The sequence below is a fragment of the Sus scrofa genome, chromosome 8, assembly GCF_054392235.1.
Source record: "Sus scrofa isolate SSC_HxYL_T2T_F1_AM1 chromosome 8, Sscrofa_HxYL_maternal_Yorkshire_Landrace_v2.0, whole genome shotgun sequence".
Taxonomy (NCBI): Eukaryota; Metazoa; Chordata; class Mammalia; order Artiodactyla; family Suidae; genus Sus; species Sus scrofa.
In genome coordinates this window covers 99,397,921-99,952,828 of record NC_139390.1, presented here as the reverse complement: position 1 = coordinate 99,952,828, position 554,908 = coordinate 99,397,921, and the positions used below count along the sequence as shown (strand labels likewise).

Genomic DNA, 554,908 nt, shown 5'->3' with positions numbered 1-554,908 from the left:
TGGTGTTTAATCTGTGTATCACTTTTATTTTCTTTGAAATCATGTAGTGGCTTTGCTTCCATAGTTATAATTACATAACAATGTAACTTGTACATATTTTTTTATAGGTTATTTTGGGTATTGTATGAACTCCTTCATTTTATAAAGTTATTGTCCTCCAATTTTTAACTCTTCTTGAATGATGATAATCCTTTAACCAAACCTCTTTTCTTTTCCTAGAACTCATAGCTAGTAGCATATTGTATCTTCTGGAAAATATTTCTGACAATTCTTTACCCAATTGATTCCAATTATTGTCTTTTGAGTCAATGTATGACAAGATATTTATCTTTATCTTCCATTTTGTTTGATTATTTTTGTCATTTCTGATATATATCTGTGTTTTCTGAGAGCACTTATTAATTTCATCCTCCATTTTGTGGTATTCTGTTATCTCTTCATGGAGACATTGCCTTCTCTCTGGAAACATTATCCCTCAGAAAATATCATCGTTATTTTCACATGATTCCAATGGACACTTTTAGTACTTTATATTTAGAAATGATTAATTTACATATGTAAGAATACAGGGAGAGTAAACAATGAGATATATACATATAGTGTGTGTCTGTGTCTGTGTGTGTGTGTGTGCTTTTTTAGTGCTACACCCACGACATATGGAGGTTCCCAGGCTAGGGGTCTAATTAGAGCTAAAACTGCTGGCCTAGGCCACAGCCACAGCAATTACAGATCCAAGCCACATCTGTGACCTACACCACAGCTCATAGCAACACCAGATCTGTAACCCACTAAGTGAGGCCAGGGATCAAACCCGCAACCTCACGGTTCCTAGTCAGATTTGTTTCCACTGCACCACAATGGGAAATCCAACAATGATATATTTTTGAACAGGATAAAGTAAAAAGACTAATTAGAAAGAAATAGTAAATTTTGAAAGATTTTAGTAACTTAAATATTTAATTTTTATGTTAATACATTTTGGTATGCAAACATCATAAAAGATAAAAAATCTACTTCATACTTTCTTTAAGAAAACTGGCTTAGACTAAGGTTTTGGCCGAAAACATTGTATTATGAAATTCTTCCTAGTGAGTTACTAATGGCATGAGAATGTGTTTTTTGTCTTTATAAATATATTATTGTCTTATCAATTTTTGAGATTGGGAAAAATCAAGTAGGATATCATCTAATGATCAGTAGTCTGAGAGTTCACTTTTATGATTAATTTTATCATCATAATCAGAGTCTAGAATATAATCAGTCTTCTTGAATTCATCTTCCCATTTATCTGTGAAATATAATCCTCTGTCAGTTTCCTTCTGTTTTCTCTTTTAGGCCAAACATGAAAAATCTTATTTCTCAGTTTTACATAAAGAAATCTAAAAGCACACTGCAGAGGTGAATTCCTACTTTTCTCTTACTCTTTGTGAAAGATGATGTAATACCTTATACAATGCCATTTTTTTTAAAAAGTGCTAAAGCAGAATAATTTATTACACTGTTAAATCATTCTTCTATGTGATTCCAACATTTTCCTTTTTAAAAAGTTACTTGAAATTTTATTTGGGATTAATTGATGACTAGTGAAATAATTCATAGATTAATGAAACAGTGAAATATTTCATTGTAAGAAAGTGATTATTAAGGTTCTGTAGTATATTTATAAAAGTGTTGAATGGCCCCATATGGTAATTTAAAGATAGGATAAATTTAATTTACTTAAAACTTTATTTGTCTCTCTTTCTTGGAATATTTCTAAGAAAGAAAGAAGTCCCAATATATTAATTGTTCCATATATAATAGGAGATATTCAAAATATTGATTTTTCCAATTAGGACTACCCAAACATTAAATTAGATGTAATTGATCCAAATTGTATGCAAAGGATATTTGATATTTACTTTGCCACAAATAATCAGTGAATCCTTCAAGTTAAATTTATTTCTTTATTACTTTTTATCTCTATCTTTTGTATTAGAGGGTTTTCGTAGATGATCTTTGGTTGCCTGATCATAATTAATAGTTACTAAATGAAAAGCTTCTGGGAAGCTCCTAACGGTATGAATTACATCCTAGATTATCTAGGTGGGTGGTTTCTTTAGAGAATATATGTTGATAACATCTCTTGTCAGTCTTATCAGAACAGTATAAATTTCCAAGAAAACACTGTCCCCATCTTACCTGGATGTCAGTGTCCTGTCCCAGAATGCTGGTATCTGAATACTAGAAGAGGCCTGCCATGCTCAACATGTAGGTCATTAACTCTATGTTTTAGGCTCCAAAAATAAGCATTATTTTTTCAATTTTGTGTTACAATTGGGAAAGAGATGATGTTTTTGCCTACATAATGTTTAAAGTACACCTAGAGAATCTCTTTGCTTTCAAAAACATATCTTATTTTAGTGTTACTCCATTGAAGAGTTGAAGGATTCTAAGATGTAAGTCACATGAGTCTTTTTACTGTCTTCTTAGAATTCATCATTTTCTGGCATGTTCATTATAATAAGAGATAAAATATTGATTTTCCCAAACAGAACCACCCAGTTACCATTTATCAATTTACTCCATTCCCTCCAAAATTTAGTTGCTGTTTTTTTTTTTTCCCTCTTTTGTTGGCCTTCTCTTTATGAGCTTGTGATCTAAAAATCTCTTCAATGCTCTTTAGTATCTCAGAAAGAAGAAAAAATATGTGTTTAATATGTCATTTTTACTCAAATTTTCCTATTTTATTCTTAATATTCTCTAAGCCCAGAAATTTAAAATATATACATTTTGCAATGCATAGGATTTGTGATTGCCTATAAACTGCCATTAATTTATAAGCTGAATGTGGAGTTCCCCTTGTGTCCCAACAGATTAAGAACCCGATTGGTATCCATGAGGATGCAGGTTTGATCCCAGGCCTCGCTCAGTGGGTTAAGGATCCAGCATTGTCACAAGCTGTGGTGTAGGTTGCAGATGTGGTTCAGATCTGGCATTGCTATGGCTGTGGTATAGGTTGGGAGTTGCAGCTCTGATTCCACCCCTAGCCTGGGAACTTCGGTATGCTTCAAGTGCAGCTCTAAGAAAAAAGTTAAATAAAAAATAAAAACAACATGAATGTGAAAAACAGTGAATGTGGACCTTTCCAATACTTCTTTAATTTTCATGAATTTATAATTATAGCAGGAATATAATACTACAAATATATCAAAATTGATTACAGCTATATTGAGCTGGTAGTAAGAGGCAGAATGGGAATTCAGTTTCATTTTCATTGCATTTATATTCCTGAAAGCCTAGAGAATATGATCAGTAATTTAAAAATATACATGTTAGGAGAACTGACATTGTATACATTTTTATTTTTAATTTTTATTGCCATTATTTTAGGTAAACTCAATATATGAAATTGTATTGCAGAATAATATAAAATCATAGACGTTTCTTTATAGCTTCATAAAGTCAGATTTCTTTGACTTTTGCATTACTTTGCTTTTATTCAAATATGAAGTTATTTCACTGCCTAATTCAAGATTTTCTAGAAAGGTAGGTAAAAAATAGAAGCGTCCCAACCCAATCAACATACTTTTCCTCTAGAAAGTAATATGCCTCCTCTGGTTTGCGTAAGTGTTCTACTTCAGTTGCTTTTCAAACACTAGAATTTGAGTTTTAAGACAAGGGGATTAATCTTTAAGTATTTAAAGTTTGAGTTTTGTTTTTCTTTTTTTTTTTTTTTTTAAGCTGAGTGGGTTTTAGTATCGTAAGGGAGTTAAATAGCTTTTGAGAGTGATTTTTATATCAACATGCTTCAAAGCATTTGTAGGTTTTAGGCAAACATTTTAAAGATATTTTGTTTAAATAATGGATTTGTTTTATTCGCAGATAAGTCACCCAGTAATCCCTTGCTTTGCAGCTTATAGCTGCTGTAGCCAAGGTTAATTAATTAGAAATATTAAAGCTTGGATTAACACTTGGACCTGATTCACAAATCATTTGCTTGAAAATATGTAAGTTGCCCAGAAAATTTAGTTTTTTAAACCTAATGCCACACTAGAGAAAAGTAGATTTTTTTTAAAAACCTTTTGTAGTGTACTAGGTAAGCTGTGGAAAAAATAAAAAGAATTTTCTGTCTGGTTTCGCACTAGCCCATCTGTCTTAAGGCAGCTCATCAAGAATAGTGAAAAGACAAACTGATTGTCATAGTCTGTTAGGAGAAAGAGCAATATCTTGCGAAGTTGACAAACACATTATCAATTGAGGGGGTCCAAAAATATATTGCCTACAAAAGCAACAAAAAGGATCCAGGAGTGTTTTGCATCACAGACTATGCAAAAAAAAAAAACAAGCACAATGGCAAGATTTCACTGAATCTTCTTTAGTCAATGCAAGAATCTTCTCTCAATAACTATGTTGAAGTTTAGATAGTTACTCAATTGTAGATTTGATTATCAACTGTAAATTTTAAATATGAATAGAAAAATAAAAATAAATATACATATATGTATATATGCATATATGTGTGTACATAAATTATTAGGTTATTAATTATTAATAGATTATTAGTAGATTATAGATTATTAGATTGATGGATAGATAAGTAGTTAGATAGATACTACCTATAATTAAAATCAGAAAATAAGGCTGTGTGTCTTGTGTATAGGCAAGAAACTATTTTCTTTGCATCCCAGAGACAGATTTTAAAAGATATGGGGAAAAGTAAAAGATACAAAGAATGGAATGGTGATTTTGTCAACCTTTCTATAACTTTCTATAATTTTTGTGTTATTCTTATGATTAGGGCCTGTATTTAGCCACTTATTATAGGCCCTAATAGAAATGTCCTCATGGTTTGAAAGATAGGAAAAAGGGAAAATATTATCAAACTGAAAAGTGTGAACTAGGTTCCTTCATAATAAGAGGTATAATCTTTATCTAGCAAGTAAAACTTTTATCGTTAGTACCCAATAACTGTTTTGAGCATCCTCTAACCATAAGTCTTTAATGATTCCCATAAAATTTCTCTGTAAAGAGTGCATACCTCACTATATATCATAACCATACAACTGGGCAGTGCAGGTTGCAGATTTGCCTATCAGAAATGATACATTTTCTCTTTTTATCTCATGGTAAACATACACAATTTTAATTAAATCATTGGATATATGATAAAATCTGTATTTGTTCTACCTATCATTAATAACTCTCAATTTACAGATTAATCTTTGTAATTTTTTTTTGCACATTTCCATTAAAAAAACACAATTGTTCTTGTTTTAAATTGTCAGGGAGAATAAAATACTCTCATAACCCTTATTTGACACTGGTTGAGAGTCAAGAGTAGATATGAACAGAATAAAATTCATAACCATCCCTTGTGATCTGTTCACACTTGAGACTCTTTAGAGATGGAATCATTAATTCAGGATTGCCTCTTTCAATTTCTGTTTCCATCAGGAGGACATAAGGTTATATTCTCTCATAAAGCAATTTACATAATGTTTCAAACTTAAGTTTCCAGGCTAAATTTTGGGGCACCCAGATGATCAGAAAAAAAAGTTCTAAAGGGATTAAGTAGGTGTCTGAATAGCTAAGTTGCTGATGACATCAGGAAATTAAAAATTATAATAAGGCACCAACTTCTTACCCTGTCTATCCTCCCACTTCCATTCAAGTTTTAAAATCCACACTGACTCCAAGAAGAAAATTGACTTTTTAATGCCGCATAATGTTAAAAGTGATGTGAAGTTTTAAAAGTAATTTACCTAAATTAGTAAGTGTAAGAATGAACTATTTATTTAGAACTTAAATTCCAATAACACAGTAGGTTCCCAATATACTTGTTCAATGAATAAACTATTTCACATTGGATATCAGACAATATAAAACAAAATTTGCTTTGATTTTAGTATTAGAAGCAACATGTCAGACACTTCGGAATATTAAATGCATTCACTAATGTCAGGTTTGAATGTAGGCAACATTTATTTCAAGTAACAACATGTTTAACTTGATTGCTAATATGATTGCAAAATCTTGGTAACTACCAGGTATTCAAAATTTAAGCACATATCCTATGGTTTTTATTTCTTGGCCATAATTTCTTAATTTTTTGTTTATATTTCCCTAAACCTGTTCAAGATATTGTTTTAAAGTCTATGTCTGAAAACTCTATTAACAAGATTGCTTTTGGGTCTCTTTCTGTTGTTCACTGGGCCTATCTACTGCACAGCTTTTGGCCTAATACCTTTCCCAATAAAAATATGAATTTCTCTTAAAGACAAGATTGCTTCTAGAACTGGTGCAAGACATATGCAAGATAAGCCTGGAGTACCTTTTAATGCCAGAAAACAAAGTACCTAAAACCAGCCAGTGAACAGACTTACATGAGAGTGTATAAAAGTAGCAGAGGAGCCAAATGAAAGCATCCCCAAAGGTCAAAGGTGAAACAATTTGAACAAGCAAGAAAATAAACAATGAAAAATTGAATCATAACCCAAAGTGTAAAATTAATATTCTTTAGTTTGCTGACATAAATGAATGATGGAATGAATCAGTACTAAGGAAGAGGAGACAAATATTTATACAGATGAATTCCAAGTAGATTCCACTCTAAATGCAGGAGAGCTTAACATCTCATTTCTTTCATGTATCCTGAGCACAGTGCCTTCCTTCCAAATACAATACAAAGGAAAAATTATATATACTAATTAGAAGGGCCAATATTATTCCATTTAGATGTATCATTATTTGAATTAATTCAAAGTAAGAAATATACTATTTTACTGGGGATAGAGAATAGGATGTACAATCATGAATTTGAAAATCTCAGTGGCAAAATACCTGTCTTTCTGACGGATTTTGCTTTATACACAATGACTGGCATGCTCTTTCCCAATTGACTTAAATTAGTTTGTATTTTAAAAATCAAGTAATTATTCAAAGTTAAGTTATAAAAACTCATGTCTTGTTTCAGAACATGTAGTAAGCTGAAATAATTAAAAATTTGATAAGCTGCTCCACAATCCTAAAAAGGAACTAATGACTTGGAAGAATTGAGAAATTTTAAAAAAACAGCAAGAATTCAAGTTTTTGCATATTTTCTATAGTTTGAAGGTCTTCATAATTAAAGTTCTTATTGGAAACACTATCCCTGACAAGATACCTTCCTCAGGCAAACTTTATTCATGTTCCTCTGAGTGGTCTTCTCAATTAAGCTTCTACCTTTGAATTTATGTCTTCATCTTCACATTACCCAATGTTAATAAAAATCCTGGTAAATCATGTAGCTAGAATCCCCACTCACCAGATATCATCAGATTCCTCATGCTCGACCCTTGGTATCAGCTCACCTTATTCTGCCTTTAGCATAAATCCTGTCGAGTCAGTGAAATCAGAATACCCTTTTACCCCTGAGGCTTCCTCTTGGTAATTTTCCATCCACTGACCCCCACCCTACTCCTTGGTTATAAATCCCCCTTGGCCTTGCTGTATTTGAACATGGGTGCTGTTCTAAGCTGTCTCGTCTCCCTATAGCAATAGTCCTGAGTAAACTGTCCCGTTTTTACTACTTTAATTACTGAGTGAATATGATTTTTTCTTTTATACCATCAACAAAGAGAAAACTGATACATTTGTGACTAAAAAAATTAATACAAATCCTTTAATTATGCCTGAAATAAATAGCCTAAAGCTGTGGACAGTCTGAGAAAGCAAAGAATCACCATATGGTTTGTCTTTTGTTGTTATTGTTGTATTTTAAAACATATATCCAGATGGAGGAACAAACCTCACCGAAGCAAAATATGAGTCTTAAAAACGAAATCTAGATGTTCCAAGCAATTTTATACCAAACGTAAAGACATACTTTGTAAGAGGCCATTGAAGCCAAAAAAAAAAAAAAAATTTCCAGGACAGTGTTTCTCAATTTATGCACATAGACATCTGAATTTGAGTCACCTAGTATAATTATTTAAAAGAAACATTTCTGAACTCTATACTAGTCAACTAATTCAGAATAGCTGAGGGCACTTCTTTTGTACCTGGGTTAAGAACTACTTTTCAAGGGCCATCAGATTGCAAACACCCAAAAAATACTCAACTTATTTCATAACTGGTATTATAACAGAAGTGGCCTTGAAATAAGGATTTTTATAAAGAATAATATCAAGTTTGTGCTGATTAAAATCAAAGATCAGTTCATCTTTTTGTTTCAAATTTTCCATATGCTTACAGAATCTAAGTGGAAATATCCTGTGAGTTTTATAGAATGACCTATCCTTTAATACGCTGTTGCTCTCTTTGCATCCTTTTGTTTCCCTGTATTAACTATCTCGTCATACTTTCATACACTAATAATAGCAATTGAAGGCATTTAGGTTTTGAAGCAGTAGCTGTAATTATATTACTTTTCCTATAAATAACATAGGGATTGATGCCTTTATGATGAAAATGAACCCAAGTGATTGAATATTTATGAATTGGAATCTTTTTGGAAGAGAATATGACAGCATTGAAAACATGCAATTACCAGAAATACCTACAGTGATTAAAATGTTAATTAATGACAGCTTCTTTTATTAGCATAAGAAAAATGGTACCACATATAGGAAAAAAATGAAATTCATAATTTTTAAAACTCAGATTTATTCAGTCATTGCAGAAAATTTACTTTCAAATTAAACATGCCAGTGGGGTGTGATAATCAGTTTTAATTTACTTCCAAACATCAACTGATGTAAGACTCATCATCCATTGCTCATATGTAAGATCTACCTTAATACACAAAAATTAATACAAAACATTTTAAAGTTCCTGAAAATTTGATTTTTATTATTTTTCAGCATTAAAGAAAAAATACTTCGGAATAATTCAACAGCAACATTAAATACCAATGCTATTTTTTTTCTAAGAATTTAAATGAAAATCAGTCATCTAGACTAGAATATATCTTTGTTCCAGTTAATTCATAATACTAACTCAATATAATTTTCTGTTTATTTGCATTATGCCTTGAGTAATGTTTTTCTTTCTCATTCTATGTATTCAATCACAAATTGAAGGTTTTAATCTGACTTTTAACCACTCAAGTGTTTCTTTAATGTGTCTCAAAAGTTAAGGGTTTTCATAGTTGAGAGTATAGGTTTCATTTTTCTAATATTCTATTATATGGTTACTTCCTTTAGGTTAAAATAATTCTGACATAGTGGCATGTTACTTCAATATTGTAAGCCCAAACTACTATGAGAACATCTGGTACAAAACATTTATTGTTTGCATCCCAATGTTCATAACAGTATTATTTACAGTTGCCAAGATACAGAAGGAGCCTGTGTATCCATCAATCAATGAATGGATAAATAAGATGTATATATTAATGGAATACCACTCAGCCATAAAAAATAATGAAATTGTGCCATTTGAAACAACATGGATAGACTTGGAGAGTATTAATGCTGTATGATATCACATGTGGAATCGAAGCAATACAACAAACTAGTGAATATAACAAGAAAGAAGCAAACTCACAGAAATAGAGGACAAATTACTGGTTACCATGGGGACTGGGGAGAGGCATGGGGGAAGGCACAATTTAGGGGTGAGGTAGTGGTAAGTATAAACTATTAGGTATGAAATAGGCTCAAGGATGTACTGTACAACATGGAGAATATAGCTAATATTTTGGAATAACTGTAAATGGAAACTAACCTTTCAAAATTTTATAAAAATTTTTAAAAATTCATGGTTCAGTAATGATCATATTTATAATGAGGTGCTTATTTAGTAGAAGAGATTTTTCTACTACAGTCTCTTCTTATTACAATGTAGTTATTTCACGGACTGAACATCATTACATATATATGTCTATATATCATTATATATGTCATATTAAAATGTCATATTCTGACATATAATTAGTTTATTTCAAAGTCCAATATGTCTTCTCTTTTTTTTCCAGTTTATAATCCAGGTTCCACCAGATATTAATTCCTGACACATGTCCTCAAACTCTTCACTTTCATCTAAAGTTACTCCAGAATTTTTGCCTACAGTCCTTATCCTCTCTCATCTCTTCTTTTTTCACTTGACTGCAGCAATAATGACCTCATTACTCTTACTCAAATAACCCCAAAATCTTTACAATGTACTTGTCCTTGATCATCCTACTGCCTGGAAACCTGTTTCCTGGTTGGTTACCCATTTCCTTAGATCTCAGATCACATGTCACCTGTAAAAGTGAGGCTTTCTGTCATGATATTATTTACTACTAATAATAACCTCATTCAAGTATTCTCTGTCTCCCCTATCTTATTTTTCTCCAGAGCCCTTATCACCATCTGGCTTACTACATATTTTTAAGGTATGCGATTATTATTTGCTCCCTTCTACGTGAATATAGGCGGCTAGAAGCAAAGTAGACTGTAGGTTTATCTATTTTTGCGACTTGAATTATAACACATTGTTTATACTGAAAAGAAATTTGTTGAATGGATTAACCAAGATTTCCATTCCATTCATTAGTAGTTTTCCTTCACAAGAAAGCAGAAATACAAGATTACTAATAAGTTTTTTAGAGCAAAAAAACCTTTTTTTAGTTTCTCTGGTTTAATGGTTGGACTACACTTGTATTTCAACAGATATATAATTTAGCGTCTTAGAGTCTGATTATCCTTGTTGATACAGTGAAAGAACTAGAAGTTTTTAATTTACATCCACCTAAATAGTGCTAGACACTGCATATTATATTTTTAATATATGGTACATTCCTTTGTGGGACATATTTTATGAGTGATATGGATGAAAATCTTAACATTTTGCTAGTATCACTGCGATTCCCATTCTCCCAAAGACTCTTCCTTAATCTTCAAAGCCTTGTTTTCTATAATAATATTATAAATCCTCTAACCAATTTTCTATTTACTTCTCCTTGTTTCACTTTAGAAAGTAAGTACTTTCATGAGAGGTAGGCATCAATTGTGTTAGTTGTTTTATCACTAGTACCTTTCACAGAGTATAAAACACAGTAAAATATCAATACATATATGTTACTAATAGGTAACATTTATTAGGCCTTTTCTGTAAGTCAAGCAGTATTCTTTTTCACATGCATGAATTAATTTAGCACTCATAAAACCCTGTGGGTTTATTGCTGAATTAATGAAAAGAAAGCCTTGACAAGGGGTTTGATAAACTTTTCAATTTATGAAATAGGTTGAGAACAAAATTATTTGACAAAAGACAATGAAAAATTTGAAGTTGAAGGAGATGAACAAACAGACCAGAAAACAAGAAAGTCTTTAATTTCACTGTTAAAATAAGGACTCTAATCTAAAGGAAAAAATTGGATGATAGGATGAGAAGATTGTGTTTTAGTTTGTATGAGGATATAGAGTGGCCAAGGAAAAAGCAGTTTCCTCATGGAAGAGACCTAAGAGAAGTTTAGGACAGTTGTAGTAGTTTCAGATAAATAAAGCCACATATAGAAAGTCTTAATTATTGCTCTATATTTTAAATAAATCAAATTTGACCTATTTAACAATTATCTGTTATCACGCAGTAAAATTGATAGTTTAATAATTATTTGACAGTCATGTGTAGTAACAAGGTATAACTAAGATCTGTTGCAAAGGTGGTGGTATTTTGCTGTTTCTTGCTAGATTATATATGCATCATATGTATATGTGTATATATAGATATATAGATATAAAATATTCACATTTACAACTCAAAGAGGTCATATTTACTTACTGAGTTCATGTGATTTTTACCCAGCTGGGATTTAAAATTGTATCCATGTGATATCAAATTCTGTGCTCTATTAACTGTGCTTGTTCTTTTCAGTTTTTAAGTAGCCGGTAACTTATTTATTTTTTTGTCCTAACAAAATTGAAAGGAAATGCTTAGGGGGAACAGATAAAATCTCATTTGCTCCTTTTGGAGCACCTCAATAGCACCTGTTTCATGGAGACTAGCTTAATGAGTTACAAGTTCATCTTCCTAGAAGACTCAATCCAAAGACATCCTCTTAGAAACTGAAAAGTCTTATGTGAACATAAATTAAAATGCTGTGCTTACTTTAGGACAAAAGCAGACATGATATTAATTCAACAAAGACCCGATATCTAATAAGCTAAATATATTGTGTATAGCATATACAGAATCAACTAAACAATTGCTTCCTTACTCTCAGTCCTAAATTCTGATACTTTCCAAAAAGGCATTCTCTGAAAACCACTGTAATGAATGTGCCTTGAGCTGGCTCCTGTCCACTGCTCCCAGCATTAGACACATTTCCTCTCAGCTCTCCATTCATTGGCATCACATTGCTAGAAAGAAGTCAGTCACCATGGGAGAAAGTACATCATGAAAATGGCAAATCCTATAAACCAGTGCTATTTCTCCCAGAGAGCCAGTTAACACTAGCACGCACACCAAAACACTCTGGTATATTCTTAAGAAAAAAAAAAAGACTAGAGGCAGTAGCATAGTGGCATAAAATGGTTGAAATGGTTTCTTTATCTTGCTTTAGAATAGCTCCTTTGAGAAACACCTCCTCCTTGACATATGAAAGAAACCCTGATGTTAGAAATTGCCATTGCATACAGACTTGTGACAATAGGGTAACTGTTCAGTTATTTATTTAAATCTAAAAGTTTGGGGTTATAAGAGCATAGTATACTTTCTGAATGTATGTGAAATTAGTGTGATATTTCATTTTCACTAACTTTTCAGTATGATTGATGTAGACTCTTAATGTCATTAATTTTACAGAATGAATTCATACGTAAATAGATAGGCTTGTTATGAAAGTGAAATGGGTATCAAGGAAACTGCAATGAATGCCTGAAATGATACTAGACAATCTGGATTTTGGTCTACATCATTTGATTATTTTATAGATTCTTGCTTTTGTTGAGAAACTCAAATATTCAAGAGCAAAAATAATCAATTACAATTTAAAGGGTAATTGATAAAAATAGATATATGTTTGTGAGTATGAGTTATGGAAAGACTGGATATTTATGAACCTGTATATTTAACTTTCACTTCTTTTTATTTCAGTGAACCCTATTCAAACTTTAAGCTTTTTAACTTTTAGCAATACAATAATGTAATACCTTATATTTAAATCTTGAATTCAGTAAATCTTTTAGATATGTCAGTCTTCTAGTCATACTTCTAGACCAAAATTTAGGTGGCAGGGTTGGAATTTAACGTAATTATTATTTCATTATCTTCACTAAACTTAGTGAAGTATCAATAACTTTTTACTTTCAATAAAAGCTAACAAATGCTGAGTTTTTAGTATATGCCAAGAAGTCTTTTAAGTGTTTTTCATATATCATGTTATTTAACACAAAAACCAAATAAGGCAGAATAGTTTCTAAGTTTTACTGGTGAAGATACTCTGACAAAGAGCTAACATTACATGCCTAAGCTTACATTTCTAGTAGTTGAGAGAACTGTTTTGAAACAAATAGGAGTATAATGCACTTTGTTTTAACTACTACATTATATTGCTATCAACAGAAATAACCAATAAACAGTCTATAATTGGAATAGAAAAGAGTTTTATTCAAGCCAAACTGAGGATTATAACTGGGGAGACAGATTCAATAAGCACTTGAATTGTATTAGGCCAAACTACAGAACAGGAGGTTTATATAATCAAAACCACAAGATTACAGTTAGTTATATGAGTTGTTTCCCAAGAATTATAATTGGAGCAGGCAGGTAGTTAGGGTGCTTATTAAGTAAGGATTGGTTGAGGTCCAAAAAGATTGTATAGTTACTGGGAACCTGATACCCTAAACTTACAGCTGGCAGCTGTTATCAGATAGTGTTTTGAGAAAAGCTGGTGGTATCCTTGAGTTTGATACAATTTAGAAAATTCAAGTTCTCAGTGATGCAGGAGTGTATTGGAAACCACATCCACAGTCGCCACCCAGGCGCATTTTGGATGCCTGAACCACAGTTACTCTATTCTGATTTTTCAAAGCATTATTTTTCTTTAATGGTTAAAGCAAATGTACAATTCATGTCTGGCAGGCCTTAAGAAAGGCTGTTGTTAGCATAAAGTTCAAGCCAAGTCACATATAAGCCAGAATGACTTCCCCATACCTCAAGATGTGAAAATTTTTTCCATCACTGCTTATTAAATCATGCAGTAATTCACTTATTTGAAAGAAGACATGACAATTTAATAACATAGAGATAGATAATGTACAGCTCTTCATTTACTTTTAAATTAATTAGGAATAAATAAAAAGTCTCCTAATTAACATTAACAAACTTATTAGAATAAATTTAAAGTTTCATAACTAACATTAAATAATCAGTGGGATCCTGCTGTGTAACACTGAGAGCTCTGTCTAGTCACTTATGATGGAACATGTAATGTGAGAAAAAAGAATGTATACATGTGTGTGTAACTGGGTCACCATGCTGTGCAGTAGAAAAAATAGTAATTTATTTCTATGTGATTTTGAATTTTCTTTCTTATTTTCCATATTTTAAAATTTGTCTTTTTTAGGACAGAGCATATGCATTGGGATTCCAAAATGTATGAAGAATTTCTTACTTTGAAGAACATTATTTGGACTCAAAAAGAGAATAGCATGTTACCCAGGTATGTCACTTGGAGCTGCTTATAATACCACCTGGATGAGACTATAGATTTTCACATGCTGGGAAGCATGTAAGTGAGCTACATACAGGCACAAGTGTGTTAAAATTGTTTCTCTGAAAGGGAGAATATAAATCAATGGCTTATTGGCTAAGTGATCTTAGCTTAGGATCATTGTTTCTACAGCATCCATTGTATCCCTGCTTCTCTGTTTGTATGTCTGTGTGTGACTGGTAGGTTGTTAATAACAATTGAGAGTTTTTATATTTTTCCCACATTCAGCACAGCCTTATAGCTTGTAATTTCTCTTTCTGATTGATTCTGAGAGACTATACCCTTGGCCATGCATACAGTCTTCCAGACAGCCAGGGAAGCATGTGACTTTATATTTACAGCTGGTTTCTTAGAATTGCCTCTAGATCAGTGTAGCTTATTGTTCAAAACCAGTGTTTGGTCAGAAATTTTGCTTAAGATCCTTGTGCCAGTGAGGTTTCTCCTGTTTATTGATAAATGTGTACAGCTTATGGAATGTTTCCAATCTGCCTCTGTCCTATTCTCTGATTGTACTTGCACAGGTTCAGTCTATCCACACATGGAATTCTGCAACTCAAGGTTGAATGAAGTCACAGGAGGATTCTCCAGGGCTTGTCTTCCCCTGGTTGTCTCTGTTAAACTTCTGTGTGTTTTGCTATCTGCTTGTTGCTCTCAGTTTCATGGAGCCACCAGGATGCTCTTCAGTGTTCTCCATCACTGTCTCCACTCTTTTCAAATATGTTCTTAGGCATAATAGTCTTCAGGCTGTGCTCCATGTAAAATTAGTCCCCTCAAGGAGAGCAGTGGTGCTCCTTGTCCTTATGGCCTCTATCTCTTACTGGATGACTATGATGTCTCCCAGAGTGAAAAAAAAAAAAAAAAAAAAAAAAATCCATAGTCTACCAGCAAGCTCTGTGCTAGCTGATAGCTCCTGATCTTCTCAGCTTGTGCTTCTTCATATCTGCTCTATGAATGGGCTGGAGCTATATGGGAGCAGGAGTATTCATTTCCCAGTACTTCAGCCTGCTGCTCCCAAGGCACAGCTTCTTCTCTAGATATACAGGTTTGGGTTGGGAGAAGTCTGAATCTTTTCAGCTAGATCTGCATGGAATAAAGCTGTTCCAACACGGGCCTTGTTTGGGATGAGAAAAACTTCAACCTGCTCTTACTGAAGTGAAACTGTAGCCTTAGGGGTTTGGAGAAGGGTAAAGGGGAGTCTGGTCTTCCTGATTACACCCACCTGGAGTAAAAAACAAGAATAATTTCCAAAATGTGAAACTGGATGTGTGCAGGAAGACACATGGAAGACCACTTAATCTTTGGTCTTACACTTAGACAGGGATGGAGATACACTAGATTTAAATTTTCATGACCTAAATCTCTGGTCCCACTGTGATCAGGAAACATTATTTAATCTCTTCAGGCTTTAATTTTTGATTGGGAAAGAGAGAAAATTAGGATTAATTTCTAATATAATAGATATAACAAGTTCTATTATTTCTAGTTACTAATTTAATATAATTTGTAATCCTAAAAACAGTTCTGTTCTATTTCATGTTTATTCATTCATTTATTTATTCACTAATTTAGCAAACATTTTTTTCTTGGGTTTCTGCTGTGTCATAGTACAAACTACAAACACACTTCAACAAACATTAGAGGAAATTACCTTTGGTTTCTGGATTATAATTTTAGATGTATACACTTAAACTGAAATTATACTATTTAGATTGGTCAAATAGATCCAAAATAGAGAACATCAACCAAATAATTTGGAATTATACAGAGAAAGGAATCAGGCACTTTGACTAAGAGTAACTAAAACTTATAGACTGTTCACTCTAACCCTAAAAACTGAACATGTTAATTTATTAATTATATATTCATTTGATTGAACTGCTGAATTAAATTAGACTATAATTTACATGTTTGAAGTCTTTGTGCAGTAAGAAATACTTAGGGCTTAAGAAATTAATTATTATGTATAAACGCATATTGAGATGATTTCAATTACACTGAAACTTTTTGACCATCAATTTAAAATGTTTTAATGATATTTTGCAAGTTGAATCCCCATATAAAATTCAGTAGTTTTTTGTAATCTGAATTTGAATATATAGCTTAAGACACATCATATGTTTGTTTTAGTATCCCATTGTATTTTATTGCTGAATACTAAAGAATTTTAACTTAAAGGGCAGATCTTATATACCTGCTATTGTTGAAAGATTCCAAAGAATATTTTAAGAATAATTCATATTTATCGTTTTATTTTAGAAAAACCTTTCATACTTTTTTTTTTTTTTTTTTGCTTTTTAGGGCCACACCCGTGACATATGGAGGTTCCCTCTGTAGGGGTCCATTCGGACCTGTAGCTGCCAGCTTATGCCACAGCCAAATCCGAGTTGTGTCTGCGACCTACAACACAGCTCACAGCAGTGCTGGATCCTTAACCCACTGAGCAAGGCCAGGGATCAAACCTACAACCTTATGGTTCCTAGTCAGATTTGTTTCTGCAGCACTGCAACAGGAACTCCACATTTCATACTTTAAATGTCTTATTTGCCTAAAGTTAGAAGAGTAAATGGTTCATGATCAAAGAATCAATAAACTTAAAAATTATAAACTTCTAAAATAGGTTCAACTAGTGCTTATGCTAGATGCTATAGACATTAAATTAAGATACTGGTAGAATGTATGTATATGTGCAGTACATATATATATATATGATTAGGTCACTTTGCTGGACAGAAGAAATTGGCACAGCACTATAAATCAACTATACTTTAATTTTTTAATTAAAATTATTAATAAATTAATATACTATCTGCTTTCGTTAGGTGCTTTCATTATAGAAGACAGTAATATAAACATAAATATTCAAGGTAAAAAAAAGTGCCCAAATGGAAAATTAAATTTTAAAAAAGGAACATTAAGATTTGAAAAAAATTGTTATTCGTTAAATTCTACATATAGGTATTGAGAATCCATTTCATGCCAGTCATTTTACCCAGGAGCTGAAGATGCCCTTAAAATTGCCAATTTTTGTGAAAAAGAAAAAAAATTAAACTATATTATTATTTAGATGCAACTTAATAAAACTAGTGAAGAGTGGCTTTTTTTTTTTTAACCACTCAAATATGGAGAACATTGTGCCAGTAAAATATCCCAAAGGAGTGATTATCATATGATAACCTCTCTTCTGTCTTACTGTTAATTAAATTAATTAATTAAGTGGTCTTTCCCCAAGTGGATTTGATTTAATGTGCCATATGTAATTAGCAGCTCAGGAATTAGAGATGAGATGATATTTTCATGGTTACACAAAGTCATGATCCAATGAACTTTATAACAATGTAAATGGAGAGAGATATTTTGGGTTTTTTAATATAAAAATACTTTTGGTGGGAAAAAAAATAGGAAGAGAATATTTTTGGCCAAAATCTGCTCAACAGATATAATTTATATTTGTATCATATAGAAGGTATCTGGGTATATAAAATGGAATTCATACATTAATATTAATGGAATGCATTTTACCCATCAATGGGTAATATAACTTGATATCTAAGAGCACCACCTCTGTAACCATGCTGCACCTCCAAGATTTCAGTTCTGCCACAGACTGGTCAGATGATCTTTGGAAATGTATGTTGTTTACACAAGGCTAAGTATCTGCAAATGTGTATAATAATAATGCCTACATAACAAGGCTGTTGTGAAAGATTAAATGAGTTAATATATCTAAAAGAGTAGGAATAGTGCCTGGCACATGGTAGCTACTAATGATTTTTATTATAATTAGTGATATTATCCTACTTGGACTATTCTGTTTATTTACTGAATTCCACATATGCATGTAGAAAGTGAGTCACGGGCATTTACATCAAACTGCTGATGTATAACAAGATAGGTACCTTTCAGGGAAAATAGCAGAAATAGAAAAAACCGCCATGTGTATCTTTTATTTTCTAGAGAAAAATAAATAACATTTTCTGGTTTCTATTGTTTATCTGAAATTTATTTTATTTTCCTTAAAATGGTCAGCATATGCAGAGTAAGGTAAAATGTGATTTTTTTTCATTATGCACATTAAATTTGAACACATGTATACAAAACAAAAATAAATCAACATTGTAAACAAAGTAAAACTAATATTGGTTTTGCTCTCTGATAAACTCATTTAACATTATATTGTGACAATTATTTTTAGAAGGCCCTTAAGGATAATTTAGATTAAATGTTTCAATTTACATTTCTCTCTTTGCACAAGGATGGGTATACTTAACACAAATATATAATAATCTCAAGATATTCTAAAATGCAACCCTGTTTCTGCCTTTTGCAACTTTAACAGTTTTTCCTTTTAATATTTTAAGTGAAATTGCTTGCTAATATCTTCTTAACTATTTAATCTTATCTGCACTATACCTCTTTATTTCTAGCACTAGCACACTCTATCATCTTTATTTCTTATCACATTCATGTATGTTCCTTTGTCATCCTCATTTCTTCACATTTTCTGATTCCATTTATAGGCTGTGGAAATTCTATTTGCTAGTCATCCTATTATTTCATCTTTATCCATTCTAGTTTATTCTAATGCTGTTCTTGCCTCACATGTCTGAAAATTTTATTTACTACTGTATTACCTATTGTCTTATGTTCTGTACTTATGAATTATTGTGTTTTGCCTGTAATGTATATTTTTGTTCAATGGCCCAAATTTATTTTATCCTTCTTTTTTAACCTTCTATGTATTTCAATATGTTACTTCCCTAAATTATAAAATCACTAAGTACAAAAACAAGGGCAAAATCTAGAAAATTCTGAGCAGATGAGGGTAACATCTATTTCCAGCATCTAATCCAAAGATAATTTTTATTCATATCAGTGTATGAAAATGCACACATATATATCAATGTTATATGTGTTTATGTATATATACATTGGTGTGTATGTATATATATATATATATATACACACACACAGTGACATTACATATATTCATTGTTACTCTGTGTGTTTTATATACATTCAATATGTGTGTATTCAAATTACCCTAATATTGAATATTCATAATGGTAAAATCTTAAAACTTTGCCTAACTTTCTTCCCTTTGGTCATTACAAGGGCTAAAAGACCTTGGTACTATAGATGTTATGATCAAGAGAGAGAGGCTGGGAGTTTAAATAGATGTGAAAGGGTGTCTGATCTCAAGCTCGGTCACCTTCTGTTTCTGTCTGCACAGTGACCAAAGTTTGTCTTCATAATTTTTGTGTGAAAGAGGAGGGCTGTTTAACATGCAGTTTTATACATTTCTAAGCCAAAGCCGTATTTAATGTAAAATTATTTTGTCTTTTTGAATATGCTTCAAAACTACTCTTAGTCCCTTCAGCCAGTAAAACATGTCTACTTACAATGCATGTGTAAAAAGATATTACTTTGCATATATAATTTTAAAACTACTCTTTAATATATAACCAAGGTTATATAATTATGTGCTATTAGTTAACAATATATATTTATATAGTATACAGATATATGGTAATAATATATCATTAATGTTAATTACTTTGTATTATTTTAGTTCCGTAAATTTATGATTTTTAATAGATTTCCTTTTAAAAATCATATAGATATTATTACTCAATTCCCAACCAAGCTTTCTCTATTTCTGAAATAAAATAATAGTATTTTATTGTATATTATTCTAATGTGTTACTATTATATTGTCATATTGTTTTGATAGTAATTAATTTAACTGCATTAACCTTTAGTATTTTCTAATAATTGTCAATTTTAATATGCTTTTAATACTATCTAATATTTACCAAACATAAGATTGAAAATTATTTTGACTTTTTCTCAGTTTTTCCGTATACAAATTTATCAAAATATAGTTGATGTACAGTGTTTCATGTTACAGTATACCCCATATGATTCACAATTTCTAAAGGTTCTGCTCTATTTGTAGTTAATCTGAAATAGTGGCTATATTCTCTGTGTTGTACAGTATATCCTTGTAGCTTATTTTATACCTGATCATTTGTGCCTTTTAATCCTCTACCCGTCTCTCTCTCCTTCCCTCTCCCCCCTGGTAACCACTAGTTTCTTCTCTGTATCTGTGAGTCTGTTTTCTTTTTGTTATAGTCTCTAGCATGTTGTATTTATTAGATTCCCCATATAAGTTATAGTGCACAGTGTTTGTCTTCCTCTATCTGACTTTTTTCACTCATCATAAATTCTGAAAAGAAACCTGTAAACCCGTGAACACTTTTTTTTAAGTCTTTGGAAAAACTATAAATTTATCAGAAAGAATCTATGTAAATTTTCTATATCCTCCAATTAAACTTGTTCATTTATACTTTTCAAGAAATTACATATTTAATATCATCTTTAAATGTGTTGATATACAGAAGTACATATATGTATTAGATAGGAAATACATTCTGATTTTCAATAGCAAGTTCTCACTTTTCCCCTAATTCTATCAACTGTTGTTTTATTCATTTCAGTGATTTTTTTTTCAAAGACATTCTGGAAGATAATTTATCAACTAAATTGATTTCATTTTAATATTTTTTACTTTTGTTTTTCTTAGATTCTTTTGATTTTCTTCAAATACTTGAATTGCAAATTTTTATAAAAATTTGTACTTCCTGTTAAGAAGTAAAGCATCTAATAATTTTGGCTACATCCCATATATTTTAAAGCAAATATTATTTAATGAAATGTATTTTATAATACTTAATTTCAAAATGGCCTGCAGCTGGAATTGGAAGCAGCTGATTCTTTTATTTTAGTATCTAGCTTTATCAGATTGTCACCCAGGGATGTGACCTATACTTTCTTAAACATTTTTGAAATTTGTTAACCTTTTCTTTGAGAATTATAATGTGGCCCTTAAAAAATGGATCTTGTGGAGTTCCTTTTGTGGCTCAGCATGTTAAGAACCTGACATAATGTCCTTCAGGATGCAGGTTTGAGGTAAAGTAATCATTAATATTCGTAAGTCCAATAATTTAACATCAAGTTCTACATACAAAGAAAAGCTGGCAGTGCACATTAGCATTGAAATGTTTAATCTGTTTTTCTCATTCCCTAAAGGATCAGTTAGGAAAAACATTATTAAAATAATACAGAGAGGTAGATATTACAATTAGTAGTATTGAATTAGTCTGACAAAGTTTATGGCAACAAGTGACAGTCTTCTCTAATCCTGCAAAATCGATGCAACATTCCCCCCAGTTTTATGTTTTTTTTTCAGTTGCCGAGAGCTGATTAGATGGTGTCTTCAAAGCATGATCCTCAAAAGTTCAAAGCACAGTCCTCAAAAGTATCAGGTTCATGATAAAAATTTGCAAATCTGTTTTTTGAACAATTGATATGAAGCAGCATTACTGATGATTTTCCTGCAAGAGTTTGAAGTCTTATTTTGTACCATTTGACATAACATTTAGTATTACTAATACTACTTTTGAAGAATTTTTCTATTTAAAGACCAGAATTACATGAAAGGGCAGATGACATATTTTCTTCACTCATGCTACTGATGGGATATTTTTCCTTTCCTGAAGGATTTTTTAAAAATCTATTCTGTGATATTTGTATTATATGGCTGGACTTCTCACCCAGATTTATTTCTGGTATTATACCATATTATCTAAATGATTATCAATGCCTTTTGCAATTCTGATTATCTAGGGAATTACTTGTCTGACAACCAAACCACCTGCCTGAAAGGAAATTATGCTGCAGCTGCACCAATTGTCAAGATTTATTTTCTTAGAGCCTTACTATGGTAAAATGTGTCCTTCAGAATCTCAGCCATGATATTAGTAAAATATTTGGGGAAGAATTGAAATACACACTTATATAATATCTTAACTCCTACAATACATCCTAACGTTAGCTCATCTTGTTAAATCCTACAAGCAGACATTCAATATAGGCATACATTTCTACCAGGACTTAAATCTTTGTCTGAAAAATTGAAGCAGAAATAGTAGAGGTAAAATCCTTAATAGAAATAAGGCTTTTAACAATATAATAGTCACCACATCATCTCTGCCATGTAATAGTTATTTCTTTCAGAAAATTATAATAAACAGGTTATTTCTGATCATCAAGAGAATTTTTCTCAAGAAGTTCCTGTTGCGACTAAGCACACTAAGAACTTGACATTGTCTCTGTGAGGATGTGGGTTTGATCCCTGGCCTTGCTCAGTGAGTTCAGAATCCTGTGTTGCCACAAGCTTCAATGTAGGTTGCAGATGCCACTCCGACCCAGTTTTGCCATGGCTGTGGTGCAGCCTGCAGCTGCAGCTCCAATTCAACCCCTAGCTTAGGAACTTCCATATGCCATAGGTGTGGCTGTTCAAAGAAAAAAAAAAAAAAAGAGAGAGAGAGAGAGAAGGAATTTTTCTCTATTCAGTAACCCAAAAACACTGATAATAACTTTGAGGAGTGGTGCAGCGTGTTAAGGATCCAGCATTGCCACAGCTGTGGCATGGGTCTGGGAACTTCCATGGGTCATGGGTGTCCCATAAAAAAAACAAAACAAAACTTTGAAACCACTATCATCAAATTTCATATTCTATAATCTATAATTGTAAGATTTAGGTTAAGCTTTATAAATTTAAAATATTTTAAGGCAATTCATAGAAATAATCTTTTTTCCCTAATATTAATTTACTCCATGCCTTTTAAGGAATACATATTTTCTTAGGGAATATAATGGAACATATGTATATATTATTGATATTATATTAAATAAATATCTAATAAGTTTATATTGCTATATTCCTTAAGAAAATATATACATATATTTATATTATCATTATTACCATTTTATTCCTTAAAGGAATCATAGTAAAACACTAACTTTATCCATCACTCTACCCTTCCAAGGAGATTAACGTATAACAGCTTGCTACTAAAGGTAAAAATATGCTAATATTTGCATCAACTGAAACTTTAAAAAAAAGTCTTTGTTAATAAAAATGTAAATACAGATGGAATTCTATCTCCCAGCCCACGATAACGTTGAAATAAGTACAGGGGTTTAATGACACCACCAGGAACCCAAGCACTTTTAATTTGTTTACTTTCCTTTCTTTGGAATATGCTTATTGCCCTCCCTGTCCTAATTAGACAGAAGAATCTGGAAGGACGTAAACCTCGCAACCTATATAGCATGTGTCCTTCTTCATTGGAAGCTTGATTTTTTAATCTAATTATGTATCTTGGAATTTTTGGTAAGTACTCATGGGCCTGTCTCAGTCTTTAAATGGCTTCAAAGTGTACTCTGAATGTGCATTATTTAACATGTTTTCTATTCAATATTTATAGTTTCTAATCCTTATCTAATACAAATAACCATTTAATGATTATACTTGCAATTTTTTTTTTCCTCTTTTTGCCATCTGCAGCATGTGGAAGTTCCCAGGCAGGGGTCAAGTCAAAGTTGTAATTGCAGCCTATGCCACAGCTGTGGCAAAGCCAGATCCTTAACCCACTGCACCAGGCCAGAGAGCAAACCCACGCTGCTTTGGAGACAGTGTCATATCCTTAACCTGCTTGCCACAGAGGGAACTCACTCCTTACACTTGTACCTTTGTTTTTGTGTATATATATAAAGCTATCAGTAGGAAAATTTCCTAGAATCTGTATTTTTAAAAAAAAAAAGTGTATTTTTTAAATTGTTGATAAACACTTAACTTGTCATTCATGGTGCTTAGAAGTTTACATTTCTACCAACGGTATATTAAAGTGTCATCTTACCAACACTAGTAGATTCTATTTACAACATATTTAGATTTTTACCAGTCTGATAAATGACAAACATCTTGTGTATGGCTTTGTTATTTGCCCCAGAAATAGATTCCTGTCCTTTCCTAAACAAATCCCAAGTACCTAGATCAACGGTTCTTCATAATTTCTCTTTAATTATCTTAATCACCCTGTTTTGTCTCAGTGTCCATTCCATTGCCGAATGTTCAAATTCCACAACCTAGTGCCTGGGTTAGTCTTGATGGCTGATCTCACTGTTGTGTGTTGTTCTGAATCGTTACAGCAGGTCGCTGCTAATTTTGGCAGTAAGAAATTTATGTCAGCATTGCTTCTTATTTTGTTCATAGAACTGGTTTTTTTTCCTTTTCATTTCTTAAAATTCAGTATATCACTTAACAATGATAAAATCTGTGCAACTGCAAGCTAGACTTAAATAAAATGTCGTATTAAACAAAAGAATCTTATCAACTCCAGCTTCAAGTGCATAAGGTGCTGTACTCTTAATCTGCTCTTAAGTGCTCAATGCCAAGAGTCCTCTCTCCCCAAACTACGTAAAAAAAAATACTCATTAACAAGAATATAACAAATTCATTCGCTCTGAGACAAACATGGTGAAGGGACCTCTGTTAATCAATAACAGGGCAATTTGAGAGCATTTTTGAGCTATTTTTTAAGAATTTGGGCAACAATTTTTTCCCTTCTTTCAGGCATGCCTATTTTTCAGTATCAGTTTCTTGACAGTCTGATGCAGGAATTCCATCATTCAGCACGATAATTGTGCTGAATATCCGTAAAAATGGATTTTTGTGTCCGGTAAAAACAAACAAACAAAAACCAGATTTTTAAAATCTGTTTATCAAATGTGTGTGTGCTTAGATTTTCATTTTGCCCTTGGTCAGATAATCAACCAATGTCATCTTCTCTGCTTCCTTAGTTTCACATTAAGTATAATCCCACAACATCTATTTTCTAATATTTTTGAGATGCTGTCATTTTAATGAGGAAAGAAGCTAATAAGAATCTGGAAGTGTTACTACATGTAAGGATGTGACCATAACTCTTTACGCTAAAAACGTCCATTATTCTGAAGCTACTTGTCCAAGTTTATTTCTCAGAGTACAACAGGAGCCCAACTCTATGGCAACAGACAAAACAATTAATTGATTCAAAATAAGCAGCATGTTGCTACTTCCCAGGAAATGGAAGCCTGAATCGCAAGAGAAAACCAAACTAGTGGTACCTTTCTTTGATCCAAATGATTCTGGAAGCGGATAGATATAAGAAGACACCTTTTACAGCATCATGCCAGGAAGGTTAACTACTTTTTATGCTTCAAAGTCACTCTCACTGTCTAGAGAACATCATGCCTAAATTGGAAAGGGCACATCTTTTTGCTTTAGCTGTTGTTGTCTGATTAATAGAGGAAGTCAAGCTAGTTGTTTTTTACTATAGCTTTTAACCATTTATGATTTATCATTCCATGTGGTATATTGACAGAAAAGCAGCCACATCCATTTGGTTCGTATAGGTTCCATGAATGAAATGAAAGTCAGAATAAAAATGACTAGGCTTTATCACGTATCAAATATTGACATATTACATGCAAATAGAATTATAAAACATTTACATGCTTTTGGGGGGCAGGGAAGAAGTAGATTTCCAGTCTACTTATAATTTGGAATATGTTATAGTCAAGGAAAAAATGTGACAATTATAGGTATTTGAGAAAGGGTTCCTTAGGTGGGTGCTGAAGTTCTCTTGTTCCTGTAGTACTCTATAATTCACAGCTTTCTTTCCTTCTACCCAGGATGTCCTACCCTCTTTTTCAGATGGAATGGAACTTGGAGCTAGTAGGTAGGTCTGATGAAGTTACTGTTAGTAGCTGTTTTAGTGATGCTACTCCTGGCATTATCAGTGCTGCTCCAGGGACTTTAAAAAGGAGATGTTCTGCTTCGTTAAAGACACAGCCTTCAACTCCTGGACATTTGTATTAATTTCCCTAATGCCAGTATTCAGATGTCAGCTAAGATCATGATTTTACTTTCACATAGAAAAGAAAAAGCAAATGCTTTTCACAAAGAAAAAGCAAATGCTTTCAATAGCTACTTCACAGTAGAAATTGTCTAGTTCTTAAATGTCCAGTGAGGGAGTTTCCATGATCTTCAGTAAGTTCTGGATTCACTTATATAAGGGTATTAATTTTCTGTTGCAATGAAAATTTACCACAGACTTTACACCTTAAAACCATATCCAGTTATTAGCTTACAGTTCCCTTAGTCAGAAGTCTGAAGTCTGAGTCACCTGAGTTCTCCACTTGTGGTCAAACATGTCTTAAATCAAACTATCAGCCAGTCTGTGCTGTTTTCTGGAAGGTCTAAGAAGGACTCTCCTCCAAGCTCATTCAGGCTGTTGGTCAAATTCAGTCTCTTATTAAAGTTGTTAATTGTCAGCCTGCAGTCTACTTCCACCTCCCAAAGGATGCCCACAGTTCTTGTCACATATCTTGCTCTAACTCCAAAGCCAGTGATGGCACCTTGAATCTTTCTTACTTTGTGCTTTGAATCTGACCTCTTCTTAACCTTTCTTCTTTATTACCAGGATTTATTATTGTCACCTCAATTTTTCCTTCTATGTCAAGGAGAATTCTAGAAACCAGGTGTGTCTCTATATATTAAACCAAAGAGTAAATGCACCTCAATTCATCTCCCTTTGCCAATTAAAACATTACAATTTTTACTGCCTGCTTGTTATATGGAAATTGATATAACAATGTTCAAAGCACCTTTGAGCCTGATAACCCCCAGAAGATTCTGAGAGACCCTTGAGGTTCTAGAGGTATCGTCAAAAAATATCCTGCAATATTCTGGGTGAACCTCATGTCTGACTTCCATAGAAGAGATCTTCCTGGGCTCTTACAGCTTTACAGTCATTAAAGACCTAGATATGAAAAGAAGTAAGTGAATTTCATATGAAGTCCCTAAGAACTAAATTAACCTCTGGGATAGGAGTACAGATAGATATTTGCATTTTTTCCAAATATTCGTATTAATAACATTATCAGAGATAAAATTTTGAATGCTGTTGTCCCAAATGCTATAAAAACTGTTGATCTTTCTTAACGGGAATTTCTCTACAATTTTGGTTGACAGATAACTATTAGGGTTGTTATTACATAATCACAATGTTTGGCTAAAATTATGTTATCCTTTAGTAATGAAAAATATGTCATTTTTAAATTGGTGATGTTTTCTAAAATTTTACATAAAAAGATCAAAATGTATGTTTTTACAAATTGTACATCATAACATGTCATCTTATAATCTTAGCATTATTTTTTAAGCATTTGCATATATCCTTTAAAATTCTAGTTTACATTTAGCTTTTTATAATAATGTCTGATTTTTTTTTCAATGATGAAATATTTGACCTCACTTACTCTGTTTGAGAGCATAAAATTACAAAAGCATACTCCTTCAGCTGATTTTTTTTTCAACTTTTCACAAAACAATTTGAAACTCAAATTTACTAGTTTCACTGTTGTTTCTCATTCAGTTTTAATCAGTATAAAACTGTTAACATCATGTGGGTCAACATTCCCCTCAGTAGTATTTAAGAAATGGATGTCTGACTCAACACTTCCTAACAGGAAGATAGACAACTTCATTTCAGAAGCTTCGTGCATGTCATAATTCTCTTGCTGATCTATTTATTACCCTGTAGAATCGTAAGTTATTTCTATATTATGTAAAATGTGGCATGTATCAAAGGTGACATGTGCCATTTGGGGGCTTTATTATAGTTCACCTAAAAAACAGTAAGGACAGTTGAGTCTAAATGAGATTTCAGAATGCAAAACAGGATGTTCACTAGTGCTCATCTGATGTGCTGTTCCATGATAAGCTTGTCCTGTCCTATTGTGGGGATGCCTCCTTCAAGGGAAGAATGAAAAGCATTACTCCGTTTTTCTCTTTACTACCTGTACATTTGTGATTCTGTAATCTCATTTTAAGTGTCTCTTGCAAATTGAATAGGTTCTTTGAGGACAGATAGTGTCATCGGCAAGAAAAATACATAGTTAAACACAAACTGTGTTCCTCACATAAGGTTAAATGTTATTTCTAATACATTCAGGTGAACATAGATGTTTCTCCTCTATGAGACTTCATTTTTTATGTATTTTAGGCATGTGGCTGAGAGTGAAAATCCTTCCTCCTCATCTTAGCAAGGTAACCGATTAAATTTGAAATGATGTTTTCATGCAAATGCTTAAATATGACAATTTGAAAGTGACAGAAAGAAAAACTTCATCCTTGTCCTTTGAAATGCTGTGTTATGTGTGTTTTGCCAAACCTCTTATATTTTTTAATCTAAATAAAACATGTATTATATATTATATCAATATAGAATTATAATTTATTTATGTTATATATTATTTATATCTACAGTAGATATAATCAGTGTATACATAATGCTACTTATAATGATGTAGTTACAAAGCAATCAGAGTTGAGTTTCTTATGAAACACACATCTAAATAAGAACAAAAGTAAACACACTCTGCATTGAAAACAATGAAACTGAAACAATTGAACAAAAAAATGAAAATTTTAATCAGCTTAGGTAGTGAATTAAATTTACTTAAGTAGTAAATAATTCAGAAGCTTAGGAATAGCAAATAGAATGTGAGTAAACATAGCCATAGAGGAATTTTATACCATGAATTTTGAGTTCCTTGAAATAGGAAAATAGTAAAATCAGTTATCAAAAATAATCAAGGAGTAAAATTAGATTTCATGAAAATTGGGACACAATCATACAACCACTGTCTCAGTTACAATTTTCCTTAGAATTTATGATTCATTTCTCCATATCCCTGCTCCATCTATTGAAGACGATGGTTTTAGATTGCGCATGAACCACTAAGAACCCATACTTACCGAGTCTCTCTAATGTCAAAGCTTAAGTCCTCAGTGCTACTTAATGGACTCAGTTGTCCATATCCAAACCAAATTTACGAGAAAAAAAATGTGTTTGGTGTCTGGCCCTTTTCTGGTGGGATAATTCACTCCTGGAACAATCATTTGTAGTTAGAAAGATTAAGATAACCTAAAAGAATCATATCCTACTTGGTTAACTCCTTCAATAGATAGTTTGGATAATTTCTCTCAAGAGAGGCTGGGATAAGAAAACGATGTCTGATTTTGCTACTACAGACAATCATTTAGAAGAAATGTGAAATGAGCTTATTTAAATGAATCTTCAGGTGAACTGTAATGGAGAGATTATTTGTTTTCTTGTGTAAGGAGGATATTCATTTTTTGATGATTTCTAAGTTGACCTTTAAAAATACATGTGTGTAGTATTGATTTGAATAAAGTACCTGAATCCATAAGAATAAAATATGGTGCTGTGGGGAAAAAAAAAAGTGAAAATGTCTTGGGAGTAAAGCTTCAGTATCTTAGGAATTTGAGTTAACTTGGGGCTTTAGAAGCCAATGAATTTTTTAAAAATTATGTAGGTAATACATTGCCAAGGGGTGGGTTTTGATTTGTTTTTTATTTAGTTTTTGATTGTTTTTTGCAATAGTTTCAGAAAAAGATTCAGGAAAGGGAGCAAAAATAAAAGATAATTTGCAATGAATGAATTAGGGCAAGACAAATATATCTTATGACACTTCTCAGTTTATAGCAAAATGTCATCTAATTCTCTTAGAAGGATTCCAGTTGTGTAGATAAAATAACCCCAATCATGTTATTATATTTTATAATAATGTTAAAGTGAAGTTCTTATTATTTCTGTTACATGATCTCAGTTAATTGAAGTAGTTTTGACCATGAGCAGAACACATTTGAAATAAACATAACTGGACAACTCCAAGCATCAGCTCTAAATATAATAGATACTTCTAAGAAGATTATGTCACAAAATAACTATCTTCCCCTGTCAACAACCTCCTGCCCTCGTCCATCAGTTTATTTAGGTAATAGACACTTGTCACAACCCCAAGCACCCTACATTCACAAAAGGTAAGCAGAGCAGACTCTTAAAGAATTTCATGTCAATCTGTTGTAAGCACCAAAATGAACGCTTGACAACTACATGTTTGTTCAAATGCACTCTTACTCTTACACCTTTGCTAATACCTTGCAGATCAAAAGGAGCTTTGATTTATCAGAGGTCTGTGACTAATTCACCATGTATGGAAGGTCAAGAGAACATCCAACTTTGCTTTAATACAACACTTCTTCAGATAAGTGTGCCCTGAGTTCATTCTCATCCCTCATTCTTGAAAAGATCCAAATAATAGATGTGACTATTTTGATAATATATTTTTAAATTCTACACACCTAAAGCTTCACGTATTGTGATACAATAGATGTGCTAATATATCGGGAAGAAAAAATGGAAGCAAAAACTGAGGACAAGGCAAGACAGTGGAAGAAAAATTTAAAAGAAAACCAGAAATATTTCACAGTTGTTTCCTGGGATAGTTTAAAAGATTTGATTTTAGATATCATTTTGAAGAAACAAAGAGGTGATAACTTGTCCTACTCTTGAATATGTAATTTTAACCTCTACAAGAATTTACCAATGTGTGCATGATTCAGTCTTTTATATCTTACCACTGAAGAGCCAATAAAAAATAAAAAGGAAAACTTTTTTCAATATAAAACTATTAATAATACCAGTCCATCTGTAACCATAATCATGGAGTTAATTTTCACATTACAAAAAAAATCAAAGTACTTGGCTCCCTAAAATTAAACAAATTTGGACTAAGAGTTCCATGTGGTATTTTATTTGAGCTAAGGTAATGTTAGCCACCTCCTCTCCCACACGACAGAAACTGAGATTGTATAGCATCCCATTGATATATATATGCATTCATTTATAATAGCAGCCCATGAAACTCTTAAAAGACTTCTATACCTTTGTTCATCTGGGAAAAAATATGTTAATGCATATTAGAGTGAGTTTAACATTCCAGTTAATCTTAAACTAAGAACAGAAACAAGCTGGAATTCCCACCATGGTGCAGTGGGTTAAGGATCTGGCATTGCTGCAGCTCTGGCATGGGTCACAACTGAGGCTTGGATTTGATCCCTGGCCTGGGAACTTACATATGATGCAAGCACGGCTGAAAAATGAAAACAAACAAACAAAATAGAAGCAAGGAGATAATTTAGAAAATATATAAATTCCTAAACTCAACAAATTACAGTTGAATGCTTGCTTGAATTTGAAAATTTGAAGATTAGCTAAAATTACAAATAGCAAAGTCACACTTTGTACCTCAGTCCTTTGACCATGATGGAATGTGAATCTAGTTATAAGTCTGAAAGCAAAGACAGCAGTAAGGGTAAATCCTGAGGAGTATCAGCAGTACCTTGCAAGGCAGCTATTTCAGGGGAGGCCTACAAGTTCCTCCAGCAAAGGATGACTACAGCCCTCAGGCATGGTTAAAAGAACAAAGAATACTCATCAGAATTTAAGGGATTGATGCCTCTAAATTCCTCAGGATTATTCCCATGTCAATTTTTATTTCCAATTTTCAGGATCCTATTTCTTCCCAACCATGCCCTCAGAAATTTGTGTTGTAGTCTAGCTACTCAAAGAATAAGACTGAATCTGTTTTTCAGAAAAACTTTGGGAGTTCCTGTCATGACTAAGTGGTTGATGGGACCTGACTAGTATCTGTAAGGACACGGGTTTGATCCCTGGCCTTGCTCAGTGGGTTAAGGATCTGGCGTTGCTGTGAGCTGTGGCATAGGTCACAGACATGGCTCAGCTCCCATGTGGCTGTGGCTGTGGCATAGGCTGGCAGCTACATCTCCAATTTGACCCCTGGCCTGGGAACCTCCATATGCCACAGGTACAGCCCTAAAAAGAAAAAAGACAGAAAAAAAATGTGTGTATGTGTGTATATATATATCTGTGTACACACACACACATATATGACTGCTGCTACAGGAGATAAAGGCTTTTGTCAGTGAGCATAAAGAAGACTTCAAGTAATCTATATAGAGTTTGAGATTGAAATTTGGATCCCTAAACTCATTCTTTTTTTTCCCCACTTTCTCAGTGAAGTAAAGCAGCCACCAGTTACACTCCTTATATTGACTAAAGCATTCTAGAGTAGCAAATAATTGTAGATTAGACAAATATTCTACAAAGAATACAGAATATTTGTCTATAGGTATTCGGTTAGGATTATTCATTGGCAATATTTTGTGCATTTCTATTGCCACAACATGCCATGGATCATAAGTTTCCTTTTTACTATTGGAAATAGGCAGTGTATTATGGAAACACATGACCAGATTAACTAAAATAATCTTCCTGGAGTTCCCTTCGTGGCTCAGTGGTTAATGAATCCAACTAGGAACCATGAGGTTGCGGGTTTGATCCCTGGCCTTGCTCAGTGGGTTAAAGATCCGGCGTTGCCCTGAGCTGTGGTGTAGGTTGCAGACCCAGCTCAGACCCCACCTTGCTATGGCTCTGGCGTAGGCCAGCGGCTACAGCTCCGATTAGACCCCTAGCCTGGGAACCTCTATATGCCACAGGTGCAGCTCTAGAAAAAGGCAAAAGACAAAAAAAATAAAATAAAATAATCTTCCTGACCTCAAGTTGACTTTCTTAAAATCAACTGATTAGGGGCTTTAATCACATTTTGAAATAGCCTTCACAGCAATACCCAGAATAGAGTTTGCTTAAATAATTGGAGACTGTAGATTAGCTAAATTTATACATTAAATAAACTATCAAGGTACCTATGAAGAAAAAGATTTATGGTGCATTTATAAAATCTTCATAAGAGTGTGCATTGTACATAATTAAAGGCTTTTTTTTTGAGGGGGAGCAATTGAGAATCTGAAATATTTGCTTTCAAATTCAACACTTATTTTCCATAATTTGAATTTTTAACCAAGTAGCACACTAGAAAAATAATACCAAGTTTTGTCTATATTGTATTATACTGTGACTTATTGAGGTGAACAACGTAGATATGATTTGGGGCAAATTTCTTACTGCCTCATTGCCCTCTTTGTCCACACAACCTATAGACTCATGATTACTGTCACTATTACTTATACTTATGTTTGCACTCTTTTTTTTGGTAACTCTTCTCTTGTGGTATAACTTTCTTTCTCTTGCCAATTCTTATCATTCTTCCTACCCTTTTACCCACATCAATTGCATAATGTTCTTTGTTCTCTAATGCTTCTAAAATATACTGATCACTGATCTCATTCATCAAGGTGAATCTTTTTTTTTTTTTTTTTTGTCTTTTTGCCTTTTAGTCTTTTTAGGACTGTGCCTGCAGCACATGGAGGTTCCCAGGCTAAGGGTCTAATTGGAGCTACAGCTGCTTAGCCTATGCCACAGCCACAGCAATGCCAGATCTGAACCGCATTCGCAACCTACACCACAGCTCAAGGCAATGCTGGATCCTTTACCCATTGAGCGAGGCCAGGGATCAAACCCACAAACTCATGGTTCCTAGTCAGACTCATTTCCGCTGTGCCATGACAGGAACTCCAAGGTAAATCTTGATTTACAGGTTAACACCTCCTTTCAACAGTTTTCATCCATTGAAAAAGTTTCATTTTCAAAAAAAAAGCAATTTTTGCTTTTCTTTTCCAGATCAAATAATAGACTATTTCAGAATATTATATTATTAAATCATGTAGACAGGGTACAATGCCTAAGGCTAAAGCAGTTCAGGTTCTAGAGAAGGCAAATTAAGCAAAACCATGCTACTTTCATATGACTCGTTTGCCTACCTCGTAACACCTGAAAGTGAGTAATTATTTCTCTCCCCATTTTTTTTTTTTTTTTAGAGACTGTAGTTACCACTTCTATGAGGCTGAAGATTCATTTCTCTGCTAAATTTGACTTTTCAAATAGACTAGCTCATCTACTCACTAGGTTGAGAAATTATAAACCATTACTATTCCACGATCTTAAAATGTTCTAATTTATAAAATAAAGTTTATTTTCTATTATTAAATTTTGCTTAAAAATTTTGTCACTCTTAATTTTACTTTTGTGAATAGATGTAATAGAAGTTTTATATTAGAAATCATCCTCAAGTAAGTCAATGATTAAAAAATTCTTGGAGTAATTATTCCTATTGTGTATGCCAGAGGGTTCCTTTTATGAAAATGTTGTAGAGATGAGAATGAATATTCCAACAGAATTTTAGTTATATTTTATCAATAGTGAGTGTGCATTCTGTTTAATTTTGTTTGCCCACAAATCAGTCTGTTTTACAACAAAGGAGATCTAAGGAAAATATTTAAAATACAGAATTAATCCTAATTACTGTAATCTTACTGATTTTTTTTTTCTGCCAACATTTTTACCCTTCTCTGCTTTGATAAAACTCTTTGGGTAATAAAAAAAATTAAATTGCAAACATAAAACAGCTGTTTTGAACATTTTCAAGCATTTTCAGATTTCAGTTACACTTCAATGTGCTTTTGGATTATATGTCTTGTCCTTAATATATGTAATCCATGCCTACATTAAAAGGATACTTGACCTCTTTTAGTACAACTAGTCATCAAGTTACATGAAGACAAATGCTACATTAGCTTACAACTATTGTGTTTTATTTTCTTTCATCTGAGAATTGGCACCAATCCAGAGAGTGCTAAGGATCATATATCAGTGATTTAATTAAGTTTAATGTATTGATTCTGTCAGTTAGTGCTTGAATTTTTATTCATTGTCATTAAAATATAATGAGTTACAATCTAGCCTTCCCTGTTGTTATGAATTTAAAAAAAGAAACAAAACGGAGGCCCTCCTGAAACAAATATCTGAATTCCAATGACTAATGAATACAATTTAACGGTTTTCTAAATCTTTTTTAAGTGAGGTGTCCAGCTGAATACTAACTCATTTGCATTTACTGTCACAGAAAATTAAGAAAAATCCTTTTTTTCCAGTACTATTCTGTGATATTCTACTCATGTCTGTAAGTTTAACATTATCAAATAAATTTGCAGATAGCAGCTTGCATTCTCTCTCTCTAAATATATATGCATGTATATAATATATACAGATATCATATATGTATAATATATTTACAATATAAACATATACATTTGTACATACATACACATACACTCTTTTTTTTTTTTTTTGGTCCTTTTTAGGGCCACACCCGCAGAATATGGAAGTTCCCAAGCTAGGGGTCAAATCAGAGCTGTAGCTGCTGACCACAGCCACAGCCACAGCCACGCCAGATCTGAGCTGCATTTGCTGCCTACACCATAGCTCATGGCAATGCCGGATCCTTAAACCACTGAGTGAGGCCAGGTGTCAAACCTGTGTCCTCATGGATACTAGTCAGATTTGTTTCTGCTGAGCCATGGCAGGAACTACCCACACATTCTCTCTTCATTCAACCTTTCTCCTGAGCAACCACCAATCTGCTGCATTAACTTAATCTTTGATTGTGTTTGGTAGGTTCCAGTTTAGTAAATAAATGCATTCTCATATATAAATTGTATATTTTATCATATTATTTAGTAACTACTCCTTACAAGCTCCTCTCCCCAGAGGAAGAAAAGAGGAATTTTTCTTTCACAAGGTCACAGCCAGTTCCCTCAAGATCTCACCATCATTTTCTTCTTAAAGCCTTCTAGGAAGTAGTCAATCCTCTTGCATTTTAAAACCATTGTCATATTTGAAATTACTTTATATGTGCCTCTGAGTCTCTTCTTAAAATAAAAATTTGTAATATCTCTCATTAAATATTGCATATAAAATATTTAATTTACTCACAGTTTGATAGCTCTGTCCTGAACATATTTTTTCCTTTTTTTCCATGCATTTGTGTTAAATGATGTCAAATTTTGAAGTCAAAATTGAAGCTGAATTCAAATTTTGAAGCCTATGCAGTTAAGTTTATGTTTGAAGTGACCAGAAAAGAAAAAAAAACTAATAAATTCTAGATCACAAGCTATTATATAATGTGTGATGACTTCCTATTCAAATTTTGTAATACTGCCTCTACTTAATAACAATGAAAACAAATAATTTGTGTTTTGTGGGTGTAAAACATTCTGTTTCTAAGCTGCATTTACAAAATGCTATATATGTAGAGTTTATATATATATACACATACATATATATATTTTATTTATATATATATATTTAGGGTCACACCCATGGCATATGGAGGTTCCCAGGCTGGGGTCAAATCAGAGCTGTTGCCGCCAACCTACACAACAGGCACAATAAATGAGCTCCAAGCTGAGTCTATGACCTGCACCACAGCTTATGGCAATGCCAGATCCTTAACCCACTGAGCAAGGCTAGGGATTGAAACTGTGTCCTCATGGATTCTAGTCAGATTCGTTTCTGCAGAGCCGTGACAGGAACTCCTTTTTGGGTTTTTGAGTTTAGTTTTTAAATCATTATAAATAACACTGTTTTGTATGTTAATATTAGAAATGGTGCTCAGCTACTGGATGAATAAATGGGATGATTAGTTCCTTAAATAAATTATGGGCATAGTTTCTCCAGAAAGTGTAGTAGTGACAGCTCCACAGTGGCATCCAAGTTTTCAGTTGCTTTTTGGGTCTGCAACTTTAAAATCTTTTGGCGCCTCCATCCTCAAGTTTGCCTTACAGTAAATAGGTAACTGCAGAAGCTACTATGATCATACCTTTTTCTAAGTAGGATTAAGAAATAGGCAAATTTATAAGGGCTGAATTCAGCTGAGTCAGCACTCATTAATGTGTTCTCTGTGAAGTATCCCCCTAAATCTCATTGTCCAGATATCCATACCATTGCTGACCCTCTCTGCAAAGTGAACTATAAAATGCTCTCATTCTTACTCCGACAACATTTTTGGAATAAAGGAAGAAATGGAAAGTAGATATCGATTAGGTAATTAGTAATCTCTTATGCTGGATTCAGAGTTTTGGCATCCAAAGTCTGTTCTTCTTCCCACTCACAGGTTTGGAAGCCCATTTTCTGTTTTTAATCTCAGTCATTTGTAACAATATTGAACAAGAGTAAGCTAAGGAAAATCCTCATTAAATAAACTAGAAGTACTTGTTCTTGCTTGCTCCAAATTCACTAATCAACATACTTTTTATATGTATGTGTGTATGTATATGTGTGTGTATACACACACACACGCTTCAATCAAGTAATGATTGCACAGTTTACATAGCATCCTGCTAATATTTGTTTTTATTTTCCCCAAAACCAGGGTCTGTGGGGGTTATTGTGTGTGGTTTAGTCATATCAGAAGGCTGTAGATATCAAATAAAATATTGAATATGACATTGGAAAAGAATACTTTGCCTTGGAATTGCCAGTAAAATGGACACACAGAAGCATATGCACACAACCATGGGATCCTGGGCTAAGAATGCTTTTAAAAATGTCACTCTTTGTGGGATACTAAATCTATTTTCTGCATGGCGATTCTGTACTGAACACCTGCTCTTCTCCAAACACCATTTTCAAACTAAGTGCTTTTCAAGGTGAGTGTTAATGAGGGATTTATCATCATACACCACATTAAAGGACATCATTAATTCATTAGTTATTTTAAAAGATCATTCTAATTTGACTTGACTTTTGCATAACTTTATTTCCTTAAAATCATCTTAATGTGAAATGAATTCCTCAAACCCTTGTTAAGCTAACTCTGCTCAACTATTTCACCAATTGTATTCCTTTATAAGTAAGGGCACTTCCAGCTAGGGTAACTTGTAGTCTCTGACTCTGCAGACTTTGATAAATGAGCACATTAGATATACCCCACAGCTAATGAAATTCCACACCTCTGTTCAGATAACCTCAAAAGTGCCACAGATTGTTTATTTTCCTGAGAATAATTACTAAAAAAAAAATCTCATTTATGATTATAGTGCTAAATAATGCATGTCTTCATTGATATTTAATAGATAACTTACTTAAAACAATATTGTGGGAGCCTATCTTTTTGATGCCACAGCTGTTGGGTTTACACAGAACAGAAATAAAACCAAGATTCTATACTTAGAATACCCATCTTTTAAAAAAATAAGGATTTCCTGTACCAGATGGAATTACACACAGTCCTATGAAATAGAAAAAAAAATGATTGGTTTGGCACTGTAAATTAATAGTTTGTACATATGGATTAATACATTTGAATTTGCTTTTTATAAAGGTAGAAAATTCTAACCCATGGCTATGTTATAATTATTAGGTATATCATTCTAATCCTTAAATGGAAAAACCAATATAAATTCAGATATGTTGCTAAACATAGATTTATATGCTTGGATTCAGTTGAAATTAAGTAACAATAAGTGTGATCTTTCCTAGGGTGACATTTATCATTTGGCAATATGTCAATTTTGCAGCTGATACTAATAAGAACATGTCTGATGTCACACTGTGAATTTCTTTTTTTTTTTAATTTTTTTATTGTTATTTCCCCAATACAATTTTTTTTCTACTCTACAGCATGGTGACCCAGTTACACATACATTTTATCACACTACTGAAGATCTATAGAAAGAATGTCTTTTGACCACAGAATTACATTGAGTTTTTAAATTAACTCTTCAAACATTTTTGTAGCCATTTTGAGTAAGAGATGTGAAGAACTCTGTCTAAAGCCAATGTCTTTCCTTTATATTATACACCTCATCTTCTCATTAGAAAGGAATTTGATTTTAATGAAAGTACAAAATTGTATTTCCATTGCACTATTGCCATTGAAAGGGTTTAGCCTGTTATTTTTCAACTGTCTCTTCTATTTCTTTAAGTTATCAAAGCCATATTATAAAAACAGGCATCTCAATAAGAAATTCAGGCAATTAGCTAAAAAAGGTTTATTCCCCTCAAAAGAAAATCGTCTTTCCCTAAATTGCAATAACAAGAGTATTATTGTTGCTAAGAAGATTTTGTTTGGTGTAAACATATATGTTATTCAAATTAAACCTCAACATAAAAGACTTGAGTCCATCTAACACGTACTTTTAAGCAATGTCTTTTTTTTAATACTCACTAGCAAATAACTTTAATACAAAGCATTTTATGTCATGTCTCCTTATGATTCTTAATTCCATTAATGGAGACTTAAAGCCACTCAAATATATTTTTTCTTTGTTATTGTCCCAATAACTTCAGATTATCTCATGAAAAAGTGGTTATACTATGAATAATATCACTTTATATGATATAAATTAGTTTCTGAATTGATTGTCATATTAGATTCATTTTGATTATGGGCATTTATACTGCTTTCACAAGGAATAGTGGTATCTACTCAGCCACAGACTTTAATCAAGATGACAGGACAAATGTTAGTTCACTTAAAGGTAGAGGAAGGAGCTGACAAAGCCATAGAATTGACAAACAATTGAGGAAGCCAAGCCAAGTGGGTGTAATAGATCTGGACTTGATCCCTCTTTGAGGTTTAATTGATACTGAGAAAGCACTATCCAGAGGACCTAATCAAAGTACAGCTTAAATGTCTCTCTCTTCTTCCCTGTATATTTAATCAGTGGAATGCTTTCCCTCTACCCAAAGTGAAAGGTGGGGCAAGTATATGACTTTTCTAATTACATTTAGTGATAAGCAGTGCCATAGTTACTTCTTCAAGTCCCAAACATAGATTTAGTGGCCTGACTGGTTTTACTGGGAGGACCTTTCATGGTCTTTCTCACTCACTTTTAATATTTGGCAAATACACCTTTTAAACAGCCTATGTTATAGTATAGGGGGCTGAAAAAAGGGAAAGGGAAATAAAGTCTAATTTTAATTACTAATCAAAGCGAATAACAAACCTACCTCTCTTGCCCTCCTGATTTGGAGATTTGGTTGGACACAAGTCCACAAACTCCCCAATGCAAATAGGATTAATATATACAGGGGAAGATGCCAGTTATTATCTGTAAGTTGTCCCTGAATCACTGTCAGAGAAAAGCCTCATCTGTAATTGTGGGAACCTTGATGGGATAGCTTTGGAGTGAAAATATCAATAGTTAAGCAATGGAAAGTTTAGTCATTTTTGGTCTTCTCTGAAAAGTAATTTCTCTACCTTTCTTAGTTCAGGACCACAAAATATTATAATTCAAAAACAGTACAAAAGATTATTTTTTTTCTTTTGTGTATTTTCCTTAACAGATAAGTAATGCAAAATAAAAACCAAGTAGTAAAGTAAAAGTATTTTTCAAAGATGCCTATACATTATTACATTTTATAGACCATTAACAAAGTGTTCTTGCTACTTTAGATGACTTAAAGGAATAGCAACAATCATTTGATGCTTTGTATCAGCACTGATACATGAGATTCCTGTATTACATAAAGATTTTGTCAAAGAAAATTAGATAGTGTAGAAATTCAAAGGGCACACATGGTGGTTCTGTCATTTTCATCCAGATAAGTTGTTCATAAAGATCTATAACTAGAAATAAGAATTCAACTCAGCTTCTGGTTCACCGTTATATCAATCCAAGTTAACTTCATTTGTTTGCTTATAGTTACACACAGAGACATCACTGTAAATCATGTGGAATAGGGTAAATGATTAACTGGTTTCAGTTCATTTAATGTGGAATCATTCAGATCACAGAATACAATTTACCAAAAGAGAAGGTGTTTACATAATCTTTCTGAGGTATTTGAATAAATTTTGCTGTACTAAATGAGAAAATGATAAGGCAAGCTCAGTTTCTATCAAATAGAAAAACAAATTGCCCGTAATTGGGGTTTTTTAATCATATTTATTTTTCTGGCAGTAAACTTTAACTCAGCATATGCAGACTGATTATGGGAAGTGGAAAAACAAAGTAAAAAGTGAAGCGTGGTGAGTTGGGCAACCACATGACACATTCTGAAGGTCCTCACAGAAGGGAACTTCAGTAAAGGCCTTACACACAGTTGCTGACAATAAAGTAAATAGCATCTCAGGAAATTACAGCTTGACAGAAACAGAAGTATTAAGTTCAGCAGCTTAGTAATTGTCCTGCCTAATTTTACTCGCATTTCTGTAATTTTAAATCAAATGTAAATGCCCCCTTTTTCTACCATGTCCATGTGTATACCACCAACTCAAGTGAAACGTAACAAATAGAAAAACTGTAACTTCTTTCTGAATGTTTCACATGCCAAATTATAATGTAGAATGTCATCTTCATTTACGACCTGTCTTAAATTACTGCTCACCACCTTTTTTAATTTTTCAGGGCATGGCAGTGTTTTTAATGGAAAACGAACATATTAGCATCTTTTACAGCTTAGATTAAAATTGAGAAGGTAAAAAAGTACAGCCCTGTTTGCATATTTCTCTAATCCAGAGAGAAAAATACTTTCAAGAAAAGCAATGGAGGCTGTACCACTACAACTGGGCAAATTATGAGGGATTAGGAATGACAATTCTCCAGCTCTGCCCTGCTGGAGTCAGGAGAAGGCCTTTGGAGAGGGCTTTTGTAACCTCACTCAATGACAGATGGATGGCACGTTGACATTGTAAATGCAGTGAAAGTTAAGTTGGTCGTAGGAGGTGATGTAGCTGTCGGGGCCTGACACATGCTCTTCTTCATGCAGACATTGAAAATATTGTTCTGGAACACTCCATCAGCTGTGAGTTGCCTGGAAAACTTATTCAAATTTGAAAAAATATATATTGTGTATAAAATGAAAAAAAATTAGTCTTTACCTCCTTAGTAAGTATTAAATACATTATCACCATTATTACTTTAACCTACCACTAATAATAAAAATACTGAAAAATAAAACATTTCAAAGTAAAAATGAAATCTATTATCATTTAATTTTAAGTGTAAAGAATTTGAACAGCGTACTTACATTTTTCAATGCATGAGATTCAAGGCATAATTATCGTTCCATGAGGCCCTTGATTGAATAAGTATTGGTTGAATCTGGGTTTTCAATTAAAAAAAAAAAAACTAACCTGGATTTTTGAACTGTGTAAAGACACACAACAGAAAAAACAGCAGTTTCAAGAGAAGTTTTTATAATCACCTTTAGGTGAATGGCAGTGCTTTTCTTTGTAATTTGAAGCAAAACTCTGCCTTCTACAAGTAAGTATTATCCTTTTCAGTACAAGCTTATGGATTGCTCTAGGTTCCTAGTAGACACTGAATTGTCTGTCTTCCACAAACACAGAGTGTTATTAGTGCCTAAACTTGTCTCTCAGTATTTCAGTTAGAAGGCATCACAGGGAAGTATTACTTGGCTGGAGAAAACATAACAAGACCCAATGATGGAGAAAGTGATATGTCCTTTTTGGAAGAAAGGTTAGTACGTGTTAGTACGTGTTTGGATGTATGAGGAACAGTTACGGCATGTAAGAGAAAAGCTTATATTGCTAATTTATTTCAGAGTTAAATATAGTTAAAAGAGGTGTCAGAGAATTACAAGTGCATTAAAGTATTGTGAATGAGAAATATGGTTTCAAAGGAAGTATATAAATGCCAAGTTGACAAGAAATAGACTGTGCTATGCACCTTTGGTTAAAATGGGAACTGCAAAATACATTCTGTCCTGCCTCTTCCTAAACAGTGGAAGAGAAATGTATGCAAGATTTGGAGGTCATTAATCAGATAACTAAGGTGGCAGAGGGAGTTCCATGGTGGCTCAATGGGTTAAGGATCCAGTCATCACTGCTGTGGTTCTGGTTACTGCTCTATGGAACAGGTTCTATCCCTGGCCTAGGAACTTCCACATGCTGCAGATGTGGCCAAAAAATAAAATAAAAAATTTAAATGTGACAGGTAAAAACAATGGTGCTAGTTACTTCAGACTTACTCTCTTCTCCTGTCAATGTCCAGTTCTTCAAGTAACTGAAAATGCAGCAAGCACCAAGGGTCTCAGGCTCACCAACGTAGAACCAGAATAGCAAAAGCTAAGCAGAAGAAACAATTCCTTTTACACCTCTCCACAAGCTTCACACAAATAATCTATCCCCTTTCCTTCTCCAACTTTTTCTTCCTATTTTTTTCATGCTTGATGAATTTAATTAAGCTGGAGAAATTCCACTAGCATTACTCACATGCCGTTTCTTTCAAGGATGAATTTCAGTCATTCCTGAAAGAAACACCCCTATCCGAGTGGAAGGGCATGATTTCCAGGACAAGTTCTCAAGGAAAATTGATGCAAGGCATTTCTAAAAAAAGTGCCGTAAGAAAAATAGGATAATGCTTTCAGATAAAATAGAGGCAAAGAAAGATATAGAGGGTTGCAGCCTCTGAGGATTCAGAACAAATTAGCTTACTAAACTACCTAGACATTTGAATGCCGAACAGATTTATCCTTTTATTTTAAAAGCCCATAACTTTGATGGAAAAGTTTTTAAAATCTGGAGGAATCATTTTATCTCAGAAGCCTCTTTTGCATGAATCCTTTTGGTGGTGGTTTCTTCATAAATTTAAGGTATAATAATGTGTTTTAAATTTCTTTTTAAAAGTTGATTTGCAGTATAGTCATTATTTTACAGCACAACTTATCCATAGAAGTAGCGCTACCCCTAAAGAAGATGCATACCTAAGAAAAAATTTCACTACCCTCAGATTCTTGCATCTTCCTGTATTAAAAACAAACAAACAAAAAATTGGACCTGTGAACTTATAAAAATTCAGAGACTTAGCTAGTTCTTTTTCCTCCACAAGGGAGAAGATGGCCATCTATAAACCAGTGAAAGAGCCCTCACCAAGGACCCGACCATATAGTTAACCCATCTTAGACTTCCAGACTCCAAACTGTGAGAAACTAATGTTTGCTGTTTAAGTCACCTAGCCTATGGTAATTTGTTGTAGTAGCCTGATCTAAGACATGTGCAAAAATGATTTTCATCAGACATATAAAAGTATGGAATTTAAATTTAATTACAAATTGAGTTAAAAGTAGAAGTTTAAATGATTTTCATATATATAGAATGTGTGTACACACACTTATGTTTCTGTGTGTACACACACATACATATATGTATCTGGTGTTCATTCAGTAATTTCAAGTAACTCTTCTTTCTAGATCAAATATTACCAGCTTCTTCATCATAAAACTTTTTCTATAGCAGATATTTACTAGTTACTCTAGAGTTGTAATTTTACATTTATAATGCAATTCTTTGAAGGTTTTTCTCACTACATTATAAATTCCATAATGTCAGTCAGTATCTGTTTGGGCTTGCCAATGCAGCCCAAGTGCCTTACAACTTATAAATAGTCAGTTTATAAATAGCCAACTTATAGTCAATTTGGATGGATAAATGATTGAATGCTGAATGAATGATGTATCTTTCACTGGATTAAAGAGTAAACATTTGTTAAATGATGGATAGTAATTGATCTCTGCAGTTAGAGTATAGAGAAAAATTATCATCGTAGGTTCATTATCTATGTACTCTAATCAAGCTCTTATAAAGCACCATTTTTTTGCTATTAAATGTATAAATTATCTTATTTCCTAATTAATTCCACAATAGACAATTTTTGATTTAGTGCTCCTTTTATGTTTGTCTTTCTTTTTAGATATTTCCTATTTATTGATACCATAAAGAAGTTCTATTAGTATAGAAACACCATCACACAAAAGAATATTCTCAAAAATATTCCTGTTAAATTTATTTCAAGACCTCCTAATGACATTTGAATGCAAATAACTTCATACAGATCTGATAAAATTAACTTTATTTGGTATTTGAAATGTTATTTGGAACTCCTTTTATAAAAGAGAAAAGTTATTTGTATAATTAATCATTAGAATCTTCCCAAAGGATTTTTTATAGGAAGAAAACTTCTGTGTTTTGCAAGTAATGAAATCGTTTCATCAAGACTCTTTGGTGATTGATTATCTTAGTTCAGGAGATTTGCTTTATTCTTTGTCTAAACAATTCATTGATTTCTTCCATTCACTTTTATAATGTCTCGAGAATAGCTTTCCATTATTTACTAGTGACAAGTGTTTCCTCTATAGCATACTATTGTTTTCATGTTATTAAAATATATGTTTATATACACATGCACACAAAAATCAGCCTTTAACATTTTATTTGCAGGCTCTAAAAAGTAAGAATTTAAATCCTAAATAATCATTTGTCAACTAGTGCTTTCACAGAGATATTAAAGGCATAACATAGAGAGGTATATATTTAATATGTTTAATAAGTATTTTTTAATTATGTCCAGGTTTCATTGTTTTCATCATTTCCTAAGACAGTATTCAGAGGTCAACTTGAGGGAAAATGAATATTCTTAAATATCAAGGAAATCCAGCTATTTATTTTATCCAAGAAAGAGAAATAAAACCCAGGTTTTTACATGAAAAAGAAATAATTATAATTTATGACAATGTTACCAGGAAGAAATGTACAGATTTTACTTGATGCATACCTATGTGTTTTGTGTGTGTGTGCGCACATATACAGGCATTGCAAATAATTAGCATATAAATTATAGATAGCTAAGTACATCCTAAATTCTGAAAATCTATTCTGATTAATAATGAAATTAAGAGGAGTTCCCGTCATGGTGCAGTGGTTAACGAATCCGACTAGGAACCATGAGGTTGAGGGTTCCATCCCTGGCCTTGCTCAGTAGGTTAAGGATCCAGCGTTGCCGTGAGCTGTGGTGCGGGTTGCAGATGTGGCTCAGATCCCGCGTTGCTGTGGCTCTGGCTAGGCTGCCAGCTACAGCTCCAATTCAACCCCTAGCCTGGGAACCTCCATGTGCCGCGGGAGTGGCTCAAGAAATGGCAAAAAGACAAAAAAAAAAAAAAATGAAATTAAGAAAACATTTCTATCATTCTAATAAAATTATATATTTACTTAGATAACTTTAATAGTACTACAGAGGGAAAAAGTTCTATACTCTGCCTAAATTATCTGAAATTTCAAATTAGTTGAAAATTAAAAAAAAAATCTGATATGATAACAATTTACTTTTTCATAGATCATTTATCTGGCAGCATTAGCCAATATATAAAACTCAGTATTAGCAAAGCACTTTAGTTAATGACCATACCATTCTTGCATTATTTAAGATAAAATAGATTGTTTGTATAGTTATTTAATAAAAGTGTTTTTTTCTCAAAGAAGTAATAGTTGAGACTGAAAATCTAGAAAAAGGAAAATTCTTCAAAAATCTCTCTTCTGATTTCTGATGGTGACTAGCTAGCAGATAAAAATTTACAACTTTTTCTTCTATGTAAATAGAGAAAACTTGCAACAATAACTAAGGTCAGGTCCCAAAATATAGAGAAGAATCTTCACTGATGCTTTTGCAAAAGAACCCTTGAGACAGAGAATCTAGGAGGAAAAATGTGAATAAATATCTACCCAATCCAAAGGTGGATTTCATACTTCCTTTTCTAGGTGGTCAAGGCCATTTCAAATATTGCAGACTTTTAATCCCCATTCTTATCTACTTTGAGCCCTGCATTCTAGGAGAAACAGAATCTAAGACAAGTGAGAATTAGAAACTTTATGTCCTCACTATCTATCTATCTATCTATCTTTATCTATCTCGTCTTTTTGCGGCTGCACCCACGGCAGGCATATGGAAGTTTCCAGGCTAGGGATCAAATTGGAGCTGTAGCTGCCAGCCTACACCATAGCCACAGCAATGCAGGATCTGAGCCAAATCTGCAGTCTACACCACAGCTCACGGCAACGCAGGATCCTTAACCCACTGAGTAAGACCAGGGATCCAACCTGCGTTCTCATGGATGCTAGTCAGATTAATTTCCGCTGAGCCATGACTGGAATTTACAAATATATTTTTATCCAATACGTCCTCATCCAGCAATCTCAGACTTATTTATTTATAGAATCTCCTTTTCTCAGATCACCTTTTGATTTCTTATAGGACAATGGTTTAGAAAGAGTAGTGCATATTTCCTTGAAATGTTCTGAATTTACTTACTCCACGTTTTAAAAAATTTTCTCTCTCTAAATCAGAAAAACTTAGAGTTCTCTTTTTCCCATATGTTTCTCCTTTACTTTTATGTAAAACACTTTACCTTTGACACTTCTTATCACTGAATGTGTGGGGGGTTTTCTCCAGATGATGCAAATCTCCAAAACTCCTGCTGGGTGTCCTACAATTCAATTCACTTCTGACACTATCTACCCAGAAATAGTGTCAGATTCTACAAGTCAAAGGCTCAGTCCAGAAAAACTAGCCCGCACACACTTCAGATGCCAGTCTCAAACCCAGTTGTCATCTATGCTTCTGACCTACTAGTGATAGATCAGAGATCCCAATGACGCCCCCCCATGGCTTCTGTTAATTTGCTGGGCCAGCTCACAGAACTCAGAGATAGATTTTACTTACTCAATTACTGGTTTACTATTAAAATGATATAACTCAGGAACAGCCAGATGGATGAGATATACAGGGCAAGGCATGTGGAAAGGGGAAGGAGCTTCCATGCCCTTTCTGAGCACCCACTTTCCCCAGTCTCCACATGTTCACAGCCTGGAATTTCTGCACATACTCTGTACATTCTACTTTCAAAAAATACCTAGAATCTTGCCACTTTTCACCATTTTCATGACAAACAACATCCAAACCAATCTAAGTTCTCAGCTAGGTGATTAGGAAAGATTTAAAAATTGCCTTCCTGCTTTTGCCCCTGGAGCCAGATTCTCTATACTTATTTGAGTAGTTGAAATGCTTGTTTAAAATGATCAATCAGAACATGTCACTGTTTTTCTGCAAACCCTGTCATGGTTTCATATCCCACCCAGACCTCCCCTGATGGCCTACAAGGACTTGCCTCACATTTTAATATCTGCCCTCTCTTCCTTCTCAGGTTATTTTTTCTCTTACCCAGTTATCACCTACTCCAGTGACCTCCTCTCTGTATGCTAACATATCAAGCATGCTTCCATCATAAGGTCTTTGTATTCTCACCTTTCTTTGCCTGGAGCACAATCTCAACAAAGACTCATTTGCCTCATTATGTGTCTTCTTTCATTTACTAGCTCAAATATGACCTTTTAGGGAGGCCTACTCTGAAGACATTATGTTAAAGAACAGCCCCTCTCCACACACACACACACACACACACACACACACACACACATCCCCTTTCACTTTTTCCTCATTTATTTATCTCTAAATCACTTTTCCTTTCTGGATATACTAAGCATTTTTTTAAGAATTTATTTCTGTCTCCACTACTAGAATATAAGCTCCATGAGGAAAGATACTATTTGCTCTTTTGTTTACAGCTGCATCCCCAGTGCACAGTAGTACACTAACTCATAGACGCCCAGTGAATATTTGTTAAATGAAAAAAAAAATTGAGGCATAAATATGTGGTGATTATTTTTTACCCTGACAGTCAACAACTTAGGTGGAAAATTGGGTTTGAATAGATATTAGTTACCACAGTGAGCATGCCTGAGAATCTACCAACACAAAATAGTTCTTGGATTCTGTAATATTTTTAGGTTCCTAGATTTAATGATAATTGGTACCTACCATGATTACCAAGTAATGGGTAGCATTTCTAGACTATAGTCTCAGGTAAAAGCTTCCTAAGTAATAGAGAAAATCATTCCTCTGTGTGTGATCTGAGATTGGATCCATTTTTCAGTTCTATTCTGAGAACGATTCTTTCATAAAAATGGGCAGATCAACCAGGTTCAAGCCATTTTACCCAATAAGTAAAACTACCTTATAAGATTGACACCTTCAGGGAAGTTACTTTCTAATTATCACCTTTGTCATCAAAATCTTTGGGGATTCTCTATAATCAATCTCCTGCGAACATTATTAAACATCCTAGAAGAGCAACTATCTCACTTTTATACCTAATTTCACCTTGTATATGCCTTTAAGGATTCTAATTCACTAATTTTAAGTATGTCTCCCATGTACTCCTTACTAATCGTAATAGTTAAGTATCTCTACTGGCAATCTGATATCCACCTTAAATAATTCTCGGGGGTATAAAGATATTTTTATGCCTATGACAATGGCAGCATCAACATTACACCTAGATTTACTAAACGAAAACCCGTATGATGTCCAAAATATAATAACCCATATGATGTCCAAAATATAACACTGAGTTCACCATGAGTTCTTAGAAGAAGTCCTATCTAGCTGTGTTCAGTCCCACTTCAGTTAGGAGTGGGTGTTTCTCCTCTCCTTAAAGCTCAAACTCATCTAAACTCCCTCCTGACAGGAGAGGTGCTAACATGTGTCAAGAGAGCTGTTGAATGGCAGCGTTCCACATACAATAATTTAAGAGATGAGAGTGTTCACACATTCAAAGACAGTTTGTCCTTTGAAGCTCTTCAATTCTGCTACCTGGCTTTTATCACACTAAGGAGTCCATTTGTGTCCTTCTCCATTCAAGCCCCTACTCCACGGCCTTTCCTCCATTTTATTCTCTGCTTCTCCTCCTTCCTCCAGTTCAAGTCTTATCTAATTAAATTTTTTGGAGTGTTTTCTTTCTAAAAATGCTAATAATTTCTGTTTCACAGCAGCTTCTTTTCTTCTATATATGTCATGGATTCAAAGTCAATATACTGAGAAATAGAGAATTTGAATAAAAATATCTAAATCTTTGATATTTAGCCACTGAACCAACCCTGAGGCCACTAACTCTAGGCTTCTATTATGTAATCATTAAAAGTTCTTTTTAGTTGCAGTGGAAACTAACTGAATTATATCCTAAATGTCTCTTTTATCTGCCTTACAAGATAGACTGTAGATTGCATATGACACCTTTTGATGCCACTCAGAAAAAAATCCCTAGCTGAGATTTTCTTGTCATTTTTGCTAATAATTGTGACTTTAGTCTCTGGATGATAAAGAATATTGAAAAATATCTATTTCTAGTCTGATCTTTCAGTTTTTGCATGGGGATTTGGAATTATGTTGTAATGCAAGAAGAAGCAGGTTTCAGTAATTCTCAGTCCTTGACAGAATGGGTAATAAGAGTGGGGAGAAGACCCTGGAAGTAAGTAATGGTTCCCTTTGGGTAAATGCAGTGTTTGGAAAATAACTGATCATTTAACTGCCGATATGCCTTGAAAGAGCTATTTATTGTGGTTTTTGTGTGAGGTCAGGAGTTTGAGGTTGCATTGGTCTCAGTTGCTACTCAGAAAGCAGTATTTGGAGTTCCCATTGTGACTCAGCAGAAATGAATCTGACTAGCATCCATGAGAATGCAGGTTAAATCCCTGGCCTTGCTCAGTGGGTTAAGGATTCACTGTTGCCATGAGCTGTGGTGTAGGTCGCAGATGCAGCTCAGATCTGGCATTCCTGTGGCTGTGGTGTAGGCCAGCAGCAACAGCTCCAATTCTACCCCTAGCCTGGGAACTTCCATATGCCATGGGCGCAGCCCTAAAAAGACAAAAAAAAAAAAAAAAAATTAAAAAATAAAGCAGTATTAAAGTGATTAATAAGTCTGTAGAAAATTTAGGGCATTCATTTCTATGTAGCAAAAACACCACCGTAAGCTAGGGAAGTAGATAGCACCAAACAGAATGCTGGAATTTGGGGGGCAAATTCAAATATACTCTTTGTTGGGGATGGACTAATCAGTCAGAGCGAAAGAAAAATTTAGGATCAGATCAAGTTTTCTGTTTTGCACCATATTGGAGCAGATGAGAAAGAGCATATAATTTTATGACTAATGGGTTATACTAGTATTCAGACCCATTCTTGGAAGTTTTTATTATAGGTGGAAGTGACCTCAAGCAATCAATAAACCCAGCAAGAAGGTCTGAACCAGTGACTTCTGTGACAGACTTACAAACTACAATGGGTAGAAAATCTGAGGAGACTTTTCAGAGTAGGCTTAGGAAACTTCTGTGTATAACCGTGTTTTAGTCTATAACTGGATACTTCTGTATGTGATCTGGAAGATAAGATACAGCATACATCAACCAATTCCCTAACTCAAGTTCACAAGCACTCTTATTTTTTCATAATGTGATTATTTTCTCTTTTAAATGATTTCCTGTTCTGTTATTGCATTTAAAACAGTTCATAATAAACAATTAAACATAGAAAACCAGCAATAGTTATGAAATAAAAAGCACTGAATTTAAAAGGAAAAATCATAAATTATAATTTAAATGAATCCAAGAATATAGCAAAGTATTTATACTGTATACCTACTGTTGAGGAAAAAATATACTTGTATGATTTTTCTTCCAGTTCAACTAGATTTCCATTTGAAATTTCAAAATTCTTTTGTATTCCTGTATTGAATGGTGAATTCTTTGTATAAGAGAATTCTTTTATTCAGAAAGTATGGTATTATTTGATATTTCTGAAATTTCCCTTATGCTTTTAGGCAGATACCAGCTATACTGAAATACTTGAGTCTTAAAATAACTGGTATTACAAGGAATAGGCACAAATAGAATATCTAAAATGCTTCATCATTATTTTTGCTGTGAGCAGAAACAGCTTTATAAACTCAGAGCCAGTTTCTTTGGGGCAATTATCATGAATACATATGAATTGTGTTCATTTTCCATTTATGCTGCAAATAGTCGATACTAGAACTGCAATATAACAACTTAATCAACACACTTTCATGCTCTTCATTCTCTGTGTCTAGATTTTCCTAGGCCAAAAAGATTTACATGCTTTTTATCAAAATTAAAGGTGCAATAATGCAAAACTCTTTCTGAGATTTTCTTCTAGGGTAAGCACAACACTAAATATTGGAATCCTCTAACTTACAAAACAGCTCATGTTCCAAACAGTCATTTTAAATTTGAGTGGGAGGAAATAAGAATGCATTTTCTTACAAAGATGGCATCACAGCTGATTTGAGGAGAATAAAGTGAAATTTCTTGCACACCAGGATTTTATGACCAGAAATGTATACTCTCTCAGTAAAACAAGGTTCTTTCTGTCTGCACCTCCCCCTCCACCTTTATTTCTACTCCTCAGCAGTGTATTTCTGCTTCTTCCAATCATCAAGGTGGTTGAACACAGTTGGGAGGTGAGCCATTTGGCAGGCTGTCTCCTTCAAGTAGATTCAGACATAGATGCTCTCAACTGATACTACTGAGTCGGACCGTGAGTCCAGCCATTAATAGGTACAGCGAATTCTCAAAGAGATCAAATTCTACTTAATAGAGATAGACAATAAATAAAAATATGATACATTAGCAGATCATAATAGAAATATATCAGAGTGATAGGGCACAGAGCTAGTGCTTAGTAGGTGAGTTCTTTGAATTGTGTGGTGAGGAAAGACCTTTCTCAGGGGATGACATTTAACCTTGAGCCAGGAGGACAGACTTAACTAAGTAGAGAGGAATTAAGTGTATCTGTACAATTTAAAGGCTGGTGGCTTAAACCTAGTGACAGGTGGAGATGTGGTACGATATCAGGAAGAAGCACATTCTGTATAAATTTGCAAGTCAAGATATGGGGTTTGCATTTTATCCTAAGTGCCCAAGGAAGCAAGTGAAGGTTTTAAAGTAAGTAATGGTATATTTACATTTGAAAAGATCACACTGAAGTTAGCTCAGTGATGAAGGCCTATTCTCTTTTCTGTTTTTTGGTTTTTTTCTTTGTATTTTCTCTGTTTTTTTCCTTCCTTCATTCCTATGTTTCTCTTTTCTTTATATTTCTAAAAAGGCAGATTTTAGAATTAATTTGATAGTGTAACTTATGAACAAGCTGTATAATTGCATTTCTCAAACTTAAAATGTTCCTTAATGCATGTAACCATTCATTCATTTATTTAACAAACACATATTGAGTGTGTTCTTTATGTGAAGACTAACTTTGATACCAGGTATAGAGCAAGCCCTCAAAAGAAAATAGAAAATAAAAAGAGAAAAAAGTAACAAAAAATAGGTAACGAATAAGATAGCAGTGAGGTGAGGAAGAAAGATAAAGCAGAGAAGATAGATGTGGAGTATTAAGGGATGGAAGGTGTCAATTTCTTTTATTTTTATGTTCAGTTGATTTATTTTTAATTTTTTAATTGTTATTTCCCCAATACAGTTTTTTTTCTACTGTACAGCATGATGATCCAGTTATACATACATGTATACATTCTATTTTCTCACATTATCATGCTCCATCATAAGTGACTAGACATAGTTCCCAGTGGTACACAGCAGGATCTCATTGCTAATCCATTCCAAAGGCAATAGTTTGCATTCATTAACCCCAAGCTCCCAATCCATCCCACTCCCTCCCCCTCCCCCCTTGCAACCACAGTCTGTTCTCCAAGTCCATGATTTTCTTTGGGTCAGTTTCTTCAGGATTGTCAAGAAGGCCCTTGATATTGAAGTAAGGACAGAAGGAGGAGGAAGTGTACCTTGTATAAACTTGGGACAAGAGATGTTCAAGCAGACAAAAGTATACATGGCCTGCACTAGAATCCTGACTGCCATGTTTAAGAAGAGCAAGAAGGCACCATACATACAAGATGCAGATCCCACAGAGCCTTGCGAGGATTTTGCTTTTATGTTGAGAAAGTGGGAAATTGTTAGGACATTGTGATCAGAATAATGATAGGATCTGTCTTGATTATAACAAAATCACCCTGGCTGCTTTGTGAAAATAAAAATAAATCTAAAAAAAGACACACTGAACTTCTCTGCAGAATAGATACTGACTCACAGACTTTGAAAAACATATAGTTTCCAAATGAGACAGGTTGAGGGGTGGGGGGAAGAGCTGGAGATTTGGGATGGAAATGCTATAAAATTGGGTGTTGACCATCATTGTACAACTATAAATGTAATAAAATTCATTGAGTAATTAAAAAAAAGAAGGGCAAAAGCAACATTAAAGAGATAAGAGAGATTAAATAGTAAAAGCAAGAGATAAAGTTTTCTTGAAAAAAGTAGTAACTTAGAAGAAAGACGTAGCAAATTCTAGATATATTTTAGAGGAAGTTCTTATAGAATTTGTATGGGAATTGGATGTTGGGTGTGAAAAAAAGAAAATAATGACAATTCCAGTCGTGGGCCTAAGCAGTAGAAGGAAAGTGTTGAAGAGAAGGAATGTGAGAGCGGCAGAGTTTTCTTTATTCAAAGTAAGAGATGGAGGTAGACAAAGACTTCAGTTTTGAACATGTTGTCTGGAGTGTTTATTAGATATCCAAGTGGAGATCAGATTTAGGCAGTTAGATGAATGGCCAAGAGAGAAATCCTTATGTCAGTGGTATTCGGGGTCATGATAGAGGTTGAGGTCAATAACAAAGTAAATGTAGAGTGAAAATGATTCAGAAATAGAGCCTTGAGACATTCTAACATTTCAAGGTCTGGCAATAAGCAGTTAAGTTTTGCAAAGGAGACAGAAAATGAAATTGAGCCAAAGAAAATAATAAGAATGTTGTATTTTAGAACAAAAGCCAGGAGGACATAACTCACTGTTATTTGCTATACTAAGTCAAGACTGATTTAGAATAATATTTGAGACCAGGATTTTGTGACATAGAAGAGGACATGCTAAGGGATATTAGAATTAAAAGAATGCTTGGAAATGATTCAACAGCAAATCAGAAGAGAACAATCAGAGACACTGATAATAGACATCTCTTCTGAGGTATTCTGCTCTAAAAGGAAGGAAATAACTCTGTGAAAAATAAATGGAGCTTGAGGGATAGTCTTCTTGATTTTAGTTTTTAGTGGAAAATAGAAATATTTTTGTGATCATGGGAGCAACCTGGGAAATAACCATAGAGAAAGGAGTAACAAAAGAGCGAAAAAGCTGAAATAATGTCCACGGGCTGGCAAGTGAATGTGAAAGCTGCTATATAGAGGAGCACAGGAAATTCTTCCACGGTAACAGGAGAGAACCCAGATCCAGGAAGGTGGAGGAGCTGGGGTCGTGGGTGGTTGTGGAAATTCTCTTTCAATTAATTGAATGTATTTTTTTCTCTCTCTCTTAGTTAAATATGATGCAAGACCAGTTACATGAAAGTGAGGATGGGGAAGAGAATTGCAAGAGGAGTAGAGGTATATGTTATCTATGAGAGTGGGAGGGTAATTAAGAGAGAGACATAGAGAATGACTCCTGGGAGCTACTTAGAGTCACTGGCCCTTAATTTTAAAATGTGCTTTCTTCAGGCACTTTCACCATTCTGAATGAAGCTCTGATGGTTTGGGATTGTATGTTTTTTTCTTTCTCCACTAACCAGGAAAAATTTATAGTTTCTTTACTGCACCTGTGCTTTCTCTTATCTTATACAATATATATTTAATATTTCAACAACATTTTTTTCTTAACCCTCAAATATGTTCTTCACCCTATCAATCGCTTACTGAAAAAACACTGCTGTATCATATCTTTCTTAGTGAGTGACGGTAATTTGACCCACCACATTTAAAGAAAGATAAAGCCCACCTGAAAAATGCCCTCATATGCCCAACTAGAAGAGCAACAGAACAAATTATTATTCTTTTAGGATTAATTAGTTCTTTATTGCAAGACAGTTACTAAATGAACATAAGTTTAAAGTTTGTACAGAATGCATTTGGTGAATTTGATGGGTATGTATTTAATGAATTTAATAAAATGTTTTAAAAATATTATACAATGGTTATTACATTGTCTAGCATATAGTCAGAAATTACTGTTACCTAATGTCATTAGCAGTACTGGTGTTATTACTTTTATTATTGGTTATGTGTTCATCCCCAAATCTATGTATTACTTATGATTTCTACACTTACACTAATTGGTCTGAGTGTTGTCCTTGTCAACTCCTCCAGTTCGTCACTAAAATTTTATTACATTAATTACCTACTTTTTATCCCGTTTCCAACATGCTGATTTTGGACCGGCAACTACAATATGGCCCCCTAATTATTTTTACCATTCTAGTTTTACCTTCTTCAGTTATGCTGACTGACCAGAGTTACATTGCTAACTTGTGAGTAAACAGAACTTAATTAATGAATGTTCTTGGATAGCTGCCTATAACCTCCAAAATGGCCTTTAATGCCCTGTGGGTCTTTTGCTGTCAACTTCCAAAATATTGCTTGTATCCCATACCCAGCAATATCAAACTACATAAAATGATCCCAAAACTCTGAGGTTTGCTCTATTTCTAATGAATTCTAAATCATCAAATAAAAAATTACCTCTTTCAGGCAAACTTCTTTAATCATAGGCAATTAGTTAACACTCTTTTAAAATCATAAAACAACTTATGTTTACCTTTAAGCACTTAGCTGATTCTGAGCTCTTTGAGAGAAGAAATCATGTGGTGTTTATTTCTGATTCTCTATTCTTAAAACAACACTGGAGTATTGGAGATGTACAAAAAACAGTTATGAAATAGTAAATTAAAAACAAATTAATTAATGGACAATATAATCTTCTTTTGAAAATAAAAATAAGGAAATACAGAAACAATGAAAAGAAAGACTCATTGTTAACCAATGGTTAACCAACGTGGCTCAGTGGTTAACCAACCCGACTGGTATCCATGATGTTGCGGGTTCAATCCCTGGCCTCGCTCAGTGGGTTAATGATCCGGCATTGCTGTGAGCTTGTGAGCTGTAGTGTAGGTCTCAGATGTGGCTCGGATCCCACATTGCTGTGGCTATGGTGTAGGCCCGAAGCAACAGTTCTGATTCGACCTCTAGCCTGGGAACCTCCATATGCTGTGGGTGTGGCCGTAAAATGAAAAAGACAACAACAAAAAAATGAATATAAATTAGAATTACCAAAAAAGGCTAAATAAGATTTTAAATCAAATCTATAAATAGCTTTATTATAGTCAATTTTGGGACAAACACTTTAATTTTATTAATTGGGAAACTTTCTGTTAAAGAAGTAGAAACAGTTGAGCAGCATATTTTTACAGACATGTTAATTAGGATACTACAGACAATTAGCAAGTTGAAAAACTAGCTGACAGAGCTAATGACTTTAGTAGCGTCTAATTCAACATGTGAATAAGGTAAATAGTCCCCAAAGTATAAATATGATGGATTATAGAATGGCCTGATTAGGCTTAGCAAATACTGTAATCTTGACCTATCACTGAACTTCCAGGGCTAGTCAACAGATCCTTAATTATCAGTTTAAATATTCTAAAATTATGCAGAGTTAATTGCTATTTTAATAAGTATTTTCAGACTAGCAGGTCATTGCACCCATTTGAGATGATTAGTCTGGGAAATAACACCTTTGAGAATAACAAAAATAGTGATTTTATAAATGAATAAATGTAAATATTATTCAGAACCATGATGAGAAAAATATTTTTTTTAGGTGTTAGATTCATTTTAAAGAAAAGAGGGTAAGATGACACTACTACCTTTAATTTTCTTTTTCAGCGTCAGTTAGGCTTCTAGAGATATTTTTTAATGACAGTTTAGTGCAGCCTGGCCTCCTGCTTCTCCAAGATACCATTTTTAACAAGTTCTCCAGAGTTTCAAAAAGAAATTTTTTTTAACTTTTTCCATGATGTTATCAAAATGTTCGTAGTTTAATCAACTGTGGTTAAAAAAATAAGTGTTGTTTTCTGCAATAAACAAGTGCAGAAGGACTTCTTGTCATTCCAGAACTATTGTATACGATCTTAGATGAAAGTTCTTTCTGCTGTCTTTTCATTTATATGAGCAACTTCTATTCAACTCCTCAAGAAGAAATAGACTTCACCAAGTATGGTTGATTTTTTGTTTTTTCTTCTCTCCTTTCTCATTCTCCCCAGGACAGTAGTATGATTTATCTGATTTTAAATATGTTTATATTTCTATTGTTTTATAATTTATTGCAATTATTGGAAATATCTCTTTTAAGTGCATCTGAGAAAATAATTATTATTTGTCTAACTGATGTTAATTAGCTATTGCTAATTTCTTTGTATTTTTATATAATAATTCTTACCTCATTTTACAAAAATTTTATGAATAGGTCCTGTATTAGTTTCCTAGTGTTGTTAAAACAATATACTACAAACCAGATGGTTAACAAAACCTAGAAATTTATTTTCTCACAGTTGTGAAGGTTAGAAACACAAAAAATGCTATGCTCTGTCTGAAAACTGTAGGAGAGAGGCTTCCTTTTTTCCACCTAGATTATAGTGGTAGTTGTTAAGCCTTGGCTTACAGCTACAGCACTTCAATCTGTGCCTCTCTCATCACATGACATTCTCCTTGGTTTTTTTAGGTCTTAATATACCATTTTCCTCTTATAAGGACACCAGTCACATTGGATTAAGGCTCACGCTATCTCAATATGACTTCATCATAACTAGTTATATCTGAATTATTCTATTTCCAAATAAGGTCACGTTTGGAGGTTCTTGAATATATTTATTCAGGAAAAACAACTGAACACATTAACAGGCACCAAGCTCTATCTTTGTGGTTATTACACATTTTGCACTGTGGTTAGCTATGAAGAGAATGTCTTTTGCAGTAGGAGTAAATAGGATTTACAAACCTGAGATGAGATTTTTCATTTATGCTTTAGTTTTAGATTTGATTTTAATCTAGAGCACTTGTTAGACAAAACTACATGTGCCTTAGAAAGGCTTGTCTTCTCTTCTTGTTAAACAACATTCAAAATGATGTGATGGCTAAAAACAAGCCCGTTCAGTGGTCAGTGCTTCATTTGACACTTCTTAGTTCTTCTTTCTGCTTCTCATCTAACAGTTACCTTAGATAGGAGGTTCAGTGGTAGATAATAAAATAACAGCTACCTGTTGAATATTATTTCTACAAGAGCATTTGTAGTTTCCTTCATGATTTTATTCCTTATGACTATCACTGCAATCAAAAGGTCACTTGGAAAGATTTTTAAGTATTATAGAAAATGTGTATTTAGAAAAATCTGGAGTTCCTGTCTTAGCTCAGTGGTTAACAAACAAAACTAGTATCCATGAGAATGCAGGTTCAGTCCCTGACCTTGCTCAGTGCGTTAAGGATCTGGTGTTGCCCTAAGCTATGGTGTAGGTCTCAGATGTTGCTGGGATCTGATGTTGCTGTGGCTGTGGCATAGGCCCACAGCTACAGCTCCAATTTGACCCCTAGCCTGGGAACCTCCATATGCCACAGGTGTGGCCCTCAAAAGACAAAAGACAAAAAAAAAAAATCTCTATTCTCAGATTTTGAAGAACCAGATGCCAATTTTCATCAACTACTTTTACTTTATTCTACATTTTAAAACATTTGGCAATAATGCCTGAAAGTTTGCTAGGATTAGTGATGCTGCTGAAGATGGAGATCATTTTGTGTCTTTATTTTTGGGGAGATTTACTTTTGAATGAGTGGATTAAATATGTGCAGATCTTTATTTGACTCTTTATATCAAGAGGTTCTTTATAAATTTGAAAATTAAAAATGTTTTTCTGAAATAGATCTGCTAAGAATATTGAAAAAACAACACCATTCATGATTTATATAGCCATTATAAGATAGAGTACATAGTGATAAATTTTAGGATGTTGTCAATGACAAATAGACATTGCTTAGAAGTTACAGTTGATTAATTAAAATTCTATTAATGGTAATATGGAATTAATAGTAAAGAAATGTGAAACATTTCTCAAAATATAAAAATAGACTAGGTGCTATTAGTAAAGCATGATGATATTATTATTTATTATAAAACAACCTACATAATGAGCATATATGCCTAAGAGAAAAATGTACCTAGGTATTTAAACTGCTTCTTAAATGCTATGGTAATCACTCTTATTATAAATATAATGACATGTGCATTCACAGAAGATAAACACTAGTTTGTTTTGACAATGTGTAAAACAGAAAGAAATTTTTATCAAGTTAAATGTCCACCAGGAAGTTTTAATCTTCAATACAATTTCTAAAACTATATAATGATAGTTTGTATTCATTAGACCATTTAATAACATGGAAACTTAAAATTTATATAGTAAGTATAAAAAATCAATTGAAATAAAAATGCCAATGATGATTTTTTTCAAGCAGGTAAGGATTATGAGCAATTCTTAATTATTTTTACTTTATGGTATTATATATTTCTAGTGAACAGCAGTGAACATATATTGCATGTAAAATTAGGAAGTCAACAATAACTGTCATTAAAATTTAAAAAAACTGAAAATTATTGCAAATACTATAAATAATATTCTCTAAGTTTAACATTCATAAACCTCAATAAATATATTATAGAAGCATATTGCATATAAAAAATACCAAAAATGTTTCAAATAAATAAATTAATAGAAACATGAGTGCTTGATTATAACAGATTTTTTTTCTGGAATTTTTTTATTGTAGTTTATTTACAATGTTCTGTCAATTTCTGCTGTACACAAAGTGACCCAATTACACATATATATGATACATATATATATATATATATATATGTATTCTTTTTTTCACATTATTCTTCATTATGTCCCATCACAAGTGATCAGATATATTTTCCTCGGGCTATATAGCAGAATCTCATTGCTTATCTATTCCAAATGTAATTATTTCCCTCTACTAACCCCAAGCTCCCAGTCCCTCCCAATGCCTCCCCCTCCCTCTTGGCAATCACAAGACTATTCTCCATGTCCATGAGTTTGTTTCTTTTCTTCAGATGGGTTCATTTGTGCCATGTATTAGATTCTAAATATAAATTATATGATATTTGTCCTCCTTCTGACTTACCTCACTTAGTATGAGAATCTCTAGCTATATCCATGTTGCTGCAAATGGATTATTTTGTTCTTTTTTATGGCTGAGTACTATTTCATTGTGTATATGTACCACATCTTAATTCATTCATCTGTCATTGGACATTTAGGTTATTGCCATGTCTTGGCTATTGTAAATAGTGCTGCAGTGAACATAGGAGTGCGTGTATATTTTTCAATGAATGCTTTGTCTGGATATATGTCCAGGAGTGGGATTGCTGGATCATATAGTAGTTGTATATTTAGTTTTCTAAGGTATATCCATACTGTTTTCCATAGTGTGGTTGTACCAATTTACATTCCACTGACAGTGTAAGAGGGTTCCCTTTTCTCCACACCCTCTCCAGCATTTATTATTTGTAGACTTACTAATGATGGCCATTCTAACCAGTGTGAGATGGCACCTCAAAGTAGTTTTGATTTGCATTTTTCTAATAATTAGTGATGTTAAGCATTTTTTCATGTGCTTGTTGGCCATCTGTATGTTCTCTTTAGAGAAATGTCTATTCAGGTCTTCTGCTCATTTTTCAGTTGGGTTGTTTGTTTTTTTGCTGTTGAGTTGTATGAGTTGTTTGTATATTTTGGAGATTAAGCCCTTGTTGGTTGCATTGTTTGAAGCTATTTTCTCCCATTCCACAGGTTGTAATAGACATTATTTTTAAGAGCAATTATAGGTTCAGAGAAGAATGAGTTGAAGGACAGAGATTTCCCATTTACTCATTGTCTCCAATCATGCATAGCCTCCCCATTATCAACATCTCTCACCAGAGTGACGCTTTTGTTACAGTAGAGGAACTGGCATGAAACACACCCAGACGCCATGCTTTTCTTTAACAGTAACATAGCAACGCTATTAGTTGGATCTTTATTGAATTTGGGGAATATGTTTGGACTGCATGCTGTGTAAATGAGGTAGTCTAATATGTATCTAATAACCAATGAAATCTTACATCCTGTTTGCTTAATACAAGAAAAGTTTCTCACTCATTCGATGTAAACCACACCACAGTTGATGGATGGGATTGCAGGAGTTGGTGCTCCACTCCATATGGTCTCTCAGAGATTTGAGATGCTGTGTGAATTCTCTGACATCTCAGAAGATGGTCTGTGGTCACTATTGCAAAGAGAGATCTGTAGGCATCATACAAAATAGGAAGTCGGTTTTGATTTTTATCCCATTTGCCAGATTCATCACATGGAACATGAGAAGATGTCAGCTTGTTCTATACCTAGGGAGAGGAAAATATGTTGAACATATAGTATTATCTCTGTGATACACAGACTTTTTGAGATTTATATCAGTGATACATTCAAAGATATGGATGAGATTTTAATAGAGAACAGTCTGAGGCATGAGATTCTGTTGTGACTGCTGACCTCATGAGGCAGGCTATATATTTTAACATGACATAAAAATAATAACAATTAATAATATAACCACTGTATTTAAAAGTATGTGAACAATCATCCTTAAGTGTATCCTTCTGTTTTTATTCTAGTTGCCTCATGTCAACAACAATGTTTAGCCATTAGTTACTGGACTTACAGTTCAGTACCAAAAAGAATTCATAAACTTTGCTAGATGGATTTTTTTTTTTTTTAAGTACAGTTGATTTACCGTGTTGTGCCATTTTCTGTTGTACAGTAAAATGACCCAATTTCCTATATTATCTTCCATCATGGTCTATCCCAAGAGACACTATAATATCCTGTGCTATAATATAGAACCTCATTGCTCATATGTTCTAAATGTAATAGTTTGCAGCTAGATGGATTTTTAAATCTCTCTCTCATGTGCATGTTTTTGCTCTCTCACTTGTTTCCTATCTTTGCCTCTTTCTGTAATGTTGCAATGGATATATACATTGAAGACTGAAAAATAGACACTAATCTGTTAAGAGTGAACCCAGAATAATGAGATAGTCAAAAAAGGATCTTAATAAATACTTTTCTGTATTTTACAAATATAACACAAATGATTTTACTCTTTTCAATTCAGAGAGAAATCACTAAAATAAAATTTAGATGGGACTATTTAATTTATATGGTATTACAACCATAACTAGTTTTCAGAAGATCAACCTGTCTGCAATGAAGGGAAAAGGTGAAAGTGTGTATTAACCTATGTTAAATTAATTAAACAAATAGACCATTAGCCTGAGCTGGCTCTAATGCATGGCAGCCTATGTATGCAAACCAAAATCTAAGACTGTAAATGCCTCAAGTTTACGAAATTGGAACCTATGGACAACCAATCACAGTCAACTAGACTTTAAGCTATAGTCAATCAGTAATGTCCTTAATTTGCTTCTGCTTTTTCTCTGTGAGTCTTTCCCCCAGCTCCTATATGCAGAGAGTTCCTAACCACTGGAGTTACCCAATTCCAATCAGTTTTTAATTTGTCTTAGTTAATCTTTTAACATCTGTCTCTGTCAGAAAATATACCAATGTGAATTTCATATACATCTAGAGTGGCAAAGACAAATTAATACACTCAGACATTTCCTATACTTTCCTCAGTCTTCCATGAGCCTGACCTGGCAAATGAAAAAATTTGTAAAGTTATATTTTTTAACTTGAAGAAATATTGGAGTATTTTAGGAATCAAGAAAATATCTTCAAGATTTGCTTTTGAGACTTGGCTGAAAACTTGAATGTGTTGAATTATATAAACTTTTGGTCTACAAATCTGAATGTTTTGGCACCATAAAATGGGTAAGATAAAGTAAACAAAATCTCTTTTCCTAAAAACGTTAAATGGGAACAAACTGGCTATTAGTGTGAAAAAATTCTCAGTGATATGCTTTCTTTCTACTCAAAATTGTCATGAATATTATCTCTGTCTATGTTATTAATTGAATTGAATTATTAGATGTATTGATTAATTAGAGCTATGTAATGTTACTTTTGGCTTTTATTTCAAAAGCACAGAATCATGAGAAGTAGAAAGGCATTTAAAGTATAAAAATTAGCAGGGAAAGGTCACCTTCCATTATCTAATATATTTTGTTGCCAAAGCAGTAAAAATATTTCTTTGAACATGAGCACAGTGGATTCTATTCTCATATATTCTGTTAAAATATCCTAGAGAGTATTAGAATATCTTTAAACTCATTAAAGCTAGTTACTTTTTGGCAACATGTTTCTGGTTTGCTTTATGGAGAAAACTAAGTTCATGTTTAAAATATGAGTAGGAAACTAATTTTTATGAGATCAAGAATTATAAATCCTGACAAACTTTGGCCATCTTTCGAAGTAATTTACATGCACTCAGAGATGTTGTTGTTGTTTTTAAGTCAGTCAGGAAGTCTTACTGATCTTTGTGCTACATGCAAGATCATACACAAGTTTCTATCAGAAAATTGGTATTACACTTAGAAATTTATTCTATTTTTGAACCATTCTCCTTTTCAAAATTAACACCTACTACCTGGGATATTTCAGCCTTCAAATCAATAAAATATATAGCAATCATATACTATATAATAATTCATTTTTTTGATTCTATAATCAAAAAACTTAAGAGCAACTCTTCTCAAAAGAAAGATTGAATTGAGAGTGATGAGGTGTGCATAGAAGAGGGAGAGGAGCAGGAGATGGCTCTCAGGTAAGCAGAGAAAAATAGAATACTTAATGTCTTAGGATATACACAGACTTGGATTTTGACACGTTAGGAAAAAACTGCCTAATTTTATTACCCATGAGTTTTTTCTCTTTTGCCTTTTAAATTTAAAGTGTATGCTAAATATTCTCTAAAATAAAACATTCAGTCTCTAGCTACATCATGGCTATTTTACTCTCAACAATATTATTTGCATAGCTTTATATATATTTTCAGAAGTCATAATCTTTCAAAAGAGACAATTTTTATTCATGGCAGAAATTTAGAAACTTGAATTATGAATTTAAAAATTATCTATGTGAAATCTATTGAAAAAAGTCTGGAAGAGTAGAGTTGATTCACCTTAGGAATAGTGATGCATTAAAGAAAAAGCAGTAATCAAAATTACTTGCTGTTTGCTCATTCCTTTAGTACTTTATAGGTACTTTGGAAAATACGTGAATCCTTTATATAAATAATTAATGTACCATTTAGCAAAACACTAAAAAAAAAAAAATTTTTTTTTTGGCTGCACATGCAGCATGTGAAAATCCCTGAGCCAGCGATCGAAGCTGTGTCACAGCACCTACTCAAGCCACTGCAGTGACAACCCAGATCCTTAACCTGCTGTACCATGAGAGAATTCCAAAAAAAAAAAAAAAAAAAAAAAGTGTTTTTAAGAAAATAATTTTAAAGCCAAGCAACACTTTAGAAACTATAATTATTCTGTAGGTGAACATTTAAATCTTCTTCCTGTGACAGTAATAACCAAATCGTTTCAAAACACAAACAGACTTCTCTCATCAAAAACATGAAAACCAGGTACTAGGAAAAGCCCTTGTCCTAGGAAAAAGAATTGCAATAATCTCCTAGAAAATGATACCCCTCCCTTCTCTGCTTCAGTATTACTGCCTTTCCCAGGGCAGACTCAGTTATACCTTATTGTGCTAAACCATTCAGCCTAATGGAAAAGAAATGCAAGTCATCTAAAACACAGCTGAAAAATTCAGTGAAAACATAATCTGTCATTCTCTTTTCTAATGTCATTTTAAAAGATATTAATGCCAATGTGGGAAGCACCTGATTTCTCTTGTGGTATCATTTTTTTTCCCCCTCAGAGAAATCCCTACTCACCAAATGACAGTTTTCATCTGATACCTAGAAAAAACACTAGTTTCATATCTCTTTGAAGAATAATTTTCCCATCATAAATTAATCTCATTTTGAAATGATTTTTAAAATTTGATTTATGCAAAAATAAATCCCAGTGCCCAGAATAACCTGCATTTGTGGTTGTTATCCACAGCTAAAAGAGAAATTACTGATCAGTGAACTGTTTCAGAATGGCAATGTGAACTGCAGCCTGGATTAAGAAATCTGATGAGGCATAACATTCCATGAAAGAAATGAAAACATATTATAGGACTCATGGGCATTACTGACAGGTTTCTACTGCTTTTTTGATAGGATTCTATTCAGCAGGAGATCTCATTTGTAAAGAATCTTTTCATTCAAACATAATAAAATGCCCCGTTAAATTAGGGGAAGCCCAAATAAACATTAATACAATTTTGTGAGGGCAACCATTGCTATGAAATCTTTGGAAACACTTTCTGGCTTGTTACATTAAACCTTGAAATAAATAAACAAGATAGTTATGTTTTTAGACTAAGTAGGTTCTATTTATATTTGAAATTCAGTAAGCATTTGCACCAACCTAGTTTCAGGATGACACATTTCTTCAATTAGGAAAAAAATAGTACTTCTTTTGTTAACTCTGTATCGCTCTAGAAGTGTCCATGTCCATAAATAAATATTGTCCTAAGTACCCAATTCTTAAGATAAATTAAAATTAAATATTTTACTTCTTTAAAGTTTACTATATAATCATGTAATGGCACCATGATCAAACCACACATATTTTCTATAATGATTTAATGAGGCTCTTTATAAAAGAGGAAATGATACATAAGGAAAAATTGGAGCCTGATTTCAAGTATAAATTTGAAAGAAAGTATTCTTTTCTTTTAAGAGTACATATCACTTTTCTACTTGTGTAGTTTTCTGTCTCCAACACATATCAAAATCATCCAAAGAGATAGCAGACACTGACAAAAGAGTTCTTAGATTCCATACCCAGAGATTTCTGTTTCCAGTTATTTGGGGTAAAGCTCAGATACTGGAATATTTTAAGACTATCACAGGGGATTCTGATGCAACTGAGTATTGATAACAACTGCTACACAAAGGGAGAAAAACAGGTGAATACATGAAAATAAGCAGAGACCCTGTGTATAATTACATTAGACACTTTAGAGTCAGAATTTTTCTTTTCAATTAATATTCAATGTTCTCAGGATTAGCTCTCTTAATATTACAATTTTTTTGAAATTTAATAGTCATATAATATAAAATTGCCAAATGAAAATGTAATTTTAACATCAATTATAAGTGTGGGGAATATTTTTAAGTCATTACTAATATTTGAAGGTCCACATTTAAAAAGCATTTTTAGTTAATACAAGAAATGGCATTTTTAGCACAGAATGACAAAAGAATCATTCATGCAAGGTGACTTGAAAATTACCTCCTATGCTCCTTTAAGAAAATGTTCTAAACACCTATATATCTCAGTTACAGTTCTGATAAAGAAACTATATGAAGAAACTAACACACCCTACAGTCTATGGTAGCAAATGAATAGACAGTAGAAAATTTACTGCAAATTGTGTATTTCATATAAAATTTTACTATAAAATTTAAAATATGAATTGGTTTTTAAAATATTTATACAATATCCAGTTTCAAAACCTAACAAATTAAACAATATAAGATGGGATGTAATTAATATTTACATCTAGGCCTTTACACTATATACAGCCAGAGTCAGCATAGCTCACATTTTACCCAGTATTAAATTTGTGAATAATGTTCCTGTTATGTCATCATCCTTAGAAATGCCTCATTTCATAAAGTAGAATACTACTCATGAGACTAGATTTTCATTTTAAAAATACTCCAATTAGTAATCCTCAACAACTTAAACACTGAAAGAAACGTTTATTAGCTTTCCATCCTCAGGAGTTAGAGGAACACCAGACTAGTTAAAAAGAGACTTCTACTTGCTAAATGAGTGTTAAAGAGTGTTTTACCATTTAATGATTCTCATAGTCCCAGTCTTTCTTTGTTGTCAGTTTACCCCACCCTGATGTCTATTATTTCTGGCCCATTGGACATGCAGGTATTAGAATTATCTGAATTGACTTTTTTTCTATAACTCAATAAATTGAAAAAAGAAATTGTTGTAAAACGAGCTTGACAGCGTCTGAGAAGGTGGACATCTTTCAAGAGTTTTGGAACAGGTTATTCAAATTTGAGTAGGAATATTCAACTATTCCAAGTAATATATTTGAACATATTAACATTATTAAAATAGTCCACACACAATAAGGAACATATTCAGGGTGGCCTTTCTTTCACATGTTTTATTTTTCTCAACCTTGCATTTCCTCAGAGATTACCTTCCAACCATTTTGTCCTTTACATGTATATTTCTAGTTCCATACATTTCATTGATCATATAATGTGTCAGAAAGAAGAGCTGGACAGAGCCCAGTGCTTTCTATTAAAATTTTTAACCTTTTTTTTTTTTTAATAATGTTTGACTCCTATTTGTACAGTTTCTACTTGAAAGTTATTAATAATTTAACTTTCGGCAAGTTCTCAGTGTAGCCTAAAGATACTCCAGTGTGTTGGCACATCTTTCTAAAGGAGTTTTGAAAAATTGAAGAATTGTCTTCCTTCTAGCAGTTGCTTCTTTCTCTATTTCTCAGCTTCCTCCAAAACAAATCAGCCTCCTCATTTTCTGCAGCATTTTCCATCTGTGTCGCTGGCACAGTACACAGGCTCCAGGTCTAGGGGTTTGTTTGCATTTGCAGCATCATGATTATCTTCCTCATCATTATCTCTGAAGCCAAACTAAAATGATATCCTGTAACTATGGGTGTGTGTGTTGTTCTGTAACAGGATGCATCAGCCTGTCAGCATTGTTTTGTAATTGTTTTGTAAGTGAATTGAAGTTTGCACCTGAATTAGGTTGAGCCTGGGAGTTGGGTAGGGAGTTTTAAGATTAAAGCTATCCCTGTAGCTAGGATCTGGCATTCACTGCTGTAGCTTCGGGTCACTGATGTGGCATGGGTGTGATCCCTAGCCCAGGAACTTCCACAGCAGTGGGAATAGCCAAAAAAAAAAAAAAAAAAACAAAAACAAAAACAAAAACATATCTATTTATCTATCAGATTATATATAAAGAGAAAGATGAATTTTCAAAGAGTGCACAGAAAAGGCTTATTTATAAGGAGCTGTGTGTCTCTAGGTCAGGAAAATAATCAAGAGCGTTGACCTCTTTCTTCATCCCAAACAGAAAATCTCTGCAAACAGTTTAATAAAAACCAATATGTTCAATAATGTATAACAATACAGAGAATGTTAGACAATTCTTATAATATTATTAGAATAATTTGGAAAAGAGAAACAAACTTTCATATTTTCAAATAATTACTTAAATAGAAAAGTGTTTTCAGAGCAAATGATAAGAAAATGTTCTGTCATGAATTAATGAACACACACATACTGAAGTTTGCAATTAGTCTTATGAAGGGAGATCACAAAGCAGAAATGTGATAAAGTTAAGAGAAAATATAAAGACACGAAACATGAATTTGTAGGACCTAGGTAAAAATTGAAGGAAGAAAAAGTAAAACCATCAGACAAATGAAGATGAAATTAGAAGTGATGCGGGGAGAATTTATCAAAGAAAATACAGAAGTGACTTGGAGAATAGAAATAAGAAAACTGACTCAAACAGTCAAAATTAACTTGAAAGAAAAAGTTTTAATGGAAATATATTTTTAAGAGGCGTGGAAGAAAGCACATTCTATATTGTGCTTTGTAGGGATATTAAATTGATACAACACCTATGGAGAGCAATATCATACACAGTTGATTGACCCTTGAACCATTTGGGTTTGAACCATGCAGGCCCACTTATACATAGTTTTTTTTTTTTTTTTCCCAACAGAAATAGTACAGCTCTACTTTGTCCATGGTTGTTTGAATCCAAGGATTGGAACCCCAGACACAAAGGAGCCCATGATGCATGTGGAGGCGTATAAGTAACTCTAAGTTACAGATTTTTAACTGCCTAGAAGGTGGGTATCCTTAAATTTAAGGGTCACTATATAATATTTAAGTTACAAAAGAATATAACATTTAACCAAAAAGAATTTGCTTCATTGAATTTTTCATACGGATATACTTTCATGAATGCTATTCATTACAACCTTTTCTATAAGAATGTGAAATCTACATAAATGAATTCAATTTTTGATACTTCCAAACAATGGAAATGTTACAGTTCCAGAAAGGATTGGTTAATGTCTCCATGCCCTGAAACAAATGCTCTGACATATTTGGAAGGGATAAAGAAAGGTAAGATGATATATATATAACACTATTATCTTTGTTAGAAAATAGGTAAAAGTGAGCATCTCTACACTTGTTTACTTGTATAGACATAAAGCAACTGTGGACAGATTGAGAAGAACCTAGGAGGTCATAGAGACCGACAACTGGGTAGAAATGTGATAAGAATCAATATTGATAATTTAGCATCTTTAACATTTAATTTTGACTTAATGAATGTATTATATATTTTTTTAAAAAGCTAACAGATACAATGCAAAAGGGATATCATGTGGTTTAAGCACTGGCATGATATAATCTGTATAATGCATACAAATGGACTTTATGGAGACTTTATGAATCTGAAATAAAGGGGATGAATTTGGGGTAAATCCTAAAGGAAAATCCATAGGAATTTTGGATGGTTTCATCATTTTTTTTTTAACAAATATTTATTGAGTACTTGATACTTATCAAGACTGTTTAAAGGCACTGGTTATTAGATGTAGCAGTGATAAGTAAAAGGAAACAATCAAGGGAGAGTTGAAAAGACATGACTATAAACTATTGAAAATAATGGAGGTGCCATATATTGATGAGAAATGTTGGTATAGGAAGAATCCTGAGGAGAGAGTTCCAGTATGAACTTTTACTTTAGAGATGTCTTTTTGTCATTTAGGTGGAGATGTTAAGGAACATGTTTTTTTTTTTTTTTTTTTGCAATTTTTTAATCTACTCAGATATTTGTCTTCAAGAATATGGTGAAACATACTATATTTCCCTTTGGGAAAACTCAATATTTTAAAAATGATAGCTCCACCCTCAATTGAACTATAGATATAATAGAGCCCCAATTAAAATTCCAGACTCTTTTAAATGGAATTAAATGTTTATTCTAAATTTAATCTAGAAAGAAAAATGTATTAAAATGGCCCATTCGAAAAACAAAGTAACAAACAAAACTTGGAATTTTTATTACAACAGATATCAAATACTACAAAATTGCTTTTTTAAAAAAAAAATAGCACTCTGGGTTTGGTACAGAAATTGATCAAATGTGATTTTATCAGTAATGCGATTCATAGTCCTTAGTGTGAATTTTGAGGAAATTGGATAGGCTGTGGGCAGTCTAAGCAATTAATCTTTTCTCTAAAACAATTTTGCTGTTTGTTAAAGCAGCCTTTGATGGAAAATCCTCAAAATATCCAGCTTTCTGACAGTACAATCTCATTTTGGCTGATGTTACTCCCTGCACTAAGGGCATAACTCTGATGTCCTGTCAGGTTTCTTCTTGCTGTAGCTCTTAGCATTGGACATGAATTTTGTAATCCCACAGTGCTGTAGCTTCCAAGTACTAGGGATCGACACATATAAAATTGATTCCAAATAATGTGTGACATATCTGCTTCCTGGTTTTACCTTTTGCCTCCAGATTCTATCTTCTAATTTAGAAGATATTAGTCATTTTTCCAGATTGTCTTATTCATTCTGTCTGGCTCTTTCTGCAGTATATTTTTTTAATAAATCCCTAAAGAATTGTGGTATGTATATGAAATTCTTAAGCAAACTAAACAGATTGAAGCAGTACATTATTTTTATAATTACATCAGCTAGTTTTAAAATTTTTTCAGAAGGCAATGATGTCTCTTTTCATATTACCATGTCAATGGCATTTTCCCCATACGTCTTTATCAGTAAAAAGCTAAAATGAAAAAAAAAAATTAGATAAAACAATAACAACACACAAAATTTTCTCTAATTTTTATTATGCTATTTCAATTCTTTGAAATAAGATATGCAACTTAAATAGGCAAATTGAAAATTGTTTTTGATATAGTTTTTTGTTGTTAAGTAATGGACTTCTAGGACACTTAGAAGTAAATGTTTATTTTATTATGAATCATGCTACATATATTATTTAGTGAAGTTTTTCTTTCCAGGCCTACTCTCACCTTTATATGCCTAGAGATGTTTCTCACCACTATGCTTTCAGGCTTGGTTGAGGAGCTGCATATACTCAGTGAAGGCCTTGTTTGCTGCCATGGTATAGAAATACACATAAATTTAAGATATCTATTAATAAATTATTATAAATTAGATATCCATTTTACAACTCAGTCTAGAAATAGCATTGCCATAGCAATTCGGGATCCCCAAATTCCCTTTTTCTCTTTCTATATCATGATTCCCTAACATCTTCCTAGTTTTTATTATAATCATTTTTGACATATATGTATACTTATATCATCTCTCCTTGTACTTACTATGACTTTTGGGAAAATTTTTAAATTCTATATTAATGGAAGTACACATTACATTTCTTGTAATGTATATTTGCACAAGATAAATCCTCTGGAAAATATATTTACTTTCTTTAATTTTGAGGGATATTCTTCCACGTTGCACAATTCTAGATACTTTTTTCTTTCATCCTTTTGAAGGTGTGATTTCATTGCCTCTAGCTGCCATTGTTTCAGATCAGATGTGAACATTTTTCTAATTGTTTTTTCTTAATTTACTATGTCCTCTACTCAACGGTTTTTAGGATTCTCTTTTCAAACGGTTTTCTTTGATGTGCTTAGATCTTATTTTCTTTGTTTTTATCTTATTTGAGGCATGTTGAACTCCTTGGAACAATGACTAGGTGCCCATCAGTTTAAAACAGTCTCTATCATTATCACCTCAAATATTTTTTTCTGTCCTATTTGACTGTTCTTCCTGAAATGCAGTAAGTATATTAAACTATTTGATATTATCACACAGGTCTTGGTAATTTTTTAAGTTATTGTTCCTCATGTGTTTCCATTTGTTTTCAGGATCAGTTACACTTTTTCCTGTTATATCAACATCATAAAATTATTTCACTTCCCAAAATGTATTTTATACATAAATAATATGATCAAGAATGTTATCTGCATATATATGTAATAAAATTATATATAATATGCAATGAAGGTTGTAGAATAAATATGTAAGAATATAGCATATAGTTAAGAATTGGTTAACTTAATAATGAGAAAGAAGAAAGAGAAATTTAGACTAATCATTCACAAAAAATTAAATCATTTGCAGAAATTCTGAGTTTTAAATTAAACACTGGTTCAAGATAAAAGATGAGAGGAATTAAGGTTTTAAAACAAGGAGATACATGATTATTTTAAAAGGAGATTTATATATTATGGTAGGCACAATAATGACTCTCCAGAGATGACCACATCACAATCCACAGAATTTGTAAGTGGACTTTGCAAACGTAATTAAAAATTTTTAAATAAAGAAGTTATGCTTGATTATCTCTGTGGGCTTAGGATAATCATAAAGGTACTTAAATGATGAAAGAGAGATGCAGAAGACTCAGAGAAGGGGATATAATGATAGAAACTCAATAGCTGATGGAGGTTGGGGCTCCACGCTAAGGAACGTACATCTCTCCTAGAAAATGGAAAAGGCAAGCAGGTGAATTCCTTCCCTGGAATCTCCACAGAGAATTCAGCCCAACACTCACTGTGATTTCATATCAGTGAAACCATTTTGAATTCTAGAACTGTGAGGTAATAAATTTTTATTATATGCCACCAGCTTTGTGAAATTTGTTATAGCAGCGATAGGAAACTAATATACATGTTAATGTCCATTTGAGTTATTACTCTTATATTTTAATCAATATCCATTGTGATCATAAATAATATTGAATTATCCTTGAGGAGAAAAGAAAAAAGAAAAATAAATAACCGAGACCTTAAGTTCACAGCCTGCAAGTTTTCTTTTTAATTCTATGGATTATGATGAAATGTAAGGAATATACTTTCTCCTATAAATGTGGTGCAGTTTTTGATTGATTCTTTTTTTATAAATAAATCTACAGAAGAAATTGGTACAACATAAAAATTGACTATATTTTCATTCTTAAAAAAGAGCAAAGTAAATAAATAAATTCACAGATAAGCCACAATCCATTGCATAGGTATTTTCCCTGTGTTACAACTATTATTGTATTTTTTTTTAAGTCTTATGCAGGAAAAGATTGACTCAGTACCCCTGATTTGCTCAAATCCTGCACATTATCAAGGAGAGCCTGCCTTCAGGACTTCCTATTGACTTGCTCCTGGGAGGTGAGGTCTGAGCCCTTGAATATTGTGCCTGATGTAATCATTCTTGTATGCCCGAGGCTTTGGACCAAGAGATAGCAATTTGATGCTAAATTGTGATTCACCATGAAATCTATTTTTGCTCTGGAATGTTGGAGTGTGAGCAACTGAGGTCGGTCATGCAGGTGCTGCATGACTACATGACTGACCCCAGTAAATAGCCTGGAGCTTAGGGGAGCTTTTCTGGTTGACAGTACTTTGTACATGTTGTCATATGTAATTGTTCAGAAAAGTAAATGCTTCCATGTGACTCTACTTGGATAGGACACCTGGAGGCCTGCTCCTTATTTTTTCTTAGAATTTGCCTATGCACCTTTCACTCTGCTGACTTTAATCTATGTCTTTTCATGATAATAAACCATACCATGAGTATAACCACTTCCCTTAGAATCTTCTTGCAAATCATTGTAACTATAAATGGGCTTGAAATCTCTCAACCCAAGATAAATTGTTTTATCTTGCCTCACTTATCAAACTATATAATTCTAATTATAATATTAACAAAGGCATTTTTAAAAATCAGTTATTACCAAACAGTAATTTCCGTTAACTTGGCAATGTAACTTAAAATATAGCTAATATATGAATGATTTTTATTTTCTAAGAATCATGACAAAAGCTTTACATGATAAAGGACTCTTTATGAGATTAAAATCCATTATGTAATTGTTCTATTTGGAAAATTGAGAAAATCTGATCATTCCCTAAAAAACAGTGTCATTAAGTAAAACTGACTCCTGAATTTTGGCTTTTAGTAATTATTCTATACTGTATTTGGTGTAATGTACCTTAGAATATTTATTATAATGATGTCAATGAATTTGAATAGTGAAATATACTTTTTAATAATAGCATTTGCTCCTGCCATATGAATATCTATTAAACTTCAATTTTGCTCATGTACTTTATAAGTAATATATTTGTATTACGGATGATTCAGTGGCCATGCCTGCAGCAAAGATATGGAGTGATGTGAGCAGTAAATGGTATGATACTACAAGTGACTGTGAAAATAACAAACACCAGCCTATTTTTTAAGTAAATTTATTGGTGGAACTCACAGTTTTCTATATACTAGCATAGAAGTACATCCACACAATTAAAGAAGATTATCTGATTTATGTATATTTAAAATTAAATATTTTGTTTACTTAGGCAATACTAAATCGTTGCCTATTCTCTTTTGTTTGACATTTATTCATTAGAATAACAATTTTGTTTATACCTTCATAGCATAAAGTGTTAGAAAATGACTGTTAGGCCCCAAGTAATTACTTCCTTGGCTTGGAATACTGTGATACCCATAAACTTTACTAGTTCAGCTTTTCTTTGGTAACTCTTATCTTGCTTTTGTTTCAAAAGGTAATTCAGTCCATTTCCAGAGGAAATGCTGGAAGAGAGAGCTTATTGAGGTAAGATAACTCTTTATCATGCTTCAAACAAGAAGGGTGTGTTTTTTGTTTTGTGTATGTATGTGTGTTTTGGGGTGAAGCATTCCCTCAAAACCTCTAAAGCCAGATTAACATTAAAAGATGTTTTTGATTTCATTATGTTACAGTGATCTCCTCCTGTTTTACATAAAACCGATAGCTGAATTTTCGCTATATCTTACTAAGCTAGATAGAAACTGGATGCAATTCAGCTTCTCTTGATGCTAAATAGAATTATTTTTTAAAAGTAGAGATGGGAATAGTTTTTTCTTTTTTCCATTACTTGAAGAAGCTCCATTGCTGCTACTTAATTTTCAATTCCCTACTCCTAGAAAGTTTCCAAAAAATTATCCTGCACCAAAAAAAAAAAAAAAAGTGTTAATATTCTACTAAAAAAAATACTACCAAAAAACCACCTTTTCAGGTGCCTAAATTCAAGTTATCCTAAATCTGAGAGTGAATACTTTAAACTATCATTATTATATAATACTAAGCAAAAAATGTTTCATCATTCTTTATTTAGTATAAAATTAGTTCACACAGATATATAACCCATCTCATGGTAATTAAACTCCGACCAGTAAAATTTTTCTTGACGGTGATGGATGTATTTACTACCTTGATATGGTGATGGCTTCATCAGTGTTACACATATGTCCAAGGCCAAATTGTACACATTAAATATGTATATTGCATTTCACATGGCCATATAGGGATCAAACTTGCAGCCTTGGTGTTACTATCATCATGCTCTAACCAACTGAGATAACAGGCCAACTCCAATACAATTAGTATTTTCTATAGTATATTGATACAATCAGACATTGAAAAATTTTAAATCTAGAGGTTTTTACCTAAGAACAATCAAGCATTTAAAATTAGTATGATATACTAATTTTAACCAAGAATAAAATAAAAGGGAGATAAGTTATATTCCAATGCATGAGTGCCTAGACTGAACTACATAAATAATATAATAAAGTAGTAAGATGCTTCCATCCACATGTGAATTAACTCTAAATGTAAAAGCTACAAATGCAGACCAATAAAGACTGATTTTCCTATTAATTCAAATCCATAAATAGTGTGATCTGTGACCACCTGTTAAATGATCAATGATATTTGATAATATTGCCAATAAAATAAAGTACAATCTTTCTGAAATTTATACAGGATTGAGTTCCTAGATAATTTTGTTTATATTAAAATTGTGTACACAATAGTTTGTGCATGGTATTGTGTTTACATATAAATCAGAATGATGTTCTAGATGAATATAATTAATAGCTGGCTTTCATTTACATGAATGACTTATAGGATATACAAACCATGTGCAGAAAGGGGAGCAAATCTTCCTTGGTGGCTCACTGCATTGGAGGACATGAGAATCTCTGCTGTCTGTGAGGCTATCTCAGTGACTGAATATCAAAATGACTTTATGAATTTCAAGCATGGATAGTTTCGCATCTGATGAAGTCCCAGATGATCTTTGCAATCTTACTATCTATCATACTGTTCAAATAAATTATGAAATGATTTGTTAACATAAGTTCAAAATGGAGCAATATTTATTGTATCAGAAACACAAACCTGAGAATTAGGAGCCTTTATTTCATAAAAGTAACTTTAAAAATTCAGCATAAAGGCTTTATCAAAGTTTTCCTTCCTGGGGAGTTTTTTTATTTTTTATTTTTTAAATGTAACTATTCTCTTGGATATCAGTTTGGGGAACTTCTAATAGTATGTCCGCAGTCAGTTATTATGCATTACAAACATTTGTTTTTAAATGCAGAAATTGAATCTGTCTTAACTAGAAATTCTATTTAGTGTCTCTTTAAAATCTTTTTGTTAAGTTATATAATTATCAAAATCTCACTATAAACTTAATGATGTTAACATACATTAACAGTACTTTTTAGTAAACTGCATCATTAATGGATTAGCATAGTAGATTAACACTGTAGGAGCCCTTTCTTAAACTGAAAACTCAGTTTCTCCTGTGGATTTAAAAAGAAAACATTGAAATACATTCACAAGCTCTATTAGCAAGCATCTACAATTATTCTAAATACAGAAAGTTAGATAAAATAATCTTTTAAAATAACAAGCATTATCAACAGCTTTTTATGAGAATGTATTATCAAAGCAATATAGTGTTATTTTTTAAAGAAGCAATGCAGAATTTAAAGGTAGCTGTGAGATTTTTATATTATTGAACAATGTAAAACAAAGTGCAAAAATTTTTTCAAGTTGACTCATCTTCAAAATATATGTTAACAACATCTAACTCCATTCATCTCTCAAGTTGTTTCCATGTATTGGCGATTGTACATAATGCTGCTATAAACATGGAAATGCAGATTTTCTTTGACATAGTGTTTTTGTTTCCTTCAGATATATTCCCAGAAATGGAATGGCTGAATCATATGGTAATTACATTTTCAATTGTTTGAGAAGATTCTGTATTACTTTCCAAAGTGACATTTTCTCCACCTCCTTGCCATCATTTATTATCTTTTGTCTTTCTGATGATAGCCATTTTCACAGGTCTGAGATGAAATCTCATTATGGAGTATAAAATGGAATATTATTCAACCATAAGAAAGAAGTTTGCCACAACCTGAATAGAACTTTGAGAGCATTATGCTGAGTTAAATAAGTCAGAGAAAGACAAATACTGTGTGATCTCACTCAAATGTATAATAATAATAATAAAAAAAAGGTAGGGGAGTTCCCGTCGTGGCACAGTGGTTGACGAATCCCACTAGGAACCATGAGGTTGCGGGTTCAGTCCCTGCCCTTGCTCAGTGGGTTAACGATCTGGTGTTGCCGTGAGCTGTGGTGTAGGTTGCAGACGCGGCTTGGATCCCGCGTTGCTGTGGCTCTGGCATAGGCCGGTGGCTATGGCTCTGATTCGACCCCTAGCCTGGGAACCTCCATATGCCGCGGGAGTGGCCCAAGAAATAACAAAAAAAAAAAAAAAAAAAAAAGACAAAAAAAAAAAAAAAAAAGTAAATGAAAACCAACCAGCAAGAACAAATAGGAAACACAAAACCAAAAATCAAAAACAACCCCAAACACATGGAAAAAGATCAGATTTGTCATTTGAGGTAGGGGTTGGCATGTGGGGATTTGACAAAGGTAGTCAAAAGGTACAAATTTTATAAGATAAATAAGCACTATTCCTTATCAAAATGGGTCTCTTTTTGATTAATAGCTTATATTAGAAATGACGCTATATCGTTTCCAAGATTAGATAGTAAAAGTCATTTCTGCTTCCTCCTTGTTCTGTCTGTCTCAGGCCACTGGCTGTAGGAGACGTCAACTGCCACAAAAACATGCAGGCAACCTTGTAGAGAGGACTATATGGGGAGGAAATAAGGTCTTGACAACACCCAGTAAAGGTGGGTATTAAAGATGCCTTTTACTTTTATCAAATGATAATAGGTATAACATAATCTGAATACAACTTACTCTGTGGAGTTCCTTAGTCATCTTCCCTCCTTTAAAGTTGATTTATAATTTTTGATAGACTATCTTTTAGGTCAATTTTATGTTCATAGCAAAACTGAGTGTAAAGTACAGTGTTCTATACACTTCTGCCCCCACACATGTGTGGCTTCCCCCCATTATCAATATCCCCCACTACAGTGCACATTTGTCACAACTGATAAACCAACATTAGCACATCGTAATAACCCAAAGTCATAGTTTACATTAGAGTTCACTCTTGGTGTTGTATATTCTGTGAAGTTTGGACAGATGAGTAATTACATGTATCCATCATTATTGCATTGTAAGAGTAGTTTCACTGTCCTATAAAACTTGTACACTTGACCTAATCATTCCTCTCTTTCTCTCAAACCCTGACAACCACTGTTTTTGTTATTTGTTTTTTTACTAACTTCATAGTTTTACCTTTTCCAGATGCCATGGAGTTGAAATTCAATAGTATATGTGATTGGCTTCTTTCACTTAGTAATAGAAATTGATGCCTTCATGTTTTCTTTTTTTTCACATCTTGATAGCTCATTTCTTTTTAGAATGAATAATATTCAATTGTCAGGATGTACTGTGGTTTGATTATTTATCCATTCATCTATTGAAAAACATTTTTGTTGTTCCCACGTTTTGGCAATTATGACTCAGTCATCTTCTTTTGTTAAATAAATAATAAAAAGATCTGTTTATATAACTTTAAACCACTGTAATTAAGTTTTTGTAAGATATAATTAATTTAGAAATGTGTGCTATTAAATAACACAAACTTTATATGTGTCAGAACTTAAAGGCTGCATTTTCAAATGTCAAGATTTCTATGTTGGTTAAAAATTAGATTAAAAGTATTTTGCTACATGAAAGTAGAAAATTCTCGTTTGTTCCAGAATATGAAATAAAAAAAGGAATTTCAAATGATTTTCATCAACTGATATCATACCCATAATATATACGATCTAGATAACAGTGGATATCCATGCTAGTATATCGGAAAATTTTGCTCAAAAATTTGTATATCCTCTTTCTCTAGAGCCTGGATCAGGTCCTGAAATAACTAATTCTCTGCCTTTACTTTCCTTCACCTCTGTACTTTATCTACCACAGACAGACTGATTTTCTTTACCGCTTTTGTCCCTGGAACCCAAATATGTGTTTTAAAAAAACTTTCACATGAAATGAGCAGAGAAATATCATGGTAGCTGAAAGGTGTTATGGGGCTGATGGCAGAAGAGGAGTAGTGCTTCAAAAAAAGGGCAAATGCTAAAACATGGATGTGAGTTTCATGCAAATTATGGTTATACGGTTGAAAGTAGAGGATTTTTCATGTGATAATTTGAATGTTCTCCATGATAATAGTTTCCTTGGTTGCCTTGTGACTTCAACTCTCTGATGGATTCAAGAAAACAAATAATTTTGTATTTGCCTTAAAAAAAAAAAAAACAAAACCCATTGTTAGCTTGAGAGCAAAATTCCTTGCAGTATTCTATATTCTATAACAAGACTTGCCCTTCACCAGACCAGGTAACTGAGTGCGGAGGAGATTTTAGATATCTGCTTAGACTTAGCCAAACTAGAATTTTGCAGAACAGTGGGCAGTTTCTCAGAATACTTGCTAGGGTTTGGGTCACTGACTTCCTGGGGCATTTGTTTTTGCAAACATATTAGCAAAGCAATGAGGGAGAAAAATGATGCTTCTATCAAAATAGCAGTAATCTGTCTTCACTAGCAAAGAGTTTCATCATTTGGTCTTTTCCAATCACACACACACACACACACACACACACAAGATTTTGGGGAAGAGAGAAATTCTCTCTCCAGATTGAGCCATTTGCTTTGAGGCATTTGCTTTCATATTTGAGCATCAAACAAGAGGCAATGATTGCATTCTACAACTTTGCCTCCACACACTATTGTTAGGTCACTTCATCTTTTATTATCCCACCATAATCTCTTATTCTCCACACCTTCACTATGCTATTAACCCCCAACCTAGTCTGTCTGGTTCCATTTTGTCCTTTATTGGATATCCTACAAGATATTGAACAACCAAAAATACTACTTTCATCATATTAATTTTCATTAAAAAAATCAAATCCACTTTACATGGTATAAAGATGCGAAAGAGTGGAAACAGAGGCATTTTAACTAATTAAACTGCATTTTTATTAGAAAATATTATAATGCCAAGATTATATTAGTTTATATTATTGACTGCTCATCCCCTGCTAGGTAAAATTCTAAGTTTGTTATCATAGTTTTTGACTCAATAATTCCCAGAAAACCTGTGTGATGTGAATATTATTGTTATCGCCTCTGTTTTACAGATAAGGAAATTAAAGAATATGCCCAAGGTCCAAAGCACACAAGATACCAAATTGGTTTTTGCTTCTCTAGAACTTATTTAACCAATAAAGTACTTCCTGAGTTGATAAACTTATTAAGAAATATTAATAAGTTGTAGATTGTGTGTCTAATCATTTAAAATTAAGAGGTGATAAAAGTTGCTTTTGCTCCATTTTGCTTCATTATAAAATCATAAATTTAAGAAAGTTTAGATCAATAATGATTTGATAGTTCCATCTGAGAACTTGAATTTTACATACTATGAACGCTTATCTTTCAAAGTCAAGGAGCAAGGTGGGTTCAATATTACTATCTATATGCTAATGGAAACCTGGTCCAGTTTTAAAAGTAAGTGGAACAGATAGGGGTTGTTATTCTACCTGGAAAGTGGTTTGGGGGGTAACTTTAATAGTCAAAATTTAACTCAATAAATGTTTATGGAATTCCTTGATAATAATAATAATAATAAACATATAATGGAGTTGCGGTTGTAGCTCAACAGGTTAAGGACCCAGCATTGTCTCTGTGAGGATGCAGGTTCAATCTCTGGCCTTATTCAATGGGTTAAGGATCCAGCATTGATGTAAGCTGCAGCGTAGGTCACAGATGAGTCTCAGATGTGGTGTTGCAGTGGCTGTAGTGCAGGCCTCAGCTGCAGCTCTGATTCAACCCCTGGCCAGGGAACCTCCATATGCCACAAGGTGCAGTTGTAGGAACGGAAATAAATAACATGCAAGATACACTTTTTAAGTGTCAGGTGCTATCTAATTACTATGTCTTTAATACTGGATGGGGCTTCTTAGAATATAATTATAGAAAGCTATTATTTTTCTATTCAAACTTTCCACTTATAAAGGGCTGAAATCGATGAATAATGAGTATTCTGTAAATCAGTACCATGTAGTGAATACCTGTGTTTATGCCACAATAGGAAAACCAATGACCTTTCTAGAGATTTGGATCTATGGAGACCACATGCAGGTGTACCTACCACATGGAGGGTACCTAACTGAATACAAGGACTCCTCTTGAGGAAGGAAGGTAAGTCTGGAGAACAATCCCATCTTGAGCTGCAAGACCCTTCCTCCAATCACTACTGAAAAATTCTCACAGTACTCTGCACAATACCCTGTATCTCATAGCCATTCAACTGATAAATAAATTCAGTTGATAAATAAAATTAGTCCTAGGATACGTGGTACAATTTAATTGCTAGTGTAATAATGAAAACTATAGTATTTAAACTATACTTGTTACAGAATAAATGGGTATAGTTACAGTCTGAAGTTCTAAGATAGGAGTGTTATTCCCAGTTCTATAACCAACTCTCAAATTACACTTGTGTAAGTAATTAACCTCTGTGTGACCAAGTTCTCTCATCTGTAAAACAGATACAATAATTATTATCGCTTACCCTGTGGGCATAGTGTGAGGATTAATGAGGTAAGTTCTAAAAGCTGGTTCCTTGAAAGGTATTTTATAACATCTTACTGTCCTAGGCTATTTGTTTTATTTTCATCATTTATATCCAACATCTTAATGTTTTACAAAATATTTTTTCTTTTAATTTTAAGTGGACCACTTATCACTAAGAGAGACCCGATAGTTCAGCAAGAGAAATGTGACAATAATAAATGAAATCTTAATATTTCTGTAGTGTTTAAATGTCTGTTTTAAATTGAACATTCATTCGGGTAGGTGATCTTTTCAAAATTTCAAAATTCTCCTTACTTTTTTGATCCAAGCTGCTATGATCAATCTAGGGAAGGGTTCCTCAACCCAAGTACCACTGGCATACTGAACATAGAATGATTTGTTTGGGGATGGTTCTGTTCTGTACATTGTAGAATGTTTAGCAGCATCCTTGGCCTTTACTCACTAGATGCCAGTAACAGTTCCCCACTGCTGACAGTCAAAAATGTCTCCATTTTTGACATTACCAATTGTCCCCTGCAGGGCAAAGTTACATACAGTTGAGAACCACTTCCCTAGAGGAATTAAATAGAGTGAACAGACCATCCAAACTGTGTGGTAAATCAATTAAAATGATACTAACACTGGGGGAAGACAGACACACACACACAACTAAGGGGGCCATATAGCCTAGTTTGTCTGGCACAGTTTTGATTTATACTTAATGATCCATACTATCCTTTGTATATTTTTACTTTGTATATCAAAGTATACTTTGATTATACTTAATATCCTAGCATTTGTTCTAGATTTTCAAGTCTGTAACAGAGGACCATTATTAATCCCTGTAATCAAATCTATGTGTAGTAAAGAGAAGTTTTACCTTAAGATTTTTGAAAAATGCACCCCATTACTTTTTCCCTCTCCCCTTTCCTGAGTCATGGAACTCATGCTTTCTTCCAGAGCCAGGGTGCTGAGCAGTGTGGAGAGGAAACGCTCACTGCCAATCACCCTGCTGGATGTGACAGAGAGCTAGGATCATGCTCTCTGCCCTGCCAGGCCCTCAATGTACCATCCAGTCACATTTTGGCTGCTGCATGGAGCCTCCAAAGGGCCAGTCATTTGGAACTAGAGGGGAGGTAGGAACTTATAGATTGGCTGTACAGGAAATCTATGCAGAACATCGAGACTAAGGGGTCTTACTTAGAACATATATTCTTGCTGTGGTTATTTTAAAATTTATTGTCGAGTGGAAACTGGTAAAAATTAATTTATTCGAAAATTTGATTCTTTGAATGTTTACAATAAATTATATTAATGCAAATGAGTGTATAAAAATAAAGTAGATATTTAAGGGAAATTTAAATCTTTAATTGATGCATTATACCAAAATGTTTGCTGCCTTTTATGATACCATTAATATGAAGGATATATATTGATATCAATGATCACATGAAAATCAGCAAATTATCTAAAGAAACATCAATAAAGTGTGCCCCAGGGTGATCACTGCAATTGCAGAAAGTGCATTTACATATAATTCTTTGAATTTGAATTTTTGTTTTAATCAAGCGACTGTTTTTCTAAATTACTTTTCACAATTTTCAATTGCAGATTTTCCTATGCTTGTAGAAAATATGACATGAACTTTTAAAGTTTTGACTCCTGTAAGAATTTCAGTTAATGTATATGATTAGTTTACATAAAGTTGATTTTATATGAACAGATGCTTCCAACAGACAGTTTCAATCTTTAAAGAGTGAGTATTTCACTTAATGCATGGGAAAAAAAGTGAAGTCAAGTTATGTCTGTCTTCTGATTTTGTTCTTTTCTTTCAATAGTGTGTTAGCTAGTATGGGTTTTCTGCCTTTCTATACAAAGTTCAGAACCAGTTTGTTGATATCCACCGTATAAGATGTTGTTTTTTTATTGTGATTTCTTGAATCTATAGATCAGTATGGGAAGAAAAGACTTCTTGACAATATTAAGTCTTTGTAACCATATACCTACAATATTTTCCCATTTTAGAGTTCATTTCTCTGAGTAGAACTTTATAGTTTTTCTCATTAGTTCTTGTATATATTCTGTTAGAGTCACACCTCAGTAACTCATTCTGTGGGTACTAGTGTTATGGTTGTTGGTCTTTTTTTTGGGGGGGGGTTTGTTGGTTTTTGTCTGAGTCTGCACCCATAGCATACGGAGGTTCCCAAGCTAGAGGTCAAATCAGAGCTGTAGCCTCTTGCCTACGCCACAGCCACACAGGATCTGAGCTGCATCCACAACCTGCAGTACAGGTAATGGCACTACTAGATCCTTAACCCACTGAGCGAGCCCAGGGTTCAAACCTGTGTCCTCATGGATACTAGTCAGATTCGTTTAACCTGAGTTGCAACAGGAACTCCATGTTACTGTGTTTTTAATTTCAAATTCCAATTTTACATTGCTGGTATATGGGAAATAAATTCACTTTCATGTGTGAACCTTGCATTTTGCAACCTGGCTATCATTACATTTTACTTCCAGTAGTTTTATTATTACTATTATTATTGATTATTTGGGATTTTCTACATGTCATCTGTTAAGATCAGGAATAAGACAAAGAAGAGACACTTTTGTCTTGTCCTGATCTTAACAGGAAACAACCAGTTCCTTAACATTATGTAAAATCTTAGCTGTGGATTATTTTGCAGATCTTTTTTCTTTTTTTTATCCAGTTGAAGAGGTCCCCCTCTATTGCTGATTTGCCAAAATTTATTATCACTGGTAAGTGTTGGATTTTTCATGTTTTCTCTGCATCTAGTGATATGATCACATCTTTTTTTTTTTTTTTAGGGCTGTAGGTACAGTATATGGAAGTTCTCAGGCTAGGGGTCTAATTGGAGCTGCAGCTGCTACCCTGTGCCTCAGCTATAGGAACACAGCATCCAAGCCTCATCAGTGACCTATACCACAGCTCATGGCAACACCGGATCCTTAACCCACTGAGCGGGGCCAGGGATTGAACCCACATCCTCATGGATACTATTCAGGTTCATTATGGCTGAGCCACAATGGGAACTCCAGATCATAACATTTTTATTCTTTAGCTGCTAGTGTGATGAATTTTATTCATAGGTTTTAGAGTGTTGAAATAGTGTTATATACTTGAAATAAATTCTAGTTATCATGTATAATTAGTTCATACATTTTTGGATTTAATTTGCTAATATTTCACTGAGGACATTTACAGCAATGTTCATGAGTGACATTGGTTTACAGTTTGCATTTTATATAATATCTTTATCTGGTTCGGAATTAGGGTGATGCTAACTTATACAATGAGTTACGAAATAGTCCCTCTGCTTCTATTTTCTGAAAGAGCTTGGAGAAACAATTTAATTTATTCCTTAAATATGTGGTAGAATTCATTTGTAAACCCATCTTTGTCTGGTGCTTTTTGTTTTTTAGCTGATGATATTAGCTGTTTGGGAAAAAATAGATTTATTTTTTATACAAAATATGACTACAGTGTTTCATAATCTAAATATATATACATGTGTGTATGTTTTAATACAATGTATTCTGTCATCAGTAAATTAATATCCAGAGAAACAACGTATTAAAGATTACAATTTCACATTGTACTTTCTCTATTTGAACAAAGTATTTCTTTAAATCTCCCACACAAAATCCATAGATCTTGTTTTCAGCAGAGACAGTGCTTACCTAATAGACATAAATGAAGATAAAACAAAAAGCAATGCTTATATCTGGAAATTCCTACCTGAATTATAATTGCGACTCTTAAAACATTGTAAGTTATTTCAATAATACACATGTGGTCTAATGAATTTACTATTTCACCAAGAGAAATGGTTTTGTATAGTCCCAAGCTAGATAGTGATGCTGTCAGCTAGAGATGCCTGGGTGAACCCACCTGGGCTCATATTCATGATACACTACCCCCACAGACCACCAGAGCCCACATCATGGCTGGACTAGCTGTTATTGTGACTACAAGGTTCACCATAGCAACAACCATCGGCGAACTATGAAAAATCAAGGTTCATTACAAGTCATGAATTTGTATGTCCAAGGGTCAAACAGAGAGGTCTTGGGTAGAGAGAGAGAGAGCCTGGACCAAGGGCTCTGCCTTTGTTAGGGTTGAGGTAGGGGTACCTAGGGTTTCTGGGGTTCACTGTTCACTGGTGAATGTAACATAAGAGAAGGAATTAACATTCAGGAAGGGCAAAACAAGTAATCAGTTATCTAGGTCACCCAGGGTTTCTAAAAGGGGAACTTCATGGGTGGGACAGCTGGCTCTTTGTCTAGTTGTATAGCTGGCAGTGTCTTTATTCAAGATAGGTGTCTCTGAAGTGGGCACCTAAAGGCATTGAAGAACTTAAGGTCAAGCTCTTGCATTATAATCAAAAGAGCTATTTGTCAGATACTTTCCACTAAGGAAATTAAAAATATTTTATCTAGACTGCAACTGCTTTAAAGCATTTGAAATGATTACTGAAAATCTTGTCATTTTGTATGGTATTCTTTTCATTAGTGTCACATATTTCTTTTATTTTCAAATTTCTAACCACCAGATCAATAAACATAAGTATCACTTTTATTTTTAGGTTTTCCCATTGTCTTAATCAGTTCAGGCTGCTTTAACAAAGTACCATAGATTGGACAGTTTATAAACAACAGAAATGTGTTTCTCACAGTTTTGGAGACTGGAAGTTCAAAATCACGATGCCAGCATGGCTGAGTTCAGGTGATAGTCTTCTTCTGGGTCTTTCTGGGGTTCCTTTTGTAAGGGAACTAATCTTTTTCATGAGGGCTCCACCCTATCACACCTGTGATTAGAATTTCAACATAATGAACTGGACGGGGGAAGCATAAACATTCAGTCCAAAACACTCATATTCTATATTTTCAAATTGAACATATTTGCCCTGTAAAAATATTTTCCCTCTTAACTGAGAGAAATTCATGAATAAAAATGTAGGATATGCAATAATTTTTGTTTAAGCAGCTTGCTCTGCAGAAGTGATATGCAAAGGTGACCTTTTAGCTCGTCATATTTTTCTAAGTGGTTGTGTGTTACTATAATAGTCATTTTACATGTAACAATTACTGTGAAGTAATCCTTTTCTGCATTTTAATTTGGAAAATTTAAGCTGTAGTATTATGTATTCATTTTTTTCCACATTTGGGGTAAAGCAAAGGTAACCTGATGTAAAGGTTGGCAATATTAAGATCCTATTTTATTTGGATATGATAAAACTGAGAAAAGTGGCAGAGAATAATTATTATTGATGCACTAGGCAAACAGCTTCCTAATTTGTATACTGCGCAAGGACAATTGTAAAGGAAATTCTAATCAGAGGCTAGAGGATGTGGAAATACCTCTTGTTGAGTGATGCATGTCAGGTAAAAGAAATTGGAGCAAATTAGAGCAAAGAGGAAAATTAGTGTCACATAATGTTACAGAGGCAAGAAGGGGAGTGGTAGTAAGGAGTTGTTTTTCTTTCCTTAGTGAAAGCAATGTTTTTCCATTGTAAGGCAATTGTAGCATTTTAAACTGGGAGATTGGTATATTTATGTAAAATGAAAATTCAAATGTAATGTAAACGGATAATGAATATGAGTAAGACCAGAATGAATCTGTGCATATCAATTAGGCTTTTATGGGGCTACAGGTATGATACGAGGCAAGATGATAATTTTGTTTAGGATTGTGATGACTCAAATGGAAAAAAGAGGAGCTTAAAAGATATTTAGAGTACTAGGATGGCAGGGTGTCACAATGAAGAATTAATATGTGGAAGAAGAGAGGCAACAGTGCAGAGAATGAATCCTAGGATTCTGATTAAAATGACTCAAGTCAACCAGAATAGGATAGAAGGCGGCCAGGTTTGTTGAAGTTTATCAGAGATTGTAAGGTCTTGGGAAATATTTAATGTTTTTCACATAATAAGTTGGATATAGAGGATGGAGAGCTTGGAGAAGTTTGAAGATAACTAACTGTGGTTCATGTATGTGTAAGTGGTCATCAGAGTTCAGAGTCATGGACACACGTACCATCATCTACAAGGAGAAGAGAGAATGAAAAGAGGCAGACTGCTGTTAAACCTTCAGGGACATGAACATGAATCTGGAAGATGAAATATCCCTACAGAGGAAACTGAAAAGGAGGACAAAAAGAAGCAAGAAGGGAAGAAGAGAAGATCCTGCCATGGCTCAGCGGTAACTAACCTGATTATTCTCCATGAGGACGTGGGTTCAATCCTTGGCCTTGCTCAGTGGTTTAAGAATCAGGTGTTGCCCTGAGCTGTGGTGTTAGGTCACAGGTGCAGCTCAAATCCCATGTTGCTGTTGCTATGGTGTAGGCCAGCAGCTACAGCTCTGATTCAACTCCTAGCCTGAGAACTTTCAAATGCTCTAGGTCCAGCCCTAAAAAGAAAAAAAAAAAAAAAAAGAGGGAGGAGGAAAAACCAGGTGAATGCAGCAGCTAAGTGTGTCAAATAATGTTGAAAACTATAACAGGAATCAAATAAAATTTCACAGGATTTTTCAATTTGAACATAATTGCTAACTTTAGGGAGCTGTTTTATGAGACTTATTGAGGTTAAATCCAGATTGCCATGGGCAGATTCACAAGGAGGAGGCTAAACACGAAGAGGAAGAGATTGGAGGGAATGTAGGGTAATGGCATCATTAAGAAAATATTTTTTTCATGAACCACCCAAAGCATTATATTAGTCTATTAAAATTATCTTAAAGTTCAGTTTAATCTTTATCCTATTAGAAATACTGCAGAGGGCTCAGGTCAGTGAAATTATTTTCATTTGATGTCATTATCACTTGATATTAAAATGTGCTATATTTGAAACCAGATATACAACTGCATACTTACTAGAAAATTTATAGAATTCTGTGAACTGTATCTGCAACAATTCATGCTTCATAATTATATCATATGTAACATCAGTAACTTGATCATACTATGTATGTTTATCTTCTATATGTATCAAGGGGATTATACATATTTACATATAATGAAACATTATGTTGATTACATAAGTAAAAATACCTTTTATTTCAAATTTAAAAAGTACTTTTTTAAAACTAAAAGAAAAATAAACGCATTCCTTATGCATTTAAACTCTTTAAATTATCCACTGAATTTAATGCTTATTAGTTTATAATACATTGTAATCTGAAATGAAAGTTACATTTACATATAAGCTGATTATTATTTCACTACACTCTGATCTTCGTCAATATCCAAAGAGTACTATCAGTATCAAACCATTAACCAGTATGACATTGTGGCCTAGACACTTAGTTGCTTATGTTCCCTTTCCAAAAAGCACAGTGCCTAAGGAAAAAAAAATTATACAGGTGAGGTGCATGTTTTAGAGGCAAAATTGTAGAATGAAAATAGGATTTTCAAAGAAAAAGAGGACAATGTAGGACATTTATAAAATTTTTGAATGCTAGAATGAAAATAATTTCTTCTGCTAAAATTAATAGGAATGATCTACTTCTATGCTTACCAGGAAAAGAAATATCTCTTAGAGAAAAAGCAAAGCACAATTAAGAAAATGAGGCTTTACTTGATTGTTAGCTATACCTTAGGGTTGAATGGCTATGCTGGAAAGGACAATGGCATCTAGGATTGACATGTGAGGAGTCAGTTTAGTTCCTAACCTTAAACTCTACAGTTTAGGAACTAAATGCCAATGCTTTGGGCTTATGAATCTTTAGATTCTGGCAGAATAAAAAATTTGAATTAAGACAATGGACAGCTGCTTATACTGGCAATAGGTTTGCTTCAATACTTCTGAGTTTCCTGTTCTATGTGAAATCAGAAATGGATTTAAAAATAGAATATATTATATATAAAGGAAGCATAGAAAAATCCTCATATTAGGTGGCATTCAGATGTCCTCACTTCCTTCTATACCTTTACATGTGTTTCTTTTTCTCCTTAGCAACACAGCCTGCCTTTTGATCATTTCATTTGTCAGACACTTGTACCACTTTACTCTTCTTGTAGTGATTGATGTCTAGCCATTTATTGGCTATAGTAGGGGTTAGCAACAGCATAACAGTGTCCAATATCCCAAGTTAAAACTGTTAGATTTTGAGATTCTGAGGTATTAAGCCCCTCAAAACAAAACAAGAAAATAGAACTCATATTCTCCTTTTTGTTCTGGTTCTGTCTAGAACTACGCTGTGAATATGTCTACTGTATCAACAAGTCCTACTTGAAGTCACTGTGGAATCTCCAAATAGTACTTATATGTATTGTAAGTATTTCATCATACTTTTGTATCTGTTGCACTTTAAAACAGAAATATGAAATCATTCCAAAGAAAGTGGATGGGATATATCATGTCCTCAGACACTGATAATGGCAGACACAAATTTTTAGGTAACTTCAAGATGGTATAGTTACGATCTTTTTAGCTTAGAGAAGCTACAGATTACTTCGAACAAAAATGAAAAGCAAACCCTTCATAGACCACTGTAGCTGTGAAATCCTTGAGAGACTCTCAATATCTATACCTGGAGAATTGGGTATAGGAATTCCATGAAGCAGAAGTGTGTGCACAGATGCTGTGGCAGAGACTACAAGTTGCCTAAGAAATACCCCATTCTCCTCTTCTTTAAAAATGCATCTCCAGGGCTCCATTTATTTCAGACAGACAAATGGCAAAATTAACGGCTTTTTTTCCCAGCGTCCATTGCAGCTAGGAGGAGTCTTATTGTAACATTATTTAAATATTCTCTGACTCAGCTGAGAGAGCACTATTTTTATGATCTCTCTTATTTTCTGCCAAGTATATAGACAATTATCTTATGAAGAAGCAGTCTTGAGTTTGAGTCTTATGTCGCTCAAGATAGTGGACAGTTAAAAGATTTAGTTACTCATGGGCATAGAGCTACCACCCTGACCTTGTATTCTTCTCTCTGATTTGTGTGTGTATGTATGACAGAGAAAAGCAAACTTCTGCTTCACAAAAACATTCTTTTTATTATTTTTCACTTTTATACTGCCAACTCAAGCCTAATTGATTCAATTTCTACTTAGACATGTACAGATTGAAGTAAAGTCATTCTGGCGAGAAAAAAAAAAAAAAAAAGAAAGAAATGGCACAGTCCACCAACAGCGTACAGAGTGTAAAGTGTAGGAAAAAGGATGGACATGTGTTTCTCACTGGCAGCTGCTGACCTGTATTATTAAAACCAGTATAGCAACTTTTAAAAAAGACATTTTATGCAGTCAAATGCAATGTATTTTCTTCAGTCACCTTTGCAACTTCTAATGTTAATTTGGTTCATCTAAGCTCTGAAGGCATTTTAGTGTCAGACATTTAAGAGCATAATAAGTAGTCAATTAAATCTGAATAAAGTCTGCATAAAGGAAAAAATATCAAAGTGGTTACAAAAGAATAACAATAGATAGTGGAATCTTTAATGGAAGCTTATCTCCATCCCATCACACACAGTCATGGAGACAACAAATTTTGAGGGACTATTTCTTTAAGCTAAGCAGGTCCACCTGTGAGAAGAGAAGTACATCTTCCTCAGATTTGGAGCGGGGATGGTAACCATAGTTAATAACAGTAAGAAATAAAATGAAAGAATTGCAGGCTGTGGTCAGAACTAAAATTCTCAAGTGTAAATTTTTAGAAGTGATGAGAATGAGAAATGCATATGCACATGATGGTTTGAGAAATACTGTTTACATATCAGGTTTAGTGAGCTCAGGTATGTCTGGTTTCTAATACCAAATGGCTACTCAGAGCCATGGCCACTCTTTCCAAAGTGATTTCTAAGGTTCACAGACTTACTGGGCAGACTGTCATTTGAGAACAATGAAATAGTGTGTTAAAGGTACTAAACATGCAGTGGGATAAATCTATTAATGTTTTTTCCCTTAAGATCTAAAGGGTCATAGGAGGATCAGAGGCTAATGGAGAGAGGATAGTAAGGAACATGACATTGTCAATGGAAAGCCCATTTCAGATTCTGTAGGAAATCAGAAAAATACAATTCTCAGTGGCTATGGATGAGGTTACCTCTTTAATTCTAAATATCCAAATATCTGTTTCTGGTGAACATATTATTATTCCCAATAGTAAAGGTGATAAAATGAAAATTCACACTGGGACAGTCCTCAAAGACACTTTTCAAATTGATTGTCCAAATTGGCTCAAAAATTGGTCAGGGATTCTATTTCATTCTTAACATCAAAACCTATATCTCAATCAAATGTAATTTACCAAAGTCCTTTCTATGGGATTCTGAGAATTCATTCATGCATTCTCCCATTAGGTTAAGCTTATCATATTAGATGAATTTCAAATGGAATCAAAGCTAGCTTTTTGTTAAGTGTATTGAAACTAACAATTTTCTCATTTTCAAGGATAGATGGTGTATTTTATTTATGAGGATTTAAGGTGCATTTATAATATACCTTGTATATAAATGATACAAATATAGTATTTAATATATAATATATTTAATACATATAAAATATAATATTTGATATATAAAATATAGACTGTCTTATAATTTCAATTATATTACATTGAAACTTAAATTTTACCTTCATTTTTCATCAAATATTCAATCTGTTTTTCTACATATCTAGGCTGTTGCTTTCTAACACTATTTATTTCCTTGTTAATTAAATAGACTATTTCTGGTACATTGTTAACACTTTTTCTGCTTAATGAAATTCTGTCACATACGTATCAAATCATTCTAATTTCAAATACACATGCATCATTAAAATATTGTGCTCATATATGAAATTATGATGAAAGTTTTCCATTTTAGGGCATATATTCTAGGAGACTTAAACTCACCAACAATGTGGTGGACATAATTAATGGTGAGGGAAATTAGAGATCTGGATTAATGTAAAGTGTATTATAATACTAAATTATTAAAGTGACAGTCTTCCAAAATATAGTTTATAAAAAACAATAAATATTTGCATATGAATTTCCCTCAAGTAAACTAATGCACAAATTTATGCTTAAATCAATGGCAGGTTTTAATAAATATTGCTGATAATATTTATTCATTCTTCTTTTCAGCTACTCCCAAGGCATATGGAAGTTTCCAGGCCATGGATCCAATCTGAGCCAGAGCTATGACCTATACCACAGCTGTAGTAACAATGAATCCTTAACACAGTGCATTGAGCCAGGATTCCAACCAGTGCCTCCACAGAGACAAGCTGGATCATTTACCTTCTGAGTCATAGCAGGGACTCTGACATTATTTTAAATATGATGAAGATTTTGGAGAGTTTCATAAAGAGAAATAAGCTGTTTTTCTTAGATATACACTGTAATTTCTTCCAAATATGCATTGTCTGAATGTTACTTCTGTATGTTTAAACTGATAAAAACAGAGAAGTTGAAGAGAGAAACAGTGGGCAGAAAATGGTAGACTTCTATAAATGTAGATTAGAGTAGCTATGAGGCCTCATAAGAATTGTTCTAGGTATGCTATATTCTAATTATTATAGTCAGAGCTCCTGATGTGCTACAGTAAAGGAAACACATTTTCAGTACTTATCAGTTTTTTTTTTCAGGAAGTGAAGTCTCTAATGTGCATTATCCCCATGTTGACTGTTGAGGCATCCTTCTCAGGAATGTGTCCACAGCAGGCTCTTCTCACCTGGGAAGAAATCCAATTCAGTAGGTTCCCTTCAACTACCATCAATTCATATTAAAATTTTCAACACTTCTTACCTCTTTTTTCTCATTAAAACCAACAGAACTGAAGAACAGTTTCCCTAGGAGGAACAGAAAGAGGGCAAAAGAAAAAGTAAATAAAGGAAACAAGAAGATAAAGTAATTTGTGATTTTTCAGGCACAGAATCACATATAACTCTAAAATTGAAGACAGTATAGTATTTGCACCAATTAAGCAAATTGCAACAGGGGGAAAAATAGGCTAAAAATAAACTCAAGAATATATGACAATCTCAGTTATGAGACAAAATATAGTGATCAACTATGGGGATATAGTGAACACCCCTGAGAGAAAGGATGATATATAGGTAATAAATACAACTGATGTTGTCTATAGATTTCCTAATTTCTACACATTGTGCACAGACATGATGTTTCTATGAGTTAGTGGAGCTGGAGGCACTTTGCTATAGCAGAGAATCCCCACTAGCCTCTCCCCATAAGCCTCACACCCAAAGTTTCTACATTCTCTGGGTGACTGTGGGAGTGACCCATCATCAAATAGACCTGAATGCCAGGCAATCTGAGTTTAGTGATCCAGTTTTACAAAGAGCTGGGTAAAGTCAACTGCTGAACAAGAACTGTGTCTGTGGAGAGTTACATTAAAATAAATGAACACTATGAAAAACAGCAAGGTATTATTTAGGAATAGAAATCCGTGGAAAAATATAAGTAAATTCATGGGAATGATAACCATAAAATCATGCAAATGGTTGCTTATAGACTATAGGAGGGTAGGTCACCTCAATTTTTTAAAGAATGTAATTTAGTAAAATGTGATTGATTTGTATTATGTTCATGAATAATGAAATGTTATTTTCAAGAGAATTTTGTTACATTTAATATGATTTAGAATAGACTTTAAGAAATGCTTGTGCTTGCCTGGTAGCTATATAAGAAAATAAATTCCATGTTATTAGGCTAAAATATTATATCACAGTTTTAAATTTATAATAAATATATGACAAAATTGTACTACATCAGAAATTGGGGGGTAAAAGTAGTTAAGTGACATGTTAACTTTTTTATTGTAAAGAGTTGACCACTACACTGCACATTAGAGAGAAAAAGGAGAAAAGGAAAGTTAATTTAGCCATTTTGCCTATACTTTACAGGAATTGTCAAATATAAATCATTTGTAAGCCTCTTTTATATATACTTTCTGGTTGAGTTATTTTAGACAGACTGTAAATGAAAAAGTGTAACGATGCCTGTGAAAATCTGCCACCTGGTGGAGGTCATCTGGAACTACAACTACAAGAAATATAAGAATTACAAGAGCAAATGACTCCCCCTGCCCCATTCTGGATATTTTTATACATCCCCCCAAAGGTGAAAGTGGGAGATAGGAGAGGCTGTTTCTTTCTTTGTTTAAGTCACAAGCACTTAAACATTATTTTGGACAAATTTTACAATCTCCAAAGTGAATAATGTGAATATAATAATTTCTTAAAAAATAGTACATTCAATAAAGTGCTATGAACATATAATGTAGTGCAGTGCATTATATAAGAAACATAGGCTGTGCTAACAGAGGCCCAAAATAAATCTGAAAAGTTTCTATTACCATTTTTATCATTAATAGACTGTTTTAAGTATATATATTAAAAGATGTAACTACCAAATAATCACAATTGGAGTCCATTCCAGCTATCACTTAGTTCTCAAACATAGAAAAGGAAGACCTTTCTTAATAGACTATTGTATCCCATATCTCATGATACTTAAGTCTTTGCCTTCATCTTTTAAGTTTATTTGCACTGATAGAAGAACATCCAGATTGCTGATTTAGTTGTGTTCTTTCTCAGCTTTTCATAATAATATGGAATTTCATTTACACATTTTTTTCTGTTTCTTTTATTTAGTTCAAAAATGGAAAAAAGGTCATATAATGCGTTTCTTAAACTAAAAGTATATTTATTCATTGCATAGTGCTATATAGATAGCAAAAAGCACCATCTCTTACATCCAGTATTACTTATATGGATGAAATAGCTGAATAACAATGGTTTCATGCTCACAACAATAATCCAAACCCATTTGTAAGATTATGTAAATTAATAAGTAAAATAAAGAGAGATGTTCTATATATTTTAACCCAAAATAAAATTTCACAGCTTGTAAAATACCTTGATTTGGCTGTTTGGTGTGGGTATCTTGGTTCTAGAAAAACTCACTAATCCAAAGCAATGCTATATTAAAGATCCTAAATTCCGAAATTGAGACAATTGACATGTATAATGTAGAGAAAAAGAGGAGATAGCATTTTGCATTTTACAGCAAATGCACACAGGAAAAGGAGATACAGATCTATATTCCACAGGACCTGGGAAGTCTAATCTCTCTCTCAACCAAATCTCTTGATTTGGATTGGTGAGTACTTGAGTGAAGAGAATTCTCTTAACTCAGACTCATCTATAAAGGAAGAAAGGTTTAAAGACATTAATAGTCAACTGCTGGAAAGAATAAAAATAACAATGATGATAATGCATAATGCAATATAACAGGTTAAGATGAAAATAACAGTGATGATGTCCCATTAATAAATTTGGTTAGGAGAGAGAGGGATTTGTTATTGTAAAGGTCAATCAAGAGATAAGGGGTTTAGGCTGCCAGATCATCAGTTGATGGACTTCTCACAGTCAGGTTAAGACAGGTGCAGAAACAATGTATAGACAAGAAATCAAATAAAACTGTAATGCTTTCTTTGGATGTGAGTAAATATCTCTATGCCCTGCAATTGCAAAGAAAAAGCCAACTATAGCAAAAAAAAAAAAAAAAAAAAAAAAAAAGAAAAGTTAGAGAACTGGCTATTAGAAGTAATATCTTTAAACAGAGAATGAATCTTTGAACAAAAACCTAAGTATAGAAGACTAGAAAATGTTACTTTTCACAGTGATGCCATTAATCTATTTAAAATGGTACAGTAAAAGCAGAAAATTATGGGCTATCCAAGTCTAGACAATCAAAATTGCATGCTGTCACCACTGTGTGCTACACTCTTTGCTGGTTTTCTACCAACACACACTCACTAGATCCATCCTTGATGACATATTAATTTGTTGCTACAGATTTAGGAATTTCTTATTGATCCACACTTACTGAGCTTACTACTACAATAAGCTGATTTATTTGGTTAAATTAATCTCTTAATTAGTTTCTGATTTGAAAACAAAATCCAATACTTTTACCCTTTTTATGACCATTTTCATTCTCACCATAGTTCTTAATATACTTTTCATTTTATACAGTAATAATTTAATTGAATACAAACATGTACTAACTTATAAATCCAATTTTTGTCAGTATTCAAATGAGCTTTCAGTCTTTGAGATGGATTTGTGAGTATCTGTAAGTGCAAACAAGTTTGTTTGCTTTCTGAATGTAGAAATAGGAAAGTACTGTTCCATATAATAACCAACATCATCACCTCCAACATGGAAATCAGTGACTCTCCTGATTGATTAGGATCTAAGTTCTGTGATCTCCTAAATACAGGAGAACTTCATCCAAATCATATTCTTTTATCTTTCTTCATAGCTATGTCACAGGTATCATCTTCCACAAGTATTCTAGTAAAGAAGCTTTTAATTTGAGTGTATGATCTTTCCAACTCTCCTCCATCTTTTTATTTAGTGGTTTGTCTCTGCCTCCTTATTGTAAAATTCAGATCCTCACCAATGTATCATTTTCAAAGACTGTTAACTTTACATCATAAATTCTTGACAGGACCAATGTAGATTCTTTGTTAGTCATGTGAACAATGTCCATGAAAATAATCTGGGATTTTCATGTCTTTGATTTACCACTATTATCTCCCAAGTCAGTCTTAAGAATGGTCACATTGAGGCAGTTGTTTAAACTGTCACAACTTTTCATGCTTCAGACATGAACTCTGAGTTGGAGACTACCTAATAAGCCATCAAACTCTACAATACTCTTTTGCTCAAAATGTTTCACAAATGAAGTTAACATGCCTAGAAAGCTATGTTCATCACACTTGCATTTTTTCCTACGTGAACAAACATAAGAGCTGCTCCATCACTATTCCTTGTATATCCCTTTTCCCCAGACCAACCAATCTTACCCCATGAATTTCAAGTCATCAACAGTCAGCAGTTTCTTTATTATATGCTCCATTATTTGCGGGATTACTTCATTATTATTTTTAATCAATGTTAATTATATTAATACTATGAGCAGTAATCAGAACAGAGTGTATTTGTCTAATACCCCTATGGAAGGAACTCTTCAATTATTTGTAGATCAAGTTAGGCCTGGGGCTTTGGAACTTTTCTTTAATTCAGAGATGAAATAAACCCCTTCTGGCTCACTTTGCTTAGTAAAAGTTTTTTTTAATTTTCTTTAATTTTATTTGAAACCTCTGTCCTCTGAAAGAATCATCACTACCAACTCTGTGCCTAATTATGAACATGAATCATACTCTGAAAGCTTTTGTACAATCTGGACTTTCTTTATGTAATGCATTAAGTTTTTAAAATGTGCATTATAATTATACCTTTGCTTATTATATGGCCATTCAGCTTGGGTTTTTGTATAATTCTTATTTCTCTATTGATTTTTCTTCCAGTTTTATTGATGCATAATTGACATATGACCCTGTATAAGTTTAAGGTAAAGAGCATAATGATTTGACTTACATGCACCATGAAATGATTATCACAGTATCTTTAGTAAAATCCATCATCTCATATAGATAGAAAATAAAGAGATTAAAAAGAGTTTTCCCTGGGATGAGAATTATTGGGATTTATTCTCTTAGAGACTTTCATATATAATATACAGCAGTATTAATCAATATTTATCATGTTGTATATTATATCTCTAGTACTTACTTATAACTGGAAGTTTGTATCTTTGACCACCTTCACTCAACACCACCTCTCCCCACACCCCTGGATCTTGTAACTACAAATCCAATCTCTTTTTCTATGATTTTGGTTGCTTATTTGTGAAGTATAAGTGATTAGTTCCTGTTACCTAACATAATGATTCAGTATTTCTATACATTTCAAAATGACCACCAGGATAAGATTTGCTACAACATATCACCATACAAAGATATCACATGGTCACTGACTACATTCTCCACACTGTATTTTTCATGCCTGTGATCAGTTTATTTTGCAACTGGAGTTTATATCTTTTAAATCTCTCTCACCTACTTCTTTCTGCTCCTCTGGAAACCACCTATTTTTCTGTTTTTTTTTTTTTTTTCCTTTTATTTTTAACTTGGTTACTTAGCAATTACTTGTGAATAATTATGAGCTGTTTATTGGTTGTTAAGTCCATACAGTGATTTTTTTTTTTTTTAATGTCAGTTTTTTTGTTTTTTTTGTTTTTTTTTTAGGTCTGAAGTTTCATTTAAAATATCTTTTCTAGGAGTTCCCATTGTGGCTCAGCAGAAATGAATCTGACTAGTATCCATGAGGATGCAGGTACAATCCCTGCCCTTGCTCAGTGGGTTAAGCATCCAGCACTGCCGTGAGCTGTGGTGTAGGTCACAGCAAATGTGGCTTGGATCTGGTATTACTGTGGTTGTGGCTTAGGCTACAGCCACAGTATTGGCTAAGATCCAATTTGACCCCTAGCCTGGGAACTTCTGTAAGCCACAAGTGCGGCCCTAAAAAAGACAAAATAAAATATATTTTCTACTTACCTGTTTGGATTTTCTATCTTTATACTCATTATGAGCATATTTTCCTTTATAGTTTAGAGCTAAGCAATAATAGCTTTACAATTCTGTGTTAACTTTACCATTTGATAATACAGGTTTTTTTTTTTTTTTTTTTTTTTTTTTTTTTTAGCATTACTTTTTCTTCTTTATCTATATGTTGAGTAATTTCAGATTGTATCCTGGACATTATGGAACTTATGTTAAAGGGACTCTGAATTTTGTTTTATTATTCTGAAGATTACTAATTTCCTTCCTTCCTTTTCTTTCTTCCTCCCTCTTTCTCTGTCTCCCTCTCTCTTTCCTTCCTTCCTTTCCTTCCTTCCTTTTCTTCCTATCTCCTCCTCTCTCTCTTTCTTTCCTCCTTTCTTTGATTTCTAAACAGCTAGCCAAACTCAAACTAGAAGCCCTCTATCCTCTGCAGTGAGTAGACGCTGAAGTGTTGGCTCAGTTATTCTTAGTCTTGGCTAGTCTCCTTGGAGTCTGCTTCATGGCTGAGCCGGAGATCTAAGTAGAATTTGCACTGAATTTGGGACTCTCTCCCTATTGGTTTGTCTTTTCTTGGATTCTATCCCCTCAGCTTCTCATGACCTTGAAGGATGCAAACTCTGTCCTCTGGTTCTTTTAGTCAGCAAAACTGCACACTTGAAAAAATTTTAGCTCTATTGCATGACAAAGTGTGGCGCCTGACCTTAACCTCAAGCTAAACACTGTAAAGGGGAAACAATAAGTGCTTGTCCCTTCCTGAAGGTGTTGTTACCCATCCAATATCCCTTTATTTTTGTTCACTATGAATTTTTAAAGATCTTTATTCCAGATATTACCATTATTTCTGAAGAACTTGATATGAGCATCTTGGCTATATTACTAGAAGCCGACTAACTTTAGTCAGGTTTTTAACAAGTTTATAAATGTTTACTTGGGAAAGTATACATGACACATTCTAATTTTGCCTTTATTTTTTTAATTAATTAATTTTTTTATTTTTTAATTTTTATTTATTTATTTTATTTTATTATTATTTTTTTTTTGTCTTTTTGTCTTTTTGCCTTTTGAGGGCCGTTCCCACGGCATATGGAGTTTCCCAGGCTATGGGTCTAATCGGAGCCGTAGCCACCGGCCTACGCCAGAGCCACAGCAACGTGGGATCCAAGCCGCGTCTGCAACCTACACCACAACTCATGGCAACGCCAGATCCTTAACCCACTGAGCAAGGCCAGGGATCAAACCCGCAACCTCATGGTTCCTAGTTGGATTCGTTAACCACTGCGCCACGACGGGAACTCCATAATTTTGCATTTATTACAATTTAACTAGAACTATCACATTAACATATCACAATAACCACACCCTCCTGTTTTGATTTTTCAAAACAAATTCAAAAACAGAAAATTAAATCAGAATATCATTAAGTTAAGCAATACAGTGGTTATTATGGAAAAAATCTTAGACATGTGGGTTGAAACTAACTTTTCTTTTGTATGGTTTCTTGAATCTCTAATCAAAATGTGTTCTTTACCTATTTTCCTCAGCATCTTCACCTTTGTACAAATAAGTTAATATTGTTATTGTTTTTGTACAAGTGAGTTATCATTGTTTTTGCCTGCATTAGTTTCCTAGTGCTGCTCTTACAAAGCACCACAAATTGGGTACCTTAAAGCAACAGAATTATCTTTCACAGCTATAGAAACTTTAAATCCAAAATCAAGGTATCAACAGGGCCATTCTTTCTCTGAGATTCATGATCCTTACTAGCTGCTGGTCACCATTAATCCTTCCATTAATCTCTGCTTCTACAGGCACAGCGTGTTCTGTGTCTCTGTAGTCACAGGGAATCGTCTTCTTCCTATAAGGACACTAGTCATATTGGATTCAATCCCACCCTACTACAGTATATCTTTATCTTAACTAATTACATTTACAATGATTCCATTTCCAAATAAATTCACTTCCAAAGGTTTTGGGAGTTGGGATGCAAAATATTTTTTTTCTTTTTTTAGGTACACAATTGGACCTATGACATTGTTTTTGCACAAAATGCTACAAGTAGTATTTACAAGCCCTTCCTTTCCCTCTGTGAGACTTGCCTAACTCTCTCACAATGGGACAGATGAAAGGGAAAACTTAAAAATAACTTCTGCACAAACACAGCCCTTATTTTAGTCTTTCTTACCAAAGCTGCAATATAAGAACTTCTGATCTGGTCCAAATATTCAATTAAAAGATAATGAAATGTAGGCTAAAAAAGGCCATGTGACTTATCCAGAGTCAGATTAATCATTAACAGAGCTGGGATTCTAATCCAGGAGTTTGGAATTTTCAAGTTTAAACCATTATCCTTAGTGAAGTGATAAACTTAAGATTTCCTGTGAATTTGTTTTAGTATCCATGAATCCGGGAAATGGGATGAGATATCAGGAATAATTTTGTCTATGGCCCTCCATTAAAAATATCTTTTTTGAGGATTTCCTGACGTGGCCCAGTGGGTTAAGAATCTGAGTGTAGTGACTCTGGTCCCCGATCCTAGGCTCGGGAACTTCAAATGCTGGGAGGTGGATATCAAACCAAACCAAACCAAACACTACTCTGATTTGAAAGGAGCCAGCATCATAGATCTGCATCATTTTTCTAATTTATGCATGAACCCAGTCATGTGCTGAATATATTTACAATAAGTTTAAACTGCATTTTGAAGTATACATTGGAATTCTAGAAATAAGGAAACAGAGTAAATACCAAATTAAATCAAAATGACATCTATTTAAATTAGGAAGCACAGCTAAAGTTATGGGGGAAATCTGTACTCAAGCAAATCTACAAACCCAATTCCTTGTCTGCCATTGTCACTGTATCTGCAGGAGAGACTAGGCTCCATCTTGTCCATTTGAGAACAACTAGAAGAGATAAGTACTATTAGGTAAAACTATCCCTCTTTCCAGATTTCTGATTTAAAACTTCTCCTTGGGGTTTGATGGCTAGCATTCTCCAACTCCTCTCTCTATGCATCAGTTCTTGAATCTATAATCAAAGGGTGCTCCTTAACTGGCACGTCCCTTAATATTTAATACCTTTAGAAATCCAACTATATACTCTGTTAGATAATCATCCCGAAGAATAGGTCTAGAATCCTCTAACTTTAAGAAGCAGAGATTTCAGTCCCAAGACCAGACCAAGAGGTTTAAAGACTCACAAAGCAACACAAGAACTGTCAGAAGATATTTTCCACCTGACTACATTTCTGAAGCCTTGTTTTCCTTGCTTTATAGTCTGATGCATGGCTTTTTCTTAGTGTGTCATATTTTAGCCTTCCTTTTCCAGTTTTACACAGTGCCCTTTGGTCTTGACTAATAGCTTGACTTGGCTCTGGGGAGTAACTTTCTTCTTGACTCTTACATAGTCCCTGTCACAGAAACCACTCTTCAAATTGTTGACCACAACTTGCCACTGCAACTGTCCTATTTTGAAAGCTTTCTGAGGGGTACCTTTAGCTCAAATGCCCAGCTGGCTCTGTTACCCTTTGCTTCCCTCCTCTGATGATAACTAGTCATTGCAACTAACCTCTGAAATTCTAAGTTCCTGTTCTTCAACAGTCTTAGGTTCTGATTCAGTTTATTAATTTATTCATTTACCCATTGTTTAAAAAATATTTAAATATTGCCAATCAATTTCCAAAGACAGGTTGTAAGCACAAAAGTTTGTATAAAATAATATTTTTACTTTACCTTAATTGAGCTTATAGTGTGGTAGGGAAGATAATCATTAATAAAATAATGACGTGTTTATTATTAATACTGCCTTCCTGGATCTCTGTTATCTGTTTTTCTTTAGTTTTCAGGATTGTTTCTTTTGGAGCTCATGATATGAGAATGACAACTTTTTAAATTTTTTTTCTTTCTATGGCTGCACCTGTAGCATATGGAAGTTCCTGGGCTAGGGGTCAAATCGGAGCTGCAGCTACAGGCCTATACCACAGCCACAGCAATATGGAATCCAAGCCACATCTGTGACATATGCTGCAGCTTGCAGCAACACCAAATCCTTACGCCACTGAGCGAGGCCAGGGATCAAGTCCACATTTTCAGGGACACTATGTCAGGTTTTTAACCCATTGAGCCACAACGGGAACTCTTAGAATGATTACTTTTTAATAAATTATCTTATTTATTTATTCTTTCATCTGGTCATTCAACATGGATCTATTAAACCACTATGCATCAAGCTCAAAACACTGGTGATACAACACGAGCATGAAAGAGCTCCAGCATGAAATCTAGCATAAAATCAGGCAGAAAGATAGCTATTAAAATAAGTAATTAAAATAAATTTATCTTGAAGAAATGCAGAGTACAGAAGAAACACCTGATGTATGTATTTTCAAATAAATGAGAAAATTAAGCCAAATTTTCCACTGGTGTCTTCACAGGATAATGTTATCATCTTTATCTTTGTGTGTTTCTATGCATATGCTTTTGGGGGTGTGTGTGAGAGTGATAAACACTGCTTAATTTGTGTAATTTAAGTATATATATATGTGTGTGTATATATATATATTTATATATAGAAAAGGAAGATGATTCTCAAACCAATTTAAGGGATTTGCTTAACACTAAATATCTAAAAAATAAGGGCAGAGATATTCTTTCCATTCAGAGTTTCTGCTGTGATTGGTGTCTCTTCCCAGTATACCAGAAAATGGAGATAATGATAATATTCATTTAATGTAACATCAAGGTTATACCTACAAAGAATTCTTTATATTATGTTTAAAATTATGCGATATTTTAAAAGTGCAACATCGCCCTTCTTTTTCCATTTTCCCTTAATTTTACAGAGATGAAATATTAAGATTATTATTAATTGGTATTGGATTCTGTGATGTGCCACTGAGATCTACCTTCTATGAAAGATTTGTTGGTCTAGCTGCTCAGAATTCTGGTAGAAAAAGACCTTCAACTTCTTTTTAGAGATGGTCTCAGCTGAAGAGAGTCACTTCTTTCAACATGTTCCTTCCGAGGGTGCCCTACACTCAACCACTGATCAATTCCTGACAACTGAAATTTGCATTGGAACAATTCTGAAGGACCATTCTAGGCCCGTAACTCCTGTGGGTTTAGTGGGCAGCTACTGAACCTGCACTGCAGTGTGACACTTCTCTTTGCCTTGACCTGTTTCTTTCCTCTCTCCGACAGGTATTGATTCCAAGGAAGGGCATGCCTTAGGAAATATCTAGTACACTAAACTTCGGCTCAGTTTAGTCTGATTTCTGGGGAAAAAACCTGGTGATAGTTGTACCAGATAAAGTCTAAGAAAGTAGATAAAGTATCTTTCAACCATATACCAGGTGACATGAAATGCTGCCAATTTTGAGTGCAGCCCAGAACAGAAAAGGGCCTGAATCATATTATTAATATTATTATTGTATTTTGTCTCTTTTAGGGACATAGGTTCCCAGGCCAGGGGTCAAGTCAGAGCTACAGCTGCCAGCCCACACTACAGCCACAGCAATGCAGGATCCAAGCTGCATCTGTGACCTACACCACAGATCAGGGCAAGGCTGGATCCTTAAACCACTGAGCGAGGCCAGAGATTGAACCTGCATCCTCATGGATACTAGTCGGGTTCGTTAACCACTGAGCTATGATGGGAACTCCCTGAATCATATTCAGACTGTAGCTATAGCAATTCTGTCTCTTGGGCCTTATGACTCAGCAGACCTTTAGTATTAGAGGTGTTGGGGACTGAAGGAGATACCTTGTAGAAATTGTGGCAAGTCCTAATGGTAGAAGCATAACATAAACCACTAGCATTGTAGAGTATGGCCGTGCCATCTGCAGCAGAAAACCTTGCCTCTAAATACAATTCCTGGAGTTCTACTGGGGAATAGTGGAGGTAGAACATTTAACCATGGGCACCAAATAACTGTAGCCTTGACCATCCATCATGAACTGACTTAGATCCATTGAGTCATAAGTACAGGTGATCCAAAGGTTAATCCATCATTATTAGGAAGTGATTCATCCAGCGTCAAGCACATAAGGGTCAGGAAAAACAAGCTGCACAAGCTGGATCATTTGTGATCCACCAGCTCCCCTCCCTAAGCTCACACTTATGGCAACATGCAGGGATTTTTATGACTACCTGAGGGAGGGAAAAAAGGAATCTATGTGTGTGAATGTAAACCCCAAATAGATGGAATTCTCCACAGATTCATCCCATGGTGACCCTGAAAGACAGTGGCAAGAGAAAACTCCCTTAATGAGCAGAGCGTTTGATCATCCACTTTGCTTGGAAGGTGATGTAGCCCAAAGTTAGAGTTTATACTTACGTGTGGACACTAACAAATGGAAAGGAATAAAAGGAAGATGATAGATAAAAGGCTGGATTAGAGGGAAAAAATTATATTATATATGACATGGAGCATAAAGTATGAAGATGTTCATATCACATGTTAATGCCATAAGAGAGCATCTAACCTAAAACAGACAATAAACACTAGACAAGGTGTCCTCTTTCACTGGCCATCATAATAATGCTGACACAACTGGAGGCTATGCACAGACCCAGGAGGATGGGCTTCTGCCTGCCAAGGCTCAGGTAGCACTTGCTCCTGTCAAATATCCAACCTGGCATCAACAAAAACCAACACTCAGTCTCCAGTGTGGCACTGTTCCTCGACCGTACCAGTTGGCCACTTAGGGAAAACTCTGCTACAAGGATCTTCTGTCATGGGTCTGGGAACCAAAGTGTTGAAGCAGGAGTGTCCCCATTTCCCTTTACTCCCAGTAACCAACTTCGGACACTTGTGTTTCCTATAATCTCAACTTTAGGTTCTGTAGGTTTAGAGATCTTGGTTCTCAAAAGGGGAACACTTCTACAAGATCCAGGAAACTCAGGAAGAATCCCATCTAAATAAGGTGAGACTGTCATTTTTCATTAGGCAATACTTGTGCCAAATGACTCTCATCAAGAGGATGTGAGAGAAGATGTGACATCCCTGAAGAGATCATTGATTTGATCAAGGAGTCAGAACTGCTGTTACACCTGGGTTCAAAGAGGAATTCGTTTTGCACACAGGTGATTCATTGGGACATCTGTGGTTACACCCTTGCCGTATTTGGATAGTAAATGGTAAAGTGTACAATTCTGGTCTGAGTAGGGCATCCATGGGCTTAGAACCTAGGAATGAGCATTTACATCACACCAGAGATAAGCCATTCAGCCAAGCAAAGGTGATAGCTAAGGAGGAAGGGAAACTTTGTGTTTAATGAAGGAGAGAAATAATGAATGGCAGTTTTGACCAGCTGCAGAAGCTGGGAATGGTTTTCAAACCAATCACCTTCCTCTCATAGGATTCCTCCAGGCAGAGATTCCATTGGAAGCCCACTGAAGTTCTAGAACCTATTTGAAGTTGTGGATTCTAGAGCTGCAAATGGGGGATGTTGTGACGTATCGCCCTTTAACCATCAGCTGTCATCCCTTTCAGGAACTGCTTCAATTGCAGGCTTCCATGCCCCAAAGGCCACCCCTTTCCTGAGGCTGCTCAAGTCTAATAACTGATCAATGTACTAGTCTAAAGGCCATTTCCTTCTAGCCTTGAGGTCAACTCTGAAGAGCCCATTCTAGCTCCATAGTTCATAATGAGTTGTCCAAGGCTATTTGGCCTGCATGACAATTCAACTCTCCCTTTGGCTAAACCTGCTCTCTCCTTCTCCCATCCTAGTATTGATCTTGAGGGGGATCCTAAATATTTATCCTACACACCAAACTCCATCTCAGAATTGGCATCCCAAAGAATGTAACCTGCAACATGAGCTTCTTTGACACAATTTCAGTTTTCCTCCTCTCCTAATTTTGCTGGGTGTGTCCATATTTAATTAGCCTTTTTGATGAGCCAATACATAACAATTTTACCCACTGATGTTTTCTCTAGCTTATGATTAACTCTTCCTTCAGCACCTGATATGTTTATAGAAAAGTATCTATGCTACTTTATTTATTCTATAGGTTCCATTATCTTTAGCAATTATACAGGGGTTATAGTTTTAGTTAAAAAAATTCTGTAGCATTAATTTTCTCATATAAAAATGTGTTTACATGTTTAGGTAGAAATACAAATAAGAGGAAAGATTTTAAGTAGAGGATATATTTAGGATAAAAATTTCATAGACACCATTGTGTATATGATTTCTAAATTTTTATATTTGATCCCTAAGTTTAAATTATCATGGAAATACAGCTCCAGTTGAGAGTGACACATCTGAAACCAACTCATAAATAAGCTATAAACGGAAAGAACTGTTGAGCAAGTATTTTTGTAAAAAGTTTGACTCATATAGTTCTAATTCACTCAAAGTATTTTTATTCACTAATGTAAACTATTGTAATAGAAATTTCATGAAGATTTATATATACCTCTAATAAATTTTTGTAATGATAATTATATATTATCTAATATCTACTTAAATTTTTATCCTCTGGAGAGAGAGTGAGCTGATCACAGGGATAATTTTTCAGATTTTATCTGAATATAGGTAAGTCAAAAAACCTAAATTTTGTATTTAATTTGAATTTTTATCTATACAGAAAACTTAAAAATAATAAACTATGCATCTATATATGCCCAATTAGACTAACCTATTATTAATATTTTACAAACATTTTTCTACCTTTGATATACACACAGTCCTCACTTTGTACAGTCATATGTACAGGAATTTCATCTCAATTACCACTAAAAACTAGGAAATCATGGACTCCATTCTGATCTACATGTCTCAATTAATGTGATACCGAGCAAAACAATGACTGTCTCTGTGTGTACGTGTGTATTTACATGTACCAGTGGAAAGTAAACTGCAGACATCATGACACTTCACTCTTAAATGCTTCAATTCACATCCCCTAAGAAATACAACATTGTCTACATAACTATAATACAATCATAACTCCTTAAACATAACGTCAAAGTTGTAATTCAATAACCGCATGGAATCATGAGTCTGCATTTTAATTTCCTCAATAATTTGTTCCTCTTCTCAGTCTAAGATCCAATCCAACTTTACACATTGCATTTGGCTATAGTTTCACTTTTGTCTTAAAATATACATATATGTATACACACACACATACATGCATATATGGAGAGAGAGAGAAATACATTTTTTTCCATGACCTTTCCTTAAAGCATCCTGGCTAGTAATCTTCGATGATCTGATATATGAATTTTGTCTTCCAAATGATTCCTGCCCTTTAAAATAGTTTTAGCTTGAGAAACACATATGCCCACAATTATTTCCACTTCTATTGTCATTAATAAAAGATGCCAAGCATTCAAGTCAGTTTTTTTCACTGGAGCCATTCATAGTCCTCCCTCCCACTTGCTTTGACACAGATGGCACTTTTTCTGACAGCAATCTTCTATTTCTGTGTACTACATATAAAGCCCTTTTATTGAGTACGACCTGAAATTAATTTTTCTACTGTTCCCCTAGCAAATGGGAACTCAGGCATTATTAAGATTTTTTGTTCCAAAGGGTATAGATCAGCATAGGTATTTTTTTTCCTTCCATTTAAACACCACTCTCTTTCCTCCCATTATGTTATTTCAAAGAAGAAAAAACATACATATATATAGGACAGTATTAGCAACCCAGTTAAGCACCAAAATAATATTCTAGGGTCTGACATACTATGTCCAAAGATTTTTTTTCTTTTGAATATCTCTAATGTGCTCTCATATTTCCTGATATTTCCAACGTTTAATTTCATAGACACACAGCACCTGAACATGTAGGGGAGTTTGGAGGGACTGTTATGACCCCTGTTATCTGCCTACACTACAGTGTGAATGTCCTTGGTCACATGTGTAATTTCAGTGGCTTTTCTGGCATATATTTGAGGGTCTATATATGCCATATGAAAAAGTAGATATAGATTCGTAAATAGGGGTTTCTTTTCCCACCTCAGTAAATGTCTGCTATCCAGAGATGTGCAATTAATACGTAGATAACATTCTCCAAATTTGTTCTCATGGACAGAAATTTGTATTTTCTTTTATTGCAACTGTTGGCATTTTCCCCCATGCTAAATTGCTATTTAGTAAATTCCATAGATCTGGATTCAACATTTTCTGATTTGTAGCATACGACTTGGAAATTTTTTAAGGCATGTATGGAAACGCCCTGGGTTTCCAGAGTACTTATCCATAGAGATTTCTGTAAATTAGTTAATATCTAATAAAATGTTGAAGTTCCTGTGTTTTGTGATAATTATATAAGCATATCTAGTTTTGATTCCAGCTCTTTTTGTCTTTTGCATGTGGAATATTTAAAATCTAAATTTGGACTAAATGTATTTATTTTCTTTGGTCATATGGCAAGCTTTTATTTTTCTATTTATTTATTTATTTATTTATTTATTTATTTATTTATTTTTGTCTTTTTGCCATTTCTTGGGCCGCTCCCTTGGCATATGGAGGTTCCCAGGCTAGGGGTAGAATTGGAGCCAGAGCCGCTGGCCTAAACCAGAGTCACAGCAACGCGGGATCCCAGCTGCGTCTGCAACCTACACCACAGCTCACGGCAACGCTGGATCCTTAACCCATTGAGCAAGGCCAGGGATCAAACCTGCAACCTCACGGTTCCTAGTTGGATTTGTTAACCACTGAACCACGACGGGAACTCCTTCTATTTACCTTTTTATTCAGTTCTCCTATTAAACTATGTAGAAACTATTGTTTACAAGGCAGGTTTAAGAAAAGCCATAAATATAAAAGGACATAAATATGCCTAAACAAAACTACACTTTTTTCAGGAGTAAAGATTTATTCATCACTTCACTACATCATGTAACTGAAAAAAAAGTTATGTAAATCACTTGTCTTTGTGTTGATATTACTGAATGAGACACTTTAAACAATTATGAGAGTCTCTCCTTCTAAAAAAAATTGATAAAGAAATGGACCCATTTAATTGAAATGTTTTCCAGCATGTATGGATGTGACAGCATGTCAAGATAAAGCAGAATATAGAAAATTGCTATAGTGTAATTTTCAGTTGACACAGTGACTCTCTATAGTGGACAAAAGACTCTTATTAAAATCTAGTTTAAATAAAAGCCATGAAAGTGGAAAGTGCTGCGTATTTTTACAGTGACAATAAAGTGTTGGTTGGGAATAATTAATTGTTTGTCTCTATGAAACAGCAGGAGTTCACTTAGACAAATAACATGCCTTTACAAGCACTTGTGAAAAAAACAACAGAAGTAAGATAAACTTACCAGCAACTACTAATCTGAGAACAAAGACTATAATAGCAGTCGTAAACAGTCTTTATGTTCAGACATGCTATCACTAAAATGTTTATTTACTCTCCACAAATAGAAGGAAAGCAGCCTTTGGTTAAATGGTAAGTTCTGTGAAAACAGGTACAAAAAGTACAATAGCAAATGTGCCTTACTATACTTCCCAGTATGCAGTATTAAAATTTGAAAACACTATTTCTATGACTAATATATTACTGCAATATACATATACTACAAATATCTACATTTGAGTAAATCATTCTGCACACAGAAGCATTTCTGTGTTTCTGTATTAGATTAGCAAAGAGATCACTAACATATTAGGATTTGGTTTTACTACCTCCCAACCAAAACATTTCAGTGTAATTTAAGTATATTTATATAATATGCCAGGACTTAAATAAAACATTAGTTGAGAAGGAATTTAGAAAACTTATTCATATTCTAGCCTGTTCCAATTTAGAAATGTATATATACTTTCAGGAATAACTCAAATATGCTCACATTTATCTATTGGCAGTGCAATCAAAAGAAAATATTTAATTTGGTTTCACTTTTTTTCAGGTTAATGTTCACTTCCTTTAATTTCATGTCCTTGATAATAACCAAAATACATGTCATTTTTTCAGTGATGTCTTAAGCAATTAAAGATGCAGTTTAACTCTTTTGATCTATCAATGTAAAATTATATTTCTCCTATATTTCAATTCATAACAAGAATTTTGTGTGCCTAAATATGTGTAGTTAAAGGTTTTATTCTAAGGCATACATGGAATGAAGTGTCATGCAGCCTAGATGATTAGCAGTTATATGATAAAAATTTTTCCACTGTAGAATGTTGGGAGAAAAGATTCTGAGAATCTTACCTATGTTTAGTTGATAGAAAATATTTTATCTCAGAAAAAGGAGAATAGCTCTTACAAACTTTAGAGAATGTGGCAAGGTTGACCCCTAATTTTGGAAGAATCTAGAAACTGCAGAGGTCCTCGTAAGGGGGGCTTACTGTGAAATTTTCTAATCTGGAGCCCTGAAGAAACCATAGGAATTCAAAGTTAGTCCTTTCAAAATTCCTTCCTTGGCCTTGAATATATAATGGGATTTGTTTTTTTTTTTTTTTTTCTATTTAGGACCACCCACAGCATGTGGAAGTTCCCAGGCTAGGGGTTGAATAGGAGTTGTAGCTGCCAGCCCAGACTACAGCCATAGCAACGCAGGATCTAAGCCTCATTTGCAACCTACACCACAGCTCATAGCAATGTCAGATCCTTAACCCATTGAGCAAGGCCAGGGTTTGAACCTGCATCCTCACAGATACAGGTAGGGTTAATTTTCCTCTGAGCCAAAAGGGGAACTCCTGTAATGGGATTTTGAGTTACTGAGTTAGTGCTTCTGACTCAGCCTTGGCAATAAAAAAAGTTAGATCCTGTGCTCTGTAGCACACAAGTCATCTGCCTTGTAGTTAAATTGCAAGCATATTACTATGTCCCCAAGAGCGAAAAAGTCCCATATATGCAAAGTTTATATTTCCTATAATCAAAATATTGCTCAGCTGTACCTGCTGTGAAAAGCTAAAACTGTATTCTGAGCTTCACATACCTGGTGAGGCCCTTGCTGTCCAAATACCTATATCAAATACAGTTCAACTCAAGTTAGCAGCCAGAACTTTGGATCATCTGCCCCTGCTAAAGTCTTATGTTTTGCTGAGAGGTAGGTGGATGCCAAGGTCACCCTTATAGCCAGCACAATTTTTGAAGGCCTAGTCTCTCCTGAGATCCAAGATTTTACTATGGCCTGAGACTCTTTCCTGAGCCCTAACACTGCTATGGGCTAGCCATCCTTGTTTTAGGTCTTCATAGCTCATGTCTCATTTGCTTGTAGGCACTATAGTCCTCTGTCTCTAGAAGGAACTTTTTAAATGAGAGCAAGGCTGCTGGGGGTATAATAGACCTCTAAACTGTGCTGACCCACAAACATTAAAACTCTACTGCACATCTGCAGAATCACTGTTCTTTAGTATTAGTTTCTACCAATCATTCAGGCAGAAACATCTTGCCACATATGGAATTCTAAAGCCCAAAATCACATGGCCTGGACTCACTCAAAGCGCCTCCATGTTTCTAAGATGCTTTCCTAATATCCACTCATATCTAAATATGTCAAGACTATGTACTAAACATTGGGGCCTCTGGTAGCATACCTTTTTGCTGCTTAAATTCTGATAAAGAAAATGGAAATTAAGACTGGAATACGAAAGCCAAATTGTTACTTTTATTATTAATAAAGACTAAACTAGAAAAACTGCTTCCCAGAAAGGCAGACTTATCCATCTAGTGGTAAAGCTAGACTTGGGTAGAAATCCCCTTGCTAAGACTTGTCCATAGAAGACCAGTGACATGAATTTGCCAAGAATTCCTTTTCTATATGTACATACTGGGTTTCAGGAAAAGAAAAAGAAAAAGATTTGGCTAAATATGTCCAGTGGACTTTTTCCAAGCTCATCAATCAAATGGAGAGTCTCATTTCCCCAGGTAGTTGACATTATTATTATTATATCATCATCAACATTTTTATTATCTTTTTTCATGATCATTACTTAACACAAGTACAAAAAAGGAAAATGATGAGAATAATACTTTTTAATGTATTTTAATGTAATAAAAATTTGTGAGTTTCTTATGAAAACTCCTACATCTTTGAGTAAAAAAATATAAATTCTCAACTTCCAGGATTATCTACCAACATAAGAGTTTTTGTAATGACTCAAACTCAAGTGGTAATGGCCTTGTGAGATATGGTGATAACACAAAGGATGCAAAGTCCACACTTGTAGTAAAGTCCTAGAAATGCATTGACTGTGTGACATTCACCAAGCTGCAGGAGTTAAGCAATACCCTAATCTGAGCCAGACTTAATGAATACTTCACAGATTTTATAGACCTCAGGTGTATTGTAAAGACTCTCACAATTCCACCTTCCTCCTAAACTATGACAACAAGTGGCACTAGAGGCTTCCAGTGTCTCTTTTGTTCTGGTGCCTCATCTCTTTGTCATCCCCTGATCTCCATACATACATCGTCATGAGTTACCTACTGAATAGTGGAAAAACACAAATACTTCCACCTTTCTCATTCTCTATTCTTGCCTCCAAATATACCTCTAGATTACAGCTGAAAAATTCTAAAACCATAAATTGAGACTAAAAGGACTAACAGGAAGCATTTATTCAAATATATATTGAATATATCATTCCAATACATTCTGTCTAGAAGAGCTCATATCAGAGATTTTTTTGAAGAAACGTGAGATGAGTTTAAGTATTCTTGTTCTGTTTTCTATAAATATAGATCCCAGTGTGATAAATAATAGGTTTTTGTTGTGTTATGCATGTGCAGTCTTAATTTGCACTAATACCCTTTGGAATACTGTAGTGTTTTTTTAATCTCATATTTAATGAAAATTATGAAAACACATATTTCTACTAAAATGTGTGTGCTCTATTAATCAAAACAATTACTAATAAAAACATCAACTCAAGCTCATAATCCTAAGTAAATATATCCAAGTTAAAATCAAGCTAAGGATGAATTAGAACCCTCATTTTCCAATGTGTGTTTTGAATAACAGGTGATTACATCTCGTTGTCTGCTTCCTGGCTGGACATTTTCACAACTGTCTAGATTTACATAACAGTTCTTTTTGCTCATTAGTCCCTCTTGGCTAATTGCCTCCTTTTCTTCGTTTGTACTAATTAGGCTACATTTTGTTTGGCACATTAGCTATAACTGTGTCACCAAGGTAAAACAGCTTTAATAAAGCCTAGCTATGCAACAGTACTACTAAGATTATTATTGATTACAAATATACCCTCAAAAATGAATTTAAATGAAAGGTAATTAAATTATGTAGAAAGACATATGTTTCATTTTTTAGGAATAAATTTATATTTCTATATCTTTTATTACCTCTTTAGACATTTTTCTATGAACTTTTTGATAAAATAGGCAATCTATTTTTCTCCGTTGTGTATAATTTTCTGTACTCTTAAAAACTTGATCAGATTGATTTGTTCATTCTTTCTTATACTTCTTATTAGGTATTGTTGGTTCCAAAGTCATCAAAAATTATAATAGAGTTGGATAAGATCACTGCCATTTGGTAACCAGATTGCTTCAAAAATTATAAAAGACTATTGTCCAATAAGTTCACTTGTTCTACAATTTGCGAGCTGATCATGCTGATGGATTTGTGACCATATGTAGGGGCTCTACTGGAAAAACAACGATGGAGTCTTGCCTCTGGCAAAGAAGTTGAAACTTACTAAATATGTCTCCTCTGCCTGAAATAGTCGTTTTAGTAATTCCAGAGGGTAAGAGAAGATTCCAATTCCATTATCTGTTACTATCAAGATGTTAGCCATGTCCTGAGAGACTACTATCAAACTATTGTTGGGAAGTGGCCATTCAGTAAGGACAGATGGTGACAACAGGCCCAAGAGAATATGGGCAACTTCCAGCTTTCAGATAAATAGAATCATGAGTTTAGCTCTAAAAAAGAACTTAAGGGAATAATTACTTGACAAGGAAGGCAAAAGATATTCAGTGGGTCCAGGAACCAAGAAAAGACAATAGCCCAGTTATGAGTTTATTGTCATCTCCTAACAGGAAAGCTCTGAGGGTTAAGGAGCTGCTCCAAGAAAAACTCAATGACAAATTCTAAATTTGGAAGCATGTAAAGTAACTTTGTGGATTAAAAAAAATAGTAAATTAAGGAAATTATGGCAGCACTACTAAAGTAGAATTATTTTAAAAAATGCACAATTTTGTAACTTTGAAGAGTAGTGCTTTAGTAGATGAACATATATTATTAACCCATAACTCTATTCTTAAATTGATAACGAGCAAATATACCTTAAAGGAGTTACAAAAAATAAGATATCCAAGAAAATGTGTTTAAACAGCATGATGTACATACAGTACTTAGATAACTAAATAAGAATATGGTTTCTACCATCTTATAAGTCATTTCTGATATATGATAAAAAATTAAGACTTCACACTTAATTGTCTATGTCACCAATTAGAAGAGAAATAGTTAATTCTTTCATATGTAAGTATTAATAAATATAGAAAGTTAACATACATTAATGAGTGAAATAAGCCACAAATGTATGACATGAGATTAGTATAATGTAATATGATGACATCTTGCTAACTTCACTCTCATAGTGGATGTGTCAGATAACCTAAGGCTCTTGAAAGCTAACAGTTCATGCCTCATTGTTTGCTTCTGGATATCTCACCTAATTTCCTAATTTTCTGTTTTTTTCTCTAAGATATATAGGCATTTAACAAATTTTGACTCTTAGACTCTCTTATAACACCATTTGTACAGCCTGCAATAAAGTCAATCACAACTATTTATATTTTTCTATTTTTTTCATTCCCTGTTCCAGTACGGTCATAGAAATCTTGTGGTTAAACTCATCCTTCAGTGGATTGTTAGACATGACTTCTTACCTATATTTCACTTAACTATTTGGTCCAACACTCATATACAAAACTTTGGACAGTCTTGTCATTCTGCTTCTACAGTATACCCCAGCTTCATTCATTTTACTGCATCTTCACTGCTGTTACCCTTTTCTAAATCACTCTCTTCTCCCAGCCTATTGATTTATTATTTGACATTCCTGGCTCTTTACAATTCATTCTCTACAAAGCAATGTAATCTTTCAAACTTATCATTCAATTCATGGTATGCCCCAGCTTGAAACTCTCTAACAGCTTTCTAATTCTCTTAAAGAAAATCTAAATTGCTCATTGTAGTTTAAAAGTGCTACATGATTGGATTCTTCTGACCTTGTCTCATAACAGACTTGTCTACCATCTACTAAGTTCCATTCACAAAGCTTCTGATTTTTACTTAATACACTAAGCTAACTTTCATCTCAGGAATTTGTAGCATTTGCTCTTCCTTCTATAGTAACTCTCTTTGCAAGTAACTTCCCTTGGTTGACATCCTTCAAGCCATCAAATTTCATCTCTTCATGAAACCTTCACTGAAAATGTTATTTCTTGGGTATACAGACAAATACCTGTTATTTTATGCATATCATTGTCTTTCTGGCACTAATTATTATTTAAAATTATTTATATAAATGAATTGCATTTATTTCTTCCTCAATTAGAATGTTAGCTCAATAAGAAGAGACTTTCTGTGTCTTATATTTACCATTGTAACCACTGGGATTGAAACAACATATACTCAGAGTAAGTTCCCAATAAATAACTATAAAATAAATGGATGACTAAATGAAAATAACTATATTTTCACAAAAAAATCTACATATGAGTTAAATAATGAATGAATGATAGTTTTATCAAAATTATAATATGTTCCAGAGTTCATTTAGTCTAAAGCATAATATGATTTTTAAAAGTATGCTGATTAGTGGACATCTAACCAATTTTAAATTGAATGATAGGATATTCTTCACTTATCAGTCACAGTTGTTTTACAAAGATAATTTTTGAGAAGTGTTAGGTATATTCATTTACTAGTTCCTTCCCTCAGAATTCAGTAATTATTGCTACCAACTGTGACCCAGAGATGTGATTACAATACTGGTAAAACTGAAAATTGCTATAGATCAGGGTTCTAAGTGTTTTAATTCTAAAACCCATCTTTAAGACTATATTAAGTTAAATATTTAATATATATGATATAATTTCCTTCCTTCCTTCTTTCTTTCTCTTCCTTTTTTCACCATTTCTTCTCTCTCACTTTTTATTTTTAACAGCTGTACCTATGGCATATGGAAGTTCCCAGTCTAGGGGTCAGATCAGAGCTGCAGCTGCAGGCCTATGCCACAGCCACAGCATCACAAGATCCAAGCAACATCTGTGACATACATGGCAGCTTGCAGCGACACTGGGTTCTTAACCCAAAGAGCAAGGCCAGGGATTGAACCTGCATCCTCACTGATACTGTACTGGGTTCTTAACCCACTGAGTCGCAACAGAAACTCTTCCTTTTTTGTGATTATAGAATAGCCTGGAGCTTCAAGTTTCTAAGTGACTTCTCAGTCTATCTGAATCTCATCTCATATGACCCATTATGTCACCTTGATATGCTAAAATCTTTTGGGGATTCAAATTCACTCATCTAAAACTTATACTACGCCATGCTCTTTCTCTGTCCTGAACATTGTGCCAATATTATCCAAGTTATTGACTGCATTTGTAAGTAGAATTATAAAGGTGAAAGAGCTAAATATTATGATAAATTTCTCTCTAGTTTGAAATCAACACATAATTTCATACATATTTTCAGGAACACATTATGTATGACATGAGAATTATGCAAATCGATATAACACATTAGATTCCAATTGCATAAAATAAAGCAAACATTTTCTGAACTTATTCAGATTCAGTTCACTCTGTTAGTGGTGAAAACCTTTATTCTTGCTTGTAATAAACAGCTTGTGACAAAAGCCAACAATCAGCAGCTCCTACAGACATCCACCTGTTACCCTGGCATCATGGAGTACATGTAGGTAATTCAGCTTCTCTTGGGCTCAAAGCCTCTTCTCTGCTACCCAGAAAATCCAAGGCACATGATTATGTAGTTCCCAAGCTTAACCTCTGCTTTGAGGTACTAAGTGCCTGGAACAAAGCTACAAGCATATCCTTCTCCCAACCTTGCCATCCTAGATCGAACCAAGTTGGTCCTTGACCAATTGTCCCAAACCTGTGATTGAAATTTGTGACATGCTAATCCTGTTCAGAGCCTGCTACCTTAATTCATCCTATCACAACCCTCTTGGCTGCCTGAAACAGGAATGAAATAAAGGAAAACTGGTAGATAAGGGAAAGAGAGAAGAGGAGAGAAGGTTTTAGTTTTGTTTTGTTTTTAAAAAAATAGCACTTGCATATGACAGAAGAAGGCATAAGCCCTGGTTTGCAAGAAGATACCAAAAGATTGTAAAGAGGTAGAGTGAGAAGGTTGCTGAAAATTTCTTTAATTTTTACAGTGTTCATAAGTACATTTTTCTGTTTTTTTTATATAATGTTTTCTTTTTTTGGTGGCTTGTTTTTTTTAGGATTTCAAAAGCCACTTGCAGACTACAACATTAAAAAGTTGCTTGAATTCAACATATATTAGTTAATATTTAAAGGAATCTGTCACACACACACTATTAAATCTCTGATCATGTTTTATCTCCTCTAGTACTCTTACAGTTCCTGAAATAGTGAATAATAACCAGACTTTTTAGCAGGAGCTGGGTATGGCAGTGATTGTTATATGTCTTTTCTTGGGCACCATCATTACCACAATCTCAAGCTAACAGATAATGATGTCACAAAAATCTATGAGAACATCAGTTAAAAACACCAGGTTTTGGATAGATTCATCCATTTCCTTGCACTTGCCATTAAATATAGTGACCATTTATATGTTCTTAGGAAATGAAGGCAATTGTATAAAGACTGAGATCTAGATTTTTATATCTCTACCATTCATATCTTCTGCAGTACTCAGGAACTTATTTTAATAATGAGTAATTAAGAGATGAAGATATGGTCCCAGATCGATATTTTTTTAATGGACAAGAAAATTGCACAAACAACAACTTGGAAAATACTCTATATCAAGAGGGGTATGTACAAGGAACTATAGAAGTAGGTTGATGAGATAATTAATTAAATCTGGGGCATGGGGAGGAAAATGCATATCTTTTTGCAGAAAGTAATATCCAGAATATAATTTAAAAGTTTTTAAGGACATAGCTTTTGGAGGCTGAGGGGATTCATATACAATTCATGTTCTTCTTTAATATAATATCCTTATAGCTCTTTTCTATAGCTTTTTTCTATGAATAAATTTTCTATAAATGTTTTTGAAAGCATTGTAAAAAGTTTTGAAGAAGATTTATATCAGTTATGCAAACTGAGTCTTTTTTTTCCCTGGAAAGCAAAATTAGGCAAAGTAAATTTGTACTCTGGAAACATGAATCCAAAAAAGAATAAGATGAGTTCCCAGGAATCCTCTGTTTATTATTTCTGTTTTGTGACACTCCCACCTTCTACCTCTGCTCTTGGAAGGGTGGAATGTAGCCAGATGTGGTAAACTGAATTTTAATGATATCCCCTCAAATTTCCATCTCTTGATCTAGGTACAACTACAAAGTAACTTTGGTGTAATGCATGTTACTAATGAGCTAACTTAAAATTGGGTTATCTGGGTAGGTTCAATACAATCACATGAACTTTTAGAATCTGAAGAGGAAGGCAGAAGAGATGTATTGGAAAAGGTAGAAAAATTTAAAACAGGACAGTTGTTAACTTTGAAGATGGAGAAATGGGGACATAACCAAGGGATGCATCCTATCTCTGGAATCTGGGAACAATCCCTGGTTGATAGTCAGAAAGGGATATTGGTAACTCAGTCCTACAACCCCACTGTAATAAATTCTGCCAACAACTAGAGTGAACTTGGGAGCAGGTGTTTCCCCTCAGCTTCCAGGAAGGAATGTAGCCCTGCCTGCATTTCAATATCTACCTTGGGAGACTCTATTAGAGAACCAACTGAGTTACACTGCTGACTTCTAAACCAGGCAAACTGTGAGACACCAGTGGGTGGTGTTTTATGCTGCTAAATCTGTGCAACTTGTTACAGCAGTAACAGAAAACCAATACATCAAATATAGAAAACTCTTCCTCTGCTCTGTATTCTCCCATATTCATTGATTTTAATTTTTTCCTGTTAATCCACAGAACAAGGTTCTGATGAAAGTGATGTCCCACTGTCCAAGTTACATAGGAGCAAGAGAATCATCAACAATGTTGAGCCATATTCCTTTGAAATGTCTTTTTACCTTCCCCTGGAGCTAAGGTATTTTTTTGTTGTTGTTGTTTGTTTGTTTGAGATGAAATAAAGTTCAAGTTTAAAGTCAAATTCTACTGAGATAATATGTGGTCCAACTTATTTTACTCTGAAGGATAAATAATAAATGATCATTGATAAAGAGAAGATTGAAACCTGAGCAGGGTATTAAAGGCTTTAAAGCAATGGTCCTAAAATTTAATATCTGTCTGATGGGAAAATATGACCATGAGCTTGGCATTGGATTTAAAGAAGACTGACTTTGGAATTCCCTGGTGGCTCAGTGGGTTAAGGATCCAGCATTGTTGCTGTTGTGGCACAGGTTCCAACTCTGCCTGCAGAACTTCCATATGCTGCCAGTGTGGCCAAAAATAAATAAATGAATACATTTTAAAAAGAAGATTGACTTATTCTATTTAAAGTACTTTAGAGTGGTTTATTAACAGAGTCTAGACAAGAAACAAGTGTTTGAAACATGTGAAACTATTATGAAAGCAACCAGAAGCATAATACAGTTTCAAAAAACCAGAGTGAAACATTTCAAGGAGATAAAGATTTAAATTTGGCAAAAAGATCAACTAAAATAAAGAATTCAAAATGCCCTATTAGATTTTGAAAAATAGGAGCACATTAGTAATCTTACTAGGACTAAATTTGGCGGGTAAAAATCAGGTCTAAGTGTATTGACAAGTGAGTGAGGAAAAAGAACTCATGATAAGTTTAGATGAGAAATGACAAAGTGATAGAAGGTAAATTAAGTGGATTCATGCTTAGTGGAGGAGCTTTTTTAAAAATTTTTTAATTTTTAATTTTTTTTTTTACCTTTTCTAGGTCCACTCCCACGGCATATGGAGGTTCCCAGGCTAAGGGTCTAATCAGAGCTGTAGCCACCGGTCTACACCAGAGCCACAACACAGGATCCGAGCTACGTTTGCGACCTACACCATAGCTCACGGCAATGCCGGATCGTTAACCCACTGAGCAAGGCCAGGGATCGAACCCGCAAGCTCATGGTTCCGAGTCAGGTTCGTTAACCACTGCACCACAATGGTAACTCCATTTTTTTTTTTTTCTTTTTTAAAATAAAAAACAATTCAACCTGTTCGTAAACTGAGGAGAAATTTCCACTTAAAAAAAGTGTAAAAAATATATGTACAGGAAAGAGGAATAGAAGTTAACAGTCAGTGATTCCTAAGAGGGAATTCCTGGAATTAAAGAAGGGAGCTGCCAGTCAGCCACTGGTGTGAGCTTGGGGACTGCAGAAATCCTGTGGGGTCAGCAGGGGAGCTTACAGGGGTGCAGAGGGAGCAGAGGCCACAGATCAGCTGGGGCACAGGCAAGCTGCATGAGGGCTGGCAGAGGGGAGCAAGGCACTGCTGTGGGTGTCAGGATCCCATACAAGAATCCCATTTCCTCAGTCTGGGCATTGACTTCCCTTCCTCTAAGTCTGGGAGGGCAGGAAATAAAACTGAAGGAAGATTTAGGCTCTTCTGCTTAGTGTCCGCACATGCCCTCGGGACCTGTGTCATGTTCTTGCACACATAAAAAGCTCATCTCTGGTTAGTGTTCATGAAGACATCATCATTGCAATCTTCACAGCTTTAAGATTCTTTAAAAGCTATTTTACTGATCATTTCCCCTAGTTTGCAGTAGGAAAGGTGAACCAATTCAACCTTCAACTGCTATTACTAAGAATTAGTATAAGTGGAAATTTGACTATTTACCTATGACATACATTCACATCTGCAGAAAATCCCTTTATGCCTTTGACAAACATTTCTCACCATTTTAGTCAGAGCACAATATCAACCATGAAATGGTATCTCTCATTAGGATAACTTAATCACACCATACCTTGAAAAAAAAATCTATATACAATGGGTCTTCCATATCCCTGGGTTTTGTGCCTGAGGATTCTACATCCTCAAATTCAATCAACCAAGGATTAAAAATACTAAGAAAAAAAAAGTCCAGAAAGTTTCAAAAACCAAATTTGAAATTCTTGGTGCACCAGCAACAATTTAAATCCCATTAACATCATATTAGGTAGTATAAGTAATCAATCTAAAGATGATTTAAAGTATATGGGAGGATGTGCTTAGTTAGAGTATAGGCAAGTAATATGCCATTTTATATAAGGGACTTGAGTATCTGTGGATTTTGGTACTGTGTGGGCTGAGGGGTCCGGGAACCAACCCTCAGAGAATAATGAGGGAGAGTTTTGTCTGGTCTCTCAACTCTCTCTCTGGCCATTGGAAATACTAAAATGACATGATTTTTGTCTTGTCTCCAACAGCTCTCCTTGGTCAAGAATTCCCTTTGTTTATGAAAATAGTGAGCCCCTCTATTATTTCTTCTCTCTGCTGAATGAAATAATCAGTAAGGACAATTAAGAAATCACTTGTTTAAATGGAACTGGAAATCTAGAAATGCTCTCTTCGTATGATTTAACTTTTCATCTCACCTTTTTCAGACTATGGACGTGAGATTTTGATCTTGATCTTGGCTTTGAAATTTAATTCTATTCTAGTTCTCCAAATTTACTTCTTGTTGAAAAACCCAGATGTTGGATCTCATGCTTCCTACTTTGTGTTAACTTTACATATCTAATTGATCAATCTAGTCATAATATGCCAAGAAGTAAATTTAAATTTTTTCCATAATGTCATCCAGATTGCTAACTTTAATTAAACTTACAATTTATTTAATTTAAAATTAGTTTATTTACTTTTTTAGTGTCACCTTCATTGTTAATTTTCAGCATCCATCTTTGTATGGTAAAAAAGTTCCATCCTAGAGCAAAACGGCCTCACTTCCACTCCTACTTCCAATATATAAAAACTTTGATTCCAGCAAGTTACTTAACATTTGCTGTGCCTTTAATTCCTCATTTAAGAGAATGACATTAATATTACCTCATAATGTTATTTCAGAATTAAATACTTAATCCTTACAAACTGAAGGGAATACAGAAAGCTGTGAAAGCTCTTTCTATGATTGTAATTTTAGTGTAAATTTTTATTATATATTGAACAATTATACAAAAGATTATCCTTCTGTGAATCTGTGTTCCCCATTGATTACACTGGTAATTATATTCAAATTATAGTTAAAAAGGCATATTCCATATTTTCTTCAAAATACCTTGGTAAACAATAAGATCTCCTATTTAATAGTATGTTATTAAATATGATTGAATAATTTCAGTCCAATCAAGTAAAAACTACTAGATTTCCCACTAGATTTCCCTTATTTTAGAACATATATCAATTTATTAATTACCTTGTATATTTTTCTAGATATTAATCTTGACAAAAATCTTTAAAAATCTAGATTCACTTTACCTAATGGGCAATTTTTTGCCAATGAGTAATATGGGATTTGATTTCAAAGCCATCAATTGCCACTATTTTAGTCAGGCACTCTCCACATTTAATCTTGATATTTTAAAATAATATAACTTGCAAGACAATAAAAAATAAGGGTGGGAATACAGATAAAAAGTATCTGCATTTAGGATATGGTCAAAAGCTAAGGCCCAGGCAGGAAGAATGAATGAGTTCCCCAAGTTCACTAAGCAGGATGGGTCTCTGCATATGGGTTCTTGGCCGAGTCAGCTTTGGTGACCAGGTTGACAAAGCTCATGCCACAGAAACAAATGTGGTCATATGTATATTGTAATTCTGTAGGTACAAAACCATAATGAAAGTTGTATTTTTTTGCCAAAAAAAAAAACCTCTTAAAAATGGGTTTAAACTAAAATTATATTCAGAATTTTTTTTCAAAAACAATCACTATCTGAAAAAAAATCACTGCTTATTAAATTCAGCTAAAACATTATTATAGGATTTTTACTGTGCTGTTTTAAAAGAAGCTTTAGAAATTTAATAAACAGAATGTGAAACAATAAAAAGAAATTTATCATTTGTCGATGGTACTATGCCTTTAAATTATACAACAAACTGCAGACTGACAGTTTTAGAATTTAATAACTGCTGTACAAAACATAAAAGAAAATCATCAATTATTATTCTCCTTAGTAAACAATAGGATCTTGGAGTTTGCAAGTACATAATCCACTAGCAACTGTTGGTATCTTGATATAATATAAAAAATTATTATGAATAAATTTTGTTATGGTCAATTTTCAAAAGTTAGAATAATCAAGCATTTAAAATTAAATTCATATTACATGTTTTTAAATTTTTCATTGGGCACAAATGAACCTTTCCACAGAAAAGAAAATCATGGACTTGGAGAATAGACTTGGGCTTGCCAAGGGGGAGGGGGAGGGAGTGGGATGGACGGGGAGCTTGGGGTTAATAGATGCAAACTATTGCCTTTGGAATGGATTAGCAATGAGATCCTGCTGTGTACCACTGGGAACTATGTCTAGTCACTTATGATGGAGCATGATAATGTGAGAAAAAAGAATGTATACATGTATGTGTAAATGGATCATCTTGCTGTACAGTCAGAAAAAAACTGTCTTGGGGAAATAACAATTAAAAAATAAATAAAAGATAATGAAAAAAAAGAATAACTATTTTAAGATGGATTAAAAAATAAATTTCTCCGTAGGGTTAAAATTTGTAGTAAATACTGATAATTCACATTAAAGCAGATTACTTAAAACATTTTGAAATGGGGAACACAGATTGCATTAATTAAAGAATACATATGTAATAGCACAACCATCAAAAACATCCAGATTCCTGGAAAAACCTTCACTTATTAAAAATAGTTACAGAGTATTGGAACATATTTTTGAAATATCAAACCATTTAAGAGAGTTAATAGCAATTTTAACTATTCCGAAGATAACTCAAAGTTGTGTTAGGGAATTCAGGTAAGTATTTTAATGTATCAAACAGAAAAGGTACCACTTACTGTTAAAAAGTAACTGAAACAGTTTTATAACATTATGAAAAAGAGTAATTTTTATAGACTTATTACCTAAAGAAAAGCAACTTTCTATATAAAGTTACTTAACAACAGAAATGAATTTCAAAAGAAATTCTACATCAATAGAATTTTCAGATCATCCTATCATTACTGTCCTGCCAAAAAAACCAGAGCTTGTTAATCATGGCACTTGGTTTGCACATCACCTTGTTTAAGTCGGAAACAAGTAATAGATTTCTATCTATAAATAGAGAAAATCAATATTAAAAAATCATCCACATTCTTTTATATCATTACATTTTTTGGTGGTGTCAATGAATCAGAAAGAGTAAAATTTTATCAATTATTATAGTAAAACTGTCTTTCATTCAATAGCTAGATGCATATGATGCAACTCCCCTAACAGTTCATTTAGAATAACCATGTCAAATTTACATATAAATATGCCTTTATATCATACTCAAGGCCACTTATATTTAATTATGTAAACTATGCAAAGACTAACCTACGTGAAGTATATTAACTATTAGGTGTATGGATAATTTAGAAAAAAATTGCCATTATAGTGAAGTTTATCATATGCCTTTTCCCAATTAAAACTACACCATTTTATTTGAAATGTATACATGCAGTACTGTAACCTAGATCAAACTAAAAAACTAATAATCAGAACAGTCTGTAGCTTTCAGTTAATTTAGTATAGAAAATGTCACTTTAATGGTTTATTAATGGAGGCCATCACATTTAACAACATATTTGCATATCTGTGTGTGTGTGTGTGCATGTGTGTATACATCCATTGTAACTTAGAAAGCATAGCTCAAATAAGAAAGGAAGTTATAATAAGAAATCTTATTATAATTAAAGTAATAAGAATACAGACATGGATATGAATATTGAGGAAAAGCAGAGGAAATTTTTTCATCTTCTTGATTTTTATATTTTTGGAATAATTATATAAAATTAAATAATTCAACAAGGTACCTGAAAATTGAAATACCATTTTTCTTCTTTGACTAATGGAAATCATTTAAAAATGAAATCAGATTTGAGTGTGTAATTTATTCATGTACTTTTATTTCATAAACTGCCCAAGGAAATAAAATAACATATACTTTAGCCAAATTTTTATCCTCTGTTTTAGGTAAAAATAATAATAATAAGAAGAACCCAATGAATTTAATTACTTTAGCCTACACCTGTTTTTCAGTTTCTCACAGCTGATTCACCTTATTTTGTATTACTTCTTATACCACCACATTCTTATTTCTTTTCCTTTGTAAAGAAGCAGTTTGGTCAGCACTGTTGTCAAAGAGCAGAAAGAGAAATTAGGGAAGCAATCCCGTTTACAACTGCATCCAAAAGAATAAAATACCTAGGAGTAAACCTACCTAAAGAGACAAAAGACCTGTACTCTGAAAACTATAAGACACTGATGACAGAAATCAAAGATGACACAAATAGATGGAAAGATATACCATGCTCACGTATTGGAAGAGTTAATATTATCAAAATGATTATAATATCCAAGGCAATCTACAGATTCAATGCAATCCCTAGCAAATTAACAAGGACATTTTCACAGAACTCAAACAAAATATTTTAAAGTTTGTTTGGAAGCACAAAAGACCCAGAATAGCCAAAGACATCCTGAAAAAGAAAAATGGAGCTGGAGGAATCAGGCTCCCTGACTTCAAACTATACCACAAAGCAACAATCATCAAAACAGCTTGGTACTGGCACAAAGACAGAAATATACATCAGTGGAACAGGATAGAAAGCCCAGAATTCAACCCACGCACCTACAGCCAACTCATCTATGACAAAGGAGGCAAGGATATTCAATGGAGAAAGGACAGCTTGTTCAATAAGTGGTGCTAGGAAAACTGGACAGCCACATGGAAAATAAATAAAGTCTATTAAAAATAACATGGAGTTCCCCTCATGGCTCAGTGGTTAACAAATCTGACTAGGAACCATGAGGTTGTGGGTTCGATCCCTGGCTTCGCTCAGTGGGTTAAGGATCCGGTGTTGCTGTGAGCTGTGGTGTAGATCACGGACGCAGCTCCAATCCTGCATTGTTGTGGCTGTGGCATAGGCCGGTGGCTGCAGCTCCGATTAGACCCCAGCCTGGGAACCTTCATATGCTGTGGGAGCGACCCTGGAAAAGGCAAAAAAGACAAAAAGACAAAAAAAAAAAAAAAAAAAAAAAACCAAACAAACAAACAAAAAAAACCCATAGAAACTATTATTATTGTGATTTCATATCTTCATCAAAACTCATTTTAGAAATAAAGCAATTGTAGATGACTGGGGAGAGGATAAGATGATCAGACCGGAGAGTGGGGGTTTGAAATTTGTGTTGAGATTATGGAAATGAGCAAGAGCATCTTGACACATCTGTTTGTCAGGCTAACACATGTATAAACTGGATGGTATAAACTACTCTAGATGGTATAAACCTCTGGATGGTATAAACTACTCTGGATGGTATAAACCTCTGGATGGTATAAACTACTCTGAATTCAGCCAGAGCTAGACCCTCATTTTCATTTGATCTTCAGGGATGGAAGCCAGCAGGGTGTGAAGAGTGATTCTGGTGGCTGCCCAGCCAGTCAGGCCTGACAGCAGCTGGTATTTTGCTCTGCCCTAGCCTTGCTGTTTTGGTGAGGTGCTTTCCAAAAAAATATGAGGAGTCTCATTTAAGAATTTTGGACACTAAAAAACTACATTGTTTCTGAAGTGTTAGATGGGATATAAACTCCCATTTACTTGGTGTCACTTCTACCTATGTCAGATAAAATGGATTTAAACTCACAAAAATTAAGGATAATGTACACAAAAAGCACCAAACCTGAAAGGATGAACAATTTCTACCTTATCCCTTTATTTTAAAGGAAATATATTAAAGGAAAATGTTGGGGACGAATATAAGGAAATACTCTAGATCTTACTTTTATTTTTCAACTCCCAAAGCATTTGTTGGACAATGGTTAAATATATTTGAAAAATTAATATTGTTTATAATGATGGTCACAAAATACACCTCCCCTCATATTTTGGTATTTAAAATACTGCAAAGCATAAAATGTTTCAAAACATAATATATAGTTCTCTGTGGTACAGAGGGTTAAGGATCTGATGTCACTGCAGCAGCTTGGGTTGCTGCAGTGGCATGGGTTCAATTACTGACCTGGGAACTTCCATATGCCTTGGGCCTGGCCAAAAAAAAAAATTAACATAATACATATGATTAATGTATAAAAATGGCATTAAAATTCTCCAGACTGAATATCTGTTCTACATTTAATTCATGTTTTAATATTCTTTGTTTATTGATTTCCAGAATAGAATTTTTTCCTGAATCACTGAAATCCTTTTGCTATTATGCTTTAGTCTTAAAAAAAAAAAAAGATCAAAGTAAAGTGACCTTATTTCCAATAAATTGAGTATGGCTAACTTTTTTTTATAAATAGAAAAATGGTGATTATGTTTAATAGATAACTTCAAATGCAGTTTTTTTTCCTTTAAAATAACTAGTGTTTTTATTACAGTGTTAATCAGTTTTCTATAACTCTCTTGGTATTCATTTTTGTTTTTAAATTAGTATCTTTAAATCTAGCTTTACATAATATAAATTCATAATGTCATGTTCTTTTTTTTGAATAATGATATTTTACATTACTAACATCTTCTGTTTATTGAGTTTGAGTATTAGGATGATATACTAGAGAATGGATCACTGGGGTCTAGCAGAGTGACAAAATGGAAGAAGCAGAAATAAAAATCAAATCTCCTAGGTTTTTTTTTTCTCTTTTTATTCCTGAAATAATAGTTTCATCTTTGGCCTCTGACCAGGAAGTATCTACTCCACTCTGTTCAAAGATGCCTAGTAATCCTTTATCAGGACACAAAACATGCCATTACACAATTAGAATAAAAGATCCAATAACAGTAAATTTAGGAACAATTAAACACAGAATCCTTGAGCCAGTAAGAAAGTGAACTATTCCTTTAGTGACTAGATAGGGCTAGAGTTCTACTTAGCACCTAAGTAGAGAAAATTCAAGTCCAGGGAGGTGGCATAGATTTCAGGGAAGAGCTTAACTATGACTTTGTTTTCATTCCATAGTCCCATATAGTAAAACTGTTTCCTATGCCAGCAAAGATTTTTACAGAAAGGACAAAAACATTCATCTCAGTTTTCCCTACCTTTTGATCTAGTAGTCATGATACCACCATAAAAATGTGGAAATTTTGATCCCTTACCCTATTGTTAGCATCTTTGCATCAATTTGGTTTAACTTCTCTTTCAACGGCTTTTTCCTATGAGATATATCTCAAACTCTCATCACATTTAAATGTGATATCCTGACTCTCATACTTCCAAATCATTGTTTTCAGAATTGAATTGTTTTTATAAACTAATTAATTTATGCCTTTTTTGGGGCAGGCTTATGAATACCATTTATTCCATTCTGCCATCATCATTTTTGCTGATTATATATACATGCACAATCAAATATATCAGCCATTTTTGCTTATCTAAATTCTAAAAAACAGTATCACATTGTTGCTAGTCCTTTTGTTAGGTAGGATAGGATAGAGACTCTGACTGGAGTGATTCAAAACAGTCCATTTATCAATTATCAAAAACAGGTGGCCCGCAATCAAACAGTGAAGACACATGCAGGTACCAGAGGAATTCTGCTATGAGCATCTCCCTATAAACTTTTTCCTACGCAAAAAAGTCATTCTCTCCCAGAACCAATTAGAGGATCCAAACGCGCCACCCCAATAGAGATCAAAACAACACTCAGCCCTTATGCACGCACGATGCAAGGGGGTAGGGACAGGAAATTAGTGGGCTTCAGGCAAGAGAACAGGGGTCCCCAAACTGGTCCATGATATAGGGATATAAGGAAGGACCCAGTTGCAGAGGGCATCAGTCCCTACCCAGGGCGGCCCACTCTCTCTAAGGTTGTAAATAAAACTTGCTGAACACTGCTACCTGACTCTTGATTGTGACCCCTGAAGCAACCAGCAGGAGCCTTTTTTGCTGGGGCAACAGACCCGAAGGACTCATTAAAAGAGCCCAGGTTAGAGCACCTCTATACTGAGGTGTCAGTTAGAGGGGAAATTCCTTCCCTTTGACTCAGAATGGCTCCCATCCAACTCTGTGCAGCAAGACCACTGGTCTCTCCCAGCTCTCGCTGCTGTAGCACCTCCGGCTGGAACAACCTCCAGTCATCCTTACATGATGAAGCCCACTGGTTACTATCACACTTTGCTTCTTGGCCTGTACTTCCAAATCCTTGAGGTTTGTAGGCAAGGGCTGAGAGAGACAGCACAGAGCAGACAAACCTGACACTTTCACTTGAAATAGCTTTTGTATGCCAAGGGAAAGTCTCCAATTTATTTACATTTAACTGGTAAATGCGCTCTTTATCGAACAGTTATTTGATGTCCAGAAAGCCTGTAAGGTTTTTTATTACATGAGACTTTCTAGCCATGATTTTCCTGGAAAGTTATATTTGTTAAGAAAAAGAGAAATCCAAGTCTTGAAAGTTTTGACCTCGGTTTCAGGCATGGCGCTCATGTTGTTTTGATGAGCTCAAATAACAGTAATGTAGTTTCACGGTGAGAATCATTTTTGTGTATGTGTGTGCTTTTATTGTTTAAGTCACCGTGACAATAAATATAGAGGCAAAACATTAAAGAATCTTTAACAGTGTGAAAAATTACTGGTATAGTAATATTTTTATAAATTCATACAATGAAAGAATTCTCAGGAAAGTTTAGGAAGGCAGCATCTACAGAATTTTAGCATCTACAAAATTTTACTGAAAATTTATTAAGGTACTATATTCAAATTCTTCACTATTTCTACTCTTGAAATATAAAAGTTTAAGTAGTTGAAATCTAGACATTGTAAATTACAAATAAATTTTAAAATTTGATTATGTTATTCATTCTGTTCTTATTCATGCAGAGGCAAGTATATAATTACTTTAGCAAATTTCCCCCTTATAACAGTACCTAAAAATTGTCTCATGGTGTTTCTCATTTGGAATAACTCACTTTATAATTCTTCAACAGTAAGAGCCAGAAATACTACAGCAATTATTATTTTATAAATGTCTATCTTAATTATAGCATTAATAATGATACTAATTTCTATATTTATTTGGCATGTAACATCTTCTGAGTCTTGAGCTAAATTTGTTAACTGTATTAACTTATTTGATCCTTGCAACAATCCTATGAATGAAATACTATTATTATTTTCCTTTTACACATGTGAAAACCAATTCTCGGAAAATTTAAATTGATTACCCCAAATTTACAAGAAAATTTAGAATTGAGATGTAAATTCAGATAGTTTTTTTACTTCTGAACAAAAATTTATAAACATTACTCCTTCATCTTATGAAGAGCTATTTATTTTTTTTTTTTTATTTTCCCACTGTACAGCAAGGGGGTCAGGTTATCCTTACATGTACACATTACAATTACATTTTTTCCCCCACCCCTTGTTCTATGTCTAGATACTCATGCTGCAACAGAACGAAGAGCTATTATTTAATTCCTCATGCCTCTTTATTGTACTATATACTGATGTTTTAAATAGTGACATAAGGCTAAATGTCATGTTCAGGTCAGACATCATTCTTTTCTGACATTCATCCATCTTTCTGAGCTTGAATTTTTTTTAAAATAATATTTATCTTTCAATTATTTGAGAAGACATTGGATAATGTAATATACGAACTGTATGTACATATTGGTTAATAACATTAAGTAGTCAATTTATAAGACATGGAAGTCCAAGTTATATGAAATAAAGAAATAGCATGATGGGCAACAGTATATAAATTAATAAATACAAGAATTTGTTTTCTGACTTATTGCTTTTTACATTTCTTCACCCTTATTCCATAACCTCCCATGAATAACTAAGTAAAATCATTACTATTTGATAATGAATGACTAACATGGTGCCTCATCTCCCTGAATAACTAAGTGGATGCCTTCCTTCCCCTGCTCCACTTCTGATACTCTGAGGAACCGTATTTCCCCTGCCCACTACCAGCCATGAGCCAACCTTGTGTTATCCCAAATCATGTGGTTTTAGGACTTTATTTGTCACAAAGAAAAGGGAAAAGAAAAGAATCAAAGAAAGAATCTCTCTCTAGATACATTAAATAAATAAATAAGTTTGGGTATTGGACAGGAGCTGATACATATTGATTGACATTAAAGCATGCTTGACTGATAACAATATATTACAGCTTCTTGAAATACTTGCATTTTATCAGAAAAGAAAAACTTCTTAAAAAGAAATGAGTATCTAATATTGAATTTTATGAATCAGAAAATCAACAGAACTTTTTCTTCAACTAATATATTTCCTTTGAATGGACAGTTGTAAGATGCTGGGTATTTGTGACCTTCAGGTTTCCTGGACATAAAATCCTTAAGGCAGCCATATATTTTTCTTATGAAAAACATGATTCTGACTATAAGCCATCCATCGAGACTTAGGAGTTTGGTGAAAGAAGAATGACATACTTTTATAAAAGACAAAAATACAATTCCAAGCTACAAGAGTCTATAGGGTTCCAGATATGTGTATTGTTATGTGTATTGTTCTCAACAATTTACATGTACTAACTAAATTAATTTGTGTATTGTTCTCAACAATTTACATGTACTAACTAAATTAATTTGTAGAACAATACTAGGAAATAGGTGGTTTTCTCATTGTACAAGTGAGGAAACTGAGACATAGACGTTATTAAAATTGTTCTCTAGTTATACATAACTAATGAGTGCTGAGCTGAATTCCCAATGCACCCTGCATTGGGTAACTACTATTCAACACTGCTTTATGGTAAGTCAGCAAGTGTAGGTATTGTTTTGTGCTGGATAATAAACCTCTCTGATATCCCAGCAACTTTTTATATTAGTAAATCAAGTTCCAGAAACCTACAGGAATTGCCATTTATGGTAGTTTTTGTTATCAAACTTTAGAGTTTTCACCCTTGAATCATCAGAAGTGCACTTATCTGTGAGCAGAGAAAATAGATCTTCACTCTTATCTGTCCTTTTAAAGCAATAAATGTGATAAGATTTCTTTACACTAGGGCAGCTTGCTTATTTCTGACTTTCCTTATTTTTTTTATAAAATAAGTTAAAACTTGGCAGCTGTTTTCCCACTGACAATATAGCTAATTCTACTACTTTTCAGTAGAAATGTGTGTGAATAGCAGTGTGTCAACCTAAACAAACTCTTAAGACAATCCCTTTCCAGATGAAGCTCCTTGTTTAAATTCCTTTTAGACATGATTTTCCTCCAAGCATTTTGATTTTTGAGTAAATCAAATATTCTGAAATGAATCAATAAATATTCATCATACATTAAATATACAAGAGAAAGATAACTAATGTTTTCATTATATGCTATTTTCTTCACAACAATCTCAGGTTTATGTTAAATAATATTTTAGTAGAAAATATAAAGAATAGGAATAAATTTTAATTTTAATTTTATTTTATTATAATACTTTTCTTCCTTGTAGTATTCTAGAGAATTTTTTAACATCTCTATTTTTATTGAATATAATGTCTTTCATCATGACCAAAGTGCATTTTAAGCCCCCACTTCTACATAGTTGTAAGCTGTTAAGTTTCAGTGTTTAAGAAAGTGTGATAATATCTCCTAAAAAGATAATACAGTTCTCTCTATAGTGCATCTCATCAGAGTGTCTCAGGCAATTAAAAATAAATGGAAAAATACTGTTCTCAGGGAAAATTTTTTCACAGTTAGAAACAGGTACATCCATTTCACAGTTGGAAATATTGGCACAGAATGAGACTAGATAAGTTCCTAAAAGTCCAGGCTTTGCTTAGAGTGGTCTATGCATTCTATAGACTTGTTCACATCCTAATCACTAATTCTTCCTTTTCTGTATAATTTTCCATGATTTGATGTTTCTATGCTCCATTTTGCAGTATAATACACAGTTTAGGAATGTCAGTGAAGTATAGCACATTAAATTGAATCTTGGATAAAGATTGGAGAAAACAAATTTCTAGTGTTGCCTCTACTGTACTTTTAGCAATGTAACTCTAAAATCTTGATTTTAAATAATAACCAAGTTATTGATTTCCTTGCCATTGTCAAAGGGTTTTTAGGAAAACAAACAGAACAAAAAGAATACAGATTGAAACCACAATTATTACATATGTAATTCATGAAGATGAATATGATGACTAAAAGTAACAACAATGATGATAAAGAAAGTTATATATTTTATGATAACTGAAATTATTTCAAGAAGTAATCACTAAAATGTTTCTTAAAACTTATGGCTATTTTATTAAAAATTCAAAGAATTATTCTGTTTTGCCTTCAGTTAAATATATGATGATTCATTCTTCTTGAAAATCTGTACAATACCAGTAAAAATAATGGCACATTTAATTACATTCAAAATATGAAATAAAAATATTGTAATATGAATTGAGTTCTATTAGACACCTAACACCTATAAGAATGGTTTCTTGATGAAAATATGAAAATGTGTTATTTATATACACATAACTTCTCATACTTCTATCCTCAGTTTTATATAATTTTCCACAAGCAGACTCAGAGTTACCTGGAGTGGAACCATCCATATAAATGCAGTACATGGCTACCAGTAATAGCAGCATGTATTCTAAGATCTTGGTATAGTTATCGCCAAGTACAATTTTCACAGCCTAACTATGGTGGACCTGTCTCTGTTCCAAAACCAGTTTGAAAATAAATTAAAGAAAGGAAAGGAAGAGAGGTCAGTTTAGTCCATAAAACATAAGAGTAGCCAAATATCTAAATGCTCAATCATGAACAATATTAACACTTATTTCAGGAATAGTTAAGATGTTCTGTATAATTTTAGTCAGATTGTTTTTGTGTGAAAAAAAAGTAAGACTGGTAGAAATAATAAAATAATTCTCTTGTAGTATTCATCATTAATTTTTCTTTTACAAGTGTATACAGAGTGATATCAGAGATGTAAGAAATTCCAAAACCCAGCCCATACACAAAAGTTAAAAAAAAAAAAAAAAAAAGGCAAAACTGTCAGAATCAACATCTCTGAGCCCTGGAAACTAATCAGAATCAACATCATCATCAGAGCCCTGAAAATGAACCAAAATCTTGTTGGAAACTAATCAAAAACTTCCTCAGGAGAGAAAAACAAACAAACAAAAAAACATTGAATAGCATCAAGAACAGTGAGCTTTGTGGTGTTTTAACTTACCCTAGATCCATGCTCTGCTTCTCAGTTCAGTGGTAGCCTTGAGGATAACATTCCATATTCCCAGAACTGGGGCATGAAAGAGAAGAATGAAACTCATTCACAACTGTCCTTAGTTGATACGTCTGGTGATTTCCTAGAAAACCCACTGAAAAGGCTTGTCTTTATTTCACTGAACTGAAACTCACCTTTTGTTAAATGTCCCTATCTAGGGACATCTGTTCAAAATGCTTAGAAGAACATGTTTTAGTCACTGTTTCTGTGGCAATGGTTAATTGTTGAGACAGATAATAAACTAGTCAGGAAGTTTGGATGGAAAGACTAGAGAATGGGATATTTTGGGGAGTAAGGGTTCTGAAAAGCTTTGACGTATTCCTTGGAAACTAGAAGGACATACACGTGCTCAGGATCATGCACATACTTAGGAAAGACCTAAAAGCCTTTAAATTCTCACATTCTCACAACCGGCTGACCTTGAGACTCTGCACAAGCAGAAAGGGAAGACCAAGGTAGAGTTATAAACTCTTGGCCAGATTTTAAAGATGAGCTCTAATACATACAGAACCTCTCTTCAACCCTCATACAGAACTGGGAGATTTTTTTTGGTTTAAAGCATTTGAGGAAGACTCAGTTCAATCAATGGATAAGCTAACAGAATAGGGACTTTGGTAACCACAATTTGAGAAAGAATACACACTTAGTAATATTAATTCAGAGGATTCATTAAACAAACAAGTAAACAACAAATACAGTAATCAGCAACAACAAACTATGCTGAGGAGGGAAAATGATTTATCGGAGACACAATATAAGACTCAAAATATCCAAAATTTGACAAAAAATTATCTGCCTCAAAAAATTACAAAGAATCAAGTGTTGTGGCCCTTACATAGCAAGAACAGTGATCAAATCAATTTGAGGAACCACAAACATTAGATTTACAGGACAAAGACTTTAAATCAGTTATTTTTAGTATGTTCAAAGAGCTAAAAAAAAAAAAAACCTTGTCAAAACTACTAATAGAGTGCATTAAAAAGCTGTCCCCTTAAATACAGAATGTTGAGAGCAGAATTACAAAGAAAAATCAAACAGAAATAAAAAGCTGGAAAATGTGAATAAAACGAAAAATCCATTAGTCAAAATCAAAGTGATGAAAGCCAAAACAAGGAGGGAATCTTGAAAGCAACAAGAAAGAAATGGTTCCCCATATACTAAGGGACCTTAGTGTGGTAAGATCTGATTTCATTAAATTACATCCGATTTCTAATGAGAAATCATGAAGGCCAGAAGTCAATGGGATGACATATTCAAACTTCTCAAAGAAAAAAAAAATCTGCAAAACATACATTTGTAAAAAGTATCTTTCAGAAATGATGAAGGAATTAGACATTCTGAGATTAAAAACAAACAAAAAAACTGATACTTTTGTTGTCAGGCTTGCCTATGCCATAAAAAATGCTAAGTAACTAGGTAGTAACTTGAAACCACATGAAAAAATAAGAAACACTAGCAAAGGGAACTACATAGCCTGATACAATTTTTTATGAAATATTAAATTTTATTGCTGAATATATGATGATCAATTACAGAAAAATTAAGTGTGTATGAATTATGATCATACATTTTGTTTCTAGATTTCTCTTATAAGATCATATATGCTTAAAACACTAATTTGAAAGGTAACAATAAACGATAAAAATTCTCTTCACTGTAAAAAATGTTCTTTTTTTATTCTGTACTTAATTCTGGATCAAACTAGAGAAGGATATGGAGATTTTATTTGTACAAATAGACATATTAAACAATTATTTATTTTAGTCTGATATTCAAATGTATTGTGTCCTTTTATCTGGTAATCCCACAACTTCTTTGAATGATTAGTCTACAGCTAACAAAGTTCTTCTTTTCTCCATTATGTTAATCAGACTGAGTAGAAAATTCATAGAAGGATCCCATCTCCCAGTCATACCCTTGTAATATGAGAGAGAAAAATAGTGATTTGAATAAAACTTGAGTCTCGCTGTTGTCATTCCTTACTTTTAAGCCAAAGCAGCAGTGAAAACTTCTTAAAATTTTCTTTAGTCCACATGGTTTTCCAAAGAGTTATTTTTCTTTTAAATCTAAGCATTCTGTCAGTGTCAAAAACATTCTCCAGAGTCTTACATGTCAGGTAATTTGTGTGATCATAGGTAGTCTGTTTAGCAGGTAGTTTCTCCAATAATTTTTCATCTTCAAATATTCAGCTGAACCTGGGCTAAAATTACTTACTTGTAAGTACTCCTAGAATTCACCTTTCAGCTCAAAATCCCATGGAAAACATTTCAGCTAAGCTTCCAGATGCCCATATGTAGATCTCTTTTTGTTGTTGTTGATGTTCAGGTTTACACACAGTTTTTTTTTTTTTTTTTAAGCAAACAAGAAATATTCTTGTGTTTTATTTAATGAAATTATCCATAACATCATCTAGAATTTAATCTATAATACATATATATAGATATATATATCTCCAATAATTTTGACATCATTTCTCTATGAAAAAAATAGCTTGTTTTAATGTAGAAACTTTCTTTTTTCCTCCCCCCCCTTTCCCTCCCTCTCTCCTTCCCTCCCTGTTTCTTTCTTTTCCTTCCTTCCCTCCTTCCTTCCTCCCTCCCTTTCTTTCTGTTTCTTTTCCTTTTTCTTTCTCTTTTTCTTTCTTGCTGTCTTCTCTCCCTCCTTCCCTCTTTTCTTTCTTTCTCTCTCTCTCTCTCTCTCTTTCTCTCTCTTTCTTTCTTTCTTTCTTCCTTCCTTCCTTTCTTCCTTTCTCTTTCACTCCTCTCTGTCTCTCTTTTATAGCAAAGCCTCTCATTGGGTCAACCACAACATCTTACAGATTCTGATACATTTTCTTCATGATAAACTTTTGGTTTCCTGATATAAAGAAGAAAACTTTAAATAAATCTCACTGTTAGTTTTGGATAACCTGCTGCTCTAGAAAAAGTTTTCTAAATTTCCCAATATTTATAAATCATACAAATGCTACATTGACTCATCAACCTAAATAAAGGAGCTATTGTTTACTTTATTACTCAAAACCTCTTCAGCATAATGAGACATGTTATTGACACAAGGATTTATCATGCTGTTTGAGAGCAGAAACTTTTCATCTTGTCCTAGACTTTTGCTCACTATAATTTTATATTCCTTTATTGTCAGATTCTCGGTAACTGTGTGATTTATCTTTTTCTGTGTAATAAGTTCTGCCAACAAATGTGTTTCCTGAGCTGTTTCACTGAATGGGATATTCTTTAAACAATGAAGATACAATTTTTGAGATGGCAAAAATAAAGAATTTTATTTAAAAATTATCAGTAATATTTGCTTGCCAAATGACTGTGATTTTTACATAAGTATGTTTTCAATTTTGCAAAATAGAAAAGGATAACTTAGATTATCAGTATGCATAAAATTCACTGATCATTAGCTTTCACTGTAAAGTTATATTTCTATATGTATTCTTTTTTGCTCTACAGAATAATCCAGAAGACTGTAATCCTTCATCACTAATCTCATCAAATTATCTGGAAGCTTAGGTTTAGAATCTTCCCCTTTTAAAGTCTACCTTATCCTTAAAAACTGCAACATTGGACTGTCAGATGTCTTTGTAAAACACAAAGAAATAATAATCAAATATAAAACAACAGCATTAGTATTATATAAAACTGAGTAAATCACATACATATGACAGTTTTAGCCTATAATACACGTCTAACCTATAAAATCCATGCTTTTCAACATTTATTATAGCAAAGCACTGATTTTCTAGGACCACAGCAGATTTTGTTTGCTTTTGTAATCAGTTGGTGGTAAATAAGAGAGGTCAGGGAAGTAAATCCGGAGGTAGAGAATAATACCATCAACTGAATTATTCTCCCCTCTGTTCAAGACAGAGCATAACAAAAATCAACTAATGTCTCTTTCTCTGGCCACACCCCAAGAAATGACCCAATAAATGAACATGGTCCCTACTTACTATATATGGCCAAAGGACACTGAAAGACTTCCATCAAAATTGCTAACAAGCTTGCTTAGTCAAGTTCCATTTGGGCTAGCTCTAGCATTTTGCAGTATGTAAAACTCAAACAATCTTTATTTTTCGGTCATTATCTCTCATAAAATCTCTACATAAAACTCGTGAGTTGCACAATGTCCCCAGTGAGAAATCCTACTTAAATAAAGTTTAAAAAAGGGCTGAATATATTAAAGTGAGCAGAAATCTTTCCATTATTCTGACCTATCTTTGCAGGTGTAGCCCATATCCTAATGTAGGAAGGGGAGGTCAGGCTCATTGAATATCTGAACCTGAATAGATTTCTCTAGGTCATGCCATTCACATAGCAATTGCTCATTGACCCTGAGTTTATAAAGTTTGTAGCTAAGCCCTTCAATTCTAGATTTCTCAAGGAATCTATTTATAAAATTCTATCCCATTCCTCTGGGCATCAATTTTATTTCTTTCAAAGATATAACTCCTAATAACATAAAAACTTAGTTATCTCGGTTATCTAAGGTCTAATAATTAATAACAACAACCTCTCTGCCCCTGTATACAACTATAGCTACTTTCCTAAGTTTTCTACTAGAAAAAAATCAAACAAAGCAAAGAAATACTTTATACTTTGTGAATATACTTGCTCAAGATCAGTTTTCAAATTCCAGTACTATCTGGCTTACATCCTGATTGCATCACTGACATTATTTCTTCAGGTCACTAATTATTTCCTTATTGTACAAAACAATCAACACTTCTCTACCCTCATCTTAATAAATTCCAATAATGCTAGAAATGATAGGCTATTTATTTTAAGCTAATTTTCTTGCTAATGCTAATTTATTCTATTTAGGGGTTATTCTTTAGCTCTCTTCTCTTCATGTCTCATTGTCCTCTCTCTTCCTAGAAATCTCTCCTTATCATGACCTGAATAGTATGTCAAAAGTCAGATATTTAAATGATGTGCTGGATTTTCTATAGCCAGCTCAACAATCCTATCATTCTTTTATTTGGCTTCAAATGCTAGATCCCAGAATCATTTTCTATGTCTGATTTTGGGTTAGAGTTAGCCAGTGACAGAGCCTCCTGCAAGTTTTAGTTTGTGGAAGTTAAGTAGAGGCCATTGGTACTTCGAAGGTGGCTGGAGCCCTCCTGTGCACTAGCAGGCTCACATGAACCATGAGATTGCCAAGGTAGACTGCTACAATCTCAGAAATTTTTGGTAACTGCAGAACCTTCTAGAAAGACCTTAGAAATACTCTCTTCATTACTTCAAGCTGAGATCTTTAGTGTCAAGTCCTCTGACCATGAGAAGCAATTTTAAAATACAATGAGGATGGTTAGCATATTGGAGCCAAAGCCATATTCTCTGCAAGAGTAACCCCCCTCCTTTGTAAAGTCATTCTAGTTCACCCTGAATTTCTGCTTTTCCATCACATCTCATTATGTATATTTCTACAAGTTTTATTGTTTCTAACTCTAAAATTGATCTTTCATCAGTCCAATTGCCTCCATCTTTACTCCAACTTAGCTGAAAATAACTCTAGCTAGACTAAATTCTTCCTCATTTCATCCTCCCAGTTCTTAACCATATAAATAATGTTCTTCATAATTATACTACTTCTATACATTTATTAGTTTCTCTATTTCATCAGTAGTTTTACATAAAAACATGTATTATTATTGATTACATTGCATTTAATACCTTTCAGTGTAAGTAAATTTTCCATTCATTTCAACTCCTTCATCATGATATTTCTCTTAAAAGAAGTCATCTGCCTTAATTGTCTCCAAATTTACCTTATAGTCTCTTCTCTGATTTCCAAGCAAGTGTTCTTTCTCATAATTCCAGTGAAAATTCTCATACTAAACTCACTAATGCTCATGATTTATTTTCAATTTTAACTCATCCTTCAGTAACCTTAGTATGATTGAATTTCCATCTTCATCATTTCTTTTTATTCCATTTTCTCCCCAGAATAGCTTATTTTTCTCATGAATTAATATACCAGTTGTATACATATTAACTCCAGAATCTCTCTTTTTACCATAGATATTAACTACAGTACCTGACTCATAAGCCCAAGTGAAATCTCCATTTGGGTGTTTAAAAGGCATCTCAAACAACATTATATAAACAGAGCCATGGATTTTTATGCTAAATCTGCTTCTACTCAATTCTTCCTCATATCATTAAATGTTAGATTCATCCATCCAGCTACCAAGACTTGGAAACCATCCTTGTCATTTTCCTAAATAAATCATATCAGGTTAACCTGAATGATCTATTGACCCTACCATTTAAACATATCCCAAAATATAGACCCTCTCAGTACTGCCATTCTACAACCTTATTCCAAGCTCCTCTATTTACCAGGGCTATTTTATCCAGCTTCTAAAATATATACCCACCCCCAATCTCTCTTACAGTCTGATCTTTATCCATATCTATAAATCAGCCTGAAAATTATAGGCATAAAATTATACCGTATCATTCCTCTAACTAAAACTTTCTAATGCTTTTCCATTTCTGTGATATCAACTGAATAAAATAATTATATGAAGACTAGAGGAGAAAGCACTCTTTCAATGTCCCTTTCTTAAATGTGACAGTCATGTATTTTACGTGTCACTACTATCACTTCAATTATAACTATACAAGGATATAGGAAATATAGCTGACAATGAAGTCAATCAGCTTAGTCTGATATTGTGGTGATAAGAATAATGTTAGGCACAAGTACATGTAAAAGATATCTGTCAAGACTATCAAGTCTATAGGTCAAGCAACATGACCAGCAATTTAGCAGGGGAATGGCTTTGTGTCAAAGAGATTTCTAGCATTTCATGTGCTTCGATAAACAATGGGAAATACGTACAAAACTGCCCTTCTATAAATATTTTCAACCTGTAACAAGACAAATTATACTTCCACTTTTCTAGGAATACTCTGGTAAAATGGAAATATCCAAAACACTGTAATATTTTTAGTCACACTAACTTAACAAGGCCATGATGACAGAAAAGAAAAAAAAAATCAAGAACAAAGTAATGGGTTTGAAAAGGGTTGGTAACGCCTTTGACTGTGGCATTGCTGGAAGCAAAACTATGGGACAATACAAGTGGTCTCAGTATCTTTGAGAAAAATACAGGAAATGAGGAAGTAGGTGTATAAGGCCACCAAAATGAGCTTTGTAACTTCTCAAATCTGTAAAGAACCTACCTTGTCTGTCATTTTTTTTTTTTTTTTTGGTAATTAAATTCACTTTCTGTGTTCCTACTTGACATTGCTAAATCTGCTATTCCTTTTTAGGACTGATTTTTCTCAGAAGAGAATTGGAGATCCAACTATTTTAACTCAAGATACATGACATAACTTAAATTTTAGGACTCAAGCCAAGTTTGCAGGGGTACAATCCCATTAGAAAGTGTGTGTGTAGTCCAGTCCCGCCTCCACTGTGCATGGCTGAGGCTCTTACCACCTATGTCCCAATTCTGCCCTTTGGCCGGCAAACTATGAAAACATTAAAACAAGTCTATTTCTATTTCTATTATTTTTGTATCCTGAAAATGCATGCTTCAAGAATATTCTTTAGTTTTGTCTTGCTCATGCCTTGCAATCCCAACTCATATTCCAATCTACATTCAAGCTGCAAATCAAGTCACATGCCAACAGAAATTGAGTACCTACTACGTTTCTATAGTGACAGAGATCCCTTACTTTTTCTTGCTCTTTCACCCAAGGAGTTTTGTAGCAAACAGAAGGTTGGCTCTGACACCAAATTCAGAGTAAGCTCTTATTTAAATGACCAGATTTCCTCATTTCACCTTTCAAAATGCATGCCTTATTCTATGTCTCAGTTTTCATGCATGTTTAAAGCTATCATGGAAAAATGACCCTGTTATAGTTTTTATGGTATTGTAACTCTCTAGTCTCAAACATTTTTAAAAATTATCCTATTAAAATAAAAAATGAAAAGTCATTTTATCTGATGCTATAGGGACAGGATTAGAATAAATTTTTGCATTGTTTTATAAACAGTAAAATGTTCTTTAAGGTTTTACCACTGCTACACATATGCTATATGATCAATGTAAAGCAAATAAATTAATCACTAATTGCAATAACATTAAGAAAAAGTTTTATGTGTGTATATACATATGAATTTACATATAGATGTACATATATACACACACACACATACATGTGTGGTTATGTCTATCTATATCTATATAATCAATTCATAAATCATTATATATCTACATCTATTGATGACTTATCATTCTTGAGTTAGTATAAGGGTGACAAAACACAAACACACCACACACATACACACCCCAAAACAAAAATTAAGCCATGTCTGTTATACAGCACAAATAGAACTGGAAGATTAATTTTAAGGTATCAATTTTCCATGGCTAATTTCTAGGTTTCAATATGATACTCCAATTGAAGCATATGTGAATATCTATAGATTTAAAAACAGGTGAAGGACAGAGGAAACAGTTCTATAAATGTAAATAATTATTTGGTTTTTCTTTGAGGGAAGTAAGTATGGTTTTCTAAGGTATAAATGTCCTAGTTTGAAAAATAAAGAGAAAAAAGTAACCATTTTCTAATTTAGAAAGTGCTACCTTCTGTTTACATAATCATAAAACTATCAGTATTATGTCTTTTTTCTGAACTATGTTATATCTGTGGATGTTAACATCACAGGGTACTACATAATTTCTAGTGATCTGTAAACCCTATTTCTCTCTCTTTTTTTCAATAGAAAAGTCCATTAAATTCAGTGAATCATATGTCCTCATATAGGTTCAATTTCTACTGCCTGTAGATTTTAGAACAAGTCTTCATTATCCATGATACAAAGCAGAAATATAAGCCGAGTATTCCTTGAGCAAATTACAGCACTGAGATGTGTTTCTGTAACAATTTCTTTGTGTTTTTGAAAAGAACTAATATATTAGCATATTGATGAAAATTTTTGGATTAATACATTGCAGTTTCTAAGTAAATTTCACATTTTCTAGCTAGTGGATAGAGTCTAACACATTGAGAAAATATTAAATTCAGATTTTAATGATCTATGTTGTAATATACATGCTGCCTAGGCTCTAAAAACATCTTTGTTTTCTAATTAAATTACTGGCATTTGATTGTCAGTCAAAACCTTACTCAATTTAGCAAAATGTTTCCTTCCTTTAATCATAGTCTTTGATTAATATTTGGTATCTACATATCCTATATACAGAAACCTATTCTTATTTACAAATTAAAAAAATAAATGATATAAATCATTAAAGATAAATAGTAAATATTCTCCTACACTTGAGAAATCTCCATGCTAATGTAAGGGGCAAATCAGGATGCAAGTAATTTTAGCAACATGCAAGTGCTATAGAATGTTCAAAGAGGTAAGGGAGCATGAAGAGAAAAGTCCAAACTTTTTAAAGGCTTGAGAAAATTATAGTGATGAATGAATGGCTTCCCAGGCAGCATCAGTTCTTCCTCTTTTTTTATTCCTAGCATACCCAGATCACCTTTAGCAGTTATCGATTAATTGGTACACAGCATTGGTGAATTTTATGTGGTATTGTTTCACGTGGTTGGTGCTGATTTTTCCAATCAGAATTTTTGGCTAATCACTGATTAAGATTTTACCTCAAGAATACTGGACTTGAAAGTCAAATATAGGCAACCACATATATATTTTATGTGCATATATATATGATATAAATATTTGTGTTATGTTATATAACATAAATAATTATAATCTAACTGTTGTATCTGGGGTGTTCTTATCATCCCTCTTTGCCTAGATATTTATTTTTTTCTTCATGACTAACCCCATCCATCACTTAATTATGGATGCTCTCTTGTCCTGCCCATGTCAACTATACCTCAAAATAATGCAGTCTCTTTCAACACCATTTGCCTTTTTTTTCTTTGCATTTGTCACGAATGCAATTTTACATAAACTTGTGCTTATCTGACAGTCACTCGCGCACCAAGATTACCACCTCTCAGTCCAGGAATGATTTTTTTATAAGAGTTTTACTGTATCACAGTAATGCAACACAGAACTATATAATAGGTGATATGTGATATGTAAATAAATATGGTCAGTACATTTAATTTCCTATAGGTAGTGCATATATGTTATTCTGTTGCTTTCATCTTTCCAGCTTCTAAATTTACACTGTGCAGGTAACAGTGTTCTTGAATCTTTTCTCAGTTTTGTAAAGATTGGGCCACTAACTACAAATATTTCTTTTTCAAACTAAGGCTACCATCTGTAGTATTCCAGATTATTCACTCATATTTTCTAATGAGAGAAGAACTTTGATTTTTCTGAGGAATGATCTTCATTATGCAAGAATATATGCATAAGTAGAACAGATTTTGAAACTTGCATATTTTGTAAATGTAGTTGCTCATTTGAAAATCCTAATGTGTCCATACAAAGCAATTTCTCCATATTGGCTCTCCAAGGGAGAATAAAATGATAGAAATATGGAACCACAGCATACAAACCCTGATTATATTAAGCTAGTCTCTTTCACTATTGAAGTGACAGGGTTATTTTTATCTGAAGAATTTCTGTATATTATGAAGAAACATTTGAGAAGGCCTAAAATGTATTCTAAAATATTTTCTAAACCTGATGGTGATAGTTATAGTGAAACAAATCCATTTTTATCACTTTGAAAATATAACTAAGTAATTGAACGCAAAAAAAGACCATGTTTTGGAGATTGATTGATAAATTCTTTTAAAAAATAATGGATTAACTTTTCATCATAATTCAATTTTAGGAAATAATTCTAAATATGCAATATTTTACAGAAAACATTTACTATATTTTATCCTTTCTGATCACATGCATGTGAGTTTGGATTGTGTTTGCTCATAACAATAATTGCAGAGCACCTCATATAAAGCAGTGACAGCACTGCTACTTGATGATGAGTACTTCTCTTTCTTGAGTTGTAGTTGGGCATGGGGTCATCATGCTGTAAGTTTAACTTCCCAGGTTCCTGTGCAATTTAAGTTCTACTCAAATAAGATATTAGATATAAGATTTTGAAATGTTGTGTGCCACTCCAAGGCACATGTACTTAAAGACATATGGAGGCATTCCCATTGTGGCTCAGTAGTACTAAAACTGACTAATATCCATGAGGATGCAGGTTCGATCCCTGGCCTCACTCAGTAGCTTAAGCAGCCGGTGTTGCTGTGAGCTGTAGTGTAGTTCATTGACGTGGCTCAGGTCTGGCACTGCTGTGGTGTAGGCTGGCAGCTGCAGCTCCAATTTGACCCCTAACCTGGGAATTTCAATATACGGCGGGTGTGGCCCTAAAAGGACAAAAAAAAGACATACAAATGTCCTCCTTTTCTGTTAATATCTCACTGCATGAGGGACAAATGCAGCAGGTATAGTGGAGCCAAAGATAGAAAGTCAACTGCACGGTCAGCCCTTTACCTGTACTTTCAGACTGTATAGTATTTTCAGGCTGTTCTATGAGAGAAACTTCTCTCTTTTTAAGTCATTATATTCTGGTGCCCTATTTTCTAACAACACAGTTTAGTCAGGACTCTAATAAAACAAAAACCCTCATACTATTTCTAACTTAGCATAAAGGTGATAATCAGAATGCATTTATTTTTGTATTATAAATACTGGCACTGAATGGTTTTTAAAAAATAAGTTAATTTTATTATCACACATTTTAAAATATAATTTTATAATTTAAAATTTAGTAACAGCTTTCATTATGCTTATGTTTTATAGTTCCCTCATTTTACACCAAGACATGTTGCTTTCTCCTTCATAAGAGTGACGTAAATCTTCATACTTATATTTTCTTGGAATAAAAAGTGGGTCAACCTACATAACAACATTGAATTATATATGTGTGTATATGTATATATATATATACACACATATACATATGATACATGGATATGGCAAAAATCATGAAGATAGCATGCAAATGACACTGCAAAAAGCACTTTTAAAATCTTAATGATTCCTAATAAGAAATAGTTTGAAAGAGTATGATCTACATTCTCCACCAAGGCTATGTGACTGTGTATAATTTACTTAGTCTCCATCTCTCAGTTTAATTCTGTGGGTAATATTCACAGATTATTATGCTATGAGTAAACATAATAATTGCTCCAATTCAGTAAGAGTGTAATTTGGATAAAATTAGATTCGTTTTGAAAGTTCAAAAAATAGTTACTAAGTGGTGAGTATTCATATGGCATGGTGTAGAATGATGTGTTCTGACTTCTAAAATTTCCCATAAATTCAGATTCTATCACTTACGTAACCAAGCGACCTCTGACAAGAATATGTCCGATGACACAAAGCTCTACAACTATAATAAAATCTTTCATTTGTACATCACTTATCACTCATTAATCTCTATAAACACAGTCCCTTACAATTACGTTTGCTCAGGAAATCAAGGACGACTTCAATGACTTTGGAAAAAAATCTATAAACTACATAATCATGACCTGATGTTTAATACTCCTAAAGAGCATACAATTGTAGAGAAAAATATAAACTGTCCACCCAACTTAGTTAAGAAATATAAAAAAGAGAAATTCAATAGAAATTACAAAACCAGTTTTAGTAGGCAATCAAGATCATTCTGAAGTTTCATGCTGGCATTTGAACGTAAGTGTTAATGCAATGAGAATCAAACTGCTAAAGCAGGTTTTTATTAATTTGGTGCACTAGAGTAAAAAAAAATCCTACAGCAGTTCTTAGGAACTGGTAGATAATTAGCTGAATTTAATTGTTAGTTTAGACACTGTTGGTCTGTGGAAGAGATACTCTTCTTATAGGTTCCTTACTATTTTTTCTTTGATGAATTAGATTATATGACTTTATGAGCACATAACTTTTGTTTTAACATTTCAGACAAAGTCAATAAAGTTCTGATTTGCAGCCCTTCTGAGCAGCCATCATTTAAACTTAGGATATGGCAGCATCAGCTATTTGATGGATACTTGCTTGGACAGGTATTGGTTAAGTCAGGCATCACTGCACATCATAATGCAATTTTACCTTCAATAAAAAGTTAATATTTTTACATTTCTAAATTTCTTTATTTCATTTGCTGAGTTTCCCAATTCTGCCTACTGTTTTATTTAACAACTTAATAAAACTTGTGAGGTTTTTTCCTTTGGATAGGCTTTAGGGAATAATTTTTCTCTGTTCCAATTCCAAAGGAAGAATTTTATGATCCAATAAGAATTATTGCTAACCTGCATTCATTCTTCAGGGAAAGAGCATACAGCCTGGTTTAATATAGAATTTAATTATTGCTCGCATTAATATGTGATGACCACTAAGAGAATAAATCATTGCAGGGGAAAAAGAAAAAAGAAAAAACAGAAACACTTTGTTTACCTTAAAGCAATATGTATGCTGAAAGCGGCTACCCAGCTGAAGTTACTATACATATATAGTTTTCTTTTTTAATTCTCTTTGGGTAATGCTAATTTTTTTTTCAATTATCCTCTTTTGCTCTAGTTATCTTATTATTTCTTAGACCGCTTTCTCCATTCCTTTTTTTACACCTTTAACACATGCCTTTGAGAATTCAAACTCTAGTTTCATAGAGCATTTAGGTCACTATTCTAAGTTATACTGAATTTAATCATGGGGTCACTTGAACCAAGTAGCTTTGCTATTTCTAATCTACTAACAACGCATTTTCTCTGAGATTGGATAGGACCAGTCCTATTAGGATTTCTGACACAGAAGGTCAATAATTCTTTATTTCATCCATAATTTTACATTTTATTGTCCTACATTTCAGAAATTTCAGTTTTTGTGGAAAAAACGAAACAGCCTACCACTAAACTAGATTTTCCATTTTTTGTCTTCTTTATGTTATCATGGGACTTACTATTTTTTCTCCTCAATTTTAAGTTTGCTGCATGGTAACCTTTTATTTTTTATCTTGAAAGTTTATGTACATACTATTGCACATACATAATGCACATTCATTTCCAAATAGTTGTATTTATTCGAAAAATCTAATTTAATTAAGTTGAATTAGGTTTTAATAAAAAGTAATATTATAAATAATTTACCTAATATGCTTTTCTGTCTTTTTGATGTTTTAAAACTAGTAAGCTATACTATTTAATATGATATCTTGAAAATATAAGTAAATATAAGTAAATAAATAAATATGAGTAAACTCAAAGCAAATTAATGGATTATAATTTATTTATTTATTTATTTATTTAATTTATTTTTCTTTTTAGGGTTGCATCTGCAGTATGTGGAAGTTCCTAGGCTAGGGATCGAATCGAGCTGCAGCTGCTGGCCTATGCCACAGCCACAGCAATGGGGAATCTGAGCCACATCTGTGACCTACACTGTAGCTGCGGCAACACAGGATCCTCAACCCACTGAGCGAGGCCAGTGACTGAACCCACATCCTCATGGATAATAGTCAGGTTCTTAACCCACTAAGCCACAACAGGAACTCCACAAATTATTTTTTAAAGTTACATATTGGATTATTGAAAGCATCCAATTTCTAAAACGTACCTTGAAAAAAGCAGTAGTGTGTCATACTTTTAACTGGGAAAAGAGCTTTTAGAGTAAAAGCTATGAAGGCAAAGCCTCATGTTTTACCAGGCCGAAATACTATTTTCTGTGACATTGGGAAAATTTTTAGACTTATTTAATAATATACACAGAGCATTTTATAGTTTACAAATTCTCAAATATTGCACTAGTTCTTCACAAAACACTAGTTAAGAAAGAACTAATTGAGATTTAGGATGTTAAATGATATATACAAGCATTATAAAATATTTTATTAGCGAAGTATTCAATACGACTCAGATCTGTCTTCTTAACCCAAGTATTTTCGATTTATAGAATGTTTCCTCATTCAAATCAGGCCAGAGACGCTGTTTCTAAACATATGAAAATTGTATGCTATTAACGAAAACACACAACTATCTCATAGTATTCTTATGTGATAAATATGAAAGAATAAATGTAAACTGATTTTAAAATTACTGAACACTACATATCTTTTCAGGTTTTATTTTTTTAATATTGCGGTCAATTTTTTTAAAGCAAATTGTCAAAAATACACCAATTAAAGACAGATATTGTCAAGGCAGATTACACAATATGGCCCAACCACATGCTATCCACAAGCAATTTCCTTCAGATATAATGGTATAGACAAGTTGAAAGTAAATGGATGGAAAAAAATACATAAACATTTATCAAAGGAAAATAAGAGTGGCTATATTAACATTACATAAGGTAGAAACAAAGCAAATAAAATACCAGAGGGAGAGAAATGGATAATATATAATGAGAGAAGGGTAAAAGCATGAAAAAAGACATGGAAATCCTAAAAAAATATACCCCAGACAACAGAGCTTCAAAATATGTGAAGCAAATATGACTGCACTAAGAGAAGAAATGGATGAATATATAAATTATAATTGTATACATCCACACCCCTCTCAGAACAATTGATAGAACAGCTAGACGAAAAATCAAGATGGACGTGTAAGAACTCAACACCACCATCAAAAAATAGAATCCAATTTATATGTAGGAAATAATTAATGTGTATAATATTAAAATGAATAGGAGAACACACTCATTCATTTGCCTATGAAACATGTAGTAAGACAGACCCTATTCTGGACAACAGGAAAAAAAATCTCAACAAATGTAAAAAACAAAATGAAATAAAATCATGCAGAATGTGTTGTCCAACAACCATGGAGACAAAGGAATCCACTGTTATAGACAACACAGGAATATCTAGACACATGGGCTCTAAATAACACACATCTGGTTGACCTCTGGGTCAAAGAGAAAGTGTCAGGAATATCAAATAATCCACTGAACAGAATAAAAATGAAAATATAACAAAACATTTGTGGAATACCACTTAAATGATGACAGGACAATGTCTAGTATTAAATGTCTACATTAGAGAAAAATCAAATAATTGAATCAATAATTGAAGCTCATACCTCAAAGGGGGGAACCTAGCAAAAGAGGAGCAAAATAAATCCAAATCAAGCAGAAGGAAGTAAAAAATAAAGAGAAGAATCACTGAAATTGAAAACAAATACAATAGATAAAATCAATAACACAAAGAGTTATATTCTTTAAAGGTAATAAAACTGAGAAACCTCTAGTTGTATCACCTTAGTTATAATTTCTGATTCTACTTATCTGTTCCTGTGGGTTCAAGACATCATCAAATATATCTTTACTCCAATTGCTCACTCCAAGTGAGCTTATTGTCTAATGTGAGCTTATTGTCAAATATATTACTTTTCTTTATGTTATAGGACCAACAATGTAATTATACATATATGTTAACATTTTCTGTTTAAATAAGCTAAGAAAAAGATAACCAAAAATGAATTTATACTCTTTATAATTATATAATTCCATTTTAAATAGTCTTTGATTTTTATGTAGATTTGAACTCCACCTGGGTATAATTGCTAATGACTTAGAGAACTTCCTTTAGTGCTTTTTTACGGCAGGAATGACAGCACCAAATTTGCACAGTTTTTGTTTATCTGTGAATGTATTTATTTTGTATCCATTTTTGAAAAGTATTTTGCTGTATATAAGATTTTTGGTTGACATTTGTTCTCTCTTTCAGTACTTTAACTCTTTCATCCCCACTGCCTTCTGGCCTCTACTGTTTATGATGAGAAGTCAGGTTTTAATCTTAATGGGCTTCTCTCACACAGGATAACTTATCATAGGATAAGTTATTTTCCTCTTGCTATTTTCATAATTTTTTTTAGCTTTGAGCAATTTTACTATCATATGTCTAAATGTGAATCCTTTTGCATTTATCCTTCTTGGAGTTAACAGAGTTTACTGGATGTACAAGTTAATTTTTTTTCATCAGCCATTATTTCTTCCAATATCTGTTTTTGATTTTTTTTTTCTTATTCTTCTCTCCTTTTGGTACTCCCATTATGTGTATATTGGTGCGCTTAAAAATGTCCCACATTTCTTTGAGACTGTTTATTTCTCCTTCATTTTATTTTCTGCTTTTCAAATTGCGCATTTTCCACTGCTCTAACTCCCAATTAACACATTCTTTCTTCTGGCAGTTCAAGTCAACTGTTAGCCTCCCTAATACATTTTTGAGTCAATTATTGTACCTTTACTCCAGAATTCCCATTTGGGTATGTTACAGTCTGAATATGTTTATAACAGCAAACTTGAAACCTTTGTTAAATCTGACATATGCTTCATCTTACTGGCAATTTCTTTTGCTTGTTTTTGTTATTGTTGTTCATTTTCTCTTGTAATGAGTCATTTTGATTTTTCTTTGTATATCTCATAATTTTCATTTCTGAAAACTGGGCATTTTAGGTAATACAGCAACTCTGGATACTGATTTCCCTTGCCATTCTCTGGCATTTGTGTTGTTTATTTAGTGATTTAGCTAGGCGATTTTACTGAAGTCTGTTTCCTCTGTAATGTGAAGACTTTGCTGTGGCTTCTTGGAGAAAGTAGTCTTGGGTGTACTATGAGATGTACAATCACACTGAGATGACAGTGCATTTCAGCAGGGTAGTTTTTCACTTTCTCTTTTTCTGATCTCTTTGGCAAACTGCCTAGTTTATTTGATATTACACAGCTGCTCCTTAGGTGCTACTAATTACTCCTGATTTCATTATTGACAACACCCTATGACATAAAAATTGCTCAGTAGTCTGATCAAATTATGTTTGGCATGAGTAGTTTTTGCGGCCAGTTTTTGAGGTTTTAACTCCAGGAGGTCTCCTCTCTGCTGTCTGTTTTCCTGATTTTCCTGTGGTGAATTCAATGGCCTAAGGTTTAGGGTGTTGCTCTTAATTAAAAGGAACTCTCATTTTAAGAGTGCTCTTAGGCTATACTTTTCACACTCTATTTCAAGTAAAGTTAGTTCTTTGGGGAGAGCTTCAGAGTTCTCTTGTTTTCTGCATGGTTTCTTGTCCAAGGCAAAGTATCAGAGCCATGAGTCTGGGTTCTAGGTCAGGAGTAGTCTCTGTTCCTCTTGGCTTTCCTCTCCTTCCTCTCTAGGTGTGGCACCTCTGCCGTGTGAATGAGCTGGGGAGATAGCATTTGAGTCGCCAGTATTCTTGGCTTGTTGTGCGTGGAGTAGAGACCTTGTCCTATGTGTAAAAAGCTAATGGAGGACAGGAGCCTCTGCCCTCTGAGTTGTACTCACCAAGATTTTAGCCACTTCAACTTTGAGTTGGAAGGGATAAAACGTGCTGGTGGCTTGCCCCTATGGAGAGACACAGTGAGGGCTGTCTTTAACTTCTTGGACATTTTCACCCTAAGTGAAACTTCTTTCCAGCTCAGCTATGGATAGGAAGTAAGGGCAGAAGAAAAAGTGGATGGTGGTTCCAATGTCAGAATCTCACTGATCTCACTTAGTTTTGGTAGATTATCCCAAAGAAATGCTTCTTCATTTGTTCTATGCCCTCAGGGCAATCTCCGGAGATTTAGGGTAGTTTTTTATTGTTGTTGTTCTATTTTCCCATGTTGCTGGTTTTACTGGGGAATGAGTTGGCTGAGCTGCTAATTCTGTCATCCTGGAAATGGAACTCAGCTTATAAAACTTTTTTTTTTTTTTTTAATTCTCCAATACATGACAAAAACAAAACTCAAAAGAGTAACAGTCTATATTAATTGCAAAATGATCGAGTGGAGAGCCATACATTTTCAAAGTCTATAAGTGTGTGCTCAATAAGAGTGTTATTGATATGGTCAGCCTTTGAAGCTCTCCCTCGATAAAACAGGATGGCTTCCTATTGTTACAGCAGCACCCAACTTATATGTTCCAAATTCTAGATTAGTCAACTCAGGCTGTCATAACTAAACATCACAGACTGGATGTCCTAAATAACAAAAATTTATTTTTTAGAAGGACACAATTCAACACATAGCACCTTCTCTTTGAGTTTCTTTTACAATTTCTTGCAAGGCATGTCTAGGAAACAAATTCTCCCAATTTTTGTTAAGTCTGAGTAAGTCTTTATCTCTTCAATTAGGGAGGATCATTTTGCAGGGTACAGAACTCTGGATGGATGATTTTCTTTTTCCCTTCACCCTTTTAACATTGCCTTCTCTCTCTTACTCCTCACAGGATTTCTGAGGAGAAATCAGAGGTAATTTTTATCTTTGTTCCTCCATTAGGTAAGATGTTTTTTCCCTCTGGCTTCTTTAAGGAATTTTTTTCTTTATCTTTGATATTCTGTACTTTGAAAATGATATGGCCAAGTGTACCTATTTTGGTATTTTTCCACTTTTTGTTGTCTGAGCTACCCTAATTAATGGTTTAGTGTCTGACATTAAATTCATTAATTAGCTCTCAGTCATTATTGCCTGAAATAATGTTATTTTAGGAATTACCCTATTGCATTTTTCCTTCTCTTTCTGGTATTTCCAATACACATATGTTACACATTTTGCAGTTGTCCCATAGTTCTTAGACATTCTGTTTTCTCTTTTTTTTCTCTCAGCTTTCTTTCATTTTCCATTTGGAAAGTTTCTATTAAGATATGCTCACCCTCAGAGATTCTTTGCTCAGCCAACTCCAGTCTACTCAGGAGCCCATCAAAGACATTGTTTTTTTTATATATATAGACCTTCTTAATTTGATATGTAGCATATCTTGCTCCTTCTTTCTTAGAATTTTCATATCTCTGCTTACACTGTCCATCTGTTCTTGCATGCTTTCTACTTCATCCATTACTGTCCTTATGTATTAATCATAATTGTTTTAAATCCCCAATCTGATAATTCCAACATTTCTGTCATTTCTGAGTTTGACTCTGATACATTGTTTCTTCAAGCTGTTTTTGTTTTTGTTTTCCTTAAAATATGCTTGTAATTTTTCTTGATAGCCAGACAGGATGTACTTGGGAGAAGGAACTATAATAAATAGGCCTTTAGTAATGGAATGGAGAAGGGGAAGCATTTTTCTCTTATAACTGGGTTGCTGTCTTTTTGTGAGCCTGTGCCTCTGACTTTGAGCCTCACAGCATCTTCATCCCTCTCCCTCCCCGTAGGTAGGACCGGATGGCCAGAGTTGGTTGGTGTTGGCTGCTTCTTACCCCAAATCAGTTAAGCTCTAACAAAACCCCAATAGTTTAGGCTGTGGTAAAATAGTTTCTTTAAATGGCAAGCCTTGTTAAAAGAACAGAATGCTCTGTTGTATTTTACGATGGCTTCTTTTTTTGCCCCCTCCCCACCCCCCCGGTAGAAACATGAGGGAATTTTTCTCTGATGCTGACTGTGAGAAACAAGTTGGACTTGTGGAGGGAAAACTCACAAAAGTATGGGAAGACTGCTATCTCTGGTCCTTCCTGAAGTGTTCAACTCTCAGAACTTAAACTTCACTGAGCCTTCAGCAATTTTATAATTTCAGTTCAGTTTTTCTAACCTGGCATTGGTTCCTGCAGAGGTTTCTGCTCCGGTAATTTGTGATTCTCTGTATTTATCTGTTTGACTTTCTGCATTGCCCTGTGAAGTCACTCCTTTGAAGGATCTAGAAGAGTCCATTGGTTTTCAAGTTTGTTCAGCCTTTTATTTATCAATAAGATAGAGTGGTGACGTTGAAGTTCCTTACTTGCCAGACTGGAAACAGGACGTCTAGATACAATGTTAATGCCAAAGGCACATTACTCTCAGCAGGAAGATAATTATTAAATAATAACTGAAAGCAAGTTTGTAGTGTTTAGTATGTGAAAAGGTTCTTCTAAGCACTTGTGGTCCCCAGCAACTCCAAGCAATGTTACAGTGTAAAAAATTGGGAAGGAATAAAAAAGAAAATCAAAATTCATTTTAATCCATAAAAAGAGAAAGCTTGTTAGTACTAAACAAACAACAAGGAAATAAAGATTCATAGCACTGGGCAAAAAATAGACTAGGTTCTCCTAGCACAGGGTTTTAATATTCTTTCCTTTACTAGTCTTTTTCTCGCAGAGAAATTTTGAATAAAATGCCTTAACTAGGTATATCTGCCAATAAAATTGACAAGATAGTTACAGAGAAGCTTTCAAATCCATTGCAAAAGCAATTTATATTCAGTTTTCACTCATGTACAGTTAAAAAATAACATTGGGATTTAGCTTCTTCCAAGTAATCTTAGAATGAATTTCACATTGATTTATTCAGTACAGTAAAAGCATGCTCTTGATTTTTTTTTCAACTGTAGTACATGCTTTGTATTATCACAGGAATGAAAAAAAAATGCATACTTCTACAGAATTCCTTTGGTGTCATATGCAAATATAAAAAAAGATCCTAATCTGGTATTATACAATTAGCCCTCTAATTTTTTTTTTTTTTTGTCTTTTTTTTGCTATTTCTTGGGCTGCTCCCGCAGCATATGGAGGTTCCCAGGCTAGGGGTTGAATCGGAGCTGTAGCCACCAGCCTATGCCAGAGCCACAGCAACGCGGGATCCGAGCCGCGTCTGCAACCTACACCACAGCTCACGGCAACGCGGGATCGTTAACCCACTGAGCAAGGGCAGGGACCGAACCCGCAACCCCATGGTTCCTAGTCGGATTCGTTAACCACTGCGCCACGACGGGAACTCCTAGCCCTCTAATTTTGATACAAACTATTAATGTTTATAAACCTCATGATCTAAGCTTAGAATAACAGGAGTCCAGGATCTCTCACTGCTATAAACAACACTTGCTTTTCTTTTTTGACTGATTCTGTTTTCTTGGTATAAAGCTTAAAACATTCCATTCATGTGTGCCTGTAGTTTCATTTGAGGCTTCCAACTCATCCAGAAGAACAGAGTCAGAGCTATGTCTAGTAAGTAAGAAGTGCTCATTCAGTCTTCATTTTCAACAGAAAATTATGTGTTGACTCATCTCAGCTAGAAGTTAACTGAACTGATAAAACATGCGGTGGGGAGGGAAGGACGACTTGAATGCAGACCACCTATTTTACACAGAAATAAATCCATATCATAGCTTATGATATGGATTGATTTATGATACATGGTAATTTATAGGGAATTTAGATAGCAAGGATGATTGAAATGCATACAAATGCATATACACAATTTAATATTACTTATTTATGTATTTATAACTTCTGTGTCTATCAGGATTCTCCAGACAAACATAACCAAATGACTATAGGTACACATATTGAGGTTTTTATTTTAAAAATATATTATTTTAGGAATTGCCTCACCTGATTGTTGGGGCTGGCAAATCTGAAATTCATAGGACAAGCCAGAAGAATGAAAATTCAAACAATGGTTGATGCCGTGTTCATGAGTTGGTAATCCATAGAGTGGGTAGGGAGGTTGAGATTTAAGCAAGAATTCTATGGTACAGTTGTTAAGGCATAATTCTTTCTCAGAGAAACCTCAGATTTGTGCTTAACAAACTGACTGAATGAGGCCTTCCTACATTACTAAGGATAATCTGTTCTACCTAAAGTAAACTGGTTGTGGACGTTAATTCCATCTACAAAGTACTACCACAGCAACATCTAGTGTTTGGCCAAAAACAACTGGGCACCATATATTAGCCACATTGACACATAAAATTTAACCACCACGACTTCAATATGTGATAACTGACATCAAAATCTGTATAAAGCAACAATTACACATTGACTATTTCTTAAGCATAATATATTTTATGTACGAGCATTTGAAAGTATATAAGACAAATAAAAACAAGATACTGAACGATCCAATAATTGGAAAATAGTGAGGTATAGGAGATAAAATTTCAATAGATTAAATGCTCAGAAAGGAGATGTAAAGAATATTTTTCAGTTGATGCTTTCTCAGACTACAAAAATGACTTTTAGTTGGTATGTCATATAACAATTTGTAAAACACATATGAATCAATCAAGAGGAGCTAATGAAAGCTTAATAGTGCAATATTACAACTGAAAGGAACCTATAAAGTGAGGGAAGATATAAATCTTTCCCATGGAGAAAGTTGGACAGCCACATGAAAATCAATGAAGTTAGAACATACCCTCATACCATACACAAAAATAAACTCAAAATGGCTTAAACACTTAAATAAGACATGACACCATAAAACTCCTTGAGAACATAGGCAAAATATTGTCTGACATAAACTGTACTAATGTTTTCTTAGATCAGTCTCCCAAGGCAATATAAATAAAAACAAAAATAAACAAATGGGACCTAATCAAACTTATAAGCTTTGCACTGCAAAGGAAATCATAAACAAAATGAATAAACAATCTAAGGACTGGGAGAAAATATTTGCAAATGATGCAACCCACAAGGAGCTAATTTCCAAAATATACCAAAAGCCCATACAGCTCAACAACAAAAAACCAAATGAGCCAGGAATTTCCCTTATAGCACAATGGTTTAAGGATCCAACATTGTCACAGCTGTGGGTTCTGGTTGCAAATGCAGCATGGGTTCAATCCCTGGCCCAGAAACTTTCACATGCTCTGGGTGCAGCTTGCAGCTGTAGGAAAAAAGAAAAAAAACTAATCAAAAAAGGCAGGAAGTTCCCACTGTGGCTCAGAGGTAACAAGCCCGACTAGTACCCATGAGGACTGGGTTTGATCCCTGGCCTTACTCAGTGGGTTAAGGATCTGGCATTGCTGTGAGCTGTGGTGTAGGTCACAGACGTGGCTGGAATCCTGTGTTGCTGTGGCTGTGGTGTAGGTTGGCAGCTGTAGCTCCAATTTGACCCCTAGTCTGGGAACTTCCACATGCCACAGATGCAGCCTTAAAAAATAATATAGGCAGAAGATCTAAATAGATATTTCTCCAAAGAAGGCACACAGATGGTCAACAGGCACATAGTAAGATGCTCAACATTGCTAATTATTAGAGAAATGCAAATAAAAACTACAATGAGGTACCATCTCACACTAGTAAGAACGGCCATCATTAAAACATCTACAAATAACAAATGCTGGAGAAGGTGTGTAGAAAAGGGAATCTTCCTATACTGTTGGGAGAAATGAAAATTGGCACAGTCACTACAGAAAACAGTATGGAGGCTCATCAAAAAGCTAAAAACAAAACTGCTATATGATCCTATAGTCCCACTCCTGGGCATATAACCAGATAAAACAACAATTCAAAAACATGCATGGAAGTATATGGAATACTACTCAGTCTTAAAAAAGAATGAAATGATGCCATTTGTAGCAACAAGGATGGACCAAGAGATTATCATACAAAGTGAAGTAAATTAAAAAGAAAAAGATAAATACCATATGATATCACTTATATGTGGAATCTAATATATGACACAAATGAAATCTTTGAAAGAGAAATAGATTGACAGATATAGAGAATAGACTTATGGTTGCCAAGCAGTGGGGGTTGGGGAGGGAAGGATTGTGAGTTTGGGGTTAGCAGACGCAATCTATTATATATAGATTAAACAAAAAGGTCCTATGATATGGCAAAGGGAAATCTATTCAATATCCTATGATAAACCATAGTAGAATAGAATATGAAAAAGAATATATATATATATCTGAATCACTTTGTGGTACAGCAGAAATTAGCACAACACTGTAAATCAACTTTTCTTTAATAAAATACACTTAAAATAATCAGCAAAACAGGATAAAAGGACCAGAAAAAACAAATCCATGAAGAAAAAAACAAATCTTTCCCATGGAGAATATGCTGAAAATCCAAATAAACAATGTACAAAATATTTAGAGTATTTTGCTTTTGAAATTAAGCATTCACCAACCTGAGTTTGCCAAAAGAAGGACTATAAAAAGGGAGAACTATTTATTAAAAAGATCAAAAATCATAAATTTTTAGTCTGAACAAATAGATGAACCAAAATAATTAGTATTAACTTTATTCCATTATATATAGTTTTATATGGTTGTAACTAACATTTCCATGCTAAATTCCCAGGTGACCTGATTTTATTTTAAAATTTTGCAAAAAGTTCTCAACCTAAACCACATTTTAAATGGAACTGTTTAGGAGAATACAACAATATTTTACACAATTAAGTGGAAAAACCACGTTCTGAAAAAGTAATAATGGTGTCAGTAGAAATAATAGATTCCACTTACTTTTCCAATTGACTCCATTTATGATAAAAACTTTAAAAACCTGACAAATTTGAGGTCCTGCTGTATGGCACAGGGAACTATGTCCAATAACTTGTAATGGCAAACATGATGGAAGATAATATGAGAAAGAGAGTGTGTATAGATGCATGACTGGGTCACTTTGCTGTATGGTAGAAATTGATAGAACTATGTAAATCAACCATAATAAAATTTTTTAAAAAACTGACAAATTTGAACTATTAAATATCTATAGCTATGAGACAATGTTTATAATTATTTTTGTTGTGGGAAAAAAACACCTCTCACTGCTTTCTCTGCTGCATCTTCATCAAACCAGCAATGCACCATTTATTTTTCTGTTTCCACTGCTGTTCATGAACAGTGAACAGTTTACACTGACACTGAGATTACTTAAGGGACAGGAAGGCATTTCAAGTGGCATTAAAACTTGATTATCTTTCAAAAGAACTTAAAAGTATGCTTTATGAATTATTTAAATGTGATTTCAGTTTTAAATTAGATGTTGTGATTATTATAATATTTTCATGAGTGACCACAAAAATCATATCAAAATAAATTAAAACTAGCTAAACAGAAACTACACTGTGTTTAGAAGCAAACCCTTGAGGTTTTGTTTTCACTATTGCTGTTGCTGTTTCTGTACTGTCAGCTTTGTACTGAGCTTCACATTAAATGAATATCACAATGAATATACTTTTTACCCTTCTCCTTGATGTCAAGATCTTAAATATGTTATTTTTCAAGATAATTAAAAATTCGCTCCTGAAGAAAGGGGATGGCTATAATAATATGTGTACTCTTAAAATCTGTCTTGATGCAACAAGATAAAACATACAATAAAGAAAAGAAAAATTGGCTATTTTATGCATTTAACTATATTTAAGTATTTTTAAACCCAGACACCTATGGTCCATTAATCGTTGATAAAGGAGGCAAGAACATAAAATGGGAAAAAGACAGTCTTTTCAGCAAGAATTGCTGGGAAACCTGGACAGCAGCATGCAAATCAATGAAATTGGAACACACCCTCACACCATGTACAAAAATAAACTCAAAATGGCTGAAAGACCTAATATAAGACAAGACACCATCAAACCCCTGGAAGAGAACATAGGCAAAACATTCTCTGACATCAACCTTACAAATGTTTTCTCAGGTCAGTCTACCAAAGCAACAGAAATAAAAGCAAAAATAAACCAATGGGACCTAATCAAACTGACAAGCTTTTGCACAACAAAAGAAACCAAAAAGAAAACAAAAAGACAACTTACAGAATGGGAGAAAACAGTTCAAATGATGCAACTGACAAGGGCTTCATCTCTAAATGTACAAGCAACAATCCAACGGAAAAATGGGCAAAAGACCTGAAGAGACATTTCTCCAAGGAAGATATACAGATGGCCAGCAAACATATGAAAAAATTCTTCACATCACTGATTTGTAGAGAAATGCAAATCAAAACTACCATGAGATACCACCTCACATCAGTCAGAATGGCCATCATTAAGAAGTCCACAAATAACAAATGCTGGAGGGGGTGTGGAGAAAAAGGAATGCTCCTGCACTGTTGGTGGGAATGTAAGCTGGTACAGCCACTGTGGAAAACAGTATGCATGTACCTTAGAAAACTATACGTAGAACTACCATATGACCCAGCAATCCCACTCTTGGGCATCTATCCAGACAAAACTTTCCTTGAAAAAGACACATGCACCTGCATGTTCATTGCAGCACTATTCACAATAGCCAAGACATGGCAACAACCCAAATACTCATCAACAGATGATTGGACTAGGAAGATATAGTATGTACATACAATGGAATATTACTCAGCCATGAAAAAGAACAAAATAATGCCATTTGCAGCAACATGGATGCAACAAGAGACTCTCATACTGAGTGAACAAAGTCAGAAAGAGAAAGACAAATACCATACGCTATCACTTATATCTGGAATCTAATATATGGCACAAGTGAACCTTTCCAGAGAAAAGAAAATCATGGGAAAATCATGGACTTGGAGAATAGACTTGGGGTTGCCAAGGGGGGTGGAGTGGGATGGATTGGGGGCTTGGGATTAATAGTTGCAGACTATTGCCTTCAGGATGGATAAGCAATGAGTTCCTGCTGTGGAGCACAGGGAACTATGTCTAGTCATTTATGACGTAGCATGATAATGTGAGAAAAAAGAATGTATATATGTATGTGTAACTGAGTCGCCATGCTGTACAGCAGAAAATTGACAGATTACTGTAAATCAGCTATAATGGAAAAAAATAAAAATCATTATATAAAAAAGAAATAAAACTAGGCAAAAAAAAATACACCCTGGTAACCATTAAAAAAAAAATTTACTACTGGCTGATTTATAATGATATACGCCTATTTGAATCTACCCTATTTTAAATATGTTGTAAATTCTATATAAATGGTTATATGCATTTATTTGATTTTAGTAGTGAAACAATGATACATATATTGATTCACACATTGACATTTTTTCCAGAAAAACTTCTGCTACTATTGATATAGCTTGACTTCTTAAAATTAACCATCATTTTCTTATATTTTCTTTCTACTTTATTTTGAAATAAAATTATTCCCATAAAATATTAAACAAGCTGGAAACTTGTTTTTAAAAATTTAACTTTTTCTTAATTAATAATAATAATATGAATATAAATAACAACCCATTTTGAGTTATTAACAACATGGCAATTCTCCATTAAAAGTGGTTAAAAGCAGAGTTCCCATCGTTACTCAGCAGAAATGAATCTGACTAGTACCCATGATGATGCGGGTTTGATCTCTGGTCTCGCTCAGTGTATTGGGGATCTGGTATTGCCGTGAGCTGTGTTATAAGTCACAGATGTGGCCTGGATTCTGCATTGCTGTGGCTGTGGTGTAGGCTGGCAGCTACAGCTCCAATTCGACCCCTAGCCTAGGAACTTCCGTATCCCATGGGTGAGGCCCAAAAAAGAAAAAAAAAAAAAAAGTGAGGAAAAGCAAAACTTCCAGTGGATCCACTGAATTTATTTATATTTCATACTTTCATACTCTATCTCAAAGTCATTCAGTGTTCAATATAGGATCAGGCAAAGATTTTCAAGTTACGGCATGTGCACTTTTGGGGGAGTACGAGAATTTCAGAGTAGAACAGTGGCACAGCATTTTGTGGGAATAATTTTCCAGGTCCTTAAATTCCACATAGATTTTTTTCCTAAAACTGATTTTCCTGTGACAGGTCCTGAGATGACCTATGGACAAAGTTCACTAGGCATCTCCTTCCATTCCTCCCATTTAGAGGCCTTCATCCCTGAGGCCCTTTCCAATTTTTTAAGGAAGACATATACCTTATCCAGAGTGTTTCTTTGGTATATGGGGTATACCAAAATGCTGTGGTGCTAAACAGAGAACAAATTAAAATATTTATAGTCATGGAGTTTCTTTTAATCTAATTATCAGGAAGGTATGTCTATCTCCCTTTCAGAGATACCACTATTAAGGGCAATAAAACAGTGTATTTATTTTGGCTGCACCCACAGCATATGGATATTCTCCAGCCAGGGACTGAACAGCTGTGAGCTGGGGATCAAACCTGCCCCTCCACAGTGACCCAAGCCACTGCAGTCAGGTTTTAACACACTGAGCCACAGTGGGAACTCCTAAACAGTGTATTTTTCCTTATAGGAATATTATATTGCGATATGTGTTGAAACTGATGACAGATTGGATTTAATGACCTCACTTCTTGTATCCCCTAAGGAGAATTCCATGACAGAGGTGAAGAGGACAGAGGTGAAACATAGAGGGTGGTGATACCTTATTAGGTGCAAGTAACAAACTCATAGTAAGGTCTGAACTTTGCCTGTCTGACTTAGAATTAGAACTCAGAAACCAGACAGTGTTCATGAAAACAGGCATTAGCATGTTTTGTTTGTTTGTTTTTCCTGAATTGAAAAATGAAGGCAGAGTTTTTGGATAGAAACTCAATCTGATGTGGTTGATTGATTTGACATCGAATTCTGGCTTTGGCAATTAGGTTATATGGTACACATTCTTTCTAAAATGGCACCAGTTAAATTATGTATGTGTGTGTGTGTGTGTGTGTGCGCGCACGTGTGTGTGTGCGCGCACGTGTGTGTGTGTGCGCACGTGCATGTGTGTGTGTACATTCTTTTTCTCATACTATCTTCTATCATGTTCTATCCCAAGAGACTGGATATAGAGTAGGACCTCATAGTTTGTCCATTCTAAATGCAATAGTTTGCATCTACCAATCTCAAACTCTTCATCCATCCCACTTCTTCCCCCTCCCCTTTGGTAACCACAAATCTCTTTTCTATGTCTGTGGATCTACTTTTGTTTTAAGATAGGTTCACTTGTGCCACATTTTAGATTCCATATACAAGTGATATCACATGGTATTTGTCTTTCTGACTTATCTCACTTAGTATGAGAATCTCTAGTTCCATTCATGTTGCTGCAAATGGCATCATTTTGTTCTTTTTTTTATGGCATCATTAACAAGTCTACAAATGACAAATGCTGGAGATGTTGTGGCGGAAAGGGACTCAAAAAAATACAGGCACCTCTATGTTCACTGCAACACTATTCACAATAGCCAAGACATGGAAACAACCTAAATGTTCAGATGAATGGATTAAGAAGATGTGGTGTGTATATATATATATATATATATGTAGCTGGCTTTCTCAGTGAGCACTTGTGCGCTCACAGCACAGAGATGTAACTCTAAGAATCTAAAGATTTTAAAACCAAAATATTTCCCTGGATATCATAGTAAATTAAAATTCAATAGTAAAAACGTCACATTCGATTCAGAAGAACTTGCTTACAAACATCATTTCTATAATACCATTTATCTTTATAATATCTGAGAGCTAAGTTAATAATTAAATGGCAGTGTATGACTGTATTCTAAAGACATCTTTTGTTCATAGATCTTCTTGGTGATAACAGTCACCACAATTGCATTTACTTTGTAAAATAAAATGCATGTAAAAAGGCTTAACTTTGTCAAAAATTTAAAGTAACCTATGAGGAAGAGGAAAAAATTAAACAGTAAAACTTCAAAACTACGTAAAAACCTTTTATAGTTTGAAAAACACTACTTATAATATTTACATGTAATATCTCATGTTATTGTTCAAATTCTGAGTCAATACTATCATTATCCTCATTTTATAAGAACTCCAGTTTTATTAGTGAGATACATCCTTTCACTCACAAAACCTGCCATCATCCTAACCTGCTTCATAATTCAAGTAGTACTTCTACTAGTTTAATTATATGTATCCCAGAATTATGTAAACACATTCACTTTACCATGTGAGAGATTGTTTTGATATATATCATTTTCCTGAAAAGTCCCATATTCTCTAAAATATGAGAGCAAATGATAAATTTGCCCTCCATATTGCAGGCCAACTAAATGAACTTGGATAGAGCGTGGAATCCTCATTAAACAAAGCCATGCTTCCATCCTCTTGGATTTGTGCGGTCCTCCCTCTCTTCCCAAATTAGGAACCTGAGCAAATGATGGGAGGCAGCAGCAATCATGGTTAAGAATGTGTAATTGTAACATCATAGGGCCTGTACATTAATCCTGCCATTTTAACATACTGGCTGTATGGCTTTGAGCATAGATTTAAGTATTCCAAGCTTCAGTCTCCTTGCTGATAATTGTAATAACATTTGTAATAGCATTGTTCTGAGAGTTAGACGAGGTAATCCATTGAAAGCAGTTAGCTTAGCAAGTGGAATATAATAAGCACAGCCAAAGTGGGAGCTATAGACTGGTTATCAGCTGAGATACTTTAGATTTATTTTCCTTCTTGATTTCAATTTTTGGGAAATTTTATTATTAATTAGCATTGTGTCTCAAATAATTAAATTATAGGTCATTCAATTTAGTTCTTATTTTTAGCAAAAAGAAAAGTTCTCTTTGGGGATGAAGCTGAAACTTTTGGCTTGTTTTGGATATTTTCTATGGTGTGACATTTATAGTCAATGATCATGATAGTCAAGAAATACCTGAAATAACAATTTTACCAAGTCATTTCTATTTTTAAATTAGTTTATAAGACAAAAAATAAAAAGGTTAGAACTGAAAATGTTTTCTTTAATCCTCTAATTAGAAACGCACATAGATCCCAGCTGCTGTTTATCAAGTCAGCCGTCACACCTGTATCTCATATTTTAAATCCTATTTTTTGTAGATTGATGTTTTCTATAAATGTAACTATCTCTCATTATAAGCTTTTCAGTTAATGTTTTGTTTTTTGAAAGCTACTTTATATGCTACATGGCTCATTTGGCAAGAGTTACATTTTGTATTCTTAGAACAATGATATACAGATACATTTATTTTTGGAGAAAAAAATAAATACATTTCACTATATAACATTTTCTTTTGTGAAATTTTACAGGATTTTTCTGTAGGAAACAGGTGTACATATATCTGTCCAACAATGAACTTGAGATATCTACTTTTTAATATGCATGCTTGATTTGTCAAAAATTTTTATTTTTTATTAACTTTTTTATTTTTATTTTTTGTCTTTTTGCCTTTTCTAGGGCCGCTCCTTCGGCATATGGAGGTTCCCAGGCTGGGTCTAATCAGAGCTGTAGCCACCTCTGTTTCTAGGCTACGCCAGAGCCACAGCAACATGGGATCCGAGTCACGTCTGCAACCTACACCACAGCTCACCGCAACGTCGGATCCTTAACCCACTGAGCAAGGCCAGGGGTTGCTGGCCTTGCAACCTCATGGTTGCTAGTCAGATTTGTTAACCACCGCGCCACGACAGGAACTCCAATTTGTCAATAAATTAATTCTACTTCAAAATTAAGTCATTGGGAATAGAGTTAAATATTTAACTTTTTAGTTAATGCTTTAGTACTTACCAATGAAAGACATAATATTCCTTTCATTGCCAATAAATTAACATATATATGAGAGATCACTATATTTCCTTCAAGTTATTTTGCAGGCATATAAACATATGCTGTTCATTTGCTAACACTATAAATCCTCTGACAGATTACCTGTATAATCACAATCTAAGTAACCTTAAAAAAATACAGTCCTTTGATAAAAGGTTATCATCTTGAAAGAAAACATGTAAATCAAAGAGTAAGTCTATTTTTTTATTTTTTTTGTTTTTATATAATGATTTTTACTTTTTTCCATTATAGCTGGTTTACAGTGTTCTGTCAGTTTTCTACTGTATGGCCTGGTGACCCAATTACACATATATGTATACATTATTTTTTCTCACATTATCATGCTATTGAGATAATTCAATATCCTGTTTCACTTATATACTTATTCTCATTTTTTAATCCACATATATAATTTTTAATTATTTTTTAAATTTATTTTTGTTATTTCCCCCAACACACTTTTTTTTCCCACTGTACAGCATGGGGACCCAGTTATACATACATGTATACATAATTTTTTCTCCCATTGTCATGCTGCGTTGTAAGTATCTAGACATAGTTCTCAGTGCTATACAGCAGGATCTCATTATTAATCCATTCCCAACAGCAATGCAAATCAAAACTACCATGAGATACCACTTCACACCAGTCAGAATGGCCATCATTAGTAAGTCCCCAAAAACAAGTACTGGAGGGGTTGTGGAGAAAAGGGAACCCTGCTGCACTGTTGGTGGGAATGCAAGCTGGTACAGCCACGATGGAGAACAGTATGGAGGTACCTTAGAAATCTATATATAGAACTACCATATGATCCAGCAATCCCACTCTTGGGCATATATTCTCATTTTTTTAAACTATAAAAATACTTAAAAGCTAATGATGTCACTTCTGCTCAAATAAATTGGATGATGAGTTAAAATTTTCAACTTATAAACAAATACCTACTTTGAGGAATTATTTATGTTCACATAAATTTTTTGGCCTTTGTTTCAATTAGCTTTGCTTTTTTTTTTTTTTTTTGGCCTAGGCTCCCTCTCTACCCAAAATCTGTCTTGCTGTCATTCATTCATCTTTTGGGGGTGTAGATTATATTAGCATAGAATTTGCTGTTTGTTCAAACTAAGTTGCCTCTAACTCTTCAAATATATATTTATACACACACACACACACACACACACACGAAATGCTCTTTGAGGGAAATTATATAAATAGCTCCTTTTCAGAATACTCTTCCCATTGAAACCTCTGGCAGAAAAGCAAGAAGAGAAAGATGGTGAGAGTGCATGGTAAAAAATTTCGTCTAAGAGGTAATTAGTCCTGAAATATAATCTTTTCTTCCATAGCCAGTTAATGTTTGGCAAATTGCTTGAATATTATAAACCTTTATTTACTTATCCTTTGGAAGGTGAATTTAAGAAAATTAGTATGGTACATTTATTAACTGGGTGATCTGGTTTAAAGCTATATTTTACATATACAAAATATTCTTAAAAATCTACTGATGTTTTATAGATAGAAAAGTTATTTTACCTAGAATAGAACATTATAAATTTCATTACTCTAGACTGCGAAAATGATAAATCCAAAAAGCATTCATTCATGACTGGATCTTCTTTAATTCAAATTTCTTTAAAAAATGAAATCCTGCTAGACTACATGACAGTCTCTAAAGTAATAGCACATTCTGTAAGAATCAGAAGTATTGAAAACTGAGATATACTCTGCTGTTCTTTTCTTTACCTCTACAGACAACCTGCTCCATGTCTCTTGCGATGCTTTTGGCTCATAATATGACAAAATTATTTCTTCTTATACTTTCTATTTATCATGAATATCCTAAGTAGATTCACTATAAAATTGATTAAACTCAGCTATTTTGAGAGGAAATGAGATAAAATAATTTAAATGATAAAATTGTTTATTATGTACATTTTAGGTGTTAAGCATTAGGTTCAACATCTCTATACACTATCAAAGTGATCACCCTCACAAATCTAGTTGCCACTCATCACCATACAATTGATCCCTTTCATTCATTTCATCTATCTCCCAACCACTTACCCTATGGTAACGATTTTTTTTTTTTTTTTTTTTTTTTTTTTGTCTTTTGCCTTTTTAGGGCCACACCATGGCATATGGAGGTTCCCAGGCTAGGAGTCAAGTTCGAGCCACAGCTGCCAGCCTATACCACAGCCACAGCTATGCAGGATCCAAGCTGTGTCTGTGGCCTACACCACAGCTCAGGGCAACGCCAGATCCTTAACCTACTGTGTGAGGCCAGGGATCAAACCCATATCCTCGTGGATACTAGTCGGGTTCGTTAACCTCTTAGCCACGAAAGGAACACTGCAACCACTAATTCGATTTCTGTATCTATGAGTTTATTTTTGTTTTGTTGTTCATTTGTTTTTTTAGATTCTACATATGAGTGAAATGATACGGTATTTGTCATTCTCTGACTTACTGCAATTAGCATAATACCTTCAAAGTTCATCCATTTTATCACAATGGAAGGATTTCATCCTTTTCCTATGTCTGAGTAGTATTCCATCACATATATGAACATCTTATCCATTCATTTATCAATGAATACTTTGGTTCTATATCTTGGCTATTGTAAATAATGTTGCATTGAACACAGGGGTGCATGTGCCTTTTTGAATTACTGTTTTACTGCTATTTGGATAAATGTCCAGAAGTGGAATAGCTGGGTCAAATGGTAGTTTTATTCTTAAATTTTTGAGGATTCTTCAAAGTGTTTTGCATAGTATCTGCACCAATTTACATTTCCAACAGTGTATAAAGGTTCCATTTTCTCCATATCCTCTCCAACAATTGTTACTTTTTATTTTTTCAGTAATAGCCAATCTAACAAAAGATATTTCATTGTAATTTTGAATTGTTTTTCCCTAATGATTAGTGATTCTGAACATCTTTTCATGTGTCTGTTGGCTGTCCGTATGTCTTCTTTTGAAAAAAAAATCTATTTAGATCTTTTACCCAGTTTTTAATTGGGTTGTTTGGTGTTTTTTTAGCTTGGGTCTTTATTATATTGAGGCCCATAGATATACATATCCATATATACATGATATATATCCAAATATATCCAAATATATATATCTATACACATATATACACATATATACACATATATGTATCTTTGTTGAAAGTTTTTTTATCATAACTGGATGCTGAATTTTGTCAAATGCTCTTCTGTATCTTCGAGAGGATCATGTGACTTTTATCCTTCGTTTTGTTAATGTGATGTATCACACTTATTGATTCAAAGATGTTGAACCATTACTGCATGCCTGGAGTAAATCTCACTTGATCATGGATGGTGTGATCCTCTTAAAGTATTACTAGATTTATTTACTAATATTTGTTGAGGATTTTTTGCATCTATGTTCATCAAGGATATAGACCTATGATTTATTCTGTGGTATTCTTTTCTGGTTTTGGTATCAGGGTAATTCTGGTTTTACAGAATGTATTTGGAAGGTTCCCCTCCTCTATTCACTGGAGGATGTGTTATGCTACCTTAACTGAGAACATGGCAATACTCAGTACAAAAAGGAGTTCTAAAAAATCCATTTGCAGCTTATTTTGATTAGTCATAAAAATACTTTGTTAAAAAATGAACATTCTAGGACAAATGCTGGATACTGGAATAACAATCATAATCTGGGGAAATGCCTGACACAATGAAACACATGGGGCTCTTTAAACTGATTTGATAGCATAATCATGTTTCCATCTTCAAAATGTTTTATATTCTCAAATCAGTATTGCATCCTCAAACCTCAAAATGACAGCACTTGATATGTAGTTTGTACTGCCTATTGATTCCAACCATTGTATTAGCGTGGAAAAAAACAGACTGTGAGATTTTCTGCCTTTTCTTTAAGGGTCTAATTAATAAATGAATGAAAACTGTACTTCAAACATCTACATTTTCTGCCTTTTCTTCCAGCTCTTTTGCCTAAATTTATGCAAGAGTATAAATTTGCCTGAAAGATATTAAATTATCATAATTTAGTATGTTCAAAATCATTTTTTACTTTTGTTCTTCTACTCTTGGAACAGCAGTAGGGTCTTCAAGTAAATTTAGATCATACGTGAGAAGTAAAATTACTTTTAAAAAATGAGTAATTAAACCTCTGATAACTTAAATTATGCTTATATAGCCTCTAATAATCTGAAAACTTGGTTAGCAAAAGAGAGTTGAGAAAAACCATTAATCTTAATTAGGGCTATGGTAAAATAGAAGAGAAGTGAACTTTTTTTTTTCTTTCTTTTTTTTTTTTTTTTTGTCTTTTGCCTTTTTAGGGCCACACCCACGGCATATGGAGGTTCCCAGGCTAGGGATCCAATCAGAGCTACAGTTGCTTGGCCTACACCACAGCCACAGCAACGTGGGATCCAAGCTGCATCTGCGACCGACACCACAGCTCATGACAACACCGGATCCTTAACCCACTGAGTAAGGCCAGGGATCCAACCCACAACTTCATGGTTACTAGTTGGGTTCATTAACCATGAAGCCACTATGTGAACTCCCGAACTGAACTTTTTGAAAACAAAATTTTGAAAAGAAAATTAATTACTATGTTTTATAACATTAGATCTTAAGAAATATTCTTGGGATTCTCATTGATTTTGATAAATAGAATTAAAAAGATACAATTGTTATGAGGAACTGAATATGATAATTTATGGGAAACCATTTTTTGAAATGAATTGCACAAAGGTTAAGTGTCATTATCATAATCTTCCTACGGTTTCTGGTCCCTCACTATCTCAGTAGTAATTAGATACAGATTCTGATGACAACAGTAAGCATTCCCTAATAGCATTCCTATGCTAAGTCCTTGAAAATGCTAGTTTGCTATTTAAAATGATAAATCTCTACATGGAAACTCTTCATGATGTAGGCTAATAATACATCTCAACATCAAGTGGAATAGTTCTTTTTTACTAATATAAGTCTTGCTACCAGGAAAAAAAGTGGTAAATTGCTTAAATCTTAGAAACTGTATTTCCTTAGAATAATAGCTCCCAATACTTCACATTTTTTAACCTAAATTAAGAAATCCCACTATTTCTTCCTTTGTAATATATACACAATATATAGTTCTCCTTATATTTATATAAATATATTGAATATATTACTGTATAGTATATATATAATATGTATAAATATATATATAATAATTCAGTAAGTAAAAAAACTCTACTTTAAGCTATAATTCTTTCACAAAGTAGGTTTTATTTCTATTTTAAAGCAGAGATAATAATTCTTACTTTTTGTCTTTTTGATAAATAAATTATTAAGGCCACCTTTAAAATACTCAAATGACTTTTCTCAACCTATTGGCTTTCTGTATCATCTTTTATTATTGTCTTTTTCTTATTCTACTTTTCTTATCTTTTCCCCCTAATATTTCATAAACTTAGTTTTGTATTCTGTTTTGGTTATTCTATGAATTTTATATTTTATCTTTTATGACCCTTATTTACCCTTGACTACTTTTTCCATCTTCTCCTCCAACAAACTGAAACAGCATTTTTATTACATAAACCTTGGGTAATGTTTTGCTAAAGTTTTTAATACTGTGGACTTATTTCTTCATTTTTTATAATTAATAAATTTAATATTTTGAGTAATTACTAGTGTTATAAAAATTTTAAATATAAGATATTAAAATATCATAAATCACTACAAAATAAACCATTTTTTTATTCTGGACTTTGGCTTTAATCAAATTATGTACCAGGCTAAAAATTAATACACTCTTATTTGCCTATTCTTCTAACTGACCATATATTTTTTCCATTTTTTTTAATTAAATAAATAATAAAGACCTACCGGAGATTATTGTTAGTAGTCTCTCTATACAGGTAAATTTATTCTCTTCTTTTTTTCTTTTTATTCACAAACTATATTCTATCCTACAAAATAAAAACTTCAAGGCTTGTGCATACAAATTACACACCTTATAAAATATATGCAAAATAATTTAAAAGTCTGTTTTGTACTGATGATATGGAGTGGTTATTCAATAGTCACTCTGACCCCTTTTAATCATACCATCTAGTAAAACAGCAGACCATGAAAGATAGAACTACACTTTCAAAACCTCCTTCTGGTTAAGACTTTAGGTGTGACATATATTCAGCCATTGAATTTTGAGGAAAGATTAAGTTCCGTGTAGAAAAAGGTGTCTACTTTGAACAAACAGATTATGGAAGAGAAAGTGTGCTTTTGGATTCTGTTGTTATTGTATTGATGTCCTGATCCTAGAGACTGCTTCAAATCTGGCAGTGTCCTCTTCTTGGCAGAGGACAACTGGTTCTACAAACAACACTTCACAGTCCTGCAACTTCCTGATTGTGAACTGACAGACAATACTCTTGGGGTTCTAGTTCTGCAGTATGGATCGGTAGATGTTTCTAGAGGTTCCACCTTCACAGTGATATAAGGTAGCTACAGTTCTAAACAGCTAAGGTGGTACTATTGCTAACAACTCAAAGCATTAAATACTTGAGTAATTGATATGAGTAGCAGTTGTTGGCCACACTCTCTCAAGAAAATGGGAAGTTGGAATTTGCTAGTTAGGTTTGAAGGCAATAAAGTCCATTAGAATCCCATATTTAGTTACTTGGATTGTTACTGAAGAGCACCTGAAATTAAGTAATAGAAGGCAATGAAGGTGGTGACAAAACTTCCCTGCAAAAATCATTAGGGGTTGTTCAAGTAATGAAAAGAGTATAGCAAGTGGATGCTTTAGTCAATCAGAAAGATTTTAAGACACAGAAAATGAAGGGCACCAGCTTTTAATTTCTTATCTCCTAACAAAGGCAGAAGATCTGAGGGTTTCTATGACTAACATAAAAGACTTATTTTATCTCTTATAACAATGGGATTGCTGTACCTGAAAATGGGATTTCAAGCCTCATTCTGTGGGTTGGTGAATTATAGTGTAGTTTCAATTTGCCAGTTATCTTTAGTGAAAGCTAGAAAATTTATGGAAATAAGTGGATCCCAAAATTGTAATAATAGCATTTAGGAAGTTCAGATGACTCAGAGGACTTTGAAATATGCAACCCACACTAGGATTCTCCCCCAGGAATAAGCAAAACTTTCTAACTGATGAATCACCCAAGACAATACTTTGTAAAAGCCAGGCAGGTTCTCTCATGCCACCCTTCATTTGTCTCAGATTTAAATTAGAGGCCAAGAATCAACATAGTACAGAGAGCTAATTATTAAGTTGTACCTTGAATGAAAGGCTTTATTAAGTTGTACCTTGAATGAAAGGCAAACTCGCCAGAAGAGATGTAAGATTTTATCATTTATAAGAGGAATAAAGGAAGAATGTATGTGAGAACAGATTGTGAGGCTTCTGGAACAGAGAGTGAAAAACAATTTTAGGGCAGAATAAATTCATTGATATGAGTGCACATACTAGATTTCATATCAAGCATAAAAGCAAATGCTACCTTGATTTTCAGAGAGTGGTACTAATTATCAAAGCAATAGATGAAATCCAGATTGAATGCTGGCCTAAAATAAGTGAGCTTGAAAGTCCAAAAATTCCTGGACATAAAATGACTATTGCTATCATTTAGTCCCATTTTAATGCAGCTCTGAATGACAAGTGGGAAAGAGTGTATTTTCATGTCTTAATTACCAGGAAACAAAGATTACTATTGGAGGTTGAAATCTACAGTGATTTTTGGATGTTGGTTAACTGTTTTCATTTCACTCTGATATGAGTAATCAGAGACTTGTATAAATCAATAATCTAGTAGATATATGAGGATAAACCTCACAAAATGTTTCCAAGCTATGAAAATGCTTATTTCCTTATGAATGCTTAATACCTTGGTTCTATATCTTGAACACAAATAATCAAGTGAAAAATATGATTTATTTACATAAATTATATTTCTTCAGCCAGTCATCTCAGTGCTTTATCAAATGGCTCATGGAATTTGCTGTGGTGACAGAAATTAGAGATTATGCACTGGATCAACAACAGGAATTTTTTGCTGTTATTGGTGATCAGTCTACTGCTATTGCTAAGTGTCTAATCTGCTAATTCAAAGACAAATGATAAACTGCTTCAAATGATATCATATCTTAAGACCAGCTAATCATCCAGTGCCAGACCAAGTATACTGTGCCCTTCTACCAAGGAATGCAGGGTAAATTTTCTTTGTTCTTTAACTTTACCAGTCTTCTCCACCAACACAATTCTACTGGTGATAACAATTCTACTGGTGACAACTATGAATCTCCTAAATACTTAACACACCATCATGATATCTGCACAATAGTATCTCAGAGAAGGGCTTCATTTTATACCAAAAATGAGCTTGTGTTTTAGATTCACTGGATAAGGTGATGCACTGACTTATTTGAAAAGTGGGAATCTGTTTCTATTTCTATAAATAAAAATGCAACTTTAACTGTAACTGCAACTGTAACTGCATTGTATTTTATTTACCTATTTTATTGCTGTTGTTATCAGGAAGTTTAAATATTGGTATAGGGGATGTATATGGAAACCAAATAAATGAGGGGAGTTTACTACAGGGAGATCAAGTATTGGTTGATGAATAATGACCCCATAGCCCTTGCAGAATTCCTTATCCACCATGCTCCCTTTTTTCTTAAAGCTAGAATTTTCAATGTTATTTGTCCTTTTCCAGTTCTTTTCAAATTTCACTTCCTACTGCTACACATGGAGAAGAGACAAGGAGAAAAGAATATTTTTGGTGGCAGGGATTATTTTCAGATCTGATGTTCTTAGCTTGATGCGGTTGTGACTGTAGGTAGCTTTCTGATATTCTACCCTCCTGACTATGGCAGAGACTCAATTATGCAGTGTAACCTGAAGATTTTTTTCATTTCTGTAATTTTAAAATCACTAATTTATTTGGACAATAAACCCTCTATGTAATTAAGAATAGGGTCTGTTGTGGCTCAGTGGTAATGAACCTGACTAGTATCCATGAGGATGTATGTTCAGTCCCTGGCTCCACTCAGTGGGTTAAGGATCCAACATTGCCGTGAGCCACGGCGTAGGTGGCAAACGTGGCTTGGATCTGGCATTGCTGTGGCTGCGGTGTAGGCCACCAGCTGTAGCTCTGATTCGACCCCTCGCTTGGGAACTTTCATATGCTGTAGGAGTCACCCTAAAAAGCAAAAGAATGGACTTTTCCCATTTCAATGGCTTTCAAAATTCAACACAATAATTCCTCATTAAAACTGAAGAAGCCTAACATAACTACCAAAGGTGTCAAATTCCAGAAATAAAAATTATTTACTGTAGCCTAAAGGCAACTCAACTGAATTGAGAAGAAGCATTAGACTGGCTCTCATGGGAATGTATTTATGTCTTTTTATGTGAAATACATGAAGGATTGTTCTAGCTTTAGTAAAACAGAAATAAAGCATGATCTTGGATATTATAGGTAGTAATAAAATAAATGACATTAACTTCAAATTTAGAAGTTATTTGGAGGTCCCTTCATGGCTCAACAGTTAATAAACCTGACTAGGATCCATGAGGATGCAGGTTCAATCCCTGTCCTTGTTCAGTGGGTTAAGGATCTGGTGTTGCCATGAACTGTGGTGTAGGTCACAGACATAGCTTGGATCTGATGTTGCTGTCACTGTGATGTAGGCTGGCAGCTGTAGCTCTAATTCAACCCCTAGCCTGAGAACCTCCATACGCTGCGGATGCGGCCCTAAAAAGCAAAAAAAAAGAAGAAGTTATTTCAAAGTTGAAAGCCACAAAGTAAAAAATAAATTCTAGACATACACGGTATCAAGATATTATGGATTTTTCTTAATTATTCATTTGTATAAGTAGTAATAAAACAGTTTTTAGAACTATAGCACAAAATACACTGATTCCTTATTGGAAAATAAAAAGGGTTTTCTATATTATTGGAATATGTGGTATTTTCTAACAACACCCCCACAATTACTCTTTTATTGAGCCTCAGTTGATTGATGAGTCATTTCCTAAATTGGGTTTCCTGTGATGTCTCAGGTAGGTCCTGGCATAATACAGCAATCCTGCCTGGATTATCATTTCCACCTCATTCTTCATATCATTTAAGGAAGCTCCTACTTTCCCTTCAAACCTCTATTCACACAGTCACCTCCAAAAATTTTTCTCTTCAGTTCCTGAGGGAAATCCTGAGCCAGTGCAGTACCTCCGAGTTCCTGGTACAACCTATTTGTGTACATTTTATGCACTTACTCTAATGTACAATAATTGTTGGTTGGTTCATTTTTACCACTAAACTATCATATCTGAGCATTTTTTAAAAGTTCTTTACCTCATTATCTGGTACAACTTCCAACACAGGCCTGATTATTTTACTTCAATCATTATAATAGCAAAAAAATCTTGATTATGGTGTTTTTTTCCCATAAAGATATGATCCATGGATAGGAAAATCATAAATGATTGAAATATAATTAATACTAGTAATACATGTTATAGTATCTGCCCTTAGATAACTCATTATAATAGAACTTGCCTTCTCTATGAATCACTTCTCCCATTCATCACAGAAAGGAACTCAAAATCTTTGAACATATTGGAAAAATAATTTTATCTTTAGTTTCCAACAAACTTGGTTTACTGTAGATTCTGCTGGAGAGCCTGAGCCAAATACATTATTTATTTTTTTAATGATTTCTATGTTTTCTATTATAGTTGGTTTACAGAGTTCTGTCAATTTCTACTGTATAACAAAGTGACCCAGTCACACACACACACACAATTTTTTTCTCACATTATCCTACATTATGTTCCATTATAAGTGACTAGATATAGTTACTTGTGCTATACAGTTGCATTTTGTAAGCAATTAATCATAAAGATAAGTGGGAAAGTACAACCTGGAAGTAAAACCAAATCTATCAAAGATATTAAAATATAAATAAATATGCAATAAAGTAATAATGGAAAATTCAAAGAGAAATTGCTATGATATTAGTTTAAATATTGGAAAAATTAATTTTGTACATGTGTGTATATTGTATATGGTATATATTATGTATACATATACGTTTATATATTCAGCTCATAGCAATGTGAGTCATGATCACTTAAATACTAAGGTGTCAAAATTTTATTCATCAGTATTTATTTGAAATAAATGACCTACACTATCTTTAAACAACTCCCAGAAAAAGAACTCAGACTTAAGTCAGGTTGAACTTCTGCAAACCCACTCATCTCAAAATGCAGAACCATTAACAAGGCTTTCAAAGTCTGAGAATAAGTTCACAACAGGCACAGAACAATTAACTCATTCATAATTGCAAATTTAACTTCCAATTATTTTTGAAAGGGAAAACTAGTGTCTCGGACATTTTGATCTGATGTCAAAGAGTCTTGATAATATAGCTTGAAGCCATATTTTAAAGATAGCTGTTTCATTTTAGAAAATACACATATTTCTTATACTGTTCATACTACTCATAACATTTGATTTTACTTTGAAAATATAGCTAAAACATTGACCATTCAGAGAATAAGATTTTACATAATAGAATTTGAATAGTTAAAAGGACTTCAAGCATTTTGAATAAAACTTCTGCAATAGGATTCAGAATATAAAAGGATTGTGATGAACATATTTCCCATCATTCACAGGATAATAATTTAGGATATATGCAATTTAGTTGATCCTGAATCAAACAATTACTTTGTGCCAGTTATTTTATTCGATGATTACATCCAATTCTTATAACAATATTTTGAAGTATACCATTTCAATAAGACATTTTTAGAGTAGTTTTATGTTCAAAGCCAAATTGAGAAGTTACTGAGATTTCCTATATACCCCCTGCTCCCACACATGCATAACCTCCCCCATTATCAATATCTCCTACCAGAATGGGTTTGTTACAACTGATGAACCTATGCTGAAACACCTACACTTACAGTTACTCTCTATGTTGTATATTCTATGGGTTTGGACAAATGTATGAAGACATGCATCTACCACTACAGTATTAAACAGATTAATTTTCATACCCTAAACATCTTCTATGCTTTCCCTATTCACTCCTTACTACCCCTATTCTCTGGCAAGCAGTGACCTTTTTACTTTCTCCATAGTTTTGCCCTTTCCAGAATGTCAGAGATTTGGAATTATAGTACATAATCTTTACAGATTGACTTATTTCATTTAGTGGTATCCATCTAAGTTTCCTATATATCTTTTCCTGGTTTGAAGACTCATTTCTTTTCAGTGCTGAATAGCATTCCATCATTTGGATGTTTCACAGTTTATTTTTCCATTCACCTACTAAAAAGCATCTTGGTAGCCTCCAATTTTTGGCAATTATGAAGAAATATACTATAAACACCCATGTGCAGAGGGTTTTTTGGACATAAGTTTTCAATTCATTTGAGTAAATACCAAAGAGAAGGACTGATGGATCCTATAATAGAGTAAGTTTAGTTTTGTAAAAGTGGCCAAACTATCTGCCAAAGCAGTGTACCATTTCACATGCCCATCAGCGATGAATGAGAGTTCCTGTTGCTCCACATATTCCTCAGCATTTGGTTTTCTCGGAGTCTGGGATTCAGCCATTCAGTTTGGTGTGTAATGAGTGATATTGTTTTAATTTGTATCTTACTGATGTCATTAAATGTGGGGAATCTTTTCAGATGCTTACTTGCCATCTCTATCTTCTTTCATTATCATTACCATTTTGAAAACAAAGAATATGAGAACGAAGAGCTTAAGTAACTGTAAAGTTTATACAGTTGAGAACAGGTGAGACTTAAGTGCTAGATAAACCATTTGATTTCAAAGCTCAAGTTATTTCTACATAGAATAGGGCCAGTCCTTTTGTGTATCCTGACTACAATATCGCACCATTGAGAAATGTTCTATCTTTGAAATTCTTTTCTGAGTTATATTAAAGGAATGAAATGGCTCCTTTTTTGGTTATTTATCCAAGAATATGATGTGAAATATATTTTCTTATTTTCCTCTCTTTTCATAGGCACAAATATTAGTAACTTTAAGACTCCTCCTAATATACCATCCATCTAAAAATTCTTTACTCCCCCTTATTACAGAGATAATATACCTAAATTACATCAAACACTTAGAGATTAATCACTCAAGGTTTTAAGAAATATCACACATTCAATCATTATTCAGTCACTTAATAAGTATTAACTAGGCTCTTGGTGCTCAAACTTCTTTGATACACAGAGAAGGCAATGAGATTAAATGTTGTAGCATAAATTGTGAAAAAAAATGAGTAGTGCTGAAAATAAATGTTAATTACCTTCAAGAAAAAAGGCCACTGTGAACTGACGTATTCCTTGTTCATTTAACAGTTGAAATCTCAGATATGAGTCAAAGAGAAAAGAAGTAAAATTTGCAAAGATAAAGCAAAAGGTAGAATGAATAAGTTAGTATTTCTAGTGCTGCTTGTTTGTTTTTAAAATGCAGCCTGGTTAATAATAAAAGAAGCTGAGGCAAGGAATAAAAAGGTATTGAAACTTCATTATTATGTCCAATTGTGGCAAAAAAACTAAGATGTAGGTTGAAGTCAGAGTATTCTCTTGTGTTGTAATGAGCTTTAGCCAAATTTATTACTGTAAACAAAGCTGTATCACTTTGTGTACTGAGGAGGAAGATTGAGAATAACCCTTGGATGGGCATGGGAATCTCCTACGTTCAAGTAAGTAGGTTAATACAAAGTTTTTAAAGATTTTTCAATGTATGGGAGTCAACACTCATATTCAAAAATCCTGCCTAACCTGAAAAATTAGTGTCAATACAATTGCATTCTTTAGCTTGCATCTCAAGTTTTCTGTCTCACACATACACTCCCCGACACACTCACACAAATTATAAAAGCTATGCATGTTTCCTAAACGGATGAGGAACAAATGATAAAACTGCATAAATGTAGGAATTGGAACTACCTCTACTCAATTTTTCCATTTCTTCTTTGGGATTATGTGCTTTCAAAAAAGATACATTGTACTCTGTTCTTTCAACCTGTAAATTCTGGTAAAAACTTTATTCTGTAATAATTAGCTTACAGTTATCCCACCAATTCCCAACCTCTGAGTGCTGCATGATAAAGCCCTTTACTGTCACTCACTTAAGTCATAACCTTACTTTTATCAAGTAAAAAGAGAAATAGCATTTTAATCTCTATCTGCCTGAGGCCTATGTCTTTTTCTTAATGCTTTAGAGCTCAGAGAGATAAGATATTTTTTTTTTCTTATTTAGGGCCTCACCCACAGCACATGGAAGTTCTTAGGCTAGGGGTTGATTGGAGCTCCAGCTGCCGGCCTACACCATAGCCACAGTAACACCAGATTCGAGTCGTGTCTGTTACATACACCACAGCTCAAGGCAATGCTGGATCCTTAATACACTGAATGAGGCCAGGCATCAAACCTGCATCATCATGGATACCGGTTGGGCTTGTTACTGCTGAGCCACAACGGAAACTCCAAGATGGGTGTTATTTATTGAGCTTGTTTCAAATTTACAAGTATTAAACACATAAATTATTCACTATTCTTTGCTGTCAGACAGGGAGATTTGTACACGAGTGGGCTTTTAGGAAGGGTCTAGAGAACAATCCATATGAGAGAGTAAAGGAAGCAGGAATAGCAAGATGGAGAAGTTGAACTGTAATTCAGTATCACATAGGTCTCCTCAACATCATGGGCAATTAGAAGTGATGACCCTTCTTTTCTTTCCTTCTTTCCTTTTGCAACAAAACTTACCCTCCAACAATAAGAAATGGACAATAGAATAGATCCATAAAGGTAAATAGTCATGTCCCCCACAGAAACAATCTCCTTAATAGATCATTAAATTAACAGTGGTTAATTCTGTTAAGTCTTCCATACATTTTCAAAAATTTTAGGTTTGCTTTAATAACATATTTTGGGGAGAGAAAGGGAGATTATAATTTTTTACTATGATTATAGATGTACGCATTTCTCCTTAGGATTCTCTCAACACATCTTTAAACCTTTGAATTTTCTTACCAGTTAAAAGTTAGAGTAATACTTCCACTTGATGGGCTACTGTTTTGTAGAAAGATAATATAATAATCATTATATATCATTTATATAATATATTAATGATAATATCTTAACATTATTATTTTGTTTGCTAATATTTTTGTAAACTTTTCTTCTACTTAGTAGCAACTATATTTTCAAGAGACATAGGGTGATTAAGTAATTATATAAAGAAGCAGTCTATATGAAATATATTGATTTATAAAATTAATTTTTTGCAAATTAAAAGAATAGGTCTTGGTAAGCAAAATGTAGATATTTATTTTAAAAAAAAGTTGGAAAGCAAATATTGACAGGATTATTTTCTCCTGGAGAATAAAATAAAATCACTTGGACCGATATGTGGGAAGAGGTGCGATAAAGACTACTAGGTAGGAATAGGAGGAGCCAACAGATCAGATGCAAAACCCAAAGTCTTTTTAAGGTTAAAAAATAAATCTTTAGTATTTTTGCTCTGATTCAGGCTACCAATTTATGAATTTACTACACGTTAAACCTGGTGTTATTTAACTTGAAAAGTTTGGTATGGTCTATGCTGATTTAATATTTCCATAACTGTTCTGTTAGGAAGTAACTTAAAATATTAAATACACATAACATTCTTTTAAATGCAGATGTTATGGTTGAAAAATAAAATAAAGAGTTTCATTTCTTTCATCAGGGGAATTGCCCTCCCACCATAAATACATGGAAAACTAGACAAAACATAGGAAAAACTATTTTCAGAATGGACAACATGTAACAGAGGATGGTGGTCTCTGAAAAAGGAAAGTGCCCCTGGGAAATAGCCTAAGGAGTTGAAACCCAAACAGCCCTGCAGTTTTTCTAAGTTGAACAGATGATCATATTTGATAAAGTTAGAATATCCTGGGCAGAGCATGATGAATGAGGCAGCTAAACGTAGAATAAGCTCCAGAGATCTGCAAAGGAGCCTAGAGTCTACTAGTCTGTGCATAAAACTAAGGCTTGAAATTCCTTAAGCTCAAGAAAAGAACCACCAGTAAACAGCAGGTCAAACTTTTATCAGAGTTCACAGGGCAGGGAGGAGTTTCCATTCCCACCAGCCAGAATCAAGAAACTTTATAAAGACAAAGGTGCTAGGGAAAGACCTCCAAAGAGTCATGCCCTAGACTGGGGCTTAAATGCTTAAAAGCAAATCTCTAAAAGATAATACTAATCCTCACTAATTTATATGTGTGTAAGAACAAAGTCTATACTCTTTGAATAAACCCAAATTCCATGATGAATCAATTATATACAAAAGTAACTAGCAAGTAATGAAGCAGGAGAATGTAAAATATAAACAGAAAAAGATAAATTAACAGCAATTATAGTGAAGATGAAATAGGCAGAAGACCTTAAAACATCTAATATAAATATTATTACTATGCTCAAGGATGTTAAAGAAAACTTGAACATAATGAAGAGAGAGATGAAACCCAAAAAAAGGCACGAATGGAACTTATGTCTATGGATATAAAAATATTTTATTTAAGAAATGAACAGGATGATAATAACAGAAAGATTGATACTTCTGAAGAAAACGTCAGTGAGTCTGAGGACATACCAGTAGACACTATCTGACATTGAAAAGCAAGACTGAGGAGCTCCTGTTGTGGCTCAGTGGGTAAGGAACCCGACTAGCTTCCATGAGGATGTTGGTTTGATCCCAGGCCTAACTCAGCAGGTTAAAGGAGCTGGTGGTGCTGCAAGCTGCAGCACAGATCTCAGACAAGGTTCAGATCTGGTGTGGCTGTGGCTGAGAAGTAAGAAGTAGATGAAGCTCTAATTCGACCTCTAGCCCGGGAACGTCCATATGCTGCAGATGTGTCCTTAAAAAAGGATAAAAGAAAAAGAAAAGCAAGATTAAGAGCAATAAAAATGGAAAGGAAGGCAGCTGTACTCACCACTATACCACCAATGCACATAATAATGATGAATAATAAAAATAAAAATGAATAGGCCAACAAAGACCTGTAGAATACATATATGTATTGTAACTGGAATTTCAGAATGAAGGTAAGGAAGAGAAGAAAAATATTTAAAGAAATAATACCCATAAATTTACTAAATATAATGGAAATGATAAAATCCCAGATATATGAAAGTAAAATGACATAAAATAAACCACACCAAGCAATCAAGTGACTGAAAACAATTAATAAAGAGAATCTAATTAAGCAGTCGGAAAACAAAAACAAAAACAAAATCATGCATCGAGAGGGGAAAAGAATTACAAACTCAGCATTCAATGCCTAGTAGAAATATCTTTCAAAAATAAAGACATTTTAGAGAAGTGAAATCTGAGAGAATTCTTCATCAGTTGACCTGTACGACCAGAAGACTTTATGAAGTTCTTTAAGAAAAAGGAAAATAATACCAAATAGGAATTTGTATATACACAATGGAATGAAGAGTGCATTAAACTGTAAATATGTGGATCTATATGAGATACTTCGTTACCTATTTTTAGTATCTTTAAAAGATAACTGACTATTGTGGGTTTTAGAGCATATATTTGAGTATAATAAAGCTAAAACAGCACAAAAGTAAGAGGACGAAAATGGAATTATATATACTGTTGTGAGAATCTTCATATATAAAGTATAATATTATTTTAGGGTAAATTCTGTTACATCAAAGATGTATTTTATAAACCAAAGAGTAACTGTTGAAAAGAGTTCTAGTTAATAAGCCAATAGTAGACATAGAACAGAATCATAAAAACAATCTAACAGAAGGAAGAAAAAGATGGAAATGTGAAGAAAAAAGAAGTGCGGAAAAATAGAAAACACAAACAAGAAGGTAGATTTAAAAGCATCTGCATAAATGTAAACCAAAACTGTTCAATATAAACATAACTGGAGCCATTAACATAACTTAGAAAAATCTATTACCCACATTAAGAGAATACAAAAATTAATTTAACTTAATCGTATACTACATTTAAATAAATACTTTAAATTTTATTTCAATATGTAAGTAATATAAAATCACTGATGAGATAGTTTACATCTTTTTCTACATCTTTGAAATCTGGAGTATATTTATACATATAGCACATACCTCAGTTATCAGTTCAGCAACATTTCAATGCTTACCAGCCACATGTTGTTAGTGGCTACCATACCTACACAATGCTAATTCAAAGACAAACAATTTCAGAGTAAAAAAAAAAAATAAAAGATCAAACTATATGATGTTCTAAGAAAATGATTTTAAAATATATATTGATAAAGTAAAACTAAAAGATAAGAAACAAATATACCAGAGAAATACCAAGCAAGAATCCTGGAGTGGATATATTAGTAGCAGACAAACTAGAATTCAGAAAAAGACATATTGCTAGGGATAAATAATAATAAAGAATGTAATTCATCCAGAATATCTAATAAACTAATTTTTCTAAGAATCTAATAACAGAGCCTCAAATAGATGATAAAGTGAAATCCAATGGAAACTTCTGAAGTTACTGTGTGATTATAAAACACTGAAGACTAGGTGTGTATATATGTGTGTGGGGGGGAAGAGATTGATAAAGAGGAGATTTATATTTTTAAACTTTAATGTATAATACAAATGCATAGTTAATATGGCAAGACTGTTTATTTCACCATGTAATTCATCTGGAATACCACCTATTCTATGCATTGAAGATAACAGTGCAGTTATACTTGATGACCTTAATAATGCATAATTTTAGGACTTTTCTTTGTCCAAACTTTCTTTGTCCTGCATAACTAGATATTCTAGTAAAACATGCTCTTTACATTCTCATGTGTGAGCTCCTTTTGTTTTTCTTTTTATATGATCTATTTCATAGATAAACAGAACAGTTATGATATACACAGATTTGAATGAACAGACCTACAGCATCAAGTATTCACTATATTTGTTTTCCTTGATGGATTGTTCTATCAATATGTAATTTTGATAGGAACAGATAAGAGAATGAAAGACAGTATAATTTAAGCATATAGTATGATGAGCTGCAAATAGCAATTAATGATATGAAAATAAATTATGTCCTCAGGAACATGTGAAAATTCATTCTATAAATAATAAATAAAGAGTAATAAAGAAACCCAAAATTAATACAATGAGAAATAATGATTAAATTGAAAAAACTGAAAATTGTTGAAGATTTACTGAGGACACTTAATGAAGTTTTGGTTCTAAGAATTTATACAATGAGTACCAATATGACTACAAGCATAGGAATTGATAGGTGCTTTATGTGTGGGAAATGATCACCCTTCATTGTCTAAGATATTAGAGGCATTTTCCATTTTGACAGTGGAATAAAAACCTTCTAAAATGGTTTCTTAGTTTGAGATATATCAAGTAGACCATAGCCTTGCTTCAGTAACTTAAATAAAAATAATCAATACTTGATAAATTATAAGATACAGCATATACGTGAGTGTAAGTCTACTGCACTCCATTTTTTCCAAAGACTACAAGAACTTTTATAAATTATACTTCATAGTTTGCTTTTAATATGTAAACCTCTTTACTCCTTTATATTGCACAGAAGTGAAACAAGAATTTTGCTGACAACCTCCATTAGGTAAACTGACCATTTTAAATTGTCTAATAAGTTTGTTAGAACTATAAATTACATACATTTTGAACATTACAATGTAATTGATATAGAATATCAATTACAACTAGGAACCGCTGAAATATTTAATATCAGAATTGAAAACCTAAAATAGCCAGTATATTTTAATTAAATGCAGACATAAATTGGTTAGTAGAAAATTATATTAGAGGACAGAAATACTCTGTGCCAACCCCTAGGCTCAGTGCTGTAATAAAGTGCCTCATTACAGTCTCACAATGAACTTTTGAAGGATATATCAATGCTTATTTTACATATGAGTACACTGACACAGAGAGGGTTTTGGTAGCTTGCACAAAATTGCAATTCATTTTTTAAGTATAATTTTCATATATCTGAACTTTACTCTGTTATCTTCAGTCAGAAAAAAAAAAAAGCTCATGCAGCGTCAGTCTCTATGAGACTTTCTATAGGTATCTTTAACAACAAATCAAGTTGCTCAAACGAGAGCAGCTTGGGCTGGGTGGGATTTTAAAACTGTATGCTTTCTTGCCCACTGCAATGTCTATGCTAGAAATTCCTTATAAAGTGACTATTCTGAGTAATAATGATAAAAGAATGGTGGAATTTTCTCTCCTCTTAGATTCCAGAAAAAATAGTTAATACTCTATGAAATAATGGATTTTTTTTCTGTGACTCTATTTATTGAACATATATTGTATTTAGGCATATAACATTGTTCATATCTTATAAGAACAACAAACCCAAATCTGTATCAATAAATGGAAATCTCTAATGTTTTCTGGGAAAAAAATATACAAAAACAGCCTTTGCATACTAAATGTTTACTCCTCATTCTATGTTGTCACCTTGGCTTGAAGTGCACAGGGCAGTTTTGTAGCAGAGGAGGGGAAACTTCACTGCCTCCCAGTTCAACCTTAAGAAATCTCTAAGACTTTGGGCAGCCTGAGGTCTGTTATTACATCTGAGAAATCTGATGAGAATGAATTTTATTGACAGGTGTAAAAATCTCTGCATTGAAAAATGACTGGAATTATACATAACTCTCTGCCCCTTCCTTCTAAAACATAGTTCTAAATTTTTGGAATAAAACTCATACTCAAACACATACATCTGGACTAAAGCTTTGAAATAATTACAATGCAAAGACTGTATCTTGCTGCTGCTCTAACATGGTAAATAAAGGATTTGAGTCTTAAAGGCAATGTTTTAAGCCATTTGTCTTCATAACATGTGATGTCTAGCATGATCTCTTTGAAAGCATTCTTACTTGAAATAAAACCATGATTACATAACATATATATATACTACATATGTATATTATATCTGATTTATAGGGTTCTCTGAAAATTAAATAAAATATGTAAAAATCTTGGCTTCTCACAAGGGCATGAAAATAAATTTAAATTATCTCTCTCATTATTTTTAAATTATTAATTACATATATTATAGGTTATTCCAAACAAAATTTATGTCCCTTGAAGTCATAAAACTAAAAACAAAACAAAACAAAAAAAACCTCTTTCAATTCCTACTTGACCATAAACTAGACAGAAATGGATAAGTAATTTATATAAAACTTTGAATTAATTTAAGTAACACAGTTCTTTCTATTCAAACCCTCTGTTTTCAGGATAATGTTTTTGTGCACCTTTTGATAAAAGACCTATCTAAAGATGAAAAATATCTTTAAATAAGTTTATTAACATTCCCTAAGTAAAACACATGGTTGCTGACTTACACATGATTCTGCTTCAGTTACAAAAACATACATACACTGTGTTAAATATTATGAAGCTGTAAAAATTAGGGGACTTTGAATAATAAGTTTTCTACTTTACTTACTTAAATTAGTATATAATTGTAATACATAAACTTAAATACAGTTGATAGTTGACTCTGATTCTGAAACATTTAAAATGTCCCTGGTAAGATGGTTTCTCCCTGGTAAGATTGTTTTTTTGCCAATATTACACCTAGAAAAAGGTTAAAGTTCAGCTCTGTGAATGGCCTTCCTTGAGCTGATGATGCACAACCTGTGATTCCTCAGACAAGGTCTGGGTCCCTAGCAGCTAAGGGTTTAGTTCATACCTGATTCAAAAAACAACTGATAAAGAAGACTGCTGTTGAATGACAGAAATATTTATATGGAATAAATGAAATTCATTAAATATAATATGAAATAGAAATAATCATTAATAGCTTTCAGTGTTACGTTTGAAGATTTGCTATTTGCAGAGCCTAGTATCATTATTTGAAGAAAATTACCTCTTACAGTTTCTTTTTAAGAAGGTAACCTAAGATTGAATTTCACAGTATAGGTGTAAGGTATATCAACTATCTTCTCTTAATTCCACAAGCCCAATTCATTCCAAATAATAGGTTCTACTGATGAAAACTCATTTTCTTATTTCATACAGGTGAAATGTAATGACACCTGTAGCCAAGTTCTGCCATACATAATCAATATTTTCAACTATAAATGTCATTCTCCCCACAGGTTTTGCTTCTTTTGATTTAAGAATCATTATGGTTGAAAGTACAGGTTTATTCCTTAAAGAAACAGGTTATTAGTGACAAAATAATCACTCAGATATGAATCATTGAACACTGCCCTTTTAGGTTAGCTGTATGTTAAATAGAGATCTATGCAGTATTCTCATAAAGAAGTGCTAATTTACTAGGGGCATAACTAAGGTTATTAAAGTGAACTAACAATGAATTTAATTTTAAACATCAAAGAGGCACAACCCTTGACAAGGGGCTAGAATGTTAATGTTATGATAATGGCAGGCTATGTAAGAAGAGTTAATCTTGCATTTCCTAGGACAGTACTGCATATTTGCTTTCCTTGAGTGCTCACTGAGACTTTCAATGGATTTAGTTCCTCTCTATCTCTTTATGATAAGGCATTACATGAAAATAAAGGCAGTAACAATTTAAAAATAGATTAGGCAGTTATTTATTTCATCACCTTACTGAGCAAATTTTGCTGGCCATGGAATCCTATTAAAATGTTAAAAAAAACCACTTTGATTAGACCATATGGGGACTATTTGATAATAAAGCAAGTTGATCATTGCTCTGGGAAGAAACATTTTTTATTTCAGTTTCCAGTGCATCTGATCACATTAATACCTGTTTACCTGAGCCTTGATGGGTGTTTGCCCATGGTTCCTATAGTTACAAACTTTGTCCTTTGGAAGAAACATGAGATTTGGGAAGAAAGCAGACAACGCTACTACTGTTTTTACCTGCCTTCAAAATAGCCCAATTTATAGTGAACACTATGCTGGTTCTGCCCAGGACTGTGGGAGTTCCTGGGACATGAACTTTCAATATTAAAACAGGGAAAGTCTCAAACTGAGATATGTTGGTTATCCCAGTTTCTCTGATCTTGCTTATGTTATAAATAAAACATTTAGGAGTTTCCTGGTGGCTCAGTGGGTTAAGGATCCAGCATTGTCACTGCTGTGGCTTGGGTCACTTCTGTGGTGTGAGTTCTATCCCTGGCCTGGGAACTTCTGCATTCCATGGGCACAGCCAAAAAATAATATAATAAAGTATTTAAAAAGCAAAATGTCAAATGAACCAGACAGATAATGTAATCCTGGAGGAGTCCAATTTCCTGTTCTTTCTGTCATAAATAAAATACACCCACAAATATTAAACTGATAGTCATTGGTGATATTACCTATTTTCTGCAGGACTCAGAGAATTCTGTATCTGAAACTTTACTGTTACATATATCAAGATAGACCTGTGCTTCTGTCTTACTTCATCAGGTATTCACTTCCCATTTGAGTGATAAATTCAATAATGCCTTTAAAATTAAGTGAGTTCTGCTTGAATTAAAAAGTTGACTCTAAAGAGGGAATGTGGAGCAGTATGCAAAGTCCTTTAAATCAGAGGCTACACACACTAGCAATAGATAAAGCACTGTCTGGCTAAGAAGATCTATTTTTGTACATGAGTCTCTACAGAGATTAAAACAATACATAATCTGGGAGAACTATTTGTGATGACATATTCTTTCTTCACAAATTATTTGCAATGTCTTGAAATAAATAGAAAGATAACCCTAAGAACACAGGCTCTAGAGCTATACTGAATTAATTAAATTTTGGGCTATGCCCCTTAATTCCCATATGAACTTGAACTAGCCAATAACTTTTCCATACCTTAGTTTTCTCATCAGTAAAATAGAGATAATAAAAATACATAATTTATAAATTTGGATGATGGTTAAGTGACATAATTTTTACAGAGTGCTTAGTAAAGTTCTTGGTCCATAGTAAGTGCTTATATCTGTGAAATTATTAGTAAGATCATTACCATAATTACTGGATGATTTATCAGTGCATTAAGTGTAGTCAAATAGAGAAGTAATAAAGAGCAAAGGTCTTGGTGCCCAATTACCTATCCCAGAATCCTGGCTTCATCACTTAATAACTTGAAAAAGTAAGTATGTCTCAGTTTCCTTATTTATAAATTAGTAGTAATAATAAAACCCACCACAGAGAACTGTTGGAGAATATGCAATACTAGATGTTACTATTGATATTACTATTGTGTGACTTGGAGGAGAGGAAGAGGAAATATCAGCCTTCTAATAGCAAAATCTATGTAGTTCCTACAAATGGCATTATTTATTCTTTTTTTATGGCTGAGTAGTATTCCAGTGATATCACTTATATCTCAAATCTAATATATGACACACATGAACTTTTCCACAGAAAAGAAACTCATGAACCTGGAGAAGAGACTTGTGGTTGTCAAGGGGGAGGGGGAGGGAGTGAGATGGACTGCGAGTCTGGGGTTAATAGATGCAAACTATTGCATTTGGAGCAGATAAGCAATGAGATGCTGATGTATAGCACAGGGAATTATATCCAGTCAATTGTGATGGAACATGATGGAGGATAATGTGAGAAAAAGGATGTGAGAAAACTAGTTCAGTTTGTTGCACAGTAGAAACTGATAGAACACTGTAAATCGACTGTAATGGAAAAAATAAGAACGATTAAAAAAAAAATCTATGTAGTTCCTGGCATAGGATGGGAAGACATTTCCTTTATGACACCCTGACTCTGGAAATCTACTAGTAATTATTTTCTTTCAGAAATCAAGGGGCTCACGCAGGGGTATCAAGTGCAAATGAATACAGGGTCCAAGAAGTAAATGAAAATAAGTGAAACCAATTAGAATTAAGAAAATAAGGAGTGATTCAAACTAGAGAATTGGGAAGATGTGCATAAACTAAAACAATTGCTATTAAAAATCAATAGATTTCTGATCTGTATGTACCAAATCTATTTTAGGAGCTGAATTTAACCTACTTGAGACCAGTTTGTAGTCTTTGTTTGCAGCAACTGTATATTATTTGTTCTTTGCTTTTTGATCACAATTGATTGAATCTACAAATGGAGAATCTGATCATACAAAGAGCCAGTACATTCTTAATTGATAATAACAAATACAGTTTCTAAATTGTCTGAAGCCAATTAAGGGTTAGCAAGCTCCACCATTTTCTTTTGGAAGCTTTCTTTCTCCACCTTAAGCCTTTCTTAATGATAAATAAATATATTGGAGTTCCCGTCGTGGCGCAGTGGTTAACGAATCCGACTAGGAACCATGAGGTTGCGGGTTCGATCCCTGGCCTTGCTCAGTGGGTTAACGATCCGGCGTTGCCGTGAGCTGTAGTGTGGGTTGCAGACTCGGCTCGGATCCCACGTTGCTGTGGCTCTGGCGTAGGCTGGCAGCTCAGCTCCGATTCGACCCCTAGCCTGGGAACCTCCATATGCCACGGGTGCGGCCCAAGAAATGGCAAAAAGAGAGAAAAAAAAAAATTAAAAATAAATAAATAAATAAATAAATAAATATATTTCATCAAAGCTTTAGGCATTTAAATCACTTGTTATATCCTGATAAAATATTTGGAAATGGACAGAAAAAAATCTCCTGAAAAGAGAAGAATGCTGGGCATTTTCTGGCAGACCCTCAAGGGATTATCATTCCAGGGAAGTGTGCACCCCAGAGTGATTTGTTTGTGACTAGGCTGTTTTATAATCCTGTATGGTTGAAGATATGATAAACTTAAAGCAATAGGGATTTTTTTTTCTGCCCACAATAAGGCAAATGATTTCTGTTCACAGATAGGAATATTGTCCTGTAAAGAATATAAAAAACTCTTTTAAGTCAAATTCTAATGAGTACTGATTTTAACGGATTTTTTTGGTTCATTGTACTTCTATATAAAATTTTAGGATCAGCTGTCCATTTCTGGGGAAAAAAAAAAAAAAAAAAGACCAGCTGGGAATGTGATAGTGACTACATTGAATCTGTAGGCTAATTTGAGGATTACTGCCATCTTAACAATATTAATTATTCTATCCATAAACATGGGACAAACTTCCGTTTATTATTCCTTTGAAGTTTTTGTCTGCGAAGTCTAACATCTGGCCTGCTTCACTAAACAGTTTATAAGCTTTCATTATTCCCCATATGCGGATTACACTTTCCCGTTTCTTTGTGTGTCTCATAATTTTTACTTGAAAACTGAACCTTTTAGAAAATACACTTAACAACTATGGATTGTAATCCCCTAGGCTCCTTCCTCCCCAGGGTTTGATCTGGATATTGCTGTTTTCCTGGTCATTTATTTGTTTAGTGACTTGGCTGAAATAACTCTCTGAAATCTACCCCCCCCACAGTATGAAGTCTCTGATGATGCACTTCCTCAGATACCTTCTATTGTTTTTATATTTTAGCTCTGAAACAGAATAAGCCATTTTTACTGGTCAAAGAGTATTGTGCTTAAGCCCCTTTAATCAGTTACATTTTGACCCATTACCACTGAATGTGGAACCTGCTTTCACAGTTCAAGTTTACTTTTTTATCTATTTTTCAACTAGAGACTAGGAAATTGGATTTTCCCTCTCTGATTACCTCTGTAAGGGCTCAGTCTTGGTCTTCCATGCAGACTTCCAGGCGACAGGGATGTCTGTGATTCTATTTCTAAATCAGTCTTCCTAGGAGTTACCTCTACGTCAGAGCATCATATTATATCATTCAGCCAGTGTTTGGTCAAGGTCATGCTTAAGCCCTTAGTCCCAGAGAGTCTCTATTCTTTGTGGATCTGTGGATCTCTGTGTGGATCAGGGAACGTTTTTAAACCTAACTGCTCTGGGACCTATACAGACTCTCTAAACCCTGGGTGTTGCCTCTGATCCTAAAAGGGCTCTTCCTTATTTCTTAAAACTCTTTCCCAATTTCTTAAACCTCTGGTTGCTCTGCTAGCTTGTTGTCACTATCATCACAGAGCTATGCGTGCCCTTTCCCCTAGACTCTCACTTCATTTCCAGCATCAAATTGATTATAAATATCTTTGTGTTGAGTTTTATACTAAGGTAAACACAGATATCTCCCAGACTCTTCAAATTAAACATACTTATATTTCTACTTAGTTTTATGCCCAGTCCTGCTTATTGTCCTTTTTTAAGCAGGTTGACATAAAAATCTAACTCAGTACATGTTTTTAAGAGCTTTACAAGAAACACTTTTATTGTAAGCCTGTATTTATGTGTATCCCTGCAAGTCTGTTAGCTCGCCAAGAGCAAAAAATGTCTTTTCAATTTAAATAAATGAGATCTAACTAGATGAAGGATAGAGTTAACAATATCGGATTAGACAAATATGCAAAATAAATGTAAAAGAACAGATTTTCTAACTTTCACATTTCATATAATCTATTTTTCTGTACAGACACCTAAAGGGAGGGAGAAAGAGACCAAAAAAGGGGATGCTAAGTCAATGAATCAATTTATATTTCTATACCCTAGAATTTAGTTTGTACTCATATTCGTTAAAGTGAGCTCTTCCAGGACACCTAGAATATACGTATTTTAGCACTTACTAAATTGTAGTAACCATTTGTAGAACAATGACTTATTCAATTATCCATTATTGAAGAATCTGCTTTGTTTGTCTTGGTATGTCTGGACACTTATAAATTACAAAAGTTAATGGTGATACCATAATGCGTGTTGCTAAATGAATGAGTGAATTACTTGTGGTTACCAGTCATTCAGTCATTCAGTGCTTCCATTTCCCATAATAAGTACTTTTACTAAAAAAAATACCTTAATGATAAAATTACAGAAACTATTAATACTGCATAATAATGGTCAATTATCACAAGCTGGGTTATAGTATACTTCTTTATATGAGGCAATACTACTAAAGTACATGCCTACTGAGAGGAAAAGAATCACAGAATATTCCATGTCAATAATAGCAAAGTGAAGATATTTAGTTAGATAGCTAATGGACTACCTAGAGTGACTTTTCTCTATTTTTAAAGAGCTACCCCTCCTCCCCACAGAATAAAAATAAAATCCTGAAGGCTTAATCATGATTTAAGATCATATGTTTTACAAAAATAATATTTTCTAACTTATACACAACTTGATTTATTCTTAACCCTTTTATCCATCTCCTGATACTTGCTTTTTGCAAATGTTATTCTGTCTCTCCAATTTCTCTAGGGAATTAACATGAGTTAAAAACAAAATATGTTTTAAAAATATAAATTAGTTACTGCACTTCCATATTTTCAAGTCTATAAAACTTAAAAGGCATTTTACAGAAGACACATTTGCCAGTCACTTGTTTTTTAGTGTCCTGATAAAAAATAAAATTATAATTATATATAAAAAATAAAAGTTAACTTGAATAATGAACATTTTAAAGAGTTTTGCTTCTTTTTCAACTTTTGTAAGAACACAAAAATGAAAAATGGCAATGCAAATTTCTACCATAAGAACAATTATGAATATCTGAAATAACATTACTAGGAATAATTTAATATAGGGACCAGATGTGTATTATTATCTGGAATTTAATATCAGTAAGTACTATCTTAATAATCACAACTTTAGCTGACTTTGTTGAAGCCATTTCTAATGCATGTTTTATGTTGGACCATAGAAAATTAATTACCAGAATTTGCATTACTAGAGTTCTCACTGTGGCTCAGTGGAAACAAATCCAACCAGTATCCATTAGGATGTGGGTTCAACCCCTAGCCCCTTTCAGTAGGTTAAGGATCCAATGTTGCTGTAAACTGCAGTGTAAGCTGCAGATGCAGCTCGGATCTGGCATTGCTGTAGCTGTGGTGTAGGCCCGCAGTAGCAGGTCCAACTCAACCCCTAGCTGGGGGATGTCCATATGCCACACCTGCTGCCCTAAAAAGAAAAAAAAAAAAAAGAATCTGCATTATTGTTTATCACTGATGCATCACACTAAAGGATGTATATAAGTGAGCTAAGATGAAGTAATACAAATGAACACCACAGTTTTAGCAAAAGTGACAGATTGGAGGTACTTGGTGATATGTGGTCAGATGATTACAGATTTCCTGTCTACAAAGATAGAAAGGGAAATGACACGGATGTTCTGGAAATACAGGTTATTGATTCTGCACTTTCTGGAAATATAAACATAATATTGGTCACCAATTAGAAAGAGTATAAAAATAAAACAAAGAATTGTTTGAACAAAATGTGCCTTCTACAATATTTTAATATGATTAGAGAAGTTTTTTTTTTAATTCCTTTTAAATTACAAAGATTTGGACCTCAAAATTATTGCCCTATGTGTTGTATTATTTGGTTTATCTCCCTCGAGGCCTACATTTGAAAAATTGTAGATAATATGCACAAGTTGGCATGGGTCACCTCGGTTAATGACAGGATAATTCTAATGGCTCTGTAGTAGTGCAGAGAATCTAAAACCTCAGGCAGAATCTCAATATCTAAATTTTATGTGTTGGAGTCTGCCCTAAGTGCTTTGGATGATTAGTCACATTAACAGTCACAGTAAACATACTAGCTAGGTATTATTATCAACATATTAGTAATGAAGAAACTGAGGCTTGACACCCTTACATAAATTATCATTATTGTAATTCATATAGTTGTGCTTAAATCCTGGGCCTAGAATCAAAACACTGTATTCGTGCTTAAATTATCTGAAGCTATGCTGCCATTATACAGTGAAACAAGTGACACATTTTTAAATGTTTAAAACAAATTCTAAATCGTTTAAGTTTAAATTTTTTAGTTAGAAGAAACATAGTTTAAAGGAGACAGATTTAAACTTTAACAAAAGTCACATTTAAATATACTCTCTAATTTTAACTATATCAAATCCAAATCTCTTTGTTTGGATCCTACAGAGAATTTTTGAGATTTAATGAATGTATCCGAAATTATATTTTTGGTTGAAAACAATAAATAACAATATTTGCTCAAATACTTTTTAACATCAATATTTTTTGTCACAATCTCAAGCTTGATCATGAAAATACATGAGAGGTTTTGTAGGCAAAGCCCTGCTTGAAATTATTTTAAAGTTTGCTCTTTAAATTTTCAATTCTCTTTCCTGCCTTTTTTATCTTTATTTTTTTTTTTGCCATTCTGATAAATAAGTACCTATATGCTGCTGTGCATGCAGACCAGAGTGTGAAATCTATTTCCTTTATAAAAAAATCATTCAAAAAGATAAATTGTAAGCCACATATTTCCTTTTTCAGTTCCCTGAGAGAAAAGTTTTAAAATATTACCCACGCATTTTTTTTCTACATTTATAGAGGTGACTCTGGAATGGGCATTAGAATGTAAGACTTCTACTAGCAATGTATATTTCTGCAGGGATGAGAAGAGTAATACCTGCTTGGCCATTTGAATGATAGCAATAAACAAATACATTTTTATTGTATAATGCTTCATAAAATATTCAGTGTCTACTTTTGTGTACACACACACACAAACATCTGTCAATGTAAGTGCTGGGGTAATATAAAATAGTTTTAATTATATAGTAATTCAGATATTAGTTTGTACAGATAATAAAAGCAGAAAAATATCAATCATAGAATCTGAAGATTGCTACACTTAGAAAGCGCCATATATTATTTATAATAATTGCTTACTCACAATATTTTCACATTATAAACCAAATTCCATTGCATGCTCCTCTAGGAGAAAGCTATAGAGAATATGTGGTTGTCATAATCTAAACTTCACTTGTATATATAAATACATACATACATACATATAATACTTATACCTAGTTATAAAGACTATTTGGCTCAGATATTAGTAAGAATTTTTGGTGGAAAATCTATCAATACCAAAAAAGAGTGGCATGATATGTGCTGTCACAAAATGACTTTATCATCTTATTCTAAGAAGTCCCCAAACAAGTTAATACATTGCTTTTAAAATAAGCTTTTATAACTTTCAAACTCTAATTTTCTTCTAACTACACCTTGCTTAAGTATTAGCTGTGGCAACTCCTGCGAGTCACCATATAGAGGATGAACTCATGCCAGTGGAAAAATATTGTGAACAATATATCTGTTACAGAATCTACAATGGCTTAGAATTGCATTTTGTTAACAGGCTTGGAAGGTAAAGAAACATCCATCAGTTCTAACTTATGAACATCCCTAAGGCAAGTGAGAGGCATTCGACAATGATATAAATACTTGTGACATCATTTATTTTATGAGAAGGTAGTAACAGGTATTTAATTATATGGTTATTGTAACTCAGCTTAATATTAGTAAGTAAAATAATAGTAGACAACTTTGAAATTCTCCAGCAATGGTAATCATAGATCTGAACATAGGATAGTCTGTGAAAACATGAATACGAGTCATGTTGACTAGGAGGAGTGTAGTACAGTGGTTAAGCATATGGGCTCTGGAACCAAATTCTGGATCTGAATCTTGGCTCTGTCATATAATAGCTGTGTGATCTGATTAGAGTACCCTTCTGTAACTAAGTAGACAATATATTAGCACCCATTCTATAAACTGGTTTGAAGGATTAAATAAGCTACTAGAACAATTTTCTAGTGCATTAAAATTGATAGTTACATTATTCTTAGGCATATGCACATATATTTTAGAAAAAACTTGATTCCATGAGAATAGGAAAGAAAGCTATACAAAATCTCATCAAAGAACAAAATATTTCCAGATGCAAACATTTTTAAAGATCAGATAAATTCATTAGCCAAAAACAGGGTAAAATACAGTATTAGTACATTTTCCATATGTGAAAATCAATCACATTACAAACTGTTCGAGCCTATATGACTACCAGGCTAAAGCAAGCAGATTTAAGAAGGGGTTAACATACTTGAAAAACAGGGCGGCCACAAGTTAAAACCAAACAATACATTCACAAATACTAGAAAGAAGAGGGCACAAGTATAAAAATAAAAGGAAATCATCCAAGTTAAAAAAAAAAAAAAAAAAAAAAAAAAAAACAAGGGAGAAGATAGAATCAACTGGAAAGCAAGACTTTAAATGGCAATAAATATATATTTATCAATAACTATCTTAAATGTCAATGGACTGAATGCTCCAATCAGAAGACAGAGTGGCAGATTGGATAAAAAAGCAAGAGACTACAATATGCTTCCTAGAAGAGACTCACCTTAGGGCAAAGGACACATAAATTGAAAGTGAGGGGATGGAAAAAGATATTTCCTGCAAATAGAAAAGATGGGAAAACAGGAGTTGCAATACTCATAACAGACAAAATAGACTTTAAAATGAAGGCTGTAAAGAAGGACAAAGAAGGACACTATTTAATGGTAAAAGGATCCATTCAAGAAGAGGATATTACACTCATCAATATATATGCCCCTAATAGAGGAGCACCCAACACATACAACATATACTAACAAAGAAGGAGAAATTAATGGTAATACAATAATAGTAGGAGACTTTAACACTCCACTCACATCAATGGATAGATCCTCTAGAGAGAAAATCAATAAGGCAACAGAAACCCTAAATGACACAATAGAAAAGTTAGAGTTAATTGACATTTTCAGGACGTGACATACAAAAAAATCAGAATATACATTCTTTTCAAATGCACATGGGAGACTCTGAAGGATTGACCACATACTGGGGCACAAAATTACGGTCAAAAAATTTAAGAGTACAGAAATTATATCAAGTATCTTCCCTAACCACAACAGCATGAAAATAGAAATTAACCACAGGAAAATGAATGTGAAAAAAACTGACTACATGGAGACCGAGCAATATGCTACTAAAAAAACAATGGGTCAAGGAGGAAATCAAAAGGGAAATTAAAAATACTTCGAGACAAATGATAATGAAAACATATCCATTCAAAAATCTATGGGATTTCACAAAAGCAATGCTTAGAGGGAGGTTCATGGAGACACAGGCCTTCCTCAAAAAGAAGAAAACTCTTGAATCAACAACTTAACCTACCACATAAAGAATAGAAAAAGAAGAACAAACAGAACTCAAAGTCAGAAGAAAGAAGGAAATCATAAATATCAGAGAGGAAAACAATAAAGATTCAAAAAGCAATAGAATAAACAAATCAATAAAATAAAGAGCTGGTTCTTTGAAAGGGTAAGCAAAATTGACAAACCTCTGGCCAGACTCACCAAGAGGAGAGAAAAAAATCTCAACAGATGCTGAAGAAATTAAAAAAAAATAAGATATTACTACGGACAATCACATGCCAACAAATTTGACAACTTAGAAGAAATGGACAACTTTCTAGAGATATATAGTCCACCAAAACTGAATCAAGAAGAAACAGACCAACTGAGCAGACTAATCACTAGAAATGAAATGGAATATGGAATAAAAACACTCCCTACAAACAAAAGTCCAGGACCAGATGCCTTCACAGGCGAATTCTACCAAACATACAAAGAAGAACTTACACGCATCCTTCTAAAACTTTTCCAAAAGTTTGAAGAAGAAAGAACACCCACAAAACCATTCTATGAAGCCACCATCACCCACAAAACCAGAAAAAGATACTACCCAAAATGAAAATTATAGGCCAATATATTTGAAGAATATAGACACAAAAATTCTCAACAAAATTTTAGCCAACTGAATCCAACAACATATAAAAAAGATCACACACCACAACCAAGTAGGATTTATCCAAGATTCACAAGGATGGCTGAACATATGCAAATCAATTCACGTCATCCATCATATTAACGAAAGAAAAGTCAAAAATCACATGATCATCTCAATAGATGCTGAAAAATCCTTTGACAGAGTCCAACATCTCGTCATGATGAAAACTCTTACCAAAGTTGGTATAGAGGAAACATATCTTAACATAATAAAAGCCATTTATGACAAAGTCACATCCAATATAATACTCAACAAAGAAAAGCTGAAAACCTTCCCACTAAAATCTGGAACAAGACAAGGATGCCTACTCTCACCACTTTTATTCAACATAGTATTGAAAGTCCTAGCCACAACAATCAGACAAACAAAAGAAATAAAAAGTATCCAAATTAGAAGAGAAGAGGTAAAACTCTCACTCTGCCCAGATGACCTGATATATATAGAAAACCTTAAGAACACAACAAATTGAGTCCATAACTGTTGAAAGTGATCAACAAATTCAGCAATGTAGAAGGATAGAAAATTAACACTCAGAAATCAGTCACATTTCTGTATACTAACAATGAAATATCAGAAAAAGAATATAAAAATACAATCTTTTAAAATAGCACCCCCCAAAAATTATATACCTAGGAATTAACCTGACCAAGGAAGTTAGAGGCTTAAATGCTGAGAACTATAAAACATTAATCAAGGAGATTAAAGAGGATTCAAAGAAATGGAAAGATATTCTATGCTCCTGGGTTGGAAAAATTAATATTGTTAAAAAGGCTGTACTTGGAGTTCCCATCATGGCTCAGTGGTTAACAAATCCAACTAGGAACCATGAGGTTGCGGGTTCAATCCCTGGCCTTGCTCAGTAGGTTAAGGATCCCGGCATTGCTGTGAGCTGTGGTGTAGGTTGCAGATGTGGCTCTGATCCTGCGTTGCTAAGGCTTTGGCATAGGCCAGCGGCTATAGCTCTGATTAGACCCCTAGCCTGGGAACCTCCATATTTGCCAAGGGAGCGGCCCTAGAAAAGGCAAAAAGCCAAAAAAAAAAAAAAAGCCATACTACTCAAAGCAATCTATGGATTCAGTGCAGTCCCTATCAAATTGCCCATGACATTTTTTATAGAATTAGAATGAATAATTCAAAAATTTATATGTAACCATAAAAGACCCAGAATTGCCAAAGCAATCTTGAGAAACAAAGCCCAACCTGGAGGGATAACTCTCTCAGACTTAAGGCAATATTACAAAGCTACAGTAATCAAGACAGGGTGGTACTGCTACCAAAACAGAAGACAGATCAATGGAACAGAACAAAGAACAAAGAAATACACCTATGGTCAATTAATCTTCGACAAAGGAGGCAAGAACATAAAATGGGAAAAAGACAGTCTTTTCAGCAACTGGTGCTGGAAAAACAGGACAGCCACAGGTAAATCAATGAAACTGGAACACACCCTCAAACCATGCACAAAAATAAACTCAAAATGGCTTAAAGACTTAAACATAAGACTAGACACCATCAAACTCCTGGAAGAGAACTTAGGCAAAACATTCTCTGACATTAACCATACAAATGTTTTCTTAGGTCAGTCTCCCAAGTCAATAGAAATAAAAGCAAAAATAAAAACAAAACAAAAAAAAAAACCCACAATGGGACCTAATCAAACCGACAAGCTTTTGCACAGCAAAGGAAACCACAAAAAAATACAAAAAGACAACCTACAGAATGGGAGAAAATATTTCCAAATCATGCAACTGACAAGGGCTTAATCTCTAAAATTTACAAACAACTTATACAACTCAACAGTAAAAAGAAAAAACAAAACCAACAACCTATTAAAAGATGGGCAAAAGACCTGAATAAAATTTCTGTAAAGATATACAGATGGCCAACAGCCACATGAAAAAATGCTCAACATCACTAATTATTAAAGAAATGCAAATCAAAATTGCAAATGAGGTGCCATCTCACACTGGTCAGAATGGCCAGCATTAACAAGTCAACAAATAACAAATTCTGGAGAAGGTGTGGAGAAAAGGGAACCCTCCTACACTGTTGGAGGGAATGTAAATTGGTACAACCACTATGGAAAACAGTGTGGAGGTACCTCAGAAAACTAAATGTAGAACCACCATATGACCCAACATTCCCACTCTTGGGCATATATCTGGACTAAACTCTTTGAAAAATATACATGCGCCCCAATGTTCATTGCAGCACTATTCACAATAGCCAAGACATGAAAACAACCTAAATGTCCATAGACAGATGAATGGACTAAAAAGATGTGATACATTTACACAATGGAATACTACTCAGTCATAAAAAAAGAACAAAATAATGTCACTTGAAGCAACATGGATGGAACTAGAAATTCTCATCCTGAGTGAAGTAAGTCAGAAAGACAAATACCATATGATATCACTTATATCTGGAATCTAATATATGGAACAAATGAACCCTCCACAGAAAATAAACTTATGGATTTGGAGAACAGACTTGTGGTTGCCAAGGCAGAGGAGGAGGGAGTTGGATGGACTGGGAGTTTGGGGTTATTAGATGCAAACTATTGCATTTGGAGTGGATAAACAATGAGCTCCTGCTGTATAGCACAGGGAACTGTATCTAATCACTTGTGATGGAACATGATGGAGGATAATGAGCGAAAAAGCATATATAAATATATATATATACATATATATATGTATGTATGACTTGGTCACTTTGATGTACAGTAGAAATTGACATAAGACTATGAACAATATTGGAAAAAATAAAAATCTTAATAAAAATAAAATATAGTAACATTGAGAGCAAAGAAAACACTTTCCTATGTTTTGAATAGCAGAAGGATCTAATGGCAATATATCATCAAGGAAGAGATAATTCAATCAATTAATAATAAATGAAATGATATGATTAGTTATCTGCCAACTTATATTATCAATTCCAGAATAAAGGCAAAAAGCAAAGTTTCAGATTAAATTTAGAAGATTAAAATATTACATAAATGCCTCGGATAGCTGTAGTCCATTTGGGGGGAAAACAATGAGCACTTTGGAATTCTAAGGGGTAAATTATGAATATATCACATGTTATTCAAAGTTTATTTTATGATATCCTGCTCATATTTGTTCATATGTGGCTCCAACAGATTCTTCTCCATTTACTTTTTGATTTAAATATAATATGCATATTATATTTTCAACTTATTACTATATTATCTCATAATTTAACAAAAAGTTATTTGTTTTTTCTTTGAGATTTGTCATTGTATTGTTCCTTCTGTGAATTTCCTCTTGGACATTTTTAAATTTTTTTTAACCTTTATTTTTTCCTCTTGGACATTTTAGAACACTACTTCTCCCATTCAAAGCAGCTATATAGAGATAAAACTTTTGTTACCTTTTTTTCCTTCAACATGTAATAAATATTTGTTGAACATCCATCACTCTATGCTAGTATACTCTGTACTTATTACTGAATTTACTTCATTTAGGGATGTAATTCAGGAGTTTAAAATCTAGTTGAATGCACATTGAAGTATATGGAATGACTGGCCAACAGGGATCTGCTTTGTTACACAGAGAACTCAACCCAATATTCCGTGATAATCTATGTGGGAAAAGAACCTGAAATAGAATTGATGCGTGTACATGTATAACTGAATCACTCTGTTGCACACCAGGAATTATCACAACATGATAAATCAACTGTACTTCAACAAAACTTTAAAACATAAAAAATCTAGTTTCTAATTGGCAAAATGTTTTATTGACTTAAATCTAGTTCTAATAAATAAAATATATTTCAAGATATTTAATATTTAAAGACATATACTGGAATTAAAAAGAGATGATGAAGACAAAAATAGGATGAAAGAAAAAGAGAAAAAATAAATACAAATATTGTAATATATAAATATGTAGATATACCTGTAGAGACATGCAGATATATAAAATCACCTTTAATTCAATTACTTAATTACTTATTTACTTGTAGAGAGAAGAAAATGGCCAATAGTTTGTAGTTTCATTTTGTATGGGTAAAAAGTTTACCAATCTTGTTTTAATATTATGTTCTGTGTACTCACATTTTTGTTCATAACTACAAAAATATTTCCAAACTATATATATTATGCCTGTACACACAAGGTAGCATATACACTACATATAAGGGGGCAAAACAAAACATGGAGTCTATAGGAAATGCACACGAATGAAAACATTAAATGAAATCTTTATTAAAGTGTTACATACATACAGATACAGGCACAAATCATAAGAGTACACCCTGATTATTTTTTACAAGGTGAATCTACACATAGAAACAGCAAGCAGAACATTATGAACATCCCAGAAACCCGCTTCCCTGCTCTTCAACCCATGTCTACTCTATCCTTACCCTGCCCTCACAGGAAAACTTTATCCTGGCTGTTACGACAACAGGTTCATTTTGCTTGTTTTACAGTTTATAGAAAAGGACTGATACAGAACATAACCTTGTATGCCTGGCTTCTTTTGTTGAATATAATATTTGGCAGATACATTTATGATGTTCATTTTCAATGCTCTAGTAAATATCACCAAATAGCTCTTACAGGGTAGTTATCTCGCAACAGATGAATCCAGTTGTTCCACAACCATTCTTAAACTTGGTATTTTCTTCTCTATTTCAATCATTTGGTCAAGTGTTATTACTGTCTAGTTGTGAAGTTAATGTGAATTTCCTGGGAGACTAATGACACTGAGCCCTTTTTCTATGTTTATTAGCTATTTGTATCTGTTCCATTTTATAATGCCTTTTCAAGACTTTTTCTATATTAGCATTTTTTTTCTTTTTCCTTCTCTTTTACCTTAGATTTGTAAAAAGTTCTTTATATTTTTGTATTTTTGCTGGATCTACAAAATAGAAATACATTATTATTTCTCTTTATATTCAAAAATCTCTATACTCTTAATAGTTGTTGTGAGGTGCAAAGGTTCTCAATTATCTTCTAGTTCAGATTCTCACTTCACCAGTTCCATTTTTAAATAGACTATCATTTCTCTGCTGCACATCATGGTCAACCTTGACATATACCAGATGACTGCATTTGAGTGCACCTGCTTCTGGATTCTCCATTGTGTTTTCCTAACCTACTTCTCTTTCCTTGAGCTACAAATACAGTCTTAATTACAGAAGCATCATAAGGGCTGTTGGTCATTGGGCAGTGTATGTCCTTCAACTTTTATTCTCTTACTTTGATTCCCTGGCCAGTTCGTGGTTCAGTGCATTTCCATGAAATTTCAGAATCAGCTCATCAATTTTCAAATTAAAGTATCTTTTTGATTTTCAAGTGGGTTTGCAATGATTCTAGAGATAACCTGAGGAAGAGTTAACACCTTTTACAAATGTCAAGTTTTCCAATATAAGACATGTTATATCTCTTCGTTTATTTAACTCTTTTATAAATTATCTTGGGAATAATTTTTTTTGTTATGGATTACAGAAATCTGGCATAGTTCTTGCTAAATATAGTCATAGATATTTGATATATCTCAGTAAACTGTATTGTGATCTTTTCAATTTGTTGCTATATATAGAGAGAAATGCAGTTAATATTTCAACATTAATCTTGTATTAGCAATCTTGTTAAATCCATATCTTAACTGATATTCTTATATTATTTGTATATTTTTCATACAAAATCATATTTTATGAAAATAATATTCAAGGGTCAACCGTATTTCTGAATATCTAAAAATGATTCAAGAATAACAATGTAAGGTTATCCCTATTGTAAAAATCAACTGACATTTAGTAAACAGACATTTTGCTGTTGTTGTTTTTAGGGCCGCACCCACAGCATATGGAGGTTCCCAGGCTAGGGGTCGAATTGGAGCTGCAACCGCCAGTCTACACTACAGCCATGGTAACACCAGATCTAAGCCACATCCTTGACAGCAATATCAGGTCCTCAACCCAGTGAGTGAGGCTAGGGATCAAACCCAAATTCTCATGGATACTAGTAAGGGTCTTAAGCCACCAAGCCACAATGGGAACTACATAAACAGATATTTTGTAATAAAATATTGTTAGATAAATTAATTACCAAAGTAATGACTTACAAAAAAATATTTATGGAATTTCCCCAGATCATGTTTGCTAGATCTAAATTTTACACCAAACTATTGATGTGGAAACATCCATTGTAATTGGTGGTGATAGTTACAAATGAGTACCTAATGGGAGAATTTAGCCTCTGATTTCTTCAAACACTGCGCTTATAAAGAAAGCTTCTAACAATTCAAATGAAGCTCATTACCTAATTATAGTACAGAAATTGAAAAAAGTCCCTGACCCCCTTTGGCTGAACTTATAAATTGCTTCCTTCCTAAGATTGCTTCATCAGTGTGAGTTATAATCTCAAATGGAACATATACTTTTATACTTTACTTTTACAATCAAAACTTTTCTTAATGACATTTATTCTAGGTCCCATTTATACTTTGTTTATGTAAAAACAATAATGCATTTTCCAGTTCAGCCTACATTGTTGATGACTTTACAAAGAATCATGAATCCACGGTACTGCTGAAAGACACACAAATTAACATCATCATATTATCTTTATGTTAATAACTTGACTGTTTGGAGCACATTATTTTCATTTTATTACACAGTCTGAAGAGTCAGATTCTAAAAAACTAGAAAAGTCTCAACCTCTGTTTTCTTTTAATTTAGGTGGGTTAAGAAGGGGTTATACAACCTTAACTATAAATAGAATGTGTACTCTGAGTTCTTCTGTGTCTTAAGTAGACTAGCTTCTAGAGTATCTCAAAAATCAGTATGAAAAGCAACCCTCCTATACCATTGGTGGGAGTTTAAAGTGTTGTAGCCACTATGGAAAACAATATGGAGTGTCCTTAAAAAACTAAGAATAGTTACCTTATTATCAATCCCATTCTCAGGTATATATCCAGAGAAATCTCTAATTTGAAAAGATGCATGCACCCCAATGTTCACTAAAGCACTATTTACAATAGACAAGACATGCAAGCAACCTAAATGTCCATTGACAGATGAATGTATGAAGAAAATGTGACACACACACACACACTGGACTATTACTCAGCCATAAAAAAGGATGAAATAATGTCATTGCAGCAACATGGACGGACCTAGAGATTATCATACTAAGTGAAGTCAGTCAAAGGTAAATACCATGTGATATCACATACTTGTGGAATCTAAAGAAATGATACAAATGAACTTATTAACAAAACAGAAATAAGCTCACAGACAGAGAAAAAATAAACTTATGCTTATTAAGGGAGAGTGGGGAAGGGAGAGAGGTAAATTAGGAGTTTGGCATTAACATATACACACTATCATATATAAAACAACATGGACCTATTATATAGCACGGGACACTATAGTCAATATCTTATAATAACCTATATTAGAAAATAATTTGAAAAAATATATATGGATAATTGAAGCACTCTGCTATACAAGTGAAAGCAACACTACATTGTAAATTAAATATATTTCAATGAAACACAATGAAAGGAAAAATCAATATGATAATGATGACTGTCACAGGTATCCAACAGATTAAAAATAGCAGTCTTATATATTACATTATTATAAAAATAAATTACTTTTATTTTAAAACCATTTTGGATCAGACATTAGGCTGCATTCTGCTAGCTTCCAAAAATACCTATCAAACATGCTTTAAGATTCTAATGAACGTCAAAAGTCTTGGCAGAAGCTGAGCACTTCTTGAACAATTTTACTTACCATATTACTGAAGCTCAACTGGGAGACTGAAAATAATTCAGAAGATAGGAATTTGATTCAAATACTGTTAAAATTTTGCTGTCAATTTATGTGTGACCCTGGAGTTAGAATTAGGGGAGACTGAAAGAAACAGTACTTACCTTCGACTAGTCTTATGATTTCTAACTAGAATAGACAGACATTCATTTTTATCTCAACTGATAGAATTTGCTTTAATAAAAGTAAATACAAATATTTTTCAATACACTTAGTTAAGATAAGGGAAGACTGACAAGTATTTATTACAGTTCTCAATACATGAAGGAGAATGAAACATAATGCTTCAAGTCAGTTAATCTTCTAGATTAAAAACAAAACTTACATAAACTTTCAATGACATAGACACAATATAAAGATATGAAAAGTACATGTCATATCCTATGCATGTCTAACTGTATTTATATACATAGACATCAAATAAATTCATTTTTTAATGTAAGTACCTGAGGATAAAAAAGATCTTATCTTCTTAACACTATAACATCAATCTGAAATGTTTTGCCAAAATTTATATACTACATTTCCAAACATAAAAGTTCATTTTTAAGAGATAGTTTATTATTCCTTACATTATTATAAGATAGGTGTTAATAAAAAGTAATGTATTTATTATTTTTTAATTTTGGTAGCAGAAAACATCTTTTTTTAAGTTGTAATGAAGTATAGTTGATTTATAATTGGATAATGTCTGCTGACCAACAAAATGATTCAGCTATACATATACCCACATCCCATATTTTTTCATATTCTTTTCCCATATAGATTATCACATGATACTTGGTAGGGTTCCCTGTGCTATACAGCTGTTTTGTGTTGGCCATTTATTAAATACACCACAGTGAACATATGCCACTCCCAAACTCCCACTGCATCCCTCCCACCCACCGTCCCTTTTGGTAACCATAAATTTGCTCCCAAAATCTATGAGTCTGTTTCTGTTCTACAAATAAGTTCATTTGTGTCCTTTTTTTCGATTCCATATTTAAGTGATAGCATATGATGTTTGCCCTTGTCTTCGACTTACTTCAGTCAATATGAAAACCTTGAGATCCATCTTTGTTGCTGCAAATGACATCATTTCATTTTTATGGCCAAGTAATTTTCCATTGTATTTATGTACCACATCTTCTTTATCCATTCCTCCACTGATGGACATTTAGGTTGCTTCTATGTCTTTGCTGTCATAAATAGTGCTGCAGTGAACACTGGTGTGCATGTATCTTTTTTATTGGGTGCTCCAGTTATTTGCATATTTTGGACATTACTCATTTATCAGTTGCTTCATCTGCAAATATTTTTTTCCCATTCTAGGTGTTGTCTTTTTGTTTTGTTTATGGTTTCCTTTGTTGCGCAAAAACTTTTAAGTTTAATTATGTCACATTTTTTATTTCTGCTTTTATTTTCATTAGTCTAGCAGGTGGATCTGAGAAGATATTGCTGCAGGGTATGTCAGTGTTTAGCCTATGTTTTCCTTTAAGGGTTTTATAGTATCCAGTCTATATAAAGGTCCTTAATCAATTTTGAGTTTATTTTTGTGTATGATGTTAGATAATTTTCTAATTTCATTCTTTGACATGTAGCTGTGTAGTTAACCCAGTATCACTTATTGAAGAGACTGTCTTTTCTCCATTGTATATTCTTGCATCCTTTGTCATAGACTAGTTGACTATAGGTGTTTGGGTTGGTTTCTGGGCTTCCTATCCTGTTCTACTGATCTTTATTTCTGGTTGTTGTTGTTTTTTTTTTTTTTTTCTTTTTTTGGGGGGAGGGGGTTGCCAATACCATACTGTTTTGATGGCTGTAGCTTTGTAGTATAGTCTGAAGTCAGGGAGCCTGATTCCTCCAGCTCCATTTTTTTCTCAGGATTGCCTTGACTTTGGGTGTATGTGTGTGCATACATACAATTCTTTAAAAAATTTTTATCCTAACAATCCAAACATTTATATGGAACCACAAAAGACCCAGAATCGCCAAAGCAATCCTGAGAAACAAAAACCAAGCAGGAGGCATAACTCTCCCAGACTTCAAGAAATACTACAAAGCCACAGTCATCAAAACAGTGTGGTACTGTATCAAAACAGACAGACAGACCAATGGAACAGAATAGAGAATCCGGAAATAAACCCGGACACCTATGGTCAATTAATCTTTGACAAGGGAGGCAAGAACATAAAATGGGAAAAGGAAAGTCTATTCAGCAAGCATTGCTGGGAAACCTGGACAGCTGCATGCAAAGCAATGAAAGTAGAACACACCCTCACACCATGCACAAAAATAAACTCCAAATGGCTGAAAGACTTAAATATACGACAGGACACCATCAGACTCCTAGAAGAAAACATAGGCAAAACACTCTCTGACATCAGCATCATGAATATTTTCTCAGGTCAGTCTCCCAAAGCAATAGAAATTAGAGCAAAAATAAACCCATGGGACCTCATCAAACTGAAAAGCCTTTGCACAGCAAAGGAAACCGAAAAGAAAACAAAAAGACAACTTACAGAATGGGAGAAAATAGTGTCAAATGATGCAACCGACAAGGGCTTAATCTCTAGAATATACAAGCAACTTATACAACTCAACAGCAAAAAAACCAATCAATCAATGGAAAAATGGGCAAAAGACCTGAATAGACATTTCTCCAAGGAAGATATACAGATGGCCAACAAACACAGGAAAAAATGCTCAACATCACTGATTATAAGAGAAATGCAAATCAAAACTACCATGAGATGCCACCTCACACCAGTCAGAATGGCCATCATTAATAAATCCACAAATAACAAGTGCTGGAGGGGCTGTGGAGAAAAGGGAACCCTCCTGCACTGTTGGTGGGAATGTCAACTGGTACAGCCACTATGGAGAACAGTTTGGAGATACCTTAGAAATCTATACATAGAACTTCCATGTGACCCCACAATCCCACTCTTGGGCATCTATCCGGACAAAGCTCTACTTAAAAGAGACACATGCACCCGCATGTTCATTGCAGCCCTATTCACAATAGCCAGGACATGGAAACAACCCAAATGTCCATCGACAGATGATTGGATTCGGAAGAAGTGGTATATATACACAATGGAATACTACTCAGCCATAAAAAAGGATGACATAATGCCATTTGCAGCAACATGGATGGAACTAGAGAATCTCATCCTGAGTGAAATGAGCCAGAAAGACAAAGACAAATACCATATGATATCACTTATAACTGGAATCTAATATCCAGTACAAATGAACATCTCCTCAGAAAAGAAAATCATGGACTTGGAGAAGAGACTTGTGGTTGCCTGATGGGAGGGGGAGGGAGTGGGAGGGATCGGGAGCTTGGGCTTATCAGACACAACCTAGAATAGATTTATAAGGAGATCCTGTGAATAGCATTGAGAACTATGTCTAGATACTCATGTCGCAACAGAAGAAAGGGTGGGGGAAAAAACTGTAACTGCAATGTATACATCTAAGGATGACCTGACCCCCTTGCTGTACAGTGGGAAAATAAAAAAAAATAATAATAATAAAAAAATAAAAAAAAAAATTTTTATCCTATTTCTGTGTAAAATGCCATTGGTAACTTAATAGGATTTGCACTGAATCTGTAGATTGTCTTGGGTAGTACAGCCATTCTGACAATACTGATACTTCCCATCCAAGAGCATGATATATTTTCCCATCTGTTTGTGTCATCTTCTATTTCTTTCACCAGTGTCTTATAGTTTTCAGAGTATAAATTTTTGCCTCCTTAGGTAGGTTTATTACAAGATATATTATTATTTTTGTTGCAGTGGTAAATGGGATTGTTTCCCTAATTTTTCTTTCTGATCTTTCATTGTTAGTGTATAGAAACACTACACACATAAACAATATATTTAATTTGTATACAAATGGAAAACAGAATGATACTAAGTAAAACAAAACAATAATTCCCCAATTGAGTGATCGCAATCTTATGAGTGATGTGAAGGGAATAACTTAAAATTTAACAAAAGAATCTACTGAAAAATATGCTACCTAAAATAACAAAATTGGAAATCAGATTAAGTATTTGCCCATGGTACAAATAAAATGGTACACCAGTGTATAAAATATCATGTAATATTTTAAAATTACAGTTGTGAAAACTAATAAAAAAGAAGCAATTCTAAGAATAATTATAAGGAAATTAAATTCAAAGCTTACATAATTAACATAGTTAGAAACAAAAAGCTGTTTACGTTAATTCCAATTAGAGAGGGTTGTCCTTTGGTTTTGATTAGGTAACCTTAAGGAATTTACAGGTTTAGTTTTGGTTTGCTTACACAGGCTCCCACGACATTAGCGTCACTTCAGTCTAATGACCTCTTTGATTAATTTAACATACAAAATAGTTTTAAAATTTCTAAACTTAATTGCTCTGAGAAAGAAATAAATTTTAATCTAGTGTTTTTAATTTATAATTCCATTCATTTCCCTCTATCTATTGCTTTAGCTGCATCCCATAAATGTTATTATGTTGAATTTAATTTTTTTCTCCTCTCTCTCTCTCTATACTTCTTTTTAGGGCCGCACCCGAGGCATAAGGAGGTTCCCAAGCTAGGGGTTGATTCAGAGCTGTAGCCACTGGCTTTCACTGCAGTCACAGCAATGTCAGATCCAAGCCATGTCTGCGACCTACACCACAGATCACAGCAATGCCGGATCCTTAACCCACTGAGCAAGGCCATGGATGCTAGTAAGATGTGTTTTTGCTGAGCCACAACAGGAACTCCAACCTTTTTTTTCCTCAATATATTTTTAATTGTCTTTGAGATTTACCTTTTGATCCATATTTTTTTTCCTCTGGTCACCTTGCAGCCTATGGAGTTCCCAGGCCAGGATAAGATCTGAGCTGCATCCTTTGCCCATGGTGGATCCAGGATAGGGATCGAATCTGCATTCAAGCACTCCAGAGGAGCTGCCAATCCTGTTGCACCACAGCAGGAACTCCTTGACTCACAAATTTTTAAAAACTGTGCTAATTTTCAAATATTTGGAACACTTTCAGCTATCTTTTGTTATTGATTTCTAGCTTAATCATTTTATAATCTGACTGTACCTTTAAATAATACTGTATTGATTCATGCCCATCCTTCAAAGAGCTGCTCCTATAGTGGAGCACAGTGATTTTACTTTCTCTTGACATTGCATGTTCAAGTGGGTTCTCCAATGTACCATTTACCCTGTCTGAATCCTTCAGAATGCTTCTTACTAGTAACTCAGGTGAGCCAGTACTTCTGTCTCCACGACTCTCCTTATTTTATAGATAGTGGTTAGCCTGTGAATACAACAAATTTCTGAGTTGAAAACCATATACCTTTAGCTAGATTTTTTTTTTGTTTTTTGTTTATTTGCTTCAGTTTAAGATTGAAATCCTGTTCCGTTTACTATATCCTGAGTGGAAGCTGGAAGTATATGCATATCCTTTTTTTTTTTTTTTTTTTTTTTTTTTTTTTTTATCTTTTGTCCTTTTAGGGCCATACCCACGGCACATGGAGGTTCCCAGGCTAAGGGTTGAATTGGATCCAATGCTGCTGGCCTACGCCAGAGCCACAGCAACACCAGATCCAAGTCGTGTCTGTGACCTACAACACAGCTCATGGCAATTCTGGATCCTTAACCCACTGAGTGTGGCCAGGGATCAAACCCACAACTCATAATTCCTAGCTGGATTCGTTTCCGCTGTGCCATGATGGGAACTCCTGCATATCTTTTTAATAAATCTCATACTATTTACCTCAGATTCCCTTAAGTATTTCTCTAGTTAGAATTCTGACTAATAAAATCCTTAAAAAAAAGATGTTTAATGAAAAATGTGAGGTTTATTTTGACATGAAAAATGATAAAGGAGAATACGTTTAAAATTTATAACAACGAGATAAAGTTACCAGATAATAACTAAAAAAACTAGAAATCTAAAGACATATATGAAGAAGAGTAATTAAATGGTATAAGTTAGGCTTAAATGTGCATTGAAACTTATAATATCAAGCAAGGCTACAATTTAGAGATTTGGCTAATATGGAAAGTATCAGATGAAATCAAAGAACTGGTAGGTTAAAACAAAAAAATGATGTTGGCATTTTAATTGTTATGGAAGAAAAACATTTGGTTCACAACTTTAATCATAAGGATATCCTTGAACAGATCACTCAATGTATAAAATCCTCTAACTCATTTTATAGTAGTTTTTCGTGGGATCAGTTCTAACTTAATTACAGTCATAATTCACATAATGACTCTGATTGATATTATTTTTTTAAATTTTTATAGCCACACCTGTGGCATATGGAAGTTCCAGGCCAGAGGTTGAATTGGAGCTATGCCACAGCCCCAGCAACACCAGGTCTGAGCCTCATTTGCAACCTACACAGCAGCTTGTGGCAATGCTAGATCCTTGACCCACTGAGCAAGGCCAGGGATCAAACCTGCATCCCCTTAGAGGCACTGTCGGGTCCTTAACCCTCTGAGCCACAACAGGAACTCCCAGATTGATATTATTCTAATTTCATGAAGAAGTAAAGGACAGTTAGTGAACTTGCCTGAACCAATCTTATTAAAGCACTTGTGCCCTGCATTAGCTAATTTTGAAGAATATATTTTGGGTATATCATTAATGTTTTTTGTTCTTTGTTTAGATTTATTACATCAAGTAGTATGATAAATCCTACCAATGGTGTTGGTAAACATTGCAGGTCAAAACAGCATGTATGTTAACAATGACTCGATGATCTTACATTAAAGATGGCCCTCAAATCTTCTGCTACAAGAACTGAAAAAAGTCTTTAAAAATTCAATTGCTGAGAAAAATAACTTAACTGAAAAATAGCTCCAAAATTTTTCTATCACTGTTTAGAATGATTATATTAGTAAAGGCCCCATATTCTTTTGTGAAGTATTACCATGTCTAAGTTCCTTTTTCAGTTTTATTGAGATATAATTGATACACAGCTCTGCATAAGTTTAAGGCATACTGCATAATTACTTGCATACATATATTAACACATATATTGACATACATATATTGGAAAGTGATTATTGCAATAAGTTTAGTTAATGCCCATATCCTCACAGAGTTAACAAATTTCTTTATGATGAGAAATTTTAGGCTCTACTCTTACAGCAACTTTTAAATATAGCAGTTATCATCAAATTTAAGAAGACAGAAGAGAATGAAAAGGAAAAAATGAACTACTATACTTTGTGCTTTTGGAGATATATACATATATTCATGAAAGGATGGATATTAGGATCAAGAAGTTGTTGTTATTGAATAGATTATGCAATGACTGCAAGAATCAATTTTTGGCTTTATATGAAGATTTTAACCTAGCTAAGGTACTCTGAGTCAATAAATATAACCAAACTTTTTTCTGTCTCAGAATAATTACGTCTTTGGAATCATCATGCTGCCACAAAGTAGAAATCAATATTTACTATTATGAATTGAGGCTTATAATAGTAATGGTTATTATGAGTTGCAGTCTATTAATAATACAGGGCTTTTTGTATCAAGAATATTAAGCAAATAATGTTAAAATTCAGAACATGGTTCATAGTAAAGAAAATCAAGACCAGGAATGATTGAGATCTATGTACAAGACAGTTCCCTGAAGCAGGGTATCTCACTAGGGAATGTCTGAGTCTAAAGCAAGAGGAGAAAGTTCAGGTAGATTAGCAGTATGTACTAAGGAAAATCATCAGTAAAACGTACTCAGTTGCATGGAACCATTGTAATATTTGAGGTAGAGGAAGAGAAAGATGTAAATACACTGGCTAGAATTCAAAAGACAGCACCCCAATAGGAATCTAGATACAGATATTACCATAAATACTGTAAAAGTAGGAGCTTGGCCACAAAGACACTGTTAGTGGATCTGGGTTATAATTTTGCAGCATAAATTGTACCACATTTGGGTTACAGCAGAATAGGTACAAGCCAATCATAATGGTAGTAATGACTCCATTTATACCAAGTATGGGAGTTGGGATCTACAGTTAAGACACAAGAGATTATGGCTATAGAGTGAACTGTGTTCCCTTGAAATTTGAAGCCCTAAACTCCAATACAGTTATATTTAGGTGTGGAGCCATTGGGAGATAATAAAGATTAGATGAGGTCATGAGGTAGAGCCCTCCCTATATGATTAGTAGCTTCATAAAATAGTAAGAGGCAAAGACCCCTTTCTCTTTGACAGTTGGAAGACACAGAGAGAAGGTGACAATACACAAGTCAGGAAGAGGGCTCTTCTTCAAAATTGGCCAGTACTTTGACCTTGGACTTCCCAGACTTCCTACTGTAAGAAACAAATGTCTATTGTTTAAACCATCCAGTTTATGACAGTTTGTTGAGCTAGTTATAAATACAGTTAAGGACTTCCTGTCATGGCACAGTGAAAACGAATCTGACTAGGAACCATGAGGTTGTGGGTTCGATCCCTGGCCTCACTCAGTGGGTTAGGGATCCAGTGTTGCCATGAGCTGTGGTGTAGATTGCAGACACGGCTCGGATCTGGTTTTGCTGTGGCTGTCGTATAAGCCAACAGCTGTAGCTCCGATTCGACCCCTAGCCTGGGACCCTCCATACGCTGCAAGCGTGGCCCTAAAAAGACAAAAGAAAAAAATAAATAAATATAGTTTAGGAACTCTACTAACCTAATTCTGACTATTTAAATTTTAGATTCCAAACACAAAAGCTACAGTCAATAATTAAAGAAACAGCCACATGTCTAAGTGAATGCAGACATGATTGGAATGGACATATTTTTCTCTTCTATGTTTCCTTTTAAGAGAAAGGCAAGAAGGGGGAAAACTACTCTTCTAAGACACAGGCAGTTAGCAGCCCACTTTTCTCTTCCCTTTCTTTTTTCATTCTCTCTATTTTCTTATGAGGTATTAATCACAGAAGGAAACCCCAGTCCCTGGATTTTGTTTTCCTGCTTCTGCTAATTCATTTCATAGGCTGGTAAAAATAATTTTTGATTCTTTTTGGAATCATGATGAAATGTTATCTAGCTCAGTATCTTTTCTCATTAATTTAAAAATGTCCTTATGCTGAGCATTTTTCCCATAGGGGCCCTGTATCCAGGTGATATGTAGGAGGAGAAAACCCAAATAAAGAGATTATTCTTCCTGTCTTCATTCTAGGATTCTAGGCATCCACGAGGCATCCATAATTGTGATTAAAAGTAAGCTTTTTATCAAGTATTATAATATTAGTGATGATTGAGTTTATGACTGAAAATAAGATGTGATCTTACTTATATTGTTTTCTCAAATTTGTTCATGCATATATAAAACACCAGCATTTCATCTATGTAATCTTAAAGTATTTATTTTTATCACTTAACAGATAATGAAGATAGAGATTGTTAAGCACTGAAAAAAATGACAGATGAACTTTCAACTGTCTAGTATTAAACTATAGTAGAAAAAAATTCTATAAATTTACTGAAAAAATTCAAATTAAAAAAAAATTACATCTTGTGGTCTATAGTTCCTGTGCTTTGTATTTTTTCACTTAAGTGTTTCTGGACCTAATAAATAATTACTTCAGTTATTTGCCAAGGATATCAATAATTGTTTTCCAATTCAAAACCTTCTACTTTCAGAAAAAAATTATTTGATTTTCTAAATATGTTGTAGAAATTGTATAATAAAGATGCATTTTATTGCATCTATAAAAGAAAAGTCCTACCACCTTGCTTATGTTATGGTTAATTTTTGACAATTTTTCTCCTAATATTTTGCTGTCTCTGTGTACACACAAAGCAAAAGGTGATATGCTGCATGTCATTCTTTTATAAATCTTTATTCTTCTTGGATTTTGCTTATATTTTCACTATCTGCATGAAAAAAATACTTACTTTCAATGAAATCAGAGCCATCTCAGCTTTCTTTTTCTCTTGCTTCTCCAAAGTCAACATTTTATTTACTGTACTTTGTGTATGCTATAATGACATATATATGGCACAGGACTTTAGCTATACACACAATAGATTAACATAGAGCACCATTATTAAAAATAAACTTTTGGAGTTCTCTGGTGGCCTAGAGCCAGTTAGGGACCCGGCATTGTCACTGTTGTGGCTCGAGTCACTGCTGTCGCATGGGTTCGGTCCCTGGCCTGGGAACTTCCACATACTGTGGACACATTCAAAAAAAAAAAAAAAAAGAAAGAAAGAAAGAAAGAACTGCTATGACTACATGTGCTGGTAGCCCTTGCACAGTGTATTTTCTTTCCATTAGCTATCAATATTGACATATGGATGATTCCACTGAAACTTCTATAAATAACTGAATGTTATGCCTGACAAGTGAAGCTTGTGCATCAGTAAACCAGAACAGTCTACCTCGATATTTTATTTATGTTGCACTCCCTTGCTTCTTTAGAGACAGTGTTTCTCAGTTTAGTTTTCCAATTATCACATTGATTTTGGCAGGGCCAACATATTCAGCCTAAAATTAGATCATAACTATGTCGTATTTTTTTAAGATCTTTGTACCAATCAAGAGTTGAGAACTTTTACTTATTGGACACAAAATCAGGTGATATTTCAGAGCATGCCATGGTGCAGTGATATTTAAACCCTGTGCCTATAGAGTCACACATGGGGCTTAATTAAAACATAACCCAAATCAGGAGACTGATGCAAGTTGCTAGATCAGTGCTCTACAGAAAGTAACCACACTGGAGTAAGCATGCTGATGCTGAGTTAGTCGTAACTAGATTTATTCTTACCTGAAGAATTTTCTAATATCGTACAAATGCTGTATTAAAAGCCTGGCATAACTGCTCAGTACATACTATCTTCTTTGTACTAGCTAACATTTTGTTAACCCAAGGAAGATGCTTTAAATAATCTAGAGTGCTTAAAACAGCGCTCCTTCCATTGAAATTTAATAAATCCATACATAGACTTTATTAGCTGAAAGCTTTCTCCAATATATTTTAAATAATATAGACTTTTTAAAGAAAAGAGGTTTTACTTAACATTATATATGTTCTTCAACATAATGCACATTGTATCTGTATTGATATTTCTAATTTCTTAATTTGTGCCAATTCATTGAATATTTACTTTTAAATATCTAAGCCTACACATTTTGTTTACACAGAATTTAACCATTTAAATCTTCTTGTCATCTTGGAAGCAATATATCAAATGATTCTCAAAATTTAGAATACACACAGAACAGGTGCACCTCTATCTTTTGATTGGAATACCTCTGACTTGCTCTGAAGGTGAACTAAACCATCCTTTTAATAGCTCAATTTATGAGGACACAATAGTAACATGATAGTTTCTACCAGTAAGCAGAAATGATACGGTCACAGTAATAGGGAAATATAATGGTAAGATGAGAGAAGATGATAAAATGCCTAAAGTCTTCTGAAAAATCTCATCAGTTTGAAGCTTTTACAGCCTTCTAATTATATTGTGATTAATGCTATTTGTCTTATGTGTGAATTATCAACCTAACCACATAACCAGACTCAAAGCTGAAATTTCTTATAGAGGAAAACTATCCAATTTCATCCTGAGAAAAATTACTAACATCCATCCAAAGGTAAAATAACCTTGATGATTAAAATAAGAAAAGTTTCAGAACACAACTGCACACTTTCTAATGAGATGACAAAGTTGTTTCCATTCTAGACAACAATTTTGACAAAGTTCCATATGTGAGGTTAATGAAAATGTCTTAAAAGGGCACAGGTTTTGAAGGCGAATAGCGTAGGTTTAGAAAACTGAAGGAAAAAAGAGGGGAAAATATGTGGATAAGATTACATAGGACAGGGCAGTAAATAAAAATAAAAGTTAAAGTAGGTAATCAAAAATATGAGTTACTCTAAACTCAAGAGGCATATCAACATCAAAAAGACTGAAAATGAGTAAATGCACACTACTCAGTATTTCAAGGTTATGTCCAAATAAATATTAAAATAATAATAATAATAAAAAGAAGTGTTGAAACTTCTTTATGCTGAACAATAGTAAATCAGTTTACTTGTACCTGAAAGCATTACTATTTACTGGATCCCTAAGTAGTTATTGTTAGGAATTTAGCAAAAAAAGGAAGGATAAAAGTGATCTGCATACTCTAAATAAACAAATGAACAATAATGGTGGAAGAAGCACGTCTCATTTCCTATTTCTTTTATAAATGAATAATTCTTCATATGGGAAAGATGATCTAAAATGTCTTGGTATAAGAGTCTTGAGAAAATAAGAGACAACATAGTAGGCAGGAATGATTCTTAAAAGTGAAGCACGTTGGTTTCTGTGTAGAAATAATAGAAATTTACCTGTGCAAAGAAGATAAAAATGGTGGAATTATGACAATGAATCTGAAAATAAGCAAATTCTCCAATTTTCTAAAGTAGTGGTTGCATATTTGGAAGGGATTAGAAGAATGGTGTTAAAAAAAAAAGAGAGAACAAAAACAAGAAGATTCTTGAGTAGAATTACTGTCTAATGATGTGCTATTTAAAGTAGACTAAAGAGAAACAAGGGACTTACTGAAGGGACATCCCAATATGCGAAAGAAGATACAGCAATGGTTACAACCTATCTGTAAGCTCACCTTCCTGCATTCAATAGCCTATTTTTCCAGCTCACTTGTACTTGACTACAGCAATCTTTCAACACCTCTAGGACCTCCAATGTATTTGTGTTGATCAGCTTTTCACTGTTATTTACCCCTTGATGTTCTTAACTTCCAGCTCTCTATTCTGAACCTGTACCAATGCAGCAAAACGAGGCTAGAGGAAAACATACTATCCAACAATTAGTGTTTCTTCATTTAAAGGCAAACATCAAGTGAGTCAAAATCACTACCGTGTAATCGTATTGTACATCACTAGTTTTTACTGCCTCTTCCATCTTCAACATTTCCCTTTCACATTTCTTCACCCTTAAACTCCAGTAACTCCTTCCAATCTCATGCTTTCCCAATAACTTTGTTTTTGAATCCTCTCAGAAAAATGATGTAGTCAGAAGTTATTTTCTAGAATCTGACAATCTGACAATCTAATCATATAGTTTGCCTTCTTGATCCATTTGACTGTATGCACAGATGTGGAAGTTCCCAGGCCAGGGATCCAACCTGCGCCACAGCAGCAACCCAAGGAGTCCCTGAGCTTCTGCAGTGACAATACCAGATCCCTAACCAGCTGCACCACAAGAACACTCCCCTGATCCATATTTAAACTTATCTGTGTATTAGATTCCATACTCTTCTTCCTTCTCATGGGTATCATTCCAGTAAGATTCCACTGGTCCTTTGCCTGTGTTTGAAATATTTTTTTTCATACTCCTCTGTATAATCCCCTTCAGTATGAAAAAGGCAATTTCTTCTGTCTTAACTGAACCTTCCTTTTCCACAATCCCAAATAACTATGCACAATTTATTTGCTTTACATGACAGCAACATTCATTGAAAGGCTATACACAATTTCTTTCTCCTATTCTTCTCTACTATTTGTTTTATCTTATTGAGCTAAAATTGATAGAAAGACTGCACAGCACACATTTAAAGTATGTAAATAAATGTTTTAACATATGTTCACAGCCATGAAACCATCAGCACAATTAAGATAGTGTGCATACTTCACACATCATGCCACTTGGTAATCCCTTTCTCTTTCCCTTTCTATCTCTACACTCGCCACCATTCCATACCTGTGCAACCACATCTCATGGTTTTGTTACCATACATTAGTTTACATTTTCTGGAATTTTATATAAATAGAATCATTATATATATAATATTTTGTCTTTTCTCAGCATAATTTTGAAAATTGTTCATATTACAGCATTATAAATAGTTCATTTTTCGTGTTGGGTAGTATTCTAGTGTATGAAAACAGTTTATTCTTGAGCTATTTCAAGTTTTTGCTTATTATAAATAAACCTGCTATTTACAGGGTTTTTTTTTTTTGGTATGGGAATGTATTTAGGATAAATATATACGAGTGGAATGGCTGGAACATATAGTACGTGTTCGATATTTTAAGAAAATGTCAAAGTACTTTTAAGTGGGATGCAACATTTTATAGTCCCAGTACAAATTTTTGAATTGCGAGTTTTTCATAAGTGACCTTTATTACATTGAGATAGTTTTCTCCCATTCCTGATATGCTGAATTTTTTTTAATCAAGAAAAGAGTGTTGAATCCTGTTAAATGCTTTTTTTGCATCAACTGAGATGATCATTTTATTCCCCCTCCATTCTGTTAATGTGGTGCATTGCATTCACTGGTTTTTGGATATTGAACCATGTTTGCATACCAGATAAAAATCCCACTTGATCATGGTGTATAATTCATTTAAGGCACTCTTGAATTATGTTCCTAGTATTTTGCTGAGAACATTCAAATTTCTATTTACCAGGGATATTGGCCTGAAATTTTTTTCTTCTTGTCATGTCCGTATCTAGCTTTGGTATCAGGGTAATGCTGGACTTATTTATTGAGTTCGGAAGTGTTCCATCCTCCTCATTTTTTCCCCCAAAATTGAGAATTGGTATTAATTCTCATTTAAATCTTTCATGGAATTCTTCAATTCATTCATCTGGTCCTGTGCTTTTCTTTGTTGGGGGGAAGGTTATGATTAATTTAATATCCTTTAGTGGTGACATTCTTTAACTTATTTATACTTTTTTATTTCTTCATAATTCCATCTTGGCAAGTTCTATTTTTCCAATAATGTATCCATTTCGTTAATGTATAAGTCTTCATATTCTCTTCCAAACTTGTTTTTTTCCTCCATGGCATCAATTGTAACGTCACTTCTTTCATTTCTGATTTATTTATTTATTTTTGTTTGTCTTTTCAGGGCCGCATCTATGGCATTTGGAGGTTCGCAGGCTAGGGGTCTAATCAGAGCGATAGCTTCCAGCCTACACCACAGCCACAGCAATGCCAGATCCGAGCCGCATCTGCGACCTACCACAGCTCATGGCAATGCCAGATCCTTAACTCACTGAGTGAGGCCAGGGATTGAACCCGCAAACTCACGGTTCTTAGTCAGGTTCATTTCTGCTGCACCACGACGGGGACTCCCCATTTCTGATTTTAATTTCTTGAATGTTCTCTCTTTTAATCTAACTAAGGTTTGTCAACTTTATTTTTTTCAATAAATAAACTGTTAGTTTCATTAATTTTTCTATTGTTCTTTATTATTTATTACCGCTCTAATCTTTTATTACTTTATTCTGCTAACTTTGGGTTTGGTTTGTTCTTTTTTGTTTAGTGTTTTAAGGTTTAAGTTTAGGTTGTTGATTTGAGATCATTCTCCATTGTTAATCTAAGCAACTATCATGATAATCTTCACTTTTTATACTGCTTTTGCTACATCTCATAAGTTTTACTGTGTTCAATTTTTGCTTTTATTTGTTCCAATATATTTTATAATTTTCCTTTTGAATTATTCTTTGATCTGTTGCTTGTTTAAAAGTGCATGGTTTAATTCCCACATATTTATAAGTTACCTAGTTTTCCTTCTGTTATTTCTTTCTAGTTGTATTCTATAGCGATTGGAAAAGACACTGTATAATTTCAATCTTCTTAAATTTGTTAAGAATTGTTTTGTGGTCTAAAATGTAGTCTGTACTGAAGACATCATCTTTATTCAATTAGACAGCAAGTAAACTTGTCATATGCTCTGGAGAGAGAGGCTATCTCATGTTATTTGAGCATCCTTTAAAAGGTAGTCTGGAACAAATTTAGTCAAGTGCTTCTGTTCCCAAGACACAAAGAAATATTTAAGGCATATGGAAAATATCTGACAATAATTAATAAAAAGAGTCCTCCATATTAACAGTAAAAACCAATTAAGATTTAAAAAGGATATTCAAAAAGAAGACATAAGCATGAATAAACAAAACTCATTCAAAATAGCACTAATCAAAGGAAAAATAAGGTTTATGAAAATCAGGAAATATTCCACACTCATTAAAATGACGAAAACTAAATATCTAATAATATATTGGCTTAGAAAGAGTTATGTGACAAAAATATGCACTGTGTGTAGAACTGTAAATCAGTACAATCATTTTGAAACAACTAAAATATTCAGTAAATTTAAAATTGAAGAGTTCCCATTATGGCTCAGTGGGTTAAGGACCCAATGTTGTCTCCATGAAGATATGAGTTCGACCCCTGGCCATGCTCAGTTGGTTAAGGATGTGGCATTGCCTTGATCTGCAGCACAGGTCACAGATGCAGCTTAGATCCAGTGCTGCTGTGGCTGTGGTTTAGACCCCAGAGGCAGCTCCGATTAGATCTCTGACCCAGAAACTTCCATATGCTGTAGGTGTGGCCATAAGAAGAAAAAATAAATAAAATTAAGCATATTTACTCATTTCTAGGCATGTACCCATGAAATATCCTATAACTAAGCAATATGAGACATGTAATTGTATGCTCATGATAACTGTAAAGAATTAAAAACACCTAATGTATGTCAAGGAGAATGGATACAATATTATTTATATTATGGGCTGCCATAATAAAAAAAAATATGCCATCAACTGGGTGGCTTAAACAAAAGAAATTTATTTTTCCACAGTTCTGGAGAATAGAAATCCAAGATGGAAGTTTTGGTTGATTCAGTTTCTGGTTAGAGTTCTCTTCCTGATTGGCAGATGGATATCTTCTTACTCTGTCTTTAAATCACCTTTCTTCAATGTGAACAAATGGAGAAAAGGTCTTTTTATCTTCTTATAAGAAAAAAACAGTCCTGTTTGATTAGGGCCCTTCTCTATGATCTCATTTAACCTTAACTACCTCCTAAACATCCTGTCTCCAAAGGTGGATTTAGGGCTTCAATATATGAATTTGAGGAACAAAATTCAATTCATGGCACTATTATAGTGTAAAGAAATATAAATGAATGAAATAGTGCTACATGTGTAAGGATAGATATAGCTTACATACATAATTTTAAGGAAAGCAAATTTCAGCAAAATTCATATATTAACATTAAGATTCATGGAGTTCCCGTCGTGGCGCAGTGGTTAACGAAGCCAACTAAGAACCATAAGGTTGTGGGTTCAGTCCCTGGCCTTGCTCAGTGGGTTAAGGATCCGGCATTGTCATGAGCTGTGGTGTACATTGCAGACATGGCTCAGATCTGGCGTTGCTGTGGCTCTGGTGTAGGCCAGCAGCAGCAACAGCTCCAATTAAACCCCTAGCCTGGCCACAGGTGCAGCCCTAGAAAAGACAAAAAGACCAAAAAAAAAAAAAAAAAAAAAAAAAGGTTCAGTTAAAAACCTGTAACTTTTGTATATGTTTAAAGATATATACATATATATATAATAAGCACCAAGTTCAGGTTAGTGCTTACCTGTGCTGTGGAAAGGGGGATTGTATCTAGAACATTGGGACTTCAACTGTACTGGTAGTGTTTGGTTAGTATGCAAACATTAATTATATACCTTTATATGTCTTTAATTATGTTAACACAAAGGTAAATCTGGATGGTAATGATGTAAATTTGGAAACAGCACAGAGGAAGAATTTGATGAGAAAGGCATTTCCCTTTATGTACTCCAAATTAGCCAACTCTTTACCTGAATAAGAGAACAAACATGTTCTCTCATTCCCTTGCCTCAAGAATATATAATATACCTTTCTTGCTCCTTCCTTTCCTTCTTTTTTCTTTCTTCCTTCCTTCCTTTCCTTCTTGCTTCTTTCTCTTCCCTCTTTCTCTCTCTCCCTCCTTCCTCCCTTCCTCCCTCCCTCTTTTCTTTCCTTCCACAAATAACTACAACTTCTCATTTGTGATTGCCTAAGAACACTGAAAAGATGGCCATCCAAAGGTGAAGCCAATGGACATATGCATATGTTAAGTGTGAATATCAACTGACTCCATGGAGAATGACTGTGGTGTTTTTGAGTGTGGAGAAGCTTAACCTACAAGGTTGAAAGTAGTGACGAACTAGCAAAATTGTATCCTGGACACAAGATCTCTAAGCCAATGCAAAAGTTTCTGTTGGTTACACAAAATCAGTCAGAACCTTAACTTCAACGAACCAGATCAACTTTGATGACAGTCTTTCGGTAGTAACCGAATGGGTATGAAACAGTGACTGGATATTTACTAAAATTAAATATTCCGTCAGCCTATTTAAGAGGATCTCAGGATTTAATTCAATTGTATTTAATAATACAATGTAAATATTTTTTTACATCCAAGTTTATGGACTAAAAATCAAAATGTAGTACTGTTTGCAGTTGTCCAAAATAAAATACAACTTGTGACTTCTGAAGTATTTACAGATATTTTCCATGACCTACTGCTACATACATGCTGGAGAAATCATTTAATAATAAATTTTCATATTATTGTAAGTGTCTATATATCAACACTGAAGGCTAATTTAGAAAGTGAAGGCATTTTTGAAACTTTTATTATGTGTACGCACCAAAGGTACTGCTGGCATATCTATAGGTGGCAATTTATTTTATTTTTTACAAAGCCTTGATTTGTCATTTTAGTTTGCACTGATTATCTCCTGCGTCACTTCATCATCTTTCTTTCTGCTTTATATTTCCAGGACATTATTATGCCTTACAAAATTCTAAATGCACTGTTGAGTTATTGTTCTAAATAATCTCTTCTCTTTAAAATAGCTTATTAAGGAGTTCCCATCATGGCACAGTGGAAACAAATCCGACTAGGAACTATGAGGTTGCGCTTTCGATCCCTGGCCTCATTCAGCAGTTCAAGGATCCAGAGTTGCTGTGAGCTGTAGGGTAGGCTGCAGACATGGCTCAGATCTGGTGTTGCTGTGGCTGTGGCGTAGGCTGGCGGCTACCACTCTGATTAGACCCCTAGCCTGGGAACCTCCAGATGCTGTGGGTGCAGCCCTAAAAAGACAAAATAAACAAACAAACAAACAAAAATAAAATAGCTTACTCATAAATACCAAAATGAAAATGTGCCCTTTAAAATTTATCTGATTATATTTAAAAGAACAAAAATAATTCTTCATCTTCCAGACTACAGATAGTATGACTAGAGCACTAATAAACTTTTTATTAACTTCCATTAATTTAGGAGCTCTCTTTTTGATAATGACTAAAATGCAATCCTGTAGAAGTTTGTATTAAAAAATGGTGTGTGAAAGAACATATACGTGCATGTGTAATTACAGATATAAATTAAACTTCTGAATAATAGTATTACTTTGAGAGACCACTGGAAAAAATAAATGGAGACTGTTTTCTACTTATCACCTGCTGAGTATACTAGTAATTTATCAAGACACACGTACTAATTTTAGAGTTAATTCGAACAATCTTTTCAAATTATCTTGAACTTTAAACATCTATAGAATTAATTCTTCTGTATTTAATCAAACTTTAAAAAGCACAAGTCCTTGTGACACAGTATGAGAAACCATGATTCAATTAATAACTATGGAAAGGTGTGTAATATCTTAATAGAACTACTTTATTAAAATTCTATAAATAGTAACATACATAAACATCACAGACATAAATCAGATACAAATAATAAGCTTTAGATTTTTTTCCCAGTGACTTCACTTCATTTATGTTAGTGTTAAGTGCCTTTCATAGCTTAAATATGCCTTAAGCTAAATTTTTGTGAATCTCAAAACTTAATCCATTTAAGATTTGTGAAGTTCACAAGGATATATGATAGGGTTTTTAGGCTTTCTATGTACATTAAAATCTAATTGTAGTTATGCAGTAGTTAATATTTTGGAATAACATTCTTCCTAAAATTGATAGAGAAAGCAGGGATATCTGCTTTATACAATTTTTCTAATACTCTTTAAGTATTAGTGGTTTGTTTATTTTTCCTCTGCTCTAGTCATGAGTAAACTATTTAGATGGTTATCACACAGAAAGTGGGGCCATATAACTTAGGCCTATACACTACACTTTTGTAATTAATAGGCCACAAAATGTCTCATTTGTTGAATTTATATTTTTTTTAAAACAAGAGATATAGCTATAGTTAAAGGTAATTTTTAAAATAGTATTCTTATTAATGATTAAAAATAGCATCAGCAGAATAGTTATTCATAATACACAATACATGTTTATGGTGAAAATACAATTTATCATCCAATTAGAGATGATTTTGAGAGTGTGACAGCATATTAATGATTACATCTAAAAAAGTTCCCTACTACAGAACTGTCTGGGACAATAAGGATGTAGAAAACAGGTTCCATTTATTTTTTCTAGTAGTCTCTCAAAGTAATACTATTATTCAGAAGTTTAATTTATACCTGTTATTACATATGCATGTCTATGTTCTCTCACACACTATTTTTTAACACAAACTTCCACAGGATTGCATTTTAGTCATTATCAAACAGAGAACACCTGAATTAATGGAAGTTAATAAAAAGTTTATTAATGATCTAGTCATACTTTCTGTAGTCTGGAAGATGAAGAATTACTTCTGTCCTTTTAAATATAATCAGATAAATCTTAAAAGGCATATTTTCATTTTGGATGAAAATAAGGATGTACGGTCATCCCACAAATTTCAGGGTTTTTTTGTTTTTGGTTTTCTTAAAATGATTTTTATTTTTTCCATTATAGCTGGTTTACAGTGTTTTGTCAATTTTCTACTGTACAGCAAAGTGACCCAGTCACACATACATATATACATTCTTTTCTTCACATTTTTCTCCATCTTGCTCCATCATAAATGACTAGATATAGTTCCCAGTGCTATACAGCAGGATCTCATTGCTTGTCTATTCTAAAGGCACTAGTTTGCATCTGTTAACTCCTGATTCCCAGTCCATCCCACTCCCTCTGCCTCTCCCTTGACAACTGTAAGTCTGTTCTCCAAGTCCATGAGTTTCTTTTCTGTGGAAATGTTTAACAAATTTCATTTTTTATTCATATCTACATCTAAAATTTTATCACTGTCACTGGTGTTTCTCTGAAAAAATATTTTTAATGACCTACTTTGCTATTTTTATAAAATTATCAGAATTTTAGAATTTCAGATTTAAATTAATTATCACAATTTGCCTATATTTTTATAAATACATTTGAAATTTTTGATCTCTATATTTGACTATTCTCTCTATACATAAAATTTTATTTTTGTTTATTTCATGTATCTTTTTTTTTTTTTTTTTTTTTTGGTCTGTTTTAGGGTTTCACCCACAGCATATGGAAGTTCCATGGCTAGGGGTCAAATTGAAGCTGCAACTGCTGGCCTATGCCACAGCCACAGCCACACCACAGCTGAGTCATGTCTGCAAAATGCAGTTCATGGCAACACTGGATACTTAACTCACTGAGTGGGACCAGGAATTGAACCCGCATCCTCATGGATACTAGTTGGGTTCATTACCACTAAGCCACAATGGGGATCTCCCTACATAACATTTTAAAAGGGGACATACTGGCTTTACAAGTGCTGAGGGTACAGATGAGATCAGTTGCAATTCTCTTTAACTGAATAGTCCCAATTCTGTTTTTTTTCTATTAAAATATACAAATATTTAAGCCCAAAAATTTGTATAAGTAGTTTTGGTTTCCACTCTCAGTACTTTATTTCTATAAATAATAAATAAATAAATAAATAAATAAATAAATAAATAAATAAATAAATATTTGTTTCTTTTTTGCATTCTTTTGAGTGCTTCACCAAACTGAAATTCTACACAATTATAGGCTTACCTATTTTCATTTCAAAAAAAAAAAAAAAATCTAAGTATATCCCACTGAAATAAGAATCACATCATTTGTAGCAACATGGATGGAACTAGAGACTCTCATACTAAAGTGAAGTAAGTCAGAAAGAGAAAGACAAACACCATATGATATCACCTGTATCTGGAAACTAACATACAGCCCAAATAAACCTTTCCACAGAAACAAAACTCATGGACTTGGAGAACAGACTTACAGTTGTCAAGGGAGAGGCAGAGGGAGTGGGATGGACTGGGAATCAGGAGTTAACAGATGCAAACTAGTGCCTTTAAATAGACAAGCAATGAGATCCTGCTGTATAGCACTGGGAACTATATCTAGTCATTTATGATGGAGCAAGATGGAGAAAAATGTGAGGAAAAGAATGTACATATGTATGTGTGACTGGGTCACTTTGTACAGTAGAAAATTGACAAAACACTGTAAACCAGCTATAATGGGAAAAATAAAAATCATTATAAAAATAAATAAAATAAAATTACCACTTTGTACACTCCCTAAAAATAAATAAGAATCACATCCAAAAATTTGTAACTCAATTTGAAATATTCCAAATCACAATTCTAGAATTTCAAAATTGAAACAAATATACAAAATCTTTTCTAATTTATTTAGTTGCTAAATTGAGTAAACTAAGCCTATTTCCTGTCTTGCTTTTGTTGGGATAAATGCTACTGTCCTCTGATTTACAAGCTTTATTTTCAATAACTTCCATTTGGCAAGCTGAAAAAAAACAAAAAAAACAAAAATGACTTGAAAGAGTCCTGTGATGTGGGTGGAGGGGCATCTTCTGTCAGTTTCTGGAACTTTTGGGTGGTAACAGACTTGGATTTTCATGGTCTAAGATAAATACAAACATGTAATTACCTAGGTCCAGAAGGTTATCTGTGTTTTATTCTGGGAGTATTCCTTCTCTGCAAATTTTTGGAAGTGTTTCAGAAGGACAAGTTATAACTCTTCTCTAAATGTTTGATAGAATTCACCTGTGAAGACCATGGTCCTGGACTTTTGTTTTTTGGAAGTTTTTTTTTTTTTTTTTTTTTTCTTTTTGGGGATACATCTATGGCATGCAGAAGTTCCTGGGTCAGGAATTGAACCTGTGCCACGGCAGTGACAAAACCAGATCCATAATCTGCTGGGCCATAAGGAAACTCTTGAAGTCGTTTAATCTTAGTTTCAATATCAGTATTTGTGATTGGTCTATTCATATTTTCTATTTCTTCCTGGTTCAGTCTTGGAAGGTTGTATCTTTAAACGAATTTGTCCATTTCTTCTAGGTTGTCCATTTTATTGACATATAATACAGTTTCTATTAAATGTGTACTATTTTCACACCATTATAAAGTATAAAATAATCCTGGTTTAACCATTGTAAATCTTAGATCCATATGCCTGGCTCTTTTGAATATGACTTGAAGGTTCTGAACTCAGAAGAGATGCATTGCTGAGTTTATTAGGCTTGTCTTTAATGGAGTGGCAGAATTGTCCATTTCTGCTACTGCAGAGTTGTTAACATTTACATTGATGCCATCCCTGTTTTAAACCCCTGTTGTTCTATTAACTATATCTTTAGGTAGTCCTCCCCAATCTTCTTCCTCACAAAGGCTTTATTTTTCTTCTCCTCAGCTGTAACTAGTAGCTTTAGCTCTTTCTAAAATAAAATCCTAAATAACATATAAATACACATAGGGACATTCATAACTCATAAGTGTACAGACTGATGAATTTCACAAGAGTAAGAAACATCCAGATTACAAATAGGAAATGAGTAGCACTGCAGAAGTCCTCTATTCTTCATCTCCCAGATATGTTTACCCCAAATGCCATCAATTGCTCTTCTCACTTTTAACAGAAAAATACTTTTCACGATTATGAACACTATGTAAATAGATTCATGTATATACTCTTTCCTGTTTATGGAGGTGAAGAAGTAGCTTCTACAAGGGATACAATTACTGTATCCAGGAAAGGAGAAAATGGATGTAAATATAAAGCAGCCCATAAACATGCAAGCACTTTAAGAGCTTGCATACTTAAATGCAACAGGCTTGCCCATTAAGGAGGGGATATGTAGTGCTGCAGCTAGTATCTCATTGTACAAACAAGATAAAAGGAGATGAAAATTCATGTGAGCTATTTTATTAGATAGTCTTATATAAATAAGGTTTATCAGCATTTACTTTATTTTCATGATTTTTCTTTTAAAGAAGCCATTCATTATTAGGGTAGTAATATTTATTAATTAACACATTCTAAATGTGTTACAGAACTTAGAAATGAACTGTGCAGCTGTATATTATATACAGTTTTTCAAAAGGCCTTTATAAGACCTTTAGTTGTTAAAAAACATAGTTCCAGAAGGTCTTATTTTGGAAATTATAAAGCTAAAATCATAGTATTGACATTATAAATGACTTTTAAAGGCCAGAAAAGTTAATATCCCTCTTAGATAGAGTCTATGGTTCACATTACAAAACATCAAGAAAATGACCAAGTTAACCTCAGTTCTCAAGGTCTCTTTGTTTGTTTGTTTTTATTTTTCCTTCTACTTTCCTATTATACTTGAGTTCAAACAATGTGTTCCAGAGCAACACAAAAGGGTACATGTTCTCAATTTAATACATTTAGAACTCATTACTAATAGCTTTTTTCCTTATTCTGAAAATGTTGAAATAACCCCAAAAGCTAAGGGGTTATAAAAGTCATTTATTTTTCTATGTCTCAATTTGTCTGATTATAAGTTAAAAAAAAATGTGTCCCATCTACTTTGGTCTTTGGGATTTTAAGTCTTAATTAGTGCAAAAAGTTTCTAAGGACTTTACAAGAAAGTAGGCATATAAATAGTATTAATGACATTTTGGCTGCATGGCAATGGGAAATGTGTGAAACATTATTTTCAGATATCAAAAAAGTCAAAATATACACTTTTATCAGCTCTTAGCAGTACCTCCAAGAAGATCAAAGACCCTTCTCTTTTGTGTAATAATCTTTGAAAGCTATTTAGCTCAAATTTCTAACAAAAAATTCCCAAGTAGTGGAAAAAGGTTTATAGCATTAAAATATAAGAGTTTAATACAGACCTATAGAACTAATGTCAGAAAACATGGTAAATAGTGCTTAGAAAAACCTATAAAACATTTTTGAAGCAAGATGAAAATGGAATAGTTATGTCTATTATCTATAAGAACTGATGTCATCTTAGAGGTAGGGAAAGTGGCTGGATAAGTACACAAATGGTCTTTTGTTCTATCTTCAAGGAGGAGTGCAAACTTCAAAATGAAAAGAACAAAAGAAAATATACAGGGCATATTCCAGGCCAAGAAATCATGCTGCCCTGAATGAATTCAAATACACAGGCCCAAGGCAGTAAGAGGAACCACTGGCTGTTACCCCCAAACCAGCTCTGAGTCTTAAACCAATAATGGAAAAAGGAAGACTTTTAGGAAAACTGTAAATGGGCAAATGCTCCACATTGTAAAGAAGAATAAATACTCTGATTTTTAGATAGAGTACCAAGAAATTTAAATTTCTTATAAGAGAATTAAACTTTTAAGAAGTTATAGACTGCTTTGGAGTTGGAATATAGAGTTTGTCTCAACATAATTAAATTACAGATTATAACATCAAAGTGCAGAAATTTTAATGATTTTTCCACAATTTTTGCCAAATGATATTACATTATTGGATTGGAAAATTCAGCCAGCTATGTAGCCTTCCTGTGCCTTATTTTCTTCATATATAAAACAGGATTAAACAATGCTTAAATGTATTTTTTTGTGATTCAAATATTACATTGTGAAAATAAAAATGTTAGTGTTTTTTTCTTTACTTGCTTCCCCAATTAAATTATCATTTTATGTTTATAAATAAATAACTCTTCTCTATTATTTCAGAGTTCTATTAGCTAGAACTAACTACTCTAGACAGTAAAAATTACATTAAGTATCCACAATGGCTCTCAAAGTAAATAGCATTTATGTCACACAATCTATATTATAAGCCCAACTATTTGAACATGACAGATGTAAAGCTACCCCTGGGTTTTGTGTGATAATTTAACAAACCAATAGGTACAGTTAATTTTCTTTAAATAGTTTCTTTTTGGAGATCTTACTGGGAACTACCTAATTGTTCATCATTTCCAACTCGTTTTCTCAGTCCTTTTTAGAAAACCTCCAATAAAAAGCATGTATTTATTCAAATACAACAAGAAAATTGCATCATCTTCACTGAAAAGATGGACACATACATAGACCTCATTTGGCAAATTTTTCATTTAATTAAATTCAAACATCCATGCCTGCAAACTCTTTTAAGTGTAGGTTGTCAGCAGAAGTGTGGAAAAAGTTTTACTTAACAGAATCACATATTTGTATCTTGAGATGTATGTTTCTCTGTGCATTGAAAGATCTTTGGAAACATTTGTCCATGTTGAGCTGCAAACTTTTACTGCTTCCCTACAGAACTCCCCTATTCTAATGTAGTTTTTATTGAAGCTTGCAGAATTGCAAGAAATTATAAATCAAATACATTTTTAAACAGATAATTTGATGTTGGCATGCTCATCTTTATTGCTTTACACTGTCATCTATTTTCATCCCCCTCTAATCTTAAGCAGGTAGAAATTTTTAAAGCATCTCTTTTAATTTGTATTTTTGAAATATATAAAGCATTAGATAGAGCTCAGTATAAAATATTGCTGTCTAGAAATAAGAGGGAAAGATTTGTGAGAAAATAAGCTTTAAACCACTTCATTTTTAGTTATACAATGTGGGAGACTGGAGCAAATGAGTAATAAAAGGCAAAACAATTGAGTCTCCTAGGGTGCTAAATTAAGAATTTATAGTCTGAATGATGTCTCTGTAACCTCATTCAATTTTCTATTATTGCAGATCTTAAACAATTATGAACACAGATGACATACCAATTTTAGCTTATAAATCTGCAAGGGTGATAAATATAGCATGCAAAATTTATTCTGATAGTAATGTTAATTGGTCTAATGTTCTCCAAACAAAGAAAAATAATGATATTTAAATAAAGCAACATTTTGAGCAAATGAAACTGGCTAGAAGAGCTAATATGATATATTTTCTATTTTAAGATAGATGGGGCATTTACTATTTCAAAACTGTGACAACATTCATATAAGCAAACATTACAAATGCTCTGAGAAATATGAGATGTTTCTAGGGTTAAAAAATAAAAACTATAAAACTAAAGGGATTCAAATTTCATGTTTTTGCAATGATACATAATAAAAATTGGTTCATTAAAAAATACTAGCTACACATGAGTTCCCTGGTAGTCTAGTGGTTAGTATCCAGTACTCTCACTGGGATTCAATCTCTGGTCTGGGAACTGTGATCCCATGTCAAGCCACTGCATACTGTGGCAAAAAACAAACAAAAACAAACGAAAAACTAGCCATAAGACATGTGGGTGATTCAATGTTTCCCTAACTAAAAGAACTTGAGTGCTGCTATGCTTTTCAAAGAATTAACCTTGGAAATCTATATAAAATTAATCTAATTAAAATTAAATCAGTATAATGGACTGGAGTAACATATCAAAGTCACACAAAACAGCAGTGATTATAAAGGCAGATTTTCTGTTCAACACAGTGTGTTCTTTTTTATCCTACCAATCAATAACATCAGCTTCAACTGATACACTGCATTAGCTTATTGGCTTAAGGAATCAGAGAAATTTGGGGAAAATAATTAGTTCTTTGAAATAGATTAACCTATTCATTTTTAGTTCCTTTTTTCAGTTTCGATCATATCCAGAAGTAAGATGCCTTTTGCTTTTTAATGAAACTTCCATTTGAGTAAAACCCAAGAACTATTTTTGTTTAAATATGTTCTTATATGGCAGATTAGACTCTTCATGTGGGAAATCACATTAAAAGAAGATGCATTACTCTTGCATTAGTACACTCTACTAAGAAATGCATAAAAGTTAAAAAGGTAATAAAATTATAGATATTTTTAATGCATTTTTATACTATCGCTCTGGTGAATAATTATGACTTAATATAACATAGATTCCCCTCCCCAAATGTTTGATATGTCTGGCCTATATTTATTTATTTCTGTAAGTATCAATGGAATATAAAACAAAATCTTAAATGTAAGAAATGAAATACCTAAATAAAAGGAAGGTTATTTTTAACCTACTGAGCCACCAGGGAACTCCCTAAAAACTGTATTTTAAATTGAGTGCAAAAACAATGCTTAGGTAGAATACATTTTTAAATTTTAAATTTAAGTAAGTATAGAATATAGTTAGGAAGACAGTATATTAAAATATGTCTTTCATAATATACATGAAAATTTATTTTATAGGTCTTCTACTTCCATGTCAACAAAGACACGACTCTGAGTTATTCATTAGAACTTACAGTTTTTGATAGAGTTATCCCTGTAGGGTTTTCCCTTTTATTTTATTATTATTATTATTATTATTTTGCTTTTTACGGCTGCGCCCATGGCATATGGAAATTCCCAGGCAAGGGGTCGAATCAGAGCTATAGCTGCCAGCCTATACCACAGCCACAGTAACACAGGATCCAAGCTGCATCTAAAACCTACACTATGGCTCATGGCAACGCCAGATCCTTAACTCACTGAGCGAGGGCAGGGATCAAACCCAAGTCCTATGGATACCCATTGGGTTCATTACCACTGAGCCACAATGGGAACTCCAGGTTTTCCCTTTTATTTTCTCTACAAGACAGTATGATTCTCTGCATGTATTGGGGACATATCAGACCTAATCTGTCCATCTACTTACACAAATATACCCAGAATTATATATATCAACAAGAATTATATATATCAACACATATACACATATGTATGTAGATACAGGCATATATATGTATATATGTGGCATTTAAAGTTCAGTGAGAAATATGTAAATATATTTTATATTTCTTCATACAACACATTGTCTATTAAAGAGTTTCAATTAGCTATGGTGAGTTTCACTTAATTCTTATGTCTTTACAACTACCTAGGAATAAGCCATTCAATTCTTGATGTCCAAAGTAAATAGCCAGGTTAGTGGATAAAATTTGCTTTTTGTGAATTTCTCCTACTCAGGTACCCTCTATATTTACTTTTGAATGTTTACTAAGATTTTGCTGCACTCCTAAGTTTGTATACTTGATGAAAAATCATTCAAGTTCATTCAGAGACAAAGGGAATTTATAACACTGAATTTATCATTCAAGACTTCACTGTTGAAAGAAAAAATGAAAAATGATACAAGACTATCAAAACTAGAATACTGACTCTAAGAATTTCTCTTTATAAATTTGACCATCTGTTGTTAATATGCTTTGAGAACTTTCTTCATGAACCCTATTTATTTTAGTAAATAAATATATTTATTATATGTTTTTGAAAGGAAAAATATATATAATTTACTGAATTATAGTGGAAAATCCTAAAAGGAACATCTTTTTAAAAAATATAAAATTGGCATCTTCAAGCTCCTAATTTAATACTTGGTTGCTCTAGGCTAGCTATAGTAATAATAGCAACAGTAGTAGTATTTTGGTGTTCTATTTTCCACCATACTTTCCAGATTATCATCAAAAATATTTTAGTGATTTAGACTTTCAAAACCTCAAAAGTATTAATTTCACAGTTTTTCATATTACTATTAAATAAATAATTTTATGAATACAAAGTTTTCAGATTCTTATATTTATTAGGTAATTATAAAATCAATAAAAGGGAATACTTATAAAACTGGAATCCATAATAATTTTCAAAATACCATAAAATGAAGTTTATTATATAAAGTAATATTGAGATTATGGTAGATCAATATTTTTGGTAAATATAGTGCATAGGATAGTGAAGCAAAAGATCCTCATATATATATACACATATATATATATATGTCTTCTCAATATATGTCTTGGTTCTTTAATTACTTAGAAACATAAGGATGGGAAATATTTTCTTCTAACAATACCTGGCTTTAGAGACTTAGCGTCACAAGGAATATTAGGGATTGTGACGATTATAAGACTAATGAGTAATCTTATATCTTGAATTCTGTGAGACGGTTTTGGCTTATACCTGATAGTGAGGCATGTGATTTAATGGAACATCCTTTCATTCCCAAAATTATATAGCTTTGGCTGGTGATGTATGTGGTGACTCAACTCTGATACATCTAAATTGTGTAATTCATACCATATGAACTTGATATTGCCAGATATTCTATTTTTTCCCCTTTTATTTTTTTTAGGACTGCACCCACAGCAAATGAATGTTCTCAGGCTAGGAGTCTAATCAGAGCTGTAGCTGCTAGCCTACACCACAGCCACAGCAATACCAGATTCAAGCAGCATCTGTAACTTATGTACACCACAGCTCATGGCAACGCTGGATCCTTGATCCACTGAGTGAGGCCAGGGATCGAACCTATGTCCTGATAGATGCTAGTCAGATTCATTTCCCCTGAGCCATGGCAGGAACTCCCTCTTTTCCTTCTTTTTCTTTCTAGGGCCACGGCTATGGCATATGGAAGTTCCCAGGCTAGGGGTCAAATTGGAGCTGTAGCTGCTGGCCTACACCATAGCCACAGCAATGTGAGATCCCAGTCACATCTGCAACCTATGCCACAGCAACACCGGATCCTTAACCCACTGAGTAAAGCCAGGGATCCAACACACAATCTCATGGATACTGGGTCAGGTTCTTAATCCACTAAGCCACAAAGGGAATTCTCCAGATATTCTCTGTTTTGAGAAATGTAGGTTTGGACTTTTATGTAATTAACTGATTTTAAAATATTGACAACTCTAAGTAAGCCTCTATTATGCAGACCTACAACATAAACTCACTTGACCTAGATCCACTATTAAAAGATACTTATCTACTCTGAATAAGTATACAAGGAGGGTTTCTCATTGATCACTGAGGAGACTATTCTCTTCTTTGCTTTTGTCTTGCTTTTTTAACTTAATGATGAACATAGAGTCATCATGAAAGATTGAAAAATATTCCCAAATAATAGTATAAAATAGCTTGCACTCAACTCCTATTTGTCTACTGACCAGAAATAGATATTTTAAATGTATTTTCTTATGATGATCTGGTTAGTAGTAAATTATTAATAGTGACCGTCTACGCAATCTATCTCTTCTCAGTTCACTTTCCCAAATATGCATACACATGCTTCGTTCTTTCCTAAATAATAATGACTGAAAATTATACCTATCTTCAGATGTACTGAAATATGTGTTTTAAATAAAAAGGAGAAAAATGAACAGAGTAGTTGATACCCGTGAGTATGGAATTAGCAAAAACTTGGCTCACAAGCCACTTTTGCCTCCCTATTCCCTGAAACTTAATTTTAAAAGTATTTAGTGAAGTAAAAGAAATGGCATCTGCAAAATATTTTACCACAATAATATATATTTTTTTAGGATTGAAGTCAAACACAATTGGCTTCAAATCCTTGGTTGTCTACTGCATATTAACTGCCTAAGTTTGGACTAGTTAGATAAACTTCCTAATTTTCAGTTTCCTCATAAATGATGGAGATAATAAAGCCAAATTTTCATGATTATAAAGTCTTATAGAGTGTCTTTCTTTCTGTCTTTCTATCTGTCTATCTATCTATCTCTTCTTTCACGGAGGAAAGTCTCTGAAATGATAGGAGGAAGGAGGTATTCCTGATAGATGGTATGTATTTTAAAAGACATTGATACTCAAGAATTGTTTTAATGATCAGGAGACTCATCTATATCATCTATTTATTCTGTTGTTGAGGCTGTTGTTCTTTCTCCTACCTGTTCAATAGTGTATATTTTGGACACAGTTAACAGCTAGTAATCAAATGTATTTCCTTTGTGTGTATTTCAGAAACAATTATAAAATTCCTTTTCAAATGAAATTGTAAATAGCTACTTACATGCTCAGAGAGAGATTAGAAGCTATCTAGTATTCATAGTCAGTGATTCCCAGAGGTTTAAAAAGCTAACATCTGTTGAAGAATAAAGTGGTTACTTCGTTTATTTCAAAAAACTCTAACATAAAAAATGAAGAAAAGGAAACATCTCACCATGTGGGATTATGGAAGTTCTTTAATTAAAGGAATATTTTCTCTATATTCGGAAAAGACAAAAACTCTAATACAAGAAGATACATGCACCTCAGTGTTCACTGCAGCACTATATACAACAGCCAAGACATGAAAGCAACCTAACTGTCCTTAGCCAGATAAATAAATAAAGTTGTGGTGTGTGTGTGTGTATGTGTGTGTGTGTACACAATGGAATATTACTCAGCCATAAAAGGAATGAAATAATGCCATTTTTAGCAACATGGATGGACCTAGAGATTATTACACTAAGTGAAGTAAGTCAAAGACAAATATCATATCATATAATATGAATATGGGGAATCTAAAAAATGATACAAATGAACTTATTTACAAAACAGAAACACTCACAGACATAGAAAACAAACTTACAGTTACCAAAGAGGAAAGGAAGGGAGGGATAAATTAGGAGTTTGGAATTAACAGATGCACACTACTATTTATAAATTAGATAAAGAACAAGGTCCTACTACATAGCACAAGGAACTATATTCAGTATCTTGTAACAACCTAAAATGGAAAAGTACCCAAAAATAATGTGTGTGTGTGTGTGTGTGTGTGTGTGTGTAACTGAATCACTTTGCTGTACACATGAAACATTTTAAGTCAACTATATGTCAATAAAAAATATTTTCTCTCTTATTATGATTTATGCTTTTCTGCTACCTCACCAGTATGCTGTTTACTGTTTTTTTCTTGGACAATTTGAACACCTCATTAAGAAAGCTTAAAGAGTTAAAGATATGCTGCTTTTTCACATGGTGATTGGGGTGGGGCACTTCACACTGAACCAAAGAAATTTAATCTATCGAAACTTTACCACACTTGGTCCCATAGATCTCTAGCAGTAGGAAGGTCTATACAATGTGAAGTTAATCAATAGGCATCACTGACTTTCAGGATGCAACTCTTGGCTACAGCCCAAGTTGAATGGTTTTGTAATCATGGTCCCTAACAACAGAGAAAATTATCAATAGCATTGTACTGTTGTAAACAACAGCTCACAAAACAGCCTCAAACTAAGAGGAAGGAACATGTTACAACCTCCAGAGTGAAGAATTCTAAGGAAACCATAGGACTATACTTTAGAGTAGGTGACCTCTGAAAAGGAATGGGGAGGACATCTTCGTATCATACACAGTAAATAAGAATGACATACTACCAAATTTGGTTCAATTTAACATGCACGTAATATATACTTAATAGACTCTAAGAAAGGATTGTGCTAGTAGTTGGTCAAAAATGTTTTCACTTATCCAATAAATTCTGGGTAAGTCTCATCAAATGTGATTCATTCAGTTAGCAAACATTAGAAAGAGTAATGATAGCTATTTAGAAATATCCTTGAAAAACTTGTTTACAATCATAACAATAAGTAATCTAGCCAGGCATTGTGCTAAGCACTTTACATGCATTAAACCATATAATCTTCTTGTAAGCTTAAGAAGAAGGTACAGTACACTGTACTTTATGGATTTATGGATGATTAACTTCCATCAAAGAAGACCAAAAAGTGAGATGCGGAGATTATATAATTGTATGGTGGTGTTCTCAAACAGAGCTAGAAATCCAAATAGACACAGCAATTGAATGAAATCAACGTACTTACATTATTCTTTTCCTCTGTTTTTCTCTTGCTTCTGTAATAGAGAAGATGGGACATTAATGAAAACAAACTTCTAAGTGTGAATCTTGATTGTTGATCTTCTGTTTTATTTAAAATTGGAGCTATTAAAATGATTTGACATATCAATCTAGATATATGGATAACTTCTTCACAACTCAAAGACTGGTCAGTTAAAAATATATTTGAAAACACATTGAGGAAATGCTATTCCAGGTTTCACAACTGAATTAACTTGAATTTAACATCTTTGCATAGCTGGTTTAGTCAACTGTAGACAAACCATTATCGAACTCATCAAGACATATCAGAGGTGATTATATTTTTATCACCTGATATAATACTTGCACTTGCGGAATTATTTATTAGACTGCCAAATGAATGTATATAGTTAAGAGTAGGATTCCCCTAATTTTTTTTTTTTTTTGGTCTTTTTAGGGCCACAGCCACAGCATATGGAGGTTCCCAGGTTAGGGGTTAAACCAGAGCTGTAGCTGCTGGCCTATGCCATAGCCACCGTAACATGGGATCTGAGCTGTCTCTGCGATCTACACCACAGCTCACAGCCATGCCAGATCCTTAACCCACTGAGCGAGTCTAGGGATCAAACCTGCGTCCTCATGGATAGGTTCATTAACCACAGAGGCATGATGGGAACTCCTGGATTCTCCTAATTTTTTAGTTCACCTGGCCAAAAAAACAAATATCAGGACAGGAATTTGTTGGACTTAATCAAAACAAATGCCAAGAGGAATGTAACTTGAGAATTTCTGTTGTACTATCAGTTCTAGTATTGATTGTAAGGAAAATTACACTCTGTTGGATGAAGCTGATTCCCAGAGTTTTGCCAGAATCCTTTAAGATTCCCTGGAGTGCATCAGTTTTGTTGGAGAATAGACTAAATGTAAGGCAATTTTTAGATAAAAGTTACTTCCTGGTGGGAAAATTGTCACTCTCCTCTAATAAAATTTACCAATAGTCTAATGATGAATATAATGCTTGAGCACGAATGACATGATTATTTTTTGAGGTGGCATTTTGAAATCATACCCTAAACTAATAAAACAGTTTACAAAAATCAGCAATGGAGAGCCTCCAGATTCAATTCCCTCATATCTTATGAAAAGAAACAACTCACGATTCCAAAATTCCTTCTTTTAGGTTTCCTTTCTATTTAAATAGCTTTCTTTCTTTTTTTTTTTATTTTGGAATCATAGGAAGGAAAAAGAACATAGTCAGGTAAAATAAAGGAAAATGCAATTTAAAAAAAAGAAACTCAAATGATCAAACAGGAAGTTATGTTGTTACTGAAACTATTACTGAGTAACAAAAATCTGATGGTTATAACATTTAAATGGTGACATTTCAAGATCTTAGGTAATTTCAGAATCACTCTCAAGCAACATTTAATACGATTCATATGTCAAAAATAATATACTTTTTCTATTATTTAAAACAAGTCCTTTCAAATTGCCCTTGTTACCTTAGGTCATTTTCATTCAATAAGGCAGAATATTGTCCTCCCCAATGATCTTAGATGAATCAATACAGAATCTCCATATAGTTAAGATGTTGAATATGCAGAGTGTGTTTTCAGCTTCCCAATATCACTTTAATGTTAGTGGTGTCTCAGAGTACAGAGTGTAGTGTTTCCTGTCACTGAGTATCTTACTCAGTGGCTAAAAGACTGCTTATTAAGTGCACTTCAACTTTCTGCTTTCAAGCATATGGTCCTCTATGATTCTATGAACTTAAATCAGCCTGACCCATGAAGGTGACAGAGGCTCACTTAAGCCTAAAATAGACATTCATACAGTTTCTATGTACGGCACAGGCTATTAAAGTACTTTCCCCTTAACTCGCAATTTCAGCTATAGTGCAAATGTTTGTAACAACAGTTGACAAAGAGAGGATAGATTAACTTCCAGAAACCCCTGGAAGGGCTTTAAAAAGAACAGTCAAGGTTTTTTTCTCCCTCGCATTACCACAAACATTTATTTGAGGTAGGAAAATATGTCAGATTTGGAAGCCATTGTTCATGGGAAAAGGAACAGAACACAGTAAGAGAGCACTTAGGAAAGACTGATATATGTTCTCTGGAAATGTAAGGAACATATGAACATATGGGATGATGTCTGCACTGCAGCTGCACCACAACTCTGTGTATGGATATGTGGAGAGAGCTATTGTCAATGGCAGGATGAGCCAGAACTCCATTTTAAAAAAATTTTCTGGGCTATAGATGATTTAAAATGTTCTATTAGGTCTGGGTTTACAGCAAAGTGAATCAGTTATACATATATATGTATTCATTATTTTTTCTCATATAGGTTATCACAGAACACTGAGTAGACCTCCCTGTGCTATACATAGGTTGTTAGTTATTCATTTTACATACAGTAGTATACACATGTTAATCTCACTCCCAATTTATTCCCCCATTTCTCCTTTGGTAATCATAAATTTGATTTTAAAACATGTTAGCTTCCATTTTATAACTAAGTCATTTTGCATCATTTTTATTAGATTCCACATATAGCGATATCATATGATATTTGTCTCTGACTTACTTCACTTAATATGATAATCTCTAGGTCCATCCATGTTGTTGCAAATGGCATTATTTCATTCTTTTTAATGGCTGAGTAGTATTCCATAGCATATATGTACCACATCTTCTCATAGTAAAAATTTATGAGTTTCCTTATGCAAAAAGAACCTAGCAATATAAATTTAGGTGGTATATCATCGGAAACAGGATCTAAAGTTGTATGAGTGATAAAAACAAAATTGGTTAGGACTGCGTTGTCTATATAAGATAAATTTTCAGTGTACAGGTGCACAGAGGACTTTCAAGAACCTATACCTACACTTCACAAAAAGACACCTTCCCTAAAGAGGCATTAACACACTCTGCCAGTTATGCTCCAGAGAAAATTCTAATAAGCTGGAATGGTTACATTAAAAAATAAATAAATAAACAAGTAATATTTTCTTTCACCTATTCCTAATTCTTACTCTTTCCACCTTCATTCTGAGAGATCTAGAAGACAGAAAAAGTAGGAAGGGAAGGAATCACTATGAATAAATAAATTATTTCTTTCAGAAACACTGCAAGATTATGAGCAGAAGGGCAAGCCTAAGTAAAGAATAAGAAGGGAATTAGATCTGAATCTGAACATATAATTTATTTGCAAGTGAGCTTTACTTAACAAAATACAATGTGTTTTTAGTACTGAAATGGGTGTTCCTTAGAGAAGGAAGGAAGATTTGCCTGAGATGTTTAAAGTCTTTATTTTAAAGGCTATACCTTTGGCCTATGGAGGTTTCTAAGCTAGGGGCTAAGTCAGGCCTGCAGCTGAGGCCAAAGCCACAGCAACAATGGATCCAAGTTGCATCTTCGACTTACACTGCAGCTTGCAGCAATCCCAGATTTTTAACCCACTGGGTGAGGCAAGGGATTGATAGAACCTGCATCCTCACAGAGACAACATCAGGTCCTTGACCCACCAAGCCACAACAGGAACTCCAGAGATCTTTAAAGTCTTTAATGGGGGACACTGTCCTTCTCCCCTTTGTACTCTCAAGAATATCAGGCTGTTCCAAATCTAATTGATGATATTTTTATGAATGCCTTATATGAAATTTCAGTACAAGTGGACAAGCATTCATGTCCCAGGGAAGAAACAGACTGTGTTTAATGCAGCACTGCTCAGGTTTGTTAAAAGGTTTTGGAGAAGAGAGAGCAAATATTCATTTACATTAATTGAGGCATCTTAAATTGGAATTTCCAATACAAAGGAAACGTCAAGGTGTCTCTTCATCTTTTAAAAAAATAAAAAATTTTTCAGAAAAGTTTTATATTGACAAGAAAATTAGAAGTAGAGAGTTTCCATGTACTTTGCATCCAGTTCCTCCTATGGCTACCATCGGTATGGTAAATTTATTATAATTAACTAACATTGACATCTTATTATGAACTAGTAATCAAAACATTCAGATTTCCTTAGTTTTACTAATATTCTTTTTATTTTTCAATATTCTATCCAATATACCATATTACATTTACTTTTTGTGTATTTTTCATTTATCTTTTATGGCTTTTGCTGTGACAGTTTCTTAAACATTTCTTTTCTTTGATGAACTTGACAGTTTGAGCGAGCACTGGTGAGTTATTTTGTAGGATTCCCCTTCTCTGCAATTTGTTTGAAGCTTTTCTCATGATTAGTCTGGGGTTACAGGCCATGCTCTCTTATCAAAGTACCTCTTATCAGCATGATTTATGAATGTTGATGTAGACCTTGACCACCTGGTTCAAGTAGCAATTGTCAGGTTTCTCTGCCATAAAGTTAATCTCTTTTCCCCCCCTCCCTTTTCATAATGTATTCTTTGGAAGAAAGTTACCACACACTCTTAAGCAGGGAACCTTGTTCCCTCTCCATGTGGATAAGTATTTGTACAGATATTTTGGAATTTTTCTGCACAGGAGATCTGCCTATTCTCCCTCTTTGATTTATTTATATCAGTATAAACACATGAATAGTAACTTTATATGTTGGGTTATAGTTCAGTACTATTTTATTTATTTTTTTATTCAAACTGTTCTAGTGTTGGCTCTCAGAAGATCTTCTCACTTGGCTTCTGTGCCTAGCCAGCACTTTTGTTTTTAGGAACATGTTCTTACTTTCTGGCACTAAGAAGATGCTCTAGGGCTCATTCTGTTTATTTCTTGTCTTGGTCCTAGTATTAGCAATTTCTTCAAGGGGTTTTGATTGTTAATACTGGAAGATGGTATGAGAAACAAAGCTCTAGACATTAGGTGTGCTTATTGCTACCAGGGAACCAATGCTTTTAGACACTTCAAATGACAAAAAAAGTAACAATGTGTGTATACAAACACTTGTATATACACATATCTATAAATATTACCCTCTGTAACCATTTGTATCTAATTTCCAATAAACATGAGTTCTTAATGATGTCTCCAACTCTTTTTTTTTTTTTTTTTTTTTTAACTACACGGATCATCCTGGCCTCCTCCCTTTGCTTATCAGCATATTCTCACTCCAACAGGGAGGAATCTGGCTCCCACCATCCACCACCCACTTATTTAACTAGACCATCCCAGTATACATGTATAATAACATTGGAACTGTTAATCAGCAGTCCTGTATGAAACAACTGTATCAACTGGAATTTAGCACTTAGATATAGCATTCTCTTGTCCCTCTTATATTTTCTCCATCTATTTCCAGGGTTACACAGGTCAGCACTTTATCCCCATCTCCTTGTAGTGAGAGCGTTTCTTAAATTTTAATATATATTGATTATCTAGTCATAGTCTGCACTCCTTTCTGGGATCCTCCAACTTAAAGTATATAGTTTTAATTTGCGTACATTAAGGTTCATTCTTTTTGCTATATAGCCCTAAAGGCTTGGCAAATGTCGGTTATCTTGTATTAGAGCATCATACCGAATAATTTCATAGCCCCAAACACTTCCCTGTGCTTTACCGATTTAACTGTCAGTATCTCCAACCTCCTGACAACCACTGATCATTTTAATTGTCTATATATTTTGTCTTATTCAGATTATTATATAATTGGAACTATATAGTATGTAGCCCCACTGGCTTCTTTTACTTAACAACAAGCATTAAGTTTCATCCATGTCTTTTCTTTGTTTGGTAGTTATTTTTATAACAGAGTATATACTCCATTACACAAATGTGCCATTTTGTTTATTCATTCACTTGTTGAAGGGTGTCTTGTTTAGTTTTTGACTATTATAAATAAAGCTGCTCTAAACAGACAGGTAAGTTTCTAGGTGGACATAATATTTCAAATCGATTGGATAAATATCTGAAAATGTGATTACTAGATTGACAGTAAGACTTTGTTTAACCTTTAGAAGAAACTGCAGAAGTCTCTCCAAAATGACCATCCATATCATTTTGTATTCCAACCAGTACTGCATAAGAATTCCCGCTGTTCTGGCCCCTCATCAGCATTTATTATTTTGGTTTTTTTTTAATTAATTTTAACACTATGGTAATGTCTTATTGTGGTTTTTAATTTGCAGCTTTCTAATGACATAAGATGCTAAACATTTTTATACGCTTATTTGCACACTTTGATGTAGTGTTTATATCTTTTTTATCATTTTAATTCTCAATTTTTCTTATTTTAGAGTTTTAAGAGTTCATTATACACTTTTGCTACAAATCCTTTATCAGATATATGTTTTACAAATATTCTCTGTCAATTATGGCTTTTAAAAAATTCTCTTAATGCTTTCAAATGGTAGATGTTTTTAATATTAATTAAGTCCGAATTACTAATATTTTTTTCACGGATCATGCTATTATTGTTGAATTTAAAAACTCACTACCAAGGTGAAGTTACTAATTTTGAAAAATTCTCAGCCATTATGAGTTGAAATATTTAATCTACTCTATTCTCTTTCTGGCATGCTAATTATGCATGTCATACCTTTTGAAATTGTCCCCACAGTCTTAGATAGTATGAGGTTTTGCTTTTGTTTATTTTTTATTATTTTATGTTTTGAAATTTCACCTAGGGAAATTTCTTTTGGCATGTCTTCAAACTCACTAATTTGTTTCTTGGCCATCTCCAGTCTATTGATGTTCCAATCAAAGGCATTTTTTTAGTGTTTTGATTTCTTACACTTTAAAAATTCTTTGAATTTCTACCTCTCTCTTCACATAACCCATCTGTTCTTGCATATCACCTTTGTCTTTCATTACAATCTTTAGCATATTAATGACAATAATTATTGGTTGGTAATTCCAATTTCTCTGTTCTATCTGAGTCTGTTTCTGAAGCATGCACTTTCTCTTAAGATTACTTATTTTTTTTCTCTCCTTTTACAATGCCTTTACTTTTTTATTGAATATTGGATATGATATATTGGGTAATAAACACTGTCACAGTCCATGCATGTGGGTCAGAAGACAAATTTCCAGACTCCTAGTGAGGTAAAGATAAAGAAGAGTTTATTGAGATAAGAAACACCGTGAGCAAAGTGTGATGACTTCCTGATAATCAGGAGAGCTGACCCCAAGCACATGGTTCTGTCTTGTTTTTATAGCCCAAGGACAAAGGAGGTCTTATGATATACCTGCTGACCTGCTGATTGATTGGGGAAGAGGGGTCTTAAGATATACTTGCTGGTTGGCTGGAGGCTTATAAGGCCCCTATGGGGGGGGTGAGGAGTGGGCCACATACCTTTCCTAGCAGGGGGTAGGAAGGAATAGGCAAAGTTGCTCAAGATTGAAGGTGGCATTACAGTGAGATGAGTAGGGCCATGATAAGGGTCTGGTAATTCTTGTCTTGGCCGGAGGTTTTGAGTTCTATTTCCTTGGAAAGGCCTCGAAGTCCCACAAAAAACTGAAGTAACAGGTCTTTACTATGAGGTTTTACATGTTAATCTGCCTATTAGTTGAAATGGGTTTGATGTTTGTTAAACTATAAGTGCCAAAGTCTTCAAATTCCTCCACTGTGGTCCTCATTTTTGTCTCTTCTGTTACCTTTTGGTTTTCTGTAAGACATCCTTTTACATAGACTTTGTTCCTCAGAGCTCTACTTGTTGTCATCCACTTTTATTATATTGGAGTCCAGGTGATATGGGAGATGGTGTGGAAGACAGGAAGCATTCTATAATCTTATTAAATCTCAGTCATTTAATGGGTTGATTTCACTGGGCTGTGACCTTCATAAATGTTTCTCAGCCTTTTTTCTTCTCTCAGATGAGACAGGAAGGCTCAAGACTCCTTGCTGGGTAAATGCCCTCCCTTCTAGAGGGGGATAGTGCTCTGATAGTCTATTTTTCTAGGAGAGTACAGTATGCCTTTGCTAGATAAAATAATATGGGCAAATATCAAATGGTCCTTTTCCCACTTCCAGCCAGAACTACGGGGGTATTTCTGGCTCTTCACCATGAGAATCTGTTGGATTTCTAGAGGTGAAATCTCCAAAAGGCTTGGGCTTCTCCTAAAAATGGCTTCTAGGAGTTTTTCACTCTCCTGTTGGTCCACTTTTTAACTTCCGCCAATCTGTCAAAATTCCCATTTAATTATTTCTACTATGTTATGGAGCCAGTGGCTTCTGCCCCAGATAAGCAGATCTTGACCGTGATTCTCCGCATTTCCTGTCTCTTCGAAATCACAACTTACACGAGCAGAAACCCAAGAGCAAAAATCTCCATAGGAACCAGTGCAGGGGTAGGAAAACTTAAACTGTAACTGACATATTATCAGAAGCTCAGTGTGGATAACTATGAGAGTTAAACACTCCAACAGGTAACATTCATCAATAAGCTCCCACACTTTTGAGAATTTTACCTCTAGGAGCCCTTCCAGGTTTCCATGGTGAATACTGGAGACAAATTATTAGGTGTTGTCAAATGAAATAATATATGCACAACCTGAAAGTTGAGAGTTCAGTTTTATTTGGGACAAAATGAGGACTTAAGCCTGGGAAGAGGCATCTCAAATAAACCTGAGCAAACTCGCTACAAGAAGGTGAGGAAGGAGGTAGGATATATAGGAGTTTTGCAACAAAAGGGAAGGTAGTAGGAACAAAACTTTATCATTAACTATGGAATTTAGTGCTCTTCCATGTATGAGTAGAGGCAAGGTCTGAGCCCACTGAAATCATTCCTTTGATATGTACCCCACCTACCTGGGGCCAGTATCCTGTGTTTTCACATCCTGAGTTTCCTCATGGCTGCTAGATTGCAGATATTCTTTATATTCCTTCCTGAGTTCCTCCAGGGCTCACCTGTTTACACTTAGAGGTGGCTGCCATCACTGATGACTGTGACATCCTTTGTTTACTGATATGGCAGGCAATATTTTATGTTTCAGTGTAAAATAATCTATGAGGAGATATTGTGCAATACAGGGAACATGGTAAATATTTTATACTAAGTATGAATGGAGTACAACCTTTAAAAATTGTGAATCGGGGGTTCCTGCTGTGGTTCGGCGGGTTACCAACCTAACTAGCATCCATAAGGATATGGGTTTGATTCCTGGCCTCATTCTGTGGGTTAAGGATCTGAGATTGCCATGAGCTGTGGTGTATGTCACAGACTCAGCTCAAATCCCACATTGCTGTGGCTGTGCTGTAGGCCAGCAACTGTAGCTCCGATTCGATCCCTAGTCTGAGAAATTCCATACGCCATTAGAGCGGCCCTAAAAAAACAAAAAACAAAAGACAAAACAAAAAAAAGATGCCATGTCTTTTTGTTTAATTATTTTTCTCAAGACTCTGAGTTTTGTTTACCCCTCATTTGTGAGTTCTTTAATTCTTTGTCTGTGGTACACAGTGATTTTGCTTTTCAGATAACTCATTTTGTTTCTTTGTAAGCTTATCTTTAATCTCTAATGAAAGTCAGGTTTTCATTATTAATGACTAACTGGAACTCAGAAACAGCTTAGGCCTTGGCTTATGCTTTTATATATGAGTTTAGGAGTTGATGGGCAGAGAGTGACTGTTATTGCAACTTGGGCTTTCACTTTTCTTTCTGCCATTTCTTCCAGAACTCTGATTGAAGAGCCCATTGCTTTATCTTATGGCCATTCATCCTCCACTGAAATTGCAGGGCAAACTGCAGGAGTTAGGGGGACGCTCAGAGCCTGCCAAGCAGCTTGCATATTCCACACAATCTAAGTAATAGTCAGGCTTCAAAACCATCCTGGAACTGCCTTTGAAAAGAGCTGGCTTATGCTGCATTTTGTCTCTCACAAGTATATACATACATATCCAAACTCTGGGAAGCACTTCCTCTCTTTTCTTGGTTCAGTCCTATAATTCTTTCAGACTTCAGTCTTTAACAAAGAAAGTTTCCTTGACACTATTCTTCCCTAAACCAATAAAGAGCCCCTGTTCTTTCTAAGGTTAAGCTACCCCAGTGCAACCTAGCCTTTTCTATGCCACAGAAAGTAACTAATCACCAAAATTAATAGCTAGTTTATTTGCATGTTTTCCTCAGTGGACAATGAGCTTTATAGGGCTTTCCAATTCCTTTCCAAAATTACCTAATTTACCTTTTATATTACTAAAAAAATTTTTTTTGAAGGTAAAAGTTGTTCAGTCCATTTGGAAAACTAAACTTCAATTAGATTCATCCAGTAGAATAAAAATTAAAACACAATCTTATACACACACACATTACTTTTTCAAAACTCGTATTACATCACTGCTTGTCAAAAACAAACAAAATGGAAAAAAAATTATTTTCATAGTCCAGATACTTGCAAATATGGAATTCAACTGCCATTTTCTGTATGTAGGTGGATTCTACTAAAGTTGCTCCATACATGGAGCTAGAATAATAGATGATGGCAGAGATAAAGAAAAAACTTTCAGTTTTAAAATAGCAGTTATATTAACTGAATTTGTTTGATAGAAATAGGAGGGAAACCTGACGAAAGGTGAACTGCTAGAGATTTCACCTTACAACTGGGGGCTCTACAATAGGGTGAGTGGAGGGAGAGACTTTTGAAAGATCACTGTGGATCTCAGATAATCGAAACTCTCAAACTGATTCAAATATTTTGTTGCATATAACATTCCCATTGTTTCAACTTTGCCAAGAACTTTAACTCTCATGTCAATTAAAACTCAGTAATTACAAGTACAGGCTTGTCATTAGACTAGATCTGGGTGAAAAATCCTAGATCATCTCATTTTGTGTAAGTGACTTTGGGCAAGTTACTTAAAGTCTGGAAGGCTTAGTTAAAATAAAAGAATAAAAAGAACTCTTATTTTTCTACCAAATGTTATTATGAGTTATGATAATATGAATAAAAATATATATTTGATGAATGAGAACATACAGAGTTAATATCATGAATAAATAAAGAGTTAATATCATGAATCAAAAATCCAAAGTATGGGAGTTCCCATTGTGGCTCGGCAGAAACGAACTCAACTAGTTGTCATGAGGACACAGGTTTGATCACTGGCCTCACTCAGTGGGTTAAGGATCTGGCATTGCCATGAGCCGTGGTGTAGGTCACAGATGAGGCTCAGATCCTGTGTTACTGTGGATGCAGTAGAGGTTGGCGGCTACAGCTCAGATTCGACCCCTAGTTTGGGAAACTCCATGTGCCACAGGTGTGGGCCTAAAAAGACCAAAAAAAAAAAAAATCCCAAGTATGACATGTTACCAATAAAAATATATCAAAGTAACTGTGCAGTATAGAGCACTATAAAGCTTCAGGGGAAAAAACAACCTCACTGCAGTATATACCGGTTAGGCTGTTTATATAGAAGAGAATTGAAAGATTCATAATCTTAGAATATACGTAAATAAAGGCAAAGGAATTTTAAGCACACAAGCAACACAATTCAGGGATTGATGTTGGGAATGATTCCAAATATATCAGTCAGCTTTGAGCTAAGTCATATACATATTAAATGAAAGTTGTTGTTAAGGACAAATTAGATGATGAGAGAGTTTACAGGTAGAATGGGAAAAGACTGTTTTTGTTTTGTTGAATTTGTTTTGTTTTTTACTTTATGCATTTGAGAATGAGTTGAAGTTATCAAACACGATTTAAGTAAAATAAACAAATAAAAAATAGTTTTAAAGTATACATTTAGAAAAGACAAACCTGGTCAAGGGTTTGAAAACTATATTTCCAATTTTAATAAAGCAATGAAGTAATTATTTTATGGCTTCACAAATAAGAGTCTTACATCAGGTTTTTAATAAAAAAAATGAATATCTGCCTATATTAAAATGAGATTGCTCTCACTCAATCTTTTTTGAATTAGTTCTTCTTTCTCTTTTTCTTGTTATTGTTGTTTTACACAATTTTGCCTTTATCACCACAAGGCAATAAATTAAAAATCTAGGCTATATATCCATAATGGGTAGAAAGTTGGAAGATTCTGTTGAAATTGTTAGAGACAAGACTGACTTATAAGGTTCTTTCTCCAAAAAAAGTAGGACTCAAAATATATAATTTGAAAAAGATAGCACGAGTTGCACTTTACATTAAGTAAGCAGTTTTCATACGCTTACCATATAAATACTCTGCTAAACTTACACTTGCAAGTCTGGTTAAGGTTAGGAAAAGATCTATATCAACTTAATGAACTCTACTTCTGCTGATGTACTCAGAAAAAGATAGTTTCAATTATAAGATGTTACTTTTACATAGAACTGGAATTTTTAACATAAGCTAGAATTCCAAGAATGTCAGTTAAACAGATTTTCATGTTATCTCTCTTTACTAAACAGATTTTTAAGTCTCTATTTTTATGACATTTCATGCCAAAAATACATACTTAGTATACAAAGGCTCAAATTAAAATCTTTGGTAAATACTTTGTTTAAGGGTGCTTATTGTTTTCTTCATTAATCAACAGTTTCATCAAGAGATATCACTTACTTTTCCAAAGACACTATAAAGTTTGGATATAGCTATTACTGAAAGTATATAAGTATATCAAAATACGACACTGACAGAAATCATAGCTATTGATATATCATCATTTTTCTTGCACTGACTTTATATATAGCCTCATTAAAGAAGAGATAAGAAAAAAAGAAAAAGTATATAAATGAGTCCTCATTATTGGAAGAACAATTTAAGATTGGATATTTAAAAAACAGAACACCTTCACTGGAAAATCAAAAAAGAATAACATGTACAACCACAGACATATCTGAAGCATGAAACTTAGGTTTTAATCAAAATATGTTCAATAATGACACTACAGTTTAGGCATATCAACTTAAATTTGTTTCTTGCTTTTTAATAACTGATCATTAGTTTTTTCTTCTGTAGAGTAGGAATAGAATTACTATAAATGATGCAGTGTAGTTAATATCCAAGGAAAATAAGGCAAATAGGATTAAAAAAAAATCTATATAAATGAAATGTTTTTTTAATCCTATATAATGTTTCATCCTCAAACAGTATTTTAAAGCTAATTAGTAAAGCATCTAGTAATATTTAAAATAACCTTGATACAAGGTTTAAAAACATCTGTTTTATAAATAGTATCTTCTAATCACCAAGAAGTTGAAATAAGACAACTAAGAACAAAACTTCAAAAACATAATATTGCATTTCCCCCAAAGTTCCTTTTTTATCTATTTTGCCACATTAGCAGAAAAACATTCTAACATTTCATACAATGATGACAAACAGGTGACAAAAATCTCTTAAATTAAATCATTAGTAAAATTAGAGAAATAATAAAAAATATATAATTTAATGTTTTCCTTCTTTTTGCTTCAAAGAGTAAATACTCTCTAAAATTTATGAAGCAAGTTATGAAGGTAATTCAATATCAAGTAAATGTAATGCAAAGAAAACATTATTCATATAGCAATAAAACACACTTAAGGAAAAAAGAAAAGGAAAATAGACATGAAATCAGAAAATACAAACGTTTAAAATTATGAAGTGGGAAGATAACATCAGGATATGATAAAAGAACTGAAGATGAGTACCTACCTACAATCTATACAACTATTTGTGAATACCTGGACAAAAGTAAATATTTTCTATAACATTTTCTTTTTTGTTTGTTGTCTTTTTGCCTTTTCTAGGGCTGCTCCCACGGCATATGGAGGTTCCCAGGCTAGGGGTCTAATGGGAGCTGTAGCCACCGGCCTATGCCAGGGCCACAGCAACGCAAAATCTGAGCCACGTCTGCGACCTACACCACAGCTCATGGCAATGCCGGATCGTTAACCCACTGAGCAAGGGCAGGGATCGAACCTGCAACCTCATGGTTCCTAGTCAGATTCCTTAACCACTGCACAGCGACGGGAACTCCCATTTTAATTTTTAAAAAAATATCTCAGGGAATTCCAGGTGGCCTAGTGGCTAAGGATTCAGCATTGTCACCACTGTAGCTTGGGTTCAATCCCTGACCCAGGAATTTCCACAGGCCACAGTGCATGCAGCCAAATAATAATAATAATAATAATAATAATAATAATAATAATAATAAAGTATTAACTTAAAATGCCACAGTGCATTATTAAAAAAAAAAAAAAAAAAAAAAAAAAAAAACCTCCGAGAGACAGACTGCAATCATACCTTCAACTAAAACAATAATTTGAAGAACTTTCATAAGGGAATTGATAAATTAAATTTTTACACACACACCCCCAAGAAATTCACATGTTTAAATCTTACTCCCCAGACAATAGTATTTGGAGGTGGTGCTTTTTAGAGGTGATTAGAGTATGAGACCAGAGTCCTCAGGAATGGAATCCAGGCCCTTGTAAAAGAGACTCCAGAAGCCGACTCCACCTGTCATTTTAGGACACAGAGAAAAAAGGTGGTTCTCTATGAACCAGGACCCAGGTCCACACCAGACCATTATCTTAGACTTCCTAGCCTCCTAGACTTTCTTAGCCCCAGAACTATAAGAAATGTTTCCTAAATCAAATTTTGCGTATGCTTACTTTTTGGCAAATAATTGATTTAATATTCCCCTTTATTTTATTGTGTATATTTTTAGCCATCCTATTTTTCTTTACATTAATATTTCTTTCTTTTTAAATTTTTATTAAAGTATGGTTGATTTACAAAAAAAAAAAAAAAGAAATGTTTCCGTTTCTTACACTCACTCTACAGTTCTTCATTATATAAGCCCAAACAGGAACTCTAAAATAGGAACTCTTTCAAAACATAAAGAAATTGATTATTTTTGTGTTCCTCACATTTTTCAAGAAAACAGAGATTGAAGCAAAAATTCAAATACTTTTTCAATCCAAAAAACACTTATACTAAAACCTGAAGGAGAAGACACATTAATATATATATAAACATATATATAAAACACACGTATATAAACACATATATAACATATATATATAAAACATATATATAACACATATATATAAACATGTATTTTTTTTTTCAATAAGCACTCACAAAAGCAACAGTAAAAGCCCTAAAAAAGGGTTCCATGACAAAGGACTGGGTAGAGTTCCACAACATTCAATGCAATAAAGACACGAACATGTTCCCTAATGTTTCTCCCCACCTCTTCTAGGTCATGAAAGTCTTAATATATTAGAAGAGAAATAAATAAATAATGTTTCTCATAGGGAATTCATGATAAGCCACTGCAGTTATAGGAAGAAAACAGAATATAATTTGTTGAAATAACTTCAAAGAATGTGTGGAAGACCCAACCTAAGGTGCAGTAAAAAGAGGAGACATGATGCTGATGTTGGAAGAGAAGCTGAAGAATCTATCAATACCATATGCAGAGCAAATGTCACTACACATTGCTTGTCAGGGTACAGAATAGTAAGCCTTTGAGAAAACAGCTTGTTTCCTATAAATTTAAATATATGTATCATATGTCATTAGCAGAATAACGACACCTCCTTCTTAACTACCTCCCCAAAGAGGCCACTCTCTAACCCCTAGAACCTGTCAATACACAGAAAGGAGGAGTGTCGGAGGCAGATGGAATTGTTTACTATTAGATGACCTTAAAGTACGGTCATCCTAGATTATATGAATAAAAACATAATTCCAAGGTTCCTACAACATGGGAGACAGAAGCAAAAGAGTAAATCAGAGCAAAAGAGAAATTTGAAGATGCTACAATGTTAGTTTTGAGGAATGAGAAAATGTCCAATAGGACAAGGAATGCCAGCAGCAAGAAAGAGAATTTGCCTCTATTGCCCCCAGAAAGGATCCAGAGCTACTGAAATCTTCCGATTTTATCCCAGTGAATTTTATTTTGGACATCTGACTTCTGAAAATGTAAAATAATAATTTCTTGCTGTTTTATTTAATGTATAGTAATTTGCTACAGCAGCAATAGAAAACTAATTCATCACATGGTCCAGTAACCCCACTCCTAGGTGGATAGCCAAGATAAATAAAATCATGTTTATCCAAAAACCTGTCTGTGATTCTTTACAGTAATGTTATACAAAATCACCAGAATTGGAAATAAATCAAATGTTCTTCAGTCAGGGAAGGATTAAACATTTGGAATTATATCCGTACAATAATATATTACTCAGAAAAAAAAAAAGGAACCATTGAGACATATAAAAACCTTGATGGAATGCCAAATGCATTTTGATAAGTTAGTTGCAAAAGACAAAAATACTGTATAATTCCATACATGTGACATGCTGAAAAAGGCAAAACTATACAGTGGAGAATAGATCTGGGGTGGCAATTTAACAAGAAAACAACATGATGTAAAAAACTGAGCAATGGAAAGCAAAATAATTTTATGCGTACTAGCAATACCAAAAATAATCTAACAACTCTTCAAAAGAACAAGAAAGAAAAGTGTTTATGCCTACATATTATTACTTAATAAATTTATATTTTACCATTTTAATTATGCCTATCTATCTATCTGTCTATCACAAATTCCAAGTTCTATCTGGTCTTTGATCTCTTGCGTCTGGCCCATGGCTTCAAAATCCCTTGGAATTTCCTGAGTGATAGAGGTGTCTCCTTTATGCTAATGAAGTGACTCATGATGGGCCCCTAGATAGCTTTAGTATTGGAGTGGTCGCTAGAAAGACTAATTTGGGCCTACCCGATATCTGGGGAGGGGAGGAGGTCTGATGACTGAGCTTAATCATGTGGCCATTGAATAGGTAAGTCATGACTGAGATCCTAGTATAAAATATGGATGTCAGCACTCTGCGGAGCTTCCTGGTTGGAAAACACTGATATACAGGGAAAGTGATGTGCCCTGGCTCCATGGGATAAAGGGAAGAAAGATCCATGAACAGGACCTTGTCCTAAGCATCCCTTCTGTTGGGTTGTTTCTGAACTGCATCCTTCATAAATGAAACTGTATCATAAGAATACTATTTTCAGTGAATTCTTTGAGTCTTCCTGGTGACTTTGAAGAAGGTATAGGAATCCCCCAATTTAGAAATTTGGGCTGTACTCAGAGGCTTGAGGACACCCCAAATTGGCAGCTGGCATCTTAAATGGGAGCATTCTTGTAAAGAACTTTGCCATTAACCTGTGGAGTCTGCATTTACTCTGGGTAGCTCCTAACAGATAATCGGTGTTATCGCAGTAAACACAAAATTACTTTATTCATAATTTTAAAAATATGATTATTAGACCTACCAGATTTTGTAACATATCAAGTTAAGATTTTGAAAAGGAAAACAAATGGATAAATTGAAAGAAAATAAAAAGACAGCTTACAGGATGGGAGAAAATAGTTTCAAATGATATAACTGACAACGGTTTCATCTCTAAAATATACAAGCAACTTATACAACTCAACAGCAAAAAATCCAACCACCCAATGGAAAAATGGGCAAAAGACCCAAATAGACACTTCTCCAAGGAAGATATACAGATGGCCATGAAAAAATGCTCAACATCTCTGATTATTAGAGAAACACAAATCAAAACTTCCATGAGATACCACCTCACACCAGTCAGAATAGCCATCATTGGTTAAGTCCACAAATAATAAATGCTGGAGGGGTGTTGAGAAAAGGGAACACTCCAGCACTGTTGGTGGAAATATAAGCTGATACAACTATATGGAGAAGAGTATGGAGGCACCTTACGAAACTATACATAGAACTACCATATGACCCAGCAATCCCATTCTTGGGCATATATCCAGACAAAACCTTCCTTGAAAAAGACATGCCCACACATGTTCACTGCAGCACTATTCACAATGGTGACAACCCAAATGTCCATCAACAGATGATTGGATTAGGAAGACGTGGTATATATACACAATGGAATACTACTCTGCAATAAAAAAGAACAAAATAATGCCATTTGCAGCAACATGGATGGAACGAGAGACTCACACTGAGTGAAGTAAATCAGAAAGAGAAAGACAAATACCATATGCTATCACTTATATCTGGAATCTAATACATGGCACAAATGAACCTTTCCACAGAAAAGAAAATCATGGGCTTCGAGAATAGACTTGTGGTTGCTGAGGGGGAGGGAGTGGGATGGATGGGGAGCTTGGGGTTAATATATGCAAACTATTGCTTTTGGAATGGATAAGCAATGAGATCCTGCTGTGTACCACTGGGAACTATGTCTAGTCACTTATGATGAAGCATGACAATGTTAGAAAAAAGAATGTACACATGTATATGTAACTGGGTCACCATGCTGTACAGTAGAAAAAAAAATTGTATTGGGGAAACAATAAAAAAATGAAAATAAAATAACGTCAACATAAACAAAAAGAGCCTAGATTGTAATGCAGGTGAATTTAACAAATAATAAATTGCGTTTCAAATTATTGTCAGAAAAACTGGTCAGTGTTATTTTTAATAAAAAGTTCTGGTCCTAAAAACAAACCTTGCAGAAAAACAAATTCTTAACATCTAATTTTGAATGCAAAAATAAAGTTATAAAATTATTAGAAACATAAATCTGAACTAATTCATAACCTCAGTGATGGAATCCTTTTTTCTTTCTAAAGAGGACATTGACATCAAAAGGCAGAAAGGAAAAGATTAACTAATGTCCTTCATAAAAATTTAAAAGTTCTGCTTAACAAAAATTGTTATAAATGTGGGAAAATGATAAATTCAGTTTGAGATACTTTTCGAGTAGATCACAGAAAGCTAATTAATTAAAATGGAAATATCTTACAAATTAATAATAAAAAATGATAAATAGCCAAAGTATAAAGTTAATCACATAAAAGAAATAAAACTTTCGACAGAATTCAAGTAATTAGGCTCATCCTCCAAGATAACTACAGCAAAACAAACCAAATAACAAAGGCAATTTTTTTCTTTATAATGAAGCCAAAGTTTAAAATATTTGATAATGCTTAGCATTTGCAAATTTGTAGACTAAAATATTCTCCTCTTCAACTTTGTTAGAGACTTACTTACCAGTATGGCAACCATTAGACAACTGTGACTATTAAAATTATTTAAAATTAAAAATAAACAGTTCCTCAATCATAGTAGCCATATTTCAGGTCATGCTGTTTATCTTACAAGACAACACAGATTCATGGAACATTTTCATCAGCACAGAGTGCTCTTTTGGAGAGCACTATTTCAGAGATTGTTCACTTGTGTTAAAATTAACAGTGCACACAGACACACACAGAACACACAGACATACACACAGGTTTTACTCAAGTAAATTCACAACTACTTCCTATGTAGATACACTCTCAAAATTACATTAAGTTCTATGAAAATGATGTTTAGCATTACTACCACAATATTATTTCTGATAGTAAAACATAGAAAACAATTCAAAGAACATCAGTTGAAGAAGTAGTTAAATAAAGTATGATATCACAAAATAAGAGGTTATTTTTCAGTTGTTAAAAAGAATGTACTTATGATAACTAGAAAATGGTAGTACATTTTTTGGAGAGGGCCTTTGTGTTGAAATGACTTCTACTTTTCGTTTTATACCTTTCTATCCAGTTTGAATCATACCAAATTTACATGTATACTTGTGAACTCAAACATTTTAGTTCTTATTGAAAATGTGAGCTAGGAGTTCTCTTCTGGTGCAGTGGGCTAAGGATCCAGCACTGTCACTGCAGTGTCTTGGGTCACTGCTGTGGGGCAGATTTGATCCCTAGCTGGAGAACTACTACATGCCGTGGGTGTGGCCAAAAAAAAACAAAAAAAAAAAGGAGAAAAGAAGAAGGAAAGAAAATGTGAACTAAACTCTCCATCAAACTCACTTACTGCTCTAAAGAAATTCTTGAGAACTAAAGAATTAGAGTTTGAACAGAACTACCATAGCAAGCCAGCCTCTGAAAGTTGAGTTCATGGACATGAGAATCCATGTTAATACCATCTTGGGTGAAAAAGAAAGAGGGGTACTATAGCAGAAACCTCAAGTAAATGTCCTCAATAAACTTTAATAATGTAATTTTCTTTTCTCAAAGACTTCTATAAAATGAATATTTGGAGTTCGCTGGCTTGACTGGTTTTTGTTATAAAAGATTTACTTTTTTTCTTGGAGCAGCAGCTTTGGGTCTATGACCTTTAGGACAAAAAAAGAAGGGTGATACACTTGGGACTCCTGATCAATATCCCTATTACTTTCTTCTGAAAGAGAAAGAAAATTGACAATTAGATTCGAAAAGAAACCTATTTCAGCAATACAATTTTGTACATTCTCATATTTAACTAAATTTGTCATTGCTCTTCTGTCACCCCAAAACATCTTAAACCCAGAAATAATTTTATGGATATGTTTGAATCATGATATATGGGATACAATATTGAGGTAAATGTATTACTTCAGAGCTCTGCAAGCCTGGCGAAGTGATTTTATTTCATTTCATTCTGACTGTCCAAGAGTATTTTTTTAGTGAAACTGACATTTAATGCTATAATTTTACATCTGATCAATGAAGGTTTTATTTATATCAAAGGCTTTCATGATGAGAAAATAAAAAGTACAGTTTTAAAACTCCTCTTATCAGGGCATATTTTCTAGAAAACACTTTATCAATTTAATTTAAAAGTTTACTGGAATGATTGAATGAATGAATGAATGAATATATAATGCCTTAGTACTTCAAACTTCTTAGATTGGCTGCGAATCTAAAAATATCAGAATCAACTCCTATCACTTCACCAACACCATTCTTGCTATATTTTGTCTTTTCTTGCTAAATCCATTGAAGCAATCATAGTCCTTAGTTTAATCATTTCAGCTATATCATATGAAGGTGACATCTTTCTTAATTCTTGAAATGTATTCTTTCTTGGCCTCATTATATTAGCCATTTATCTGTTTGTCTATTCCTTCTTAATCATCTTTTTAAACCACCTTTATAATAACTGACATATAAATACCCTTGGAACAATGCTAATTCCAATACTCTCTTACCCAAAGTTCCACTCTGAATTCTACAAATTGATTTTATCCACCCTTCTAACTGTAATTGTCATTAGCTGATACTTGACTTCATAACATACCCACCTCCAAATTCTCTTTTGAAGTCTAAAATCATAGATTTAATATTTAATTATTTTGCATCCATACTGATATTCTATACAACCATCTTTATCCACCTTCAGAAATGAGAGTTTACATTACTTCATCAAAAAATTCCCCCCATTAATACTCACTTCTTTAAATTATGCATCCATATCCTCATATGCTCAAAATAGATCATCTTAGAAATCTATTCTTCAAATCATACAAACACATTTTATTCATCCCACATCTCTAACATGGCTGTGTTCTATCATCTTCAGTACCTGTAATCTTACACAACATTATCTTTTACTTGAATTTCAAAAATTCCTAATAACCTACTTATTGCTATTCAAATTTTCTTTATGCTTCCCAATAAAAGCAAAGATCAATTAGATTTTTTTAACCATTATAACTCAAGTACCTATTCTAAAACTTAACATAGACACTCTTTAATCATTTCTGATCAATAAACTCACCTAATTAAAACACTGCTTAAATTCCCTTTTCATGAAATTTTCTCAGTGACAATAAATTAGTGTATTAATAAACATAATTCAATTAATAAAATTATTTTTACACTTCCTGCTCCTGGATGACTTTCACTATTTAATATTTCTTTCAGTTGGATAGCAGTACACCTGTACCTTGCTCTGGAAGAAAAACAGCACTATTAGGAGTTTGATGGGCTAGATACTAAAGTTCTGTCATTACCCGCTGCACAAAACAAGCTAAGCAGCTTACCTTCTACTGCCTCATCAGCAAGAAGTGGGTAGAAAGAGGTGCAAGGTAGGAAATGGGACTGTATAATTTCTGTGGTAGGTTGGCTTCTTGTGAACAAATTCTTGTTTTCTCCCTGCCTTAGTATTTATACATGCTCACTGGAACCAGAGTATACTTTGTCACCTCTTACATATCAAGTGAGGCCAAATGACTTCATTTGGAGAAGCCAATGGTAGGTGGGTGGAAGTGATAATGGGCTAATTTTGAGACAAAGACTTAGGGCTCTTTGCAAGTTTCTACACAATCTTTCTCAGCATTTCTGTGCTTCTGCTCTTTGCTGTGAAAAGAACATCTTTGTGGTAGCTGAACTGACAGATGAATGGAGCAAATGTTATGTTTAATGTGAGGACAATAAAATTGTACACACAATTCTTCAAATTAATTCACATAACTTAATTTCTCTCAGTTCTGCCCCCAACTAACTACATGTTGCCAAACTGTCCCCAATATAGTAACTCATTTTAGTTTAGTTTTATATACATACAAACTAGTTGGAACATTAAGTAACCAGTAGCAATGCCAGACACATAGTACGTGTATGCAAAGATTATAGTTACAGATATGAATCGGTTGTCCAATTTCTTTACTTTGGTCTCTTTGTGACTTTTATTTGTATATTTTATTACTGCAATACTAATAAAATTGAAGAATAGTATTGCACTGTGGTATATTCAACAAGGTAATGTCACTTATTATCAAGATGGTTTCTGTTTCTTTGGTTTTGTTGTTTCTTTTGGGTTGTTTGTTTGTTTGTTTGCTGTGTCCATGGCCAAGGATTGAGCCCTTACCACAACAACAACCTAAGCCTCTGCAGTGACAATGCCAGAACCTTAACCCAATACACCACAGGGAAACTCTTCATATGGATTCTGGTGATAATTATTCTCAAGATCGTACTCTATCAAGCTATAATATCAATTATGTAAAATCTTTTTTATGTACATATGAAAATAAAATGTTGTAAATCTAAAAAGTTTTTGAAACATTTTCATAAAACAAAGGAATTTTTATAACCTCCCTCTTCCCTTCACTGAAAGTCACAGCATTAATGAATTCTGCTATATTCTGCCTTCCTATGTTAAACAGTCACTTTGTTTTCACATCTAAGATTCTTGAGAAATATTTTTTTCTCTATTTTTGAATTTAGTTTTCAGTTCTAAGTATGGCAACCAAGGATCCACAGTGGAAGGATAGGGTCTGGATATGATAAAGAATTTAAGAATAGAAGACTTAGAGAAAAGTTTTGTTATGGGAAATAAGGAAAAATGAAAATAGGAAAAATGGCCATAGTAGCATTTAGCTCTAAATGTGAGACAATGGTAGGTTCAAAGACAAGAAATGTGGTAGAAAAGGAGCTGGAGGATCAAGCTACAATAAACTCAGTGTGAAACAGTGTGAGATGAGTCCCCAATAATCTTAGACTACAGAAGAATTATGGCAATGCTTCATACGCCAATTCTTAAAAATGTATTTATTTGCATATGCCCATAAATCACAAAGAGACTGTCCACTGATACTTTCTGAAATGTATATTACTAAGAATTCTATTATAATATTGAGTGTACGTTAACATTATATATTCCCTTTCTCCCTTAGAGATTCTGATGTTCCAGAACTATATTCTAAGCCCAGGGAGATAACTGCTCATACTAGGAGCTTGTCTCTCACTATATGCAGAAGAGGAGAGAGAGAACAAAAGAGAGAGAGGGAAAGATACAGAGAGAGAAGAGAAAGAGAGGGAAAGAAATGTTTTGTTTTTTCTTTTTAGGGCTGCACCTGCAGCATACAGAAGTTCCTTGGCTAGGCGTTGAATAGAAGCTGCAGCTGCCAGCCTACACCACAGACACAGATCCTTAACCCACTGAGCAAGGCCAGGGATCAAACCAACATCCTCATGGACACTAGTCAAGTTCTTAATCTGCTGAGCTACAACAGGAACCCCGGAAAGAAGTTTTTGAATCAAGAAGAAGGAGTATATTTTCTCTTTACTTAAGACTATATTTTCTGGCATCCATAAACTATACATACTCAGTTTAATTTGTACAGCTGAAATTAGTGAAAAGTTCTTCTAAACTTTAACAATAACTTTACTGTCAGATGTAGTTCTTATTATTGAAAGTTTTTTTTTCTTTTTCATGTACCTTAATGAGACAGTAGAAATTATTTCAGTGAATGTTAGAGATACACCATTTTCAATATGACTTATTATTTTTAAGAATACTTTGAAATAGAACTCATACTTTAAAAGTTGACATAAAAGAGTCATGCAACAGTTAATCTTGTTTTTTTCCTGCTTTGCTACTGAAAAAGGAGATAGAGAATTAATTATAAATGTAAATTTTCAATATTTTATTTTGAGATAATGCTTAATAATCATTTGTAAATTCACAGAAAATTTTAATCATAAATGTATTTAGGACCAAACTAAATTTTAGAATGCATTTAAGAAAATATTTATATTTACATTAAAATACTGCATCAAAATCTAATTTAAAGGTAACTATATCTATTTCCCTTGATTTTTCATATTTATATATTAAGCACTGTTACAGACTGAATTCCTCCCCTTCCAAGCCATATACTGAAACCTTTACCCAAGGCCTTAGAATGTGACTATATTTAGAGGCAAAGCCTTGTAGAGAAGTAATTAAACGAAAATGAAGCCTTTAGGATGGGACTTCATCCAATCTGAATGTAGAGAGGGCCACCTGGGATGTAGCACACAGAGAGATCATGTGAGGACACAGTAGTACAGTGGCACCTGCAAGCCAAGGAGAGAGGCCTCAGGGAAACCAGGCATCCAAACGCCTTGATCACAGACTCCTATCCTCCAGAACTATGGGAAAATAAATTCTATTGTTTAAGCCACCCAGCCTGTGGCAATTTGTTATGGCAGCTTCAGCAAACTAATATAATTCAGCAAATAAAATATCAGAAATATACATAAAATTAATTTTCCATTTGTTACTCAAATTTTGAGCACAAAGCACAGCAAATTTTTCTCAGAGCACAGCAAAATGGGGGCTATTTGCAATATTTTATGCTTTATTATGCATGAAAATAAAAATACGAACAGAAAGTTTCAGCAACCAATGAGTATGTTATACAGGAGTTATTCAAAACATATATTTGCCATCCATAAATCAGGGAAGGTTACTTTATGTTAGGTGATTGTTTGGATAACCTATTTTATTTCTCCTCATTAAAATTAAATTGAGTCTTCTTTTCACAGTGATATTTACTACATGCCTCTTATTGCTATTGGTCACTGTGAAACATGAGATAAACATGAACGTATTAGTAATAAAGTTAGCTGACAGAGTCCTCAAGAAGAAGGCTTCAGTCTACAGCTCTCATTAATATTTATGTTACAATTATTTATTTTATAATAATATTAATTAATATATTCATTTATTTTTTATTAAACTCTTTTCACATATAGCAAGACAAATAATGAGGAAAGGGGAGTAAAACTCACTCACTTATTTCATGGGAGTGCATGGTCACCTTGAGTATGAAGGATACATGAAGGAGTAATAGCAAACAAGTTTTAGAGTTGCCAAGTTATGTTGAGAAAAAAGGTACTAAGGACTAAGAGGTCAACTCTGGAAGAATCAGGCAGTAGACTATGATAGTTTGACATGAAAATTAGCTAGGACATCTAAAAATTCACTTCTTCTGTGTTTGGAACAAGACAACTTGAATCAAGAATGAATACTTAAATATAGCCCCAGAAATGGAACTAGCTATTAGTTGAATACTGACAATGGCTTGAACAGTGCAATTCGGATCTTGAAATCCTTAATACAGACAAATCTGTTTCAGCAGATGTTCTGGGGAGGATGAGATGTGTTTCTTGATCAATGGTGAAAAACATGTACAGTTACCATAGAAAGAATCCCTGGGAAACACAAGGCGAAATAACAGGATCATGTAACTTGATGTAAAGTTTTGCTTAGTCTTCCAAAATTGTATGAGTTTATAAACTCACAGCAATGTTGATTTTGTGTACAGATATAGAATAGAAAGTTGGAACTAGAGTAAGACCAATGCAATTTTTTTTTTTTTTTTTTTTGGTCTTTTTGCCATTTCTAGGGCTGCTCCCACGGCATATGGAGGTTCCCAGGCTAGGGGTTGAATCGGAGCTATAGCTGCTGGCCTACACCAGAGCCACAGCAACACGGGATCCGAGCCACATCTGCAACCTACACCACAGCTCATGGCAACGCTGGATCCTTAACCCACTGAGCAAGGCCAGGGATCGAACCTGCAACCTCATGGTTCCTAGTCAGATTCGTTAACCACTGCGCCATGACAGGAACTCCTAATTTTTTAAAACACATTTGGCTTTCCCCTCTAGGAATAAGAACAGAATATTCCAATAAAGATTTCCTTAAATGTTCAGATTTAAAGTGTGCATAGATCCAAGTATCTATGCAGTAATTAAGAGGAGGAATGTAGTCAATTAACAGGTATTTTGTTAGTAAGTATTATTTGTCCTGAATGGGATAATTTCCTCTACTAGGAGACATACAATGATACAATGATAATAATACAAAATAGCACCTATCTTACTTTTGATAACTTATTTTTTAACTTTCATTTTGGACATAATCTTAGACCTGTAAAAATCTCACAGGGCTAGTCACAAGTTTTAGCTCTATTAATACAAAAAAGAATAAAATGCTATTAAAGTTCTCATTTTTCTTTTAATTCCTCTTCTTAAAGGTAGACAAATAAGACAAAATACTCAGTTTCAACTCTGTACAACAAAAATTTGCAATGATTACAATGAGCAGCAAACTGAAAAACTGGTACAAAATTGATAATTCTCTGGTTCATAGACTAGGCTTCTTAAAGTTCTACCTTAAGGAAAGTGAGTTTTATCTACACAGTTCCCCTTCACTAGTCACACTCAAAATAACATACACAGCAACACATACACACAGACTTAACTGCATTCAATGCCCACAATACACACAAACACCCAGAGATATGCCTGTGACCACATACAACAAAAGCTACAACTTAGATATTTCCATAATAGATATCAGCGAAGTTTCAAATTCATATCAGGACAGACAAATGCTTATATTTCAACAGGAAGGTGACTATCCCAATGCTAATTGATTTAAAAGGGAACATTGGACTTAAGTATGATTCAGTGAGAATGATAAAGAAGACTAATCTGAACACTAAGTTCAATAATGTCTTGTCCCTGAATATAGACATGTAAACAGGTAATTAAACACAGTGCAGTACATATTATCACAGAATAATGTATAAAATACCATGGAAATATAAAAATTAATTGATTTAAACTTTCAGATAAAATGAAAAAAATCAAAGTATGTATTTCATTTTTACCATGAAGGTTGAGTTCATTTAATAAAAAACCTAAAGAAGAGAATGATAGTCAGAATAAATGTTAAAATCAAAGTCACAGAAGTGGGAAATTTATGAGACTATGTAATGTGTTAACAGTTAGTAGAGTAACAACTCAACAAGCACATGAAAAAAGGCTCAACATCCATGACTATTAGAGAAATGCAAATCAAAACTACTATGAGGTACTACCACATACAAGTCAGACAGCCACCATTAAGTCCACAAATAACAAATGCTGGAGAGGGTGTAGAGAAAAGGGAACCCTCCTACACTGTTGGTGGGAATGTAAGCTGGTACAACCACTGTGGAAAACAGCATGCATGTACCTTAGCAAACTATACATAGAACTACCATATGACCCAGCAATCCCATTCTTGGGCATATATCCAGACAAAACTTTCCTTGAAAAAGACACATGACCACACATGTTCACTGCAGCACTATTCACAATAGCCAAGACAATAGCCAAATGTCCATCAACAGACGATTGGATTAGGAAGATATGGTATATATACACAATGGAATACTACTTGGCAATAAAAAAGAACAAAATAATGCCATTTGCAGCAACATGGATGGAACGAGAGACTCTCACACTGAGTGAAGTAAGTCAGAAAGAGAAAGACAGGAGTTCCCGTCGTGGCGCAGCAGAAACGAATCTGACTAGGAGCCATGGGGTTGTGGGTTCGATCCCCACCCCCGCTCAGCAGGTTAAGGATCTGGTGTTGCCGTGAGCTGTGGTGTAGGTCGCAGACACAGCTCAGATCTGACATTGCTGTTGCTCTGGCATAGGCTGGCAGCTACAGCTCCGATTAGACACCTAGCCTGGGAACCTCCATATGCTGCAGGTGCGGCCCTAAAAAGACAAATGACAAAAGACAAAAATAAAATAAAATAAAATAAAATAAAATAAAAGAAAGAGAAAGACAAATACCATATGCTATCACTTATATCTGGAATCTAATATATGGCACAAATGAACTTTTCCACCGAAAAGAAAATCATGGACTTGGAGAACAGACTTGTGGTTGCCAAGGGGAAGGGGGAGGAAGTGGGATGGTTTGGGAATTTGGGGTTAATAGATGCAAACTACTGCTTTTGGAATGGATAAGCAATGAGATCCTGCTGTATAGTTCTGGGAACTATGTCTAGTCACTTATGATGAAGCACGATAGATAATGTGAGAAAAAAGAATGTACACGTGTATGTGTAACTGGGTCACCATGCTGTACAGCAGAAAATTGACAGAACACTATAAACCAGATATAATGGAAAGAATAAAAATCATTATAAAATAAGAAATCTATGAATTTTTTTGTTTTGTAAATAAGTTTGTCAGATTGTATATTACTTCTTCTGTGACATCTGGCAGAATTTTTGTTTCTCGTGTGCATTTGTTCTTGCACAAAGTCTACTTGGCCCATTAGAGGCCTTAGCATATGAATTATAGCTCTTTTTTTTTTTTTTTTTTTTTTTTTGCTTTTTAGGGCAGCAACCGCAGCACATGGAAGTTCCAGGCTAGGGTCAAATCAGAGCTACAGCTGCAGGCTGCCTGGGATCCGAGCTGTGTTTGCAATCTACACCACACTTCATGGCAACGCCGGACGCTTAACCCACTGAGCAATGGATGCCTTAGATCAAACCCCCAACCTCATGGTTCCTAGTGGGATTCATCTCCACTGCACCAGAAAGAAAACTCCTATAGCTCATTTTTAAATATTCAGTTAGGGAACATTTTAAATTCCTGGTCTGATAATGCCAAAATTCCTGCTATAACTGAGCCAGGTTCCTGTCCTTGCTCTATCTCTTCATACTCTATTTTTTGACTTGCAGTATGTCTTGAAATTTTTTATTGATAGCTAAAGATGACCTACAAGAAAAATTGTGGGGGAGTTCCCATCATGGCTCAGTGGTTAACGAATCTGACTAGGAATCATGAGGTTGCAGGTTCAATCCCTGGCCTCACTCAGTAGGTTAAGGATCCAGCGTTGCTGTGAGCTGTGGTGTAGGTCACAGACACAGCTCGGATTCCGCGTTGCTGTGCCTCTGGCGTAGGCCGGTGGCTACAGCTCCGATTCGAACCCTAGCCTGGCAACCTCCATATGCCATGGGTGTGGCCCAAGAAATGGAAAAAAGGCAAAAAGAAAAAAAAAAAAAAGAAAGAAAAATTGTGAATAAGGCTTTTATAATATGGTTTCAAAATGTGGTGGGAAGGGAGGCATTCTTTCATCCTGTGATTAGGTCTTATTCTTTTAGTGAGTCTCTGCCTCTGGACTGTGAATTTCACATATGCTTTTCTGTTTTACTTCCCCTGCCCCTTAGATGGGGAGGATGACTAACATGGCTGAATTTAGGTATTTCCTTTCTTTTACATGGATGTCTACATGGGGCTGGAGTTGGGTATTTCCTTTCTACCAGATCAGTGAGTTCTGGTAAAATGTTTTCGAGGACGCGCCTTGTTACAAACAGAATGTTGCCTTTTCAAAACGGCTGCTTTTCCTTTCCTCTGCTGGAATCAGGAGGGGATTTTTCCAGTCTTCATCATAAGAACCTGGTAGGGTTCCTGATATAAAAGTCACAAAACAGTGGGGACCCATTAAGGATGGCCTCTCCTGATATTTTTAATTCTTAAACTTGTTCACAATTCATCTCCAAAAATTAATCAATTATAATTCAAGTATTCTTACTTTGGCACTGGTTCCCTCTGAGGTTTCATTTCTTGGATTTCTGCTCAGTTAAACTGTGATTCTCTGTACTTACCTGCTGGTGTCTCTAAGTTTGTGAGTAGCTGTTTGCCCTGTGCCCTCATTTCTCTTACAGATCTGTGGCTCAAGTCACTGCTGTGGCATGGATTCAATCCCTCATGCCATGGGTACTGCCGAAAAATAGTAATAATAAAGGGGCATATGGAAGACTGATCACCTACCAGACTCGCTCACTATAGTCAACAGGCTGCCATTTACAGGGGCCTCTCTGGCAAGCATCACAGTGACATAAAAAAGAAGCCCCCTATGGAGATCAGACATTTGAGTAAAATCAGTTCTGTTTCTTTTAAGTTTTTTGTTCCCCATACAAATGCTCACCAGAGAGGCCCCAACACTGATGAGGAAAAACATAACCAGTGAGCAGACCATGTTCAACAAGTAAATGCAGGGACTGAAGTGTTCTTGATCCCAGAACATATATGCAAACACCTGAATACAGGAGCAGACAGCTCATGAAAATTCAGATACCCTCCTAGAGTGGGCTTACACACATAAACTGCCACCATCATCAGAAAAAGCATCGAAAAGCTACCCTCGCTGCCAGACCCTGGTCAGGCTAAACACCCTGCCCTGAGATAGATGGCAAGAGACAGTGGACTAAGACCTTCTTGGCAGGTAGATCACACTGAGCCTCCTGTCCCATCCAAAAGGTTTTAGTTGGTCCTGACTGCAGCTGATACTTTCTATGGGTGTGGCTTAGCCATCCCCAAGCATTCCACTGACTTCAGTCACACTGTCCAAGTCCTACAAGACCACATTTGTTTTCTAATCATATTGCATCAAAAATCAGGCCCAGATTTGCAGCCCAGCTGCAGATCAATGAGTTCAGTTACCGGACATAACACAGACTCTTCATGATCCATATCACTCCACAGTTACAAGGGCTAAAGGACATGTTTTAATAGACAATTAAAGGACAGACCTCAGTAACAATGGGAGATTAGGTTTCTGAGATTAGGTTACACAAAACTTTGCATCTGTTCTCCCTCTCTTGTGCTTTCATTTGCTGTTCTGTGGGAAAGCCAGCTGCTATGCTGTGAGATGTGCTATACAGTAAGGCTAATTTGGCAAGGAATTGAAGGAATTAATCAACAGTCAATGAAAAACTGAGGACGTCAGTTCAACAGACACTAAGAAATTGAATCTTGCCAAAAACTACATGAGTGAAGTTGTTAGAGGATTATCCCCCTGTAAAACCTCAGATAAAACCTTGTGCAAGAGGCGCCCAGTTTTCTAAGTCTCAGAAACTTCAAGATAATACTTTTTATTTTAAACAACTAAATTTGGGGGTAATTCATTGCATAGCAACAGGTAAAATAATACAAACATAAAAGGACGTGAAAGAAAATTGCAGGAAATCTCAAATGTGCTAAAAATAATAGCACATGGATGCAATAGTGCTAAATGTAACAGTGAATGATCAGAATAATTGTGTAGAAAAGATACTGCAGCATAATCTCAGTAATGTGTTTGAATTAGAGAATTGAACATGATTTACCATAAGAAGCAATTCAAAAAGAAAAAAGGATCAGTATGACATATTCAGAGGTGTCTATAAAATCCAACAGCAGGTATAGACAACACAAGAAACTTCTAATAAACATTACTAAATTAACAGAGGCATTTACAAAAATCTTACAACAAACATGATATTGAATGGTGAAAGTATTTATGTATTTCAAATATTTACTTTCAGAACAGAAACAAAACATTTATGTCAACTAGCTAGACGATATTTTACTTGAGGGTTTATTTGGCAAAGTAAAAGAAATTTAAAGTAATAAACTTAAAAGATTGAAAGGAGGAAAAAAAAAGTGTGATTACTTTGTAATTGTAAAAGTAAAGATTGGTTTATTTAATACATTGAATTTAAAAATTAAAATACATTGAAATTCAAAATTACCAAAAAGTAACTGAAATGCTTCAAGTCACACACTGAAGAAAATATACAAAACCCATAATTAGCAAAATGGTGGCATGGATCATATACAGATTCAATTCAATAATAAAAAGAAAAATCAGAATGAAAACTGGCAAAAATGTATAAATTGGCACTTTGCAAAAGAAGATATACAAATGGCACAGAATAGGTACAGGATCATTTACCTCTCTGCTTTTCAGGGAAATGCAAATTAAACGCACAATAGTATGTCATTTCACAAAAATCAGATTTACAAAAATTAAAAGTCAGATAATATTTAGGGTTGTAGATGATGTGAAGTAATGAGAATGCCAAATTGTGATAGCATAAACTAGCGAAACTAATTTAGAAAATAAATTATATTACTATTAAAGTTGACAAACCAAGACAGCAGTTCTCTTCCATAGCACTAGGAAACAAACACAAGTATATTCCTCAGAGCATTCCTCATTATACCAAAATACAGGAATCGACCTATTTGATTCCTAACACTAGTATAGATAAAATTATTGCGCACACACATTGGAAGAGTCCACTCTATTCAAAAGGAATTCTATCAGACACATCCACTTGGTTATCTTAATCATGTAATTGATTGAAATAATGAAATCACAGATTAATTCTCTTCAGTATCTATTTACCAAAGTTTCAAACAGGAAAATCAAGTACTGTATACCTATGGAAACAAATACTTTAAAATTATTAGTAAAAATAAGAGAACACGTATTTCAGGAGTTAAGAAAAAAGGTTTGCATAGAGGATCACACTTGGAGCTCTTAAAACACCAATAATCTGTTATCTCAGACTAATAATGTATAGAAGGGTCTAACATATAGTTATTATTATTCTTTAACTATAAGCATATATTTCAGTGTATACATTTAACAATAAAAACTTTGAAAACTGGAGTTCCCACCATTGTTTCATGGAAACAAATCCAACTAGGAACCATAAGGTTGCGGGGTCAATCCCTGGCCTAGCTCAGTAGGTTAAGGATCCAGAATTGCCGTGAGCTGTGGTGTAGGTACAGACACAGCTCAGATCTGGCATTGCTGTGGCTCTTGCATAGGCTGGCAGCAACAGCTCTGATTAGACCCTTAGCCTGGGAACCTTCATGAGTCGCGCACGCAGCCCTAAAAAAGACAAGTGACTTAAAAAAAAAAAAAAATTCTAAAACTTTTAAATGAGTTTTTAAATTTATGAAATTGTGAGAGTATTTACCTCATTTTTATTCAATATCATCTGCTGTCAGGCATCAAAAAAGTATTTTCTAGCAACGGCATCTACTTTCTAATCGTTGCTTTTGAAATGAGTATCAGCTTCCTCATTCCTGAAAAAAAAAAAGAAAAGAAAAGAAACCCCAAATTGAGATTTTATTGAAGGCATTCTTCACCTTATGAGATATGCCACATAGTATCTTTTAAACTACTTTTGATTTTTTTTTGTGAACTCATTACTTCAAAGAAGATCACTCTCTATTCTTTACAGGATCCAAAGGGATCTAGATTTATGCTTTGTTGAAAAGGAAAATAGGGTATTCACATCATGTTAATATAACAAATGCAAGAAATTCAGAATCAGAAAAAGAAAAATGCAATTCCTTTGGGTTTTCAATTTACCCTCTGAAAGCCATGCCAGAATGTTCTGCTACCAACTAAACGTGTGTGTGTGTGTGTGTGTGTGTGTTAAGACGAAATCTAGAAACTGCTCTAGTGCAATCAAAATGCTAACTCAGGAATTACGGAAACAATAATTGTCATTATTTATAAAATTTTAAAACCAACTTATTTGATTAAAATAGTTTCACACAGATTATTAGTAAAAACAAGCACACAAGGAATTTTAAATGAGTTCATTTAAAATCAAATGTTTAAATCTTTAAATATGTTCAAATGTTTAAATGGCCAAATCATTAAATCCAAAATGTTAATTCACAGCAATGTCTAAAATTATTTTTCAATTTTTTAACAGAAAAACAGTATTTTGAGGTTAGTTATATTTAGACAGGCCTTCAAATATATACATCAACTATTTTCTTTAAAATATTTCTTCCTGTGGATGGCATTTATTAAGTTTCTACGTTCCATGCAAAATTACAGGTAAATTATGAAAGACAGCTGTGCAAATATGCTTCTGAGTGATATACAGTATAGTAACAGGCAATCATTTTTTTTTCTCCAAATGTATTGGCGAGATGTTTGATTTCATCACAATGCTTTTACAGGTTTTAAAATAAAAGCAAACTCCAAAAAAGACAAATACACATCCATATCAAGGTTAAGATGAAAACTGTTTGCATCTCTTCTGAGATCCTAAAAAAATAATTATTACTTTTAAGTTCCTTGCTCAGATTTTACACACCATGACTTCTTACAAATGTTATGGTCTGACTGCTTAAGTGTTTGGCGCATCATGTTAAAAGAGATTCATCATTTTAACTCCATTAATGTGTCATTTTGTTCTTACTATTCTTCACTCACATGATAAAAACAACAACAAAACAGACAACTGACACATACATATTCAAGAGTACAAACAGGTTCTAATGTTTCAGTGTTCCTCAAAACAATTACAAAAATCAATGAATTATAAATGGTACCTAAACAAGCACAAGACCATTGTGGGAATGGGACTAGCAGGTATTTGGTTAAGGAAAATAAAATGAAATATACATAAGAGGAATCCATTATTTTATTGAAAAACTGGAGAAGTCTAAAATTTTCCTTACATATATGTAAAATATGTAAGATTGATATCTGGAGTTTAATATTGAGTCTATCCCAAATTCTTAGCTATTTACTTACATAGGAAATTGTTGACATACTTATTACCATGAACCTAATGTTACAAGGATAACCTAATACTATGTAGTGTGATATTAAATGCCTATAACAAGGCAACCAGTCTCATCACAAATAAATGAGAAACCTATTATTATAAGAATGAAGCAGTATTTACAAAGTATGTTTGGGGAAACATGTTTGTAACTTAAGAATATTACGACTTGTCAAGTTATCATTTGCAAATATTTTCCATTCAAAATGAAGTCTTAAATATCAGGTTTCAAGAAAACACGATGCAACTTCTAAAAAATATTTATTACCTGAATATTTTTCAATTGACTTGAGGGAAAAAAATCAAAATTTGGATCTTAAGAATGCAAAGGAAATCACTATATAAAAGCAATTAAAAAGAAAAGTAAATCTAGAAAAATATTTTTTATCTGGTTAGAAATCTGCATATAGAGAATTCATGTTGTGGCTCAGTGGGTTACCAACTCGACTAGCATACACGAGGATATGGGTTCAATCTCCAGCCTCACCCAGTGGGTTAAGGATCTGGTGCTGCCATGAGTTGTGGCATAGGGCATAGGCTGGCAGCTTAAGTTCCAATTCGACCTATAGCCTTGGAAATTACATATGCCACAGGTGCAGCCCTAAAAAGCAAAAAAGAAGAAACAAACAAACACCCAAACAAAAACAACAAAAAACTTGCATGTAAACATCAATAAATATTATTGACTAAATTCATGTGAATAAAAAAAATCTACATTATAGTAAAAAGAATTGGAAAATGATAAAACCAATGACAAAGTATTCCTAATATACTCATATAATAGTGGCACATATTAAATGATAAATGTTTTATCTTAATTTGAAAATTACAAAGCACAGTAAAAGGAATAATTTTCAAATTTTTAACTAATAAAATTTTAAATAGGTTACATAGTTTTCAAAATACTGGAAATGGTAGGAGCAAAGAATATTATAATTCTTACAGTAAAGGAGTAAAAAAAAGTGTAAAAAAGAAAATCACAAATACGTTTCACTAATAGGACTAAATATGAGATATCAATGATTATAAGTAGTTTAATATCTTGCATTTAAAATACTCACTTAGGAAATTAAAAACTGCACCGATAGAACAATTGAAACAAATAAGCTGCTAAAAAAAGAAAAGACCAGCAATGTATTAAGAATTGTTAGGGAGTTCCCGTCGTGGCGCAGTGGTTAACGAATCTGACTAGGAACCATGAGGTTGCGGGTTCGGTCCCTGGCCTTGCTCAGTGGGTTAACGATCCGGCATTGCCGTGAGCTGTGGTGTAGGTTGCAGACGCGGCTCGGATCCCGCGTTGCTGTGGCTCTGGCTCTGGCATAGGCCGGTGGCTACGGCTCCGATTCGATCCCTAGCCTGGGAACCTCCATATGCCGCAGGGGCAGCCCAAGAAAGAGCAAAAAGACAAAAAAAAAAGAATTGTTAAATTTACTACTAATTAATGAAATGCAAATTATAAGAAGATAGTATTTTCAATTGTCATATTAAAAATTATATATTTGAATATTATCTAATTTTTTGATGGGATATTTTCTATATATTACTTTATTACCTATTATAGGCAGGTAACATTTTCTCTACAGAAAATAACTATAATCTGTATGAAGGGCAGAAATGTATTCATGTGTTCAAAGAACAAAGACAAGCCTTTTGGAGCACACAGTTTCTAGGAGGTAGGATCTGTATGCTTTTCATTATGTTATCTTCAACTTTTCACAATTTCTGAATTTTAAAAATTCGGAATTTTCACAATTTATATTATTTTTAAATAATATAAAATAATTTATATTAATTGTTATAAAAAATAAAAAGATAACACTTTGAGATGATTAAAGTATAGTTTTCTAAGAAGCAGATGGCAAGGCTAAAGCTAATTTATCTTTAGAACTTCATAAGTAGCAACTTTCAGTCTATTTTACAAAAGTGAATTTTATCTTTAATCTTTGATTCTCCAGATGTATGAAAGAAAAAATGACCTTTCCTTTTAAAGACATTATTAAATATTATAATAATTCAATTTTACTATGGCTCCAATTCCAACACTTTCACTTTGGATGTTTGTTAGATGTCTCCTGTTTGTCCTACCACTTTGTAAAACAAGCTGGCAAATTCCTTTTTATCTTGAGAATATTATACTATGTTGAAAGTGTTGCACAAAATGAAAACACTGCACATGAGCTCAAATATCCCAATAAATGTAGAACTCAGTAAATAAATGCTTTCAATTGCAGGTGAATTAAACTCAAATCAAATGCTCTTAAAGGCAAAGGAGAGAATGGACTTACATAATTAAATCGGTGCAGGCTGGTTTTATATAGAACAGGATCCAGTTCTGTTGATGTCACCCATTAGCCACCTATTGCTCTCAAGCTCCACCATCTTTTAGTTCTGTTTTGTAATACATAGCTCGATCCTCCAGCACATTCTCTAAAATGATTCTCCCCTCCTCCACATGCGCACACACACACACACACACACACGGGTCACATAAAATTTATATCTCCTAATCAAAGAATAACAGAGGCCCTCTTGCCATCCATTTTATCCCCCAAATAGAACTGCAAGCCTGCTTGGGAATGTGCCCAACAAGCCACCACTGCACCCAGAGGCTGACTTGGATCAAGCATCTCTGACCCAAGAACTGTAACTACTTAACTACCAGTCCTACGAGACTTACACAAAGTCCTACCAGACTTATAGGAGGAATTCTCCTCCAATTATGGGAGGGAAAAATACCATCTCTGAGAAACTTAATCTTTTATTTATTCTTGGTGCCCAGTACTCTAAAAAGTCAAAACACACATGTGATCGCATTTATAGGCCTGCCTTGGTCAAGAAACTTGGACTCTGCCTCCTTCAGACAAGAAGAGAACACCATTAGATATGCTGTCTTCTAGCTCACCTTCCTCTTCCCATCAGGCAAGTGTGGCATCAGGTCCTAGGTACTCTCGCAATCTTGCTTAAGTCACATCTTCAAGATTGTCCTGGATATTCCAGACATTCTCCACCTCATCAATACACGTTATTACTCCCTTCTCCTCAACTAAGGATATAAGTTACTAAAGAGATCATATTGGTAAATTACAAATGATTCATCACCAGTAGACCGTCTACTGTCTATTATGAAGTATGAAGTTCCTACACAGTCAATGGGCTAAGTTCTCACCTGTGAGATTCTGTACCTAACCACCAGGAGGGCAAGAGTTATAACTAGGCTAGTACATTGTGCCCTATATATTTCACTTGGTGAATTATAAATTTTCCTGCAGATATTTCTACTCTTCGAATGGAGAATAGAAACTTTCCTAAGTTCTTACTAGTTTAGTGATTCCTATTGTATAATGTCTAAAAATCCCAAGAGATAATTAGTGTATACATGGTGATACTTCTTGGTAATAGTTTGCCTTCTAATCATTTTGTTCATCACATCCTTAGAGTCTAAGACAGTAAAACAGTAACGTAACTGTTTCATACAGAAAATAATGGTATGTAACAATCTTATCAGTATAGATTCACTGATGATATCCTGCTTCTCTTATGGACAGTCCAATATAGCTTCCCTTCCAGGGACTAACTTATATTTACTGTCTATGTTGGAGTCCTAGAAACATATCCATTGGCATAAAAATGTTTCTTCATAATTCCTTCAGAATTGGGGAATTTATGTTACTAAATATTAGTAAAACAGAATCTCTAGCGAAATAAACCATCTCCTAAAGCTTAAAAAAATTTTTTTGGCCACGCTTGAGACATGTAAAAATTCCCAAGCCAAGGATGGGACCTGTGCCACAGCAGTGACCAGGAATCAAACCTGTGTCACAGTAGCCATCTGAGCCACTGCAGTGACAATACCAGATACTTAACTCTCTGCACTAAAAGGGAAATCCTCCTAGAGCTTTTATTTTGACTGTTTTACAAGTTGAATGAATATATTCACGTCATTGAATTAATATAATTTGATACAGCTCATGAAAAAGATATGCAGGAAAATACGTACATCAAGATTTCCAGGTATGAAACAAGTGGAAGCAAGAAAACTGGAGCAAGCCAATCGTCAAATCTAATCATAAGTATGTTTTCCATTCCTATTTGGACACTCAGCATATTTAAAACACATTCCAATCTTTCTAATTCTACCACAGTAGACAAAAAGTATTTTCAGATAAAGGTCATTAGATGAAGCATATTTCCCTAAGATGGAAGTCTAAAACACTCTAGTTCATCAGTGCATTTGCTTTACACACCAGTGATTGTTTCTGTTAAGCTACTGGTATTTTAGAGTCGTTGATTGAACACCCATGGTGCATTAAGCAATTATGAAATATACAACTCTGATCTGGATATATTTCATTGCTTTTGGAAAGCCCTAGTTAAAAATAAAGACATTTAAAAATACAACACCAATAATACTAATGAACATATTCTAGAACCAGAATTAAACAGAAAATAACTGATGCTGAAAATTCAACATAAAAAGGAAAAATCTCATCTGGTTGGAATCTTTGTCACTGCTGTCGAAAACAAAAGTGTAAAAGCTCTGACGAGTTCAGTTAGGACAAGGCATGGATCAGAGTGTCAGACTGATAGGATCAAAGGGAACAAAATGAAGTTGTAATGTTGTGCACCAGATTTGAAAACCTCAGCAATGATGAGAGGTTCTCACAGGATGGAGCAAGGAAGCTTTGATTAGTGCACCGTGTTTGCACGGCAAAGGCATCAAAGTGGCAAATGTGCCTGGATCAAATGGGGCAGAAGGCAATGGGTAATGGAGCACTCAGAGCTCACTAGAATTTAAGCAGAGATGTTGATGATTTGGTGGAGGCCAATGCACACTTCCATCTGGCAGCTGGGAAGAAGAAAAGCAAAGCAAAAAGGGGTGGGGGGAGAATGGAAATAATTTTCACCACTTGAAAGCTACCTGGTCATGGCATAGTCAAATTATCAAATAATATTTTCAATTACTGCATAGTATGTAAAAACTTAAATCATTGTTTAAACTAGGCAATGTTACCAATTGTTTGCTTTTAATTGTTTCACGTATTCATGTATTTCATTCTCAACCATTCTATCATGTTTGTAAATTCCCAAAGTAATTACCTTTGAACTTACATATATGTAAGTTGATATTTGCTAGAAATATTTTGTGTGTGTCTTATTTCTTTGGAGTATACTACGTGAGTAAGATTCATTTTACCATAAAATTTCACTTACTGTGTTTGCAGGGATTTTGTATTCCCTGGGAGTCAATTCTATTAGCAAGTTAAGTCTTAAGACTTCTGTCTAACCCACTTGATTCTCTTTTTTCCCCTCATTCAAGAGTTACTATGGTTATAATTTACAACTAAGCATATTATTGGAATATAGAAAGAGTAAAAAATATTCTCTAATATAGCATCGTGATAATGTTTCAGATAGAAACATAGGGAGGTACTGAATTCTATTCACATTAAAATTAAGTATTATATTTATCATTATTATGACTAATATTAATAGCTACAGAATGCAACTTCTATGTTTGAAGTTTGCGTTAGTTGCTTTACATTTTTTCTTACTCATCCTTACAACAGCTCCATAAGTGAGTAATGTCATAAAGGGATAAGATACAGAGAAGTTAATGTATTTTTCAAATAGACGGGAAATCAATCCTTGTGCAAGAGGACAGAGTTACACTGCTTGCTTTCAATTTGTTGTTTGCTTCTCACTTTACTACGGCTGCCTCTCTGCAGGAAGAGTAAACTCAGCTGTCCCACTGAGTTTGGATGTGGCCCTATGACTTGCACTGGCCCAATGAAATATTAGCAGATAGATGTGACCAGCACAGAAATGTAAAGTGTGCTAATGCTGTTTGGCTTTCACTCTTGCCTTTTTGCCTTTCACTTGGAGAAGAATATGCTCCAGATAGCCACTGCTTCAGGAGAATAAGCAGATGGAGCAGACAAGAATCAAATGAGAAGGCTTCGGTCAAGCCCAGCTAACCTTTAAACTGAGCTCAGCAGAGCCATGACCTACCCACTGAATAATGAATAACACAAACTGTCTACTAAATATCATGCATTATTTTGGCAGTAATTCTCTAAAACTGTAACACACCCATCCATACATACACATGAAGTCAGTGATCAAATACGAAAAATTCTTTAATTGAATGCATTTATCCTTTTAAGCAAGATTATAATTGCTACCCAGGTACTATTATTTTGTCCATTAATGTTCAGCACTCTAATTTCCCCCAAAAGGACTATGCATGGATTACTAACTTGACAAATCTCTGTAGAATGTATTCAGAGTTTCATTCTCACGAGAGCAGCAGGGGGTGGAGAAACCTACTGCCAGTACCTCTTGAGTACTGGTACTCACAGAGTGATGCTGACGGTACATCTGTTCTTTCTCGTCTTTGGGAAATCTTTGTCTTTTAAAAAACATCTTATACTTTTTTTCACAATTATTTCATATCACTTCTGAAGGCAAATTTCTACCTTATAACAAAATCACCACATAATTAAGTCTCAATATTTTCTTTTATTATTGACAGTGTAGAATTCCAACTTTGGCAGATGAATAAAAAGGCAGATTTTTCACTTAATATGCTATTGATATGCTTCAGCAAATGAGGAAAATCTTGACTTATGATGAAGTTATAGGGTTATAAAATGTGGCCCAAAGAATGGTCGAACCAATTATAACAAATTCCCTCTTCAGTGATTAAAATTGCTATTTGTGGGATATAAAAAAAATTGGTAAAAATGAATTAATTTTCCTGGACAATGAGCTGATTAGAGGTTTTAATAGAAGTTAGAAATCCTGGGTATATAAATTCTGGGTAAATACTGAAGTACAGAAAGAACACATTTTGTTTATTCTCTTAGATATCATTTTAACCTTAAGATCATAAAGTATAAGATGACTGAATTAATTTTTTAATTATTAAATTCAAATGTTTAATATTTGAACTGTATTATAATTTGCTATTAATAAAGATGAAGTACCTTTAATAACATGTGATGTTATAAGCATAAATAATACTTTAATTGATGAATTTACTAGTATAAATTATCAACCTCCTCCAAATATATCTACTGATATCCTAACTCATGCACATAACTATACCAGGAAGTGCTCAGAAAACTTTACCACACATAAAGATGAGCAGTTCATTAAGATTCTTTCAAATAAGGAAACTCATAGTCTTTAATGTAAGATTATAATACATATTAATTTAGTCATTCAATTTTGTGCTAATTGTCCAGAATAGCACTGGGAATTTTGCCAGTTAAAAGATAGCTCATTTTGGGAGTTCCCACTGTGGCTCAGCAGTAATGAACCTGACTAGTAACCATGATCTAGAATGCAGGTTTGACCCTGGCTTCACTCAGTGGGTTAAGGATCCAGCATTGCAAGTGAGCTGTGGTGTAGGTCACATACATAGTTCGGATCCAGCCGGCAGATGGAGCTCAGATTAGACCCCTAGCCTGGGAACTTTCATATGCCAAGGGTACAACCCTAAAAAGAAAAAAGAATAAATAAACGTTCATTTTGCGTAAATTTGAATATATGAAAAGGGAAATTAATATTTTCCAAACCCAAAACCCAAATGACTGAAGTAATGTTTAAAATGATACAGCAGGATTATATCCATTTATAATTCCCATCCTATTAAGATCACAATTATGTTTAGTGTATTTCAAGTGTTTTTTCTTAGTGATTAAAAATCAATGTGCGAACCACCTTCATCATTAGAAGGTAAGCTCATGATCAAAAGTGACCAAAAGAGTGGTGTTTTCTGGAGTTCCCATCGTGGCTCAGTGGTTAACGAATCTGACTAGGAACCATGGGGTTGCGGGTTCGATCCCTGGCCTTGCTCAGTGGGTTAAGGATCCAGCGTTGCTGTGTGCTGCGGTGTGGGTCGCAGACGCAGCTCGGATCCTGCGTTGCTATGGCTCTGGTGTAGGCTAGCGACAACAGCTCTGATTGGACCCCTAGATTGGGAACCTCCATATGCCACCATATGCCTCCATAGGCCCTAGAAAAGACAGACCAAAAAAAAAAGAGTGGTATTTTCTAATTTATATAATTTATATGAGAGTATTCTATACATGTCAATAAGTACACATCTTACATGCTTTGACTTTGTGCTATAACTATAACTTCAAATGTAAATATTTTCAATAAAATATACTTTAAAACTCATACATAATAAATAGTAATAGTTGAATGGAAACTAAAATATTTGCGTTCCAAATATTTCATATTTATGTTTATATTAGAAAAGAACCTTGCAAAGTTAAACAAATTGTTTACCATGATTCACAATCAGTTAAGGTATGAATTTAGAAAAAAATCTTTTATTTTCCTATTTGCATTTTGTTATTTCTCAGCATACACAGGGAATGTTTAAAGCACTATATTTATTTGAGAAGGTTAATATTCAATATTCAAGAACATTGGAAAAAACTTATTTTCTAAAAATGTTAATATTGTTGGTTTAAAAATACTGAAATGAATGTTCTAATATATAAAATTGATATATATTATTTGATAACAAATTATTTTAAGTCTTAGACATATTTTTAAAGTCCAGAAATATGTAAAAATTGAATAATATACTCTAGTAAATTATTCCTCCACTATTTATTTCCTTCTCATCAATGTCATATTGAGTGTCTGTAATGAGATGCACAGTTGTGAAATGAAAAAATCATCTATACAAAGTCAGAGATATGCTTTCAATTTGAATTTCAGTTTGATTACCTGTAAACCTGTCGAAAGTTCATTCTTTCCTTTAAAGTTGTGATGAGTTATATCAAAAGGTTTGGCAGAAGACAAGGCATGTGGTAGTCATCTGCAGGAATTCGGTATCTACTAATCATTATTATTTGTTTGTGCAAAGTCGCATTATTTTCTCTAGCCTAGTGGGCTTGCTACTACAAGTGCACTATGTGTTGAAAATGGCTTAATTTTGGTAGCTTAGTTTCCTATGGGGATATAATTAAAGTCACAGGCATTGGGCTTGGTTGAACTAATCATATGAGCCCATGTTTTTTAAAATTCTATGAAATTCAGAAAAAACATTTATTAGCCATTAAAGTTGTTAGAATATATTCTAGGGCAACTTGTCTCAGACTATTAAAATAATTGCTGAGATTTATGAGTTTGATGTGAAGAGACTTTGGGCATTTAAATCTATCATATTCACTGCCTCAGAATAACATCTTAAGCTAATACAATGTTATATTTAAGTTATATCTCAATAAAACTGGAAAAATTAAAAAGTAAAAAATATAAAGAAGAAAAAAGACTCCTACAAAGCCAGCTGTCATAGGGAATAATAATACCTGCTCCATATATTCACCTGGCTGTTTCTGACAATGTTTTAATTCAACAAATACTTACACCATAAAGAATTACACTTTTTTAATGTTGTCTACAGCCTTGTTACTTAAATTACTTAGAAGGCTAAAATTAGCTTTTCCTTCATGTAGGTGTGATTACAAATATAAACCAGGCAGCCATGACACTAAAATCAAAAAACTAAATCTAGTATCCACCCTCTGTGAAAAAAAATTTTTAGTATATTCTTGGAGTATAGTTGGCTTAAAATCTATTAGCTTCAGGTGTACAGCAAAATGAATTAGTCATATATACATACACATATATCCATGATTTTTCCCATATAGGTTAATACAGAATACTGTAGATTTTCCTGTGCTATATATAGTAAGCCCTTGCTAGTTATCTATTTTACATATAGTAGTGTGTATGTGTTAATTTCACCCTAATTTACCCCTCTCCCTGCCATGGTTTGGTAACCATTAAGTTGGATTTTGAAATGTATGAATTTGATGTTTTATAAATAAGTTATTTTTTATCATTTTTATTAGATTCCACATGTAAGTGATCTCATATGATATTTATCTTTCTCTGTCTATTTCACTTAGTTGGATAATCTCTAGGTCCATCCATGTTGCTTCTAATGACATTATTTTGTTCTTTACCTCTTTGAAATTTAGAATGAAAATATCAGGGAGAGAGCTTTCTTTTCTTATTAAATCTTTCAAAAATGAGCAGTATCTATGTCTGTTAAATGATTTTCATTATATCTCTTTAAACTATCAGTCTTGTACTTTATGCCTATGAAGGTTCAAACACCTGGTCAAGGCAATCATTTTGTTTTATGTCTGTTGTAACTTTTAAGAATGGAAAGGTTCTGGTATTATTTGTTGAAGTGGCCATTTGTTAAAGTGAACATCAAACTGTTGCTTTTACAGGATCGATTTTCTTTCTAATTGCTACTAGCATTAACAGCCATCTCCAAACTGCTCCTAGAAAACTGGCTGATGGATTGGTATGCAGAATAATCAAAAGAGCTACTGGAGATAATGATATTTCTTTATAGGGAATTGCTTGAGGGAGACTTTCCCTTTTAGCAAGATGACAGCTGCATATGGTTAGAAAGGGTTTCCCTTCCCCTTTTGGCCTACGGCAAAACTATAAGCTCAAACAGGATCTGTCCCTGGTAAGATGTTTGCTTTCTTCAGCAATTCTTGGTTTAACAGGCATAACAGAAGAACTGAATTCTACTGTTTGAAACAGCAGATCAGCATTTACTCATGTTTTGACTGCTCTAAAAAAAAAAAAAAAAAAAAAAAAAATCAGATTTTCTTGCACAAACAGTTAAAACATTTGCTTTTACTAAGTGTGTTATTTGGTGTTTTATAAGGCTGATAAGAAGTAACAGGATTAGAATGTTCTCTTTTTTGAATGCACTCTCCCAATTTCTTTTCACACATCCCTGTGAGTGCAGTGTGACAATAAAATCCATGTTCTTTCTACTAAACTGTGTGAACTTAAATGACTTCTGGCTTTATCTTTTTCTCACATTATTAGCATTGTTTTTATAGGAAATTTGTTTGGTTTCTACATCTAATCTGATGAAGAAATATGCCAAGAAAATATAGAAATTACCCAAACAGCTGTGTAGTGAAATTCATATTTTATGGGCAAGACAAGAAAAATTTAAACAGAAATTTTTCTCAGCCTTTTGGCCTCCTCTCTCCCCTCTACTGTGAATTGCAGAGCAGCTTTATGCATCTACCAAACCTCCCCATCTGAAGAAATACCTCCACAACCATAAAGAATTTCCTAGCACCAACAAAATGACTTCTTGAAAGATAACATTCCTTTGTGATCATGGAAAGGGTCAGGATGACTCACCGCTTTGTACTGACAGGTCTGACTGTGCAACTATCTATGTCACTGAACATACAGCCCTCTGTCTCAAAAACCCATATAACTATGCCTTGACCTTTAATGCGCTGGACAGCTATCATAGCTTTCTGAGAATATGCTCCCATGTTACAATCCTCAATTTGTCACGGATAAAATCTTCTATTTCTTTCTTAGATCTACTGATTAATTTTTTCATTGACACAGCAAACAGTAAATTTTTCCTAAGCTGAATACTGGTTAGTATTCCTTCCTAACACTTCCTAAGGGAAGTTCACTCCCCTCATCTCTCCTTTCCTGTAACTTTACTGGGTTATCTCCCAGGAAAGCGCTATGCTATTTTATTCTCTTCTCATTTCCCCAGGGCAGAATCAGGGTTTTGGATGATGGTAAAACTGACATTGGCTTGGCGGAAGACAGTAATCCAATGCTATAGTTCAACGTTACTGTCAGTTTTCCCCTGATTCCTATCGTTTTTTCCTACACACACACACACACACACACACACTTGTGCACATAAAACCTTGGCTTGACTTATAGAATGTTATCCAGTAGAAACATAATACAAGTCACAAATGCAACCTGAATATCTGATTTCAAAATTTCAAGTAGTCACATCAAAAATAATAAAAAGACACAAGTAAGGTTACTTTTAAAAGATATATTATTAAATCAGTAGACCCAAAATATTATCATTTCAGCATGTAATCAATGTCACAATACCAATATGATGATTTTACATTGCTTTTTATATCTGGATCTTCAAAATCCAGTTTACTTTACACGAGTTAAAGCAGAGCACACATGTGGGAAGGGCAGAGTTGCCAGTACTGAGCCAAAGGATGTCTGGAGAACGATGTCTGGAGAACACCCACCACTGGCTCCACCCATTTTCAGAGTCCAGTTGTCCAGCACAACTATAAATTCTAGAAACTATCTGCTACCTATCCAACAAATTATTTTTTTCTTATCTTAAAGTTTTTTTGTTGCTTTATTACAGGTGTTTTGCCACCAGGAACCCTGACTGATATGAATCCTAACTCTTTAAAGGGCTTTTTTTCTCTGCATACATTTAAACCATCCTTAATAAGCAAAACCATTATTAGTTTGTACTAAATAAATTGCACTCAGCCATGCTGATCGAATTAACAGCCTAATTAAGAAGATATACTGCTGCATATATAATGTATGGATTGAGCTGAAATAAAATGTTAAAGCTCTATCTTTAGCCTTACTCTTCACTTCCCTCCTAAGCAGATTTCTTTTGATACTACCAGAAAAGCACTGCTCTTTTCCAGTCTCTTCTCTCTTTTATATTTACTGTGACTTCACTATCATGTGTCTGGTGGCAAAAAAAAAGACACACTTAATCTTCCTTTTCCAAAACATTCTATATATGATATTGAGGATTTATGTTTCAGTAAAAGTGCTGATTCAGGATACACCTTGTCTATAATTCTTAAAGCCAATATCCTCCTGGTCCCTATACATTTTAAGATAATATCTAAACTTCTAAGATTGACTTCTAAAGGGTTTCACTATTGGACCTCTCACCTTTATGGTCAGAATTATTTCTAGATGCCCCTCATTTCAAAAATGGTACTTACATGATCTTTAGTGACACATTTCTGTCACAGAGTAAGACACATACTTCTTACTATTACTGCTGAGTTAAACACTGTTTACAAACTTCCATAACATTTTATTCAAGCATTATAGCATGTATTGTATTGTAATTCTTTTCCCATTTTTATGTCTTCCCCCTGTATACTCAAAAATTTCTGGAAAACAGTCTCAAAAAATATCTGTTGGATAAACTGAAATATAAATAGGCAAGTCAGCAAGAAAATGGTTTTAATAAAGATGTTTTGTTTGATTTAAGTTAAATTAGAATTGAAAATATAATTGCTCCACTCTGTGGTACCTGTTGGGAAAAAAACACTTGCACTTTGAAACTGGACCTGAATTTGAATAACTGTTCTACCACTTGAGAGTTCTGTGACTTCAAGGCACTTCCATGACCTATGAGAGGCTGAATTTCTTCATCTCCAAAATAGAGCTAATAAAGCCTATTATAAACACTGTTAAGATCAAAGGAGTTATAACAAAATAATCCAATGTAACACCCAACTATTAGTAAGCACTCATTCAATTTCACTCATTATTTATTATATTGTTAAAGAATATTTAATATTTTGATTATTTGATAAATTTTATTAAGCCTAAGTACAAATAAATATTGTTAGCAGTTTTCTACAAATCCTAACATAATCAGAAAAAATTTGTGCAACACAAGAGGTTAAATATCCCTTACTTATAATGCATTTTTATGTGTAAATGTGGTGAATATGACTGTGTGTGTGTGTGTGGGTGTTTTAGTGATGGAGAGTAAAAACTATTTCTATTTTCCAAATTTAACTGTTATATAAATATGAATTCTAAAAATAATGATCTTTTGTTTCAGCATCATAAGTGTTGTGAAACAAGGCACTGATTCTTTAATTTGTATTTTCTTTGTGTTATCTTGGTTGGAAGAAGTAAGGCTCGATTTGCTCAGCTGTAATAAATTTGGTATTTAGGTCTTTTCAATAATTCTTTCCACTTGGGTGTCTAAAATATTGGACTTTGTCTAATGTAAAGGAATCCACCTTTCTGTCTCTGTATTGAATGCTGCTACTTTTGTCTACTTAAATGAGTGCTAGGAGTGTATCTCCAGAAGCACTTATTTGAATAAGGATAAAAACCAGTCATTACAGGAAATTTGTTCTTAATAATATTTTCCAGAAAAATGAGAATCACACTGTATCTCCTAAACTTAGATGGATTTTTAAAATTTTGTGTGAACATATATTTATTTAGATCCAATTTCTGATGAGCAGGAGAGCCTAATCACTTATTTCCATTCTTAATTTCTGAACATTTTAATGAATCTCTCTAAATTCTTAATGTTGTAAAAGAAAATAAACAAAAAAAAATGTTGTTTAATATTCTAATATTTCTCTGGTGGGACGAAGAGCTCCTGTCCTGACTGAATTTTCTTTCATTCATTAAGATTTCAAACATTTTAAGTGTATGTTGTCTATCACTCCTGCATGAATGATTCTGTAATTTTTTTCTGACTATAAATTTAGTATAAGATAATCCCAATTTGTTATTATCCATTATCTTGGATTTTCCACAACATCTGATCTAGGAAGTAGTCACAAGTTTAAATTTGTTCCCACAATTCAATTTACCTAGAGATATTCTGAAACACATGGCTTCAAAAAGGATAAATTATTCCTATTATTTTCATTATACAAAATGATACATGAAAAGAGATTAAACATGTTTTATTTTAAAACAGAGAACATGTTGATAACCAAATGATAAATTATGTATGATTTTAAAGAGTAAATTATGTCAAAATATTCATTTATTATAGATACTATTTCTATTTCAACATAATAATGTTATATCTCTAATTCTTACTAAATTTTATGAAATACATTAATTTTGATGCCACTTCAAGAACTAGTCCCTATGGCATGACATTGTTGGGAAGTAATGTCATAGAATTAACCTAATGTAGTTGGCAGGAATTGACATTTCCACTGAAAGTAGTCCCTTTATGACAGTACTCATGGGACTGAAAAACAAGAGCCTGAGTTCATCTAGTCAAAGAACAGGATGAGATAGGGAAAAAATTCCATTAATTCAGGGACTTCAGAACATACTATGGCATAAGTTAATTTCACTTCTTGAAATGGGCACTTCAATTTTATCCATTACCTATAAAGCCAAGTCTATACTGCCTTTAGCATTCTGTCATATAGTTAACCTAAAGAGATGACCTTGAAATTTCAGAATATATTATATTTGATAACTGAATGATATATGTGTTCATGTATGCATGTTTAACTATATAGTTATTTTGTTTGAAACTTTAGCATTCATTAATGTAAACAAGAACAGATATAACTGTTACATATAACTGAAACTATATGAAGATTGAGCAGAAAAAAATCTCAATAAAGCTCTTCGGTCTCTTTAATAAATGGTGTTGAGAAAACTAGATAGCTATAAGCAAAAGAATGAAACTGGTCACTACCTTACACCACAGGAAAAAAATTAACTCAAGTGGTTTAAAGACTTAAACATAAGACTTGAAACCATAAAACTCCTAGAAGAAAGTACTAGCAGTAAGCTCCTGACACAGGTCTTAGCAATAGTTTTTGAGTCCGACCCAAAAAGCAAAAGTAACAAAAAGCAAAAATGTGTAAGTGCGACTACATCAAACTAAAAGGCTTCAGCACAACAAAGGAAACCAACAACAAAATGAAAGAGGAACCTACAAAATGGGAAAAAAAACAGTTCCAAGTCATATGTCTGATAATGGTTAATATCCAAAATTTATAAGGAACTCAGAAAAAAAAAATCCGATTGAAAAATGGGTAGAAGATCTGAATAGACATTTTGTCAAAGAAGACATAAAAATGGCCAATAGGTTCATGAAAAATGCTCTACATCACTAACCATCAGAAAAAGGCAAATCAAAACCATAATAAGGTACCACCTCATTTGTCTTAGAACGGCTATTTGCAAAAAGACAAGAAATAGCAAGTGTTGATAAGGATGTGGAGAAAAAAGAAACCTCATACATTGCTGGGAGGAATGTAAATTACAACAGCCACTATGGAGAATTTTACAGAGGCTCCTCAAAAAATTTAAAGGAGAACTATCATATAATCCAGCAATTCCACTTCTGGGCATTTTCAAAGAAAATAAAAACTGTAACTGGAAAAGATACATGCATTCTCACTGTTCATGCCAGCGTTACATACAATAGCCAAGATATGAGATCAAACTAATTGTCCATCTGTTGGTAGATTGAAACATAAACAGATATATAATGGAATAAATGAAATCTTGTGCTTTGTGACATCAAATGAGGGCATTATGTAAAGTGAAATAAGTCAAACAGAAAGAAACAAATACCATATAACTTCTCCTTCATGTGGAATCTATAAATAAATAATAAATAAATAAATAAATAAAAACTAACCAAATAGACACAGAGAGATGATTGGTGGTTGCCAGAAGTGAGGGGTGGAGGGTGGGAGAAATGGGTGAAGTGCTTTTGTTTTTGTTTTAGTTTAAGTAAGTTGAATTATTAAAATTCTGGTTATATTAACATTTAAAAGAGCAACCTGGACAATTTTCTTAAAAGGTCAGAAAAAAATTTGGTATAGATCAGTTAATGAGGTAGGAAGAAGACTTAGAGTGACTGTCAAAGAAAACAAACATTCTCATGGAAATAGATTATTTTACGTAATTGTATACTACGTCATGGAGAGGAGAGAGGGGCAGGAGAGAGAGAGAATGCAATGTCATTTAATATTTCTGTTTCGGAAAACAGATGTTTGTTCCACCCATCAGAGTGGGTATTTGGTCCTTCCAGAATCTCAAGGAGGAAATGAAATCATTTCAACTGCTCTCTATGAGGGCAGACCACATACAGTGTTTCAACAGACATTTTTTTTTTTCCCCAAAAGAATTAAGAGTTCCTGTGTTGTTAAGGACTGTTGCTCATTCTTTCATTTAGAATCACTATATAGTGGCAGGTTATGGCTCTGATTTTGGATCTAAAATGAGCTAAAATGGATAAAGTCCCAGTTTTTTAAAAAACTTTGAGAATAATAAAGACAGAAAAACAAATAAAATTGCAACTATGGTAAGTGCCATACCAGAACTTATAAAATGAGAAGATACTATTTTATGAGAAAGAGAAAATTTGATTAAGGAAGTACAGATTCAGCTGGGAAAGATTAGATCATTCCAATATCAGTTACATGTATACAAATGCCTTTGAGAAGGAGCAAATGACTGTAACCATACGGACCAAGAGAAGACTAATGTCCCTTGAAAGAAATAGTTACAATGAGTGCCAAATGATATAAGGATAAAAGGAGGTTAGGGAGGGAGAAGAAATTTCATCTAAACTTTATGGTAGCTTAGTCTTTTTTCTCATCTCTTTCAGGCTTCAATGTATGTGTAAAAACAATTCAATGAAAATCCCTTGAGTGAGGGTATAGGTATGGCATTGTACCAGGGATGAAGAAGAAGGGGTAGGTGGGAATGAACTTATAACTGAGGTTTAGCTGTGGCGGCCCACATTTAGCATTTCTTCCTTGCAGAATCCCAGAGCCAATGGTCTGAAGAAAGACTTCTTGAGGATCACCATTTCAAATGACTGCCCAGTAACTCACTCACAGAACCCAGCACAGCAGTCCTCACACAAATTGGTACAGATCAAAGAAGAAATCAATAAAATACAGATTTAAAAAACAATAGAAGAAATCAATAAAACCAAGAGCTGGTTCTTTGAAAAGGTAAACAAAACTGATACACCTCTGGCTAGACTCGCCAAGAAGAGAAGAGAAAAAACCGAAATAAACAAAGTAAGAAATGAAAAAGAAGTTACAACTGATATTACAGAAATACAAAAAACCATGAGAGAATACTATGAACAATTGTATGCCAACAAATTTGACAACCTAGAAGAAATGGACCACATTTTAGAGACTTACAGCCTGCCAAAACTGAATCAAGAAGAAATAGATAAACTAAACACACAGATCACTAGAAATGAAATTGAGTACGTCATAAAAACACTACAAACAAAAGTGCAGGACCAGATGGTTTCACAGGTGCATTCTATCAAACATACAAAGAAGAACTTATACCCATCCTCCTTAAACTTTTTCAAAAGGTTGAAGAAGGAACACTCCCAAAGACATTCTATGATGCCAACATCACCTTAATTCCAAAACCAGATAAAGATACAACCAAAAAAGAAAACTATAGGCCAATACATTTGATGAATGCAGATGCAAAAATTCTCAACAAAATTTTAGCCAACTGAATCTGACAACATATAAAAGAGATCATACACCACGACCTGGTGCGATTCATCGCAGGTGCATAAGGATGGTTCAACATATGCAAATCAATCAATGTCATATGCCACATTAACAAAAGAAAAGTCAAAAATCATGATCATCTCAATAGATGTAGAAAAAGCTTTCAACAAAGTCCAACAACTGTTAATGATCAAAAACCCTTACCAAAGTGTGTACAGAGGGAACATACCTTAACATAATTAAAGTTGTTTACGACAAACCCACAGAAAATGTAACACTCAATGGAGAAAAGATGAAAGCCTTGCCACTAAAATCTGGAACAAAACAAGGATATCCACTAGCAACACTGTTTTCAACATGGTACTGGAAGTCCTAGCCACAGCAATCAGACATACAAAAGAAATAAAAGGCATCCAAATAGGAAGAGAAGAGGTAAAACTGTCACTGTATGCAGATGACATGATACTATATATAGAAAACCCAAAGGACTCAATTCAAAAAAGACTTTAGAGAGGACAAGATGGCGGAGGAGTAGGGGGACATGCTGGCCCTCTCCCACAAACACAACAAAAAAAGCACATCTACAGAAGAAATGACTCACACAGAACAGCAACCAATCGCTGGCAGAGGAACCTAAACTCCAATAACGGCAAGAAGTTCGTGACATTACTGGGCAGAACGGGAGAAAAGAGGAGAGTGAGAGAAGGTGAATCCGAGCGGGACGGGCACTCCCAAAAGGGAACTGCGGAGGAGAAAGGGATCCCGCACCCTGGAAAGTCACCTACATGGGGGAAAGATCAAACAAACCAGAGGAATCTCCAGATGCAGAGAAGAGTGTAGCAGTAAGTTGGAGTACGGAAAAGCCGATCAAGAACCGAACGGACCATCTGAACCACGGGCACAGTCACCAAAAATTGAGACGCCTGGGTGGGGGCTGGGCACCGAGACCTCGCCTCCAAAGGTTAGTCCCCGAGAAAGGGCTGGGGGACGCCACCTGGGTGGGGGCTGGGCACCAAGACCTCTCCTCCGAAGGTTAATCCCCGAGAAAGGGCCGGGCGACACCTGGGTGGGGGCTGGCACCAAGACCTCAGCTCCAGAGGTTAGTCCCCGGGCTGGGGGGGCAGGGCAGAGCGGAAACTGCTTGGGAGGTCTAGAAACCATTTGACGGGGCAGAGACTGCCTGGGAGACTAGACAACAAAGCTGTCGCAGAGGAAGGGAGCAATACTCTAGGGGCGGGGAAGTGGAAAGCCACATCAGAGGGAACCTGGGAGAAGAGCCTGGTCTGCGCCCATGCTGGGGAGGGGAGAGAAGAATGGGTGGGTCCCCACAGAATACCCCCCACACCACAGCAAGCTTGCAGGCCCGCTAGCTAGCTGAAAGCTGTGCTTCCCAGTGCATCCCCTCCCCCCACCTCCGCCACCTCCTACACTCTTGCCGAACCTGGGGCTGCCTGCCATCCAGAAGGGCTGGCCTCAACAATTGCCTGAAGCCTACCACCGCAGGGGCTGTCCCTGCACAGGCCTGCTTGCCCTTTGGAGGGGCTACACTTCCGCAGAGCAGCACCAAACACCACCAGCCCCCGAGAAAAGGCCTATAGCCCAGAAAAGCTAGAACAAGCCTAGCCAGGCCATGAATAGATCTGCCTAATTCTTGGACGGTTTTTCTGAGTCGGGCTACCCCAAGGAGGAGCCTCTTGGATTTCCAGCAGCCCTGCTACCCACCCAAGCCCCCAGGGGGTGCCAAGCTCTAGAGGATCAGCTGCATAGGACTGTCAGCGCCAGGCAGGACCCCCTACAGCCCAGAAAAGCTGCAACAAGCCTGGCCGAGTTGGGAAAAGATCTCACACGGTCATTCTGAGTCGGGCTGCCCTGGGGAGAAGCCTCTTGGGTTTCCAGTGGCCCTGCTACCCGCCCAAGACCCCAGGGGGTGCCGAGACCTAGTGGATCAGCTGCATAGGACTGCCAGCTCCAGGCAGGACTCCCTGCAGCCCAGAAAAGCTGCAACAAGCTTGGCCAGACTGTGAAAAGATCCGCCTACATTCGCAGGCCATCCTTCTGAGTTGGGCTGCCCTAGGGAAGAGCCTCTTAGGTTCTCAGTGACCCAGATAGCTGCTACAGCCCCCAGGGGGTGCTGCACTCCTGAGGAACAGCTGCCCAACACCGCCAACCCCCTGCAGGAACCCCACAGCCTAAAAACACCAGAGCAAGCTCTGCATGACCAAGTGAAATCTGCTACCATCGTGGTGTGGACCTCCCAGTCCTGTCTGCCCTCAGGAAGTCCTCCTTTGCTTCAAAGAAACACTGTTAGCCCCATCAACACTCCAGAAAAGCTACACTGCCTCAAAAAAGATTGACCAACAACGCCAGCCCTCAGGAAATATTCCACGGCAGTGACAAGGCAAACACTGCCCGATAACGGAGAGTACAACTCCCTCAGGAAAAGAAAACAACAAGCAAGATGAAGAAGCTGAGAAACCACCCCCAGTCAAACCAACAGGAGAACTCACCTAAAACAGTCAACAATGAAACAGATCTCTGCAGTCTGACAGACCTGGAATTCAAAAGAGAAATACTGAAAATACTGAAGGAATTAAGAGAAGATATGAACAGTAATGCAGATACCCTCAGAAAGGAACTAGAAAATATAAGGAGGAGCCAAGAAAAACTAGAACATTCATTTGCAGAGATACAAACTGAACTAAGGGTAGTAAAAACCAGAATGAATAATGCAGAAGAATGAATCAGTGATATGGAAGATAGAATAATGGAAATCACTCAATCCGGTCAACAGACAGAAAACCGAATCAAAAAACTGGAAAGCAATATAAGAGACCTATGGGATAATATAAAGCGGGCCAATCTACGCATAATAGGAATTCCAGAAGGAGTAGAAAAAGATAAGGGAATGGAAAATATATTTGAGAAATTATCGCTGGAAACTTCCCAAATCTAAAGGATACTGGATTCAAGATACAAGAAGCACAGAGGGCCCCAAACAAACTGAACCCAAACAGACCCACACCAAGACACATCATAATAAAAATGGCAAAAGTTAGTGATAGGGAGAGGATCCTAAAGGCAGCAAGAGAAAAACAGAATGTTACCTACAAGGGAACCCCCATAAGAATATCAGCTGATTTCTCTACAGAAACACTACAGGCCAGGAGGGAATGGCAAGAGATATTTAAAGTGCTCAAAGGAAAAAATATGCAACCTAGAATACTCTATCCAGCAAGAATATCATTTAAAATAGAAGGGTTAATAAAAATTTTTTCCAACAAACAAAAACTTAAAGAATACAGAAACACAAAACCCAGGTTAAAGGAAATATTGAAAGGGCTTCTCTAAACCAAAAAGAAAGGAAGGAAAGGGAAGAAAAAAGAAAAGAAAAAAAAAAAAAGAAGAGGAAGAACTAGGACTGAGGAAACCGCAATCAGAGAGCAGTCACTCAAATAAGCCAGCATACAGATTTAATCCTGAACATGCTTCAAACAAAATAAAATTAAAAAGAAAAAAATAAAAAAGTCATCAAAACCATAAAATGTGGGCAAGGGATGTTAGGAAATAAATAACCCTTTTTGTTTGTTTGTTTGTATGTTTCTCTTCTTAATTTTAATAGAGTAATGAAGTGTTTGACCTTACAGGACCATCAGGCTAAAACACACAATTATGGGAAGGGGTTCGCATACTTAAAAAACAGGGCAATCACAAGCCAAAACCAAATATTGCATTTGCAAAAAATGAAAAAAAAATACACTCAAGCAATAATAACAGGAGACCATCCAACCAAAAAAAAAAAAAAAGAAAGGAAGAATGGAGAACCATAGAATCAACTGGAACATGAGGTTCAAATGGCAATAAATAATCATCTATCAATTATCACCTTAAATGTCAATGGACTGAATGCCCCAATCAAAAGACACAGACTGACTGAGTGGATAAAAAGGCAAAAAAACTTCAATATGCTGCCTACAAGAAACTCACCTTAGGACAAAAGATACATATAGATTGAAAGTGAAAGGGTGGGGAAAAATATTTCACGCCAATAGACATGACAGGAAAGCAGGAGTTGCAACACTCATATCAGACAAAATAGACTTTAAAACAAAAGACATAAAGAAAGACAAAGAAGGACACCACTTAATGATTAAGGGATCCATCCAAGGAGAGGATGTTACTATCATCAACATATATGCCCCAAACATAGGAGCACCCAGATACATACAACAAATATTAACAGACATAAAGGGAGATATTGATGAGAATACAATCATAGTAGGAGACCTAAATACCCCCCTCATATCAATGGACAGATCCTCTAGACAGAAAACCAATAAAGCAACAGAGATCCTAAAGGAAACAATAGAAAAGTTAGACTTAATTGATATCTTCAGGACACTACATCCAAAAAAAGCAGAATACACATTCTTCTCAAATGCTCATGGAACATTCTCAAGAATCGACCACATATTGGGACATAAAGCGAATCTCAATAAATTTAGGAGCATAGAAAGTATCACAAGTATCTTCTCTGACCACAATGCCATGAAATTAGAAACCAACCATGGGAAAAGCAAAGAGAAAAAACCTACTCCATGGAGACTAAACAACATGCTACTAAAAAACCAATGGGTCAATGAGGAAATCAAGAAGGAAATTAAAAACTACCTTGAAACAAATGGTAATGAAGACACAACCTCTCAAAATCTATGGGATGCTGCAAAAGCAGTGCTCAGAGGGAAATTTATAGCAATACAGGCCTTTCTCAAAAAAGAAGAAAGATCCCAAATGGACAACTTAACCCTCCAGCTAAATGAATTAGAAAAAGAAGAACAAAAAAGTCCTAAAGTCAGCAGAAGGAAGGAAATGATAAAGATCAAAGAAGAAATCAATAAAATAGAGACTCATAAAACAAGAGAGAAAATTAATAAAACCAAGAGCTGGTTCTTTGAAAAGGTGAACAAAATTGACAAACCCCTGGCCAGACTCACTAAAAAGAGGAGAGAAAGAACCCAAATCACCAAAATTATAAATGAAAAAGGAGAAATCACAACGGATTCAGCAGAAATACAAAAAACCATAAGAGAATACTATGAACAACTATATGGCAATAAGTTTGACAATCTGGAAGAAATGGACAATTTTCTAGAATCTTACAGCCTGCCAAAACTGAATCAAGTAGAAACAGACCAACTGAACAGACCGATCACTAGAAATGAAATTGAAGAGGTCATAAAATCACTCCCTACAAATAAAAGTCCAGGACCAGATGGCTTCACAGGTGAATTCTATCAAACATATAAAGAGGAATTGGTGCCCATCCTCCTTAAACTCTTTCAAAAGGTTGAAGAAGAAGGAATACTCCCAAAGACATTCTATGATGCCACCATCACCCTCATTCCAAAACCAGACAGAGATACCACCAAAAAAGAAAACTATCACCCAATATCATTGATGAATATAGATGCAAAAATTCTCAACAAAATATTAGCTAACCAAATACAATAACATACCAAAAAAAATTATACACCATGACCAGGTTGGGTTCATCCCAGGTTCACAAGGATGGTTCAACATACGCAAATCAATCAGCATCATACACCACATTAACAAAAAAAAAAGTCAAATATCATATGATCATCTCAATAGACGCAGAAAAAGCATTTGACAAAGTCCAATATCCATTCATGATCAAGACCCTCACCAAAGTGGGTATAAAGGGAACATTCCTGAATATAATCAAAGCCATTTATGATAAACCCACAGCAAATATAATACCCAATGTGGAAAAACTGAAAGCCTTCTCACTCAAATCTGGAACAAGACAGGGATGCCCACTCTCACCACTGCTCTTTTTTTTTTTTTTTTTTTTTTTTTGTCTTTTTGCCTTTCTTGGGCCGCTCCCGCGGCATATGGAGTTTCCCAGGCTAGGGGTCTAATCGGAGCTGCAGCTGCCAGCCTATGCCAGAGCCACAGCAACTCAGGATCCGGGCCGTGTCTGCAACCTACACCACAGCTCACAGCAACACCGGATCGTTAACCCACTGAGCAAGGGCAGGGATTGAACCCGCAACCTCATGGTTCCTAGTCGGATTCGTTAACCACTGCGCCACGACAGGAACTACACCACTGCTCTTCAACATAGTTTTGGAAGTCCTAGCCACATCAATTCGGCAAACAAAAGAAATAAAAGGCATCCATATAGGAAGAGAAGAGATCAAACTGTCACTGTATGCAGATGACATGATACTATACATAGAAAACCCTAAGGACTCAACCCAAAAACTACTTGAACTGATTAATGAATTCAGCAAAGTAGCAGGATGTAAGATTAACATTCAGAAGTCAGTTTCATTTCTGTATACCAACAATGAAATATTAGAAAAGGAATACAAAAATATAATACCTTTTGAAATTGCACCTCACAAAATCAAATACCTCGGAATACATCTGACCAAGGAGGCAAAGGACCTATATGCCGAGAACTATAAAACTTTAATCAAAGAAATCAAAGAAGATGTAAAGAAATGGAAAGATATTACATGTTCCTGGATTGGGAAAATCAATATTGTAAAAATGGACATACTACCCAAAGCAATCTACAGATTCAATGCAATCCCTATCAAATTACCCATGACTTTTTTCACAGAACTAGAACAAACAATCCAAACATTTATATGGAACCACAAAAGACCCAGAATCGCCAAAGCAATCCTGAGAAACAAAAACCAAGCAGGAGGCGTAACTCTCCCAGACTTCAAGCAATACTACAAAGCCACAGTCATGAAGACAGTGTGGTACTGGTACCAAAACAGACAGACAGACCAAAGGAACAGAATAGAGAATCCGGAAATAAACCCTGACACCTAGGGTCAATTCATCTTTCACAAGGGAGGCAAGAACATAAAATGGGAAAAAGAAAGTCTATTCAGCAAGCATTGCTGGGAAACCTGGACAGCAACATGCAAAACAATGAAACTAGAACACACCCTCACACCATGCACAAAAATAAACTCCAAATGGCTGAAAGACTTAAATATACGACAGGACACCATCAAACTCCTAGAAGAAAACATAGGCAAAACACTCTCTGACATCAACATCATGAATTTTTTCTCAGGTCAGTCTCCCAAAGCAATAGAAATTAGAGCAAAAATAAACCCAGACCTCATCAAACTGAAAAGCTTTTGCACAGCAAAGGAAACCCAAAAGAAAACAAAAAGACAACTTACAGAATGGGAGAAAATAGTGTCAAATGATGCAACTGACAAGGGCTTAATCTCTAGAATATATAAGCAACTTATACAACTCAACAGCAAAAAAAAACCAATCAATCAATGGAAAAATGGGCAAAAGACCTGAATAGACATTTCTCCAAAGAAGATATACAGATGGCCAACAAACACATGAAAAAATGCTCAATATCGCTGATTATAAGAGAAATGCAAATCAAAACTACCATGAGATACCACCTCACACCAGTCAGAATGGCCATCATTAATAAATCCACAAATGGCAAGTGCTGGAGGGGCTGTGGAGAAAAGGGAACCCTCCTGCACTGTTGGTGGGAATGTCAACTGGTACAGCCACTATGGAGAACAGTTTGGAGATACCTTAGAAATCTATACACAGAAATTCCATATGACCCCACAATCCCACTCTTGGGCATCTATCCGGACAAAACTCTCCTTAAAAGAGACACGTGCACCCGCATGTTCACTGCAGCACTATTCACAATAGCCAGGACATGGAAACAAACCAAATGTCCATCAACAGATGATTGGATTCGGAAGAGGTGGTATATATACACAATGGAATACTACTCAGCCATAAAAAAGAATGACATAATGCCATGTGCAGCAACATGGATGGAACTAGAGAATCTCATCCTGAGTGAAATGAGCCAGAAAGACAAAGACAAATACCATATGATGTCACTTATAACTGGAATCTAATATCCAGCACAAATGAACATCTCCTCAGAAAAGAAAATCATGGACTTGGAGAAGAGACTTGTGGCTGCCTGATGGGAGGGGGAGGAAGTGGGAGGGATTGGGAGCTTGGGCTTATCAGACACAACTTAGAATAGATTTACAAGGAGATCCTGCTGAATAGCATTGAGAACTTTGTCTAGATACTCATGTTGCAACAGAAGAAAGGGTGGGGGAAAAAATGTAATTGTAATATATACATGTAAGGATAACCTGACCCCCTTGCTGTACAGTGGGAAAATAAAAAAATTATAAAAAATAAAAAATAAAAAAAATAAAATTGTGCATCACTAGTCATACAGCTAGAACTTATATAATAGTGTACCACAACTATACTTCAATAAAAATGGTTAAAAAGAAAAAAGAAAAAATTATAAAAAAAAAACAAAAAAGACTTGAACTAATCAACAAATGCAGCAAAGTAGCAGGATATAATATTAACATTCAGAAATTAGTCACATTTCTGTATACCAACAATGAAATCTTAGAAAACGACTACAAACATCAAATGCCTTTTAAAATTAGACCCAAAAAAATCAAATACCTGGTAATACACCTGACCAAGGAGGTAAAGCACTTATATGCCAAGAACTATAAAACATTATTGAAGGAAATTAAAGAAGATGTGAAGAAATGGAAGATATTCCATGCTCCTGGGTTGGAATAATTAACATTGTAAAAATGGCCATACTGCCCAAAGCAATCTACGCATTCAATGCAATCCCTATCAAGTTACCCATGACATTTTTCACAGAACTAGAACAAACAACACAAAAACATATATGGAACCACAAAAGATCCAGAATTGCCAGAGCAATCCTGAGGAACAAAAACCAAGCAGAAGGCATAACTCTTCCAGACTTCAGGCAACATTACAGAGCCACAGTCATCAAGTCAGCATGGTACTGGCAACAAAACAGACATATAGACCAATGGAACAGAATAGAGAACCCAGAAATAAACCCAGATATCTATGGTCCATTAATCTTTGACAAAGGAGGCAAGAACACAAAATGGGAAAAAGACAGTCTATTCAGCAAGCATTGCTGGGAAACCTGGACAGTTGCATGCAAAGCAATGAAACTAGAACACTTCACACCATTCACAAAAATAAACTCAAAATGGCTGAAAGACTTAAACATAAGACAAGACACCATCAAACTCCTGGAAGAGAACATCGGAAAAACCTTCTCTGACATCAACCTTACAAATGTTTTCATGGGTGAGTCTCTCAAAGCAACAGAAATTAGAGCAAAAATAAACCAATGGGACCTAGTCAAACCAACAAGCTTTTGTGCAGCAAAGGAAACCAGAGAGAAAGCAAAAAGACAACTTACAGAATGGGAGGAAACAGTTCAAATGATGCAACTGACAAGGGCTTAATCTCTAGAATATACAAGTAACTTACACAACTCAACAGCAAAAAAGCCAACCACCCAATAGAAAAATGGGCAAAAGACCCAAATAGAAACGTCTCCAAGGAAGATATACAGATGGCCAACAAACACATGAAAAAATCCTCAACATCCCTGATTATTAGAGAAATGCAAATCAAAACTTCCATCAGATACCACCTCACACCAGTCAGAATGACCATCATTAATAAGTCCACAAACAACAAATGATGGAAGAGGGTGTGGAGAAAAGGGAACCCTCCTACACTGTTGGCGGGAATATAAGCTGGTACAACCACTATACTATGGAGAACAATATGAAGATTCCTTAGAAAACTATACATAGAACTACCATATGACCCAGCAATCCCACTCTTGGGTATATATCCAGACAAAAGTTTCCTTGAAAAAGACCCATGCACCTGCATGTTCACTGCAACACTATTCACAATAGCCAAGACATGGAAACAATCCAAATGTCCACTGATAGATGATTGGATTAGGAAGATGTGGTATATATACACAATGGAATACTACTCTGCAATAAAAAAGAACAAAATAATGCCATTTGCAGCAACATGGATGGAATGAGAGACTCTCACACTGAGTGAAGTAAGTCAGAAAGAGAAAGACAAATACCATATGATATCACATATCTGGAATCTAATATATGGCACAAATGCACCTTTCCACAGAAAAGAAAATCATGGACTTGGAGAATAGACTTGTGCTTGCCAAGGGGTGGGCAAGGGAGTGGGATGGATGGGGTGCTTGGAGTTAACAGATGCAGACTCTTGACTCTGAAATGGATTAGCAATGAGATCCTGCTGTGTTGCACTAGGAAGTATATCTGGTCACTTGTGATGGAGTATAATAATGTGAGATAAAAGAATGTATACATGTATGTGTAACTGCGTCACCATGCTGTACAGTAGAAAATTGACAGAACACTGTAAACCAGCTATAATGGAAAAAAATGAAGACCATTATATAAAATTTAAAAAACCCCTAATTTTATATATGAATAAGTAGCATGAGAACACATGATGATAGCCATAAAGATAGCAATAACACTTTTGAAAATTTGTTATATGCCAGGCACTGTGGCAAACACTTTATATCAATTATCATATCCAATCCTCACATACACCCTAAGGTTTTATATACTCTGGATACTCATTCTTAATTATTAGGAGAGTGCAAATAAGAAAACATAAATTATTTGTATAGTTTCACATAGCTAGAGAGTGAATTGAAATTCAAGCATTCCCAATTCAGAGACCAAGAAAATAAGAATTTTCACACAAAAGCCTATATGAATGAACAATATTTCCATATAAGTCCTAACCTGGAATTAGAGTTATTAGAAAGTTTATGGAGAGTAAAAGGAATGGTTTTTATCAATAGTAAGACTCTTTCTACTACACAGTGTCTTTTTAATGGTTCAACCTAAATCTAGATAAGACTCATACTACAGTATGTAAATTAAAGAATGAACATATGATATAAATGGTATATACATGAATTTTTTGACATGGAATTCAAGTTCTTCCTCAACAAGAAACTGGTGAGACACTGAAATCAGTATTCTAAAGGAAAATGTCTCTATACAGGTCTTATTTGAATTTTCCTATCATCCTACATTTCAAGTGCTGTATATTGTGCTATTCTTCATTCACAATATATGAACTGAATTTGACTACATCCTCTTCTTAAGTTCCTTTTATGTTTTTCAAGAGACTTTCTAGTCTTTGCATGTATCTGAAATGCTGAAATTTCAATCTTAATCATTCTTCTTCTGGAAGGTTGCTATCATCAAACACTAAAAATACTGTTTGACTGTTTTACTTATTATCTCACAGTAATTTCCTTCCGATTGCTTTGCCCTGCATCTTTGTTTTCTTTGTATATCTATCAAAATCTGTGTTAGACTACCCAACAGTCAGACAAAGCCAGAGAGTATGCCTGCACACACACACACACACACACTTATTTTCAAAGGAAATTATACATAAGATGCACAGAATCTGGAAATATAAATATTTTAGGAGTCCCTGTCATGGCGCAGTGGTTAACGAATCCAGCTAGGAACCATGAGGTTGCGGGTTCGATCCCTGACCTTGCTCAGTGGGTTAAGGATCTGGCGTTGCTGTGAGCTGTGGTGTAGGTTGCAGACGCGGCTCGGATCCCGCGTTGCTGTGGCTGTGGCGTAGACCGTTGGCTACAGCTCTGATTAGACCCCTAGCCTGGGAAACTTCATATGCCTCGGGAGTGGCCCTAGAAAAGGCAAAAAAAAAAGACAAAAATAAAAAAAATATTTTAATTCTTTACAGTTTCTACTTTAGTCTCTGATGATACACATAGTGGTCTAAAATTTCAGACTTTATGGGATCTCTCTCTCCACACACACACACACACACACACACACACACTCTCTCTCTCTCTCTCTCTCTCTTTCTCTCTCTCTCACACACAAGAATGTTATTATCTTAGGATAAATCAGAATATTCTCAAACCTTTCTAAATGTATTTAATAACTTATTTTATTCTTAATTATATATGAAGATGTACAATTTTTTAGTGCAAGAAAATTATGTTTCAAATTGAACATGATAATAAACCCACCTTTGATCAATAAAAATGAGAGCCTTACTACTTTCCACATAACTTCATTGGACATATATACCCTGCTTAAACACTGTATACACAACTAAATATTAAGACACGGAAGCACAGGGAGCATAGCAAAGCATAGATCTTTCAGGAAAAGGGCTATGAAGTCTTCAGATAAGAGATGACATTTAAGTTGCATTTTGAAAGATGGGTAAGACATTGACAAGCCTAAAAGGAGAACACTTTAGATAGAATTAATATCAGGAGAAAAGCTCACTGGTGTCAAAGTCTAAAGCAGTGGCCCATTTTTCAGTCTCTTCTTACTTTGAACAGTATCTGTAAAGTATCTTCACAAAGCTAACTCCTCGTCATTCAGTTCTCAGTTTAAATATCACCTTACTTCCCAACCAGGCAGTATCTCCTTACAGACTGAGAAAATCTTTATCTGACCACCCAGTTTTGCTCATTTTCTTTTTACAAAGGTCACTACCTGCTATTTTAGATAGGGTGGTTGGGAAATCTGAGCAGGGTCCTAAACAAGGTGAGGTGCTAAGCCACATAAGGAGAGGAGTTCCACCAGAGAAAGTAGTAAAGGCACAAGCACATATTAGCTTGCTTTGCCAATGAACCATAAGGATACCAACTTGGATCATGTGGCAGTTAATGAGGTAGAAAGTGGTAGGTAAGGAGGTCAGAGGTTGTATAATGAGGAGTTTCATAAATTATGAAACATAGTTTGGATTATTATCTGAATATGGTAAAAGGCCATAGAGGGGATATTTTTTTTTTTTTTTTTTTTTTTTTGGCTGTGCCCTCAGCATGCAGAAGTTCCTGGTCCAGGGATAGAACCCAACCCACAGCATTGACAATACTGAATCCTTAACCCCTAGGCCACCAGGGAACTCCAGGAGATTTTAATAAAAAGAAAAATGTATCATTTGTGTACATTTTTAAAAATCTGATTTGTGGGAAAATATCTCTAAGGTTGGCAACATAGTTTCAGCTCAGCATACAAAAGAATTACATCTATTATACAAGCACACACTCTTAGAAATGACAGAGATCACTGGTACAATTATTCCCCCAAATGTTCTAGTCATTCATGTTCATCCATCTAATAGACTGATGTCTTCAATATAACAGGAGAAAGGATGACCAATGTATAGAATATTATGGTAATCTAGGTGAGAGGTGATGAAATCTTGGTGTTGTCAGCTTAGGGTAAGTAAAGAAAATCTTAGTGGCCCTAAGGAAGATATGACTGGAAGCTTTTCTAGGGTAATAAATATATTGAATTATCAACTGTACTTTTAGTCCTAAATAGTCTCTTAAACTTGGTGATATGGATTGGGTGACTCTTGGGAGCAGTATTACTTTAGAGTAAAACAGATTTAAAGAAAGTGATATTTGTCTGTATCTTTGTTTATCTATCTCTGAGTTCAGTGATAAACTCATTAGGTTTCTACGGGAATTTCCATCTTATTACGCCAATGTAAGAGCATCAGAAAAATCCCTGTGTTAGAACAAAAGGGGTCCTCATACTCACAAATACAATATATTGAGAATACTGCTTAATTTTCATCAGAAGCAAATGGAAGTAGCAGATAGTGACTATAATGTGTATTATTCCTAGGAAATCATATCAATATCTATCCAGAAAGGAGTACAGATACAACACCAGGATATAAGACATAATTGTGCCATTTCATTATTAAATAACTCCGAATGTTTAAAAATTTGTTTGGCTTATTTCTATGTTACCATGGAAGAATATTGAGAAATCTATCATTGGAGTCCCAATAAATGTAAGAGAAATGTAACTGAATGTAATTAAGAGCCCATCGTTTCTTCCACAGAATGACATAATAAATAGGATCACTTCTAGTAAAACAGATATCCAGTCATCCCCATTTAGCTTTACCAAATGGGTTACTTTGGTTAACCAAAGGAAAGGTCTTCAGTGCTCCATCCTCAGATTAACTTGAATCAAGCGGTCATTGAATAGTAAATCTTTTACCAGAGCTCTTGAAGCAGCGCAGGGAATTTCTGTATACTGCTTAGTATTGAATAAAATAAGAAATGAAGAGATAGTGTAAATCTTTGGTATCTAAAGTCTCTTGGCATCCCGAAATTTCATTCATATCATTATTTTAAGAAATCAAAAATAAGGCCTGGGAGACAGGACTTCTAGAATGATTAGAGTAAGGACCTCTGAAAATCTACTCCTCCATACATAAATTGTTAAAATCATTTCTACACTCATGTGAAAATATATAGCCCCAAATGATAGAGCCACAAATATAGCAAAAGCTGAAATAACTTAAAAAAGAAATAAATTCCATGAAAACAGTTAAAGGCGTTAAGATACCTCTTTTAGTAGCTGATAGAAGGGAACCAAAATTTAGCAGAGATATCAAATATCTGAACCACACATATGAGATTGACCTAATTAAAACATATGTATAACACACATCCCCAAGCTGAAGAGCTCATCATCTTCCCAAGTGTACATAAAACATTTAGCAAACTGACCAAACTGAACATAAAGCAAGACTCAGGCAATTCCAAAGGATGTAATAACAGCAAGTATGATCTGTGACTAGACAGAAATGAAGCAGAAGATTGATCACAAAAGGATAACCAGAAAACTCACAGTGTTTACAAATTAAGCAATACATTCCAAAAAACCAATAAGCTAAAGAAGAAACCACAATTGAAATCAGAAGAGTATTTTGAGCTAAATGATTATGGAAATACTACATAACAAAACTTTTAAGATATAGCTAAAACTGAGCTCGGGGGCGGGGGGGAAGTCATCACAATTGCAGATCCCATAAAAATTATAAAGAAGGTAGTAAATTTAACTACCAAATCATTTTGAAGTCTTAATCCCTAGTGACTGTGAATTTGACCTTATTTGGAAATAGTGTTTCTGCAGATGTAATCAAGTAGGAAGAGGTCATACTGGATTACAGCCAGGCCTAATGCAGTATGACTGGTAGTCTTATAAAAAGAAAGAGACTTGAAGACACAGATGAGAGACAGAAGGAAGAAGCCTTTGTGACAGTGGGGGCAGAGACTGGAGTAATGCAGCTATAAGCCAAGAAATTCCAGGAATTGCTAGCAACTACCAAAAACTAGGAACAGGAAAAGAGAGTTCTGCAGAGTCATCAAAGGGAGCATGGTCCTACTGACAACTTGATTTCCAACTTCACGTACCTAGAACTGTGAGAAGAAATCTGTTGTTTTATGCCAAAATATTGGTCAAAATTAACATTTTTAAGACCTCTCAAAATTAACCAAAGATGGAGTTCTCTTGCGGCTAAACAGATTAAGGCTTGGGTCACTGCAATGGTGTGACTTTAATACTTGGCCTGGATATTTCCACATGCTGTGGGTGTGGCCAAAAAAAAGGTAAAAAATTTACCAAAGATTTTCCACCTAATGGGCTTTTTTAATGGTTGAATCTGTACAAATGGTGGAATTTGTGGCATTTTAATTTACTTTATGACTATCTCCATCTTCTCAGTTCTAAGTCATCCTAAAAATCCAGCTAAATTAGTATACAACAGTATACAGTGGGTAGAATGGACTTAAATCTCTCCATAAAGCCCTATTTTCAGTTAACTTTCACTATTTGACATTGTCAACTCCATGGAAACAACCCACTTGCCAGACTTGTCATTATTTGACCTGCCTCTATTTCCTTTGGTTGGAAAAGCTTTAACACTATGGCATTTGTCAAAAACAACGAGTAGTGATTGTTCATATTAACATCTACCTGAGGTGTCAAAACTTGTTTTAAAAAAAGAGGTTAGCAACAATCATAAATAAGGATCCCATGAATTAGGTATCCATAAGGGGCTTTCAAAAGCCCCAATATATTCCTGGAGAACCAGGAAGCCACCTGTATGTACTGTGAGCATGTCCAGGAAAGCCTTGGGGAGGCCTGAATCTCTCAATTTTGGCTGATTCTGAGATTGCTGCAAGAACTAAAAGCTAAGAAAAGGTCATAAACTGCTAGAGGATTGAAGGCAAGCACCAATGCATACATAGAGTCCAGCAGTGAAAGAAAAATGGAGGACTTATTTATTCAAGGCTGAGCAATCTTTGAAGGACCACACATGCAGGGAAGTACATGTTAGTCCAAGAATGGTCAGACAGACAACCACTGACAACAGCAAATGATTGATATATAATTTATTTGAAATGAGATGAGTTTCCAAAGGAGTAAGTATAAATTTAAGGGACTGGGGGGGGGATGAGAGAAAAAGAAAATGAATTGAGGCAAATGAGGGGAAACCAGAAAGGAGCTAGGAAGAGGCAGCAAGTTAAGAGTAAGCTACATGTGTTCTCTCTCAGAAGCCAAGTGAAGAAAGGATAACAAATAAGGCAATTACAGCTGACAAGTCAAAAACAGAGTGGAAGATGAGGTCTGAAAAGGGAAAAATGATGGCTTGGAAATCCTGAGCTTCTTAAGATAACTGAAGATTCACAGAAGTCCATGACAGTAATGACAAGGCTTCACTAGGATGAGCAGTAATTAAACTGATACTAACTTCTTTATAAATAATATACATAATTAAACCAATTTGAATCTCTACAAGAGATTTTTTTCTAGTATTTCACACATCAAAAACTAATATTTAATGATAATTCTAATATATAATATAAAGAAAATTGATTCTTGTAGATGATTTTTTAAATTCATGTAGAAGCATATCCATTAGTTCTACAAAGCGTGTCTAAATCAGGCTAAAGAATATCATATAAGGTATTTCAACAGACAGAAATTTATAGAGGGAATTAGTTACATAAATGTTAGGGAGCTTAAAGCACAAAACACAAATGAGATTATCACAAAGATAATAATTGGAGGGAACAACAACTGCCTGAGGACTTTAAGAACAAGGGGAATATGCTGGGATTATTAAACTCTAAAAAGGACTCTAAAGAGTGGGTGTTCAGAAAACTAGATAGGGGCTTCTGCATGCTGGCCCTGAAACACTACCATAATTAGGCTAGGTCTAGTGAGGAAAGAAGCTAGGGGATGGAACTAATGGCTTCTATGCAAATAAAGGGCAGTATCACCCTCCTGAAAAGCAATAGTTTAATAATATATACAATATGCAAGTATGAAGCTTAATAAAATATATATTTAAAAACCATAAATCATTACCAATTAATGAGTAAAATGTTATAAAAATCTCTATAGTAAATCCAGTGTTTTCTAGAAGTCTGTATTTTGACTCTCAAAATACACATAGCAAGAGAAAGTATTTATCAAAAGATGGAGAGACTTCCAGGTCAGAGAACTTTACTTTTCATTAGGCGTGGGTATATAAATAATAAAAGTTACATTTATGGTAACTATTATAGAAATTATTATAGAAAATTTAGTAAGCACCCATTTATCCAAAAATAATCGTAAAATTGGGTCTTTTGGTTAATTGAACATTCATGTTAATTGACATTTGTCAAATATATCATACATGAATTAACAGTGTTCAAGGAACTAGAATAAAATAACATGCACTTGACATCAATTGTAACTCTAAGGCTCTTCCTAGCTATATAATTCTGACTCTCTTTAGAATACACACATGTTCACACATCACTTAAACAATGCCGTTGATTCAGATTCATCATAAAATATCTGCGGTTGTATAGCATTTAGGAGTAGAAGTTGAGGCGCATAAACTGAATTGTTATTGATTCTTAAACACAATTTGGAGTTTGAGTATATATTTCTGAAGTACAATTAAACTAAGTTGGAAAATGCTGCGTGGTAAAAAATAATTTTATATTTTTAGCTGTTGGTTTTCTGGGTTAATGGATGCATACCCTATCATGTCTTAATATAATGATAGAGCTGCTTCAGGAAGATACATTTTCAAATGTAATTATTATTTTCCTCTACATCTGTATGCTCTTAGGACTGCATTTTTATTTCTCCTTTGAATTTAATTACCTTCTAGGAATCTTTTAGAATGTAATGGAAGTAAACAAGCAAGAGTTTCATATTTATGCTATGAAAACTGTTTTTATAATAACTTAATTAAAGAGAAAGCATGTCATTCTTCCTATTTTCTATTTATTATAAACTACTACTGACTAGTTCAGAGTTTTAATAATTTTTAAGATATTATGACTGTGATAGAAAAATGTATCCTAAATTTGTATGTTCAGTGAAAAAAAAAAACTTTTCTTATTAGATCTATCAAAGACTATTATATTAACTCAGCATCTAATATAGGTAGGAAAAAAAAAAAAAAGGTGATATTTTAACAAAAAGTCATTTGCTCCCTGACCTTAGTGGAAAAAGTACCCTAAAGAAAAAAATAATAATAATTCCCACAGTACATTCTCAGTAGACAAGTATAGTCCAGAAAGTATAAAACTTAGTATCAGTTAAGTGGTGTTGTACTTTAATATCACTGAATGAATTCTGAAACCAATAAGGTTAAAATTAGCATCAATCATGCCTTTTAATTTTTAAAAATTTAATAGTCTTATTGAGACATAATTGGTATGCAGCAAATAGCATATATTTAAGTCTATAATTTGATATATGTGTATACTTGTGAAAGTACCAACACAATCAATAATAATGAACACATACAACATTACCCGAGAGCTTACTTACGAGCCTTGGTAATCCCTTCCTCCTTTATTTCCCAGACCTCTTCTGTCAACCTCTGATCTACTTTCTGTCACTATATACTAATTTACATTTTCTAGAATTTTATATTTCTTGAACTTTACATTCTTAGACAGTTGGGGATAAATGTTTCACAGATATTACATCTTTTAACACTCATTAGCAATCCTGCGGAAAAAAGGAGGGATTATTAATAGCATTACATAAAGCAGTGTTTCCCACAGTGTGGTCCCCCTCTAACAGCATCAACGCCAGTATGCTAGAAGTTGCAAATTACCCAGACTTACTGAATCACAAACACTGGGAGTAGGGTGCAGGAATTTGTGTTTGAACAACTTTCCAGGTTACTCTAATGCAACCTCAAATTTGAGAACCAATGAAGATGGGAGAAGAGAGTGGGAGATAAGAGAGGTTAAGTAACTTAAATGCATAAAACATCTATTAATGGTTGTAGCATTTTAACTGGACATTCCTACTTTTGCTATGTGCTAGGTGCTTTGCGCACATAATCTCATTTAATACTCAACAAATCTACAAATTAGATACTGTCATTCAAGTTTTTATAGATGAGAAAACAGAGTTCCCAGGTCAAGAGTTAATTGTGAGCTGTTATCTATAACAAGATCTGACCAACTCCAAAGTCAATAACTTACTACGGTACAAAAACACAATCTTAAAACACTAAAAACAAGTAGGACATCAAGGGGTTTTTCTATGTGCAGAATATAATGTTCCAGAATTATTCTAAAACCACTACTTAGAAAATATGAGACTGTCCTCTCACAGTGTCAATGAGGTGTGTCTAACACAGAAAATTAAAGAATTGGAAAAAATTTAACTTATGCAACAGAAGTTACATAAGTTCCAATAAAGACAGCTTTATTGGAAGTTACATCAAGATAAATTTGTTAATGAAGAAACATAAATGGTTAATGTTATGTATTAAATGGATCTTCAATTTAGTACTATGTAGGGTTGTAAAATATTGGTCAATGGAGCATTTCTCAGCAAGAAGAAAGTTTTATTTGACTTACAAAAGGTGGGTTGTTTTGTTTGGTTAATTATTATTCTTGCTGCTTCTTGGGTTTTGTTTGTTTTTAATTGCTATTTTTGTAAGAGCTTAAACCTAAACTTAAAAATGAGACTAGGTTATACTACAAAATCTATATATCCAGTTTTGTTTTGTTTTTTTCCCAAAGATCACTTCTGGCAACACTGGAACCAAGTTATATATGACATGACAGGTAGAGTCACTTCTCGTGAAAGTACACTCACTCCTTGTAGCCATTTCCTATTAACAAATGCCATTTGATTGCCTGTCAAGAGCATAGGCTAGAGTCAATCATCCTTGGGCAAGGTTACATATCTTGGGCCAGTTCCAAAGATTTTACATCTATAAAATAAAGATAACAGTAATAGATACCACATAAATTTCTGAAAGACTAAGGACTTATTGCATAACATTGTTCAGATTATTTCTTGGCATTATTTTCCTGAGTAAGTGCTCAATAAACTTTAGCTATTATTTTATTGTTTGTCATTATTATTATTATTAGCTATTAGTTGCCATTTTTCCCAATAGGACAGAATATTTCACTATACTCATATTTTTCTCAGAGATAGGGCTGTGAGTCAGTAGACTAGGAGTTTTCAATAGAAAATAGATGGTATATACAAATTATGATAACTGAAGGAAAATTTAATTAAAGGACTGTTTAAAAATGAGCAGGGAACATGGAACCTCCAAGGAATAGTGGAAGCTGTCAATCATCCTGGGCCAGGAAAACCAGGGGAAATAAGGGCAGCTTCCTGAAGGAGGGAGAGGTTCTTGTGGAGAAGGATGACTTAAAAAGAGCTGTGGTTTTTGGCTGATGCAAGCAGGCAATTTGAGAAGATCCTGCATGAGAGAAGAGAGCAGGCAAACCAAATCTTGAGATCTCCCTTCTCTCTTTGGTTATCACTATAGAACTCAATTGAAATCCAGAGGAGTAAGGAGCTCAGTAATATATTCTAAAAGTTAGCCTCCTCCTCTGGGTGGAGAGATATCAAGGGGGAGGATTAATTGAAAAAATTCAAGTATATAAGTTAAAAGACCGCTCAGCATATAATATCTATGAAATAATACTATTCTATTACTAATGTCACACTTTCCAGAGCCTTGAGGCTTCTAGAAAATCATTAGAGTATGGTATATTTTTGCTTCTTGTCCATTACTCTATAGTTCCCCTTAATTTGTCACATCTTCAAGTTCTTAAGTGGAACTGAGCAGTTTTTATTCAAAACATAGATTTTGATTTCTCTTACCTTAAAGGTAATAGAAACCTGACTTATAGCTGACTAACTTGGAAAGTTCTAAATAAGTGTTGTATTGGTACTTAGGACTACATGATATAAACAGGATGGGCTCTGCTCAAAAACACCTCAGCATGGAATTTGGATAAAGCATGTATTTGAATCTCCCCAGAAGGCACTGTGCTTGGATAGAACCACCATCTCTTTAATGTAGCTATGTCTTGTGGTGTAAAACAATATATTCTTTTGTACAGGAGTGTCATTAAGACACAGGCACAAGGGAAAAAAAAAAAAAAAAAAAGCCTCCAGATGTTGACAGAAAGCTCCCTTCCTCTAATCAGCTGCACTCTTTCTTGTTGAAAGCTCAACAAGCCAAGCCAACACACAGCAGCTTCCAATTAGCATTTCAATTTTTCCCAAATATGGAGATGTGTCAAAAGATTAGCAGGCATATGAAGAAATATAACATGAAGGATAGACCTAAAAATAAAAATAAAAACAATGGATTCTGGATAAAACAAAAATAGAGTAGAAGAACAGATAAAACAAATTAAAAAGCAATTAATATTGTCAGAGATCTCAGATGTATGAAACAAAACACCAGACAAGTTGAAATAGAGAATTTTGTTCTGAGGAACAGTGGTTGCAACTGAGGGCATGAAGAAATCTTACTTAAAAAAAAAAAGAAATATCTGTAAATCTATTAAGATAAGTCCCTGATAATCTTTCCCTTGAATCTAGTTACCAGGTTTATTATCCCCTCAAGCAGCACTGTAGAAAATAAAGATAATGTGTTGGGGTTTTGTTACTGAATTGGTTATTGCAGGAAAAGGTCAAGACTTCATCCATTTTGAAAACTACAGCTGGATAGGCCACTCAGGCATGGCTTTTAAGGGTGCCAAGTTGGTATGTGTTAATGTGCAGATGTGATGGCCAGTATCTGTACATTTTCCCCAACTCTGTAATAAATTTTGTATCTAATCATAATGTGCCAGGACAAAGTACAAACTTTGTTGTAACACTTTAAATATATAAATCTTTTCTCCTAAGTATAAAGTTTCACTTTTCAGTTGAAAATAATCACTTCTATTTTTTCTATGGAAAAAAATGGAGTGTGACAGTATCCTGAATATCCAGTAAACTATGAAATAGGTCACTAGGCACCTGTGCTGAGAATTACTCTTAAAAAAAAAATTTTGAGCATACAGAAAGATTTTAAGGAAAGACCTGAGCAAAGCTTGCATTTCACTGTTAAGTCCTAGTTGTAAATTACATTATTAAGAAAAGTATAAAGTCATTTTGATTATTATCAGGAATTTATAACTCCATAGCTGGAATATAAATTTTCACAGGTTGCTGAAACCAAACGATGAATTTAGAAGGCACTGGGTCCTACTCTCAGAAAACTGAATTTCACAGAAGGTAAACTGACTTTCTAGGATTCTATATCTTCTAATGACAAAGCCCAAACACAACCCAAATTCTTACATAATTTTAATTGTGTAGATTTATCAAATCATCAGGACACTTAAATCTTCTAACTGAAAAACTCAAAGGCATTTCATCAGCAGACTTACGTTCAAATTCCCACTCCCATACTCATGATGTTACATTGGGAGAAAATATTTTAAGAGTTTTCATATGTAAAATTGAAATCAATATTTACTTTATGTTTTATTACTTAGATTTATTTCTTAGAATTTAATATGAAAGTTTTTTGTTTTTAGTCAAGCATTATATACACTGCATTTTGTTTTGTTACTTTATTATTCTTCATTCATTCAATGACAATTTTCTGAAGGCCTTGGGTTAAACAGTATGAATATAAAACTAAATCAGCCATGATCCAAACCCCAGTGAGCTTTGAAACTATTAGGGAAACACTTACACATAAACTATAACTGCACTATAGAAGTAGACAACTCAGTTGTACAAAAAAGAGGGGCAAATTATGTCTCTGGGATCCATGAAAAACTTCAAAGAGAAGGTTATATGAATTTACTCTTGAATGATGAGTAGCTTTTAACTGTAGAGATAAGACTGTGTGGAGACTGTGGTGATAGTGGAGTTGGGGAGAACAATTATACCAGTGAAGAACATTTCAAACAGAGATTATTATTAAAAAAAAAAAAATCAAAGAACTGCAAGAATTTTAAAACTCGATGGATGATATCTGTGGAGAAATTCAGTAAAAAAATGTTGTTGGAAAGTCAGTAAAGGCAGAGCTTGATGTCGCCTTAGGCAATATTGAGGTAACTTGATATTTTGTTTTCCTTCTACAGGCAAATGTGAGTAACTGAAGCAAGTAGTGGAATACTTATATATTTTAATACATCAAAATTAGGATCAATAAATGGGATGGGATAAATACTTAATTCTAGGAGACTAGTTGAATACTTTATAATTGCTGAAATCCTAAAGTTAATGCAACCATTTATGGAAATGTAAGAGACTGAGTAGGCACATGTGCTCTAGTGGAGATAGATCAGAAGTGACGGTCACATATAGGATGGGGGGAGGGGGAGAATTATGGTCCATTTTCTTGTTACTAACTTTTATGATCATGCAATTGGTCATTCCATTCCCTGAATGGGAATAGTAGAAAACTTATGAATTTGGCAGGGAGAAAGAGACAGTTTCACTGAAGAAAATTCTTAAGGGAAATGGAAATGCTGATTAGATAGTTACACATGTGGATGGAACTCAGGGGGGGAAAAAAGTGCATAGGACAGAGAAAATCTCCAGGTTGAACATTATGTCATGAGAAGAAGAGAATGGCAATAATAAAATTCCCCTGGGTTTTTTTTTAATATTGATAAATTATAGAATACTTTTGAAACAAAATCCAAATATCACGAAGTGATATTTCACCTGAGCTCCAAAAACGTATGACAGAAAATACACCTGAAATTTAAGTTTGCTATATAAGTAGTTCTGATATTTTCCTTCACTTTACGTTCATGAGAAAGCACTGTACCAGAGCAACAAACTCCAAAAATACATATTTAAGCAGCAAAAGTTAGATTTGTACTTGCCATATATATTTAGAATCAGTTTTCTTCTCTACATGAAAATGTTACCAGAAGTCCTTGAAATAGTCTCAATAATCATGAAATATTCACTTAAAATAAGAAAATTCTTAGTCATGAAAAATGACTATTTTACCCAATTCTTCCAATAAGCAAACATTGACTCATTTGTATTTTAATCTAATGGACTATATTATGCATATGACTGAATGAATAAGTAGGCAACAGAACAGTATAACACACAGGATTTCTTTAGATTCATGGTCATTCACCAAGATATTTGATGTTTCCCTGGGTGATAGTCAAGCAACTGTTTTCAAGTGTAACTTTATTTTTCTCCCCTGTAGAATAAGTCAGGTCCATGTATCTTTGATTTGTTGCTCTGCATCATTTCTACGGAACCATAAAAATTATTCAACCTGGAATGAATAGTAAACTCACAATAAGGACAGTAACACAAGATACCTGGATAGTCAAAGTTTGTGTCTGGATGTTTGTACACAGGAATTTAAACCACAGTAATCATGATATAGGCCATAGGTTTAGTATACAAAAACTAGACAAGATTTCTTAAAAAGAGTTTTTTAAACACAGTACTTTTGTGGATATATATGTCTCATCAAAAAGAAAAATACATGGCATATCTAAAGCAGGGTCCAATTGAGCTGTACTCATAAGTAGTATAAGTCCTTTAAAGTTATAAAGAAAAAAGTACAAAGTATATTTATATTTCCTAAATTTCATAACAGAATGAATAATTTTGTGATATTAAAATAATTTCTATGTAAGGTACAGTTTTAAATTATTACAGTATCCTCCTACATAGAATATTTGTGTTTTAGATATCTAGAGATTTAAATAACATCTAAAGTTCAATGGTGATTATGATTATTCAATTGGATCTTTTTAATTTTTATTAATTTTACATATTAAAATAATTTTCAATTATTTTAACTTTAAAAGCTTTGATTTGATATCGTATATCATCTCTGTTCTTGACATGTTTAGTTTTATGAATATATATGCTTAAGTTTGGTTATTGAATATTTAAAAGGTAAACCTTTTCCTTTTTTTTTTTTACTATCTTAAAATATATCTTAGTCTGTACTAACAATATAAAATGTTTTTACTTAATCGACTACCCCTATCACGATAGACTAAAAAAATTTTATTCACAATGACACTGATGAAAAATGTACCAAGTCATTTCACTTCATTTTGCTTGTGGAAACTCGGGCTCAGACAAATCAAAGATATACATTTTTCTATTAAGAAAATGCTCCTCTTCGGAAAACACATCATGATGATAAATCAGGTATTAATCAATAAATTATATACTGTGCTCTATTAGTTACTGTGTAGATCATGTGCATATATAAAATATGTTTATACAAGGGAAAAATGAATCAGTAAGAAATATTGTACAGGTTATTTCTGTAAGTTCTATTACTGATGCTACAAACTTAAAAGAGTGAGAAAAGGTATACATCCTATGTTGCTATTCCTATAAAGTGCTGTGACTATTTCCACTGTGAAAAGAGTAGATACAGTCTATTTTTTAATTAAAATGTTATAGTATATCAGGGTACCGTTTGCTGTTGACCGACTAAAGGAGTGTTTTTATATTAACTCTTAGTCAAACTCTGCCAATCTGAAAAAGATACATTAAGGGACAATTAGCAATGATAACCATTATTCATGATTCAGATACTGTGGCGGAAAAATAGTCCAGTAAAAGCTGAGCCTAAGCCTAGTTACAATGGAAAAGAACTGGGATCAGAACAGATGGCAGTGAGAAGGAGTGGCTAACCATTTTTCCTGAAAATAATTTTATCCAATAAATAATTCTATCTTTTTGGTCCACTCCCACCACTGCCCCCCTGAGTGTGTGAACACCTAGCTCAGTGTTATCATATTCGTGCCCTGGAGAGAGATACCTGTTATTTAAAGGACAGTTAAGTGAAAATTCTCCTGCTAAAAAGCACAGGCCCAATATTACTCAATTTTGATTTAAATATAGCAGCAATCTCTATTTACACAGAAATTCAGCATTTAGCATTAAGTATAGAGTGGCTTTTCTGCCCATTTTGGCTGTGAATAACAAATACTCAAAACATTAGTGTTTTAACCAAAATAAATTCACTGCTTTCTCACATAAGCATTCTGAGAAAGGAAATCCAGGTCTGTTACAGGGACTTTGCTCTGTGAGGTCCTCAGAACTCAGGCTATTTCTATTGTATTGCTTAGCCCTAGCCAACTCCATTACTAGGGTAACTTCATAGTTCAAGGTGGGTGATCCAGCTTCAGCCAGATTTTCTGTGTACCAGATAGTGTACAGGAAGAAGATGCAAATAAAAATAAACAATGGTTGGAGTTCCTACTGTGGCGCTGCATGTCTGTAGTGCTGGGAGGCAGGTCTGATCTTGGCTGGCATCATAAGTTAAGGATCCAGCATTGCTGCAGCTCCAATGTAGGCTGCAACTGCATCTTGGATCTGATTCCTGGTTGGGGAACTCCACATGCCACAGGGCAGCCAAAAAAGAAAAAAAAGAAAAAAGAAGAAAGACTAGACAAGCATCTTTCACTTTTAAAGAAAGTTTACGGAAGCAACCACAGGATATTTTCAGATTATAACCTCTCGGCCACACCTAAGTATAAGAGGGGATAAGGTGTAAACAGTTTTCAGCATAGCTATGTATCTACTATTTATTCTGTTACCAGATAAGGATGATAGATCAGATATTAGGAAGAAAGCAGTACTCTGGACACAATATTTCAACACTATATAGCCCAAATGATATATATTAAAATTATATTATAAACGAGTATTTGGTAAAATAAAAATCATGGGATGATAAATTACTAAACAGGAAAGCAAACTTTGAAAAAATCATTATTTTATCATATACACTGAGAACAAAAACTAGAATAATTTAATAATTGAAGAAAGGGTTTTTAGCTTTAATGGCCTTTCTCTCCAGAAGACTGACTTCTGAAAATACCAAGGGTGATGCCCAAGAAAAACCGATTGTCCCAGCCCAGAAACTTTTGTTTCCCTGGACCTAACTCGTTAAACTTTAACTAATAAAACAATCTAGACAAGAAAGAGACCTCCTCGGCCAAAAAAAAAAAATATTTCCATACTTAGTCTCCCTATACATTCAACCCCCCCCCCCCACAACCCTCAACACAGTAGCCCAGTCTTGTTCTGAGACTGACTGCTGCCCCTCCTTGCCTAATAAAGGTGATCTGGCTCTGTTGAGATCCTCTCCACTCACCCCCCCGCCCCTCCCCTTCATTTTCCTTAAAATAATTTAAACAGTGTTGTCAAAACATTATTTCAAAGTAATGGAAGTGCGGAAATAAAGCATCCCTATAATACTGAATAAGAACTCTGGCTTCTGAGAAAGATTTCCTATCTTTGGAATCTGCCTCTAACATTAACTAGATGTGTATTTCTGGGCATCTTATCTAAATTATTTAACCTCTTCTCATTTGTAAAAAGAAGATAATATCAATTCCATAAAGAAGTTATGAGAATTAAATGAGTTAATATATGTCTTAAAATCATACATGTCCTATAATAATAATGCGACAAATGTTAGTTATCTGTGTAGCTAAGTGGTTTTATTTATTTTTATTTGTGCTTACCAGAAGTTTTCTATTTTATTTTCTATTTAATATTTTATTTTTAATAGTAGTTATATATGATACATCATATATGTAGAATATATACATATATAGAATATACATCTATATACATCTATACACATATATAGAATATACACATATATAGAATATATATATTCAAAAGTATAGGAGATATGAGAAACAAGCAAGAAAACTCCATCCCCAACATTTCCTAGATAAAAAGTACTAGTAGTCTTCCTTGGCTAATATTTAGAGTGAAAGTTTATAGTCATTTCCAAAACCTTCCCAGGTAATATAGGACATGGATACATATGCTGACTTAAGTCTGTATACATACTGTCAACAATACCATCGCATTAGCTTCTGTAGCATTTGCCATGTGGAATCAGTCCATAAATCCAAGATTCAGGAAACAGTATTGTAAATGCTGTGTGGTTTGCAAAAGTGATTTAGAAAAGCCATATGCAAAATTTTTATCAGTGGCTGCATGGTAAAAAAGGAACAAACACAAAACTATAACATAAACATAGATTTTAAGCATTTGATGGAGTGTTTAAGAGAAAGTAAGGTTAAAAAATAATGCCATAAATTATAAAAACTAAAGGGATTAAAGAACTCGAGTATATATGGCTCCACACAGTTAATGGTCATTGCTATACTTCCACAACACGTATGTAGTTTATATTTCTCCACAGTGACAGGGAAAAAACCAATAACCCATGACCATCTGCATTTCATCACAATCATTTAATTTTTTTATAAATTGAAATAATTTCAATTTTGTCTCTGTTCAAAGTTATAATTTAATGTAAAAGACTTCTTCCCCCTCCCTGTTTGCTAATTTAGAAAAAAAAATTGTCTTTCCAATCAAGATCTGAGATCAATCATTTTAATTGTGAAAATAAACGGTTTAAAATTAATCATCTAGAACTGTAAATAGAAACAGAGTTTACAACTGACTGTAGGTATTTAAATGAAGAATAACAAAGAATCATCAGGAGTTCCCGTGGTGGCACAGTGGAAACAAATCCAACTTGGAGCCATGAGATTGCAAGTTCAATCCCTGGCCTCGTTCAGTGGGTTAAGGATCCAGCTTTGCCAAGAGCTGTGGCGTAGGTTGGAGACGTGGCTCGGATCTGGTGTTGCTGTGGCTGTGGTGTAGACCAGCAGCTGTAGCTCTGCTTCGACCCCTAGCCTGAGAACTGTCATGTGCCGTGAGTACTGCCCCAAAAATCAAAAAAAAATAAATAAAAACAAACAAAAAAAACCCCAAAAAACCATCAGCTTTCCTCCATAATCAGAGAAATCTAACCTGAAATTTTTTTTTGTCCTGGACTACTCAGAGAACTACACTCCATAAAGCTGTTACAGATCTTCTCACAAAATAATTCTTTCAGAGCATAATCATTTGAGAACTTCCTCACACCAACTGAGCTCTGCTACTATCGACTGAAATTTTTTTTTTCTTTTTTTTGTCTTTTTGCCATTTCTAGGGCCTCTCCTGCGGCGTATGGAGGTTGCCAGGCTAGGGGTCAAATTGGAGCTGTAGCCACCAGCCTACGCCAGAGCCACAGCAACATGGGATCTGAGCCGCATCTGCGACCTACACCACAGCTCATGGCAACGTCGGAGCTTTAACCCACTGAACAAGGCCAGGGATCGAACCCGCAACCTCATGGTTCCTAGTTGGATTCGTTAACCACTGAGCCACAATGGGAACTCCTGGTCTACTGAATTTTGACTATGAAGCCAACCAATTTAAATCATATCTTTTTTTTTTTTTTGCTGGGTAGAGAGTTCCTTCTTGTCCCCTAAATGAGCAAAATGCTGTAATTCATAGTTTTTAAATTGTTTAATAAAGGCTTTCAACAAGGAAGTTGCCTCAAACTGATAGGCCATGTATTTTGAAGAGCTGACAGTTAGGTTGATCCTGCCTTCTCAATTACTTGCCGATGTTATATTTTGAGAAAATAATTGGGTAACACTTTTCTTTCCTCCAAAAAGTCTCAAGATTTTACACAGACATTCCCAGTGTCAGCAGTGGCTTCATCAACAGTTACATAAAATGTGAAGATGCCACCAGGAAGTCCTGTTTCACACTTCAGAAAACTAATGTTAGTGGATGTGTGGGTGTTTGGGTGTAGAAAAATAAGCTACATATTGTAGCAAAATTTGTAACAGAATACTAAAAAAAAAAAAAAAAAAGATTCCCAGAATAGCACTCTGTAGGCAGTGGGCAATCTAGTGATTCTGTGAAAAATGAGCACTTTTAAGGAAGAAGATTTGTTGTTTTATCTGTTTCAGGCAAAAATCTCCCCTACTACTAATGTGAAATACAAGCAATGGAGAATAAAATCATTTTACAGGCTGTAGATGATCTATTGTCAATTTCAGTCTTTCTATGCCCCACTGATATACAGAGGAGATATATAAAGCTATATATATCATCAATAAATAGAATACTATAACTAAGATTCTTAATCATTCTAAGAAAGAGGCAATACTAAAGTACACTAGAAATAAAACACTATACTTAAAATTTTCTGAGCACATTGGACAAATGAGTGAAGTAAGCAGTAAGAACTTAAAATGTAATTTTAATTAAAAACAATAAGCATAAGAGTATTATCTTTGTTTCTACATGGGCCCTATTACAAGCAAACACAACAGTGATATCTGATGTAAGACTGTCAAGTGAGACACAATCTTAATTATCTTACAAATGCACATTTTTTGCATAAGATTTCACCAGTCTGCAGAAAAATCTCTTTCTAAGCTCTTAGATGGGAAATGACTTTATGTTACTCCATCCACACTACAAAAATTGAGTATTTTACGAAGTAAAAATACATCTACCTGTGACCTGGCAATTCCAGCTACCCAAAAGAAGTAAAAATATGTATACTATTACTGTTAATTTTATCTTTATTCATCTAACCAAAAAATAGGTGGGAAAAAACAAAATGTCCATTAACAACTGAATGATTACGAGTTCCTGTTGTGTCTCAGTGGGTTAAGAATCTGACTGCAACGGCTTGAGTTGCTGCCGAAGCGTGGGTTCAAGCCCCAGCTGGCGCAGCAGGTTAAAGGATCTAGTGTTGCTGCAGTTGTGACCTACTCAGATTCAATCCCTGGACCAGGAACTTCATATGTCATGGGTGTGGGCAAAAAAAACTAAAAATAAATTTTTAAAATTGAATGAATAAACAGAATGTAGTATATTTATTTGATCAAAAAATAAAAATAAATGACTTATTAATTCACAAATCAACATCAAAAACATGATTTTGAATAAAAGAAGCCAAATACAAAGGAGTATAAACTGTATATTTTCTTTTTTTTTTTTTTTTTTTTTTTCAGTCTTTTTAGGGCTGGAGCTATGGTATGTGGAAGTTCCACACTAGGAGTCTAAATCCAAGCTGTAGCTGCCAGCCTACATCACAGCCTAGCAACACCAGATGCAAGCCTGGTGTCTGTGATCTATTCCGCAGCTCATGGAAACAGTGCAGTCTTAACCCACTGAGTGAGGCCAGGGATCGCACCCAAGTCCTCATGGATACTAGTCAAGTTCAATACCACAGAGCAAACAATGGGAACTCCATGCTGTATATTTTCATTTGTTTAATGTCATCATAGATCAGTTAACCTAATCTACATAGATAATCAGAAGAGAGGTGGGGGGAGCTGGACTGGAGAACACAGAAAAATTTTTTGGGATGATCAAAATGTTCTAAAAACTTGACTTCGGTATTAATTATATGAAAAATTGGATTTTGAAAACTTATTTAACTTTATACACTACATATTATTTTATTTAAATTTTATTTCAATTAAAAAGTGTTTGGAAAATTAAAGGAACTGGCAAAAAATGACTTGAATATTTAACATCTGACTCAGCAATCTCATTTTTAGGAGTTTCCCATGTGAACTGGAAATTTATGTTCACATAAAGTCTGTATACAAAGTTTATAGCATCTTTATTTACAATGACTAAATCCAGGAAACAACCCAACTACCCCTCAACAGATGAATGGATAAACAAACTTTCATATAATTGAAAGCTACTCAGTAATAAAAGAAGAATAAACTATTGATTCTTGCAGCAAGGTGAATAAATCTTAAATGCATTTTGTTAAGTGAACTCAAGCTCCCAAAGGCTACGTATTGTATGATTTCATTTATATGGCACTCTGCAATAAGCAAAACAATAGGGATCGAAACTAGATCAATGGTCATCAACGGGAAGCGGGAGGGAGAGGGAGAGGGAGGGGGGGGAGAGAGAGAGAGAGAGAGAGAGAGGTTATCTTCAAAGGGACAGCAGGTAGAAGCATTTGGAGATGATAAAATTGTTTTGCATAGTAATGTGTGGTAGGTACTATGCATTTCTGAAAACCTACAGAACTGTACCCACAGAGTGAAATTTCCTACATGCACATTTAAGAATAATAAAAACAAAAACATGATGTCAAGGAACCCCAAAATGGAATGCAAGCTGTATAAGAAAGAATTTAATTATAATACAAATAAATGATATAACCACATTGCAGGAAGTGAGTAAAGGAGCTGGAATACCCACTTTGGAAAACAGTGTTTTGACTGGACAATGCAAAGATAAATAGAACTGTACAAAAATACTGTACACTAGTTAGTGATTCAGATTAGGAATACTGAAACTACATGTATATTAGAGTTGCGGTGTTCCCGTCATGGCTCAGTGGTTAACGAATCTGACTAGGAACCATGAGGTTGCAGGTTCGATCCCTGGCCTCACTCAGTGGGTTAAGGATCCGGCATTGCCATGAGCTGTGGTGTAGGTCGCAGATGCGGCTCAGATATGGCGTTGCTGTGGCTCTGGCGTAGGCCAGTAGCTACAGCTCCAATTAGACCTCTAGCCTGGGAACCTCCATATGCCTCGGGTACAGCCCAAGAGAATACAAAAAGACAAAAAAATAAAATAAAAAATTTAAAAAATAAAATAAGAGTTGCATAAATAAGCCAGTTCATTGTAGATAAGATAAAATATCAAAGAAGGAAAAGGGAATCATAGAATAAACTTTGTGGTACTGTACTATAGTCAGGTATCAGTATGAACTCATATTTTGTTTCGGTGTACATATGAGTGTGTGTGTATTACATATTATTTGTATGTATGTAATATATATTAAATATTATATTACATATGTACTTATGTATGTAATATATATTAAATATTATATTACATATGTACTTATGCATGTAATATATATAAATATTATATTGCATATGTATTTATCATATGTATGTAATATATATTAAATATATTACATATGTACAGACTGGTACATAAATAAATGCGGAAGTCTATGTACAAATGGGTTAGTACACATAAATATATTTCCTACCTCTGTCTACTGAGTAGGCCCAGAAGTGATGACACTCCCAATAATAATGAGCACACCTAGCACCAAGATCATAGTCTCTAAGTACAACTTTCCAACAGCAGAAACAAAGGATCCCATGGAATAAAAGCTGACATTTCTTCCAAGGCGGGGGAAGGTAAAATACAAGATGAGTCTGGAACAACTTGTGTAAGATGGTTAAGAAGTGCTAACAACAACAACAACATAGGGGTAATCAAAAGGAGCACACAAGAGACAGACTGAAAGTTCTCTCAGGTGTGAAGTGCAATTTGAAGAAAAATGTAAATATAGGACTGGTTTTGAGCTAAAGAGTAAGGTAAATATCCATGAGTCCAAACTGATATAAATAACTGATTTGAATAAATGCATTTATTCAATTTAGAAGTGTGGAATGAATGAGGAGATAGAAAATCACTATTAGAACACCAGTCATAACTGCAAGATCCACTTATGAATGTTATAGTTAGTGACTAAAGTTTTCAGGTAAAGCAGAGTATTTGCAGTTTTAGTGTAGATTCTCATAATATTATTAATTAAAAATGATGAGGGGATTTACAGAGCAGAAATCTGGCCAATATCACCTCATTCAAACTTAGTATCATGAGTACAAAGCCACAATAATATCCTATTCCCCAGATATGATATCATTTAAAAGACAATTCGCCTCTGTGGTATTCTTCCCTAAAATTCACAACCTCGGTTGAAAGAGAAAATTTTAAAATAAGCAAAGTTGTAGACATTCTACAAAACTCTACAAAATTCCTGAAGAGCAAACTTCAATTTCCAAGTCAAGAAAAGACTAGAAACCATCACAGATTAGAAGTGTCTAAGGAATCAAGAAAATGGAATATAATGTAGAACCCTAATTGAATCATGGAAGAAGAAGAAATATGTGAGTTGAAAAACTAGTGAAATCCAGATTAAGTTTGTAGTTTAGCTGATAATACACTGATGCTAATCTCCTAGTTTTGTCTAATGTGCCCTGTTTAAACAAACTGTTAATATCAGGAGAACAAAAAAATGTACAGGAATTCTCTACACTATCTTTGGTACTCCTGTCACTATAAGATTATTTCAAAATTAAAATATTTTAAAATGAATTTAAAGATTTTCAGTCTGTGTATGTTTCTGAAATGCAAAAAGACTATGGGGATTATCTGTTCTTCAAAAAATTTGGTGAGTTATCTTGCAAGACAAGCCGGGGCTGGCACATATTAACAAAATACTCAACTTATTATAGAATAAAAAAAATGGATATTAAAGATTGATCCCCCTACTATTAATCTACATTCTCATTTCCCATTCGTTTCTAGACCTCTTTAATTTTTTTTTTTCTTTTTGCCATTTCTTGGGCCGCTCCCACAGAATATGGAGGTTCCCAGGCTAGGGGTCGAATCGGAGCCATAGCCGCCGGCCTACGCCAGGGCCATAGCAACTCGGGATCCCAGCCGTGTCTGCAACCTACACCACAGCTCATGGCAACGTTGGATCCTTAACTGACTGAGCAAGGCCAGGGATCAAACCCGAAAACTTATGGTTCCTAGTCGGATTCGTTAACCACTGCGCCACGATGGGAACTCCAAAATTATCATATTTTTTGTCTTTTTGGCATTTCTTGGGCCGCTCTCGCGGCATATGGAGGTTCCCAGGCTAGGGGTCTAATCGGAGCTGTAGCCACCGGCCTACGCCACAGCCACAGCAAGATCTGAGCCGCGTCTGCAACCTGTAGCACAGCTCACCGCCACGCTGGATCCTTAACCCACTGAGCAAGGGCAGGGATCGAACCCTCCCTAGTTCCTAGTCGGATTCGTTAACCACTGCGCCATGACGGGAACTCCCTAGACCTCTTTAAATGTTTTTACAGTTTTACTGAGATGTACTTGATATAGAATAAACCATACAAAATTAATATGCACTGTTTTAAGTTTTGATATATTTATAAAGCTACTGGATCCTCATCATAACCAAGAAAATAAACACATGCATCATCTCCAAACATTTCTCTTAGTAATGCTTTTGCTCATGTTCTCTTCTCTGCAGATAACATTCAAATCCTGGTTTTGACTGGCTGGATCCTAGACCTTGAGGGTTTAGCTTATAGTTCTCTCCTTCAAAGTGTCTTCCCTAATTAGTCTCACATAATAACCTGATTTCTGCTTTCACTTAACTTCCTACTTTCACTTAACTTACTACATGATATCAGCACCTGATGTCTGTGGCAATTCTCCCAAGATTAGAAGGTGATATTGATAGTGGAAAAAATTGTGATTCACCATTGTATCCACAGACCTTAATACAAATAAACTGCTAAATAGACATTCATCAAATTATATAATTCCATGTTTTTAAGCCCTTTGCAGAAATACATACTAGGCTTCTGTTAAAATATTTTATTTCAAACAATAATACTGGACAAATAAAACCACCATGCTTGTTACAATTGAAGAGGTCTATAAAATAACATGATTGTCTTTTTTAATTAAAAGCCAATGGTCTGTGTATTTAATTATTTTGGTTAATAAAAACATTCTTATAATGTTCTTAAAAATGTGTTATGAGTTCAGTGCCTCTACTATTCCAAAACCCTTTTTAATGAAATCACTAACTTCATTTTTCTTTTTTTTTTTTTTTTTTTTTTGTCTTTTTGCTATTTCTTGGGCCGCTCCTGCGGCATATGGAGGTTCCCAGGCTAGGGGTTGAATCGGAGCTGTAGCCACCGGCCTATGCCAGGGCCACAGCAACGCGGGATCCGAGCCGCGTCTGCAGCCTACACCACAGCTCACGGCAACGCCGGATCGTTAACCCACTGAGCAAGGGCAGGGACCGAACCCGAAACCTCATGGTTCCTAGTCGGATTCGTTAACCACTGCGCCACGACGGGAACTCCGAAATCACTAACTTCTAAATATAGTTTGTGTGTTTATTTTCTTTTTTACCTATGATTGCTTTACAGTATAATTATATGTTCTCCATCAGTGTTTAACATATGGATTTATTTGAGAATAAATATATTTGGGTACAACATATATTTGGTAATAGGCTTTATTACTCCCTTTTATTGATAAGTTAAGACTCAGAAAAGAAAATTGAGAGGACTAGAAATGGTTATACAGTAAAAATGTCTTTTAAACTGTGGAATAAATTAAGTCATTGTATCTTCTACCCACTTCACCAAGTAAGCACCTCCACTTACTGCAACATCTACCAGGCACAGCGGTCCAGACTACTTGAGTTATATCACCTAATAAAATAGTTCTAAAATAATAACTTACATTTTAGTAGTCCTTTACAATTTTCAACATGCTTTGACAAACATTACCACTTCACAACCCTCAGATAGTTAAGGCAGATTTATGCCTCAACTGTTCAGTTAAGAAAACAGAAGCTCAGTGACGTGAAAAAGTTGGTCAAGGTCACAAGACAACCCATTTCTTCTGACTGTTAGACAACTGGTATTCTCCCTCTGGCCTTCCTGTTTCTTTAGAAAACATGTTTACTCTGTCCTCTTGGCATTTACACTTGTTTTTTCCACCATCAGGAATCATTTTATTCCATATAGTTTAATGGCACAATTCCCTTCCTGTTGTAATCAGGTCTTCACGACTCCCCTTCCAAAATATTGTTCATATTTTTCATTCTGTAAAATCTTAACTATTTATAGAATTGTCCTTCACAGAAGTTTCTGTTTATAAATTATAATTAATAATAGAATATGAATGAACTCTAGACCTGAAAACAATATCTAGCAAAATTTACGGTTATGAAAAATTGGTAATTATAATGACTAAATGATTTTTCTTCAAATTTACTGACCATTATACATAGGTTTAGTTTTAATTGAAGAAACAATTTAAGAATGTCATGAATGTTACTGTGACACATTTTTATTGTTCGTATCAAGGATTTGCGGGTATATGTTAAAATAAACTAGTGGCTCGTACACTAGTTGATTAATGATTTCAGCGTGATGCTGAAGTATTGACTGCAACTGTCATTAAGAAATGCTGGTACATTTAATACTGTTTTTTTAAACCAAAAAAAAATTGTGCTTATTTTTACTTTTTATCAATTAAAAAGTTAATAACATCAATTAAAATTTGAATTTCCTAAAATCCCTTAAGTAAATAATTTTTAAAATGTGTTGGAATGTCAATATGTCAATCTTAAAAAGTTAAATCATTATACTATACTTGTGTGTATTAATTAGCTGATGGATTTTAATTGAGCTATACATTGTTTATAGTGATGACTAAGGGACAGTCAAATATTAGTTATTTTCCTTCAGAATTATGTGTCTCCATAATTCCTAATTCTGATGAGATATTTCTTTAGATATTTTATGTTGTTTCATTTTTAGATTAAAAACTTTATTAAAATATTCTTTTTCATATTTTGACTAGAAGTAAATTACATATAGCCTACTGAAAAAATAACTGCATTCTTCCGTTATAGCCATTGATTGCAACGAATTAATATTACCATTCAATCTTACAGTGCAAAATGAATTAAGGTTAGGTTGAAAAATATTTAGGAGTTTAATTTTATATACTTTTTAATAACATTTTTTAAATTATTTTATTGAAATATAGTTGATTTACAATGTTGTGTTAATTTCTGCTACACAGCAAAATGATTCAGGTATCTATATAATACATATATACATACTCTTTTTTTTTTTTTGTCTTTTTGCTATTTCTTGGGCCGCTCCCGCGGCATATGGAGGTTCCCAGGCTAGGGGTCGAATCGGAGCTGTAGCCACCGGCCTACGCCAGAGCCACAGCAACGCGAGATCCGAGCCGCGTCTGCAACCTACACCACAGCTCATGGCAACGCCGGATCGTTAACCCACTGAGCAAGCACAGGGACCGAACCCACAACCTCATGGTTCCTAGTCGGATTCGTTAACCACTGCGCCACGACGAGAACTCCCAATACATACTCTATTTTATGTTCTCTTCCATTATGGTTTATCATAGGATATTGAATACAGTTTTCTGTGCTATAGAGTAGGATCTTTTTGTTTATCCCCTCCATGCATAATAGCTGATATCTGCTAACCCTGACCTTCCAGTCCATCACCTTTTCCAACTCCCAATTCTTAATTGTATAATATTTTAAAGTTTTAAAAGGCAAATCCAAAAGAGCAAAAGTTGTCTGCTGCATAATTTTTAATACAATTAATTATTTTTTCTTTTTTTAAAGTTTTACTTAAGTATAGTTATTTTACAAGGCTCTGATAATTTCTGCTATATAACAAGGTGACCCAGTCATACATATATACATATCTACTCTCACTGATTCTTTGTATAATTTCTAATAAGAAGTAAAAGATTTTAATCATGATGATTTTTAGTTCATTGAAAAAAGGTAGCTGGTAATACTTATGATTACTTATGATTACATAACAGACATGCAAACTAGTTTTATAATCTCCATGTTATAATTATTAGTATTTTTACTTATTTACCTGTATTACTAAATGGCAAAGTTGTAACATGGAAACTAATTCACAGCATACAAATCTCTTATCAAAAAACGACTGCTTTGGAAGAGAACCAAAAATAATAAAATTTAGTTAGCTATTAATTCAAAGAAAATACATGCTAATTTTACTCATTTTTTTCTTCCTTTGACCTAGCACTTAAACAATGTGAACTTCTATTTTATTATTTGCACATAGAAGCTGCTTCTAGGTTCAGGTTTGCCGGGATAGTTACAGTTTGTGATTGCTTCCTTGTTCTAATTGTTTCCCATACTCTCATTCGCTTTCAAAACTGTCCTGGTAATGACAGCAAACACTATGGTCATTCTACACTTAGGGATAACTATGCTGTGCAGGAAGTGTTAATTGATACAAATGATCTCAATTTTCCTAATGATAAAAATTATTTGCTTACTTATAAATATATTTCATATGTTTTTACTCACTAAATTAAATATTGTAAAAAACATATACACAACCTAATTAATGTGAGTATTGTACATACAGTGTGAGTAGAGTCAAGATTATGCCTCCAAAGAGTTGAGAGATTTAAACATATAATATATTTTAATTTATATGGTTTTCTCTTTCTATTTTTAACTGTGCTAAAATACAGAGAGCACAAAATTTATCACCTCAGCGGCTTTTAAGTGTATGGTTCAATAATGTTAAGGATATTCACACTATGGTGCTTAATTTACATTCAAATAATATATTAGTAATGAATCATCAATATACTGTGAAAATCATAACCAAAGAGAAGCCAAGCAAAATTTCAAAACATGTAAATAGTCATTCCCGGATGCTACAGACAATACCTGGCCTACTAAGGTGCACAAATCCAACATCCCTGGCACTGTGCCTAGAAACTGTTCAGATAATAAAAATCTAAGTATCTGTACTTGTATCAAAACAGTTAAGTAATTTGGCTGTTGTTACACAGTGAGTAAAATAAAAGTGTAATCTAGTTTGTTCTGACTCTAAATACCTGATATTTTTATTATCTGAAGTAAAATAAAAGTGTTGTCTAGTTTGTTCTGACTCTAAATTCCTGATATTTTTTTATTGTCTATACTAGCTTTTTCTTAGGGAGCATGCTTCATTTTTTGAAAGCCATACAAATACCAATTTGTTCTAGAAAAGATCTGGCCTACAAAAACAGTTACATCTACAGCTACATCTCTGTAAACAAATGCTTTTAGAATTGATTGCTTTTTATTCTGCATAATCACTAAACATGATATTTTTAAAGCCCATAATATAAACTGTTTGAATTCACATACTCTATTTGAAAGCAACCAGCTATGTGGACTTAGTTAAGCCCCTAAAACTCTCAGAGCCTCAGTTCCTTCATCTGAATAGTCACTCTTCACTTGGAAATAGAGATAACAATACTTTCCAAAAACTTGTCATGAGGCTCAAGCCACTTTTTTATGATAAAGTTCCTTGCAATTCAAAACAGATCTTTGGAATCAAACTAGCCAGGTTGAGTTTAAATGCCTGTAAGCTCATTAATTCTAGCATAATGTTCAACCTAATGCTTTAGGGTCGTCACTTGTAAAAATGGAAATAATTATAACACCCATGTTATATGGTTATTGTGAAGATTAAGCAAATTATGTATAAAATATTCCGAATAATGTCTGCCACATAGTGCTCAAAATGTATTAACTTTTATTTTCTAGTTAATGTCAGCTGAAATTAAAAATTCATAGTATTCACCCATTCTTCTCCCCAGTTCAATAAGCATTTTTATGACCATTATTTGAACTCTTATCAGGTAAATTACTTATCTCCATGTCATTAAGGCTTTTTTCCTGAAGGTTTTTTTTTTTTTTTTGTCACTTGGTATATACTTCTTTTTTTTCCATCTTGTTTGATTTCTTGGTTGGTGTCTGTTTAGTAAGACTAAACAGCCAACTCTCCCAGTCTTAAAGGAACAGCCTCCTCATATAGCAGATGAAAATTTTCCTGCAGCCCTTCTCTAGCTCTTGGTCGGCTCTCAAACCTGCCAAAGCATCCTATTATATTTTTATCTCCCGGTATCTGAGGATGTGTCAAGACCTGGTGGTGTCCCAAAGATGAGAATCTCAGCACCAGATTCAGGAAGACTGGAAGCCAGACCCTCAGGAAGCAGTTTTCAAAAGTATGCAAAAGTATGTAGTTCTGAGGGGCCACAGGAGTAAGCCCCATTAGTCACCAGAGCCAGGTGATCAGGCAGTGCTCCCAATGAAACATCTGGTACTGGACTTTTGTTTGTAGGGAGTGTTATTATTACACATTCAATTGCATTTCTAGTGATGGGTCTGTTCAGTTGATCTATTTCTTCTTAGTTTTGGTGGGCCATAAGTCTCTAGAAAGTTGCTGAAAATACTACCAAAAAAGAAAAATATAAGCCAGTGTCTTTGATAAATACAGACACAAAAATTCTCAACAAAATTTTAACCAACCGAATCCAACAACATATAAAAAAGATCATACCCCACAACCAAGTGGAATTCATTCTCAACTTCACAAGGAGGGTTCAACATATGCAAATCAATCCACATCATACATCATATTAACAAAAGAAAGGTCAAAAACCACATGATCATCTAAACAGATGCAGAAAAAGCATTTGACAAAATCTAACAACTATTCATGATAAATACTCTTACCAAAGTGGTTATAGAGGCAACATACCTTAACATAATAAAAACCATTTACAACAAAACCACAGCCAATATAATACTCACTGGAGAAAAGCTGAAAGCTTCCCACTAAAATCTGGAAAAAGGCAAGGATGCCCACTCTCACCATTGTTATTCAACACAGAATTTGAAGTCCTAGCTGCAAAAATCAGACAAACAAGAGAAATAAAAGGTATCCAAATTGGATAAGAAGAGGTAAAACTGTCACTCTATGCAAATGACATGATACTATATACAGAAAACCCTAAGGACTCCACACAAAAACTACTCGAACTGACCATGCATTCAGCAAAATAGTAGCATACAAGTTTAACATTCAGAAATCAGTTGCATTTCTGTATACTAATAATGAAATATTAGAAAATGGATATAAAAATACCTTTCAAAATCACATGCAAAAATTAAATACCTAGGAATAAAGGTGACTAAGGAGATGAAAGACTTACATGCTGAGAACTATAAAACGTTAATCAAGGAAATAAAAGAAGATGTAAAGAAATGGAAAGATATTCCATGCTCCTGGATGGGAAGAATTAATATTGTTAAAATTGCCATACTACCCAAAACAATCTACACACTCAATGCAATGCTTATCAAATTACCCATGACATTTTTCACAGAACTATAACATACAATCCAAAAATGTATATGGAACCACAAAAGACCTAGAATTGCCAAAGCAATCCTGAGGAACAACAACAAAAAAAAAAAAAACAAGCAGGAGGCATAACTCTCCCAGACTTCAGACAATATAACAAAGCTACAGTCATTAAGACAGTATGGTACTGGTATCAAACAGAAGACAGACCAATGGAACAGAACAGAGAACCCAGAAAGAAACCAGATACCTGTGGTCACTTAATCTTTGAAAAAGGAGGCAAGAACATAAAATGGAGAAAAGAGAGTCTTTTCAGCAAGTTGTGCTGGGAAATCTGAACAGCCACATGTAAATCAATGAACTGGAACACACCCTCACACCAGGCACAAACATAAACTCAAAATGGCTTAAAGACTTAAACATAAGACAAGACGGCACCAAAATCCTAGAAGAGAACATAGGCAATACATTCTTTGAAATCAACCATATAAATGTTTTTTTAGGTCAGCCTCCAAGGCAAAAGAAATAAAAACAAAAATAAACCAATGGAGAGTTCCCATAGTGGCACAGCAGAAATGAATCCAACTAGGAATCATGAGGTTTTGGGTTTGATCCCTGGCCTTGCTCAGTGGGTTAAAGATCCGGCACAGCTGAGAGCCATGGTGCAGGCTGCAGACACGGCTCAGATCCTGTGTTGCTGTGGCTGTGGTGAAGGCTGGGAGCTGTATCTCTGATTTGACCCATAGCCTGGGAAACTCCATTTGCAATGGATGTGGCCCTACAAAGAAAGGAAATAAATAAATAAATAAATAAATAAACCAGTGGGACCTAATCAAACTCACAATCTTTTGCACAGCAAAGGAAACCATAAAAAAAAAAAAATACAACTTATATGGAATGAGAGAAAATATTTTCAAATCATGTAACTGACAAGGGATTAATTTCTAAAATATACAAGTAACTTATACAACTTAATAGCAAAAATAAAAAACCCAAGTGAAAAATGGGCAGAAGACCTGTACAGACATTTCTACAAAGAAGATATATAGATGGCCAACAAGCACATGAAAAAATGCTCAACATCACTGATTATTAGAGAAATGCAGATCAAAATTACAATGAGGTAACACGTCACACTGGTCAGAATGGCCATCATTAACAAGTCAACAAATAATAAATGGTGGAGAGGGTGTGGAGAAAAGGGTATCCTCCTTCACTGTTGGTGGGAGTGTAAATTGGCACAACCACTCTGGAAAACAGTAAGGAAGTAGCTCTGAAACCTAAATATAGAACTACCATATGATCCAGCAATCCCCCTCCTGAGCACACATATGGACAAAACTTTCCCTGAAAAAGATACATGCACCCCTATGTTCATTGTAGCACTATTCACCATAGTCAAGACATGGAAACAACCTAAATGTTGATCGACATTTGAATGGATTAAGAAGATATGGTATCATGGTATACACACCCAATGGAATACTACTCAGTCATAAAAGAGAACAAAATAATGTCATTTCAGCAACATGGATGGAACGAGAGATTCTCATATGAAGTGAAGTAAGTCAAAAAGAGAAAAACAAATACCATATGAGATTACTTATATCTGGAATCTAATATATAGCAAAATGAACCTATCTACAGACAAAAAACAAAATCATGGACTTGGAGATGAGACTTGTTGTTGAGGGAGTGGAGGAGGGAGTGGGATGAACTGGGAGTCTGAGGTTAGTAGATGCAAACTATTGCAATTGGAGTGGATAAGCAATGAGATCCTGCTGTAGAGCAAGGAACTGTATCTAATCACTTGTGATGGAACATGACGTAGAATAATGTGAAAAAAAGATTGTGTGTGTGTGTATATATATATATATCTGGTTCAATGTGCTGTACAGCAGAAATTGATAAAACACTGTAAATCAACTATAATAGAAAACATAAAAATCTTACAAAAAATAATAAAAAAAGAAAATTACTGGCCACATCCATGATAAACACAGATATATACCCTCCACAAAACATTAGCAAATAAGATTCAACAATATATGATAAAGATCATATACTATGATCCACTGGGATTTATTCCAGGGGCATAAGGATAGTTCAACACCTGAAAATCAGTCAGTGTGATAGACCACATTAACAAAATGAAGGGTAAAAATCCTATGATTTCAATAGTTGTTGAAAATGTCATTCAAAAAATTCCAATTATCATTAAAAAATCCATTATGATAAAAAATTCCCATTAAAATAGGTATAGTGGGGAGAACCAAAATGGCAGCTGTTGATAGAGGTTAAGCTCCACGAAGATTTGGCCAGATTAGTGGCAGCGAGTTGGTCTGGGGCAACCACTACTGTCAGGACATACTTCTATTGAGATGGAGTATGAAACAATTCCAGCCCAGCCCAGTTGACCCAGAGCTGCTGGAATGACCTAGCAATTGCCTAGGTGTGCCTAGAATTACAGAAGGTGTATACTGGCCAGAAGCAGCCTTCTCTCTTCCTGCAGACTATGGAGGAGCTGATGACAAAGGCCAGTCAACAGAGCTGAGACTAACATTCCCCAGGTGACTGAAGGACCCAGAATGAAACATCTAGACCAGGTCCACCTGACAACTTGAAGCCAAACCCACCCAAGACGGAAAGAGATGAGCTAAACCCCAACTTATCTACAGACAAGACTTATGGATGATAACATGGAAGGTGTCACAAAACTGCAATCAAGGTATCACAGGCTTCATTCTTATTTTGAGCCTTAACTAAAGAAGAATCTGTTTCCATTCTCACGCAGTGGATTCGCCATCTTTAAAGCTTGGACGGGTGGCTCTCCATGCTCGCGGTCCACCCCGACACCACGTCCCCACAGCCCTCGCCCTGCAGTCCCGTAGCAGGACCGGGTCTCTGGACGAGCGGCAGCTATTATGTACCTGGCACACATTAAAAAACTACTGCATGTATGGAGACAGGATTAAGATGGCGGAATAGAAGGACTGGAGCTCAACTTCTCTCCTAAAAACAACAAAATTCACAACTAAAGACTGAGCATTCTTCAACTAAATAGACTGGAAACCTTAAAAAAGATACCATACCCCAGCAGAAAAAGAGGAAGGCACATCAAGAGGTAGGAGGGGCGATTTCACGGTATATAAAACACCATACCTCCTGGGTGGGAAGCTCCACAGACTGGAAACTAACTGGTTCACAGAGACTCACCTACAGGAGTGAGAGTTCTGACTTCCACATCAAACTCTCACATGTGGGGATCTGGCATGGGGAGAAAGAGCCCCAGGAGCATCTCGCATTGAAGGCCAGTGGGGCTTGTGCACAGGAGCTCCATGGGACTGGGGGAAATGGAGTCGCCATTCCTAAAAGGCGCACACGGACCTTCACATGCACTGGGTCCCAGGGCAAAGCAAAGTCTCCATAGGAATCTGGGTCAAACCTGACTGCAGTTCTTGGAGGACATCCTGGGAAAACAGGGGTGAATGTGGCATGTTGTGAGGGAAGGATATTGAAAGCAAAGCTCTCGGGAATATTCAACAGCCAAGCATTTCTCTGGAGGTGGCTATTTTGGGAAAATCTGGCCCCACCCCTCAGTCAGCACTGAGAAAACCCAGGGCAAAAAACAATCCAGGTGGGATCACAGCCCCACCCCTCAGTAAACAGGCTACCTAAAGACCCCTCAGGCACACAGCTGCCTCTAATCCCATCCAGAGACTAAGCTGCAACCACCAGAGGGATTAGAATCAGTTCTACCTATCAGTGGGAAGGAATCAGCCCCTCCAATCAGGAAGCCTACAGCAAGCCCCCATACCAACTTCAGCCACAGGGGGGCAGACATCAGAAGTAAGAGAGGCTACAACTCTATTATCTGTAAAAAGGTCACCACACCAAAAACCTATAAAAATGAAAAGATAGAGAACTATAACTCAGATAAGGGAAAAAGGAAAACCACAGAAAAGCAGCTACGTGAAGAGGAGATTCTCAGCCTCCAGGAAAAAGACTTTAGACTGTTGATACTGAAGATGATGCAAGACATTGGAAATAAACTGGAGGCAAAGATGGATAATTTACAAGAAACACTGAGAAAAGAGATACAAGATATAAAACTTAAACAAGAAGAGATGCAAAATACAATAACTGAAATAAAAAATTCACCAGAAGCAGCTAACAGCAGAATACAAGAGGCAAAAGCACAAACAAGCGAGGTGGAGGATAGATTAGTGGAAATTACGGATGTGGAACAGAAAAGAGAAAAAGATTGTAAAGAAATGAAGAGAGTCTTAGAGAACTCTGGGAGAACGTTAAAGGCACCAACATCCGTATTATAGGGGTGCCAGAAGGAGAAGAGAGAGAGAAGGGGACAGAATGAATATTCCAAGAGATAAAAGCCAAAAATTTACCTAACATGGGAAAGGAATCACTCACTCAAATCCAGGAAGCACAACGAGTACCATATAAAATAAAGCCAAAGAGGAATACACTGAGACACATATTAATCAAACTGACCAAAATTAAAGACAAAGAGAAAATCTTGAAAGCAGCTAGGGAAAAGAAACAAATCACATACAAGGGAACCCCAATAAGGTTATCGGCAGATTTTTCAGCAGGAACTGTGCAGGCCAGAAGGGAGTGCCATGATATACTTAACACAATGAAAGGAAAAAACCTCCAACCAAGATTACTTTACCCAGCAAGGCTCTCCTTCAGATTTGAAGGAGAAATCAAAACCTTCTTGGATAAGCAAAAGCTGAGAGAATTCAGCAACACTAAACCAGCCTTACAACAAATACTAAAGGAACTGCTATAGGGAGAAAAGAACAAGAGAAGAAGGAAAGAAAAAAGAGCAACAAAAACAAATCCAAGGCAATTACTAAAATGGCAATAAGAACATACATTTAAATAATTACCTTAAATGTGAATGGAATAAACGCCCCAACCAAAAGACATAGACTGGCTGAATGGATACAAAAACAAGACCCATATATACTCGGTCTTCAAGAGACCCACTTCACTTCTAGGGACACATACAAATTGAAAGTGAGAGGATGAAAGAACATATTTCACGCAAACGGGGATCAAAAGAAAGGTGGAGTAGCAATACTCATATCAGACAAAATAGACTTTAAAATGAAGAATACTTTAAGGGACAAGGAAGGACATTACATAATGATCAAAGGATCAATCCAAAAAGAAGATATAACAATTTAAATATCTATACTCCAACATTGGTTCACCACAATATTTAAGGCAACTGCTAACAACCTTAAAAGGACAAATCGGCAATAACACAATCATACTGGGGGACTTTAACACCCCACTAACAGCAATGGACAGAACAACCAGACAGAAAATCAATAAGGAAACACAGGCCCTGAATGAAGCATTAAACCAGATGGACTTAACAGATATTTATAGGACATTCCATTCAAAAGCAGCAGAATACACATTCTTCTCAAGTGCAAATGGAACATTCTCTAAGACTGATCACATCCTGGGCTACAAGTCCAACCTCGGTAACTTTAAGAAAGTTGAAATCATACCAAGCATCTTTTCCGACCACAACACTACATGACTAGAAATCAACAACAAGAAAAAACCTGCAAAAAACACAAACACGCTACTAAACAACCAATGGATCATTGAAGACATCAAAGAGGAAATTAAAAAATACCTAGCAGCAAATGACAACAAAGATACGACACTCCAAAACCTATGGGATGCAGCAAAAGCAATTCTAAGAGGAAAGTTCAGAGCAATACAAGCCTACCTCAGGAAACAAGAAAAAGCTCAAATAAACAAGCTAACATTACATCTAAAGCAGCTCGAGAGAGAAGGAGAGACAAGACCTAAAGTTAGTAGAAGGAAAGAAATCATAAAGAGCAGAGCAGAAATCAATGAAATAGAAACAAAGAAACCATAGAAAAGATCAATGAAAGAAAAAGCTGGTTCTTTGAAAAGATCAACAAAATTGATAAACACCTAGCCAGACTTATAAAGCAATAAAGAGAGAGGACTCAAATCAATAAAATTACAAATGAAAAAGGAGAAGTAACAACAGACATCACAGAAATACAAAGGATCATAAGAGACTACTACATGCAACTATATGCCAATAAAACAGAAAACCTAGAAGAAATGGCCAAATTCTTAGAAAAGTACAATCTTCCAAGACTAAACCAAGATGAAATAGAAAAGATGAATGAACCAATCACAAGAACTGAAATTGAAACTGTGATTAAAAAACTGCCAACAAACAAAAGTCCAGAAGCAGATGGTTTCACAGGTGAATTCTATCAAACATTTAGAGAAAAGCTAACACCTTTCCTTCTGAAACTATTTCAAAAAATTGCAGAAGAAGGGATACTCCCAAACTCATTCTATGAGGCCACCACCGAACTCTGATACCAAAACCAAAGACTCCACAAAAAAAAGAAAATTACGGGTCAGTTTCACTGATGAACATCAATGCAAAAATCCTCAACAAAATACTAGCAAACCACATCCAACAATACATTAAAAGGACTGTACATCATGATCAAGTGGGATTCTTCCCAGGGATGCAAGGGGTCTTCAATATCTGCCCATTAATCAGTGTGATACACCACATTAACAAACTGAAGAATAAAAACCATATGATCCTCTCAATAGACACGGAAAAAGCCTTTGACAAAATCCAACACCCATTCCTGATAAAAACCCTTCATAAAGTGGGCATAGCAGGAAGCTACTTCAACATGATAAAGGCCATATATGACAAACCCACATCGTTCTCAATGGTGAAAAGCTGAAAGAATTCCCACTGAGATCAGGAACAAGACAAGGATGTCTGCTCTCACCACTACTCTTCAACATAGTTTTGGAAGTCCTAGCCACAGCAATCAGAGAATTAAAATAAAAGAAAGGAATCGAAAATTGAAAGGAAGAAGTAAAACTATCATAATTTAGATGACATGATACTATACTTAAAGAATCCTAAAGACTCTACCAGAAAACTGTTAGAGCTCATCCACGAATTTGAAAAGTCACTGGATACAAAATTAATACACAGAAATTGACAGCATTTCTATATACTAACAATGAAAGAGCAGGAAAAGAAATTAGGGAAGCAATCCCATTTACCATCACATCCAAAAAAATAAAATACTTAGAGGTAAACCTACCTAAAGAGACAAAAGACCTGTACTCTGAAAACTATAAGACACTGATGAAAGAAATCAAAGATGACACAAATAGATGGAAAGATATACCATGCTCACGTATTGGAAGAGTTAATATTATCAAAATGACTATAATATCCAAGGCAATCTACAGATTCAATGCAATCCCTAGCAAATTAACAAGGACATTTTTCACAGAACTCGAACAAAATATTTTAAAGTTTGTTTGGAAGCACAAAAGACCCAGAATAGCCAAAGACATCCTGAAAAAGAAAAATGGAGCTGGAGGAATCAGGCTCCCTGACTTCAAACTATACCACAAAGCAACAATCATCAAAACAGCTTGGAACTGGCACAAAGACAGAAATAGAGATCAGTGGAACAGGACAGAAAGCCCAGAATTAAACCCACGCACCTACAGCCAACTCATCTATGACAAAGGAGGCAAGAATATACAATGGAGAAAGGACAGCCCCTTCAATTAAGTAGTGCTGGGAAAACTGTATGGACACATGGAAAAGAATGAAATTAGAATACTTCCTAACACCATACACAAAAATAAACTCGAAATGGATTAAAGACCTAGACATAAGACCAGACACTATAAAGCTCCTAGAGGAAAACATAGGCCAAACACTCTCTGACATAAACGACAGCAACATCTTCTCCGATCCACCTCTTAGAGTAATGACAATAAAAACAAAAATAAACAAATGGGACCTAATCAAACTTAAAAGTTTATGCACAGCTAAGGAAACCCTAAACAAAACAAAAAGACAACCCACAGAATGGGAGAAAATTTTTGCAAATGATTCAACTGACAAGGGATTAATCTCCAAAACGTATAAATACCTCCTACCACTCAATACCAAAAAAACAAACAACCCCATCAAAAAATGGGCAGAAGATCTAAACAGACAGTTCTCCAAAGAAGACATGCAGACAGCCAAAAAACACATGAAAAGATGTTCAACATCACTCATTATTAGAGAAATGCAAATCAAGACCACTATGAGGCACCATCTTACACCAGCCAGAATGGCCATCATCCAAAAGTCTACAAACAAGAAGTGCTAGAGAGGGTGTGGAGAAAAAGGAACCCTAGTACATTGTTGGTGGGATTGTAAATTGGTGCAACCACTGTGGAAAACAGTATAGAGACTCCTCAGAAAACTAAACATAGAACTACCATTTGATCCAGCAATCCCACTCCTGGGCATCTATCCAGAGAAAACCACGGGACTCGCAAAGACACATGTACTCCAGTGTTCATTGCAGCACTATTTACAAGAGCCAAAACATGGAAGCAACCTAAATGTCCACTGACATAGAGTGGATCAAGAAGAGGTAGTACATACACACAATGGAATATTACTCAGCCATTAAAAGGAACGAAATATCAGCATTTTTAGCAATATGGATGGACCTAGAAATTATCATGCTAACTGAAGTCAGCCATACAATGAGACACCAACATCAAATGTTTCCACTGACATGTGGAATCTGAAAAAAAGACAGACTGAACTTCTTTGCAGAACAGATGCTGACGCACAGACATTGAAAAACTTATGGTCTCCAGAGGAGACAGTTTGGGGGGTGGGGGGATGTGCTTAGGCTGTGGGATGGAAATCCTGTGAAATCAGATTGTTATGATCATTATACAACTACAGATGTGATAAATTCATTTGAGTAATAAAAAAATAAAATAAAATAAAATAGGTATAGTGGAAATTTAACTCAATGAACTAAAGGCCATTTATAAGCCCACAGCTGACATCACAATCAACAATGAGATGTTAAAAGCTTTTCCTCTAAGATCGGGAACAATACAAGGATGTCCACCATTTCCACTTTTAGCAACATAGTATGGGTGGTATTAGCTAGAATTTTATGCAAGGAAAATGAAATGAAAGCCATACATAATAGAAAGGAAGAAAAAAAACTGTCACTATTTGGAGAAAACATCACATTATAAATAAAATACCCTTACAACTCCATCAAATAACTGTTAGAACTAATAAGTAAATTCAGTAAGGTTACACGATAGCAAAAGCAATACACAAAAATCTGCTGTGTTTCTTTATACTAATAATGAACTATCAGAAAGAGAAATTAGAAAACAATTTTTTGCTGTATACCTAAAACTAACACAACAGTGCAAATTACTTCAATTGAAAAAGTGATTAAAATATACTTTATTCTAAAACATGTACTCGAAGCATGGAAATTAAAATATTTTATAATATTGTAAAGAAAAAAAATACATAGTTTCCTCAGTCTTAAAAAACAAACAAAAAAAACCAGACAAATCACATTTAGGGAGATAATTCAGTCCTGCTACAGTTGCTAAAAGTCTTAACCAATTAAGTATTGACACCAAAAGGGAACAATCACATAGACTCAAGTTATATGTAGAATACATGCTTCTATCTAAAAATAACAAACAAACAAACAGCAACAGATCATGGCCAAGAAGAGCAGACTTGAGGTTCCCAATGGGGACAGGGGAGGGAATAAATAGCATGGATGCGCATTTGGGGGGTTTTTTTGGATACAAACTGTTATATTTGGAATGGATGACAATGGGATCCCACTGTACAGCACAGGGAAGTGTGTGTAATTGGGTCACTTTGTTGTACAACAGAACTTAACCACACACTGTAAATCAACTCTACTTTAATAATAAAATAAATACAAAAAAAAAAAAGAAAGTGCAGTAATGTGAGAAATCTGTTTCTATGGAGAGAGAAGGATGTCCCCTCCACTCCCTCATCATAGGAGAAAATGTGCAGGAAGAAGCAGGTAGAACGGGGAGAGAGACCAATGGAAAATCATCCCCCTCCCCATTACATTTCTTGTTCTCAGATCTACTGCTCAGTCTGGTTTCTCATTTCCTGTCTTCCAAGCCTGGGAGATCTCTGAATACTGAAGCACTAGCACTGCTACTACTCACCCCTCTTTAGGAAGCTCAATGAATCTCCATGCTTTGTAAATCAAAAGAACCTTGATGGTAACAAAAGCTATTGAGTTCAAAGATCCTAATCTGTTTCTAAGTTTTTGTACTTTCTCAAGCTTCAAAAAAAAATAAACAACAACAAAAAAAAAGCAAACTTGATGAAACAAATGCTAAATGCTAAGTGTCTAAGACTTAATTCATGCTGTATATCATACTTCACTATACCAAATTAAAAACATTGTCAAGACATCTCTGAACACATTTTTCTTATAGAATTGTGAAGGCATTTAACTGCACATGTGTTAAACACATTTTGTAATTATTCATATGAATCATAAATTTGTATCTCTATTAATACTAAATACCTAACACATATGAGGCCCCAAATTTATAAATTTGTGATTTTTTACTAAAAGAGAATAATATTTAACTCAAGGAAAGAATTTTGCTTTGGTCTTACTAAAAGAAAATCTCTGGTTTATGGAGTAAATTATATTTTATCCTGTCAAGCTATAACAAAATAACTCCTGCTGTTAACAAAACTTCATTATAATTTTTTTAAATAACTGGAAGATCAAAAAAGTAATGGGATGGGAGTTACCATCGTGGCTCAGCGGTTAATGAACCCAACTAGTATCCATGAGGATGTGGGTTCAATCCCTGACCTCACTCAGTGGTTAAGGAACAGGCGTTGCTATGAGCTGTGGTATACGTCCCAGATACAGCTTATATCCAGCAGCTGGGACCCAGTGCTACTGTGGCTGTGGGGTAGGCTGGCAGCTACAGCTCCAAATCGATTCCTAGCCTGGGAATTCCATATGCCATGGGTGTGGCCCTAAAAAGACCAAAAACAAACAAACAAAAAAAAACCCAATGGGATTGATAAAAATAATCAATACTAGTTAATCTGAATGATAAATTAAAAGCTTAAAGCTTTAGCATATATATATGTGTGTGTGTGTGTGTGTGTGTGTATGTAGTTTTCTCTAATGGGGTAGCAAGCTAAGCATTAAAACCTCCAAGGGATATTGAGGCATAGAAAGATTAAATGATGTTCTAAGGTCATAATAAGAGGCAATGCACAGACTAGAACCGATAGAATTTGTTCTGGAAAGAGAGAATTGCAATTTCCTTGGTCCTTCCCCTGCTGCCATAGCAAAGCACTGAAATAGTGGGTGTTTTACAAGTTTATTAAAGAAAAAGTACATTTTCAGAGAGAGAGAGGGAGAAAGCACACAATATGGGTTAAAAAAAAAAAAAAAAAAAGAGGACCCACCTCACTTTACAATTGTTTTTATATCCCCACAGACCTGAATGGGGACCAGATTTCTCCAGCCCCAGCCACCCCCTGCTCAGCTTAGCCATGTTTAAGGGCTGAGTATTGTTTGAGCTCTATATTGGGCATATTTGATCTTGAGATTGATTTCAGGTAGGATGCCTTCTTTGCATGAGGAACATGTTATACAGAGGTGAGGTGAGAAATGGGCAACATTCCTTCCCTAGTAGAGAGTGAGCAGCCCAGGTTGCTAAAGGTGGGGAAAGCAGCATTAAAATGAGACATGGGGAGTTCCCGTCGTGGCCCAGTGGTTAACGAATCCGACTAGGAACCATGAGGTTGTGGGTTCGGTCCCTGCCCTTGCTCAGTGGGTTGACGATCCAGTGTTGCCGTGAGCTGTGGTGTAGGTTGCAGACGCAGCTCGGATCCCGTGTTACTGTGGCTCTGGCATAGGCCGGTGGCTACAGCTCCGATTCAACCCCTAGCCTGGGAACCTCCGTATGCCGTGGGAGCGGCCCAAGAAATAGCAAAAAAAAAAAAAAAAAAAACCCAAAAAGAGGCTTTGGGTTTAATCTCCTTGAAGGAGACTTGAAGCCTATGACAGAACCAATGATCTTAGTACACATCCAAGACTTCATTTTCAATCACAGGTTTCACAAAACTCAAAGACAGTTTCATTCTATTCTCATGATAAGGGGAAAACTGAAAAGTGGAAACACTTTCCTGAAAATCTGATTTGTGTGTGTGTGTGTGTGTGTACACATGTTTCATGGGCAGTCAAATACTAGCCTTTTGTAAAGACAGATCAGGCATTTGATGGAGTTTCAAAAGAGAAAGCAATTTGCAAACTGTATATATTTTGATTAAAAAGCTGCTGAAATACTTTGTTTCTAAAGTCCTTTTCTGGAAACCAAACTTTCTTTGAGCCCCAAAATCAGTTTCTGTATCAGAGAACATACAAGAAACACATAATAAGGCAAGATTATGTATTGAGAACTATAGGAAATGACTAAGTCAATCTACTAAAAGGATATAATTTCTTTGGATGAGACATCAGGAGAAGTAAGTGTGAATTGGGTCTCGACAGTACTTAAAAAAACTTAAGGAATATAGTTGGTACTAATACTTTTTTTAAACAACAAGAAAACAAAGATTTTAAGAATAGCCAGGTGAAAAAAAAATTGTTTGAAAAAAATTAAAAACTGAAATGTAAAATAAAAAGCAATAAAATTCATCTCAATAGATTCCTAATTACCATATAAAATCATAGGAATAATTTCACAGAACACTTTATTTTGTTTTTTTCTATCTTCAAAGATTAAGCAGTATGTATCTACATCGTATTGAGATAATCAAGTGCTTTTTAAAATCCTTCATTAGTCAGTGAGATGTAGTACTCATTTCAATTTTATTTATAAACTTAAATTCTATGCTATCCAGGATGCCTTAATATTTGTGAATTGTGTTATCTCAATTATAAAAATGAATAAGACTTTCTCAATATTTCAAATATTTTTCAATATTTTCCAAGGAAAAAAGGGACAATAGAGTAGATTGGTTAAAATCTGCCATCATCACCATCACTCACAAATGCATGTGTTATGGCCCTATTTGGCACATGATGTTTTTGCCAGGTGCTTCTTCAAATACCTTATTAAGTGAACAAATCAGCAGCTAGATGACAGCAGTCTTCCCCAAAACAACGAAACTTAAAAAACAATACTGAAATTTATGGTTATGGAAGAAAATGCCTGCCTTAAAAATTTAGGAAATTATAGGAAGTCAATGTAGATATTCAAGATTAAGTTCAATATAAAAGCATGCACTATATTTTGAGAGGGATACTTATCGGAGAGTTCTTATTCTTTTAAAATGCTTTTGTATTTACTGAAACAAATTAGAGCAGAAAGGTAACTTCTTTTTTTCAAATTATTCATTCACTGAACTCTTATTTATACAGGGCTTTGAATTTGACAAGAGTCCTATGCAAATCTTTCAAGTAGCACATCCTTTTGTAAAGCTCTAGGATTTACTTCCAATTTTTGCTCAACTAAGTCCCTTTCCTAGCTATCTCAGTTTTCTATTTCAGTATGTCAAATAGCAAATCTCAAAATAGGAAGGAAATAGCATGGATTTTTCATGGCACTAAATACCAGCCCCGATTCTATTTCCCCTAATCATAAAGGGAAAAAGAAAAAAAGTATCTAAGTGGACAGTATTTTTCCCCCTTCTTACAATAAAATTTTTGTCTACTTAGCCATAAATCAGTCCCAGACTTAATCAGACCTTTAAAAAAAGGTAAATCTCCTTATTTTTTTTACCCAGGTTCCATTATTATTCATGTTTCATAGCTTCGTTTTTATTTCCTGAGAAATGCACAAAACTAAAGACTATACAAAAGAAAAACAAGCCCTATTAACTCTGTTTATTACTGATAATTTTTTTACTTCGCTAATACCAGTTGTTCAAAATTATGACATAAATCTTCTAAACAAGAGTCAAACTGATGTAGTCTGTTAGCAAGTTATTCAAAGGCAATGATCTTCTGCATCAAGGAGACTACTTTTTTCTTTGTGATTTACCAATTGTTTGCTGACTATAAAAGTTTGGAAGCTGACATTCCTGTATTTATAGTATCCAGGATCACCAGCATGCGCATAAGGCATATAGAGTGGCTCTCATTCCACCCTTATTTATCTAAAGATTTTTTTTTAATGTCTTTTTTTGTTCTAAGTATAGTGAGCATAGCAACATACTGTTATTCCTAACCAGCAAAATTTGTTTCTCCTCTTTCTTTCTTACCAGGAGCTCAGCGTATTTTCCAGCTAGAATTTTGTACAGAGAGATAGAACTAGAAGAAGAATGATATTCTTTCTGGTTAAAAAAAGAGGTGTGAGAACTTCCTTACTGTCTGGTTTGAATGTTAACTCAGTGAAGAGAAACATAATGGTTGGAGTTGCTGCACCATCTTGTGACCATTTGGGATGTGAAAACATCTAAAATTTGAAATATGAGTGATAAAGCACATACAAAACACAATCTAATACATGCTCATAAACTAATGAGTTTTCTAATAAAATATGAGGGCAATTAAGGCAAATCCCAAATTTTGCCCTTTTTTTCCCCTATAACTGGTTATATATGAACTCTGTGGAAATTATTATTTCCACAAATCCAGGTAAGAAAATTGTTTGAACCAAATTACAACAGTGCTAAGACTCTATTCCTGTTTGTAATGGATAGATATAAATGTAAAATCATGCTTCTTACAACCTAAATATTAATTTCTCCACTTTATAAAATTTTTGGATGTGATATTCTTGCTGTGCTATAGTTATAAATATGCTTTTATGACTTATAAATGTCTACAAAAGACTTAATTATAATAACTATATAGCATTTTATAATAAATGAATTAAGGGTTGCCTACAACTGTGACATTAATTTCATTAATTTTATATCATTAATTTCATATCATTTTCTGAAGTATTTACTTGCTTTCTATGTATTTCTGATTACATTCTAATAAATAATTAAATGACTTCAGATATAGAAAACTTATTCTCTGCTACCATGACCCCTGCCTTCTGAAAGCTAAAAATCTAAAATAAATCTAAAAAACTTGAAACATTTTAAGATATAATTTAAATTAATTAACAAAAATGAAGATTTACACCAGCCAAAATATTTAAAATGCAATTTGATTACATAATTATTTATACTTATATTAAACAGTCATTTCCAAATGTTCTTCACTAATTTTTTTCTTTTTGATCATTCCTGTGGCATGTGGAAGTTCCCAGGCCGGGGATCAAACATGCACCACAGCAGCAACCTGAGCTGTACAGTGACAACCCCCCAGGTGGTCCTTAACCCACTAAGCCACTGAAGAACTCCCAAAGGTTCTTTATTATTGATAAGTACTGAAAAGAAGCTCACCACCAAGTTTATTGTTATTATTGCTTTAGGAATATGTTCCTTTCCTTTTCCTCTTTTTCAAATTACAGGAAAATTACCATTGTGACTAGAGCTAACCTGTTCAAATATACCAAGCTATATCACATAGGTCTTAAAAGACAACTCGTTTCACTGTGTTGAGAGATCAGTCTGATCTCTGATCTCACTAAGATACTTGGACAGATGATTATAGCTGTTCACTCATTGCATGAGTCGCACCACTGCCAAGACTTCCTCCCTCCAGTCATGGATTAGTGACCTTTGGGCAGCTGCCTATGCAAGAACGAAAAGATGCATGTGTCTCTGTCTGAAATCCTCTGTAGTAATTCTAATTGACTCCAGTGATATCTACTGGTGACAGGAGAAAAAGCTGACAGCTGCGGGCCCTGTTGTTGCGGCCAAAAAGCCACTCTTGTGGAGATCTTAGATGAGTATATTATGTATTTTGACTAGCTCAGCTGGTGAAGTTACTTTAGCTCACTTGGCATGAGCACTGGCCTGAGAATAGTAAATCAGCTCTTAAAAGTATCTTCTTGTCATCTGAATTGTAAATGTTCAATGAGCTAATACTAATCCTCTTTTATACATAGAACTGACCCTTTAGTGTTGGAGTGTCATCAAACTTTTTTCTCATTTCGCTAACTTTCCTTTTCCTTTGCTTAACCCCACTTGCCCTTCTACACACAGCAAGTGGAAATCTTAGACTAGCTCGAGATTAGATATCATAAAGGAGGGCCACAGGTGAACAGCCCATCACATAAGTGCCAGGCTTCCATCGTAAAATGCAGACAAGAGCTAAACTTTAAATTTGTTTGTAGAGCAGAGTAGGGAAAAAAATATCTACTGCCAGAAAATTTAGAGCAAATAAAACATACTGTTAGGTAGCCCACCAAGTGCTGTTTTTAAATAATATACACTGTCAAACTTTGCCCCAAACAATCTGAAGCTATTCATGAGACTAGCTTAAGGAAATAATAGATCATCATTTTTAATATACTATAACGCTTCACTAGTAATAAGCTGTCCTACTAAACTGTAATGAGTTAGTCCTGCTTTAAGTCTGACTGAATCTATGTATATGCATTTCCTTTATCTAACAATACATAAAATACTCCTCTAATCACAGTCACAAACACTTGACAAGAAAATCTAAGGACTCTGAAGTTCTACTTTTAACATAGGCAAATTATTCCTAGAGGCACAAAACTTGAATTTTTTCATCAAAGAAAGTATGTAACGGAGAAGCTAATTGATTTTTTTATTCCTTGAAATATTTGACAGAATGGGCTGTGTTTTATTGCCTTTTACATACCCATTGCCTTGAACATAGGACAGCAGAAATAATAGACGCTAAATAATTCATTGCCAAATTTAAAAAATGAATAAATGACATTTATAAGCAGCAGCACATTCTTACCATTTCTGAACTTAACTGGAAAGTAAAATTGGCAAAATCAAATTGGGATGATGGTGCCTTAAAAGCTACAAAAAAATAAAATAATTTATCTATCCTCCTAGGATGCCCATATAAGTGAATTTAATTGCTTGCTTTATCTAATTAGAAAACCTCTACATATGCCAAAGATTAAGTTTCTCTCATTCATCACATTTTAATATTATCAAAGTATTATAAATTATATCATTTAAGCATTTTACTAACATAGTTCTGTTTAGGATAAGTAATATTTCCTCATTAAAACCTTCTTAGTAATTTTCTCCCCAAACTGGGAATCCCATTTTTCAGATGTAGATCTCGTTATCTGGCTTAACTTAAAATTAATGCTGTAATATTTTCTCTCTATATGAAAAGCAGAGCAAGTCACTTTCTACAATGACACAGGTTTACAAAAGGATAAATCAAACCCCTTGAAGCATATAATTATATATGCTTATCACGAATTACCCATAGGAGCAAGATGGTCTTTAAATGGGGTTTTAATTTTATGTTCCAAAAACCAGTACCACAAAAGTTTCTGGTATTGCTCCTTTTTAAATATGTCCATTTAAAATGTTTTAAATATTGCTCATTTTAAAGCACTCATTTAATTTGCCAAGCCCAAATGCCCTCAGGAAGACCTTCTGCTTCAGATAATGATGATCACAAACAGTTGATTAGGATAAAAATAAGAAACAGTGGCTATAAGACAGCGAGGGCTGCTTGGTCTGTTCTTGGAAACACAAATTTCCTCACACACCAAGATACCACCTATAGGTCTAAGGCCATTCACAATGAAAAGCTAAACAACAAGAACTGTTTATGCATCACAATGAAACATGTTTAAAAACTATTTGGTTGGGGCTCCAAATCTGCTGAATTGTTTAATTATTCAAATTTAACTCTCCAGAATGATTTATTATATTGGCTTGTAATGACATAAAAATAGAAATTAAAATGCAGAAGAACATCCAGGCAATAAAGCGAATAAAGCTCAAAGGAATAATATGTATAGACAACTTATGTGCTTTTTAGAATCCTGGCTACAGGTATTTCTCATCTATCCTACTATTTGCTTAGTTTTATAATTAGTAAGAGAAGTTCACAATTGAAAGGTTCATAAGAATTACATTAACTCAACGGTTCCTGCCAATGTATTACTCATTTTCTAATATTCTCATTATCTGTAGTTAATCCAATCATATGCATTATTTTTCTTAAAGACAGCACAAAGTGTTGCTGTTAGTACTTTCCATTTTCTCATCAGAGACCCAGCTTCAGTCTAGGCTTACTTGGTTTCTTTATTTAATCGGTAAATTCTTGGAATCTGTACCCACCTACAGATGCAAAAAATATCTTTAACTGAACATCTGTATATACTTTAATTGATCATCTCTATATATCCTTTCATTAAACATTTGTACAATATTTTGTTAATAAATGCATCACTTTAATAAAATAATAAAGTTACGTGTATTTTATGTTTGAGATTTGATAAAGAAAATCAGGGCTAATGTTGAGGTATTTCATCACTCTTTCATTCACTCATTTAGGAAACCTAAGTAAAACGTCATCTTAAAAATTATGTTGTCAAATTTGCACAGCCTAAGAAACTCATCCTTCCACAAATTCAGAGTAATATAAAGAATTCTGGAATGTAAATTGTTGGCAATTATAAATTTTCAATATGGATCACCAAGGAAGTGTGTCACACCAGTCTTTTGGAAAAATTATTTGCAAAGTGTCATTATTTACCTTTTTTCTATTGGAAGTGGAAAATACGGGTTTCATGGTAAACCGAGAACATCCTAAGTTTCTCACTTTAAAATTTTTAACATGAATTTACTGATAGAAAGGCTTGAAAAAGTCCTTTAATAAAAACATATTTGGTCATAAAATAACTCTGGTACATCTACAGAAGTGCTGCTTTATAGATATGGAAGACGCAGAACCACAAGATTAAGAAAAACAGTAGAAACAAAGGCTCTTATAGAATTAACTCATGTCTAAAGAAATTTTATATCACGAAAAATATAAGCTTATTTGATCAAGATCCCACCTTCATAGGTACATGATCATTTCAGCTCAAATGGATAAATTCAGAGTAATAATATCAATGACTATATTGAATATATTTTAATGACATAATGAAGCACGACTTTCCAAATTATGAAGAAATAAAGACTAAAAATTTTTAAAAAGACACCTTTGAATACATTATATACCATATGTCATAAATCCAGTTTTAAAAAAGGCTCTGCAAATTGGCAACTGCAATCAAAGTACTGTTTATGGTAGTCCTTATGTTTATACTACATATGGTTTCATCTGTTAAATTACAGGAGAAAATATCATAGATTGAGATTATACTTATCTTTGAATATGAAAAACAATTAACTAACTGGAAAGACAGGAAATCTGTCAGGGAAGAATCCCAGCCTGAGAAGATATGAAAAGTAGTAGGATGACTCTAAGAAGCAAGCCAATAAGCTTCCTACAACTGCATAGTGCTAAAACGCAAGGGATCCAGCAAAATAGTTTATCACCCACAACACACAAGCAGCAGGAATATCAGTGTGGTAATACAGATTTTTCCCAGTCAGAGTCCCAAGGAAACAAGATGGGCCCTCCTGGAGACCCTCCACAAGTTGGGTTGCATCACAGCAGAGGAGCCCAAGTTCAGGACTCAGAACTTGTTGCAATTGACAGATAAGCCAGTCTTCTCCCCTGGAGATCGAGGCATTGCCTAGTACTCACATGTTGTTTTCTTGACCTACTTAAGTGCCGATGACTAGCGACTGAAACTGCTCGTTATCTAGAGATATTTAAAACTCACTGTTTGATATATTCTGCTAGGACGTACAAGGACACTCAGGAATCATGGCAGAATGCTCTCTCAACAAAGGCAAAAGATGTCCAAATCAAATTAACACAAAGAAATTCCACTCTACAACACATCTGCAACAATTAAAGAAAAAAAGAAACTGGTTTGTGCGATAGTTGGTAATCATGTGAGATTGTTAGCAGGCTCTTAATTTATTTTTCAATTTTGGGTTTTTAAGGGAATGATCCACCTGTTTGGATATAAAAATTCATAGATTAAATATAAACTTTATCATAATCCATTATTGAATATTTACCTAATTTGATGTGTCAATATAAGAACTCAGTAAAGGTAAGTTTGGCTGAAAGGTGTGTTATGGCTCAATTACTCCCCAGATGTTAGGGCAGATCAAGCTACCATGAATTGAAATTTTATTATCTATTGTCGAAATATTATAAATGTCATACCATGTAAAGGTCTGATGTGTGTAGTAGTAATAGCAAGAATATTAAACAGCTGTTGCAAACATTTACGCATTAAAAAAGACAAACAACATGTAAGAGTTTTTATTGTGTTGTATCATGCATGACCCTTAAATATTCATAGTCTGGTGAGGGACTAATACATCTGCATGTTATTTGTGATAAAGTGCAACTACCTTATATGCATATACACAGAGTTCTAAGAGACCACAGAGGAGACGACTTGAACAGCAACCTGTGGTTGTTATTGGGATAGCCTTGAAATCTTCCTTGGATATGGTGCTATATCAGCACCTTATAGAAGGAAGCATTCACTGAGTAGACAAGGAAAGAAGGACATTTCAAAGAAAAAGAATCTGAGATACAACAATGTTAAATTAGTTGAAATGTAGCATGGAAAAGTGGGAAAGCTGGAAACTTGGCTGGAAGCACTAAGCCAGGTCCCTGTCATAAAAGGCCTAGGAGGTCCTTATGTTCTGGCTTAAAGACTTAATCTACAAAGTCACAGGAACCACAGAAAATATACTAAATTGAGAAATGATATCCCATAATATGTTTTTTGAAATAACATGTTTATTCAGTGGGTAAAGAGATTTAAGGAACACCTTAAATTAATCAATTTAGAAAAGAAATAGTGGAAATCACTTAAATGATAAAGGATATGATGGTTAGCACTTAGGAGGTAGCAATCAAATGAACAAACAGCAGTGGTCAGGGTTCCCTGGTGGCTCAGTCGGTTAAGGACACAGCACTGTCATTGCTGTGGCTCAGGTCGTTATGGCACAGGTACAGCCAAAAAAACAAATACTGGACACTTGAATATACAGCATTATGAAATTCTTCATGGTCAATTAATTGTGTTTTTGAAGAATAAACAAGAGTTCAGGAAGATTACCAACTTAACATAATGGTGATCAAAAGCCTATCAACAAGATGGACTATTTAGGGAAAGGATCAGGATGGAGACACTGGTAGATTAAATTACTGCTCCTGGCTGTTCACTTTTTCTTTCTGTAAGAGGGTCATGCATTTCTTCTCACAGTTATATCACTTTCCCTGGGTTAGGAATAGAAGACCAATTTTACTGACTTTGAACATAGTCAAATGACAAGTTTTGGTCAAAGAAATGTAGACAGACATGATTTTATCATGGTCTCATACATGCAAGTTTTAAATGTTGTGAAGTATGGCCTGCGGTCTTGCATTCCTACCTTCTGCAATGAGAACACCCAGATAGTAGTCCCAGAATTAGAGGACATACAGACTTCAGTCAAGCTTAGCAGACACACAAGTGATGGATACCCTTCATGTAATGTAAACAGAAATGTTAATTATTATAATCAAAAGTGAAAACAGGGTAGTTTGTTATCAAAACAAAAATCTAACTAATAACCAAATGTGTTTGGCTCAGTTTAACATATCAGGTTTGAGTTATTTACTGAAAAATCTAAAGAAAGTATCTAACAGGAAGTCATTTGGATACAGAAGGTACAGAAATATTAAGAGGCAAAAGATGAAAATAGAAAAGAACAAGTGTACCTCTCAAACTGTTTCGTCAATAGTAAAGAGGATTATTAAATAATTGCTTTTTCTTGGCAATAAGGAAGAAAGTCATCTACAACACCCCTCTAAAGAGGAGTATGTCATACAACAGGCCTACACATCAGTTCCCAAAGTAAAAAAACTTTTGGCTTTGGGAACAAAAATCCATGTAATTCAGATGGTAAGTAGACCTCTATTCTTGGAAATCCCACTTCACATCATTAAACATACACTTTCCTTAGAAAGATTAGCATCTTGGGAATTTTCTTTCAACTTTGAAGAGTAATCTATCAGTGCTATAAGAAAAGTAGTTGACTCACTTTTATTAATGGAATAAAGTGTTAAGCTGTTTAGTTCTAAGACATTCTGACTTTCATTTGATCTCAATTACTGCAGTCTTCAGCATGAGGTAGATGGCAGCAGCCCTCTAAATCTCTGTGCGATTTCACAGCATTAATATGCTCCAATATCTTATGATTAAGCAAGTTAAGCTCTTATTTTAACAGTAATGTGGATTAATTTTATCTTTTACCAACCTCTGACCTTCCAGAATTAATTGAGCTGTAAGAGAATGAACCATTTATGGAAAGATAACCTTCCCAAAGTATAGTTATCCCAGTTCCTGGGTTATTCATGCAAATCATATTCGTCTATTGTAAATATCCAAACAGAAAATTTCTAGAGGGCACATGGCATTTCTTGTTTTTATATATCTGAACATATGTTATTTACACCCAAACACTTAAGGAATCAAAAAACGAAAGTAAAAAGGTTTCAAGAGTTTGTCATTCATTAGCACATTCAGGAACAAACAATGTCTTCTTTATTTCTGTATCTCCGATGTCTAGCCAGTACATGGCACATGGTAATAAGCATTAAAAAAAAAAAGATTGAAGAATATCCTTCTCAGCCAAGGTAGTTCAACAGTATATGTAAGGATGTATATATGTAATACATAAGAGGTGCCTGAAGATACAGCAAAGATTAGATTTAGCCGATACTATTAATGAGTTGATTAATAAAATTAAGTTTGAGATATAGACATATAATTTGAGATGCAGACAATTTTTGAGTTGGCACTAGATACCCAACCAGGGATTTCTGCAAGGGTGTGTTCAAGCTCTACCAGCTAAACAATGCTATGCAGAAAACAAGTTATCCTACAGAGATGAGGTGGGAGACTACTTACACAGCATGAGCTGGAAGTCAGCTTCCAGAAATCCAAACCAGCAAATAAATCTCCAAGAAAAGATTTCAACTGTTCAGCATGAATCTGATTTTGATATTCAGTCTGTATTTAAGTATACAGGTAAAACATAATTAGGTGGGAATATCTCAAAATTAAGAATGATGGGTAGGATCAAACAAGAGAACAGGACCCTTGCATTGTAGTGGTCTTTCTATATAAACTATCAAATATGTCTGTCCCCCAGAATAAAGTGTGTTTTAGTTAATTCTAGTCATAATAGAAGAGGAACACATTTTCTAGAGATTTCAATAGTCTTCCAGTTGAACTGGGGTCTTCCAGTCTTCCAATTGTGATTGCCTACAATTCTCTTTAAGTATATAAATATTGTGTGGATAGATTTTTATGTGGTTACTAAATATGACAATTTTTTAAAAATAAATTTTAACTTTTAAGTCTAATTAAAACACTAATCTTTAGACTTAATTTGTTAGAACCATTTTATGGAAATGGATATTAAAACAAACAAATATGTACAACCTGGCATAAATGTAAATGTAACCCCATTTTACCACCATAGGCTCCATATTTTGTCTGCACTTTGAAGATGATAAGTAACACAATGTGCAGAGATTATAAAAAAGAATGTAGTAAAGAAGAAAAAAACCTGGTTTAGATAAAGCATAGATTCCAGAATTCTGCAGATTTTGGTATGTCTTGGAATGCCAAAAACTAACTATGACTCTAGATCAAAGAGGAAGAAAGCTAAATTAATTGATGTACTGTTAATTATGTTATATATGATATTCTACTTAATGATCACAGCAATTCTTTTAAAAAGGAACTATTATTTTCAATATTAAGATAACCTGAGATTCAGAATGCTCATGGAAATTGTGCAGAATTATGTAGCCAGGAAGGGTTTTCCTATACACTTAACCCTATCTTATTATTTTATTCATGCAGCAAGCATTTATTAATAATCTGAAGTAGGCCAAAAACTGTTCTAGGTAAATACAGCTCCATCGCTTCTCAGCCTTTTGGCTAAGATCAAGTGTAGGTAAATACAGCTCCAGTAAACTTTGAAATTCCTATTTTATTTTCTTAGGTAAATCATTTAACCTTTCTATTGTCACTTTTTTCCATCCATAAAATGCAGATAATTCTACCTCCCATACAAAGTTAAAATAATACACGTGCAATTGTTTTACAAGTTATAAGGTGCTATTCAAATATTAGTTTAAAGTAAATAATGGGCTTCATGTTTTTGTATTAGCATAGGCAAATACGTGTACCCACAATGGCAAAGATAAAGAATAGAATTTTGTAAAAGCATTAAGCAATTTTATCAGATTGTCTATGTCTATTTGGGCTTCTCTAGCAAAATATCACCAATTGGGAGGCTTATCAACAATAAAAATTGGTTTCTCATAGATCTAGAGGCTGGAAAGTCCAAGATCAAAATGCTCACAGAGTAAGTGTCTGCTTTCATGTTCACGGGTGGCACTTTTGTGCTGTGTCCTCATGTGATTCAGAGAACTAAAATATCTCTGTGAGTTCTTTTTTGTAAGTGGGTGCACTAATCCTAATCATAGAGGCTTCACCCTTGTAACCCAATCACCTTCCAAAGGCCTCACTTCCTGATATCACAGCTCTGAGCAATGGATTTTCAACTTATGAATTTGAAGAGGACATAAACATTCAGCCTATAGTGCCAATGATAATAAACATGCCTCTATAGGAATAGGGCTTAGATAGAGGAAACAAAGAATGAAATTGTTTGGAATATACTTCTTGAATTCAAGACAGGTGAGTTTTCAAAGTTAGTTCTAGAAGTAAACAATTTTTATGGGAATATAACTAGGCTTATAACATTAAATTATGAAAAATTTAATGTTATCTTGATGTGTTGCTAGCTTCTATTTTGCAGTGATTTGTAAAGGTGGAAAATAAATCTTAGCAGTTCAGAAAAAAGTTTGAAGTGAGCAAGGCATTACACAACGGGTTATGACACTACAGTTAAAGCAACCTTGAAAAAGAAAAAAAAAAAAATGACAGAGTGATGGAAAAAGAAGGAAAGAGTAGGGACAAATAGAAGAGAAAATTAGATATTAAAAAAAAACTGGTGGAGATCTTAGCATCACATACACTATTCTGACTTGCTGTACAGGCAATTTCTTCAAATACGAATATTGATATTGTTTGGAAAGTTCACCTAAGTTAATGCATTGGGTATTTGGTAACCTTTTTATTAAAGTTCACTTAATGCCTTAAAATTTTACATACATCATGTTGCAATTTTCTCAGAAAATATTTAAATTTTCACATAAACCAAGTAAAAAATGAATGTGATTATCAAGACTCAACAGACTAAAATCATTTTTATGTTTATAATTTAGAAATCAAGTTAAGGAGTTATTGCACTATTTGAGAAGTATTTTGTATCACAGTGCCAAAATTATAAGGCATTCTTCCACAGTAAGAAAAACCCATAATTGTTTTTACAGATAAGGTAGGTAAAGATGAATCCACACATTAATAATTTAGGCTACCTTGTATGGACTTGGTCTTTGTTTTGCTATTTAAGTATACTTTAATTCTTATAGTATTTGTTTTATACCATAAGCAATTAATTATATATTAATGACTAGTTACAAAAAGCAAAAGCATCAAAAAATGTAGGGAATTAGAAGGAACATTAAAATTATACATTCCAGTGGTATTAAAAATTTTATAGCATCAACACTATTTATTCAGATGATATCTGATGTGAAAACCTGGTTATAGAAAATATAAAATGCTGACTAAAATAATTTAATATACCTTCAGATACATAGGTTTGAAGAAAATTAACAGAGGCTAGGGAACATAATGGAATGCAGTTCTAGAAATGTTATTAAGCAATGAAGTTGCCAGATACCATCACAGAATAGAAAAAAAAGAAAAGAAACAAACAGGTATTAGCTCTCTTTCATACAAAGATCAGGAACTTGTGAAAGGAAGATAGACTAGAGAATATCACACACAAAGCTAATCTTAGGATGAAATAAATGCCTGAGGAAAGGTAAGAAAGAAATAAAACTGCACCAAGGAAAGCAGACCATAAAGAAAAATCTAAACCTGCTTTGCTATTTGGTGATGTTAAGTAAGTAAAGCCCTTCTGAAATATAATTGGCTCTTTAACAATGATTTAGCAATGGGTTTGAGTTTGAATTTACAGTGATAACCCAAGAATTTAAAATTTAAGAGGAACTGGATTTGCAAAGCTCCTAGGAACCTGATAAGATCAAGTACAATTTCTTCTAGAAGAACAGCCATAAAATTCATTCTCAGGAATTACCACAGATAGAATGAGAACAATTATGAACAATCCAAAATTACAAAATGCATAAAGAAAAAGCTTCCATGAGTAAGAAACATCTATAATAACTAATGAGAGAACCAACCATATGAGTACACTCAAATTTAAACTTGTTTTTAAAAAATGTAAAATTATTATATTTCTATATTTAAAGAAGTAAAGTAAGGGAAGTAAAGTATAAATTGAGAACCCTAAACTATCACAAATAGGCAGTCTTGCATTATAGGAAAATGGAAATTTTAGAAACAATGCACAAACACAAATGCAAGTTTTTATTTTATTTTTGTTTGTCTTTTTTTGTCTTTTTAGGGCCACAAACACAAGTTTTAAAGTAATGGTGATGTTGAACATCAAATTAAACAGAGCTAAAACATGAATAAATAAAATCAAAACTGGAAACAAAGCCAGTATACAGAATGAAGCACAGAGAAACAACTATATGAATAACATATACCATAGATGGAAATAAATTGAAAAAAATAGAACATTCAAGGTCTATGTCACAGAGTTTCTAGGAACAGATTTAAAAATTAGTAGAGTCAATTAATGAAAGTCATCATTCTTTAGGTTCAGAAAGTCTAAAGAACCTTAAACAGAATAAATAAAACTAAATTCATGTCTGGTCAATTAAATGTTAAACCATGGCTAAATAGTAAAGATAAAAGGAAAAGCATACAAAAGCCATAGAGAAAAAAGTTTTCTACAGCAGGAAGAATTAAATGATAATTGATTTCTCTAAGATGACAATGGAAATCAAAAGAAAATAAAAATGTATTGAGAGGAAACCACTTTAAATCACAGAAATATAACTGCACTGAGTTGTTTTCCAGAATGAGGGCAATTATAGGGTTTTTTTTAAATATAAACACTAGAGCTAAATTACTAGAAAATAGCAAAATGTAAATTTGGAAGATAGCAATGATAAATTTTTTTGATTTTTTTGCTTTTTGCCTGTAATAGAAAAAATTAACTGACTATAGAGTTTAAGTCAAATGAACATGCTAAAAGAATTGATGACTAACTTTTAACCTAGAAAAGAGATAAAGAAAAATATACATTTTAAACAAGAAGAAACATTTAATGAAGTGAAAAAAAACCTCAATCAGATCTAAAGAAAGCTAGAAAAGAATAAAATAAAGCAAAATGAAATAATACGAGATGAAGAAAAGAGAAACAAACTGGTAAAAAGTAATCTAAACATACTAGTAGTGATACATGGGAATGGAAATGTACTAGATTAATCTGAGTCAAAGGCATGCAGTTTAAAAAAATTTATCTCCAAAAAACAGTCCCACATCAGTATTATAAAAGAGACTGCAATAACTAAGAAAGAAGAAATTCTTATTTCACTATACTTCTGTTTTATAAAATCACAAACTTGACCCAGCAGAACAATCAATTGACATGCTCTGATCTGAATATGCTAATGATTGTTTTACATAAAAATATAAAGCAACAGTGTTAATCCGAGGCCACCATCTTTGATTTATATAGTGGAATCTTAATACATCATCATAAATTTGGAGACCATCTGATAGTGTTCACTGAAGCTAAACACTGTCTTAACTATTTTTGGAGCTCAACTTCAAGTGGTATTCTAACTCCTAAATTTCTTTTTATTTTTTTAAAACTTTTAATGTTTAGTTTTCCCCTTTTCCCATAATCCCTTATTATCCTCCCATGTTAATACATAAACTCTCAGTTCTCTGAATTCATCTTCCAACATGTATGCAGAAGCCCTTTGTGATATACCCAACCTCACCCAGGCTTTTTGGGGTATATTTACAAGTTCTTTTGAATCTGTTCTCCAAAATTTTGTTTAAGAGCTTATAAAATAGAAAACTACATTTGGATAGATGGTCTGTCTGTGCTTTGCATAAAACCCCCTGACACACCATTTACCATGAGAATGATGGAATGCCCCATTAATTTAATTAAAATTTCATAGAATAATGAATCTTGAAGGGATTTTGGGAATTCATTTTTCTGTCTTCTCTCAGGCAGGTGAATGCCTAAACGATCAAGGTTAGGGATTAGCTGTTCTCTTCTCAAACATTTTTAGTGATGAAGCTTCCACAATTGTAATACCCCATGATTGTTCTTTAATCAAGAAAATAACTTCTAATATCCATGTCCTTGTCTAATTTAAACCTATTTTGTTTCCTGTTCCCTGTATACATTAAAATTTGATTGGTGTTCTCCTTACCAAAAAAAAAACAAACAAACAAACAAACAAAAAAAACCTTAGAAAAAGAAACTGATAAATTTTAAAAATTATTTTATAGGTATTAATAAGTTACAACATAATACATTATATATAATACATAGGAGTTTTAATTTCTAAATGATTTAATTACTTTATCATACATTATCATATACAATTAATATTTATATATTAATATGATTAATAATAATGAAATGATTTTAAAGTATAAGTTCACATAATATATAAACTGATATATATATATATATATATATATATATATATATATATATATATATGAAGATACCAGCATGAATTCATGAACTGTGAATGCAAAGATCTGTCTTAAACCAAATCCAGAGAAGGAACAACATTCCTCAGCTTACAAGTATCAGTGGCTGGCTGCTTTTCTCAAAGAAGTGACTACTTCATTCTGTATATGGGAATATGATCAGTCAAAAATACAAGTGTTATGAACTAAGGTTTGTGACCCTCCCTCAAATTCACTGTTGAATCCCCAAACCTTACAGTGGCTATATTTGGAGATGAGAGCTTCAATGGAAGTAATTAAAGTTGAATGAGGTCACAAGTACTCTTATAGAACTGGTACCTTTTTAAGAAGATATACCAAAAAGATAGGTCCACCACACTTCCCACCCTACACACACAGCAACAAGTCATATGCGAGACATCTAGAGAAACCCTTCACAAGCCAGGATGAGAAACCTCACTAGAAATCGAGTTTGTCAGCACCTCAATCATGGACTTCCTGCCTCCATAACTGTAAGATAATAAACTTCTATTGTGTAAGCCACCCAGTCTGTGGTACTTTGTTATGGACCAGGAAGACACTTATTAAGGAGCAATGCTTATAAAAAATAAAAGAAGTAAGCAGTATTAGGCAAGGAAAGACCAAGAAGATGACTGACAAATTCCTGGTGAGCTGAATGGAAGCTCTGAAGCAAAAATTGCTCATTAGAGTTAGAAATGTCCAGATTCCTATACCACTATCATGCTTCATCATTTGTCATGGACTGCCTAAGGAAAGCCTAGCCTTGGCTCAAAACCTGAGCTGGATTCTAAAGACTAAATCTGTTATTGTCAGTTAACTGCACTCCTTACAGCTTAATGTCAAGTTCTTTCCTGAAAGGCGATTTGAGTGATGTACTGCCATGTCTGCCACTGCCCATGCCTTGTGCTACCCAGATTCTTCTGTCCATACACATTCAGGGACTAGCACTTCCAATGTACCAGAGATTCTCCTTACTCAGGGGAAACTCAGTGAATAAGTGTTAGTGAAATTAACTACGGTCCTTTGCACAGTTGATCTAGGGCTGCAACTGGAATTTATAACCTCTCTATACTAATTTTTGTGGCTTATCTGGTGCTGTGGTTTAATCCCTCCTTTTTGGTGGTTCTGAATTTACAGTAATCAGATTGTTCTCAAGATATGGTTGCTACTTGTGTCCATTCACAGCCACAAGTGGGAACAAAATTACCCAGAGGCACTCACTGTAGAACACTGAAGGCACCAAACATTCCTCCCTTTGCTGTTGTGTAAGAGTAGTTCTACCTCTTACTGCTGTTTGGAGTGAAGTACTATTGTCAAGATGATGATTCTTCCCTTTTTTTTTTTTTTTTTTTTGTCTTTTGTCTTTTTTGCTGTTGTTGTTGCTATTTCTTGGGCCGCTCCCGCGGCATATGGAGGTTCCCAGGCTAGGGGTTGAATCGGAGCTGTAGCCACCGGCCTACGCCAGAGCCACAGCAACGCGGGATCCGAGCCGCGTCTGCAACCTACACCACAGCTCACAGCAACGCCGGATCGTTAACCCACTGAGCAAGGGCAGGGATCGAACCCGCAACCTCATGGTTCCTAGTCAGATTCATTAACCACTGCGCCACGACGGGAACTCCCTTTCCCTTTTGCTCCCTGGATACATGGCTTCAAATGTGCCTTGGTATCAGCTGTAGCTTGAAGATGAATGGGACCACAGTAGTAATATCCCAGCAAGAGTACACCTTTTTTGAAATAAAGACCTCTAAACCTTTAGAGCCAGAGTTACAAAGATAAGAACTCAGAGTCTGCCAGTGGATTATTTGGGAGATGGTAATTAGGTCTCTGCTCATTATATTAGTTGGAATTCTCTAGAGAAACAAAATCAACAGGATGTGTACACATAGAGAAAGAGATTTATTTTAAAGAGTTGACCCACACAATTGCGGAGGCTTGGCAAGACCAAAATCTGATGGGCGAAGCTGGCAGGCTAAAGAATCAGGATGGACATGCAGTTTTGAGCCCAAAAGCAGTCTGCTAGAGAACCAGGAAGAGCCAATGTTGCAGATAAAGTCCAAAGGCAATCTTCTGGCAGAATTTCCTCTTACTCCAGAGAGGTCAGGCTTTTGTTCTATTCAGACCTTCCACTGATTGAACGAGGTTCATCTACATTCTGTAGAGCAATTTGCTTTACTCAAGGTCCACTGATTCAAATGTAAATCTCATCCAAAAATATACTCACAGAAACATCTAGGATAATGTCTGATCAAATATCTGGGCAACCAGGTTCAGCCAAGTTGACACAAAAAATTAGTCATCACACCTGCTTCTACCTCCTGATTCCCTGACTCACACATTATTTCTATTGCAGGCACAGCATCAAATGAGAGTCTTTAATTCAGCATAAATACTACAATCCTGGATGGCACACAGCTTCTGAGATAACATGTTAGTTGAGCTTTAGTTGGCCATCTAATTGCTCAGGCCATCAGTTTTTGTATGGTGCAGGAAGAAATGTAATCGGTGGTTTCCATGGTCATTGGCCCACTTTTGTACCTTCTTTGCTGTGAACTGGAACCCTTTATCAGATTATGTACTATGTGGGATTCCATGCCTATGGATTTAACATGCTGTAAAATCCAGATAATGATGCTGACTGAAGCTTTATGTGCAGGAAAGGCAAACTCATACCTTGAGTAGATGTCCATTACTTTCAGACTAAATCACACTTCTAGGATGGAAGGTTCCCAATGCAGTGAATGTGCCACCATGTGGTTAGTAATGCAACAAGTTGAGTCTACTTGGTTGTTCAATACTTTTTCATGGTGGATACTTTCTGGTGATCATTACAAGGAGATACAAAAATCTTCACACTCATACCACTTGTGATATATCCACTCACATGTCTCTCTGAGATCCCATTGTATTCCATTTTCCAGGCTTTTTTCTTTTGTGCACCTGAATAGCCAGCCAAGGCATTTGCTGATATTCATAAGGCCATAAACATCCTTACCTTTAACCAGTATGCATCCCACCTTAAGTGGAAGACCAGGTTCACCTCTCACAGCTTGGTCCATTTAAAAGATTTTCTCTTGCTCCTGTCTTTCAAAGACACCCCTTACTGACTGGAATGCAGTTGATGTCAATTTTTTGGCTTGAACTAAAATACTGAGCTAATCCATTCAAATAGGAAGCTCAGTTATTTTCCTTTCCCTTCCTCTGTGACACTTCCCCTCAACATAGCATCCCCCAATATGGCCATGGGAGGCAAGTGAGAGAGGGGTGCCACTGCAACTGCAAAGATGACATGCAAATTTGGGCTAGGGCTGGTATCAATGTATTAATACCAGAGTAAGCCATAATACAAAGAGGATTACCCAAGATGAATGCAGACCTTTTGTAATAATAAAAGAGCCAACTCAACAATCTTAAATACATATGTACTAAATAGTATAGCATCAGTATATATGAAGAAATAAAATTAAGTAGAGAAGTCAAATTCACAATAATATCTGAAGATGACAATAGTCCTTATTCAATAATTGACATGTCCAAGTTGAGGGAAAAACAGAGTGAGGTTGTGGAAGATTTGAACAAAATTTAAGGTTACAGAGATTTGAACATATTTGAATCAATTTGAGCTAATTTGTGTGTGTGTGTGTGTATATATATATATATATAAAATACTATTCGCAACAACTTCAGAAAATATACTGTGCTCAAGTACATGTGAAACAGTCACCAATATAGACAGTATACTCACTCATTAAACAATTCTCAATAAAATTAAAAACCTTTGGCCTGAATGATAAGAACTGAATGACACAACAACTTAGGTTTGTGGTAAGTATCTAAAGCAGTGCTCTTAGGGACTTTGCCACTTTAAATGACATGTTACAAAAGAAGTAAGATCTAAAATCAATGATAGGAAAAACTGATTCCAAGAAACCAAACCAAAAAGAACAAATTCATCTGACAAATATTGGAAGGGACAAAATTGTAAATATAAGGGAAGAATCAATAGAATAGAAAGCATTTAAAATGGATAAGATCAGTAAATCAAAAGTTCATCTTTTTTTAAAAGTAGTAAGAATATAACTTCCTAGCAAGACTGATGAATAAAATGAAATAGCATTAAACAATTCACCAACTCCTAAAAACATTATAAATTCTAAAGATTAAAAGGATATTTTAAGCATCACTATACCAATGTATTTGACAATTTAAATAAAATAAATACTGCCTGGGAATAGACAAATTAATGTAACTTACACAAAAGAAAAAAAAAGACAATTTCAAAAATTCTGTACATTTAGATCTATATGAACATGGACACTACGTCACTTGAAGAATTACCATATAGTTATATTAATTAAGACTGAGTGGTATTCATATGAGTAAACAAAGATCACAGAAGTAGACACTCGCTTCTGTGGCCACTGGATAAAGGCATCAAATAATCCAAGGGGGGAAAGAATTTATTTTGAATAAATGGTTCTGCAGCAACAGGAAATCCAGAATGAAGTACATTAACCTGACCCTTATCTCACAACACTCCTCTAATATTACTTCAAGATGAATCATAAACCTAAATATGAAAATAAACTATAAAGATTCTAGAAGACAATGTTTGAGAATATAGTCATGGGATTTTGTTAGCCAAAGAGAACATGAAAAGTGTAATCAGGAAAAATTAAAATTGGTTTTGTCAAAACTATTAAAAAATCTGCTTATTAAAGATACTACGAAAAGTAAAAAAAATGAGCTACAGAATGAAAGAAAAGATTCAAAATTTAAATATCTGCCAAAAATTTAACATTAAAAATATATACTGTATTAGCAAGGAAAATATTTAAAAATAAGCAAAAGACTTGAAAATCATCTCCTAAAGTACAATATTCAAACATTATAAGCCTATGAAAAGTTGTTAAATGTCAACACTCCTTAGGGAAATGCAAATTAAATCACAGTCAAAAATAACTATAGACACTCAAATAGGAAAACCAAAACTATTTACAATCCTAAATAAAATTCTTATACATTATGGTATAAAATATTAAAATAAATACTAAAACCACAAAATACCAAAATACTAAAACCATGTTGGCATTAGTGATAGAGAAACACAAATAAAAATCATGATGAAACACTACTATACAACTATTAAAATGTCTAAAATTACAAAAGTTTGATCATGCCAGTGTTGTAGAGTATGTGGTGCAACTGGAACTCTCAAACACTGTTAGGAATTTAAAATAGCACATTCACTCTGGAAAACAATTCTACAGTTTCTTAAAAAGTTATTAAACATACTCTTAACATATAACACAGTCATTCCACTATTATGTATTTACCCAAGGAAAATGAAAGCATAAGTTTGCACAGACACTTGCACATTAAAAACAAACAAAAAAACAGCCTATTTGCAACAGCCAAAATCTGGAAACAATCCAAATGTCTGTAAGCAGATAAATAAATTCTATTTCCTTGTAACAGAACGTTACTCAATAATACAAAAAAGTGAACTATGGATGCAGGCAATGACATAGATTACAAAATAATCATTTTGGTTAAAGAAACAAGTTTTTTTAAAAAAATATGTGTACTGTACTACTTTACGTAAAAATTTAAAAAACAACAGAAAATTCTGTATGATGAGGTGCGCCTGGGTGGGGCAAGTGTGTCAGGAGATGAGATTTTTAAAGGGACAAGAAAACATTTTGGGGGGAGAAAGTGTGCTAGATATGTCTATTCTCTTAATCATGATTGTGGTTTCATATGTCCAATCATTAAATTATACAGAAAAAATGAAGTTTATTGTATGTAAAATATGTCCTGATGTTGTTAAACATACACATACATATTTGAAACTTTTTGGAAGTTGCTACTAAACTCAAAAATATGATCTAGTAATTCTACTCCTATAGAAAGGAGGGACGATGGGCATAAAAATACCTGACAACAAAGTTTATAGCCACATTATTCAACATAGCCAAAGCCTAGGAACAACACAAATGTCCACACATGGGAAATGGAAAAACCAACCTATTGGGTTATATATATTTCTACAAAGAAATACCAAGCAGTAATATACAAAAAAACCAAATTACTGATACATGTAATAACATTCTGCAATAAAAGAAATATTCTATGTCCTAATTTGGTTGGCTGTTACATACTACAGATATATAAAAATTCACACATAACTAAGTGTATAGTTGTTTATTTCATTGCATATTATACCTCAATAAAATACCCGTATGTATATGTATACATATGCATATATGTGTGTGTCTCTAAGAATTTATGTATGTATCTCTTTTTCCATATTTATAAATATAATATAAATATGTAGATACATGTATATACATACATGTCTACAAAAAGATGTGGGGAGAGACTAAAAAAAAATAGAAGGACAATATATCAAAGATGGTATGTATCTATAATAGCAAAAAAAAAGAGTTTTGTTACAAAGTGATAGAAGGTTCAAGTCCAAAAGAGCATATAACAATTATATATTTGTAATCTAATAACACAGAATTTAATACTTCAAACAAAAATAAGAAAATTTAAAATGAAAATGAAAAAGACAATTCCGCAAAGTATAATTTTGTTAAAATCATCTAATTATAGACATTAAATATATAAGATTAATATGTATAGATAATCAATATGTGGGGTATTTTAAGAAAACAATTAGTATACTTTATTCAACGTGTTTGTGTGTCTGTTTTTATGTGCTCAAATAGGAATTATACCTGTACTATAGTATACAAACCAGGTGAGAAAAATCAATGATGTATTACATCATAAAGCTAATTTCAGAGATGCTACATCATCCACAATCCATTTCCTGAGCACTGTGCAACTACATTGAAAAATAATGACATAAAAATTGAAAAATTCTCATTCACTGATAGAAATCAAAAGTGCCAATAATATTAATGAAAACTTAAAGAGAATGCACATGAATTTAGAAAATAATTTATATATGCGTCATTAAATACATAAAAATTAAAATTTTTAAGTTATAAATCAGAAAAAATATAAATGAAGCACAATGAACAGAATACATGAATGCTTCTTAATTAGACAAAAACTTTAAATAAAATATAAATACTATTTTTAAATAAGATAAAGCCAGCCAGAAAAAGTTGAATCATATTTAATACCAAATAAATTTAACAAATCTCTGACAATGTAAGTGAAGACTCTAAAGAGAATATAGAAATATACAACATCATAAATTAAATATAGGGAGTTTCTGTCATGGCTCAGTGGCAAAAACTCTGACTAGTATCCATGAGGACACAGGTTCGACCCCGGGCCACACTCAGTGGGTTAAGGATCTGGTGTTTGCCGTAAGCTGTGATGTAGGTTGCAGATACAGCTCGGATCTGGTGTTGCTGGGGCTGTGGTGTAGGCCAGGAGCTATAGTTCAAATTGGACCCCTAGCCTGGGAACTTCCATATGCCACGAGTTTGGCCCTAAAAAGACCAAAAAAAAATTTAAATATAGCTACAGATGCTATAGATACTAAAAAGATGGGAAAAAACCTGCAAAAACCTTTGTTGAAATTTTAAACGGGGAAAAAAAAGAAAAATTTATATTGAAACAACTTGCCAAAAGTGACTCAATAAAAAATAAAACCTGAATAGTACTAAAAAAAAAAAAAAAAATCAAGCCAGGAACTCCCTGATGGTGCAGTGGGTTAGGGATCCGGTGTTGACACCCTAGCCCCAGAACTTCCACATGTGCCCCCCCCCCACAAAAAAGAGTCAATTTTAATTATTTTTCACATATACAAAAAAAAAAAAAAAAAAAAAAAGGCCTGCAAGGGTTTTTGAGTAAATGAAAGCAAATGGTCCTTTAAACCTAGTGTAACATTTAAAAATTACCTTTTCTGATTGAATCTGAGGCTTGAGGTTCTGAAACTTAACTACATGGGCCTAGTGCCTCTTCCCCTCTGAGTGTCACTCAGAACCCGGGTCCTGAGAGCAGATCAGGTTGCCAATGGCACCCATGTGTATTTACACAGAACACAATGGGTGCAGTGGCCCTGCCAGAAGGCATTAAAAGAGCATAGCCTGAAAAACACAAATTTGGTCTAACTCTTTTGTTTTATATGAAAGGATATGAGAAGTGTTTTTTGGGGTAAAGGATTCAGACAGAACTGAGTTATAAATATTAATATTATTACAGGATCTAAATACAGTGCCTTTTCAAAATACTGCAATCCAAGTCCTGTCAATTAAGATACCACACCCATATATATGGTCTTATCTATTTTTGCTGAGAAAAAACAATAATGGAAACAGCATCTTCTCCCCAACAGAGAAAGGTTTATGTGGGTGATAAATGATAACCCAGATGATAACCTGTGCTCAACACCCAATACAGAGGAAATTCATTCCCATTATAGGGAAAATAAACTGTGAAAGTGGATGCAAAAATTCCACTTCACAACTTCAAAAGTCAAGAAAAATGCAGTATTAAAGAAAAAAAAGCTACAAATGTATATTTACTACTAGAAAAATAGTGTAAAATGTGTTTTAAAGTTAAGTAAATATTAATAGGTATCTTATTATTTCAAAATTTTATAAATTGGAAATTTCAATTAGTTTACATAACAGAAGCCAAGTGGCAAGACTTATGGCACTAAAATAACAGAAAATAAAACCATGGAATTACACATGTTCATATTTAAAATGAGAACATATACAAAAATAATTGCAATAAGTCCTTCACAATTTTCCAATGTAATATAACTAGAGGTTAGAATCAATTATAGATTTCTAACTTAGGTTAAAAACATTTTATTTAATTATGCTCTTTATACTATAAATAATCCTAGAAATATAGATCATCTGCTTTATATAGCACTGCTTCAAGCTATAAGAAAGATATTCATTTATCAATATTTAAATATTCATTAACATCGCCTGTAGATAAAGTAGATAGGAAAACAAATTATAATTATTATTAAAAATTTATTGTGCATTGTTATTGATGGCTAATATTGTGGAAGTTATTTTACATAAAGCATGAAAGCATTTAATAAGGAAAAATAACTATTTAAAATATCTGGCATGTTGAAGATGCTTAAAAAATTTGTATAGGAACTAAATGCATGTTTTCTTATTCAAGATAATTAAAAGGCATCTGTATTCCTCTTCCAATTATAACTTGATGACAATATTTCAAATTTAAAACCACTCTTTTAAACAGATAAAAAAGAAGTGTTTTAAGTAGTTGATATATTGACATAAAAAAGCTATCATTATATAAGTATCTAAGTTATAATCTGCTATTTAAATAACCATATATATATATGTATATATAAAAATGTCTGTATAAACTTGCTATAAAAGAGTAGTCAAACTTTCAGCTTTCCTATCATTTCAAAGTTTGCTATTCTATTATAATAATAATCAGTACCACAACAGAAACAGCAGCATTTAATGGCACTATTAACTCAAGAACCTAAAACAGCAACTACATTAATTATATTCATTATACTTAATTGAACATAATCATCTAACCTAACAATTCCTTGTACACTAATTAATAAAACAGCATGTCTTCTGGATCAGAAGTGTATAAAAATAGTAGATCATTTCTTTTGTAAATAGATGTTTTCCAACAGTCCTCTAGGATTTTTACAGTTCTTTGTTAGCAGTTGACTTGGGAGAATCACTGGTTAGTTACCCTCAGTAGTCATTCCAAGTGCCATCTTTTATCAAATGGTCTACCCAAACCCTTTCACTCCATCATAAGCAAATGCTTTTGTGTCCTAAAGAAATACTTATTCAACTTTGTTTCTACAAACAACAAGCTAATAAACTAAAGATGCTCATATTACTATATTTTTACACCTCTCTAAATGGAAAAATGTCCATTCTCCTCCAAGATCTCAGTACCAGTAAAACCGCTGGACAAGATCAATAATGACTGTCTTATTATCATATCCCACTGACACTTTTCTATTCCTTTCTTTTCTTCTCTGCAACCACTGACAGCAGTTCCCTTCTCAATTCCTTCCTCCAATTTCCCTCCCTTTCTGGTTCCTCTCCCAACTTGCTTCTTAAGATTCCTTTCCTATTTGGCACCAACATTATCAACATCATTTATTTGCTCCTTTGGATATTTGTCTTTCCTTACATCATATAATTTCCCCATTAGTTTTTACATTCTACCTCCTTCAAATCTTTCAATTTAAAAAAAACAAAAAACAAAAAAAAAACACTATATGCCAGTATCTCCCCAAATAATACTTAAGTTTTTCTCCCAATGTGCAGATCACATGATAATGAGGATAAAACAATTTCAAAATGTCAACTAAGGGTAAAGCACTATATAATCTATAATTCTCAAATCAACTCAATAGTCCAGTATTAATAATTTGCTTTAATGGGAAAAAACATTGAGGATCAGAGAATTTAAATTGCTTAAGTTTTCACAGCTTGTAAACTAAAAAGCAATGACTGAAATTTTAATATGATTACAAAACATATTTTTCTATTAAGGCAGGTTGCTTTTTTACATCCAAATGTCCAAGAGATGTGTCAGATATCCAATTTAAACCATTCAATTTCCAAAAGTGATTCCATCATCTCTACCTTCTCAAACAAATGCAGTCTCCTCCTCATGTTTTCTCTATCACAGGGAAAGGTATTGCATTTCACCCAATCATTCAAGCCAAAAATGAGTGAATTGTACAGACTCTTCCACATATAATTTGTACACAGTTCCTCTGGATTTTATTTGTTAGATTCTTTTTTAAAAAACACAGTCTTTCTTCTATTGGAAAAAAAGCCACTGATGCTGCTTGGTTTTAAGCTCTTATCATTTACAGCCAGAAATAAACCAAACACTAGTCTCTCTGCCTCCAACAATCCATTTTCCACATGAGAGTGAGTTATTTTTCTCCACCACAAATTAGATCTAAGTACTTATCTGCTTGAAACAATACACTGTAAATGGAATTAAAACTAAATTTCTTCAGAGAGCCTACAGAGGACTAAATGAAGTGGTCTTGGAACACCTCTCCATTTGTACTCTTTCCCCCAGCCAACCCCCATCCCAGCTCTCTGGCTTTGTATCTAACCCTCTAGTACACAGTTGGCTTCAGGGCTTTCTACTGTCTTTCAGATATTCACTTCATTGGCTCTTCTTTGCCATTTAGCTCATAAATTACATAATTTCCTCATTATGATCTAGACTTTTCCTCTAGTCATTTTCTATTAAAATATCCTGATTAATTTTCTACAAAGCATTTTTTCTACTACAGTAATCCTCCTTGACCCCCAGTGTCACTTTCCTATAGTCAAACATGGTCTGAAAATATTAAATAAAAAATTCCAGAAATAATTTATAATTTCTAAATTGAACACTGTTCTAGGTAGCATGATGAAATCTCACTCCATGCTGCCCCATCCACCCAGGTCATAAATCATCCCTTTGGCCAGGGTATTCCAGCTTTTAGTCACTTAGTACCCAATTCAGTTATCAGCGCTTGTGTTCAAGTAACCCTTATTTCACTTAATAATGGCCTCGAAGCAAAAGAATGGTAATGCCGGCGATTTGGTTATGGCAAAGAGAAGCTGTAAAGTGTTCCCTTTAAGTGAAAAAGTGAAAGTTCTTGATTTAATAAGGAAAGGAGAAAAACTCTATGCTAAATTGCTGAGATCTATGTTAAGAATGAATCGCCTATCCTTAAAATTGTAAAGGAGGAAAAGAAAGCAGTCCATGCTGGGTTTGGTGTCACAACACAAATTATAAAAGTTAGGGCTACAAAGAATGATAAGTACTTGGTTAATATAGAAAAGGCATGCAATCAGTACAAAATATTTTGAGGAACGAAAATCACATTAATATAACTTCTATTAGAGTTTATTGTTACAATTGTTTTATTTTATCATCAGTTACTGTTAATCTCTCACTGTGCCAATTTTACAAATTAAGCTCAAAATTCCCATCGCAGTGCAGTGGAAATGAATCCAACTAGGAAACATGAGGTTGCGGGTTCGATCCCTGGCCTCACTCAGTAGGTTAAGGATATGGCATTGCCATGAGCTGTGGTTTAGATCGCAGATGCAGCTTGGATCTGGCATTGCTGTAGCTAGGGCATAGGCCGGCAGCTGTAGCTCTGATTGGACCCCTAGCCTGGGAACCTCCACAGGCCATGGATGTGGCCCTAAAAAAAAAAAAAAAAAAAGAAAAAAAGAAATTAAACTTCATCATAGGCATGTAAAAATATATATATATATATATATATAAAATGTTTGGTACAATCCTCAGGTTTCTGGCATCCACTGGGGATCTTGGAATGTATCCCCTGTGAATAAAGAGGGGAGATTACATGTAAAAATAATGATTACACATTTATTTTCTTGTTTATAACCTCTCATAGTATAATATAATGTTTATAAGGTACCTCATTCATAACCTATTCCTAAAGCATTATGTGAACAATATAAATATTTATTGAATATGTGAAAAGAGCCTTCTAATTCTTAATTTTAAGAAATAGGCTGTTTAGGATTAGATCACTTGAGATACTAATTATTTCTAATTTCCACAAAAGATTTTATTGAAATAGGCCTTTGATTTCACAATTATTAGCTCCTCTCCTATTTCCTACTTCTTCACCTATTTAACTCATGGTCTTCATTCCAGAGATCACATATTACTTGATATAAGGAATATTATCTGGCTTAATACTCTGTCATACATATTCTAGACTATAAAATATGAGGTCATGTAGAATTCTCAAAGCACTTTTGTTACTTTTGGAATACAAAGTGAAAGTTAAGGAGTTCCCATTGTGGTTTAGTGCGTTAAAAACCCAACTGGTCTCCGTGAGGATGAGGGTTTGATCCCTGTCCTTGCTCAGTGGGTCAAGGGTCCAGTGTCAAAAGCTATGGCACAGGTCACAGATGCAGCTCTAATCTGGTGTGCTGTGGCTGTAGCCCAAGGAACTTCCATATGCCACAGGTGCAGCCATAAGAGGAAAGGAAAAAAAAATTTTAAATAAAATAAAATGAAAGTTAAAATTTACACAGAAACTTCCATTTCCAGGAATATGACTGGGAGGCAACTTTATTTATGGTCAACAGAATATGGCTGGTTAGGACTTCCTTTTTCACTGAAAATCACTAAAAATGAATTTAAGAGTTGACTAAAGAGAATTTTCTGACCCAAATCCAAGTGGATTATGGAAAGCCAAACCCAAAGAACTGATTATTGCTGAAGTTACATTTGTTATGCATGATAGCATTTGCCAACCCTAGGATCTTGAACTTCAGGTTTTTCTGTTTAGGCAGTACAATACCAGAAACCAAATGCAGGATATGTTCCATGGGGGCTGTGGACTAGAGGTCTTTTCACCATAAATGCAGGATCCTGAAGTCCCCCTTCAGTATAGCAATAAACCAAATCCATTAGCTCTACCACACATTGCTAGAGCCAGCTAGGAACTGTATTACATTCAGCAAATCCACAGGAGAAAGAAGCTCCACAGAAGTTGTAATCAACAGACCTAAACTGCTTATGATTCATTATTTCAGCATATTAACTTGATATTTCTAATAAACTAGTAACTAAGGTTCATTAAGCAATTGTGGTTATCTCTCATTTCACAAATAGGAAATGTAAAGCAAGAGAGGATAAAGTTCTTTGCTCAATGTCACAAAGCTAGCAAATGGCAGAGTTGAAACTATCTGAGGCAGCAATCTTTCTAAACTATTAAACTGCCTCCCTGTTTCATGTTGCTGCCACAAATATCACTTGAAAATTCTGACTGACAAAGTTGTAACTCAAAAGGCTGTATTCCTACACTCCAAATTTTATGGAATTGATATGTTATGGCAAGGATGCATGTAAGTATTTTCTTTCAGATTCCTACAGTGAGTTTATGCTGCTAAATATTTACATACCTTATAGACAACATTCATAAAACATGTTTTAAGATAACTGAATAAAGAAAAGTTAAAATAGAGTTAATATAGTTAATATAGTTAACATTATATTTTTACACATTTTCCATTCTATAGATAGATATAGATGGTACTTGATAACATGTAATAGATGTGTGTGTGTCTGTGTGTTTATGTGTGTGTGTGTGTGTATGAAAAGATGTGCTGAGTTTCTTTATAATAATTTAAGGATAGTATTCCTTTTCTTTTTTCCATGTTTGTTTTAATCTTAAATCTGTTTTAAAAGAATCTATAATATCATGTAAACATTCCAATAAAGAGACATTCTTAAAAGAAGGAAACAAAAAGATGTCCTCTTACATGCAAAGGCAAAATGATGATATCATTCCTATTAAAAGACATGTCCAAAATGGAAGTCAGGTTTGGAGAGTTTGAGGTACCTCAGAATTAACAACCAGAAATAAAACCAGTTAAGAGAATTTAGTCAAAATTCTCACTATTGATAAATTTAAACAATCCTGGTCTAAAATTATGAGTTAGCATAGAACCAACAGGACATAAAACTTAGGAGTACAGAAGAGGAAAAATTCCTAACTTCTCTAAGTTGCAACCCAACATTGTAACCTATATGTTTGCAAATCAACTTCCCCCCTACAACATGTGTTTTATTTGACTTGTCGGTAGCCTTTTGACTATTTGTAAATTAATAAAAATTAAGCAATTGTCTCATATTCTGAAATACCTACTACTTCTGCGACAGACATTTAAGAGCAGAGTAGTATAACCATAACATCAGAGATATGTTAGATATCTCTCTCATACAATATCCTCTCTGTGTGGTAGTCATGTTCCCTTTACCCTGACATCTCCTTCAAACAATCCTGTGGCAGCAATCTAATGATTCTAAAAACACTCTCTTTAACTTCTCATATGTATATATTTTTTTTTATAGGACGACTGTATTCCCTTGTCATGAGTTTGCCTGTTAAGACAAATACATGTATTTGATTTACCTTTCTGTGTGGCCGCAGACTAGATTCAATGTTCACAGACTACTTGATAATTTATTTCTAGTAATATATACAACCATATACCAAAAGATCATTTTTAAAATTAAATTATTTAATTTAATTAAATAATTAAAATGTATACTGTTCACTCCCTATTCCCTAGCACTGAGCTAGTTGCCTTGGGTATAACTGTTAAAATGAAAGACAAGATTTCTTGTGCAATTCATAGTCAAGTAAAGAACACAGACAGTAAGCCTGTTGACAGATGCTTTGATGGGGAAGTACAGGGGCTATGAGGGTATTATCAGGGGTTCTTTATCAGTCTAAGACTCCATGAAATGATTCCTAAAAGGTAATACGTAAGATATAGTTTGAAAAGTAACCAACAATTAGGTGCTAAAGGGGGACTGGGGAAATGGAAACAACCTATGGAAGATCTCTAAGCAAAATATCAACAGGTTTATTCAAGCAAATACAAAAAATTTAGGTATGTGTGGAGCACAGAATAAAAAAGAAAGAAATCAAACTGGGCAAGAATCTTGGAACAGATGATGTGGGCCTCTACAGGCTGTGTTAATGTTTTCAAGTTTTGTGTTAAGCATAATGAAAAGTCTTTGAATCATTGTGATTCAAGAAGGATATGATTAAAGAAGATAACTTTCAAAACTCAAAGGATAGAAGTAGGGAAAATCAGGAAACAATAAAACTTTATCAGACCAAAAACAACCAAAAATATATGGTTATTTTGTATATTTAAATGATTACTTAAGTTTAATGTCATAAATTAATTGAAAGGAGATAATACTGGAGACTGATGACTACTTAACAAAGCTATCATAACAGGCAAGTTAAGATATGGTGTTGGTGGTGGAGACAGATAAACTCAGAAAGGGTTTCAAGATTATTCCAGAGTAAGAATAAATCAGATTTGCTGGCCAATTGGAGGTATTGTTGAGAGGGGCATATTAAACCAACCCATACAGTAAATGAAGAGATTAGCTTTGGTTAAGAAGTGATTCCTCTCCCATTCTCAGTAAAAGGTGAAACAGATTATAGAGGTGGAAATTTAGGCCTGCTGGCAAAAAAATTTAATGAATTTGTTAGATAATTTCTATTTTTCAGGAAAGTACAGCAAGGGCAGTATGACAGTTAAGAGGCATATAAAGTATGAGGATGCTGATGAAGATTAATCATTTACTATAGCAAGCCAAGAAAAGTGCTGTTGTCATTAAAAAATACTGGATTCTCAGATAGTGTTAGGAGACAGCTATGCAGTTATAGTGGGGCTGGTCTACATAGCTAAGAGATTTTTCTCCAGTGGATAAGGTAATGATTTTACTAGGCTGGTAGAACCAGGGGAAGGGACTACAGTAACTGAAGTAACATGACCAACTGCTCTGGCTTGGGCACAAAAGTCCTATTTTAGCACTGCAAGTCCTGAACCCACAAAAAACCAGCCAAAGTAAACTGTGATGGTTGTCATCCTCAGTGTTAGAAAAATGTGTAACAACAGAGCATAGACAGCTAGATGAATGAGAGGAATAAGATGGACTTGAAGACCCAATATGGTGAAGGGAATAAGTAAGTTAAGAAGTTTTGTTTGAAGAGGGATGTACACATGTATTAATTCATTAGTCTAGCAGTTACAGGTGCTAAATTCTAGGGTGCAGGGAACTACAAGGAATTATGGGAGAAACACTATTAGAAGAGAGAAAGACAAGGAGTTCTCATTATGGCTCAGAAGGTTAAGGACCTGACTAGTATCCATGAGGATGTGGGCTCAATCCCTGGTCTTGCTCAGTGGGTTAAGGATCCCAAGTTGCCACAAGCTGCAGTGTATGTTGCAGATGCACCTCGGATTCAGCATTGCTACTGCTGTGGCATAAGCCTGCAGCTGCAGTTCTGATTTGACCTCTGACCTGATAAATTCCATATGTCACAAGTGTGGCCCTAAAAAGACCAAAAAAAAAAAAAAAAAAAGGAAGGAACACAAGAAACTGAGATGTCAGATTGATGGATTGATTGACAAGATCAGTATTAATACTGCAACTTACCTGCAACTTTTTTTTTTTTTTTGATGTTCAGACCCAAGAAATATGGAAACCCTTGAGCCAAGGATTGAATTTGAGCCACAGCTGCAACCTATGCTATAGCTTCACCAAACCAGCAACTCTTCAACAACCTGATCTGCTTCAGTCATATTCCTAATGCACTACATCACAACAGCACTCCATAAGACAATATTTTTCAATAAAACAGTAGATACTATTGGTTCATAGGGGTAAAAAGCATTTTATGCTAATGGCATGTGTCTTAAAAACAGGCAGGAATTTTCAAAAAGTAGACCAAGGAATTTTCAAAAAGTAGACCATGGAAGCTGCTGAAGAACTGAAAACAGCATTTACCATACTTCTAAACAGTGATGTACCCAGGGTGTGAGAAAGGAAGAGTGTCCTCAGCAGTGTCAGGATTTTGTTAATTTAAGAAGTATAAGAAAGTTTAGTTGAAAAAACTGAAAAGTTAAGAGTCCCTTCATTAATCTTGAAAAGTAGGTTCTAGAGGCAAATAAAAATGCTATCCAACTCTGTAAGCAAATCATGAATCTTCCTAAACATTTTTATCACAATTATGGATGGACACTAAATTTTGTCAGGAAAAATATAAAACTCTAGACCTCAGTTTTAGTGTGTTAGTTTTTCTTAGTGCTGAGCCCAGTGAAAATTTTGACCAAGTATATAGAATTACCTCCAGGTACTACATAAGCCATTAAATTCGACCCTTATAATATAAACTATTTTCAGGGTGTGAACACTTTTCAATGAAAAAAAAAAAAAATAACCCTGTAATCTGTTTTTTTCAAATGAAAATCAAGTTTCATGTCAACCACTATATTAGGTAATGTGTGAGAAAGGTGGTTTCTGTGGCCAAGAACCACAAATTATACAATGTACACTTCTCAAAAGTCTAATGGCATTAGAGCTTTGAGTTTAGAATTGAGTGTGATATTAAGATGCAAAAGTAAATTATTAAGTGACATCCTAAATTTAAAGACTTCAACTTTCTACCAATAATTTAAGTTTCTAAAATTTGATATATAAAATGAACTTGATAAAACCTAACTTTTAAATATACGTATTCCTTGAACAAAGAAATCTTGAGGAGTTTGATATTTTCCTAATTTGCAAACAAAATACCCTGATTGGAAAAAAAAATCACTTAATGTTAAAAGTGTAATGTGTAACACATCTAGCTTCCAGTCTTATAAAGTGAAGATCATTATAGAGAAATAAAATAATTTAGAATATCTGTCTAGTATATCTTCATAGGTTTTCAGTATTTCTATAGACTTTAGAATTAGTATTACAAAGAAGTATTAGAAAAAAATGTTCAGTCATAGTCACAGTTGCTGAAAACAAACAAACAGAAAAAAAAACAAAAAGTGATTTTACTCAGAAACCTTTCATAAGATTCTTCAATGTGCAAGGCACTGTGAAAAATACTGAGTAAACAGTCTGAATAAAGCAGAAAAAGAAAAAATACGTAGCCTACCCACTCAACATTTTTCCAACAACAACCACTTAAAGAGTATAGCAAGGTATGAGCCAGTAAAGCCCTTATTGCCTTGAAACAGGAAGAGACTTGACTGGATTAACTACAGATGTTATGTAGAGACAAAGGAAGGTCAATGGGGAGTGCTAAATTTAAGGCTCCAAAAGATGTTACTGTTTTTATATTATATTAAGTCCTGCAGAGCACAGAACAATTCTAGGAAAGATCTTTTAGTAGTAGCAACTTAAAATCTAGATCAGAATATAAAGGGCAAATCTATTACAATATATTAAATAATAAATGAGTTAGGCATAAAAAATAGTGAACTAAATGTACAGTTCAAGTAAGAAGTCATTCAAAAAAGTTAAATAGGTCGCAAAGTGAAAAAACTTTTACCTTAAATCTAAGCACATGGCTCCTCCTACCTTTGGCATTTAGTAGCTCTAGGCACTTGATCAAGTTTTCTTCTTTAAGGTTGTTAGTATTTTGTTTTTAACATTTGCAAAAAACAGAGGAGAGTGAATTATCTTGTATAACATTTCCAGAGGAACTTAAAAATATTATCACTAATAGGACACAGCTCAGAGAAGCCGTCCAAAACCACCACTTCGTTTACCATAGCCTATTTAGCTGATCTGATCATATCTGATTGACTGAAATTAAAGACTTTGATGATGTTTGTATATAAAGCATATTCTAGGTTTGAGGTTATAGGATAAAATAATTATGTGCTCTTGTAGGATCTCAAAACTAGTTTTAATGTCTTACCTAAACACAATTATGTGGTTATGCAGTCAACTTACTGAAAAAAAGACATTATCCTGGCTTAAATGTAGGTCCTTAGTATACTACAAAATAAGCTTTCTTAAAAATTACATAACCACCCAATGGATAACACAGTTAGATTATATAGTACTTTAAAAGTATAAATTGGAAATAGCTTTACTTCTACTAACTTCTTAAACTATAGCATAGAGCAGTATAAAATTAACTCATAAGTATAAATGGCATCAACTCCTTTTAAAGACTCAAGAGGAGTCTGCATCATTACTATCAAGGAATTCAAGATTCCCTGGTATATATTCTTGGACTAACACACAACTCTGGAAATTAAGCTTAAATGAGAAATTAATTGAAGTAAATGGCATGGTATTCTTTAAAAACAAATACATAATTTCAGAAGTATAGGTGACTATATTAACTGCTTTAACATATTCTGGATTAACATTGATGTTCTGAGAAAAACATTTTGAGTTTTCATTTCTAAAGCTCTAAAACTGAGAAAAGTGTTTTGCAATTTTATTAAAAAGATCAGCTACATGGAATGCATAGTAACATGACTCATCAGTCATAGTACATCATATTTTATTTCTATTGGGTACATTTGCTAAACATAAAGAGATCAAGCAGAGAAAATAAATGACAAATACTTCTTCAGACACCATTTGACCCAGCAAGTGTTAGATTCCACTGGCAAATCACAGTGGCTATAAATAATAGAGTTAATTGCAGGCCTTTTTCTGTTTCAAAAACTCAGTTGTGCTCATCAAGAGAAAAAAAGTTCAGTAGTGATATTATATTAATAACCAATTTCAATGTTGTTCATCATTACTGTTGTTTATCAAAACTAAGCATGCTGCTCCAAAAGGGAAAAGAATAAGCATTTAGTTTTGAACTTAAGGCCACAGGTTATCAATCTAAAGGAACATATTTAGTATATAGTGATTGGATTCTCCACTGGCTTGCAATACAAGCTGTATAGTTACATTTAGAATCCTAGTTCCCAGGTCCCACCCAAAACTAACTACACGAGAATCACTGAAGATAGATCCTTGGCTTAAGTACTTTTCAAAAATACCCTTAGATGACTCTTATAAGGTTGACAATCAATGGTCTGAAATACCTTCTTTTTTCTTAAAATAATCTTATAGAGATCCCTGAGGCTGTGTGGACAATAACACCTTATATTTTCTTCATTATAAAGCACTTGGCTAGATCTTTTCTTAATCAAAAGTGTCAAGAGTCAGCTGGAGGTGCATACCAACTGCACAGTAAAACTAAGAATTCTGTGAAAGTTAAGACCCACCAACAGGCTGAGGTTTATGATTTTAAGCTACCATGTATCCTGAAGGCTCATCTTTCAAAGTATGAAAAGACAATGATGTGCCATCTTTCCATACAGTTTGTAGCAGTATTGAGGAAATCCTAATCATTTTATTACATGAATGATCACAAAAGCTATGCTTCTCAAGGGATGACAGAAAAACACTGAAACCCAATTTTTTAACCAATCAGAAATAATCTAAAAAAGAATTATGGTTCATCTACTAACCAGTGTATTGGTTGTCAATAGGTATTGACAGTAGACAAAAGCCTAACTACACAACTCTGATTACTGGCCTGAACTTCTTGTTTCCCTTATTTTAGGGACCTGCCTGCTGAGAAGACTTTGTACAACCAATAAAAAGAAACAGGGAATCTATAAAGAAAAGAGAGTCACTCACACACCTGTTGACAATTAATCTTCAACAAAGGAGGCCAGAACATACAATGCAGAAAAGACAATCTCTTCATAAGTGGTGTGGGGAAAATCTGACAGCCAACAATGAAGATAGAAAACTCCCTCAGACCATACACAAAAATAAATTCAAAATGTCTTAAAGACTGAAATATGAGACAAAATACCATAAAACTTCTAGAGAGAATATAAGCAAAATATTCTCTGATATAAATCATGATCATGCCAGTGTTATCTTAGGTCACTCTCCCAAGGCAATAGAAATAAAAGCAAAAATAAACAAATGGGACCTAATCAAACTCATAATCTTTTGCATAGAAAAGGAAACAATAAACAAAACAAAAAGACAACCTACAATTGGGAGAAAATATCTGCAAGTGATGTGAGACAAGGGCTTAATTTCCAAAATATGTAAACAGCTCATACAATTCAATAACAAAAAAACCCCAAACAATCCAATAGCAAAATGTGGAAAAAACGTAAATAGACATTTTTCCAAAGACATACAGATGGTCAATAGGCACATGAAAAGATGCCCATCACAGCTAATTATTAGAGAAATTCAAATCAAAACTACAATGAGGTATCACCTCACACTGGTCAGGAATGGCCATCATCAAAGGTCTACAGGAGTTCCCCTTGTGGCTCAGTGGTAACAAATCCAACTAGTGCATGAGTTTGATCCCTGGCCTCACTCAGTAGGTTAAGGATCCAGTGCTGCTGTGAGCTCTGGTATAGGTTGCAGATGCAGCTCAGATCTAGATTGCTGTGGCTGTGGTGTAGGTCAGCAGCGTTAGCTCTGATTGACCCCTGGCCTGGGAACTTCTATATGCCAGGGTATGGCCCTTTAAAAAAAAAAAAATCTACAAATATTAATTGCTCAGAAGGGTGTGGAGCAAAGGGAACCCTCCTACACTTCAGAGAGAATGTAAATGGTGCAGCCATTATGGAAAACAGTAGAAATGCTATTCAAAAAAAAAAAAAAAAAAAAAAAAAATAGAGTTGCCATATGATCCAGCCATCTGTCTTCTGGGAATATACCCAGGCAGAACTACAATTCAAAAAGACACATGCACTCCTATGTTCATAACAGCACTATTTACAATAGCCAAGACATGAAAGCAACATAAATGCCCATGGAGAGAAGAATGGATAAATAAGATATGTATACATGGTGGAATTTTACTCAGCCATAAAAAAGAATGTAATAATGGCATACATAACAACATGGACGAACATAGAGATTATTATATTAATTCACATCATAAAGAGAAAGACAAACACAACATGATATAATTTACATGGGGAATCTAAAATATGACACAAATGAACCTATGTACAAAACAGAAACACACTCACAGATACAGAAAACTCACAGGTTTGCAGTTGCCAGAGAAAGGATTGGGAGCTTGGGATTAACAGATGCAAACTATTATATACAGAATGAATAAACAAGAAGTCCTACTCTATAGCACAAGGAACTATATTCAATATCCTGTGATAAACCATACTGGAGAATATGAAAAAGAATATATACTGTATAACTGAGTTACTATACTACACAGCAGAAATTAACTAAACATTGTAAATCAACTATATTTCAATAAACTTTAAAAAGAAAAGAGTTGATAAGAGAAATACATAATTAAGAAGATAGACATGGAAAGTGAAAACTTATAAAAACCCTGCAAAGAGAAAATAATATCCAAAACTAAAAGGCATTCAGAACACTAAGAATAAGACCTCTGATAAAGTAACACTGAATTAAACAAATAAGCCATTCCCAATCTATGCTGTAATGATATGCTAACATATCTAATACCATGATACATTTTGACTTTATTACTATGTGTTTTAACTCTATCTTAATAAGAATTTAAAATGCACCATTTTGTAATTTGAGTCTCTCAAGATAAACATCAGAAGGTATATGGCTTATAATTTGATTGCTAAATATTTTGATTTCTAGCTGAAGTAGAAAATACCAAGATTATTGTCATATTTCCAAAAATAAGATGTGGATAGGAGTTCCTCTTGTGGCTCAGTGGGTTAAGAACCTGAGACAGATTCCGTGAGGATGCAGGTTCAATCCCTGACTCTGCTCAGTGGCTTAAAGATCCTGCATTGTGCAAGCTGTGGCATAGGTCGCAGATATGGCTCAGATCTGGTGCTGCTGTGGCTGTGGCCTACAGTGACAGCTCTGATTCAGCCCCTAACCTGGAAACTTTCATATGCCAAAAGTGTGGCCACAAAAAGAAAAAAGGGAAAAAAAAGATGTATATATAAAGTAAGAGTTGGCTACTGTATATAGGAAGAGAGAAAGGGCTGAACTGGAAAACGGATTAATTTCATTGTTCATACAATGATTTCCAATATTGGTTTTGACATATTCCAAAATAAGATCACTTTATCGAAGTCATTTTTTTTAACCAATTCAAAGCAATTCTCTTCAATGAAAATCCTTATAAACTATGATGTGAATTTGATGGTATGTTTTATGAACTATAACATTACTTTAACAATACTATACACAACACTGTATGTACAGACAATGTTCACAGTGTCAAATCACCTTCCATATTAATCCAACTCTTATTAAAAAACAAAAATTAATTTATTTTTAACTTTAAAATGACACAGAATGATTGTGTGAATTTCTCAAAGTCACCAAGATAAGTAATAGTCAGAATTCAAACTCAGACATCACAAATCATGAATACTGTAGAGTAAGTGTGTAAATAGTTTGGATTTCAAAATCCCTTTTCTATTTTGTTGTTGTAAAAATAAATTCAATAAATACCAACTCTTTTTGACATTCTTAAAGCCCAGGTCCATGATCAGAGGATATATTGTGGAGATGTGGGAAGGCAGGGAAGAAGGCACTGTCACTTTGCTAACTTGTTTGTCTCCACCAGTTCCCAAACCTGATCGTTAGATATGCAGTCACTTTGCTTTAGACAGCTCTCTAATTATCACAAGGAGTTTCACTGAATTTTAAAATAACTGTAATTTGAATTTTAAACACTTAAAATAATCATGCTTCATATAGCTTTGGGGGGCAGAAAGGGGTTTCACACTAACAACTCAAAAGTTGTAGGTTTTCAGCCCATCCAAAATGCCAGGAGTAATTATTACAGAATACAGAATTTCAAGCTGAAATTAAACAAGACCAATATATCTTCTCTTAGATCTGATCGAGTGCTATGACAGAATCAAATCCAGGTTTCCATTTAGTGTTTAAATCTCTTTAAAAAACATAATACAAGAAGTGTTTATAACTGAATTGAAGTCCCTTGGCAAGGAACTTAAAAGAAGAGCACTATTTCAGTCAGTGTTCATTCACTGTAATGGGATCTTTATTTGGTAAGTACTTTGCCGACCCACTTTGAAACTGCAAATATCAAAATGGTGAATATACAATGCACGACAATATTCAACCAAAGAATGTTTACTATTTTCTGCTAACAGCAACATATCTGGAAAGGATAGAAACAAAATTCACTCAAATGCTTTCAATATAAAATTCTGTATTGATCCAGGGCTAAGTTTCTTTGAGTATACTGTACAGGTTCAAAATATTTAAATTTACAATGATTTCTTTAGCTTTTTCTTCAATTATGAAGCTCTGTATAATATATGGAAGAATATACAGATTGAAATATACTTGTATATTGAAACATGTCAAACTAAGTTAAAGACTGCAACAATCATGCCACAGCACTTCTGGCTTCAGTGGTGACATGTAAATAGCTTAAAAGTTGCCACTCCTGCCCTCACAAGAGCAACAATGATGGAGAAACTGAAAAACAATGGCTTTTCTTGGACACATCAGAAAACTGAAGGAGCAGGGCAAAAAGCACTGAGAAATCTGGAGGGAGAGATGGATCCAGAGAGTCACTTCTGAGATCTGGTCCCCTGGGCCAGAAATTGCTGGAGACATAAATTGATAGGACATCTAGTGATAATTATAATGGCATACTGGAAACTGTTGATTGGTATGACAATGAGAAAATCCTGGGGGACAAAATCTTAGAGAAGGCCACATACTTTGTGGGTTTCCCCTCCAGGAACATTGCTTCCCAAATTCTCACAGCGGAGAGCTGAGAAATGCACCCCCAAGGCTCTGGCAAAGGGAGGGAAAACCTAACTATTGTGGAGTAATCCAAGTATATTCTCCATAACAAAGGTCTATACTACAGAAAAAAAGACTCCACTAGAGCTGTTTCCTAAATAGAGGAAATCATTCCTCCAATTCCAGACTCCTCTAGACCTCCTACCTCCCTCTCAGAGAGGGGAAAGGGAAATAAACTGTAAACACACCAGATTATAGAACATTGCCCTCCCCCTCTTTCATTATCACACCAACAGGGCTTCAGTATGGTAACAGTGGCTGAAAGTTAAGAGAGCCGCAGGACACAAATCCCACCTAAGGAGGAATTATTAAGAAGGCCCAAGGACAACAGGGAAAACAAAAACAAGGACAGTTGAGGAATTCGAAGCCCCTGGAATCTACAAGTATAGAAATAGTTAAAAACAGCCCAACTTCCAGCTAAATGAATATAAATTCTCACCATGTCCAGATGTTTCTGACAGTGCTATCAAACATTTAAAGATGAATGTTGCCAATTCTACACAATCTTTTCCAGAAAACGGGAGAGAAAACTTCCTAGCTCTTTTTCTGAGATAAGCATTACTCTAGTACCAAAATCAGGTAAATATATTACAAGAAAGAAAAACTACAGACCATACCTCATTAACATAGGTATAACACGCACACAATGAAATGTTAAGATATAATATCCAACATTGTGCAAAAAGAATGATATACCACAAAGAAGTAGGAATTACTTCTACCAAGCAAGACTATTACAGCATTCAAAAATAAATCAGTATGAGCTTCCACAACTACAGGCTAAGGAAAATTTATATAATCATATTAATCACTACAGAAAAAGCACTTAACAAAGTCTAATACCCATTCAAGATAAAACCTCTCTTTATGACCTCACTTATATGTGAAATCTAAAAAACAAAACAAAGAGGGAAATTAGGAATTAATTTTATCTGAATGAAAACAAAAACATAGCATATCAGGATGTGTAGAATATCACTAAAGTACTTAGGTGAAAATTTAAATTTAAATCCCTGTCAGAAAAGAAGAGAGGTTTCAAGTAAGTCTTCAGCTTCCACCTTAAGAAACTACAAATAGAAGAGGAAATTAAGTCCATAGTAAGCAAGATAAATAATAAAGATCAAGAAATGGATGGAGAGGAAAACAAACAAACAAAAAAAATCAGAGAAAGTAAACACAATCCAACTCTGGTTCTTTGAGAAGACGAATAAAATCAATTAACTTCTAGGCAAACTTACCAGGAGAAATGAGAGAAGATACAAATTATTAATATCAGAAGAGAGGTAATATCTCCATAGAGTCTACACAGATTAAAGGATAAAATATTATCAATAATCCTGTAATTTAATTCAACAACTTAAATTAAGTGGAAAAATCCCCTGAAAGATATAAATACCAAAGCTCAGTCAAGGATAAATGGATAAGATGACCTGTATTTATTAAACAAATTGAATCTGTAGTTAAAAATATTCACACACACAGAAAAGCCACCCAGGTGGCTTACTGGAAAATTTTACCAAATATTTAAGAACTAATACCAACATAGTGTCGTACTCTCATTCAGTTATAAAAACAGATGAATGGAATAGAATATAGACACCATGAATAGATCCTCATACACAGTCAAGTGATTTTTGAAAAAGTTTCAGAGACAATTCAAAGGAAAAAGGTTAACCTTTTTACCACATTTTACTGGAAAAGTTTAAATCCATACCTAGCATCATACACAAAATTAAATTTAAATGGATCTTTTATATATATTATATGTATGAAACTTAAAAATAAAATATCTAGAAAAAATCACTGAAGAAAATATTTGTGAATGTGAGTTAGGCCAACATTAACATGACATCAAAAAATTCATAATCTGTGCTTTATGAAAATTTTAAAAAATATCATTCTACACTAATAAGAGAATGAAAAGACAACACACAGTATAGATAAACAAAGTATTTGCAACTATATGTCTAATAAAGGACTTGTGTCTAAAAAATATAAAGAACTCACACTAATTAATAGGAAAGTAAACAACTCAAGAAATATATGGGCAAAAAATCAGAATGGATACTGCCAAAGAAGATACAGGGATGAAAAATAAACACATAAAAGGTGTTCAATATGATTAGAAAAATGTATATTAATACCTCCATCAAATATCACCACACATCTATTAGAAAGGCTATCCATTCCCACTACTGGTAAGGATGTGGAGCAGCTAGAACTCTCATTCACTGGTAGTGGAAATGGAAAATGATACTACCACCTGGGAATGTTTGGCAGTTTCTTGAGAAGTTAAAACATCTACCATATGACCAAGTCAAAATTCGCAGGTATTTCACAAATCAAATGAAAGCATATGTCTATACAAAGATCTGTACCTGGATATTCATAGCATGTATGTGACAGTCAATCTGGAAATGTTCCAAATGTACATCAACAGGTGAACAAAAAAGTGAACTGTGTTAAATCTGCATAGTGGAATATGACTCAGGAATAACTGAACAAACTTGTGACTTGCACAAAACCAAAACTTCAAAATAAGTATATGAATAGGCCAGATAAACAAGATGACATATTAAAAATATAAACATGCTATACATTTTTATTTTTATAAAATTTTAGAATATGAAAAATAATTATTGATTACAGAAAGCAGGTAAGTAGTTGCCTTGAGGTATAGCAAAGGTTTGGGAGGGCCTGAAGGAAGGTACTAAATAGGAGCAACAGTAAATTTGAGGGCTAATGGCTGTAATTATCATCTTGAGAGTGATGATTTCACAAGGATACACATATTTCAAAACCCATCAAATAATACACTTTAAATACGCACAGTATATTGTGATGTCAGTTATACCTCTATCGAACTTAGAAAACAAACAAAAAAACTTTGTCACGGCATGTGCTTTTACCGACGAATCTATTTTTCTTGTCCTCCTCCTAAGATTTATATCTTGGAAGAGTTGGTCTTTTCTTCCTATATTTCTTTCCTCACCTTGCATTCACCTGCCAGTCCACGCCAGTGTGGCTCCCACTCCAAGCTTCCATCAAAACTGTTCCGCTAAAGTAACCAATGGCCTCTCTATTATTAAATCCAAATTACTTTTTCATTTTCTGTCTCACTGGACTGCTTAAGAACCTTCAACATTCTTAATGTTCCTTTTTTCTTAAAACACTCTTCCTGTTTTGCTACCAAACAAAAACTTCATGAGGGTTTCATTCACATTGTGGCCAATCTCATTCTTCACTGTTGGCTTGGTCTTTTTAACCTGTTCATTAAACAGCAATGTTCCTATGAATTAGACACAGCCCACCAACCCTTTCCCTGTTCCTAATCTTCAACCCTCTTTATTTTAGGCAGCATCTCTACATTCCAAATTACTTTGAAATACTTCTTCATAGCCTATAGAGCTCCTCTGAATTCTAGTCCTGTACACCCATATGTCTACTTAGATATATAAAACTGCTTCAAACTTTTTAATCATCTGTTTTTATCCTCTTTGTTCTCCACAATGCAGCCCGTGTGGTGTGTTAAAAATGCAAATCTCATTTGCCAACTCACTCCTGAAAACACATCAATGGCTTCCCAATGATTTCAGGTTAAAATTTAAATATTTAGCAGGATTTAAAACATCATCTTACCCTTACTTACTTAAAGACCATCTTATATATCCTGCTCCTAATTCTTTGAATTCCAGATATACTGACCTTATTTAAATGACTTGACAGTGCTTTCCATCAAACAAGGCTTTAATAGGCTTTTCACACTGGTTGGCACTCTTCCTAACCCTCCTTGCTTTTCATCTTTTTAAACTCTCTTCCTCAGATCTCTGCTCAAATGAATTTTCATTACGGAAGACTTTCGATTTCCTGTTATCTGATCTGGAAGCAGCCTGTTTCTTTTCCTCTTGGCACTTGTAACACATTTTTACTATAAGCTGATACATTTGCTTAGAGGTAATATACTCCACTAACCTCAAAACCCCATAAAGGCACAACCATATGTTTCACTTTTTACTGTTTCCTCATTGTCATGAACAGTGCCTGACACATAGAAAATAAATGAATAAAAAAAATTAATATTGTGCATGCTATTGAAAAAATTATCACACTTAACTTTTAATTGCTTATACAGAAAACCATATTATAGTCTAAGAAAGCACAGGCTGATAGACAGGAAGTTAGAGGATCAAATTTAGCCTCTACCATTTCTTATTTGTGTGACTTTAGAAAATTTACTAAATTCTCTAGATATGAATTTCCCCATCTCTATAATGGGTATAATTAATAGCAGCTTTCCCTTGGGGTTTTTGTGTATATTAAATTAAACGATCAGGAGTTCCTGTCGTGGCTCAGTGGTTAACGAATCCGACTAGGAACCATGAGGTTGTGGATTCGATCCCTGCCCTTGCTCAGTGGGTTAAAGATCCAACGTTGCCGTGAGCTGTGGTGTAGGTCGCAGATGCGGCTCAGATCCTGCGTTGCTGTGGCTCTGGCGTAGGCCGATGGCTACAGCTCCGATTCAACCCCTAGCCTGGGAACCTCCATATGCCATGGGAGCAGCCCAAGAAATAGCAAAAAATAATAATAATAATAAATAAATAAATAAATAAATAAACGATCAATACAAAACTCAAAAGAGCATGTAAAACTGCATGGTCAGCACATTTTAAGTATTATTATACTCTTTAATACCTCTTAAAGGGAAGTTGCAGTCAATCGGTTCTTGCATAAATTTCTGGAAAAATTAAGTAAACAAAAATTATTTTTTTCTCAATATAGTAGACTTTAAAGGATAATATTTACCTTAAGAATTTGAAAGTAGTAAGCCCAGTTTAGAAAATTACCACTTCATGTTATGGCAGCATGCTTACAAGCATTTTTATTCTCCAAATACATTTTGAATAATACTTAAATCAAGTGTACTTTTTTTTTTTTTTTTTTTGGCTACAGCTGCGGCATGTGAGAGTTCCTAGGCCAAGGATTAAATCCAGGCCACAGCAGCATCCCAGGCTGTTAAAGTGACAATGCAATATCCTTAACCCACTGTACCACAAGGAAATTCCAAGGGCATGAATTTTTTTTCACACTCATCAGTTTTATAATTATATTTTTATATGACATATAATTATATTTTTATATTTTTATATGACACTATTTACCATGTAATAATTTCACAAGCTCCAAGTTTTATTGAATGCTTTCAATGATGTAAAAGGAGTGTCATGAAATAAAATCGTAAAAAATAACATACAATAATTAATATTTAAAATCATAAAAGATATATGTAAAGTCCTATCACTAGTTTTACAATTGCTAACTAACTATTCATGCACCTTTTCAGCTTGTGTTCACACTGTTTTGATGAATACAAACAGGTGAAACAAAATGTGGACAATTTTTTCTGTTTTATAGACAAGTAGTAAGACTATTTCCTTGACCAAGAGTGAAAACTGTGTGAAATTTCAATGGCCAAAGGACTCCAAAATAATAACATAAAAATCATTAGTAAGGAGAAACTGCAAAGTAGTGGTTTAATAAAAAGATCAGTAAAGCAATACTGTAAGTTAAGAACATGAGGACAAAAGAAAACATTTTTTTAATAATCTCTATGTTTTCCAACATTTTTTCCTACATTTCATTTCACAGGCTAACAAATAGAGTTTCCATTGTGGCACAGTGGAAACGAATCCAACTAATAAGCACAAGGCTAAGGGTTTGATCCCTGGCCTCACTCGGTAGGTTAAGGATCCGGCTTTGCCATAAGCTATGGTATAGATCACAGATAGGACTTGCATCCTGCATTGCTGTGCCTGGGGTGTAGGCCAGCAGCTGTAGCTCCGACTCAACCCCTAACCTGGGAACCTCCGTATGCCACAGATGCAGCCCTACGAACAAAAACAAAACAAACAAACAAACAAAAAAACGCTAACAAAGTACCCCATTACATACAGTCATAGAAAGCTTAATTCATACAATAACGTTATATATTTTTATCATTTGTGATTCAAATAGTACAATAAAAATAAAAACAAACATCAGCCATTTAAAAATACAACTACAGGGGAATTTTAACTTCATTACATTAAAATATAAATACTAAGTTAATTTTGATTGAAATTGACATGACCTAGGGTACAATAAATTAATAGCATGGTAGATTAAAATGGCCACATGTTTATGGACACATCTTCCAAAAACAGATGGATCTTTTTCTTTTCCCCTTGATTTTGGGCTGGACTCACAACTTTTCTTGACCTCTAGAACACAGAGAAATAACCATGTAACTTACACGGCTGGACCACAAGAAATCTGTAGCTCTTGCTTTTACATGTTTACAAGGTCTCCTTACAGAGAGAATTTCAAGACAGGCAGAAAGACAATGTGGAGGTCAATCAAAGTGATGAGCTAAGTGTCCAGCCAACAACCAGCAAACCTACCAGCCATGTTGAAAAGCCATCTTAGTTGTTCCAGTGTAGTTGAACCTCTAGGTGACTACATTCCCAAACAGCACAACATGAAGCAGAAGACAGGCGCAACGTGAAGCAGAAGATCTGCCCAACTGAGTCTGCTGTCCTATTATGTTCAGGCTGCTATAGCAGAATACCATAGACCAGGTGACTTACAAACAACAGAATTTCTTCCTCACAGTTACTACAAGCCAGTAAGTCTGAGATCAAGGCACAAGGCAAATTCAAGGTGTGGTGAAAACCTGCTTCCAGGTTCACAGAGGTCAAACTCATCTTGTGTCCTTACATGGTCGAAGGGAGAGGGAACTCTTCAGAGGCTCTTTTATAAGGGCACTAATTCCATTCATGAGGACTCCATCCTCATGATCTAAACACACCTCCCCAAATCCCAACTTCCTAATATCATTACATTAGGATTAGGTTTCAACATATAAATTTGGGGGAAATATGAACATTCAGTCTCTACCACCAGTCAATCCACAAAATTAAGAGAAATAATGAATCATACTATTCTTAGAACCACTAGCTTTGGGGATAAAGACTGAAAGAAAGGATAAGTTTAACTGTGATTTAAAAGGAACAATGACTCTGGAGTCAGACTTCCTTTTTGTACTCCTTGGAGTAACAGTAGTATGATCTAGGTAAACTCACAATTCATTCCCTTTCTGAGTCACAGGTGCAACAGAAATCACTTTGCATAACTGTAGTGAAAAGTAAGGAGAATTCCTATAAAGCACTTACATAAAGATTGGAACTTAGTGAAAAGTTTAACACTTGTTGGGTTTGCTGTGTTGTTGCCACTGATGTTGATGTCTGTATCAAATATTATGTGTGAGGTTTCACTCTGTTGAGGACTTGTGATCTTAAAGTGAAAATAGGGAGATTTTAAAAACATAAAATCAAAAAAAAGCTTATGTTCAAAGCACATATTTCAAAGGATACATATTTTAATAAGCTGTTATTTCAAATAACAGTATAACTGAACAGCAAAGTAATTTTCACATTGAGTAAATAAAGCTATGATTTTTCCTAAACTGTTTCAAAGTACATTATCCTTTGCCATTTTTTTTCAGATATATTCAAATTGAAGCATTTATTATGTATTATTATGAAGCTTAAATACCTAAACGTAACTGACTATAGTTTGGCATGATGATCAAATTGATGTCATTGCTTATCTAATAAAAATAATTCATTTGGCCATTTAACATAAAACTGAAGTTATCTCATCCCGGAAATATGTCATACATATGTCTCAATATTATTTCATTATATGCCCCATTTTGTTCTTTATTTATCTGATTAAATTTTAGTTTCTGACAAGAACTCTCATTTATGCTAGGCATTCAGAAAATCCTTTTCCCCTCTATTTATATTTTCAAAAATTTCCCAGTGGTATTCTCTAATTAGCGCCAAGTTTTTACATTTAGGATGGCTTTTCTTTGTCCTTAAGAGAAAATAAACATTGGAATTGATACTAATAACTAGTATCTATTCGTGTTACCCAAACAAGTATTTTTATCTTTATGTTTGACCAACCGCACACTGTAAACCACTAATTTTGCTTGTAAGGAGTCAAACTCTTAATTTCCTCTGCATTTACCCTTTCCAGCTCAGTAGGACATGTCTCTTCTCTCAAGCTTCCATTATATACTTAATTTATCCACTAGAGAAAGGCAGTCATTCTGATAGCCAGTTATGGAAAACTGCTACTGCTTCCAACTGATCTGTCTACCAAATCTCCTACGCATCTTTCATAAAATTACCCCTTTAGACTAGGGTTATCTGATGCATTGCTGGACATCACACAGTTTCTATACATTCAAGATATTAACATAAATCTAGAGTGGCTCCAACAAATCATAGGAGAAATGTAAAAGAGAAATAAATTAAGGGAAAATTCTATTTCTGAAAACAATAAAATTTTATTTATAGAATTAACTAAAGAAAAGATATATGTTTAAAAATGATCCAGTGGTTCCTAAAGCCTCATTTTATTTGGTGCCATTTTAAGGCAGCTGCTCAAGCTAAGTCAGCCCAGTTCACTTTGTTCTCTTGCTCAGAACTATCTTTCTCAGAAATGTCTTGATCAATATGAAAGCTGCATTCAAATTGCTATTTTCTCTAATTACCTGAGTCAACAGAAAAATGACAATAAAAAAAAAAATCACAGAACTTGCACAATATTTTTCAATGGTTAAGTAGAAAATCCTGATAGAGCCGGAAGTATGATAAGAAAACTTACTTAGGAGTTCCCGTCGTGGCGCAGTGGTTAACGAATCCAACTAGGAACCATGAGGTTGCGGGTTCGGTCCCTGCCCTTGCTCAGTGGGTTAACGATCCGGCGTTGCCATGAGCTGTGGTGTAGGTTGCAGACGCGGCTCGGATCCCGCGTTGCTGTGCCTCTGGCGTAGGCCGGTGGCTACAGCTCCGATTCAACCCCTAGCCTGGGAACCTCCATATGCCGCGGGAGCGGCCCAAGAAATAGCAACAACAACAACAACAACAAAAAAGACAAAAAGACAAAAAAAGATAAAAATAAAAATAAAAAAAGAAAAAAAAAAGAAAACTTACTTAAATGATAAAGATACAGCGGCAAGTTAATTAGCCAACGTCAATCAGCAAATTCATAACTAATGACTAAAAAACATGGTTAAGATTCTTGGACAAAATTTGCGTTAAAGTATTGTAATAATAATTAGTTTTTAAAAATCTTAAATGATATAATATTGGTTATATTATTTGGAAAGTATCAGGAGGATCCCAAAGCAAGAGCTGCTTCCTAAGTCGCCTGGGTTGTAACACAAGCCAAACTCACACTTAGTCCTTGTTACCTACTGGTAATTCACAGTGGGTATCTATACCTAAATACAAAACTATGCATGCAAGAAAGAATCACGATGCATGCAACTTAGAACAACTCAGAACAAAGCCACATCCCTACGGCAAATACATAATTTTGACTTGATTACCAACTCGAGCTTCTTGTTCCCAAGAGATGCAACCAAAGGCTATGTGAGCAAAGCAGTCCATCATCAATTATGTGCCATTAGACTGACCTACCATACTGATTGGTGTGTCCAGCGGTACTCCAACACTGAGTGATATAGAATATAGAGAACAGGACCAAAGCAGGTTCTGCAGGCAAAGCCATGCTGCATGAGGAGCTAGCTCATAGTCTTGGATCCATCTATTCCTACTGCATTGCCTTTTCTCCCTTGAATCTTAACTATGGTCCCATGAGTCCCCAAATTCAATCCTGGCTTATCGGTGGTGACACAAACTGTTATTATCCAGATGTAAAACTGCCATAGCTGTTCCACCATATTAGGCTGGCTCTAAATGACAGTGGAGATGGAAAATCCTCTCTGTGGGCAGAACTTTAAGCAATACACTTGCTTGGCCATTCTACCTAAAAGGGGGGAAGCCCAGTGCTACAGATCTAAGGAGGGGATATATTCCTATCTTCTTTGGGCAAAGAATAGGGTGTTGGACATGACTGACCACTCAGATTCTCCAGGCTCGAGTTCTGAAATTTGAAGTCTGAGTAATTTATACAAAAGATAGTCAAATTAGAGATTTTGTCCAGTAGTGGAGGCAAGTGTCCAGGAACAGTGGCAGCAACCATGAGAGTCAATTTAGAATAGAACCAGTGGTAACATTCTAACCAGGCAATTTCTCTAGGTTGTCATGCTGACACCAATCTTCATTCAAGCCTAGTTTTGCAGCATTCATTGAAATTCCATGATCTAGCAAACACTTTTCTAAAAATTACTATTTTATTCCAGGTAACCACAGTTGTATTTTTGTGAAATCAAGAAACCTGACAAATACATCATCTGCTTCTATGAATAAAGAGAATTCAAAAATTTTTATTCACCAAGAAATATGTTTTATGAGTTTAATACTGAGTCTATTTTTTAAAAAAAAATACCATCATTTCCCATATGTCAACTTTTACATATAGAGATTTTTATTTCAGAGCTAGATTTACATTCTGGGATTACGTTTTACAGATACAATAGCCATAGTCAATAACAAATCTCTAAAAACTGAAATGCACTAAAATATTATTTGAATGATTTTTAATGTGGAAAAAATGTGATTTGTGATTAGAAAATTTCTAAAGTGCTGAAAGTGTTATAAACTATTTAATATTTTGAATTCCCACTGTGGTGCAGTGGCTTAATGATCTGGCACTGTCTCTGTGGTAGCGCATGTTCAATCCCTCGCCCAGTGCAATGGGTTAAGGACCTGGTGTTGCTGCAGGTGTAGCACTGCTCACAGCTACAGTTCTTATTCTATCTCTGGCTCAGGAATTTCCATACACCGAGGGAGCAGCCAAAAAAGGGAAAAAAAACTAGTTAATATTTGATAGCTGAGATTAATGTTATATTTTAAAGGGAAATATTAAGATTTTTCAGAACCTTATTTCAGTTGTCAATAGAAATTAAAATTTAATCCATACATTTTAATTGGTTTTAATATGAGAATTAACTTAAGTCTACTAATGTGGCGTAACTGTGAAATAATCAGCAGGTAATAAAGTAAATTTAAAAATGCATAATTAGTAAGCATTATTTATTCTTACTTTGTTTTGAATAATCTATGAACTATAATTACTGCTTCTGTTTATTCAAGTCTGGCTCAAAACATAAATCAACTTAAGGCCAAGTAAACTGCTATTTTCTTCTTTGATCTTTTGTTTCTTGAAAAAATATTTGCCGGGGACAAGATGTCTACTTTGCCCTTAAGGTGCAAGAAGATCTTGAACACATAAACAGAAAACTCAATTTAAAGCTTAGTATCATCATTTACTACATAAATTATAATTAAACATGTGAACTGGTCAATAGGACCAAAGTCTGTGTTCAGAATACTCAAATATGAATTCTGAAAATACTGTTCCTCATTGAGCCAATAAAGAAAGTATCATCAAAGGGAACAAGTGAGTGAGAAGAACTGTGGTTACCACAAATGTCAATGAAGCCAGAAATAGTCATTTAAAAACCAGCTATGCTGCCAGTGAATGCAGAAAGGGCAATGCTTATGAGTCATTAATATAACCAAAGTAGTATGTGAATGGGCTACTAATCAATTAATAATACAAACTAGAATATTCCAGCATTTAAATTCATTTGGACAGATTCAATTTAAAAACCACATTCCATTCACAAAGAGATATAACATTTGTAATGTAAAAAAAAATGTTTGCTTCTCTTTTTCAAAGAGAAAATAAAAACGACATGGAGCCATGGTCTGCACTTCACTTCATACTTAAGCATGAGGAAGGAAAGCATTAGAAATAATACAGAACATTCTTATTTTCCAATCTCCAGAAACATATTTAATCGGAATAATGTAACTGATGGATGTCCTCCACAAAAATATGTAGAGGTGATGGACCATGTCCAAGTTGTTCATAAGGCACTTAATAAATGAAACAGAGACAGAGAGAGAATAATCAAGTATTTTCAGAGGAGTAGCTATAGGTTTTTCCAGGTAGAGAGACAAAAAAGTGTCAGAATTATTTTAAACTGTTTGATAAATAAATATGTAATAATGTTGGTATCTCAAAAGAGATAATGCAACTTGCAAACACTCTTAGGTCAGAATTTATATACTAATTTTGTCTCATCCAGAATCTAAATTAAAACAAGCCTGGACTCTGATTGCATACTGATGCAAATTAGTTTGCCAGGGTTATGATAAAATACGTACTTTGATAAAGTTAACTCATACATCAGGATCTGCAACAGGGACACCACCATAGTCACCCAGACAGGTCACAAATCTAAACATAAGTCAGTCTGTCCTCTCAGGAAACACTTGTAAGGAAAACTAACATACACCAATCACAGCCCTCCAAGTCAGCTTTAGCCATCTCATCTTACCCAAGAAAATAGGACCTGCAAGCCTTGTAAGGAAATCCCTAACCATGCCACCAGGCCTGGTTTCCCTGCTGCTGCTTCTAACATTCTATAATCCTCACTCTTGGCCAAAATCCCTCAGGCAGAGTGTTCCACTGCTTGTGAGGCACTGTACTACCTGTATTCATGAATAAAAGATTTCAAACTCATTACTAAATTGTTTTACTTCTGTCACAACAGTTTATACCAATCCAAAGGCACATGTCAATGTTACTTAACATACTACTTCGATGTGTGAAATATTCCATTTACAATTAAAATTACAATAAGGAAACAGTTTTTGAAAGTCTCTCCCAGATGCCCACTAAAATACCCCATGAAAGAAAGAAAAAGACATGAAGATTTACTTTCTTTGAAAAATAAGACTAGTAGTTTCCCTTAATTAGAATATCTATGATTCATTAAGGAAAAAAACATCCAATCCCTCGTTCACATATTAAATGGATCAGCTTCTTAAACACAAAAGAAAATAGAAAGATACTTTACCCTTCCTTCACTGTCTTCATACCAACCAGAAACCTTCAACTGTAGCAACCATAATCTAAAAGGGGACAGTGTTCCATTTACTATCAACAGTCAATTTTTGAGGGACAATACTGACCATCCCTTACAAATGACTCAATTTTCTATGTCATGAAGATATAAAACTTCTCTGAAATTTTAAATATTTTAAATAAAAACACAATTTGGGGATTGGAGTTTATTATTTCCTCATTACTGCTATAACAAACTACCATGATAAATTTGGGTTCTTTTAAGACCTTAATATCTCACAGTTCTGGAGGTCAGAAGTCTGATATGGGTCTCACTGGACTGAAATCAAAGTGCTGACAAGATTGTGTTCCTGTATGAAAGTCCTAGGGAGAAAATTCATTTCTTGCATCTTCCAACTTCTAAAGGTTGCCTACATTCCATGGCTCACTGCCACCTTCTATTTTTAAGGTTGTCATTGGATAACTGAATATTTGTTGCAGGCACATAACTCTAACCTTGTTTCTTTCACTACATCCTCTTTTCTGACCCTTCCGCCTCACTCTTCCACATTTAAACAATCTTGTGATCCCACAGAGCCTATCATTATAATTAGAATAATCACATTTTAAGGGCAAATGATCAGTAACCTTAATTTCTTCTGCAATCTTAATTCCCCTTTGCTATGTAATCTAACATATTCAGGGATTCATGGGTCTTAGACATAGACTTGGTTTTTTTTTGGAGGGGTAAAGAATTATGCTGCCTACAACAAGCAGTATAACACTACTTTCTGGAAACTATTACAAAATTATAAAACAAAAAAATGAAATGCTAGGAGAAGTTATTTCTGCAGATTGTTTTCCATGTACTTCCAGCAATGTGTTGTAAAAATAGTACTTTGGGATACAAGCAACCTACCTCAAGCCAGCAAAGCCACATGATTTATGCCAAATACATTCTGAAATTAAGCTGTAACTAAGACTTCATCAATATCATACACTGAGCTCTTCCTCAATCCAAATGCACAGATTTGAAAAGCTCTCCCTCAATCCAGATACAAACAGATATACACTCTTAATAAAATTTAACATAAATAAATTTTTAAATGCATAGCTGAATTAGGAAAGAAATGAAGAAAAAGAGACAGGGAAGATAATTAAAAAAAAAAAAAAAAAGAAAGAAAGAAAGAAATTAACAAGGGCCAGAAGTAGGGAGGAAACTCAGGGCCTCTAAGTGAGAAGGAGCTGATATCACATAGCACATGCAGATCTGACCTCACCTGTAAGCCTTAGGAAACAGTGAATGATGTTTTAAGTGCTCATAAAGATGAAATGTTCTAACTTGAACGGGCAAAAGGCTGCAAACTGAATCTGAGAGATTTACACCTAAAAGAAGTAAAGTTCTCGTTATTTCAAAAAAAATGTTAAGGAATACTTTAATGACTTCTCTTGACTTTTTCTTAGGCAAGTAGGTATTTAAAAAATAAATGAGAGAAAGTGAGCCAAGACTGACCAATACACAAGTATAAACTCTAAACTTTAAATACATTTTTGAAGCTGAAAAATCAACCCATGAAACTGATATACAATGAGTCTATGTAAGGTGAGAGACCAGGGACTCTGGCAAAAAAAATAATAAATAAATGACATTTACTAAAGTATTTGCTCTCCAATGAACAAAGAACCACCAGATATAAAACACCCATATGAAAAGCATAAAGATCAATATTTACTTAAGAAAATGAATCGCCAGAAGTGTCATTCCATTCAACAGAGCTATGAGGTTATTTAGAAATTCCCTAACTGTAAATAATTTTTAAAGCTAGACTTTACAATAAGTATGTTTTAAGTGATTAGAGGATAAGAAATGGACCCCTTATATAAAAGATGCTCTGAAAACCAGAAACATTAAAATATATATAATTTCTGAAAATAAAATAATTTTGTATTAAAAATAAAACTAGGGAAATAAAATAATTTCTGGAAGAAAAATCAGAGACTTGAAAGTTCCAAATGATACAATCATTCAGAAAGAACTTAAAAAGATCATATAGCATTGGGGATTTAATTTCAGTGCCCAATAAAGAAAAAATCCCCAAAAATATTCCAGACTAACTGAAATACCTGGTTAGAGCTACACCCAAAGAGAATGGAGTTTTTGTAATGGTTTTTTATCTTTGTTCAACCAAACTTGCCTCAATTCAGCAATCCCTGATTAGTACAAGACAATATTTCTTAAAGTGCAGTTTACAAAGGTAGAAAAGCTTTTCATGATAATAATATGTTATTTACCATTTTCATTTTGTTGGCATTTGCAACAAAGGCACAAAGCAATGACAAAAGTGTCAGTGTCGTAGGGAAAATTATGGTATTGGCATCAAGCTGGAATCACACTCATTACATTATATCACTGTTTTCTTCACAGCTTGCACCTATAACTCAAGTGTAATCACAAAAAAAATACAATCACAACATTTTAAATGTCATTTACACTTATGATTTAAGTGGTAAAAGGTAATTTTATTAATTCTTGCACCTTAAAATGCATCTTTATGATAATGTAACTATTCATAAAAAAAAAAATTCTACCTTCTAAAATATATTAACTTGAAAAGAATAAGTTAGGTGATTTTTTTTTTTTTTTTTTAGTTGCAGGCTGAACTAGCCACTTTTTCATGAAGCATTATTTTTAATGAAGTCAAAAAAAAAGGGAGAGCAGAGAGCGATTGAGGCAGAAGCAACATTTGAAGGGATAATGGCCAAACATTTTCCAAATCTAGGGTAAAAAAGGATATATGTGGCATTGGAAATAAAACTGAAGGAAAAGAAAATAATTTTAAAATGAAATTAATCCAAAATGAAGCAAGAAAGATTGAAAAGGAACACGTAAGTAGAATAAGTAAAAAACATAAAGTATGGTGTTAAATATACACCTAACTACATCACTTCCCATATTTAAAGAGAATAAATATCTAATTAAATATTATTTTCAAACTAGAATTAAAAAATCCCTTATATCTGCTACTTTCAAGAGATATTATGTAAAACTTAGGACACAGAAAAAGTGAAGGAAAAATGATAAAAAAAATAAAATCCTACGCAATAACAAGTACTGGTAAAGATATAGAGTAACTGAAATTCCCATCACCACTAAGTAAAGTCAATTATTACAACCACCCTGAGAAACGGTTTGGCAACATTTGCTAATCCATGCAATGTAATAAACATATATTATATATCCAAAAGAAATGCACACATATATGTATATGTGTCAAAAGACATGGACTAGAATATTCATAGAAGTGCTATTTAGAATAGCTCCAAAGTAGCGTATATTCATACATACAATGACATATGTAACAACAATGAACAAGATACAACATGGCTGGGACGTCATAAATGCTATGCTGAATGAAATAAATCAGACACACGAAGCATAAAAAACAAAAATTAATTAAAAACACACATGACCACAAAAAGAAGACAGTCTACTATAATATCAAAAAAAGTAAACTTTAGAATTAAAATTATTAAATGCAAAGAGGGTCATATCATAACAAATCAGTCAATACATGAGAAGATGTAATTTTAAAACTATAAGTACCCTATAATATAGCTTTAGCAATTGTAAATTAACAACTGACAGTAATTAAAGGAGAAATAGATATTACATTCAAAATATTTGTCATATTTGACATACAATAAATAACAGACATAAATAGAGACAGACTTTGACAATGACAGACTTTATTCTTTTCAAGTGCACATAGAACAATTACCAAAACTGATGATTTTCTTGGCTACAGACCAAGGTTCAACATATCCTAAAAGATTAAAATCATTTACAGTATATTCTCTGACCACAGTGAAATTAAACCAATAATCAATAACATAATATTAACTAGAAAATCTGTTTGAAAATTAAGCAAAATACTTCTAAATAATGCATCAAAGAAATCACCATAGAAATGAAAAAGTATTTTCAACTGAAAGCAAATTAAGAGAAAACACTTGAAATTTTGTGAGATGCAGCCAATGCAGCACTTAAAGGAATATCAATATATCATAATAGAATGAAAGTTGAAAATAAGTGATGTATCTATGCTTTAATCTCAAGATGACAGAAAAAGAGCAGCAAATCTTACCAAAGAAAATAGTAAGGAGGAATTATAAACATTAGAGCAAAATCAATGAAATAGAAAACAAACATACAAGAGGAAAAAAACCAACCTATCTGAAAGATGATTTAAGATAAGAATATTTAATAACTGCTTTAGTAGAACTAGTCAAGAAAAAAATATCACAGTATTAAGAATTAAAAAGGAATGCACATTACAGATCCTGCTAACATTAAAAAGATAAAAGGAGACTATGATGAACAATTTTACCAATAAATTGGATAAATCTGAAAATATAAACAGATGTTTTTCAAAATACAGCTTAGAAATAATTTTGAATACACTTACATGATTATCAAATAGAATCTATTTCTGAAAACTTTGCATAAATATAACTACATGTGTACTGGTCTACTGGTAAACTAAATCAAAGAGTCTGCTGGTAAACTAATTCAAATACTTAGGAAAAAAGTAGTATTAATTTTATATAAACTCTTACAGAAACAATGGAAGAAATTATTTCCAACATATCTAAAATCTTGCACAAAACCCAAGAAGAGCATTACAAAAAGGAACAATTACAGATAAACCTTTGTTATTAACATAGATGACTTACCCTAAACAAAATATTTACAAATCAAATTCAGAAATGTAAGAGAAGAATAATATGTCACAAATGAGTAGGTTCTATTCCAGGTATGCTGTTTGTTTACTATTTGATAACTAATTAAATGCATTAAAATAAAAAATGACATCAGTAGATTTTTTTAAAGGATTTAATAATATTGAAAATTGTACCTTAAACAAAATCTTTTTTGGAACTAGGAAAATCATGGACTTCCTAAATACGCTAAAAACATCCACTAAGATATAGAAAGAAATATTATACTTGATGAATTATTAAAATACTTACTCCTGAGGTAAGAAGTAACCACTATGAAAATTCTAACAACATTATATAAGAAGTGATAGGCAACTGTAATCAGGCAAGAAGAGACTTATAAAATGGCAGTTAAGAAATAAACAATTTTAAAAAAATATATATTTATTAGGCTTTTATTATGCACAGGTGACGTGACTGTGATTGTAAAATATCTAAAAGTATATACAAAATATTAAAGTAAGGAACTTAGCCAGATTCCTGAATATAAAATCAACATATTACAATCCATAAAGCATTTTTATGTGCCATGAACAATAGCATAAAAATGAAAATATAAATTATTTCATTTTTCAATATCATAAAAAATCAAAAAACCTAAAAATAAATCAACTGCAAGATGTACAAACCTATACATTGAAACCTTCATGACATTAATGATAGGTCTCTGTGGAAACCTTAGAGGGATGTAGCACATTCATGAATTAGAAAGGTGAGCATTTCAATAAATTAAATTTCCAAAATTTATTTACAGATCTAATAATTCCCAATCGAAATCTAAGCTGATACCTGTAAGTGTATGAAGAAATTGACAAACTTTCTAAAATGTGGGAATGTAAAGAGCAGAGAACAGTAAAGCCTATCTCAAGGGAGAAAGTCTGGATGATTTATATTATCAGATGTCAACACATATTAATTATTATAATTAAAAAAGTGTTAATAGAGTCTAGAAACAGTTACATCTAAGTTCACATTTTAGTAAAGAAACAGTGCAATACATTGGGAAAGAATGACTATTCTGTAATTGGTGCTAAGAAAATTGTCAGTTACACACACAAAAAAAAGAATCTTAACCTTTAATTCACACCATAAACAAAAATCAATTGTAGATAGAATATACTTCTAAAAATATGGAAGGTTAACAACAATGTTTTTAAGGAAAATATGGGAAACTATCCTTAAGATTGGATAACCAAAGATTTCTTATAAAAGATAAAAGACCATAAAGGAAAAAAAATGGTACCCTGGACTATATTAAAATTTATTTGGTCAAAATACACTATAAAGAATGGAAAAACTGAAGTTTTCATTGTGGCTCAGTGGGTAAGAACCCTTCATAGTCTCTGTAAGGATGTAGATTCGATATCTGGCCTCTTTCAGTGAGTTAAGGATCTGGCACTGCTCCAAGCTGCAGTGTAGTCTGCAGATGCGGGCTCAGATCCCACATTACCATGGCTGTGGTGTAGGCCTCAGCTGCAGTTCTGATTGGATCCCTAGGCTGAGAACTTCCATATTCTGCAGGTGCAACTGTAAAAAGAAAAAAAAAAAAAAGAATGGAAAGGTATTTAGTATTTAATCATTAAACTAGTACAATTTTAATAATTATACATTAAAGAATTAACATAAAACATTATATATGCATATCAAACAAAAATATAAAAGGAATAATAAAAACAAGCACTTACAAGTCAGTATGATAAAGACAGAAAACAAAAGGGAAAAATAGAAAAACACTAGAATAGGCTCTTCAAAAGAGAAATATCCAAGCAGCAGATAACATATGAAAAGTACTCAAAGTCATTAAATAAGTTGCAGTACCACAACATGACAAGTATGCACAGAAATTTGAATTCTTATATGCTGCTGATAGTTTAAATTTGCACTATTTAAATTTGCACTATTTACCAAATTGCTATGTTGTATTTCTACACTTCAACACACACATACCCTATGATCCAGCTATTGCTATCCTACAGTGAAAAAAAACTAGTATGTTTCATTCAGATTTTGCGTAGGCCACATATACAAAGCTTCAAGACAATTTGAATTATATAGAGTTGCAAAAAGTTCCTCTCCTGCTTTATAATTTATGAATTCCACAGTAAGGAATGTGTAACTCCAGAATCATGAATTGGAATACCAAGAGAAGGAAGTTCTGCATTACTGAACTTGATACTTCACTATGCAAAACCTACTGTCCTAGTCTTTTCTGAAAAAAGAATTTGGCAAGTTAATTAAGGAGTCTTTCCTTAGCACTTCTGCTGTTCAAGTCCTTCTCATGCTCCAAAGTCCATCTCCAATACTGGCAGCAGTTCAAACTATAAATTTCATAAAAATGAATGTAGTCACCTTTTGCTTTAAAACACAGGGCAATAGATGTGGAAAGTGTTTTGCTAGAGCCTGAAAGATGTAGGCAATTCTATCTTTAGCGTTATGGGTTCCAATTACGTCAAGTACCAGGTGCTGAATTTGCAGGCAGACCTGCCGGAGGCATGCTGGACTCTGTACCATGCAGGCTTATAACAATTAACTCACATTTTCAGCCACTTTTTCAACACAAATATCATTACGATGTTTTTCTTTCATAAACTTATATTTAAACAAATGATGTTAAAAGTAAAAAATGAATACTCAAAATGAATCACTATTCATTTTAACACATTTTACTATTTTCTATGCTCACATGGATTTTTTATAGCCATTTTATCTGTATGGCAGAGCCAAGATGTAATGGTGTGCTCTGTGTATCTCCTCCAAATAGAGATGAGATCACACATGTTTAAATATTTACATCACTCTCACACACACACAAATACACACAAATAGGCAAATACTACAAATCAGGTATTTCTTAATATTTTGATTGTCTAAACCTAAGAAAGTGAAAGTGTTAATAATGTACATTAAGGGAGTTCCCATTGTGGCTTCAGAGGGTTACAAACTAACTAGTATCCATGAGGATGTGGGTTCGACCCCTAGCCTTGCTCACTGGGTCCAGTGTTGCTGTGAGTTGTGAGCAGATGAGACTTGGATCTCATGCTGCTGTGACCGTGGTGGAGGCCAGCGGCTGCATCTCTGATTTGACCCCTAGCATGGGAACTTCCACATGCTGCGAGTGCATCCCTAAAAAAAAAACAGAAAAAAATAAAGTATTAAACTTAAAAGTGTGTCTTTTCTGTAGCCATTACATCGTGGGTAAAGCAAAAAATTGAAAAACATATCATTCTGGTATTTCTAATTATTGTTCTAAACCTATTATCAGATTCAGCAAAGTTGCTGACATCACTGACAAACAAATGAAGTTCTGATATATGTCTCCATTCTTTCACTTTGTCATACTCATTAATGTAAATGAAAAACATCAACAACATTCATCTCAGGACTACACTTGTCAGTCAATACACTCAAAAGTTGGTTATGTATACAGGAATGAAGCAAAAAATCAATGCAAAATGCTATGAAAATTGGCTACAAATTATTTATAATCATAGTACTGACTTTTATTATTTGCAAGGTATGTGCTATATAATCTCTTATCAATAAAATTTACTATAAACATATACATCTATGTATAGGCATATACACATGCCTATATATTTTTGACAGCCTATAGTTAAATATTTCCTAGCATAACAATAAGAGACATACAAGACATAAAAGTAAAACAATTTACATTTTCTTTGTGACTATGATACATAGGGCCTACTAAAGATCAGAGCCCCAAGAAAGGTTTCCTTCTCATCAAAGTTGGTACTATTAAAGGGAGTTAAATAATGCTCTCAAGGCCCATTGATTGTAAATGGCATAGAAGCCCTTAGAAACAGCAAGTCTGGGAGTTCCCATTGTGGCTGAGTGGTTAAAGAATCCAACTAGGAACCATGGAGGTTGCGGGTTCGATCCCAGGCCTTGCTCAGTGGGTTAAGGATCTGGCGTTGCCGTGAGCTATGGTGTAGGTCTCAGACGCGGCTCGGATCCCATGCTGTTGTGGCTCTGGAGTAGGCCTACGGCTACAGCTCCAATGCAACCCCTAGCCTGGGAACCTCCGTATGCCATGGGCGGCCCAAGAAATGGCAAAAAGACAAAAAAAAAAAAAAAGAAAAAAAATCAAGTCTAACTGTAAGTAATGCATTTTTTTTTTTTTTGTCTTTTTTTTTTGTTGTTGTTGCTGTTGTTGTTGTTGTTGTTGCTATTTCTTGGGCCGCTCCTGAGGCATATGGAGGTTCCCAGGCTAGGGGTTGAATCGGAGCTGTAGCCGCCAGCCTACGCCAGAGCCACAGCAACGCGGGATCCGAGCCGCGTCTGCAACCTACACCACAGCTCATGGCAACGCCGGATCCTTAACCCACTGAGCAAGGGCAGGGACCAAACCCACAACCTCATGGTTCCTAGTCGGATTCGCTAACCACTGCGCCACAACGGGAACTCCGCATTTTTTAATTTCAATCTTACCTCAGAGCACAGAATATAACACAGGAAAGTACAAATATATTTACAGTAGAAAAGAAAAGCAGAAAATACATTTTTAAAAATATTAAGCATCCATTTACAGTGAAAAAATGGGAGATACAAAAAAGAAACAACTTTATAATGTTTAACTATTAAAACTTAGAGTAAAAGTCCCTGGTGGCTCAGTGGTTAAGGACTTGGCATTGGCATTGCTGTGGCTTGGAAACATCCAGATGCTGTGGGCATGGCTAAAAAAACAAACAAACAAAAAACCCTACAGCCAACACATCCTCCTAATATAGATATTTAGGAGCATTCTATTTTTAAATCAGGAATAAGACAGGGGAGGCCATTATGACCTTTAGTAATCAATGTTTTCCTGGAAGTCTTAGCTGAAGCAATATGAAAACAAGTAAACATGAGCAGTTTAAGATTTGGAATGCAACTAATAATTTTGCTATCATTATGCACATATAGTATTACTGTTTAAAACTAGAAAATCCAAGATGCTAAACCAGTGGTAAGATCACTAAAAAAGGTGATCTAAGTTCTTAATGAGGCAAGATCAGATAGTAGTGGGAATTCTACTGCGCAGATTAAGACACCCCTTTTCCTTACATAACTTAGCACACGTTATTAAACTCTTTGTACCTCAGTTTCCTCATTGGTATAATGGAATCAGTAATAGTCCCTATCCATAACAATGTATGAGTTCATATATATACAGAATATTGAAAACATCTATCACATCATAACCACTATAAGTGGTGCTGGTAGTAGCAATAATAGCACTACTACTACTATAATTACTATTACTAAAAGTGCATAATAGTATCTAAAAGTAAAAATAAATAACATCCATGGTTGGAGACACCAAATATCATAAGAATGTTTATTTTCTACAAATTAACTTATAAACGTGATAAAATTCTAATCCAAATCAAAAATGTTTTGCAAAGCTAACAACTGAAGTACAAATGTGTATGGAATACGAAAAGCAATGCACAACCAAGACAAATTTAAAGCTGTAACATTAGGAGAGCACTTCATCCTGTCAGATATTAAGACAATACAGTAATACCAAATGTGTGATACTGGGGCAGGGAGAGACAAATAACGTAAGAGAATAAAGAACAATGACTCATACCTTTGCATATGAATACCTGTATCTGGTAGCACTGCCTTTACAAATCAATAGGAAAATGCTTTAATAGCTATTCAATAGATGATGCTGGAACATCACTGATAACATAAGAAAAACAAATAAGCTCTCTACTTCTTACCATATTCAACGTCAATTTTATTTACCACATAATTTTGGGATGATAGCACCATGAGATAGAACACTGTATCAGGCCAAATTGAATCCTGTATTAGTTGCCTGAAAAAAGGTCTACAAAAGAAAGAAATACACCTCTGAAATATTCCCCATTCCATTCTGAAGGGGGATGAGAAGACAGCTGAAAGGTGATTAGGTTATCACCTTAAGATTCTATGTTTACATTTTTTAAATTCATGATGCTGGGGGGAAATGTAAAACTAATAGTTTCTCTTGAGCATTTCTAACTACAGGTGGAATTCAGATAATCCTCATCAGTGGAAATCTGTGAGGTTCTGGGTTGTTGGTCTTGTTTTAACCACTCACCCATTTCATCTGATAGTTCCGGAACGTCTATTTCATAAATGGGATTCTTTCTGTGTGGTTCTGGCATCAAAACTCTCCTTCTTCCACAACAAACTGATTGCTTTGGATATGGGCATATGATGTAGGGGGAGCAAATCACAGTCCTCACAAAAAGATATAAAAAAACAGCACTCTTCCTGCCAGAGTATGTAGATTTCAAACCATTCTAAGTTTGAGTTGACTACTTGCCATTTTGCCATAGAGACCTGCCTAGCAATGAAGCCAACATAGCTGAGAGAAATATGTAAGCGGATTCCTCATGACATAATACACTTCAACCAACCAGGACAGTAGATAGTTGACCTCCTTTAACTTGCCACTTTCTGTGCTGAATTTAATCATTTAATTAAGGCTTTTTAAAACCAATAATCTGGGCAAGTTAACTATTGAATTACTGCCACATAGTTATACAAATATATGATGGTAAGACTGACTGCAAATGACGATACAAGGCAAGAAGTAAATGTTTTTCATTCAGGGTGGATTTAATACATGCATTTACTGCTCCTTCAATGATCTTGTTTATATTAGACAAGACCAACTAAATACTGCAAGAAGTAAATGAAGCCCAATATATGTAATACTGTGTAACAGACTGGATGTCTATGCCCCCCTGAAATTCATGTTGAAACCCTCAGAAAACTCCAAAACATTCTGTTTTCTTAACAAAGCCTGCCCTCACACAAAACTAGGGCCTAACCTACTGGAGCATTATCAAAGCCCAATTAACCTGGGGATGGAAAAAAACCAACTCCAGCCCAATGTAGTTATTCTGCCTTACCAAAGAGGGAGAAAGAAAAATGAGACACTCTTGTGAAGTTCACAGTACAAAAGCTCAGACTCACAAAAGACTGAAATCAACCTATAGGACCATAAAATGCTTCTCCTTCCTCACACGTAACCACCACATTACTACAGGCTTCATTTTATACAGCATATCCTGCTTTTCATCAAGAAAAAACTAGAAGGTATACAGAATGAAAAAAAAAAAAAAAAAAAAACACTATTTGAAGTGACAGAGCAAGCGTCAGAATGAGACATGTTGAAAAATATCAAATCAGGTATTTGAAACAACTATGCTTAATATGCTACACACTCTAATGGATAAAGTAACAGTTTGTAAGAACAGATGGGCAATATAAGCAAAAATATGAAAATCCTAAAGAAGGACCAAAAATATTGCAACACACAATGGGAGGAAAAGGTATGTATACATGTATGTGTAACTTGGTCCCCATGCTGAACAGTGGAAATAAATAAATAAATAAATGACCAAAAATAAATGCTAGAAATAAAAAACACCATAACAGAAATGAAGAATGCCTCTGATGGGCTTCTAAGTACACTAGACACAGTTGAGGAAAGAATGTGATCTAAAGGATGTATCAAAGGAATACTCAAAAACTGAAAAGCAAACACAACACAGACTGAAAAAATAAAATGCAAAAAAATACAAGGACTATAGGACTACTACAAAAGGTATGGATATATGGATAACAGGAATGCTGACAGAGAAGAGAGAAATAGAAGAAATATTTGAGAAAAAAGAACGATAATTTTCCCAAATTAGTGTCAGACCTCATATTCAAAAAACTCAGAGAATACCAAGCAGGATAAATGCAAAAAAAAAAAAAAGAAAAGAAAAGAAAGAAAGAAAGAAAAGGAAAACAGGAAGAAAAAAAAAAAAAAAAACTATACCTAGACATGTTATTTTCAAATTATAGAAAATCAAAGATTAAGATTAAAAAAAAAAATCCTTAAAGGAGCCAGAAGGGATGGAAATCTTACCCACAGAAGGAACAAATAAATAATACTTATATCCAACTTCTCCTCAGAAAAAGTGCAAGTAAAAAGAGAATAGAGTGGAATATTTAAAGTGTTAAGAGGAAAAAAAAACCTCTCCAACCTAGAATTCTGTACCCTGTGAAGTTATCCTTGAAAAATTAAGAATAAAGACCTTCTCACACTAAAAAAATTGAGTGAGTGAATTTTTTCCAGTAAGAAATGTAAAAAAGAAGTTCTTAGAGATAAGGCAAGACTATAGCTCAGAAACATATCTACACAAAGAAAGCAAAAGCATTAAAGAAGGAATAAGCCAAGGTGAAACAAAACTTTTAAACTTTTGTTCTTAATTGATCAAATAGATAAGTTTGTTCAAAATAACATCAACAATTTATCAAATTATGTATGCTTAAGAATATATCTTATGTGTATACCTACGTTTGTATATGACTATAAGTGAAATGAATAACAGCAGTGACACAAGGGACAAGAGGAAAAAATAGTATTATTTTGATATTAAAAGATACACTAGGAGTTCCCGTCGTGGCACAGTGGTTAACGTGGCACAGTGGTGAACGAATCCGACTAGGAACCATGAGGTTGTGGGTTCGGTCCCTGCCCTTGCTCAGTGGGTTAACGATCCGGCGTTGCCATGAGCTGTGGTGTAGGTTGCAGACGCGGCTCGGATCCCGCGTGCCTGTGGCTCTGGCGTAGGCCGGTGGCTACAGCTCCGATTAGACCCCTAGCCTGGGAACCTCCATGGCCCAAGAAATAGCAAAAAAAAATAAAATAAAAAAAAATAAAAGATACACTATAAGTGAAGTGATATGTTATTTCAAAGTAGCCTTGGATTACTTATAAATGTACATTGCAAATAGTAGGACAACCCCTAAAAATAGTAAAAAAAAAAAAAAAAAAAAAAAAAATTATGCATGATATGCTAAGAAAAGAGAGAAAATGAAATCATATAAAATGCTCAATTAAAACCATAAAAGCAAAAAAAAAAAAAAGAGATAACAAAAATAGGAACAAAGGCAACAAATAGGAAATAATAATGAATATAAAATTAATCCAACTATATCAATAATCACTTTGAATGCAAAGGGTCTAAATGTACCAATTAAAAAACAGAAATTGTCAGAGTGGATCAAACAATATGACTCAACTATTTGTTTCCTCTAGGAAAATCACTTTAAATGTAAAGACTCATATGAATTAAAAGTAAAAAGATGAAGAAATATATAACATGCTAACACTAACCCAAAAACAAAGCAAGAGTAAGCAGTATGAATTTCAGATATAGCAGACCTCAAAGTAAGGAAAGTTCACAGGGACAAAGAAAAGCATTACCTAATGATAAAAGGGACAATTCTCACACTATATCTAGTCACAATGATGGATCATGATAATGTGATAAGCAAGAATCTATACATCCTATATGTGTAACTGGGTCACCATGCTGTACAGTAGAAAATTGACAGAACACTGTAAACCAGCTATAATGAAAAAAAAATCATTATATATAAAAAAATTAAAAAATAAAAGGTACAAGTCTCCAAAAATACTTAACTCTTAGTGTGTATGCATCAAACAATACAGAATCAAACTAAAATGAGGAAAAAACTGACAGGAATGCCAGAAGAAAGAGATTAACCCACTGTCATAGTTGGAAATTTCAATATTTCCCTATCAGAAATGGACTGATCTTCCAGACAGAAAATCAGTAAGGACACAGTTGAACTGAATACAGTCAACAAGACAGAATTAACATCTATAGATTACTTCATTAACACACATTTTCTCAAGCTAACAGGGAATATTCATCAAGGTAAACCATGTTCTGGGACACATCTTAACAAATTTAAAAGGCTATAAACCGTAAAATGAATGCTCTTAGACAACAATGTAATTAAACTCAAAATCAATAATAGAAAGGTAACTGGAAATTCTGAAAATATGCACAGATTAAACAACATGCTTCTAAATAACACATAGGTCAGAGAAGAAATCTAAAGAGAAATTTTAAAATATTTTAAAGAAAATAAATCAAAACAACTTGTCAAAATTTGTGGGATGCATCAAAAACAGTGCTTGGGGGAAATTATAGCATTGAATATATATATTCAGTGTTATACATATATTCTTTTGTAATACATATATTACAAAAGAAGCAAAATGTGAAATCAAAAATCTAAGCTTCTACATGGAAAAAGTAGAAGAGAAGTGAAAATGATTCAAAATGAGCAGAAGGGGGAGTTACAGCCCTGGTTCAGTGATTAATGAACCCAACCAGTATTCATAAGGACACAGCTCTGCTCAGTGGGTTAAGGATCCGGCGTTGCCATGAGCTGTGGTGTAGGTAGCAGACGTGGCTTGGATCCCACGTTGCTGTGGCTGTGGAGCAAGCTGGAGGATACAGCTCCATTCAACCAGCCTGGGAAACCCCATATTGCCATGGGTGCGCCCTTAAAAAAAAAAAAAAAAAAAAGACAAAATGAGCAGAAATAAAAATTGGAGCAGAAGAGTTCCCATTGTGGCCCAGCAGGTTGCAAACCCAACTAGTATCTACAAGGATGCAGGTTCAATCCCTGGCCTTGTTCAGTCGGTTAAGGATCTGACATTACCATGAGCTGTGGTGTAGGTCACAGATGTGTCTCAGATCCCACATTTCTGTGGCTGTGACTAGGCTGGCAGCTGTAGCTCCAACTGGACCTCTGGCCTGTGAACTTCCATATGCTGCAGGTGTGGCCCTAAAAAGCAAAAAAAAAAAAAAAAAAAAAAAAAAGAAAGAAAGAAAGAAAAGAAAAGAAAAGAAAGAAATTGGAGCAGAAATTAATGAAATTGGAAATAGGTTATCAGTAGAGAAAATCAATGAGGCTATATCTTGGGTCTTCGAAAAGATAAAGTCAGAAAGCCTCAAGCAATAATATTTAAGAAAAGCAAAGGATACAAATTACCAATATCAGAAGTTAAAGGGGGAAGTTTCCTATGGATACCATGGAAATTAAGAGGATAATAAAGGAATACTATAATGCTTTATGCCCACAAATCTAGTAACTTAGATGAAATGGATTAATTTCATGAAAGATACAATCTGCCAAAACTCACACAAGAAGAAACAGATTACGTTAATGGGTGTAAAAAAATTAAACCAATAATCAAAATCCTTCTAAGACAGAAAGTAACAGGCCCAAAATGGGTTCACTGGTGATTTCTACCAAATATTTAAGGAAGAAATTATACCAATTCTCTACACCCTCTTTCATAGGTGAGAAGCACAGGAGATACTTCTTTGCTTTGTTTGGTTGTGTTTTGTTTTTTTTGTCCACTCCAAGACACAGAGAAGTTCCCCAGGCCAGGGATTGAAATTATGCCACAGCACTGACAAAGTGGATTCTTAACATACCAAGCTACCAGGGAAGTCTAGGAGATATTTCTTAACTCATTCTATACCAATGATGACTACCAAAATGAATCAATGACATTATAAGAAAAGAAAACTACAGACCAATATCTCTCATAAACATAAAAATCTTTAATAAAAGAGAACCCAATAAAGTAAGGGGAAAAAAAAGATTTACACATCCTTTACAAATGGGATTTATCCCAGGTATGCAAAGCTGGTTCAACATTCAAAATATCAATTAATGTAATCCATCACTTCAAGAAGCCAGAAAAGAAATTCACATGATCTTATCAATAGAAGCAGAAAAGCATTTAACAAAACCCAACAGCCATACACATTCAAAACTCTCAGGAAACTAGCAACAGAGGAAAACTACTCTTAAAAAAATACGATCTCACTTTTAAAAAAGCAAATAAAAACAACAGGCATAAATAAGTAATACACAGCAAGATTAAATTAAAAATTTTAGTTAAATTTAGATGCAAAATCTGTAAACAAAGTATAGGCAAACTGTTCCACCCAAGATTAGATAGATAGATAGATAGATAAAACAGCCATGCCAAAGTTGAGTAATTCTAGGAATGTGTGGTTTTCTGTTTTAAAAAATTCAATACATAAGATCATCATATTAATAAAAAAATCATATTTTCATGAGAATAAAATTGGTGGTAAAATTAAACATCCATCCATGATTTTTCAAGAAGACTCTTAGCAAATGAGAAAAAAGTTTTCTAAACTTGGTAAAAGCACACAAAAGAAAGAAACAAAAACTTAAAGATCAAAACACAATTAAGGTATGCTCTTTAAGATTAAGGGTAAGATAAAGAAGCTTGTGATTGCCATTTCTACGTAGCAGTGTATAGGAGTTCAAGCTATGGCAGGAGACAGGAACAATAAACAGAATGCTTAAGAACTGGGGAAAAAAAGACTTTTATTCACAGATGACAAGATAGGCTAGATCAGAAATATAAATAAAACTATAGAAAAAATTACTATAACACAAAATTTCATAAGGGTTACTGGGTACAAATTAACATATAATCAATAGCATAAAGAATAAATGACCTCTTATGAAAAGATAATTTTTAAAAATTCAATAAGAAAATGTGCAAAATGTATGTACAGTCTCTTCACAGATTAAGGGTCAGAGTATACACACACACACACAACACTCAAATTTACCAATAATCAAGGAAATGTAATTCAATCAATAAGGATGTTTTCATATATAGACTAACAACACAACTACAGTCATGTATTTGTAAAAATTTATGGAAATGGGTATCCACATACATATTTGATGAGAATGTCCATTAGCAAAATCAATTTGAAGGACAATTAGGTAGGACCTCATAAAAATGCCCATAATGCTAGACAAAACAATTCAAATTTCTGGAAATCTATATACTGCATTAGTATTCACACAGGATCACATAGGTATGTTAATTTATTCATTCAGTCAGTCATCCAGGAATTACTTATTAAGTGCCCCTAAGAACTGTTTTAGGCACTGCAGAATTACCAGGGAATCAGACAGATAGGACTTATGCTCACATTTTAGAAATCGTACATACTAAAAAGATAGCATGATTAACAAATCAATAAAGAGCATAATAATTACTAAGGGACACGAAAGAAATAATAACTGAGAGTTTTCCTTTTCTGAGGCATTTAGAAAGGTACTCGAGAGGGGGCCAACATCATCATGATGAGTTTCATGCCAGCTGTTCTGTGAAGAATACTGCAAGGGAATTAACTGGGTTCACTATTTACAGTGGAAAAAAATGGAATCCCAGTATAGAGCATGCCAGGTGAACAATGTATATGGAATTAACACAAAATCTGCAAGGAAAGAGTGATATTCAGAGAACAATGACTTGCAGGGGTCTTGGGAAGTGGTTATTTTGTTATTACCCTAGAAATGCAGTAAATGGGCAACCTATATGTTCTTGACATTAATAAACAAAAAGATTTCAGTCTAGTGGGTACATAATTAACACAGATGATTAGCAAGTTTCTGGCCTTAAGTCAGTTCACAGATCAAGAGTCCTTTGTCTGATGAACAGAGAGGTTTTGGGGATGATCCTTACAGTGGTACTCATAGCTGTAGTGAATGAATATATGCCCAAGCTCTCCCCCAGAGGGATATACAGCCATTTACTGTGGGTGCCTTTTAACAGGAGAAAGATAAATTAACAAATTTCCAAAAAAAAAAAAAAAAAAAAATTTAAATACAGGTTCTGAATTAACACTGAAGTTCACAACACTGAATAACATCTGAGGCTCAGCTGTCAAAGTGAGAGCTCAGACGACAGAAGCTTGGCCTATGCCTCTCTATGGATCCTTTGGGCCCACAAACAATCCTGTAATTATTGTTTCAGTTCCTAAATGCATAGTTAAAAAACCCTCATAACCATTCTCACTGTTAGGGTAATGAAAGCTAAGAGGAAGTTCTTGAAAGTCCCTCTTATATACAAATAAGAACTTAAAATCAACACATCTATAAGAGAATTATGAAGATTTTTTTACTACTATTAAAGATTTGAAAATTGCAGGGCTGGTGATTCCTATCCTATCCATTGTTACCTTATCTATTTGACAATGGTAAAGCCTGATAGATCTTAGGAAATAGAGATTATTACATAAAAGTGATTAGGTTGTACAGTAACAATAATATTGGAAACATATATGCAAATGAGGATGGTGTGTAGAAGATCTGGTAAGTCTCAATAGGAGATTCACATTGCAGACTCATGAGTCTTAGAATAAATCTATGCCCTCTTCTGCCAAAAACTATTATACATTTGAGAAGCAACTCTTGGAAGTTTTCTGGGCTCTTGTAAAGACTGAATGTCTAATTTAAGAATACCAACTAAAATATGCAACATAAGTTGCCCATCATAAACTGGGGTATATCTACTCTACCAATAAATGAATAATAGTAAGTATGAGACAGATGGAGCCCAAGTTCATGAAGAACAGGCAATTAAACTGTATGAGGTGGTGCCTCAGAATCTCAGAATGGCTATTCATGCTGCTCACCAACTCTTTCTGAACCCACAATTTCTTCAGGGGAAATTCTTTAGGATTAGTTCGTAGGAGATGAAATAAAAATCTGATTTGTGGAAAGGTGATAGCTATAGGATTATTCCATTACTGAGAACTAATGGTAAGAGATATCCTCCAGGGGTATAACTTTAAGGAGTATATCTGTTTGTCCACCTTTCCTAGAAGAAAAGAACCTCTGAAAAGATGTTTGGTATGTTTTTTAAAGTTCCTGGATGTTAGTGACTTAAAAGTTACTTTAAAAATTCTAGTTTTTACTACCACTTTAGAAAAGGCTTCATGGTATCATAGTTTTCAAAATCCATCCTAATTAATAAGGAACAGCTCGTGTTGGTATGAGAGGGTCCTATTTGCAAATGGAAGGTGAAGGAGTAGGTCCACAGGACAGATTTTGTCCAGGCATATCTTGCACTCCTGCTCTCCAGCCTTCTGTTATTAAATGGCAGCACATGCACAAAGGAACAGGCTTTGAACCACAAGCCCTGGTTTACCAGGATATAGTCTAAATGAGATATCTCATGGTTTAGAATACAGAAGAGCTCTATTTCACTTCAGAAAGGACAGTGTCGAAGAATGGAATTACATGGGAAATAGTTACTGAAGCCATCATTTCACTTTACCCATATAGTTTTTATGGGAGTATCCTGAGTGAAGAGATCTGGAAGAAAACTAGGCTTCAGTGGACGTACTAAAAAGGGAAATAAAAAGGGGGAATAGTATTCTGTTTACAACAAGCTTCTAGAAAGACATGGCGTATGAAGATATCTGTAAATAGCTATGCAAAGTTCTCAAGATCACCCTTACTTCTCACTCCAATATTATGTTTGGAGGTCCCCAAGACCACCCACCCTTAGGTTTAACAATTTACCAAAAGGACTCATGAAACTCATAAAAAGCATTATACTCACAGTTATAGTTTTTTACAGCAAAGTATAGGTATTGATAGAGGGTCCAGGATTCACCAGCTTCTCCTCTCCCAGAGAAATCATTTATACAGTACCTTTTTTTTTTTTTTTTCACAACATCTGACAATACCCATGGAGTACTGCCAAACAGGGAAGCACACTTCAGCCTTGAGGTTCAGAATTGTTAATGGGGGTTATATTGCATAGTCATGGCTGACTGCTCCCATGGCTGACCACAGTCTCTAGCCCCTCCAGAGGTCAAACTAAAACAATGTGGTCTAAGGCCCCCACTATAAATCAAGTGTTCGCATGTCTGGTTTGGCCCAAGGTAAACAGATATTCTTATCAAACAGGACATTCCAAGGCTTTAGAGGTTACTTCTCAGGATCAGAAAGCAAAGATCAAACCCCTCTTTGAGCAAGCTTAATCCTTTCCTGCACAATCCAATAGAGAAAACCCAGTGAAGAAGAGAAAGAAATGACTTGTTCTTTGAATGCTAATTAGCTTCTTACCCAAAGGTCTATTATGTAAAGTGACCACTCCATTTAAGACTTATCTTCCTCTTACTCATGTTTGGTCTCAAGATTGGTTGTTCTTTCTTTAAAAGTATTGATTGTTTGCATATTATTTCCCCTTAAGAAAAATAATCCTCCAACTCACGAGTATGTTTTTGTCAGAGGTTTTCCATCAGAACATAGAAATGCATCATCTATATACTGACAAAGCTTAAGTCATTCTGTATGACATATTAACAGACAGGTGAAATCAATGACTCATCTCTGGTCCAGATCTTTTAGGCTCTTCTCCAACAGAAGGAGGCATCCCTTCAACCATCTCTGGATCATAGCTCCTATGAAAAACTACTTGAATTATAACACAGAATACTCCAGAGGAAAACCAGATGTATTCAGATATGCCATGATCTAAACCTGTTACTGGGAAATAAGTGTCTCTCTTAAGCAAATGTTATTTACAGATGAAAAGTTTTGATAATCTCTTGATCAGACTAGCTCCTTAACTTGTCTTCCTGCTTTCACTCTTGCCACTTTATGATCTTTTTTCCTGTAACATGGTAGGAAGAATGCATTTTGAGGTTTTACTCTTGGATCTTCCAATGAAATTCTTTTTCTCTATTTGATATACACCCTACTTAGTCTCTAATTCAACACCCCATTTGTTTTTCTTCATAGAACACTCTGTAATTTATAATTATTTATACTCTCATTTTCTGTCTTCTGTCTTTGTCTCTTTCTCTCACTTCCTCCCCCTCCCCGTTTACTCAATTACAATAACTCTCTGCCTCTTCCAGGGCCATAATCTCCACAAGAAGAGGAGCACAACTGTCTTTCTTGTTTCTCTAAACTCAGTGCTTGGCACATTTTAGCGATGAATAAATTTACATATTTATGTAATGACCTCTTTTTCAGTGTTTAGTGTGCCCACCAGGCATAATTACTAGAGTTTGGAGGGAAAAAAAACACAAAAATCAAAACATTCAGTTGTCCCTTCTAAAAACCTGATGAGGTGGTAACAGTTTTAGCTCCATTTTACTGTTGAGTAAACTGAAACATACAGAAGTAAACCAACTTGATCAGGGTCACAAGTAGTAGAGACAGGATTACAAACCCAGGCCATCTGGCTATAAGGAACCTGCTTTTAAACACTTAATCACTATGCTTGCCAAATAAATTAATGCAGTGCTGCTTCCACTTTGTTGCAAATGGCTTTAACTTCCCAGAACTATTTTCATGAATTTTTTATTTCAGAAAAATACATATATTTTGGCCACTCCTATGACATGCAGTAGCTCCTGGGTGAACCCATGCCACAGCAGTGATCTGAGCCACAGCAGTGACAATGCCTGACCCTAATCCAATGAGCCACCAGGGAACTCTCAGAAGCCTCTGTTTTATGTCTGCTTAATTTAAAGACTCAAGAGATTCACCTCTTCATAAAAGGAGGAAAAATGGAAAGAGGTTGTCCTTTATGGTGTTTTCACATTATATTACAACATATAGAGGAAATTCTTGTTAATTTATAATGGAAACACATAAAGGCAGCCATCTTCTAGACTTGAGAATTTTAAAAATGATTTCCATTTCATTTAGCAGAAGACACAGTAACACAGCAGCTAAGTTTAAGTATATTCAAAGAACGTTCCAATTACATTAAATAATGAGCATTTTAATGATTATCTCACTATATTTTCTGACTATAACATTTATTTCTTAAAAAATACTACTCACCAGTGAATTATTTTTCATTCAGTATAGTTGAGGGATCTGTCTTCTGAATAATAGTAAATACAGCTCACATTTATTTTAGAATGTCAGAACACAGTCCAGTTGACAACATTAATAAAGTAGAAAATCCATGATCATAGAAGCTTTTCTGTCAAATATGACAACTTTCTAAATTACTTGTCAATGCTGACCTGAACACAAGATTAGTTAAACTAAGTTAGGCAAGTTAACAATAAGTGTAAAGCCGAGATAAATCTCAGAATTTCAATGATATTTATCACTGTACAAATCTTGGAACTGAATACAGAAAGTAAAGTAAAAGCTTACCTACTTCCTGTAACTAAGAATGAAAAGTATATTTATACCAAGTTTAGAGAAAAAAAGACTTTCACCACATATTTAATATAACCATCAAACAAATATGATGGGGATTTGTTCTGACTTATTGTCAAACGAAAAGAATTGTTAATAAGGATGTCAAATAAATATGTGATAAAAATCAAATGAAAACGATGGTATTCAAAGTTAGGAATATTAACTTCTTTTCTAAATTCAAACTTTAAATTCTGAGATCCAGAAACAAAATAAGGCACATTTCTAAGAGCTAGTTAATCACCCAAATGTATTACAATTGTTCAGCATATTTCTAGATGCAAGATGAAAGTTCTTAAAACAAAGAATATTTCATGCAATATATGGAGAGATTCTGAGAACAGATATCAGAAGTTAATTTATTATTGTGGTTAATATTTAATGAACCTTTATAATGTTCTAGGCACTCTTTTGTCATCTTATACAAATGATTAACTTATTAATTACAACCAAGCCATGACAAGGTCCTATTCTAGTTCAGTATTTTAAGATGTGAAAACTGGGGATCAGAAAAGTAAGAAATGCTCACACTGGCAACTATAGAGCCAAGATTAAAGCACAGACGTTAGACCCCACATTCTTAAGCACGAACACAAGGAAGCCTTTTATGTTAAAGATCTTATGTTATTGGATTTTCGTTTTGACAAAATTACCCAAACACAGTCCCAGTCTGCAAATGCATCAGGTGTCTACAGAAGTTTTACAGTAAACTGTAAATTTTCCTTGAATCATCCTTTCTAAAATGTTTATCAAAAAGTCAGTACAATTCTCCTTTCATTATATAATGAAGACTAATTTTTTTATGCTGGATGAGATCTTCGGTTGTATGTGTTAATACACTTCAAAAAGCTGAGCATGATGTGTCAACACATACTTTTGAGTTTATCAGGACACAACAGACAATGAGCATGTAATAAACCACAGAAAAGGAGAGAAGTGAGGAAAAATCTTAAAAGTACTAGGATATTCAGATTTCTTCCCATTACCTCCTGTGAAGTACATTCCTAAGACATTAAAGAGTCATTTTGGCTCTCCATTTTATGCTGCTGTAATAGTTATTTCATTATGCATATTAATTTAGAAAGGAAATTCTAAATTTCTTCTTGGTACAAAAAGGATTTATTAGCAACAGAAAGAAGTGATATTTCTCATAGCTACATGACAGCTGCGCCATAGACCCCCAAGGTCTATAGTCAAAGGGAAACAAAAAAGCAAAGTAAATAGCTGCCATTTACTGATCAGCATCTAACACCTATGACATCCTGTACTAGCTATTTTAAAGCATCATTTTTAGTGATCACAAAAATTCCTGTAGACAAATGGATTAGTGCACATAGTCTACTAGACGGCTGTAATTTTCCAGTATTCAAAAGAAAATTTAAGTTTATAAACAAGTCTAGGTCAGAAAACATACTATTTACTTATTTTATATTTCCTTTCTTTACCTCAACATAGAGCTTTGCATGGCATTGATATTCAGTAAATGTTCTCAATATAATAAGAACTTGTTTTACTATATTAAAATACAGAATAGTACCAGTATTTTATCTGTGGTCTTTAGCCTTCAATTTCTCAATTCAAGTGATTAATAAGAATGCATAGAGATTTTTCTCAAAGATAATTAAGATAAATGTAATGGTAGTTAAAAATCTTAATTATATTTCTTAGATTGTCTTAAACATTCACAGAGATTTAACTATACGCCAAAAAAAAAAAAGAAAGTACATTGGTACCACCACTACGGAAGACAGTATGGAGGTACCTCAGAAAACTAAATGTAGAACTACCATATGATCCAGCAATCCCAATCCTAGGCATGTATCTGGACAAAACTTTCACTGAAAAAAATACATGCACCCCTATGTTCACTGCAGCACTATTCACAATAGCAAAGATATGGAAAAAATTTAAATGTCCATCAACAGAGGAATGGATTAAGAAGATGTGGTACATGTACACAATGGAATACTACTCAGCCATAAAAAAAACACAAAATAATGCCATTTGCAACAACAGGGATGGAATTAGAGATTCTCATACTAAATAAGAAAGAAAAAGACCAGTACCACATAATATCACTTATATGTGGAATCTAAAATATGGCACAAATGAATATATCTGAGAACAGAAACAGACTCGTGGCCATAGAGATCAGACTTATAGTTTCTAAGGGGTCGGGGGAGAGTGGGATGGACAGGAAGTCTGGGGATAGTAGATGTAAACTCTTGCATTTGGAGCGCATAAGCAATGAGGTCCCGCTGTATAGCACAGGGAACTATATCCAATCACTTGTGATGGAACATGATGGAAGATAACAGGAAAAAAATAATACATATATGTATAACTGGGTTACTTTACTGTACAGCAGAAATTGACAACATTGTAAATCAACTATAATAAAAATTCTTAAGAAAACTATATGCTGTCATTATATTTGCTACCACAGCCTATAAGATAGATGTTTACAGCCGTTTGCATCAACGTCATGAGTTGTGTGTGTGTAGAGAGTAGGCTGCAGAAATAAAAACTAATAAAATAACCATGTCTAATATGCATATGGCTAGATTTTATACTGGTAGATGAGGCAGTGTTTTCTTTTCCCTATTCCAGATTTTCACCTTTTTTCTGACTCTACTTCAAGAAAGTAGAAAACTCCATTCTTCATGTACTTATTAGGATAGGTATATAACTGGAGGGAAGGGAAATAACTTATCAGAATTCTTATCCTATTTTTTTTTTTAAGTCCTAGAACCACTGAGGATCACAGTGTTGATGGCAAATCAAAAAGCATCCTGAAAAAGCAGAAGGCAAGTTGGGGCTCCCCCCTCATTCACCGTTTTCCTCAGTTGGTGGGGGTCCAGATACAAACAGTGATAGGACAGTAACTCGACGCCTTCAAGAGGGATAGCTCTATGGGCTGCAGGAACAAGTGACCAGACTCACCCTATTCATCAGCCTCAGCAGAGATTTTGTCACTCCAGTATGGCATGGGAGCAGCTGGAAGGTGGCAGACAAGTAGATCACCACTGTTAAGTCAGCAATGGAATATCAATACAGATCACGATGGTCACCAGAAGCTCATTTACATCCTGTGGGCAACGAGTCCTCTCAGACTCTGGAAGGACAGCAGGTTGGGAAGGAGAAGCTACCATACAGAAGATAGGATTTCCTGCAAAGTTAGAAAGCTAAAGGTGATGGTAAAGTAAGTTTTAAAGCAAAGTGGTAGTTCATATACATCTTGGCTTATAGACTATAATTAAAACCTGCTTCATTATAAAATAATAAAAGTATGTGTGAAGCAGTATGTGTGAAGCACATAACAAGACAAAGGTATGATTAATGTCAGAGAAAGTGACATTTGAGAAACTTAAAAGAGGAGCAAAAGCTTACTTAGATGTGGGAATAACACATACAAAGTCAGAGACAGAGCTAATAGCATACTTTGACCTAAGTATCATCAGCAATCCATTAGTGTAGGACTGTGATATAAAAATTTACAAGCAACTGATTTTAAGAGATGTGGAGTTGAGAGAGAAATATAAAATACACTGAATAAGCAGGATAATATTCTCCACTAGTACTGGTTCTCCAAGTGTGGTCAAAGGAGTCCTAGTGATTTTAACATTTTTTTCAGGTGGTTCACAAGGTCAAAAGTATTTTTCTAATAATAGTAAAGCATTATTTACCTTTTTCACTCTTTTCCTCTCACAGGAATGCAGCACAAATTTCCAGGGCTACAAGACAGATGCCATCTCAACAGACTGAATGCAGAAACAGATATGGGAATCCAGTATCTTCTACTTAGTCAGACATTAAAGAGATTTGCAAGAATGTAAAGCAATGCCACTGTCCTCACTTGTTTTGTTTTTTTTTTTTTTGTCTTTTTGCTATTTCTTGGGCCGCTCCCGCGGCATATGGAGGTTCTTAGGCTAGGGGTCGAATCGGAGCTGTAGCCACCGGCCTACGCCAGAGCCACAGCAACGTGGGATCCAAGCCACGTCTGCAGCCTACACCACAGCTCACGGCAACGCCGGATCGTTAACCCACTGAGCAAGGGCAGGGACTGAACCCGCAACCTCATGGTTCCTAGTCGGATTCCTTAACCACTGCGCCACGACGGGAACTCCTCACTTATTTGTTTGAGTTATTATTTTTAAAATAACATTTATGCTAACATGCAAATAAATAAATTTTTGAAGGTTTTTAATATATTGCTTTTATTTTTTTTTTTATTTTTTTTTTTTTTTGGTCTTTTGTTGTTGTTGTCGCTATTTCTTGGGCCGCTCCCGCGGCATATGGAGGTTCCCAGGCTAGGGGTTGAATCGGAGCTGTAGCCACCGGCCTATGCCAGAGCCACAGCAACGTGGGATCCGAGCCGTGTCTGCAACCTACACCACAGCTCACGGCAATGCCAGATCGTTAACCCACTGGGCAAGGGCAGGGATCGAACCCGCAACCTCATGGTTCCTAGTCGGATTCGTTAACCACTGCGCCACGACGGGAACTCCAATATATTGCTTTTAATTTCCCTTTTTTTTTTTTTTTTGGCTTTTTAAGGCTGCACTTGCGGCATATGAAAGTCCCAAGTTAGGGGTCTAATTGGAGCTACAGCTGCCGGCCTACCCCACAGCCACAGCAACGCTGGATCCAAGCCATGTCTGCAACCTACACCACAGCTCACTGCAATGCCAGATCCTTAACCCACTGAGCGAGGCCAGGGATCGAACCCACAACCTCATGGTTCCTAGTCGGATTCATTTCCACTGTGCCACAACAGGAATTCCTATTTGTTTTAATTTCCAATATGATGAATACTATTAGATAGGACCCTTAAAAACAAAACTTTTTTTTGGTCTCAACAAAGTTTGATAATGTAAAAATGTTTGAAACTAAAGCCTATGAGGGTCAACTGCGAAACCTAATGCAAGCTAAGTATATAGGCTTCACATTTTTTAACCATAAAATAACAATTATGATAATATAGAAAATATGAATAATCAGCATGGTTATTAACCACAAGTACAGAGTTGGTGTAGGTAAAATATGGCAATAATTAATAGTGGAAATGGGTATGGAAGTGGGTGCTATACTTTTAAAATGAAACTGAAGAGCAGTATAAACAACAAATTTTTTTTAAAAAGGAAAGTAATAGGGTAGTAAGAAAACACATATAGCCTTTTTTAAAAATAGGCCTTACTATCATTAATAAATCCACAAATAACAAGTGCTGGAGGGGCTGTGGAGAAAAGGGAACCCTCCTGCACTCCTGGTGGGAATGTAAACTGGTACAGCCACTATGGAGAACAGTTTGGAGATACCTTAGAAATCTATACATAGAACTTCCATATGACCCCGCAATCCCACTCTTGGGCATCTATCCGGACAAAACTCTCCTTAAAAGAGACACGTGCACCCGCATGTTCATTGCAGCACTATTCACAATAGCCAGGACATGAAAACAACCCAAATGTCCATCAACAGATGATTGGATTCGGAAGAGGTGGTATATATACACAATGGAATACTACTCAGCCATAAAAAAGAATGACATAATGCCATTTGCAGCAACATGGATGGAACTAGAGACTCTCATCCTGAGTGAAATGAGCAAAAAAGACAAAGACAAATACCATATGATATCACTTATAACTGGAATCTAATATCCAGCACAAATGAACATCTCCTCAGAAAAGAGAATCATGGCCTTGGAGAAGAGACTTGTGGCTGCCTGATGGGAGGGGGAGGGAGTGGGAGGGATCAGGAGCTTGGGCTTATCAGACACAACTTAAAATAGATTTACAAGGAGATCCTGCTGAATAGCATTGAGAACTATGTCTAGATACTCATGTTGCAACAGAAGAAAGGGTGGGGGAAAAAATGTAATTGTAATGTATACATCTAAGGATAACCTGACCCCCTTGCTGTACAGTGGGAAAATAAAAAAAATTATTATAAAAAAAAAATAGGCCTTACTGACATTATTTTGCCAAATTAAAAAAAAATGTATACAAATTAAACTTTTGCAGGTTAACTATTACTTTACACATAAATTTTACGCTGAGTGTCTTATGAAGACTCAACAGTAAAAAGAGAATATTTAGGAGTTCCCGTCATGGCGCATCTTAAATTTCTGGGATAAATAGCCAGAAAATAGCCTCTTCCAAAAGTTTATGTTAGGAAATCCTATGTGAAGACATAGCATTTGATACGCATAGTACAGAATATTTGATATCAATGCAACATTACTATAGATGTTTAGTCAATGCTTAAAAATAATTCGTTATTACTAAATATGATCAGTCTTTAGGATAATGATTTTAGCAATATTTCTAAAGTCATTATCCTAAATACTGACCATATCTGTTATACGCTTGACAACTCAAGGACTATTTTAATATGTCATGCACAACCCCTATATTAAGGAAGCAAACTAAAAATTAAGTTGATTTAGAATATGATTATTTACAGTGATTTAACACAGTGATAAAAAATTGCTTAGATCAAAAATTAGGAGAGAGAATATATAATTTTGGTTCACTGTCATTTTGCAGAAATACTCTTAAGTTATTCAAAAAAAAGTTTCATATAAAAGTAAATGAAAGTAAAGAATGTATACTACTTTTACTTATATGTTAGAAAGGGTGTTACCTTGTTTTAAAACCTGATAATTACTAAGAGTAATTCAATACTCGGTAATAATGCCATCCTCGGATTAATGAGGAATTCATAGGAAAACTAAGAGATAAAATGGACGTATTTTTGACTCCGAGTAAGTTTTAAGAAAGAGAGGGCAAATTAAGGCAAAAAATAACAATAACCCAGAGTTCCCGTCGTGGCGCAGTGGTTAACAAATCCGACTAGGAACCATGAGGTTGCGGATTCGGTCCCTGCGTAGGCTGGTGGCTGCAGCTCCGATTTGACCCCTAGCCTGAGAACCTCCATATGCCGCGGGAGCGGCCCAAGAAATAGCAAAAAGACAAAAAATAAAATAAATAAAATAAATAAATAAATAACAATAACCCTACCACATTTTGCTAAAATGAATCCTTTTTTTTTTTTTTTTTTTTTGTCTTTTTGCCACAAAAGTTGAACTCCTTTGGTTACGGATAATCTAAAAGAGTGAAACATTAAATTCAGTGTATAACACTTTGATAAGAAGGAAAAGAGTTTAATGACATAGTTTTTGATGTTTGTTTATATTATTTGTCTGAGGCTACAATGTTCTTGTCCTTTTGACAGTGTTTCCCCCTGATGCAAAGTCTACAAAGTATTTTAGGGAGTATTTTCTTCAGATATAATTCACCAAACACAATGAACACATTAAATAATGTTTCCTTCGAAAGATAGCTAATTTCACACTGTCTATTAACTTGTTTCTATTTTATCTATAGACTCTGCCAGATTATTCTCAACCACATTAGAACACACTGATATATCCTTCAAAACCAGTATTAGAAAAAGGAAACAACAGCAACAACCAGGATTTCCTGCTGTGGCACAGTGGGTTAAGAATGCAATGGAGGAGGCATGAGTTTGATCACTGGGCTGGTGCAGTGGCTTAAAGGATCCAGTGTTCACACAGCTGTGGCAGAGGTCACAGCTGCAGCTTGGATTCAATCCTGGCCTGGGAACATCCATATGCCCTGGCTGCAGCCATTTAAAAAAAAAGAAAAAAAAGAGTAACATCAACCTGAAGAATTCTCAACTGACTTAGCACTTGCAAAGGATTTTTTGGTTGAGAAATAATAGTTTCCTCAGTATTACAGTCACCACATGAATAGGGACCACTCAGTGATGGTCTTTTACTGTCATCAAAGCCAAGACTACACGATAGATTTGAAAGCAAAGTGGAAATAGAAAATCTTTTATACAATGCAAAATGACCTGATTTTTACCAAGGCATGAAATTGGTGGGGGTTCTGGGGGGGTTTTTTATTGCAAAACACTATTTTTCTTATTAAATATATCTTCTCATATACCTCTAGTGCCAGAGAAACCTTTAGAACTGTTATAACATTTTGCTCTAAGGATCATTACATTTCTTTCATTTTTCTAATATATACACTGACTCTAAACACTGACTGACAGTGTAGCAGAGATGTGATTGCCCACCAAAAATAAATTCTCTTCTTTTCTGCAGTAACAGCACTATATACATGGGTGTTCAAATACAATGCAAGCACCAATCTCCTTTGCAGTTAGATGCAGCCACATAACCAAATTATTTCAATGGAATGCAAACAAAAGTGAGGAGTACTCCTTCTAATCCAGACTCCTGAGACCATAATCTTTTTTACCTCCTAGAGAAATTGAGCACCCAGGTACCTACTTCAGACTTAAAGGCAAAAATTACTGTGTTATTTTAACCAGTGAATGTTTGGCCTCTTCATTACAGCTGCTAGCATTCCCTAGAATACAATACATAATATAAAGAAACAAGTGTTTCATTCTAGTCCCACTGTACTTTCAAACCAGTTCAGATGAAGATAAGACGATTTTTCCTCAATCACTCACATGCTTATTCTTCACTGATTCTAGAATGTCTCAAGTGGGCTTGAAAACTAAAATCATTCATCTGGTATCAAGCTACTCTTTGTAAATAAAGTATAACCAAAACAAGAAATAAAGAACCACCATTTTTCACAGTAGTTACTTCAGTTATATGAATTACATGGAAATCTCTCCAATGACATGAGTCAGAATTCTAACTCCAATCAGTTTAAGCGAAAAAATAATACTCCCAACACATATCTCTTTCTGTTTACTTTCTTTTCTCTCTCCATTTGTCTCTTTCTTTCTGTGTTAGACAAGGCTGGTTGCTAGATAAGACCCATCCTAGCCTCCATTTTTTATTCCTGACAGAGTTGTTTAGATAGTCACTTTCCACGGCAAAGTCATAGGAAAAGAACAAGGTCTCCTTTAGTGCAAACAAATCATGGTATTCCATCACCTTTAATAGTGACTGGCGGAATTCCCGTCGTGGCGCAGTGGTTAACGAATCCGACTAGGAACCATGAGGTTGCGGGTTCAGTCCCTACCCTTGCTCAGTGGGTTAACGATCCGGCGTTGCCGTGAGCTGTGGTGTAGGCTGCAGACGTGGCTCGGATCCCGCGTTGCTGTGGCTCTGGCATAGGCCGATGGCTACAGCTCCGACTGGACCCCTAGCCTGGGAACCTCCATGTGCTGCGGAACGGCCCAAGAAATAGCAAAAAGACAAAAAAAAAAAAAAAAAAAAATAGTGACTGGATTGGGGCTGGGAAGAAGAAATGATATATTAAAGGGAGAAGTCTTCTCATGTGGTGACACATGTTTAGGGATTTCCTCTTAAAAGAGATGAATGATCTACTGTAGAGAACAAAAAAATGATAGGTCACTATGAATAAGAAATTCAGCACAACACTGTAATCAACAAGACTAATAAAATATTTCTAACAACAGAAATTCAAATCTAATAAAAATTTTAACAACAAAAATTCAAATTCAAATTTTAGAATAAATGGACAAATTCCTGTAAAAGTATTATATGAAATTAACTCAAAAAAGATATTAAATTTCCTATGAGCATGAATATATTCATCTAGATTACAATTCAAATAACCACAGCAGTCAATCAAATAATGGTATCATAATGAAAATATTCCCAGAAAGAAAACTGCAGGCTTGGTGTCTTACTAGAGATTTTTATTAAAATCTCAAGTAAAAAAGACTCCAATTTATATTAATTTTTCTTGAGAACTGAAAAAAATGATATGCACCAATAGTATGAAAAACTGACAAGAATAAAATCAAAAAGGTACTGACTCATTTCACCTATGAACAAAGGTGAGAAAATACTCCCACATTTTCACAGAAATCAACATAGGAATTCTATAAAAAGGATAATATAACATAGCTTAGTTGTATTTATTCCAAGAAAGAAAAGTTACAAATCCATCTTTGTATTTTGCCATCTTAAGGTATGAAAGGAGAAAAAACAAATCACATAAACATCTCAATACAGATAAAGCACTTATTAAACTCAATATTAATTCATGATAAAAATGTGAAAAAGTTCTAAAAAGTAATTCCTTAAATCTAGAAAAATATCTAAAGCACTTTATCAAAATACGCTATTTAATTTTGAAAGCTTTCCCTTTGAGATTGTATATAAGAAAGTGATGCCCAATATAACTTCTAATGAACTGTACTAGAATCTGCCATCAGTATAGTAAGGGAAGGAGAAGTAATAAAAGGCATACAAATTTTAAGAAAGATATGAGTATATTTAAAGAAAATACCCAGTAATTTATAGTTCAGTTATGCGAATTAGCAATATTCTAGAATTTTGAATTATCAAGAAAATAATTTTAAATGTCATTAATATAAAAAGAAATACAGTTATTACCAAATTCCTAATAATGTAAAAAGTATATAAGGTTTTAAAATTTTTATTGAGTCATATGAAAGAACTAAATAAATCCAGATGCACAGTATTTTCATGGACATGAATAAACATATTGTAGAGATTTTTAATTCTCCCCCAAATATGTACACCAATGTAACACAGACCTAAATTGAAATGTTAATTTATGGAGTGTGTGCATGTATGTGTGGAAACATATATTTAAAATATTTATGTGAAAATCAAAAATGCAAGATATTTTAAAATAATTACAAGACTGAGAAGTTTCTCTACGAGATATTAAGGTGTGTTATAAAGACACAATAATTAGGACAGTTTGGTTCTGGCAAAGAGATAAACAAGCACCAAGGAAACAGAAACAGACTCATGCTGATATGGCAATTTTACTTATGAAGAAGAATTGTTGATTTGTGGGGGTTGGAGTGGGACACCATAGGGAAATAGACTTTTCAAGAAATGGGATAATTAGGAATCTACACAGAATAAAATTGGACCATATCTATCACCAGACCAAAAAATAACATAGTATTTACTAGTCTGGTGAAAGTAACACAGTAACGCCTCAGGAAAGTAACACAGTAGCCTAGGACAATCACTTAATAATCTTGGGAAATTTTTAAAACAAACACAAAAGTACTAACCATGAAGCAAAAACACACACAAAAAACTCATCTACTTTAAAATGGCCATCAAAGCCCCACATGCAGACAGTGAATGGACATCACTGAATAGAAAAAGAGTTTGAAGCATGTGAAACTGACAAAGGATTTATCTTCAGAATACAAAATACATTCTGAAGTATCAACAAGAAAACCACAGACAACACAATGGAGGGAAAAAAAAAAAAAAAATGGGCAAAACACCTGAATAGACACAGCAGGAAGAAATATCCAAATGGCCTATAAACACGTACACAACCCAAAGGCCCACAGTCAAATTACATGTTGTAACAAACACATATAATGTGAATATTATACAGTGATAAAAGGTAAAAGCTAAGTCTACATGCAAGGACCTGGATGAATTTTATAAACATGACATTTAGTGACAGCGACACTATCGATTACATAGCAGAATATTGTGGTATGAAATGTTAAGTTTAAATATAAGCAAAGCCAAACCATAGAATTCATTAGAATTACATACGTAGATGTCAAAATCTTGAAAGAAGGAAAATTCTTCCCATTTTATGGGTGAATTTCAAAAACTAGAAACCAGATAAAGGCAAACTCTCTGATATAAAGAAAAAAAAGGCTTGGAATCAGTACCTCAATGATGACAGATAATTAATAATGTACCCAAGATTTTCTATGAGGGCAATAACTATTGTAATTAATGTGTTTATAGTTTCTATCATATCTTTACCACGAACTATAATAAAAAATACTGTTATTTTCTGAAATGAATACCAAGACATACACGGGCACATGCTGTATTTTTCCTTCTCACATAAAAATTACCACAAAGCTGCCTCCACTCATTATCCTCAATCAAATCAAAATGATAACTGGTATTTGAAATAAACTAACATGACTAAATACTTTACAGATACAGTTATTATCATCTCAAAACCTTTGAAAGATTCCTTCCAATGATGCAGGTTTGATGGCTTTGTTAAAGCTGAAAGGAAAAAATTCTGACTTTTCATAGCAATTTCATTTAAGGCTGAATAGAAAACAACAAAATAATCATGTCTTCTGCTAACATCAAAGAAATCTGAAGTGCCGAATGATGTAATAGTTAACTTTTTAAACTATTTCCTGAGACGGGATTAAGATGGTAGAATAGAAGGACTGGAGCTCAACTTCTCTCATAAAAACAACAAAATTACAACCAAATGCTGAGCAATCTTCAACCAAATGGACCGGAAACTTTCAAAAAGATAATCCTACTCCAGAAGACAAAGAGGAGGTCACATCAAGAGATAGGAAGGGGGATTATGTGATACAAGCAACCTCATACCTCCCAGGTGGGAAGCCCCACAGACTGCAAAGTAACTGCATCAGAGAGACTCACCTACAGGAGTGAGAGTTCTGAGTCCCACGTCAAGTCCCCACACCTGGGGATCTGGCATTGAGAGAAAGAGTCCCCCAAAGCATCTGGCATTGAAGGCCAGTGGGGCTTGTGCACAGGAGCTCCACCGGACTGGGGGAAACAGAAACCCCATTCTTAAAAGGCTCACACAGACTTTCACGTGCACTGGGTCCCAGGGCAAAGCAAAGTCTCTATAAGAATCTAGGTCAGACGTGACTGCAGTTCTTAGAGGACCTCCTGGGAAAAGAGGGGGTAAATGTGGCTTGATGCGGGGGAAGGGCATTGGAAGCAAAGCTCTTGGGAATATTTATCAGCATACATTTCTCTGGGGAAAATCTGGCCCCACCCATCAGCACTGAGAAGCCCTAGGCCATCAGTAAACAGGCTGCCTAAAGACCCCCCCAGGCATACATTTACCACTAATCTCACCCAGAGACAAAGCCCCACCCACCAGAGGGATAGGAATCAGCTCCACCTACCAATGGGCAGGCATCAGTCCCTCCCATGAGGAAGCCTACAGTAAGCCCCCATACCAATTTCAGCCACAAGGAGGGCAGACACCAGAAGTAAGAGAGGCTACAATGTTATTATCTTAAACCATTCCTTTTACTGAAAGTATATACTAAGGTCAGGGCCACCTGGAATTCTTTCTTCTGTATATAAAACAACTTAATTCTTTAAATTTTCTTTTATTATAGTTGATTTACAATGTTCTGTCAATTTCTGCTGCACAGCATAGTGCCCCAGTTATACATACATATATATATATATTTTTTTTTTCCTCATATTCAAACAGCTTAAGCATAGCCATATATATTCTCTAGGACACTTACACTATTATTGTGGTCTTTGATGTCTATACTCTTCATATGAGCTACCCAAGTTTCTCCTTGGAGAAATAAAACTGGTGGTTTGTCACTGTTCAGACAGCATCTTGATGAAGTCACGACCACTTAGTAACACTTGTTCCATGATGGCAATGAGATGGATTATATCAAGAGAGGCCTTGCTTTCTCTTGCCCTTTCCATAAATTTCAGGGCTGCAAGCGCATCAGTAGACACACAAGCAGGGAACAGTGTGTGAAGCTCATAGCAGTGAAACATGTGCCTTTCCTTCTAACTCCCATCACCCGGACTCATGGCCCACAAGCTCAGTTTTGCAATCTTTCTGACTCCCTCCTTTCCTTATCCTCACGTTCATCATTCTAGGTCCACATGGGTAACAGCGTGCCTCCTTCCTTCACCATTCGGAACTGTAGATTTATGACATACTAACTAGATGTTAATTTTGAGTATCTGAAAATTGATTATCTAAAAATAAAAGGAAAATTACTCTGGAAATAATGTGTAAATAAACTTCAAATCTTTTAGTTGAAAAACAATGAAATGTATTTTTCTTTCCCTGTCTGGTCTCAGACAGATCATATACAGAATACAGCAAAGAAATAAAATTATTAAAAGTGAGGCTTCTCTTTTTTGTTAGCCAAGAAAGTAAACAGTCTCTGGGGGTTTCTCTCCTCTCTCTCTCTCCTTGACTGCTCCTGTCTAATTTTGTAATAAAATGTATCATGAAAATGAAAAAAATATATTCTGTGAGAAAAGAAACATCTAAACTTTATGTGGTGTTTTGAGAATTATGCAGCCTGTCTTTGATATTTAAAGAAAATAAACACAATGAAGTCCTACTCTGAGATGAGATGGTTCATAATTGCACATGTTTTGAGTTAATTTGATTATAGATTTTGTTCAAGGGAGCTCAGTAACCAAAGGGACTCCACCAAACACAAGGAATAAAGGCTTTGATCCCAAGAACACAAGGCTAGAGAGGCTGTTGTGCACTATTTTCTCTTCTATTCAATATATCTAGAATTTCTATTTGGACTCCTTCATCTTTTTGTATTTTCACATAAGCTCCCCACATATTTCTCTTCTGAAAACACTTTTGTTTGATTTTTGCCTTCATTTCACATTGGGAGCATCTGGAAAAAAAATATGTGAAAAACTATATATTTGGGGTCAAAAAAGTTCATGTATTTTTAGTTAAGTAAGATATATATTTCTTCAAAAGCACAACTTAGATTTTTTTTTCAATTGATTTTTCTGTCCTTGTATAATATGTGCTTGTTTATAAACTTCACTAAATGAGAGCTCATTCCGAAACTGACCTTTAATTCTGGCATTCTGTTAGTAATCCTATGCTTAGAAAAATGAACACTTTCCTGTTGGTTCAATTGTATGTATTCTAATATAGTATTTAGCTACATTCTTCTCTTGGAGCTACTCAGGCTTGCTATGAAGAGTACCATTAGTCTGAGAATGGCAACAAGAATGCATAATACAAAACTTAGGATACTCCAAATACATTTCACCTGTGTGTGAAATTGTTACAGAACACTTTCCTTGAGAGGAATGCCATGTTTTCTTTAGTGAAAGACTGTTTTAAATTGGCAGTATGTATTCACTTGTGTACTTTTCCCCAAAAAACATTGAAAGAGTGATTTATTATGCTGTGTCTTCAACTGTAATAAACAGCCTATAAATGTGCTTTAGGATACTTTCCAATTAAGGAATAAAGACTAAACTAATCAGGCCAGGCACGATTAAAAAGGGAACCAACCAGAATCCATTTTAAAGGCTTTGGCTGACAATTTTGTATATTTTTTAAAATAATTATTAAAAACAATTATCTGATATACTGAAAGGATATCTATAACATAATTATTATATTCATTTAAAATTAATTATGAACATATTAAAAAGAAATAACTGGTCTATTTAAAGGATATCTATAAAAGAAAGCTTTATTGATATAACAAAACAATAATAAAATTATACTACTAAGCTATTAACCTTGAAGAATGTGCAGGTACTTGCATCCATAAAGGAAGGAAGTCTTAGCACTTATCTGCCAAAGATGAGCTTAAGACTTATTCTGATTCCTTAAAGATGCTCTAGAAAATGTGGGAGTTAACGATGTGACACAGCTGAAACAAATCAGACTAGTATCCATGAGGACCCGAGTTCGACCCCTGGCCTCACTCAGTGGGTTAAGGATCCGGCACTGCTGTGAGCTGTGGTATAGGTTGCAGACACAGCTCAGATCTGGCGTTACTATGGCTGTGGTGTAGGCCAGCAGCTACAGCTCCAATTTGACCCCTAGCCTGGTAACTTCCATACACTACAGGTGTGGCCATAAAAAGGAAAAAAAAAATCTTCTAGAATATTATTAGGCCACCCTCTGTGTGAATTCTTAGAGCAACTCTTCAGGATTTTCTTGGGAGAATAAAAACCATAATTCGATTAAAATCCATGACTTTATGCTATTTACAACTACAGACAAGGAAATTTGGGGGTTCTGTGAATCCAATTTGTGAACACCAAAGTTACACACAAAATTAATGACAAAGAGATGTACCTATACTCCCACCCTGCACATGCACATGTACATATGTGCATGTATCATGTCTATAATGTCAAAAATGTTTTAAAGTATTGGGAAACTAAAATTTAAAGTATATTTACATGTGGAAATCACTTCAAATATGTTTCTGAAAGATTAGATAGATTCTGCAGTGTAAAGAGAAAAACGGTTCATTTGAAACATATTTCTGAAGACGGCCACAATGAAGTAAACATGTATGTATATTTTTTCTTAATTCCTAAAAGGTTCCAGAGGTCCTATTTCAATTTCATTACTCAAAAACTCAGTCCTAAACAGCACAACAGTAGGAGCCAGGAGACCCAGGTTATGATCACCATTTTATCATTATTCCACCTTGTTACTTAAACCAATTAACCTAAATCTTTCTTAGCTACCTTCTCTTTAAAACTAGGAACTAGATTAGATGATGTCTATGGTCGCCTCAAGCTCTAACAGCCTGTGATGCTGATGACATTCTGTCTTGAGACCAAAAATCTTTAGTCCAAGACAAGAAGCTACCACTTAATGATGCTGTGACCTTTATAAATGATATTCTCACCAATGTAAGAGGGGCAGAAGCTGGAAGGCAGTAGAATGAGAAGCTTATATTTCTCAAGGAAGCTACATGGTTCATCTCTTCAATTCATTTGGGGCTCCATTAAAATATCCCCTCATCAAAAAGGATTTTTCTGACCATCTCAAGTAACCACTCACCCATTGTTCTCTGCACATTACCACTTTTTATTTTCTCTCTAGGATCCCTTGCCACCAGATATATCACATTTTTAGTATTTTGGATGTTTATAATCTCCCCACCAACACTAACTCCTTGAGATTAGTTCTGTTTTATCTTGCTATAATTCACAGTAGTGCTTCTAATAGAATAGTGCCTAGCATACCAAAAGTGCCCAATCAAAGTCTGTTGACTGAATGATGCTTTCAATAAAAAGTACATGGACATGACAGGATCACAGAGGTGTGCTGACACCATGGGAGAATGAAGCTGGAAAAGCAAGCTAGAACACAGCCATGGAAGGACTTGTATAACATTCTAAGGCAGAGTTGTCTAGTAGAATTTTTTGTGATGATGGAAATATTTTAGATTGGTGATATCCAATTCAGTCAGTAGTCACTATCAACACATGGCATTTGAGTACTTGAAATGGAGCTGTGATTAGGAACTCAGTTTCTTTTATTTACTTTCAATTAATTTTACATTTAATTACATACAGCCACATACAGCTAGTGGCTACTGTACTGAACTGTGTAGTTTCCAAGGAATTTGAAACTTATCTCTAAAAACAACAGGAATCTAGGGAAGGTTTTGTAGCACAAAAAAAATAATGGGCTAAGAACTTTATTTTGGAGTTCCCATCGTGGCACAGTGGTTGACGAATCTGACTAGGAACCATGGGGTTGCGGGTTCGATCCCTGGCCTTGCTCAGTGGGTTAAAGATCCGGCGTTGCTGTGAGCTGTGGTGTACATTGCAGATGCGGCTTGGATCCTGCGCTGCTGTGGCTCTGGCGTAGGCCGGTGGCTATAGCTCCAATTGGACCCCTAGCCTGGGGACCTCCATGTGCCACGGGAGCGGCCCAGGAAGTGGCAAAAAGACAAAAAAAAAAAAAAAACCACTATTTTTGGAAAATGATACTGAAAGTAACATTTAAAATGAATTGGAGTAGAGAGAAACTGGAAAGCAAAATTGATGTATAGAAACTTGGAAAAATCTGGATGTTAGCAACTGAGGAGACAGTTTGAACATAAGGAAAATAAATGGCTGGAAAACATTGAAGGGGCAAAATCAACAAGACTTTGATGCTTTTAAGACCCCAAGTTTGCTGCTGTAGATGATTAGATAGATAACAATATACCAACAAAAGAATCCAGGTAGTGGAGTAAAACCGTACTCGTGCTAAGAGGCATTCACTGATATTAAAAAAAAAAAAAAAAAATCAGCTCTTTTTGAATACTTTTTAAATCCAGATGCTTACATTTCAATTCGGCCCAAAACATATGCATAAACTTAAAAAAGAAAAAAGAAAAATATTTTCTTCCTAGTTTGTCAAAAAAAAAAAAATCCAAAGAAAGCCTGTATCCAATTTAACATTGACATTAAATTGAACTGTTTCTCTAACACTGGATATACATGTATGTGTGTTTGTGTATATGCATATATATATATATGTATACACATATGTAAACACATACATGTGTAGTTTGAAGAATAATTTAAAATCTAAAATGTTAAATAATCCACTTTGCGCCTATTTCTTACAGAAAGCCATCTGGGACAAGTAGACACATTTTTTAAAATGGAGGAATAATTTTTATTTTATGTTCACATCTCAACAGTGAAACCCCTTCTATCCCAACACAAGGAGGACTTCTCCCACACTGGCAACTGTTTTTATATGGCTGGCAGGTTTCAATGAGTCTGAAGATGAATAAAATCCAACTACTCCCCTGGATGAAAAGCTCATGAACTTCTACTTTTAAAGATGAAGTGGAAAGTAACTGTTAGATATAAGAAAGCCAAAGAGCGATTTAATATTTCACCAACAAGGAAGGACCTTTGTTTGCACTATTAAAATCTTAATATAACAAACTCATATAATGGGATAGTCCAAATTCAGAAGCAAATAAAGTTTCTTAGCAGATTAAGGATTTTTGCCATCTGCCTCTCAAACCAGAAGGAAACACACACTGTGTTCAGGCTCCGTGATAAGCATATGAAAGTCAAAGGTGCATATGCATATCCCAAGCTAGGTACAAATGAAAAGAAATGCCTGCAGGGTTCATGTTCTGAATAAAACCATCTATATTCTGAGATATCTACTCTCTATGGACCTCTAATGATTACAACAGCAGGAGATGGAGCCAAAGAGACTCAAAGCAAATTGAAAAGCATGATTTTAAGGGAAACCCCTAACACCCTGTAGAACAATATATAGATTTACTCAGATTTCATTCTATATCAACTAGTAAGACATATATTTGGACAATAGCAGCATGACAGAATATAATTCATCCGACAGGATGGCACATAGTGGCCACCTTTTCTATTGTTCTTCTTCTGAAAGAGATGTGCTAATAATTATAAAGCAGAAAAATTATTTTAAGTAAGTGTATGTATACTAGGATTGCAAATCTAGGAACTACTGAAGATTTTCAAAATAAGAAATACTTAAAAGCAATTATAAGGTAGGAGCACATGCAGAAGATAGCTTACCACTTAGTAGGTTACTACAAGTCTGATAGATTCAATCTAATTTGGAATAATAATTTTCATTAAAATTCAGTATTATATGGACTGTATCATAATTTTGAAGAATTAACTAAACAATAATTTGTTCATAGCCTTAGCTAGAAGGTAAATGAGGATCAGAAAATCTCACGACTGTGAGCTTATTTATCTGAAGGTACTGTATTATTCTAGACATCCCATTTTCTCCAAAATGTATCAGCTTATTACTATATTTCCATCTCTCTGTGTATATAGGGTCAAAAGATCTGTATTTCCACTTTTTCTGAACACTTACCTTGCTCATCCTATAATCTTAAAGATGTAGATTTCCTCATTGGTTCAGATTTAGTACAAGAGTTTAGAATCTGAGTATGTTTTTAAAGAAATATAAATCCAATAAAACTATGAAACTAGTTTCAATATCATCAGTAATTGGAGATATTTAAGTGAAAATTATCATGGAAAATGACTGCCACCAATTTATCAGATAACTAAAACTGCAGCTGACACCATCGGCTATTTAAGTATATGAGAGCAGGGAATTCCCATCATGGCTCTGTGTAAATGAATCTGACTAGTATCCATGAGGATGCAAGTTTGATCTCTGGCCTCGATCAGTGAGTTAAGGATCCGGTGTTGCCCTGAGTTGTGGTATAGGGTGTAGGTCGCAACATAGCTCAGATCCCACATTACTGTGGCTGTGGTATGGGCCAGCAGCTACAGCTCCGATTTAACCCCTAATCTGGGAACCTTCATATGCTTCGGGCGCAGTCCAAAAAAGACAAAAAAAAAAGTATATGACAGCAATGAGGACTCACACGAAGTGCTGACGAGAGCTATATTGTTACAACCGCTTTGAAAAACTGTCATCATCTAACAAGGTTCTCTTTCTCACATAAAACTGCAGAGTTACACTAGAATATACAAAAATTTCATTGTAACAGCATTTGTGATAGCCAAAAAGTAGAGAGAATACACTCACTCAACAAAAGTAAAATGAATAAGTTGTAAAGAAAATGAGTTAACTATAACCATCATTAGTGATATATGATTCTTAATTAAAGGAATCATAACATTAGATAATTTTTCATTTATATAAAAGTCAAAAATATGTCAAACTATTATTTACCACATGAGTAAAATTTTAAAGAAAAGTGCGAAAGTGATTCCCATAAAATCAGGATAATTCTAGTGAATAGAGATAGGGAGATAATTATTAAAGGAAACTGCATTTTGAGAGTGCTGGGAATGTTCTATGTCTCCATACAGGTGGTGGCTACTCAGGTGATCACTTTATAATAATTATGGTATACATTATGTATTACACATTTTTTACTGTCATATTTGACATTTTTAAATGTTTTTTTAAAAATTCAGCCATGTCCACTGTAATTGGTTAAATAAGACCACTCAGAACCTCATAGTGTGATCATATTTGGAATAAGGGTTTTTTGTAAACGTAACTAAGATAAGGACCTGGAGATGAGATTGATAGGGATGGAGTAGGATAGTTACACAGGTGGTTGTAGAAGTCCCAATAGAGAACCATAGATAAAGAGGGAAACCTATGGAGTTCCCCTCTTGGTGCAGCAGAAACAAATCCGACTAAGAACCATGAGGTTGCAGCTTCAATCCCTGGCCTCCCTCATTGGTTTAAGGATTTGGTGTTGCCCTGAGCTGTGGTGGAGGTCAAAGACACAGCTGGGATCTGGTGTAGGCCGTCGGCTACAGCTCTGATTAGGCCCCTAGCCTGGGAACCTTCATGTGCCGCGGGTGCAACCCTGAAAAGACAGAAAAGACAAAAAAAAAAAAAGGAGGGAAACCTAGGGAACTTTGGGAGACTACTGTAAGTTAATAACTGCTCAAGTAAACCATCAGAAAGTCATGGAACAAAGCAAGCTTGCTTAACTATAAACCACAAATAAAAGCCCGAGATACGCCTTAGGTCATTAAGAGAAAGATAAAATGGGGCCTGCATTCAAGCTTGACAAGATCCACAAGGTCAAGGACAGGAGTTTAAGGGAAAGATGACATCCCAAAGTAGGAGATCCTCATTATACAGAAACGTGAGATGATTCAACAAGCATTTACCACCCTTCTGCTTATTTGAATAAGCACCATGGCAATCCTAGTTTGACATCACAGCATCAAATACTCTTACCTGATACTAAGGAGCAGCTAATGATGTAAGCCTGACATCTGCTCCTGCTCCAAGAACAAAGAAGGTAGTCTTTTTCCACCCTCCCTTCTTTCCTTGGATTATAAAAATGTAGCCCACCAATCCTTGGGGCAGAGCTAACTGCCTGCCTGCTTGTATCCCTCACAAGTGGCTTATCTTAATAAATCTCTATCTTGCCTATCTCTTGTCTCTTGCTGAATTCCTTTTGTGCTGAGACACAAAGAACCTGAAACTCACTAAGACCAGACACCAGGTGAGTGATTCTAATTAAAAATCCATAGGTTCAAGTAGTCCCAATTTGGATTTTGGCTGGATTGAGTCTCAGAATCTGGGTTTGAGGCCCAATCTGGGTTCTGGCTAGGTTTGAGTCTGAGGTGTTTAGGTTTCATGATTAACCATGGATTAGGGTGGGGCCTAAATCCACCAGGAAGTGTCTTTTTAATAGACCAAAAAAAAAAAAAAAAAAGAAGACAAACAGAAACACAGGGAAGAAGGCCATGAATAGATGGAGTTGGCAACTGGAGTTATGCTGGAAAAAGCCAAGGAAAACTGTGAGCTACCAAAAACTGGAAGAGGCTAGAAGGATTTTTTTCTAGAGTCAATACCTTGATATTGGACATCTGGGCTCCATAACTGTCAGAGAACAAATTTTTATTGTTGTTTTATTTTTTATTTTATTTTATTTTTCTTTTTAAAGAGATGCACTTGCGGCATATGGAAGTTCCTAGGCTAGGGGTCAAATCGGAGTTATAGCCGCTAGCCTATACCACAGCCACAGCCACATGAGATCTGAGCTGAGTCTGCAACCTATACCACAGATCATGGTAACGCCAGATCCTTAACCCGCTGAGAGAGGCCAGGGATCGAACCCACATCCTCAGGGATACTAGTTGGATTCACTGCCACTGAGCCACAACAGGAACTCCCAATTTTTGTTGTTTTAATCCACCAAGTTTGTAGTAATCTGCTAGTTACAGCAGCTCTAGGAAATGAATACATGCATTCTGCAGACAATATTGGAGAGTGAGTCCTTTAGATTTGGGGCTGTGGAATTGGCCCTGGTTACAATTCTGACTCAACAGTTACGAGCCCCAGACAAATTCATAATACCACTTTAACCTTAGTTTTCTTGTGTGTAGAATGAGAATAATATTATCACCTTGAAAATGTTGCAATAAAGGGTAAATGAAAATAATTTAAAAACCTTGCTTGATAGATATACTGTCACATGTGAAGGGCCCAGATACACATATTTATAACTTCTCCTCACAGTGAGCCACAAATATTGGGCTATTCTTGAGGTAAGACCATTGTATGAGGAGATGAACACATCAGATAATTTTATAGATACTATAAAATTAAATTAAATTAACCTGCCTTAGTCTCATTTCAAGAGCACCAAACAACTGGTCCCATAAGAGGTGTAACTACATGAAGTAATGAAAATCCTCTAATCTCGTTTATATCTCTGGTCTCCATTAGTTATTTATCATTGTAATTAAATACATTCTGGGAGTTCTCATCATGGCTCAGTGGTTAACAAATCCAACTAGGAACCATAAGGCTACAGGTTCAATCCCTGGCCTCACTCAGTGGGTTAAGGATCTGGCATTGCCGTGTGCTGTGGTGAGGATCGCAGATGCAGCTCGGATCCCCAGTAGCATAAGCCAGTAGCTACAGCTCCAATTAAACCCCTAGTCTGGGAACCTCCATATGCATGGGAGTGGCCCTAGAAAAGGCAAAAAGACAAAAAAATAAAAAATAAAAATAAAAAATAAAAAAACACATTCTGCTAATAGACATCAGTCTTACACTGTTGGTCAATGAGAAATGATACCATAGAAACAGAAATCATCTCAAAAGATTCAAAGAATCCAGGAGTTCCCGTCATGGCTCAGAGGTTAATGAATCCAACTAGGAGCCATGAGGTTGTGGGTTCGATCCCTGGCCTCACTCAGATGCAGCTCAGATCTGGTGTTGCTGTGGCTGTGTCGTAAGCCAGCAGTAGCAGCTCTGATTAGACCCCTAGCCTGGGAACCTCCATATGCCACAGATGCAGCCCTAGGAAAGACAAAAAGACAAAAAAAAAAAAAAAAAAAAAAGATTCAAAGAACCTAGCTCTCAAGTTCAACTCTGGACCATGAAAAATCCACTTAAATGAAAAATGTGGGGGAAAACAAACTGTTGGTCCTACTCCAAGAAGAAATCATGCCTTTTTCTATTCTATAAGCTTATTTGACACTCTAGTATAACATGGTTCTAAAGAATACAACCACCTGAAAATGTAGTCACCAACTACACAGAACTCCAGGGCATCTCTTTCATATAAACAGTTACCTCTAATAAAACATTATCATAGTTATTATAGTTGACCTTAAAATTTTATTTTGTTTCATTTTATTGGAGTATAGTGAACTTACAACTTTGTATTAGTTTTCAAGTGTACACAAAGTGAATCAGTTATACATATTCATTCAAAATTTTAAATGATAGACCAAACTAAACTAAAAAGAATGAAATATAAAGCTAAAACACTGATTCCTCTACTTTTTTTAGGCAATGTTTATAGTTCAATGAAGATCAGTAGTATTAATTTTACTTAAAAATATGATAATCAGCTTTTGCTTTGTAAACCTAATTAGATTATGTACATTTGGCATCTAATTCAGTTCCCCAGAAAAACAGTTTTGAAATCTGTCATCATTAAAAAGTTTTCTTGGTGGAGTTCCCGTCATAGCTCAGTGATTAACGAATCTGACTAGGAACCATGACGCTGCAGGTTCGGTCCCTGGCCTTGCTCAGTGGGTTAAGGATCTGGTATTGCCGTGAGCTGTGGTGTAGGCTGCAGACGAGGCTTGGATCCCACGTTGCTGTGGCTGTGGCGTAGGCTGGTGGCTACAGCTCTGATTCTACCCCTAGCCTGGGAACCTCCATATGCCACGGGAGCGGCCCAAGAAATAGCAAAAAGACAAAAAAAAAAAAAAAAAAAAAGTTTTATTGGAAAACAGTATGGACGTACCTAAGAAAACTATATATACAACTACCATCTGACCTAGCGATCCCACTCATGGGCACATATCCAGACAAAACTTTCCTTGAAAAAGACACATGCACCTGTATGTTCAATGCAGCACTATTCACAATAGCCAAGACATGGAAACAACCTAAATGTCCATCAACAGATGAATGGATTAAGAAGATGTGGCATATATACACAATGGAATACTACTCAGCCATAAAAAAGAACAAAATAATGCCATTTGCAGCAACATGGATGTAACTAGAGACTCTCACATTGAAGTATGTGAAGTAAGTCATAAAGGCAAAGACAAATACCACATGTGGATTAAGAAGATGTGGTATATATACACAATGGAATACTACTCAGCTATAAAAAAAGAACAAAATAATGCCATTTGCAGCAACACGGATGGAACTAGAGACTCTCATACTGAAGTAAGTGAAGTAAATCATAAAGGGAAAGACAAATACCATACGATATCACTTATATCTGTAATTTAAGTCACAAATGAACCTTTCCACAGAAAAGAAACTTATGGACTTAGAGAACAGAACTGTTGTTGCCGAGGGGGAGGGGAAGGGAATGGGATGGACTGGGAATCTGGGGTTAACAGATGCAAACTATTGCATTTGGAATAGATAAGCAATGAGATTCTACTGTACAGCACTGGGAACTATATCTAGTCACCTGTGATGGAGCACAACGGAGGATAATGTGAGAAAAAGAATGTATATGTAGATCTATGACTAGGTCGATTTTCTGTACAGCAGAAAACCAAAAGAATGCTGTGTCAACTATAATAGAAAAAATAAAAATGATTAGTTAAAAAAAAGAAGTTTTCTTAGGAGCTCCCATTGTGGTGCAATGGGATCAGCAGCAGTTTGGCAGCACTGGGACATGGGTTTGATCCCCAGCCCAGCATAGTGGATCTGGAAAAGTTTTTTTTACAGAGTTCCCTGGTAGTCTAACAGCTAAGGATCCAGTGTTGTCACTGCTAGGTCTCAGGTCACTGCTATGGTGTGGGTTCAATCCCTGGTCAGAGAACTTCCACAGGATTTTTCTCAGTTGTAGTATTTAAGAACTCTGTCTCAATTTATTTAATCTTTCAGGCCTAAACTGATTCGCTTATAAATGAAGATAATAATAATACCTATAATTAAGTGTTATTACATACAAAAGCATTCAGTAAGCATCAATAACATCACGATAAATATTAGTTCATCTTCAGTCTTTTTTTTTTTTTTTTTTTTTTGACTTTTTAGGGCCTCACCTGCAGTGTATGGAACTTCCAAGGCTAGGAGTAGAACTGGAGCTGCAGCTGCCGACCTACACCACAGCTACAGCCACGCCAGATCCAAGCTGCGTCTGCAACCTACACCACAGCTCACGAGAATGCCAGATCCTTAATCCACTGAGCGAAGCCTTGGGTTGAACCCACGTCTTCATGGATACTAGTCAAATTCATTACCACTGAGCCACAGTGGGAACTCCTGGTCATCAGTCTTAGCACATCCTTCATTTCTGACTTGCTTCTTTCCTAACGCACTTTACTGTTTTCTCCCAGAAAACCTAAGCTATCAGACCACTGTCCTACCTCTCTAATCTTTCATCCAACTTCTTGAAGGATTTGTCTCCACTTCTCTTCAGTGCCTCATCTGCCACTCATTGCTTGATTCACAAAAATCTGACTTAAAAATAAGTTTTTAATATACATGCTGTGATTCACACATCCATATTTCCAAAAGCAATCTATATGCCAATGACTTAATTTAGGACTATGAGATTCATACTCGGTCCTCCATTCCCTTATTTTTATTTAAATATAGAAAGCCATTTTTTACCCTGCCACATTACCACATAGAATAAAAGACCACATTTGCAGGGCTTCCTGGTAGTTTGATGAGATAGGACTAAATTCTGGTGAAAGAGATATAAACAAAATGGACTGGAGGCTGGCTAAGTCTCTTTCAAAAGGAAATGCTGTGCTATCTGCTCTCTTCCTCCATTTTGTTACTGGAGACACCACTGAGATAAAGAATCTACATCAGAAATCATGGACCCTGTAAGAGAATGCCACACCCTGAGATGGCAGAGTTGCGGTCTAAAAGGAACCTGGGTAACTTTTTATTGCTCACTTCAGGCTAGGCTGCCTTCTTCCACTATGCTCTTCCACAAAAGTGAAATAAATCTCTTATTTAAGCATCTGCAATATGGGAGCTAAGCTACTCCAAGTGACTCAATATATTTAAAACAGACTTCTGTGGTGAACTCCAGCCCTATACTACAAATTGTTATTTAATATTTCAAAAGAACCTTAAGGGTAATGTATCTGAAACCAAATTCAACATCTGTCTCCCACAAACTTCTTTCTTCCATCTCTTATCTCAATTAACCATGCCAAGATCTGCCCAATAAATCAAAATATCAAAGTCGACATCAACAAGAGTGGAATTCTCCAGTCCATTTTTCTGCAAAAGATTAGAAGATTCTGCTCTAGGAAAATTAGCCCAGTATAAATGATCTCTAGACATTCATATTTAAGAATCCACAATTAAATGACTCCCCCACTGTGCGGGGCCTGTTTCATTCTCAGGCTGACCCTTACACACTAAGCACCCAATCAACTCTTTTATTCTGAGCATTAAATTTACATTTTAGTTCTGCATTTAAAACTGAATAGATGAGCATTACACATAAAATAGTCCACTAGGTGAAAAAGAGTAAACAAAATCAATACAGAGAAAAATCAAAGAGAAGAGCAAAGGGAACTTTGGAATGATGAGATGAGATGAAAGTTCTCAACTGATAGCTGTTGCTGAATGGAATAAGAAGCTGATAGTAAAAGAAAAAGAAAAAGAACCTGGATTACCCGATTTGATTTATTTGATGTGTTTGTACTTAGAGAATTCTAGAGCACTTCTGGAGAACTTGGAATGATATACAGGGACATACAAATTAAACATGTAATAAAACAAGTTATTAACTCCAGATAAAAAGAGTAGCACAAGATAGCAATTCTATTCATAGTACATAGTATTTGGCTCAGATAGAAACAAATTTACATACTCATAATAAGGTAAAAACCAAATAATTTTTTTTTCTTCTTCTTACAGCCACACCTGTGGCATACAGAAATTAATGGGTCAGGAGTCGTATCAGAGCTGCAGCTTCCCGCCTAAGCCACAGCCATAGCAATGCCGGATTCCAGCTGCATCTACAACCTATACCACAGCTGCAACAACTTGGAATCTATAACTCACTGAGCAAGGCCAGGGATCAAACCTGCATCCTTACAGAGACTATGTTGGGTCCTTAACCCACTGAGCCTCAAGGGGAACTCCAAAACTGAATTTTTAACCAAAAGTTATAATAAACTCTAATGAAATAATGAAGATAGAGGAAATGTTTCTATATGTATGTGCAGATTGTTTAAAAAAGCTTCCACTCTGGGACTTAAATAAATAAACATAGTCTAAAACTGAGAAATCAGGAAATAAAAATGCCAACAAGCTCTTTAGATATACAAGTACATATACCAAAAGAAAAAGCTCACAAAGTTCAAATACTTGTCTCTGATGACTGAGTATCTTGGTTGGGGAGGGTATGAGCAGAACTCTATTTTTTGCACGCTGTATTATTTGGTTAAGATGCATGCTAATTTAATACACTGAAAAAAAAAAAGTTTTTTTAAGAAACTGTAATACTTGAAAAATGTTATCTAAAGCAAGTATTTCTTAGGAAGATAAATGCTACAATTAATAACTGAGTTGAAACTGTCTTATCAAAATGATTGAAAAATAATGCTTTGAACATTTGCAACTATTTTTAAAACTTTGAAAACTATTTGATCTCTAATTATGTATTCTTGTCCTATCTTTTTTACACTGTATTTTTGTTTAGCATATTTTTTTCACTATGTCAAAAAGTTCAATAGTAGATTCACATTTTCAGAAATTCTAAATTAATCAAGGGTGAATTAATGTATGATAGATGCTAGACAGCAAAGTCCCAAATGCTGTCATAAATTCTGCCTTTGAACCAATCTCAACTGTAAAGTAGCAAAACTGAAAATAATCACCATAAAAGTCCAATATTTTACAATATAAAGACTCACTATGGAGCCAAAAAACAAACAAAAAGCCAGTCTTAATTATCTGAGGTTGAGGTAGGAAACACATAAACAAAATGCCCTCTGTCATGTGTTAATTTTAAGAGAAGTTACTCTGCTTTTTTTGTTTTTTTAAACTAAAGTAAAAGAGAAATGAAAACCTTTTCAGGACTAGCTTATGATATTACATCTGTAAACAGAGGTGAAATCTTCAAGTGAAATGGAATGGGGAGCAGGAAATCAAATGAGCTTAAGGATTTAACTATAACCAAGGAATAAAAGGTTATTCGTTTCTGCAAAAATCAAAGCAGTCTCTGCTAAGTCTAATTAATAAATAAAATTCTTGTTTCTTTTACAACAGACCTTTAAACTATTTCTACTCAACAGTCTCAAAATGGTTTCACTAGGAGGTCCTAGAGTTATTGAGCTGAAATGGCAGTTCTGTTTTTCTCAATTTCCTTTATTCCATAAAAGGATTGGTAACTTACATTTGGCTTCAAAACACTTCACCAGCAACTCCCCTCTGCTTTGTCTGTCCCCAAAAAGTTTAATCTAGAGTACTCAAAGGGGAAAGAATTAAGTTATTTTCTAAAAGTAATTAAAAGCATGATGCCTTTTATTCACTTGCTTCTAAATTAGGACTGCCCTTTCAAAGAAATATTAAGCTGAAACAGATAAAAGTTCATCTCAGTAAATACTACAATTATCCAGGGAAGGAAGAATCTATCTGTGAGCCAAGCTCTCCATACCTGTGGTTTAGCAACATTCGCATGAAAAGAAGATTAAGCAGCTCTCAAACTGCATTTGAACCGTTCAGTAGATGTCAGCATATTAAATTCTTTACTCTTAAAGATCAATGAGATAAATTTTCAAATTTGCATACTTATCATAAAGATGCATTCAGTGCCTTCCTGGTAACGAAACAGGATTGATATTGATCTTAGATTTAACCATAGATTTATAGGCTTCAACAAAATATTACTTAGAAGAAACTACACAGTCCAGAATTTCTGGTGAGTCATTCTGGAAAAGAGAGCTAAACCAAATGAGTGGGGAGAAATCCAAAATGTGAAAAATGTTCTGATTCAATTAAGTAAGGGCAAGCTCCCTCAGACTTTTTACAACTAAAGATTCTTCTGAGGATACAAGTAGGCTAATTAAATAGGTACCTTTGGAGCTTCTTAATTACTTTCATTTCTCCCAGAAAAGAATTACATGAAATTTCACAATCATTCTCTAGAAGCTAAGATATAAAACTGAAGAAAATAAAACATAATTCCAACTCTATGGGATGAAATTAAGTTAGAAACGAGACATCCACCAATATGTGTAAGATAATTCCACGTGATTAGTACTAAAGTAGAACTCGTATGTAGGTAGAAGAGTGATTTACACATCATACATTGAGCATTTAGAATGATTATAAATATACTCATTAATTGCACTGCAACTCTCTAAAGTATAGGAAATTCTTTGCAGAAAGCAAACAGGTTTGCAGCAGAGCAGTAAGCTAAATATACATGGAACAATTAAAAAATAGATTGAATAAAATCTGCAATGGTATAACTTATCCATACATGCCTAAAAACAAAATTATCCACACAATTTTCTTTATAAAGGAACTCTTAAGACTTTGCAAACTACTTAAATATGTAAATGTAAGTAATTATTATCAATAATATATTACTGACTTTATATAAAGGACCACTGTATTTAAATACTTCTGAAATGTATTAAAAATGTCTCTGCTTTATTAAAAGGAGTATAGGGAAAAACATTTCACCTTTTCTCTTTGCCATCATTATGAATATCACACCTACAGCACTTAAGTGAATTAATCCAGTTTCTATTTGTTTCCAAACCTACTGACACTTCTATCTATGACTTCACTGTTATCCATCTCTCCTTGCTTAATGTTTCTACAGCTGTAACACAGAAAGAACTAGTGGTATTCAAATTGGATACTGAGATTAGCCATAACACCATCCCACCTTTATATGAAAGCATTTTTATACAGAAAAATTTTCTTTAAGTACTTAGTGGAACGTCCCAACATAAAGGAAACAAAAGTTATTTCATTTTTTTAAATGAGTAAATACATGTGTGAAATTAGTAAGCAAATAAATAAGCTTGGGAGATGGGCATACTGGTAAAAATCAATGACATTTTAGCAGGAGAAAATCCTCCAGAGCACTACAAGAAAGAGCATTTGGTAATTACAGATTTTACATGGGCAGAGGATATGACTTTTTCTAAAACCACTGCTAGTGCAATTATCTAACTGAATGAGCTGAGAATAATCTCATGAAGTGTGTGCAGGCAGCACACCTATACCATTGGCAGATAACACATTCTAGAAGAGTCTATCAGATTGACCTTTAGTATGTTTAAGCATGTTCCCAACATGTTGAATGCAAGTCATATTTTCACAAATGACAATGAAGGAAGGCTCCCAAAGCAGTCAAATTTGAGAAATTTTTTTGTCACAAGTTTCCATGTGAAATTTACTTATTCAAGTGACAGTCTGTGCTTTTAATTTCTTTGTTGTTATTATTAACTATTCCCCATGGAAAGTAAGGGTTTTGTTGACGCAACCAACAAATTGTTCTAAAGTCTCCTGCTGGGGACTTAATACCTGAACCAAAGTTCTCCCTCTACCAATACATTCTTAAATATGTTTCCAGTGGGAAAAAACAAAAAAAGCAACTATCAAAAAATGGAAACCTACTCTCATCCCATGTAGACATCCCTTTACGTTCTTGTCATTAAATGACAGAGTTGTTTTAGTGGTTCTCCCACTAATTTTGTGTTAGGAGAAAATTGCCTAGTGGGAAAACATTTAATTTAGTGGCTAATGAGAAATCTACTTTAAAGCAACTCCTGAAGGAAATCTTTAAAAAGAACATCTAAAGTTCTTGTTTTCTCTTCTCATGGCAAGACAACCAGTCACTAACTAATAACCCACTCTGCTTCATGTCTAAGTTCTATTATCTTCACAAATTTCAGAGGAAAAAAGTACTTAATTTTAAATTAAGAGATCCTTGTAACTTGTTCTACTTTTCCTATTCTCCATGATACTTTTCACCTTCTAACATACCAGATTATTTACTTAACACATACACACGCACTCATGCACACAAAGGTGAGAATTTGTCTATTTTATTTGTAATGTATTCCAAGAACCTTGGTTCTCAAATGTATTTCTTTTTTTTTTTTTTTTTTTTTAGGGCTGCACCTGTGACATATGGAAGTTCCCAGGGTAGTGATCGAATCAGAGCTACAGATGCTGGCCGACACCACCAACGTGGGATCCAAGCCGTGTCTGCAACCTACACCACGGCTCACAGCAACGCCAGATCCTTAACCCACTGAGCGAGACCAGGAATTGAACCTGTGTCTTCATGGATACTAGTCAGATTCATTTCCGCTGAGCCATGATGGGAACTCCTCAAATGTATTTCTTGAGTCAACAAATGAATTAATTAAATCAACCAAAATGTCTTGCCATTTTTCATTTCAAATTCAAGTTACATGGTGCACTATAAGCTTCTGGAGGGCCCTACATTTAATAAACATGTGTTCACAAAAGTAAAGGGTCTAAAACCTAGATTATAGCATAAATATATGCAAGCCAAACCTAAGGAAATGATCATTTTTCCACCCCAGGCCCTAGCAAATATGCAAACTAAGTCAGCTGTACTTATATTGAAATATTCACATCTTGCAAAATGTTTATATTTTTATTAAACCTAAAGCATCAATAGTGAGAAGGACTGAAATTCAACCAATATATTTTCAAAAACTTGTTAGGGAGCTATCCAGTAGGATTGTGTTATCTATAAGCATAGTCTTTGTTTCAGGTGAAAATATACTCATTCTTAACTTGCATGCTATTTCACTCAGAAGTTATCCAAGAGATTGTATTATTTAAAATTAGGGAGGATAGGAGTTCCCACTGTGGCTCAGCAGTAATGAACCCCACTAGCATCCATAAAGACACGAGTTCAATCCCTAGCCTTGCTCAGTGGGTTAAAGATCCAGTGTTGCCACCATGCGTGCCCTGCAGTGTAGGCTACAGATGTGGCTTGGATATGGTGTTGCTGTGGCTAGTCATAGGCCAGCAGCTGCAGCTCAGATTAGACGCCTAGCCTGGGACTGCCATGTGCCACAGGTGCGGCCCTAAAAAGGTTTTTAAAAATAATAATAAAATTAGGGAGGTTAAAACTGGGGCCCATTGCATTTCTCCAACCCCAAAAGGAGACCTTGGGTTAATCTCCTATTTTAAAAGATTTTTCATTGCTTTGCTTTATTTAAAAGATGAACTTAGCTTAATACATTTAGCCAATGTCTCCTTGGATTTCTACAGGTTTATGCCTATTTTAAACTTCAAATGCTTATGAGCTTTTGAAGAACTTATATCTCATCAAAAAACAATAAATTTCGTTGGAAAGTACTTTAAAAAACATTCAAGTTTAGAGAATTTATCTTACTGACCTTGAAAAAAAGAACAGGAATAAAATCTGAAGAAGTAGTTCCTATCTAAATTTCTTTAACTCTGCTTATTTCATATTAGAATTAACCATGCTTATATATCAGCTTGAGAGAACCAAATGATCCTAAAACAGTTGGCCAGCAGTAATGTGAACATTTGTGAGCAAGCACATCTATTTGAAAATTATAAGCTACATATGGGCCAATAATTGCAAAGTAATTGAGTGCATTAAGATGAATAAACAAATAGTGGTGGCAAAGAGGACAAAGCCAACAAACAACAAATACTGGAGAAAACATAAATACAAAGTTTGTACTGCTTACTTAGTCCTGGTAGTAATGTATAATGCCACCCCTACACTGATAATTACTGCCTTGACTCTGGCTAAGTTTCTGAGTCTATTCAGCTCTGTTTTCTCCTCTGCACCTGAAGAACGTGGATTATGTAAAAGGATCTCAGTTTAAAAGGGAAAGAGGTGTGACAGTTCACAAAGTTCAATAACTAAATCAAAACAACAGGAAAACTACAGGGCACCAGAGCCAGACCTACTTGCCTTTTAGGCTCTCACTTCCATTGTCCCTGCCCTCCTCTTGCCACCCCCTACCCTTGTCTCCGGATAACCTTCAGGAAACCCTGGATGCACTGTGTGAAAGTCTCTGGAAGGAATGGACTCAATGGACTGCTGTAATTCCTAACTTTCCAATTTTCAATGAGATGCCACATTATGACCTACCAATCACCAAATTAAAATGTATTCTATTTTGCTCCTTCATAATTTTATTGCTATTTTCATGAATGTAATGCTTTCAGAGGAGATAACAGCATAAAGAATACCAGTTTTGTATTTAACATTCTCAAAGATAGGGATCAAGAAAGTATTGCAATTTTACAACTTAGCAATCAGAGCACATTTGCTTCTAACTTTTAAAATAGTAAATGTAAAGAGACAATAAAAATTTCTCTGTCGTTGTTTAGGGATAAAATTATAAGAAACTTTTCAGATTTAAAATTTTGATTTTAATATTAAGTGAGCTGTTAGAAGATATTATTTATACTCTTTCTAATGTATCTTCATTTAGTATCATTAAAAAAATAAATAAAACTTCCTAGCAATGTTTCAGAATAACCTGATACTTAATATACTTCACAAGAGCACTCTCTTATCTAAAAGAGTTTTATGTTCTTATATCAACAACAAAAAGGAGCAGGGTTTAACATGGAGACTAAAATGACAAAAAGCTTAAATATAAAACAACCAACTGAAATTTTTCTATATAGCTGCAATAAAACATAGAATTTAGCTGTGTATACTGCCACCTATAATTCACTAAAATATAACACATTCTTCTCAGATAAAAGAAGGAAATTCACAAATGTTACTGAATACACTAAAATCTCAGCAGCAACTGTGTACCATCCGCAATTCAAGACAGCAACAGCATATTTAAAATGTCCTTAAATACCACAGTATTTATTTTTTCCTTTATTCATTTTATTCATAATTATTAAAGCTGAAATAAAACTGTAACGGTAACATTTTTGCCTCTACGTCTAAAACTCTTTTTAAATGTGGGCAAAATTTAAGAGCACAGGAATAAATAAAGGAGTTCCTGTTATATTGTTACAGTCTCTAACCTATGAATCAGATCTCATGCTCCCATGCAGGTATTTTTTTAAAATCCTGGTAATGAAAAATAGAAAGGCTATTGGTATAGAAAGGCTAACAATCTTAATTCCCTCTTAATTTTCACACATGTCAAAAGAGACTCACCTGGCAAAACACAGGTCCCGAACTTTCAAACCTCCATTTCCCCTTCTAGAATCTTCACCTGTTGCCGTGATCACTGGTTTCCTTTGACAGAGGCTACCTAAGAGTAGCTCCCAGGTGATTGCTCTCCACCTGAGTGCCTTGCAGCGCAGGAAAAGCGTCCCACTTTTGCTGTCCTTCAGCTATTTCTGTTTGGGGAAATTTTTTTTACAGCCTCCTGGAGTAGACCTGAACACAACTTAATATTAAGTCCTTTTACGAAACCCATCCGGAGTGACGTAAATATTCCATACGTAAAAGGATTTCCTTCTCCAACGGAACAGCTGGTAACGAAAAGGTGAATCACAGGAACATGGCCTCAGGAAAACAGACCTGAGAGCCTGACTTCCTGTAAACGCCTTAAGTCACGTGGAACCTTATCTTCTGACCAATGAACGGCCGCCATCAATCCTGCTCCACAAGCCAATGAACTTGCTGCTTGGACTCTGGTGGGACGCCCGCTCTTTGAACCACTGGCTCTTTAATTCGCCCTGCTGCAGTCTCTCAACAGAATAGCGGGTGGGTTGCTGAAGTTTGCATTTCCTAATTGTTAATTTGTCTGCTATTCACCGAATAACCTCAATTTCTGGTAATTCTAGCTTGCCTCAGTTTACCTCTTTATTTAGGCTGACAGATACTACTATAGATGTAGTTATTACAGAGTTTTACATTTTGAATTAATGCTCCAATCCATCTGGAGTTCATTATTTGTATATTGTGTAAGATGAAAAATTAAGCCTTTTCTTGCACAACAGACATGGAACTTTTCCACTGTATATCAAACATATAGTATCATTCAACTTAGAACTCTTCTGTTTCACTGATGTTTGTGTATTTTTTCTTTCTTTTTTTAGGGCCTCCCCCACAGCATTTGGAGGTTCCCATACTAGGGGGTCCAGTCGGAGCCGTAGCCCACCACCTAAGCCACAGCAAGGCGGGATCCGATGCGCATCTGCGACCTACAGCACAGCTCACAGCAATGCTGGATCCTTAACCCACTGAGGGAGGCCAGGGTTCGAACCTGCATCCTCATGGATGCTGGTTGGGTTTGTTAACCACTGAGCCACGACAGGAACCCCTATATATTTTCTTATACCAAAACCATAGTTTTATCTACTGCACCTTTTTTTTTTCTCTTACATGTGTAAACCTGTGTGTATAGAGTTATGTTTAAACCTTTTCATTCTGGTCAACTTATCCCAGTTGTATTAGCTTGTGAAAAACCTCTCAGATTACTCTTAATCCTGCATGTACAAAATAATTGCTACCCTAACTGCAGAATTATTTATAAACTCCGTAACCTATAAACTACAAATAGTATGGGTCCATCAGTTATGTAAAAAGGAGCTGGATAATAAGAAAGGAAAATATATGTATACTCTGATAATCAACAGCCTTTGTTGATCTGACATTCATTCATTTCAGGAGACTGAACAGAGAAGCTAGATGCAAGACAGTGTCCCCTCTGGCTTAAAATTCAGGACATTGCTTTGAATCTATCAAGTCAATCAACTTTTGTTTTGAACTTAACCCTGAAGCACTTCTAAATTATAATATCTCAGGGAGTTCCCGTCATGGGGTGCAACAGAAGCGAATCAGACTAGGAACCATGAGGTTGCAGGTTCAGTCCCTGCCCTTGCTCACTGGGTTAAGGATCCGGTGTTGCTGTGAGCCATGGTTAGGTTGCAGATGTGGCTCGGATCTCGCGTTGCTGTGGCTCTGGTGTAGGCTGGCAGCTGTAGCTCTGATTAGACCCTAGCCTGGGAACCTCCATGTGCCACAGGTGTGGCCCTGAAAAGACAAAAGACAAAAAAAAATTAAAATAATAGAAAAAAAATCTCCTGATTCTACCTAAGGCAGCAAATGTACTCCCATATCAGCCATATTTACCTTTAACATCTAACATTCTAATCACAAAGGACTCCTTCTTAGTTTGTCATCTTGACCTTATTAAAGGAGTAAAACAATTCAGAATACTAGCCATTGCACTTAGTTACACAGTCAACATAGTATATGATATAAGATGAAAATTAGAAAACAATATTATAAGGTGACATGTCTGAGTAGTAGTCCTTTGGAGGCAGAAGGAATGCATTTCATGAGTTGCAAGGAAGAGATAAAATGTTTTGAACAAACTTGTCATGTACAGTGGATTTGCCATTTTAAGCAAGGTTTCTTTGAAATAAACAACTTAAAAAGACCTTTCTCAACCCAGATTATTAAAAATATAGCCTGTGGAATTGAGTACAATATCTTAGAAATATTTTTTAAGATGTATACTAGAGGAAAGTTAAAAAATCAACCCTTCATTCATTTGGTCAGCACATCTTCATTAGGAACTAGTTATGCAGCCAACAAAATCTATCAAAAATATGACCATTCAGCTCAATGCTTGTTAGGTTTATTGGGCTTAAATAATACTTCTCTCCTTTATTCTGCTCAGCAGGATGAAAATATGTTCTTGTTAAATTAGATACTTGGTTAGGGAGTTCTAACCAGACAAGATGTTAAAACATACATTGAGAAAATCAGCCATCATCACTTCACCATTAAATTACAAGCAGTTGCCAAGATTCTTATATATGTGTGTTTGTGTGTATACACACTAATGAATAAGAAATAATATTAGGTTTTATCATAATTCTAAGGCTGCATATTGGCTATTAGCCCAATCCACACCAAAAACATTACTCAGGTGTCAATGCTAAAAAAGGATCTCACCCATCTCTGCTGACCCTACATTTGGCCAATTTCTTGTGGATGGAGCTGGGGAGGAATAAACCCAATGAAACAAAACTGAAGCTTCCTGGCATCATATATTTGAGTAGCTGGGTCCAAAGTCATTGGCCTGTAACTGAAAAGTTTAATTTGCTGTTTTTATGATCTCTGTAGAAAAGCTTTTTGTTATCACTGTTTTCAGTTCTTTACAGTGCAAGTTCCTCTAATCTGTTTCAGATGTTACTTTTTAACTAATCTGTAGTACTGTTGCCTTTGATTTTTGGTTTTTTTTTTTTTTTGTCTTTTGTCTTTTTTGTTGTTGTTTTGTTGTTGTTGTTGTTGCTATTTCTTGGGCCGCTCCCGCGGCATATGGAGGTTCCCAGGTTAGGGGTTGAATCGGAGCTGTAGCCACCGGCCTACGCCAGAGCCACAGCAACGCGGGATCCGAGCCGCGTCTGCAACCTACACCACAGCTCACGGCAACACCGGATCGTTAACCCACTGAGCAAGGGCAGGGACCGAACCCCGCAACCTCGTGGTTCCTAGTCGGATTCGTTAACCACTGCGCCACAACGGGAACTCCACTGTTGCCTTTGAAATCAAAACACAAACTTCCCTTTTCTAGAAACCTTTGCTTAAATGACTAGTCTTTTCTTTACTCCCCATACATTCAGCATTCATAGCCATTATATGTTTAAATTTATTTTCCATGCTGTTTAATAAATTCACTTAAACATTTCATGCATATTCTTTATTAATTAATTTAATCTGAATCCTGGAGAAACGTACCTATGATTTACATTTCTTTCCCATGCTTTCAGTGTCCCCAAGGCTGTACTCCTATTATAACAGTACCAATGAGTGTTTTTGTTCCTAAAAGTATAAGAAGTTACTAGGGAGAATACTAGTAACAGAAATGCTAGACAGAAATATAGCAAAGAGGAGAATGCTGAGAAGAGAAAGTCAAACACAATTGAGGCTTAAGGCTCAGAATGGTCATTCTAATAAATTCATTCTAAGTGGTTTTCACCAATTTGTTTTTTCATTTGTTTGTTTTTATTTTTTTTTTTTAAGCCCACATCCCCGGCATATGGAGGTTCCCAGGCTAGGGGTCAAATACGTGCTACAGTTGCCGGCCAGTACCACAGCCACAGCAACTCAGGATCTGAGCTGCATCTTTGACCTACACCATAGCTCAGAGCAATGCCAGATCCCCAACCCACTAAGTGAAGCCAGGATCTAACCCGAATCCTCATGGAAACTAGTTGGATTTATTTCCACTGGGCCACAACAGGAACTCCACCAATTTGTTTTTAATTTTGAGAATTTTAGTACTCATTAGCATGAATAAATACCATAGTAGGTATTAAGACTTTACATCAAGGGGGAGTTCCCATTGTGACACAGTGGAAATGAATCTGACTCGTATCCATGAGGACATGGGTTAGATCCCTGGACTAGCTCAGTGGGTTGGGGATCCAACATTGCCATGAGCAATGGTATAGGTCGCAGACAGCTGGGATCCAGCAATTTCTGTTGCTTTGGTGTAGGCCAGCAGCTGTAGCTCTGATTCGACCCCTAGCCTGGGAACTTCCATATGCCGCAGGTAAGGCCCTGAAAGGAAAAAAAAAAAAAAAAAAAAAAAGGAGTTTATCAAGGAGTTGGAGGAAAAACAGTAAATATATCAAATAAGATTCTTAAATCCTCAAGTTATGATAAAATACAGAAATAAAAAACAGTATTTTATAATGGAAAGCCATTTTTTTACCAAAATGATTTTTTAAATATATCTACACATCAGGGAATTCCTGTATGGCACAGTGGATTAAGGATCTGGAGTTGCCCCACAGCTGTGGCACAGGCCACAGCTGCAGTGCAAATTCCATCCCTGGCCTGGGAACTCCCACATGCCATGGGTGCAGCCAAGAAAAAAATCTACACATCATTTCTATCATATAAATTAAAACAGAGAAAATTTAAAGTTATCTAGAAGAAAGAAAACAAAAGTGTTAAAACAATCTGATGATTTAAAAAGCTCATTGATTTTTATGTTTTGATGCTTAATTAAAATTTGATTAGTCTTCATTTATTATTTGCATGCTCTTTAAAGTAATAATTTTCTGCCAAATAAGGACAATTTAAAACTATCCTCAAAGGAAATACTTTAGCTTGTGTTTCATGAAGAAAACAGAATCACCAGGAAAAACAATACTGATTATTCTCAATAAATATCTTATTTAAGGACTTATTTGAAATATCTTACTCAAAACATCTTGCTCTAATAATAGTTAATATCTGCTGAAAGTCTACTCTTGGCTAAGAATTTTACATCTATCAGTTCAGTTTAAGCTTCACAATGACTCAACAAGGTCAATATATGCTCATATTTTGACAGATGTTTGGAGTGTTTAAGCCACTTTGACAGTGTTTCAAGTAAGTTAAGTAATTTGGCCAAGTTCACATATTTGGAGAAGTGGGGATTTGAACCCAATTAGTTTTAATTCTTCATAAGTTATGGTATCATCACCTGCCACAGTTGGGTACTTTCAGAAATGAGCAAAATCTAGAACCTACCTTATAGGGCCCACATTACACATATTCTCCATTACTGGGCACCCACCTAGAAGAAATATGGTATTTTCCTGTCAGCACTTAATATGAAAATAACAATACTTATTTTACTTACAGTAAATAAGTAAGATTTCATAGTCATCATCCTCTGGTTATTTCCTTCCACATTTAAAATTATTCTTAAGTCATTTCCTTTCATTTCCTGCTGGCACAAGACTGTAAAATAAATTTAATTAATTTTTAGGAATTTCCAATTAAAACTATCTTTTCTAAGCAGCATTGAAGAAATGAGTATAAAATGGTAGTTGAAATTCTGCTTAACCAAACAGTTTACCTTTTAAAGACCAGTTCAGAAATACATACCAAAAAACACTAGTATTTACCTTGTAAAGTGGGTGCACTTCTTAATTTTTCCTAGATTTTAAAAAACTAAGTGAACAAGGCAATACTTCTTAGACCTATGATCAACACAGTGCTTTTTGGGAATGGATGAAGCAGAGGCGTCTTCTTTTTGAACATGTTTGTTTTATCAATTTCCATTTTCAGTCATTAAAATCTATCAATCCTATGCCAGGCACTTCTGCATGAGAAAGAGAAGAGATGGATGTTTTGTAATCTCTTTCACTTGTAAGAAACCATACTCAAGTTTTGATTTCCTGACAAAACTTGAAAACAAACAACAAAAACAAAGCAAACAAAAAAACACCTCCTCAAATATATTTACACATTCCTCCATAGCTCAACTCAGTGATGTGCCAGCCATATTGATTAGTATAAAACCACTACTCCTATTAGTACAAAATCTGAATGAACTCCATCTTTACTAATTCATTTTTTTTTTTTTTTTTTTTTACCTTCTAAGTAAATCCAGTCTAGGGAGAAACTTCATAATATAGTAAAATGAGCCTCAATCTGAGCATCAGAAGGCCTGTATTAATTTGGTGAGTTACTTAAATTCTGAGCATCCTTCCTATCCTTATCTGTAATGCTGGGATGATATTACCTGTAGACATGGGCGGGGGGGGGAAACGGACTGTAACTTATCTAAGAATGTTTGTCATATATTGGCTTTTTAAAAACCATTAGTCACTTTCACAAAAAAAAAAAAAGAAAAAGAAAAGAAACTGCAATAAAATAAAGCATTTTACAGTACAGCATTACCAAGCTCATTTAAATAAAACATCACAGAAATCGTTTCATTCAGAGTTATACTAACCAGCCAGCCAAACTGAAAGATACTTTTTTTAACTGAAATTTGTTCTGTTTTACCATTGTAATTCTAATTGCTAATGTAATTCTCAAACTACAGTTTGAGATTCTTTCTTTCTTTCTGTGGTGCTAGTCTCCAGTAACGGTTTCAGACCCTTCAGAAAATAAGGCTATGACTTGTAACCCTAATCACAATCTGAGTAATCTCATTCCATATTCATAAAATCAAGGGGCTTCTCCTTAAGAAAACAAGTTATACCTGCCAGACAAACACTAGTATTATGCTGACTGTATCACTGTCAAATAGGAAGCAAACCCACTGGGGAAGGAAAAAGAGAAAAAGAGAGACACCTTTTCTCTTATTCATATACATTTAGAGCTTGCAATTAATTTTTGAAATTGTTCTGTATCAACCATAATGTTTACAGCTTCATTTCTACCTTTGGGTCCCATCAGTAAAACCCACGCAACATCCCTGTTAGCAAAGCAGCTGGCTTTACTTTTTAAATGTGATGTCTTGTCGTTCTTATTTACAATCCTAATCACATCATTGATTTCAGTAATCTTCAGTAAGAGTAATTATTAATGCTGTCAAAAGCAGAAACTGAGATTCTTTTTTTTTCTTTTTCTTTTTCTTTTTTAAAATAAACTTGGATAATTAAGATTAAGCCTAATAATGTGACTCTAGGCCTCTGGGTAATTAGAAGTTTCCTGTGGTTTCATATGCAATACATCAAAGACAATGTCTTCACTTAAATTCTACACATACCTTAAAATAGTTAGTTATATATGCCGTAAATGGTTAAATAAAAATGCTAGGAGTAATCACTTATCATAACACAGAAGTAACTAGATATTTTTTCAGACTCAACAAACAAGCCCCCATTCAAAATTTTATCTGATTGAGTTTTTTTTCTGTAATTTAAGACAGCCATAAGATCTATTTTTTTCTACTAATATCAAAAAAAAAAAAAAACCAAAAACTAAGGCACAGTACCCTTTTACTAACTCAGGTGTGTCTTTAACACACTCAAGAATTAAGCAATGTTCTGAAACAAAACAGGATAAGCCAATAAGAAGAGGATAAGAGACATTTTGGAGAAATCACTTTTTTCAATATCCAAAGAAATTTTTAAAAAGGTAAAATGAGGTAATGCATTTTCATTTTCAGAAAAGCAGGTCATGATGTAATAAAGACTGTCATCCTAAATCAAATCTCTTTGTTCACATTCTGAAAGAAGGTGTGGAACAAAACACAAGTTTCCAAAACACTACCTATTCATCACTAAAAGACACAACATGTGAAGGTGCTAACAAGAATGTTAGTGTGTGCAATGTTGATCCCCCACCTCATATTCAAGAAAAATATGTATATGTGGAACCAGTACCAAACATCATTAATTTAAAAATACTCCTGGAGTTTGTATTGATCAATATCTCTCATAGAAAGGATAAAAGTATAGCATCTGAACTGAAACAGTATTATTAGAAAATGTTATTGTGAGCATTAGGATGTATAATTCATGTTGCTTTCACTTGCTCAGACCATTGTAAAAATCCATAAATCATTTTCTTGTTCATGTATTGCTTAAGTGCAATTTGTCATTTTGCATTAGAGGGCTGCTTCAGCTCATCAGTGCTTTTAATTCACTGTTTAGAGTTTAACAAAATGCTGGCCCTGTCTGATAACTGAAAAGACACTGAAATATGAAGCCACACCAGTATTAACAAGGTTAAACAAAATGGAGAACCACTCTACTTTGAATATCAAGTAACACTTAATAGCTAAGTATTCTCAGCCACCAAAACATGGGTTGGTTTGTTCTCTTCTGGGTTCAAAGGATTACAACACAGTAACCAGAGTTACTTGAATGCTTACTGAATCTTTCCCAGAAACTCTAGTCAACACTCATTCTACTGTAGAGGAAAAAAAAAACAAAACAGGCATTCGTTCCAAAGCCTTGCCTTCTCACCTCTTAAGTTAGGTTACACTACTATAAGCAGACTGATTTCACGATTACCTATAAGAGATGCAATACAGTCCAGGTCCTTTGCATTTGCTCTCTGCATTGTGCTTGCTGGGAATGACAAGTGCTAGTCACCATCCAGCTCAACCCTATCAGGGCCTGGTGTCGAAAGACTCCTTATTGATAATTTGATTTTTTTTCTTCCGTTTCTTTAAAAAAAAAAAAAAACTCTCTTAAAGCTCTGGGCACACTGCAATAATAAGAGGATTTAGAAACAAATTGCCTTCAAGTCAAGTTAAATCACTGCAAACACTCATTTATCCAAACACTGGTTAACAAACTTGTTTCCCTCCCACATTTTCCAGAAAAGGGCAGGGAAAAAAGCAGCAAGATTAGCTAGTTTCAAAGTTTGTAACCGTGTATCTATAAAACCATTTTTGAGATCCTTTGCGTGCCCTCTCCTGCTGCTGCCCTTTGAGGAGAATGAAATAAACGAGGGTGCATTATCACTCACATGCCAACCAGGACTTTCATGAAAATTAATTTTGATAACCCTCCCTCCAAATAAAAAATACCTACTTCCCTCATGTTTTAGGATACACTTCGTTTTGGCCAGATGGTTGGTGTTCCTAGAGGGGGCGTGGGGTGAAGAGAGCGTTGGGTTGCTAAGGCATGCTTGCTTCTCCCAGTGGATTCGATCTTGCTACATTGCAAGAAATTCTGCACTTCAAAGAAATCGTCGATCTCACCACAGAGACTGTTATTTATGTAATCATGGCCTCACTAAATTCTGGGGTGCGCCGAAGGACAAGTGAAAAAGGAAAAGGAGAGGGGAAAAAAATCTGCTTGATACAGCAAGGAAGAAAGTACACAGGTTACACTTTTGAGACATTTTTAAATGTCAGATTTAAAGTATTGTGTTTCCTGGGTGACGGGGTGGGGCTCTTTAATGGTATCAGAGTAAGGAGGCAGAGATGGCTGTTAATGCCAATATTTGAATCTTGGCCCGGGACAAAATGCTCTCGAATTGCTGTTGGCTGGAGCTACTTAGAGGAAGGCGGACCGCGGGATTCAAGTCAGCTCTGCCAGAAGGAAGACCCCGTCTTCACCCCGCCGAGATCAGGGCGCCTTGGAGACTAGAAGTCAGAGAGGCGAGACCTCTAGAGGACCCGGGACGGCGTCGCCGGCGCGGATGCAGGCCTCTGAGACCCAAGAAAGCCTGCAGAGCCCCCAACAGGCGAGTCCTGACGAACGAGAGCTCCCGAGCAAAATGCATTGGCTTGCCCTGTGCTGCTTTCGCCGCTAGGAGACGCCTGTAACCCACGTTTGTGGAGAGCGTTCCCCTTTCAAATACACTGCCACCAAAAAAAAAAAAAAAAAAAAAAAAAAATGCAGCTGAAGTGTTACAGTGGATGTAGTGATTATTTACAGGCAAATCTGGCCATCTCTCCAAGCTCTCATCTACACCTCTGGAAGCTCTCTGGCTCTCAGCGAGTGTCCAAAGTCTGCTCAAACTTCATCTACATTTTGAGAGCACAAACCCTCTGCCCCAAACAATTTCAGGATCTGCATTGTCATTCAGCCGCATGTTTCTCACACGCAAACACGCGCGCACACGCGCACACACACAAGTGCTTCCGTATATACAAATTAAACATTAGAAAATTACCGTCATTTTAAAAATACTCCAGGATCCTGAGTCAGCTTGAAGACCTCAAAACATTTCATTTCAATCCTGTAGATCTAAAGAAAAATCAGGGAAGGGAGGAGGGGTAGAAAGTACAGATACAATGTCGTAATTAATATTCAGATACACTATAATCTCCTTTTCATTGATCCACAGGTCCTTTTATAAACTGCCGCTCCATTCTCAGCCGCAGACGTAAGCTAAAATCATTTTAACTGCAGCGGTTTTCGCTTGGCTTTGGCCAGTCGTCAATTTACTGCAGCTGGAAAAGGATTAGCCATTTTTGCTGGCATCCTTTCCTTCTAACCGCTCAAAGGCAGAACCAAGCTCCATGAAAGAGCAAAGGGGGGTGGGGGGCTAGAGCTGTAGACATGCACTCGCTGGACCCGCAGGGGCATGCCTCAGTCTCTAATCACAACACTCGCCCTCCTTAATTCCCTGCCAGTATGGAATAGCAACGTACCTCGTGGTCAGGGAAACGACTCTCCTTTTCCCTCAGGTTGTGGTGGTGGTACTCTCGGGTCATTCATTACCAGGAAGCCCCAAGGGACCTTCCTATCTTGTGGCATTAGGAGGAAACTGAACTGGGGCTGCTTTGGATGGATAAACAACTCCACTACAGCCCATTATTTAATTAATATAAAATTACGTTTAAAATTTTTTCTTGCAGAATTAACATTCAATCCACTGTCTAGCACTGGAGAGTTCGCGTTGTATTTTAACTTCAAAAGAACTGGGTGCCCGGACGCGCCGCTTTGCCCCGGCGCCTTCAGAGTGAGCACTCAGACCATGTCAAGCGCATCCTTCGGTACCCGGGAGGGTACGTGGAGGAGGCTCAGTTGGGGTTTACATAGAGCTGTGCCCAGTACATAGATGCGAGCCTCGTGAATGTACAAGCGCTTTTGCAGATACCCGCAGCGGCACACACTCGGCCCGGCGTGTACACGGCCCCCACCCACGCACTCACTCTTACCCCCGCCCGCGGAAACGGCCTCCTGGCTGCCCTCTTCCAGCGGTCTTGCCCCAAGCTGGACAACAATCTGGTCTTGCCCCAAGCTGGTCTAGCAAAGGGCGGAGGGGAGGGGTAATCTCCAAACATCAGTAAAAAGCAGAAAAGACCCCAACGCGCCGCCGCCGCGTTGCACTTGGCAGTGGGAAGCGCAGGGATACCCGAGGTGCCTTGCAGCTGCGGGAGGGGTTCAGTGCCCGACGCCAGAGAGTCTGGCTTAGGACCGCTGTCTCGAAAGCAGAGCTCAAAAGAAACTCCTCGGTCATTGATCAAAACGCTCAAACCAGTCCCCAACCGAATTCTATTTGGTAAGAATATTGTAAATATTCGTTTAGGAAGGGAAGAGGTAGCACGTCTCTAAGAGCCGCTAGCCCCCATCTCTGGGCGTGAATCCCACGGCTTTCCACAGGACCCACCTCCACTACATATTCCAACTGCTTCACCCCTTTTCACATGACCCCTTCAGACCCTCACATTTAGTTTGGCACAAGCCATATCATACGCATTTTTAAAATGTCCTGCTAATCTCCGCCCTGCCAGTAAGTGACCCCTCTGCAACTTTTTCCTGTCCCGGAGACTTATTTCCACCATCAGTCGCAAGGAAAACACCTCAAAGGAAAAAGAACGTTAGCGTCATTGGAAACCCCGCTCCTGGGAGAGGATACCTCTACTGCTATTATGTTTTCGCATTTGCTGATGCAAACAGGGAAACCTCTCTATTCCCTCTTGATTACCTGCGGCTGGGGACTGGGAACTTTCCGCGGCCGAGTCCCCAGCCAGCGCCTCGGGACCTGCGGGGCGGTTCTCGCTCTCACACTCACACTCACTCCAGAAGCCTGGGCGCGGGTTCTATCCCGCCCGGCATAGTTGCTGCGTGACGCGCCTGCTTGACGGCCAGTTTGGCCAATTAGCCGTGGCTCGGTGGGTGGTGCTCCTCAGCGATTGGTTGGCAGAATGAGGGCGCTGCGCAAAAACAGAGAAGCAGAGCGCTCGGAGCTCAGAAACTGCTAGCCGAGATCACAGGCTCTGAGGCTGAGGCAGGAGGAGGGAAGGACTTGGAAGGAAGAGAGACAGGTTAGAGGGAAGAAGAGGCTTGGGAAGGAAACAGCAGAAAAGAAACTGCTCATCACACTTACAGAGAGGCAAACGACGGTGGAAATGAGGACAGAGAAAGACAAGACTATGAAAGCCAAAAAATACAAATAGAGCGAAAGAAGAAAAAAATGTCAAGAAGAACATCCATCCGGAGAAATGAAGAGAATGAAAGTTTTATGCTGCAGAGCCGTTTTATTCTTTTCCGGCACAAAATTCTCTCGCTGTTTTTAAGCCCTTTTGCGTTTGCCAGCCGTTGACATTAAGAGGCATGTTCAGCGGTGCCAACAGCATCTCCTCTTCCTTCTCCTCTTCCTCTTCATCTTCCTCCTCCTCCTTCTCTTCCTTTTCCTTCTCCTCCCATCAGCAAGAAGACGAACCGAGGACAGTCTTGAAATATCGAAATTTCCTCCTTGGGATTTGCCAGCGCCGCGTTGCGCCAAGACTGTCGGAATAAAGGACGCTGACTATTGTATTATTATTTTATTAATTGGTCAGTGTCAAGACTACAGATGAGGAAAGGGGACGCCTGTCACCTTTCCTGCGCTAAGATTGAAAAATGAGGCTGAATTGGGTGAAACCCTAAAATGAAGCAGAAGGAATAGATTTTTAAGGAAAGAAAGCCACAGCAGCCCCCCACATAGCTCACTTTTATTCATATTTTTTATTTGAGATTTTTTTTTTTTTTTTTTTTTTTTGTGGTGGTGGGGGAGGTGATTGGGTGGCTGACTGGCTGCGGGAAGCTGCTTCCTTTCCCTTTGGAGATGATTGTGCTATTATTCTTTGCCTTGCTCTGGATGGTAGAAGGAGTCTTTTCCCAGCTTCACTATACGGTGCAGGAGGAGCAGGAACATGGCACTTTCGTGGGGAATATCGCTGAAGATCTGGGCTTGGACATTACAAAACTTTCAGCTCGCGGGTTTCAAACGGCGCCCAACTCTCGGACCCCTTACTTGGACCTCAACCTGGAGACTGGGGTGCTGTACGTGAACGAGAAGATTGACCGCGAGCAAATCTGCAAGCAGAGTCCCTCCTGCGTCCTGCACCTAGAGGTATTCCTGGAGAACCCCCTGGAGCTGTTTCGGGTGGAGATTGAGGTGCTGGACATCAATGACAACCCCCCCTCCTTCCCGGAGCCGGACCTGACTGTGGAAATCTCTGAGAGCGCCACGCCAGGCACTCGCTTCCCTTTGGAGAGCGCATTCGACCCAGACGTGGGTACGAACTCCTTGCGCGACTACGAGATCACCCCCAACAGCTACTTCTCCCTAGACGTGCAGACCCAGGGGGATGGCAACCGATTCGCCGAGCTGGTGCTGGAGAAGCCACTGGACCGAGAGCAGCAAGCGGTGCACCGCTACGTGCTGACCGCGGTGGACGGGGGAGGAGGGGGAGGAGGAGAAGGAGGAGGAGGAGGAGGCGGGGGAGGGGGCCTGCTCCCCCAGCAGCAGCGCACGGGCACGGCCCTACTCACCATCCGAGTGCTGGACTCCAACGACAATGTGCCCGCCTTCGACCAACCCGTCTACACTGTGTCCCTACCGGAGAACTCCCCGCCGGGCACGCTCGTGATCCAGCTTAATGCCACAGATCCAGATGAGGGCCAGAATGGTGAGGTCGTGTACTCCTTCAGCAGCCACATTTCGCCCCGGGCGCGAGAGCTCTTCGGACTCTCTCCTCGCACTGGCCGACTGGAGGTGAGCGGCGAGCTAGACTACGAAGAGAGCCCGGTGTACCAAGTATACGTACAAGCCAAGGACCTGGGCCCCAACGCCGTGCCCGCGCACTGCAAGGTGATAGTGAGAGTGCTGGATGCTAACGACAACGCGCCGGAGATCAGCTTCAGCACCGTGAAGGAAGCGGTGAGCGAGGGCGCGGCGCCCGGCACAGTTGTGGCCTTGTTCAGCGTGACCGACCGCGACTCAGAGGAGAATGGACAGGTGCAATGCGAGCTGCTGGGGGATGTGCCGTTCCGCCTCAAGTCTTCCTTCAAAAACTACTATACCATAGTGACCGAGGCCCCTCTAGACCGAGAGGCGGGGGACTCCTACACCCTGACCGTGGTAGCTCGGGACCGGGGCGAGCCTGCGCTCTCCACCAGTAAGTCAATACAGGTACAAGTGTCAGATGTGAACGACAACGCACCGCGGTTCAGCCAGCCGGTCTACGACGTGTATGTGACCGAGAACAACGTGCCTGGTGCCTACATCTACGCGGTGAGCGCCACAGATCGTGATGAGGGCGCCAACGCCCAGCTAGCCTACTCTATCCTGGAGTGCCAGATCCAGGGCATGAGCGTCTTCACTTACGTGTCCATCAACTCCGAGAACGGCTACTTGTACGCCCTGCGCTCCTTCGACTATGAGCAGCTTAAGGACTTCAGCTTCCAGGTGGAAGCCCGGGACGCCGGCAGCCCCCAGGCGCTGGCTGGCAACGCCACTGTTAACATCCTCATCGTGGATCAGAACGACAACGCCCCTGCCATAGTGGCGCCCCTTCCAGGGCGCAACGGGACTCCGGCGCGCGAGGTGCTGCCCCGCTCCGCGGAGCCGGGCTACCTGCTGACCCGCGTGGCCGCGGTGGACGCGGACGACGGCGAGAACGCCCGGCTCACCTACAGCATTGTGCGGGGCAACGAAATGAACCTCTTCCGCATGGACTGGCGCACCGGGGAGCTTCGCACAGCGCGGCGGGTGCCGGCCAAGCGCGACCCCCAGCGGCCTTACGAGCTGGTGATCGAGGTGCGCGACCATGGGCAGCCTCCTCTGTCCTCCACCGCCACCCTGGTGGTGCAGCTGGTGGATGGCGCTGTCGAGCCCCAGGGTGGGGGCGGGGGTGGTGGCGGGAGTTCAGGGGAGCACCAACGCCCGAGTCGCTCCGGCGGTGGGGAGACCTCGCTGGACCTCACCCTCATCCTCATCATTGCGCTGGGCTCGGTGTCCTTCATTTTCCTGCTGGCCATGATCGTGCTTGCGGTGCGTTGCCAAAAAGAGAAGAAACTCAACATCTACACGTGTCTGGCCAGCGACTGCTGCCTCTGTTGCTGCTGCTGTGGCGGCGGGGGCTCGACCTGCTGCGGCCGCCAAGCTCGAGCGCGCAAGAAGAAACTCAGCAAGTCGGACATCATGCTGGTGCAAAGCTCCAATGTACCCAGTAACCCGGCCCAAGTGCCGGTGGAGGAGTCCGGGGGCTTTGGCTCCCATCACCACAACCAGAATTACTGCTACCAGGTCTGCCTGACCCCTGAGTCCGCCAAGACCGATCTGATGTTCCTTAAACCCTGCAGCCCTTCCAGGAGTACGGACACTGAGCACAACCCCTGCGGGGCCATCGTCACTGGCTATACAGACCAGCAGCCTGACATCATCTCCAACGGAAGCATTTTGTCCAACGAGGTAAGGCTGAAGCGAAAGGACCACCATCTCTCATCTCCTCCATCTGAAAGCCTCCTCTAGTCGGCCCTTGTATCTCTGGTGCACTGTGTATTTATTTTTAGGATGTTAGCTTACTTGTTTCCTTGTTGGGTCAGAAATTGGGGGATCACCTCTCCCACCCCTTCGTGTATAACTTAAACTTCGTGGTGTCCCTAATTTTCTGCACTCCACCCACCCCTCCACGCTTATTTTCATCCCCCTCCTTTGGTGCTTTGCCGCCTTGGACCTTCCTACTTCCCTCTGGCATCTCTCCTTTAAAAGCCTGAGACCCTCTTCAGTCACGTCCCTTAGAAATCTGGGGGGAAAGGGGAAAGTGCGCGGGGGAGAGGGAAATGCGGTTGGAGGGACTTTCTGGCACTGGCAAAGGATTTTTTTCTCTTTGCATTTGCCCCGGGCGTTAATAAAGTTAATTGTTTTGCTTTGTTTATCGATGCTTTCAGTCGCGTGTAAAAGTAAGATATAGATTGTTTAACGTTGCACAGTTGTTTGAACTCGAATGCATGTTTTAGTGAATAAGTTATCAGATCCTTGTCCTCTGAACTCGGGTTGCAGAAAAGCCTTCACTTGTGCTCTGGACAGCATTTACAGACGCTCTTGAAGCCGAACGCCCACACAGTGTGAATTTGAATGAAGTTGCTTTGGCAAAACCCCTGTAAGCTTAAACTAACGAAAGGCTTAAACAATTGTTGTCTTAAATATATCTTTAGGCTAATAATCACTTTCTTGCAACCTTTTTTTGGTCAAAATCACTGCTACTGGCTTTCTTCATCTAAGAATTTGGCTTGTCAATTCCTATTTCTTTTTATAAGATGGAGAAGTGGCAAAGTGGAAAGGAGGGAGGGAGGGGGAGAATAGAGTTGTTTCATGTAAAAGAAAGTTTGGACCGGAAAAGGTGTGTGGGTGGTGGAGGCGGGAGGAGAAAGCAGAGGGTGTTCGGAGGGGGAAAGAATTGGGCTAGAGGGGAAGGAGGTTTATGAACTCCTTTCATGGCAGGTTATTTTATTTGAATCTTAGATATTATTGACTTTCATGAATATTTGTACAGCTCATTTGTATCTTAAGCACATTTTGACAATAAACAACAAAATAATTCCATAAAATATCCAAACTTTTTGCTTATTGAGCGTGCTGTTTTTCTTGTGTCAACCAGTATGCACCTAAACACATTTTTAGGCCCCTGAAAGAAAGACTGCAGCCTATAACTAGGTTGACTCTATTAGAAACAATAGTTTATGAGCCCCAGCTATGAGATCATTTTCATTCTCTCCTTAAACACACACACAATTTAAAATTGGCCTTTGATTTCTGCATTTTTTAACCTTTACTGAAAATCTAGATTGAAGTGTCTCTGAATATCTTCTTGCCTTTACCCAGCAATCACTAGTCTGAAGTTTTAGGACAGCCTAGAAATTCACAAAAATGTACACAATTACTTAAGCTAGAATTAGTTTTTAACCTCCAAAGCAGACTGTTAGTTAAACCCTCAGCATTCAAATGCTCTTGATTTATTTATTTTTTTTCTAGACTAAACACCAGCGAGCAGAGCTCAGCTATCTAGTTGACAGACCTCGCCGAGTTAACAGGTATGGAATCTTTTTTTTTTTCCAGCTTGGTGTATGGACAAATGACTACCTACTAAAAAAGGAATTAGGTATATTATTCAATATTAAAATAGAAAATGGATAAAGTATTTCCAGTTAGGGCAGGACATAAATACTGATTACATTTCCTAGACAATAAATTTAAAAATTTTTTTAAATTTATGTCATTTATATACAACTACTAAGTATGTTTGAATATTTTGTCAGTTTACACTCATACACTGCTTCTGATAATCTTCATAACTGTTCCAGATATACACACATGCATCTATTTTATGAAAATGATATAAAGAGATGCCTAGCTCCAATCATAGAATAATGACTAAACTTTACATGCCCTTAAGGGCTCAAGCTGACAGCTAATGCTCAGTTTTAGATAGTTAGGCTTAAGGTTATGAAAACTAGCTTTGAGCAGAAATAAAGCCACCTGAGACCTCTAGGCTTCTGCAGCACCACCAGTGACCATGTGGTGGCAGAAGAATGTTTTCTGTGTTTCTTCACCTTTTTTATTTTAATATTCACGTTTTTGTATTTCTAGTTCTGCATTCCAGGAAGCCGACATAGTAAGCTCTAAGGACAGTGGTCATGGAGACAGTGAGCAGGGAGATAGTGATCATGATGCCACCAACCGCGGCCAGTCAGCTGGTAAGTGTGATCAAAGGGTAATGAAGACTTTTATAATCGGTTTTTTTTTTAAATAAATCGTGAGAAGAGGATGTTCTAGGTAAATTTTAGTGTTAGTAAATCTACAGGTTGATAATCATCGTATACTCAAAGCGGATTGTAAAAATTTAATGTTCCTTTGGAGAATGAAAGTTAAAAATTCATTAGTGTGTTAGACTGTGAAACATTTCTTCCTTACGTAATGTTCTTTACTGGGATTATATTGCATGCAAGCCCGAGATTTCTCACCTGGTCCAGCCCTCATTCTTCAGTCAATTAAGGTATTATCGGACTTGTTTATGGATCAGGTACCTAAGGATGAATGAAATTGATCGACCTGGCCAAGGTCACAAGAGGATAAGTGGATGATTGGGGAACAGAATTCAAATTTCTCTCTTTCCAGAGCAATGCATTTTGCAAGCCACCAACTATTGAATGAGGGAAAGAATGATTAAAAGTCATGACTATATTGAAAGGAGGATTTCCATTCCTGGGTTCTTGGGCTTCAGGACATTATTACACATTTAATAATGTGTATTTTCTGAAGCATCTTAGATATCCTCATATGTTCAACAGGATCCATGACCTGTGAGAAGATGCACTGTAGGTATATTTTTATGTGGGCTTAATGGTAGTCACTCATGGGGGTGCAATGTGAGAGTTATTTTTTACTTTGTTTTACTTTACTTTTTTTCTGTATAAATTCACCATTTAAGTTTTATAGGACCTAATAACTCTAACTACTAATACTTAAAGAAAACACTTAAAATAAATAAAATATTAACCTTAAAATAACGAAAATATTTTCACAAGGTTTGGGATTTTCTTTCCATTACATTTGCACTTCACCTATGAAGGGTGCTTGTCAATTTTTTTTTTTTTTATCTTTTTCAAATGTTTTCTGTTTATCTGACACTTATAAAGGAATGCAAGAGCAAGCTAACTTTTGTAACATAAAAATGCCTATCATTAGACTGTCTGAAGGTCCAACTTCATTTACCTGAGCTTTGAGCTTTATTTTGGTTACTGATGTAAGTGTAGAGTGAGGGGTCCTCATTTTCAAGGTAACATTGATCCTCGAGAGCACCCATTCCTTAACACACTCTGTGAACCTCTGAATGGTACTGAGGCAGTGTGTCAAAGGGCAGTATCCGCCCCATGGTCGCCTGGCAGCAGTGGTGGCTGCAAGCCTCTCACTTGGCTAATGTGTGCTGTGTCTGAGGCTGCCTTAGCCTTGGGAAATGCAGGCGGGAGGAGGGGGAAAAAAGGCTGCTCAAGGGTCTCTTTATATTGCTGCAAGTCATTAATATGCAGACCTAATGAGACTTGAGAACTGCCAAGAATCCCCGGAGGTCCCTGCCCCTTGCGGGCCTTCACGCTAAGTGAACAGGGCATCTATTTAGTGTCTGGGAACCTGACAACAAACCAGATCTTGCCAGAAGTTTATATCTGAGTACAAAGTCCCTTTCATTTTTGGCCTATATATGACATATGATTTATTGTTATCTTTTAAAAGCTGAACATTCAGAATTGCTCATTCCTATTCTTTTTTCAGTTTCTAATTTAATAGTCATCCTTTTAAAACTTTTGAAACAAAATGGTTTAATATTTTAAAAAAATAGAGTATCCGCTGCTGTTTCCTTGGGTGTATTTTATTCCTTTCTCACCCACCCTCCCACTTTGTTTTTTTCTGTAGCACTCCAATCTCAATGAACATTTCAATTAGTTTAGTCTTTAAGACATAATGAGCCATAATAACCTAACTGAAGAAAGAGAAATGAATAAACATCTGCAAAAAAGTGCTAAATTTGGAAGATGGACGGGAATATATTTTTATTAATGTGCCTTACCAGTAGCTGTTTTATTTCAATGGCACTCAATGTTGCCATTTTGGTAATTTTTTTTCAAATTATTTGAGATGTCAAAGCATTCACAGGAAAGTTTAAATGCTAATTGTGTTCTGAAAACATATTTAAAAGCAAGGCAGTTTTTATTTTTCTTATCAAAATGGCAAATTCTTTTTTCTATTTTTAAGTACCAAACATGTAAAAGTATTACAGAATTAATAATCTCTACGTCTATTTTATTAGCAGTTATAGGGCAGCCACAACATATGAGGCACAACAATAGCTGTTTTAGAATTGTAATAAGTAATCATCCCTTTTGTGTGCTGAATTGAAGTCAGCTTTAATATGTCTAATGTTATTGTAAAAATGACTTTGAAGTGTTTACTTTTTAAAGTATACAGCCCTAAATGGAGAGAATAAGATGCATTTACTTAATGACTTTCTCCAATCCATTCTGATGTTGTGTACTGTAAACTTCATATCAAGTAGCTAGAATGTTTCCTTAAAGTTAAGGCTATTTCAGGTACATCTGCTTTATTGCCTTGTAAAACTGGGTATTGTTGATCATCCAAGTTTGCAATATTTAGCGAATATCTTCATAGCACACCACGTTGAGGATATGATAAAATGTTGTGCTAATAAGCAAATCCCACTCCGCTAGGTTTTAGGGGGGTGGAGGAGTTAGACTATCAAGGAAAAATAACTCTCGAAAGAAAGATTCTGAATTCTCTAGTTTGTACCTCATTTCATGTTATATTATATACACTGTTTAGCTTAATGCTTCACCTATTTAAACCTCCTCCATTTTTAATTTATTCCTACTTTCTTTTTCTGTGTTAACATTACTTTGTATTTATTTATTTGGATATGCCTTCTATTTATTCTCCTATGAATAGTTTTCTTTTTTTGTTCTTTCTCCCCCTCTTCCCCCATGCTTTTCTCCTTTCTAAGCCATTTGCAGTCACCAATCTTGTTCATAGAAGGGCTTTAAACACGGAGGCAGCTGCACAGAGAATCACATAAGCTTTTTCAGTTTTCCACTGCACCTGGCTCCATGTGTGAAATTCTTCGGCTTGACCACAGCTCTGTGGTACTTTCTTTCTATAGCCTTGTCAAGGTGCTTTCCGTTTTTTTCAGAGCACTATTGATGTATTGGTTAGATATGGCAGAAGTCCAAGGAGATGTGGTAAATGCTTGCATAAACCATCACAAGGGGGGAAATAGATTAATCACAGCTTAAGTAGCAATAAATAAATAAAATAAATTCAAAGTGAACTTAAAAAACAATATATTTTCAATTTTTAATACTATTAGATTATAGATTTTTTTCTAATTTAAATACTGTTAGAGCATTTTTAGTTGTATATTCTTAAAAACTTTAATAATATTGGCGGTAGATCTTGGGAGATCTATTTAGTTGTGAGATTTTTTTCCCATTTATTAAATACCACATGCATACTAGGATTAATTATGAATTTATTTTTAATAATTTTGCCTTCTTAAAATATATATTGGAGAACCCAATAAGTGAGGATTCAGTTAATTTTACTTGTTATAGTTTACCAGAAATTTTTCAAACTTTTCTTCTCGTAAATTTTTCTTTTAGTTCTAAGGGAACAGCTTCTAAATATGTTTACTTCTTAACTTATAATTAGGATCCATACATGATACATGGTAAAATTTGGCTATAAATTAAAAAATAAAATGATTTTTATTTTCAGTATTATTGTACCAGTAGGTAAAAATATAGCATGAAATGCATTAAGCTATTGCACTATTACTACAATATCAATAAAGAAATTCTTGGTTTATCGTAAAATACAAATTTCCCTTTCCCAACTTCGATGAGAATTTAGATATTGGCAATTACCTCTGGCTTTATAAATAAAGTGAATTTAATCCATTGCCTGAATAAGCAAAAGCTTTTAAGATTTCTGATGAAAATGTGAACAACTTGAATATGCAGAGATTTACAATTGGAAAAAACATAAGACAATTATTAAGAAACAATGGTGAAAAATGTAAACATTTTGGAAGATAATAGGGAGAACATTTTGATGTGCATGTTTTGATTTTATTCATGAGGGAATTATGTTATTAAATCTCTCTTCCCAAACCAAATTTTCCTAAAAATCATACAATTTTATGGTTATAGTTAATATCTCATTTCTCCAGTGTTAAAGGAAGATTTGAAATTTCCTCAAAATGGTGTTGATTTTTAAAATTAATTTATCATATTTTGAAAAAACATTGTTTTTCTGAAGCCTTGACACATGAGAAATTTACACATAATTTTATAGTATGACATTCATCAAAACAGCACAAATTGAATAAATTACATTTTTTGAAATCACAATTTGTTCTCAATGATAATATCACTGCCTATAACTACAAGGGAAGAGTTACTCATCATTTAAAAAAGATGTATTTTAAAATTTATCTAAATATATCTTTGTATAACAGGAAGTCTATCACTTCAGCTGTCATGGCTTGTAGAACAGACCATTTCTGAGAAGTGTAAAAAAATAAATAACTAGGATAAGAAAGTACAAATAAAATATGCATGTTGAAATGTTTCTTAGAAATTACCACGACTTCAAAACTCAGGCTTGGCTTGTATTTTTCTGCTATGCAAATTCTGCAGATTATAAAGTAAAGACATTGGAATGAGGAAAAAAAGTGAAATTAAACTTATTTTATATTGGGCTTTCAATATGAGCTGCTAAAAAATTTCAAGAGCAATGTGAAAGGTATGCATTTTAAAATGAATCATGTACTGAAATATCTGGCATTCCTGTCCTTTACGCAGTCACTTACCATCACAAAATTTAAATATGCCTCTGCTTATTTGGTCATTAAAATAATATATTTAATGAGATTAGTGATACATGAAAAAAGAAAATAATTTCAATCTTTCAGTGGCTCCCTAAAGTGAGGACTGATAATGAACAAAATTTATTTGGGTCTCAAACTATAGATCAAAAAGGCAAATGAAAAAACATTTTAACAAGCATTTCCAAAACTCAGCATTGGTGTATTGTTTATAGATTTTTTAAAAATGTGTTTCTATGTCTGATATTTCCCTCATGAGAAATAAATACACTGTTTTATCAGCAAAACTGGTGAAACATATTCATGCACAGTGTGTGCCATCTTCCCTTTCATTGTGGTTATATAAAGCTGTATTATCACTATGGGGATCCAACTTTAAAAAAGTAACTCACAAATTTATTAAGAATACTATTTACAAGTGTTTTTTTTAAAATTTTCTTTCAGGCAAGTAACAGTGTTCTTCCAACAGAACTTACGATAGTCCTCAGTTCCCTTATTCTGCACATGATTAAATTTTTTTTTGTATAGGTTCACAAACCCTCAGAACTTTCTGTCATCATCTAACGGGATTTTAACTAGCTGCTAATGGTAAAGAGGCATAAAACCATACACTTCAAGAGAAGAAAATGGGCACAATCAAATATAAACTACCTATAAAAACAAGTTCTACTGAAAGTACCTTCTAACATAATCGAACATCTTAATAACAATGTCGAGAGACTAGATGATTAAAAATTTTTCGGGAGTTCCTGTCTTGGCGCAGTGGGTAACACATCTGACTAGGAACTATGAGGTTGCGGGTTCGATCCCTGACCTCGTTCAGTGGGTTAAGGATCCAGGGTTGCCATGACCTGTGGTATAGGTCGCAGATGCAGCTCGGATACCACGTTGCTGTGGCTGTGGCATAGGCCGGTGGCTACAGCTCTGATTAGACCCCTAGCCTGGGAACTTCCATATACCACAGATGTGGCCCAAAAAAGACAAAAAATAAAGACAAAAAAATTTTCTGTGTGATTATCATCTTCAGAATTATAAGAACACTTGGGTACAGTGCTCAAAAAGATGTGAAATATTGTTAATGGTCTCATGAGGTATATTTGAAAGGGTTTTATCAGCTATGTAATGAAAATTCACATTAATTCCAAGTTTTGCATTAGTTCCTGTCTTTATAACAATTCAATAATACAATTCTATCTTAATATTTGAACTTTTTCATCAACTTCAAATTTAATATGACATGAATTTATTTTTAAAATAAATAATCACTCAATTTACTTTTAACAGCATTTCCATCTGTCAAAAAGCCCTTTTATCCTGAATCACACTATAAATAGGGAGCATTTAGAGTATAGCGTGTCAAAATCCAAATCTCTCTGCTTCTATAGCTTCTACCTATCTGGTATGTGTATCAGGGAAATTCTCCTTCCTTTCTTTTTCCTACTTATCTCTATATAGGAGTAGGATAACTGAACATCTCTGGTGTCTAGAGAAAATCTGACATGTTTTACATGTTGTTCTTAGTTGGTTCCTTATCTCAGCTTCAGCTCACGTATATTTCCTCAACAGTTCACTGATCAGTAATTTACTTCCAGGCTTATGCATGACAATTACCAATGGAATGTTATAATCGAAGTCAGACTTGGCATTGTACATAGTTTAATTTTTTTAAATCATTATAAAGTGAGATTAATATACGATAAGAATCTTAATGTTATTTCTTTACACACAATTTAGGTAATTAACAGTTCTTAACTCCAAAACACTTGAGGATAATCTAGAGTGTTAATAATTGTGAAAAATTAATTCCTTTATTTTATACAGAGAGATGTTAAAAGAACAACAAAAATGTAAATTAGTATGTGACAATACCATTAGGAATTTACAAACTAAAATTTGCCCATAATATTTATAGAAGAAACAATCAAATGTGTTCATTACATAATATTACTCTGGTGGTTAAAAAATAATCCCTAGTTTTTTTCATATCAGGCATGCATTCAAGAGTTTCTGATATAAAGATTAATCACACTTTGGTTATTTTAAATTGATCATATTTTAAAACACATTTAAGAAATGTGTTAGTCTGTTTAGAAAAATGTTGAAATGTGGTTTTGGCTGATATACTTATTTTTGTAGTGCTGGTTATCAAAATGAATAACAAATGGTCTTCTAAGTGCCCCTTAATTGTTATGTTTGCTTAAAAAACTGAGTGAGCTTTCTTGAGGCATAAACACCATGTTTAATATTCTTGTACATCTGTGGAAGACAATGAAACTTGAAGATGTCATTTGAAATCTTGGTATTCTAGGATTAGTAAGCAAAGAGTTCTGTGTTGTCTGGGACAAGCGTTTTCCAGTATAGAACAAGTAATAAGGTGTTTGTCAATAGCATCTGCAGCTGACTCACATTGCACTTGGTTACCTTGGTTTCACTAATTACAGTCATTTGTTCTGGGTTTGTCTAAGGTGTAAATGATAAGTGGTTTGTAGTAATATGGGCTACCAGAGTGTCACTGAAAAATAACTTTTAGAAAGTCATTTTCTAGGAACCTCAGAGAGCATGCTCTTGGCTACTCATGAAATCTTGTTTCATTCTTGTTTTTTACTGTGTATCACTATATATGCCATATTTCTGTTGAATTTCACTTTTTGTTTCATGTCCAAATTTTATATCTAAATGTCATTACTAATGCTATAATTCTTCCATTTTTGTCTCTAAGAAAAAAAATATATGATGAATTATCATCATTAGCGATTACGGATTATGAGGGTTTTCCACTTGTTTATTTTTCTGAGATTTTTTAAAACTATTCATTCTTTTCCTACTATTTCCTAGTTATTTAAGTTATTTAGAGCCAACATTTCCCCCCAATAGCATGAGTAGTTTAGAAACATCTACCTCGGAAGCCCCTTCGTCAAGAGTCTTACCCTTTACAAAATAATACAAAGAGATTTTTGGCTCCTGTCAGGTTAACACAAAAAAATTTGTACAATACCTTCACCCATTACTCTTCATGCTGCCTGTAATTTTTCAATTGTAAGCAGCTGGTCGTGTTGTTGAAGGCTAAGTCTGTAGTTTCTCTTTCTTCTGCCCAAAGGTATGGATCTCTTCTCCAACTGTACTGAGGAATGTAAAGCCCTGGGCCACTCAGATCGGTGCTGGATGCCTTCTTTTGTCCCTTCTGATGGACGTCAGGCTGCTGATTATCGTAGCAATCTGCATGTTCCTGGCATGGACTCTGTTCCAGACACCGAGGTGTTTGAAACTCCAGAAGCCCAGCCTGGGGCGGAGAGGTCCTTCTCCACCTTCGGCAAAGAGAAGGCCCTTCACAGCACCCTGGAGAGGAAGGAGCTGGATGGACTGCTGTCTAATACACGAGCGCCTTACAAACCACCATATTTGAGTAAGTATTACATAAAAGGCTGTATCAAAGTATTCCCTTTTAGGAAATAAAGTTCAATATGACATTCTTCTTGTAAAAACAGAGTTTAGGTTGTTTTTAGAAACAAGGATAAAGAGATTCTTGGATGCAGGACCACTTTACAATAGAATAATGAATATACTTAACAGGAAACAGGTTCCTGGGTGAGACATGGTTGTTGGCAACAATCAAACATCGAATTTTTGATGTTGAAAATATTTTGCAAATGATCTGCATATTTCCTTTGAATACTGCTCACCTGCTGCTTGATTTCCATGTGTTTTGAAGGGCTTAATGAAGGTGGGAAAATACCTCTTGAGTCACCGGGATCTCATCTTCTTATTGATAACCAGAATTATGGCTTAATCATCCTTTCCCTATAATGACAGTAAACAGGTTAGGCTAAATTCAGAAATCAGTGCAGCCATTACTTTGCTCCTTCAACATGATTTAGTAATAGTTTGGAATGGATTTTTTTCAAGTCTCAACAGAATCAGAGGAACTATGTGATGAAAGTGTATCAATACAGCTATATTATTCATTTATTTAAAATTATACATTTTTCTAAGACAAAATATTGAGACATTGATAATTGCACCAGCTCCTTTGATATTAGGATCATAGTCTCTAAGTGGATTATTTTATTCAACCACTCTGAAAAACAAAAATGCTTTGAGATTCCTTAGTATATTCTTTTTGAGGATCTTGATAATGAAATTATTCCATTTGTGCTCTATTATATAGGAAGCTTTTCCTTTTAGTTAATAAATACCATTGACAATTCAATATTTTGGTCAAACCACACAAACTAATATTTGATAAGGATGAAGTTATAAAAATCAAATCAAAAGATAACTTTTATCTTGTATAGTAAATCCAATGTACATAATGTTTTATCTTCTAGTAAAAAAGAAATGGAATCATAAGTTAGAAACAAAAATGAGACGGATTGTAAATGTATCATTTCTTTTATCACTTTTGAAGTGGGAGGAAAAAATGCTTAAATGAAAGAAAAAACTAAAACATATTTTAGGCTTTATATGTAAATGTGAAAGGCGCAGATTGAATACATTGAAAACAACACATGACTTCTACTCTGGACACTGATGATAAGTTAGTGTTATATGATTAAGGAGTGAAACTGCCATTAGATACACGCATTCTGATGGCAACAATGATCTAATGTTGTTTTTGGAAGGATTCTGTTCAGCTTTTCAAATTATTTAGAAATGCCATTACTCCAGCATGATATAGTATATTAGCATTCACAACCAAATAGTTATGGCTCTTTATAAATTATTGATATTTTCTTTGTTTTTAAAGTTATAAAACATGAGGGCACAAATACTTAAGGAAAGTGTTGAAATGTCTAATATAATAACTAAGCTATAATTGGATACTAAAGTCCTAATGTTTAATTCACACATCTACATATACTAGTGATGTAGCCTAAAATAAAATTTTAAAGTAGCCTAAAATCAAATTTTAATTAAGAAGGATTATGATTCAGTCATAATGATTATTACTGAATAATAATTAATATTTATTATTAGTAATATTAATACAGATTATGATTTAGTCCCTCAAACTAAATTGAGGATTTTAAATTTTATTTATCATAAAAAACAGAACTTTTCCAAACTTTAAATGGCATATACTCACTAGCATTTTACTTAAAGTAAGATTATACATTATGGAAATACATTATCAATAATCTCAAGGCAAAAATACAAATTCTAAATAAATACAAATATCTTCTATTAGCATATATTACCTGGTAAGTCTGTATCATATATAGTTAAAAATCACTTCATTCTCTTTAACTCTTAGTGATGAAGTTTCGTTTACATTATAGAGCTGAACTTTTGAACATCTATAAGTTTCATTTCTCTACTGACTAGTTTTTCTTTTTAATTTTAAGAATCACAGTAACAATTTCTGTTCATTAAAAATATTAATGCTATATATATTTTAATGCAAATTTCTCTCCTTTTAAGATCTAGTAGCATTTTCATGTGCATCCCTGATTTCAGGGATTATGAAATAATATCAATTATGTGTGTTGCTAGAAATCAAAGAATGCATCTATTATTTTACCAATAAAATTGATTTATTGGCATATTACTCAGATATATATTATTCTTAATTATTTTGAATAACAATTTATGTTTTCTGTTTTAGTCAGCTCAATTCATACTGCTCAAATTTAGTGTTTGGGATAGTGTGACTAGGATGAAAAAGAAACAGAAAAATAGCTATTGTGTTGCTTTTACTTATACTCTCCTCAGTTCTTCATATAACTTTAATAATGTCCAAATTTCTTTAACTGTACAAACTATAAACCTAAACTATCCATTCCTGACTGTTTTGTCCCCCTCAAGATCACATGGTGATAGTTGTTAATACGAGCATCATTAATCATCAGGAATGGAAGTATTCTCATCTTCTAAATTGAAAAGCACATCCCTCATGTAATTAAAGAAACTAAAAATTAGCACTAATTACCCTTTTTAAAAAAAGAATGTTTAAATAATTATTGAGGTAGCAGTTTTGCTTTTGCTGAACATGCATTTAGGTTTTCAGTGAACATAATGTACATTTTGATGTTAAAAATGTAGCTCTAGGTTTAGTTATTTTTGTAAAGCCCTAAAAAATGCCTAATGAAGCTGGCACCATCATTCATAACATGATGACAGGGAAATGGTTTTACTTTATAATACAAATAAGATCACTGTCTATACCCAAGAACTTTCCATTTCTATACATCTGATTGCTAAAGTTAAAATTAAAAATTGCAAGAACCAAACTTTTATACAAAAGTGTGTGTGTGTGCATGTAAAAAATGTACTTTATGTTTTCAAAAAAAATTTATGTGCAATTATATTTCCTCCTTTTTATATAAGACCTGTGAAGAGTATACATAATGCATTTAATGAAATGGAACTTATTTTTTTAATCAGGAATAATTTTGAACATATCTATTAATATTTGCCTCATTAGTCATGAGCTGTTTACGAAAATGCCTTTTCTAATTTTTGTTAGACTGTTGTAGATTGTTAATACTCTGAAATGGACCAAAAGGACACACTGAAAGATGGAGGAAAATTTTAAACATCTGGAATATGGTCATGTAGTCAAAATACAGTGTTTAGATTTATCTTAAAATGTTAATGGATTTTAGCTTAGCTTTACTTTTAATTTTTATTAGAGTAATAAAAATATTAAAATAACACTTGGTTTTAATAAAAATAAGTAAATGTTTTCAACACTTATTAAAAATAAAGCAAAAATATCCTCTGGAGTTTAAAAATAGTTATTTTTTTTCATAAAGAATCAAGATTTATTTAAAATTATAGACATGTTGTTTAAAATTAGTCTTTCATCTGACACAGTAAATTATACATAAAATAATTAGATAGTATTAGAAAATAGGGAACACAAAAATAATTTAAGTTCAAGAATGTAACTGGTAAAAGTTATATCATTAATATAATTTAGAAAAACCCAATAGTTAAAGCAATATTTTAATATTATTTTTGTAATTATTCTTGCTTATGATATGATTTCACATTTTGAACATCATATCCTCAGATTTTTTTTCCATAAACAAGCATATCTTTCACTTCAGATCAGCCTCAACAAGAGTACACAAAAGGTATAAGGATTTGCTACTTGGAAACTTGTTGATTTCTTGTCTAACACATAATCATTCCCTAAGCTATGAAGACAATCATAAGATAAATGGTCAGTGAAATTTCATCTAAAATATATGTTTGAAATCTTTATTTCATTTGTTTAAAGGGTCATATAATAATAAATTATTTTGAATAAAGTGAAAAAAACTGCATTGACGTAATGACTTTTAAAATCCTAAATCCATGAAATTTTCTAGTCATAAGACTGTAGGAAACCATCTATTGAAAATGTTTACGGTTAATTCGGTTTTTGTATCATACAACGTTTTACTAGTCCAGTCAAAAAATCACTGTCTCCTGACCTAACTTTTTTGCCAACATTTGAATCTTTTTGCAATTTCAACTCAACTTGTAACATAAGAAAATATATCAGAACTTTGAAACATTGTATTTAAAATATTGCTGACATTTTACCTAGGCTACTTTTCAGTAACCCTCGTTTTAGGAAAATTCTTTTGGGCATCTATATTATTTCTACCCAGCATGTCAACTTTTTAAGTTGTTTGAAATTGTAGAGTATGTTTTGTTGAGTCACGCTGCTTCCATCCCTTCGTGACTTTAATCTGCCCTCTGTGAGTTTTCATAATTTGTTGAAGTCAGTATAGTGTAGGAGCATATGTAGAATTCAGAATAAAATGACTTTTATTACTGGTACAGATTACTCTCATATTTAGATATCCCTGTGTAGTGTTTTCTCTGGGATTTCTATATTCCTCTAATGTCATAAACATAGCATTGCTTTATCAAATATTAAGTTCCACAAAAAGTGTTTTTGTAAGTGACGTTTTTCACATTTTTGTCTCATAATTCATAGGTACATGCATTGCTAAATGAATGGACATCTATTTCAGTTTTTTTTTTCCCTTTTAGTAGATAGCTTAGTTTCTGTTCACTTTTTCTCCAAGTTTTGCTACTTTTTAAAAATATTGTCCTATTTCTAAGGTTTTTGTACTCTTCATTTGTCTTTATAAGTATACATTTAGATTTGAGAGCCTAACTAATTTTCTTGCTTCTTTAGTTTATCTCTTTATGACAAATCTCTGGCCTTCACACCAGTTTTTTCTATTGTTCCATTAATTATTTTAGTCTATAATTATAAATTAATCTCTCATAATCAAAGTAGTTTATTCACATCAACTCTGTGATTAAGGAACAAATGACAACTCAGAATGAGAAAAAGCCTGACTCCAGTTGATATTCTCTATATATCTACTTTTAGTATTAAATGTTCACTGAATTTTATGATATTTTACTCCTTTGAAAAATGCTAATCTATTCACAGTTCATATCATTACTCCATTTAGCTGATAGCAGCAGCTGACTGGAACTTTCCTCTAACTCTAGATAAATGAGATATTATAAGATAATCTTGTTTCTTCTCCTTAGTTGTTGAGTAATGGTCTTCCTCAACTAATATGATTTAAAGTAAAAGCTACAAAAATCTTTCTGAGGTGCAGAGATGAAACAGAACAGTTCATATTATATCTATACATCCGGCAATTTCTGTAGGCAATTTGTGTTTTACTTATTCAGACAGCTGTGCATCTCTGACTTAGTGCATGTCATTTAAAATTTGTGCCTTTGGGTTCATTGGAACAAAGTATCCAATAGTCTCTTGGCATATTTAGATTCATTACCCAGCTATGCATATTATAATGTGAAATAATTATGTGATGGAAAATGAATTAGTGGATGAATGAGTATTTTTAAAGTAACATGATTTTCCTTAATGATGTCATCATACTTTAATTTACCTACATATCTACATGCAGTTTTAGATATCTGTAGGCAAACTTTTTTCTTTTCTTCCAATTTAAAAAATGTCTTAAATTAGTTGTATTTCTCTGTAGATAGTACCTATAAGTATTTATAAGGGAAAGTAGATTTTGAACTTTTTCAAAATATTGAAATACAGCTAACCAAGATGTTTTGTGAAATATGGTGATGTTTTTCAGTATTTTAAGATTTTAAACTTTTTTGGTTTATTCAAGGAATTTATTTCATATTTTAAGGGAGAATTAAATTTATTTTTAATTTCTCACCTCTTTTAGAATTTTATTTGCTCCCCTTTCTTACCAGTTCTGTAAAACAATCATTTACATATTTACTAGCCTATTTTATTTCATACTTTAGCTCCCATCTTTCACATTTTTACAAAGCTAATATATATATGTGTATAATATACATATATATTTGTTTCCTCTGTTATAGTCACTTATTTTTCTTATTTCTTTCCCAGGTAGGAATTTACATGCATGTTCTAATTACATTTAATTACATTTTTGAGTTCATAAATACATGGTTAAATAAGATTCTATACATTTAAGGGCATATAGAGAAGACAATAGATAAATGTTAATTTGTATCTTTATTCAGTAATTTACACTTCATCTACTTACAGCAGTTTATTTTGTGCACACCGTACATTTTATTGAATTAACATTTAGCATATTAATATTATTTATATACTTCATTTTATATTACAGATAATTTTCATCCACTTTCTTATTTTGTACATTGGAAGTAAATCCATATAAGCATTTGTTCATCATGTGAACCTAACAAAGGAAGATTATCAATTAAAATATAAATAGAATTATTCAATGGAAAGGAATATCTACTTGGGAATTTTTCCTGTCTCATCATACTGAAGATTTATGGGTCAACATATAATTAAGTTACAAAGATATTGTAAATAAGTCTGGAATATACAAAGTCAGTTGCTTATAAATATTATTAAACATTGTTCAATACTCCATGTGCCAGACTTTTTTTGAGTGAGTCTCCGTCTTCTGAAATCCATTTAGTAGGAATTAGACAGCATCATCTAGAATCATGTGACAATAGCTTGGAAACTGTCTTGGACTATAAGGTTCTTTGTTCAAGATTAAATAATACTATTGTATCAAGACTAAACACAGCAGAATGTGAGTCAATTTAATGTTTCCCAAATTATAATAAAAATCTTGGAAGTTTTATATTAAGATCCCTAATTACTGCATTAGTGATATCTAATTACCCACATCAGTTTAGGTTGGACAGTATAGAAGTTTGAAAAAATTGGACCCTAAAATGTAACCACCTACAAACAACATGGAGAAAAACAAATTGTAAGCTATAAAATTTACAGATAAAAATCAGGGTTTTATTTTTGATTCTTTAATTGATACATTATATGACATTACATTTATACATTATGTCTAGACACTTAACCATATTTCTCCTAAAGATACATTTCTTTTAACTAGAGGGATTGAAAAAATTATATGTGAACTTTATTTCAGTAAAATTTTTATGATTTGTACAATAAAGTGGTGCCTAAATTATCAAAGATAGCTTTTAAGTCATTGAGTTCAAAAGTGATTATAAGTATATTTTCTGTTTTCTATTTTCATAATTCTGTTGTATGACTATAGTTGTGCACATATACACCCCATAGAGAGGCATTATATTTTTAATTTTGTTTAATTTTTAATTATAGCTATCAACTACCAAAGAAAGAACAGACGGATTATGCTTAACATAAGAGTAAAATTTAACTAATGGCTACTTCATTTTCATATGTTAACATGATAATATGGTGTTTTTTGTGAAACAGATAAATTATATGATCAATTTTGGTCTGTTCTTTTATTTTTTTAAGGTACTCGTTGTACTTTTTGAGGACCAGTTCACATGACATAATGTAGCAAAATTAACTGTGACACTGTAGAGAAAGTTGATGTCTTTGTTATAAGGAAGATATTACTTTTACTGCCTGTAAAAATGCTGTAATCAGTAGGGCTTTTTTTTTTTTTTTTCTATTTTAACATTGGTGTCAGCCAGAATCTTACACTAGATTCTAATATTACTTGTGTTAGATATTTAGTTCTATATTTTACACAAACTGGAAAATTGACATTCATTTGTCATCAAGTAGTCCATGGTTCATATTTATGCCAATAGCTATGTTTCAGCTGATAATAGGATAATTACTAAATTATTCCATAAAAATCATTACTTGTAAATATTTTGTCAAAAACTTCCAAAATCAGTGTTTTAAAAATAAGAAAGATCTAAGCCTAGCAGTAATACATAAATAAAATCAATATCAAATGTGTACATCCTGGGTTAGATTTTTTAATCACCCTACATAAAGAAATAGCCTGAATAGAAGGCTTCTTTCATACCTAACTAAATATTGTTGGGCTTTGTCTCAAATTGCAACATATGGTAGAAAGTTCTGAGTAAAAAATAGTAACAATAAAGTATATATAATAGTTATCTTGATGATGTACACCTGATTGTGTATATAAGATAAAATACTTCACATGTAGTTTTAATTGAAATGGTAGTCGAAATAATAGATCCATAAATATGAGTTAATGTTACAGTTTGACAGTTGCTATCATTTTATTCTTAGAAAATGTAGAAGATTTGGAGGCTGGCCTGTAAACCTGGAGGCTGACCTGTAAAATTACTATATTCTTGTACCTTTTTCTTTCACCCTTAAATCTGACGCCAGAACCAATCCCTTTGCTAGTCATCTGCAGTGTAGGTTTAACTTTTCTTGCCATAGAATTACTCATCAGATGATTACATTAGAGGTCATGAAATCTAGGTATGTTTTGGTGAATATACCCTAATTCTTGACTTCGATCTCTTTGATAAGAACAATAGGAATAGAGAATGATATGCAGAATCCATAAATTCCACTGTTTTAGTTTTAACCGTTTTAAAAAATGATGAATGATGTCAAGCTTACTCAAAAAAACAAAATAGTTTACTCAACTCTCCACATTCACCAGCTTAAACAGTGATCAATTCTTGGCCAAATTTGTTTTGTCCAAAAACGAATACACTTCCTCTACACTCAGATTTTTAAAGCAAATCCAGAAACCTTACTTTTAGACCACTAATATTTCAACATGTTCATTAAAGGTAAAGTCTAACATAGCCACAAGAACAGTATTCCTCCTAAAAAAATCTCCTTGCTATCATTGAATGTCTAGTTATCGTTCAAATTTCCATAATTTTTTCTTAACTATTATTTACATTTGCAATTAACTTGATTCATGATTAAAAAGTTTATTGATAGCAATTCATTTTCATTTTCTATTTTAAATCTTTTGATTAATATATAATATGCATATAGTAAAGTACAAAAATCACAAATGTGTAACTCAAGAAGTTTTCACAAAAGGAGGACACATGTATAATCAGTAACCATACTAACTAGATATTGTTTCTAGTAGGCAAAGCATTACCAGGATCTCAAAAACCTGAGCATCCTATCCCAAAGGGTTACCACTGTCCTGGGCTCTAACCAAAGATTAGTTTTTCTGAGTTTCAAAATGTATATAATTTGAATAAATAAAATAGTGCAAATATTTGAGTTTAACTGAAACATTATAACCAGTTATTCTCTCTGATACTATAGCAAAAACAAATATCATAGCTAAACTATAGCAGTGCGTAAGCTAAGTTAGGATATGTTCTCCTTGGATACGATTTCTCTTATTCTCTTCCAAGTTCCTGTCATTTCTAATATTTCAGAAATCCTTGATACTTGTCATTATATCTTCTTATTGATTGGAAACATAATCTTACTAGTGTTTTACAGTAACAAATATTGAAATACGTTGATTTGAATACCAGATTATAACAAAAGAGTAGAAAAATTGAAATGTCTCTGTTTCACATTTCTTTGAGCCTAAGTTAGAGGATTCTGACAAATTGGGGAGTGTAATGCTTAAAGGAGACTCTGAAAAAGGTAAAGAGATTAACGTTTTGGAAAATGGCATATCTGAAGAGAGTCTAAAAGTATTGACTGTGAAGTGAGAAGAAAAGGGTTTGTTAAGTGTTTGAACAAATATTACATAGATGAGATAGTGATCAGCTAATGTCTTTATTGAGAGCTGAAAAGAGAAAATGAATCTATATCACATCCTGAGAGATTTAAATTTCACAATATGGGAAATATCTGAACCCTAACATTGGTACTTGATCCTGAGAGATATGGAAACACATTACCTAGAAAGCTTTACAAACTATAAACATATGCTTTTGCCAGCTGTGATTTGGTGGAATAGCACTTTACAGTCTTGTGATGTGTTTTTGCAGAATGTTTTTCTAACACTGGGGCTGGTTAAAGGAGTGAAGGGCATGAGGCTCATTTTTACAGTGGGACAAAGGAAAGGCAATTGAGAAAGTCAGGGTTTTTATATATCCCCTTTCCTTCCTGTTTCTACATAGATCACTTAATTTTCATACTCTGGAATTTTGGAGAGGAAAGATTTGATTTCTTAAATCCTTTTGTTTCCCCCTCACACATTGAATTGCAACAAATGATTACATGTTCAGGAAGAAAAATCAGGAAATAGTAGTTTTACAAGGAAATTTGGGAAAATACGTAGAGTGCAAAAGTTAAGTATGAAAATGTCTATACCATACATTAAGCCTATTAAGTATGCATTACAACTTAAAGGTATAAGACTTTGTATTATATATAACAATCATTTTAAAAGGAAGACATGACTATAGATTTTAAATATAGATGTGAAAATATTTTAAATATCTTACTTTGACAAATATTGAATCTTTTCCTGATTGAGCTGATTTCTCCTATAATAAGAATTTTCCACTTTTGGTATCATATTATGTTCTGCTGAATTTTAAGGAAAATCCTTGGTGTCAGTTACTGTGAAATTGCTTACAAATAAAAATGAAACAGCCATCATTAGTGATTCAAGTCAGGTTACCTATTCTCCTTAAGCCTAGTAGTAATGCATGCTTTCTTAACTATTTTGGAAGATACAGCAAACAGGCTATATATGATCATCATATCCTGTGTTCATATTTTAAGCAGTAAATTAAAATGTAGCATTAGTTTGGTAATAAGGAGCATGAATTAATCACATACTTTAAAAAGGAAAAAAAAATCAAATGGGTGAACTGTGTCAACTAAACATTAATGCTAAATTTGATAACAGTAGTAGCTACAACCATGTCTATTTTATAGGCATGAGAAGTAGAAATGAGACACAATACAGGCACTAATTTCATAAATACTACCAGTATTACAAGGTGATAGTTATTCTCATAATCAAGGGTCATGAAATAAGCTCTATAAATTTTAGGCTATAGTAAATAAATTCAGAATACATTTAGAATATTTTATGATTATATAAATTCACTAAATTTATGTTGGCAGTGGGCTTTTTTGGCATTCGGCAATGTAGAAATGCCTTTTGTTGTAAAATGGAGTGAATTCTAACTCTTTTGAACTTGAATTAAGCTAAGGATTTGAGAAATCTATATTTTTAAATTATATTATTAAATGGTAAGAAGATACTATTTCTCAAATTATAACAACAAACTATTGATGCATTGATGTGTTTCTGGTAAAGGTAGTGTTCTTAAATGCAGGCTTACTTTAAAATTATTTTTAGGAAAATACTTGACATTGAATAATCTTATTTTCATCTCAAAATTGAACTTGAAATCTAGAAACATAATCCTTGAGAACTTAAATTGCTTGCTTTATAAAAAATCTTCATAGGAATTGTGATTTTTAATACCAATAAAAAAGTATTTAATACTTATAAAAAGTTGTGCTAATATATAGAATATGGGGGGGATATTACCTTCACTGAATAATATTCTATATACTATATAAAACATTGAATAAAAAATAGTAACATAGTTTACATACTATATTGCTTTGAAATTATGTTTAAATCCATATCCTTATTTAAATATTCCAAAGTTTTTCACACTTCAACTGCTTTCTAATTCTGAGAAATAGCTAGCAATAGATCCTATTGTTTGTAATACTATTCTTTATTTTAAAGTAGTGTCATGGCAATTTGAAACTGTAGAAAGATTTTTAACTAGCTGTTTTAGATAAAACTTCCCAAGTTATTGACAAAAGCTGCGTGACCCGCATTCAAAAAAACTTATCATTGAAGACCTACTATATTGCAGACACAGTGGTCTTCAGTTTTGTTTGCCCTAGATGTAGATTGTGTAAGTGTTCTCAGGGCCAGCCATATAGGATAATGATTATGGCTCATGAACTCATCACAGACTGATGTGAAAAGAAGATCAATACCTTAATTTAAAATACAGATGTAATAACCGAGTCAATTGAAATGCTCCTGAGATATATCCAGGGGAAAAACAAGAACTCCTGTGGAGAAGGAAAAGGGCATCAGATCAACTTAATTATTAGTGATCACACATAGCATCAGGCATCCTCACTCGATAGAGTGATACTGTACCTCCTGCATAGATCAAAATAACTCATATCAGGTCACCTCAGTGTCATCTGCTCTGCGCCATCCTAGAAACATACAAAAGCATTTTTAATTATTGATACCGCTTCACTCCATACCTCATATGTACCTCATACAAACCTCTTTTGAAATAATTTTGGAAAAAAAAACCCTCAGGCATGTTACAATACCAGTGAAAAGTTTTCTTCTTCCTTTACAATGCATATGAAGCACAACCTGCTCACCTCGTTGGACTGGGGTGTCCTTAGTAAATACTTAAAAATATTCTTATTATCTTCAGGATAGTTTTTCCTAAGCATGTCTGATTTTATTCAGTTTGACTTTATGATAGTTTGGAAGTTTTAATTTTGTAAGACGTCCTCTGATTTTCATTCTCAGAGGATGCTGTACTTTTTCAGACTCATAACCTGCTACACAATCACAAGAGTGAGTTTTATATCAGAGAAGTGATGCGTAGTGAAGAGGCCCAGGCCCAGGGTTCAAATACTGATCTAACCCGTCACTAGCCGAATGACTTCTGTCTTTTCTTTAATATTCCTATAACTCATTATCCTCATCTGTGACATACATCTTCCAAAGCTCATTGTGGCGATTAAATTATATAACGTATTTAAAGCTGTGAGTGCCTGGCCCATAGGAAGCACTCATTAAGTGTTCAAGACAACCATATATTCAGTTAAAATTGGAACAATGACATCAGCCTGAGTATGGAGAAAATTTAAATTCTGGGTTTAAATAGAACTAATTATGCTTTCTTTTACTTTCAGAGAAAAAGCAGACTCCAAATGTTCTTTTCATGATATATCACTATTTTACATCTGCAGTATATATTCTTTCACATAATACATATGCTGTAAAAGTACAGTATCCCTATTTTTCTTTTTCATCTGTGAAATCAATAAAATGGATAGAATAAAAGCAAAGGTATCTTGCCCAGCAAAGACTGTCTTATTTGTTTTTTGTTTTATGATATTAATCACAAAGTATGATTGTAACTTTTAACATTTCATATTCTCATTATTTAAGTTGTGCATTTCCAGTGAATGAAGATATTTGATTACGTACAACAAACAGTGAAATAATTTGACAAGGAACATTCTTTTTTGGAATAACAGATTTTTATTTGTAGAAAGCAGCATATTGTAGTTGATGAGAGTAGACAAATAAAGAACCTTTATTCCTTCAGGCCAAGAATTTTAAAAAGTGAAACAAATAGATGTCCTTATCCAATCTGACTTAATTTACATTTTGACAATTGTACTAACCTTTTAGAGTAAATTCTGGCCTTAGGCAAGATATTATTACCCCACAGAGTTCTGACATCCCTGTGTGAGAGACACAAAAGCCCTAAAATCATCACACAAAGTAAACGTGAAGAGTCGGTAAGCGTGGAGAACTAGGTCTTTCTATAAGATATATCAAAGGTATCCATGTCTGTCATAAATCAATCTTAGAGCAAGTAGAAGCCCAAGGATTCTGCTGCCTCCTTTTTCTTACCTAAAGTCCTTTTATCTGATAAACTTGATTCTCTCCGCCTTATATTTATATTTTTATATCTTTGTCTTTCAAAATTAGACAGAACTAGCAAATGATGTCACAAGCCCATTTGAGAAATGCCCAAAAAACTGCCAAATTTTACCTTTTGTTTATGGCTTATTCATTGGGCTTTCTCAAATGTAATTCTCATGATCTTATGATTCTCCGTGTTTTCTGTCTTCTGCCTTCCACATCACTCTTTTGCCTAGAAAACAAGAGGCCTAACAACTAAGTTCCAGTGCCATTGCATGCATCATATGTGCTTACTTCTTATGTTTTTGTGTCTTAAATGAAAATTTAAAAATTCTCCTTTTTTTTAATAAAGTAGTGGAATTTCCTCTATTTAATGGTGTTGTTTCCCAACTATGGAAAGAAGAAATCTTAAAACAGATTTAATTTTTTTTTCACTTAACGTATCTGTGAGTTATACTACAATGTCAAATGTATTGTCTCTCTTCTTGTAATGCACTGGTTTTCAATGATTCTATGTTGTTTTAAATTTCTTGTCTCATTAACAGATTAATAAGATATTTATTTTACTAGAAGAAAATGGCTTTGGTTATCTTTGGGAAAGATCCCCCAGAATGTAATCAAAAAAAGACTTACAGAATTCTACTTTGGGACTAATATTGGAGCACTTACTATATGCCTTTTTTTTTTTTTGCTTTTTAGGGCTGAACTTGCAGCATATGGAGGTTCCCAGGCTAGGGGTCTAATCGGAGCTCAGCTGCAGGCCTACACCACAGCTGCAGCAACATCAGATCTGAGTCACATCTGTGACCTACACCACAGCTCACGGCAACGCCAGATCCTTAACCCACTGAGCAAGGCCAGGGATCGAACCCACAACCTCATGGTTCCTAGTCACATTTGTTTCTGCTGCACCACAATGGGAAATCCTTAAAAACTTTTTAGATACTAATGCATTTTAAACCTTAGAATTACCAAATGAAATAGGTATTCTTCCTGTTCCCATTTTACAGATTATAAAATTAAGAAAAAGAGATTTGGAGAACCATCTGATTGTATCTGTTGGCATGTGAGGGAGAACCACATTTTTGTTTTTGAGACCATCTGATTCTAGAATAAGCACTTGTAACCAACTTGAATCCCAGGCTAAAGAAACCGCACTCTGCTCAGAAAGTTGGTAAGGGTTCGTTGTATAGGGTTGTATTTTTATTTTTGTTTAACCAGCAGAGTGTTACTGCAGTTGTCAAACTTTGCATAAATAAGAGCTGGATAGAGAATGAAAATGAAGGAGTTAGAGATATTTTGGAAAAATAAAATAAATAAAATAAAATAAAAACCACCTAAAGTATCAGAAATCTAAGTGTAATAATAAAAGGTGAGAAAAGTACTTATCAAGGATAGTTGTCAAGTTTTGAGACTGGTTGTTTGGGAAAAAAAATGTATCCCCAATCTCACAATTAATTGTGAGACAGTGTAAAAAAACAAGTATGTTTTTTTAAATTAAAATTTTTAGCATTGTAAAGTAGAAACAAGGAAAGATGATACCTTCAAATACTAGTAGATTAAAATACAGCAGGAATTACTTTTGGATAAGAAAGATTTGATCAAATATTGGTGATCTTTAATCACTTTAAAAATATTATTTTAAATGCCATGATTAAAATTGTCCTTGTCTCTTCACCATTTCTGTGAGTTGCAGACCTAGGGTGAGTGTCTCCTTGCAAAGGAATAAACCCCGAGGTAGTATTTTATTAAAAAAAAAAAAAAGACATATATAAATCTTACATAAATCGCATATAAATCTCATGAAGTGAATATAATATTTAGTCTGTGATCATTACATGCCTGTTTTTCTTTGTTAAAATTTGTGGGGAAATGTCCCATGCAGCCTACTGCTTTTTATTTCCGCTGATGCAACCTGAGTCTTGATAAAGTGGGATAGAATCACTTCTTTGAGCAACTCATATCACAGCTTTTTTTTCCTGTCACAATTATCCTTAGAATCAAGTTTTCAGCCACAAAACATCCAGGCAGTCGTTTTGACTGCAAAACACTTTGTCAGTTTTGGAAGACTTAGGAAGATGGATTGCAAACTATTTCCAGATATGTAAAGTATAAAGCCTGGATCTTCAACAGGGCTCTGTAAGAAGACACAGGCATCTTTCTTTTGCATTCCCCAAACCCAGTCCTTTCTTCCTAATTCACCAAAATTAATGAAAAGCCCTCTACTTTTATGTCTGGCTTCTTCTGTCAAATAAGTAGAGAATTTATTTATATTTATAGAATTTGACTTTAATATTTAAAGTCCTCCTTAAAATTTTAAGAGCTTTCCATTTCAGCTGCAATAACATTCACATTTTTAATAGGTTTAAAAGTATTTTATTTAAACCCTGCCTACGTTTTTTTCTTTATTCCATTCACTGATTATCAGCCTCTTGATACACCGTTTTCCCCAGGCTCTTGTACATTGACACATTCCATTCTCCTTCTGGAATGCTTTCTCATTTGCAAAACCACTCCCACCTCATCTGCTTGGCTATCTCCTACTCATCAATCAAGACTCAACTTCTTCTACCTTAAATGAGACGCCTTCCCAAGCAAAGAGATGTGTGCTTTCTTCTTATAATTCTCATATTCTATGTAATTAGTGTTTTTTAAATCTTCTATAAAAGAGTCATTAGCCCCTGTCTGTTAGATCTTTTAGAGAAGAATCCATGTGTATTCATTTTAGAATCTCAGGTCCCAGAACCTTGTCTGAACCAAACACCCATAAATGCATTTTAGACTACATCAGTGAATCAGTAAATGAAACATCCTGAATCCAATGTGGCAAGTGCATTTTTTCCTCCTTAGTTAACCAGGCATCTTCCTGATTTTCATAAATTAATATAATTATAGTTACCTCTGAATGGTAAAGCAATAAACAACCCTCCAAAACCTAAATATTTCCACACCTGACATACACTACCCTGGATTTCTTTTTTTTTTTTTTTACTACTCACATTCCATCATCTTTCAACCTTCATATTCTTTTATTCTGTCCTTACTTATACTAGAACTAGCTCTTTCTTTTTTTTCTTTTCTGATTGATCACTTTCTCTTTAAAAACTCCTTAGTCCTCATATTTCAATATCATCAACTACTAATTTCACTAGTCTATTTTTTCAATTGTCTGTCACGTACATATCATAAACAATAAGTAAATATAAGTTAATCTTATACATGGACATGAAGAGAGACCCATTGTAGATATATTGAATATGAGGAGAAAATTGTTGACAGCTCAAGATGGCTATGGTTAGAGGCAATTTTATCTGGCTTTCCCTTAGGTTTCTGGGTTTTCATGTTAACAGTTTTTAAGTCTTTTGGTATTTTTACTTATCATTATTGCATGAGTTATTTTCAGATATTTTTTCTTTATGGCATTGTGGCAACTGATGAGTATTTCAGATGCTTTTTTAAAACATGGATGCAAAAATTTGACTTTGTTCTGCAAGAACTTTATTATGAGTTGCATAGGTAGTATAGGTAGGTTTGTACTTCCATTATATTTTAATAATGATATAGGTAGGTTATATATAAATGTACATAGTCAATACGTTTTTAACCAAAATCTCTACTGGCCTTAACAAAGGCTGATTATTTAAAATTTGAACTTTTTCCTAGATTTGTTGATGCTTTTCATAGATAGTAAGTGTATAATATGATTTTTATTTACCTCACTAGGTGGTTAAATATTTGCAGTAATTAAGATGAACCCTAATCAAACACAAAATTTAGGAATGTAATATAACTGTTTAAGGATTTAAATCTTGTCATTTAGTTAGAACATAACTAAATGATTGTAATATTTAATAAGCATGATGTAATCTTATTTTAACAATTGGTATTTTTGTAATATTTTGAAAGCTGAATTTGATTAATGCTTATTAGTGTTTTAATTATTATTAATTTTTTAATTTTTATTAAAGCATAGTTTATTACAAAGTTGTGCCAATTTCTGCTTTACAGCAAAGTGACTCAGTAATATTATATAATGTATATATATATATACACATATACACACACATTCTCTTTCTTATATTATCTTCCAACATGGTCTATCCCAAGATACTGGATATGCAGGTTTTAAATCTCTAATTATCTAATGCTAGATTAACTTGAAAGGCCAAGAAGGAGTTAGTTTAATTAGTTTCTAGAATAGAACTAAAATTAGAATGTATACTTAAATTTTAGAATAATTCAAAATTATGTTTATTATGCAAAGAAGAAAGAAGATTTTATCAAATATGCTATATCTGTCTCACAAAAACAAAGATTTCACTCAAAATCAAGGTTATAATCATAATACAAACAAGTTAAATGATTAAGATTGCATTCATCTATAATAATATATAACCCTATATATACGACTTTTATAATATATAAATGTTTTAAATTCTGACATCTTAATTTTACAATCATTTTAGATGGATATGTGCACAAAATTTGTTACATGAACTACAGTGCTAAAAAATAATTAGAGAATATAGTGCAGTATTTCTCTAGGAAACACAGCAAAACATTCTCCTCGGTGGTAACTAGTATCATCTGTGGTATCATGTTGCTGATGCCCTCAGTATAGGATTGCCAGATTTAGTGAATAAAAACACATGACACCCAAATATTTTCTGGGGTGTATATACTAACTATTCATTGTTGTCTGAAATTCAAGTGTAGCTGGACACCTTGTATTTCATCTGGCAACCCTGCTCAAGGAGTTATTGAAGACTAAGGTCTTGGATTGCTAACCTATTTAGGAATTCCTAAAGTTTAGGAATGTAAACTTTTTACATTGAGGAAGTTTTTCTAAACAGAAAATTGGTAGTTAGCTTTCAGTTTACAATGTGTTGGCATTTCAACCCCCTTATGAGCCCACAATTGCTATTATTAATCTTCTGTTTGTTTTGACATAGATGCAACTGAATTATATTAGGGGAAGTCAGATCATCAGGTATATTAATGCAACAGCCATACTTTACACAGTTTCTAAGTCATGTGTGTTGTGTGTCTCATTTTTTAAAAATAATCTTGTAAAAATTGTATGATTAGTATTTCATTTACCAGCCCAGATTTTCCACTTATTTTCATGGCTAAGATATCTAAGATGTTAATTAATTATTTTTTAGGTGTTTGTTAAATTATTTTTAAATCTTATCCCTGTTTAAATAGATTGCAAGTGGTTAATAAATTAGATACATGGCTATATTTTTTACAGCTATATATGTTTTAAATAAAATCTTAAATATTTATTCTTAGGGTTTTACCATTTTTTTCATTGCTGGAATTTCTTCTTGATTTTTATATAAAAGATGAAATTGTATATGTCACTCGTAGTTGGTTTAATATTGTGATAGTGATGTTGTTTGCTGCAAAATAGGTCTATACAGGTATAGCATCCCTATACTTAGAGGAATAATCAATTCCATTCAGGAAATTTCCATGCTACTTGGAAAATTAATGCTAATTTCAACCTTACAGGGAAGTAACTAATGCGATCTCCTTATAATGTTGTTTTGAAGGAAACTACTTGAAATACAAGTATCTAAATGTGAGTAAATATTATCAGCTTCATAATTCTCAAAGGAAAAAAAAGAATTGTTTATTTTTTTAAAGAAGTATATGGATATCTTGTTAGAATTTAGATTCACATAATAATGGCATTTATCTAAGTTAAATGAAAGTTCTTTTGTCATTATTAAAGTAACACATAATCAAGTGGATTGTCTTCAAAAGAAATTTCAAAGGTACATGTTTATTGCCGTGTAAAGAATGTAATTTTCAAATAGTTGTGGAACAAATCAAGTTTTCCCTGTTTTAAGTAGAAAATCCAGTAGATAAAGGATTCCTGAAATTTTTCAGTGTTATTACAAACATAGAGAGCAATATATGTTAGAATTCCATTTCCTAAATATATACTATTATTTTATTTTTCTGTCTTTTGTCTTTTGAGGGTCTCACCCTCAGCATATGGAGATTCCCAGGCTAGGGGTCTAATCAGAGCTGTTGCTGCGGGCCTGCACCAGAGCCACAGCAACGCAGGATCCGAACTGCATCTGAGACCTACGCCACAGCTCATGGCAACTTCTGGATCCTTAACTCATTGAGCGAGGGCCAGGGATCAAACCAGCAACCTCATGGTTCCTAATCAGATTCGTTTCCACTGCACCATGATGGGAACTCCCTAAATATATACTAATTGTTAAAAAGTAATTCAGTCTTCAGGCTTGATTTTAAGATACAATTGAGGAGTTTTGTTTGTCAAAGAGAGCCCAGATAGTGGCCAAAATGTTTTGGGTAGGGTCATTTCCTGTTATTTTTTTCTCCCTCAGGAAAATTTTGGTAAGCTTATAAGGCATGATTTTTTACATTTCTTGATAAGTTTGGAATACATCCATCCAATCTATAAAATTCTATGCAAGTACCTTGTAAGTTTTTTAGCAAATATTTTAATATAAAAGTTTATTTGTTTAGCATTTAGATTTTTAGGAATCATGTATTTAGAATATTGACAATTCTTGTTTCTAAATGATTATCACTGTTTTTAGATATCTTGCTTAAATCAATTCAGATAATGAAAGTAAAGCAGATTATCTAATTAAAGGAGTTAATATATTATCACTGGTTTTGTTGTAGATTTCAAAGCACTCTTAGTTAATATAATTAATTAGAGATAAACTTTTTTTTTTTTTTTTTTGCTATTTCTTGGGCCGCTCCTGCAGCTTATGGAGGTTCCCAGGATAGGGGTCTAATCGGAGCTGTATCCTCCCGCCTACACCAGAGCCACAGCAACGCAGGATCTGAGCCACGTCTGCAACCTACACCACAGCTCAGGCAACGCCGGATCGTTAACCCACTGAGCAAGGGCAGGGATCGAACCCGCAACCTCATGGTTCCTAGTCGGATTCGTTAACCACTGCGCCACGACGGGAACTCCGAGATAAACATTTTTAAACAAAACAAAATTTAATTCCAATAATTACATCTACCCTGTATTAATGGTAGTTGACACAGCTGAGTAACCCATAGACTAGACATTTCGTTGTGAACCATTTTAAATTTATTATTGCCTTAGTAAGGAGGTAGTTTTAAATTACACATACTCACATACACACAAACACCCATAAGTATACAGACTTTGGCTCCTCTATCTAGAAGAAACTCATAGTGTTTCGGCACTCATTTCCTCAATATAAAGCTATGTAAGGGTTATGTTCTGTCATACCTGTTGACTCCACCTAAGAACAAATAAAAGCCCCTATTTTCAAGGCTAAGTTTTTTAGTTAACAACAAAATGCATTTTAAAAAATAAGCTCCTGGAGTTTCCGTTGTGGCTCAGGGTAACAAACCTGACTAGTATCCCATGAGGATGGGGGTTCTATCCCTGGCCCCGCTCAGTGGGTTTAGGATCTGGGATTGCCGAGACCTGCAGTGCAGATCACAGATGCGGCTCAGATCTTGCTTTGCTGTGGTATAGGCTGGCAGCTGCAGCTCAGATTCCATTCTTAGCCTGGGAACTTCCATATGCAGAGGGTGTGAGCCTAAAAAGACAAAAATAAATAAATAAAAAAAATAAGCTCTGAGCAATTTGAAATTTTCACAGGTAGGGTAAATTCAGGGCTTTGCACAGCACATCAGTTCTTCTTGATCTCAAGGGTAACCTCTGGCTTATGAAATTAATTGCTTCTTTGCACACTCTGTTTTTGGTGAGAAAATGAAGTCCAATTCATTTTTCTTACATGGCCTCAAATTCATATACAATCTCTGCTGCAACTAAAAAATAGTGATTGGTATCTAGATCCTTAGGCAAGATGGCGATTATTTAAGGGTGTCAGAGATTCTAGAGCTAGAATGTCTATGAAGAGGATATTGTGTTCCATGATTGTCTCCTGTCTTAGAAATGATCCACTTTACCTATTCACTGATGTACATTTCTAGTCCATCTGCAAAACACTTGCTGCCTTATCTCTTAAAATACTCATGGCTTTATCTTTTAATTTAATAGACATTTATTAATTGCAAATTACATGTAAGCATTGCATACCTATATATACTACACTAAAAATAAACACTTGGCTTTACTATGTATTTCTTGAATGAGTGGTCTGTAGGATTGGGTCATTTATTTTTAAAAGTTTCCTTTCTAAAAGATTAATTAAGTATACACTTCCTCCAAATGAACTCTTACTTTCTAGATATATTGTATAATCTCTTAACTATGTCAAGCTAGGAGAAGCATACTGATTGATGCAAAGAAAAAAAAATTAACACAACAATGATGTGAACCTTGTGAAATATAAGATTTTAAGTTTATGCTGCATTGAGCTGTTATTATTAGACAGAAAGACAATAATATTATACTAATAGAAGGCCTGTGGTATTTATAGCATGTAATCAGTTTTTTTAAACTATATATATTTAATTTAAAATATTTTTATAGTTTTTTGTGAGGAGAACATTTATTATATGAACAATATCTATAATATACCACACAAAGGAAACTTTCCACAGAAAAGAAAATCGTGGACTTGGAGAATAGACTTGTGCTTGCCAAGAGGGAAGAGAAGGGACTAGGGGGGACTGGGAGCTTGGGGTAAATAGATGCAGAATGTTGCCTTGGGGATGGATTAGCAATGCAATACTGCTGCATAGCACTGGGAACTCTGTCTAGTCACTTATGATGGAACATGTAAAATGAGAAAAAAGAATGTATACATGTAAGTGTAACTGAGTCACCATGCTGTACAGTAGAAAAAAATATACACATAAATAAAAGATTAAAAAAATTTTTAAAAAAGGGGATATTGAATCTTTGCTCAGGAGTTGGGTTCAAACTGACTTTCTAATTGCAGCTCAATCAAATGGGTGTTAATTTTGGACTATAGATAATATCTTTATATTCATTGCCAAAGTTTAATCAGACTACAGATGGATGAATCTAATATTTTTTTCTTATTGAGAAAAAATAAATAAAAAATAAAATATTTTTTATAATTTTTTGTGAGAAGAACATTTACTATATGAACAATATCAACTGTATTAAAATAAAAGCATAAATAAGAGTGTTCAAGTGAAAAGATTATATTATTATAATTATAATCTTTATTATTTTTATGTTAAAAGACAAAAAGCAACCCAATTTTTGCTTATTTATTTATTATTATAGTTGATTTATAATGTTCTGTCAATTTCTGCTGTATAGAAAAGTGACTCAGAAATACACACACACACACACACACACTTTTTTTTCAGGAAGCAACCCACTTTTAATAGTTAACACAACTATGTTCATTTCTGTACTTTAGGGTTAAACAGAAAAGAAAATTCTTTAGAGACATTTTTGAAGAATAACTTCAAAAATGATTCAAGAATAAGACAGAGGAAAGTTAAAAGAGCTGATTATTCAACTGGACAGATCTCTAATGGGGGCTTGCTTTTAAATGATCTTTCAGTTTATGCTATGCTTTCACACAGGGAACAGAGAGCAGGTGCTTCTGACTTCTACAAGGGATAGTGGCTTAAACTCTCATATGCTAGGTTCACTTTATACATAAAGAAGTATCCTGATCCTGAGGCTCATTAAACATTTGAATGCCCTCCATAGTAGGTTACTGATCTCAGCCTCTAGGAGTTTTTCACTGCAGTGGAGAGTCTCTGTCATCTGGGATATTTGAAGGCTGCTCTTTCTTTCAGGTGCAGAAATAGATCACTTCACAAGCTTTATTTATTGCTTCAGCTTCTGTGATTTACATTGTCATAAAGTATAAAGGGTATTATGCTTCCTGCTATGCAAGTAGAGAAATGTGACTATCCAAATGATTCATGTCATTTTAATATATTACATACAATTATTTTTCACCAGACTATTATTAAACTATTATATGTTGAATAAATAATATATCAGTAATGTTTTTCAATTATTTTTGTAATATATATGGTTACAGTCATTCTTCTTAAGTCATTCATCAAAATTTTTAGATGTTTCACAGTTTAATATAATTTACAAATTATCAAAGGCAATAACAGTATTCTACAATATAAGGAAAATATGGATCATAGAACTTTCATTGAAATTATATATATCTGCTGAAAATATACACATATATATGCTAAATTTTAAGAAGCTAGATATTTGAACCTTTTCTCCATTAATAGCAAATTTTTATCTGTAGTTCAGGTAGTAAGGTAAACACCTTAAATGTAACATTCCCAGTATTCACTGTGAAGAATAAATACAGTGAATAAATAAATATAGTTAAAAAAGGAATGCTAATAGTCCTTTCCATATTACTTTTGATTTGACTGAAAATAAAATATTTCATTTATATCAGATGGCCAAGTCCCTGCACATGCCAATGAATAGCTAGGGAACAATGCTTCTGTGAAATGCTTTTTAGTATATCTGCTTTTTTTTTTTACTAAATGAATTAGTTTATAGTTAAAAAAAAAGCAAAACTTCAACTATGCTTTGAAAATTCCAAAACATATACAGAATACATCAGAAAGTATAGAGATTCAAAGTATTTGACCCCTACCTTCTAACCTGAAATGCTTCAACAAATGCATATCCATAATGGTTAACACTGTCGAATGACTGTCCTTGGTACAGACTCTAAAATGTAATAACATTGATTTTTCTTTTATATTTGTGTGCTACTTGTCCAACATTAACCCATACAGCCCCTCCCGAAATAATGATTATTCAGTATTTAAAGTCACCTCTTAAGAGCCTTGAAACAAAATGTATATGACTAGAACTTTAGTAATGATACAATATTTTATTTTTTCTATTTTGTCTAGCACTCTTTGATATTTTGGAAATTAGCTTTTGAAACAGAGGGAACATTCCTTCTCCATTCTAATTTGTTCTGACTTTCCATCTCCACCCTTACACTTACCCTATTCAGGTTTGCACTCCTGAATTAACAAATAGATGGGAAGAGGTCAGTTTAATGAGAGGTGATTATATTATTCAGACGACTACTGGAATAGGTGCAATTTAGATAAAAGCAGCACACATGTAACCCTAAGCAGTAATAAAATATACCTTTTAAGCTTTTTGTTTATATTTCAGATATTGACTATAATGTATTCTAAACTTCTGTGTCCATATAACTGTGAACCATTTTAATAACACAATTTTGTTTTGTACTCTAATTAAATCAAGTGGACATATAATACCTATACTAATATATTTTCTCATAAGGGATATTTTAACCCTAATAATTAGAAATATTTTACTGATTTAAACATGGGTTGACTAATTTCTGCATTTATACTAAGACGTAGCTTTTTAGTATATTCACTTTTTTTATTTAATGAATTAGTTTATAGGTTAAGTAGGTCACTTTTGAGTTTCTTTTATTTCTAAACTACTAGAATGAGGTTTCCTATAAATCAGTGGTATCTGATTAATGCCATTTAAGAAAAAACTTCAACCTGTAAGTAGTATTTCCAACTTACTTTGCAAAAAAGTAATATTATTTGTAGGGTTATGATATTTTCTGAGTTGTCCAGAAAAGCACAAGGTTACATCTTGTGTAATTATTAATAGTGCTCCCTCTCTGTCACACAATTCTTCAGTTTGGACAATACATTATTTTGTCACTGTAATTATTTTTTCCAGTTCATTTTATAAACCCAAATTTCTATGACGGCTAAATATTTTAATTTGCTAAAGAATTTTAAATCCTGATTGGTTGAAACAAAATATAAATTACCCATATTTGTCAAGTTTATCACAATGTAGAGAATCTGAATTCAAGGCCACAGGAAAATAGGATTTGATACTTTTAAAAGAACGAAGTTTCAGTTTGTTTGTAGAATACTCTTTGCAGCATTTTCACCAGGTAAGTTATAATAACTACTATATAGTCCCCTGCTGTATCTAACTCATTCATAATATTATTTAAAATATTTTGATTATTTTCAGTACTGGTTACTACACAGAAGATGTATCTACTCATTTTCACTTTAATTCTGGTTGATGGTGGTATTTGACTTTTGTAATTTTAACTGATGTGTCTCTGCTAAAAGATGAACTAATGAAGAAATTGGTGGTCTCATCAGAAACTGAGTTTGTGAGGAAAAATAAATAAGAGAATCTAAGAAAATAAACTAAGAAAAATACATAATAGAAAATCTACTTGAAATGAGTGGAGATATCAGAGGAGAGGAACTAAACTGGTCAGCATATTTTTACATTTGTGAAAAACAAAAAGTAGCAACTGAAAAATTCAGTTATGCTCTTTAGTGTAGTTCTTATTTTTTAATGAGATACACATATGTGTTTTTAAATCACAATTCAAGGATCTTGAGTTTTAGCAAAATTTTATTATACATCTTTTATGTGTCAAATACTGATTTAGGAGATAGTTTCTCTTTTCATTGTGCTCATGGTCAAATATTACAAATATAATGAATAAGTGTAAAGAAATATCCTTTATCATAATAAATAAGATACTTAAAATAATAAATTCTGAGTAATTGAATCTTAACATTCTGCTTCATAATTCAATATCCTTTATATGACTGGACCAAATTCAATAGTATATATTTCTGCCCTTCACCTGTCTCTTCTTTAGGAGAAAACTGATTCCTTTCGGGGGATAAATTTACCTTAAAAAATTATAGGCTATAAAAGGCTGATTTTTATATAGTTCTAAAAAGTTAGATAAAATAAACCTCGAAAATGTGAATCCTTTAGTTTTTTTTAGCTACATAAACATTTTATTATACATAGTTTTAATATATAGAGTATATATTAAATATATAACCAGTTATTCATAGATATTATAAAGATTTCTAGACATGTAAAGACGACAAATTTTTCCCATATTCTGATTGTGCATAGTGAAGTAGGGATTGTTTTGTAGATAACTTAAAAAGTTAATCTCTACATAATTGGTGGTTAGTCTATAAAGTTCACACTTCCCATGTAAAACTGATTTGTATAAATGTCAAAATTTTCATTTTCAGAAAGCCAGACAACAGAATAACTGTGACTGTTAGAAACCAAGGTAACACTGAAATATTTTACCACTATGTGAGTCTGGTACAGGAATGCAACTTGTTTCCACTGTCTTGGCTTCTGTTATATTAACGTGCAATTCCAAACACCAAAAATCAGTCTCTTTTTCTTAGAGTATTTTTTTTTTTTCTTTTTCACAGCACGGAAAAGGATATGCTAGTCAATTCTACAGGACTTACCTGAAGCAGCATGATTTGCACAAAGTCGACCAACAAAAGCATCAACTTTTCAACTCCATTATCTTGGCCATCCAGTTAGTTGTGTGTAACTGAGTATTAGATTGCCGGCGGAGTCATCAAGGCCAATTATAGGACCTAATTGCTCTCAGCAGGCCTGAGAAATGAGTTGAAACGTGCAGAACTGTAGAAACTTTAGGCAACTGATTTTGCCTCTCCGATCAGTGTGTGCCTGTTTACAGCACTATATATCTTTCTCTCTCCAAATGTCACTGAGCCCTTTAGATGTTTATATTCACCATGAGAAGCCAGTCATAAAGATAAAGGAAATTTGTGCATTATAAATGCAATATCACTGTTTTAAACTTGACTGTTTTATATTATTTTTGTGTGATCAAGTGTTCCCCAAACTATTCCAACTTTACAAGAGAGATTGTGATTATGTTCTTTTCACCCGTGGGTTATAAAAAATGTTGTATTCTAAAGACCCACAAAATATCAAAGACATTCTGTAGTTTATACACCGTGTTGCAAAGTGTTTACTGTACTATTTCAAAGCTTCTAAATAAATATAAAATATATATATTATATTATATAATTTTCCTAAAATGTGGTACAACTCAGTTGGTTTTTAAATGGATTCATACAGTCCACGTCATATAATAAAGTAAAAGGTAATTCAGGGTCCCAAAGATAAACTTATTAAGAAAAAAGTAATCATTAATAGTTTCCTCCCAGCTTTCATATTCTTTTCAACCCTGTTTTTCCTTGTTTAAAAGAAAATGAAGCTCTAAGCTACAAAATTTTGTCAAGAACTCGTACTGAATTTTCAATGCCAAAGATAAAGCTGTCGATGTTATCGAAGGAGCACTGAACATGTACTATCAAAATACCTAACAATCCACATTATTTTGATTCTATTTCTATGGCTTTGAACTTAGAATCATTTAAGCTTTTATAAAGAATCTATAAATTCACCTGTATTTGTTGTTAGAAAAAGAGAAAAAAAACACTGGGTGTCAATACATTTTGTGGTGTAAAATATGTAATTGAAAGTTACTATTTTAAATGAAGTCCTCAATCATAAAACTCACACAGAATTTTATTTTATGTTGTTTTACAGAGTTTTGTGACTTCTAATAACACATGCATATAAAATTTATTTATAACTCTATATGAATATATAGAGATACATAAATATCTGAACTGGGAAACAACAACTATAAGAGATAAAGGATCTCTAAATTTAAAACAAACTAAATAAATTTGGAGATAGAAACATGGAAGCTTACTGTTTCAGTATTATATGTGAAAATTTTATAGCTTAAATGTAGTCAGTGTTTTTATTAATGAGAAAATTCTTTATGAGTCAGCCTTGAAAAGTGAAGTTTGCCTTTTTATGTCAACAGAGCTAGTTATTAAATTCAGTATGATACATTTTCCTTTCTTTTACATATTTTCCTTTTTTTATACAGTTGTTTATTGCTTGTTGAAATACAATTAAGAAAGGGAAAAATCAGAAAATGTGAAATAATTCTTCTAAGCAAAAACCAGATTTGTCACAGCTCCCCTCTAAAAACTCCTTCAACATCATATCTAAATGTTTGCCCAACCGAAATTATGGACTGAATTTGAAATACTTCCCTTTATTTTTAACTGGTCTTATGTTCAATGATGGATTTAGACATGCTATGTTATTAAATAACAGAGTAAACACATAAAGAATGTTTTCCACCCAATTTTATGTCAGATGGACATATTTTCTTTGTTAACATTAGAATGCATACATATGTCCCTAGGTTCTTGATGTGTGTATTTGAGTGATATCTTGGTATCACTTATTTGACATCAAATTAGATAAGAATATGTCATAACCTCAGTCAGTTTATATATCAAAATAATATGTATAATGTTTCAGTCTTTTGGGCACCTTTTACACATATATAAAGCTGATCCATCATATATGACACAAAAAGCACATATGTTCAATAGGTGCAGCAGTAAAATTTTCTCGAACTTTGGCATTACTACATTAATATTTTAATGATGGACTATTTTAGAAAGAAAATGTTTTTATATAATTTACCTGGAAAAAAAGTCTTGTAATTGCTTTTTAAACAGGAAAATTTTTTTCTGGTCGATTCACTCTGCTTTAATTAAAACCTTTCAGCTGCGATTTCACAATGGAGGGAAACCCACATCCATCTGCCTTATTACATGCATTGAAAATAAGGTTATACTCACGTCCTATATAAAGCTATATTAATTCACATGACTTCAAGAAATTGTATTTAATTATTTAGTCCTTTTTATCATTGTGTATAATTTCTCTTGAACAAACTTCTCATGCCATATATTTCTGAATTTTTAACATACCATCGTAACAAGTTATACTAATTCATGTGTTTTATGTCTTAAATTTTATCATCAATCTACAAAAAACAAAAAACAACAAAATTTTTACCTAATCTATGGGACAGATATAATTATTTAAACATAAAATACTAAATTATTAGGTTATTAATCTATCTATTGTATCCAGAATAAATCAGAAGTTACAACAGAGTAAAGATCTGATTTTATTAAATTGGCCAAAATATTTTCTACTGGTGAGGGTGACTTTATGATGAAAAGATTCAACAAACCAATAATGAAATTTTCCAAATAAGCATTCACTAGGTTTGTATGAAAGGAATTTTAGAATAGGTTTTCTATTTAATAAGTTCATCCTTATATCCAACTGTATACATATCAAAAAAAGTAGTATCCAAATTATCAGACCGTGTTTCATCAATAAATTATTTCAGAAAATAACCATGACATTTACTCCTTATTAACATGGTTAGTTTTAGAGTAGTAAAAAGTCAAAATATTTTCCTGTGGAAACAGTGTCTTGATGTTTCAAAAGTATGTCAAATGACAATTTTTAGAAATATTTCACCCATACGTAAAATTGTAGTTTTTAACTTGTGAACACAATTTTGTGAAATAATTTTAAATCAAATATTTAAATATCACATCATAATTACTTTACAGATATAATATGATGTCTGTATCATTATAAGTGTATCATCTTTCTTGGTAAATACTAAGGAAATACGTATATTTTATTTTATGAATATATTAAATGCAATGCCTTTATCAAACATTGCAATTTAAGTCCTATAATAGAAGATTTAAATATTTTAATTATTCTTTCTCCTGTTTCATTTCTTAATAGTGTTATAATTTTCTGTCAGAATTTTTGTAATATAGAAACCTTCCTGCATCTCCTGTAAGAGAAGGAAAGAAAATCCTCATAGTTCTTGACATAAACTTTAATAACTGTGCATTAATTGTACTATTTTACATTCCAAAAGTTATTTACTGGAGTAAAATTCATCATTAATATAATTATTCAGTCAGAATATTGTACATGTTAAGAGGATAAAAAAATTTATTCATGTTACCGACAGATAATATCACTGCTATCTATCATTGCATGTGTTTTTTTCCTGCTATTCATATTTCTGTGTGATTAATACCCAAGGAATCAAAAATACTGAAAACATTGGTATACTTGATAATTTTTCTGAAAATATTATATTTTTCTTATTGCAATTTCTTGGGTTCTTTATCTTTTTCAACTCTAATTTTGTAGTGGTAAAGGCTTTGCACTTAACATCCTTTTTATGTTCCTTTTTAACAAGGAAAAACAGAAAATAACAAAATTCCATATTTTTTATGCCATGGAGTAGTAAAATTATTTTATATATGGTTAGCATTTCAAGGAATATCCCTCTGCTAGGTGAAACAAATCCTTATACAGTAATTTGTGAAACTACTGTTCTGTAGACTATTTTTTTTTCTTCTAAAACTTGGCATAGGTTTTAGATTATAGCATTCTATGAGAATGCTGGTAGATGGGTGCCGCCAGAGTATTGCAGGCAATAATATGACTAAAATTCTAATACCTTTAGTGTGCATGCATGTATTTCTAACCACTGCTATTTTTTAAGTATTTGTAAAATTAGAAAAATGGCTTTTATCTCTTGAAAACTTGTCACATGCTTAGTTTGAAGTTTTACACTCCAGATGTTTTTGAGTTGCATGAAAATATTGCATTAATGATGCAAAAAAGTTAAATTTTCACGAGACTCAAAAATTTCTGAATGATATAACTTGGACTTTCCATACATCCATATATCCTTGAGCTGAAATTAAGCAGGGAATTTCAGCTCTAAACACATTTTTTGAGACAGTTATCTGTGAGTGAAAACAGGGTATTATAACAAAAGATGAGTTTAAATCTTAACTATAGTGTTTGTTACTGTGAATGCTATAATAATACATAAGTAAAATGAGTGTAAATGTAATATATTATTTTATACTGCTGTATACACATGAAATAAATAAAACTAGGATACATATTATGCCATCTTTCCATGCATGGATCTTCCACTGACGCCTGTGGGAGCTTTGAATAAAAATCAGTGGCAAAATATGGCCCTAAGTTTAAAAACAACTAATGCTGATTTAGTAATTTTAGTCTTAATATAACAGGTCTAAGGGGACATCTGTTCAAAACTGAGTCTCATTTGAAGCAACATATGCTAGATTTAAAGGATTTCACTATATTTAAAATTTCGAAAGTAGGCAATTACTGCTCTATGAGTCTCATGATACCCACAATGAATATTTTGTGCATATACATATAATTTTTCCACCTAATGTTATATTTTCTTTTTAATTTTTTAAAATTAATTTTATTAATTTTAAGAGTCCACAAGGATTAATACAGAGGTTGCATATAGGATATGAGTGCCTTCAAGCAATAACAGTAAAAACATTTTAGCTAAAATGTTAGAAACAAACTATTTAATATTTAAAGTAAATGGAAACATAAAAAATTATATGGATATCATTTCCAAGAAGAAAAAAATAAATTAGGGTATAGAATTTTCACAAGGTAAAAATAATCTGAATGAATCTTACAGAAATTTACATTCTGAAACAGCGAAAAGGTAATTGAGGAAATTTATGCTTCTTAACCTCATGTGTGGTTTGTATTGCTTATTTTCTTGAGTTCAAACTACATGTACCCGAACAGAGGTTCATTTTATGAAGCAACAAAGGAGAAGAATAGGCATCCCTAAAGCCAACCCTGTGGTGGAGAGGAACTGAATAAAATATACAGGAGTGACAGTTCTCAATGAAATGTTAACAGCTAATAACTATGAGTTGCTTTGTTTCCCCTGTAGACCTGTACTTCTTATCCCTTACTTTTCCCTTTCTAGGAATTATATCATGGATGCTTCTACTTAACCCATATTATGAAGTTTCAAAGGTAAAATTAAAATTTATTAGATTACAAACATATATTAAGTTTTGAGAAAAAGGGGAAGTAACATGGTAATATCTGCTTTCAAGTAAATTCTAGTTTGCTTTGGGAAATCACAGAAATTAGAGGAGACTATTAAATGATAAAATGATCAGATAAATAAGTGATCAAAATATGTGGTCAAAACCCAAAAGTGGGTTGTGAAAACAACTCAATATCTATTAAGGTGGTAGCATAAAATCAAAAATAAGTAAATAGAATAAGAAAAAAGTAGCATAGAAAAGTATCGAAACATATCATTCATGGTAGAAGTCAACAGTTCTTTGTGAAACATTTCTTCAGATAACATGTGTGAAATAGGTCACAATGTGAAATGTATTTCTTACTGTGAATCACTGCCCTAAATGTTAGAAAAGCACTGCACCGTATGATCTCTATTTCAAATTTAAACTTATTTAGTGCTGTGAAAATACAGGCAACATCTTTTTGAAAGTTACTTCACATCTGAATCTTAATCTTTACCTTTGTAAAACATGGAGAAGTACACTTAGCTGTAGAATTTTTGTGGGAATTAAGTGAACTGATGTATGTGAAATGCATAGCGCAATGCTAACACACAAGTGTTATATTTTATTATTGATACTATTTTCCATTATTTTAGTTTTGGTTACCTAAAGTATGGAATACAGTCTGAGAATGGAAATAATTCCTTTCTCAAAATTCTAGGTTGCTTTAGAGTTGTATTTAAGCAGTGCTAATTTCAAAACCTCAATATGAAAACAGACTTGACTTTGGTATCTACCCATCAGCTCAGTTCATGAGTGACTCTCTATTTGCCGAGGGTATGAAATCCAAGAAATCAAAATCACAGCTGCTAAGTTCCAGTCATATCCCTCAATTCCTTTTTGCAAATCTCAAGTTGTCCTCTATCCCTACTAATGAAAATTACATATGTATGATGGTAGTAGGACATATTTACCTGATTTTTTAACTTGACCCCAATGTACTTTCTGAATTTCTATTTCCATGCAAATAAATGTGGATTGGAATTAACTGTATATCTGATAGAATCACATTTTTTGCATATGATTTATTATGTTATAAAAATGAATTGGGCAGTATTCAATATCTGCTCAGTGGAAACTGGATTTCTTTTTAATGGTTCTAATTGTAGACTTCCTAAAGTTGTCCTTCTTTGGCTTGGCAAACCCTTTTCTCTAGGGCTGTCCTTTGGCTGTGCAAAAAACATAAAAAACGTTTGGACATTTTTCTCTTCAGTCAATTGGAAGTTTTATGTCCTTGTTACGAAAAAAAAAAAAAACGATTTAAATTTATCAGCCAAAATAAGGCATTTCATATTCATCTATGACAAAGTTAATGTTTCTAAGGGAGCATTTATATTTTAAAGGACATTTATTAATCCATGTAAAAATTTCTATTGAATATATTATATAGATATATATTTTTTCATTTTCTCTTAACTTATGTATTTTGAGAGCAGTTGGTAATCAGTGGGCAATACCTCAACCAATCCACCTAGGAGTAAGGAACATTTAATTAACATTTCCATCAACTAATCAGGAAAATAATTCTTATTCTCTTCCTCCCCTTATCAGTGTGGCTCTTCTCTTAAACATGACAAAAGGAAGAAAATAATTGTGGAGATGGTGAAGTACATAAACCTCAAGTTCTGAATTTCATTCTAAAAGTCTGAGACTTCGGTTCTCAGTTGTTTTTCCTAATTAATAACGAAGTGAATGGCCACTTTAAAAGTTTTCTGGCAATTATTTCTCTCAAAATTTATGTGTGTGTGTGTTTCTGTGTGTGTGTGTATGTGAAGGGAAGAGATGTCAATCCACACAAGAGAAACATATGGAAGACTGCATGAAGACAGAATTGTACTGTAGGTAAACAAATTCTGTGCCTGTCTGTTAATTAATGTTTAGAATATCAAAATACCTGGTTCGAAGGTAATAATATTTGATTGTCAATAAGCCAACAAGCTGGCTTGGCCTTTTCCACACTTGGGCAATCAGTGATCGAAATCTTTTGACATTGTGTGAAAACCACCTTTGTTTATTACTGGGCTACGTAGACTGCCAAGAGACAACACAATGGTTACAAGAAAATACACTGAGTAAGGCTGAATTGGAGAGAGAAAGTGAGAAATAGACAAAGAAAGAAAACACAATCATCTTCCTTCATTCTCTAGTAAGTTTTGAGACCAAGAAGCATTTTTGATTTTTGAAGTCTCTGTGGTCATATACTTAGGTAAATTAAAACAAGGAGAAAAGTAATAAAAGTAAATGACGCTAGTAATTCTAGTTAAAATAACAAAAAACACAAGAAAGGGATACAGTATGCCCTAGGAAGAAGAGAAAAAGAGAATAAATATATAAATTTTATTAAAAAAATAGTAAGACCAAGCTCTTTCACCAAGATGCCTCAATAGATGCTTCCTTTGTTTCCGCTATTTCTTTGACAAAGATGTATGGATTCATATGCCAGTGTCTGCAAATATCACCCGGTTCAAGAGTGTCTCAATGATTCTAAAATAATGTAATTATAGGAACCAGAACAAGGGAAAAATTGGCCATACCATTAACAAAGCATGTGGAAACATGTGACATTGGCAAAGCATTTCATAAATCTATACAAGTTTGTAGCACTGTGATTATCAGTTAAGGGTACTGCTGCTGAAGTGGGAAGCAATTATTCAACCTCCTATCAGTAACATAGCATAAATGAGATGTAAGTATTAGGTATTTTTATGGTTTTGATATTAGCACAAAGTTTGAATTTAAGATGTAACATTTCTTTTAACGCTTTTAATAGAAAAGTCTATTCCAGTGTTAGACATAATAACAATTAAAAATGAAAATAAATGCTGTATTTATTTATTTAGATTTAGTAAGCATTACCTAATTTAGATTTAGTAAGATAACTCATAATGGGGCCCGGAGAAGGAGGAAATTGCTCCCAATATTGTATATTTCCAGTTAGGCATCAGATGAGGACAACTTGCATACTGGACTTGTAAAAATGGAGGGAATTGAGACATATCAAGGGCAGGTCGATCTTTCTTCCTCTCAGATTAGTTGGTCAGCTGACTGATGATGAAGAGAAAATTATGACTGATATTTTTTGTTTGCCTGAGTAGATCTTGTTGCCTTTAAACAAGACAACATAAAAGAAAGAAAAAGGTTTATAAGGAAGATAATCTTATTTGTAGGAGAGCCTGCAAACTTTCTCCTCCTCATTCAAGCTTTATTAAACTTGTTACCTAAATGTGACCTGATCTGCCTTATGTACTAACATTCTCAGAGAATTTTAGACATTTATCCCTATATTAAATGATAGTCTCTCTCTGTACTCTACTTTATTCTCTGTTGATAATTGATGACTAGTATTACTATTTTAATTACATCTCAAATTAATTTTTCATTAATTATGTTTATTTGGAAATAATTCTATAATTATGTAAATGAAAATTAAAGATATTTTAAAAGTTTTTTTTTCTTTTTCTCACATAACTTTAGCTAGCGTATATGCCAAAAAATGGGCGTGACCAATTTAAAAAGGACGCAGATTAAGTCAAACCCTCTGGCTCTTTTGTGATGCATCCATGACTATACAATGGAGAGAGTAAATAAAAATAAATAAAAGACATAATAATTGTAAAAACTCATTTATTTATCTTTCTTTGTATCTGACTTCAAATAATGTTTTTAGCAATTATTTTGGAAAAAGTCATAACACTGTAATGTTTTTGGCCTGTATTCATCCTCGGTTATCTGACCTCACTTATCAATTAATCTTTTTTTTTTAAGTGGGCCCTGAAGAAAAATAGAATTTTAGCGCAGAACAGATCCTTGAAAATATTCTGGTCCTTATCCTACCTATGGAGAAGATGAGACAAACACAGACCAACTGATGGAAGAACCTAGCCATAAACCTTATTCTTCTTGTCCAGTCCCTTTCTCTTGATTCTTGAAATCATGTGGCAGACACTAAGTCCTTGTGTTTTGAAGGAAAAGGCTTTTACTCTATCTTCCAGGCCTCCCCTCAGACTCAAAAGGCTGACTCAAGTGCTAATGATTAGCAAATTTTGTTCCAGCTAAAAAAATAAAACTAGTTAAACCAGTCTCCAATATGTTATGCCCTACCTTAGCCTGCTAACTTATTACTAATGTTTACATTCTGGTTAGAGTTAGATTGCACCTAGTGCTTTCTTTTGTAATTGGAACACTCCCTAACACCACTTCCCTGTAAGCAATCTTCATTTCAGAGAGAAAGTCAAGGAATAATAACCTCGAAGACCACCACAGACCATCACCAGACCAACTGAGGCTGGCTGGCCTTGGCAACTCTGAAATGGTCTATGGCTGGAGAATAAATATAGACACCTTAATCAATGACCTTGTCTTCTGAGCTAAACCCATAAAACCCCTTGCTATCCCCTCTCAAGCAGGACACAATTTTGAGGTGTTAGCCTGTTGTGGCCTCCTTTGCCTGGCAAAGCAATAAGGCTGTTCCTTCTGTTTTACCCAAAATTGTCTCTGAGACTTAATTGGTGCTGGTGTACAGAGGCCGCGTTTCGGCTGAACTCTGAGTTCTCAGTCTGTGCCAGGATATATTTCCAGTCTCTGTGTCTTATTTTAACTTGAAATCCTAAGAATGACTATCCTCAAATATACACAAATAAGTTATAGCATCTAGAACTTGGTTTTATATTTTAAAATTTCAGTGCTGTCCCTGCCACATGCTCATCTGTAAGGATAATTCTCATGTATAAGACACTCTGAAATTTGGACTCAGAAACTAAAGACGATTGTGACTGTCCTTTTCTGATTTATATTTAGAATATTGTTTTAATATATGCATTTCTATTCCCCTTACCAACATGTTATGTTGGCAGCGAATAAGCAAACTAGAGTCAAACAAATATGAGTACATCTCCCAGAGAAATCACATTTAACAAACTGCTGCTTCACCCAGAATAGGCCTGAATAAGCTGATTTTACAGAATCCTCATCATCCCACCTAGTAAGTTCACTCATTGTAGCTCATCTTACTTCAACCTACTTATTAGTCAAAAATAATAAGGTAGGTAAAAGATAGTTTTAATCATCAACTATCCACCCCGTTGATGAGGGAGAGACTTCTGTAGATTATAGGATGGATAACACAGGATGGATAACACAACATGTGAAGCTGGATAGACAGGTGAAATTGACAACAATCTATCAATCACATACTCCTACAGGTTGGGGGAGAAGGACATCACACAAAACACAGGGCCACAGTAGGGTTACACTTAGGGACAGAGCAAAAACCAGAGCTGCTAGAAGCAGGCTTTTTTGGTGTTGAAAGGGAGGGATTCTCCCTGGTTCCTACTGGACAATGTGATTGGCGTATTTGAACACAATGGACTGTCAAGGAAATGAAATTTACAGATAAGGAGAACTGTTTGGCTAAGGGATCTTATCTTTGGGAGGAAAATGAAGTTGAGGTTTGGTTATTTAAAGCACTCCTGGTTGTGCCAAGGCAGTGCATAAACTTCAGCCTTAATTTTACTCCTTAGACTTAATTGACTCCTTGATGCTGTGCCATCATTGTGTATGTTAGTGATGAACTGAGATATCTAGGGAGTAGCAGTGCCTCATTAGGATATAAAGCAGGTACTTGAGGAGGAAAAGGGCCACACAGTGAGGTGGTTTTCAAAAACATGAATTTCAGACATGTTGCTTTTATGGCCAATGAGGGAAACTGAGGAACCTGTGTGGCATTAGTATACGGAGTGCTTGTTCCCAGGGGATACAGATTTAGACTAATCTATGCCTGTGACAATAGCAAGGGGTCCATTTATTCTCTTTGGAATTATTTGAGGGGACTATTATTTATTATCTCAAATAAACTGACTGTCTAGGGTTTGGAGTGGACATGGAAGTTGCATTGAATGATTTCTCCCAGACCCAAACATTGTCTATTTTAAGACAAAATAGACAACATTGTGAATTTTGAGAAGTGAAATGAATGCCTTGGACACTATTTATGATCACTGGAATACCAAAGGTGATAAAGAGTGTTCTGGTGAGGACTTGAATTGGGGGCTTAGTATAGGTGATGACATCTATTACCTTTTTTGATGGTTTAGGTCTCAGTTAGGCAAGAAATTACTAGACTCCTTTATTTTAAAGGAGGAAACTCTTGTATAACACATAAAAGTTCATATAAATCTACAGTAAATGGGGTCATTTACTGGCCAGGGTCTCTGGTATGAAGATTACTGCTTGATGTGTGGCCAGCTGTGCTGACCCTTAGGTCCTGTCATTTGTTGAGGACATCCTGGTATTGGAATGGAAAGCAACAACATTCCATTGAGATCCATCACATATAATGGTGACAGTATGGTCTGTAAAATGTATAAAGAAGCATTAATGTTCACTCAGTTGCTCCCAAGGAACTCTCCAGGTTGCCAACACGTCTGGGAATGGATTGACTTCCTTGAGCACTGTGACATCTGGCAAGATATGGAGGAGAAGTAAGGCTATCCCCTCCTGCAGGTGGGGTATGTCAGAGGGTCTGAGTTTGGCTCCAGCCAGTAGGAAGGAAGCCACAGTCACTGGTCAGAGCTGGTGAAGTGCTGTTCCCATGACCTGAGGCATAAGGGCCAGCTTGGTGTGAAGCAAGAGATATCAGAGCCTGTGAGAGACTTTTCAGAAGAGCTTAGCATCTGGCCAACAGGCATCACACTAATGGCATAACAGTGCAAGGCCAAGGAATGCTGATGGTGCTGGTGGGGGTTCTTGCTAATGTTCTTATTTATAAGTTTTTTTTTTTTTTTTTTTTTTTTTTCAGAAAGCCTCAAATCAGAATCATTGGTAGTGTAGCCTTCCCCCAAGGCAATGACTGCTGTATAATATTTAAGGGTCCCCTCTGCTATGCTCTAGGGGTGTTGGGTGTTTTTCTTTATTAACTTGAGAACTAGGATCTTTGTTGCAATAGAGAAGCAGGAAATGACAGAGTGGCGCAGTGGAAGGGTTCTAGGTCCTAAACTAAGAAGTCATTTTTTCAAAGTCAGCCTCTATTGTATCCCAATGGGGTTCCTTTTTTTTTTTCTTCTCTTTATCCCTATACAATTTTCTGAGAAGATTTTAGATTTATTGTCATGTAAAGCCGTCATGGCTTTCAGTTTCTGTTTCCATTGGATCATTCTTGAAGCAGAACTTCTGGTGTAAGGTGGTACCTCAGAGTGGTTTTGATTTGCATTTCTCTAATAATGAGTGATGTTGAACATCTTTTCATGTGTCTTTTGGCCATCTGCATGTCTTCTTTGGAGAACTATCTGTTTAGATCTTCTGCCCATTTTTTGATGGGGTTGTTTGTTTTTTTGTTATTGAGATGCAGAAGGTGTTTATAAATTTTGGAGATTAATCCCTTGTCAGTCGCTTCATTTGCAAAGATTTTCTCGCATTCTGTGAGTTGTCTTTTTGTTTTGTTTAGGGTTTCCTTTGCTGTGCAGAAACTTTTAAGTTTAATGAAGTCCCATTTGTTTATTTTTGTTTTTGCTGTCATTACTCTAAGAGGTGGATCTGAGAAGATATTGCTGTCATTAATGTCGGAGAGTGCTTGGCCTATGTTTTCCTCTAGGAGTTTTATAGTATCTGGTCTTGTATCTAGGTGTTTAATCCATTTTGAGTATATTTTTGTGTATGGTGTTAGGGAGTGTTCTAATTTCATTCTTTTACATGTGACTGTCCACTTATTAAAGAGGCCGTATTTTCTTCATTGTATATTCTTACCTCCTTTGTCATAGTTTTGTTGGATGTAGGTGCTTGGGTTTAATTCTGGGCTTTCTATCCTGTTCCACCGATGTATATTTCTGTCTTTGTGCCAGTACCATATGGTTTTGATGACTGTAGCTTTGCAATATAGTCTTAGTCCAGGATGTCTGATTCCTCCAGCTCCATTTTTCTTTTTCAGGATGTCTTTGGCTATTCTGAGTCTTTTGTGCTTCCAAACAAATTTTAAAATATTTTTTTTGGTTCTGTGAAAAATGTCCTTGGTAATTTGATAGGGATTACATTGAATCTGTACATTGCTTTGAGTAGTACAGTCATTTTGAGAATATTAACTCTTCCATGCAAGAGCATGGTATGTCTTTCCAAAGAGATTGTATGTCTTTCCATCTATTTGTGTCATCTTTGATTTCTGTCATCAGTGTCTTATAGTTTTCAGAGTACAGGTCTTTTGTCTCTTTCGGTATGTTTATTCATACGTATTTTATTATTTTGGATGCGATGGTAAATGGGATTGTTTCCCTAATTACTCTTTCTGCTCTTTCATTGTTACTATATAGAAATGCTGTCGATTTCTGTGTATTCATTTTGTATCCTGCAACTTTGCCAAATTCATGGATGAGCTCTAACAGTTTTCTGGTAGTCTTTAGGATTCTCTAAGTATAGTATCATGTCATCTGCAAATAGTAGTAATTTAACTTCTTCCTTTGCAATTTGGATTCCTTTTATTTCTTTTTCTTCTCTGATTGCTGTGGCTAGGACTTCCAAAACTATGTTGAATAGTAGTGGTGAGAGCAGGCATCCTTCTCTTGTTCCTAATCTCAGTGGGAGTTCCTTCAGCTTTTCACCATTGAGAATGATGTTTGCTGTGGGTTTGTCATACATGGCCTTCATTAGGTTGAGGTAGGTTTCCTCTATGACCATTTTCTGGATGGTTTTTATCAGGAATGGGTGTTGGATTTTGTCAAAGGTTTTTTCTGCATCTATTGAGAGGATCATATGGTTTTCATTGTTCAGTTTGTTAATGTGGTGTATCACACTGATTTATTTGTGGATATTGAAGAATACTTGCATCCCTGGGATAAAACCCACTTGATCATGATGTACAAATCTTTTAATGTATTGTTGGGTCTGGTTTGCTAGTATTTTTTTGAGGATTTTTGCATCTATGTTCATCAGTGAAATTGGCCTGTAGTTTTCTTTTTTTGTGGTATCTTTGTCTGGTTTTGGTATCAGGGTGATGGTGGAATCAGTGAATGAGTTTTGGAGTGTCCCTTCCTCTGCAATTTTTTGGAATAATTTCATAAGGATCTTCTCTAAATATTTGACTGAATTCACCTGTGAAGCCATCTGGTCCTGGACTTTTGTTTGTTGGGAATTTTATAATCACAGTTTTATTGTCAGTACTTGTGATTGGTCCATTTATCTTTTCTATTTCATCTTGGTTTAGTCTTGGAAGAGTGTACTTTTCTAGGAATTTGTCCATTTCTTTTAGGTTTTCCATTTTATTGGTGTATACTTGCATATAGTAGTTTCTTATGATCCTTTGTATTTCTGTGATGTCCATTGTACTTATCCCTTTTCATTTCTAATTTTATTGATTGGAGTCCTCTCTCTTTTTTTCTTGATGAGTCTGGCTAAGGGTTTATCCATTTTGTTGAGCTTTTTGAAGAACCAGCTTTTCATTTCATTGATCTTTACTATGGTTTTCTTCATTTCTATTTCATTGATTTCTGCTCTGATCTTTATGATTTCTCTCCTTCTGCTAACTTTAGGTCTTGTCTGTTTTCTCTTTCTAACTTCTTTAGATGTAAGGTTAGGTTGTTTATTTGAGGTTTTTCTTGTTTCCTGAGGTGGGCTTGTATGGCTGTAAACTGTCCTCTTAGAATGGCTTTTGCTGCATCCCATAGGTTTTGGAGTGTTGTCATTTGCTTCTAGGTATTTTTTTCATTTCCTCTTTGAGTTCTTCAGGACTCCATTCGTTTAGTAGCAGGTTGCTCAGTCTCCACGTGTTTGTGTTTTCTGCAGTTTTTTCTTGTTGTTGATTTCCAGTCGTATAGCATCGTGGTTGGAAAAGGTGCTTGATATGATTTCAGTTTTCTTAAAGTTACTGAGACTTGATTTGTAGCCCAGCATGTGATCAGTCCTAGAGAAGGTTTCATGTGCACTTGAGAAGAATGTGTATTCTGCTGCTTTTGAATGGAATGTCCTGTAAATATCTATGAAGTCCACCTGGTCTAATACTTCCTTCAGGGCCTGTGTTTCCTTATTGATTTTCTGTCTGGATGATCTGTCCATTGCTGTAAGTGGGGTGTTAAAGTCCCCCACTGTTACTGTGTTATTGTCGATGTGTCCTTTTAAGGTTGTTAGCAGTTGCCTTATATATTGTGGTGAACCTTGTTTGGGTGTGTAGATATTTACAATTGTTGTATTTTCTTCTTGAGTGATCCTTTGGTCATTAGGTAGTGACCTTCCTTGTCCCTTAAAATATTCTTCATCTTGAAGTCTATTTTGTCTGTCTGATGTGAGTATTGCAACTCCGGCTTTCTTTTGATTCCTGTTTGCCTGGCATATGTTCTTCCATCCTCTCACTTTCAATTTGTACGTGTACCTAGGAGTGAAGCGAGTCTCTTGAAGACAGACTGTATATGGGGGGCTTGTTTTTGTATCCATTCTGCCAGTCTGCGTCTTTTGGTTGGGGCATTTAGTCCATTAACATTTAAGGTAATTATTGATATTGTATGTTTTTATTGCCATTTTAGTAATTGCTTTGGATTTGTTTTTCTGGCTTGTTTTTCTTCCCTTCTTCTCTTGCTCTCTCCTCTTGTGGTTTGATGACTATCTTTAGTGTTGTATTTGAGTTGATTTTTCTTATTTGTTTGTGTATCAACTGTAGTTTTTGGTTTGCAGTTGCTCTGAAGTTTTGATGTGAGTCTGTATATGTATATACATGAGATTGTTTTAGGTTGTTGGTCTCTTAATTGCACGTGCATCTCCAGTGTCCTGTGTGTGTACCCTCCTCTTCTCATGATTTCTGATTTTGGTGGCATAATTGTGTGTGGATGATTTCGTATCTTTACAGTATAGATACCTTTACTGGTGAGCCTTGTCGTTTGTTGTATTTTTGTTTCTGGTTGTGGCCTTTTCTGTCTAGAGAAGTTGCTTGAGTATTTGTTGTAAAGCTGGCTTAGCATTGCTGAATTCTCTCAGCTTTTGCTTATCTGAGAAGGTTTTGATTTCTCTTTCAAATCTGAATGAGAGCCTTGCTGGGTAAAGTAATCTTGGTTGGAGGTTTTTTCCTTTCATCACGTTAAGTATATCCTGGCACTCCCTTCTGGCCTGCACAGTTTCTGCTGAAAAATCTGTTGATAACCTTATCGGGGTTCCCTTGTATGTTATTGGTTTCTTTTCCCTAGCTGCTTTCAAGATTTTCTCTTTGTCGTTAATTTTGGTCAGTTTGATTGGTGTGTGTCTTGGGGTGTTCTTCCTTGGGTTTATTTTATATGGTACTTATTGTGCTCCCTGGATTTGAGTGAGTGGTTGGTTTTCCTTTCCCATGTTGGGGAAGTTTTTGGCTATTATCTCTTGGAATATTTTTTCTGCCCCCTTCTCTCTCTCTTCTCCTCTGGCACCCCTATAATACAGATGTTGGTGCATTTCACGTTGTCCCAGAGTTCTCTGAGACTCTCTTCATTTCTTTTCAATCTTTTTTCTCTTTTCTGTTCTGCATCAATGATTTTCACTCATCTGTCCTCCACCTCGCTTGTTTGTGCTTCTGCCTCCTGTATTCTGCTGTTAGCTGCTTCTAGTGAATTTTTTATTTCAGTTATTATATTTTGCATCTCTTCTTGTGTAAGATTTATATCTTGTACCTCTTTGGTCAGTGTTTCCTGTAAGTTATCCATCTTTGCCTCCAGTTTATTTCCAATGTCTTGCATCATCTTCAGCATCAACAGTCTAACGTCTTATTCCTGGAGGCTGAGAATCTCCTCAGGCTTAGCTGTTTTTCTGGGGCTTTTTCTTCCTCCCTCATCTGAGTTATAGTTCTCTGCCTTTTCATTTTTATAGGTTTTTGGTGTGGTGACCTTCTTACAGATAATAGAGTTGTAGCCTCTCTTACTTCTGGTGTCTGCCCCTCTTGTGGCTGAAGTTGGTATGGGGGCTTGCTGTAGGCTTCCTGATTGGAGGGACTGATGCCTGCCCACTGGTAGGTGGAACTGATCCCTATCCCTTTGATGGGTGGGGCTTTGTCTCTGGGTGAGATTAGAGGTGGCTGTGTGCCTTGGGGGGCCTTTAGGCAGCCTGTTTACTGATGGGCAGGACTGTGATCCCACGTAGATTGTTGTTTGCCCTGGGCCTTCTTAGCACTGATGGGTGGGGCCAGATTTTCCCAAAAGGCACGCATGCTGATGAATATTACGAAGAGCTTTGCTTCCAATATCCTTCCCCTATTACAAGCCACATTCACCCCTGTTTTCCCAGTAGGACCTCCAAAACTGCAGTCAGGTTTGACCCAGATTCCAATGGATACTTTGCTTTTCCCTGGGACCCAGTACACATGAAAGTCTGTATGCACCTTTTAGAATGGGGTCTCCATTTTTCCCAGACCCATGGAGCTCCTATGCACAAGCCCCAGTGGCCTTCAGTGCCAGATGCTCTGGGGCTCTTTCTCCCAGTGCCAGATATCAACATGTGGAAGTTTGATGTGGGGCTCAGAACTCTCACTCATAGGTGAGTCTCTGTGAAATAATTACTTTCCAGTCTGTGGGGCTTCCCTCCCACTCAGGATGTATGAGGTTGCTTATGTCATGTAATCGCCCCTCCTACCTCTTGATGTAGCCTCCTCTTTGTCTTCTGGAGTAGAATATCTTTTTGAAAGTTTCTGGTCCATTTGGTTGAAGATTGCTCAGCATTTGGTTGTAATTTTGTTGTTTTTAGGAGAGAAGTTGAGCTCCAGTCCTTCTATTCTGCCATCTTAATCCCCCCACAATCAAATTTTTTTAAATTATAGTTGCTTTACTATATTGTGCCAATTTCTGCTGTACAGTGAATGATTCTTGATAGGTGACTTGTGTGTCAGGCTTAATTCTCTATAGGGTGGTGATCTCCTTCCTATCCACAGAATTCACAATGAGCCATCCCTGTGTTCCTTCTGAGGGTGTACAACACAGTATCCAAATAGCTGCCCTAAGTAGCTAGTGCTCGTTACCAAGTTAGATGTAATGACCAGAAATGTCTAACTTGTCATCAATTCTGAAATTTCACAGTATCATATAATTTGGTATAACTGTTTTCAACTATATTGCAGTAAATCTTTCAATCTTTAACTCAAGCCTTTCAGTCTTTGGAAATTTTTCTCAATTATTCCTTTCATCATTTCTTCCCCTGTTTCCTTCATCTTTTTTTGATTCCTAATTCGGAAGTTGAAATCCCCCCACAGATCAATAAAATTTCTTCACTTTTTCTTACCTGTTTTCCATATTTTTATTTTATTTTTTATTTATTTATTCATTTATTTTTTTGTCTTTTTGCCTTTTCTAGGGCCACTCTCATGGCATGTGGAGGTTCCCAGGCTAGGGGTCTAATCGGAGCTGTAGCTGCTAACCTACTCCAGAGCCACAGCAACGCAGGATCCGAGCCATGTCTGTGACCCACACCACAGCTCACGGCAATGCCAGATCCTTAACCCACTGAGCGAGGCCAGGGATCGAACCCGCAACCTCGTGGTTCCTAGTTGGATTCGTTCACCACTGATCCACAATGGGAACTCCAGTTTTCCATATTTTTAAAATCTACTTTCTGGGAGATTTTCTCATGCTTATCTTCCAAGCTTCTATTGAGATACTTCTTTAATTATTTTATTATTATTTTAAATATGAGTACTTTTTGTTTTAAATATTCCATTTTTAAACTATTTCAAACTCTTTTTTATGTATGCAATATATTGTCTTACACATCTTAGTGTATTGAAGACGATTTGTACTGCATTTTATTTCCCCTGAATAGTGTCTTTCCAGGAATTATAGTAGAAAATTTTTGCAAATGTCTTGTAACACTTGACTATCTACTCATAATTAAGAACAGTACAGGGGAGTTCCCATCATGGCTCAGTGGTTAATGAATCTGACTAGGAACCATGAGATTGTGGGTTTGATCCCTGGCCTTGCTCAGTGGGTTAAGGATCCGGCATTGCCGTGAGCTGTGGTGTAGGTCAGAGATGCGGCTCAGATCCCGCGTTGCTGGGGCTTTGGAGTAGGCCATTGGCTACAGCTCCGATTAGACCGCTGGCTTGGGAACCTCCATCTGCTGTAGGACCGGCCCTGGAAAAGACAAAAAGGCAAAAAACAAAACAAAACAAAACAAAAAACAGTACAGCAACATGGATGGAACTACAGATTCTTTTTTTTTTTTTTTTGATATTTTTGCTATTTCTCAGATCCGAGCCGCGTCTGTGACCTATACCATAGCTCATGACAACACCGGATCATTAACCCACTGAGCAAGGCCAGGGATCGAACCCACAACCTCATGGTTCCTAGTCGGATTCGTTAACCACGGCGCCACAACGGGAACTCCCAGACTCTTATACTTAGTGAAATAAATCAGAAATAGAAAGACAAATACCATATGCTATCACTTATGCATGGAATCTAAAATATGGTGTAGATGATCCTATCTACAAATCAGAAACAAATTAGGGACACGGATAGCAGGTTGGGGGAGGGGAGTGGGGAAGGATTGGGATGGACGGGGAGATTGGGGTTGGTGGATGCAAACTATATCATTTGGTGTAGATGGGCAATTGGAGCCTATTGTACAGTGCAGGGAACTGTGTGTGACTGTGTCACTTTGCTGTACAACAGAAATTGCAGAAACATTGTAAATCAACTAAACTTTAATTTAAAAAAAAAAGAAAACTACTCAGCGCTAATGGAAAACTCCATGCTTGTTTGGAGGGCTTGTGAAGTATCTTTGTAGGGCAATTTGTCAGAACTATTTAATTAATAAACCCTCAATATCAATATATTAGGTATATTTTTCCTCTTGGGCTAAATACCAAGATAAACATTTTAGGGAGTTCTGCCTAGAGGTATAAGCTTGGACACTTCATTCTGAAAGCTAATTGGGCAAAGATGCAAGATCTGAAGATTTCCTGTTATGATGATCTTACATTAAACTGTGCCTGCTGTCTTCCAATCGAGGACTCCTTGAAGAATAAATCTCCTGTCTTCTAACCAGAGGGGATAATTGATCACCTACATGTGCACTGTCAATGATGGCCACTTGAAAATCTAATTGCTTCTAAATGACATTTTTGATCCTTCTTTTTTATTTTTATATTCACTTCCACTTCAGAATTAATTCGTTCCATCAGTTCCTGTGCCTGTGGAATCTTCTGTGGGATAAATCAGCTTTTTTCTTCATACTCTAAACTTGCAGCTAAAGATTAAATATTTTCAAAACCATGCAGTTGATTATAACTTATTGATCTACTTCCAAACTCTTGTCACAGTTGTTTCTCTGACTTGTCTTTTATTTGTCCTGTAGGTTTTACCTTTAAAATTTCCTTTTTACTTCAGTGAAGTTTTAGGAAGAGTAAAAGTTAGTGCATGAATTCACTTCTCTTTAAATGGAAGAAAATGAGCTTTGGGTATAATGAGCAAAGCCTTATGAATGTGACAGAGAATGTCATGAAGATTCGCCAGATTATTGAAAGCTTGTGTGAATCTTGCCAGTATAGCTCTTATTGTCGTTAAGGCTATATAGAAGGCACTTATATGTTTGACATTGAGTCACATTTGGAAATTGATAATCTAAATATAAAACATAAATAATTCTTTTTTAAAAATTTTTTGTCTTTTTCTCCTTTTAGGGCTGCACCTGCGGCATATGGAGGTTCCCAGGCTAGAGATCTAATCAGAGCTGTAGCTGCTGGCCTACTCCGGAGCCACAGCAACGCCAGATCTGAGCTGCGTCTGCAAACTACACCACAGGTCATGACAACGCTGGATCCTTAACCCACTGAGCAAGGCCTGGGATCAAACCCAGAACCTCATGGTTCTTAGTTGGATTCATTTCTACTGCGCAATGACTGGAACTCCCAAAACATAATTCATTTACCTCACTAAAAATCTATAAATGAGATCACAAAATATAACATGTTATTCAATTTTCCCCAAATGCAACTATTGTAATAATTTATTTTTCACTTTGGTTAGTAAAAATTTCATTCTTATTTTGAGATTATGTGGAATTTTAGTTTAATACTGTTAATATCAAATATGTGATATGCATTGTTATAGTTGATATAGATTAGAATGGTGATTATTTATATAATTGTCTTTAAGGTTATAATAACATATGAAAATACAATTTAAAGACTGATAGAACTTTTCTTTTATTACATTGGTTTACTCACCATATTATTCTACTTTGAACAGTGCCTGAAATTAGTGTCCAAATAGTATCAGGAAACTTTGCAAGCTTCAGTACTTGAGGTCAATTTAATTACACTATGCATGACAGAAACTAGGCCATTTGGGTATTGCCTTTGCCACCAGCAATTGACACCTGAGTGTTAATGAGCTGGTAATTAAGAGCTGGCATATACAGACACATTTTACTGTTTGGGACTAGGATAACCATATGCTACATAACTTCGCTGCTAAGTATTATGTTAGCTCCAAAATTTACACAATTATGTTTGTGAGGGTTTTTTTTGTTTGTTTGTTTGTTTGTTTGTTTGCTTTTTTTTTTTTTTTTTTTTTTGTCTTTTTGCCATTTCTTGGGCCGCTCCCACGGCCTATGGAGGTTCCCAGGCTAGGGGTCCAATCGGAGCTGTAGCCATCGGCCCACGCCAGAGCCACAGCAATGCAGGATCCGAGCCGCGTCTGCAACGTACAGCACAGCTCACCACAACGCCGGATCGTCAACCCACTGAGCAAGGCCAGGGACCGAACCCGCAACCTCATGGTTCCTAGTCAGATTTGTTACCCACTGCGCCACGACGGGAACTCCTGTGAGGTTTTTTTTAATGTCATTTTTTTTTCATGGTGAAAGATTAAAAACTGTTATTTTAAAGATTTAAGTAACTGCACTCATCATTTGCAACTTATGAAACTCTCTAAAACTAGCAACATTATAATTGGAGAGCAAATATTTGGAACAAAATAAAACTACAAAGTTTGTGTAGTAGCAATTACTTTCAGTTTAAAACCACATTTATAAGATGTGCATTTTTAAAAGTAATTTGTAATATAAAAAAGTACCCAAAGCAACTTAATATGAGTGTATGTATGTGGGGTGGTAGCTTTCAATGATTTCCACCTCCTGGTATACCCACACTTGAGCAGTGTCCTTCCCTTGATGGTAGGTGGGAAATAGCAACCCCTCTAAGAAATAGAATGTGGAGAGCAACGGGATGTCACTTCTGACATTATAAAAAAGCCATGGGAGTTCCCATGTGTCTCAGCAGGTTAAGAACCCGACTAGTATCCATGAGGATGAGGATTTGATGCCTGGCCTCGTTCAGTTGGGTTAAGGATCCAGCGTTGTGGCAAGCTGCAGTAGTGGGTTGCAGATGCAGCTCGGATCTCACGTTGCTGTGGCTGTGGCATAGGCTGGCAGCTACAGCTCTGATTGGACCGCTGGCATGGCAAAACACAGGTGTGACCCTAAAAAGAAAAAATAAAATAAAATAAAATAAAAATAAAAAGGCCATGGCTTCCATTTGGGGGAACTTCTTGTGCCCTTTATCATGATCTTTTGAATTTCTTGTAGAGTTGTCATAGAAGCAGCTCTACGGTGAGAACCACATGACAAGAGATTGAGGCTTATCAAAACCATGTAAGACTGAAATCAGACTAGCCCTCTCAAGCTGCATCTTCAGTGGAGACAATGGCTTGTGTCAAGAGCTTGACTGCACTCTTAAGAGAGGCAATAGCCAGGAGTTTCCACTGTGGTGCCAATGGGAGTGCTGCCTGGACACAGGTTCAATACCTGGCCCAGCACAGTGGTTTGGGGATTCAGCATTGCCCCAGCTGGAATCTGATTCCTGACCTGGTAACTCCATATGCTCTGGGGAGCCAAAAAAGAAAATAAAAAGAAAAAAGTGAGTGGGAGAGAGAGAGACCATAGCCAGGCATCCAGTGAAGCTGGACCACGCATTTTGAACCACACAAATTATGAGATAATATGTTTGGGGGCATATTATTATGTGGCAATACATAACTAATGCAGTTATGTAAGTGAGAATCCTATTGTCAGCTAGAGCAATATGAAGTTTTGATTTCTGATGAATGTGACCATTTCCCACAAATTATTTGTTACAAGGTACTTTATAATTTCTTTGCTTTTCTCCTCAACTTTCAGTTCCCCATTCCTCTTCTCCATACCTCACAAAAAGTGCACATCATTTTCTGGATCATTCTTCTATTGGCCTAAAAAAAAACAACTGTTCTTATCAGATAAAAAATGTGTTAACCTTAGTGGATTTTAGTTGTGGGAATTACTTCTAATTTTCTTCTTTGAAAGAGTTTGCTTTTCCATCCAACCCTCTGTAGGACATATAGTCTTTTATATGCAGATTGGTATAATTACGCTTTGAAATAGCTTTGAATTCCCTGTAGCTGAAACTGAGAACATGAAAGGCCAAATGTTATATCGAACGGAAGGATATAAAAGTGCACGTACATCAATCCAAAATGAGATATAGAAATGAACAGCTCTTTACACAGCGATGTCAGTTTTTGACAGATTATTGAAGGATCTTTAAAACTGCCACGACTACCTTGGGTAGGATGAAAACTCTGCCTGGGGATTGCCTTATCAGTTTGTATTTTTTATTCTTTCAATACCAAAAGGTGAGTAGATGTTAAGTGAAACAAGAGAAATACTCCCTGACAAAAGCATTAACTCTCTTCTCCAAAGATGACACCTGGCCTCCAATGGTAAAACACAGTGTGAGCTGATGGTGGAATCATCTACCCAATCTGTCACACTAGAGATGGCAGCCTCGATGAGGAGGTTACGTTTTAGGAACGCGATAGAAAACCCACATGGCAATCTTCACTTCCAGAGAGATTCCAGTGACAGACAAGGGTTTCTTCTTCACAGGAGGAGAGTTTATTGTGCCAGGGGCAGACACATCAAGAGGATTTAAAGCATACACTCTTTTCATCAGGAAGATAAAGAAACAATGGATTTTTGCATGTTTAAAACCTTGAAACCAACACTTTTACTTAAAAACAGACTCAAGGTTTATGCTAAAGGAGTATGTCCTGTGAATATTTAATATCCTGACTGGTATAAGTAAAAGTATCTCTTAGAATGGTTCTTTTGTATCAGCCATGAATAAAGATTCCCCCCCTCCAAGCTTAAAGAGCACATCCTCTTCTGAAATTATAATATAAACAAAAGAATGGAATATCCCACCTCAACTGAGTTTGTCATGCAGAAAAGAATATGTCTTAAAGTTGAAGATAAAAATGCTCAAGATTCTCATATTTCTGGAATGTGCAAATAATTAAGTATAATTCAAATCAGAACAAAAGGGGGACAATTTTTTTAAACCTAATGTATACTTGGAAACCAATATGGATTCAAGCAGAATTGAATAGTTGATACATGTAATACTTGTGTCTTTAACCTAGGCTAAAGAATTTTTATTGTTTTTGGCACTTTGCAAAGCTTATCATTTATTAATTCTCAAAATATATATGGAAGAAAATGATAACAAGTAGTAGTTGAGAAAAACATTCATCAAATAGCTCTGACATTACAATTAAATACTCTTTTTTAAAATAATCAGCATTGATTTAAAAAAAATCAAAGGCTTCAATCATATAACTCAATGTACACATTAGGTTAGTACCACTTTCTGTTAACTTTGATACTCTAGGACAGTATGATGACTCTGAAAGTATTCCAAACTGGATTTTCTTCTATCTCTGCTACTTAAAATGACATGACCTTGGTAAAGTTTTGTACTTAACTGGGGACTCAAATCAGTTCTCATAACTAAAATTAGGGTCATGAATCCACTTTTAATTGGAAATGAGGTCAGACAAAACAATCTCCTTTTTATGGGGAGAATGACGAGGGGGACATAGCATCCCATTAACTCACGTGAAATTCCATGCTCAGTAAAAGTTCTGGGTAGAAATAAAAAACAAATAATGATCTTCCCCAGCAATGAACAGACCCACTTCTAGTTATTAGTGATGGGGAATAATAGCTTCCAAGTTACACTGGCAGGTGTTACAAGATATCTTTTCTTGTCAGAGATGATATAAAAGCATCTCTACCATGAATTTTTATATAAGTCCAAACTGCAGCACAAACCAAAACAAACACATAGGACTCACCTTAAAATCAAAACTAACATCGTTCTAAAGTTATAGTAGACCAAAAAAAAAAAAAAAGTGGAGTTCCCATCGTGTCTCAGTGGTTAGTGAACCTGATTAGTCTTGATGAGGATGCAGGTTTGATCCCTGGCCTCACTCAGTGGGTTAAGGATGTGGCGTTGCTATGAGGTGTAGTGTAGGTCATAGATGTGGCTTGGATCCTGCTTTGCTGTGGCTTTGGGGTAGGCCGGCGGCTACAGTTTCAATCGGACTCCTAGCCTGGGAACCTCCATGTGCCGTGGGTGCTGCTCTAAAAGACAGACAGACAAAAATAAATAAATAAATAAATAAATAAATAAATAAATAAAGTTACAGTGAAAGCTAATATTTATTGTGTTCCATCTGTGACAAGTACTGTGCTGGTTATCACAACGCTTACATGAAAAAGATATTTTTAACCCATTTGCATAAGATGAAACTGTTGAGAAGCATGTGCACTTGACTATATCTTAATTATAAGGCTAGTTGAGTGTTGGAGCTGGGAGATAACTTCTGCCTTAAGGACTCCTACTGCTAACTACCTTAAATAGTATAGGAATAAGATAAAATGAAGCAGTGAAGCAAATAATGCTTCAGTGGAAATGCAAAAAATAGATCTATTATATAGTGAATTTTAAAAAGAAATTATTTTTAGATCCATAAATTCCTCTCACATTTAAATCACATAGCCTTGTGTTTTAAAAGCTTATGGTCCAAGTATCAGAAATGATAAAAAGACCTTAAGATTGAAATTGTAGATTGTATGCTTTTTCTTATATCTTCAAACTGTAACAGTACATCTCACACTATGCTGAGTAGGTGTGCGTGTATGTGTGTGCATGTGTAAAATGACAAAGGGACTGGATAGTCACAATGTTAAAAATAAAAAAGTACAGAAAAGTGTACAGTCGAGCACATTGGAGTGAGAAGAAGTGTAAAGATCTCTACGTCTAAAATTCCTAAAGTGAGTTCCATGACTCCTCATTCAGTTTTACCAGATTAAAGGTGGGGGGAAAAGGGAGAAGTACAGGATTTTTCATTTTCAAGTGAGAATGAAAATACTAGGGCATTCAGCTTAGTATTCCTAACAATTGAATATGGAAATCTTTTTTATTTCTACAAAATTAGCATTTCAAAATGAGTTTTGAGGCACATACTTTGGGAAATGTTGATTTACCATTTCACATATTTTGCAGAAGATGAAAATTAAGCCCTGAGGAGTGTTACTAGAAGTCATGTAGCAAACTAGTAGCAGAAATGAACTATCCAAAGGCAGTGCATTTTATATACATGTCAAACTCAGATTATGGAATGAGATAGTCTGGTTAAAATCTATTTTCTAAGACTTTTTTTTTTTTTTGTCTTTTTGCCTTTTCTAGGGCCGATCCCGCGGCATATGGAGGTTCCCAGGCTAGGGGTCTAATCGGAGCTGTAGCCGCCGTCCTACGCCAGAGCCACAGCAACGTGGGATCTGCACCCTACACCACAGCTCATGGCAACGCTGGATCCTTAACCCACTGAGCAAGGCAGGGATCAAACCCACAATCTCATGGTTCCTAGTCGGATTCGTTAACCACTGCACCACGACGGGAACTCCCTATTTTCTAATACTTTTAATCTATGTGTTTTTTGAAAAATCACGTAGCAAATCTGTGCTTCAATTTTCTTTTTGTAATTTGCAACTAATGATGTAACTTTCTGCACTGGATTACTGGCACATTCCATGCTTTAATTCATATGAAATTTATACCATTGAACATAACATACAATAAGCATAAGTTGTTCATTGTTTTTGATTGTAGCCTGTTATATATGTATAGATGAATTACATAAGTGAGGAGAATCATTATCTGGCATTTTGTGTTGCAGATTCTATATACATCATTTTCCTGAAACTTGCAAACAAAGCTTTAAGATCTCATTTGTGTACTGCTATGAAAAAAAGAGACTGTCGTATTGAAACTTCACCTTCTGGAAGACAGTGTGGAGGTAACTTAGAAAACTATACATAGAACTACCATATGACCCAGCAATCCCACCCTTGGGCACATATCCAGACAAAACTTTCCTTGAAAAAGACACATGCACATGCATGTTCATTGCAGCACTAATCACATTAGCCAAGATGTGGAAGCAACCTAAATGTCCATTGACAGACGATTGGATTAGGAAGATGTGGTATACATACACAATGGAATACTACTCATCCATTAAAAAAAACAAAATAATGTCATTGGCAGCAACATGGATGGAACTAGAGACTCTCATACTGAGTGAGGTTAAGTCAGGAAGAGAAAGACAAACACCATATGATATCACTCATATCTGGAAACTAATATATGGCAACAAGTGAACATTTCCACAGAAAAGAAACTCAAGGACATGCAGAACAGACTTGTGGTCGCCAGGGGAAGAGGGAGGGGAAGGGAGTGGGATGGATTGGGAATTTGGGGTTAATAGATGCAAACTATTGCCTTGGAATGGATAAGCAATGAGATGCTGCTGTAGAGCACTGGGAACTATATCTAGTGACTTATGATGGAGCATGATGATGTGAGAAAAAAGAATGTACACATGTATGTGTAACCGGGTCACCTTGCTGTATAGTAGAAAATTGACAGAACACTGCAAACCAGCTCTAATGGAAAAAGCAAAAATCATTATAAAATTTAAGAAAAGAAACTTCACCTTAACTAAAGCAAACTTTTGGGCACTATCATAAAAGAATCACATCCTGACACATTAGAAATAATTAAAATAGCAACACGGGTTTTGAAATCTGTGCAGGTTCTAATTTTGGCTAAATCACTCACTAGGTCATTTTTGATTGGGCAAACACCAACTATTGGAGGATTAAATAAGTCCTTCTGTAAATAGTAACTTTTAATAACATTTGAAAAGCATGTTTCTTGGTTCTCATTACCATACTTATAGCAATGGTTTATCTTCTACAGGTCAAAGTTAATCAGATCATTTATTATGGATTTAATGATGTCAGTGATTTTTGTATTTTCTATTAGAATACTTTTTGGAGAAGAATACTGAAAAGAAGGAGATGGAATGTTAAATCTACCTGAAGATAACACAAATGGTTTATCAATCTAAGAATATTTAACTGTAGAAGAGAATCCAAAATGACCATAATAATGACAATGGTAGAGCACTTGAAAAACCTGTTTTTCACATAGTTTTTAATTTCTTTGGGAAAATAATGTTTATCTTCACCTATCCACCCTTCTCCTCCTCACATCAGATGTGCAGATTTGATATGTTACATCAATGAATGAATGCCTTTTTTGAAGTTTATCTAGCTATGCTTCATATATTCTTACAGAGGGGCTTTAGCTAAGTGTTCTATTTGTAACAATATTGACTTTCATAAAATTATTTTCTAGTATCAACATATACAATTTCAGCCACTTGTAGAATTATCTTTATGCGGTATACAGGGACCCTGGGAACACATTCACGGATCATGTCTATAAAAAAATAATTTTCGTGTTTCAAAAGTAAAGGAATTATTTGTAAGTTGGGGACTGTCGAACAGTTAATATTCTTTAACCATATTTTTTCAATAGCACCAATGAAAATAAAAACTAAATGCTTTTTATTTCTCTTTGTGCATATATGGGTAAAATACTTTTTATTCATATAACTGTTCTAGAAAATTGCTTTGGAGTGTAATTTCTTTTATATTGAAGGATAGTAAATATGGTATTAGAATTTTTTTTATTTCACACATCGATATGTTTGAACTCTCCTGATTTATAAGATGAAAAAGTAAAACTTAAAAAGTATACATACTTATGTGTATGTACACATACACAAACATATAAATACAGAGACACCAATGTAATATTTATGTATATATTCATGGTTTAAATGTTTAATATATAATTTATAGACATTTCACCAAATGATATAAAAGTGTATCTATCATCCTTCAGAAATGATGTGAAAAACAATGCTCTTTGTTTAAAAACAGATTATTATCAATTGATTTGTATCTAATCAAGGCCAACAAGGATCTCCTTAAGACACTGATAAATTGTATTCATTATTTATTCTTAATTAAAAAGGGATTGAAAACACACCTTGAGGGAGAGAGGAGAATTAATGTAAGCATTGGAGGAAATGATTTTTTTTCCTCTTTCCAATAAGAAGCCTTTCTAACATGATCTACTTGATTAATGTTTGATGTGTATAATTATCAGTAATAGCAGATCATGTAACGATTTTTTCATGCTTGAACAATTCATTCAGAGTAAGTATGCATATATTCCCAATTCAGGAAACAAGGGATATGAAAATAGACATATATATTGATTTGAGAAAATATATTTTTTCTGAGAGAGATATATATATTTTTTTTCTTTTTTTTTTCTTTTCAGGGTCACACCAGTGCCATACAGAAGTTCCCAGGCTAGGGGTCAAATCAGAGCTGCAGCTACTGGCCTATGCCACAGCCACAGCAACACCGGATATGAGCAGCATCTGTGACCTACACCACAGCTCATAGCTACTGCCAGATCCTTAACCCACTGAGCAAAGCCGGGGATCAAACCCTCATCCTCATGGGTCCTAGTTGGGTTCGTTTTCCACTGAGCCACAACAGAAACTCCCCTGAGAAATATGGTCCAATAAATTTGATAATCTGCCTGATATTGTTTTCCACAGTTTGTTAAATTTCATCAAATCAGTTATCACATAGACTAAATATTGCTCTGCAATCTCACTGCATTCTACTTTCCATTCCTTTCCTTTTCGATGTTACATTACATTTAACATTGTAATTTAAATGTAATCTAGGGCTGCCACACTCATGCCTTTCAGTGGATGATCTCACTTCCTAGTTCAGAAAAATAGTTTAGGAAGTTATCTTATAACTTCTTCTAAGAGCCTCATAATCTCAATATTATCAGCACCCATCCTTAACATTTTAAAATGAAAAATTTTGTCACCGTTTGTATTAATCGAGACTGTTGTGATTATAAGCTGTAGTCTGTCAACCCATTCTGCCTCAAGAGAAAAGAAGCCCTTTGGCTCAGGTAAATAAAAGTCTATGATTTAGGTCTATTCAAAGATCCAAACCAGAAAACAAATTCTTTAATTCTAAGACTGGTTGATTCCAGTGTATTTTAATCCCATTTCTTCCCGCCTGGTTCCATGGACATCTTGCTCCATCAGTCATCTCCTCAACTTCTTCTCCAACTTTTTTTCCTTCAGTATACAAACATGTTCAAACTTTCCTAACTTAAAAATATATCCTTTCATGTCTAGATTCATTTATATGTGTAGTCTCTCACTTTGTCTCCATATACCCCATTCAACCACTCAGATGTACCTCTACCTCAAATGCTCAAGTTTCTAAGGACAACCCCCCTCAAATTCAATATATTTGAAAATTAAAATCTCACCTTGGACTGTGGAACTTGTCCTGTTGCTACTGCTTTACCTTCATCAGAGCAGCGATTTACTTTCTAAAACTAGCACCATTTGTAATTCAACCTCTGAGTATCTTGGCTTCTAGATCTTTTGTCTACTCTTTAAACGCCTCTCCAATGACACGTGAAACTCAAATGAGTCAAGGGCTCCTCTTTTTTTTTCTTTTTTTCTTTTTAGGGTTGCACTCATGGGATATATATGTTCCCAGGCTAGGGGCTGAATCAGAGCTATAGCTGCTGGTCTATGTCACAGTCGTAGCAACGTGGGATTTGAGCCGTGCCTGCAACCGACCCATACCACACCGCACAGCAATGTCGGATCCTTAACCCACTGAGTGAGGCCAGAGATTGAACGTGCATCCTCATGGATACTAGCTGGATTCATTTCCACTGTGCCACAACAGGAACTCCTGCCCAGGCCTCCTCTTAAGTCAAGGCATTATTTGCATGAACATGAAGCCACTATCTCACCATAATATAATTTCCTTAAACTTACAGGATAAAGCCACTTGCGTTGGGGAGGGTGTTGTAGAAGGTTAAACAGTAGGATTGTTGGATTTTTGGCCCATCATTTCAACTATTGGTATTTTGCTTGTATCTGTTTTATATCAAGATAACAAGTATTTAAAAAAAAATTGGGGGAGTTCCCATTGTGTCACTGTGGAAATAAATCTGAGAATTATCCATGATGATGTGGGTTTGATCCATGGCCTTGCTCAGTGGGTCAGGGATCTGGTGTAGCGGCGAGCTTGTATAGGTCACAGGCACTGCTCGGATCCAGTGTTGCTGTGGCTGTGGGGTAGGACTGCAGCTGTATTCCGATTCAACCCCTCACCAGGGCACTTTCCATATGTTATGGGTGTGGCCCTAAAAAGAAAATGAATAAATACATACATAAATGAAAATATTTTTACTGCTAAAGAATATTTGAACACCATTGTTTCACTGGATATAATGCAAACAACTTTGGTTCATACTCTGACCAATGAATTCAATTTTAATTTTTCCCAAGTTAACCTCATATTTTTTAGTCTGGGAATAGGATCCCTGCATTGTATTCCTCCCTGAACAATCTGCTCTCAACTCCTTTGCCCCTTGCACTTGGTGTTGACTTGGTGTTGAGGTGGAACATCCTCAGTCACTTTCTTTGTATCTGAAGAACACCTGTTCATCATTTACTCCTTGATGGCACAAAATGCTAATTTCTCTGACATCTTTGACTTCTATAGGTAGATATCTACACTTCTTTTACTTGATTCTCCTCCACTTCTTCTAGAAGTTATTTGAAAATTAATCACAAAAAAAAAAAGAAAATGAATCACAGAATGACCTTTGCCTTCATGGTGTTTATAATCCTTAGGTATCTGAGAATCATATACAAAACGCTTAGTAATTAGGAGGACAATATATAAGCACAGTCTAAGATATGCTTATTTGGTAAGATCTTATAGAGTGATGTCTATGTAGAGCTTATTGGAGAAGACTTATTTGTAGAGATTTGTTTAAGTAGAGATCATAGAAGACAAATGAAACTGAATTATGTCTAAGTAGGTTATCTCTTATAATTTGTCAATAATAATCTCTATGGTCTTTATAAATGCTGTGGTGGAGACTACTTCACTTTATTTTGTCGATGTAATAATGTCTACATATTAAAACAATATGTTGACAAACAACAATTTAATATAACACATAGAGGAATTTTAAATACTCATATTTATATGAATCATTTTTTTATTGCTGGATATATCAGTTACTGTCTTATTCACCTATTGTCATCAAATTAAAGACTAAATTTTTTAGAATATTGAAATAGAAGGCATTTTGAGCTTTTCCCCCAATTCGTCTGAATTACTTGGCAAGTATTTTTCTATTTTCAGGGTTTAATCTGACAGCAGTGTCATTAACATCAGAAACTATAAAGAATTTTTTTTCATCCCAGGAATTTAGCAATATGCCCAGCATTTAGTATATTTAGTTTAATAAATTAGCATACTTAGTATAAAATATAATTTAAAAAGCTTTATGAATGAAGCTACTCTGGTTAATGTTGTTTTTCATTAAACAGAGAAGTGATATAATTTTTTTTACTGAATGCTATAGAAACAGAGACAAATTGATTTGGGAACAGCAGGGATATCTGGAAAACTTTTCAAATATTTGTAATTCTGTCTTCATAGTGTAACTTAACTGCCTTTAATGAAATGATGTGAGATCTTTGAATAATTCACATATCCTATATAGAAAATTTTAAGTACATATAATTATCAAAAATGTTCATTACTTTTAATTTTTATGTTTTAACATACATAAAATATATAAAATATTTAATGTCATTTTTGTTATATTTTAACATAGTATTGTAACAAAACATAAAATATTTGTTTTTTTTGCTGTGGAATTTGCAGTTTTCAATTTATATATATCTTATTTTATCTGGAATTCCTCCATTTCTTACTACAGTGTCATTTTTTTCTAAATACAATTATTTAATTTAATCACACAGACAAAATTGGCTTCAAACATTAAATTCCTATGGGATGTCTTTAAAACAGAGGAGAAACTTGAACAGACACAACAGCTTTAGTTGTAGAAGCATAAGGATCAGTAAATCCCCATTGTGCTCCATTGATTAAAATGATAGTTGGGAAAGGCAAATATAGCAACATCTCTAGAATGCTTAGGGAAAACAATATTTTGCACAATAGGGGCTTTCTATTATTCATCCCTTGAGATTTCTTAAACAAATCCATGTTTTATGTTTTGCCTTGCCACTTTCTAACTTTGTAATCATGGATAATCTCTCAGCCTCAGAGACTCCATGGGTAAATTTTGGTTTGTAATACATTTCTCCAAGCCTTGTTATATCATACTGTAAAATGACAATGATTGGTAGAGTTTTTATTGTTTCTAGTATATTGATGACAAGGACGGTGATTTTAGTGAGCCACCATACCAGGCCCTGAGCCAAGACCGCTGGATGCAATGATGTGTAAGACAGTTCTTATGGCTCAGAACCTCATATTTTAATATTTCTATTACACACAAGATTTCCATAATTTTGAAAAACACTGTGAGGTGAATGGAATAGGACTGAATTGTTTTCATCTGGTCTGACGATTTCACTTTCTCCTTATATCAGATGGAACAGGATAACATCTTTTGCATTGAAATCAGTACTTAGATAAGTAATCTTGGAGTACATCCAAAGAGAAGTTGCATTTTTCATTCAATCATCAAGTATATTGCATGTTTCACACTCTGTTTAAAAGTCAGTGATCACAAATGGTTTTTTTTTTTTTTTTTTTTTTTTGGTTTGTTTTTTGTTTTTAAGGAACACCACCTCTTTATTTTTTGAGATACAAATATTGTTTTGAAACATTTTTTCCATTTGGAACAGAATGAGCCAGCGAGCTAGCTCTACCATTTACTTCAATGAATTCCAATGGAGGAAGAGGCTAAATAAGATCTAGACTCTTTTGGTCTACTAATATTCAGCTTATCAAATCTATAGCCTGGTACTTCTGGAGAAGGACTGCCCCAACAAGGCCCAATGTGATAATGGTTGAAGACGAAGATAGAAAATATGGACAATTCAACACGCAGGTAGTCTAGTCCACTGTCTTTGTATGCTCTCTAAAATCCCATATTTGGTCAGAGCTGGGCCTGATATCATGGTGCTGGCCCATTTTGCTCCACTGCTCCTCTGATCCGCTTGGCTGTTTTCAAGGGAGAATATGTTCAGATTGTCTGGGAAGACAGTCTGAACCTATTCTGGTGCTGGGCTAACAAGTACTTTTCTCTAGTCTGGGACCCTCCATATGCCGCTGTTATGGCCCTAAAAAAACCCCAAAAAACTATGTTGAATAGTAGTGGTGAGGGCGGACATCCTTGTCTTGTTCCTGATCTCAGTGGGAATTCTTTCAGCTTTTCACCATTGAGAATGATGTTAGCTGTGGGTTTGTCATATATGGCCTTTACGATGTTGAGGCAGGTTCCCTCCATACCCACTTTCTGGAGGATTGTTATCAGAAATGGGTGTTGGATTTTGTCAAAAGCTTTTTTTGCATCAATTGAGAGGATCATATGGTTTTTATTCTTCAGTTTGTTAATGTGGTGTATCACACTGATTGATGTGCAGATATTGAAGAACATTTTCATCCCTGGGATAAATCCCACTTGATCATGATGTACAATCCTTTTAATGTATTGTTGGATTCAGTTTGCTAGCATTTTGTCGAGGATTTTTTGCATCTATGTTCATCACTGATATTGGCCTGTAGTTTTCTTTTTTTGTGATATCTTTGTCTGGTTTTGGTATCAGGGTGTTGGTGGCCTCAGAGAATGAGTTTGGGAGTGTTCCTTCCTCTGCAATTTTTTGTAATAGTTTCAGAAGGATAGGTGTTAGCTCTTCTCTAAATGTTTGACAGAATTCACCTGTGAAGCCATCTGGTTTTGGACTTTTGTTTGTTGGGAGTTTTATAATCACAGTTTTATTTTCAGTACTTATGATTGGTCCATTTATCTTTTCTATTTCATCTTGGTTTAGTCTTGGAAGATTGTACTTTTCTAAGAATTTGTCCATTTCTTGTAGGTTTTCCAAAATGGCCACCTCTAGAGGAGCACAAACTGATGACTATTCCTGCCACCTTTGCCTGCAGTGTCCTTCCCCAGCCAAACTCACTCCCTGTTTTTCCCAGGAGATCCTCCAAGAACTGCAGTCAGATCTGACCCAGATTTCTATAGAGTCTCTGCTTTGTCCTGGGACCCAGTGCACATGAAACTCTGTGTACGCCTTTCAAGAATGGAGTCTCCATTTCCCCCAGTCCCATGGAGCTCCTGTGCACAGGCCCCACTGGCCTTCAAGGCCAAAAGCTCTGGGGACTCCTTCTCCGAATGCCAGATCCCCAGGTGTGGTGACTTGATGTGGGGCTTAGAATTCTCATTCCCCAAGGTGAATTTTTGTGATACAGTTACTTTCCAGCCTGTGGGCTGCCCACCTGGCGTGTATGGGATTATAACATGTAATCGCCCCTCCTACTGTCTTGATGTGGCCTCCTCTTTGTCTTCTGGAGTAGGATATCTTTTTCGGTAGTTTGCTATCTATTTGGTTGAAGGTTATTCAGCAGTTGGTTGTAATTTTGTTCCTTTTATGAGAGAAAGTGAGTTCCAGTTCTTCTACTCTGCCATCTTAATCCCTTCTCTACTAAATAAGTTTTCTATGTCTTAATTTCTAACAGGAGGGAGAATTTGCAAAGATTTCCAAGATGCTCTTCCTGGGTTATAATCCTCAAATTTGGATCTAATAAAAACTTCCAATTCTTTATTAGATTGACTGATGCAACTGTCACCTCACACCAGTATTTGCTCTTCTGTGGGATGGGCTCTTTTGGTAACTGTACTGCGTGTAGGGTGACCACAACACCAAGATTTCTGAGGAAATGGCAGGCAACTATTTCAGCTTTAGCTCCCATTTGAAATTGTTCTTCACCCACACCTCTAGGTGACATCTTTTTAGAAATTTCACTGTCCCCTTACCTACTTTGGTCTGGATCTTCACTAATCTTCTTTCTTGCCTCAACAATTTCTTTTCAAACAGCTTCATGTCAGGAGATGCAGATGTAGCCAGTACTTGAGGAAGTCCCTAACTGACCACAGATTTTTTTCTTTTTCACTAAGACCAGGTCACCTCCAACTCCGGGTTCCTTCATTAACCTCATGAAGATGAGCTCCAGACTGTGGACTGGTGTTTCCTGTCCTCCACCAGCTCGTGGACACAGCATCTCCCGGTGCAGGTGCTGCATGGGGCCCTTGGCTCTCCACTGTGGGCACCTTCCACCTGTGAAACACAATCACTTGGGCTGGAATGTGAGGGAGGTTGAAGAGCGCATGCCTGTCAAGTCCAAAGGAGGGAAAGAGGAGGAAGTCACAGTGCCTCAAGCGGCAGCCGCTCTGTGCCTGCCCCCCAGGGCCTCAATGCGCATGCTCCGCTGCCATGTTGGGAGGGGTATTTTTAAGTCTCTAAACTGCAAGCGAGGGAAGCAGGAGGGCGTCAGAATCTAGCACGGAAGGTAAGACAAGTCAACATCTCGACGTTAAAGTAATCTGTAATAGGCAATAAGAAGTTATAAATGTTAGCCAGAGGTAATCTAAAATTCATAGGAATTTACTTGACTTTTATCTTTGTTCAAAAGTATTTCATCTACAGTTGCTTAGCTAAAGTTTATACCTGTTTATACCTGTTGAGTGGAAAAAAAAAAACAACAACAAAAAAAACGCACACAACCCAAAGTTGAGAGTTATATTTTATTTTGCACATACTCTTAAGGCTTCAGGCCTAGGAGATAGCATCTCAAGTCTGAGATACTGCTCAGAAGAGGAAGGGGGAAAGCCCGTATAGATATATAGGAGTTTTTGCCAAACAAACAGGTAGTCCGAACGTCAAAAGATTATTGTTTATAAAAGTAAACTAGGGAGTTCCCTTTGTGGTTCAGTGGGTCAATAACATGATTAGTATTCATGAGGATGCGGGTTTGATCCCTGGCCTTGCTCGGTGGGTTAAAGATCTGGTGTTGCTGTGAGCTGTGGTGTAGGTATTGCTGAAATGGAGCCTGTCTGCCAATGCTGAATTGAAACACAGAGACAGAGTTTTGGGTAAAGGAGAAAAAGATAACTTTTATTGCTTTGCCAGGCAAATGGGGGCCACAGCAGGCTAAAGCCTTAATGGCTGTGCCCCCCATTGGAAAGAAATGTGAAGAGTTTTATAGTGAAAAGGAGAAAAACGGATTTTCAGATAGGAATCATGATTGGGATAAACATGCTTTTTTCTTTCATTGGGGGAATCTTAGTCATCAAAAGTGGAGTTAGGATATCTCAGGATGATCATGACGGTGGTCTTCTGGGTTATTGCCTAGAGTAACAGTACTTGCAAAAAGGGCATATTGATCAGAGATTAGAACAAACTAGGAAGGTTTCTGAAAAACACCATGTGCTAATAATCTTGAACCCACAGGCAATTATGCTCAGGTGCCTAATCTTTAGTTTACAGGTGATTGTGTTTAGGGTGCACTTAAGCCAGGGTGAAGGACAAGGAAGAACGCTAAGCTGTTCAGTTTTAAAGCATTCATTTCCAAAAGAAGCATAAGGAATATAACTTTTCTCTTAGGTTTATAAATTGCCTGTATTTTTATGTGTATCCCTTGAGAGGGAACCAGGATCCTGCCCCAAGGCTGTACTATTGTTTCTTGATTGCTCCTCCCTTGTCTTTGCATCGCCTTCCTTCCCTGATCAACAACTGTCTGAACCTGCCTCTAGGAACTCAGGGAAGGTCATGGTGGCTGAATGAGGCCTATTTCCTAAGAACAAGAAATGGGGGACACAGAAAGGCTTTTGTGTCCAGGAGCTTCACAGGGTCTTGCTCAGTTACATAAATTGCAGATGTGCCTTAGATCTGGTGTTGCTTTGGCTGTGGTGTAGGCCTGGCAGCTGCAGCCCTGATTCAGCTTATACTCTAGGAACTTCTATATGCTGTGGGTGCGGTCATAAAAAGAAAAAAATTAAAATAAAAAATAAAAGTGAATTAGATTAAGAAAGTTAATTAAGTTCCTTAATGAAGTTAAGGAAATTAGGGCTTTTCCATGTGTGGGAAGATGCAAGAATCTGGGCTCATTGAAATCATTCCTTGGATGTGAACCTCAGCTATCCTGGGCAAGTATCATCTACTTTCTCATCCTGTCTCCTCAGGGTGCATTGCCAGTTAGCTGTAATGTGATGGCTGTGACATCCTTTGTTTATGATATGAAGGCAATAATTTAGTTCTCATACCTCATCCATATTTGAGGAGTTTTCAGTAATCAGTACTCACTAACATTTGTTGAATATTTATTATCTTCCAATCACTTAAATAATTTGCGAGACATTTCATTCTTACAATATACATTGTTGTCTGTCAAATTACCATTCCCTCAAGCTATGTTGACAAGAAAGGGATTTATTACACATTATTAAATAGCTCACATAATTTTGGGCAGGGTTAAGAATAGAGATCTCTGATTGAGATTTTTAGGAACATTTTTGAAAGCTGGTGCTGCAGGACCAAGCTTTTAAGGTAACAACTGTCCTGTTCAGTAGGTGTATCAACACTGCACTGCAGTACTCAGGAAACTACAAAATGGTCAGGAAGCTACTGCTACTTTGGGTAGGAAAAATGTAGTGGGCAAAGAGTTCTCTAAGATATTGACTTCTATATAAACAAACACACTTTTTTATGTTTACAATATATGTATTAACATAAGGCCACTCCTTTGTATAGAGAAGGGGAATGTGCTCATTACCTATTATTTTCCAAAGATTGGGAATATATGTTTTTTGCACATATTCTCTGAGTTTAGCTGTGAACTGGACATATGTTCCTTTCAATCTGAAATAAAGCCTAAAATGGAGCAAAATATGAGTAGCCTAATGAAGCTTATTGTTAAATTATATAGGCAACAAATGCTGACTTTTTCCCGATCAAAGCAAGTTAAGCTCACTGGTAATTGCTCTACATATTTAAAATCTAAAAGCTCTAATAATGATA

The 554,908-nt window shown here is 34.4% G+C and overlaps 1 protein-coding gene, 1 long non-coding RNA gene and 1 pseudogene across 6 annotated transcripts; 2 read left to right on the top strand and 1 right to left on the bottom strand.

Moving 5' to 3' along the window:
• Positions 1 to 79,697: 79,697 nt before the first annotated feature.
• Positions 79,698 to 474,607, bottom strand: LOC106504727 (uncharacterized). Of its 4 annotated transcripts, XR_014812982.1 has the most exons (13): positions 473,734 to 474,607; positions 472,743 to 472,816; positions 471,128 to 471,282; positions 468,281 to 468,477; positions 468,013 to 468,113; positions 276,999 to 277,107; positions 243,944 to 243,974; positions 136,811 to 136,876; positions 94,709 to 94,752; positions 94,529 to 94,634; positions 89,184 to 89,381; positions 87,648 to 87,781; positions 79,698 to 80,616 (listed from the first exon to the last, which is right to left on the bottom strand). It is a non-coding gene; the product is annotated as an uncharacterized LOC106504727 (long non-coding RNA). The 4 variants fall into 4 exon arrangements; XR_014812981.1 differs by lacking the exon at positions 79,698 to 80,616 and having other exon boundaries at positions 86,123 to 87,781; positions 473,224 to 474,607; XR_014812980.1 differs by lacking the exon at positions 79,698 to 80,616 and having other exon boundaries at positions 86,123 to 87,781; positions 474,504 to 474,607.
• Positions 362,383 to 362,529, top strand: LOC146400955 (U2 spliceosomal RNA; annotated as a pseudogene).
• A 161-nt stretch (positions 474,608 to 474,768) lies between the features above and the next one.
• On the top strand, positions 474,769 to 515,967 carry PCDH10 (protocadherin 10). 2 transcript variants are annotated; one of them, XM_084972890.1, is made up of 5 exons: positions 474,769 to 478,256; positions 479,820 to 479,878; positions 480,435 to 480,541; positions 488,336 to 488,641; positions 515,346 to 515,967. In XM_084972890.1, exons 1-5 carry the CDS (start codon positions 475,626 to 475,628, stop codon positions 515,363 to 515,365), a joined length of 3,123 nt encoding a protein of 1,040 aa, XP_084829016.1. In that variant the 5' UTR covers positions 474,769 to 475,625; the 3' UTR covers positions 515,366 to 515,967. The 2 variants fall into 2 exon arrangements, with proteins under 2 accessions (XP_084829016.1, XP_020957250.2); XM_021101591.2 differs by lacking the exon at positions 515,346 to 515,967 and adding an exon at positions 494,841 to 495,112.
• The last annotated feature ends 38,941 nt before the right edge of the window (positions 515,968 to 554,908 follow it).

Bases quoted from the DNA above. Each gene is read 5' to 3' on its own strand.
- PCDH10 (XM_021101591.2), top strand. From the start codon at position 475,626: ATGATTGTGCTATTATTCTTTGCCTTGCTCTGGATGGTAGAAGGAGTC. The intron at 478,257-479,819 runs GTAAGGCTGAAG...TTTTTTTTCTAG, and splicing joins GAAGCATTTTGTCCAACGAG to ACTAAACACCAGCGAGCAGA. The intron at 488,642-494,840 runs GTAAGTATTACA...TTTATATTACAG, and splicing joins TTACAAACCACCATATTTGA to ATAATTTTCATCCACTTTCT.